At 43.6% G+C, this 576716-nt stretch overlaps 1 protein-coding gene across 1 annotated transcript; it reads right to left on the bottom strand.

Moving 5' to 3' along the window:
• Nucleotides 1-268688: 268688 nt before the first annotated feature.
• LOC145342937 (A disintegrin and metalloproteinase with thrombospondin motifs 3-like) lies at nt 268689-555063 on the bottom strand. Its single transcript, XM_080188573.1, has 22 exons — nt 554804-555063; nt 541319-541346; nt 539850-540232; nt 479308-479467; nt 395431-395630; nt 366578-366661; nt 364607-364763; nt 361349-361454; nt 336230-336373; nt 334861-334993; nt 323594-323707; nt 320249-320394; nt 314775-314950; nt 314547-314680; nt 308384-308507; nt 302377-302457; nt 290437-290600; nt 285230-285395; nt 283631-283763; nt 282113-282320; nt 278568-278685; nt 268689-272339 (listed from the first exon to the last, which is right to left on the bottom strand). Exons 1-22 carry the CDS (start codon nt 554867-554869, stop codon nt 271858-271860), a joined length of 3507 nt encoding a protein of 1168 aa, XP_080044699.1. The 5' UTR covers nt 554870-555063; the 3' UTR covers nt 268689-271857.
• Nucleotides 555064-576716: the final 21653 nt, after the last annotated feature.

Genomic DNA, 576716 nt, shown 5'->3' with positions numbered 1-576716 from the left:
CCTGGTAGAGGCTTATAAGATGTTGAGAGGAATAAATAGGGTGGATTCTCAGAGGCTATTTCCCTGGGCTAAAATGGTCGCTACGAGAGGACACAGATTTAAGGTGCAGGGAAGCAAGTACAGAGGATATGTTAGGGGTAAGTTTTTCACTCAGAGGGTGGTGAGTGAATGGAATCGGCTGCCGTCAGTGGTGGTGGAGGCGAACTCGCTGGGGTCTTTTAAAAGACTTCTGGATGAGTATATGGGATCTAATGGGATTGGGGGTTATAGATAGGTCTTTGGCTTAGTAGGTATAGATGTGATCGGCGCAGCTAGTGGGCCGAAGGGCCTGTTTGTGCTGTAGTGTTCTATGTTCTATGTAATACTTAGACATACATACATACTCTGACAGGAGTACTTATTATGAAGGGGCACATCTACTGGGGTGCTCTCTATCACCTGAGCTTTCCCCTTCCTGACCATTACCCACTTGCCTTCCTCTCGTGGCCTCGGTGTGATCACCTGCCTGTAGCTCCTGTCAATCACCTCCTCATTTTCTCTAACCAGGCAAAGATCCTCGAGCTGCAATTCCAGTTCCCTAACATGGTCCCTTAGGAACTGCAGCTCAACACACCCAGCACAGATACGGCTGTTCATAACTATTCTGTTTTATGTCTCTTAACGTACAAAGGTTTTATCTGTAAATCTATAATTTCTTTGCCTGCTTTTGTAACTAAGACATTGATTTGTTTCAAACAGATAAAGGAACAGTAGATGAAAGGGTAATCCAAACTACACAAAGAAAAGCTAGTTAAAACCTGCAAGAAAGCAGCCTAAAATAATAATAATATCTCAGGAGTTTATAAACATAACATAAGACATAACATCTAGGAACAGGAATAGGCCATCTGGTCCCTTGAGTCTGCTTTGCCATTCAATAAGATCCTGGCTGATCTTTTTGTGGACTCAGCTCCACTTACCAGCCTGCTCACTATAACCCTTAATTCCTTTATTGTTCAAAAATGTATTTATCCTTGCCTTAAAAACATTCAATGAGGAAGCCTCAACTGCTTCACTGGGCAGGGAATTCCACAGATTCACAACCCTTTGTGTGAAGAGTTTCCTCCTCAACTCAGCCTTAAATCTGCTTCCCCTTATTTTGAGGCTATGCTCCCTAGTTCTAGTTTCACCTGCCATTGGAAACAACTTTCCTGCTTCTATCTTATCTATTCCCTTCATAATCTTGTATATTTCTACGTTGTATTCCACCTGCCAGAGCCTCGCCCAGTCACTTAGATTGTCTATATCCCTTTGCAGACTTCCAGCGTCCTTTGCACACTTTGTTCTGTCACTCATCTTGGTGTCATCTGCAAATTTTGGCACACTACGCTTGGTCCCCAACTCCAAATCATCTATGTAAATCGTAAACAATTGCCCTGAGGCACACCACTAGTCAATGATTACCAAACAGAAAAACACCCATTTACCCCCACTCTTTGCTTTCTGTTAGTTAACCAATTTATCCATGCTAATACATTACCTGTAACACGTGCATCTTTATCTTATGTAGCAGTCTTTGGTGCAGCACCTTGTCAAATGCCTTCTGGAAATCCAGATACACCGCATCCACAGGTTCCCCATTGTCCACTGTGCATGTAATGTTCTCAAAGAATTCCACCAAATTAGTCAAACATGACCCTCCCTTTATGAACTCATGCTGCGTCTTATCAATGGGACAATTTATATCCAGATGTCTCGCTATTTCTTCCTTGATGATTGATTCAAGCATTTTCCCTACTACAGAAGTTAAGCTATAGTTACCTGTCTTTTGTCTACCTCCTTTTTTAAACAGTTTTGTCACATTTGCTGTTTTCCAATCTGCAGGAACTATGCCAGAGTCCAGCAAATTTTGGTAAATTACCACTAGTGCATTTGCTATTTCTCCTGCCAACTCTTTGAGTACCCTGGGATGCATTCCATCAGGACCAGGATACTTGTCTACCTTCAGCTGCATTAATTTGTCCAACACTACCTCTTTAGTGATAATGATAGTTTCTAAGTCCTCACCTGCCATAGCCTTCCTGTCCTCAATTTTTGGCATATTATTTGTGTCTTCCACTGTGAAGGCAGACACAAAATACCTGTTCAATGCCTCAGCCATTTTCTCATGTCCAATTATTATATCCCCCTTCTCATCCTCTAAAGGACCAATGTTTACTTTAGCCACTCTTATTCATTTTGTATATTTTTAGCAATCTTTGCTATCTGTTTATATATTCTGAATTAGTTTACTCTCATAATCCATCTTACTTTTCTTTATAGCTTTTTTTGTGGTTTTCTGCTGACCTTTAAAGATTTCCCAATCCTTTAGGTTCCTACTAATCTTTGCCACTTTGTATGCACTTTCTTTCAAGTTGATACAGTCCTTTATTTCCTTAGATATCCATAGCTGATTATCTCTTTTTCTATAGTCCTTCCTTATCACTGGTATATAACTTTTACTGAGCAGTGTGAAAGATTGTTTTGAAAGTCCTCCATTGTTCCTTAATTGTCCCACCATAAAGTTTTTGCTCCCAGTCTACCTTAGCCAATTCCTATACTTCCTTTTGCAGTCTCCTTTGTTTAAGCACAAGACACCGGTATAGGATTTACCTTCTCATACTTCATCTATATTTTAAATTCAATCATATGGTGATTGCTTCTTCCAAGAAGATCCCTAACTGCAAGATAATTAATTATTCCCGTCTCATTTCACAGGATCAGATCTAGGATAGCTTGCTCCCTTGTAGGTTCCATTACATACTGTTCAAGGATACATTCTATGAACTCCTCCTCAAGGCTGCTTTGACCGACCTGATTTGACCAATTGATACATAGATTAAAATCCCCCATGATAATTGCTGTACCATTTTATATGAATCAGTTATTTCTTTGTTTATTTCTCACCCCACCATGACGTCATTATTTGGTGGCCCATAGATATCAGTGATATACATGTCTGAGATTATGAAGATAAGGTATTGGACTGAACTTTTGGTGGAACAAAGACTTTCTATTGCCTAAAGATATGGTTAACATTCCACCACCTAGCAATCTGTCTATTATTAATGGAATCAACTTCAACCATCCTTTCAGGGACAGCATTCTAGATCCCAGCAACTCTTGGAGTGAAATAATTCTCCTCATCTGTTCTATGGATAATGTGTTAATTATATGGAATCTATATGCTTTGGTTATTAGTTTACTTGCTTGAGGGAATAGTTTTTCTACCAAATTTATCAAGACCTCTGTTAGGTCACCTGTCAAGGAGGATGGTCCTAACTTATCAATCTCCCAATCTCCTTATAACTGGAGCCCCTCATCCTATGTAGCACCCTGGTAAACCTCCTTTGTACACTTTCTAATCTATTTATATTTTTTCTGAGTGTGGTGCCCATAATTGTTCACAATAATCTAGTTAAGGCCTAATACAGTGATTTACAATGTTTTAACCTGATCTCTTTACTTTGTTTCCCCTCTTGATTTTTAAAATCAAACAACTTTTTTATAGTAATCTAATTAACTTTCCCTGGCACCTTTAAGGATTTTTGTACATGGACACCAAGGTCTGCCTGCTTATCATAGAAGAATCATAGAACCCTACAGTGCAGAAAGAGGCCATCTGGCCCATCAAGTCTGCACCGATCTCAATCCCACACAGGCCATACCCCCATATCCCTACACATTTACCCACTAATCCCTCTAACCCATGCATCTCAGGACACCAAGGGGCAATTTATCTGGCCAATCAACCTAACCTGCACATCTTTGAACTGTGGGAGGAAATCAGAGAACCTGGAGGAAACCCATGCAGACACGAGGAGAATGTGCAAACTCCACACAGACAGTAACCCAAACCGGGAATCGAACCCAGGTCGCTGGAGCTGTGAAGCAGCAGTGCTAATCACTGTGCTACTGTGCCGCCCTGCATGTTTCAAAAGGAGGCCATTTGTAGTATGCTGCTTTTTGATGTTTATGCTCTCAAATGTATGACTTTACATTTCTCCTCATTAACTCTATCTGCCATGATTTTGTTATTTCACCTGTCAATGTCACCCTGAAGCCTAAAATCATCCTCATCAATATCTACTACTTTGATAAGTTTCCCATCATCTGCAAACTTTGTAATGCCACTCCCTACCCATTAGTATTGGTTGTTTGTAAAAATTAAAGGAGTAATGGACCCAAAGCTGACTCTTGAGGAACACCACAGCAAGCCTACCTTCCAGCTTGAAAACATCTATCCTTTTGCTTCCTTTCACTAAGCCAAGTTTGTGTATTGCCCCTTTTCTGTTAATTCGATTGGTTTCCAGCTACATAATAAACATCCTGTGTGACACTTTGTCAACAGCCTTCTGAAGTCCAAATGTGTAACATCTGCTGCATTACTTTTCCAAAGGTGATCTCACACATGGAACTTTTATTAAGAGGCAATTTCAACTGTTGAAACAAAGACACTAACATAAGATGACTGTCAGAGGTCACCTGATATTGCTGCAGCTACAAGTTGGTCAAATTTCTGGAAGCTTCCAAAATGGACAGACTCTAGGTCTGAGGAAACTGTCCTGAGGAATTTCATATCTGTTAATGTTGAGGATTACTTCAAGAATAATAAATCCAAACGTTTTGAATCCAAGACTGGTGCAGTAACTAAAGAGAACTATTGTGACCATTATGCACAATGAAATTATTAAAATAAAATAGCCATTGTATTTCAATAGTTTTGACTGTGTTTTGGAATCTACAATATTACCATGTTGTTAATTGCCTTCTGTTATGAATCAATGGCCACTCATGATGTGATTGAAACTGCTTGACTGCTTTTGAAATCCTATTATTACAAAGATACTTATTGCCTTGGTAGATTACATCAGCAGCAGAGGGGAAAAAGCTGCTTGCCTCTTCTTCCATTTCAAATAAGTGGGTCAGATTGTGGGCAGCAGACAGAGAAATTTTCAACATGACTTTGATCTCCACAGCAGCAATCCAGAAAAGATAAAACAACAGCTAAAACTTTGAACTTTGGCAGCCTAGAACCAAAGCTTTTCAAGATATTTACAAGTAGTCAGCTATTTATATATTTGTCCTTTCTGAGTGAATCTTAATTTGGCCAAAGATAATTTTGGCACTTTGTAATTTATATTTTTGCATGTATATGTTGAAACAGTAGGGACGAGCTTTTATCCTTTTAACACAAAAAACTCAAGAAAATCTGATTGAGTTCTTTGCAATCAGCACATAAAAAATACAGTACATTCACTGAATTTGCATTTTCATCCTTTAAATTTTAAAACCTGTAAAAATCAACTGAGATGTGGCGGAAAGGGCTGGGGGTAGGGCAAATCCTTCCACATAACAATTGGTTATAACACCTTTAATAAATATTTCCTGTTGTTTCATCAAAGACTTCAATCAAATTATTCAGACCCAGTTTGTCTTTAACACATACAGGCTTGATCTTGCTCATTAACCAATGTCTTTCCAAATGAAAGTTCAGTTTCATTTCTTTCCTAACAAGGATAATTACATCATTCCTGACATGACCAACACGCTGTGGATTTCAGCAAACTGACTTTCAAATTCCTCTGAAAACCGTGTGAGTACTTCTGCAGGAATTATTCATTTGTCATCGTCAGCAATTGCACAGTCACAGAATTGCTGGTTTATTTCCAGTGCTTTCAGCATTTATATTGACGCAATAAATCAAATGCAGGGATAATTTGATGCAATATTGTATTCCAAATTTATCTTTCTGTTGTGGGTCTAATCAAGCAGTTGAATTAATTACATGATTTAAAATAGGACTCAAGCTGGTTAGTGCTTTGAGTTCTTTTGTATAATTAGTGTTTTGTTTCCCCTCTGAACAGTTTAATGGAATTCTGAAGGCTTTCCCAAATCTCTTAGCAAACTGGCTAAGTGATAATTAGTTATTCATTATCCAGCATTACATAAGACATGTGGGTTAACTGGTCAGCGGTCTTGAACACCAAATCCTGTTTTTAGTATTTAGGGCCATTCTTTCTGTTTTGTTTTGATGATTTTACTCAATCTTCCCACTGTGTTATTTAACTACCTGTGAACAACAATAATAAATTCTTTGGGCACCCTTTTAATGTTCTATATTGATCAGCTTCTCCCCAAGAAAGTATAGCACATCCATAATGGCCGAGAGTTTCTATTAGTTTGCACTGTTCCATTTTCAGTGCAATTCACTCAACTTCAGCCAAACTAACTCAAATTATCACTGAATTTCAAGAGTGAGTTACATCCAGTGCAAACTGGGGTTATGTGATCATTTGCACTGGTTTAGAAAACATGGGGCTGGAAGCCTGCACCAAACTGGTCACATACTAGCTGAAATTAATCACCACTGCAGGTTTCCACTAATTGTACCAATTTGTGAGCTTCTTGAGGAACTGGTTCCTTTGAACACTAAGTTATAAATCATTTTATCCTCTCATAGACTGTGAGCACATGTTGAATACCAGCGGTAGCGGTAGAATGGGGCCGTAACATTGCCACTTAAGGGCCTCAATTGCCCTTGCCTTTCCCACTCCGCCCTCTGGACTTGTTTGGACAGAAGCGGGAAGGCCATGAGATCTTCACTCCACACCCTCCTGCCCAATCTCCCTGCCTCCAGGAGTAGTGAGGGAGCATTAAATACTGCCCAATGAAGCTCTGTAGGCATATAGCATGTAATATTTGCAACACAAATTTCTTACAGTGTAACAAGGCCATAAGACCAACTCAGACATACACATTAGTAAATCTGACAAAAGGGCAGAATAATCATCCTTCGCAAGTGTGACTGTATCAACAAAATGCACAACATTCTTCCTGATGGGTCCATTTGACCAGCTGCTCAACATCATCAGCAGCCTTGATTGAAAATAAGCTAAAAAAATGTTTGCTGGACTTCTACAAAAGCAATGAACTGCCACTTGATACATATGAAAGGGTATGTCCTCATGCCTCATTTCATCTGCTGATGTATGAACTAAAAAAGACAGAAAACAGCGATGTCTCTTTATGCTCTACCTTATTGATGACTGCTTCTGCACAATGTGAATTGGCAAATGTTTGGATGAATTGTTATAACCAGGTTCAAACAAGTTTTACACATACACGGTGAAGGTTTTCTTCACATTTTCGAAGCAATGCTATGTCCATGTGCTCATTTGGCATTGCTAGCTTAATCATCAATGTTTCACTTAAGGAAGTCATAAGTATTTCCACTGCAGTACAATGTCATGGTGACCTAGACATGCCACCATTGCATGAATCAGTATTCATTAAACTTATGCACTCACCAACTCAGTTGAGTTCAGTTTTAACGACACTATGTTTGCCCAAATAGATGTTGTTGCCATGGGATCCCCTCTTGGCCCAACTCTCAGAAACACCTTTGTTGGGATTCAAGAGAAACATATCTGAGATGCAATGACACCTAACCTCTTACCCCTTGCATATTTCTGGTATGTGAATGATAAGCTTGCTATATTCAAATTGTACAGTTTCTCCAACCTTCCCTCATAGCTAATGCCCTCCATACCACGCAACATACTGGTAAATCTTTTCTGTACCCTCTCTAAAACCTCCACATCCTTCTGGTAGTGCGGTGACCAAAATTGAACGCTATATTCTAAGTGCAGCCTAACTAATGTTCTATAAACCTGCAACATGACTTGCCGATTTTTAAACTCAATACTCCGGACGATGAAGGCAAGCATGCCGTATGCCTTCTTGACTACCTTCTCCACCTGCATTGCCACTTTCAGTGACCTGTGTACCTGTACACCCAGATCCCTTTGCCTATCAATACTCCTAAGGGTTCTGCCACTTACTGTATATTTCCTATCTGTATTAGACCTTCCAAAATGCATTACCTCACATTTGTCTGGATTAAACTCCATCTGCCATCTCTCTGCGCAAGTCTCCAACTGATCTATATCCTACTGTATCCTCTAACGGTCATCATTGTTATCTGCAAATCTACCAACCTTTATGTTGGTCTGCAAACTTACTAATCAATCCAGTTACATTTTCCTCCAAATCATTTATATACATTACAAACAGCCAAGGTGCCAGCACTGATCCCTGAGGATCACCACTTGTCACAGCCCTCCATTTAGAAATGTGCCCTTCCACTGCGACTGTCTATCTTCTTTGACCAAGCCAGTTTTGTATCCACCTTGCCAGCTCACCTCTGATCCCATGCAACTTCACTTTCTGCATCAGTATGCTATGAGGGACCTTGTCAAAGGCCTTACTGAAGTCCATGTAGACAATATCCACTGTCCTACCCTCAACCATCTTCGTCACTTCCTCGAAAATCTCAATCAATTTCGTGAGACACAACCTCCCCTTCACAAAACCACTCGATCAAATGCGTTGATCATTTCATTGATTTTTTCACGGTTGCATAATTAATTCTGTATATTATCATATAATTTCAGATTACACCACAAAAAAAAGACAAAAGAATGCCTCCATTGAGATAAATTAAAATGTACGTGCAAGCACTTTTCTCTCGCCACCAGCATCTTTAAAAGTAAAAAAGAGATTACGATCATTTAAAAATGCAATTAAAACACTTAAATTTAAGGACTTGTGTTAAGAATAAAACCTATGCAGATCAAATAAAGAGCAAGACAAATCGCTTATCGATCAACACAACCCAATGCCCATTGGCTTTTAAAAGCAATAAATCTAGACTGATGTTTTTCTTTTCCCAGAAGAGTGAAGTAATAGACCTCATTGATTCACGACAGATATTAAAACAAGTGCAAGATGATGATAATGGAGTGCCCTGACCTTCTAGCCAACATGCCTAGAAGGGTGTGCTATCATGCAATGAAGTCTTCCTAAAACCTATTATTTCTTGATCCTTTATCATGCACTTTATTCACACTGTTTGGTCTTGAACACTTTGTTCTTGAAGGAAAAAACACAGCAAGTCACTGTTTTTCACATCTTGGGCACAATCTCACCATCCTTTTCACTGCAGTGCGAGCGTGGCATGAGACGGAGAATTTGGTGGCAAGCCAAATCTCCATTCACTGCAGGAGGATGGGAAAATCCCACTGGGATGAATGGTCAAAAAATGTTGGCCCGTAACTTTCTAATCTTTTCTTTGCTATTTTACATTTGTCATAATAATCACATCAGCTGGTTTTAAAGGACAATGCTTCAGCTTTTATTGGTATATAATTTCAGGATTTAAAGATACAGCAGCACCAGTATCAACCTCCATCCTAATAGGTTGTCCACTTAACTTTGGAATTATCCAGAATCTGTGTGATTTATGGTTTTATGGGTAAGATGTTCAGCTGGAAATCTTCATCATATTTCTGGATATTCTCTTCTTCACAGTTGTAATTCTTTCCTTTCATGTTCTAAATTATTTTTATAGAATGCAACTTGTTCTTGTAAATATCCAAATTCTTCTTCTGAATATTCTTCTCAGGGGAAGCTGGCTTAGCCGAACACACTTTTGCAATGTGACCCATTTTGCAATAATTCTGGCATTGACAAATCCTCTGACTTGCTGAATGGTCCATTTTAGCACATCTGTGATATGCTTATTGCTGTTTTGACTTCTTACAGCAGTTCCCAACTTGTGGATCTTCATTCCTGCACCAAATTGTAAAGCCTCTTTAACAGCCAATTTCATAAACGCTGCAATTTCTACTGAAGTCTTTAATATCAAAGCATGTTCAGTAAGCAATCTTCTTTGGATAGACCACAAACTAGATGATCTCAAAAAAATATCTTCTGATAATTCACCAAACACACCATTTGCTCCAGCCTTTTTAAGGTTGCCACAAACTGAACAATGTTTTACCTTCCACTTAGTTCCTTCAATGGAACCTAAACCATTCTGCAATCATCAGTGGCTTTGGAGAGAAATGGTCTTCAAGGATCACTGTCAAATCATTGTAAGCTTTGGTTCCTGGACTTGATAAATGAACCAAGCAAACTGAAAGTTTTATACCCTTTTGTACTGAGAAAAACAGGCGAGGACAACTCGTTTGCAATTTTAGTCACTTGAACAAAGTACCGAAAACACTCTATATATGAACTCATGATTCATTTTCTTCATTAAAAGGACCAGCCATTTCTTTTGCAGGTACAAGTGACTCAAGACTGTTCAGTTTTTTTTTAAACTGTCTTCCCAGTATTCCCCTTTTTACCCTGGAGCCCAGTGACTTGATGTTTTTATTCCAAACAGCCCCAGCAGTACAGAACAGCATTCCTTTTCACTTTTACCAGATACTGCCAGAATCTTACCCTTCTCTAATTGGAAAAGACCTCGCTTTTAAAATCACACAGAGAACTTCCACCCATCCTTCATTTACACTTTAATCTTCAATCCTGTTGTTGCTTCTTCCCAGCCTCCTCAAAGTGTGAGAATCCACAATGGTTTTTTCTTCTACTTTGGATCTTTTCTCGATTTTCTCAAAGAAACAAAATTCCTGACTAATTGCCAATTTTCTTTCTGTAATATCCTAAGCATGTTTCATAGATTCGTAGAATTATAGTGCAGAACAAGGCCATTTGGCCCATCGAGTCTACACTGACCACAATCTCACCCAGGCACCATCCCCAAAACCGCATGCATTTACCTTAGCTTGACCCCCTGACACTAAGGGGTAATTTAGCATGGCCAATCCACCTAACCTGCACACCTTTGGACTGTGAGAGGAAACTGGAGCACCAGGAGGATTCCCATGCAGACACAGGGAGAATGTGTAAATTCCACCACACACCCAGTGAAGCAAGCCAGTAATTGAACCCAGGTCCCTGGTGCTGTGAGGCAGCAGTGCTAACCACTATGCTACTGCGCCACCCCCAGCAGTTGTGGTTTTCAGACAAAAAGAAAATACATTGTTTGTACAAATAGATTCAAACTAACAACAAAAGTTTATTCTAGGATCTCTTCCCTGTACAGAGGACAAACAGATTCAAACAGCGGACTGTGCGACACCATAATTACATCAAATCATGTGACTGGCTCTTAAAGCAAGCATGCAAAATGTAAAAAAAAACAAATTGTATTCTACAAAAAGAATTTAAAACATAGAAGGAAAAAATTATGACTATGAAGAAGAGAATGTCCAGAAGTATGATGAAGACCTCCAGCTAAATATCTTACCCATAAAAGGATAAATCACATAAATTTGGAATCACTCAGAATCTAGGTGGACAATCTATTAGGACGGAGGTTGATACTCTTGCTGCTGTATCTTTAAATCCTGAAACTATATACCAATAAAAGCTGAAGCATTGTCCTTTAAAACCAGCTGATGTGATTATGACCATTGCAGAACAGATCGCATCCTGAGTGGACAAATAGCAGAGTTGCCTGTCCATGTGGTCCATGGTGATTTTCTAGCTCTCACTGGGAGATTGTAGTTGGAGAAGAAAATACTTAACTGGAGTACTGTCAACAGATTGGTCAATGCCAAAAAGATCTACAGCACCTTCTGGATAAATACAAGAGTGTATTCAAAGGGACACTGGCTCAATGAAGGGAGTTCAAGTGGAACCAAAGTGGAAGCTTAAGAGTCAACCAAAAAGTCTTAAAGCAAGAATGATGCCATATGCAATTCATCCCAAAGTCGAAGAAGAATTAGTACAACTTATTAACACTGGTGTGTTGGAGCTGATTATAAAGAGCGACTTAGCTACCTCCATCAGGCCTGTCCTCACACCAGATGGTTTAGTTCATATTTGTGGTGATTTTAAAACAATTATAAAGCCAGTGTTGTGTGCTGATCAATATGAGCTTTCTTTAATTGAAGATTTGTTTGCTGGGTTATCTCCAGCTAACAATTCAGGGCTGCAATTCAGGAAGATTGATCTTTCACAAGCATATTTGATGAATGTAGCTGCTGAATCTCAATCATTGTTTACCGTCATTGCCCATAAATGGATACCACAGTGGTACAGTGGTTAACTCTACTGCCTCACAGCACCAGGGACCCAGGTTGAATTCTGGCCTCAGATCACTGTGTAGAGTATGCACTTTCCCTGCGTCTGCAAGGATCTCCTCTGGGTGCTCTAGCTTCCTCCCACACTCTAAAGATGTGCAGGTTAAGTTGGTTGGCCATGGTAAATTTCCCCTTAGTTTCAGGGGGATTAGTAGGGTAAAAACATAGAGTTATGGGAATAGGGACTGGATGGAACTGTTGAAGGTGTAGGCTTGAAGGGCTGAATGGCCTCCTTCTGCACTGTAGAGATTCTATGATAAAGGTCTTTTTCACTATAAAAGATTGCCTTTTGGAATAACATCCGCACCAAACTCATTCAAAAGAGTGATGGATCAGATTTTAAGTGGTGTCTCTGATATACAATGTTACTAAAATATTCTAATAACAGGGTCGAATGAATAGGAACACTTGAATAATTGAGAAGCAACATTGGAATGTTTTCAAACATATCGTCTATATATCAAGAAATAAAAATGTGACTTTTTGAGTTGAAGTCCAGTATAGGTGTCACATTATTGATAGTAAAGGCCTATAGTAAGCATCTTAAAAAGATGGAAGCTATTTTAGAAGCACTACAAGCAATGAAAGTGATGTAATTGAGATCTTTCTAACATTAGCAAATTAGGATGGCAAATCTATTCTTAACTTAGCTACAGTACTGAAAGCATTGCATAATTTACTATGTGTGAAAATGTTATGGGACTGGAAAATAATATGTGAGAAAACATATAAAATGATGTCACAGATGCTTTGCAGAAGTCTGAAGTATTGGTTCACTTTAATCCAAAGCTATAATTACTGCTTACTTGTGATGCTTCTCTTTGTGAAGTAGTGGCAGTAGTTTCACATATTATGCCTTCAGGAGGAGATCGACCAATAGCTTGTACTCTGACTAGCGCTGAATCTAACTGCTCAGAAGAAGAAGCACTGAGTATAATTTTTGATATATAAATCATTATCATCATTACCTATATAGTCATAATTTCACATTGCCTCTTCACTACTATATTTGGACCATATAAAGGAATATTATTTACCATAGTTATCTGCTTGCCGATTGCAAACATAGTCACTGATCCTATCTACATATTCTCATGATATAACACACCATCAATCAGAGAATTGCATCTAGATTTTCCTAGTCCATTTAGTCATAATTGATGCACACTCAAAGTGGCCAGAAGTTGTGATCATAAGATCCACTATAACTGAACAAAGCATTGAAAAACTTGTTGGAATTTTTGCAAGATTTAGTAAACTAGAACAGATTGTTGGTGATAATCTATTTCACAAGAGTTTGAGGGTTATTTTAAAGTGAATGGTATTCAGCATATAGAATCTACAGCAAGAATCTACATCTATCAACGAATAGGTTAGCTGAAAGATTCATACAATCCTTAAAATATTCTTTAAAAGCTTCAAAAAATGCATGGTTTGTTATCATGTTGTGTGAAGAGCTTTTTGGCATCTTATAGGAACGCTACTACCCATGCAACTACCCAAAGTTCACCTACATTTCCACTCTTAAAAAGAAAGTTGAGAACTATGATAAAGGCAAAATTCTGCGGATGCTGGAATCTGAAACAAAACAAAAAATGCTGCAGAAACTCAGCATCAAAGAAGAGGGAATAGAGCCAACATTTTGAGTCTGGATGACCTGGATGAGCTGAAAGCAAAGGAAATCAGACAAGATTTATACCATGAGGGTGCGTGGGAAACTGTTATTGGACAAAGGAAATGTAAATGATGATGATAAAAGCTGAGAAAGGTTTTAAAAACATCCATTAAGTTATCGGAATGTGTGAATGGAAGAACAAAGGTACAGATTGTTAGAGGCTATCTGGGGACTGTGGCAGTTGGCGCTGGAAGAGGTGAAGGGAAGGTTGGAGACAAAATGGAGAACGAGAATTCAGAAGTGGAAAAATAGAAATAAGAATGAAAAGTGATAAAATGGATGAATTTGATGAAAAGAAGAAATGAAATAAAATAAATGGAATTGGTGTGAAGGTGGAGGGGAGAGTTTACATTCTGAAGTTGTTGAACTCAATGTTCGGTTCAGAAGACTGTAAAGTGTTCAGTCAGAAGTTCTTCAAGTTTTCATTGGGCTTCACTTCAACATTGCAAAAGGCTAAGGATGGACATGTGGACAGGGGAGCAGAGTGGTTTGTTGAAACGATAAGCAACAGGAAGGTCTGGATCCTGCTTGTGGATGAACCAAACTGCTCAGCAAAGTGGTCACTCAGTCTGCGTTTGGTCTCTCCAATGTAGAACTGGGAGAATGGGATGCAGTCCTTACAGGATGTGGAATATGAGGAGCTCTAGTCCAGGTAGTTGTGGGAATCAGTGGGCTTGTAATAGATACTGGTAGACAGTCTATCACCAGAAATGGAGATAGAGAGGTAAAGGAAGGGAATAGAAGTGTCAGAGATGGACCATGTGAATGTGATAGAGGAGTGGAAATTAGAACAAAACTGATAAAGTTTCCCGGTCCAAATGACAGCATGAAGTGGCACTGGAATAGTCATCAATGTTGAAGGAGGAGTTATGGGAGAGGGCCGGAGTAGGACTGGAACAGGGAATGCTCTACCTAAGCCATAACCATGGGGCCTATGTGGATATCCATACCCATAGATGAGTTAAAGGAGAAACTGTTGAGTGAGAGAACCAATTCAGACAAAGAGTGGAGAGTGGTGGTGGATGGGGATTGTTCAGACCTCTGTTCGAGGAAGAAGCAAAGAGTTCTCAGGCCATCCTAGTGAGGAATGAAGGTGCAGATGGATTGAAAATCCATGGTAAAGAGGTAGTGGTTTGGGCCCAGGTACTAGAAGTAGTTGATGTAGCGTAGGACATCGGCGGAACCACAGATGTAGGTGGGAAGGGACTGGATAAGAGAGAGGAGTCAAAATAGAAAGAAATTAGTTCAGTAGGTCAGGGACAGGCCGACATGCTGTACCTACCAGGGCACCTATTTGTGGATTTTGGGAAGGAGGTAGAAGCGGGCTGTCCAGGACTGGGAGAGTGACGTTGGAAGCTGCAGAGGGAAGATCTCTGGAGGTGAGCTCATTGACAGACCTGGAAACAATAGCTTGATGTTTGGTGGTGATATCATGGTCCAGGAGGAGGTAGGAGGAAGCATCCGAGAGTTGGTTCTCAGCCTCTGTGAGGTGGAGATCCATATGCAAGACAACAATAACACCATCCTTGTCAGCAGGTTTAATGTCAAAGTCAAGGTTTGACCCGAGAGAGCAAAGTGCAGCAAGTTCGGAAGGAGACAAGTTACAGTGGTTAAGAAGAGCAGAGAAATTGAGACGGCTGATGTCACGGCCAACAGTTCTCAATGGAAAGATTGAGATCAGGTAAGAAGCCAGTGGGAGGGATCCAGGTGAAGGGAGAGTGCTGGAGATGAAAGGATCTGCTGAACTGGGGGAGGAGTCCTGCCTGAACTTGCTGCACTCTGCTCTCTCAGGTCTAACCCTTTGTCATCAAACCCACTGACAAGCATGGTAGTAATGCCCCGAGTGAGAATGGTTAGCAAAGAAGAGGTACAATATCTTAAACAGTCCAAATCGAAGATGAACTAGTTTGGAGCTGCTATGCTGACCAATTGTCATCATCTCAAAATAATTATAGGCCGGTTAGTTTAACGTCTGTGGTAGGTAAAATGTTAGAATCCGTCATTAAGCAGGAAATTGCGAGGCATCTTGAAGGGAATTGCTTGATAGGGCGGACGCAACACGGTTTCATTAAAGGGAAGTCGTGTCTGACAAATTTACTGGAGTTCTATGAGGATGTGTCTAGGGCAGTGGATAGAGGAGAGCCGGTGGATGTGGTCTTTCTGGATTTTCAGAAGGCGTTTGACAAGGTACCTCACAAGAGGTTATTGCAGAAGGTCAGGGGACATGGAGTTGGGGGTAGGGTGTTAGCGTGGATAGAGGATTGGTTGTCAAATAGGAGGCAGAGAGTGGGGGTCAATGGGTGCTATTCGGATTGGCGGTTGGTGACTAGTGGGGTGCCCCAGGGGTCGGTGCTGGGGCCTCAGCTATTTACCATTTATATAGATGATCTGGAGGAGGGAACCGAGTGCAGGGTGTCGAAATTTGCTGATGACACCAAGATTGGGGGAAAGGCAAATTGTGCGGAGGGTGTGGAGAGTCTGCAGAAGGATCTAGATAGGCTGGGCGAATGGGCCAGGAAATGGCAAATGGAATTTAATGTTGGCAAGTGTGAGGTGGTCCACTTTGGTAGGAAGAATGGTAGGAAGGACTATTACTTACGTGGCGAAAAACTGCAGCAGGCGACGGTGCAGAGGGACCTCGGGGTCCTTGTGCATGAGTCGCAAAAACCCAGCTTGCAGGTGCAGCAGGTGGTCAGGAAGGCGAATGGGATGCTGGCCTTCATAGCGAGGGGGATTGAATATAAAAGTAGGGAGGTCTTGCTGCAGCTGTATAGGGCATTGGTGAGGCCGCAGCTGGAGTACTGTGTGCAGTTTTGGGCGCCGCACCTGCGCAAGAATATTTTGGCCCTGGAGGGAGTGCAGAGGAGGTTTACTAGGCTGATACCGGAGTTGAGGGGATTGAGCTATGAGGAGAGGCTGAATAAACTAGGCTTGTACTCGTTAGAGTTTAGAAGAATGAGGGGAGATCTCATTGAGACGTATAAGATGATGAATGGGATGGATAGGATAGAGGTGGAGAGACTCTTCCCGCTCAAAAAAGACAGTAGGACTAGGGGGCACAGCCTCAAGATAAAGGGGAGGCGGTTTAGAACGGAGTTGAGGAGGAACTTCTTCACTCAAAGGGTGGTGAATCTCTGGAATTCTCTGCCCGTTGAAGTGGTGGAGGCTGCCTCGCTAAATATTTTTAAGAAGCGGGTTGATGGGTTCTTGATAAGAGAGGGGATTAAGGGTTATGGGGAGAGGGCGGGAAAGTGGAACTGAGCCACAACAGATCAGCCATGATCTTATTGAATGGCGGGGCAGGCTCGAAGGGCTAGATGGCCTACTCCTGCTCCTATTTCTTATGTTCTTATGTTCTTAATTTCTCAGAATCATCTCTGTAGTACCAACAGAAGTACCAACTCCTTTGGCCCCTTGTGTTGTGAATATTAGAATGGGAGACTTACTTGAATCTGAGTGACCTGAGGTTATGTCTATGCTCCTACGGTGAACAATCACTGAAACAACTACATGATGACATCAAAAGTTCCATCCCACCATCAGACTCACCATGGACTATTCTCCTGAATCAGTTGCATTCTTGGACACACGCATCTCCATCAAGGATGGTCACCTCAGCACCTCACTGTTCTGCAAGCCCACAGACACTCTCACAATGCTCCACTTCTCCAGCTTCCACCCTAAACACATTAAAGAAGCTATCCCATACGGACAAGCCCTCCGTATACACAGATAAGGATGATCGCAACAGACACCTCCAGATGCTGAAAGATGCCCTCATAAGAACAGGATATGGCGCTCGACTCATAGATCGACAGTTCCGATGCGCCACAGAGAAAAACCGCATCGACCTCCTCAGAAGACAAACATGGGACACGATGGACAGAGTACCCTTCGTCGTTCAGTACTTCCCCAGAGCGGAGAAGCTACAACATCTTCTCCGGAGTCTTCAACATGTCATTGATGAAGACGAACATCTCGCCAGGGCCATCCCTGCACACCCCCACTTCTTGCCTTCAAACAACCATACAACCTCAAACAGACCATTGTCCACAGCAAACTACCCAGCCTTCAGGAGAACAATGACCAAAACACCACACAACCCTGCCACAGCAACCTCTGCAAGACATGCCGAATCATCGACATGGATGTCATCATCTCACGTGAGAACATCATCCATCAGATACATGGCACATACTCTTGCAACTCGGCTAACACTTCCTACCTAATACGCTGCAGGAAAGGATGTCCCGAAGCATGGTACATTGGGGAGACCATGCAGACGTTAATGATAACGGATGAATGAACATCGCTCGACAATCACCAGGCAAGACTGTTCCCTTCCTGTTGGCGAACACTTCAGCGGTCATGGGCTTTCGCCTCTGATCTTCGGGTAAACGTTCTCCAAGGCGGCCTTCACAACATACGACAACACAGAGTCGCTGAGCAGAGGCTGATAGCCAAGCTCTGCACACATGGGGACGGCCTCAACCGGGATCTTGGGTTCATGTCACGCTATCTGTAACCCCCATGACTTGCCTAAACTTGCAACATCTCACTTACTGTCCTGTCTGGAGACAATACACATCTCTTTAACCTATGCTTAATGTTATCTCCACTCACATTGTCTGCACCTTTAAGACTTGAATAGCAGATTAGCTATAAAGACTCACATTCTAATCAGTATTCTGTAAACTGTGTGCGCCTTTATATGCCCTGTTTCTGATCAGAACTCTCTACTCACCTGACGAAGGAACAGCATTCCGAAAGCTTGTGGCGTTTACTATCAAATAAACATGTTGGACTTTAACCTGGTTTTGTGAGCCTTCTTACTGTGCTCCTATATTTCATGAGAATAATGCAGAATTCATTCCAAGGTGAGAGGTATCTACTGAAGTTCTAAATCATACTTCTATGGTTAAGAACAGTCAAATTCCAGATTGTGGTATACAAACAAATAGGTATAGATGTCTTCCTTGTCAACTTTCTTATTGACTGGGTATAATGATTAATGATGCATAGTACTGTGCCTATATATAACATCAGAGTCATTTATAGTCATAACCACAGAAGGGGGAGGGATGTTATATATTTAAGTAGTTGCATGATTGTTTTAAGAGCCAGTCACATAATTTAGTGGTGATGTTATTTGAATGGTGCAGAGACTGCTGTTTTAGTTTCAGTTTGTGCTCTCTACATGCAAGAAATTATGGTGAGCTTGTACCTACATGTGCAAACCATATCTTTCCTTTTTGGTTAAAACCCACCATCCCTAACATAATTAGGACATTGCATCAATGCAAACTCGGTCACTGAAGTGAATGGTAGAATAGATATTCACTTGGAGGCTAATGAAGTTTAAACAATGTGTTCAGAGGACAGATTCTCCTGGAATATTAAACCTGAAAAAAAAACTAACTTAAATAGTTCAATGTCTGAATTTCTAATGGAAGAACAGGTTCACTCCTTGGAACTAGAATTGTTGCTGTCATGAATCATCTCTGCCCTCTGTTTTGAATTAGATCTGGAAGTGATCATACAAAATGGCAAACCCAGTTACAAATTAAATCCTCTATCCCGCAAAACTGTGTGATATATAATTGCATTTTCATCTTTTAAGCTGACATTTTCAATTTCTGCTTGACAATTTGAATCCTGTTTATATTTTCTTTTCTTTATGTTTGGCTGGTTGACAAGGAGAAATCTGCCAGGAGATTTTTTTTTCTCTATACAGCCATTATTTGGAGGCTGTGCCATGGCATGTTGTGTTCTATTGTAAATCCACCTAGTATAATGGGGAATGTTGTTTTATTTTGATTGGAGGCAGACATACAGTGGGGTACCCCAAGGGCCCATGCTACGAACACCTGTTCTTGACATACGTTTATTCCTTAGACTTGGCTATACATGGCACAATTTCAAAATTTATACATGACCACATTTGAAACACAGTGAGAGCCTTCAAGAGGACGCAGCTAAGCTGATGAAATGGATAGACACATAGCAGATGAAAGTTGATGCAGAGAAATATGTAGTAATATGTTCTGGTAGGAAGAAAATCAAAGGACGATTTTAAGATGAAGGGCACAATTCCAAAGGGATTGCAGGAACAGAGAAAAATAGGAGTACATATACACAAATCATTACAGTGGCAGGGCAAGTTGAGGAAGTGATTAAAATGGCATATGACATTCTGGGTTTGATAAATGATGATGGATTCTCTGATTGCTTTGACAGATGAGTATTCAGCAAATGAAAAATGTTTATAGCCAACTTTGATGTCATCTGAAGTGTGACATTAGACCAGGTCTCAATTTGCATAGTCAATTGCAGATACTGCATATGGAGAGATGCACAGATGGAACATTGGCTTTGCTTGCAGGAGGTCTAAGGAATAAACGTATATCAAGAACAGGCGTGCGTAGTATGGGCCCTTGGGGTACTCCATTGTATGTCTTCCTTCAATCAAAAAAACACAACATTCCCCATTATACTAGGTGGACACAACATGCCATGGCACAGCCTCCAAATAGTGGCTGTATACAAAAAAAAATCTCTTGGCAGTTTTCTCCTTGTCAACCAGCCAAGCATAAAAAAAGAAAAAAGATGTAAATAGGATTCAAATTGTCAAGCAGAAATTGGAAATGTCAGCTTAAAAGATGAAAATGTAATTATATATCATGCAGTTTTGTGGGGTAGAGGATTTAATTTGTAACTGGGTTTGCCATTTTGTATGATCACTTCCAGATCTAGTTCAAAATTCAATCACGTTAGATGTAACAGAGGACAGAGATGATTCATGACAGCAACAATTCTAGTTCCAAGGAGTGAACCTGTTGTTCCATAAAAAAATTTATCCTGAGGGCAATTGACTCAGTTTTCTTCATATTGCTTGATGAAAGAAATTTCTCCATTTGGGTCTGCCCAAGGTTTTTTTTTAATTTCCCATGTGTGGGCACTCAGATCGCAAGCCCTAAAGGTTTGTTTTCAGGTTGTCTTCATACCCAAGTTTGGGATGTCCTGTTGTGCAGATTCCTATGTTCAGTTGGCTGTAGAGAACTGCTTCAGTATGTGGAAGTTCTCCATTAAAGTATACAACTGACCCAGTAAAGCTGATCTCTGATAAACATACTCTCAATGCCAGCTATGTAGCACTTTACAAAGACCTCAATGTTGGGGGTTTTGTCCAGTCACCCGATCACGCAAATAGATCTCAGACAGTGAAGATGGAATGTTTCAAGTTGCATTGTGTGATGGCAGTGTCTAAGCCTTGTACCCAAATGAAGTGATGTAAGAACCACTGCCTGATAGGCCTGATCATTGTTCTGGGACATGCTGTTTCTAAAGTCTGCAAATGAGTCTCCCAAATGCTGAGCTTGCATTTTCCAGGTGATAGTTGAAAAAATGTCATCATCTAGCATTGTACACTTGGAGAGGACACTCCTAAGATAGCCAAACTGCAGAATGAAGGCGTGTGTTACCAATAGGTGACTGTGAGGTCTTGGGAATATGTGGGCATGAGCAGGTTGTTACAAGATCTCAGTCTTATCATCGAATAGGATTATGGAATCCCTACAGTGCAGCGGGAGGCCATTCGGTGCATCGGTGCACTGATAATAATCCCATCTAGGCCCTGTCCCGGTAGCCCCACATATTTACCCTGCCTCATCAGATTCATTGTTGGGTCAAAGCATTTTGAGGCTAGAGAAAGTGATCAATCAGCAGTTGTAGTTTGCTCATGTAGATTTAAACTAATCACATTCTAGGATGTCTTAGCTGTCCAGAGTGTAAACAGAAAGTGAAATAGCAGACCCTGCAAATACTTCAAATGATAGCATCATCAAATCTTGCGATCAGCTCTTAAAGCAACTTGCAAGCCTTTTACATGTATAACATTCCTCTACTTCTGTGGTCATAACACAAATTACAAAAATGTTATATATAGGATCACCAATACCAAGAGTACTATGCATCATTAAGCACAGTCAATAAGAAAGCCATTCAGGAGGATGTCTATTCTTCTTTAGTTGCATATGATGTTCTGGAATTTGGCTATCTTTGACTCTAGAAATATGATTTGGAACTTCAGTAGACACTTCTTCTCTTAGAACTAATTCTGCATCATAGTTACATGGTATGGGAGCATAGACACAAATCAACAGTCAACTCAGATTCAACTAATTCTTCCATAATAATACACACAATACTAGGGATCAAAGAAGCAAAAGTGATAAGTGAATTGCGGCCAAACAATGGCTTACAAGGGAAATTAGAAATCGGATCAGGTTCACAGAAGAAGCATACAAATTGGCAAGAAAATGCACTAGGCCTGAGGATTGGGAGCAATTTAAAATTCAGCAAAGGAGGACCAAGGGAAAAATTAGGGAGGGAAAAATGAAATATGAAAGTAAGCTGGCAGGAAATATACAAAATTAATGGTAAAAGTTTCTACAGATATCTAAAGAGAAAAAAATTGACAAAAACAAGTGCAGGCCCCCTACAGTCAGAAACGGGACAATTCCTAAAAGGGAATAAAGACATGGCTGAAGAATTAAATTTGTACTTGGCTTCAGTCTTCACAAAGGAAGACATGAATAATATATCAGATGTGCTGAGAGAAACACATTCTAGTGAAGAGCTGACGGAAATCAGCATTTGTAGAGAAATGGTTTTGGGGAAATTGATGGGATTGAAGGTGGATAAATCTCCAGGTCCTGATAATCTTCATCCCAGAGTACTTAAGGAAGTGGCCCTGGAAATAGTAGATCCATTGGTGGTTATTTTCCAAAATTCTTTGAACTCTGAAATAGTTCCTACAGATTGGAGTGTAGTTAATGTAAGCCCACCATTCAAAAAGGTAGAGAAAACACGGAACTATAGACCAATGAGCCTAACCTCGGAACTGGGGAAGTTACTAGAGTATATTATCAAGCATTTCATAACTCAGCATTTGGAGGTAGTGGTATAATCAGACAAAACCAGCATGGATTTACAAGAGGGAAATTATGCCTGACGAATCTATGGAATTTTTCTGAGGATGTAACTAGTAGAGTTGACAAAGGAGAACGAGTGGATGTGGTTTATTTAGACTTTCTGATGGCTTTTGACAAGGTCCCACATAACAAACTATTCATAGAGTTAAAGCACATGGGTTGTAGGTAATGTTGAGATGGATAAAAAGCTGGTTAGTAGATACAAAGCAAAGAATTGGCATACAGAGGTCTTTTTCTGATTGGCAGTCAGTGACCAGTGGGGTTCCACGGGGATCTGTGCTAGAGCCTCAACTGTTCACATTATATATTAATGATTTGGAAGCGGGAACTGAATATATTAATCGCCAAAGGAGGATGCAGATACACTTCAGCATGTTTCGGACAGGCTGAGTGTGTGGGCATCTGCATGACAGATGCAGTATAATGTGGATAAGTGTGAGATTATCCACATTGATAGCAATAACACAAAGATAGATTATTACTCGAATGGGTGTAAATTGAGAGAGGTGGATACTCAACAAAACCTTGGAGTCTTCATGGATCTGTCACTGAAAGTAAGTGTGCAGATACAGCAGGCAATAAAGAAGGTAAATGGTCTGTTGGTCTTCATAGCGAGAGGATTTGAGTTTAGGGATAGGGATGTTTTACTGCAATTGCACAAGGCTTTGGTGAGGTTACATCTGAAGTATTGTGTGCCATTTTGTGTCCTTATCTGATGAAGGTTGTCCTTGCTATGGAGGGAGTACAGCAAAGGTTTACCAGGCTGATTCCTGGAACCGAAGGACTCTCATATGAGGAAAGACTAAGTCAATTAGGATTATATTCACTGGAATTTAGAAAAGTGAAGGGGGATGTCATCGAAACTTATAAAATTCTAACAAGGTTAAATAGGGTAGATTCAGAAGGAATGTTCCCAATGATGGCGGAATCCAGAACTAGGGGCCATTATTTGAGGATAAGGGATAAATCTTTTAGAACTGAGGTGAGGAGAAATTTCTTCACCCAGAGGGTGGTGAATGTGTGGAATTCACTACCATATATTTGAGGCCAAAACATTGTCTGATGTCAAGAAGAAATATAGCACTTGGGGCTAAAGAGATTAAAGGATATGGGAGGAAGAGGAATCAGGATACTGAACTCGATGATCAGCTATGATCAAAATGAATGGCGGAACAGACTCAAAGGGCTGAATGGCCTCTCCTACTTCTAGTTTCTATGTTCCTAAATTGCTACTTCTGGGAGATGATTCTGAGAAATCATTGAAATGACAACAATTGGTCAGCATGGCCTCACCAAGCTAGTTCATCTTTGGTGTGAACCGTGTAAAAAAATTGGACATGTTATTCCTAAAACTATGGCTAGTTCCCATTTCTCACCCATGGCATGATTACACCCTAACACTTAATCTCCATGTTGAAGTGAGCATAGATTTGTCCTTGCTTTTTGTCTAGATGTTTTACTATCCCTGAAGTTTCTGGAAATAACAAATCAAACGTAGTTCTCAAGATCCTCTTTAGAATAGTAATGCAGTAAACTTTGCATAGCCGCATGAGTAGTGTTTCTATAAGATGCCTATTCACATGACATGGTAATGAACCTTGGTCTTTGGAAGCTTTTTAAAAGAATGTTTCAACAATTGTATGAAGTGTTTCAGCTAATCCATTGATTGACGGATGATAAATTGTGGATTTTATACACTGAACACCAATTACTTTTGAGATAATCCTCAAACTCTTGTGAAGTAAACTGTGAACCATTAGTACTAATAATCTGTTCTGGTTTACCAAATCTTGCAACATTTCCAACAAGTTTTTCAATGGTTTGTTCAGTTGCAGTAGATCTCATAAGAACAACTTCTGGTCAATTTGAGCGTGCAGCAATTATGACTAAGAACATATAATTCTCAAACAGACCAGCAAAATCTATATGTAATCACTGCCATGGCATTTTAAGCCACTCCCAAGGGTGTAAAGGAGACAATGGTAGTGTATTTTTTCTTCGTGCACAGGATTGATACTGTCCTGTTTTTTCTTCAACCTGAACATTCAGACCTGGCTATCAAATATAACAATGTGCTAGCTCCGTTGTTCGGATTATACCAGGATATGCTTCGTGTAGTTGTTCAAGAATGTTTCCTTGTAGACTTGAAGGAAAGATCATCAAATTCTCCTGAACTGACAGCCTTGGACAGTCAACTCAAGCATTCCTGACACAAATGATTTTAAATCAGGGTGTGGATGATACGTTCCAACTATCGTCGCTTTCAATACCTTCCCCATGATTTCTGGTAAGTCTTTGAATTTGAGAAGCTGTCGCAGGTAAATGATTTACTCACACAAAAATAAATAATATCAGCAAAACTGGTCATTGGCATTTGCTCAATGGGTGAAGGTAAGTGTGATAATGCATTGGCTAGTCACTTTGACGATATTCCATATTGTAAGGATGTGCAGACAAAATCAGTGACCATAAGGTTCACCATGGTAGGCTTCTGCAGAAAATGCAGATGTATGGGATTGTGGGTAATCTAGGAAGTTGGATCAGGAATTGGCTATCAGATAGGAGACAGAGGGTGGTGGTGGATGGTAAATATTCATCATGGAGTGCAGTTACGAGTGGTGTGCCTCAGGGATCTGTTTTGGGGCCACTGTTGTTTGTAATTTTTATTAATGATCTGGATGAGGGTATAGTTGGGTGGATTAGTAAATTTGCTGATGACACCAAAGTTGGAGGTGTGGTAGATTGTGAGGAAGGGTGTCATAGTCTGCAGGGAGACTTAGATAGGTTGCAGAGCTGGGCCGAGAGGTGGCGGATGGAATTTAATGCGGAGAAGTGTGAGGTAATTCACTTTGGTAGGAGCAACAGATGTGTCGAGTATAGGGCTAACGGGAGGACTTTGAATAGTGTGGATGAACAGAGGGATCTAGGTGTGTGTGTACATAGATCCCTGAAAGTTGGGAATCAAGTAGATAAGGTTGTCAAGAAGGCGTACGGTGTCTTGGCGTTTATTGGTAGGGGGATTGAATTTAGGAGTCGCAGTGTAATGTTGCAACTGTACACTACTCTAGTGCGGCCGCACTTGGAGTACTGTGTGCAGTTCTGGTCCCCGCATTACAAGAAGGATGTGGAGGCGTTGGAGAGGGTGCAGAGGAGGTTTACTAGGATGTTGCCTGGTATGGTGGGGAGGTCCTATGAGGAGAGACTGAGGGATCTAGGGTTGTTTTCGTTGGGAAGAAGGCGGCTAAGAGGGGATCTTATTGAAACATATAAGATGATTAGGGGTTTAGATAGGGTGGATAGTGATAGCCTTTTTCCTCGGATGGAGAAAGCTAGCACGAGGGGGCATGACTTTAAATTAAGGGGGGGTAGCTACAGGACGGATGTCAGGGGTAGGTTCTTTACCCAGCGGGTGGTGAGGGATTGGAATGCCCTGCCTGCTGCAGTTGTAGATGCGTCTAGTTTGGGGGCGTTTAAGAGATCTCTGGATAGGTTTATGGACGAAAAGGGATTGGTATAGGCTAGTGGGTCATTGTTTTTGTAACTGGTCGGCGCAACATCGTGGGCCGAAGGGCCTGTTCTGCGCTGTAATGTTCTATGTTCTATGTTCTATGTTCTATCCTTGCAATCAACCAATAGTCAACAATGGTACGTCTTTATACAATACAAAAATAGTAGTTAAAGGTCATTGATCAGTCAAAAAACTGAGATGACGACCATTTCAATAATCATGAAATCTTAGTATGCTAAAAATGATATTCAATGCTTTTTTTTCCAGCTAAGTATAGTTAAATTCAGAACCGGTCAGAGTACGCAAAGTAAAAGCTATTAGTCATTCTTCTCCAAAAGGCATACTATGTGAAATGACTTAGCCCACTTGTTATGATCCAGGTCAGAAACTCCAAGGCATTTTACGAAGTCAGCCTAGGTCATAAGTTTTATCTTTGAATTTTGGCATGGGTAAGCCTAAGATGTTTCACTCCAGGCAAGATTCAAATGAACCACTAGGGAGCTTTTCTCAAACAAAAATTTATTTAAGAGTTAACATAAGACAATTAGCGAGAACTTTTACCAATTATAAACAAGAAAAAAAAAACATATTGTATAAACCTTAACAGCTACAGGTACTGTTCCAACACAAACACACACCACCGTTCTAGACTTAACACAAAGTAAGTATGCCCACGTGATGCTAGATCTTGCAGCTTTGCAACACCTGCTGTTACTTAGTCATTTAGATGGAGAATTGAAACTCTGACTTCCCCATCCTAGAACTCTTAGCACACCAAGGTTGAGATAGGGCTGGCCTTTAGCTTTTAGCTGGCAAATCACTTCATGAGATGAAGGAAATCTTTGCCTCTTGTTACGAACTAGCCAGCCACCAAGAACTAAATTTCCAATCCAGGGAGGTACCCAGAAATACACCGCTGAGTCTAACAGTTTCCACCTAGCCAAACTGAAAGTGAATCCTTGGATTCCTCTATGAAAGAACCGCCTGACTATGGCCTGTCAGTTAGTCTTCCCTCAACAATTCCAAAGGCTCATAAAACTTCGGACATTGCATTAGGCCCAAATTAAAAACTAACAAAAAAGGCCCATTATATACCATTAAGAAGCATCACAGCAAGTATACACTTCCTGATGTTCAGCCCCTCAGTCAGGCATTATGTGCCAATGATCCAGTGATCCGCACAGCACCATACCCTCCTTCGCCTCCACCCCAAACCCACCATAGGCCAAAATAGCTGCATGGATTTAATTGCTGTACACATCGCATGGCAACAGTCCTGCCGCAGCTGTATTAATACCAGCAGCTTTGGGATGAAGCCCTTAGTAGTCAGTCGTTGGCTACATTAGGCCATCAATAGGCAACCGGGTGGGAAGGTGGACCATGGGCTTTCCGACTAAGAACTTAATTCTAGCAGAGGCAGGAAGGCTCCAGTCCACCACAATGCCAGCTATATATATATTAAATATATATATATAATATATGCCCTTCCTACTTCACAGTACGTCACCAACAACAGCAGAAAATTCTCACCAAAGAATATATAAATCCATTGACTGTTTTGGGATAAGTTTTGAACAATGGCAGCAGTGAATTCCACAGATGACAGACAATGTTCATCTTGGAATGTCCATTCCAGGGAGAGGCCCTTTCCATGGTTATTCAACTTGGAACTTTCCAGAAACTTAATGTGTGTCAAATAAACAGAGGTCACTTGATCTCTTGGCAATCACCCTAACTGTTCACCAGTATCCATTTTTAAATGTATAAAGCACAGTTCCAGAAGTTTCTACACAAGCTTAGTCCATGTATAAAAATATGATACGTGTTTACTTGGCATGACGCTGATGTTTGATTGACTTTCTTTCAACCTTCTCAAAAGATCTCCATTTTCAATTTGCACAATCTTTATAGTTCTTCATGTCCTTTAAGATCTTGTACTTCTGTTGTGTATTCCTTATTTTGCCTTTCAAAATCTGCAAAGAATTGTGTAAAGTCCTGGCCCCAAGATAGAATCTGTGAGGGGTCCAAAGCATTTGCAATCTGTTTGGCTTGATTAATCCTTCCAAGAGAAACATCACTGATTACTGGCAAGCCATCTGGCTTTTGGATGCTGACTGCAATAACTTGAAACCTCAGCAGAAACGTCTGGTCATATCACTTCTGACCCTTCGAGTTCAGAAATTTCCATTGCTTTTTTATGAAGCCAGCCACCAGGCTGTGATCAGTGCTTTAATCTCAAGAGTTTTAATTTCTTTTGAATGGCCTCAAAACCATTCTGTTCAGGTTCTAATTTTTTGTCCCATTCTCTTCCATGTCAACTTGCCTTTTAACATCATTGCAAAAAAAGGTTCAATCAACAGAACATCCAAATTGCCCTCCGGAACAACTGGATCCACCTAATCCAGTTTAAACTCAAGAGCATTTTGAACTGTAAGTTCTTTTCCCTGATTTCAAATCTGTTTTCCAGGAGATACATGTTTAATTGTCTTCTCCTGTATAAGCAGCTCCTTTTCCTGCCAGGTAAAATCCTCTTTAGCTGATTTAAGAACTTAATTGAGTCTATTTCAATGCTTGTCCAAGAAAGCATTTGTACTTAATTCAGTAATGTTTTCAATATTTTCTTTTTCTCTTAATCCCACTGAGCTTGAACTTTTTCCAGTTCAGCTTCGGCAGTAACTGCTACTCATTTTTTCCCCTGAAGTCTTAATTTGCATTCAAGAACAAATATTTCCCCCTGTAGCTTTCAAAGTTGTCATAGTTGAAACTAGATACAAATATACGTATATATTAGTTAGCTGAAGTAGTTTTTTTGTGTGCTTTAATAGATAATTGCTTGATAAGATGTCTCCAGCTGGTCACATGCTGCTGCCCAGCAGTTTTGAAGTTAATAAAGGCTAACACTTCAAACATCTGGAATGCAACACTCCTGACCTAGTGCACACATTCCAACACAATTGCCACACAGATGATAGGGCTGCTCCAGCCAGCTTTCAACTCAGGGAAGCCATCACATGTCTTAATCTCCCATAATGGTGCTAATGGCCTAAGCATTAGCTGTTCCAAAAACATTATTTCAACAAAAGAAGTCCAAAGATGTGTAGATTAAACGGATTAGTCATGGTAAATGTGAGGGGTTACGGGGATAGGATGGGGGAAGAAGGCCTAGCTAAAATAGTTGGTGCAGGCTCAATGGATCAAATGGATCACTGTAGAGATCCTATAATTCTATGAAAAGGTCTTCATTTAGTTAACTCAAAACTAGTGGATCTAAGAACAAAAGGAATCTTAACTCCAACTAAACATCTCAAAGTTCCAGCCATCCTTTGTCCAAATTCCAGCAGGTGCCACACGACCTCCCCCAAGCCGCATTACAATATTGTCCAGTGAAATTGAACTCAAACAGTTAGTTTGACCTGCAACATGAACAGAACACCAGGCAAGAGCCTGTGCTCTCTACCATCAACCCGGTGGCAGCAGATAAAACTCTGCCTCTCCTCAAACCCATAAATTGCCAATAACGTTGGAACTTATGCCTCCATACTAAGCCTCTCTTTTGTGCCTTCTCCCACTGTGGAAGTGTCGTCTGGAAAGACGGATCACTCCACAATTTGTCAACTTCCCTTCAGAAGATACATTCCAATGACTTCTGATTCTGGACTTTGGATACATGTAAAACCCCATTTTGTAATTTGTGGTCCTGCTCTAAATCATCTTCCTTTCTCTTTACCCTCCATTCACTGACAGAGCGCAAAAAGGGTGGATGTCACAAAACTCCTCTCACGTGTGTGTAAACCAACCCTTCTTCTTTCATCTTACCTTGGGTTTCCTCTGCAAGCTTTTGAAACATGCCAAGTTAAAGATTGGGGAAGAAATGCCATATTTATAAAGGGGGAAATCAGAAAAAAAAAAGCTTCTGTTTAGGAATGGATAGAAAGTGAAGAAATGTTGAGGGGAGGGATCAGGAAGGGAGCCAAATTACTTTCTGCTGTCATGACATATTACTAGTTTCAGAAAACCCAGTGGTTTGGCTCTTCAGTGGACAATCAACTGAGTTCCCAGTTAAGGGTTACTTCCTGCCCCGGTATCATTTTGCCTGTTGCAAAATTGTGCTTTGCTACATGTGGAGACTGTCAGGTAAACAATGGTAGCTTTGCAGCATGTTGCTGTGAGGGGATCCTTGTTAATGGCTGCTCCTTAGCCTATGGAGTGGTCCTGGCAGCAATAGCTGTCCCTACTGTTAAGATTTTAATTTTTTAAAAAATGTTCTCAGAGTTAAAAAGCCAATGCATGGAGTGGGCAGGGCAAGCTCCTCATTGTTGCTTGCTCCAAAAGTCAATTCAAATTGAATCCAATTCATGCTCCTCACAAGACAGACATACTAGATCCAAGCTGGCAAGAGCACACATTATACCTAACCTAGGGCTTGATCCCACGCTTCAATTTAACCACATTGCTAAGATGCCCACCCTGAAACATTACCATGCCTTTCTGCCTGATCAATGACCTGCCTGCTGAGCTCCTGTTTTCTGAAAGAAACTTCCCTCATTGTACAGGCGAATCCAATATGACGGCATCACAAGCTGTAATTATAATTTCACAGAATTGCAATTTCAGTCAAATGACAAGTTATTCTGAACACATTTGAAGCCGGAAATGACATCTGTTCAGAAGTAATATTCAAACCATTATATAGCTTGGTGTCACTGTTGACTAATCAACATATCAGTTCCTGACACATCAGTATTATCGGAAATAATGATTCATGGCATTTTGAGCTGTCTTTGTGTGACTGACGAAACATGGAAGTGTTAATGTGAATATTTAAAGGTACACAATTTGAATATTGCTGTGGATTTTTCTTACTCAAGAATATCTATCTTTGGAACATAAATATGAAAGTGTACATTTTTTTGACTGAAAATGGCAGCAAGCAAAACTTGAGGGCTAATTTAAGAAATTAAAACTTTTGTATTTTATGTAATTTTGAGCTTCAACTTATGATAACATTAGAAATGCTGTACACAAATATTGTTTCACAGAACAGCAGTTCTTGTTTTGCCATTTAGTTAGCTCAACAGAAAAGGAAACATGCCAAATAATTTGTCACATTCGCCTTTGAAATAAATTGCATATTAGAAACCTTAAAATTATTTTTTGCAGATATGAGTATTAATGGATTAAAGTTCTATTGCTGGTTTATATTAAAGTTACATTCAAGAGTGTGAGATTCCTGGGAATGGAAAACTTAATTAACAGTGATGAAAATCATTAATCAGTTCTGCTCTTTGGCAGCTAATGAACCAATTAAGCTGGTATTGAGATGGGTAATATTGTCACAACAGGTCAATGAAAAGTCATTCTTTCTTAAGTGATAATTATTTTTCAATCACCATCACCAGAAACAGATTATCTGAATACCTCACTGCTGGTTTGTGTGCATTGAAATTGGCTGCTTTGTTTTTCTACATTACAACAACAGCACTTTACAGACTATATGGCGGCACAGTGGTTAGCACTGCTTCCTCACAGTGCCAAGGCCCTGGATTCGATTCCAGCCTTGGGTGACTATCCATGAAGAGTTTGTACTTTGTCCCCATGCCTGTGTGGGTTTCTTCCAAGTGGTCCAGCTTCCTCCCAGTCCAAAGATGTCCAGGTTAGGTGGACTGGGGTGCTAAATTGTTCCTTAGTGTCAAAAGGTTAGGTCAGGTAATTAGCCGTGGTAAATACTGCAGAGGAGAGAGCCTGCTGGGTTGCTCTTTTTCAGAGAGTTGATGCAGATTGGATAGACCAGATTGTCTTTTTCTGCACAGGAGGAATTCTATGGCAAGATGCTTTAGGGCATCTGATGTTATGAAAATAGGTATATATGTAAAAGTTGTTCACTCTTTTCTTTAAATGGTTAGTTCCTGGTTTTACCCGTTTCAGAAATGCTTTTTCTTCCCAATTAGAGTGTTAGTTCTTTATTTTTTCTTGGGTTTGGGTATCAAACACTTTTGGGAAGGCCACAGTTGTACAACATTCAGCCACGAATGGTGGGGGACTGTTTAACATCTCACTGGAGGAGGAGGTTCCACAAATATTCCAATCCTCAATGAAGATGGAGCCCAGCAGATCTGTTTAAAAGACAAGGCTGAAGCATTTACAACAATCACCAGCCAAAAGTGCCCAGTGGATGATTTATCTCGGTATCTTTCAGACGTCCCCAGCATCACAGATGCCAGTCCATAGCCAATTCGATTCATTCCACGTGATGTCAAAAAAACAGCTGAAGGTACTGGATATTACAAAGGCTATGAGCCCTGACAATATTTCAGCAACAGTATTAAAAACTTGTACTCCAGAAACTGCTGCTCCTCCCAGCCAAGCTGTTCCAGTACAACATGGGCACCTACCCAGCAATTTGAAAAATTGACCAGTTACGTCCTGCACATGAAAAGCAAGACAAATCCAAACTGGCCAATTACCGTCCCATCAGCCTACTCTCAATCATCAGCAGAGTGATCATCAGCAGTGCTATCTGACAGCACTTATTTAATTCTGATCTTGGGTGATTGTGTTGCGTTTGCACATTCCCCCTGCGTCTGTCTGGGTTTCCCCCAGATGCCCCAGTTTCCTCCTATAGTCCACAAATTATGTGACTTGGCCATGCTAAATTATCACTTAGTATCCTAAAATGTGCAGGGTGGGTGGATTAGCCATGGGAAATGTGTGGGGTTATAGGGATAGGTCAGGGAAGATATCCTGTCAGAGTTGTGCAGATTTGATGGGCCAATTGCCCTCTCCTGACTGGATTTTATGAAAATCTATGTGCAATATAGATATTGAGAAAGTCATGACAGAAATAGAAGAATGCCAACCCAGCCACTGACTGACTAAAATGCAAACCCACAAAATTCCAGATTTACTGAATTTAACTTTTAATTTAGCACATTGCCATTTGAACTCCCAGCCTCAGGGTTTTAAATTTTGCCCATGCCATACCTACAATATGAGCAAGGCATTTGTTAGTTCTTATATTGCAGCTGGTATCTTAATTGTTTGACAGGACAAAAGTGGAATTGGTAATGATGGTTCAAAACAAGGATCCTTTGTTTCAACTTGACAACTCAAAATAGAAAAAGCGCTAAGGAGCTAAATTTGTAGAAACTGTGAAAAGGACGACTTTTAATTTTTCAGCCTTTTGAGTGTTTTCTTTACTTACATCTCCTATGATTAATGTAGCTTTCTTCAAAATGATATCAGGCAGATGTAATGTGTCACTGTGAATTTGGGAGAGATGGGTGCTGGCTCTTGTGAACTGGGGTGGGGGGGACTGGGGGGGTTAAAAGTCAGAGAGACCCCTGTAAATTAAGTGAATAGCTGTGTCTGGAAACGGAGCGTGATGGTGAATAGAGAATGGAATCCCAGGGAGGGAGAATGACTCAAGGTTTTTTTTGTGGGGTGGCATTTATTCCACGTACAGTTTCTTTAAGTCTATGAATGAAATAAATCAGTTTAGATGCATTCAAAATAGAATTAAGGAGGTACTATTTGGAAATATGCATGGTTTAAAAGCTCCAATTAATAAACCGCAAGGATATTTCCATTTCATCTGGAGATCTGAACTAGGATTCTAAAGCTTTTCATAAGCTCTCTATAAATGCTCATTGAGTTTTTAATGTGTTGAATGTCTTTGAGACTGAACTTCCTTTAATAATGCCACAAACCAAACTGCAGTGGGATGACTAAATCAGTGATAGGTATTGACCCAAAAATCATCTTACTAATATTTGACTTATTAATTCTCAACTTAATAATCTCAACTAAATCTTAGTAACGTACTTAATTTACCTCCTGCTCGCAGCTTCATGTTTCATGCCTCCCTCTTGGCACTTTGCATGCAATCCTCACCTCTCTTTAACCCTTCGTATGAGCGAACGCCTGGATGGAAAGGAGAGGCAGTGAGTGGATTGCAGGCAAATCAAAGGCCAACTGGGAGTTTTGGCCTCCAGGAACTTATATGAGTGAATTTCAACTGTTAATTCCACCTAACTAATCAAATCAGGCTTGGCTCTTGACTAATAATTTTCCATCTTGGAAAAATCAGTTAGCTCTTTGGGCGCCGCATCTGTGCAAAGATATTTTGGCCTTGGAGGGAGTACAGAGGAGGTTTACTAGGCTGATACCGGAGTTGAGGGGGTTGAGCTATGAGGGGAGGCTGAATAAACTAGGCTTGTACTCGTTGGAGTTTAGAAGAATGAGGGGAGATCTCATTGAGACGTATAAGATGATGAATGGGATGGATAGGATAGAGGTGGAGAGGCTCTTCCCGCTCAAAAAAGACAGTAGGACTAGGGGGCACAGCCTCAAGATAAAGGGGAGGCGGTTTAGAACGGAGTTGAGGAGGAACTTCTTCACTCAAAGGGTGGTGAATCTCTGGAATTCTCTGCCCGTTGAAGTGGTGGAGGCTGCCTCGCTAAATATTTTTAAGACGCGGGTTGATGGGTTTTTGATAAGAGAGGGGATTAAGGGTTATGGGGAGAGGGTGGGAAAGTGGAACTGAGCCACGACAGATCAGCCATGATCCTATTGAATGGCAGGGCAGGCTCGAAGGGCTAGATGGCCTACTCCTGCTCCTATTTCTTATGTTCTTATGTTCTTATGTTGTGGCCTAGAGTGGCATTATACTTCACTTAACCATCAGGATATGATAATTAACGTGCAGCACTTAATAGATTGCTTTGCAGTCATGCAGCTTACAAGAAACACTGCTCTGAGCCCAACTGGTGCACTAAAAGAGTTGAGTCGATGGTTAAAAAGAAAAAGGAGGCTTATGTTCGGATGAGATTGGAGGGCTCAGATAGTGCACTAGAAAGCTTTAGATTGGCTAGGAGGGAGTTGAAGAGTGAGTTGAGAAGGGCTAAAAGAGGACATGAGAAGACTTTGGCTGATAGGATTAAGGAGAATCCTAAGGCGTTCTATAAGTATGTCAAGAACAGAAGGTTGGTCAGGGCAAGATTAGGGCCAGTTACAGACAGCAGGGGGAAGTTGTGTGTGGAACCGGAGGAGATTGGAGAAGTATTGAACCAATATTTCTCTTCGGTGTTCACGCAGGGGGACATGAATATAGCTGAGGAGGACATTGGGTTGCAGGGGTGTAAAATAGACAGTATTACGGTTGATAAAGAGGATGTGCTGGAAATTCTTGAGGGGCTGAAAATAGATAAGTCCCCTGGTCCGGATGGGATCTACCCTAGGATTCTCTGGGAGGCTAGAGAGGTGATTGCAGAGCCTCTGGCTCAGATCTTCAGGTCGTCATTGGTCTCTGGTGTAGTCCCGGAGGATTGGAGGATAGCGAATGTTGTCCCATTGTTTAAGAAGGGGAACAGAGACTTTGCCGGGAATTATAGACCGGTGAGTCTTACTTCTGTTGTGGGCAAGGTTTTAGAAAAAATTATTAGGGATAGGATTTATAGTTATTTGGAGTGTAATGAATTGATTAGAAATAGTCAGCATGGTTTTGTAGCAGGTAGGTCGTGCCTTACTAACCTTATTGAGTTTTTTGAGAAGGTGACCAAAGAGGTGGATGGGGGTAAGGCAGTTGACGTGGTATACATGGATTTTAGTAAGGCGTTCGATAAGGTTCACCATGGTAGGCTTCTGCAGAAAATGCAGATGTATGGGATTGTGGGTAATCTAGGAAGTTGGATCAGGAATTGGCTATCAGATAGGAGACAGAGGGTGGTGGTGGATGGTAAATATTCATCATGGAGTGCAGTTACGAGTGGTGTGCCTCAGGGATCTGTTTTGGGGCCACTGTTGTTTGTAATTTTTATTAATGATCTGGATGAGGGTATAGTTGGGTGGATTAGTAAATTTGCTGATGACACCAAAGTTGGAGGTGTGGTAGATTGTGAGGAAGGGTGTCATAGTCTGCAGGGAGACTTAGATAGGTTGCAGAGCTGGGCCGAGAGGTGGCGGATGGAATTTAATGCGGAGAAGTGTGAGGTAATTCACTTTGGTAGGAGCAACAGATGTGTCGAGTATAGGGCTAACGGGAGGACTTTGAATAGTGTGGATGAACAGAGGGATCTAGGTGTGTGTGTACATAGATCCCTGAAAGTTGGGAATCAAGTAGATAAGGTTGTCAAGAAGGCGTACGGTGTCTTGGCGTTTATTGGTAGGGGGATTGAATTTAGGAGTCGCAGTGTAATGTTGCAACTGTACACTACTCTAGTGCGGCCGCACTTGGAGTACTGTGTGCAGTTCTGGTCCCCGCATTACAAGAAGGATGTGGAGGCGTTGGAGAGGGTGCAGAGGAGGTTTACTAGGATGTTGCCTGGTATGGTGGGGAGGTCCTATGAGGAGAGACTGAGGGATCTAGGGTTGTTTTCGTTGGGAAGAAGGCGGCTAAGAGGGGATCTTATTGAAACATATAAGATGATTAGAGGTTTAGATAGGGTGGATAGTGATAGCCTTTTTCCTCGGATGGAGAAAGCTAGCACGAGGGGGCATGACTTTAAATTAAGGGGGGGTAGCTACAGGACGGATGTCAGGGGTAGGTTCTTTACCCAGCGGGTGGTGAGGGATTGGAATGCCCTGCCTGCTGCAGTTGTAGATGCGTCTAGTTTGGGGGCGTTTAAGAGATCTCTGGATAGGTTTATGGACGAGAAGGGATTGGTATAGGCTAGTGGGTCATTGTTTTTGTAACTGGTCGGCGCAACATCGTGGGCCGAAGGGCCTGTTCTGCGCTGTAATGTTCTATGTTCTATGTTCTATGTTCTAACTCTGTCCTGAAAGAATAAGATCTTAATGCAGCAGTCATCAGTCCTATTGAGTGCTTTCTTCAGTGATGTGTTAGATGGCACAAGGTAGACATAGGATAGAATTTTAAGGATGGCGAGTGGCGAAAATAGCACTGCTGGATTCAAATCCCCATTATAAAGCTCGTTGAAAGCCCTGTGTGCAAAATAGGGCTCTACTTTTTGGGAACAAAATGCACATTTGTGCTGTGAATCACATTGGATATCTCATCTAATAATCACTACAAGTATGCAACAGCAGGCAGGGCATGATGTAATGCCGACTTGAATCCAGTGGCCCTATTTAAGAGATTAACACTCCCCTCAGTGTGCTCTCTCTTAATCTTGCAGAAGGAAACCTTCCTTTCTACAAAGGCTATTTAAAGGGCCTCCTTAATTGAAAAAAAATGAGATTGTATTTGAAGTTGTACATAGAAGGTTCACTCAACTCATCCTATGAAAAAAAGTCAAACCAGTTGGGCTTATAGTCATTGGAGTTTTGAAGAATGAAACACATATAACAGCACCAGATTTTATAGTTTTCAGTAGCTTTGAAACTTGCTGAGCTAGAACAAATTGCTTTTCAGAAGTCACTTGTTTGATCCTTTCTTTCTGGATTTTCCTGTACTGTCAAGGATTTTGGAAAAGGTTAATAGTGACATTGCCAACATCGAAGATATGGAACCTCATATTGGTGGTAAGTTTTGAGGCAACCTAAACCCACTGGCATATTTAATCTACTGATTCATTGCATTTGTGAATAAGGTGCCTAACATCGTGAAAATGGCAGAATAGTGTCAAGCCTACTTTGTAGCTGTCTTGCCAATGGATATGACTTTGCAAGCGGCTGTGGTGAGATTTCAACTTGTGTTTCTTCTGGATCCACGATACTACTGAGGATCATTACCAGCCTTACACTGCCCTCCTGTCATTCTTAACCTGTGCTTTATATCAGCTTCACAAATGGTTATTACAAATGAGGCAGTCGGCCTAAACTGGATCCTTTGATATGGGTGACCTCCCTCTCAAGTTTTAATTATTTAGCTGAGGCCCAATGTTGGCCCTGAACTCAGTTCACAGTGGCACAAATAAATTTCCATTCTTGAGATTCAGCTGCTGTTCTAAGAGCACTTGATACAAGATTCTGATTCTAAGAAATAAAGGGCTGGATTTCATGGACTTGGGATTTTACTCACAAACTGACTGATCTTTAAAAAAGGCTTCCCTGCTGGGATGGAGTGAATGAGGTTATTGTGGGACTTCTGCCCTCGGATAAAGGAAATCCTACCCTTGAAAGCTGTCAGCCCACCTGATTGGCTGGCACTCAGTTGTTTCAGTAGTGCCAGAAGGAAGTAGTGGTGTTTCTGGGACTATGAGGGAGTTCTTGGAAGAAATGTCATGGATGCTGAACTCAGGTAAGTAGCAGCTTTTTGGGTGGCGGGGACTGTGGACCCAGGGAGGGGGCAAAAGAGGATCTGGGGTTAGGTTTTGGAGATTAGGGGATGGGGGTGGATGGCAGAATGAGGAGGAGGTAATATCATGGGGATTCTCCCGATGAGGAAACAGAACCACAAAGAAGGGCTACCCTTTCTTCCCATCTTATTACTTAAGACAGTGAAAAAGCCTCAACAGGGATCTTGGGTTCCCTGTTCATCCTGTCATAATAAAAAGTCTGACAACACCAGGTTTTAGCCTGTCATAATACACACTCACTGTATTATGTTGGTGGAGGTGGAGTTAGGCCTGTTCTTTTTTAGTAAACTGGCCCCTAATAAGACTCAAGCTGCAGTGGGCTAACTGATGCTTTACCCTTCCACCATATTATGGGGAACAGCTTTGAGGTTGCGATTGAACCAGTGGGCTAACCACACATCCAATTTTACATACCCCCCCACCCCCACATCCACGAAAAAGACACCCAGTGGGAGGACAAAATTCACCCTGAAGACGAGAAAAGCATAAAAAACCTCAGTGAATGAAGGGTACATCCTTTTTAGAACCTTTAAGAGCCTGAGGACTAGTGACAGGGCAGATGTAAAGATGATGGTTCCTTTTGTGGGATAATCTAGAACAAGAGTCATTGTTCAGAAATAAGAGGTTGCTCAATTAATAAAGACATGAGATGAAATTTTTTCTCAATGTGAGTCTCTGGAATTCTCTTCCTCAAAGGCAGAGCCTTTGAATGTTTTAAAGACAGAGTTAGATAGAGGGTGAAAAGTTATCAGAGCAGGGTTGGCAGGAACATGGGGTTGACATTACAATCAGATCAACCACGATCTCATTGAATGGTGGAGGAGGCTTGAGGAGCTGAATGGCCTACTCTTGAGCCTAATTCATGTGTTCATATAGAATCATGGGATCCCTAAAGTGCAGAAGGAGGTCATCCGAGCCCATCAAATCTGCACCGACCACTATCCCACCCAAGCCCTTTCTCCCCTAACCTCACACATTTACCTTGCTAATACTCTGACACTAGGGGCAATTTAGCATAGCCAAAAAACCTAACCTGTGCATCTTTCGATATGTAAAATGTTTTCTTCAGTTCAAAGCTTACATTTAGAACATAGAACATAGAACATTACAGCGCAGAACAGGCCCTTCGGCCCACGATGTTGCGCCGACCAGTTACAAAAACAATGACCCACTAGCCTATACCAATCCCTTTTCGTCCATAAACCTATCCATAGATCTCTTAAACGCCCCCAAACTAGACGCATTTACAACTGCAGCAGGCAGGGCATTCCAATCCCTCACCACTCGCTGGGTAAAGAACCTACCCCTGACATCCGTCCTGTAGCTACCCCCCCTTAGCATGGTCCTACAAGCTGCTAATAGCCAGGTACTGTGCTTTAACCACAGTTGAGAAAGAGATATTGGCTGGGACACCAGAAAAACTCTCAGTTCTTTGAAAACTATGTGTTCTTTAGAACATAGAACATAGAACATTACAGCGCAGAACAGGCCCTTCGGCCCACGATGTTGCGCCGACCAGTTACAAAAACAATGACCCACTAGCCTATACCAATCCCTTTTCGTCCATAAACCTATCCAGAGATCTCTTAAACGCCCCCAAACTAGACGCATTTACAACTGCAGCAGGCAGGGCATTCCAATCCCTCACCACCCGCTGGGTAAAGAACCTACCCCTGACATCCGTCCTGTAGCTACCCCCCCTTAATTTAAAGCCATGCCCCCTCGTGCTAGCTTTCTCCATCCGAGGAAAAAGGCTATCACTATCCACCCTATCTAAACCTCTAATCATCTTATATGTTTCAATAAGATCCCCTCTTAGCCGCCTTCTTTCCAACGAAAACAACCCTAGATCCCTCAGTCTCTCCTCATAGGACCTCCCCACCATACCAGGCAACATCCTAGTAAACCTCCTCTGCACCCTCTCCAACGCCTCCACATCCTTCTTGTAATGCGGGGACCAGAACTGCACACAGTACTCTGTTAGTGCTCTGTTTTTAGTAGACAAATAAAACATTGGTTCTGATTTCTGTCTATCAGATCAAAATGTAGCTATGATTTGCTGAATAAGTTGGGCAATAACAATATACTATTTTGGGGTGCATGCAAATGAAGTTTTCACACTGGTTTAAAGACTTGAAATAATTGCTTTAAATAAATGTTACCAATCCAGGTTGAAATAATAGAATTTAAAGCATAAATAAGTCATAAATAGCATTCTTGTGAATTAAATAAGAGCTTCTTACCATTTGATATTCCTCATCATATTTATTGTTTAATCTATTTCAATGCTTTTAAAAGTATTTTAGTTCCACAAATTGAAGTAAATATTTGACTGTTTGATTCTGACATTTAAAATGTCAGATTTTGAACTTTTGTTTGAATGTCAATTGTGGAATATGATGTGGAGATGCCAGTGATGGACTGGTGTGGGTTCAGTAAGAAGTCTCACAAAGTTTATGTGGAATCATGAGCTTTTGGAGCGCTGCTTCTTTCTCAGGTGAGTAGAGAGTTGGGTTCACAAACACGGCATGTACAGACAGAGACGCAATGGCAAGATAAGGGTTGGAATGTGAGTTTTTACAGGTAATTAAGTCTTTACAGGAAAGATTTACCTGTAAAGACTTGATTACCTGTAAGTCAAGAGAAAGGGATAGTCACAGGTTAAAGAGATGTTAATTGTCTCAAGCCAGGCCAGTTAGTGGGGTTTAGCAAGCCCAGGTCAAATGTTGGAGGTTACATGTAGTGTGATATTAACCCAAGATCCCTGTTGAGACTGATCTCGTGTGCAGAACTTGGCTATCAGTTTCTACTCGTCGATTCTGTGTTGTCGCGTGTCTTGAAGGCTGCCTTGGAGAACACTTACCCGAAGATCAGAGGCTGAATGCCCTTGACTGCTGAAGTGTTCCCCTAACAGGAAGGGAACACTCCTGCCTGGTGATTGTCATGTAGTGTCCATTCATCCATTGTCGTAGCGTCTACATATTCTCACCGATGTACCACGCCTCGGACATTCTTTCCTGCAGTATATGAGGTAGACATACCTTGACGTTGGCCGAGTCACATGAGTATGCACCATATACCTGGTGGGTGGTGCTCTCACGTGTGGTAGTGGTATCTGTGTCGATGATCCAGCACGTCTTGCGGACGTTGCCATGGTAGGGCTTGTGGTGCTGTGTTGCTGTTCTCCTGAAGGCTGGGTAGTTTGCTGTGTACAATGGTCTGTTTGAGGTTGTGCAGTTATTTGAAGGAAAATAGTGAGGCTGTGGGGATAGCCTTGGTGAGGTGTTCATCTTCATCGATGACATGTTGAAGGCTCCAAAGAAGATGTTGTAGTTTCTCCACTCCGGGGAAGTACTGGATGATGAAGGGTACTCTATCGGTCATGTCTTCAGAAGAGATTGGTGTGGTTTTTCACTGTGGTGCATCAGAACAGTCAATTGTTGAGTCAAGCACCAAATCCTGTTCTTATGAGGGCTTCTGCAGGTACCTGTTGCTATCCTCCTCAACTGAGCAGATCCTATGTGTATGAAAGGCTTGTCCATTGGGGATGGCTTTTTTAATGTATTTAGGGTGGAAGCTGGAGAAGTGGAGCATCGTGAGGCTATCCGTGGGCTTGCAGTAGGGTGAAGTGCTGTGGTGACCGTCCTTGATGGAGATGCATTTGTCCAAGAGTGCAACCAATTCTGGGGAGTGGCCCATGGTGAATCTGATGTTGTGATGGAACTTGTTGATGTCATCATGTGTTCTGTTGTTGGCAAAGTTTTGGAAAGAATTATAAGGGATAGGATTTATAATCATCTAGAGGGAAATAAATTGATTAGGGATAGTCAACACGGTTTTGTGAAGGGTAGGTCATGCCTCACAAACCTTTTCAAGTTTTTTGAAAAGGTGACCAAAGAGGTGGATAAGGGTAAGGCAGTTGACGTGGTGTATATGGATTTTAGCAAAGCATTTGATAAGGTTCTCCATGGTAGGCTACTGCAGAAAATGCAGATACATGGGATTGAGGGTGATTTAGCAGTTTGGATCAGGCATTGGCTAGCTGATAGAAGACAGAGGGTGGTGGTTGATGGGAAATATTCAACCTGGAGTTCAGTTACAAGTGGTGTATCGCAGGGATCTGATTTGGGGCCACTGCTGTTTGTCATTTTTATAAATGACCTAGATGGGGCTGTAGATGGATGGGTTAGTAAATTTGCTGATGACATCAAAGTCGGAGGAGTTGTAGACAGTGAGGATGGATGTTACAGTTTGCAGAGGGACATAGATAAGCTGCAGAGCTGGGCTGAGAGGTGGCAAATGGAGTTTAATGCAGAAAAGTGTGAGGTGATTCACTTTGGTAAGAGTAACAGGAGTACAGAATATAGGGCTAATGGAAGGACTCTTGGTAGCGTCGACGAGCAGAGAGATCTCGGTGTACATGTGCATAGATCCCTGAAAGTCGGCACCCAGGTTGATAAGGTTGTTAAGAAGGCGTACGGTGTGTTAGCTTTTATTGGTAGAGGGATTGAATTTTGGAGCCGTGAGGCCATGTTGCAACTGTACAAAACTCTGGTGCGGCCGCACTTGGAGTACTGCGTACTGTTCTGGTCGCCGCATTATAAGAAAGATGTGGAGGCATTGGAAAGGGTGCAGAGGAGGTTTACCAGGATGTTGCCTGGTATGGTGGGAAGGTCTTATGAGGAAAGGCTGAGGGACTTGAGGTTGTTTTCATTAGAAAGAAGAAGGTTGAAAGGTGACCTAATTGAGGCATACAAGATGATCAAAGGGTTAGATAGGGTGGATAGTGAGAGCCTTTTTCCTCGGATGGTGATGGCTAACACAAGGGGACATAGCTTTAAATTAAAGGGTGGTAATTATAGGATGGATGTCAGAGGTAGGCTCTTTACTCAGAGGGTAGTAAGGTCGTGGAATGCCCTGCCTGCAGCAGTTGTGGACTTGCCAACTTTAAGGGCGTTCAAATGGTCAGTGGATAGGCATATGGATAATATTGGAATAGTTTAGGTTAGAGGGTCATTAGATTGGTTCTACTGGTCGGCGCAACATCGAGGGCCGAAGGGCCTGTACTGCACTGTAATGTCCTATGTTCTACCTTCTCAAGGAAGTCTTCCTACTTTCAGCCCTGACTCAATTTCCATCTTGTGGCACCAAGAGGTTAGAGGCCGTTGCCAGAAAAAGGACCCTTTGTCCAGAAGTGTGCTCCTCCCAGACTATCTCAGGCCCCTCTTGTTACAAGTTTGTTTCTTATTTCAATTTTAAACTTTGTGTGTGCAGAATGGTGATTCCACATGATTATTTTGTGGTCAGCTTTGGTGCTCCCCTCTCACTGTTCACATCCCACCTATTTATCTGGTATCTCACGCTGTGCAAGTAGAACTCCCTGCTGTTAATCTCCAGCCTCCCTCTAGTAATACTGGATCCCGTTGGAGGGGGAGCACACTGGTGTAAAGAAGAGGAAGGAGTTGCAATGGGGTTGGGGAGGGAGGAACAACAACGGTAGGCAGAGAGGAGATGGAGTGGTGGGAAGCTGGTGCCTGACAAGAAAATGGAATTGTTGACACTCAAGGAGGTGGATGGAGTATCACCTGTATGAATGGGAGAGGATGCAAGCAGACTTCAGAATAGGAAAGCAGGAGATGGGGATGTTTTAATACGGCACAAGAGGGATGGATCACATAGAGACTTATGTAGTTGGGATGGAGTGGGATGCGAATGGGAAAGGGAGACAGTATAATGATCAATCATGAGGTTTCTGAGGAACCCATTGAAAGTTAAAGTCCTTGTTCTGCGGTTAGCAGGACAGAGTCAGAGAGTAGAAACACTCCTTGGGCTCACAGTCAGGAGTGAGAGAGGATAGAGTTCGTCCTTGTACCTATGGTTCAGTCTGAGTAGGTAGGGAAGTGCTGGGGAACATAGTCGGGTGTGAGAGAGTACAGAGTGTCCTTGGGCATGAGAGAACTGATTATGACTGCATGGTGGTGTCCTGCAGGACTACAGGGCACCCACTGGGAGAAGAAAAATCCTAAACCCCAATACTACGGCATCCCATCAACATCATAACAGGACTGGCGCTGCGTTGCGTTTCACTCACCTCGATGTTGCAAGTGAAGTAAACTGTTAAACAGCAGACTGGTGAGATTTCCTGCTGGCGTGATTGGAAGGTGCCATGTAATTTTGATGAGAAGCGTATTTTATGAGCATTCATGTGATTGTGATGAATGCAAATTGTATTCACATTACTAGTCAGCAGGATACCCGACCCGCATTAACCTGTTATTAAAGAATTGTTGGGAGAATTGCAAACTGTTTTCATGCCAGTGGGAATCCAATTTTTTGCATCTCACTAGATTCCCTGCTCCCACCTGCCATGAAACCCAACTTGGACAGGATGGGAAAATTCCACCCAAAGAGAAGGAAAGGAAGTTTAGACTAAGAGAGATAAAAAGTGTATAATTTTGCACCAGATCATCTCATTTAAACACTTTTTGTTGTATAAAAATGTACTTTCTTTTCTGCTGAGTAATTGTATTGATTCATTGAAGATATGTTTGTGATTATACAAGTTAATTATAGCACAAGCTTGAACTGCAATATGCATTCAGGGTCACAATTGCACCCAAAGAGGACAGTTACTCCAGCCCACCCCCCTAACCCTAGTATTTTACTGGATTCCTTCCAGGCTAGGAGATCAATCCCTCCCTCTCCAAAGCTTCCCCAGTATCCATCTTTTAACTCTCTACCTTCCTCTGATCAGACAAAATTTTCTTCCCTACCTGACTGCCCAAGACAATCCTCTCAGATGCAAGCTGTGTCCCCCTGCTTCAAACTTTTGCTGTTGGTGAGATTCTATGCCAAATAATTCAAGCTTGACCCAACCATTAAGTTTATCAAGACCTACACATCCTTGATCTTGTTGGTTTTGTTATCTGATAGTGATGAGCCCTGCAACCTCCTGTTATTATCAGGGTGAACAACAGACCCAGTTCAGGGAACTTGAATAACGAATCTAGGAAGTCTGTATCTCTATCTGCCTGGACCTGGTAAAACACTGTTCACAAATAGTGGTAATTAAATGATACAAGTAAATGACAATGCAAGTTAATTACTTCTATTCCTGAATCCTTCTGCTCCACTTTTCCAGAGTTGGGAGTTTGGTGTCTGTGTGTATTTAAATGTTGTTGTTACTTTCTTTTGTATTAAACATAATAAGAACATAAGAACATAAGAAATAGGAGCAGGAGTAGGCCATCTAGCCCTTCAAGCCTGCCCCGCCATTCAATAAGATCATGGCTGATCTGAAGTGGATCAGTTCCACTTTCCCGCTTTCTCCCCGTAACCCTTAATTCCCCTGTCTATCAGAAACCTATCTAGACTTAAATATATTCAGCGTGGTAGCCTCCACCACTTCAACGGGCAGAGAATTCCAGGGATTCACCTCCCTTTGAGTAAAGAAGCTCCTCCTCAACTCTGATCTAAACCGCCCCCCCTTATCTTGAGACTGTGCCCTCTAGTCCTGCTATCCTTTCTAAGCGGGAAGAATCTCTCTACCTCTACCCTATCCATCCCCTTCATTATCTTATATGTCTCTATAAGATCCCCCCTCAGCCTTCTAAACTCCAACGAGTCCAGACCCAGTCTATTCAGTTTCTCTTCATAGGCTAACCCCCTCATCTCCGGTATCAGCCTAGTGAACCTTCTCTGCACTCCCTCCGAGGCCAATATATCCTATCGCAAGTGCGGCGACCAAAATTGGTATAAATGGAAGAAGTTTTTTTGAATAGTCATTCCCTTAAAATGAAAAGCAAAATGCATTAGGTCAGCCACTTCTGTATCAAATCCTGCAGAAAGCTTTTTAAGCCTCAACTATTCCCTACAGGTAACAACCCTGCATCTACCTGGTGTAATTAGCCATCCCACACAATTTTCTGAATTAATTTTATATTACCTCCAAGACCTTGCATTACTCATGAGGAAGAATCAGTGCATAAATTGCTGTACCAGAATTCAAATCTCAGCAAATGTATTATAGATGATTTAACACATAAATAGATCAACATTCTTGTTTTCCTTCTAATTCTTCCAATTTAACATATGGTTAGTTGATATTCTCAAACAATTTTTCAGGACAAGCTGCTTTATAAATGTAGTGCAACCTGTGACAGAAAGCAAGCTAATGAAAAGTAGATTATAGAATTGAATACACCAAGGAATCATAATGGATTTTAAGTCGTTAATAAGAGACCTCAACAGAATAAGATTTGCCTCAGCTATGAATGCATTAAAGAGGAATGTTTTAGGGATCAAGGCATTTTACATTTAAAGTTTGTAATTTTAGAATTTAAAAATAAGGAGACATGAGTGAAGAGGAAAGCAGTTCAAAAAATTTTCTTCTGTTTCCTTCTCATTTTTGATTCCTGGGGAGTAAATTTTCCCATCCTGCCCAGGGGGTGGACTATACAAAGGTCTGTTGATTTGGGTGGTACTTTCCAGTTTTGGGGCAAACGTGGCTGGAAAATTCCACCTGGTTTAAAATGTGTTTGTTATCAATTTGTTTAAGGACCACTTAGGTTCTTGTTAAAGAGCAGGAGAAGCAGCAAGGAGATAACAAAGTAAATTGAGTCCTGAGCATAGGCCAAGACAGGAGTTGGTGCCGTTAGCAAAGGACAGTTGTCAAGTATCAATACAAGGTTGACAGAAGTCACTCCGATGGTATTGACAAATGAGTGCAGTAACTGATGCTGTTACAGCACCTTCCTTGTTAGTGTAGAAGTTAGTATCCCGGCCTGTCACACGGGAGACCGGGTTCAATTCCCTGATGAGGAGCTGCCAAGTTCCAGAATTGGTTGCATTCTTGGACACCTGCATCTCCATTAAGACGGTCACCTCAGTACCTCACTGTACAGCAAGCCCATGGATAACCTCACGATGCGCCACTTCTCCAGCTTTCACCCGAAACACCCTAAAGAAGCCATCCCCTACAGACAAGCCCTCCATATATACATGGATCATCGACATGGATGCCATCATCTCATGCGAGAACACCATCCACCAGGGACGCGGTGCATACACTTACAACTCGGCCAACATTGTCTACCTGATACGCTGCAAGAAAGGATGTCCTGAGGCATGGTTCATTGGGGAGACCATGCAGACGCTGCGACAACTGATGAAAGAACATTGTTCAACAATCGCCAGGCAAGAGTGTTCTCTTCCTGTTGGGGAACGCTTCAGCGATCACAGGTATTCAGCCTCTGATCTTCAGATAAAAGTTCTCCAAGATGGCCTTCACAACACACGACAACGCAGAGTTGTTGAGTAGAGATTGATAGCCAAGTTCCACACACATTAGGATGGTCTCAACTGGGATCTTGGGTTCATGTCTCACTAATCTGTAATCCCTACAACTTGCATGGGCTTGCAAAATCTCACCAACTGTCCTTGCTGGAGACAAGACACATCTCTTTTAACCTGTGCTTAACCCTCTCTCCACTCACATTGTCTGTACCTTTAAGACTTGATTACCTGTAAAGATTCACATTCCAACCATTATTTTGTAAATTGAGCTTATGTCTTTATATGCCCTGTTTGTGAACGGAATTTCCACTCACCTGATGAAGGGGCAGTGTTCCGAAAGCTAGTGGCTTGTGCTAACAAATAAACCTATTGGATTTTAACTTGGTGTTGTGAGATTTCTTACTGAGTGCCATGACAGCATGGCGGCAGCATCTGTTTTGGGCGGCATGGTGGCACAGTGGTTAGCACTGCTGCCTCACAGCTCCAGGGGCCTGGGTTCGATTTCCAGCTTAGGTCACTGTCTGTGTGGAGTATGCACATTCTCCCTGTGTCTGCATGGGTTTCCACCACGTACTCTGGTTTCCTCCCACACTCCAAAGATGTGCGGGTGAGGTTGATTGGTCACGCTAAATTATCCTTAGTGTCCCAGAATGTGTAGGTCGGAGAGATTAGTAGGGTAAATGCGTGGAGATGTGGGAATATGGCCTTGGGGTGAGATTGTTGTCAGTGCAGACTTGATGGGCTGAATGGTCTCCTTCTGCACTGTAGAGTTTCTACAATTATAACTGATGAAGGTTGTCATCAATGAGGACATCCAGTCTTTTGGATTTCCATCAATGAGAACATTCACCAATGCCTCCGATCAAATAAATCAGCTGGAGCTAAAGAAGGGTAGGACAGAGGAAGATCACTTTGCATTTAAACTGTTGCAAGGACCGGTGTTAACCACTATATAGCTATTTTGAATTCTTCAAGCCCTGCATAATCACTGTCATGCTCAGTGAAGATAAGGAGGAACTGAAAATTATTCCTGTTGCAATGGCACTGAGGGTCACTACCATTGTCATCATTCATTACCATTCCTCTTGATGCCTGAGGTAACATCTCAGGAGTTGGTCATTATACTGCCTGTAATAACTCAGGAAATCAATTGGAAAGGAATGATGTTTCAAAGAACAAGCACAGGAACAGGCGCATTGGCCCTCCAAGCCTGTGCTGATCATGTCTGCCTAAATAAACGGAGTCCATATCCTTACTTTTCCATCCATTCCCATCCAACTCATGTATTTGTCTAGGTGCCCCTTAAATGCTGCTAAAGTACCTGCTCCCATCACCTCCCTGGGAAGCGTATTCCAGACATTCACCACCCTCTGTGTAAAAAAACTTGTCTCACATATCTCCTCTAAACTTTTGCCCACGCACCTTAAATCTATGTTCCCTAGTATTTGACTTTTCTACCCTAGGAAAGAGCATCTGACTATCCATTCTATCCATGCCACCCATAATCTAGTAAACCTCTATCAGGTCACCCCTCAACCTCCGTTGTTCCAGTGAGAACAAACCAAGTTTATCCAACCTCTCCTCATAGTTAATACCCTCCAGACCAAGCAACACCTTTTTAACTTGTGCTTATATTGTCTGTACCTTTAAGACTTGATTACCTGTAAAGACTTGCATTCCAACCATTATCTTGTAAATTGAGTTTGTGTCAGTATATGTCCTATTTGTGAACACAGCTCTTCACACTCACCTGATGAAGGAGCCTGAGACTCCGAAAGCTAGTGCTGCCAAATAAACCTGTTGGACTTTAAACTGGTGTTGTGAGACTTCTTACTGTGACTTCCCAGTCCAACGCTGGCATCTCCACATCATCAGGCCAATGAAGGCAAGCATGCTGTATGCCTTCTTGACTATCTCATCCACCTAGGTTGACACTTTCAGTGCTCGGTGGATATGTACACCCAAATCACCCTGCCTATCAATATTTCTAAGGGTTCTACTGTTTACTGTATATTATATACAGGCATTGGACCTTTCAAAATACATTACCTCACACCTGTCTGGATTAAACTACACCTGCCCAAGTCTCAAACTGGTCTATATCTTGCTGTATCTTCTGACAATCCTCTTCACTATCTGCAATTCCACCAATTTTTGTATCATCTGCAAACTTACTAATCAGACCAGCTACATTTTCCTCCAAATCATTTATATATACACGAGCAACAAAGGTCCCAGAATTGCTCCCTGCGGAACACCATTAGTCACAGCCTTCCATTCAGAAAAACACTCCTCTATTGCTACCCTCTGTCTTCTATGGCCAAGATGTGGGTATGCCGGCGTTGGACTGGCGTAAACACAGTAAAAAGTCTGACAACACCAGGTTTTAGTCCAACCTATTTATTTGATAATATACTTGCAAGCTTTCGGGTTAGCCCCTTCGTCAGGTGAATGAAGAGTTCTGGCCTCAGACAGAGCATATAAAGCACAGACAGTTTAGAGATTACTGATTAGAATGCGAATCCTTACACCTAACCTGCTGTTCAAGACCTGAAGTGGCTGATAATGTGAGTGGAAGGAGCACTGATCACAGTTTAAAGAGATGTGTATTGTCTCCAGACAGTACAGTAAGTGAGGTTTTGCAAACCCAGGCAAGTCACGGGGGTTACAGATAGTGCGACATGAACCCAAGATCCCTGTTGACACCGTCCTCATGTGTGCAGAACTTGGCTATCAGTCTCTGTTCAGCGACTCTGCGCTGTCGTGTGTCGTGAAGGCCGCCTTGGAGAATGCTTACCCGAAGGTCAGAGGCTGAATGCCCGTGACCACTGAAGTGTTCGCCAACAGGAAGGGAACAGTCTTGCCTGGTGATTGTCGGGCGATGTTCATTCATCCGCTGTTGGAGCATCTGCATGGTCTCCCCAATGTACCATGCTTCGGGACATCCTTTCTTGCAACGTATCAGGTAGACAATGTTGGCTGAGTTGCAAGAGTATTTACCATGTACCTGGTGGACGGTATTCTCACGTGTGATGATGGTATCCATGTCGATGATCCGGCATGTCTTGCAGAGGTTGCTGTGACAGGGTTGTGTGGTATTGTGGTCACTGTTCTCCTGAAGGCTGGGTAGTTTGCTGCGAACAATGGTCTGTTTGAGGTTGTGTGGTTGTCTGAAAGCAAGAAGTGGGGGTGTGGGGATAGCCCTGGCGAGATGTTCGTCTTCATCAATGATATGTTGAAGACTCCGGAGAAGATGTCGTAGCTTCTCCGCTCCGGGGAAGTACTGGACGACGAAGGGCACTCTGTCCACTGTGTCCTGTGTTTGTCTTCTGAGGAGATCGGTGCGGTTTTTCGCTGTGGTGCATCGGAACTGCCGATCTATGAGTCGAGCACCATATCCTGTTCTTATGAGGGCATCTTTCAGGGTCTGGAGGTGTCTGTCACGATCCTCCTCATCTGAGCAAATCCTGTGTATACGGAGGGCTTGTCCATAGGGAATGGCTTCTTTAACATGTTTAGGGTGGAAACTGGAGAAGTGGAGCATTGTGAGATTGTCTGTGGGCTTGCGGTACAGTGAGGTGCTGAGGTGACCGTCCTTAATGGAGATGCGTGTGTCCAAGAATGCAACTGATTCTGGGGAATAGTCCATGGTGAGTCTGATGGTGGGGTGGAATTTGTTGATATCATCATATAGTTGTTTCAGTGATTGTTCACCATGAGGCCAAAGGAAGAAAATGTCATCAATGTATCTAGTGTACAGCATCGGTTGAAGATTCTGTGCAGTGAAGAAGTCTTGTTCGAACCTGTGCATGAAGATGTTGGCATATTGAGGTGCAAATTTGGTCCCCATGGCTGTTCCATGTATCTGGATGAAAAACTGGTTGTTGAAGGTGAAGACATTGTGGTCCAGGATAAAGCGGATGAGTTGTAAAATTGCATCTGGAAACTGGCAGTTGTCAGCATTGAGTACTGAGGCAGTCGCAGCAATGCCATCGTTGTGGGGGATGTTGGTGTAGAGCGCCGAGACATCCATTGTGACGAGGAGTGTCCCTGGTTCAACTGCTCCGTGTGTGCTGAGTTTCAGTAGAAAGTCCGTAGTGTCGCGACAAAAGCTGGGGGTTCTTTGTACAATGGGTATTGTTCTATGGCCAACACAGTAAGAAGTATGTCCGCTTGAGATGTGTAAATTAGAAGGATTAGCGGGTAAATGTGTAGGGATGTGGGGGTAGGGTCTGGGTGGGATTGTGGTTGGTGCAGACTCGATAGGCCAGATGGCCTCTTTCTGCACTGTAGGGTTTCTATGATTCTATGAAGTCTCACAACACCTGGTTAAAGTCCAATAGGTTTATTTGGGAGCAAAAGCCACTAGCTTTCGAAGCACTGCTTCTTCATCAGGTGAGTTGGATTTCAGTTCACAAACAGGGCAAATAAAGACAAACCCAATTTACAAAATATGGTTGGAATGCAAGTTTTTACGGGTAAAACTTCTATGGCCAAGCCAGTCCTGTATCCATCTTGCCAGTTCTCCCCTGATCCCGTGTGCTTCACCTTTCGTACCGTCTACCATGAAGTAACTTTACTGAAGTCCACGTGTATAACATCCACTGCCTTTCCCTCTTCTTTCATCTTCATCACTTCCTCGAAAAATTCGATCAAGTTTCATTTGTCAACGCAAAAGTTAAACCACAACCCTATGGCACAGGTACACAAGTCCTATTTGGGACGATATAATGCTGGACCCAGTCAGTGGTCCACTTTATCAAGACCTCTGGATATGAGTTCCATCTGGTTAGGCAATTGCCAATCACCACTGGAACTCGTATTCCATGAGTCTTACTGGGGGGGCCAATTAGGAATATCCTATATAAGATTATGGTGGAGTTATCATACTCCTCCTCCTCCAAGTCTAAGGATTCCCCCTCTCTCCTAAGACATCTTTGCTTTCAGCTTGTGGCCTTCTTTCCATTGTGTATTCCACCTGGTCTGGAGGAGCATATTAAGTTGGCAACCATCATTTTCTTGATGACTATCCAAACGTCACACTGCAGATGACTCACCCTCAACAACAACCTGGCTGAGATTCAATTTCAGAGGTGAAGTCCTGATGGGCTGTTTTTAAGCCTACTATGGGTAGGCTTGGTATGCGCGGTGTCAAGGATGGCATGCTCAATGCAGTAGTTGCTTCTATTGATAGTTCAGAAATGGCATAGGTGGCCAATATTTTTCTTACTACCTTGTGCACAACTTTTGCAGGTGTGTGACACTGGACCGGTTCTTAGAAGGACAATTTCTGGTGTCCAAGGGGTGCTGTCTCCTAAGTTTTGCAGATGGATGGTGTATCCCGGTTTAAAAACCCTATCGTGGCCCCTTTTTCGGGTTTCTTGCTTTTTCCTGATTTTCCCACTCGCTCTGCAGCTGGCTGCCCATCAAAGGTTCTGGCTAAACCTATCATTATGTGCAGCATAGTCCTGTAGGTAAAAAGGAACCTCATCAACTTTGTGTCCAAGGAGCCCCTAGTTTGTTTCTTCATGCTGTTTTTGAACACCTGGACTGCTCACTTTGCTAAGCCATTTGATGAAGGGTGATGTTTGGATGTATCTTACTACATTTGTGGTCATGAATGCCTTGAACTCTCCACTGGTAACGAGGTCCCATTGTTCGTTACGAAGACTTCTGGTATCCCAAGCGTACTGAAGGACTGCCTGACACTTTCTATGGTGTTAAGAGATCTGATAGAAGCCATTCGGTGTACATCAATCCACTTGGAGGGGGCATCAATCAATATCAGGAACATAAAGTCCATAAATGGCTCTGCAAAGTCCATTGCACCCGTACCCAGGATTTCCTTTGCCATTGCCAGGGGTGCAGAGAGGCTACTGGTCAGGTCCTCTAGTTATCCTGGCACGTTTTGCATGTTTTAATCAGTGTCTTTATTACCCCATCTATAGCAGGCCACCAAACATAGCTTCTAGCTAACATTTTCATTTTGGAGTTCCCTGAATGTAATTGGTCACTAGGTGGGACATGAAATAACCACCTGGGCTCCTGGTAGATTAATACTGTCCTAAATGCTCAGCTTTGGGTATATTGTTGTACATAGCTTAAGACCTGTGTCGGATACTCCTGTATGCCACCATTTAATATGATGTGGTTTAATTTTGTCAAGTGGGATTGTTTCAAGTTGAAATCTTAATTTGTCTGGCTGATTTTGGCAAACAGTCCATAAAATTTAGTGTCATGACAACTTTGTCCATTTTTGGTGATGAGGGTAGGCTCATGAGTAATAGTAGATGGCTTAGAGCACCTCCATCTGTGCACAAATATATCGGTGAAATTTCTTCAGCACGAATTTCATTGCCAAACCTTCTTTTTCAATTTGTGCATATCTTTGTTCCACATTGGCCATGCTCTGTGAGGCATAAGCAATCGAGTGTTCCATCCCAGTGCTCTAGCAGTGTTGCAATACTACACCTATTATATAGGGGGAAGCATCACATGTTAATAAGTGATCTTTATGGGTTGTGGTGTTATCTGGCTGTAATTGGTGTTTGGCTCTCAAGAAAGTATCCTTCTGTAGCTTTCGCCATGGCCACTTCTTATGTTTTTTTAACAGTTTGTGTAGGGGTGCCGATTAAAGTCATTAAGTTCTGAATGAATCTCCTGTAACAGCTTACAAGGCTGAGAAACAATTTTAACTCTGTTGTGTTTCTTGGTGTCAAGCCTGTTTTATGGCTCTTACCTTTTCCTCAGTTGGATGCAGACCATCTTTGTTGACCCTGTAACCAAGGTACGTTAATTCAGGTGCCTGCAAAATGCATTTTCCCTTTTTAGTCTTACCCAGGCTTTCGAAAACTGCCGCAAGACTTCTTCCAAGCTTTTGTAGTGTTTCTTGACAGTGGCTGCAGTAATTAGAACATCATCTAAGTAAACTGCCATTCTGAGTACTCCTTGCAGCATATTTTTCATTACCCTTTGGGAAATGGCACAGGTTGAACGTACTCCAAAAGGTAAATGAGTGCATTCGTACAACCCCTTTTGCATGTTTACCATCATTTATTTTCTGCAGGCTGCTTCCAATTCCAAACAGAGATAGGCATGGCTCACATCCCCAGACAATTTTGTGTATAAATCCTCTATTTACAACATTGGATATTTTCCAATCAGGGCGTTTTATTTACTGTCATTTTATAGTTGCCACAGAGATGGATAGAGTTGTCTGGCTTTAGGACTGGGACTACCATACGGCCCACTCAGAGAATTGCATCGTTTCAGCTGGGTCTCTACTTCTACATGTAGAGCATAAGGAATCGGCCTTACTTTAAAATATCTTGGTTGGGCTTCTTGGTCGATGTACACTTTTGCCCCGCTCCTTTTATCTTTCTGAGGCCTGCTTGGAAAACCACAGGGTACTTTCTATTACCTTGTATAAGTTATCAGCTTGAAAAATTGCTGCCAATCCAAGCCAATCTTTTATCACCCATCCTTTCCCAAAAGGCTGAGCCATGGTCCTTGCACCGCTATCAAGGGGAGACGGACTGTTGTGCATATATGACTGGGGTTACAGTAGTCCCAATTATACATAATGATTCTTCTATTTACATTGCCAATCTTGCCTTTGCATCATGTGGATTAAGTGATAAGATGATCAATCGTAATCGCCTAAACTCATGTTCCCCTATGATGGATACCACTGCAACTGTGTCTACTGCCACATTTACTAATGTCCATTTACTTGGAGCTGGATCTCTACTGGGGCCATTTTGAGTGTGGTGATGCAATTTAATTGTACTAGTTCTCTTCTTTGGTTTGACTTATCTCACAAGCCTTGTTTTAAGTAGTTTTGCCCTTAGATCTAGGCAATACACATTCTGTTTGTTTTGGTAACCATACTTGGGGCAGACTCCCTGGCAGCACATACAATGTTGGTGTGCTGGCTAAATATTAAACTGTGGGATTGCCTCTCGCCCAGTGTTGGGATTTCCTGACTTCCTTGCTTGCTCGTTCTTCCCTGCCTATAGCTGCAGGTCACATGTGTGGCCAGCTGTGGACCTGGGCCTACAGTAGGAGATTTGTCCAAGCCTGTGCACTGTGTATACTGTGGGTCCCGGCAGCTCTTGGGCCCCTTTCTCCGTGTTTTCACAAGGTAAGGCTAACTTTTTTAGGTCTTGGTTTGACTGTGCTAAAGTCTTCTTTGGGTCGCTAAATCATTCATGCCATATACTAAATGATCTCTCAACATTTCAGGTAATGCTGGGCCATTGTCGAAATGTTCCGCCAATTTGTGTTAGAAATTCCATCACTGGGTCCCCAGAAAGTCTGCTTTTTGCATTAAACCGATACTGTTGCAGTATAGTTTAGGATCATAACGATTTGCTAACGCTCCTATTAATTTATCAAAGGTCTTGGAATCTGGTGCTGCTGGATAAATCAGACCTTCTATAATGTTGAAAGTTGCAGCCCCACAAGTTGTCATTAGGATGACTTTTTGCCAGTTGTCACCTTCTATTCCATTTGCTTGGAAAAAGTATTTCATTCCCTCATTGTCCTCAACACCCGCTCCAACTTGCTGAAGAACAGCATTTTTAAATTTTCAAGTTACAGTCCATTCAGCAGGGTCACCCAAATGTTCCTTGTACCTCATCGCCTGTGTAATAACTCAGAAAGCCAACTTGAAAATAGTGACATTTCATTTGTCAAAGTTAAACCACAACCCTGTGGTATATGTACATGACTCTCATCCAGGACAATAGAATACTGGATGCGTTCAAGGCTTGGGATACCTGTTCCATTTGGTTAGGCAATTGCCTCTCACCATGGGAACTTGTATTCCATGAGTCCTACTGGGAGGTCAATTAGAGATTCCCTAAGTAAGTTCTGGGGGTTATCATGCCACATTTGGAAACAGAAATGCATACATTACCTTGGTCAGCAGCAGTAGTACTTGTTCATAGTGAATTGGGAGGAGCAAACAATGAGTTAAAACAGTTTTCTGCTGAACATGGAATTGCAAGGATGAATATGGGATTTTAAACCATGCATTATGTAAGAGAATACTTGGAATGGCCATCTCCACAAACAAAGAGGATAGTGCATAATCTGAAAGGGAACGCTGAATAATATCTGAAATGGTCTAGAATCTGTCACTTTGTACTGAGTTGTTTAAGACAATGTATCCGTCATTATGGTTGCATTAACTGAAGGTCGCTTTTACTATGCGCTCTCACTTGCATGCACTTAGCAAGAAGGCCAGACTTTCACCACATCGTAGTCTCCTGAAAGTGCAGGAGGATCATTGATTTATTATCTGTGGTATAAAAAGGGCTTTGATTTTTCTGCACAAAAGAACATATGAAATAAGGAGCTTGCTCCACTATTCAATAAGATCATGGTTGAAATGTATGAGTTTCAAGTTCCACATTCTCATCCATCCTAATAATCTTAGATTCTTGTTAGTCAAGGGATTCAATCTACCTCCAATTTTAAAATATTCAATGATCTGTCTCCACTGCCAGAGGGAGAGTTTTCCAAAATCACACAACCCTCAGATTAAAATAAATCTCCACATCTCTGTCCTAAAATGGTTTCAAAATGAATAATAAAGTGCCCTCATTCTGCTCCAATACACAAGAGGGAACATCCTTACCAAATTAATCTTGTTACAACCATTCAGAATGAAGTAATGGTATTGTCACTGGACTATTAATCCAGTGACCCAGGGTAATGCTTTGCATCTGAGTCCCATCATGGCAGATGTTGAAATTTAAACTCAATAAAAATCAGGAATTGAAAATCTAATGATGATCATATAACCATTGTTGATTGTTGTAAAAACCATCTGATTCGCTAATGTCCTTTGGGAATTAAATCTGCCATCCTTTTCTGTCTGGGCTACATGTGGCTCCGGATCCACAGCAATGTGGTCGGCTCTTAAACGTCCTCTGAAATGGCCTAGTATACAGTCCAGGGCAATGAGGGATAGGCAATAAATACAGGCCCAACTGTGTAATTGATGGATAACATCCTTACTTTTATGTTCAATTCCTCTTATAATATAAGCCTTCTGAATTAATTCCTGGGCCTGCATACCAATCTTTTGTGACTTATGGATTTGAACACCTGGATTCCTCTGCTCCTCAGAATTCTTTAGTCAATCTTGATTTAACTAATACTCTTCCTTTTATTCTTCCTGCCAAAGTGAACAACATCACTTTTTCCTGCATCATCTGCTAGATTATTGCCCGCTCCATACAATGTATATTCATATGCAACCTCTCTATGTCCTCGTCACATCATACTTTCCTATCTTTATATCATCTGCAAATTTAGCTACCCTGCCTTTCCTCCCCTCATCTAAGCTATTGATGTAAATTGTAAAATGCTGAGGCCACAGCACAGACCCCTGGAAGTCTCCATGGATCACATCCTGCCAATCAGACATAGACACATTTATGCATTCTCTGTTTTCTGCCAGTCAGCCAATTTTCGATCCATATTAATATGTTACCCCCACACCATGAGCTTTTATTCTACTCAATAAAGTTTGACGTGGCACCTTGTCAAATGCTTTCTGTAAATTCAAGCACAGCACATCTACAGCCTCTCCTTTATCCACAGTGTATGTTATGCCTTCAAAGAACTCCAATAAATTTTCCTTTAACAAACCATGCTGACTCTTCCCAATTACCTTGAGTTTCTCTAAATGCCCAGAGAGGATACCCGATCCTCTACACTGGTAGAGAATCCCACCCTCCCACCTCCTCTAACCTAATTATAAGTGTGGGGGAAGTTTTTTTTTCTGCTGGTAGTTGTTTCAGGGATGGCAGTTCAGGCAGTAAGCTGCATCTCCTGTGGGATGTATGTGATGAGGGACTCTAGTAGTGTTTCAGGTGATTTTACTTGTAGGAAGTATGTTCGATTGCAGCTTCTGGAGGAGCGTGTTAAGGAGCTGGAGGTGGAATTAGAGGAACTCCGCATAATTCAGGAGGCGGAGACGGACATCGATAGGAGGTATAAGGAGGTAGTCACTTCCTGCGTCACTGCCAGGAAGAGGGGAAAGAAGCAATTGGGGGGACAATCCCCTGGGGCTGTTCCCCTCCAAAATAGGTTTTCGGTCCTGGAGGCTACAGTTGAGGAGGAATCAACTGGAGATTGCCAAAGGGAGCAGGTCTCTGGGGATGAGCCTATTGTAAAAGCTCAGGTGGTTAGGGGATGTAAAAGATTGGGCCTCGTGACTGGGGACTCTGCAGTTAAGGGGACGGGTAGGAGAGTCGGAAGTAATGGTAGGGACTCAGGGCTGGTGTGTTGCCTACCAGGGGCTGGGGTCCGGGATGTATCGGAAAGGGTATTCAGGACTCTTAGGGGAGAGGGAGATCAACCCGAAGTTATAGTTCATGTGGGGACGCATGACATAGGGAGGTTAAGGGAAGGAGATATTAAGCAGAGATTTATGGAGTTGGGGTGGAAACTAAAGGCCAAGTCAGAAAGAGTGGTTATCTCCGGACTCTTGCCTGTGCCACGGGATAGTTTAGAGAGGAATAGAGAGAGGGAAAGTTTGAACTCGTGGCTGAGGGGATCGTGCAGGAGGGAGGGGTTCAGGTACTTGAGCAATTGGGGCTCATTCTGGGGAAGGTGGGACCTCTATAAGAGTGATGGTCTACACCTGAATCAGAGAGGAACCAATATCCTGGGGGGTAAATTTGCAAAGGCTATGCAGGGAGGTTTAAACTGATTCGGAGTGGGGGGGTGGGATCCTGAGTAGAGGGGGTGAAAGTGAGGGGGGCATAGATGGGGACTGCAATGCACGGCATCGTGGGGGTGGGGCGGAGCAGGGTTTGAAATGCGTATACTTTAATGCGAGGAGTATTCGCAATAAAGCGGATGAACTTGCAGCGTGGATCAGTACCTGGGACTTTGATGTTGTGGCCATTTCAGAGACATGGATAGAGCAGGGTCAGGAATGGTTGTTGCAGGTCCCGGGGTTCAAATGCTTTAGTTGGAGTAGAGAAGGAGGTAGAAGGGGGGGAGGGGTAGCATTATTAGTTAAGGACTGTATCACAGTGTCAGAGAGGAAGTTTGATGAGGACTTGTCTGTTGAGGTAGTATGGGCGGAGATTAGAAATAGGAGAGGAGAGGTCACCCTGTTGGGAGTCTTTTATAGACCTCCTAAAAGTTCTAGAGAGGTTGAGGAAAGGATTGCGGAGACGATCCTGGTTAGGAGTGAAAGTAATAGGGTAATTGTTATGGGGGACTTTAACTTTATTAATATTGATTGGAATTGCTATAGCTCTAGCTCGTTAGAGGGGTCAGTTTTTGTACAAAGCGTGCAGGAAGGTTTTTTGACTCAGTATGTAGATAGGCCAACTAGAGGTGAGGCTATATTGGATTTGGTGCTGGGAAATGAGCCAGACCAGGTGCTAGACTTGGAAGTTGGTGTGCATTTTGGTGATAGTGACCACAATTCGGTTACGTTCACCTTAGTGATGGAAAGGGATAGGCATGAACCTCAGGTCAGTAGTTTTAGCTGGGGGAAGGGTAATTATGAGACTATTAGGAGAGAATTAGGAAGCATAGGTTGGACTAGGAAATTACAGGGACTGGGAACATCCGAAATGTGGAGTTTTTTCAAGGAGCAGCTACTGCGAGTCCGTGATAGGTATGTCCCTGTCAGGCAAGGAGGAATTGGTAGGGCTAGGGAACTGTGGTGCACTAAAAATGTTGATTCGTTGGTTAAAAAGAAGAAGGAGGCTTATGTTCGGATGAGACTTGAGGGCTCAGGTAGTGCACTAGAAAGCTTTAGATTGGCTAGGAGGGAGTTGAAGAGTGAGTTAAGAAGGGCTAAAAGAGGACATGAGAAGACTTTGGCTGATAGGATTAAGGAGAATCCTAAGGCGTTCTATAGGTATGTCAAGGACAGAAGGTTGGTTAGGGCAAGATTAGGGCCAGTTACAGACAGCAGAGGGAAGTTGTGTGTGGAACTGGAAGAGATTGGAGAGGCATTGAACCAATATTTCTCTTCGGTGTTCACGCAGGGGGACATGAATATAGCTGAGGAGGACACTGGGTTGCAGGGGTGTAAAATAGACAGTATTGCAGTTCATAAGGGGGATGTGCTGGATATTCTTGAGGGTTTGAAAATAGATAAGTCCCCTGGTCTGGATGGGATTTACCCTAGGATTCTCTGGGAGGCAAGAGAGGTGATTGCAGAGCCTCTGGCTCTGATCTTCAGGTCGTCGTTGGTCTCTGGCATAGTACCGGAAGATTGGAGGATAGCGAATGTTGTCCCATTGTTTAAGAAGGGGAACAGAGACTTCCCCGGGAATTATAGACCAGTGAGCCTTACTTCTGTTGTGGGCAAGGTTTTAGAAAAAATTATTAGGGATAGGATTTATAGTTATTTGGAGAGTAATGAATTGATTGGAGATCGTCAGCATGGTTTTGTAGCGGGTAGGTCGTGCCTTACTAACCTTATTGAGTTTTTTGAGAAAGTGACCAAAGAGGTGGATGGGGGTAAGGCAGTTGACGTGGTATATATGGATTTTAGTAAGGCGTTTGATAAGGTTCACCATGGTAGGCTTCTGCAGAAAATGCAGATGTATGGGATTGAGGGTAATCTAGGAAATTGGATCAGGAATTGGCTAGCAGATAGGAGACAGAGGGTGGTGGTTGATAGTAAATATTCGTCATGGAGTTCGGTTACGAGTGGTGTGCCTCAGGGATCTGTTTTGGGGCCACTGCTGTTTGTAATTTTTATTAATGATCTGGATGAAGGTATAGTTGGGTGGATTAGTAAATTTGCCGATGACACCAAAGTTGGTGGTGTGGTAGATTGTGAGGAAGGGTGTCATAGTTTGCAGGGATACTTAGACAGGTTGCAGAGCTGGGCCGAGAGGTGGCGGATGGAGTTTAATGCGGAGAAGTGTGAGGTAATTCACTTTGGTAGGAATAATAGATGTGTCGAGTATAGGGCTAACGGGAGGACTTTGAATAGTGTGGATGAACAGAGGGATCTAGGTGTATGTGTACATAGATCCCTGAAAGTTGGGAATCAAGTAGATAAGGTTGTTAAGAAGGCATACGGTGTCTTGGTGTTTATTGGTAGGGGGATTGAATTTAGGAGTCGCAGCGTCATGTTGCAACTGTACACAACTCTGGTGCGGCCGCACTTGGAGTACTGTGTGCAGTTCTGGTCCCCACATTACAGGAAGGATGTGGAGGCTTTGGAGAGGGTGCAGAGGAGGTTTACCAGGATGTTTACCAGGTATGGAGGGGAGGTCCTATGAGGAGAGACTGGGGGATTTGGGGTTGTGTTCGCTAGAAAGAAGGCGGCTAAGAGGGGATCTTATTGAAACATATAAGATGATTGGAGGTTTAGATAGGGTGGATAGTTATAGCCTTTTTCCCCAGATGGAGAAAGCTAGCACGAGGGGGCATGGCTTTAAATTAAGGGGTGGTAGTTATAGGACGGATGTCAGGGGTAGGTTCTTTACCCAGAGGGTGGTGAGGGATTGGAATGCCCTGCCTGCTGCAGTTGTAAATGCGCCTAGTTTGGGGGCGTTTAAGAGATCCGTGGATAGGTTTATGGACGAAAAGGGATTGGTTTAGGTTAGTGGGCCATTGTCATTTTTTTTCTGCACCTGCGCAAAGATATTTTGGCCTTGGAGGGAGTGCAGAGGAGGTTTACTAGGCTGATACCGGAGTTGAGGGGGTTGAGCTATGAGGAGAGGCTGAATAAACTGGGCTTGTACTCGTTAGAGTTTAGAAGAATGAGGGGAGATCTCATTGAGACGTATAAGATGATGAATGGGATGGATAGGATAGAGGTGGAGAGACTCTTCCCGCTCAAAAAAGACAGTAGGACTAGGGGGCACAGCCTCAAGATAAAGGGGGGGCGGTTTAGAACGGAGTTGAGGAGGAACTTCTTCACTCAAAGGGTGTTGAATCTCTGGAATTCTCTGCCCGTTGAAGTGGTGGAGGCTGTCTCGCTAAATATTTTTAAGATGCGGGTTGATGGGTTTTTGATAGGAGAGGGGATTAAGGGTTATGGGGAGAGGGCGGGAAAGTGGAACTGAGCCACAACAGATCAGCCATGATCTTATTGAATGGCGGGGCAGGCTCGAAGGGCTGGATGGCCTACTCCTGCTCCTATTTCTTATGTTCTTAACTGGTCGGCGCAACATCGTGGGCCGAAGGGCCTGTTCTGCGCTGTAGTGTTCTATGTTCTAATGATCAATTCTAACTTCACAGTGGCACGGTGGTTAGCACTGCTGCCTCACAACACCAGGGACCTGGTTCAATTCTCACCTCAGGTCACTGTCTGAAATTTGTACATTCTTTCTGTGTCTGTGTCGGTTTCCTTCGGGTTCTCTGGTTTCCTCTCACAATCCAAAGGTATGCAGATTAAGTTGATTGGCCATGCTAAATTACCCCTTAGTGTCCCAAAATGTGTGGACGTTAGGGGGAATTAGCAGTACATGGGGTTCCAGGGATCGGGATTGGGTGGGATTATTGTCGGTGCAGGTTCGATGGGCTGAATGGCCTCTTTCTGCACTGCAGGGATTCTAGGATTCTATCTTCTCCAGAACAGACATCAAACTGACTGGCCAATAGTTTCCTGTTCTCTGCTTCCCTCCCTTCTTGAACAGAGGGGTTATATTTGCTGCTTTTTAGCCTGATGGAATCTTTGAAGAATCTAGTGAATTTTAGAAAATTAGAATCGATGAACATATTAGCCACCTCTTTTAAGACCCTAGGATGAAGTCCATCAGGACTCAGAGATTTGTCAGCCCACAGTCCATCAGCTTGCTCAATACTGCTTCCCTGGTGATTGTAATTTCACCAAGTTCCTGTCTCCCTTCCACCTCCTGATTCATAGTTATTACTAAAATATTTTGTGTATCCTTTGTGGTGAAGACAAAAGCAAAGTATTTGTTCCTTTTATCCACCGTTTCCTTATTATCTAATATTAACTACCTATTCTCACTCTCTAAAGCATCAGCACTCCAATTACCGTTTTCCTTTTTAATTACCTCTAGAAACTTTGCCCTGATTAACCTTTTAGTCATTCTCTGCCATTCTTTGTATTCTGACTAATCCTCTAACTTGCAAAGAACAAAGAAAATTACAGCACAGGAATAGGCCCTTTGTCCCTCCAAGCCTGCACCGACCATGCTGCCCAACTGAACTAAAAACCCTTAACTTTGCAAAGACCATATCCCTCTATTCCCATCCTATTTATATATTTGTCAAGATGCCCCTGAAAAGTCACTACCATGTCTGCTTCCACTACCTGCCCCCGCAGTGAGTTCCAGGCACCCACCACCCTCTGTGTAAAAAACTGCCTCGTACATCTCCTTTAAACATTGCCCCTCGCACCTTAAACTTATACCCCCTAGTAATTGACTCTTCCACCCTGGGAGAAAGCTTCTGGCTATCCACTCGGTCGATGCCCCTCATAATCTTGTAGACCTCTAAAAGGTCACGCCTCAATCTTTGTCGTTCCAGTGAGAACAAACCAAGTTTCTCCAACCTCTCCTCATAGCTAATGCCCTCCATGCCAGGCAACATCCTGGTAAATCTTTTCTGTACCCTCTCCAAAACCTCCACATCCTTCTGGGAGTGCGGCAACCAGAATTGAACACTATATTCCAAGTGCGGCCTAACTAAGTTCTATAAAGCTGCAACATGACTTGCCAATTTTTAATCTCAATACCCCGGTCGATGAAGGCAAGATGCCGTACGCCTCTTGACTACTTCTCCATCTGCATTGCCAATTTCAGTGACCTGTGTACTTGCATACTCAAGTCCCTCTGTCTACCAACACTCTTAAGAGTTCTGCCATTTACTGTATATTTCCCATCTGTATTAGACCTTACAAAGGGCAGTACTGAGCCACGACAGATCAGCCATGATCTTATTGAATGGCGGGGCAGGCTCGAAGGGCTAGATGGCCTACTCCTGCTCCTATTTCTTATGTTCTTATGTTCTTATGTCTGGAATAAACTGCATCTGCCATCTCTCTGCCCAAGTATCCAAGCAATTTATATCCTGCTGTAACCTCTTGATGGTTCTCTTCGCTATTGGCATTTCCACCAACTTTTGTGTCAGCTGCAAACTTACTGAACTTACTCAATCCAGTTACATTTTCCTCCAAATCATTCATATAGATTACAAACAGCAAAGGTCCCAGCATTGATCCCTGGGGAATGCCACTTCTCACAGCCTGTCACTGCTACCCTTTGTCTTCTGTGACCGAGCCAGTTCCGTATCCACCTTGCCAGCTCATCTCTGATTCCATGCAACTTCACCTTCTGTACCAGTCTGCCATGAGGGGCCTTGTCAAAGACTTACTGAAGTCCATACAGAAAACATCCGGCACGGTAGCGCAGTGATTAGCACTGATGCTTCACAGCTCCAGGGACCTGGATTCGATTCTCGGCTTGGGTCGCTGTCTGTGGAGTTGGCACATTCTCGTCGTGTCTGTGTGGTTTTCCTCCGGGTTTGCCGGTTTCCTCCCCGATTGCCATCACTGCAAAGTTCAGCCCACACACCCCACAAATTGCCATTCTGGACATTGACCCCCCACTCCCCAATTGCCACCTGAACATTGCCACCCCATCCTTCGATTGCTGTCCAGACATTGCCCCCACTCCCTGTTCGCCGCTTCCAGTGATCAATCCCCATTGCAGAGTTCCCCCCTTCCCTCCCCCACTACTGAGCTCCCTCACCTTCTGCCTCTCCCCCATTATGTCTCCACCCCTTCTCAGAGCCCACCCCCTCAATCCCTACCCTTTGGCACTGCATATAGCACTGCCAGGGTACCCAGTGGACAGTGCTAGGTTGCCAGGTCAGCACTGCCAGGCTGGCAATGCCCAAGGGGCACTGCCTGGTCCTGCCCCTGACCACCTAGAGGACTTCAATGGCCTCCAGATACACTGGCAAGGCCATCACAACTGTCCAGTTGTGTGATTCTCACTGGTGCAAAGCATTCATGAATTTTGAAATTGGCTCTGCACCCTTTGAGTGCGAAGCCAATTTCACTGGCAAATCAGTGCCAGTATGACTGGTATGATCGTGAGTGGAAAAAAACTGGTAGCAAGCCTCAATTTTCACTTCTTGCCCAATCTTATCAGCTTGCGCGACGAGCAACTGGAGGGACAAGCTGGTATGATTACATCCTGTGGGTTTTTGTGATAATTGACAATGGTTTCATGGTCACATTACCAAGATGAGCTTTTCAATTTCAGAATTTTATTATTACGGATTACTATTCTAATGGACCTGGATTACTAGTCCAGTGACATTTCCACTATGCTGCCTCTCCTCATTTGGCTCCTACTTTTCAATCTATCCATTTTGATTGCATTATATTCCTAATAGCATAGAAGCATATGTGTCTTCCTTACCATGTCAAAGCACTTAACTGAATGAATACTCAGCACACCTTGTTCTTCTACTCTCCACCCACCATGCCCTTAATTGCTGTGTGAAAGAAATTGCTATCTCTGTTAGAATGTCAGATCTGATAATTCCTCCCTCACTTACATCTTATAGAGCAATTGAAGTCAATTTACTTGAACAACTGTAAAAAAAACTATTGGGCTAAATACACTTTGGGACAGCGCTTAAATAGTGTGAAATGTTTATCACTGTCAGTGGAAGTAAATGTCGAAGATTTTAGAGATGAGGGAGAAGGTTAAAAAGAAACAATACTTTAAATTCAGTAAATTACAAACCTTTGCCTTGAGCTAGTTCTCATTTATAACCTTTCAAGAAACTGGCCAGAATCTTGATGCATCAATCGTCATTGCATTGCTGCTCTGCTCAAACATTTCCATGACTAGATGTTGTTTCATATTTCTTGGAGAAATAGGAGAGATCCATCACAGTGCTGCAGCAACAGAGGTAAGGCAAGATATGTTCCCCTCTTTACTGCACAAGCTGCTTCATGGTAAGTTTAAAAATCCAGTTTGAATGGGTCGTGTGGGAATAGTTAAGGGCAAGTGTGTCAGGTGGGTGAGGAAAACGGTCAAGTCGAGTGGATGGTAGATGAGTGAAGTGGTCAGGTTAAGAGGGGTATTTAGGTTGGTGGCGAGTCAAATCTGATTGGCGGAACAGCCCGTTGATGAGGAGTAGTCAGGTTGGGTCTAGGGTCGTCAGAAAGGTCATGGGGTGAAAGTAAATAAGTGGACATATTAGAAAGAGGCAACATGATTTTGTGAAGGGGAGGTAGTGTCTTACAAACTTAATCGAGTTTTTCGAGGAAGTGATGAAGGTGATTGATGAGGGTAGGGCAGTGGATGTTGTCTACATGGACTTCAGTAAGGCTTTGACAAGATCCCTCATGGCAGACTGGTGCAGAAAAAGTTGTATGGGATCAAAGGTGAGCTGGCAAGGTGGATACAAAACTGGCTCAGTCAAAGAAGACAGAGTAGAAGGGTGTGTTTTTGAATGGAGGGCTGTGACAAGTGGTATTCCTCAGAGATCAGTGCTGGGACCTTTGCTGTTTGTTATATATAAATGATTTACAGGACAATATAACTGGATTGATTAATAGGTTTGCGGATGACACAAAGATTGGTGGATTTGCGAATAGCGATGAGGAACATCAAAGGCTATAACAGGACATAGATCAGCTGGAGGCTTGGGTGAAGAGATGGCAGATGGAGTTTAATCTGGACAAATGTGAGGTAATGCATTTTGGAAGATCTAATACAGATGGGAAATATACAGTAAATGGCAGAACCCTTCAGAGTATTGATAAGCAAAGGGATCTGGGTCTACAGGTACACAGGTCTCTGAAAGTGGCAATGAAGGTGGAGAAGGTAGTCAAGAAGGCATATGGCATGCTTGCCTTCATCAGCCGGGGTGTTGAGTTTAAAAATTGGCAAGTCATGTTGTCAAAGTTAGTTAGGTCGTACTTGGAATATAGTTTCACTTCTGGTCGCCACACTACCAGAAGGATGTGGAGGCTTTGGAGAGGGTACAGAAAAGAATTACCAGAATGTTGCCTGGTATGGAGGGCATTAGCAATGAGAAGAGGCTGGAGAAACTTGATTTGTTCTCACTGGAGCGACGGAGGTTGAGGGAAGACCTGATAGAAATCTACAAGATTACGAGAGGCATGGACAGAGTGAATAGTCAGAAGCTTTTTCCCAGGTTGGAAGAGTCAATTACTAGGGGACATAGGTTTAAGGTGCCAGAGGGAAGATTTAAAGGAGATGTATGAGGCAGATTTTTTACACAAAGCGTAGTGGGTGCCTGGGACTCTTTGGCGGGGCAAGTAGTGGAAGCAGATACAATAGTGACTTCTAAGGGGTGTCTTGACAAGTACATGGATAGGATGGGAATAGAGGGATTTGGTCCCTGGAAGGCTAAGGGGTTTTAGTTAACTCGGGCAGCATGGTTGGTGCAGGCTTGGAGGGCTGAAGGGCCTGTTCCCGTGCTGTAACTTTCTTTGCTCTTTGTTCTTTGGAGACATAAGAACATAAGAACATAAGAAATAGGAGCAGGAGTAGGCCACCTAGCCCTTCGAGCCTGCCCCGCCATTCAATAAGATCATGGCTGATCTGTCGTGGCTCAGTTCCACTTTCCCGCCCTCTCCCCATAACCCTTAATCCCCTCTCTTATCAAGAACCCATCAACCTGCTTCTTAAAAATATTTAGCGAGGCAGCCTCCACCACTTCAACGGGCAGAGAATTCCAGAGATTCACCACCCTTTGAGTGAAGAAGTTCCTCCTCAACTCCGTTCTAAACCGCCTCCCCTTTATCTTGAGGCTGTGCCCCCTAGTCCTACTGTCTTTTTTGAGCGGGAAGAGTCTCTCCACCTCTATCCTATCCATCCCATTCATCATCTTATACGTCTCAATGAGATCTCCCCTCATTCTTCTAAACTCTAACGAGTACAAGCCTAGTTTATTCAGCCTCTCCTCATAGCTCAATCCCCTCAACTCCGGTATCAGCCTAGTAAACCTCCTCTGCACTCCCTCCAGGGCCAAAATATCCTTGCGCAGGTGCGGCGCCCAAAACTGCACACAGTACTCCAGCTGCGGCCTCACCAATGCCCTATACAGCTGCAGCAAGACCTCCCTACTTTTATATTCAATCCCCCTCGCTATGAAGGCCAGCATCCCATTCGCCTTCCTGACCACCTGCTGCACCTGCAAGCTGGGTTTTTGCGACTCATGCACAAGGACCCCGAGGTCCCTCTGCACTGTCGCCTGCTGCAGTTTTTCGCCACGTAAGTAATAGTCCTTCCTACCATTCTTCCTACCAAAGTGGACCACCTCACACTTGCCAACATTAAATTCCATTTGCCATTTCCTGGCCCATTCGCCCAGCCTATCTAGATCCTTCTGCAGACTCTCCACACCCTCCGCACAATTTGCCTTTCCCCCAATCTTGGTGTCATCAGCAAATTTCGACACCCTGCACTCGGTTCCCTCCTCCAGATCATCTATATAAATGGTAAATAGCTGAGGCCCCAGCACCGACCCCTGGGGCACCCCACTAGTCACCAACCGCCAATCCGAATAGCACCCATTGACCCCCACTCTCTGCCTCCTATTTGACAACCAATCCTCTATCCACGCTAACACCCTACCCCCAACTCCATGTCCCCTGACCTTCTGCAATAACCTCTTGTGAGGTACCTTGTCAAACGCCTTCTGAAAATCCAGAAAGACCACATCCACCGGCTCTCCTCTATCCACTGCCCTAGACACATCCTCATAGAACTCCAGTAAATTTGTCAGACACGACTTCCCTTTAATGAAACCGTGTTGCGTCTGCCCTATCAAGCAATTCCCTTCAAGATGCCTCGCAATTTCCTCCTTAATGACGGATTCCAACATTTTACCTACCACAGACGTTAAACTAACCGGCCTATAATTCCCTGCCTTTTGCCTGGCACCCTTCTTAAACAACGGCGTAACATTAGCCGTTTTCCAATCTTCCGGCACTTCCCCGGAATCCAGCGACGTCTGGAAAATAACCACCAAGGCATCCACTATAACCTCCGCCATTTCTTTCAGAACCCTCGGATGCATTCCATCCGGTCCTGGGGACTTGTCCACAATCAGCCCCTCCAGTCTGTCGAGCACCACCTCTCTAGTAACAGTAATGTCATTAAGACCCTCCAGTCCTACCACCTTTCCATCGCTAACACCCGGCAAATTATTCACGTCCTCCTCCGTGAAGACCGAAACAAAAAAGTTATTCAATACCTTAGCCATATCCCCATCCCCTACCACTAGCTCCCCTTTCTCATCCTCTAAAGGACCAACATTCACCCTAGCCAGCCTCTTCCTTTTTATATATTTATAAAAACTCTTGCTATCCTTTTTTATATTAAGCGCTAGCCCAGCTTCATAGCTTCTCCTACCCTTCTTTATCAACTTCTTTGTCAATCTTTGTTGACATTTAAACCTTTCCCAATCCTCTTCTCGCCCACTGCTCTTAGCTACTCTAAATTCCTCCGCTTTTAATTTAACACTTTCCTTCACCTCCTTTGTTATCCACGGCTTATTACCTCTCCTCCTACTGTCCTTTTTGACCATCGGAATAAATTTCTGCTGAGCACCAAGAAAGATCTCCTTAAAGATCCTCCACTGCTCCCCAGCAGACCTACCTTCCAACGCGCTCCCCCAGTCCACATTCGCCAATTCTTCTCTCATCCTACCATACTCCCCTCTATTCAAACAAAGGACGCGTGTCCGGGAACCCACTTTCTCCTCCTCCATCTGCAACAGAAACTCCACCATGCAATGATCACTCTCTCCAAGAGGATCCTTCACCGCAAGGTCCCTAATTCTACCCGCCTCATTACATAGCACCAGATCCAAGATAGCTCGCTCCCTCGTCGGCTCCAACACACACTGTTCAAGGAAATTATCCCGGCAGCATTCCAAGAACTCCTCCTCGAGCCCACCTCGTCCAACATGGGTCGACCAATCAATATGCAGATTGAAATCTCCCATAACTACTGCCGTCCCATTCCTGCACGCCGCACTTATTTGCGCGTTAACAGCCCGCCCCACCTCCAGATCATTATTTGGGGGCCTATAGACGACACCCACCAGCGTCTTCCTCCCTTTGCTGTTCCTAATCTCCACCCACAACGATTCCACTTTCTGCTCTTTGGCTCCGATATCATCCCTTGCTACCACCTTGATACTATCCTTAATCAGCAGAGCTACGCCACCCCCTCTTTCCTCCTGCCTATCCTTCCTAAACACTTGATAGCCCTGTACATTCATCTCCCAGTCCCTGTCACCTTGCAGCCACGTCTCTGTAATGGCCACCAGATCGTATCCATTTGTGTCGATCTGCGCCACCAGCTCATCCACTTTATTCCGAATGCTTCGTGCATTCAGATAAAGCGCTTTCATCCCAGCCTTCACCTGGACCCTATTTGCCGTAACGCCACCAATTGGGACATCCTCGGCCTCTTCCCTTACCTGTACCCTATCCTTAACTTTAGACCTCGTAGCGTCACCTACCCTCGCACCCTCCCCCCCCCTAATTAGTTTAAAGCCCTGTCTACAGTCCTCTTTACTCGATTCGCCAACACTCTGGTCCCAGCACGGTTCAGACCCACCCCATCCCGCCCGAACAAGTCCCACCTACCCCAATACTGGTGCCAATGCCCCATACTTGTGGTTTGGAGTGGTAATCAGGGGATTGAGGGGGAAGTCAGTGTGAGTGATTTGGGGGTGTCAATTGCAGAGTTAGGACTTTTCTGTCTAACATTTCCTTGGTAACTATTCATTTAAGTCCCATGGAACTATCAAAAGTTTCCAATTCGGCATCACTCTCATGCTTGCATAGCGTGGGTTAGGGAGTAGGATGGTGACCTAGTCATTTAGTGATGTGGGGGGGAAGGATTCCCCTCGGGCCAGGACTTGGAGAGTGTTCCCCAGGTCTACAGGAGATTCTGTGGTCTATTTGAGGATGGGGAACTTTTAACATTGGGGTGTTCTTTAAGAATGGCGGAGTTGGTCTTGCTGGTGTCTTTCACTTCTCTTAACTGGCAGGAGTCTCCTCAAGTAAGAGGCCCAAGTTTCAGAGTCTTAGGAACTGATCCTTTTAGTTTCAGTGGACTGAAGTGAAATGAGTTGAAATAGGAGTTGGGGCAAATGGCCCCAGAACAAGGGCAGAGACTGACAGATGTGGAGGTGTTCAGGGCAGAAGACCTGTCTTCATGCATCAGCACTTTGGTTAAGTAAGTTTTAAAAATAGATAAAAAAGAATAAGCAAAAACAGTCATCCAGTCCTTATCCTTCACCTTCCCCTCATACTCCCAATGCCTCATGCCAACCTATGCCAGTTCATGCCCTCCACCCACACCCCTTCATCTTCCCTATGCCAACCATTACCCTCATCACCCCGTGGCCCCTCATAAACCCTATGCCAATCCATGCCAATCTACTTGCCCTCATGGCCCCCATACACCTTGCTAACTTAATTCCAACTCATGTGAACCCATGGTCCTGCCCAACGCCCTTTGCCCTTATTCCTTCCATGTAAATTCATCTAATATCCTTTGACAGTCACTTGACAGTTTTGACAGTTTGACACTTAAACAGCTTTGACAGTTGGACCAAGGACCAAAGAAACTACACATAAAATTGTATAAACATGTTCATTTTAAACAATTCCAACTGACACCTTATCTCTCTCAAGGTAGTCCTGGGGCCTGAGGCAAAGAGGTACCTTACTTCTCCAAAGCTATAGTTATGCAAACAAATTCATCCAGTTCAGATTTCCTCTTTCCTGGTTTAATCTACACGCACTGGGTTTCACACTCCTGGCTGACCAAAATCACACTTCAGGGGAGGCAGCTGCTGGTTTAAATGGCCAACTGCCCCATAACAGTGCCTGAACAAATCCTGGCCAGACTCCAGTTCCCTGTGAAGATGGGAAATGTTGGCCTCAGGGACATGATGTAGGAATTTTGGCCACTTTTAGGATTTTTGTCATGATGCCTGTCTGTTATGGTGAACATCTGGATTGTACAAAAACATCCCAAACCACTTACAGGAGCTTAATCAAATTATAAAAAACTGACACCAAACTGCATAAGGGGATATTGGGGCAGAAAACCAAGAAGAATTATATTCTACATAAGAGGCAAGAGGTAGAGGTGAAAAGGTTCAGAGAGAGAACTCCAGAACATAGGATACCTAAGCTAACAATTCTGGACAATTAATAATTGGGGATTCTCAAAGCCCAAAATTGGAAGAATACAGATACATTGCATGGTTATGGGGTTTTTATAGAGGCATTGCTGAACCAGATGTCAATGTAGATCAGAAAGCATAGGGGAATGGACGCATTGGACTTGGTGATATTAGGATACAAGCAGCAGAGTTTGGGTGTCTTCAAGTTTAGGAAGATTGAATATGGGAACTGGCCAGGGACAGATTGTCAAGTCTAGAGATAACAAAGGCATGGATTAGACTTTCAGTAGTAACAGATGAGCTGAGGCTGGGCTGGAGTTGAGCAATGTTGTGAAGGTGGAAAATGACAGACTTAGTGAAAGTGTGGTAAGTGATTGAAAGTTTATCGGTGGCCAAGAATAAATCCTTAAAATTTTCCAGAGGTAGGGAAGAGAAGACATTGCAAGTGATTTTCTGACTACAATGAAATAGATAAAAAATGGAATCAGATGAAAGCAAGCCGATGGTGGACAAATGTCAGAGGGGAACATTGTGGTCAACTGTATCAGAAGGAGGAGGAGGGAAAGTTTGCTATGTTACAATCATATAGGATGTCATCTGTGACTTCAATAAGTGCTGTTTGGGTATGTGGCATGGCAGAAACCCAACTGGAGGGATTCAAGCATGGAGTTCCAGGAAAGGTGGATGATTTTGGAACCAACAACCAAAACCCTTTCAACTTTTGAAAGGAAAGGCTCCCACTCACTCAATAGGGAAACTCATATTCCACAAAGCTCACAGGGAGATCTGTTAAAGATGCCCCGTGTCCTTCATGGCTTCTATAACAAAAATGAAGATTTTAACTGAGAAGAAGAGAAAGAGAGAGAAGTGAAGAAGAAGGAGAATGTTCCAGAGAATTAGGAGCTTAGAATGAAAGGTAGTTTTGGTGTGACAGAAACCATATAACCACAGTGATACCCTGAAGACAAAATTCTACAGCTTATCTGTGTGGTTACAATGCCATCAGAGTAACAGATATAATGTGTATTTCTTTAAATGAATAATTATTCTTCTTTGTCCCTCAGGGTCAAGGATGACTTGTTTCCACTCTGGGCGCTGAGCTCTTCAGTGGCTGAGTAATCCAATTCTGTAGCCACAGATTCTGCCACAGGTTTGGCGAATGGTGTTTGATGAGGTGGGTGGGTGGGTGGGACATTCTGGATTCTGCACTTATTTTCCACTGTTTATACTTGACCCTCACATGCTCCATCAGATGATGCATGAGGTGACTGGCACCTTCACAGAGGCTTCTTCAGTTCATATGGCAAGCAGTTCCCGTGTGTCAATCGGGATGTTAGGGAGGCTTTCAGAGTGCCCTTGTAGCATTTTCTCTGCCCTCCCAGTGATCACTTATCATTACGGAGGTTAATACTGTTCCCTGTACTTTTCTTGGATTTGTCAAGCACTGATGATTATGCTCATTGTGCCTCTTGATGGACAGAAACTACACTGAGACTGAAGGAGGAGCTTTTTAGCCACTGAGAGGAAGTAGTTGAGGAGGGTTCTTGGAATGATCTTTCCCATGGTGGACAGAAGGGAAATTCCTCTGTTTTTTCCACAGTCAGACTTGTCTCCTTTCTTGAAGATGGTTACAATTAAGGTGTCTTCCTTCCAGACAAGGGTAAGTTTATGGATTCTTGTCAAGAATGCCTCCTTGCCATGTTTTAATACTCCAGCAGGGATTCTACCTGCACCAAAGACCTTATTGTTTTTCAGCTGTTGGATGGTACTTTTGATCTCATGGAGAATTGGGTTTGCACTAAGATGGCGGTGGGTAGCACGTTGTGGGATGGTATCGATGGCACTTGTGTTGAAGGCTGCATCTCGGTTGAGGAAATCCTCAAAGTGTTCTCACCAGTGGACATTGGCTGCCTCTGTCTTCGATGAGCCGTTCTCCATTTTTGGCTCTCAGTGGAGTGGGTTTCTGGGTACTCGAACCATAGATGGTTTTAATTGTGCTGAAGAAGCTGTGCATGTTGTGGCTGTTGGCGAGTTGCTGAGTCTCCTGCGTCCTTTCGACCCACCATCTGTTCTTTTGGTCATGGGTTCTTTGTTGCCACTTGGCCTTCAGTTGCCTATAGGCTCGTTACCTCGCATTCACATTTCATGGAGCTGCCAGTTCAGAAATGCCTTACGTTTGTGATTAAGGAGATCCTGGATTTCCTGATGATTCTCGTTTAACCAGTCTCACTGCTCCTTTCACCTCATTGCTGCTCCTGTCTCCCTGCTGCTGCTTCACTCCACCCCCTGCACTACTGCTGCTCCTCTCTCCCCGCTGCTGCTCCTCCCTCCCCGCTGCTGCTCCTCTCTCCCCGCTGCTGCTCCTCTCTCCCCGCTGCTGCTCCTCCCTCCCCGCTGCTGCTCCTCTCTCCCCGCTGCTGCTCCTCCCTCCCCGCTGCTGCTCCTCTCTCCCCGCTGCTACTCCTCTCTCCCCGCTGCTGCTCCTCTCTCCCCGCTGCTGCTCCTCTCTCCCCGCTGCTGCTCCTCTCTCCCCGCTGCTGCTCCTCCCTCCCCGCTGCTGCTCCTCTCTCCCCGCTGCTGCTCCTCTCTCCCCGCTGCTGCTCCTCCCTCCCCGCTGCTGCTCCTCTCTCCCCGCTGCTGCTCCTCCCTCCCCGCTGCTGCTCCTCTCTCCCCGCTGCTGCTCCTCCCTCCCCGCTGCTGCTCCTCTCTCCCCGCTGCTGCTCCTCCCTCCCCGCTGCTGCTCCTCTCTCCCCGCTGCTGCTCCTCCCTCCCCGCTGCTGCTCCTCCCTCCCCGCTGCTGCTCCTCCCTCCCCGCTGCTGCTCCTCCCTCCCCGCTGCTGCTCCTCTCTCCCCGCTGCTGCTCCTCTCTCCCCGCTGCTGCTCCTCCCTCCCCGCTGCTGCTCCTCTCTCCCCGCTGCTGCTCCTCTCTCCCCGCTGCTGCTCCTCCCTCCCCGCTGCTGCTCCTCCCTCCCCGCTGCTGCTCCTCTCTCCCCGCTGCTGCTCCTCCCTCCCCGCTGCTGCTCCTCTCTCCCCGCTGCTGCTCCTCCCTCCCCGCTGCTGCTCCTCTCTCCCCGCTGCTGCTCCTCCCTCCCCGCTGCTGCTCCTCCCTCCCCGCTGCTGCTCCTCTCTCCCCGCTGCTGCTCCTCCCTCCCCGCTGCTGCTCCTCCCTCCCCGCTGCTGCTCCTCTCTCCCCGCTGCTGCTCCTCTCTCCCCGCTGCTGCTCCTCCCTCCCCGCTGCTGCTCCTCTCTCCCCGCTGCTGCTCCTCTCTCCCCGCTGCTGCTCCTCTCTCCCCGCTGCTGCTCCTCCCTCCCCGCTGCTGCTCCTCTCTCCCCGCTGCTGCTCCTCCCTCCCCGCTGCTGCTCCTCCCTCCCCGCTGCTGCTCCTCTCTCCCCGCTGCTGCTCCTCTCTCCCCGCTGCTGCTCCTCTCTCCCCGCTGCTGCTCCTCTCTCCCCGCTGCTGCTCCTCCCTCCCCGCTGCTGCTCCTCTCTCCCCGCTGCTGCTCCTCTCATCCCTGTTTGCCTAATAATTACAACAGACGTGATCTCACACTTAGAAATATAGTCTGAAAAATAATTAAAGAAGGCTCAAATGGTGCTAATTCAAATGGTATGTATGCTCATGGACTTAATTACCACTAATCATCTTCTATTCCCAGCTTTCAATCAGTCATGCTCCAATAATGTCTTCCACGTTAAATTTTATTCAGCACTGGAGCTAATTAACTTGATTAATGAATGGCTGCCTTGTTATACAGGACATATAACAGGACACATTTTTAACACTTTTTTCTTATTGAAACATCTCAATGAGAAATATTATGGATATCTTATCATCTGAAACTAAAATCAATATCTTCCACTGCTGGACTGATATGGTAGCAAGACAAAAGGACCCAGAGGTGTCCAAAAACTTACAAAGAAACAATAATCAGTGTGGTTCATTACTGAGAAAAAAAAGTACTTATGTTAAAAGTAATGTTTCTCTTCACAGTAACTTCATTGGAAGCCTACTTGTGACACTAGAAGATTTACAGGGTCAAGAGAAACCAGAGTTACACACTGAAGATATACATACTCTTTGGATAATTAAAGAAATATTTGCATTTATATAGTACCTTTAATTACCTTATGACATCTCAAATCAATTTACAGTCTATTAAATACTTTTGTAAGTGTAGTCATCTTTTTTAATGCAGTAAATGGACTAGACCGTGTACCTGGTGGATGGTATTCTCACGTGTGATGATGGTATTCATGTCGATGATCCGGCATGTCTTGCAGAGGTTGCTGTGTCAGGGTTGTGTGGTGTTGTGGTCACTGTTCTCCTGAAGGCTGGGTAGTTTGCTGCGAACAATGGTCTGTTTGAGGTTGTGTGGTTGTCTGAAAGCAAGAAGTGGGGGTGTGGGGATGGCCCTGGCGAGATGTTCGTCTTCATCAATGATATGTTGAAGACTCCGGAGAAGATGTCGTAGCTTCTCCGCTCCGGGGAAGTACTGGACGACGAAGGGTACTCTGTCCCGTGTTTGTCTTCTGAGGAGATCGGTGACCACAATACCACACAACCTTGCCACAGCAACCTCTGCAAGACATGCCGGATCATCGACATGGATACCATCATCACACGTGAGAATACCATCCACCAGGTACACGGTAAATGCTCTTGCAACTCGGCCAACATTGTCTACCCGATACGTTGCAAGAAAGGATGTCCCGAAGCATGGTACATTGGGGAGACCATGCAGACGTTACGACAATGGATGAATGAACATCGCTCGACAATCACCAGGCAAGACTGTTCCCTTCCTGTTGGCGAACACTTTAGTGGTCACGGGCATTCAGCCTCTGACCTTCGGGTAAGCATTCTCCAAGGCGGCCTTCACGACACACGACAGCGCAGAGTCGCTGAGCAGAGACTGATAGCCAAGCTCCGCACACATGAGGACAGTCTCAACAGGGATCTTGGGTTCATGTCGCACTATCTGTAACCCCCATGACTTGCCTGGATTTGCTAAACCTCACTCACTGTACTGTCTGGAGACAATACACATCTCTTTAGCCTGTGATCAGTGCTCCCTCCACACACATTGTCAGCCACTTTAGGACTTGAACATCAGGTTAGATGTAAAGATTCACATTCTAATCAGTAATCTGTAAACTGTCTGTGCTTTATATGCTCTGTCTGAGGCCAGAACTCTCCATTCTCCTGAAGAAGAGGGAAACCCCTCGAAAGCTAGTGAGTTTACTATCAAATAAAACGGTTGGCCTAAAACCTGGTGTTGTCAGACTTTTTACTATGTTTACCCCAGTCCAACGCCGGCATATCCACATCATAACTACTCAATGTATCCCATGACATAACCTCCACTGTTCTCTAGCTTGGAGAATACCAAAGATTAACAACCCTCTGAGAGAAAACATTCTCCACCTTTCCACCTTAAGTGGAAGACCCTTACTTTGAAACTGTGCACCCAGTTCCAGATTCATTCCACAAGGAGAAACACCCTCTCAGCATCTGCTCCATTAGGCCCCTTCAGAATCTTATGTTGCAAGAAGAGTTCCTCTTTTGCTCTTCCAAATTCCAATGAGAATATGCTTAACTTGCTCAACGTCCCTAGAAGAGCAGCTTTAACCTAGGAATCAACCTAAAGAACCCTCTCTGCGTTGTCTTTAATGCAAGTTTAAATCAGGAGGCCAAAACTGTATGCAGTACCCCAGGTACAGTCTCACCAATGCCCTGTGGAGTTGCAGCGAGACCTTCCTAGGTTTATACTCCATATGCCTTGGAATAAAGGTGATCATTCAAGTTGTCTTCCTAATTACTTGCTTTATCTACATGCTAACCTTTTGTGACTCATGTAGCAGAACACCCAGACCCTCTCTGCACAATATTCTGCAGTCTATCTCACCTTAAATAACAATCTGCTTTTCTATTCTTCCCATTATAATGGACATCCTCATATTTTCCCACATTATACTCCATCTGTTAAATATTTTCCCATGAACTTTATCTATAACCTGTCATAGATTTTTTGTGTCATCCTCTTTCCTATTTATCTTTGGATCATCTGCAAATTTGGTTCATCTGAATCATTAATATGAATTGCAACTAGTTGAGGCCCCTGCGGAATTCCACAATATTGTCAGATTGCAAACATGAAAATTATCTATTTATCTCCACTGTATTTTTTTTGTCGGTTAGCCAATCCTTTATCCATCAGCTTCAGCTTTTTAGCCTCAAAAATATGCCTTATAAAAGTCCTTTTGGAAGACAATACAAGATACTCAATAGGATGGCGGGAATAAACATGGAAGAATATTTTCAAAAATGCACAAGCAATGAGACAGGTTATCCTAGAAGGAATCATAAAAAATGTTACAGTGCAGAAGGAGGCTATTTGGCCCATCGAGTCTGAACTGACAACAGTTCCACCCTTTCCCTGCAACCCCACATATTTACCCTGCTAATCACTCAAATCTATGCATTCTAGGACATTAAGGAACAAATTAGCATGGCCAAGCGCCTAACCCACATATTACAGAGTTGCAGATTTTATTTTATAATCTCATTATGATTAGACTGTGGGAGGAAACCAGAGCATCCAGAGAAAACCCATGCAGACACAGGGAGAATGTGTAAATTCCCCACACAGACTGTCACCCAAGCCTGGAATTGAACTCAGGTCCCTGGAGCTTTGAGGCAGCAGAGCTAACCACTGTGCCACTATGCCACTCCTTAGGATTATCACAGTTTCACAATGTTAAAGGAGCAAATTTAGGATAGATATCAGGATTAATCTCTTTTTAAAAGGGGGTCAAAAGGCTGGAATGTGATGACAGGAAGGGTGTTAAGGCTATATCCCAGTATTCATTTAAAAAATGCCTCAGTGCTAGTATTCTGAATTGGGTGAACAAATAGATTTTCTTATATTGAATCAAATGGGTCAATGGATCTTCTTCTGGTTGGGACTTCTGTCCCTTGTACAAAACCAGAAGTAATTGAAATGGTAGAAATATCTAAGACAAATTATTTGATTTTTGACATAGAAACATGTTATGAAGAAAAAGCTGATTAAAAACTATTCACTCATAAACAGAGAAGGGAATTTAAAGAAGCCCTTCAGGAAAGAAATGCCAGCAACTAACATTGCCAGAAATTTTGAGAAAGAGCTGAGATTTCCAAATTTCAATATATAATGATGGTACATTTTAATCCAGAACTTTAACTCAACAGCTGTGTAGAAGCTTTTTAGTAGTTTCCCACATGATTCATTCTGGAAAGGAATAATCTGCATTACCACTTATACTTATTCTTGAGAGCAGGGGGTATTTACAATTTAACACATTGTGTGGCCTACCTTAGCAGAGTATCTTGCTGCTGTAATCAGCTAGAAGAATGGTCCAAGGGCCCTAATACAGCAGACCCAAGAGATGGGATAATGTACTGATTGCAGTCACATTTGTATGGCCTGCTGACAAAATGTACTGCCAGATGACAAAAATCTATTAATTCGAATGTCAGAATAAAGGGAAGATGGGAGACTTAATGAATCTATCTTGCTCAAATAACAAGTGTGAAGTTAGATTGTCCATTATTACTCATCTCACCCAATGTCTGAATCAATTATGTGCATTATAAATTATGTCTCAGACAATCTATTTAGCAGTCAGATGTGTCCCAGCGCTAGCACATTTACCTCTGAGACAGGGGGTGGTGACTTCAAGTTTAATCTGAAAGATTTGAAAACCAAATCTAAAGTGGAACAGTGATGCAGTACTGAGAGATTCTGCACCATCAGTTTGCCATATTTAATGTGTATCCAAGATGCCACCTTCTTCCTCAGGGCACAAAAAAGAGCACATCAATCCTTTTCATTACTTTGTCCCAGTTGACTTCTTGATACTCTTTTGAGTAACTAAAAACAAATTAACAAATAAAGAACCCCTCAAAGGGGCAATATAACAAATAATACTTGAAAAGAACCTTAACAAATTAAGTTAAGTTAATGTTCCCAGGGCTGGTCATGCACTCCAGCCTCTGCTGCACCCACTGATTGTGGAAGGCTTCACGTGTACCGACAGACACAGCATGCTTCCTCTCCAGGGTCACTTGGGTGTGAATGTCACTGTGCAAAAGGGACAGAAAGTTGGGCTGGACGATCCTCAAGTGCATTCTGTCAGGACTTGTTAATGGCCAGTTTTGCCATGCTAATGAGCAGGCTAACAAAGGGGGACCTCTGCCCTGCCCATCCCCCTGTGCACCATGTGGCCAAAGATCAGGAGTGTGGGGTTGAAGTACAAGCAAAACATGAGCAGCAGCCCCTTCATAACGTGGAGCAGGGATGCAACCTTGGGCAACCGATATATACTTGGAAAATGGACTCTTCAAAACCTCAGAAAATGCAGACATAAGGGAGGCCATGAACCATCTTAATCTTCTATTTCACAAGGCAGCAAGCATGTTCCTCATGTCCTGGTTAATAGTTATCCATCAACCAGTTGATACATAAACAAATTATGAGATTGCTGTTGGGATCGGGGGGGTGGGGGGCTGCAGGGAGGACTATCTAATAAAAGGGAACTCCTGAAACAGCAGTGGAAAAGGTGTGTACTTCTGTAAGACTCTCCAAAGACACCCTTGGAATACACTTGCGGCTCGATTGGGTGCGAAAACATGGTACAGTTGGGCGTGAGGCCATTAATGCGATCCATGCCCGTATCTACGCAGATAGCAAGTTTACCGAGACCTGGGAATGGCCGCGATCCGATTCGCGCCCGAAACGGGCGCAACGGTGATTTAAATGCATTTGCATGCATTTAAATTGAATTAATGAATTGCCCACCCCAACTTTATCAGCATTTCCCCCTTTACCACCGTGTTTGCCGATCTGGAATCATGCCAAAATGGACATGCTGAATAAAAGTCTGAATTGGGTGCTCCAGCTGCTGAAGAGGTGAATTCAGTGCTTCCAATGTCTCTCTGACTCAGATCGGTGGGAGGGGAGGGGGGGAAAGGAAGGCCCTCTGGTTGGGTGGGGGTGGACCAATCGTTGTCTGTTGGGGGGGAGGGCCAATCGTTATCTGGTTGGGCGGGGGAGGGAAGTGGGTCGGATGTACCTCTTGGGGAGAGGGGAGAGAGGCCAGATCATTCTCTGGAGGCTGGGGGGGGAGTGAGGGCAGATCATTCTCAGGTGGGGGGGGGGGTAGATGGGGACTGAGGCCAGATCATTCTCTATGGGGGTTGGGGGTGGGGCCAAATCATTCTCTGGGAGGAGGGGTTAGTGAATTCAGATCATTCTCTGGGGGGCAGGAGTAGTGAGGCCATATCATTCTCTGGGGGTTGGTGGGGGAATGAGGCCAGACCATTCTCTGGCGGGGGGTTGGGGAGGGAGGTCAAATCATTCCTGGGAGTTGGGGGGGGTGGTGGGAGGCAGGTAAAATGTATCCCACTCTGTGGGCAATTAGTGGGGGGGAAGGGGGCAGAGGGTGACAATCAGTCTGGGTGGCAGGGGGTGAGTGGATAAGAGGGACAATGAGGTCTGTGGGAGCCATCGCTCCTGCTTTTTGCTCCCAGGCCACATTATCCGCTTCCTGCTGCCCAGGAGCAATCTGACACGGGTGCACTTTTTCAAAATTTTTTCTAACTGTACATGCACAGTTCAGAGCTCTGATCATTTCAGGCGTGCTAAGCCCTGCCCACAGCGCAGTTCAGACCCGTGATTTTTTTTTTCAGGCTGAGTGTGTATGGGGGTGCCTGAAAGCAGATTTCCAAGTCAAATCTGAATTGTGCCCAGGTTCAGCACTTAGAATGAAAATGGTAAAATCAGGCCTTGGAGAGAGAATGGAGAAGTCCACCTCTAGCATAAGTGTCATAATGTCTTGGATATTTGCACTGGTGACCATCACATTTGACAACAGGAGAATCAAACACCAGCAGGACACCAAATGCCCACACTAATGGCCTACACACTATGTAAAAAGTCTGACAACACCAGGTTTTAGTCCAACCTATTTATTTGATAATATTCTCACAAGCTTTCGAGGGGACAGCCTCTTCATCAGGTGAATGGAGAGTTCTGGCCTCAGACAGAGCATATAAAGCACAGACAGTTTAGAGATTACTGATTAAAATGCGAATCCTTACACCTAACCTGCTGTTCAAGACCTGAAGTGGCTGACAATGTCTTGAACAGCAGGTTAGGTGTAAGGATTCGCATTTTAATCAGTAATCTCTAAACTGTCTGTGCTTTATATGCTCTGTCTGAGGCCAGAACTCTCCATTCACCTGACGAAGAGGCTGTCCCCTCGAAAGCTTGTGAGAATATTATCAAATAAATAGGTTGGACTAAAACCTGGTGTTGTCAGACTTTTTACTGTGTTTACGCCAGTCCAACGCCGGCATACCCACATCATGACTACACACTATGTGCCAGCTTATAAAAGGAGCCAAGCCTCACTTTGGTGGTTGAATGCCAAACTGAAAAGCAGCAATGTTCTCTCCAACTCTTGGTTGGCAGGGAAGTGGGGAAGGATTCTGAGAGGGAAGACAAAGAGAGGGCACAAGGCAGGAGGGGCTCTTCTCAAGATACACTCTTCTTCTTATTTTTTGTTGCACAGAGGCTCAGATGCTGCCAACTGATGACTGAGCTTGCCCCTGCACAGGTGACACCATCAGCTTCAAAACCCACAGGATGACTGCCATGGGCATTACATGTGCCAGAGTAGGGGAATGAACAACCTGCTTTTTGCTCAGCTGTAGCCAAAGGGCTACAGCTGTAGCTATTTAGGAATGAAAGGAAGTGAATGAGAAAGACATACTGGTGTACAAGACAATTCATTTCCGTGTGTTTATCAATTTTAATAAGAGTTATAATGATATTTATCTCAACAAATAAAAAAAGGAACTCCTTTATGCAAGGATTATATGAGCACGAAATTCTTGTTACAACATACAGGGTATTTTGTGAGACCACAAATGGGTAAGGTTTTGGTCTGTTTAATTAAGGAGGGTTATACTTGCATTGAAAGCACATGGCTTCACAAGGCTAATGCCTGAGATAAAAGGGTTACTTTATGAAGAAAGGTTTACCAGGTTGGGCTTACACTCATTACAGTCTAGAAGAACAAATGGTGATCTTATTAAAACATATGAGCTGCTGGAGTGAGACAGGGGACTTGACAGGGTAGATGCTGATAGAATACTTCTACTTGTGAAGAAATTTAGAACTGGGGACACAGTTTCAAAATAAGGGGTCTCCCATTTAAGATGGGGATAAGGAGGAATTTCTTCTCCGAGAGTTGTTAGTCTTTGGAATTTACCACCCCAGAGAGCAGTGGAAACTGGATCATTAAATAGATTCAAGGCTGAATTAAATTCTTGATCAACAAGGGAATTATGGGACAGACAGGAAAATAACATCAAAGCCACAATCCGATTAACTGTGATCTCATTAAATGACAGAGTAGGTTTGAGGAACCATATGGCCTACTCCTATTTCTTATGTCCATACATTTTATTCTCATAGCCTCAACTTTGTTGCATCTCCCTTTTATCCTGGATGATAGCCTTCAGGTGAATGGCATGATCAACTTTAATAATAATGGGAAATAGGTGTGAATGTGTTAGCAAAAGAACTGTTGGAATGAGGTGTGTCTTGCAGTGTGGTAGCTATAATGTTTCTGATGGCATTCTACTATAGCTTCACGCACACATATTAACTGAAGCATGCCTTCCTGGGTGTCATCTGCTACAAGGTCACCTGCAATTAAGCAAGACACAAAGATGGCAAATATTGACTCTCTCAGCTGGAAGACACTGCTGATGGACTTTACCTCTGGAGACTGATCATTTGGAAAGGCATTTGAAGAGGTGAGCAGAAATGAAATGCTTAGCTGGCCAAGAAGTGAGTGCAGAGTAAACAGATACCAGTGAATTGTGCAGCTTCTCTGCTCACTACCTCCCTCTGTAACAAATAAAACAGAGACTGCCATGCTTGAGTGGGGCTCTTGAGCCACACCAAGCAATGCTTAACTCAGAATTGACAACCACAGCACAAACAGCATCTTTTCCTTCTGGGATGTGGAGATGAGGAGAAAGAAGATAAGAGGTTTTTTTTAAATATTGAGAAGCCAGGAATAAAGTTATCTAGAGAGATCTTGGAATTGAGTTACGCAAATCCCTGAAAACAAGTAGATAGGCACAAAGAGATTTTCAAGTGCTTATGGAATATTGGCCTTTATTTCAAGAGGACAGGAATGTAAAGATTGTCCTGTTATAAGAGATCAGATTAAACCCATTTAGAGCACTGCACTCAGTTCTAAAAGAGCACCTGAAAACTGTATATTCATTTTAAATGAGATGAGATGCCGATATATCAGGGTATGGCAGGGCTAAAGGGGTTAAATTATAACAATCAGTCACACAGACGAGGCATAAATTTCTTCAATTATTTTAAATTGCTAAGTAAGTTATATTGAGAGAACCTCTTGCCTGTGTTGATGACTCCAGAACAAAAAGACATAACTTTCAACTTTAAACCATTCAAGTATGATGTCAAGAACCATTTCTTCACAAAAACAAAATACTGTGTGGAATTAATCATCAATTCACACAGCAAACATAGAGAGAAAATAATTAATGCTTCAAGGAAAGCATCTTGTATCAGGAGGAGCAGCAGGAGACTGTCAGTAAACCATGTAATGAAATTTTTATTTTTCCAATTGTGTATCAATTATCAGTTCTTAAGACAGCACTGAGCTGAGACAGTGCCTGCACTGAAAAAAAATCCTCAGAGGCAGTGATCCAGGTTAACTTGTAATTATAATTTTTGGCGCAGACAACTGCCATGTAAACGTCATTATCTGTGGTACAGGCTCTGATATGGCATCTGCAGGAAATGCCCCCACTAGTGTTGTGGCACAGATAAACACAAACTTCATTTATTTATTTACTGACACGCTTCCAGCTCCTGAAAAAATCCACCTGAAATGTAAACCTATCTGTTATATATTGACTGCTAGCTAACACAGAGAGAAAAGTAATGGGGTGAAGCATTAAAGATGAAACATTTGAAGAATATGGGAAAAGTAGAAAAGAGCTCAAACAAGGAATTAGGAGGGCAAGAAGGGGTCATGAAATGTCCTTGGCAGACAGGATTAAAGAGAATCCCAAGGCATTTTATACATACGTTAGGAACAAGAGGGTAGCTAGAGAAAGAGTTGCTCCACTTAAGGACAAAGGAGGGGAATTATATGCAGACCCAAAAGAAGTGGGTGAGATCCTTAATGAGTATTTTGCATCGATATTCACAAAGGAGAGGAACATATTGATTGATGGTGGGCCCAATTTTACCGCTGCGTGTGCGAAAACTTGGTAAAGTCAGGCCATTAACACGATCTGCACCCGCATCCATGTAGATGCCCATTTTACCAAGGCCCAAAAATGGCCGTGATCCGAATTGCACCCTAAACAGGAGCAACGGTGATTTAAATGCATTTGCATGTATTTAAATTGAATTAATGGGCTGCCCACCCAACTTTACCAGCATTTCCCCCTTTATCATCAAGTTCACATGTCCAGATGTGGCGCGAAACAGATATCCTCAGCTTCTGAAGAGATAGGTTCAGAGCTTCCAATGGCTCTCTAACTCAGATCGGTGGTGGTGGGGCGAGGGACGGGGGAGGCCCAGACCATTCTCTTGTGGCAGGGAAGGAGGCCCGATCATTCCCTGGTGACAAGCAGCGGGGTGGCAGGGAGGCCATATTGCTCTCTGGTGGGGTGAGGAAGAGGGAGGACTGATCGTTACTTGGTGGGTGGGGGATATCGGGAGGGAGGCCCGATTACTCTCTGGTTGAGGGTGGGTGGGAGGGGGGGAGGGAGCTCGATCATTCTCTGGTGGGGGGGAAGGGAGACCAGATGGATCTCTGGTGGTGGTGGGGTGTGGGGGGTTGGCAGGGGAGACCACAGCCACTCTGGATCTCTGGTGGGGGCGGAAGGGGGCAGAGGGTCATGATCGGTCAGTAGCAGGGGGGTGGATAAGGGGGATAGTTATGTTGTAGGGGTGGGGTGATGTTTATGGGGGCCATTGCTCCTGAGCTGCTTTATTCACTTTTTGTGGCCCAGGAGCAACATGTCAGAGGGGCGTTTTTTCAAATTTTTTCTCACTCCACGTGCACAGTTCAAAGCTCCGATCAGAGCATCATAAACCTCAACCACAGAATGATTCAGATTTGCAATTTATTTTCAGGCTAAGTGCATATGGGGCACCTGAGAACAGTTTTCCAATTCAATTCTGCACAGATCTGAGTTGTGCGCAGATTCAGTACTTAGAATCAAAATGGTAAAATCAGGCCCGGTGTCTTGGACAGGTGTGTAAAGCCTTTCAAACAAGTCATCATTACAAGGGAGAAAGCGTTAAGTGAATTAAAAAGCATTAAGGTAGACAAATACCCAGGGCCAGATGGCATCTATCCCAGATTACTGAGGGAGACAAGAGATTAAATTGCTGGACTCTAATGGAAATCTTTGTTTCTTCATTGACCACTGGTGAGGTACCAGAGGATTGGAGGAAAGCCGATGTTGTCCGGTTATTTAAGAAGAGAAATAAGGATAACCAGGGTAATTATAGGCCAGTGAGCTTGATGTCAGTGATAGTGAAACTGTTGGAGAAGATTCTTAGGTATAGGATCTATACATATTTGGAACTGAATGGTCTTGTTAGTGACTGACAGTAGGGTTTTGTATGTGGGAGCTCATGTCTCACTAATTTAATTGAGTTTTTTAAGGAGGTGACAAAAATGATTAACGAGTGAAAAGCTATGAATGTTGTCAACATTGACTTCAGTAAGGTATTTGATTAGGCCATGGCAGGCTGGCGCAGAAGATTAAATTTCACAGAATCAGTGGTGATGGATTCAGAACTGGTTTGGCCATAAAAGACAGAGGGTAGCAGTGGAAGGGTGTTTTTCTGATTAGAGATCTGCAACTAGTGTTGTTCCGCAAGGATCAGTGCTGGGACCTCTGCTGTTTGTAATATATATGAATGATTTGGAAGAAAACATAGCTGGCCTGATTAGCAAGTTTGCAGGTAACACTTAGATTGGCAGAGTTGCAGATAGTGAAGAAAATTGTCAGTGAATACAGCAGGATATAGATGGGGTGGGAAATTGAGCAGAGAAATGGCAGATGGAATTTAATCCGGACAAATGCGAGGCGATGCATTTTGGTAGACCCAATTCAGTTGGGAGCTATAAAATAAATGGCAGAAGCATCGGGAGCAGAGGCACACAAAGAGATCTGGGAGTACAGGTCCACAGATCCTTAAAAGTGGCAGCACAGGCGGAAAAGGTGATTAAGAAAGCATAAGGCATGCTTGATTTCATTAGATAGAGCATCGAGTATAAAAGTTGGCAAATTATTTACAAGTTGGCAAGCTACAATTGTATAAAACATTGGTAAGGCCACATTTGGAATTCTGTGTCCAATTCTGGTCACCACACTACCAGAAGGACGTGTAGGCTTTGGAGAGAGTGCAGAAATGGTCTACCAGGATGTTGTCCGCAGGGTATCAGCAATGAGGAGAGACTGAATAAACAGGAATTGTTCTCCCTGGAAAGATGGAGGTTGAGGGCGACCTGATAGAAGTTTATAAAATTATGAGTGGGTGAACAGTTGGAAGCTTTTTCACAGGGCAGAAATTATAATCACAAGGAGATACAAGTTCAAGGTGAGGAGAGAAAGGTTCAGTGGAGATGTGTGGGGGAAGTTTTTTACACAGAAGACGGTGGGGGCTTGGAATGCACCGCCAAGTGAGGTGGTTGAGGCAGTTACATTAACAATGCTTAAGACTTATGTTAATAGGCATATGAACAAATGGGGAATAGAGGAATATAAGTGATTGGTGTATATAGGTAAACGTTATTTGTGCGGGCTTGGGGGCCGAAGGGCCTGTCCCTATGCTGTATTGTTCTTTATTCCTTGGGGGTGCCATGCTAATGGGTTGTCGTGAAACATGATGCAGGTTTATTAGGAAGGTATAGCCTGATCCAGGTCTAAGTTGGATGAACCAAAGAAGCCTGCAAATCTCTTTGCTACAGATCATATGGCAGTATTCACAGGATAGATGCAATACTTTAAATACATAACATCTCTCCCCCTTTAGAGGGGTGCCACAGGGATTGGTGCTGGAACCCCAGCTATTCACAATATATATTAATGATTTGGGTGAGGGAACAAAATATAACACCTCAAAGTTTGCTGATGATTATAAGTTGGGTGGGAGGGTGAACTGTGATGAGGATGCAGAGATTCCTCAGCGTGATCTGGACCAATTGGGTGAGTGGTCAAATCAATGGTAGATGCAGTATAATGTGATAGACACTAGCTACAGGGAGGTTGTCACACCATAGGTTCAGTCAAATAGATGGGTGACCTCCAGGAGAGGCAGGCAGGTAGTGCAGGAGTCTCCTGTGGCTATTCTCCTTTCAAACAGGCATATTGTATTGAGGGATACTGTTGAGGGGGATAGCCTGTCAAGGGGAAATACTCGGCCTGTGGCTGGTTCTGCTGTGCAACAGGGTCAGGCAAAGAGCAAGCGAACAGTAGTAATAGGAGACTCGCTAGTTAGAGGCACAGACAAGTGTTTATGTGGCCATGATCGGGATTCCAGGATGGTGTGCTGCTTCCCTGGTGCCAGGATCGAGGACATTCCTGAGTGGTTGCAGGATATTCTTAAGGGGGAGGGAGAGCAGCAGAGGTTGTTGTATATATTGATACCAACGACATAGGTAGGAAAAGGGATGAGGTCCTGAAGTGTGAATGTACAGAATTAGGCAGAAAGCTAAAGTGCTTTTGAAGGTCGTAATTTCAGGACTAATACCGGTACCACATGCTAGTGAGAGTCGGATAGGGAGATTCAGCAGATGAAGCCTGGCTTGAGAGCAGGTGCAGAAGGCAGGGATTTAGGTTTTTGGATCATTGGGATCTTTTCTGAGGAAGGAGTGACCTGTTCAAGAGGGACGGTTACACTTGGACTGGAGGGGGACTAATTTCCTGGCAGGGAGATTTGCTAGAGCCACTCGGGAGGGTTTAAACTAGTTTGGCAGTGGGGTGAGACCCAAAGCAGTAGGGAGATCGAAGAGAAGGTTGAGGACAGCGCAGAAGTTAAAGAGAGCACATTAAGTGGTAAAGGCAGTGTTAGTATTCCTAGTACCAGACAGGTCAGACAGAAGCAAGACAGAGAGCAAGGGAAGTCCAGAGTAAACTGTATTTATTTCAATGCAAGAGGCCTGATAGGCAAGGCAGATGAACTCAGGGCATGGATGGATACGTGGGGCTGGGGTATTATAGAAATTACTGAAACGTGGCTAAGAGAGGGACAGGACTGGCAGCTCAATGTTCCACGGTATAGATGCTATAGGGGAGACAGAACAGGAGGTAAGAGAGGAGGGGGAGTTGCACTTTTGGTTAGGGAAAGCATCACGGCCGTACTGAGAGGGGATATATCTGAGGGTTCGCCCACTGAGTCTCTATGGGTAGAACTGAGAAATAAGAACGGGGAAATCACTTTGAAAGGGTTGTACTCTAGGCCCCCAAACAGTCAGCGGGAAACTGAGGAACAAATATATAAGATTACAGATAGCCCCAAGAAAAATAGGGTGATAATAGTAGGGGATTTTAACTTTCCCAACGTTGACTGGGACAGCCATAGTATTAGAGGGTTGGATGGAGAGAAGTTTGTTGAGTGTCTTCAGGAAGAATTTCTCATGTGGATGGCCCAACTAGAGAGGGGGCTAAATTTGATCCTCTTGGGAAATAAGGAAGAGCAGGTGACAGAGTGTTAGTGAGGGATCACTTTGGGACCAGTGACCATAATTCTATTAGTTTTAAGACAGCTATGGAGAATGATAAGTCTGGCCCAAAAGTTAAAATTCTAAGTTGGGGCAAGGACAATTTTGATGGTATCAGACAGGACTTTCAAAAGTTAATTGTGGGAATTTGTGGGAAGGCAAAGGGACATCTGGTAAATTGAAGGCTTTCAAAGGTGTATTAACCAGGGTTCAGGATAAGTGCAGTCTTCTTAGAGTGAAGGGCAAGGCTGGCAGAAGTAGGTAACCCTGGATGACTCAGAATATTAAGGCCCTGGTCAGGAAGAAGAAGGAGGCACATGACATGCACAGGCAGCTGGGATCAAGTGAATCCCTTGGAATGTATAAGGTGTGCAGGAGTAGAGTTGAGAAAGAAATCAGGAGAACAAAAAGGGGACATGAGAATGTTTTGACAGATAAGGCAAAGGAGAATCAAAAGAGCTTCTAAAAATGCATAAAGAGTAACAAGGGAGAGAGTAGGGCCTCTTAAGGATCAACAAGATCATCCATGTGCAGATCCACAAGAGATGGATCAGATCCTAAATGAATACTTTTCATCAGTATTTACTGTTGAGAAAAGTATGGATGTTAGGCAACTTGGAGAATTAAATATTGATGTCTTGAGGAGTGTACATATTACAGAGAAGGAGGAGATGGAAGTCTTAAAGTGCATTAAGGTAAATCTGCAGGACCTGATGAGGTATATCCCAGGACGTTGTGGGAGGCTGGGGAGGAAATTGCGGGTCCCCTAGCAGAGATATTAGAATCATCGATAGTCACAGGTGAGGTGCCTGAAGATTGGAGAGTGGCAAATGTTGTGCCTTTGTTTAAAAAGGGCTGCAGGTAAAAGCCTGGGAACTACAGGCCAGTGAGCCTCACATCTGTGGTGGGTAAATTGTTGGAAGGTATTTTGAGAGGCAGAATCTACAGGCATTTAGAGACACAAGGACTGATTAGGGGCAGTCAGCAGGGGTTTGTGAGTGGAAAATCATCTCTCACAAATTTAATTGAGTTTTTTGAAGAGGTAACCAAAAAGGTAGATGAGGGCAGTGCAGTTGATGTTGCCTGCATGGACTTTAGCAAGGTGTTTGACAAGGTACTGCATAGTAGGTTGTTGCATAAAGTTAAATCTCACAGGATCCAGGGTGAGGTATCTAAATGGATGTAAAATTGGCTTTTTGACAGGAGCCAGAGGATGGTTGTAGAGAGTTGTTTTTCAGACTGAAGTCCTGTGACCACTGGTGTGCCTCAGGGATCAGTGCTGGCCCACTTTTATTTGTCATTTATATTAATGATTTGGATGAGAATATAGGGGGCATGGTTAGTAAGTTTGCAGATGAGCAAGATTGGTGGCATGGTGGACAGTGAGGAAGGTTATCTCCAATTGCAGCGGGATCTTGATCAATTGGGCCAGTGGGCTGATGAATGGCAGATGGAGTTTAATTTAGACAAATGTGAGATAATGCATTTTGGTAGATTGAACCAGGACAGGACTTACTCAGTTAATGGTAGGGTATTGGGAAGCATTACAGAACACAGATCTAGCGATACATGTTCATAGCTCCTTGAAAATGAAGCCACAGGTGGATAGTGGTGAAGAAGGCATTCAGCATGCTTGGTTTCATTGATCAGAACATTGAATACAGGAGTTGGGACATCTTGTTGAACTTGTATAAGACATTGTAAGGCCACACTTGGAATACTGTGTGCAATTCTGGTCACCCTATTTTAGAAAGGATATTATTAAACTAGAAAGAGTGCTGAAGAAATTTACTAGGATGCTACTGGGATTTGATGGATTGAGTTATAAGGAGAGGCTGAATAGACTGGGACTTTTTCTCTGCAGCGTAGGAGGCTGAGGGGTGACCTTATAGAGGTCTATAAAATAATGAGGAGCATAGACAAGGGAGACAGTCAATATCTTTTCCCAAAGGTAGAGGAGTCTAAAACTAGAGGGCATGTGTTTAAGATGAGAGGAGAGAGATACAAAAGTGTCCAGAGGGGCAACATTTTCACACAGAGGGTGGTGAATGTCTGGAACAAGCTGCCAGAGGTAGTAGTAGAGGTGGGTACAATTTTATCTTTTAAAAAGCTTTTAGAGAGTTACATTGGTATGATGATATAGAGGGATATGGGCCAAATGTGGGCAATTGGGATTAGCTTAGGGGTTTTAAAAAATATAAGGGCGGCATGAACAACTTGGACTGAAGGGCCTGTTTCCATGCTGTAAACCTCTATGATTCTATAACTCAACCTGCAAGTTAAGAGAATGCTGAACTAGGAATGCCAAGTCTCTTCAGAAACTTCAGATTATGCTTTTGCAGACATTCCCAGGTAGCTTTCAAATTTTCAAGAGTTCTTGTTCAGTTGAACATGAGATGAGAATAACACTACACCATTTAGCCCACTCAGAATTTGATCCATGGAACTCTGGAATAGAGCAGGTGCAGATGTTATCCCGAACATCTTGGTCTCCTGTATTGAAACAAACATTTATGTGTCATAATAGTGAGTAACGATTGTGAACTTGCAGCCACATTTATTTGCAAGTACGCTTGTGACAAATATATTTTGCTGAATTTCTGGCCTTCAGATAGTCCAACAAGTAAGTCTTCAATCAGCAGCAGTGGATATTGACTACTGTGTAATACCAGGTTAATCATCATCTTAAAATCTACACTTCTTACTGAGCCATCAGGTTTTAGTACAGGTACAGTCAACATAAGAACATAAGAACATAAGAAATAGGAGTAGGAGTAGGCCATCTAGCCCTTCGAGCCTGCCCCGCCATTCAATAAGATCATGGCTGATCTGAAGTGGATCAGTTCCACTTTCCCGCTTTCTCCCCATAGCCCTTAATCCCCTTGTCTGTCAAAAACCTATCTACTCATGACTTAAATATATTTAGCGAGGTAGCCTCCACCACTTCAACAGGCAGAGAATTCCAGAGATTCACCACTCTTTGAGTGAAGAAGTTCCTCCTCAACTCCAATCTAAACTGCCCCCCCCCCCTTATCTTGAGGCTATGCCCTCTCGTCCTGCTGTCCTTTCTGAACGGGAAGAATCTCTCTACCTCTACCCTATCCATCCCTTTCATCATCTTATACGTCTCTATAAGATCCCCCCTCATCCTTCTAAACTCCAACAAGTACTGACCCAGTCTATTTAGCCTCTCTTCATGGACTAACCCCCTCATCTCCGGTATCAGCCTAGTGAACTTTCTCTGCACTCCCTCCAAGGCCAAAATATCCTTGAGCAAGTGTGGCGACCAAAACTGCACACAGTACTCCAGCTGCGGCCTCACCAGTGCCCTGTACAGTTGCAGCAAGACCTCCCTGCTTTTATATTCTATCCCCCTCTCTATAAACGCCAGCATCCCATTCGTCTTCTTGATCACCTGCTGCACCTGCAGACTGGGTTTTTGCGACTCGTGCACAAGGACCCCCAGGTCCCTCCGCACCGTAGCATGCTGCAGCTTTTCGCCCTTTAAATAGTAATCCCTCCTACTATTATTTCTGCCAAAGTGGATAACCTCACCCTTGCTAACATTGTACTCCATCTGCCAGGTCCTCTCCCACTCGCTAAGTCAATGTCGTCCAATCACTTGTAGTAACTGGTTCAATGATTCCTATTTGGACTAGTCTTTCAAGTTCTTCTTTGGCTTTTGGTCTGATAGCATAAGGTAGTGTTCTGGCTTTTAGACGTTTTGACATAGGGTCTGGCTTAATTTTGAGTTGGACTCTTATCATTGAGCCGGGTGAGTTTTCAAACACGCTTTTGTACTTTTCCGGGAGTTGTTGTAGGTTGGCCTTGCTATCAACCAATTGATTTACAGGTCCCCAGTTGATTTTTCCCAACCATATTCTATACAAATAAAGCAGCAAGAGTTCTGTAAACAACGTGGAGAGGCAACTCTGCTACTTTTTTATTGACTTCCACTTTTACGTTAATGTATCTTTTTAATGGTACAACCTCTTCTGTTTATGTCCTTAGGATAACATTTGATGGTTTCAATGGTAAATGCTTTAATTTCTGCTTATAAATTGTCTCATATCAATAATATTGCAGCATCAGGATTCTCTTCTGTTTTGATTTGGTTACCATCATATTTTGGGAACAACTGGCAAAAGTGGACTCTTGAACTTGTTTTGGCACATTGTCTTCTAGGATGTCTTCCTCTTTGCTTGTCAATTGGTAACTTTTTCCTGTAGGCTTGGATATTTTTATTTTGTTCTGCATTTTAGGGTACAGCAAGCTTGCTCTGTCCAGCATGGTTTGGCAATATGGCCATTTTTACTACAACCCTTCCACTTGTTTTCCCTACTCCAGTGTTCCTCTGCCAATTGTCCAACTTGTGCATGTCAGTGACATGCTTGTTGTTTTGCAGACTTATTATTAATGGTCTCCATTTTGTGGATCTTCACTCCAACTTCTATCTCTGAAGCCTCTTTCACACCAGCTCCATTGACACTGCAATGTCCATAGCTGATTTCAGGGTTATAATGTGGAGATGCCGGCATTGGACTGGATTGAGCGCAGTAAGACGTCTCAAAACACCAGGTTAAAGTCCAACAGGTTTACTTGTAATCGTCAGTTTTCAGAGCGCTGCTCCTTCATCAGGTGAGTGGACTCACCTGAAGAAGGAGCAGTGCTTTGAAAGCTCGTGATTCTAAATAAACCTGTTGGATTTTATCCTGGTGTTGTGAAACTTATTACTGATTTCAAGCTCAGTGTTCTTTCCATGAGCAGCTTTCTCTGAATAGTTTCATTCTGGAGTCCACATACCAACATATCACAAAGAGTATCTTTAAACTTCACATCACATTGGCAGCACTTAGCTAGTATTCTTAAGGTCACCACAAACTGTGAAATGCTTTCACCTTCCTCCCGACTTTAGTGGAAGAACCTAAATCCTTCTGCAATAAGGAATGGTTTAGGTGAGAAATGCTCCTCTAAGACTTTCATCAGTTCATCATAGGTTTTAACTCCTGGCATGGCCTCCTTCTGCACTATAGAGATTCTATTCTATGGCTGGATGGACTAAATGTTCATCCAGTAAGAGTGATCTTCAGTTGCAAGCAATAAAAGAACTAACTTCACAAAGTAAATCAAAGAAAAAAGTTTAATAAAGAAACTTCATTACACCAACACTCAGGCCATACAACTCCCCACAATCCCCATTTGCTTTCTATTTATACCAGGTCAGCTGGTCAGTTGACCCTCACAGCATGTTACCATTGATTACATTATAACACAAAACTTCACAATAACAAAAGTTTTGCATCCCATTAAACTGAGAAATATTACCATCTTTAGTCATTCAGTACTCGATTTGTTTGGAGATAATATTGGAATCTTTCTTTATATGAGTTCCAAGTCTCATAATCCTCACCAAATACATCCAGGTACTACTTTTTCCCACCATTTTTGGTTTTTGGCTCTGGGTTTATATACTTTCTTCAATTTTCCCCTTCATCCTTGCACAATGTGAAAGAGTACCTTATCCCTTTTGCTTTTATTATTATCCCTTTTCCTGGAACCTTTCACTTCTTCTGATTGTAGCTATGCTTTAAGATCACACAGGCATTTTTTGTTTTTGTGAACTGTTATGCCCGCAGTCTGTTTCATTTCACCATGTGGGTGATCTCAGCAGTTTGGATGTCTACCCACTTATTAGAACAAAAAACAAAGAAAATTACAGCACAGGACCAGGCCCTCCAACCCTTCCAGTCTGCACCAACCATGCTGCCTGAATTAACTAAAGCCTTCTACACTTCTGAGGACCATATCCCTCTATTCCAATCTCATTCATGTACTTGTCAAGACACCCGTTAAAAGTCACTACCGTATCCGCTTCCACTACTTCCCCCAGCAACAATTTCCAGGCACCCACCACTATCTGTGTAAAAAATCTGCCTCATACATCTCTTTTAAAATTTGCCCCTATGCCCACTAGTAATTGACTCTTCCACCCCTGGGAAAAAGCTTCTGACTATCCATTCTGTCCATGCCTATTATAATCTTGTAGACTTCTATCAGGTCTCCCCTCAACCTCCATCACTCCAGTGAGAACAAACCAAGTTTCTCCAACTTCTCCTCATAGCTAATGCCCTCCATACCAGGCAACATCCTGGTAAATCCTTTCTGTACCCCCTCCAATACCTCCGCTTCCTTCTGGTAGTTTAGTGACCAGAATTGAATGCTATATTCCAAGTGTGGCCTAACTAAGGTTCTATAAAGCTGCAACATCACTTGCCAATTTTTAAACTCAATACCCCAGCCGATGAAGGCAAGCATGCTGTGTGCCTACCTCCTCCATCTACATTGCCACTTACAGTGACCTGTGTACCTGTACACCCAGATCCTTTTCCTATCAATACTCCTAAGGGTTCTGCCATTTACTGTATATTTCCTATCTGTATTAGACCTTCCAAAATGCATTACCTCACACTTGTCCAGATTGAATGGTAAATATATTTAATCTTTGTTTCTTTCTTATTCATGGTTTCCTTTTCTTTTAATCCAAAATGCTGGGTTTCCATTTCTCTCAATCTGTTTAAAAAAATGTTTTTCCTCCAACTCCCATTGCCAACTTCTTCTTTGTTACGTATCAACTGCTAGCTAATATAAAAAACGTAATGAGATGCCATACAAGTGGGCTGGAGTGAAACATGGTGCAGGTTTATTAAAAAGATGTAGCTTGATTCCAGTCTAAGATGGACAAGCCAAAGAAGCCCGAAAAATCTCTCTGCTTACGTCACTAGAGATCACATGACTGTTTTCACAGGAGAGATGCAACCATTTTAAATACACAACATGATCTTACTTTTTATGCGTTTTGACAGGCCTGATTTTCTATGTTTTTATTTTCTTTTTGCAAGTTCCATTTCCTCCCCATTTCGTGTGGTTATTAACAAATGTTTCCTCAGAAAACCCCAAGGCTAAAAAGCCTCTTATGTGAGAAATAAAAGAATGACCAGGGTGAGGTTAGGGCCAGTCAAGGATAGTAGTGGGAGCTTGTGCATGGAGTCAGAAGAGATAGCTGAGGCACTGAATGAATACTTTTCTTCAGTGTTCACTAAGGGGAGGGGCCATGTTTTTGAGGATGAGAGTGTGATACAGGCTGATAGGATGGAGGAGGCAGATGTTCTGAGGGAAGATGTATTAGCAATTTTGAAAAACCTGAGGGTGGATAAGTCCCCTGGGCCAGATTGATACAGATTCTGGAAAGATTGCAGCAGATTACAAAAATGCAAGTGTAATCAAGAAAAGAGGGATGCAGCGGGCAAACCAATTCAGTCAATTCGCCTACCATCTGCCATTGGAAAAATGATAAAATCCATAATCAAGGAAATAGTAGCAGAACAGGAGGTCTGATGATGAGGAGGTCTGAGGATTGTGTCCTTACCTCTGAATCATAGCTACGGGTTTTAGTCCCACCCCTGAATTTGATGGGCATGGGAAGTTTGTTTAAAATGTAGCCAAATAGGTCAAATATTATCCTGTAAATCCATCTGATATGCTTATGGAAGATGGTAAGAGAGGTGAGTTTCCTGGTCAGCCATGAAGTAAAGACAACAGTAACTTGCAACACCTTGCTAAGCATAACTATGGACCAACACAGAAGCCATTGGTTGTCAATGCCCCTTCAGGGCATGTTTTCTGAAGAAACAGAGTGCCTCAGAACATTTAGAAAATAATTCATAATCAATTTATTTGTTCTTTGAGAATGTAACAGCGTGGATAAAGGGAAACCAGTAGATGTAGTGTATTTGGATTTTCAAAAAGTACTCAACGAAGTGTGACATTAAGGGTTACTACACAATATAAGAGCTCATGATCTTAGGCATGATATATTTACCTCAATTAGACAGGTTTCTGAGAGGGATCAAATCTGAGAAGAAATACATGCTCAGTTGTCTGACATGAGCCAAGTCCGCATATTTACGAATGATGGTCAAGGCTGAAGCAAACACATGTCAGAATATTCAATGATGATATTACTGATGTTGGGAGACAATAATAGTGAGTCACTAGGATGATATAATTTGAATCTGATTGGAAACAAAGTTTATTCCCTTTATTCTCCATGGTCATTGTAGCAACTAGCAGCATGATGAGAATGCAGCAAACTTGGACCTGCAATAAAATATGTATTTTCAAGTGCCAGTGGTCTATAGAATGGTTGTACACTAGTGTCACTTGTGTACCTTCAAAACTTATTTTCCTATTATTACATTTAGGTGCAACCATGACATCCACAACTGAAGTGGAGGCAGCTTGTTGACTGCTCTATCCTATTGACTGTGATGACTTTGATAGGCATCCTCCGATGGCCAAGGGCCTAGAAAACTCTGGCCTTCTAAGGGTTTGCTGCACATGTGCAAGCACAACCTCCTCGGCCTGACCTGCTGGAAACAATGGGGTTACTGGCGAAAGGGAGCTGGAGCAATGGAACACCCTAGAAGTGTCCTGGGTTGAAGCCCTCTAGGTGCTTTGCTGTTGCTCCTCCTCTCTTTGGATGCCCAATAGCTGCTCCTTGACTCCTTGAGGAGAAGGGCATCTGGGGAGAGGTTGAGTTGCCCCATCCACCATCCTCCCCTGCCTAGCTGCTGCTGTGCTGCACCCACATCTAATCCATCTGCAGGTCCAAGCGCATACTCAGCAGCCATTGTGTTTTCCGCTGGACCTGGGTCTCCAAGGCAGCTACCACACTTTGCATGAGGCAGCCAAGCACTAACATGCTGGAGCCACAACAGCACACAACATATGTAGACTCAAAATGTCTAGCCTTCGGTCCGTTTGCACATGCCTTCTGGCACTTCTACCTGATGTTCTCCTGCCTGTCTCTGCATCTCCACTAGGTCTCTTTTGGCCAAGTCTGAAGGCTCATCATGTGCTAGGGCTGAACAGGAGCCTAGTTTCTAGCAGCCGTCCAAGTGTCAGAAGCCTCAGCTGTCATAGAACATAGAACAGTACAGCACAGTACAGGCCCTTCAGCCCTCGATGTTGTGCCAAACTGTGTCCAAACCCAAGATCAAGCTATCCCACTCATTATCCTTCTGGTGTGCTTCATGTGCTTATCCAATAACCACTTGCAAGTTCCTAAAGTGTCCGACTCCACTTTCACAGCAGGCAGTGTATTCCACACCCCAACCACTCCCTGAGTGAAGAATCTACCACAGACATCCCTCTTATATCTCCCACCATGAACCTTATAGTTATGCCTCCTAGTAACAGCTACAGCCACCCAATGAAATAGACCCTGCATGTCCACTCTATCTATCCCCCTCATCATCTTATAAACCTCTATTAAGTTACCTCTCATCCTCCTCTGCCCTGAAGAGAAAAGTCCCAGCTCCCTCAACCTTTCCTCATAAGATCTATCCTCTGAACCAGGCAGCAACCTGGTAAAGCTCCTCTGCACTCTCTCCAATGTTTCCACAGACTCTGGAGGAGGCTGAAATTCATACATTTTAAAACTGTGCATTGTCAGTTAATTGTCTCGCAAGAAAAATATGAGCTCTAACATAAATCCTTTGTTCAATTAAAATTCATCTTCTTACAATGCTGCAGGTTCAAGTGCTATAATTTAAAGAAGACATAACTATAAACAGGTTAAATGTTAGTTTGAACAATTGTTGGAAAATTCTCTTATCTTTTCTGGAGAAGTAACAACAGCCATTAGAAATCCCTATGGAATAATTCTATGAAATACCTGAGGCAATTTATTCAGTAATTGATTCAATTTCTCTACCACCAATAAGCCAGTGAGGGAAAAAAGAAGCAAAACTTATACTTGCATCAATCTTTTCACAACTTCAGAATGTTTTATAACACTGAGGTATCTTGGAGCTGTTAAATCATTTGCCTGTTAATTCATGCCAAACTGATTCTGGATTTAAAAGGTTGTTACCTCATATAGCAATGTTTTTGCTTTGTTTGACTGTTGTATAATAAAAATTATTATGTCTTAAACACAAAAGTAGAAACAGGAGTAGGCCATCCGGCCCTTCAAGCCTGCCCCACCATTAAATACGATCATGGTTGATCCACGCTAGCCTCAGCATTCTTTTCTGTGCCGTTCCCTTCTCCATCACCCTCTATTGCTTGGTCTATTGAATATTTATCTACGTCCACTTTAAATACTTCCAATGATCCAGCCACCTCTACCCTTTGGGGCAGAGAGTTCCAGAGATTCAAACAAGAAAAAATTTCTACACATGTCAGGTTTTAATGACCAGCCCTTTAACTTGTAGCTATGTCCCCTTGTTTGAGACTCTCTCACTGGCAAAAACATCTCACCATCTAACCTGTCAAACCCTTATAGGGTATTATATGTTTGAATAAGGTCACCCTCACTCTTTTAAACACCAAGAACTACATACCTGAGGGGGCGATTTTACCATTGCGTTGCACCCATTTTCAGTGGTAAAGTCAGACGTAAAACGCTTAGAGCGATTGGCCCCAATTTTTGCAAACAGCGCCATCTTATGAGTGCTGGATTTCCGGCACTGTCAACCTCACGCAGGAAATGGGCATTCAATTGTCTGCGCACCCCCCCCCCCCCGCCCACCATGTTGCCGGGAAAGGTTCTCGCCAGCAGTACTAGGGGTCAGGGCTAATGGGTATAGGGCCAGTGGAGAGGGCTAATGGGAGGAGGGGCTAATGGGGGACGGGGGCCTCAATTTAACTTCTCATCTGAAATATGTAACCTCTGTCCATAATGCACTATGCATTCTGGTCAATTGGTGGCACTGCTGTCTCACAGCACCAGGGAGTATTCAATCGTTCAATTCTGGCCTTGGTTGACTGTGTGTCTGATACTTGCATGTTCCCTTTATGTCTGCATGAGATTCCTCCGGGTGCTCTAGTTTCCTCAGACAGTTCAAAGCTGTGCAGGTTCGGTGCATTGGCACCATAAGTTGTTTCATATTGTCTAAAGATGAGTAGGTTGGGGCGGGGGGGCAGTGGTGGTGGGGGGGGGGGGTGGGGGGGAGGCGGGGGTGTGGTTACCGACGTTCGTATGTGGGGTTATGGAGATAGGACAGGGGGTGGCCCTGGGTGAGATGCTGTGTTGGAGAGTCAGTGCAGACTCAATGGGCCAAATGGCCTCCTTCTACACTGTAAGGATTTAATGAATCATCACAGTAATCACCCGCGCATGCTATCTGTGCCTCTGTGAAGACTAGCTCTAGATTAAACTGGGGGTCACTTTCAAGAGAACACCTCACAGACACATCCCCACAACATTCGAAGGCAGGGACACTCTGCACCTGGAGGGCAGTTGGAGGCCTGCCACCAGCTCAGTCACAGTCAGATGATGAGACTCGAGAAGTGGCAAACAGTTCACTGGTGGAGATAAAATGGCTAGTGGAAAATCCGGCACAGGTTTCAGAGTCTCTCAGCAGATAGGATCAATCGATAGACGAGTCCATCTGCATTCTGTTTGATTTTGTGGTTCCAAAATGCAAGTGCCCAAAGCACCATGGGAAGGTTGGTGACTACGAAAAAGACTTTGATCCAGCAAGTTTTGCTGAATGTGCACTCAGTTTTGCAATTCATGGCCACGCACATCCTGGTGGGCACCATCAGAATGAGACAACATTTGGTCGAGGCACCTTGACGTCCATCCTGGTCGCCCTCTCCTGCAGGAGTCAAGCCAAAGTCCTCTAGCACCCATAGGGAGGATGAGTGTCAATCGGTAACCTTGAGAGCCTTCTCTCTGGGCACTCGATCGTATGCACCCACTCTAAAGTCCCCTCTGATTGTTCATGTACCCACTCCAATAGTGCAGGTCCCCGAGGATGCTTCTTCCCTTTAGCAAGAGACCAGTATCAGACTGGGGTCCTCCAGGGCCCAGGCCACAAGAGAGCATCAGCCAAGGCGTAGTAGTCAGTAGGCTGCCCCCACCCCTCCTGCAGATGTTGGGCCTGCAGTTAAGAAATTTTCATGTCATGAGGATGTGTTAGAGCTTTTGAAAAGCATCAAGTTAGATGAGTCGCCAGGATCGGATGGGATGCACCCCAGGCTACTGTGGGAGGCGAGGGAGGAGATTGCTGAGCTTTGTGTGATGGTCTTTGCATCATCAATGGAGACGGGAGAGCTTCTGGAGGATTGTGGATGTTGTTCCTTTATTCAAGAAAGGGAGTAGAGATAGCCCTGGAAATTATAGACTAGTGAGTCTAACCTCAGTGGTTGGTAAGTTGATGGAGAAGATCCTGAGAGGCAGGATTTATGAACATTTGGAGAGGTATAATATGATTAAGAGTAGTCAGCATGGCTTTGTCAAAGGCAGATCATGCCTTACGAGCCTGATTGAATTTTTTGAAGATGTGACTAAACACATTGATGAAGGAAGAGCAGTAGATGTAGTATATATGAACTTCAGCAAGGCATTTGATAAGGTGCCCCATGCAAGGCTTATTGAGAAAGTGAGGGGGTATGGGATCCAAGGGGACATTGTTATGTGGATCCAGAACTGGCTTGTCCACAGAAGGCAAAGAATGGTTAAAGATGGGTCATATTCTGCTGGAGGTTGGTTATCAGTGGAGTACCCCAGGGATCTGTTCTGGGACCCTTACTCTTTGTGATTTTTATAAATGACCTGGATGAGGGAGTGAAGGGATGAGTTGGTAAGTTTGCTGATGACACAAAAGTTGGAGGTGTTATGGATAGCATGGTGGGATGTCAGAAGTTGCAGCGAGACATTGATAGGATGCAAGACTGGGCGGAGAACTGGCAAATGGAATTCAACCCAGATAAGTGTGAGGTGGTTCATTTTGGCAGATCAAATAGGATGGCAGAATATTAATGGTAGGATTCTTGGTAGTGTGGAGGATCAGAAGGATCTTGGGGTTTGAGTTCATAGGACGTTCAAAGCAGCTGTGCAGGTTGAAGCTGTGGTTAAGAAGGCGTATGGTGTACTGGCCTTCATCAATCGAGGAATTGAGTTTAGGAGTTGAGAGATTATGTTGTAGCTATATAGGACCCTGGTCAGACCCACTTGGGGCACTGTGCTCAGTTCTTGTCACCTCATTACAGGAAGGATGTGGAAGCCATAGAAAGGGTACAGAGGAGATTTACAAGTATGTTGCCTGGTTTGGGGAGCATGCCTTATGAGGATAGGTTGAGGGAGCTTGGCCTTTTCTCCGTGGAGAGTCGAAGGATGATGGGTGACCTGATAGAGGTGTATAAGTTGCTGAGAGGTATTGATTGAGGCTTTTTCCCAGGGCTGAAATGGTTGCCACAAGAGGACACAGGTTTAAGGTGCTGGGGAGTAGGTACAGAGGAGATGTCAGGGATAAGTTTTCACTCAGAGAGTGGTGGGTGCGTGGAATGGGCTGCCAGCAACGGTGGTGGAGGTGGATTTGATAGGGCCTTTTAAGAGACTTTTAGAGAAGTACATGGAAATTAGTAAGATAGAGGGTTATAGGTAAGCCTAGTAATCTCTAAAGTAGGGACATGTTCAACATAACTTTATGGGTCGAAGGGTCTGTATTGTGCTGTAGTTTTTCTATGTTTCTATGTCTGGTTAACAGGTACGCTAAATTAAACTGAAAAGCATTGAATGGGCATATGAATGTTCTGATCAACAGAAAATGTTTCAATTTTGTACTTTGGCATCATCTTATCTTGAGCTGTCACTCAGCCAGTGTGCCTTTTTAAGATTAACATTCATATGATGTCAACGTCAATGCAACTAATCTTTGGACCCTTGTGCATGCATTTAATGATTTTATTAAAAATTTAAGAGTAAGCTTTGGGTATTTGGATAAGTTTTGATCCCCTATTCCTCAAGGGGCAGCAATGGTTCAGGAAAGCTCATCACCTTTGACATCCTTGGGGCATTTGGATTACCTCACTGTTGCCTCACCAAGACATGCATTTTAGGATGAGAGCCCTAGGCTAGTCTGCACTTCATTTGTAGAGGCGTTTGCATCATTAAATGGAGTCAAAAACATCAAGCCTCATCTCACACTGCTGTTGTTGCTCATGGATTTTTAAGTTGACAGAGTGACTGCGTTAGTTGGTCACTGCTGACTAAAGCTAAGATGTAGTCCGAGTGAGTTATGAGCTCCTAATGCCCAAATGTGAATGCAGGATCATCCTCTCAGCAATGGTTCACCCTGAGATGATGTGGGTATGCTGGCGTTGGACTGGCGTAAACACAGTAAAAAGTCTGACAACACCAGGTTTTAGTCCAACCGATTTATTTGATAATAGACTCACAAGCTTTTGAGGTTTCCCTCTTCGTCAGGTGAATGGAGAGTTCTGGTCTCAGACAGAGCATATAAAGCACAGACATTATATGCTCTGTCTGAGGCCAGAACTCTCCATTCACCTGACGAAGAGGGAAACCTCGAAAGCTTGTGAGTCTATTATCAAATAAATCGGTTGGACTAAAACCTGGTGTTAGAACATAGAACATAGAACATAGAACATTACAGCGCAGAACAGGCCCTTCGGCCCACGATGTTGCGCCGACCAGCTTTTTTAAAAAAAACACTGACCCACAAATCTAAACCAATCCCTTTTCGTCCATAAACCTATCCATAGATCTCTTAAACGCCCCCAAACTAGGCGCATTTACAACCGCAGCAGGCAGGGCATTCCAATCCCTCACCACCCTCTGGGTAAAGAACCTACCCCTGACATCCATCCTATAACTACCACCCCTTAATTTAAAGCCATGCCCCCTCGTGCTAGCATTCTCCATCCGAGGAAAAAGGCTATCACTATCCACCCTATCTAAACCTCTAATCATCTTATATGTTTCAATAAGATCCCCTCTTAGCCTCCTTCTTTCCAGCGAAAACAACCCCAAATCCCTCAGTCTCTCCTCATATGACCTCCCCTCCATACCAGGCAACATCCTGGTAAACCTCCTCTGCACCCTCTCCAAAGCCTCAACGTCCTTCCTGTAATGTGGGGACCAGAACTGCACACAGTACTCCAAGTGCGGCCGCACCAGAGTTGTGTACAGTTGCAACATGACGCTGCGACTCCTAAATTCAATCCCCCTACCAATAAACGCCAAGACACCGTATGCCTTCTTAACAACCTTATCTACTTGATTCCCAACCTTCAGGGATCTATGTACACATACACCTAGATCCCTCTGCTCCGCCACACTATTCAAAGTCCTCCCATTAGCCCTATACTGAACAGTTGTCAGACTTTTCACCCTGAGATGACAGGGAATAGCTTAAAGGACCAGGCGAAATGTTTCCTGACTTAATTTTCCTCTTTCAGGAATCTATCTGCTATTAAAGTATCACAGGCATACCTCTCATGTCTTTCTCCTCCATGGCATCGGCACACTCATACTGTCCCTCAGCAACCCCCTGGGCTTCCCGCATCTCCTATTCTTTATTGTCTGATGAGCTCTCATCCTCCTCCTATTCACCCATCCCTAACTGACCTTGAATTGAGTGAGTTTCTCGGTCATATAAGAGTCAACTATATACTGAGGAATTGGAGTCACTTATGGGCTAGACTGTGTTAGGGTGGTAGATTTTCTTCCCTAAGGGACATTAGTGAAATTGCTGGTGTTTTAAAACAATCAACAATGGTTTCATGGTCATCATTAAACTTCTAATTCCAGATTTTTATTGAAATCAAACTTCATCATCTGCCATGATGGGATTCAATCTGGGTCCCCAGAGGATTACCCGTGGTCTCTTGGTCACTAATCCAGTGACAATACCACTACACCTGGCTATCCTCATCCAGAGCAAACCTGATATACTGATGGGCTTTACCATAAAGGGCAGTAGTCACCACTTACATGCTGCAATGTGTTGCCAACTGAAATATACCACACAGGTACCCTGCTAATCCTTGGCAAGATCCAGAGACTTCAAAGGCACTGGCAGGAGAAGCCTCCAACATGATGTGGCACATGTCTTCATGAAGAATGTGGCATATGTGATAAAGTTTCTGGACCATCAAAATCATATCCAGCAGTGTCTCTGACTCATCTGTAAGTAGGAGACTCTTCAACAATAAACCCTCTATGTGGCGAGCTGCCTCTGCTGTCTGCATCTCTCCTCCTCAGCATCCTGTTTATGCTGAGGCTCCCCCTGGCCAAATCTCCCGAGTGATGCTACCTGCTGGAACTGCACATGCTGGAGCCTCTCCCTCTTTTCAATAAATTCTCAGAGAAACAAAATCTGGAGACCTGAATCTATTTGCAGTTTTTTCTCTAGGAAATGAAACAGTGAAGGCAACAATGGCGCAGAAAAGGAAGCTGCGATTGTAAGACCTGTGTGAATTGTGGGGTTGCATACCAATGGGAGCCTTAAATGCATTGTGCCTGTTGCAACCTTACATCTACAACTCTAACACACACATAGAGGTGAGCAACATTCCAGCCCACAGATGCGACATCTGGAGACCTGTAGGAAGTAACAAGTTGTAAATGAAATGATTAAAGTAGCTCTGCACTTTATTCTTTGAATTGGCACAACTATAACCTTTCAGTTGTTCATGTCACTGATGAATGGCATTAATTATTAACCTGTGGATCACTTTCACTAATAGGATGACAGGAATGTTGCAGTTGTGCCCCCTTCACTATTGCCTTCAATTCCATAGCTGCATTCTGAACTTCCACTCTCAATGTTGAAATTTTGAGGTGAAGCTATTGAGTTCTGCCTATCCCTTTAACAGTGCAGAATGAAATTGTTGGATTGATTTTGCTCCCTGGGCAGAGTCTCTGCTCTGTGTAACTGACCTGGATCCTGTCCTCTGTAATGGCACTATCATGTGAGTATCCAATCCAAGAAGGAATCCCATAGCGCAGTAGCTTCTCCCACATTGCCTCATAGAATCCCTACAGTGCAAAGGAGGCCATTCAGCCCATCAAGTCTGTACTGACAACAATCCCATCCAGACTCTACTCCCATAACCCCACACATTTACTCTTCCAATCCCCCTGACACTAGGGTCAATTTAGCATGGCCAATAAACGTCACCCATACATTGTTGGACTGTGGGAGGAAACCTGAGCATCTGGAGGAAACCCACGCAGACATGGGGAGAGCATGCAAACTCCACACAGTGACCGAGGCTGAAACTGAACCTGGGTCCCTGGCACTGTGAGGCAGCAATGCTAACCACTGTACCACTGTGCTGCCTCATACCTCCCCCGGATAGAACGATCTTACTTTTGATTTTGGAAGAGTCCATTTCACAAAGGCGTCGAGACAGTGGAGCTGCAGCTTTATTACAGGATGGAGTTCAATCCTCTCTCACTCACCTGTCCACATGCCCCAATTTATCTGGAGCATCATGAAGTGCAGATAGAGATGCAACCTGTTACCACCTGTTATTCTTCAGCCACCACCCTGCCCTCCTGAGCCCATCACCTGTGAGGCATACATCTGAACCTTTACCCACTCCATCTGGAAGTTATGTGTACTGTTCCATGCAGAGGTCCCCCCTGCCCCGGCCCCCCAGTAACAACTCCATATTATGCCTTGTTTATCTACAGGCTGCAGCTATCCCCAGTGATTTTCACCATTCCTTTTGCAGCCCAGTACACAGCCTGCCACGCCTGGGTACATCGACGTTATGACAGCCTCGTACATCAAACTGCACTTTTTTATGAAGCACACAGTCCTTGCCCCTCCTGTAGCTGAGGTACGCAATGCTTCTAATGATTTTTCCTGCTGCATTCCCATTGTTCCTCTGTGCTGTCTCCTTTCTCTGACTTCCGAATGAGGTCCAAATAGCCTCTGGACTGTCCATCATCTGTGATGCCTTTCCATTTCACAGCAGGAATTTCTACACTCTCTGTTTGCAAGCTCGTACAGTAAAATGGGATCCTTGACATTGTTCCCAGTTCCAGAGAGGGCTAACCATGACTCTCCAAATTACTGCAGACCCAACTTCTGAGTGCTGGTGCAAACCATCTCTAATGTGCCACACTAGGTTCACCTACCTTATTCTGGATGCTCCTTGCACTGAAGTAGACACATTTCAACCCACCTTCCTGTCTGCCGATACACTCCTGCGATTTTGATACCTTCCTAAGTACCTCACTGCACTCAGCGCTGGCTTCTGGACTACAGCTCATTTCCCCATCCTCATGATAAATTAGTTTAAACTCTCCTGAAGAGCTGCAGCAAATTTCCCTCCCAGGATATTGGTGTCCCTCTGGTTCAGGTGCAAACCATCCTGTTTGGATGTATATGTGTAAGGAACACAAAATGTTAGCATGCAGGTACAGCACAGAATTAGGAAATCAAATGGTATGTTGGTCTATATTGTCAGAGGGCTTTGGTGACCTAGAATACTGTAGGTACTTTTGTTCTCCATATTTAAGAAAATATATAATTGGATTGAAAGTGATATAGTGAAGATTCATTAGATTGGTCCCTGGGGTTAAAGGATGGTACTATGATGAATGGCTGATGAAACTGGATGTATTTTCCCTTGAGTTTAGAAGGATGAGAAGTAATCTTAATGTTTTAGACTATGAATGGATAGCTATATTGACGTGCTGGACCAGATCTTTGAACGCAGACACGGACAAATTCCAAACTCTGCAATTTTGACTTGGGACAATCCAGACATTCTGATTTTTGTTCTGATGGATGGGGGTAAGGAGGGAGGGGGACAGGGTGGAATACTGGGAGTCAGGCCTGCCAACCTTGACACAATGTGTGGAGACCAGCCACAGGGAGTGCTGAGGAAGGCTGGTTAAAAGGCCTACTTTGACTCGGGACTTTGTCCCAGTTACAATAAAAATAATAAAGCAAAAGAAAATGACCTTGAATCCTCAATCCTCACACTCTCCCAGCCCCCAACATATTCCCCATTCATGACAACTCATGTAATCACATGCTCCCTACTCTCTTAACCTACATGCCAATCCATACCCTTCTAACCATCCTATTTATACCATTTATACCCCCATGTCAACTTATTGCCAAAACATGTCAACCCATGAATCCCTCCCTACCATCCTTTGCCCTTATACCGTCAGTGATGACTTTAGCCAGGCTAATGAGGTTCGCTTGCTAGAGCATGAATTGCCTGATGAGTCTTGGCCTGGCAAGACGCTCCATCATTAGGTCCAGGCAGCAAGTGATTGACGGGATCGTCCATCCTGACTGTCTGCCCCTCTACTGCAACTACATTCGCGGCCAGGTGTCCCTGGAGAGGGGGCATGCGGTGCCCATGGGGATAGTTGACACCTTTCATGCCCGCTGGGCACCGCAGGGGCTGGGGTGTTCAATCGAGACAGAGAGAGAGACACTGTCCACCTGCAGGAGAGAGGACAGCACTCCACAGAGGAAGGCTTTCAACATCAAAGGGCTGAGTTGTCGGGCTGGTGTCCCCACTTATCCAAGGTACGTCCCTGAAAGAGAGGTGAGGGGACAAGAACTACAGGAAGTTCCCTACCATCTACAGGGGTGGGGAGTGAAGACACCCGGACTTCTTTTGCTGCTGGCCCAATAGGGCTGAAGATTTGAAGTCCCCCCACCCGCTGCTGCTGCCCCCAACATCGGCACCCCACTCCTTGCTCCTGACTGGGGCACTGGCCTTCCGTAGTGCCCCGTCCCCTGTCCTCCCTCCTGCTCCTCCTTCTCCCTCTCTGACTTCGCGGGAAAGAGTACCTGGACCCCCACTCATCTCACCCTCTCTCATTCCCTCTCTGACCCCCCAATCCTTGGGATAAGACATTCCCCAGCCCCCACCCACCACACACATGCTCCCTTCCCTCTCTACCTCCCCTCTTTGTGCCTTACATAAAGGCCAGAGAGTCCCCTCACCCAGCCCTCCTTGCATACCCCACCCCACGGATAACTTGCAACAAATACACTCTGCAGTACATCTGGGCAGTCTCGGGGTGGGTGTAGCACCTACTATTACCATCATGGCGACAGTGACACTGTCACCGGTGGCAGGGCCGTCTGCTCTACCTGGGGGTCCATCTTTGCCCAGCCAAAGAATCCTGGCCAGAGAACTGGCGGGAGCTGGAGGCCAAAGTCTCCGCCCGCCTGGGTCGCTGGACAGGACTGCTCCGAGTGCTGTCCTACAGGGTGCGAGTTCTCATTATAAACCATCTGGTCGCCTCCATGCTGTGGTGCTGGCTGGTCACATTGACTCCTCCGCCTGGATTTGTCACTAATATGCAGAAAACCCCCGTGCGGTTCTTCTGGGACAACCAACTGCACTGGGTCTCAGCCGAGGTTCTGTTCTCCCACTTGAGGAAGGAGGCCAAGGTCTGGTGTGTCCTCACACCCAGGTAGTGACCCTGCAGAGATATCTTTACATCGAGCCTCTTTAACGATGTGTGCCCTGACAACGTATTTCTTGCACCAGTTGGACAGCTTCAATTATGACATGCGGTTCCTACCTATCAATCTGGGGCATATTCCAACCTCCTTGCAGGAGTTGCCCATCTTTTACCAAGACCTCCTCAGGAATCCGCACCCCCAGCCCTATAACAGGTGGCTGGCGGAGAGGAGGGTCGTGGATGCCGAGGTGAGCAGGATCGGGGACGTGCTGGATGGTGGAGGAGCGGGCTGGATGAGCCCCCACGTGCTGGCTGAGCCCGCAGGGGTGGCCATCTGGCGCATGGCCAAAGCCATCCAAGACCGTAGGATGGTCGTGCTCGGTTCCAAGTACACACGCGGTCTCGAGGTGGCGTAGGCGTGCAGTGGGATCCTGCCTGAGCGTTCCCCTGCTTGGACAGAATTCCATATTGGCCCAAAGCCTAGACCTCCCCCCCACCCCGCCCTCACCCCCCCCAGGTCAGGTGCCCCACTGCATGTGCCATCTCGCGGAAATGTCCTCCGTGCCCTTTTCCACCACGCGGAGGCATTTCCTGTACGAGCTGCTGCAGCACACCTTCCACTACCGCGTCCTCGCCTGTCGCCCAGATACACTTTGGCAGGCCTAGTTGCTACCAGGCGGCGGAGATCCCCAAAGGATCCCTCTATGGAGGGATCTCCCCCAATTACCTTGGGGACCTGGGGTGGGGGGTGCTGCACGCAGCGGTGCTGTATAACTGTAGGTTTTTCCAGTACATGGGCTCACGAGACTGCCCTTTCTGTGGCCTTGTGGCGTCCGTGGACCATGTCTATGTTCTATGTTATAGAATGCACACCCTTTCTGGTTTCCTTAAGCACCTTTTGCCGATGTTTTGTTTGAACTTCAGTCCCACGTTCCTAATCTACAGGCACCTGGTGCGGAGAGGGGCAGGTCGGGATGCCGACCTCCTCGTGAACCTGCTCCAGGGCCTGCTGAGACGCATCATCAATAGGCCCAGGCAGCAGGCGATCGACAGGGCCGTCCACCCCGACTGTCCGCCCCTGTACCGTGGCTACATTCGCAGCCAGGTGGCCATGGAGAGGGAGCATGTGGTGTGCACGGGCGCAGTTGACACCTTCCGCGTCCGCTGGGCACCGCAGGGGTTGAGATACATTATAGACCCCGACAATCACCTTTTGATTTAATGTTTTAAGTTTCTTTCGGCTTTGGTTTTTGTTCAGACGGAACAAAAACCCTAGACAAGGGGACTATAACCCTAGACAAGGGAATTAAGGGTTATGGGGAGAAAGCGGGAAAGTGGAACTGATCCACTTCAGATCAGCCATGATCTTATTGAATGGTGGGACAAGCTCGAAGGGCTAGGTGGCCTTCTCCTGCTCCTATTTCTTATGTTCTTTTGATTAACAATATGACTAAATCGTTGCAGGAAGCCTAGCTGGATTGTAAACAGGCATTATAGCTGGCCTTGTTGTTAGAAAAATCGGCAAGCAGAGCGCATGAGCTCCATGGTATCCTGATGGAAGTAGAAATCAACACCAGGGAGACTGGGTTAAGGGACTACCACTACGGGGCACTAGTGGCCCTCTGGAGGGATTCAAATATGAGGGAGCCCAAGTCTGTTTATAGAACCGCACCTAACAAGGTTAGGTTAAGCCCTGAGTGACAGCAGTTCCTGCAGAGCCCCACCTGACACAACATTGCCATGGTTGCCAGTGTCAGGTTACACAGAGGAAAAGCAAGTCTCCTAAACCAATATGGCCGAAAAGAACATGTAGGCTGAGGGACAGGAGAATGCACAACCTGGAAGCTCCCCCATCTTTGATGAGGAACTCTGGGTAGTGATGACAAAATCAGAACACATCAAATTTTAAGTGAGACTGAATGGATGTCCAATTTTAATGGAGGTCGACACAGGCGCAGGCACATAGGGAGACAGTGTTTAAAAGACATGCACTAGACTCCAACCCTTAGCCCTGACCAAAACTTCGGCGAGGCTGAGGACCTATCTAGGAGAACCACTAAAAGTGATATGTACAATCCATGTGTCAATTGCTGATGGGAAACAATTAATGAGGTTCCTATTAATGGTAGTGGAAGGTTCGGGACTGAGCCTATTAAAGTGAAATTGGTTGAAAAAGATCCAGCCAGATTGGACAAATATCTTCCAGCTGGAATATGGTCACCTGAGTGAAGCCCTGAGCAAATATTCAGGGGTTCTTTGGGAAGGCCTAGGGACAATTAAAGGAGTCAAGGCAAAATTGCATGTCGATCCAGAGGCTGTCCCAAACTTTGCAAAGCCCTACCGTACCATCTGTGTTAAGAGAAAAGATTGATGCAAACTCAAAAGATTACTGTATGAAGGAATACTGAATATGAAGGAATACTGGTCCAGTTCGTGGAATGGGCAGCATCTGTTGTTCCTATCTTAAAGCTGGATGGCTCGGTGATTTCAAACATGATAAATCGCTAGTCTCAGGTAGACAAATACCCAATTCCCAAGATTGGGGGCCTATACACAAAAGAGGACTCCTATTCACAAAGCTGGACATGAGCCACACGTAGCTGCAACTACGGCTGGACAGGGATTCACAGAAATTCACCACAATAAATACGCTGAGAGGTCTCTTTCAGTATAAAAGATTGCCTTTCGAGGTTTCGTCAGCATGTGCCATATTCCAAAGGACCATTGAGAGCATCCCACATGGTTGAAATTTATCTAGACCATGTAATAAGCCGTGGATAACGAAGGAGGTGAAGGAAAGTGTTAAATTAAAAGCAGAGGCGTGTAGAGTAGCTAAGAGTAGTGGGAGAGAAGAGGATTGGGAGAGGTTTAAATGTCAACAAAGATTGACAAAGAAGTTGATAAAGGAGGGTAGGAGAAACTATGAAGCTGGGCTAGCGCTTAATATAAAAAAGGATAGCAAGAGTTTTTATAAATATATAAAAAGGAAGAGGCTGGCTAGGGTGAACGTTGGTCCCTTAGAGGATGAGAAGGCGGACTTAGTGGTAGGGGATGGGGATATGGCTGAGGTCCTGAATAACTTTTTTGTTTCTATCTTCACGGAGGAGGACGTGAATAATTTGCCGGGTGTTAGCGATGGAAAGGTGGTAGGACTGGAGGGTCTCAATGACATTATTGTTACTAGAGAGGCGGTGCTCGACAGACTGGAGGGGGCTGATTGTGGACAAGTCGCCAGGACCGGATGGAATGCATCCGAGGGTTCTGAAAGAAATGGCGGAGGTGATAGTGGATGCTTTGGTGGTTATTTTCCAGACGTCGCTGGATTCCGGGGAAGTGCCGGAAGATTGGAAAACAGCTAATGTTACGCCGTTGTTTAAGAAGGGTGCCAGGCAAAAAGCAGGGAATTATAGGCCGGTTAGTTTAACGTCTGTTGTAGGTAAAATGTTAGAATCCGTCATCAAGGAGGAAATAGCGAGGCATCTTGAGAGGAATTGCTTGATAGAGCAGACGCAGCATGGTTTCGTTAAAGGGAAGTCGTGTCTGACAAATTTACTGGAGTTCTATGAGGATGTGTCTAGGGCGGTGGATAGAGGAGAGCCGGTGGATGTGGTCTTTCTTGATTTTCAGAAGGGGTTTGACAAGGTACCTCACAGGAGGTTATTGCAGAAGGTCAGGGGACATGGAGTTGGGGGTAGGGTCTTAGCGTGGATAGAGGATTGGTTGTCAAATAGGAGGCAGAGAGTGGGGGTCAATGGGTGCTATTTGGATTGGCGGTTGGTGACTAGTGGAGTGCCCCAGGGGTTGGTGCTGGGGCCTCAGCTATTTACCATTTATATAGATGATCTGGAGGCGGGAACCGAGTGTAGGGTGTCAAAATTTGCTGATGACAGCAAGATTCGTGGAACGGCAAATTGTGCGGAGGGTGTGGAGAGTCTACAGAAGGATCTAGATAGGCTGGGCGAATGGGCCAGGAATGGAATTTAATGTTGGCAAGTGTGAGGTGGTCCACTTTGGTAGGAATAATGGTAGGAAGGATTATTACTTATGTGGGGAAAAACTGCAGCAGGCGGCGGTGCAGAGGGACCTCGGGGTCCTTGTGCATGAGTCGCAAAAACCCAGCTTGCAGGTGCAGCAGGTGGTCAGGAAGGCGAATGGGATGCTGGCCTTCATAGCGAGGGGGATTGAATATAAAAGTAGGGAGGTCTTGCTGCGGCTGTATAGGGCATTGGTGAGGCCGCAGCTGGAGTACTGTGTGCAGTTCTGGGCGCCGTACTTACGCAAGGATATTTTGGCCTTGGAGGGAGTGCAGAGGAGGTTTACTAGGCTGATACCGGAGTTGAGGGGGTTGAGCTATGAGGAGAGGCTGAATAGACTAGGCTTGTACTCGTTAGAGTTTAGAAGAATGAGGGGAGATCTCATTGAGACGTATAAGATGATGAATGGGATGGATAGAATAGAGGTGGAGAGACTCTTTCCGCTCAGAAACGATAGTAGGACTAGGGGACACAGCCTCAAGATAAAGGGGATGGCGGTTTAGAACGGAGTTGAGGAGGAACTTCTTCACTCAAAGGGTGGTGAATCTCTGGAATTCTCAGCCTGTTCAAGTGGTAGAGGCTGCCTCGCTAAATATTTTTAAGAAGCGGGTTGATGGGTTTTTGATAAGAGAGGGGATTAAGGGTTATGGGGAGAGGGCGGGAAAGTGGAACTGAGCAGCGACAGATCAGCCATGATCTTATTGAATGGCGGGGCAGGCTCGAAGGGCTAGATGGCCTACTCCTGCTCCTATTTCTTATGTTCTTATGTCCTCATTACAAGTAAAACAAGGGTGGAACATCTGCAGAACCTGGAGGAAGTTATCAGGGGATTTGCAGTAGTGGGAGTGCATCTGAAAAGAGAGGAATGTGTCTTTTTAGCACCACAAGTATTCTACCTCGGGTACAAAGTGGATAACTCAGGCCTCCGTCCTCTGGAGGATCGGGTGCAAGCAATAAACGATGCCTTGGCTCCAACAATGATCCAGGAGCTACGATCATTTTTGGGACTGGTAACATACTACGAGAAATTCATACAGAATAGGGCCTCCATTCTGGATCCCCTCCACCAGTTGCTAGAAAAGGGACAAATTTGGGTTTGGTTGGCCCACCAGGACAGGGCCTTCAAGAAAATTAAACAGCAATTCTCATCCGGAAATGTATTGGTACATTATGACCCCCAAGAAGGAATTGATACTCACCTGTGACGCATCCCCATTTGTAGTAGGCACAGTCCTAGCACACAGGTGGCAGAATGGACAAATGTGGCCAATAGCGTATGTCTCCAGGACCCTGGCAATGGCAGAGCGAAGATGCACCCAGATTGAAAAGGAAGGATTGACAGTAATCTTCACAGTCAAAAAAAATTCACCGGTATTTATATGGGTGAAAATTTATGATCGTTACAGATCATAAACCCTTGCTGGGCCTACTAAAGGAAGACAAAGCAGTGCCACTGATAACGTCAGCCTGGATCCAGCGTTGGGCATTATTGCTGGCAGCATATCAGTATTGATTGGAACACCAACCAGGGACTAGAGTGGCAAATGCCGATGCCTTAAGCCAACTACTGTTACCAGACACCCCACCATTCGTACTCAGAATGGAGGAAGCCATGATGACGTTAAACTTTATGGATACCCTCCTGTTAGAGGCACACAATATACCCCAGTGGATACAGAAAGACTCTGTATTGGCGAAGGTAAAGCACCTGGTGCTAACAGGGCAGCTGGAAAGACCGGTCCATCCACAGATCTACCCATACTGGGGCAGGAAGGAATAAATTACAGTGGAAGACAGGACACTGCTGTGGGGGGGAGAGGGGGTGGCATGGGTCATCATCCCAAGGCAAGGCCACTGGTTGAACTACACCATGGGCACCTGGAGTATCTAAAATGAAGATGCTGGCCAGAAGCTATGTCTGGTGGCCTGGAAATGGACACAAATATAGGGAAACTGATAGGACAATGACAGAAATGCCAAGAGGGGCAGAAGGCACCATTGGCAGCCCCGCTGAATCCGTGGGAATGGCCAGGCAGATCATAGTCGCGATTCCATGTCAGCTTTGCAGGCCTGTTTATGGGGTCTATGTTTCTGGAGACAATAGATGCCCATTCCAAATAGTTAGATGTCTATCAATTAAACCCGGCAAACACGATGGCAACCATTGAGGAACTGCACACCTCATTTGCAACACAAAGGATCCCAGAGGTATTAGTTTCCAATAACGGTTCAGTGTTCACCAGCCTAAAGTTCAAAAAATTTATGAAATCAAGTGGGATCCGGCACATCAAGAAGGCACTTTACCACCCAGCGTCAAATGGACCAGTGGTGAGAGCAGTCCAGATGTTAAAGACCAGGTTGAAAAAAATACAGCCAACGACCTCATTAGAGACAAAACTCTCACAGTGGTTATTTGACTATAGGACCACTCCACACGCCACCATGGGAACAGCACCAGCAGAGTTATTGATGGGCAGACAGCCCCGCACCAGACTGAATCTGTCGTTGCCAAACCTGAGAGGAAAGGTGGAAAGACACCAGAGGAACCAATGCAGGGGCCATAACAACACTTGCCGAGAGAAATTTTGAAGCAGGGGAGAGAGTTTGGGTCAGAAATTATGCAAATGGACCCACCTGGGTAACCGGAGCATTCGAGTCCAGGACCGGAATGGTATTCTACTGAGTACGCGTAGGCAAGGTAATGGTAAGGAAACACCTGGATCAAGTCTAGGCCTCAAGCTTTCCAGCCCTTCTGGAGCTGAGTCCACCTTGCAGCCCTAGGGACGAGCAGAGTCCCCCTCAACAAGCCAGTACCCCCTTCCCTGCACCCTTTATGGGGATCTGGGGTGCAAAATGGACACAGGGAACAAAGCTGCAGCGATTCCCTACCAGCTGAAGTGGACAACGAACCAGACATCCAGCGTTCGCAGCAGAAGAGATGGACGCCCAACCGTTACACACCGCTGACATCAGAGGCCAAACTGGAGGATCCTGACCTGGCGCTCAAGGAAGGAAAAGACCACTGAGGGAAGCAAAGCGAGAGGGTTCTCTGGATTTTGGGGTGCAGGTGCTGCATGCAGTGGTGCCATACAACCATAGGTTTTTCCGGTTCCAGACTCCCAAGACTGCCCCTTCTGTGGCCTTGTAGAGTCTGTGGACCATGTCTATGTTTTATGTTATAGATTGCACATCGTTTTTGGTTTTCTCAAACACCTTTTACTGATGTTTTGTTTCTTCAGTCCCACGCTCCTAATCTATGGGCACCTGGTGCAGAGGGGGACGGGTTGGGATGGCAACCTCCTCGTGAACCTGCTCCTGGGCTTAGTGAGCTGGCTGTGTACAGATGTATGGTGTAAATAAAGTCACTTGGTGATAGGACTTTTGCCTCCATGGAGTTATTACACCCTCCATGTCATTCACCCAGTATCCACCATGGGCAGACCTTAGGAGCCAAGTTGGAATAAAATAAAGTTCTAACAGTCTGTTGCAGACTTCACAAACAATATCATTCCTAAAATACATTTAAGTTCCTTCTAACTGCTTTTACTAGGGCGGCACAGTAACACAGTGGTTAGCACTGCTGCTTCACCCTGCTTCAGGGTCCTGGGTTTGATTCCCGGCTCAGGTCACTGCACATTCTCCTCATGTCTGCGTGGGTTTCCTCTGGGTACTCCGGTTTCCTCCCACGGTCCAAAGATGTGTGGGTTAGGTTGATTGGCCATGCTAAGAAATTGTCCCTCAGTGTCCAGGGATGCGTAGGTTAGAGGGGATTAGTGGGTATAACATGGGGGTAGGGCTTGGTGGGATTGTGTTCAGTGCAGACTTGATGGGCCGAAGGGCCTCTTTCTGCATTGTAGGGTTCTACGACCTATGAACTCTTAATTCCCTATAAAAATAAATATGCTCTCCATGTTAATCACTTATGAAAACAAATATTTATAATCATAGCCCCAGATCAAAAACTTGCACAGCCTCTTGGAGCGGTAAATCAAACTGTGAATGTACAGGTGTCCCACTGTAATAATAATGGAATCAGTCATACAGCACTAATGGTGTAATGATAATCCTCAGACTTGTGTCAACTGAAATTGCAAACAGCCACAATAGGCTTTGTTATTATAACATCAAGAACTTGGGGACTTGATATATAGTTTTAGAGTTTTCCTGAAGCTATCTACTTTTTAACCTATATTCATGACAACTTTTAACAATCCCAAAGAGTAGCTGACCTTTCCCAAAAGGGTATCTTTCATCTCCAAATAACACCAGCTGCTTTATACCTTTTCCTCAAATGTCAAAAGTTCATGAGCTATGTTTTGGAAATGCCAGTTATGAGTATGTTTGAAGTCAGCCAAACCTTTACATGTGCAGCTGCCTCTGTGAATCAGGGGACATGAAAACTACAACCTGTCCTTGTTTCCACCTCCACCACCCCCATCTGTCACAGATGATGAAGGAAGCAACAAGAGGGAAAAAACCTACTTGACCTTGTACTCACCAATCCACCTTTCACAGATGTACTTCTCCATTACAGTATTGATAGGAGTGACGACTGCACAGGCCGAGTGGAGACAAAATCCCACCTTTACATTAAGGTCATCTTCCATCATGTTGTGTGGCACTACCACTATTCTAAATGGGATAGATTTCAAAAAGATCTAGCAACTCAAGTCTGGGCACCCCAAGTGCTGTGGGCCAGCAGCAGCAACAGAATTGTATTCAACAACAATGTTGAAACTTTGGGCCCAGAGTATCCTGTGCTTTATCATTGCCTTCAAGCTAGGGATAAACCCTGGTTCAAAGAGTGCAGGGGAGTATGCTAGGAGCAGAATCAGGCTTACCTAAAAATGAGATGTTGACCGTTGAAGCTACAACACAGGACTATCTGTGTGTCAAACAGCAAAAGCAGCATACAAACTCCAGAGGCAAGGTAAGAGTGACAAACCTTGCCAACAATGCAGCATTTGCCTGAGTGTGGCATCAAGGGGTCCATGCAAAACTGAAATCAATGAAAATCAGGGAAAATTCTCCACTGGTTGGAGCCATACCTAGTACAAAGGAAGATGGTTGTTGGAAGTCAATCCTATTTGGACATTTCATTCCAGAATCAGAAATGTAAAGAAAATCCTGGTATCTGGTTTGTGACGTGGTTGAAACATCCTGCTACATTTTAAAGTGCTCAACAACTACTTCCTTAGGGAGACATTACCTTTTAATACATCAAAGGCTGTAGATCAATAGAGCTCTAGTAATTAAAAATTAAAAATAAACTACTTTTTGTTAACAATGCCTTCTCTCCGTTTTTCCACAGGAATCAAGACAGGACACTGTTTCTCCCATGTGGTCTTTCTTCACAATTGACAACCCAACCTTGTAAGTTCATTTCTTGACATTGATGTTTCAAAATCATATTCAAAATAACCAAAAGAAATTCAGAACTTCCTTCAGTAAATAACTAAGGATGTACCTTACCAATAACAGTGCAATGTGCATTAACACTGGGAGTCCCTGGTAAGGTAAATGGATGTGGTACAATAATAATGTTTTTTTTTTCTCTTTTTCATTCACAGGTTTTAAGTCGGTCTGCCTTGTGTCCAACGAGGGGCATACATGCGATGTGTCGTACTTGGGCTGCTCTTGGTTGTTCGAGATTGGCCTAGGCTTCATGTCGTTAGTGTGTGCCTAAACTGGACCAGATACTGGGCAAGACGACAGCTCAGTGACTATCAGTGATTGCTGTGCAGACACATGGATTTGGGCCGGTGCCTGTGGGAGTTCGCGCATTCTCCCCGTGCATGCATGGGTTTTCTCTGGGTGCTCCGGTTTCCTCCCATACCCCAAAGATGTGCTATTAGGCTGATTGGCAGTAATAAATTGTCCCTAAATTAGTTTCCCTCAATATGGATTGCCATAAAACATTGGATGAGGGTCATGGGTGGAGGGGGGGCTGGCGGTGTTGAGATGGCGGCGCGGGCTCGTTGAGCCGAAGGGCCTGTTTCCCGGGCTGTTTTTGTTCTTTGTTCTTTTTAACTCAAGAAATATCACTAATTTCAGCACAGTGCTAGGACTAGGGGGCACAGCCTCAAGATAAAGGGGAGGCGGTTTAGAACGGAGTTGAGGAGGAACTTCTTCACTCAAAGGGTGGTGAATCTCTGGAATTCTCTGCCCGTTGAAGTGGTGGAGGCTGCCTCGCTAAATATTTTTAAGAAGCGGGTTGATGGGTTCTTGATAAGAGAGGGGATTAAGGGTTATGGGGAGAGGGCGGGAAAGTGGAACTGAGCCACAACAGATCAGCCATGATCTTATTGAATGGCGGGGCAGGCTCGAAGGGCTAGATGGCCTACTCCTGCTCCTATTTCTTATGTTCTTATGTTCTTCTTTAGATACATTTTATGCATACACAATACTGTCCTCAATTTCTCCATTTGTCTGTGGGTGTCCAAGTGAAGCAGTTGATAAGATGTCCTGTTCTTCTTCAAAAAACATGTCTTAGTATATTGGCAGGAGGTGGTCTTAACATTTAGGTCATGGTTTAAATCAGGAATCATGGGTGAAGGATCAAGCACTCATGGAGATACCAACTCAATGGAACAGACTTGGAAAGTCTGCAACTATCTGTCATATCCCTAACCTGGAACAATTTACCGCACCAATGTACATTTAAAAATCATATACATTCACTCATGTTTCTGAGAAGAACACAAGTCTTTAGAAAGCTTGAAATAGTTATTCAAATGAAGTTGTAAAGTTAAAGCATGTGGTATTGCAGATAATGTCTAGAGATGGATAAAAAGCTGGTTAGCAGATAGGAAACAAAGAGTTGGCATAAATGGGTCTTTTTCTGATTGGCAGTCAGTGACTAGTGGGGTTCTGCAGGGATCTGTGCAAGGACCCCAATTGTTCACATTATATATATTAATGATTTGGAAAAGGGAACTGAATGTATTATCTCCAAATTTGCAGATGATACAAAGTTGGGTGGGATGGTGAGCTGTGCGGAGGATGCAGAGATGCTTCAGCGGGATTCGGACAGGCTGAGTGTGTGGGCATATGCATGGCAGATGCAGTATAATGTGGATAAATGTGAGGTTATCCACTTTGGTAGAAATAATAGGAAGATAGATTATTGCTTGAATGGGTATAAATTAAGAGAAGTGGACACTCAGCAAGGTGTCCTCGTGCATCAGTCTCTGAAAGTAAGTGCTCAGGTAGAGCAGGCAATAAAGGAGGGAAATGGTATATTGGCTTTCATAGCGAGAGGATTTGAGTATAGGGATAGGGATGTTTTGCTGCAATTGTATAGGACATTGGTGAGGACACACCTGGGATATTGTATACAGTTTTGGTGTCCTTAACTGAGGAAAGTTGTCTTTGCTATAGAGGGAGTACTTTGAGCACACTGGGAGCAACAAATGCAGTACACCAATTTGAAAAATGTGCAAGTGAAACACTGCTTAACCTGGGATGAATGTTTTGGATCTTTGATGGTAAGCATAGAAGAGGTAAAGGGACAGGTGTTCCACCTTCTGCAATTGCACAGAAAGGTGCCATGGGTGACAGAAGAGGTGTTGGGTATAGTGGAGGAGTGGACTAGGTTATCCTGGAGGGAACAGTCTCTGCGGAATGCTGACAGAGGGATTGAAGGGCGTCACGCTGGAGTTGGCAAAAATGGCAGAGGATTATGCTTTGCGTGCAGAGGCTGGCGTGGTGAAATGTGAGAACAAGGGGGACTTTATCCTTGTTCTGGGAGGGGGATGCGGAGGGAGGGTCATGGCATGGGAGATGGACTGCATGTTGTTGAGCATCCTGTTGACGAATGTAGATGAGAATCCACGGTTGAGGAAAAAGGAGCACAAATTAGATGCACCACTTTGGAAAGTGGCATCATCGGAACAAATGCAATGGAGGCGAAGGAGCTGAGAGAAAGGAATGCAGTCCTTACAGGATGTGGGGTGTGAAGAGCTGTGGTCCAGATAGCTGTGGGAGTCAGTGGGCTTGTAATGGATATTGGTAGATAGTCTAATGCCAGAAATGGAGACAGAAAGATCAAGGAAGGGAAGGGAGATGACTGAGATGGACCAGGTGAAGGCGATGGAGGGTGGAAACTGGAAGCGAAGTTGATGAATTTTTCGAGGTCTGGATGAGAGCATAAACAGTCATCAATGTATCAGTAAAGGAGTTGTGGGAGGGGCCCTGGGTAGGTCTGGAACAAGGAATGTGCCACAAACCCCATAAAAAGAGAAGCCTAGCTAGGACCCATGCGGGTACCCATTGCTACTCCTTTGATTTGGAGAAAGTGGGATGAATTGAAGGAGAAATTGTTGAGAGAGAGAACGAATTCAGCCAGGCAGAGGAAAGTTACGGTGGATAGGGATTGTTCAGTAATTTGCTTTTATCCAGTGATTAACTCACAGCCTCTTCTCTTCCAGGAATGCTTCACTTCTTTCCGAAAGGATTTCCATACGTCTCTCCCCTCCATCCACCTTTACTGCTTTCCATTCCTTTATTGGTGTTGGACAAGGTACTTACCAAGATTCTCTTCCATAGCTACATTTCCTTCCTCGGTGACAGTTTTCATCTCCAACTTGCCGCACATGTATTTCAACTCAAATTCCACCCCGCATGTAGCCTCCAGGATTACAGGCACCTCCAGGATATATAACATTCTTCAAACTGCTGTTCTCGCCACATCCTGAAAGCCACACTCAGTTCCATGCGCCACCAGATGATGTCACTCGACATCTCTCTCCAGCAACATTGTCTTAATCTCTTCCAAAGTTGTCCCTGTCCCCAGTTCATTTCATCCTCTGCATCATTCGACGTCTTAACAAAAAACTTTTCCTCTTTCTTGCAGATGTAAAGGAATGCAACTTATCAACACCATTGCCCATCCCAGGCCCTCCACCAATCCCAATCCCTCGAACTCCATCTCTTCTAGCCCCAGTCCTTGTCGTGTCTTCACCATACCCCATGACCTTCCCCTCTCTGAGGCTGAGCGTACTGTTCTCAGCAAAGGACTCAGCTTCGTAGCCTCATGTCCCCACGTCAATGAGTTCCAGACTTGACATGATGTTGAACTTTTCTTCCATTGCCTTTGTCTCCGTGCCCACTTCTTTGGGTAACAAACCTCCTGACGTTCCACGGATCCTTTCACATGCCTCCAACATTCTGCCTCCAATAGGATACCCCCACCAGGATAATTACCTGCCCTTAATCTTTTCATTGGGAACTGTCATTGAGACAGTGGGTGTCTCAATTTTTCTGCCCCCCTCATCCATTCCAACTTCTCTCCTTCTGAACTTTCCACCCTTCGCTCCCTCAGGTCCAATCCTGACATTGTCATCGAAGCTGCCGACAAAGGGGGTGCTGTTGGCGTATGGCGTACAGACCTCTACCTCGCAGAGGCCGAGCGCCAACTCTCAGATACTTCCTCCTACTTCCTCCTGGACCATGACCGCACCACTGAACAACAAGCCATTATCCCCAATAGCGTCACCGACCTCATTTTCTCTGGATGCCTTCGCCCCACAACTTCCAACCTCATAGTCTCCCAACTCCGAACAGCCCGCTTTTACTACTTCCCAAATTTCACCAAAAGGGCCTTCCCAGTAAGCCCATTGTGTCAGCATGCTCCTGCCTCACTGAATTTATTTCCTCTTATATTGACTCCATCCTCACTCCCCTGGTCCATTCCCTCCCCACCTACATCCAGGATTCCTCTGATGTCCTGTGTCATATTGACAACTTCCAGTTTGCGGGCCCTAACCGCCTTCTATTCACCATGGATGTGCAATCTCTCTACACCTCCATCCCACACAAGGAAGGCCTGAGAGCTCTTCACTTCTTTCTTCAAATGAGACCTGAACAATTCCCATCCACCACCACTCTCCACCGCCTGGCTGAATTCATCCTATCACTCAACAATTCTCCTTCAACTCATCCCACTTTCTCCAAATCAAAGGAGTAGCAATGGTATCCGCATGCGTCCTAGCTACACATTCTTTTTATGCGGTATGTGGAACATTCTTTGGTCTAGGCCTACCCAGGTCCCCTCCCACAACTCCTTTACTGATACATCGATGACTGTTTTGGTGCTGCTTCATGTTTTTGTCCAGACCTCAAAAAAATTCGTCAACTTCGCTTCCCACCCCTCCATCACCTTCACCTGGTCCATCTCAGACATTTCCCTTCCCTTCTTTGACCTTTCTGTCTCCATTTCTGGCAATAATCTATCTATTAATATCCATTTCAAGCCCACTGACTCCCACAGTTATCTGGACTACAGCTCTTCACACCCCACATCCTGTAAGGATTCCATCCCTCCCTCTCAGCTCCTTCGCCTCTATCGCATTTGTTCCGACGATGCCACTTTCCAAAGTGATGCTTCTAATATGTGCTCCTTTTTCCTCAACTGTGGATTCCCATCTACAGTTGTCAACAGGATGCTCAACAGCAGGCAGTCCATCTCCCGCGCCACAACCCTCACCCCCCCACCCCTCCCAGGACAAGGATGGAATCCTTCTTGTTCTCACATATCACGCTGCCAGCCTCTGCACACAAAACATAATCCTCCGCCATTTTCGCCAACTCCAGCGTGATGCCACCACCAAACACATCTTCCCTTCACTGGCTCTGTCAGCATTCCACGGAGACTGTTCCCTCCGGGATAACTTTGTCCACTCCCCCACTATACCTAACATCTCTCCCGTCACTCACGGCACCTTCCTGTGCAATTGCAGAAGGTGCAACACCTGTCCCTTTACCTCTTCTATGCTTACCATCCAAGATCCAAAACATTCATTCCAGGTTAAGTAGCGTTTCACTTGCACCTCTTTCAATTTGGTGTACTGCATTCGCTGCTCCCAATGTGGTTTCCTCCATACCAGGGACACCAAGCACAGACTGGGTGATCACTTTGCTGAGCACTTCAGTCTGTGCACAATCAAGACCCTGACCTTCTGGTTGCTTGTCATTTTAACACACGATCCTGCTCCCATGCCCCCATGTCTATCCTTGGCTTGCTGCAATGTTCCAATGAAGCTCAACGTAAACTAGAAGAATAGCAACTCATCTTCCGGCTAGGAACTTTACAAACTTCCAATCTCAACATCAAATTCAACAACTTCAGATGATTTGCTCTACCCCACCTCAGCCCACTTTGTTTTCATTCTATTTTATTTAGTTTTTTACTATTCCCTACCTTTTATTTCTTTATTGTCTTTTTTCATTTTTCTTCCCCCTCCCCACTCTTTACCCCACTTCAACCCCTTCCCTTACCTTTTCTACCCCGCTTCCCCATTGCTACATTCTACCTCTGTCCCATTTCCACCCCCCTATCTTCATCTGTCACAGATCTTCTCTGTCATTTACATCATTTATTCTCTCTGTGGACAGTTATTAGCGGTCTTTTCCTCTGGCTTCTATGGTTATAACTCATTTTTCATGGCAAGTGTGAGGTGGTCCACTTTGGTAGGAATAATGGTAGGAAGGACTATTACTTACGTGGCAAAAAACTGCAGCAGGCGACGGTGCAGAGGGACCTCGGGGTCCTTGTGCATGAGTCGCAAAAACCCAGCCTGCAGGTGCAGCAGGTGGTCAGGAAGGCGAATGGGATGCTGGCCTTCATCGCGAGGGGGATTGAATATAAAAGTAGGGAGGTCTTGCTGCGGCTGTATAGGGCATTGGTGAGGCCGCAGCTGGAGTACTGTGTGCAGTTTTGGTCGCCGTACTTACGCAAGGATATTTTGGCCTTGAAGGGAGTGCAGAGGAGGTTTACTAGGCTGATACCGGAGTTGAGGGGGTTAAGCTATGAGGAGAGGCTGAATAAACTAGGCTTGTACCCGTTAGAGTTTAGAAGAATGAGGGGAGATCTCATTGAGACATATAAGATGATGAATGAGATGGATAGGATAGAGGTGAAGAGACTCTTCCTGCTCAGAAAGGACAGTAGGACTAGGGGGCACAGTATCAAGATAAAGCGGGGGGGCGGTTTAGAACGGAGTTGAGGAGGAACTTCTTCACTCAAAGGGTGGTGAATCTCTGGAATTCTCTGCCCGTTGAAGTGGTGGAGGCTGCCTCGCTAAATATTTTTAAGACGCGGGTTGATGGGTTTTTGATGAGAGAGGGGATTAAGGGTTATGGGGAGAGGGCGGGAATGTGGAACTGAGCCACGACAGATCAGCCATGATCTTATTGAATGGCGGGGCAGGCTCGAAGGGCTAGATGGCCTACTCCTGCTCCTATTTCTTATGTTCTTATGTAACTATCTCCCACTTCCTATGCCTTTTAGCTTTGACAAAGGGTCATCTGGACTCAGCTCTTTGCTCTCCTTACAGTTGCTGTCAGACCTATTGAGATTTCCCAGCATCTTCTCTTTTGGTTTCAGATTCTAGCATCTGCAGTAATTTGCTTTTATGAGGTTATTGAATTTGATGAAAATGAATGGCAGAGTAATCTCGAAGGGCCAAATGGCCTGCTCCTGCTTCTAGTTTCTATGACAGGATGAGGAATTGGCTCCTTGGAGAGTTAGGCTACATAGTGCAACCAGGTTGATTGATGTCTTTGCACGATTGTAATTATGTTTGATTTGGTTTTTGATCCAGACAAACTCACCACCACATAAAACATTTACTGCAAATCAATCATCTGGTATATATTCTGGTAGGTTTTCAGCTGTGTTCAATAGGTATATGAATGCCAGTATGAGGGGCTCTATTCAATCTCATTGTCAACATCAGGAAGTTCCATGGCTGATTGACATTTGTGGCAAGTACTTCAGATGAAATTTAGTCTTTGATGCTTCGAAACCAGAGGAAGTCTTGTTCTAAAGTGCATATGTTGTTAGTCATAAAAAACTATTGTACAAGTAAAAATGTTAAAATAGAAAGATGATATACTTCAAATATTGCACATAAGATTTCAAAACACAATCTGTTAACATTTATAAGGTTTCCAGATGATTAATCACAATCAGTCTTAATACAAGACCTCTTCAATGTTGTGCTAGTAAATCTGCTTCTTCTGCATTCATGGTGTAGTGATTCTAGTGATTGTCCCTTTAAAGGCAGCACAAGAGATGAGGGTTACCTGGCTTGAGGGACCAATTGGGACTGAGAGTGAGTAATCACCCCCAAGGAATGGCGCTCTCTGTTAGGCAGAAGACAGTCTGAAGACATGTAGGGACTGGGGCAGCTGATGGGCTGCAGGTCTCTTTACAGTTTTACCTAGAAGCTAGAAAATTACAGCACAGGAACAAGCTCTTTGGCCCACCATACTATCAAACATGACACCAAATTAAACCAATCACTTCTGTCTCCTCTTGGTTCATATTACGCTGTTCCTTGCACATTCATGTGCTTATGTAAAAGCCCCTTAAACACACCTACTGTATCTGCCTCCACCATGACCCTTGGCAGCAATTTGCCTCTCACATCTGCTTTGAACTTTCCCCTTCTCATCTTAAGTGCATGCCCCCTAGTACTTACATTTCAACTCTGGGAAAAAGATTCTGACTGTCAACCCTATCTACGCCTCTCATAATTTTATAGACTCCTATCAGGTGTCCTCTCAGTCTCTGCCGCTCCAGAGAAAACAACCTTGGTTTTTCTAACCTCTCCTTATAGTTCATATCCTCTAATCCAGGCACCATCCTGGTAAATCTCTTCTGCACCCTCTCCAAAGCCTCCAAATCCTTCCTGTAACGTGGTGACCAGAATCGAACACAACACTCTTTAGTGCGGCCAAACCAAAGTTTGAAAAGCTACAACATGACATCCTGACTTTTGTGCTCAATGTTCCAACCAATAAAGGAAAGATGCCATAAACCTCCTTTATCCTATCTATTTGTGTAGCCACTTTCAGGGAGTTATGGACCTGAATTCTTGAATTGCGATTGTATGTTAATTCTCAAGTGTATTGCCGGTTCGTGGGGTTTTTGTTTGTTTTCGCTTTCCGTAGCGGGACCTAGGCAGTCGGGAAGGGAGCACGGGAGTACAAAAAGAAGGCCGCAGTAGACAGCGGGCAGTGTCGGGAGCGGGCAGCGGAGTGAGGTGGCTGCTGAGTGAGTGCTGCAAGGGCTTTGGCTTACAGGGCTTAGGCAAGAGCAGGCTTAGGCAAGGTGAGTTACTGGTCTAATTTTTCCATTTGTGCCCATAATTCTAAGGTTGGTCAAATAAATGGCAGGGTCCTTGCGGAGACGCATCAGCTGCGTTAGGTGCAATATGTGGGAGTTCCTGGAGACACAGCATCTCCGGAAAGTCCGCATCTGCACCAAATGTCTGGAGTTGCAGCGTTTGAGGGCCTGGGTTAGGCAATTGGAGCTGAGGCTGGAGGATTTATTTTTAGTCAGGGAGAATGAGGCGATAATGAATAGGAACCACGGTCACGAGGGGATCCCAGAGCCTGGTGGGGGGGGGAATGGGTGGGTTACAGTTAGGAAGGGGAAAAAGAAGAGGAGTAATGATCCAAAGGCTACCCCAGAGGTAGTCTCCCAAGACATCAGGGGGAAGGCGACAACTGGGGTAGAAAGGGCAAGAGGGGAAAACCAGAATGCCTCAGAGGGAAGGAAGGGGGCTGGATGTGAGATAGTGGTGGGGGATGGGAGGGTTAAAGGAATTGATAGGCGGTTCTGTGGACAAAAGCGGGACTCCAGCATGGTAGTCTGCTACCCTGGAGCAGGGGTACAGGATGTGTCGGAGAGGGTAGAGGGAATCTTGAAGGGCCAAGGAACCCAGGCTGCTGTAATTATACACGTAGGATAGAAGAACATAGGAAGGAAGAGTAGGGGGGATATACGGAGGCAGTTCAGGGAGTTGGGAGCCAGGCTGAAGTGCAGGGCCTCCAGGGTGGCGATCTCTGGGCTGCTGCCAGTGCCCAGCAATAGCAGGGATAAAAATAACAAGATCCTACAGCTGAATGCATGGCTGAGGGATTGGTGCAGGACAGAGGGTTTTGGTTTTGTAGGCCATTGGGAAGTCTTTGTGAAGGAAGGGCACTTGTACAAGTGGGATGGGGAACATTTAAATGGGAAGGGCACAAATATTTTAGCTGGGAGGTTAGCTGGAGTGTTTCGGCAGGGTTTAAACTAATATGGAGGGGGGGTGGGGAGGAGACAGCTCAGTAGGCACTGGGATTGGGAACGAGTTGGGTGACAGGGTAAGTCTAGATGAGAGGAAAATCTCCCAGGAGAAGGAGGATCCAAGCGGGCCTGAGGGTCTTCAGTGCATCTCTTTTAATGCGAGGAGTGTGACAGGTAAGAAGGATGAACTTAAGGCCTTAATGTTCGCGAGGAATTTAGATGTGGTGGCAGTGACGGAGACGTGGTTAAAGGAAGGGCAGGACTGGCAGCTAAATATTCCTGGGTATAAGTGTTCTAGGCATGACAGGGGAGGGTAGAAAAGAGGAGGGGGAGTGGCGCTGTTAGTTAGGGAGCAGATCACAGCGGTGCAGAGGGAGGATAACATAGAGGGGTTGGAAATTGAGGAATAAGAAGGGAGCCATTACTATGCTACAGACCTCCCGATAGTCCGCGGGCAGTCGAAGAGGGTATATGTAGAGACATTTTGGATAAGTCACGAGTACACTATCAAGGGCAGAAATCTGAGTAGTGTTGAGGAGCAGAAGGATCTTGGGGTCCGGGTCCACAGGACTCTTAAATCGGCCTCGCAGGTGGAGGAGGTGGTCAAGAAGGCGTATGGTGTACTGGCCTTCATTAATCGAGGGATTGAGTTTAGGAGTCGGGAGGTAATGCTGCAACTTTATAAGACCCTTGTCAGGCCTCATTTGGAGTATTGTGTGCAGTTCTGGTCGCCTCACTATAGGAAAGATGTAGAAGCTATTGAAAGGGTGCAGAGGAGATTTACAAGGATGTTGCCTGGACTGGGAGGCATGCCTTATGAAGTTAGGTTGAGGGAGCTGGGAGTCTTTTCTCTGGAGAGACGAAGGTTGAGAGGCGACCTGATAGAAGTTTACAAAATGTTGAGAGGAATAGATAGGGTGGACTCTCAGAGGTTATTTCCCCGGTTTGAAATGGTCGCTACGAGAGGACACAGATTTAAGGTGCGGGGAGGGAGGTTCAGAAGTGATGTTAGGGGTAAATTTTTCACTCAGAGGGTGGTGAGTGAATGGAATCGGCTGCCGTCAGTGGTGGTGGAGGCGAACTCGCTGGGGTCTTTTAAAAGACTTCTGGATGAGTATATGGGGTTTAATGAGATTGAGGGTTATAGATAGGTCTGTAGGTTGGTAGGTGATGATGTGATCGGCGCAACTTGTGGGCCGAAGGGCCTGTTTGTGCTGTAGTGTTCTATGTTCTATGTTCTATGTTCTATAAGTGTAGGAAGAACAGGGTTGTTGTAGTGGGAGATTTTAATCTCCCTGGGGTGGACTGGAAGGTGCCTAGAGCTGGGGGTTCGGACGGGGAGGAATTCGTAAGATGTGTATTGGAAGGATCCTGGCAGCAGTATGTAGATAGCCCGACCAGAGAGGGGGTTATACTGGATTTAGTTCTGGGCAATGAGCCGGGTCAGGTGGTTGAGGTTGCAGTAGGTGAACATGTAGCTAATAGTGACCACAACTCCGTCTACTTTAGGATACTAATGGAAAAAGATGAGTGCTGTCCTAAGGGGAGGGTGCTAAATTGGGGGAAGGCTAGATACAGCCGGATTAGGCAGGAGCTTAGGGATACAGACTGGGATAGGCAGTTGGAGGGCAAGTCTACGTTAGGCATGTGGGAGTCTTTCAAGGGAAAACTGAAATGGGTGCAGGAAAGGCATGTGCTGGTTAAGAGGAAGGATGGGAAAGGTAGGATTAGAGAGCCGTGGATTACTAGAGATATAGACGACCTGGTTAGGAAGAAATGAGACGCGTATGTCAGGTCTAAGCAACTGGGAATGGAGAGAGCGGTGGAGGAATACAGAGAGAGTAGGAGGGATCTCAAAAGGGGAGTTAGGAGGGCAAAAAGGGGGCATGAAATGGCTTTGGCGGGTAGGATTAAGGAAAATCCAAAGGTGTTTTACTCCTATGTTAGGAGCAAAAGGGTGGCTAGGGGTAAAATCGGTCCTCTCAGGGATAGACGAGGGGAATTGTGCTTAGAGTCTGAGGGAATGGGGGAGATCCTGAAAGAATACTTTGCGTCGGTATTCACGAAGGACAGGGGCTTGGTGTCTGGTTCGGTCATCGAGGGAGCTTTAGACCAACTGAAGGATCTATCGATTACGAGGGAAGAAGCGTTAGGGCTTTTAGGTAGCATTAAAACTGATAAATTTCCGGGGCCCGATGGCATTTATCCTAGGCTGCTTAGGGAGGCAAGAGATGAAATTGCTGGGCACAAATCTTTGTCTCTTCTTTGGACAGAGGTGAGGTCCCAGAGGACTGGAGGATAGCGAACGTGGTACCGTTGTTTAAAAAGGTAGGAGGGATAGCCTTAGTAACTATAGGCCGGTGAGTTTGACTTCAGTGGTAGGCAAGTTGATGGAGAGGATTCTTAGGGATAGGATGTATGAGCACTTAGAGCGTTGCGATCTGATTAAGGATACGCAGCATGGCTTTGTAAAGGGGAAGTCTTGCCTCACAAATCTGGTAGAATTTTTTGAGGAGGTGACAAAAACGGTCGACGAAGGACGAGCTGTTGATGTCGTCTATATGGATTTCAATAAGGCGTTTGACAAAGTCCCTCATGGTAGGTTGGTAGAAAAGATTAAGGCTCATGGGATACGTGGCCAGGTATCTAGATGGGTTGAGAACTGGTTTGCTAAGAGGAGACAGAGAGTAGTAGTGGAGGGGTCCTTTTCTAGCTGGAGGTCTGTCACTAGTGGTGTTCCGCAGGGCTCAGTACTGGGACCTCTTCTCTTTGTAGTATATATAAATGACTTGGAAGAGGGAGAAAGTGGTGTGATCAGCAAATTTGCAGATGACACCAAGATGGCTGGATTGGTGGGCAGTGAGGAGCAGTGTCTAGCAATACAACGGGATATTGATAGGCTGGTATATTGGGCAGATATATGGCAAATGGACTTTAATCCGGATAAATGTGAGGTGATGCATTTTGGCCGGAATAATGTAGGGGGGAGTTATATGATAAAGGGTAAGCCCATAAGGAGTATAGAATCGCAGCGAGACCTGGGGGTGCAAGTGCACAAGTCTTTGAAGGTGGCAGTACAAGTGGAGAAGGTTGTGAAGAAAGCTTATGGTACGTTAGCCTTTATAGGAAGGGGTATAGAATATAAGAGCTGGAGTCTAATGTTGCAGTTGTATAGAACGTTGGTTAGGCCGCATTTAGAGTATTGCATCCAGTTCTGGTCGCCTTACTACCGGAAGGACGTGGAGACTCTGGAGAGAGTGCAGAGGAGGTTTACCAGGATGCTGTCTGGTATGGAAGGACTGGGGTATGAGGAAAGATTGAACAAATTGGGGCTGTTTTCCCTTGAAAGACGGCGACTGAGGGGGGATCTAATAGAGGTATATAAGATTATGAAGGGTATAGATAGAGTAAACGGAGGTAAGCTATTTCCTATGTTAGAGACACACAGTACGAGGGGTCATGGGCTTAAAGTGAGGGGGGAGAGGTATAACAGATATTAGAGGGAGGTTTTTCACACCGAGGGTATTGGGTGTATGGAATGCTCTGCCAAGTAAGGTGGTGGAGGCAAACACGCTGGCGTTGTTTAAGAGTTACTTAGACAGGCACATGAGTGGGTTGGAGATGGGTGGATATAGGAGATCGTTTTAAATAAGGTTCATTAGCATTGGGACGTCCCTGGTAATGTAAATGGATATGGGATGATAATAATGTCTTTCTCTTCTAATTCACAGGTTTTAAGTTGGTCCGCCTTGTTGTCCAACGAGGGGCATACACGCGATGGGTCATACTTGGGCTGCTGTTGAATGTTCGAGATTGGCCTAGTGCTTCAAGTCGTTAGTGTGTGCTTAAACTGGGCCAGATGCTGGGCAACACGACAGCTCAGTGACTATCACTGTTTGCTGTGCAGACACATGGATTTGGGCCAGTGTCTGTGGGAGTTTGCGCATTCTCCCCTTGCTTGCGTGGGTTTTCTCCGGGTGCTCCGGTTTCCTCCCACATCCTAAAGATGTGCTATTAGGCTGATTGGAAGTAATAAATTGTCCCTCAACTAGTTTCCCTCAATGTGGATTGCCATAAAACAATAGATAAGGGTCATGGGTGGAGGGGGGGACTGGCAATGTTAAAATGGCGGCGTGGGCTCGTTGAGGGCGAAGGGTCTGTTTCCCGGGCTGTTTTTTGTTCTTTGTTCTTTGATCCCCAAGATCCTTCTGTACATTAATGCTGTTTAGGGTCCTGCTATTGACAGAATCAGAATCACAGGATACTACAGTGCAGAAGAGGACCTATGGCCCATCTAGTCTGCACCAATTCATGAAAGACCCTGATCTGCCCACCTCATCCCACTTGCCAGCACGTGGCCCATAGCCTTGAATGTTATGGCGTGCCAAGTATTCATCCAGGTACTTTTTAAAGGATGTGAGGCATCCTGCCTCCACCACCATCTGAGGGAGCGCATTCCAGCGCGTCACTACCCGCTCGGTAATAAAAGTTTTTTCTCAAATCCTCCCTAAACCTCCCAGCCCTCACTTTTAACTTGTGTCCCCTCATAATTGACCCTTAAACTAAGGGGAACAGCTGCCCCCTATCCACCCTGTCCATGCCCCTCATAATCTTGAACACCTCAGTCAGATTGCTCCTCAACCTTTTCTGCTCCAGAGAAAACAACCCAAGCCTATCCAACCTCTCTTTAGAACTCAAATGTTTCATCCCAGGCAACACCTTGGTGAATCCCCTCTGCACCCCCTCCAGTGTGATTACATCCTTCCTATAATATGGCGACCAAGACTGCATTCAGTACTCCAGCTGTGGCCTCAACAAAGTTCTATACAACTCCATCATGACCTTCCTGCTTTTGGAATCAATGCCCCGATTAATAAAGATGAGTGCACCATATGCGTTTTTCACCTCATTAACTTGCCCTTCCACCTTCAGAGATCTACGGACAAACACATCAAAGTCCCTTTGTTCTTCGGAACTTCCCAGTGTCAGACCTTTCATAGTGTACTTCTTTGTCAAATTACTCCTTCCAAAGTGAATCACCTTACACTTTTCAGGGTTAAGTTCTATCTGCCACTTATCCGCTCATTTGACCATCTCATCTATATCTTCCTGTAACCCAAGACACTCTACCTCACTGTTTACCAACCAGCCAATATTTGTGTCATTGGCAAATGTATTGATTCCACCGCCCCCCCCACGCCCCACCCCCAAAGTCATCTACGTCATTTATATAAACGATGAACAATAGGGGGCCAGCACCGGTCTCTGTGGTACGTCACTGGTTACTGGCCTCCAGTCACGAAAGCAGCTATCTGTTATCATCCTCGGTTTCCTGCCGCAAAACCAATTATGAATCCATCTTATCAGATCATCCTGTATCTCATATGCATTAACCTTCTTAATAAGTGTCCCATGCAGGACTTTGTCAAAGGCTTTGCTGAAATTCATGTAAACTACATCAACCACACTTTCCTTATCGACACAATTGGTTACATGTTCAAAAAATTCAATTAAATTTGTTAGGCATGACCTCCCTCTGATAAAACCATGCTGACTATCCCTGATCAAACCTTGCCTCTCCAAATGGAGCTAAAATTCTCTCCTTCAGAATCTTCTCCATCAGTTTCCCAATCACAGATATGTGACTCACTGGTCTATAGTTCCCTGGCATGTCTCTACAACTTTCCTTAAATAGTGGGACCACATTAGCTGTTCTCTGGACTTCTGGTACCTCCCCGGTAGCCAGAAAGGAATTAAAAATTTGGATCAGAGCCCCTGCAGTTTTCTCCCTTGCCTCCCACAATAGCCTGGGGCACAATGCATCTGGAACTGGAGATTTGCCCACTTTAAGCCTGCCAATACTTCCAATACTTTGTCACCCCCATGACAATTTTCTCTAGAGCTTCACAGTCTCTTTCCCTGAATTCCATAACTATTTCCTCATTCTCATGGGTGGAGACAGATGTGAAATATTCATTTAACACCCTACCAATGTCCTCTGCCTCCACCCACAGATTTCCTCCCTGTTCCTTAATCGGCCCTACTCTTTCCCTGGTTATTCTCTTCTCATTGATATACTTACAGAATATCTTTGGATTTTCCCTACTTTTAGCAGCCAGAGCTTTCTCATATCCCCTTTTGGCTCTCCTAATTAATTTTTCAAACTCCATCCTGCACTTTCTGTACTCCACTAATGCCTCCGCAGATTTACTCCCCTTATATTTGTCAAAAGCCTCTCTTTTCCTTCTCATTGTATCCCAAATGTCTCTGGTCATCCACGGTCTCTGGGTTTGTTACACCTTCCCATTACCTTAGAGGGAACATGTTGGGCCTGTATCCTCCCCATTTCATCTTTGAATGCCCCCCACTGCTCATCCCCACTGTTGATTTCCCCATAAGTAACTCATTCCAGTCTACCTTGGTCAGATCCTACCTTATTTTGTTAAAATCTACTCTCCCTCAGTCCAAAGCCTTTTTCTGCAACCTGTCTATTTCTTTGTCCGCAACAAATTTGAATTGAACCACGTTGTGGTCGCTATCACCAAAATGCTCCCCCATCAACACATCAATCACCAGTCTGGCTTCATTCCCCAGAATTATGTCTAACACTGCACCATCCCTTGTTGGATCTTCTACATTTTAGCCTAAAAAATCTTCCTGTAGACACTACTCTACCCCATCTAAGCCCTCAATATAATGGCTATCCCAATTAATCTAGGGAAAGTTAAAATTGCCGTATATAATTACCCTCATTATTTTTGCATCTCTCTATAAATTGCACACAAATTTGCTCTTCAATTTCCCACTGACTATCTGATGGTCTATAATAAATAGCTAGCAATATAACTGTCCCTTTTTATTCCTAAGCTTTACATACAAAATTTCATTTGATGCCCTTTCCAACATATCATGTCTTCCTACTGCAGTAACTGCCTCCTTAACTAATAATGCTCCTCCTCTTTTACCCCCTCCTCTGTCTTGCCTGAAGATTCTATATTCTGGGATGTTGAGTTACCAATCCTGCTCCTCACTCAACCATTTCTCTGTGATGACTATGATATCATCATTACATATGTCAATCCTCGCTCTTAACTCATCCATTTTATCTTTAATAGTCTTGGTGTTAAAGTAGAGGCCCTCCAATCTTGTCTTAGAACATAGAACATAGAAAAACTACAGCACAAACAGGCCCTTCAGCCCACAAGTTGCACTGAACATTTCTCTACCTACTGGGATTACCTATAACCCTCAATCCTACTAAGTCCCATGTACTCATCCAGAAGTTTCTTAAAAGACCCTATCGAATCCGCCTCCACCACCACCACTGGCAGCCGATTCCACGCACCCACCACCATCTGAGTGAAAAACTTACCTCTGACATCTCTTTTGTATATACTTCCCAGCACCCTAAACCTGTGTCCTCTTGTGGCAGCCATTTCAGCCCTGGGAAAAAGCCTCTGAGAATTCAACCAATCTATACCTCTCAACATCTTACTCCATTGAAACTTGCTATCACTATGTTTCTTCTGACCTGATTGCTTTTCTTTGTTATACTGGTCCCTATTCTGCTAATGGGTTCCCTCCCTCCCCCTGCCAAACTACTTTAAACTCTTTCCAACAGTGCCAACAAACCCACCAGCAAGGATGTTAGTTTTGATCTGGTTCAGATGTAGACTGTCGTGTTTGTATAGGTCCCACCTTCCCCAAAAATGGTCCCAGTGGTCCAGGAATCTAAAACCTTTCCTCCTACACCAACTCTTAAGCCATGCTCTTAAGTATACCACTCATCTATGCTATTCTCCTATCTCTGTAATCACTAGCTCGTGGCACTGTGAGTAACCCAGAGATTACAACCCAAGAGGTCCTGCTCTTTAGTCTGTAGCCCAACTCCCTGAATTATTGATGCAGGACCTCATCCTTCTTTCAATGTCATTGGTACAACATGTACCATGACCTCTACCTAATCACCCTCCCCCTTCATGATGCTCTGCAGCATTCGGTGGCATCCCACTCCAGGGAGCCAACATGCCATCCTGGAGTCCTTTCACAACCACAGAAGGTCTACCTAAGTCCCTGACTATAGAACTGTATAGTTAATCTTAACATTTGATCTCACAAAGTGCAGCAACTCACACTTGCCTGACTTAAACTCCATCAGCCATTTCTATACTCACATCTGCAACCGAGCTATTTACCGCTGTATCCTTTGACAACATTCCACACTATCCACAACTCCATCTATCTTTGTGTCATCTGCAAACTTAATAATACGCCCATTTAATGTATGTATGAAATGTCTTGGCCTTCTCTTTAACCCTACTTGCCTAAGTTATTTCATGGCCTCTTCTTGCTCTTCTAATCTCCAGCTTAAGTTCTTTCCTGCTTTCTTTATATTCCTTTCTTCTTTGTTAATAAATACCATTTATATTCTCGATGAAGTCTATAATGTGCATCATTACAAATGGCTTGCTACACTATGAGTACTTGAGCTTTCTTTAGGTATCAATGACTTTTAAGCCAAGTAGCCATCTAACAGATCCTGTATATTTCAAAATAGGCAAACACAGTCAACAATTGGTCCCCAGATGACGATTACATAAACATAAGAGGAAGAGATTGGATTAGCTCAATTTTTGGACAGGGGGTTTATGATGTGTGATGTCCCAGCCCCTTTGAGGTAGCCAGCACACAAATTTTGTGTTTCCTCCTCATTATGATTGCTGCATGTCTAGGAAGAACCTGCTGCTGACTGCAGGCTCAAAGGTGAGCCCGACAGCATGTGCAGCTAGCATGTTGTTCAGCCAGCGTGCAAGTACTAAAAGCAGCTTGTCATCTCTTAAAGGGAAACCGCACTCATTGAACAGAAGTTGCTTCTGGCTGTCTTCCAGTGGTCCCAGTGGTCGAATGCCTTACTAAAGGCATTGGTATGTGAGTTGGAAAGGGAGATGTAAACAATGTTTCTGTAAGGGGGCCAAAAGGCCTTCAACGCATACCCTGGAAAAGGGATAGGAGTAGGAAATTAGAAAGGTGAATTCACATAATCTGGTCCCCATGAACCTGACAGCAGTGACACAAAAAGTTCAATGCCCTCACACAGATGCATCCTTTACATTACATCTCCCACTCACTGTAACATCAGTTCTCACACTTCCCAATGCACTTCCTTAACTCATCCAGCAGCAATTAGCACCCATGCCCAGCACTCAAATACTGAACCTCATCCTCACAGGCCGCATTTTCATCAGTCCCGTGTCCTCCTTGGGGGGAAAGGATGTCCCACCTTGCCTCTGCTGCATCCAGCAGCCTCCCCAGGTCGCCCTCAGTTAATTGGGGGGGTTTGGTCGTGCACACATTTTGTGCAGGAATGCCTTCTTGCCTGTCCATTCTTGTGTTTTTAGTAGGGCTTCCCTTCATCAGGGCAGATCAGCTGGACGCAGTTTGGCAGAACATTCCAGCAAGTTACCTGCAGTTTGCTTGTTAGCATTGAAGGGAGCATTTGCAGGTGTGCTGAGAGTGGATCAATGATTGGGGACGGGGAGAGACAGGGAGATGTCACACAGCCATTGGAGTCTAGAGGAGATGGGGGCCTTGCGCGGGAGGGTCCGGAGTGGGGGTGAGGGGGATCACTCTGCTTGATGTCTGTGAGGTGGAGGGGGGAGGGTGGGTATGTCTGCCTGAGATCAGTGGGAGGGGGTGGGGAAGGGGGGTCCGCTGCTACTCTGCCTGAGTTCAATTGGGGGGGAAAGTGGGGTTCACTGCTACTCTGTCTGAGATGGGTGTGGGGGGAGTCTGCTGTCATTCTGACTGAGATCAGTGAGGGGGAAGGGGGGGTCCACGGCCAGTTTGCCTGAGATTAAGGGGGGGGGGGTGAGGAAGTGGGGGTCCGTTGCCACTCTGCCTGAGATTGGTGGAGGGGAAGGGGAGTCCACTGCCACTCTGACTGAGAAAAGTGAGGGAAGGGGGGGGTCCACTCCTACTCTGCCTGAGGTTAATGGGGGGAAGGTGGGGGGGGGGTCCACTGCCACTCTTCCTAAGATCGGTGTGGGGAAGGGGTCTGCGATTGCTCTGGGTGGCAGGGATGGGGCAATGTCTGTGAGGTCCAGGGGGAGGCATTATCTGGTCCAGGAGGGTCGTGCCTGTGCTGTTGGAGGCACCGATCAGAGCTGCAGGATTTTGGGTGCGTTAAGTCCCACCCACAGGCTTGTGCAGGGTGATTCGAAATTGCTGATATTTTTGCAGGCAGAGTGCGTGTGAGGGCACCCAAGAACAGTTCTAAAAGTTGGATTTGAAACACTCCCAATTTCAAGTCTACCCAATACTTAGGATCAAGTGGTAAAAGGGGGCCCTATCACTCCAGCAGCAGCAGCTGGTGAAGGGCAGCAGCAAAGGCACTGGCAGAGTGGCATTTGTGCAGGCTTGAATGCTATCATCTTTCGAGAGGACAGCAGGTTTGTGTCCAAGCCCTTAGGAAAGCACTTCAGTAATTGTAGTAATATGTTGGAGAATAGCCATGTTGGATTGATGTCGGAGTCTGCATGCCCCTTTGAACTTTGAGATCCACAGCCATGACAGTAGCAGTCAGAGACTACATGGTAGCAAGGATGGATCTCATGGCTTCATCTGAGCTTTCACTGCAGGACTGAGATGTTGACTGGCTTCCAACTTCTGCTGAAATAGAAGTCGAGGCATTGGCCACAGGAGCTGCATCCCGGGTGGGTTTGCTGTAATGGAGTTGGAATGGATAACCTCCGCCCTCCATGTAGGGACTCCCTTAAAAATCCAGAAAGTCAACAAAACTCCAAGAACACACCAAAGTACTTCCATAATCTTTGTAACAAGTCCATCTGCTGGCCCTGTAAGGAAGACTAGTGGAGGATCACTAGCTGCAGCTAAATGTATGTTCAGCAGAGATTAGTTATAAAAGGGCATTAACTGTTCATATGTGGTCTAAACAAGCAACATGCATGTTAAATCAGTTGTAGACACTTTGTCATCAAAATCTTCCCATTCCACATGCTTATAGTACAGCATGTTTGTGTTAATACCCTTACAAGTATGACATGACCTCAGATTCATGCCAGAAATGGCCAGAGGCAATTTACCCACCATTTCCAGTTGCTCTGGTTTCCATGATTTCAGCTCCAACAGGGCTACAGTGCCAACCTTTGCAGCCGAGGTAACCACAGTAGGTACAATATCGTCTGGCGCAGGTGTATAAGGATAGTTAGGTAAACTGCAGATAATAACAACCTCCAATCAGTTTGACTGAAAAGGCTGTAAAATATTCTTTTCTCACACAATGAGGCAAATGAATCAACATTTGGAATGATAAAGTAACAATTATGCTGTTTAAATTGCTTGGGGGAATGATGGTAAAATTGTAACTGTGCTGCATGTTGCACAATATTGTCATGGAAACAAAGCTCACCATGGAATTGAATGCAAACTGTATAGTTGTGAAGGCCTTAACTTTTAAAAGCTGAGTAGCTCATAAAGTGATACAGAAAGATCAGGGATATCATTTCTGATGAAAGATAATTGAAACGGTTGGCTGAATTTCAATGGTCAGACATGTTAACAAGACATCAGGGACCCATAAGTTTCAGCAGCACTCTTGCCAGCACACAACCCAGCACAGCAGCACAATGGTTAGCACTGCTGCCTCACAGCGCCAGGGACGCAGGTTCAATTCCGGCCTCGGGTCACTGTCTGTGTGGAGTTTGCATATTCCCCCGTGTCTGCATGGGTTTCCTCCGGGTGCTCCAATTTCCTCCCACAATCCAAAGATATGCAGGTTAGGCTGATTGGCCTTGTTAGATTGACACTAGTGTCAGGGGTTTAGCAGGGTACGTATGTAGGGTTACAGGAGTAGGGCCTGGGTGGGATTGTGGTCAGTGCAGACTTGATGGGCTGAATGGCCCCTTTCTGTACTGTAAGGATTCTATGAAGACAGTGGCTTTTTAATTCATTCACGATACTTGTATCCAACCAGTTAGAGTGGGTAGGCATGATGATAACCAGCACTGGCTTGTTTCATGTTCTAGTATTTCAACGAATCCTGCAAGGGTCAAATTGTCACAACAGAGCCAACAATTTGAGAGACTGTCAATGCACAAAGGCTGCATCGCAGTCCTCACAGACATCCTGGACATGATGTTACAGGCTGTAAGGACCGGCAGGATAATTCTTTCTTCCACAATGGGAGGAAGAAGCCTGCTGCAGAGATGGCTGGAAATTGCCAAGGAGATCAGCATTAAGAGATATATGTGCACAAATTAGTGAAGGCACCAGATCAGGTTGAGAGAGTGTTTAAAATGGCCAATGAGATCCTGGGTTTTATAATTAGAATAAATAAAAAGCAATTAAGTTATGATAAATGTAGGTTCGGCTTCAACTGGAGTACTGTGTACAATTCTGAGCATGGCATTTCAAGAAGAATAGTTCCAGGGATGAAGAACTTCAGTTATGTGGATAGATTGGAAAATCAAGGATTTTACTCCTTAGAGAAGTAAAGGTTGAAAGACAATTTGATTGGGGTACTCGAAATCATGAGCAGTTTAGATAAGAGTGGATAGAGAGAGATTATTCCCATTGGCAGGAAAGTTGAGACAGTAAGAAGTCTGACAACGCCAGGTTTAAATCCAACCAATTTATTTGTTTGTAAACTCACAAGCTTTCGGGATTTGCCCTTCATCAGGTGATTCACTATCAAATAAATTTGTTGGACTTAAACCTGGTGTTGTCAGACTTCTTACTGTGTTTACCCCAGTCCAACACCATCATCTCCACATCAGGAAAGTTGAGAACCAGAGGACACTGACTTTGGGTGATTGACATGAAGGAAAATGTTTTCAAGCGGTGCATGGTTAGTCTCTTGATTGCACCGTCCAAAAATATGGTGGAAGCAGGTTCAATGAGAGCTTTGAAAATGGATTTAGATGAGCACTTGAGGAGAAAAAAGACCTCTTAAGTTTAGAAGGAAAAGACGTGGTGGGGGGCTGGCTGAGTTGCTCTTACAGAGAGCCAGCAGGACATAGCAGGTGGAATGGCCTCCTTCTGTGACCATCCTAGTCTAGGAATATGATGCCTCAATCCTGGGTATAGTACTGGAAGATGTTTAATTGCCTAATTAGGGCAGAAAAGCTGAGGAGCATGGCAAGTACGACTCCCCTTCTGCCTTACCCAGTCTTTATCCTCCAGCAGAACACACCTCAACAAAACTTGCTGGTATACTCATCCCTTTCTCTTACGGAATTTCTTGGCAACACTATTTGATCATCCACCACTGACACTCAATTCATCTTATTACAATGTTACAGCCTTCCCTCATAGTGGGGTTTCACAAATGTTGACCTTCCAGCCTCTCAATTCTTTATACTTCTCAAACTCTTCCGACTTCTTTCCTTGAAGGAGAACAGCAGGGAGAGGCAGAGATCCTGAGCTGACACAACTGCAGTGGAGGAAGCCCTGGAAGTAGGCTGGGTTTTGGGGTGCTTGGCTGTTGGCAATAGAGTTCTCCCAACTACACATGACATCATTAAATAGCACACAGCCACATGCCAATTAATATTCAGTCAAACTTCTTGATTTCACCAGTCGCTGAACTGTGGTGATTTGCACAATAAAGATTTAGAACCCTCTCACCTAGTCAGTATTAATTCATCTCTGTCATCTCCCAAAGCTCCTGAAAGCATCCCTCAGGTGTTGGAAAAAGGAGAAGACTCGTCAGAAGTTGATTCTGAAGATTCAACATCACATGGCTCATGGCCACCTTTCACCAGGATCAAAGACACAGTCCTCAGTGGCCTGCCAAGATAAAGATTTGGGTTATCACAAGGTGAAGCACATGTAACAATAAACAACAGCATGATGTGGAAACAGGAACTGCAGCTGAGAATTCCCATCAGAGGAGGCAGAAACCTCCACAGTCTCCTCAGCTGGCACAGTTGCTGAGTATTTGGGGTTGTTGGCAATGTTCCTTGTAAATTATAAGTGTGCAATCTAGAAGTTTTCCATGTACAGGTACTTACAAGAGAAAACTAAAGGTATAACACATTCAAATGAACAGGCCATGCACAATAAAGAAAACTTGAGAGGGGGCTTTGATTGTTGATGAAGAGGGCTATTTTGTTTGTGTGTGAGGTTCTGTCAACCATTCCAGCCACACTGATCATGCTTGGGTATGCATGCCTGCAATGATGACTCAGACCTTCATGCTGATACCCACCTCCATGGAAAGAGCAACCATTGAGCAACCGCATTGGGCAGGCAGTGACGTCCATGTCAATCCTCCCTAAGGGCCTGTACACTCATTGTACCACTTTAGGTAGGACAAAGGAAAGCCTCATTTTAGCTGCTCTGTGTCTCTCTGAAGTGCAGCAAAGTGTTCACCAGCTCTTGTCCAACAAGGTAGTGAGGGTGAGCCATGAGAGGAAGATAGAGAAAAGGCAGATGGAAGTGGAAATTCTGCTCAAAGTGTTCCCATTCTTAATCTTTTGCAGATACTTGAAGATCAGGGGCTCTTGGGCCTGGGGCTCAAGTGCTACTAAAAAGAAAGTAGCAATGTTTTCAAAAACCCATAAAGAGACTGCAACCTAAGACAACTTACATCTTGTGAACCGATGGACATTCGGTTATTTTATGGACTTCTGCATGCAACACTCTCCATCCCAGGTCCCCAGTGGCAAGAAAGAGGACACCTGTGATGGAGGGTAGTATAGAATTCTTAGTATGAGGCCCTTCATTTCAGTTTTACTATAATAAGTCGACTAGGTCTACTTATTATAATGTGTCTTATATATATGTAGTGAGAATTCACAATGTGCCTGGAACAAAATATGCAAATATATTATCATCTGCAAAGGTCTTATAAACTGTATAACCAAACATTATAAGCTTAAATTATATTTTCAATATATATGTTTTGGGTGCCTTGGCCAACTTCGTTTTGAATGCAGCATGGAAACACTGCAGCATGTAGATAGGCTGAATTCTTTTAATAAGCACAGAAAGGCAGCTTCTGTTATCTGTTTTTGGATATACGAAAGGCAAGTTTAATAGGTCTGCTATTAAAGGGAGTAAATTCATTCATGGGTAGCGAAGTTGGAGCAGTCTCTCAAGCTGACAAAGGAGACTGGGTTCCAGCAAAAGAGTAACTCCTTTCACCAATTTATAATCAAAGATGTTAACAATGGTCCTGGACGCTGGTAATGACGTAGAACCATAGAAACCCTACACTGCAGAAAGAGGCTATTTGGCCCGTTGAGTCTGCACCGGCCACAATCCCACCCAGGCCCTGCCCTTATATCCCTACATATTTACCCGCTAATCCCTCTTACCCATGCATCTCAGGACACTAAGGGGCAATTTTATCATGGCCAATCAACTTAACCCGCACATCTTTGGACTGTGGAAGGAAACTGGTCCACCCGGAGTAAACCCACACAGACATGAGGAGGATGTGCAAACTCCACACTGACAGTGACCCAAGCCAGGAACTGAACCCAGATCCCAGGAGCTGTGAAGCAGCAGTGCTAACCACTGTGCTACCGTGCCGCCCGGTACATGGGTTTGGTTTCCTAGATAAAGGGGAAGGCACCTACATAGGCAATAAGTTAATAATCTCCTATTCCTGTTGACAGCTGGAATGTTATTGGCTAATATTGAATATTGTGATTGGACCCTCCAGCTTGATTGACAAGGCTGGGTGGAATAGTGAAATGTTCAGAATAATATAGTAATTTTATCATAGAAACCCTACAGTGCAGAAAGAGGCTATCTGGCCCATTGAGTCTGCACTAACCACAATCCCACCCAGGCCTTACCTCCATATCCTTACACATTTACCCGCTAATCCCTCTAACTTATGCATCTCAGAACACTAAGGGACAATTTTTCATGGCCAATCAACCTATCCCGCACATCTTTGGACTGTGGAAAGAAACCGGAGCACCTGGAGGAAACCCAAACAGACACGAGGAGAATGTGCAAACTCCAGCAGTGACCCATGCCAGGAATCGAACCCAGGTCCCTGGAGCTGTGAAGCAGCAGTGCTGACCACTGTGCTACCATGCCACCCTAACCTTTATCTTGCAATATTAATTCAGAGAGGACAGTCAACCCTCAATGATTGTGTTTCTCTCCTGATGCATACATTAGCAAATAAATTCCTTTTTATTCTTTAATTATATATGTATTGGTTGAGTAAGGCTCAACAAATACAGGGCACCCCAGGGAAAAACCTCAGAATGTTCCTCTTACACCCACATAGGAGATGGCATCTGCTGCTGGATGGCAATGATCAGTGTGCAAAGACAAGGAGGTGAACGGTGTGCAGTAGCAGCCCATGCAGGAAGCTTCTCTGTGCTGTGTTGAAGGGTGTGGAGGTATTTCCACAAGACAACAGATTGTGGTGCACCAATGCCTGAGGCAGGGCTTACGGCCTGGGGCTGATGTGAAATCTTGTCCAAGCAGTGGTATGCTCAGACAAGAGCCCATCACATGCCTGAGCACCTTGAGACCTTGTGTGCCATCGTAGCTGCTGACAGGCTCCATACCGTTTTTCCAGCGAGTAAAAGATTGGGGAACCACAATCCAGGTCCTTGATGAACCGAATTCATGACCTCATGTATGAACTTTGGGACTCCACTAGTTGCAAGTCCCTCAGCATTCATGGTACGCCAACTACAGGGCTGGGTCCTCATCAAGCTGACTGATATGTGACTCTCAGTCAAGGGCATCTTTCTCCAACTCCTTGATCCTGGATTTCTGCCTCTTTGTCACCCTGTCCTGTACTCTTGACCAAAGACTTAGATATGAGACTTTTCCACATACCACCACAGCCATGAGAAGGGAGAGACTCCCTACTTCATTTTCCTGCCAGCCCAGAAGCGACGGAACAACTCCAGAAACCTCTTGTCTTTCAGCAGCAGGTTGTTAAAGTGCTAGTATGCGGACCCACATCGGAGCACAGAATGGAAAGAGTTCCACCACACCAGATAGTGGTCTTAGCATGGCACCTGCTGCTGGAATGTAGGACATGAACACCTTACAAATATAAAGATGATTCAACTCCAGGCAACATAAATGTGAAAACTCTGGAGTCCAGGACGAAGACATTGTCAAATATCGACCAAGTTTAAGGACTCAATCAGGTTGCTCAACTTCCCTAAGTGTACAATCAAAATCTTCCAAGGACAACACATTCACCTGCAGCGATGGAACTGAGATGAATGGACGTTTCTTCAAAGAAGCTTGGTTGCTGCAGCCCCCCAGAGAACATTGGGTCAGGCTGATTACTGCACCTAAATGTCAGTCTGGGGAGGGCTGCAGCAACCAGCCTGGCACAAACTCTTTGACAAACCAAGCATCCCCCCCCTCCCCCCCAACAACTCCCCCCCCCCACAACTCCCCCCCCCCCCCCCCCCCCCCCCCCCAAAAGATGTCCGGCCAACAAGATAGCCACCCCAGCAAAATCTGAGACCAGGTGATCCATGTAGACTTCTTCTCACCTTTTCAGGGACCATATACCATGTAACACTTAGGACCTGAAAGTGTTGTCAACCTGCAAGGACTGCTTCATACCTACATCCATCCTTGAGTAGCTTTTCAATACCATATATTTTGTGCTTGTCTAGCAGATCAATCTGGAAAGCTTCCAAGGAAGTAGATGTGATCACTAATTCAACAGTCCTGTCTGCTAACTCTGTTTGAAGAAAGTGTGTGTCCATTTCTCTGAATCTGATGAACCGGTCTATGGATTCTACATGCTGTTGTCAAAATGAACTCCAGCCGATTGAACACAGAAGTTTACTCTGACTCTGCACTAGTATATCATATCTTTTCAGGATCCTTTATCCATAGAATCTCTATGGTGTAGAAGGAGGCCATTCGGACCACTGACTCTGCACCAACTCTGTAAAAGAGCATCTTGACCATCTTACCCATGACTTTATGATGGTCTTTTTTTTGTTTGACTCTGCTGTAGCTTGCTATCAGTCCAGCCCACACCATGGGAACTAGTCTTTCCTGTCTGTGCTAACCGGGTGCTGGTTTGCTCAACAAGCTATCCCACTCACAGAACTGACAAACTATGCTCTATAATCACACCATGAAGGATTTGTCTGCTTACCAGCTCTCGACTTGAGCGCTAGCTGTGTCTCCAAAACTTTTCTTTGTAATCTGTATTCTGTGTTTTCAATACTCTCTGGTGCTGCAACTTTGTTGTAGTTTGACCAAAATGTTGAGGGTTGTCTCATACCAAGTAGCATGGTCTAAGTCTGTTTACATTTTGTACCCAGTTTTAAACCTTGCAGCCAGCTGTCTGATCACCATTAATCACCATGTTGTGTTTTTACAATGAAATAAGGCATCACTCACTCATAAGGGATTGGGTAAATATGCTGTTAGTTAATCTATTAAGGCCAGCCACATGAGAACAGTTAAACATAGACATAAGGCTTGAAACTGTGAGAGCTGTGAGTATCTGGATCACGTGACACACTTCCCTTCTAGTGATGTTATGCTGGTATAGCAGAAGGAACCAGAAGCAAAGAAAATATGTGCATTGGTGACCTTGACTGTAACCAAAAGCAATGCCCTACTGGTCCACTTAAAAGAAGATTTTCTTTTATCAAGCTGCAAATGTCAGCAGTCAATTGTCTGAGTCTGTTGTCAGAAAGTCTAGAAAGCTAATCCTCTACCTTTATGCCACGTCAGGTGTCTCACCTCATGTGAACTTGAACTCTGTACTCATTCTTCTCTGTCCTGTGGAGCAGTCAGTCAATGAAGGAAAGATCACTCCTGCTCCTATTGGTGTTACTCCCGCTGCAATTGGTATTACTGATGCTATTCTCCTGTTCCTTCTCAGTGGCTCAAGGTAGAGCTGGCATGCAGCAGTAAGGCTAATTTTGGGATGTGCAGGTGAAATGGCAAACATTTCCAATGTAGCAGAAATGACCTCCAAAGCATTTAAAATCATTACTGAAACAATGAAAGCACACTCTTTGGACAAATCCTGCGAGTACGTCCTTATGACTCTGGAAATAGCCCTGACTCCAACCTGCTGTCATTCATTCCTTGGCTACTACATAGATTTGGTTTCTGTTTTCATTTTGTGCCACTGTGCTTCTCACTTATGGTTCCTATGGGCTTAACTTTACTGTTTCTTATGTCTGCCTTTATGAGATTCTCTCAATTAATTGGTGCCCAGCAGATTTACTTCAGCTAGGTTCAATTCTAATTGAGAAATTAAATTCTGATTATCATACTGTCAACTCCCAAGAAGTCACAATTTATTTTTTTCTTTGAAGTAAATGTCACAGGTGCTTTAAAGGTCTTGTGAAAGTGGCTCATAAACAATGCATTTGTAGGCATGTGTCTGTATTTTCTTACCCACAGAAATTCAATTTAAAATAATCCAGTGGCAAAGTCTTTTTAGTTAAAAAGGAAAATGATTTGTTTATTTCACACTTTTGCTCTGGAAGTTACTTAAGAAAAGATAAAGGATAGAATTCTCCCATCCCACCCGTGATAAATTTGGTGACGGGTGAGTATGGACAATCTAACAGGAGCAAAAACGTCAGAAACCCTTCGGTGAAAATTCTCCAAATGGCAGGTTAATATAGGTATGTCTTGGCAAGTGATGCAAACACTACTTGCATCTCATGAATGCTCATTAAAACAGCTGCCCACTAGAATCCTGTTAAGCCTTGCAATCTTGCGTCATGCCAGCTGGAAATTATGTCGGTCTAATAAAGAAAGACATGCACAAGGTGGTCCTCAGTTTGCAAGTGACCTCAAATTGAGAGCAACAAGGTCTTTCTGCATAATGTTGCACTGCTCCTGATGTGCTGTTCACACTCTGCCCAGGCAGACCAATTGTTTCCCTCCATCTTCATGATGAACTGGTCTTCCTGCATAGTAGCATACACCTGGATGCATGGATCCAAGAGTATGATGCTATTAAGGCAAGGATAGATAAATTTTTGAACAGTAAAGGAATTAAGGGTTATGGTGAGCGGGTAGGTAAGTGGAGCTGAGTCCACAAAAAGATCAGCCATGATCTTATTAAATGGTGGAGCAGGCTCGAGGGGCCAGATGGCTAAATCCTACTCCTAGTTCTTATGTTCTTGTGATCCTCTCCTGTCACCACTTTGGATTAGCACTGCACCTGTGGTTGGGACTAAGGGGTATCCTTCTCCTGACTGTTGCCACATACCAGTGTCTATCTGGAGAGCACAGTGCTTTGGGACTCATGCAGCTACTACAACAAACGTCCAAAGTTCGACTGGGGGGTGAATTGTAAGGTGAGGGCTGGAAGAGAGGTGGAGGACATTAGCCTGACGATGACAAGGGAGAAATATGGAAAGAGGGCTGTGCAAGGGGGAGGTGGGTGTGAGGGCTCGAGATGGAAGGCAGAGGAGCAAAGAAGTGGATGATGAAAAAAAAACGAACAATATAAAGGCAAAGGGAAAACCAGGAAGAGTAAAGCTCCACCCGAATATGAAATACATGCAAACAATCGAGAGGGTCAAAGAAACAACACATGTACTATTGGAAAGGGATGCACGCAGACTATACGTGTGGCACATTAGGGATGGTTGATACACAAAAGTTAAGTCTGCAGTAATTTGTGAAGGCCACTGTTGTCCCTACTCCTGTTTGGGAACACAAACTATCGCACGGCTCCAATTTAAGTTCAGGGGCTGGTGATGGTCAAACACCATCCTGTTATAAAAATGTAGCACCACCACGTCAACACACAAGAAAAATCGGTTATGTCTGGGAGGGGTATAATGAAGTGTGGGAGGACCACTAAGTTGTGCTCTGGGGCTCCTTCTTGGGGCCCATACTCATTTGTTAGTGTTGCTACAGTGGGCAGAGACCCCATTGCTCAGGAAGCAACTCATTAGCCAGATTTTTAATTTTGCGCTTGAAGGGGATGGGCACACCTCTATATATTCATGTCAAATTTGAAAAAGTCACATAAAGGAAGACAGTAATGCAGCCTTAGGAAGTGAATGCTATTGTGAAGGAGGCACAGGGGCATCAATTTTGCCATCCCATCTGTAAAGGGCAGTAACGAGTTCACAATTAATGCTGTTTATCAGTGGCTGAACAGATTCCAATCATTCACCATGAACAAACAAATAGTCATAGTTGCCAAGTCAATGAGTGGAATTTAGAGTCACATTGGTTCAATTATGTAATTCACAAGTTCTCAATGATCACAGGGCTCCAAATGTTACATTTGTGGAATGGAAGTTGGCAAATGAATGGCAGATGCAGTATAACTTGAATAAATGTAAAGTCACCCTCTTCGGTACAGACATAGCTACAGAGTCAGAGTTTTACAGCATGGAAACAGAGCCTTCGGCCCAACTTGTCCATTCCGCCTTTTTTAAACCCATAAGCTAGTCCCAATTGCCCACAATTGTCCCATATCCCTCTACACCCATCATACCCATGTAACTGTCTAAACGCTTTTTAAAAGACAAAATTGTACCTGCCTCTACTACTATGTCTAAACAGCTTGTGTGTGAAAAAAAATTGTCCCTCTGGACGCTTTTGTATCTCTCCCCTCTCACTTTAAACCTATGCCCTCTAGTTTTAGACTTCCCTGCCTTTGGGAAATTATATTGACTATCTAGCTGATTTATGCCCCTCATTATTTTATTGACCTTTATAAGGTCACATCTCAACCATCTATGCTCCAGAGAAAAAAGTCCCAGTCTATACAGCCTTTCCTGGTAACTCAAACCATCAAGTCCTGGTAGCATCCTAGTAAATCTCTTCTGCACTCTTTCGAGTTTAATAACATCCTTTCTATAATAGGGTGATCAGAGCTGTACACAGAATTCCAAGTATGGCCTTACAATTGTCTTGTACAACTTCAAAAGACAACCCAAATCCTGTATTCAATATTCTGACCAATGAAATCAAGCATGCCAAATGCCTTCTTCACTACTCTATCCATCTGTAACTCCACTTTCAAGGAGCTATGGACCTGTATCCCTAGATCTCTTTGCTCTGTAACTCTCCCCAGTGCCGTACCATTAACCAAGTAAGTTCTGCCCTGGTTCAATCTACCAAAATGTATCACCTCACATTTGTCTAAATTAAACTCCATCTGCCATTCGTCAGCCCACTGGCCCAATTGACCAAGATCCCATAGTAATCCGAAATAACCTTCTTCACTGTCCATTATGCCACCAATCTTTGTGTCATCTGCAAACTTACTAACCATGCCTCCTATATTCTCATCCAAATCATTAATATAAATGTCAAATAACAGTGGACCCAGCACTGATCCCTGAGGCACACCGCTGGTTGCAGGCCTCCAGTTTGAAAAACCCTCTACAACCACCCTTTTGTCTTCTGTCATCGGGCCAATTTTGTATCCATTTAGCTGCTTCACCCTGGATCTTGTGAGATTTAACCTTACGCAACAACCTACCATGCGGTACCTTGTCAAAGGATTAGAGTACCAGGCTATGTGAATGGCTAGGAATTAGGAGGGGGGACATTCCAGCAAAACCTGCTGTCCTCATACATTAGTAACTGAAGATAAGCATACAGGTGCAGCTGGCAGTAAAAGGGGCAAATTGTATATTGGCCTTCTTAGTGAGAGGATTAGAGTACAGGAGAAGGAGTGTCTTGATACAATTATACATATCTTTGGTGAGGCCACACCTGGGATACTGTGTGCAGTTTTGGTCTTCTAATCTGAGGAAGGATGTTTTTGCACTAGAGGGAGTGCAGAGAAGGTTTACCAGACTGATTCCTGGAATGGCAGGACTGACATATAAGGAAAGATTGAGTCAGTTAGGATTGTATTTGCTGGAATTCAGAATAATAACAGCAGAATCTCATGGAAACCTATAAAATTTTAACAAGACTAGGCAAAGTAGATGTTCCAATGTTGGGGTGTCCAGAACCAGGCGTCACAATCTGAGGACACCGGGTGGACTGTTTTAGAATATGAGGAGAAATTTCACCATCCAGAGAGTGGTCAGCCTGTGGAATTTGCTACAACAGAAAGTAGTTGAGGCCAAAACATCGTGTGTTTTCATTAAGCTCTTAGATATAGCATTGGAGATGAAGAGGGGTCAAACGATAGTGTGGGGAAGGGGGTGCGGGAGTGGAAGGTGGGATCATGCTGTTGAGTTGGATGATCAACCATGATCATAATGAATGGTGTAGCATGCTTTAAGAGTCGAATGGCCTCTTTCTGCTCTTATTTTCAATGTTTCTATGTGTGCTCTAGAGTCCATGGGTTAAGGGAGCATGAAAAACAATGCAATCTAAGGTGCCAAAGCTTAACTGCTCAATTTCTCCATAGGGCTCATGTTCACAGCTTTATTTTCAGCTCACTTCAACCATTCTGATCTTCAATATATCTTTTCACAGAGGAGGCAAAAGTGAGAATGGATCCAGCTTTTCTCAGAATTCTCATTGAAGGGAGGAGATGAAGGAGGGAAAGGTATTGGAGCACACAGCTGTATTGGACACAAGGCCAGAGGGGCCTAAGCATCAACAGAAGGCTGAAGAGCAGTGTGAACTGTCAACACCAAGGGTCTATCATCCACAAGTCTCTTACTCACATGAGCAAAAGGCACTGCAGGGCAAGGCTGCTATTGTCCAGAAATTTCACCCACCGCATATGCCACATGCTCCAATAATACCTGATGCCACGTGAGTTTGGAGGATCCCACCTGCCAGTGGTCCTGAAGGTAAAGGCAGCACTCAATTTCTGTGTCTCTGGGTTTTGCCAGCATCTCCACATCTCTGGGTTTTGCCAAGGAACAATTGGGAATCGATGCAATACTTCTCAATCAGCACTCACATCAATACGTTCAGGTGGTGAGACCTTGCCAGAGGCTGTACTGCAGGAAGACGAGCCCTTCTTGGACGAGGATGATGAGGAGGTGTAGGAAATCCAGGAGGATGCTCTGGGGCAACATAGGCATTATGATGCCATGGAGGAGAGGAGGTACTGGAGGCATGCCAATGAAAGTGGAAAGGTTCCAAGTAAAGTACAGAGTTGAGGAGGAACTTCTTCACTCAAAGGGTGGTGAATCTCTGGAATTCTCTGCCCGTTGAAGTGGTGGAGGCTATCTTGGTAAATATATTTAAGACGCGGGTAGATAGGTTTTTGGTAGGCAAGGGGATTAAGGGTTATGGGGAGAAAGCGGGAAAGTGTAACTGAGCCACTTCAGATCAGCCATGATCTTATTGAATGGCGGGGCAGGCTCGAAGGGCTAGATGGCCTACTCCTGCTCCTATTTCTTATGTTCTTATGTAAGGTCTGATCATCAAGCGACATCTCCTCTGGCCCTCCCTCCAAACCATTTCTTGACTTCTAAAGGAATAGCTGAACAATTGCTGAGAGGGAAGGTCCTGCATTCACATTTAGGCCTTAATAGTTCATGTCTCACTTGGATTAAACCTTAGTCGCAGTCATCAATGTCTTGGTAATGTGCTCATTCTGTCAATTTAAAGTGCAAAAAGGAACAGAGATGCGAATTGAGGCTAGATGTTTCCTATGCGAAGTAAGGATGCAAACACTGCTGCAAAGGAAATGCTGACCAGTATAGGGTTCTTATTCTAAAGTGCATGTCTTAGTTTAGGATATATCGGTTAGGAAATCCAGATGTGCAGAGAGTCACATTTCTGATGAACCCTAATTAGCCACTGCAATCCCTTAAGGACTAATGATTGAGAACTCACTCATCAAACGCTTCAAGTGAAAAATTACACACATCTCCTTGACTACACGCAAGCGTATGCTAACAAGTTGCATCAATGCTGACGTCACATGAATGCTAAAGGAAGATTATTACTCAGAATAAGAGGATTACAGAGACCAAAGCAAAATGCTTTCATCCAACCATTATTTTCACATGCTCATGGAATGGTTTTCAAAAAGTGCAATTTATTCAGAGTGAGAGAACATTTGTGATCCTGAGGTGACATCAAAAATGTTTAACTTTCCTAATCCTGCCACTATGTCTTGGTGTAGCCATGATATCTCGTAATAGGGACAGGGACAGCTTGCTGCCTGTGATGACTGTGGTGGATGCCCTCTGTAGACTCAAGCCCTGGATGGGGGGCCAGCTTCATAAGGGTCTCCTCCTCAGGGCAGAAGTATTTTCGGTGGCTTGTGTGACTGGAGTTGGTGCTGACACAGGGAGTGGACTGAATGGTTGCACACACTTAGTCTGTCCTGAATGGAGGTACTGGACTGTCTGGCTGATGTTTATCCCTGCTGTGGGTACGAAAAGGCCCCAACATGGCTCCTGCAGAAGAGGGGAACGTGGAAGGAGATAAAGGAGCTTGGTCTTCAAATAGCCTTCGTCCCGATGATTCCTACCAAGGTGTGGGGTCATGGAATGCATGGCTGAGCACAAATCCAGCAGGACCAACTGGACAAGGTCTCCATTGTGCGTGGGAACCTTCCCATGATGGCCTCGAGATGCTTACATGTTATAGACGCAACATCAGAAGAACACAGTTGGACTCCTCCATTGGCTGCTCTAGTCTGCTGAGTGACTGCTGAAATTCTGTCTAATGTTCCTGCTGCCTACCTTTGAATCTCTATCAGTGAGCTGACAGCAGCTACCAGAGGCTTATCATCTCACTGGGACTGAGTTCTTCCTGATCCCCCTCATCTTCAAACATGCTCTGGGGGTTCACAGAGCTGATAGGCTGGCTAGCTGGCTGCAATCTGTTGATACACTAAATCTGCCCTTTTGTATGTTTTAAGTATGACCTGAAGCAAGTTCTGAATGTGAATTGCAGGACTGGGTGAAGTGATGGAGCTGAAATCCGTATTACGTTGTTGTGGGAGGCCAAGCTCTATCACCACAGACACAATCCCTCTCATTGGCAAGCTCTGCAGCAGCCTCCTTGAGCTCACTGAGGTCAGAGTCTCTGCCACCCTCCCCCCCCAACTCCCAATCTGAGCTCACTCACATTTGTTGCGAACGAGTTTGGCGTGTATGGAGACAAAAGAAAGTAGCGCTCAGAGGGATGACATGGATTGGGTGAAATGCATGTTGTGAGAGGGAGCGTGAGAGAGAGTGTGAGAGGGTATGTGTGGGTGGTATGCGCTATCCAAAACTGTGAACAACAAGGCAGACAAGAGTGGATGTGAAAACAAAATCAGCCCGGGAAACAGGCCCTTCGGCCCAACGAGCCTGCGCCGCCATCTCAACACCACCAGTCCCCCTCCCCACCCACGACCCCTGTCTAATGTTTTACGGCCATCCAGATTGAGGGAATCTGATTTAGGGACAATTTATTCCTGCCAATCAGCCTAACAGCACATCTTTGGGGTGTGGGAGGAAACCGGAGCACCCGGAGAAAACCCATGCAAGCACGGGGAGAATGCGCAAACTCCCACAGACACCGGCCCAAATCCATGTGTCTGCACAGCAATCAGCGATAGTCACTGAGCTGTCGTCTTGCCCAGTATCTTGTCCAGTTTAGGCACACACTAACGACATGAAGCACTAGGCCAATCCTGAACAACCAAGAGCAGCCCCAGTACGACCCATTGTGTGTATGCCCCTTGTTGGACACGAGGTGGACCGACTTAAAACCTGTGAATGAAAAGAGAAAAAACATTATTATCATACTATATCCATTTACATTACCAGGGACACCCTAATGCTAATGACCCTTATTTAAAACAATCTCCTATATCCACCCATCTCCAACCCAGTCATGTGCCTGTCTAAGTTACTCTTAAATGACTCTAGCATGTTTGCCTCCACCACCTTACTTGGCAGAGCATTCCATACCCCCACTACCCTCTGTGTGAAAAACCTCCCTCTAATATCTGTGTTGTACCTCTCCCCCCTCACCTTAAGTCCATGGCCCCTTGTCCTACGTGTCTCTATCATAGGAAATAGCTTAACTCTGTTTACTCTATCTATACCCTTCATAATCTTATATACCTCTATTAGATCCCCCCTCAGTCGCCGTCTTTCAAGGGAAAAGAGCCCCAATTTCTTCAATCTTTCCTCATACCCCAGTCCTTCCATCCCAGGCAACATCCTGGTAAACCTCCTCTGCACTCTCTCCAGAGTCTCCACGTCCTTCCGGTAGTAAGGCGACCAGAACTGGATGCAATACTCTAAATGCAGCCTAACCAACATTCTGTACAACTGCAACATTAGACTCCAGCTCTTATATTCTATACCCCTTCCTATAAAGGCTAACATACCATAGGCTTTCTTCACCACACTCTCCACTTGTACTGCCACCTTCAAAGACTTGTGCACTTGCACCCCCAGGTCCCACTGCATTTCTAAACTCTTTATGGGCTTACCCTTTATCATATAACTCCCCCCTACATTATTCCGGCCAAAATGCATCACCTCACATTTATCAGGATTAAACTCCATTTGCCATATATCTGCCCAATATACCAGCCTATCAATATCCTGTTGTATTGCCAGACACTGCTCCTCACTGCCCGCCAATCCAGCCATCTTGGTGTCATCTGCAAATTTGCTGATCACACCACTTACTCCCTCTTCCAAGTCATTTATATATACTACAAAGATAAGAGGTCCCAGTGCTGAGCCCTGCGGCACACCACTAGTGACAGACCTCCAGCTAGAAAAGGACCCCTCCACTACTACTCTCTGTCTCCTCTTACCAAGCCAGTTCTCAACCCATCTAGATACCTGGCCTTGTATTCCATGATCCTTAATCTTTTATACCAACCTACCATGAAGGACTTTGTCAAACGCCTTACTGAAATCCATATAGACGACATCAACGACTCGTCCTTCGTTGACAGTTTTTGTCACCTCCTCAAAAAATTCTACCAGATTCGTCAGGCAAGACTTCCCCTTTACAAAGCCATGCTGCGTATCCTTAATCAGATCGCAACGCTCTAAGTGCTCATACATCCTATCCCTAAGAATCCTCTCCATCAACTTGCCTACCACTGACGTCAAACTCACCGGCCTATAGTTACTAGGGTTATCCCTCCTACCCTTTTTAAACAACAGTACCACATTCACTATCCTCCAGTCCTCTGGGACCTCACCTGTCTCCAAAGAAGAGACAAAGATTTGCGTCAGAGGCCCAGCAATTTCATCTCTCGCCTCCCTAAGCAGCCTGGGATAAATGCCATCAGGCCCCAGAGATTTATCAGTTTTAATGTTACCTAAAAGCCCTAACACTTCTTCCCTCATAATGGATAGTTCCTTCAATTGGTCTACAGCTCCCTCGAAGACTGTACCAGACATCAAGCCCCTTTCCTTCATGAATACCGACGCAAAGTATTCATTCAGGACCTCTCCCATTCCCTTGGACTCTAAGCACAATTCCCCTCCTCTGTCCCTGAGAGGACCGATTTTTCCCCTAGCCACCCTTTTGTCCCTAACATAGGAGTAAAATGCCTTTGGATTTTCCTTAATCCTACCTGCCAAAGCCATTTCATGCCCCCTTTTTGCCCTCCTAACTCCCTTTTTGAGATCCCTCCTACTCTCTCTGTATTCCTCCACCGCTCTATCCATTCCCAGTTGCTTAGACCTGACATACGCCTCTCGTTTCTTCCTGACCAAGTCCTCAATATCTCTAGTAATCCACGGCTCTCTAATCCTACCTTTCCCATCCTTCCTCCTAACCAACACGTATCTTTCCTGCACCCATTTCAGTTTTCCCTTGAAAGACTCCCACATGCCTAACGTAGACTTGCCCTCCAACAGACTATCCCAGTCTGTATCCCAAAGCTCCTGCCTAATCCGGCTGTATCTAGCCTTCCCCCAATTTAGCACCCTCCCCTTAGGACAGCACTCATCTTTTTCCATTCGTATCCTAAAGTAGACAGAGTTGTGGTCACTATTAGCCACATGTTCACCTACTGCAACCTCAACCACCTGACCCAGCTCATTGCCCAGAACTAAAACCAGTATAGCCCCCTCTCTAGTCAGGCTATCTACATACTGCTGCAAGGATCCTTCCCATACACATCTTACGAATTCCTCCCCGTCCGAACCCCCAGCTCTAGGCACCTTCCAATCCACCCCAGGGAGATTAAAATCTCCCACTACAACAACCTTGTTCTTCCTAACTTATCCAAAATGTCTCTATATTTACCCTCTTCCACTGCCCGCGGGCTGTTGGGTGGTCTGTAGTACACCCCTAGCATAGTAATCGCTCCCTTCCTATTCCTGAACTCCACCCACAGAGACTCAATTCCTAACCCCTCTATATTATCCTCCCTCTGACCCGCTGTGATGTTCTCCCTAACTATCATGAATACATGATGCCATGCTGAGAGCTTGACAGCAGTGGGAACTGAGACAGAACTCACTGTGGTAGAGCAAGAGTTCATTCATCTGCTTACTGAGCTGGATGGCACCTCATGGTTGGGTGGCAATGACACTGACCTGGGAAACAACCTCTCACGTGCAGTTGGTGCGCTTCTTTGAGCCATTCCTGGGGTGGAGGACATGTCAGAGGGCCCAGGCTCCCTGAATAAGGTCCTGAAGAGACCTGCCACTGTCATTTGGTGCTTTCTTCTTGAGGCTGCTAGCCTTTTGGGCTGTTGATACTTAAACTGTCTAGTGAAGCCCAAAGAGTGATGAATGTGTAGGACTGGTGTTTAAACATAGTACTAGGATCTTCAAACCTGCCGACTGATGGCAGGTGGACCATCAGATCGGGGGCAGGGGGGGGACACCTGTGCTTAACTAATGCAGTTCAGAGCATAGAATCTAACACGAGATCCTGCCATTCTGTCCAAAGGGAAAGTTGACACTGGAGCTGCCCACTGCCACACTTAGTCTCAAAACGTAAGAATTTCCAAAGTTATGAACACACACAAAGATTAGTTACAGATGAAGGTAAAACTATACTTATAAAAACAGAAGTTCAGTCTTTACTGCTCGATTCATAGTAACATAGAAGATAGGAACAGGAGTAGGCCTTTTTGAGCCTGCTCCACCATTCATGGCTGATCTTTCAATCTGTAGTGTAATTCTACCTTTTCCCCCATAACCTTTGATCCCATTCGCCCCAGGTACTATATCTAGCCACCTCTTGCACACATTCAATGTTTTAGCATCAACTACTTCCTGTGGTAATGAATTCCACAGGCTCACCACACTTTGGGTGAAGAAATATCTTCTCACCTCTATACTAAATGGTAGACCCCAAATCCTCAGACCCCTGGTTCTGGACTCCCCACCATTGGGAACATCCTCTCTGCATCTACCCTGTCTAGTCTTCTTAGAATTTTATAAGTCTCCATGAGATCACCACCCCAGCCCCCAGCCCCCAAAATTCATCTGAACTCCAGTGAAAACAATCCTAATTTAATCAGTCTGTCTTCATACATCAGTCCCACCATCCCCGGAATCAGCCTAGTAAAGTTTTGCTGCACTCCTTCGAGAGCAAGAACATCCTTTCTCAGAAAAGGAGACCAAAACTCCACACAATATTCTAGGTGTGGCCTCACCAAGGACCTTTATAATTGCAACAACACATCCCTGATCCTATACTCAGTCTTTCACTATGAAGGCCAACATGCAATTTGCCTTCTTTATTGCCTGCTTCACCTGCATGCTTACCTTAAGTGACTGGTGCACAAGGACACCCAGGTCCCGCTGCACACTCCCCTTTCCCAATTTACAGCCATTCAGGTAGTAACCTGCCTCCTTGCTTTGCTTCCAATGTGAATAACCTCAAATCTATCCAATTTATACTGCAACTGCCATTGATTTTCCCACTCACGCAACCTGTCCAGAACATGTTGAAGGATCTCTACATCCTCGTCACAGTTCACCCTCCCACCCAATTTGGTATCATCTGCAAACTTTGAGGCGTTAGATTTGTTCCCTCATCCAAATCATTAGTATATATTGTGAATAGCTAGGGTCTCAGTAACAATCCCTGTGGCACCCCACTAGTTATTACTTGCCAATTGGAAAAGGACCCATTAATTCCTACTCTGTTTCCCCTCTGCCAACCAGTTTTCTATCCATCTCAACACACTTCCCCCAATCCCATGCACTTTAATCTTGCACAATAATCTTTTATGTGGGACTTTGTCAGTCGCTTTCTGAAAGTCCAAATATACCACATCGACCAGCTCCCCCTTGTCAACTCTGCTAGTTACATCTTCAAAGAATTCAGGCTTGCAAACTATGGGGTGCCACAAGAACAAAGACAATTATGGCACAGGAACAGGCCCTTTGGCCCTCCAAGCCTGCACTGACTATGCTGCCCGACTTAAATAAAACCCCCTACCCTTCCGGTGACCATATCCCTCTATTCCCATCCTATTCATGTATTTGTCAAGACGGCCCTTAAAAGTCACCATATCCGCTTGTATTACCTCCCCCAACAAGTTCCAAGCACCCACCACCCTCTGTGTAAAAAAAATCTGCCTCCAACATCTCCTTTAAACATTGCCCCTCACATCTTAAACCCATGCCCCCTAGTAATTGACTCTTCCACTATGGAAAATGCTTGACTATCCACTCTGTCCATCCCTTTCAATCTTGTAGGCTTCTATCAAGTTGCCCCATCAATTTCCATCATTCCAGTGAGAACAAACCAAGTTTCTCCAACCTCTCCTCATTCTTATGTTCTAATGCCCTCCCAACCAGGCAACATCCTGATAAATCTTTTCTGTACCCTCTCCTAAGCCTCCACATCCCTCTGGTAGTGCAGTGAACACTACAATCTAAGTGTGGCCTAACTAAGGCTCTATAAAGCTACAACATGACTTGCTAATTTTTAAACTCAATGCCATGGCCAATGAAGGCAAGCATGCCGAATGCCTTCTTGACTACGTTCTCCACCTGCGTTGCCACTTTCAGTGATTTGTGTACCTGTACACCCAGATCCCTTTGCCTATCAATACCCTTTAAGGGTTCTTCCATTTACTGTATATTTCCCATCAGGATGTATATATTAGACCTTCCAAAATGCATTACCTTATATTTGTCTGGATTAAAGTCCATCGGCCATCTCTCCGCTCAAGTCTCCAACCGATCGAGATCCTGCTGTATCCTCCGATCTTCCTCATTGCTATCCGCAAATCCACTAATCTTTGTGTCGTCTGCAAACTTACTAATCAAACCAGTTACATTTTCCTCTAAATCATTTATATACCTTACAAAGGTCCCAGCACTGATCCCTGAGGAACGCCACTTTCACAGCGCTCCATTCAGGAAACACATCCTTCCACTGCTACTCTCTGTCTTCTTTGACTGAGCCAATTTTGTATCCACCTGCCAGCTCACCTCTGATCCCATGCAATTTCACCTTCTGCACCAGTCTGCCATGAGGGACCCTGTCAAAGCCTTTTCTGAAATCCACGTAGACAACATCCACTGCCCTACCTATCATCTTTGTCACTTCCTCAAGAAACTCGATCAAGTTAGTGAGATACGATGTCTCCTTCACAAAATTACATTGCCTCTCACTAATATGTCCACTTATTTCCAAGTGGGAATAAATCCTGTCTCAAAGAATCCTCTCCAATAATTTCCCTACCACTGACGTAGGGCTCACTGGCCTGTAATTACCTGGATTATTCCTGCTACTCTTCTTAAACAAAGGAACAATATTGGCTATTCTCTAAGCCTCCTATAGCCAGTGAGGATACAAAGATTTCTCTCAAGGCCCCTGTAATTTCCTCCCTTGCCTCTCTCAGTATTCTGGAGTATATCCCATCAGGCCCTGGGGACTTGTCTACCTTAATGTTTCTAAAGAACCCTAATACCACCACCTTTTTGATCTCAACATGACTCAAACACACCCTTTCCCAAACTCATTATCCACCAAGTCCTTCACTTTAGTGAATACTGACGCAAAGTACTCATTTAATATCTTATCCATTTCCTCAAAGATTAGAGCTGTTAATATTTACAATCCATATTAATTACTTGATTGAAGGGACTGAGTGTATTGTAGCCAAATTTCTGATGACCTAAAGATAGATAACAAATCAAGCTGAGAGAAAGGCATTTGCGAAAGGATATATTGGCCTTGGAGGGAGTGCAGAGAAGGTTCACTAGGCTGATACCAGAGATGAGAGGGTTAGCCTATGAGGAGAAGTTGAATAGACTGGGTCTGTACTTGTTGGAGTTTAGAAGGCTGAGGGGGGATCTTATGGAGACATATAAGATAATGAAGAGGATAGATAGGGTAGAGAGATTCTTCCCGCTTAGAAAGGATAGCAGAAGTAGAGGGCGCAGCCTCAAAATAAGGCAGGGGGGGCAGTTTAGATCAGAGTTGAGGAGGAACTTCTTCACTCAAAGGGTGGTGAGTCTCTGGAATTCTCTGCCCATTGAAGTGGTGGAGGCTACCTCACTGAATATATTTAAGTCACGGGTAGATAGGTTTCTGATACACAAGGGAATTTAGCGTTATGAGGAGAAAGTGGGAAAGTGGAACTGATCCACTTCAGATCAGCCATGATCTTGTTGAATGGCAGGGCAGGCTCGAAGGGCTAGATGGCCTACTCCTGCTCCTATTTCTTATGTTCTTATGAAAGATCCAAAGAGTCTGCGAAGGGATATAGATAGTTTGAGTGAGCGGCCAATGGAATATAATGTCAAAAAATTTGAAGTTGTCCAGCTTGGTGGGAAGAATAGAAAAACAATATTTTTTAAATGGAGACCATAGAATGCTGTACTACAGAAGGATTCTGGGGTGTCCTCAAACATGAATAAGAAGTTAGCATACAGGTACAGCATGTAATTGGGAAGGAAAATTGAATGTTGGCCTTTAATTCAAGGATTGAGTTCAAGAGTAGAGAAGTCTTACTACCACTGTACAGGGCATTGAGAGATCACACTTAAAGTGTACAGTTTTTTTAAATTTAAGAAGGGATATACTTGCATTGTAGTCAGAGACAGTTTGTTCGGTTGAATCCTGAGATGAGAGAGTTGTCTATGGTGAAAGGATGAGCATGTCAGACCCTCTTTACTTGCCAGTTAGGATGACAGAAAAACTCACCATCTACACAGAGGGAATACTTCCTTGTTCCCAGTTGTTCCTCGAGGAAGCCTGAAGACACTGGGTAGGGCTGAATAGTGCAGGTTAAATGCATTGTGACTGTTACCAGGATAAAGGTATTGGACTGGTCACACATCTGTTAGGAGCCCTGAGGGTTTCATCTCTACTGAGATGGGGCACCCACAGAGTTAGGTGGGTTTAGCTGATGGAGTCCTGCACAATTGTGAATTCTCCTATCCTGTTTGTGCATCCTCTTTGTTCCTTCTGAATTAGAAAATTATGAAAGTCCTTTTACTTATGTACATAACCTTCATCACCTACTAGATGTTGCAATGGATTGCACACTGGGAGATGTTTGTAATCTCACCAGTCTTTTCAACCAGTAACTGGAGATTAAAAGTTGATAGTGTCCTTGATGACTATGGGAATGCTGTACCTATTCTTCTGTGAGACTCCAGGTTGGGTTGCCAGATGTGGCATGGTTCAGTGACCACCCCCTTGTTAAGCCCAAGTCCTCTCGGGTATTGTTCTTGGGTCAGGTAAAAATGGAAATGACCCCAAAAAACTCACTTGGTAGGGTCTTCTGTGCAGATTCTCTTCAGAATCTCCCATCTGTACATCCTACGCTATATTTCCTGATCAGACCAAAAGGCATTGCATTAACTACTCCCACACCTGGGTCAGCTTTTCGTCTACCTTTTCTGAATGCATCCATGATGTGGAAATGCTAGCGTTGGACAGGGGTAAACACAGTAAGAAGTCTCACAACACCAGGTTAAAGTCCAACAGGTTTATTTTGGTAGCAAAAGCCACTAGCTTTCAAAGCACTGCTCCTACATCAGGTGATCTTCATCAAATGGCAGAACAAAGAGAAATTTGAACCCTCTGGGCCCGATTTTACCATTGAGTCACATCCGTTTGCAGGCACAAAAACTTGGTACAATCGGGCGTGAGGCGATTAGCGCAATCCTCACCCGGGGAGGGAGGCAAGAGTAGAGGAGGGGGGACAGACTTTTCTCTGCTCTCTGAGGAGGGTCAAGTTGGGCGAAGACCCAGTTAATCATTCTCTGGTTTGGAGGGGGGTGGGAGAGGAAGAGGGTCGGATGTATCTGTGGTGGTCAGGAGTGGGAGGGGCAGATGAATCATTGGTGGGGAGGGCAGAGCAGGGGACCACTGCCCCTCCATGGGTAATCGGAGTGGGGTGTCACGATCAGTCTGGGTAGCGGGGATGGATAAGGGGGACAGTTATGTTGTGGGACTGGCACGATGTCTGTGGGGGCCATCGCTCCCAGGCTTTATCCAATATTTGCGGCCCAGGAGCGATATGCCAGGGGAGCTTTTTTCAAATTTTTTTCCTCACTGGAGCTTTGAACCATATTTTGCCATATTTTGGGCTTGATAAGCCTCATTCACAGCGCAATTCAGACCCACGATTTGTTTTCAGGCTATTTGCGTATGGGGGCACCTGAGAGCAGTTTTCCAAGTTGGATCTGAATTGCACTCAAAATCAAAGTGGTAAAATCAGGCCCTGTATGTCCTTACAAACCTCTTTCTAAAAAAGAAATTCTGCTAACCTTTCCCTGCATGCTTATAGTAATTCTTTGAACTTCAAACTCAAAGAATTAAACTAGTTTAACTGATCTCACCAAAAGTCATGATAATTGTGAATCTTGCATGGTTTTGTGAAAATACCAATGAAATCAATTTCAAGCCTTTCACCTTTAGTGTGCTCTTCTTCCACTTGAACCTAACAATCATCTTCCATGAAACTATTCAGGTTTAGTCGATGAACATTTGGCCCTTTTCCATACATTTGGTGGCAGGGTGGTGAGCATTGCTACCTCACAACATCAGGGACCCAGTCAATTCCAACCTTGGATAACTATCAGCATGCAGTTTGCATGTTCAAGAAGAATAATCTTAGGACCCTACAGTGCAGAAAGAGGCCCTTCAGCCCATCGAGTCTGCACCGAACACAATCCCACCCAGGCCCTACCCCTATATCCCTACATATCACACCCACTAATCCCTCTAACCTCCGCTACCCTGGACATTAAGGGGCAATTTCTTAGCATGGCCAATCAACCTAACCCGCACATCTTTGGACTCCCCAACCCCATATGGTTCTCTCCATAACGACATGGGTTTCCTCTGGGCGCTCCAGCTTCCTCCTACAATTCAAAGATATGCAGGGTAGGTTAACTGGCCATGCTAAATTGCCCCTTAGTGAACCTAGATGTGTAGCTTAGGGGGATTAGTGGGATAAATATGTAGAGTTACAGGAATATGCTCTGGATAGGTCGGTGCAGACTCGATGAATTAAGTGGCCTGCATCTAGACTGTAGGGTTTCTATGATCTGGAGATCTGAACCCATATTGTACACTCAAATAATTACATTTGAGAAATACTTGACTGATCATACATTACATCTGAAGGCATGGGCATGAGATGCTGATAAATGCTCAGCACCATGGTGCTTATTGATTCATATTATTCAAACCTGGTAAACAGGCTGATAGATGGATTCTTTCCATTCAGGGTTTCATCCTCAATAACCTAGTCAAAAAACAAAATACATCAAAACGGATTTGTCTAAGTGCAAATATATGAATTATGAAGGGAAGAGGCTTCCAGTAGCTTTAAATCACATTACCTGAAAAACATACAATGTCTGAACTGAAACAATTTGTTTGAGAAGGTTTCATTGCTGCTGCTGATTAGCAGATTCAATTTTAACTTCATTAATTTATTGTTGTGTTGGATAACACAAAACGAAGAAAACACAATTGAAATGCTGGTGAATTACATATAATGAGAAGCAGCCAAACCAATAATCATTCTTTATTTTTAAACTCACTAGCACAGGAGTAGAAAAAAATAGCATATATATACACACCTTTCATGAACTCAAGATGTTAAAACAAGCTTCAAAAAAAATTTCAAAGTTATACTTTTGACAGTTATAGGCATTATGATCCCAAATGATGTTACTACTGGACGGAAAGGTCTCAGAATGGAACCTTGCATTAAAAGATTGCAACTTTTACATTTTTAATTTAGAAAATGCGGTTGAACAGACAGGCTGCCAAATAGCCTTGAACAACAACAAAAAATATTATAAACATGAAAAATTTGACTATGTTACAATATTCCTCCACTACCATTTATCTTCACAAATATACACATGAGCCAAGGATAACACAGGATACAGAATATATCTTATGCTGTAATGGTTTTCAGTAAACATACAGTTCTTGTAACCTGACAAGCTAACTGTGGTCAAACATCTTATTCTGAAACCAAGTGGAAGGCACTTAATCAATCTTCCATGAATTTGATCTTGAATTACCCCAGCTGAGCTGACACAGAGCCAACTGATCTCCCTGGACTCCAGCTTCCATGCGTGTCTCCAAACTCCACTCTAGAACAGACACACCTTGGAATCTTCTATCAAACAATCCTCTTCTCCAGCAGTTTTTAGCAAGGGTCCACCTCCAGGTTTTCCAACTCTTCTTTCAGTATTCCTTCAGCTTGAATAGCCAGGAGCTTTCAACGTTTCACAGTCTCACAAGGATCCAGCCACCAATTGCTTCAACCTTTTACTTCACAGGCTTTAGTAAGGTGTCATGTACCTTAGGAATGCTTCAGACATGACTGTCTTTTCACTGGTTCACTCCACCAGGTGTGCACATTTTAATTCTGACTTTAACTTCAACGAACAGTACCTTGGTTCAATGGCAGTTCCTCTTTATTTCAATCTTCCTGGAAACTTCTTTTTATTTGAATTCACAGAACTAACTGTCCTTGAGATGCCACACATACTTTCTTGCCCATTACCCCATTGTATGGTTTTTCTATCAATGCAGTTGAGAACAGTTCACTCTCTAGCTGCCAAGCTCCAACTGCTATAGGTTTGGTTTAAAACTAAAAACACTTCTTAACCTAAAACATGGCCCCTGGTTACAAAACAACAATTATTTCTGCAAATTGTAAAGTTTCTAAGCACAATGTGTGGCACAGCGGTAGCACAGTAGCAAGCACTGCTGCCTCACAGCACCAAGGACCCAGGTTCGATTCCCAGTTTGGATCATTGTGTGCAGTTTGCATGTTCTCCGTGTCTGCATGGGTTTCCTCCAGGTGCTCCAGTTTCCTCCAACAGTCCAAGGATGTGCAGGTTAGGTGGATTGGCCATGCTAAATTGCCCTTTAGTGTTAGGAGACCAGCTAGGGTAAAATGCATGGGGTTATGGGGAAAGGGCCTGGGTGAGATTGCAGTTGGTGCAGACTTAATGGGCCAAATGGGCTTCTTCTGCAATGTAGGATTCTAATGTGCATTCTGTGTGAACTTAAAACAAAACTGAAACAACAAACATGCAAACACCTTTGTTTAACATGAATCTAACTCGAGCTTTCCCCTTTCTTACACAAAAAGCACTAAATGAAACTCCCTTAAATCTATACCATATTACTAAAATCTGCAACAATACAAATGGATTACCTAAAAACATACCTATTTCCTAACATGGAAAATGTGACAATCAATTTGAACATAGCAAGCTGCCAAAAACCATAGGAAGATACATGACCGATAATCTATGTCAAAAAGTGGAATTTGAAGATGGTGGAAATCTAAAATGAAAACAGAAAAGGCCAACAGGTCTGGCAGCATCTGTGAAGAGAGAAACAGAGTTAATGTTTCAGATCAGTGATCTTTCATCAATGTAAGTTTGAGGAACAGTACCTTATCTCTCAAATCTTCTGGTCATTGAGTTAAACAATTTCTAATTATATTTTGTTTTGTTTTTTCTTTGCTTGTTTTGTTTCCCCTCTCTCTTTTCTTGTCCCATCACCATTGGTCCCCTTTGATCTTGCAGTATTTCACCACTTCACAGAAATTCCTTTTGTCTTTGTCCCAACAAGCCCTTGCTCAAAACTTACTCGTTCCAATGCAAGGTCACAGACCTGAAATGTTAATTCAGTTTCTCACTGTTGCTACTTAGCCTGCTGAGTATTTCCAGCATTTTCTGAAACTATTTCAGATGTTTGTTGAGGAGTAAATGTGGCCCAGACAGGAACAATCTCATCTTCTTCAAATTGTGGCATTTGAAACTAGTAATTTCTCCTTGCTTTCACGTTTCAGCTAAAAGATGGGCACATTTGACAGTCCAACATTCTGTTGGTACTGCACTGAAATATTTGTCTAGATTGTTTGCTTAAATCCCTGAAATGGGTCAACTTCATGATCTTAAATTTTAAGACGAGGGTGCTTCTGAGCCGTGGTTGACACCCATGTGTCGACATTAATCTTTTACATGTTCACATTTCGAACCTGCTTCAGATCACAATTTGATGTTTAATATACATGTCTTTGCTTTTTCAGGGTATTTCCAGTTTATACCCATGAAACTTTCTTCAGCGCCTGTGGGTATGATACTATTAAAATTAATCATTCGGAAACAACTGGAGCTGCTTCTACAAAAATCTCAATTATAAATACCTGTAGGAAGATGTGTAGAATCCCACAGCATAAGGAGCACCGAATTTGAACCAATTAGCTTGTGTTGATCACAGGTCATCTCTTGTTCAATTTACCTCATCTCGTGGTATTTCTCTTCACTTTTTTTTCACACAATTAGCTAGCTTTAAGAACATAAGAACATAAGAAATAGGAGCAGGAGGAGGCCATCTAGCCCCTCAAGCCTGCCCCGCCATTCAATAAGATCATGGCTGATCTGAAGTGGCTCAGTTCCACTTTCCTGCTTTCTCCCCATAACCCTTAATCCCCTCGGCCGTGGCCCACTGTCTCTGTCATGGCCAGCTGTGTCTCCAGGTTGGCCTGCACCCTGTCACCCATTAGGACAAATCCCTGATCCAGGTTTTTCACTGTGGACACCACCCTTGCAGTGTTGGTCTGGGTACCATGCTGTGCAAGCATCACCTGCAACAGCATGGTTGCTAACAGCCCATACACAATTATCCAGGTCTTCTGATGCATCCCCAGCGGCTTCGGGATGACTGATCCAAGAGGCCTGGCATTTGGTGGGGCGGGGGGAGTGCACACCATAAGGATCCGACATCCCTTGTAAGAAAGGAAAAAATACACAAGATATGGGCCATCTCCAGGACAAAGGAAACTTTCTGGTCAAACTGGATTTTTACCAGACATGAGGGGGCCTTAACCCCTTATTTGGGAGGAAAGTGTGTGACCTTAGTACCCCCAGCACTCACAGAATGACCATTGGCAACACAGCCAGAGATTGGTGTGGCAGCACCCAATTGGATTTTATCAATCAAGTCCTGATCAATTGATTGGCAATGGCCAAAAGAGGCGCTGCACGACAAAATCTCTCTCTCTCTCCCTCTGACCCCACAAATGAGCAACAACAACGGTGACCATTGCCAGCAATGACCAGCATGACGAGAGCCACCACAACCAAGAAGAAGGAAGACCAGAGCCAGAATGTCAGACCAGACCAAAGGAAAAGACTATGCAGAGGACTACAGAGACCAACATGCGGATAAAGGCCAATATCTGCCTAGATACTTGCCAGTCACATAAGAACGTAACATAAGAACATAAGAAACAGGAGCAGGAGTAGGCCACCTAGCCCCTGGAGCCTGCCCCACCATTCAATAAGATCATGGCTGATCTGAAGTGGATCAGTTCCACATTCCCGCCCTCTCCCCATAACCCTTAATCCCCTTGCCTATCAAAAACCTATCAACCCGCGTCTTAAACATATTTAGCGAGGCAGCCTCCACCACTTCAACGGGCAGAGAATTCCAAAGATTCACCACCCTTTGAGTGAAGAAGTTCCTCCTCAACTCCGTTCTAAACCACCCCCCCTTTATCTTGAGGCTGTGTCCCCTAGTCCTACTGTCCTTTCTGAGCAGGAAGAGTCTCTCCACCTCTATCCTATCCATCCCATTCATCATCTTATACGTCTCAATGAGATCTCCCCTCATTCTTCTAAACTCTAACGAGTACAAGCTTAGTTTATTCAGCCTCTCCTCATAGTTCAACCCCCTCAACTCCGGTATCAGCCTAGTAAACCTCCTCTGCACTCCCTCCAAAGCCAAAATATCCTTGCGTAAGTGCGGCAACCAAAACTGCACACAATACTTCAGCTGCGGCCTCACCAGTGCCCTATACAGCTGCAGCAAGACCTCCCTACTTTTATATTCAATCCCCCTCGCTATGAAGGCCAGCATCCCATTCGCCTTCCTGACCACCTGCTGCACCTGCAGGCTGGATTTTTGCGACTCATGCACAAGGACCCCGAGGTCCCTCTGCACCGTCGCATGCTGCAGTTTTTCGCCCCGTAAGTAAGTCATGCGAAAGGTAAGTCAAGATCTAGTACTAGACTTGAACTTTAGTATTTCTGTAAGATAACTTATTGTTGATTGGTTGGATGATTATTAATTGTGTATGTAAATAAACATTGTTGTACTAACAAGAAGTCTGCTCGCAATTCTTTGTCCATTGTGTAAGGGTTAAAACAGACCGTGTGGCAAGCACAAGAAATTGGCAACTCTGGTGGGACATTGACAAGAAGTAACTTTGTTGGACTCTTAAATCGGCCTCGCAGGTGGAGGATGTGGTCAAGAAGGCGTATGGTGTCCTGGCCTTCATTAATCGAGGGATTGAGTTTAGGAGTCGGGAGGTATTGCTGCAACTTTATAAGACCCTTGTCAGGCCCCACTTGGAGTACTGTGCGCAGTTCTGGTCGCCTCACTATAGGAGGGACGTGGAAGCTATTGAAAGGGTACAGAGGAGATTTACAAGGATGTTGCCTGGATTGGGAGGCATGCCTTATGAAGATAGGTTGAGGGAGCTGGGACTCTTCTCCCTGGAGAGACGAAGGTTGAGAGGTGACCTGATAGAGGTTTATAAAATGTTGAGAGGAATAGATAGGGTGGATTTTCAGAGGCTATTTCCCAGGGCTGAAATGGTCACTACGAGAGGACACAGATTTAAGGTGCAGGGAAGCAAGTACAGAGGAGATGTTAGGGGTAAGTTTTTCACTCAGAGGGTGGTGAGTGAATGGAATCGGCTGCCGTTGGTGGTGGTGGAGGCGAACTCGCTGGGGTCTTTTAAAAGATTTCTGGATGAATATATGGGATCTAATGGGATTGGGGGTTATAGATAGGTCTATGGCTTAATAGGCATAGATGTGATCGGTGCAACTTGTGGGCCGAAGGGCCTGTTTGTGCTGTAGTGTTCCATGTTCTATGATATCAGATCCCACAGAACCTAATATTCCTGGAGATTTAGCCTGATCCCAAATTCAGACAGCAAGTGTATCACGTGATGGCAAGGATTTCAAGTAAATGAAGGAAGTGGAAGGTCTATTTTGAACAATTATTTAAAACTCAGAGTCAACAGATGTAAACTCCTTATTGGACAAATTACTGCTGTCGGGAAATTGTTATTGTGCATGCGTTGTTACTAACAGGGAGAATACGGTAAACTCCATAGGTTTGCATTAGAATCCAGAAGGATTAGGACCGGAACATAGCCCAAAGCCATACCCACAGTCCAATCAACTCCCTACCCCCTGTTGTCAAAAATATAGAATGGCAGGAAACAGCACAGAGACAGAGAAGTGTCCTACATGAGAAATAAAAATCAGGGAATGTATTAAGAAAAAAGGGTGGCCTTATGAGCAGAATTTTATGCCAATACTAAGACAGGACTGGGATCCCTAGGAGAGAAGTATTGGGACGATCTGAGGAAAGTTCAGGGAAAACGGGCAGACAAATGGGAGAAAGCGACTGCAATGGTGAGCTGCTTAGGACAGCTCTAGGAACAGAAAAAGAATTAAACATAGTTCATAAGGAATTTGAGGACTCGAAGCAGGCACAGGAAGAAAAGTAGGAGGAGATTAAGAAACTAAAGGAACAGAAGCAGGAGAGAATAAAACAAATAAGAGCCGAAAAGGACAGAGAGCCAAGAGGCCAGCACACTGTAGGTGAAAGGGATCTGTGAGGCCAGTGCACAATGGGTGAAAGACAGCAGTGAGGCCAGTGCACTATGGGTGAAAGACAGCAGTGAGGCCAGTGCACTATGGGTGAAAGACAGCAGTGAGGCCAGTGCACTATGGGTGAAAGACAGCAGTTAAGTCAGTGCACTATGGGTGAAAGGGAGCCAAGAAGCCAGCACACTGTAGGTGAAAGGGAACATGAGGCCAGGGCACTATGGGTGAAAGGGAGCCAAGAGGCCAGTGCACTGTGGGTGAAAGGGAACATGAGGCCAGGGCACTATGGGTGAAAGACAGCAGTGAGGCCAGTGCACTGTGAGTGAATGGGGACCTGGCAACACAGCGCAGTGCAGGGGTGGTGGGGGGGGGGGAAGGGGGGGACGGTGGAAAGGCATGTCAGAGGCCAGCGATGAGACCAACAACGTCTGTGTGAAGGGGGTGAAGGGGTGAGAAGCCTGCAGTGAGGTCTCTAGTTTTTCACACGACTTGTTCTCTATAGGATGCACCTTATTACATCTCAGCATGCCAATTTAACAACAGTATAATCCAGTTCAGTCTTTATTTTCCGACATTGAATGTTTCATCCTTTTACATGTCATAGTCATCACATTTTCTCTCCTTGTTAATATGCTCAAGATGCTGCTGTTGGTCAGTTGCTTCCTCATTCCTTTCAGAGGCTCATTTCCGTTCTTGATCCAGCTTTAATTCCGAGTCCGTGCCTGGTGCTGTTGTCATGATTGTAAATTAATATGGTGATGTTCTCAGAGAACCGGGCAGAGTCCAGAGCGTAATACTTTATATTGAATGCAAACTGCCACAAACCACTTTGGATTTTCTTTTTAATTTCCTTCGCTGAGCCCAACCTGTTCTTTTGATTTTCAGAGTCCCAAAATGTCAAACTGAAGTAATCTTTTTCCCAGAAGGTTGAGCTGCTGACAGACTTTGTCAAAGAGAACCTGTCACTTTTCATACTTTCTCAGCTTCACGTGTGGTCAGGGTCATCCATAAGGCTTGCTTTATCTCTGTCCCCTTTCTTTTTAACTGGCCCTAGTTCATCTGCCAGGTAATCTAACTCCTTATTCGTTGCAAAATTTTTTCCAGAATCTCCAATTTTTAGCTTCAGGTTATGATTTTCTTTTTCTGTATCCTTGGCCTGCACTAGTGGATTTTCAATTACAACACAATCCCCATTTCTGAAACAGTTAGAAAGCCCTTTTTCATATTCTTTTTCCCCAGGAAGCTACTTTGAGAAGTAAATCGAACAACCTTGCATTGTGAAAATAAAGGTAGATCTTTCAGTTCCAATGTACTTTATTAATTCATTTGTTTGTCCTGGATCTTCAGCATCATTTTCTGCAAATTCTTTTGCAAAGCAGATTGGCTTCAGGATTTATTGTAATTGTGGTTTTAATGATCATTGTGACAGTCACGCTGTTGCAAAATCCATCACAATATACTCAAACATCAGCTCTGAACATACTCCTCCCTGGGTATCCATATCTATAAAATCTTTATAGAATCATTATCCCAGCAATTCATTAGACAGAATGGTACTGCTTCATTAAACATTATTACCTCACATTGTTGTCTTTTTCCTCTGTCGGGAGTAGTAAAATACTTCAGATCCTCAATCTCCATCTGAGATCACAGTCTTGCATTTCATGCTTAATTAATTTCAGCAACTCAGGAACAGGCTCCAAACCAGCCAACTTTTCTTGCATTTGTTTACATACCTGCTCACTTTCCTTATTCACATCATCTTCCAGTAACGTGTTTGCCAGTTTCACATTGCACTCATCTGCTTCCATTCATGTCTTTGTTAACTGAGGTTTGTAACGATCCACCGGTCCTTTGTCGTGTTTGATTGAGACTTTTGGCTGCTACATGTCAGAATGAGCAAATATCAGCTTCCCCTTCTGAACCTGTGCCAATTTGTATTAAGTCAATACAGATATTGCTTAATTGGAACAGCATGTCTTACATCTACATCATTCACAATTATTTTGCTAATTTCCAGTTTATTTCCGCATATAATTTTATGCAATTGGAATAAGATAATTTTGATTTTTCTTACTCAGCAATTTATCCCAATTCCTGATTACTTACTCATTGTCCAATCTAATTTGAAGAACATTAAATTCAGAATCTGGATTTGACTCTTCACTCAGTTCTAACACCTAACACATCCTGCTTCTACTTTCCTTCCATATCAAAGCACTGTTTGAGCATATTAACATGGCACATTCTGTAACATTTCCTTCAATCTGGCATTCTTATCAAATAATTCACCTCACTTAATTTTATTTTGATTTGATAAGACCCACTAAACCTTGCTTTTAATGGCTCACCTACCACTGGTGATAATACACCTTCACCCCACTAACAAAACTACACATCTGAGATCTCTTATTCATACCTTTTTCATCTTCATGCATTTCAGATCAATAGAAATTATTTTGTATTTTCGCTTGAGTTTTCCTTACCCTTAAATGACCTCCTGCTGGAACTTCATGGGCTCCCTGCAACACCTTCTTTCTATACCCTTCTGGTAATACCACTTGATGAACTTCTGCCCATTTTCATCTGCCTGAATATGTAAAGGTCTCCATTTCCTCATTAAGACATCATGTTTAAGGTGATAGCATTCTAGTATACACTCAGATTCTCCTTCTGTATACGTTTTATGACACAACTGTTTATCTGAGCATCTTTCTGTTATAATTTAGCCAAGTTTTATTGAACGAAAGATGTCTGCTTCATGTCGTCCTCCACCTGCTCTTGTTCTTTAGCAGCCATCTGTCAAAGATTATTTCTGATAACTGAACCTCAGCCTCATTATGTTTTCTCTTTGATTTCTCCTACTCCTGACTAATCCATGGCTTAGTGACCTTGTCACCACACAGGATATGCTTCCTACAACATCTCAGTTGTTTGATTTTCCACTGGCCTTTCAACAAGAATAGGCATCACTCCTAACTGTGATCCAGCCACATCATTACCCAGGATAAATTGCAACTCTGAAGAATAATTTCTCTATTACCCCAGCCACCACTTTTCACCCGAACCTCCAACTTTATCTTACAGAATGGAACATTATTCTTTTTGTCACTAATTTAACATATTTCCAATTTTTCTAGCCATACTCCCTCCAAACTACATATCTCCTCATCTTTCAGCATTAAAAATTGACTTGATCCCATATCCCTTAAGACTTTAATTTCTTTACCTACTCCACCTTGCACATGAGTAAATTTACCCATACAAATAATTTTTTGAAAAAAGACCTAACACCTGCTTCTGAACAAACCTCTGAACAGGCTGTACATTATTTTGCATTTCTTCAACTTTGAGCATGGTTTCCTTTGCCAATTTAACAAACCCCACTAGCTTATCCTGTTTTAACACGTCTGTCTTCTAGTACTTTTATTAAGTCACCAACATTTCAACTTTGTGTATCCAACTTTATTACAATAAAAACATCTAAGGTTTCTTTTTGCTTTTCCACCTTCATGTTTCCTTTTTAACTAAAGGCAATCTATCAAAGAACATAGAGCATTACAGCATTGGAACAGGCCCTTTGACCCACGATGTTTTGCCGAAGATGATGCCAAATTAAACTAATCCCTTTTGTCTGCCTTTGGCCCATATTTCTTGCATATTCATATTCTTATCTTAAGGCCCCTATTGTATCTGCCTGCACCATCACCCTGGCATCAGTCACCCACCATTCTCTGTGTAAAAAGCTTACCCCTCATATATCCTTTGAACTTTCCCCTTCTTACCTTAAGTGCATGCTCCCTAGTATTGGACATTTCAAATCTGGGAAAAAGATTCTGATTGTCAATTCTATTTGTGCTGCACATAATGTTATAAACTTCCATCAGGTCTTCCCTCTGCCTCTGTCACTCCAGAGAAAACAATCCTAGTTTATCCAGCCTCTTCTTTTAGCTCACATGCTCTAATCCAGGCAGCATCCTGGTAAACCTCTTCTGCACTCTGTCCAAAGCCTCCATATCCTTCCTGTATTGTGGCAACCAGAATTGAACGCAATATTCTAAGTGTGTTCCAACCAAGTTTTATAAATCTGCAACATAACATCCTGACTCTTGTACTCAGTGCCCCGACCAAAAACGGCAAGCATGTTATTTGCCTTTTTTAACACCCTATCTACTTGTGTGGCCACTTTCAGGGAGCTATGGACTTGAATCCCAAGATCCCTCTGTACATCAGTGCTGTTCAGGGTCCTGCCATTAACTGTCTACTTACCCTTAACATTTGATCTCCCAAAGTGCAGCGCAGATTAAACTCCGTCTACCATTTCTCCACCCATTTCTGCAAGTGATCTATAATCTTCTGTATCCTTTCACAACCAATTATACTATCCATAAATCCACCTATCTTGGTGTCATCTGCATGCTTACTAACACACAAACGGAAGAGTCTGAGTATGCATACCTACAGAACACCACTAATCACAACCTCCAGCCAGAAAAACATCCTTTCGCCACTACTTTTTGACTTCTATGAGCAAGTCAATACTGAATCTAAGCAGCCAAGTCACCATAGATCCCATTCATCCTAATCTCCTAGATGAGCTTACCATGAGGGGCCTTACTAAAATCCATGTGGACGACTTCCACTGCTCTGGCCTCATCTATCACCTTTGTCAGCTCCTTGAAAAAAATCAATCCAGTTAGTAAGACATCACCTGCCCCGCACAAAGCCGCAGTGACATTCCCTAATTAGACCATGCCTTTCCAAATACATGTAAATCCTACCCCTAAGAATCCTCTCCATTAGTTTCCCAACCACCAATGTGAGACTCACAGATCTATAATTTCCTGGATTATCCCTATTTCCTTTCTTGAATAGAGTAACAACATTAGCTACTCACCAGTCCTCTCCAATGCCTAACAAGGATACAAAAATCATTGCCAAGGCCCCAGCAATCTCCTCTGTTGTCTTGTTCAATAACTTTGGGTAGATCCCATCGGGCCCTAGGGACTCTTCCACCTTAATGCTCTTTAAGAGACCCAACACCACTTTTTTCTTGGTCTCAAAATGCCCTAGCATATTATCATGCTCCACTCTAATCTCACTATCAGCTGTAACCTTCGCCTTGGTGAATACCGATGCAAAATATTCATTTAGGATCTCGCCCATATCCTCTGCCTCCAAGTGCAAGTTCCCTCCTTTATCCTTGAGTGGTCCTACCTTCTCCCTAGATATCCTCTTGTTTTTAATATACATATAAAATGCCTTGAGATTCTCTTTAACACTATTGCCAAGGTCATATCAAGACCCCTCCTTTCTCTCCTAAATCCCTGCTTCTTTCCTACTTTTTTTACATTCCTCAGGAGCCTGTCCAATTTTAGCTTCCTTAACCTTACACATGCTTCTTTTTTCCTTACTATTTCCAATGACATCTCCTTTGCCTTGATCCCCTCGGATTTCTCTTTTCCCCAGGTTCTATCCCTTACAGATTGAAATTGATGTCGTAAACCAAACATTGATTTATGAACCAATTCAAAATCATTTGCTATTTCTGCTGCTACTGTTGAAGTTTAACCCTTTGCTCTTTTACCATTTTCAATTGATGTTTTCTATTCACTCCCTGAAGTTCAAATGCTCTGTCTTTTTCTAGGGTATTGCCTCTATCCCTCTGTCTCTTTCCTCTGCCTTTGATACTTTCTCTTTTCCCTTTTGTTCTACCAGGGCTATTCTCTCTTTTTCCTTCTGTTCTTGTTCAAAGTGTTTCATTTTTAATTGAACTTTAGCCAATTCCAATGCTTCAAATGTCCCCCTGGCAAATCTAAATTCTGAGCTGTCACTGAAATTATCTCATCCTTCCTCATCCTTTCAGGCAAAGTAAACTTCAGTTTGTTTGCAAAATCCTTTGTAAATTACTCTGGGTGACCTCTTCCACACCCAGGAAATCTTTAGCTCTGAAAGAGCCATTTTTCCACAAGGCATTCCATATTTAAATTAACACAATGCAACACCTGAAAATAAAATACCAGATCCTCTACATGTACTGTCTTTGAGTTCAATAATCCAAAGCCAAGCATGGAATTATAGGTTTCAATCTAGATGAGCCCCCAGTTTCTATTAAGGTGCTGGACGTAAGGTATATTATGAAGCCAGATTCCAACAATTTTTCTATTTTGGCATTAATGTGAGGACATGATGCTACACTCCAGATGTGAATCTACTGATAATTTTATCAAAACAAACTTTAATCATAACACAATTTAAATATAGTTCAAACAAATGAAGTAGCTTAACTTTTAACAGTTAAACAATACTTAAAATGAAAGAAAACAATTCTAATTTATAACTTATCCATAGTTCCAATTTAGCAATATAGCACTGATAGACTTAAAACACAGTTTCAATATAGTTAGCAATCCCAGATATACTTGCTCTGACAGTTGTGAAAGTTCTGAGTATTTGAGAAACTTTTCTGAGAGAGAGAGAGAGCAGCTTGTCAGCTTCTATATTTTAACAGCCACTTCATAGAATCCCCACCGTGCAAACTCCACACAGTCACTTGAAATTGAACCCAGGCCCTTGGCGCATGAGGTAGCAGTGCTAACCATTGTACCACCTTCACCTTCAGCAACTGAACTCAGAAAGCTGTTTTCCCTCTGTTACAAACTTAGCTCCTCCCATTTCTAATATATTACCGTATGACCCTGACTCCTTTCCTTGTGTAAAGTAAACAAAAGCTCATTAGGATTTCTGCTAATCAAGGGAGGGTTTCAGATACCTGGACCAGGTGGCACCTGTACAAGAAGGACAGGTTGCATCTAAACTGGAGGGGCATAAATATTCTGGCTGGGAGGTTTGCTAGTGTCACATGGGAAGATTTAAACTAGTCTGACAGCGGCATGGGAATCAAAGCAAAGGTGCATTAACTGAACGGGAACTAGAGAGTAGGGTCAGTAAGACTCAGAAGAAGAGCAAGCAGGGCATGGTTGATGCTCAACGAGGGTCTGGTGGACTGAAGTGCATTTATTTCAATGCAAGAAGTGGAACAGATAAGGCAGATGGACTTAGAACTTGGATTAGTGCTTAGAACTATGATGTTATTGCCATTACATAGACTTGGTTAAGGGAAGGGCAGGATTGGCAGCTTAACATTCCAAGGGTACAGATGTTTCAGGTGGGATAGAGGGGGATGTAAAAAGGGTGGGTTAAGGAGAATATCACAGCTATACTGCAGTAGGATACCTTGGAGCGCTCATACAATATGGATAGAGCTCGGGATTAGGTAGGGTGTAGTCACAATGTTGGGGGTTTACTTTAGGCCTCCCAATGGCCAGTAGGGGATAAAGGAACAGATATGTAGACAGGTTTTGGCAAGATATAAAAGCAACAGTTGTTTGGTGGGAGATTTTAACTTCCCTATATTGACTGGGACTCACTTAGTGTTAAGAGCATGGATGGTACAGAGTTTGTAAGGAGTATCCAGGAGGGCTTCTTGAAACAGTATGTAGATAGTCCAACTAGAAAAAGGGCTGTACTGAACCCGGTATTGGGGGATGAGCCTGGCCAGGTGCTCGAAGTTTCAGTATGGGAGAAGTTCAGTAACAGTGATCACAATTTGGTAAGTTTTAATGTACAGATGGATATAGATAAGTGTCGTTCTCAAGTGAAGTGCTAAATTGGGGGAATGCTAATTATAACAATATTAGGCAGGAACTGAAGAATGTAGATTGGGGACAGATGTTTGAGGGCAAGGCAACATCTGGCATGTGGCAGGCTTCAAGTGTAAGTTGATAGGAATTCAGGACCAGCACATTCCTGTAAGAATGAAGGATATGTATGGCAAGTTTCAGGAGCCTTGAATAATGAAAGATATTGTGAACCTAGTCAAAGAGGAAAAGAAAGCATTTGTCAAGGCTAGGAGGCTGGGAACACACAAAGCAAATGTTGAATACAAAGAAAGTTGAAAGAAACTTAAGCAAGGAGTAAGAAGGGCTAAAAGGGATCACGAAAAGTCATTGGCCAGCAGGATAAAGGAAAATCCCAAGGCTTTTTGTACATGTATAAAGAGGAAGAGGGTAGCCAGGGAGAGGGTTGGCCAGCTCAAGACAGAGGAGAGAATTTATGAGTGAAGCCAGAAGAAATGGGCAAAGTATTAAATGAGTACTTTGCATCAATATTCACCAAGGAGAAAGACTTGGTGGATGATGAGTCTGAGGAAGGGTGTGTAGGTAGTTTGGGTCATGTTGAGATCAAAAAGGAGGAAGTATTGGGGCTCTTGAGAAACATTAAGATAGACAATATTTCTTCAAAAAGAACTCTTCAAAATGCAGCTAATGAAACAGAATGGATAGTAAGAAGCTTTTTCCCAGGGTGGAAAAGTCAGTTTCTTGGGGGCACAGGTTTAAAGTGCGAGGGACAAGGTTTAAAGGAGATTTACAAGGCAAGTTTTTTACACAGAGCATAGTGGGTGCCTGGAACTTGCTGCTGGGGGAGGTAGTGGAAGCAGACACGATAGTGACTTTTAAAGGATGTCTTGACAAATACATAAATAGAATGGAATAGAGGGATTTGGTCCCTTGGAAGGGTGGGGAGTTTTAGTTCAATCAGGCAGTATGGTCGGTGCAGGCTTAGAGGACCAAATTGCCTGTTCCTGTGCTTTAATCTTCTTTATTCTTTTGTAGCACAATATCATCACAGGGTGGAAAGATTTTTTATCTTTACCTAACCAGCACATCTTTGGACAATGGAAGGAAACCGGAGTACCTGGAAGAAACACATGCAGACATGGGGAGAACATACAAACTATACAGACAGTAACCCAAGGCCAGAATTGAACCCAGGTCCCTGGCACTGCAAGGCAGCACTACTAACCACCATTTGGGCCTACCTTCCAATCACTGTGGTGCCCCTCTATACCTCAGCAATGGCCACCATTCCTCGCAACACTGCTGAGCTCTGGTCCTCTGATTAGCCTGATTGCACTTGAGTGTGAGTATGCAGCCATCCTGTACAGAGCAATTTTTGAGCTGCCGACAGTACAATCGAGGGGGATGTTCCACGAGTCGCTTATGCATGCCTCTGATGTGCATTTCCAGCCACTGTGGAACCCTGACTGTATTAATAAAATTCCACCCAAATTTTTGTTAAATATGCCTTTGTCTTAGCAATTGTAATCAGCCTATGGCTTTATCTATTTGTCTGTCTGAGATTGTGCTGCTGACTGACCATGGTCGTGCAAGGCCAGAAGGAGCTCAGTCTGACTCTTCACAACATGGGGCAGATTCAATGGATCGGTTGCCCTGAACATATCCATTATTTTTGTGTGTTCATATCATCTCACTGTGCTCATTTTAAGGGTCCTGCAGCCCTTAAATTTTCAAATACAGTTTTTCAGACTTCAGAAACAAGTGTAACAAATTGCTAAAATGTCAGCTTCACTGGGAGAGGGAAAGTGATTACTGCAGAAAACTACAAATCTAATTCTTATTTTCAATTGCTGACAATTTTTTTTAACTGGGGTTCTTGCACTGATGTGATAGCTAACTTTGAAAGAAAGGTTAATTGGCTTTCTGATCTCCAACTATGCACATAATCAAAAGCGTTCAGTCACAGTTTGGATTTTGCAACTGCAGAGCAACTCAAAGAAGATTGCCAACTCAGGTGCTTCTATAATCACATGCTGTTGCACCTGCAGGAGTGATTAGAAAGCTGACATGGATTGTTTTGAATGATCTAAATGATTTTTATAGAAAACATTCACGGGTTGTAAGTATTGCTGACAAGGCCAGCCTTTTTTTCCCACCCCAAGTTGCCCTTGAGCAAGTTTGGTGAGGCACCTTCTTGAATTGCTAGAGCAGGTATGGTGTAGGTACACCAACAGTGCCATTAAGGATGGAGTTCCAAATGATTGATCCAACAATATTGATGGAATGTCGATTTAGTTGTCAGTCAGAATGGATACGACACTTGGAATGGAACATGTGGATAGTGGGGTTCCCATGCATTTGCTGTGCTTGTCTTCCATTGTGGTAGAGAACGTAAGTTTGGAAGATGCTATCAAAGGAGGTTTAGTCGCTGCATTGAATTCAATGTATGGTACATGCTGCTGCCACTGTACACAGGTGATGGAAGGACCAAATGTTGGATGGGGTACCAATCAAATGGGATACCTTATCCTTAACGTTTTTGAACTTTTGAGTATTACAAGTATTCCATTACACTCTTGACTTTCACCTCGTAGGTGGTGGATAGGTTTTTGAGTATCTGGAGGTGAGTTACTCACTACTGAATTTCCAGCCCCTGAACATTTTGTCACAGCTTTTGCAAGGCTGGTTCAGATTTGTCTCAGTTTCTGTTCAGTGTTAACCTCCAGATGTTGATGACAGGACATTCAACCTTGGTAATTCCATTGAATGTCAAGATGATTAGATTCTTTCTTGTTGGAGATGATCGTTGCCTGACATGAGTGTGGCATGAATGTCATTAGCCTTTTATCAGTGCAAGGCTGAAAATTGTTCAGGGCACGCAGGTATGGACAACTTCAGTGTCTGAGAAATTTATCCTCCTGGGGGACCCTCCCTCTGCAGCCTGGCAATGGCAGAGGGACACATGGGCACATTGCGTACTCCACACCCGCTCCCCCCTCCCCCTTTCAGTCAGAGCCCAAAAGGCCCAATCCACACTTGTTGTGACCTGCATTGTGAACAAATGCATTTCTGAGCTTATTATGGAGGAAAGTCATTGGTGAATCAGATGAAGATGATTGGATCTAGGACAGTACCCTGCAGTGATGTCTTGTGGCTGAGATACTTGGCCTCCAACAATCACAAATATCTTCAATTTTTAAATTCTTTATAGGATGTGAGCACCACCAGTTTGACAAGCATTTTGTTGCCCATACTTAGCTGCTCTTGAGAAGGTAATGGTGAGCTGTTTTCTTGAATACTGCAGTCCCTGAGGTGTAGGTACACCCACAGTGCTGTTAGGGACGGTGTTCCAGGATTTTGATCCAGCAATATTGGAGGAACGGCAATATATTTTCAAGGCAGGATGGTGAGTGATTTAGAAGGGAACTTCCAGGTGGTGATGTTGGCAGATATCTGCTGCTTTTGTCCTTCTTGATGGTAGTGGTCGTAGTTTTGGAACATGCTGCCACAGGAACTTTGGTGAGTTGCTACAGGATATCTTGTAGATGGTATACACTGCCACTGTTCATCGGCGATGGAAGGATTGAATGTTTACGGCTGCAATTCTCTGGAACAAAAAGAGAAAATGCTGCTATCAGTGGGTAAACTGGAGTGCTGGCAATGCTAGCCAGTTGGGATTCGAGCAGCTTTTATTGGGAAAAAGGCCCCAAGGGGAAACATGCTGGCTAACTTGGTTTCACAGAGATCGGGGCACCATCTTTAAAAGGCACCCCAATCTCAGAATACAGTGACAGGGCACTATCAGACCTTTATCGCCCACATGTCCTGCCTGTCAGAATACTTCAAAGCAGAATCATCACACCTGGGGCTTCTGAAAGAAAGCAAGGGAATCCTCCAGTGAAACTGAATATGTCAATCAGAGTACTTCAAAGGGCTCTAGTCCCTCATGGGGCTTCTTAAATCAACCAATGGCAATCTCTTCTGTAGAATGGAGTGCTGCTGCGATTTTGAAGGCTTCCAGGTGTTCAGGGGGCATGGATATTGTGACTAAACAACTTCAAAGGATTTACAGAACATGGACAATAATGAAGATTTTGAACAGGAGGTTGCCTGAAATCAGTGAGCTAAGAGTGATCTCCATGTTTCTCTGGACAAGAAGGGGAGACACATACTGGGAAGAGTTCTGAGGCCAACCCTTTCCCTCCAGACCGAGCCTACCCAACATTCAGGTCCCTTGGGGACCCTCCCTTTGCAGCCTGGCAGCAGCTGAGGGACACATGGATGCATTGCGTACTCCGCACCACCACCATCCCCCCCGCCCCCCGCCCAGTCAGAGTCCAAAAGACCCGATCAACACTTATTAGAATCTGCTTCATTTGGTACCCACTGGACTCCCCACTGTGGTGGGGTTGACCGTGGGGGGGAAAAGGAGAATACCAAAAAGCCTCAACATCTAGTCTCAAACCTGGTAATTAGATGTTAATGAATATTTATGAGAATTCATCTAGCTAGATGAATTCTCATAAATTTAAGAGTCAACCACCATCAATCTGGAATCACGTGTAGGCCAAACAAGGAAAGAACAATAGATTTCCCTAAAGGATGTTAGTGAACTAGGTTTTACAACATTTGACATGGTTTCAAGGTCATTATCAGAATTTTTTCTTATACTCTATGCCACGACTGTTGAAAGCAAATGTCCCTTCAGTCTTCTTAGCTACTCTGTTCACTTCAGGCTCTGCTGCTTTCAGGGATCTGTCAATAAATACCCCAAGATTCATTGTTTCTTTGAGCTTCCTAGCGTCTTGCCATTAAGTATCCATTTGTCTTGTTACTTATTCCAAAGTGCATCACCTTGCACTCTGTGTAAGACCTTCCTATGAATAAATGTCTAGCTATAAACCTGACCAGGGCCAGCAGAGCAAGCCAGGAGCTAGAATCCTGTTATGACTCCCATTCCCAATTGAATGGGCCATTGTGAATTTCGCCTGCAGCTAGCAGCCCCAGAGAACCCCCCCGCCCCGCCTCATTTGTGCTGGGGAGAACCCCAAACAGTTATGAATTTCTCCCCTGACACTAATGACTTAATTTATGCTTGGGCTCCTTGATGCCACATTTGGTCAAGTTCTGCCTTGGTATCAAAGAACAAAAGAACAAAGAACAAAACAGCCTAGGAAACAGGCCCTTCGGCCCAACGAGCCCGGGCTGCCATTTTAATACCACCAGTCCCCCCCTCCACCCATGACTCTTATCTATTGTTTTATGGCCATCCACATTGAGGGAAATTAATTTAGGGACAATTTATTACTGCCAATCAGCCTAATAGCACATCTTTGGGGTGTGGGAGGAAACCGGAACACCTGGAGAAAACCCATGCAAGCACGGGGAGAATGCGCAAACTCCCACAGACACTGGCCCAAATCCATGTGTCTGCACAGCAATCAGCGATAGTCACTGAGCTGTCGTCTTGTCCAGTATCTGGTCCAGTTTAAGCACACACTAACGACATGAAGCACTAGGCCAATCTCGAACAACCAAGAGCAGCCCAAGTACGACCCATCCCATGTATGCCCCTCGTTGGACAACAAGGTGGACCGACTTAAAACCTGTGAATGAAAAGAGAAAAAACATTATTATCATACCATATCCATTTACCTTACCAGGGATGCCCCAATGCTAATGAACCTTATTTAAAACAATCTCCTATATCCACCCATCTCCAACCCACTCATGGAGATGTGCAGATTGAGTTGATTGTTCATGCTAAATTGACCTCAGTATCAGGAGGATTATCAGGGTAAATATGTGGGATTACGGGAATAGAGCCTGGGTGGGATTGTGGTTGGCGCAGACTCAATGGGCCAAATGGCCTCCTTCTGCACTGTAGGGATACTATGATATTAAGTGACTGCATAGTCACTCTGACATCAGCTCTTTAATTCAGTGCTTGAAAAAGGCTGTAATACCGGAATTGACAAAACCAAAAATGAGCAAGAGTGAACAGGATATTGCTGCAAGTGCCGCTTGGTAGTAATATCTATGGCATCCTCCGTCACTTCATTGAAAATTGATCATTTGGGTTTGTCCTGCTGTTTGTTTTAGGACATACCTGGGCAGTTTTCCACATTGTCAAATGGATGGCAGTGTTGTAGCTGTTCTGGAGCAGCTTGGCTAGAGGCTCAGCTAGTTCTGGAGCACAAGTATTCAATACTACTGGAATGTTGTCAGGGCCCATAATCACTTGATGTGCCTTCATTCTAATTTTATGTGATTCATGAACCAGGATACCCAAATTCCTTTCTACAACCAGACTTTGCAATATCTCACCATTTTAATTATATTGCTTCTTGTTTCCCTGCCAGAGTGGATGCGCAAATTTTCCCACATTATTCTCAATCTGCCAAATTTTGGCCCCAGCACTGATCCCTGTGGCATTCCACAAATTACAGCTTGCCAACTCAAAAATGATCCACTTAGCTCCATTCTCTACTTCCTAATAATTAACCTTTCCTCTATCCATGCTAATATGTTAACTCCTTGTATCATTAGCTCTTAAAAACCCATTCCCCCATTTGGAAAGTAGAACACCCAGCCTCTAACATGAAGACATTACTCCTTCTGTTGGCCCAGGACACGTCAAAATTAACGCAACAGCCTGCCAGGACGTACAAGGTATCAATCGCCTCATAGATGCACTTGTTTGCATAGAACTGTGAGATGTCACAGAGGTCTCTGCTGGAGGCCTGAAAGGATTCAGTGATGTAAAGCTTGAGGGCCTTCATTGTCAAAGAGACTGGGCGTCATCCTGTCCCATGAGGTGCTGTCACACTGTCTCCCTACTGAACTAGAGTATGTGGCGGTGGCACAAGGTGTCCACCAGCTCGTTAAAGAATGTTTGAGTCCTGTAGGTCTCCATTTTCAATGTCCTCTGCCCACCGACCTCCCCCCACCCCTGCCTCCCCAGGGCCAATTGATGGCTCTGTCCTGGCACTGGCCAGCGACCCCCTGTCGTCCTGGTGCATCCTCTAGCCCAGGTCCTTGCTGCTGTCTTCCTCCTCCGCCTCAGCAATCATAGTGTGAGCACCAGCTGTACAGGCTCAAATGCAAAATCCATATTTGCTCCTGGAATGGTGGTTGGAAAGAAGAGAGAGAGATAGAGACAACCCCTGAGGTTATCCATCCCAGACCCCTCAGTCCCTCCAGCAACCTGTGTCCCCATGACTTGTAGCATGGCATCATCCCCTTTGCCATGCACCACCCAATGGCTGACCCTTGCCCATCCTCACCACAGTGGCTATGTAGAACATAAGGGTGACTGTGAGGGAGTCCTCATTGAGGACCCTTGAGGCATTGACCTCCGTCCATCCATCTCAAGGCCTGATGCACTGGCTTCCAGGAATGGTTTGTAGGTCATGTGACTGGTTGCCATTTTAGGGACAACTGCAGAATCCATGCAATGTGAGGAGCCATGTTAACACGTACAGAGCTCCCATGATTGAGGTGACAATTTCCAGGCCTGATTCATGGGGTCTGAGATTGAATGTCAGCAATAAACCATTGAGCCTGTCCAGCTAACAGATAGAAGTCTCACGACACCAGATTAAAATCCAACAGGTTTATTTGGCAGCACAAGCTTTCAGAGTCTCACTCCTTCATCAGATGATATGATTGTTAATGATATGAAAATCCAATCAAATTCATGCTAATAAGTAGGATGCAAAGTGGTTGCCACCAATTGAAAGGGTTCAAGAAGATATCAATCTGTCAAGCACCAGGTACAAATTGGATCTTTTGCATCCCACGTTTTCTTCCCAGCTCGCCCTGCTGATCAACGTGGTGAGGTGGTAAGATTGCACTCATAAACTTGTACCTATCTCATTGCTGTTTGTGAAACTATGTTGTGAGCAAATGAGCTGCTGTCTTTCTGCATAAAAACAATGACTGCACCAAACTATCTCATTGAATTTAAAGTAGTTTGGATCCACCCAAAGTCACGAAAAGCACCATGTAAATTCAAGTTCTTCTATTTTTAATGGCAAATCGAAAGAGAAGCAGAAGAGGAGCAATAACTGCTACCAATTCTGATTGTGGCCATTTTGACAGTATTATGATTCAACCAAGTTTTATTCTGGTTTGTGAAAAAAACAACATGGCCTCTGCGTTCCATTTCACAAAGTCATCATAAATCTGTAATTTGTTTTGCTTTCCGAAGTTTTGGAAATATTATGATTGTAACTTGGGCAGCACATGCTGCCACAGGTACCTGAGCTAATCAAGTTTTTCAGAAGATGGTAGAAAGCCTACTTCAAAGCACCTGTCCTGTGTTTAGCAGAGGAAATGCATTTTTAAAAATCCATGAAGAATCTATAAGAAGGAATTATTTAGTAATTTAGTTCTCATTATCATTGCCTTTAAATTCAGAGCAGATGCAGCTGAAAAGCATCGAATGATCATCTTTGAATTTAACACTTTTAACACTTTAAATAGACCCATTTCACATTTAATGTCTCAACAATATGTTTACTTATGTAATATCCAATTCTTGGGGAACTGAGTACAGTAATCAATGCGACTTTCCAAAGAAACACATACTTACATTGATATTCCTACTTAAAATTAGTAATTGATACTGTTAAGACATCAGAGATTAGCAAATCCATGCAAACACAAATTGGCTTTCAAGATTTCAATTTCTTATAGGCGAAAATTTTCTAGCCATTGAGACAGAAAGGCAATAACCTTTGCATTAACTAAATAAATCAGCAAAGCTCAGTAAAATGTTATCTGTGTTTAAGGGAAATCAATGTCTATAGCCATAAATCACCTTGTTGCAACATCACTAATGCCAATTCAAGGAGAAGTGATCAGAGTAGCATTAATGCATAAGTTGAACATCATCATGGAATTTATAAGGGAACACAATTATGATTATAATTTTTCTCTTTGCATCAGTGAGGTTCATTGCAGAGCAGCAGAAAACATCCCAAGAAATGTTTCTGTAATAGCCTGAATCATCATATTAAAGTTTGCTAGAAAATCTGTTTTATGGTGACAGTGTACAACATAATCCTTCCGTCGGGTAAGAGTAGGGCCCATTAAGGACCTAATTTGAGTAATTTGGGTGTGGAGCCGTGCGGTGCCATGTGGAGCCAGAGGACATAGGTAGGGTCCTAAAGGAGTATTTTGTGTCGCTGTTCACAAGTGAGAAAAACAAAATGGGTTTAGAAATCAGGACTGTGATACAATTAAACAAATTAGCATTGACAGGGAAGAGGTTCTGAGTGATCTGGCAGGCTTAAAAGTCGATACATTTTCAGAGCTGGATGAAATGCATCTCAGGCTGTTGAGTGAGGCAAGTGAAAAAATAGTTGGGATGCTGACAGTAATTTTCAGTTCCTCTCTGGCCACAGGAGTGGTGTTGGAGGACTGGAGGACAGCCCAAGTCGTACCATTATTCAAGAAGAGAGAAGGGATACATCAGGAAATTACAGGCCGGTTAGATATCCTCAGTGATGGGGAAACTATTGGAAGCAATTCTGAGAAACAGAATTAACCCTGCACTTGAAGAGGGTGGGATTAATCAAGGACAGTCAGCATGGTTTTGTTAAGGGAAGGTCATTTCTGACCAACTTGATTGAATTTTTCGAAAAGGTGACCAGGTCTGTAGATGAGGGCAATGCATTTGAACATAGTCTTCTTAGAATCCAGCAGGGTTTTGGCAAGGTCCCATTTGGGAGACTGATAATGAAGGTAAGAGTCCATGGAATCCATGGAAATTTGGCAAATTGGATCCAGAATTGGCTGACTGACAGGAAGCAGAGAATGATGGTCGAGAGGTGTTTTTCAAGCTGGAAGATTCCGGTGATGAGGAGGGTGAACTTCCAGCGGGGGGTGGGGGAGGCAAGCAGTTGACAGGATGTGACCCAGGGTCCCTGTCAAAACAAGGTCATCTTCCCACCTCCCTCCCCGATTCCGAATCTGCCATTGGCACCCCCATCTCGAATACTGTCTTTTCGGCAAAGATTCCATTTTACAATAGAAGTTGTGCTAATGGGTTAAATAAACAATATCATTCTTTATTTTCCCTTGCCACATTTTCTTTACCTCTCTGCTCTTTTCTTGAGGATACGGGCCTGATCCTGTGCTATCATATTTTGCCCAAGCAATTGTTCTTTATCTGTAAGCACAGACATTTGACCAAGGGGTGCCTCACAGCGGCGTCTGATCCTGTCAAAATTATATGGCAATATGTAATTAAGTAGAGTGCTTTTTCACAAAAAGGTCTCATCGATAACATTGGGACCTTTCTGTTTATAATTTCAACTTGAATGTAGGAGGGTTGATCAGTAAATTTGCAGATGATACGAAAATCGGTGGAGTGATAAATAGTAAGGGAGATTGCATTAGATTACGAGAGAATATAGATTTGGACCTAGGACAAGTACATGTAGTTAGGCCACAGATCAGCCATGAACTTACTGAATGGCAGAACGGGCTTGAGGAGAACAGTGGCCCCTATTCCTGTTCCAATGTTCCTAGACAGACTGGTTAATGGGCAAATGGCAAATGGAATTCAATCTGGATAAGTGTTAGGTGATGCACTTAGGCAGGACAAACAAGACAAGGGAATATTTGATGAATGGCAGGACCTTGGAAGAACCAAGGACGAGAGGGACTTTGGTGTGGCATGTACAGTGGTCACTTTACATACTGGGATAGTTGAATAAACTGGTTGAGAAGGCATATGACATACTTACCTTTATTTGCTGAGGCATAGAGTTTAGAAGCAGGGAGAAATGCCAGAACTATATAAGATGTTGGTTAGGCCGTAGCCAGAGTATTATGTGCAATGCTGGAATCCACGTTATAGGAGTGATGAGATAGCACTGGAAAGGGTGCAGAGGAGATTTACCAGGATGTTGCCTGGGCTGAAGAGTTTTAGTTATGAAGAGAGATTAGATAGACAGGGATTGTTTTCCTTAGAGCAGAGGGAGAACATGATTGGCATATATAAAACTATGAAGGCATAGATAGAGCAGACATGAAGAAACGTTTCCCATAATGGAAGGCATCAATAACAAGGGGGCATAGATTTAAGATAAAGGGCAGGAGGTTGAGAGGGGACGTGAGGAAAAACCTTTTCACCCAGAGATTTATGGGAGTCTGGAACTCACAACCTGAAAGGGTGATGGGATTCTGGAACTCACTGCTTGAAAGGGTATTGGAGGCAAAGATCCTCATAACATTTAAGATGTATTGAGATGTGTGCTTACGATGCCAAGGCATATAAGATTATGCTAGAAAATGTGATTAGGCTTGATGGGCCAAAGGACCGTTTTCTATGCCGTAGACCTCTATAACTCAATGACTCTATAATCCATGATCATCCTCAACAATGGTGCCCCACAAGGCTGTGTTCTCAGCCCCTGACTATACGCCTTATACACCTATGACTATGTGGCCAAATTTCTCTCCAACTCGACTTTCAAGTTTGCTGACGACACCACCGTAGTGGGTCGGATCTCAAACAATGATGAGACAAGGTACAGGAATGAGATAGAGAATCTGGTGAAATGGTGCGACGATAATCTCTCCCTCCATGTCAACAAAACGAAGGAGACTGTCATCGACTTCAGGAAGCATAGTGGAGAATATGCCCCTGTCTACATCAATAGGGATGAAGTAGAAATGATTGAAAGCTTCAGGTTTTTAGGTGTCCAGATCACCAACAACCTGCCCTGGTCCCCCTATGCCGATAGTTAAGAAACCTGGAGAAGCCCCTGCTAATTTCTCTGTCTGACACTTTTGGCATGTTTTTTCAAAGAAAAATTTTGAATGGATTTATTTGCTCAGCACTTTTCATTGTTACTATATGTCTCAATATTTCTGTACATGATGCACACTAGGTGAATGTGAATGGATGTGTCATAGAACATGGAACATAGAACATCGAACATTACAGCGCAAAACAGGCCCTTCGGCCCACAATGTTGCGCCGACCAGTTAAAAAAAATGACCCTCTAACCTAAACCAATCCCTTTTCATCCATAAACCTATCCACGGATCTCTTAAACGCCCCCAAACTAGGCGCATTTACTACTGCAGCAGGCAGGGCATTCCAATCCCTCACCACCCTCTGGGTAAAGAACTTACCCCTGACGTCCGTCCTATAACTACCCCCCCTTAATTTAAAGCCATGCCCCCTCGTGCTAGCTTTCTCCATACGAGGAGAAAGGCTATCACTATCTACCTTATCTAAACCTCTAATCATCTTATATGTTTCAATAAGATCCCCTCTTAGCCACCTTCTTTCTAGCGAAAACAACCCCAAATCCCTCAGTCTCTCCTCATAGAGGGCATCAAATGGGTATGGAAGTTATGGAAAGGTGTACCTCAAGGAGGTTGAAATACAAAGGGATGCAAGCAATGCTAGAGTTGTCCAAAGCTCTGATTGGGCCTTGGGTGGAATTTTCTCCAAAAAATTCAAAGAGTATGTTCCAAAACTGTTTTTTGGGCAAGTTTGGCTCTGTAATCTTTCCACACTCTGTCAATTTTTCAGATTACCAGGAAAAACTTGCATTCCAATCATTATTTTGTAAATTGAGTTATGGCTACATCTTCTGACTTGCCCTTTCCTGATACGGAGCATCTCAGGGACAGCGGGATGAATAGGGTGTCATGAATATGTCTCAGATAACTGAAAGCACTTCACAGTCCAGGCCCTCCAGAGAATGCCTGCCAAGGCCATGGGGCATGGTAGGCAGTTGCCCTCCTCCACCTCCGATGTACATTCTGGGGAGACACCAAGACGTAGTGGTACGTCACTTAAGGTTAAGAAGTTGCAGCAGCACTAAGATGGCACAGGTGAAGGGCAGCACTAGTTAGATTGATGTTTCAGCACTTTAACGTTTCCTACTCATGTTTTTATGTTAGCACTCAGCAAATGGACACTTTTATTGTCTGCATTAAATGTTTTTTTCACCACCCACCTGAGACAAACTTGTCTCAGATTTGCCTCTGATAGGAATGCTCTTATCCTGACAGTCGCCAGAGGGACTCATCATGTTTCTGTCAGTGGGGGAGGCCCCTCAATGCTGTGTCATTGATAAAATGAAGGCATGGCACCCCCAGAACCCATGAGAGATTCCCTCCCGTCCCCCACCCCACCATCCCAGGCCCTGTAAAGGGATTTACTGGTCCCTTACCCACTACATCGATGTGGGCCCAGGTGCCAGTGTGCGTGCAGAGCTCAGACTATTTTGCACCAGGGCATCATCATAATGGTGCTTAGTGAGTCTTTATCACCCTCCTGTATACCGAGAATCAACAAACTCTCCAGATCTCAACAAACAGCCAATTTCAAGAAGGATCTTGCTATCTGCGCGGATCATTCTTCCTCTCGCACCAGCGCCATCTTTGATAATCCAGGTTCTGCCGATTTGACTGCTACATGATGGGGAGTGTGGCTTTCACAAATACAAATTAGCAGGTCTTTTAAAATAAGTGGGTGCAATTCTCCTATCAGAAGCTCAGTCCCATGCTGGGACAGATTGTTTCCCACTGTGAAGTCTGGCAAAAAAACACACCATATTGTCTTATTCAACTGGGTATTTTTCATCATATTCTGTGATGGACCAGGTTAGTGCATCCGACTAATGGGATGCAAATTAAAGCCCAACAGTAATCTTCCACGCACACTTGATTCTCCACAATACCAGCAGGAACACACGTCTGAAACAATGTGATGTGCAGATATTGGGCTTCACATGAATAATGTCTGGGTTGCCTCTGAAATTCAAGGTGGGAATCACCAACAACCCTGGGCCTGGGGACACCGCAGCAGTGCTGGGCATCTACAGGTGTATCTTCCAGATCCGCCAAGGATGTCCATCTTGTCTCCTCAGAACATACCTGGAGATCCATCTTCTTTCTCAGGCAGTTCACCTTCTGGCTTCAGAATGTTTCTGGATATCTATTCATTTTCAGGAGTCCATTTTCTTTCTTCAATAGAGTGTCAGTGATGTTAGGTGCCTTGTCAGTATAGCACCCAAATGCGACAGCGGACTACGCTCCACTACCCCTGCTCCATCACAGAATATGATGAAAAATACCCAGTTGAATAAGACAATATGGTGTGTTTTTTTTGCCAGACTTCACAGTGGGAAACATTCTGTCCCTGCATGGGACTGAGCTTCTGATAGGAGAATTGCACCCACTGATTTTGAAATACCTGCTAATTTGTATTTGTGAAAGCCACACTCCCCATCATGTAGCAGTCAAATCGGCAGAACCTGGATTATCAAAGATGGCGCTGGTGCGAGAGGAAGAATGATCCGTGCAGATGGCAAGATCCTTCTTGAAATCCGGCTGTTGATTGTGATCTGGAGAGTTTAATATATATAAAGCAAGTTTTAAACATACCTGGAGGGCAGTTCTCGAAGAGAGAGAACTTCAAAAGTCTAAAGAACAAAGAACAAAATCAGCCCGGGAAACAGGCCCTTCAGCCCAACGAGCCCGCGCCGCCATCTCAACACCACCAGCCCACCTCTCCACCCACGGCCCCTGTCTAATGTTTTATGGCCATCCAGATTGAGGGAATCTGATTTAGGGACAATTTATTCCTGCCAATCAGCCCAACAGCACATCTTTGGGGTGTGGGAGGAAACCGGAGCACCCGGAGAAAACCCACGCAAGCACGGGGAGAATGCGCAAACTCCCACAGACACTGGCCCAAATCCATGTGTCTGCACAGCAATCAGCGATAGTCACTGAGCTGTCGTCTTGCCCAGTATCTTGTCCAGTTTAGGCACACACTAACGACATGAAGCACTAGGCCAATCTCAAACAACCAAGAGCAGCCCCAGTACAACCCATTGTGTGTGTGCCCCTCGTTGGACACGAGGTGGACCGACTTAAAACCTGTGAATGAAAAGAGAAAAAAAGACATTATTATCACACCATATCCATTTACATTACCAGGGACGCCCCAATGCTAATGACCCTTATTTAAAACAATCTCCTATATCCACCCATATCCAACCCAGTCATGTGCAAGTCTAATTTACTCTTAAAGGACTTTAGTGTGTTTGCCTCCACCACCTTACTTGGCAGAGCATTCCATACCCCCACTACCCTCTGTGTGCTCTGTCTAGCTGGGAAGGGTTATTTTTAGATTCCTTCCTGCCAGTTGGAGTTTACTGTTTGTGCTCAGTGAGGGAGGGGCTGTGGATTGCAGATCTGTCTTCAAACTCTGTTCTTTTTTCACCCGAGAAAAGGTAAATTAAAGTGGGAAGCAGGAGCCACTGAAATCCCGCTGCAAATTGCAAGCTGCTAGTTTTACTTTTGGATTTTTTTGCAGCTGGAGCTCTATGAGGGGCATGTTGGGACTTGCAGTTCAGCCTAGAACCATTTAGTAGCTTTTTCACTCAGTCAGGTGTGAATTGGTTTAGGATGGGCGGCAGCCCAGGGAAGAATTCCTGTGTCATAAAAACCGCAACTGTCAAATCAACCTGGGAACACTATATCGTTCCTTTTTTCACCTAACCAAGGGTGAATTAAAGTGATGGAGAAGAGATGCAACTTGCAACCCGGCTGGGAACCCTTTATTGCTTCTGTTCACCCAGTTAAAGGTGATGTAAGGTGAAAAGCAATCCATGTAAGAACTCTGGTAGATCAAACAGCAAGACAGCTTGATACAAAGACCAAGAAATAGCGCGCCAGGCTAGAGGAAATGGGTAAGCCCACGGACACTGGCAAAATGGCAGGAGGCAAACAACTAGGGCAGAGGGGGGACCCCGCCACACTCTCCTGGAGGTGTCCCTGAACAGAACATGCTGAACAAAAGGACAGGGGAAGCTATTATGGGGGCCATGCAAAGATTGGACAGTAAGTTAGACCGATGGGCCACTGAGTTGCAAGCCAAGATAGACGAACTGAGAGAGGAGTTTGGATCATCTGTTAAATCTCTCCAAAGTGTCATCTTTGCCCATGAGAATCACTTGAAGGAGCTTGAGCACTTGGAGGCATTTAATGGAAACACTATCTCCAAGCTGAAGAGCCAAGTTAGTCATTTGACATTGGAGGTTAAGTCCCTAAGGGAGAAATGTGATGAGATGGAAGGACACTAAAGACAAAATAATATCCGTCTGATAGGCCTTCTGGAAGGAATCAAGGGCCCAAATATCACAGACTTTGTCACCCGGTTATTGAATGATGTGCTGGAACTTGAGGATGAGCCGCTTCTGGATCGCACTCACAGAATGTTACAGACACAGCTCCTTGGCCCATTATGGTAGACAAAGGTGGGTAACTACAGGCCAGTTAGCTTAACGTCCATAGTTGGGAAAATGCTGGAATCCATCATTAAAGAAGAAATAGCAGGACACCTGGAAAAGAATGGTTTGATCAAGCAGACACAGTATGGATTCACGAAGGGAAAGTCGTGTTTGATGAATTTACTGGATTTTTATGAAGATGTAACGAGTGTGGTTGACAGAGGGGGACTGGTGGATGTGGTGTTTTTAGATTTCCAGAAGGCGTTTGATAAGGTGCTTCACAAAAGGTTGCTGCAAAAGATTAAGGTACACGGAGTTGGGGGTAAAGTGTTAGCGTGGATTGAGGATTGGCTATCTAACAGGAAGCAGAGAGTTGGAATAAATGGGTGCTTTTCTGGTTGGCAGCTGGTGACTAGTGGAGTGCCGCAGGGATCGGTGCTGGGGCCTCAACTGTTTACCATATACATAGACGAGCTAGAGGAGGGGTCTGACTGTAGGGTAACAAAGTTTGCTGATGACACAAAGATGAGTGGGAAAACAAATTGCGTGGAGGACACAGAAAGTCTGCAGAGAGATTTGGATAGGCTGAGTGAGTGGGCGAGGATCTGGCAGATGGAGTATAATGTTGGCAAGTGTGAGGTTATTCACTTTGGAAGGAATAATAGTAAAATGGACTATTATTTAAATGGTGAAATATTACAACATGCTACTGTGCAGAGGGACCTGGGGGTCCGAGTGCATGAATCGCAAAAACCCAGTCTGCAGTTGCAGCAGGTGATCAAGAAGGTGAATGGAATGTTGGCCTTTATCGTGAGGGGGGGTGGAGTATAAAAGCAGGGAGGTCTTGCTGCAATTGTACAAGGTACTGGTGAGGCTGCAACTAGAGTACTGTGTGCAATTTTGGTCCCCTTATTTGCAAAAGGATATATTAGCCTTGGAGGGAGTGCAGAGGAGGTTCACCAGGTTGATACCAGAGATGAGGGGGTTAGCTTATCAGGAGAGATTGAGTAGATTGGGCCTGTACTTGTTGGAGTTTAGAAGGCTGAGAGGGGATCTTATAGATACATATAAGATAATGAAGGGGATGGAAAGGGTAGAGGCAGAGAGATTATTTCCAACTAGAAAGGAAACAAGAACTAGAGGGCAAAGCCTCAAAATAAGGGGGAGTCAATTTAGAATAGAGTTGAGGAGGAACTTCTCTCAGAGGGTAATGAATCTTTGGAATTCTCTGCCCATTGAAGCAATGGAGGCTACCTTGCTAAAGTGTTTAAGTCACAGGTAGATAGGTTTCTGATCAATAAGGGAATTAAGCCTTATGGGGAACAGGTGGGTAAGTGGAACTGAACCACTATCAGATCAGCCATGATCTTATTGAATGGCAGGGCAGCTCGAGGGACTAGATGGCCTACTCCTGCTCCTATTTCTTATGTTATTATATTCTTATTGACCGAGTGCATTACACCTCAGCACAAGACAGAATCTTGTGGCAAGCTGTTCAGGCTACCACCCCTGGTGTACCAGGAAAATAAGCTGTTGATATTTCCAGATTTTACCCTGGTTGTGGCAAGAAGAAGGGTGCCTTCAGTGATGTCAAGTCCTGGGGTTAGGTTTGGGCTTCGCTTTCCTGCCTACTTGAGGATTACACTCAACAATGGAACCGAGCACAAGTTCATGGATCCAGTGGCTGGCGGTGATGAAATTTGTGAAGCAGACTTTTAAATTGGGTGACCACAAGGAGGATGTAAACAGATATTTGTATTTTTATGAACATGCATGCCATACCTGGATTGAATTGTCGCCGTGAAAGAATAATGGGTTTTGCGAATGTTAGGTTAAGTGTTTGGTATTTCTACAGACCTTTTCAGGTTATAGCGCCTGTGACCGTGATAGGAATGGAGGTAGAGATCGTGTCCCATGCAGAGTGCCGTGAAGGCGCCACGATAAGGAGGTGTTGGAGGCACAGGCGCCCTATCTGGAAAGGGGCATGCGGGGAGAAGGGAGAGACGCTGTGTTTGCGGGTTTTGTGTATGTGGATGTTTTTGTGTCTTGCTATATCATTTTTTCTCTGTGGGTGTGGTTTGGCCTCTTTCAAGCCCACCCTCTCTTTCTCGTGGTTAGTTCCCTGCAGCCAGTGGGGGGAGCTTGGGGAGGGTTTGGGGAGGGCAGGGGAGTGGGGCCCCGGGGTATGGCATCTGCTGATGTCAGCAGTTGGAAGGAGATGCTCCAGTGAGGAGGCATACCAAGTAACTGTTAGAAATATGGGATGATGGCTAGAAGGCCCTTACGCTCCAACCTTGGTGTGATCAAGTTCACTAGCTGGAATGTCAGGGGATTAAATCATCTGGTTAAGCGCAGTAAGATATTTCAACATCTTCATCAATTTGGTACCCAAATTGCATTCCTCCAAGAGACCCATCTAAGGCCAGTGGATATTTTAGGCTCTGTAGAGGGCGGGGGAGGGGGAGGAGTCAATGCTTTCACTCAACTTTTCACACCAAGGTGCAGGGGCAACAATCCTCATCCACAAGTCCTTACCCTTGCTTGTAGCCAATGTTATTTCTAACTCAAATGGCCAATATGTCATTGTCACGGGTAAATTATATGGGATGCCCCTGGTGTTAGCCAATGTGTATGCCCCATGAAAACTTTTGAATTCATATCGGTTGATACAGGCGGAAATAATTTCTCATAGGAATACGCATGTTGTTCACCACACTAGTAGAGAATATTCTTCTTAATTCATCCGTCCATCGAACGTATTCACATATAGATTACTTTTTGGTAGATAATAAGTTGCCCCCGGCTACGTGCTCATGCTGCTACGAAGCCATTGTAATCTTGGACCATGTTCCCTGGATAATAGACTTGGTAGTGGGGAGGAGGGTGAGCCCCCATAAGCCTTGGTGATTTAACATTTGTCTGCTCTCTGATGATGAATTTGTAATATGTCTGTGAACCCAGACTGATGATTTCCTAAAGTTAATGATGCTCCAGGGGTCTCGGCAGTTACTTTATGGTGACATTGAAGGCTTATTTAAGGGGCCAGATCATATCTATTCAGCACACGAGACAAAGCAGAGAGGTAGGAGGTTAATGCCACTTATGTTGTGGGCCTTTCCCCAGAGATTCTAAGGTGGAGTATGAGACATTGTTCTCACGTCAAGCGGAAGAGACGCTGTTCAAATCGAAGTATATACACTATGAGCATGGTGACAAGACAAGCAAGCTACTAGCTCATCAGCTGAGCCAATTCTCTGCCAAAAGTCTAATACCACAAATGCAGACTCTGAATGGGTCCACAGTGAATAAATTAACTGTTCAGGGACTTTTACTCAACCCTCTATATCTCAGAGACTACTACCAATAAGGCAGACTTTCAGGAGTTCTTTGGGGCACTGAATCTCCCCATAATGGACAGGGGAGAGGTCACAGCACTGGAGAAACCAATCAACATTGAAGAAACTGTTAAGCCAGCCAGAACTATGTCAAGTGGGAAATGTCTGGGACCAGAGGGGTATCCCATTAAACTTTACAGAAAATTTCTGGAGAGGTTGTCTACCCTGCTGCTACAATCAATGATCAATGAATCATATGAGAACCGCACAGTCTCCCACAGACTTTGAGGCAAGCAAAAATTTCACTTATCCTTAAAAAGAATAAGTCCCCGCATCTGCAGCTCTTATAGACCGATCTCATTGCTGAATGTGGATCTCAAACTGATCTCTAAGATTCTGGCCACTTGCTTGGAGGACATTTTGCCCTCTATCATCTCGCCTGATCAGTCTGGGTTAATTAGAAATAGACGTATGTACTTGAATATTCAGCAGCTGTTTAACATTAAGTATATGCCTGCCACCTCCAAGCTACCAGAGATGTTAATCTCATTGGACGCTGTAAAAGCTTTTGATCGGGTGGAATGGGATTATTTATTTTATGCACTCGGGAGGTTTGGGTTCAACCCAAAGCTCATCTCCTGGATTAAAATACTCCGCCCCTCTAGCCTTGGTCTGGACAAAAGAATGCGTTCAGCATTTTTCCCTTTCTCCAGGGGCATTAGGGATGGATATCTCCTCTCCCGCCTGTTTATTTGCCATTGCTATTGAGAACCTTTTGCTGTGGCTTTTCGCAACAGCAAACAAGTGGTGGTGGTTTGTTGGGAGGGAATCGAATGGAGAGTATCGCTGTATGCGGACGACCTACTATTGTATGTCAGCAACCTGTCCAAATTGATTCCTGAAATCGTAACTATACTACAGAGGTTTGATCATAATTCGGGGTACAAGCTTAAGTTGAATAAAAGTGAGCTCCTTCTTTTAAATGCAGTGGCTCATAGCATCCCGCCCCACATCCTGCCTTTCAAGATTGCCACTAGGCAGTTTGCTTATTTGGAGTGCAAAGGAATAGCAAATTTAGTGGACTCTTTGGAGGTAATTTTGCTCCACTCATGGGGCAGATAGAACAGGACCTCAGGTGTTGGTCCATCCTCCCATTATCGTTAGCGGGCTTAGGGAGGCGAGGGATAAGATTGCTGGGCCTCTAATGCAAATCCTTGTCTCTTCTTTGGACAGAGGTGAGGTCCCAGAGGACTGGAGGATAGCGAACGTGGTACCGTTGTTTAAAAAGGGTAGGAAGGATAACCCTGGTAACTATAGGCCGGTGAGTTTAACGTCAGTGGTAGGCAAGTTGATGGAGAGGATTCTTAGGGATAGGATGTATGAGCACTTAGAGCGTTGCGATCTGATTAAGGATACGCAGCATGGCTTTGTAAAGGGGAAGTCTTGCCTGACGAATCTGGTAGAATTTTTTGAGGAGGTGGCAAAAACAGTTGACGAAGGATGAGCTGTTGATGTCGTCTATATGGATTTCAGTAAGGCGTTTGACAAAGTCCCTCATGGTAGGTTGGTAGAAAAGATTAAGGCTCATGGAATACAAGGCCAGGTATCTAGATGGGTTGAGAACTGGCTTGCTAAGAGGAGACAGAGAGTAGTAGTGGAGGGGTCCTTTTCTAGCTGGAGGTCTGTCACTAGTGGTGTGCCGCAGGGCTCAGTACTGGGACTTCTTCTCTTTGTAGTGTATATAAATGACTTGGAAGAGGGAGTAAGTGGTATGATCAGCAAATTTGCTGATGACACCAAGATGGCTGGATTGGCGGGCAGTGAGGAGCAGTGTCTGGCAATACAACGGGATATTGATAGGCTGGTATATTGGGCAGATATATGGCAAATGGAGTTTAATCCGGATAAATGTAAGGTGATGCATTTTGGCCGGAATAATGTAGGGGGGAGTTATATGGTAAAGGGTAAGCCCATAAGGAGTATTGAAATGCAGCGAGACCTGGGGGTGCAAGTGCACAAGTCTTTGAAAGTGGCAGTACAAGTGGAGAAGGTTGTGGAGAAAGCCTATTGTATGTTAGCCTTTATAGGAAGGGGTGTGGAATATAAGAGCTGGAGTCTAATGTTGCAGTTGTATAGAACATTGGTTAGGCTGCATTTTGAGGACTGTGTCCAGTTCTGGTCGCCTTAGGAAGGACGTGGAGGCTCTGGAGAGAGTGCAGAGGAGGTTTACCAGGATGTTGCCTGGTATGGAAGGACTGGGTTATGAGGAAAGATTGAGCAAATTGGGGCTGTTTTCCCTTGAAAGGCAGCGACTGAGGGGGGATCTAATAGAGGTATATAAGATTATGAAGGGTATAGATAGAGTAAACAGAGGTAAGCTATTTCCTATGTTAGAGACACACAGTACGAGGGGCCACGGGCTTAAGGTGAGGGGGGAGAGGTATAACACAGATATTAGAGGGAGGTTTTTCACACCGAAGGTAGTGGGGGTATAGAATGCTCTGCCAAGTAAGGTGGTGGAGGCAGGCATGCTAGGGTTGTTTAAGAGTAACTTAGACAGGCACATGAGTGGGTTGGAGATGGGAGGATATAGGAGATTGTTTTAAATAAAGTTCATAAACAGTGGGACGACCCTGGTAATGGAAAAGGATATGGGATGATAATAATGTTTTTTCTCTTTTCATTCACAGGTTTTAAGTCGGTCCGCCTTGTTGTCCAACGAGGGGCATACACGCGATGGGTCGTACTTGGACTGCTCTTGAATGTTCGAGATTACCCTAGTGCTTCATGTCGTTAGTGTGTGCTTAAACTAGACCTGATGCTGGGCAACACGACAGCTCAGTGACTATCACTGTGTGCTGTGCAGACACATGGATTTGGGCCAGTGTCTGTGGGAGTTTGCGCATTCTCCCCGTGCTTGCGTGGGTTTTCTCTGGGTGCTCCGGTTTCCTCCTACACCCCAAAGATGTGCTATTAGGCTGATTGGAAGTAATAAATTGTCCCTAAATTAGTTTCCCTCAATGTGGATTGCCATAAAAACAATAGACAGGGGTCATGGGTGGAGAGGGGGATTGGTAATATTAAAATGGCGGCGTGCGCTCGTTGGGCCGAAGGGCCTGTTTCCCGGGCTGTTTTTGTTCTTTGTTCTTTGTTGTTTGGATGCCACTATTGATCTACAGAGCTTCTAACAACAGATGAGAGAGAATCCCACTGCCAGAGGGAACAATGTGCAACTTGAAAGCTGATGGGAGCAATTGCAGAAAAAAACTGCTGTGATCAGGTGAAAGGACCAGTTATATCATTTCCCCGTGATTTCCAAACTAAGTGCCCTATCTCTAATACATTTTGGAATACATCACAGAGATAGAATTGTAATTGAGAAATGTGCCATAAGTTCCATAATGTCCACTTTTGAAAAAGACAGATTACAGTTCTAAAGCAATTGTCTCCAGAAAAATAACCAACTTCCGTCACCCATAACACCTGGAATTTCAGTACCTCCCAAGCAACATTGGAACAGATATATTTTTTCTTTCTTAGGGACTTATCAACTCTATCTTTTCCACCCTGTAATTTGTTCTGTTTTACATGCGTGTGTGTGTGTGTGTGTGTGTGTGTGTGTGTGTGTAAGTGTATGTTGCTGGATGCGGAACACATTTTAATGTTTTTGATAAGTCCTATATTTTTTAACCAACAAAAAACAACTTATTTGTTAGCTCATTTCTTCATATAGCTTTATGTATGGCCAAGTCCAAAGATGTGCTGGTTAGTTGGCTTGGCCATGCTAAATTGCTGCTTAGTATTGGAGGATTAGTAGGTTAAATGCATGGAGTTATGGGGATAAGGCCTGGGTGGGATTGTGTTCGGTGCAGACTCGATGGTCTGAATGGCCTCCTTCTGCACTGTAGAATTCTATGATTCCAAGATTTTAAGTGTATATTAAATCAAAAAAAAATCACATTTTTCTAAAAATATTCTATTATAGCCAATTTCAGAGGTGGGAATGAAAATATATTAACCATGTTAAAAGTAAGTGCCAAAGCTGTGGTGGCTTATTGATGCAAGAAATCAAGAAGGAAGCTTTTGGAATCGACAGAGGCTCATTCCCATTTGGTTATGTAATGGATCCCAAGTTCATTACCTACTTTTCCTGAGTTTTTCAACTTCCTTTCTCTTCCCTGTATAAATGTATGAAAAGATTGTTGCTTTATACATAATTTTTGATCATAATTTATGTGGCTTTGTGGTATATTATTTTGCCAATGCCTTCTGGGCATAACTGTTGGTGTTTCTGCCAGTTAAAAGCATCCCAGTGCTCCACTGTGTCTCCAAGATTTTGGGGCATATTTTTTACAAAGTATTGGAAGCAGCTGTTAAGAACAGAACAATGGCAAACTGAAACTACATTGAATTTTATCAAACATACTATGTGGAAAGAAGCTATTTAGCTTCTTTAGCCTTCCCATGCAGTACTCCTTACCTCCTGTTCAGAATCTGTTCCCATATGCCTTCACCTCTATTTTCCTACAGCTGCCAACCTAACCTGTTCTTGAATATAAAGACTCTATGCTTGCATCACTATTTCTAGCAGTGAGTTCAACAACCTCATAAATCTCTAGCTAGAATTATATGTCTGCTAGCTGGTTGTGCACCCAATTTAGAAGTGCATTTAATAATGCATGTTGATGTTGGGAGTATAACCTGATGTCATTGAGCACTCACGTGATATTTCGGTTAATGGCCACAGGTGCAAGTTGGCTATGTGTCCACTGACAATTATCCAGCTCATTGAGGTGATGAAATCCCTAATTGACCAAGATTTTAGGTGCCCATGTAATTTCAAGTTTGGTGCACAGTAAACAAAGGCAAGTGGCTGCTCAGTTTTGTTCTTTTAATGTTCTGGGGATGCTATATAAGAGACAGGCTAGAATTATAGGGCAGAATTTTACAAGATTTTTTTCTAAGTGCCATAAGAACATAAGAACTAGGAGCAGGAGTAGACCATCTGGCCCCTCGAGCCTGCTCCTCCATTCAACAAGAACATGGCTGATCTTTTTGCGGACTCAGCTCCACTCACCTGTCCACTCACCATAACCCTTAGTTCCTTTACTGTTCAAAAATTTATCCATTCTTACCTTAAAAACATTTGAAGAGATAGCCTCAACTGCTTCACTGGACAGGGAATTCCACAGATTCACAACCCTTTGTGTGAAGAAGTTCCTCCTTAACTCAGTCCTAAATTTGCTTCCCCTTATTTTGGGGCTTTGCTCCCTAGTTCACCCACCAGTGGAAACAACTTCTCTGCTTCTATCTTTTCTATTCCTTTCATAATCATATATGTTTCTATAAGATCTCCCCTCATTCCAATGAGTATAGCCCCAGTCTACCCAGTGTCTTCTCATAAGCCAACCCTCTCAACTCTGGAATCAACCTAGTGAATCTCCTCTGCACCCTCTCCAGTGCCACTGTATCCTTTCTCAAGTAAGGAGACCAAAACTGTACACAGTACTCCAGGCATGGCCTCACCAGCACCTTATACAGCTGCAACATAACTTGACTGTTTTTAAACTTCATCCCTCTAGCAATGAAGGACAAAATTTCATTTGCCTTCTTACTTGTTTCTGCACCTGCAAACCAACTCCTTGAGATTCCTGCACAAGGATGCCCAGATTCCTCTGCATAGCAGCAATTTTTTACCATTTAAATAATAGTCTATTTTGTTGCTGTTGCTACCAAAATGGATGACCTCAATTTACCAACACTGTACTCCATCTGCCAGACCCTCACCCACTCATTTAGACTATCTATATCCCTTTGCAGACTTTCAGCATCCTCTGTATGCTTTGTTCTCCCATCCATCTTAGTGTTATCTGCAAATTTTGACACACTACACTTGGTTCCCAACTCCAAATCATCTATGTAAATCATAAACAATTGCTGTCCCAACATTGATCCCTGAGGCACACCACTAATCACTGATTGCCAACTAGAAAAACACCCATTTACCCCCATCTTTGCCTTCTGTTTGTTAACCAATCCTCTATCCATGTTAATACATGACCCGTAACACTGTGCACCTTTATCTTATGTACTCTTTGGTGCGGCACCTTGTCAAATGCCTTCTGGAAATCCAGATACACCATATCCACAGGTTCCCCATTGTCCACTGCACATGCAATGTTCTCAATTAGTCAAACATGACCTGCCCTTCATGAACCCAGTAAGTAGTCTCACAACACCAGGTTAAAGTCTAACAGGTTTATTTGGTAGCAAAAGCCACTAGCTTTTGGAGTGCTGCCCCTTCATCAGGTGAGTGGGAGTTCTATTCACAAACAGGGCATATAAAGACACAAACTCAAACTAGCACCAAAGCTAGTGGGTTTTGCTACCAAATAAAATAAGACTTTAACCTGGTGTTGTGAGATTTCTTACTGTGTTTACCCCAGTCCAACGCCGACATCTCCACATCATGACTTCATGAATCTGCCAGCTGACCAGCCAGCATGAAAACGGGAGAATTCCTGATCCATTTTTCAGGTGACCTTTCAAGCCCAATCATATGCATTCAGCCTTTCAAAATATCGGCTACACCATTTCTAGCTGCTAGAGGTAGTGGGTAGGTCTTAATTCAACAGGTCTTAATTCAATAGATTGGAGGCAAAAGCGGGAGGAAAAGCGGAAGAAAAACAGCTCTGTGACAGTACACCCATAAACGGCAAAAGAGTAGTAAGGGAGATGGTAGGGCCTCTTAAGGATGCCGCACTATCTGTAACCCCCGTGACTTGCCTGGGTTTGCAAAACCTCACTCACTGTTCTGCCTGGAGACAATACACATCTCTTTAACCTGTGATCAGTGCTCCTTCCACACACATTGTCGGCCACTTTAGGACTTGAACAGCAGGTTAGGTGTAAAGATTCGCATTCTAATCAGTAATCTCTAAACTGTGCTTTATATGCTCTGTCCAAGGCCAGAACTCTCCATTCACCTGACGAAGAGGGAGTCCTCTCGAAAGCTTGTGAGTTTACTATCAAATAAATCGGTTGGACTAAAACCTGGTGCTGTCAGACTTTTTACTACTCTTAAGGATCAACAAGGTAATCTATATGTGGCTCCACAAGAGATGGGTGAGATCCTAAATGAATATTTCTCATCAGTATTTACTGTTGAGAAAAGCATGGAAATTAGGGAACTTGGGGGGAATTAATTATTGATGTCTTGAGGAGTGCATGTATTACAGAGGAGGAGGGGCTGGAAGTCTTAAAGCTCATTAAGCTAGATAAATCTGTGGAACCTGATGAGGTATATCCCAGAACATCGTGGGAGGCAAGGGAGGTTCCCTATATACTTGAATCATCGATAGACAAGGGTGAGGTGACTGAAGATTGGAGAGTGGCAAATGTTGTGCCTTTGTTTAAAAAGGGCTGCAGGGAAAAGTCTGGGAACTACAGGCCAGTTAGCCTCACATCTGTGGTGGGTAAATTGTTGGAAGATATTTTGAGAGACAGGGTCTACAGGCATTTAGAGCAGCAAGGACTGATTAGGGACAGTCAGCATGGCTTTGAACCGAAGAACTATAGAAAATTACAGCTCAGAAACAGGCCTTTTGGCCCTTCTTGTCTGTGCCAAACCATTTTTTGCCTAGTCCCACTGACCTGCACTTGGACCATATCCCTCCACACCCCTCTCATCCATGAACCCGTCCAAGTTTCTCTTAAATGTTAAAAGTGACCCCGCATTTACCACTTTATCCAGCAGCTCATTCCACACTCCCACCACTCTCTGCATGAAGAATCCCCCCCTAATATTCCCTTTAAACTTTTCTCCTTCCACCCTTAACCCATGCCCTCTGGTTTTTTTCTCCCCTAGCCTCAGTGGAAAAAGCCTGCTTGCATTCAATCTATCTATACCCAACAAAATCTTATACACCTCGATCAAATCTCCCCTCAACTCAGCTTCTCAAGTCCCGGCAATATCCTTGTGAACCTTCTCTGCAGTCTTTCAACCTTATTTACATCCTTCCTGTAACTAGGTGACCAAAAGTGTACACAATACTCTAAATTTGGCTCACCAATGCCTTATATAACCTTACCATAACACTCCAACTTTGATACTCGATACTCTGATTTATAAAGGCCATTTGTGAGTGGAAAATCATGTTTCACAAATTTAATAGAGTTTTTTGAAGGGGGTAACAAAGAGGTAGATGAGGCAGTGCAGTTGATGTTGTCTACGTGGATTTTAGCGAGGCCTTTGACAAGGTACCGCATGGTAGGTTGGTGCATAAAGTTAAATCTCACGGGATCCAGGGTAAGATATCTAACTGGATACAAAATTCTTGACAGAAGCCAGAGACTGGTAGTAGAGGGTTGTTTTTCAAACTGGAGACTTGTGACCAGCAGTGTGCCTCAGGGATCAGTGCTAGGTCCACTGTTATTTTCATTTATATTGATGATTTTGATGAGAGTATATGTTTGCAGGTGACACCAAGATTGGTGGCATGGTGGATAGTGAGGAAGGTTAGCTCCAATTGCAGTGGGATCTTGGTCAGTTGGGCCAGTGGTCTGACGAATGGCAAATGGAGTTTAATTTAGACAAATGCGAGGTAATGCATTTTGGTAGATTGAACCAGAGCAGGACTTACTCATTTAATGGGAGGGCGTTGGGGAGCGTTACAGAACAAAGAGATCTAGAGGTACATGTTCATAGCTCCTTGAAAGTGGAGTCACAGCTAGACTGAATGGTGAAGGCGGCATTCAGCATGCTTGGTTTCATTGGTCAGAACATTGAATACAGGAGTGGGACAGCTTGTTGAAGTTGTACAAGATACTGGTAAGGCCACACTTGGAATACTGTGTGCAATTCTGGGCACCCTATTATAGAAAGGATATTATTAAACTAGAAAGAGTGCAGAAAAGATTTATTAGGATGCTACTGTGACTTGATGGTTTCAGTTATAAGGAGAGGCTGGATAGACTGGGATTTTTTTCTTTGGAGCATAGGAGGCTGAGGGGTGACCTTATTAGAGGTCTAGAAAATAGTGAGAAGCATCGACAAGATAGATAGTCAATATCTTTTCCCAAAGGGAGGGGAGTCTAAAACTAGAGGGCATAGGTCTAAGGTGAGAGGGGAGAGATACTAAAGTGTCCAGAGGGGTAATTTTTTCACACAGAGGGTGGTGAGTATCTGGAACTCTACTATTAACTCTATCCAGAGTTAATAGTAGAGGCGGGTACAATTTTATCTTTTAAAAAGCATTGAGATAGTTACATGGGTACGATGAAGATGGAGGGATATGGGCCAAATACGGGCAACTGAGATTAGCTTAGGGGTTTAAAAACAAATATAAGGGCGGCATGGACAATTTGGGCCGAAGGGCCTGTTTTCATGGGCCTGTAGGCCTATGAAGGGCCTGTAAACCTCTATGATTCTATGACTCTATAGTACCCTATGCTGGATACAGCCCAGTAAGAAGTCTCAGTGCACCAGGTTAAAGTCCAACAGGTTTATTTGGTAGCACAAGCTTTCGTAGTCTTGCTCCTTCTTCAGATGCGTGAGGATTTGTGATCACAAAGAGGGCATATATAGACATAAACTCAATTTACAAGATAATGGTGGGAATGTGAGACTTTACAGGTAATCAAGTCTTAAAGGTACAGATAATGTGAGTGGAGAGAGGATTAAGCACAGATTAAAGAGAAGTCTATTGTGTCCAGCCAGGACAGTTAGTGAGATTTTGCAAGCCCAGGCAAGTCGTGGGAGTTACAGATAGTGTGACATGAACACAAGATCCCAGTTGAGGCTGTCCTCATGAACTTGGCTATCAGTTTCTGCTCAGCGATTTTGCATTGTGTGTGTCGTGAAGACCGCCTTGAAGAACATTTACCTGAAGGTCAGAGGCCAATTGCCTGTGACTGCTGAAGTGTTCACCGACAGCAAGAGAACTGCCTGGTGATTGTCAAGCGGTGTTCATTCATCCATGGTACAGCCTCCCAGGGCCCCGATGGCTGAGTGACATGACCTTCTCTCTCTCCTGCCCCCGATCATCACAGAGGGCACAAATACCACTACCCCCTCCCCCCACCTCATCAGCATACCTGCAAGGTCTGACTTGGCTTCCCCTCTATGGTAACAAGGCAAACTCTCCCGTTCTCACGCTAGCTGGACACTTAGAAAAAATCCCATAAAATTCTGCCCTACAATTCTAGCCTGTCTCTTATATAACATTCTCCCAGAACATTAAAAGAACAAAACTGAACAGCCAACTGCCTTTGTTTTCTGTGCACCAAGCTTGGAATTACATGGGCACCTAATATCTTAGTCAAAGATCAATGAACAAAGATCAAAGAAAATTACAGCAGGGGAACAGGCCATTCGGCCCTCCAAGCCTGCACCGACCATGCTGCCTACCTTAACTAAAACCCCCTATGATTCTGGGGACCATATTCCTCTATTCCCATCTCACTCATGTATTTGCCCCTTAAAAATCACTTCTGTTACCTCCCCCGGCAATGAGTTCCAGGCACCCATCACTCTCTGAATAAAAAATATGCCTCGTACATTTCCTTTAAACCTTGTCCCTCACACCTTAAACCTATATCCCCTAATTATTGACTCTTCCACCTTGGGAAAAAGTTTCTCACTAGCAACTCTGTCCATACTTGTAAACTTCTATCAGGTCTCCCCTCAACCTCCGTCGCTCCAGTGAGAACCAGCCAAGTTTCTCCAATCTCTCCTCATAGCTAATGCCTTCAATGTCAGGCAACATCCTGATAAATCTTATCTGTACCCTCTCCAAAGCCTCCATATCCTTCTGGTAGTGTGGTGATCAGAACTGAACACTATATTCCAAGCGTGGCCTAACTAAGGTTCTATAAAGCTGCAACATGGCTTGCCAATTTTTAAACTCAGTACCCTGGCCGATGAAGACAAGCATGTTGTATGCCCTCTTGACTACCTGCATTGCCACTTTCAATGAGCTGTGTACCTGTACGCCCAGATCCCTCTGCCTATCAATACTCTTAAGGGTGCAGCCATTTACTGTATATTTCCTATCTGTATTAAACCTTCTAAAATGCATTACCTCCCAATTGGGGATTTCATCACCTCAATGAGCTGGATAATTGTCAGCGGCATATAGCCAATCTGCACTTGCGGCCACCAACCGAAATATCGTATGAGTGCTCAATGACATCAGGTCATTGCATTAAACTCACTGGATTGTCCTAACGGGCTCGTGACTCACCCAAACTGCCCGTAGCTGAACTGCCCTAACGAGGGACAGTGCCATAAAAACCCCAAGGATGGACAGACAGACAGGCAGTACAAGAAGAAATGGTCTGCAAGAAGACAGTTTCCTGTTTTTCGGATGCAGATCTGGCCAGGTTGCTGGAGTCAGTGGAGGCAAAGCAGGATACCCTCTTCCTCCCAGCAGGACACCGTCCAAGAGAAAGAGATGGAAACGCAGCATGGGAGGCAGTGGCAGCATGTGCTGGTGCCAGGGCATTGGCCAGGAGAAAAGGGAAGCAATGCCACAAGAAACTGAATAACCTCATCTGGGCAGCAAGGGTGAGTGTTTTACCTCATCTAGCATCTTCCCTCTAAATAACCCTCAGCCCCAGCTCCCTGCATGCTTCCAGCCCCTAAGCCCCAGTCTCAGAGGTCACTTGCTGCTACCATTGACAAGTGGCCCCCAACTCAGAGGGTCATCGCAGAGGACTCGATCGTCGTGGCGGGGCCAGGTGACGCCGGAGCTTCTGGAGCTCACTGCTGAAGCGCTGCCGTCTCATGGAGTGATCCAGGGGCCCACAGGAACCCCAAAGGAGGAGGAAGGCCTTGAGTCTGTGTCAGGGCCTCCCATCCAGGAGACTGTGACTATGGCTACACTTCCTGATTCCTCCCCCCCCACTTCCTGACATTGGGCCATCTCAGGGGCAGTGGGATGAAGAGGGTATCATGGATATATTGCTGACACCTAGAAGCCAGCCTGGGCCCTCAAGGTTCAGGCCTTCCAGAGGATGATCGCCAAGGGCATCACAGGCCATGGGATGCGCTAGGCAGTTGGCCACCTCCACTTCCAATGTACATCCTGGGGAGAAACCAAAGCTTAATAGTGGACCATGTAAGGTTAAGAAGTAGCAGCGGCACTAAAATGGCATGGGTGAAGGGCAACCCTAGGTGGATAGAATATTTAGGTACTTTAAAGTCTCACATTCACATCTTCCTTTAGTAATCACTTATTTTGATAGCACTTTTATTGGCAATAATAAATGTTATTTCACCCCACATCTGTGACTAACTTGTCACTAATTAGCCTCTAACAGCCATCTATTTACCCCAATGGTCGTAGGAGGAATCCTGCATGTTGATGTCAGTAGGGGAGGCCCCTCGATGCACTGCTACTGAGAAAATCAAGGTGCTCAGATAATTCACCAGATACCGTGGGTGGCATGCATTGGCAGCGACTTACAGCATCTGCCATGGCATCCCCAGAACCCACAAGAGATTCCCACCCTTTCCCCACCTCACCCACCACAGGGCCCTGCTTCGGAGTTTAGTGTTCCCTTAGCCACCATGCAGACATGGGCCCAGGAGCCAACTTGCATGCGGAGCGCAGGTAGGAGACAGACTAGTTTGCACTAGGGTATCATCACAATGGTGCTTAGCGAGTCATCATCACCCTCCTACCTGCCGGAAAACTCACTAACACAGAGTACCCAAGCCCACCAGTCTGGAGTGACAATGTGACCTCCTCCCGAGTGACGTCCGGCTGTCGGCCACTATGTCCTCCTCCTCAAGAAGGTCTCCTCATTGCTAGGCCAGGGCACAGCATACCACCACAATGTGGATGATATCAGGGAGCTACATTGGAAGCCCAAGAGAGTGATCCAGGCACCTAAATGGCAGCTTGAGGAGCCCTATGCTCTACTCCACTATTGAATGGGTGGCAATGTGGGCCTCATTATATCGGGTCTCTGCCTCACTCTCAAGCCTCTCCACAAGCATCATCAGCCGAGTCTGAAGTGGGTACCCCATGTCACCAACAAGCCATCCCTGCACCTTTGGCTTCCCATTAAGACCCTGGGAATTCTGAACTCCTCAATATGAAGCTGTCATGCACACTGCTGGGGTATCTGGCACAAACATGCATAACATACCAATTGCACATTTATTGAATGGAAGGCCTTTATGTTCATGAATGATTCTAGATTCTTGACTGGAGCCTTGTGGGTGACATTGGTGGAGTTTATAGCCTGCACATTTTGCATCCCTGCAATGGCTGGGAATCCTGAAATCCATGCTTCCTGTTGGGCCAGGTCCAGGTCAAACTTTATATACTCACCAGCCTGGGCATACAGGACAACAATGACTTCCTTCATATACTTGTGAACAGATGACTGTGAAATACCACATGAATCTCAACAGCGGTCTGGAAGGACCCGGCGGTGTAAAAGTTTAAGGCTCCTCTGCCCGCAATTCATTCTCCTGCTGCTCCTCCTCAGTTCCAATAGCAAGCAAAAGAACAGCAAGACCAATGGGTTGCATTGCAAAAGCCACCTTATCAATCTGAAGGTAGGCGAATTTGGGGAAGGGGAGAGACAGACGCTGAGGTTAAAGAACTCTGCTCGCCCCCATCCCGCAACACAGTCCCCCTATTCACTCCCCACAGCCCCCTAGCAACAGACCTCCCCATTTCTCCCCACAGCCCCCAACAACACAGACACCCCCACATTCCATCACCCCTCCCTCCCAACTAACACACAGCCAAAGCCCATGCACTAGTGAACACAGACATTGCTGCTTTACAGGTCCTGAGGCTGCATCATTGCTGGTTCAAAGAGTTTCCAGCACATCCCCTACCTGCAAAGTTCTTCCTGCTGCCTGCACCAGGACCCAGAAGTATCCCAACGACCCGAGGTCAGCGCTCAGACCTGGGTCCATGCTGAGAGTCTGAGGTCGGACTCCATGATGAACAACAGCTCCCCAACCTCCCACCTACTCATAGCGTCCCCAACCCAAAGCACAACATGGTCATCACGAAACAACCCCCTCTGAGCAGCGTGGAGCAGTTTGAATGTTAAGACCTTGCTCACCCTCACTGATCAAGTGCTAGAATCCGACTTTTATAGACAAAGTGTTTTCCAGACCAATCTAGGTTCGACAAACAAGGTCATAAAGGCAGATGAGCTGGGATGATTGGGAGTGAATCTCGCTAATGACGTTATGGTGCATGCAAAAACATGTAAACTGACGTCTCAGCCATTTTCGGCGGGCTCCCAATTGCTTCAATTTTTTTCTCATGGTAAAGTGGGAATGGACGCCAAAATGGGTGTCTTTCGCGCTAGCCGCTTTACACCTGATTTTACGGCATTTTCCTGCTGGAAAATGGGCATAAAGAGTCATAAAATTTCCTGACCGATCATGCTGCAGCAAACAAGACTGTTAAGGCAGGTCAGCTGGGACAGTTGGGAGTGAAGCTTACTGATGACATTGTGATGAATGCAAAAAACTCAATATGCTGTTTACTGTTTTAAACTGTGTGTCTGTCTTTAGAAGCCCTACAGTGCAGAAGGAGGCCAGTCACCCATTCAGTCGGCACTGACCACAGTCCCGCCCAGACCCTATTCCCATAACTGCACATATTTGCTAAACCATGCTAATCTCCCCTGACACTGGCATCAATTTATGATGGCCAAACAACCTAACCTGCACATCTTTGGACTATGGGAGGAAACCAGAGCACCCAGAGGAAGCTCCGCACACAGGGAGAATGTGCAAACTCCACACAGGCAGTGACCTGAGGCCGGAGTTGTAAGTGATTAACATTGTGAGGCAATAATGCTAACCGCTGTGCCACCACACCACTCCTTTTTTCTTCTTAGAACCCCTTTAAATGTCTTTTTTTTCATCATCATCATTCTCATTATCCATCAAGGAGGTTTCACCTTTAATTTTACCTTGTCCTGTTCAACTATTGCCCGTCCTATTCTTGGCTCTCCATTCACTCTACTGTACCTCGTTGACAAATTGAGAAACAGGATCACATCAGCTCCCCTATAATGGCTCCTCTCTTACCCTGTTCACTTTCTCACATCTCATCCGCACATCACATACAAGGTCCTTTCCTTCAATGTTCATTTATTCCACTGGGATATTTCCCTCATTTCTTAACGATAGTAATTTGCCCATTTGGTGGCAGCAGCAGGCTTCCTCGTGTTCGTATTTGTTCTAGGTGCTCTGTATGTAGAATCACTTCTCCCAGCATTGTGATCGGTTCACTAACTTTGACCACCCACATCGCACAATCCAACTGAAACATTGTTGGGTCACCATAGCCATGCAATAATTCCCATTATTATATGACAGCCCTACAGTTGGTTCTTTTGCCAAAAATTGTTCAATAGTGGTGAATGCAATCTCACGCTCACCCGCCCATTCTGTTTTTTGTAACTCCTCATTAGATGCCTTTCCTCTTTTTACCAGATTTTGATTCAGGTTGACAATTACTACTATATTGAAAGTCAACAAATAAATTCTCGAATGTCTAGAAGTTACTACAAATCCTGCTCTCTTTGCAGTTTTGTATAAAACAAAACCACAAAAGATTCATCCTGCCTGAGGTGGAATGGGTTAATTAATCTGAAAATATCTGGCAATTCAAAACTTTAAAATTTTGCAATTCCCAGTTCCTGCATAAAAAAGTCTTCAACCATGATGAATTTCAGCTGTTAACAGACAAGGATTAATTCTTTGCTAGCTTGTAAGAGGTGGCATAAAGCTCTCAAATTGACGTCATTACATCATTGGAATCATTTCTATTTAACAATCTCTCTCCTTTCAAACTCTCTCCCCCTCTATTCAATTCCACAACTGTGTCAAGAATAAATCTTTCAACCTGACAAGAAGTTTAATCCCAGATAAATCCAACACAGGATTTGTCATAATCATTTCAAATACGCCATATTTTAATCAACCATTCCGAATTAAAACCATCTCATTCTCACATATGTGAATTTACATCTGGACTAAAATTCTCACGTTTCTCAAAATATCCTGGAATCATGTTTATGGTCATTGAAACATGAATCCAGGTCCATAACCTATGAAAACAAAGCTTTATTAATTAAGCTTCACCTTTTTCTATCTGATTGACTTAAATTGTTTAAACCATGATCACAAAATCACAAAATTAGATAGAAAACATTAAAGCTAGCAATATATACCCACAAATGTCACACATACACAAACAAAGAGGCTTAACACAAACTTTAAAACAAGAATAACCAGAATGAATTCTGTAAGTGTTCTTTCTGGTCCTGGTTTTAAACTTCCATATTCCTGTAATTAAAACTCAAGGTTAATTCCCCAAAAAGATAGACCTTAATAAATGTAGACCAAACAATGATAAAGCACATCTATGATTATCCAGATAAAATAAATGAGACATACATGTTTTCATAGCTTGTAAATTCCAAACAATGAATGGAAGTCACAGACATATAAGTTTCCATGTGACTTAAAAACAAATCTGCTGAAAGGATTAACTTTTCTACAGAACCAAAATGGGGCGGCGAGTGAACCAAGAAACTTGACAAGAAATTGGATCACTTTAACTCAACTAATCACACAAAATGAACATGATTTTAAACTTACACTCTTATAATTGGTTCACTCATTTTGTTATCTCTACATGGGCTTGGAGAATCAGAATCCAGGCTTTGTCACTCTTATCCTTTTTCTCGTTTTCCACCACTCCCTCTGTTTTTCAGGAGGATCATGGGGATTCCAATCAGAGCGAATCATCCTATGTTGTACTGTAGTTAACCTGCCTGCTTGTTTCTGCTCCACTTTACCAGCCCTTTCTTGTCAGCTTTGGCTGCTCCAGTTATTGTTACGTTATGTTTTTCAGAGGGGTTCAGAGCAGCTGTAAATCTCTGCTCCTCTTGTTAACATCTTTTTAATGCTATACATGCATTACTATCCTTCTCTTCGGTGAAGCCCCCTTCCATCAAACACTCCACAGTGCAAGGGAGTGCTTGCTGTTCCCCTTTCAAGGCATTATCCCACTGTTGGGGAGGCCCCAGCTTGGCTAGCCCAGTTGCTAGCAATCTAAAGCCTTTGGCAATGCTGATCACTCCCACTATCTGGAATGTCTTGGTTGCATCAGGCTTGCCCTTTCTCTTCAACATTCTACTGGATCCTGTGGACTACACCAATCGTGTCCTGTTTTGTTCTTTTAATGACCTGGTAGAATTTAAATAAGAGATAAGCTAGAATTATCTCTCAACTATTATAATGGTTTATTGAAAAAAGAGTAAATAATACAAGAGAGATACAAGCAACGAGGCTCACTGCCTTCTGCCTGTCAGAGACCCTGGTAATGATGGCTGGTCCTGGCACCATTCGTGATTCCAGCCCAAGGTGATGTCCAATTTACTCCGATCGAAGCCTCCCCCCACTCCTGTTGCAGTGTGGCACAGACAACCATACGTGAGACTTGGTATAAACACAGACTTGGGAAACAATATACAAAGATATCACTCAAAGATCAGCTTGTTGTAGGAGCACAGCTGCATTTTTTAGATTCGCACAGTCTGGATATTGCTAGGTTGACTGGCAAATATCTTAACCCTTTACTTTCTATACAGCCGCCCACCCAATTTTCAACTTTTTGGATGCAAGGGCACGATAAAAGAGGAATGAAGGAAATGCTGGATGAGGAGTTGGGTGTTTACAAGAGAATTGATTTGATGTTTTGTGGTTTTGAAAGAGCAAATTCTGTGTTGGGCTCAGCACAGTGTGGAGCTCTCCGGACATTGCTGTCCTCTGACAATGGAGGTTTGGTTCCTTCTGCCCTCCTTGCGCATGCGTCAGCCCCATCTGCAAGCCCACTGATAGGTATTGTTTACTCAGCAGTGAACACCTCCTCCACTCAGGAAACAAAGAGGGAGGAAGCCTGGTATTTGCAGGCATCCACCTCTGGCAAGAGGCACGGGCGTAGGTTGCTCAGGGACAGCCAAGGGGACAAGGAGCATGTCCCACAGGCAGTATTCAAACTATTTGGACCTAACAGAGATCCAGTGCCATAGAAAGTTACGGCTTTCAAGGGAAGTCGTGATGAGCATATGTCAGATGATCAGCCTGGAGATAGCCTCCAATTGTGTTGATGGCTACCCATGACTCTGAATGTCACTGTGGCACTAAATGTTTCTGCCTCTGGATCATTCCAAGGTGCAGTGAGTGATTTCTGTGGTTACTTGCAGTCAGCCACACACAGCTGATAATTCTCTGTTCAGGCATGTGAGAAGTTTCATTCATTTCAGGATGGATCAGGTCCACTAGGCTCAGCAGGCAAGAGGATTTGTCCCCATTGCAGGGTTACCCTGCATCCATGTGGCTATTAAGGTGCCAGTTGGCACATTTGTGATCAGGAGGGGATTGCGCTCAATGAATGTTCAGATAATCTGTGACCACTGGACTCAGATCCTGCAGGCCTGAGCACAGTACCTTGAAGCTCTCTCGATGCCTACATACTATGACACTCACAAGTGCCAAGGCTGTTCACTACTCCAGTTCACCTTGAAGGACGCTTGATTGGTGACAAGCTGTTGAAGAGGTGGCTGGTGACACCCGTCAGGTGCCAGAGGACAGAGGCAGAGAAGACATACAAGGGCGGTGGTGGGGAGGACCACTGGACTGCTGAAGATATTGGGCTGCCTGAACCTATCCAGGGGCGCTCTGTAGCACCCATCTGAGTGAGTGTCGCTCAACATATTTGACAGCGATGGTCTTCATAATCTTGCTCTCTCCAGGGGTGAACCTCTAGATCGGGAGGATGATATGACTGATGTACCTGGATCAGAAGAAGATACCGATACCGACTCAGATGCAGATCCCATGCAGCATGAAGGCAAGGATGAACAAGAAGGCTGATATCAGGAACATTCATGGGGACAGGGACACAAGGGAGGCTCTGATTCAGCACTTTTTCAGGTAGCCTGCCATATCTGCCCTCCCACAGAATCTAAGGGTGTCATCCCAATCTTAAACACCTCACTGAACAATTCCATGAGCCCAAATGCCTGAAAAATAAGGATTTGCATTCTGGATATCTACCCACAGCCACTTATGAGGCTAAAACCATTCGGGTACATGGGACATTGATGTTTTCTAATCAATCAAATTTTAATGGTGATAACAATCACATGACACAGTATCCAGTGGCTAACCTACAGAAGATGGTGTGAAGGAAGGAAATCAAAAACACCTTTTACAAATCCTTAGTTATTCTCGCTCTGACTTATGTTTAGATGTTATGTCTAGGTGCATCCCTCCCCCCGTCGCCATACCTCACCAAATGGTATTAGAGGTAGGTTGCTGATATTAAGAACAAAGAACAAAGAAAGAACAAAAACAGCCCAGGAAACAGGCCCTTCGGCCCAACGAGCCCGCGCCGCCATTTTAACATTACCAGTCCCCCCATCCACCCATGACCCTTATCTCGGCTTGTGGCATTCCACATTGAGGGAAAACTAATTTAGGGACAATTTATTACCTCCAGTCAGCCTAACAGCACATCTTTAGGATGTGGGAGGAAACCGGAGCACCCGGAGAAAATCCACGCAAGCACGGGGAGAATGTTCAAACTCCCACAGACACTGGCCCAAATCCATGTGTCTGCACAGCAAACAGTGATAGTCACTGAGCTGTCGTGTTGCCCAGCATCAGGTCCAGTTTAAGCACACACTAACGACATGAAGTACTAGGCTATTCTCGAACAACCAAGAGCAGCCCTAGTACGACCCATCGCGTGTATGCCCCTCGTTGGACAACAAGGCGGACCGACTTAAAACCTGTGAATTAAAAGAGAAAAACATTAGTATCATTCCACATCCTTATACATTACCAGGGACGTCCCAAGGAAACTGAACCTTATTTAAAACAATCTCCTATATCCCTCCATCTCCAACCCACTCATGTGCCTGTCTAAGTAACTCTTAAACAGCTCCAGCGTGCCTGCCTCCACCACCTTACTTGGCAGAGCATTCCATGCCCCCACTACCCTCTGTGTGAAAAACCTCCCTCTAACATCCATGTTATACCTCTCCCCCCTCACCCTAAGCCTGTGGCCCCTCGTAATATGCGTTTCTAACATAGGAAAAAGCTTACCACTGTTTAGTCTATCTATACCCTTCATAATTTTATATACCTCTACTAGATCTCCCCTCAGTCGCCATCTTTCAAGCGAAAACAGCCCCAATTTGCTCAATCTTTCCTCATAACCCAGTCCTTCCATACCAGGCAACATCCTGGTAAACCTCCTCTGCACTCTCTCCAGAGTCTCCACGTCCTTCCGGTAGTAAGGCAACCAGAACTGGATGCAGTACTCCAAATGCGGCCGAACCAACGTTCTATACAACTGCAACATTAGACTCCAGCTCTTATACTCTATACCCCTTCCTATAAAGGCTAACATACCATAAGCTTTCTTCACAGCCTTCTCCACTTGTACTGCCACCTTCAAAGACTTGTGCACTTGCACCCCCAGGCCCCGCTAGGTCTACCCTTTATCATATAACTCCCCCCTACATTACTTCGGCCAAAATGCGTCACCTCACATTTATCAGGATTAAACTTCATTTGCCATATATCTGCCCAATATACCAGCCTATCTATATCCCATTGTATTGCCAGACACTGCTCCTCACTGCCCGCCAATCCAGCCATCTTAGTGTCATCTGCAAATTTGCTGATCACACCACTTACCACTTATTTAAGTCATTTATATATACTGCAAAAAGAAGAGGTCCCAGTACTGAGCCCTGCAGCACACCACTAGTGACAGACCTCCAGTGAAGGTGAAGCCTTCCATTGTTTGCTGGAGCAGACGAGTGAAGGAGCAGAGAGAGAGCTAAGATTTTACCTGTTAAAAACCTGTTTAAAATAAGTTTAAAGCACTTTGTTCTTTGTAGAACTGTTTAAAGCATTTATTTATTGTATTTACTGCTTTAAGAATTCTGAGGGAGTGGTTAGCAGGCAGTTGTGGGCTATCAGATTTAAATCAGCGCCAGGTTTAAAAGGAGGCCTGGTGTAGACAGTGGGCAGCGTCTGAGCGGGCAGCGGAGTGAGAGGGAAGCAGAGTGAGCTACTAGGGCTTAATATCAAAAAGGGCTTGAGGAAAAAAGGCCAGGTGATTTCGTTTGAAAAACAAAAAAAACAAAAAAAAAAATTTTTTCAAAACTACTACAGTGAATAATGGAGGGGCATGTGATGTGTGGTTTCTGTATGATGTGGGAACTGGTGGACCCTAGGGTTCATCCCGGTGACCATGTCTGCAGTAAGTGCAGGTTGCTGGAGGAGCTCCAGCTCCGGGTAAATGAGCTGGCCTCTGAGCTACAGACACTGAGGCTCATCAAGGGGAGAGAGGGTGCCATTGTCAATGGGGTGCAAGTGACATCCACCCCCCCTAGACTGGCTAACTCTAAGGGTCAGGGACAAGAGGGGGCTGCTGGGAAGAGGAAGGGGGGTGAGGAGCGGAGGCCTCAGCCTCTTAATCTGCATAACAGGTTTGAGGTTCTTGCTTCCAAGTTGGACGAGAACGAGGCAGGTGAGGTTGGTGAGCAAACTGCACACGGTACAGTGCTGCAGCAGGACATAGGCAAAGAGAAAAGGAAAAGGAACGTAGTAATTATTGGGGATAGTGGGGTGAAGGGTATTGACACTGTCCTTTGTCACAGTGACAAAGTGCACAGAAGGGTGTGTTGTCTGCCTGGTGCTCGGGTACGGGATGTCGCAGCTGGGCTGCAGAGGAACCTGGAGTGGGAGGGTGAGAATCCAGTCGTTGTGGTACATGTGGGGGCCGGTGACGTAAGCAAACTGCAGACTGAGGATCTGGGGAGGGAGTATGAAAAGCTTGGAATGGAATTAAAAAGTAGAACCGACAAGGTGGTTATCTCTGGGCTACTGCCTGAACCGTGTGCAGATGGGCGTAGGGTTGACAGGATTAAGGAAGTGAATGGGTGGCTCAGGGATTGGTGTGGGAGGAATGGGTTTGAATTTATGGGGCATTGGCACCAGTATTGGGGTAGGTGGGACCTGTTCGGGAGGGATGGGGTTGGTCTGAACCGTGCTGGGACCAGAGTGCTGGCAAATCGGGTAAAGAGGACTGTAGACAGGGCTTTAAACTAATTAGGGGGGGGGGAGGGTGCGAGGGTAGGTGACCTTACGAGGTCTAAAGTTAAGGAGAGTGTACATGTAAGGGAAGAGGCCGAGGATGTCCCAATAATAGAGAGAGTAGGGGGCGTGAGTATAGTTGGTGGCATTGCGGCAAATAGGGTCCAGGTGAAGGCTGGGATGAAAGCACTTTATCTGAATGCACGAAGCATTCGGAATAAAGTGGATGAGCTGATGGCGCAGATCGACACAAATGGATACGATCTGGTGGCCATTACAGAGACGTGGCTGCAGGGTGACAGGGACTGGGAGCTGAATGTACAGGGCTATCAAGTGTTTAGGAAGGATAGGCAGGAGGGAAAAGGGGGGGGCGTAGCTCTACTGATTAAGGATAGCATCACGGTGGTAGCAAGGGATGATATTGGAGCCAAGGAGCAGAGGGTGGAATCGTTGTGGGTGGAGATTAGGAACAGCAAAGGGAGGAAGACGCTGGTGGGTGTCGTCTATAGGCCCCCGAATAATGATCTGGAGATGGGGCGGGCTGTTAATGCGCAAATAAGTGCGGCGTGCAGGAATGGGACGGCCGTAGTTATGGGGGATTTCAATCTGCATATTGATTGGTCGACCCATGTTGGACGTGGGGGGCTCGAGGAAGAGTTCTTGGAATGCTGCCGGGATAGTTTCCTCGAACAGTGTGTGTTGGAGCCGACGAGGGAGCGAGCTATCTTGGATCTGGTGCTATGTAATGAAGCGGGTAGAATTAGGGACCTTGTGGTGAAGGATCCTCTTGGGGAGAGTGATCATTGTATGGTGGAGTTTCTGGTGCAGATGGAGGAGGAGAAAGTGGGTTCCCGGACACGCGTCCTTTGTTTGAATAGAGGGAAATACAGTAGGATGAGAGAAGAATTGGCGAATGTGGACTGGGAGAGCACGTTGGAGGGAGGGTCTGTTGAGGAGCAGTGGAGGATCTTTAAGGAGATCTTTCTTGGTGCTCAACGGAAATTTATTCCAATGGTCAAAAAGGATAGTAGGAGGAGAGGTAATAAGCCGTGGATAACAAAGGAGGTGAAGGAAAGTGTTAAACTAAAAGCGGAGGAATTTAGAGTAGCTAAGAGTAGTGGGCGAGAAGAGGATTGGGAGAGGTTTAAATGTCAACAAAGATTGACAAAGAAGTTGATAAGGAAGGGTAGGAGAAACTATGAAGCTGGGCTAGCACTTAATATAAAAAAGGATAGCAAGAGTTTTTATAAATATATAAAAAGGAAGAGGCTGGCTAGGGTGAATGTTGGTCCTTTAGAGGATGAGAAAGGGGACCTAATGGTAGGGGATGGGGATATGGCTAAGGTATTGAATAACTTTTTTGTTTCTGTCTTCACGGAGGAGGACGTGAATAATTTGCCGGGTGTTAGCGATAGAAAGGTGGTAGGACTGGAGGGTCTTAATGACATTACTGTTACTAGAAAGGCGGTGCTCGACAGACTGGAGGGGCTGATTGTGGACAAGTCCCCAGGACCGGATGGAATGCATCCGAGGGTTCTGAAAGAAATGGCGGAGGTGATAGTGGATGCCTTGGTGGTTATTTTCCAGACGTCGCTGGATTCCGGGGAAGTGCCGGATGATTGGAAAACGGCTAATGTTACGCCGTTGTTTAAGAAGGGTGCCAGGCAAAAGGCGGGGAATTATAGGCCGGTTAGTTTAACGTCTGTGGTAGGTAAAATGTTGGAATCTGTCATTAAGGAGGAAATTGCGAGGCATCTTGAAGGGAATTGCTTGATAAAGCAGACGCAGCACGGTTTCATTAAAGGGAAGTCGTGTCTGACAAATTTACTGGAGTTCTATGAGGATGTGTCTAGGGCGGTGGATAGAGGAGAGCCGGTGGATGTGGTCTTTCTAGATTTTCAGAAGGCGTTTGACAAAGTGCCTCACAAGAGGTTACTGCAGAAGGTCGAGGGACATGGAGTTGGGGGTAGGGTGTTAGCGTGGATAGAGGATTGGTTGTCAGATAGGAGGCAGAGAGTGGGGGTCAACGGGTGCTATTTGGATTGGATGGTGACTAGTGGAGTGCCCCAGGGGTCGGTGCTGGGGCCTCAGCTTTTTACCATTTATATAGATGATCTGGAGGAGGGAACCGAGTGTAGAGTGTCGAAATTTGCTGATGACACCAAGATTGGGGGAACGGCAAATTGTGCGGAGGGTGTGGAGAGTCTACAGAAGGATCTAGATAGGCTGGGCGAATGGGCCAGGAAATGGCAAATGGAATTTAATGTTGGCAAGTGTGAGGTGGTCCACTTTGGTAGGAAAAATGGTAGGAAGGACTATTACTTACGAGGCGAAAAACTGCAGCAGGCGACGGTGCAGAGGGACCTCGGGGTCCTTGTGCATGAGTCGCAAAAACCCAGCTTGCAGGTGCAGCAGGTGGTCAGGAAGGCGAATGGGATGCTGGCCTTCATAGCAAGGGGGATTGAATATAAAAGTAGGGAGGTCTTGCTGCAGCTGTATAGGGCATTGGTGAGGCCGCAACTGGAGTACTGTGTGCATTTTTGGGCGCCGCACCTGCGCAAAGATATTTTGGCCTTGGAGGGAGTGCAGAGGAGGTTTACTAGGCTGATACCGGAGTTGAGGGGGTTGAGCTATGAGGAGAAGCTGAATAAACTGGGCTTGTACTCGTTAGAGTTTAGAAGAATGAGAGGAGATCTCATTGAGACGTATAAGATGATGAATGGGATGGATAGGATAGAGGTGGAAAGACTCTTCCCGCTCAAAAAAGACAATAGGACTAGGGGGCACAGCCTCAAGATAAAAGGGGGGCGGTTTAGAACGGAGTTGAGGAGGAACTTCTTCACTCAAAGGGTGTTGAATCTCTGGAATTCTCTGCCCGTTGAAGTGGTGGAGGCTGCCTCGCTAAATATTTTTAAGACGCGGGTTGATGGGTTTTTGATAGGAGAGGGGATTAAGGGTTATGGGGAGAGGGCGGGAAAGTGGAACTGAGCAGCGACAGATCAGCCATGATCTTATTGAATGGCGGGGCAGGCTCGAAGGGCTGGATGGCCTACTCCTGCTCCTATTTCTTATGTTCTTATGTTCTTATGTTCTTCCAGCTAGAAAAGGACCCTTCCACTACTACTCTCTGTCTCCTCTTACCAAGCCAGTTCTCAACCCATCTAGATACCTGGCCTTGTATTCCATAAGCCTTAATCTTTTCAACCAACCTACCATGAGGGACTTTGTCAAACACCTTACTGAAATCTGTATAGACGACATCAATGGCTCGTTCCTCGTCGACCGTTTTTGTCACCATGTTGATGCCTTTTGGCAGAGATAACTTTGACACAGTCCTCTAGCCAGTGGAGCCTGAGCAGATTCTGTCTGGAATGGTTCACTCAGTGACATGGCTGGACATTCCTCAGACTCAGACTCAGAGGACGTCACAGTGACTGCAGAGAGGCAGACAAGATGGTGCCCTCATCCAGAGCATCTTCCAGGGAGGAAGTTCCAGAGATGACACCCAGCTCCTTCGTCACTGTGAGGTGAATGCTTACCTGCCAGCTCACCAATGAAGAACAGGCACCCATCAGATAGATCGGCTGCCACATCCATCTCCTACACAGGCTTGTAAGTCTGAACACAACCCCACGAATGTATCATTTCGCCGCTGGAGCTGCCTTTCTATGAGAGTTGTCAGTGTTTTAATTGATGAGCCTATGTGTTTGGATATAATACACCACTCGTGCTCCGCAGGTAGTCCTCCATGACAGGATCCATGGCGTGCAGACTCTCACTCATCTCCACCAGACCTCCCAGCAGATTCTGCTGGACATCTGGCACTTGCCACCTTCTTGACAATTCTAGAGGCTTGTCATCTTCCTTGGGCTCAGCATGATCCTTGTTCCGGCAATCATCCAACTGTCGGATAAGGTAAACGGTCAGGGTCTTTGAATTTCTCCATCTCTTTCCAGATATGATTAACCAGATTAGTTATGTTTTCTGAACTATCTGGTATGTGACCATCACTCTGATCCCTGAAAGTTGGCAGCCTGGTTGATAGGGTTGTTAAGAAGGCGTACGGTGTGTTAGCTTTTATTGGAAGAGGGATTGAATTTTGGAGCCATGAGATCATGTAGCAACTGTACAAAACTCTGGTGCGGCCGCACTTGGAGTATTGTGTACAGTTCTGGTCACCGCATTATAAGAAGGATGTGGAGGCATTGGAAAGGGTGCAGAGGAGGTTTACCAGGATGTTGCCTGGTATGGTGGGAAGAGCTTATGAGGAAAGGCTGAGGGACTTGAGGTTATTTTCGTTAGAGAGAATGAAGGTTAAGAGGAGACCTAATTGACGCATACAAGATGATCAGAGGGTTAGATAGGGTGGATAGTGAGAGCCTTTTTCCTTGGATGGTGATGGCTAACATGAGGGGACATAGCTTTAAATTAAGGGGTGGTAGTTATTGGACGAATGTCAGAGGTAGGTTCTTTACTCAGAGGGCAGTAAGGGCATGGAATGCCCTGCCTCAGCAGCAGTTGTGGACTCGCCACCTTTAAGGGCGTTCAAATGGTCAGTGGATAGGCATATGGATAACTTTGGAATAATTTAGGTTAGAGGGTCATTAGATTGGTTCCACTGGTCAGGGCAACATCGAGGACCGAAGGGCCAGTACTGCGCTGTAATGTTCTATGTTCTAATCACTGCACAAGTCCCATCCCTTGCTGCCAAGACATAATCCAATGCCAATCTGTGTTGAAGTACCACAGTGCGCATAGCTCTCATCATTAACCTTAGCAAGGGCAGTTGCTGTATCATTGTTCCAAAATGGAGTGTAGAACCAGAATTTCTCACATTGCTTCACCTACCCTATATTAGGGAAAGAATATGCCAAAGAACCATTCTGTTTCAGTAATAGCTCATCAATATCTTGGCAGGGGAGGGGGAGTTTAGGAGTGGGATTGCATATCCAAGATAACACGACCCCTTCCATCCCACAGGAAGCCAAGGATATGCCCTATCCTCACAAATCCCATATGTTCCATTGAGAGTTGGATAAGTATTGCCTCCTCTAAAGCAATAAGAAATATTGCAAGATTGGTTATTACGGGGGGGGGTGCTCAGGCATAGCCAGGTGGCTCGATCTACCATGTGGTCAAATTTACTCATGCCTAAGTTTTCCCCATGTTTCTAGCAATATTTCCCTTTTTGTTTTGGTGTTGGCTGCTGTAAAATATAACTAGGAGCTGCTTTCCCGAGGTTATAGATAGGTGTATGTGTGTTTATATGATCTAACCTCTGCACAAGACTTACTGTAATGAAATTCTTTCCTTACTTCTCTACTGATGAACCCTGGTATTGGGTGCCCAGGATACTTGGAATTCTGGACTGTTTGATTCATCATTACTAAATGTGACCATGTTAAGGGCATTGACTGTAAATGTACTCCCCCTCCTGCATGTATGAGGATGTGCAAAGATACCCAACACTTTGCCTGACTGGTCATCTAGTACATGTGTGTGACATATAAAAATATTAACACATACCTCCCAAGGGAATGCTGAAGGACCTCAATTGCTGGTCCCACCTGAGTTAGAATCTATACATTCAATACTAAAAAGATATAATCACATGCATTCATTATAGCAGTTTCTACAACTTCAGTCTGACAATCAAACACAATTGTTGATCAATGTCAGGTAATAACACAGCTTGTTTACAGAACTTGCACAATCACCGTACCATACTTTGCACGCGCTCATGACTTGACTTTCTTCTGCATTGGGGGATGTCCAGTTGACCCTCATTGGAGCTTTGCCTTGATTGGAGCTGTGTCAGGTCAGAGATCTTCATAATCTGCAATAGAATCCAGATGGCATCATGACCTGAAATTTAGCAATCAGAATAAATTTGATTTAATCAGGTTCTCTCTACTTCTATTATTGTAATAAATATTCAGTCGCTGGGTCAGGTTTTCCATCTTGGGGCTTATCACCGGGGTACGGGTTTAACTGAGTCCAATGTCTCCAGTGTGAGCCACACTTCTCATCAGTTAGGGCACATGTGTGCCCTGTAAGCACCCCATCAAAAGGCCCTTCCAAGTGAGTTCCTATCCCCTTTTGCCTGTCATGCGTTTCACCATTACCTTATCTCCTGGTGAAGGCAATTTAGGAGTGCTCCCTCCCACCAATTTAATCTAATCTTCGTGCTGATGTTGCATGATCACCTGCTTTTTGAGAAAATGTAGATAGTCTGCTAGATCCCTCCATACTCAATTCATCCTCTCCACCATCCCTCAACTCTGAGGGTGATATGATATGCGAAACCTTTGTTTTATTCCCAACATACGACAGATGTGTTTCAAAACTCTCCGCGTGAAATAAATTCCCTGATCAGAATCTAAGTGAAGAGGCGTTCGCCACCTGGGAATTACTAATTGTTAATATCTCAGCTACTGTTGTAGCTGTGGCATCTTTACATGGGAATGCTTCAACCCATCGAGTAAACTGGTCTACAATTACTAAACAGTACATTTTTCCCTATATACATGGTAACAGCCTTGTAAAATCCATTTGTAAATTGTCCCAGGGTCCTTTGTGTCTGGATTGACTTCCCATTTTAATCTTGCAGGGATGTTCTGGCACCACTAGGGTGCACTGCAAATATCTCTGACAATGCCTTGTTACCTTTTGCCCCATCTCTTTGCAATATCAACATTTCTTCAACAAATCAAGCATTCTGTCCCTGCACGTGTGTGCTATTCCATGATAAATCTCCAGCAGCAAATGCTGCATTACTTTAGGAACTATTATTTTCCCTTCTCTCTTCCATATTCCATCATGACCTTTCCACGCTCCATCTCTCTTCCATTTTCCTTTCCCTTTTCATCTGCTTGTTCCTGCACTCGTTTTACATCAATATCTGGACTGTTCTCAACTGCTACAGCTGCCAACCTTACAGGCTGTGTCCACTCCCAATCCTGTTTTACTAAGGCGTTTGCTGCCTGGTCAGCAAAATGATTTCCTTGCTGTACTTCATCCTCAATTTTTCTGTGAACTTGAACTTTTATTACTACTGCTTCTGAAGGAACACTGGCTGCCTGGAGTAGATTCCTGAGAATGTGGGCTATTATCTTTCCCATCCGGATGAGGGGCTCTGACACACTGACTGCTCACGAGGCGCAAGTAGTGCCCTCACACACCGATGTATCCCTCTGGCAACTGAGTCTAACTGAGTGGGTAATACTCATCTCAATCTGTCTCCATGCTGATCAGCAACTACAGCTGCCTATATTCCATCATTTCCCTCACAGAAAATGTGGAATGGTTTGGTGGCCAAAGCTGGGACTGTCACCAAAGCCTGCTTCAAATCTGAAGAAGCCTGTAATTCTGCATCTCCCCGTCTATCTTTTCCTGACTAGCCCTTCCTCCCTTTATCAACTCCTGTGAAGGCTTTACCACTTGGGCATAATCTTCCACAAAATTCCTACAATAGTTAAAATGTCTTCAATACTTGTCCCTTTTCTGGTGAAAGCCTTTGCACACAAATAACCTTGCCCCGGTCACCTGGAAACTATCTTTTTTTCCCGAATTCTATGACCTAATAACATCTTTGAAACAGAGATCATAGAATCATAGAAACCCTACAGTTCAGAAAGAGGCCATTTGGCCCATCAAGTCCGAACCGACCACAATCCCGCCCAGATCCTACCCACATATCTTTACATATTTTACCCACGAATCCCTCTAACCTACGTATCTCAGGACACTAAGGGCAATTTTTAGTATGGCCAATCAACCTAACCCGTACATCTTTGGACATCATTGACACATCACTGAAAGATAAAATCTTTCAATTCGATCCCAGCCCATAACTTATTTTGATTGTTTGTTCTTATCTTAAATAACATCATTTTATTAAGGTAACTTGCTTACAGAACATTTTCTTATGTCTGAATCATCCCAAACTCAGAAACTATTGTTGTGGGCTTTCAACAGCCCATTACTGCTGATCTTACTTTTTCTTTCTTTGAAGAAAACTTTGTTCCTTCATCCATTGCTATCATCTAAACTGTGTTCTACTTTCTAAAATCCCTTTAAATGTCTCTCTGACCCAATGAATCCCCCTTTTAATGCTATCCTCCTCTGTTTACTATCAGCTCCTCTATAAAATATTTTTTATTACCTTGTTCATTTAGGGACCTCGGGGTCCTTGTGCATGAGTCGCAAAAACCCAGCTTGCAGGTGCAGCAGGTGGTCAGGAAGGCGAATGGGATGCTGGCCTTCATAGCAAGGGGGATTGAATATAAAAGTAAGGAGGTCTTGCTGCAGCTGTATAGGGCATTGGTGAGGCCGCAGCTGGAGTACTGTGTGCAGTTTTGGGCGCCGCACCTGCGCAAAGACATTTTGGCCTTGGAGGGAGTGCAGAGGAGGTTTACTAGGCTGATACCGGAGTTGAGGGGGTTGAGCTATGAGGAGAGGCTGAATAAACTAGGCATGTACTCGTTAGAGTTTAGAAGAATGAGGGGAGAGCTCATTGAGATGTATAAGATGATGAATGGGATGGATAGGATAGAGGTGGAGAGACTCTTCCCGCTCAAAAAAGACAGTAGGACTAGGGGGCACAGCCTCAAGATAAAGGGGGGGCGGTTTAGAACGGAGTTGAGGAGGAACTTCTTCACTCAAAGGGTGTTGAATCTCTGGAATTCTCTGCCCGTTGAAGTGGTGGAGGCTGCCTCACTAAATATTTTTAAGACGCGGGTTGATGGGTTTTTGATAAGAGAGGGGATAAAGAGTTATGGGGAGAGGGCGGGAAAGTGGAACTGAGCCACGACAGATCAGCCACGATCTTATTGAATGGCGGGGCAGGCTCGAAGGGCTAGATGGCCTACTCCTGCTCCTATTTCTTATGTTCTTATGTTCTTATTTATTCCACTGAATTATTTCCCTCATTTCTAATTATATTGATCTGTCAATTTGGTATTATAGGCGGCTCTCCCTTTTAATTCGCCTGGCATCTAATACAGTTTTCAACCTTCCCATGTTCAAAATTTATAACAGAGTGTGCTTTGTGTTCAGAACTACTCCAGTTTTGTGGTTGATTCGCTCCTTTGCATATCCATGTATACATTTTAACTAGAATGCATTATGGCAATATAATAATTCTCATCATTAAACATGCACTCCCATTCTTTCTGATGTAACTCCCCAGTAAACTTTCACCCCACTTTCTGTTAGATTTTTGATTTTATGTCTTAAAACTACTGCAAGTCTTACAGCACAAGTTCCATCTTGTCTAGGGTAAAATGGGTTAATTCCCTGCTTATTTCAGAAGGTGCACGGTGTAAGTTTGCTCAGATTGACGTCATCACTTCAAACACTCCAGAATAATTCTTTCCATTTATCTTTTCATTGTCAGTTCTATCAAGAATATATTTTTGAAAGTAATAACAAACTTGATCCATATTAATCCAAAATTAAATTTATTTTTATTACTTTTAAATATCCCTACTAAATTTAAACTTTTAAATTTACTTACAATCTTTCCACTTAGCTCAAACTTTGCATGGCTAATTATTTCTACAACTTTGTCTCCATAACCAACACAGGCAAATACAAGATCAAATCAACTGCGTGCCTAAATGATTAACTCTCCTTATGACTTTTCAGATGTAATGTAACACCATCTTGAAATTGATTTTCCTTTCCCAACATGGCAGAGCTCAAATCTCTGTCGGATTCCTGTTCTTGAAAATGATCATGAATCGCACAATTACATCCTCTCCCTCTGTGCCATACACAGAGAGTCTGTGCCTGCTTGTTTCTTTTAACCCTTTATTCCACTCATTGATCTATGATGCTTTAGACCAACCAATTTAACCTGTCTCTCTCTCTCACAAGTCTCTCACAAAAGACTTGTACTCCTGAGACCTCTCCCTGCCAGTTCTCTCACATGGTCTTGTCTGTTCTCTATCTTTGGAACCCCTCCCTGTCAGTTCCTTGCACCCGAGCCAGCCGCTGTCAATACGCACGGTCTAGCCCCTTGATGCTTCTCTAGCTGTGCAGCTCTTCACTCCACTGCTTGGAGTGTGCGTTATCGGCACCGCTGTGTTTATGAATAGCTTCCCCGCAAACACCTCTTCTACCTATGCGGCTTTTCGGTCTGCTCCATAGAAGTTCTGAGTGTCCATCTCTGGCATCTCTACGTTAAGTGTGAGCTCTTTACACACACACTGCTTTCGCACCTCTTCCCCAGCCCGAGATACTCAACTTCCGGCTGCCAGGCACATAAACCGCTAGCTAGTGGGTGGTATCTAAATAAATGTACTTACCCACCTTTTGGAAGCACGACTCGCCACCGGTCACCAGTGAGTATCCTGCTGTCACAGCACCAAATTGTACCCTGCCTCCTCTAGCCATCTGCCTGTCCTTTCAATAGGACGCATATCCTTGGATATTCAGATCCTACCTCTCATCGTCCTGCAGCCAAGTCTCTGTGATTCCCACAGCATCATACCCTCTAATTACAATAGAACACTACAGCACAAACAGGCCCTTCGGCCCACGAGTTGCACCGATCACATCAACACCTATCTATAACTCCCAATCCTATAAAACCCCATATACTCATCCAGAAGTCTTTTAAAAGAGCCCAGCGAGTTCGCCTCCACCACCACTGACGGCAGCCGATTCCACTCACTCACCACCCTCTGAGTGAAAAACTTACCCCTAACATCACTTCTGTACTTTCCTCCCCGCACCTTAAATCTGTGTCCTCTCGTAGCGACCATTTCAACCCGGGGAAATAGCCTCTGAAAATCCACCCTATCCATTCCTCTCAACATTTTATAAACCTCTATCAGGTCGCCTCTCAACCTTCGTCTCTCCAGGGAAAAGAGACCCAGCTCCTTCAACCTAACTTCATAAGGCATGCCTCCCAGTCCAGGCAACATCCTTGTAAATCTCCTCTGTACCCTTTCAATAGCTTCTACGTCTTTCCTATAGTGAGGCGACCAGAACTGCGCACAGTACTCCAAGTGGGGTCTGACCAGGGTCTTATAAAGCTGCAGCATTATCTCCTGACTCCTAAACTCAATCCCTCAATTGATGAAGGCCAGTACACCATACGCCTTCTTGACCACATTCTCTACCTGTGAGGCCGATTTAAGAGTCCTATGGACCCAGACCCCAAGGTCCTTCAGATCCTCTACACTGCTAAGAATCTTACCTTTGATATTATACTCCTTCATCCCATTTGACCTGCCAAAAGGGACCACTACACATTTATCCGCATTGAAGTCCATCTGCCACTTCTCCACCCAGTCTTGAATCCTATCTATGTCACGCTGCAACTTCTGAAATCCCTCCAGTCTATCCACAACGCCACCAAACTTTGTGTCATCGGCAAACTTACCAACCCATCCCTCCACTTTCTCATCCAGGTCATTTATGAAAGTTACAAACAGCTTGGCCCCCAGAACAGATCCCTGGGATACTCCACTGCAGAAAAAGACTCATCCACAACCACTCTGTGCCTTCTGCGGGTAAGCCAGTTCTGGATCCACAAGAAAACAGCCCCATGGATCTCATGCCCTCTCATTTTTCAAGAAGTCTTGCATAGGGGACCGTATCGAACGCCTTGCTGAAGTCCAGATAAAACACATCTACCGCTCTTCCTTCGTCAATGTGTTTAGTCGCATTTTCAAAGAACTCAACCAGTTTAATTTTTGAGTTTATTTACAGTTTGGAAGAAAGCGGAATGAAGACAACTGTCTCAATCTATTTTCTTTATTTTCTTTCAATGTTTTATTTTCATCCCAGTTTAGAATGTTGGATTTGAATAAAGGATAACGTGGAGTGCATGTTGGAAACTTCCATATGCGTCTGTGTGTGTTTAATAAAGCGGTTCTGTGGATGTTTTTGTTGACTTTAATGTTTTAATGTTGTTCTCCTAATTGTGATTTCACAACAGTGGGTTTTATACAGAGTTTAAATTAAAAAAAAGTAAATTAAAATTTCAAAACCAAAGTACATAAGTTGAAGTTTGAAATAACCAGTTTGAATTTTGAATAATCCTAGGTTCAACTTTTGTTAAGAAAGGATTTAAACCTTGGAAAGAACCATGTTGTCTTTCCTTTGTCTTGAAGAAGTCGTTTGAAAATAAATTAATTCATTTGTTTAAATAGATTGTTCTTGAATAACAAGCTAGTAGCTTCAAGACTCCAAAATTGTTTGTCACAACCTAATGATAATTGAGACTTGAAGAGATTGGCTCATTCAAATTTTCCCATTGTTAACTTTCAAATTAAAGTGATTGGTGACAATTAAGCATTACATTTTCTGACATTTAATTGATAGAATAAATTGAGCGCACAAAATAACCAATTTATAAATGGGAAGTTGCCTAAATTCTAAAGCGGTGAATAACTTTAATCTTGACAAGTAAAGGATAATAGAAAGAGAGTCTGCATGGGTTTTGTGTTTCATAGAGGGATGCATTGAAACATATTCTCAGTTTATGATGTAACCATCTGAATGTGAGGTAATTTTATAACATAATATCTGTTTGTTTTGTGACTTTCCAATCCTGAGTAAATGTTATCTGTGGCAATCCTCATGTTCACGTGTAAAGTTTGTTCAGTTCAATGTATGTAAGTGCTAATAAGTTGGGAGTTAATTTTTCTGAAGAGCTAAGGGTTCTGGAGGGTGTCAATGACTTTATGACAGATGACAGGATTTTTCCTAGAACTTGGTTATTTGGGGTTACAGGAGTTAAAATGCTTAAAAGGGAATAAATAAACTATTTGTGCAAATCATATTCTTCATAAATAAATTGATAAAATGGACAGTATGATGGGGAGTTTCCTCTATAATTTGTTAAACTGGTAGAAAATCATTTGAATTACTTTTAACTTGTAATTTGGTCACATTGTGTTAATTGGGTCATAGAGGAACATAGTATGTGTCTACCAGAAGGTGATAGATTTTGAGCTGTGACCATGGAAGTTTAAATCTAAAATAGTAACTGTGACAAAAGGTGTTAGTATGCAAATTTGGATCATTTTTAAATAACTGATACTTTGGAGAGTTAAACCTACCTCTTCAGCATTTTTGGGTGCATGATCCTCCAAAATCCAAATTTAAATGTTATTTCCCTTTGCATCTGTATCAATAATTTATTATTGTCCTGTGCATCACTCTGAACCTAAAATGGTGTTTAGAATATGTGATTATTTGCATTTGTAGAGTGTTGTTGTCTGTAGCTTCTGAAATATCAATATGTTGTAGGAATGTATTATCACTGTGCATGCCAATACCTGGGCCTTACTTGACTGTTGGCTGACTGGGAATTCCTGACAGTCACTGGTCCTGAGTTTGTGATCCATCACGCTTCGTGTTCAGGATCAAAGGAAGGACTGTGGTCAAATGGGCCATCTAAAATGGTGATTTGTAAAGCACTCTGGGACAATTGGGCAAGATGACAGGCTGCAGTTTAAAGGCAGAGACAAACAGGCTGCAACCCTGATGAGGGATCAAGTCCTGATTGATTGATTGGCAATGGCCAAAAGGGGCATGAAACACAACCAGGAATCTCTCTCTCTGACTCCACAAGCGAGCTACAACAACGGTGACCATCGCCAGTGACAACCAGCACAAGGAGAACCACTACACCTGAGAAGGAAGGAAGACCGGAGCCAGAGTGCCAGGCCAGACCAAAGAATTAGACTACGCAGAGGACAACCGAGACCCATGCACAGATAAGGGCCAGTGTCTGCTTGGGTACTTGCCGGTGACGCAGGGTTAAGTCAAGGTCTTGTATTGGACTTGAACTTTAGTATTTCCCTGTAAGATAACTTATTGTTGGTTGGTTGGGTGATTATTGATTTTGTGGGCATAAAGAACCCCAAGTTGTCCTTTGTTTTTTTTTATGGAGGTAAGCCCATTTGGCTCTGAATTGGTCATGGGGCCATGCTTGGACCTAGCCCTGACCAAAAGGGGGGAACTGAAGAAGGGAAAGGGTTAATGAATTTAATGTATTTTTGTACCTAGCATATATTACAAATATAACCCTTCCTCATGGCTGATCTCCTCAAGCTTATACTGCTCCTGGCATCAATATAAATTATTTATTCATGTTTTCCTTATTTGTTTGTGTCTTTCGTTCTTGAACTTTCATTTCCATAAAGACAGATAGTCAAATGTGAATGTTATTTTGCAGACATCGCAAACCTTACCTGTTTGTGCGAACTGAACAGCGTTAAACAGGTGCCGATGGCAGATTGTGATACCAGCTTTTTGACAGAAGGAGTCCTGCTGGGATAGCCATGACTGCCCAAGTAACTTCAAGGAAGGCAATGCCGACACCTCCAGAAGCATTGTGGATCGTGATCGGACCAAAGATTATGTCGTGACTGCAGCTGTCAGATGGATTGTGAGTGAAGTAGGAAGACCTGCAGTCCTAACCGGAATTGGGAGTTTGCGTCGTGACTGATACTGAGACTCATAATGTATAAATACCCACTTGTATTTGTGTTCAATGAGAAGCCTGGTAAGCCACTGTTAGGGGCCAGGTTTCTCCCAAAAGCTTTTGAAATAAAACCTACTGTATTTTGACTCACTAACAGTCTCAGAGGTGTCTTTTACCTACAACAGATAGTTTTGACCAGTTTGCTTACTCTAAGGTTTTACCCTGGTGTCTTTATTTGCAAGATGGACAAAGGACAAACACAAGTAAAGGTTCAACAAGTTTATTAATAATAACACCACTAACCCTTAAATTACCTACATAAAACAAGACGATACCCCAGATTCATGTTTACTACCTGCAATGATGGTTTGGTTAAACTGCAGGCCCAATTCTCTGAATCTCCTTGGTCTGAGGTCACAAAGGTGAATCTCGATGGTAGCTATTTCCTCCCTTCCTTCTCTGGTCAGTCTTCTGATGGTCAAAGTTGCCTCCTTCGTCGAGTCTTCACTCCTGGTGTTCCCTTTATCCCCCTGCCTGCTTGCCTCTCCAGAAACTTCTCTGGCTTCCAGCCAATGAGGTCCCAGGAAGGGGTTCCAATAGCCAGTGGGTTTCTTGATGTCTGCCCGACAGGACACCAGGGTCCACCCCCAGGGGTCCATCTCCATGCTGCTGTTTACACGTAACCTGTTATCAGATTAAGCAGGAACTCGTGGTGACAGAAAGTCTGGCCCGATCTGGGCTCCTAACAATAGGCTGGTGCATTTCAATGGGGTGCAATGACCTCCTGCTAAGTATCAGTAGAGTGCAGCGACCTTTGATGGGTGATTGATGGGTCAGGCCACTCATGTTTGTGTATTTTTATAATTGGGCTGCCCAAGGTTTGACTGTGATTTTAATATGCCCAATTCTTTAATTTAGGATATCTAATTTAATCAACCTTAAAACTCGACCCTGATTATTTTACCACAGGGGTTAGCTTCATATTGTAAGCGCAGCATATGTACTGGTTTCAGAATGGGATGCACACTCACCCTTGCTGCCTGAAGAAGGCTGTTCATTTTTTTGTGGCACTGGTCTCCAGTGATGTGCCAGTGCATGGACACTTACCTCCCAGATTCCATTTGCTGCACGACCCTTGGGTGATGTCTTTCAGTGGGGTAGAGCAACTCCTTCCTCCCCAACACTGCATCCAGCAGTTGGGTCTGCTCACCCTCTGAAAATCTGGTGGCATTTCTCTCCTGTGCCATCTGGTATGACTGCCTGTGTGTCCATACTTTCAGCTTATATACAGCTCTGCATTTTTAATTTCTTCAAGCTTATATTACCTTGGATAAACTCTGTAAACTACTTAAATGGCTTTCATCCACCTGTTGTCAGGCACCTTGGTTGGGATTCTCCCAAAAAACTTCTAAGTGCTGAATTCACATGAAAACTGGAGTAACTCCCACTGATTTTTTTTGCGGGATTTTCAAAGTCAATCTCCCCCATTCTGACCAGTCAGTCTGGGCCACTCATGGGCCTGTTAATTAAAGTTCATGGTGAATAAGGTACAGGCAACCTGGTTTCAATCGAAGGTGACCATCTCCAAAGGTGTTAATTGGGTTACCTCAACAGGGTACTGTGTCAATGGGGGGTGGGGTGCAATGCTCAAGATCTCACTCAACAAGGAGGATGCTCACCGACTCAGGGTTTGCATGGCAGCCCAGTTCTCTCTGTGTGAAAGGCAGCAGTGAGGCCAGCACTCTGTGTGTAAATGGGGGAGGGGGGCAGCGCACTGTAGTGGGAGGTGGGGGCAGAATGGAGGGTTGGGGGCATGGAATCTATTGACGTCCAGCTCAGTGGCTGATGGAGAGTCCAGGAGGCCAGCGATATCTGGGTCAGAGGGGGATGGGGAGGCCAGGAGGCCAGTGATGTCTGGGTCAGAGGGGAATGGGGAGGCCAGGAGGCCAGCAATGTCCATGTTGGAGGGGTGGGGAGTCCAGTGATGTCAGGGTCAGTGGGGGAATGGGTTGTCCAGCGATGTCCCTGTTTGGACGGGGTGAGAGGCCAGCAGCAAGGCCAGCAATGTTCGTGGGGGAGTAAGAGGCCTGCAATTTCAATGGTAGGAGGATGTGTGTAATGACCTCCCAGAGATCGGTGCATGCGCGTTGGCTGCTCAATTTGATGCTTTCAGCCTTTTCAACCTAGGCCCCACCTACCAGTTTTCAGGGTGATTCATGCTAGGGCTCCTTGCAGTGCTCAGAGTATGGGAGATTCATTTTGAAAACCTCGCTAAAATAATCTGCGGGAGTTACTCCAATTTTCGCGTAAATTCAGCACTTAGACTTTTTTTGGGAGAATCCCGATCAAGTTACCTGACAACAGGTGGATGAAAGCCATATAAGTAGTTTATAGAGTTTATCCAAGATATAACAAGCTTGAAGAAGTTAAAAAGTGAGTCCTTCATACTTATAGTGTTCACTTTTGCATTCAAAGAGGTAGTTAGATTATTAACCAGAAAGATCAAGAGATAAAGCAACTGAAATAATCGGTTCAAGATTTAGAACTATGCAGTAAGGATAGAGATGCCTTGTTACAGCAGCAAAATGTCTCCAACCTGAATGTTAGCACAATAATAATTGATGCTGCCAGACCTGCTGAGTTTGTCCAGTATTTCAGCTTTTATTTTAGATTCCACAACATTTTGCTTTTATTCTTGTATTTCATTGTCTGGAAGTTTAGTTAATGTCTGCTCGAAGACCAGCTTTTTTAGATGAGATAATTTTACTTATTCTTTTATAAGTGCCTTTGTTCACTGCTAGGTCCATCAAGGTCCTCACACTCCTTAAGGTTCTTCCTCTCAAGACAGGCATTGGCTCGACTCGCTAACTGGAGACTGAATTTCTTCCAAAAAGTGCTCACGAGTTAGCCAGTCCCATCTTTAACTATCATTGTTGTTTTTGGAAGGGTTTCAAGGTCCTGCTTATTGTGGGAATGTACTGAAACGACATCAGTGCGATAAGGCCCAGATTCTCACCACAATGAGGAGTCTCAGTGTCATGGCAAAAATTATGAAGTGGTCAAAAATCTCAGGTCCAACTCCCAAACACAGCATTTCCTATTATTGCAGGTGTAGGAAGCGTTTCACATCTGCACAGTTTACATTGAATCATAGACTCCCTCTAGTGCAGATGAAGGCTATTCAGCCCACTGAGTCTGTACCAACAACAATCCCACCCAAACCCTATCCTTGTAACCCCACATAATCCCTGATACCAAGGGGAAATCCCACCCAGACCTGTTCCCCGTAACCCCAAGTATTTACCCTGTTAATCCCTTTAACCTACACATCTTGGGAGGCAATTTAGCATGGCCAATCCACCTGACCTGGAATGTGGGAGGAAACCAGAGCACCCGGAGGAAACCTACGGGGAGAATGTGCAAATCCTACACAGACAATCACCCAAGGCTGGAATTGAACCCAGGTCCCTGGTGCTGTGAGGCAGCAGTGCTAACCACTATGCCACTGTGCCGCTCCTAGGGGCAACTGACCATTTAAATCATCAGCTTACCTCCACTGAAGTATGATTTTGGTAGCCATTGAGTGTGAAACCTGAATTGTGCCGATTAACCGGGGAAGGAGCAGGTCTGAGCTTTGTGAATTGCTGGATAATCAGGATATCCCTTCGGAGAAGTAAGGTATCTCTTTGGATCTAGTCCCAGGGAAACTCCTGGGGGAGGTAAAGTGCCCTTTGGAATTATTAAAAGTAGGCATAGCTGTGCATAAAAATACATAAACTCAGCACTGTCAAGCTCATTGGAATTGTCAACAGACGTGGCAAAATCAAAAGAACAGGGCTTTGTATATTAATATATGTTGCTTCCAACGCACACAAATGTCCACATTGCAAGCTTGGCTGACAATCTTAAACTGGTTGTCAGTGTAAGTCTTAGCACACTTCAGGATTTATATCACCCAGGGGTCTCCACATTCCATTCTTATCTGTTCTGATGGTAAAAACAGTCTTTAAGGTCTTTTAACTGCATAAACTTTTTAAGGTTGACATTAACTCCCATGATCCCTCTATCTTGACATCATTCCATATGCAGCCTGATTTTACTAATGCATTGCACAAAAATATGGTGAGGTAAGGCATGAGGAGAGTAGCGTAATCTTCACCCATCTCCATGCCAGTTCCCCCTTTACCAAGGCCCAAAAATGGCCGCAATCGGGACCGTGCCCAAAACAGGCGCGATGACCATTTAAATACATTTGCATGCATTTTGTTTGATTTAATGGGCTGCATGGCCAACTTTAGCAGCCCTTCCCCCTTTACCATCACGTTTGCCCATCCAGAATTGGTGCAAAACAGACATGCTCCATTTAAGCCCGATTCGGATGCCCCAGTTACTAAGGGGTTAGGTGCCGAGCTTCCAAGGGTTCTCTGCTTCAGATCTGTGGGGGGAGGGGTGGGGCAGGGGGCCCGACAGTTCATTGCTTGAGATCGGTGGGGGGGTGAGGTAGGTGGGTCTGCCGCCACTCTGCTTGAGATTGATGGGGATGAAAGGGGATCCAGTGGCGCTCTACCTGAGATCAGTGGAGGAGAAGGAGGGGTCCTCTGCCACTCTGCCTGAGATCAGCAGGGGAGGGAGGGGGAGGGTGGAGATTGGTGGGGGGGGAGGGTCTGCAAACGGTCTGGGTGGTGGAAGTGTAGGGGGGATAAGGGGATCAGTAATGTTGTGGGGGCTGGGATAATATCTGTGGGGGCTTGGAAGAGGCACTATCCAGCCCAGGATGGATATGGCAGGAGAGCAGCATCTTATCAGGGTATTGGAAAGGGTACAGAGGAGGTTTACCAGGATGTTGCCTGGTATGGTGGGAAGGTCTTATGAGGAAAGGCTGAGGGACTTGAGGTTATTTTCATTAGAGAGAAGAAGATTACAAGGTGACCTAATTGAGGCATACAAGATGATCAGAGGGTTAGATAGGGTAGACAGTGAGAGCCTTTTTCCTTGGATGGTGATGGCTAACACGAGGGGACATAGCTTTAAATTGAGGGGTGGTAATTATACGACGGATGTCAGAGGTAGGTTCTTTACTCAGAGGGTAGTAAGAGCGTGGAATGCCCTGCCTGCTGCAGTTGTGGACTTGCCAATTTTAAGGGCGTTCAAATGGTCAGTGGATAGGCATATGGATAACATTGGAATAGTTTAGGTTAGAGAGTCATTAGATTGGTTCCACTGGTCGGCACAACATCAAGGGCCGAAGGGCCTGTACTGCGCTGTAATGTTCTATGTTCTATCACATTTTTTTCTGCATATCCACAGTTGGAGGCACCAATCAGAACAGCAGAGTTTCGGGTGCGTTAAACCCCACCCACAGGCTTGTTTAGTGTGATTCGGATTCATAGAACATAGAACATAGAACATTACAGCGCAGAACAGGCCCTTCGGCCCACGATGTTGCGCCGACCAGTTTTTTTAAAAAAAAACAATGACCCACTAATCTAAACCAATCCCTTTTCGCCCATAAACCTATCCACAGATCTCTTAAACGCCCCCAAACTAGGCGCATTTACAACTGCAGCAGGCAGGGCATTCCAGTCCCTCACCACCCTCTGGGTAAAGAACCTACCCCTGACATCCGTCCTATAACTACCCCCCCTTAATTTAAAGCCATGCCCCCTCGTGCTAGCTTTCTCCATCCGAGGAAAAAGGCTATGACTATCCACCCTATCTAAACCTCTAATCATCTTATATGTTTCAATAAGATCCCCTCTTAGCCTCCTTCTTTCCAGCGAAAACAACCCCAAATCCCTCAGTCTCTCCTCATAGGACCTCCCCTCCATACCAGGCAACATCCTGGTAAACCTCCTCTGCACCCTCTCCAAAGCCTCCACGTCCTTCCTGTAATGTGGGGACCAGAACTGCACACAGTACTCCAAGTGCGGCCGCACCAGAGTTGTGTACAGTTGTAACATGACGCTGTGACTCCTAAATTCAATCCCCCTACCAATAAACGCCAAGACACCGTATGCCTTCTTAACAACCTTATCTACTTGATTCCCAACTTTCAGGGATCTATGTACACATACACCTAGATCCCTCTGTTCATCCACACTATTCAAAGTCCTCCCGTTAGCCCTATACTCAACACATCTGTTACTCCTACCGAAATGAATTACCTCACACTTCTCTGCATTAAACTCCATCCGCCACCTCGCGGCCCAGCTTTGCAACCTGTCTAAGTCACCCTGCAAACTATGACACCCTTCCTCACAATCTACCACACCTCTGACTTTAGTGTCATCAGCAAACTTACTAATCCACCCAACTATACCCTCATCCAGATCATTAATAAAAATTACAAACAGCAGTGGCCCCAAAACAGATCCCTGAGGCACACCGCTCGTAACCGAACTCCATGACGAATATTCACCATCAACCACCACCCTCTGTCTCCTATCTGCCAGCCAATTCCTGATCCAAGTACCTAGATTACCCCCAATCCCATACATCTGCATTTTCTGCAGAAGCCTACCATGGTGAACCTTATCAAACGCCTTACTAAAATCCATATATACCACGTCAACTGCCTTACCCCTATCCACCTCTTTGGTCACCTTCTCAAAGAACTCAATAAGGTTAGTAAGGCACGACCTACCCGCTACAAAACCATGCTGACTATCTCTAATCAATTCATTACTCTCCAAATAACTATAAATCCTATCCCTAATAATTCTTTCTAAAACCTTGCCCACAACAGAAGTAAGACTCACCGGTCTATAATTCCCAGGGAAGTCTCTGTTCCCCTTCTTAAACAATGGGACAACATTCGCTGTCCTCCAATCTTCCGGTACTATACCAGAGACCAACGATGACCTGAAGATCAGAGCCAGAGGCTCTGCAATCACCTCTCTAGCCTCCCAGAGAATCCTAGGGTAAATCCCATCCGGACCAGGGGACTTATCTATTTTCAAGCCCTCTAGAATATCCAGCACATCCCCGGTATCAACTGCAATACTTTCTATTTTACACCCCTGCGCCCCAGTGTCCTCCTCAGCTACATTCATGTCCCCTTGCGTGAACACCGAAGAGAAATATTGGTTCAATGCCTCTCCAATCTCTTCCGGTTCCACACACAACTTCCCTCTACTGTCTGTAACTGGCCCTAATCTTGCCCTAACCAATCTTCTGTTCTTGACATACCTATAGAACACCTTAGGATTCTCCTTAATCCTATCAGCCAAAGTCATCTCATGTCCTCTTTTAGCCCTTCTTAACTCCCTCTTCAACTCCCTCCTAGCCAATCTAAAGCTTTCTAATGCACTACCTGAGCCCTCAAGCCTCATCCGAACATAAGCCTCCTTTTTCTTCCTAACCAACGAATCAACTTTTTTAGTACACCACGGTTCCCTAGCCCTACCAAATCCTCCTAGCCTGACAGGGACATACCTATCACAGACCCGCAGTAGCTGCTCCTTGAAAAAGTTCCACATTTCGGACGTTCCCAGTCCCTGTAATCTCCTAGTCCAACCTATGCTTCCTAATTCTCTCCTAATAGCCTCATAATAATCATATTTTTGCAGGCAGAGTGTGTATGGGGGCACCTGAGAACGGGTCTAAAATTCGGATCTGAAACACTCCCAGTTTCAAGTCCATCCAGCTCTTAGAATCAAAATAGTAAAATAGGACCCATAGCGTCCGATTCCTAAGTTTTCACACTCCGCTATTCTACAAAACAGGCTATCAAGTAAGTTAAATGTTAATTTCTAAGAGAGATAAATGTTAATGTTAATATTCTTGACAGTAACTAATTATCTTATAAATAATAAATATGATTGACTTCAATTATTTCACCCCATTATGACCTCCATATTCACTGGCAGGTACCGTGACAGTAGGACTAAATTCAATCTAGTACGTGTACTGATTCTCTTCATTTATTATTGACAAAAATTATCTTAAACATCATGCAAGGGTAATATATATGTTCAATACTTGCTGAGTATGGATTTAATGAGGCTTGATGAAGATACCTTTACCAAACTGTTTCACACCACGGATTCTCAGCCTTAACAAAAGGTATTTGTTTTTATAGTTCGCTTCCTGTTGGATGGAATGCTATCTAATTCTGTATGATCACCTAATTGCTCAAAGCAGCTGCCAAAACAAATAAGAGTCCCCGACCATAATTTTCCTGAACTGGGACTAAGTGTCCACATCTCTAGCTTTAAGCACTGTCTATCAGGTAAGATTCTTGCACCTAACAGATGTTAATTTACTCATAGCGGAAAACCCACTGGCCAACTGCGCTGGTCCGAGATCTGGCCTAAGTGGGTATGAGGGAGAATGGGGGCCTGGGTGGGAGGGTCTGAAGGGAATAGGTCTTGAGTTGGGGGGGTGTGGTCTGGTCAGATAAACCTCATGCCTAGATTGTGAAGATCTGTACCAAAGCCTGCCCAGTGCAGATCCCATTGGGGAGACAGGTGAATAGTGAGGGCCATTTGACTTGGATTGCAAGCCTGCTAATTATATTGAAACATGAGGGCAATTCTCCCAGATGTCAGCAGAGTTGGGGTTTCCACTGGACGCCACAGCCTCCACATGTCTCCCAGTCTAAGATTTCCAGAGTAATAGGTGTGGAGCTGATTTCAGTATGGAAATCACTAATTCCATTTCATTAGCAGGCCCAGGACTGATTTCTCCAGGCCCGCTACTGTCTCCCCCTTCCCTCCAACACTGCCCACCCCCTGCCAGGAGTGTTTCACTCCAGCAGGGTTTCTCCCTGCTCCCCACTAATGGGTAATAGCTGGATAACCTCGCCAGAGGGAAGAGAGGCCATTGATGACCCCCCCCAGGAGGTTGGAGATAAAGGGGGTGCCCCTGGGGCAGTGCCAGCTTGGAAATGCCAACCTGGCATCCTGGCATTGCCCAAGAGACACCTTCACACTGCCCACTGGGCATCAAGAGGTGCAGATGGAGCCTATTGGGATTGGGAGACTGGGGCTGCCACCTGATTTCCAGGATGAATCACACTGAGGCACTCTGTGATGCTCGAGTGTCGGAGATTCATTCTGGAAATCACACTAAGAAAAAAGCGGGGTTTACTCCCATTTTTGCACAAATTAAGCTCTTAGAATTTTTTTGGGAGAATCCCAACCTGAGGTTTTGAGTATGCAACAGGTTCCCACCCGCATTGGATGGAAACCCAATCAGGACTGGCATTGCAGCCTGGAAGGCTTGTAGGTGCCAAACCAGCTTTCCCACCAACCCCCGATTCTCAGGGCCATAGTGATTTTCAATCGGAGCCAGGGGGTCAGGAGAATTCTTCCCCTCCATGCCTTTTTGCACCAGACTGGTACTTCCTAAGCTGAGGCTTTTCTGTAAGCTACCTTTTGACATTCTTTATAACAAAATACCCTGAGTACTGCTGGCTCTGCTGCAATGAAAAGCCAATATAAACGTTTACCTTATCAGCATCAATGAGGTGAAAAGACAGATTATTTCAGAACACCAATTAAACCAATGCTATCTATTACCATTTTGCCTTCATTCGCAATGAAAGTAGCAATAAAAGCATATTGATGTTCTTCTGTTCCTCACTTTGAAGCAAGATAAAATCCTTTCCGTGACCCTGCCAACATACTTTGTGTCAGATCTAATATTTCATCATAATTTCTCATATCAGCTTTCTATTTTAAAGTGAGTACAAGTGAGTAACTCCCCAAAGTCTGTCCACCATCTAAGTGATGCAAGTCAGGAGTGTTGGAACTCCAACACTGGATAAGTGTAGTTCCAACAACACTCAAGGAGCTCAACGTAATCCAAAGCAAAGCATCCTGTTTATGTGGCACCCCATTCACCAGTTTTAACATTGACTAACTCTGCCACCATTACACAATGGAAGTACCGTCTACAAGCATTGTTGTAACAACTCAGCAAGTCTCATTCAACAACTTCTTCCAAATCCATGACATGTACCACCTGGAAGAAAGAGGCCAGCTAGCACATGGGAACACCACCACCTGCTGGTTCCCCTCCAAACCACATCATCCTGACTTGGAAATACATTGCTGTTCTTTCACTGTTGCTCAGTTAAAATCCCGGTACACTCTTCCTAAAAGCACTATCAGTGTACCTACATCAGATGGACAGCTGCCATTCAAGAAAACGGCTCGCCACTACTTTCTCAAGAGCAATATGCGATGGGCAACAAATACTGCCCCGGCCTATGCTGCTGACATCTCATAAAAGAATTTTGTTTTTAAATTGCACCCTCAGTTATGAGATGGCCCATTTCTAATCCCTGTTCTTCTTTCAACTACTTATGCACTTCCTTCAGATTGGAGTTTGTTGTTAACATGGTTCTTACTAAAGTAAAAAAAAATTGTGTCTTGTCAGACTTAGTTCCGTCCTGTATGGGTTCACTCAGATGAGGTGCCTGAAGATTGGAGGGTAGCAAATATTGTGCCTTTGTTTAAGAAGGGCTGCAAAGAAAAGCTTGGGAGATACAGACCAATGAGCCTAACATCTGTAGTGGGTATTCTGAGAGACAGGATCTACAGGCATTTAGAGAGGGAGGGACTGATTAAGGACAGTCAGCATGGCTTTGTGAGTGGAAAATCATATCTTATGAATTTGATTGAGTTCCTTGAAGGGAAAACCAAGATGATAGATGAGGGCAGTACAGTCAATGTTGTCTACATGGATTTTAGCAAGGTCTTTGACAAGGTACTACACGGTAGGTTGTTGCATAAGGTTAACTTTCACGGGATCCACGGTGAAGTAGCCAATTGGATACAAAATTGGCTTCATGAAGGAAGGCAGAGCGTGGTTGTAGAGGATTGCTTTTCAAACTGGAGGCCTGTGACCAGCAGTGTGCTGGGTCCACTGTTAGTTATTATTTATATTAATGATTTGGATGAGAATTTAGGAGGCATTGTTAGTAAATTTGCAGGTGATTCTAAGATTGGTAGCATAGTGGACAATGAAGAAGGTCATCTAGGATTGCAATGGGATCTTGATCAATTGGGCCAGTGGGCTGATGAATGGCAGATGAAGTTTCATTTAGATAAATGTGAGGTGATGCATTTTGGTAGATCAAATCAGGATAGGACCTACTCAGGTAATTGTAGGGCACTGGGGAGAGTTATAGAACAAAGAGATGTTGGGGTGCAGGTTCATAGCTTCTTCATCACACTTGGACACATTGGTGAAGAAGGCATTCGGCATCTTGGTTTCATTGGTTAGAACATTGAATATAGGAGTTAGGATGTCTTGTTGAAGTTGTACAACACATTAGCAAGGCCACACTCGGAATACTGTGTGCAGTTATGGTCACTCTATTATAGAAAGGATATTAATAAACTAGAAAGAGTGCAGAAAAGATTTACCAGGATGCTATGGGCACTTGATGGTTTGAGTATAAGGAGAGGCTGGATAGACTGGGTCTTTTTCCCTTGAGCATAGAAGGCTTAGGGGTGATCTTATAGAGGTCCATAAAATGATGAAGGGCATAGAAAAGATAGATAGTCAACATCTATAGTCAACCCAAAGGTAGGGGAGTCTAAAACTAGCGCGCATAGGTTTAAGGTGAGAGGGGAGAGATACAAAAGGGTCCAAAGGGGCAATTTTTTCACTCAGAGGGTTGTGAGTGTCTGGAATGAGTTGTTATAAGTAGTAGTAGAGACTATTACAATTTTGTCTTTTAAAAAACATTTAGACAGTTACATGGATAAGATGGATATAGAGGGATATGGGCCAAATGCAGGCAATTGGGACTAGTTTTGTTGCAAAAACTGGGAGGCATGTACTTGTTAGGCTGAAGGGTCTGTTTCCATGCTGTAAACCTCTATAACTCTATGACTCGAAGTGTTTCATGCAAATCTTCTCCACAAACTAGCTTAAGAGGTTGCTTTACTCGCCAGATCTCTAATCCTGATGGTGGTACAACCATGTCATACCAAGTCATTCTGAGCTTTGTACTTTCTTAATTTACTCAGCATTCAAATATTTGAGGAACAATTTTATCACTGATATTGTTATGTGATTCTTATGAAATGAGAGCTGGTCTTTCCTTGATTCAACACTTTTCCTTGGCTCATCAAACTGGTGGATAGGCTCTTTGCACTTTTTTTATTATTCATTCATGGGATGCGGGTGTCTCTGGCTGGGCCAACCCTTATTGCTCATCTCTTCTTGCCCTCGAAATGAGTTTCAGAAGCATTTTAAGAGTCAACCATATCACATTCATGTAACTGATTGAGTATAGGAGTCGGGCAATAATGTTGCAGCTTTATAATACCCTAGTCAGACCTCTCATGGAATATTGTGCTCAGTTCTGGTCACCTCATTACAGGAAGGATGTGGAAGCTATTGAAAGAGTGCAGAGGAGATTTACAAGGATGTTGCCTTGATTGGGTGGCATGCCTTATGAGGAGCTCAGTCTTTTCTCCTTAGAGAGACGAAGGCTGACAGGTGGCCTGATAGAAGTGTATACGATGTTGAGAGGTATAGATAGGGAGGATTCTCAGAGGCTTTTGCCAAGGGCTGGAGTGGTTGCTACGAGAGGACACAGGTTTACGGTGCTGGGGAGTAGGTACAGAGGAGATGTCAGGGGTAAGTTTTTCACTCAGAGGGTGGTGGGTGAGTGGAATCAGCTGCTGTCGGTGGTGGTGGAGGCAAATTCGATAGGGTCTGTCAAGAGACTTCTGGATGAGAACATGGGACTTTAGAATTGAGGGTTATAGGTAAGCCTAGTAGGTATGGATATCATCGGCGCAACTTGTGGGCCGAAGGGCCTGTTTGTGCTGTAGTTTTTCTATGTTCTGTGTTCTAACTGGAAATAATAATATGGCATGAATTTTTCACCCGTTGGGCACACACACCAAGCCAGCCCAGAAGTAAGCAGTGAACGTGCTTTCGGCCATTATCAACCCCCGAACAGGATTTCAGACTGGCTTGTGCTGATTAATGGGCAGCCAGTATGAACACGTGCTGGGAAAGGCTTAGAGCTGCTAGGAGTGGTGGGAAGTGGGCGTGCATTGAGGGAGGGTGCAGGCTGGCTCTTGTAATGTGCTCCCCCCAGGGAGATGGCGCTGTGGAACTGTCGCAGGGAGCTGCAAATTTGCGAAAAATAAATAGTAATGCGAAATCTATGCAAAGACTGTCTAGGCAGCACAATCATCAATAAACCTCAGTCCTCAAAAAAATTATAGGCGGCACGATGGCATTGTGGTTAGTATTTGCCTCACAGCTCCAGGAACCTGGGTTCAATTCCAGGCTAGGGTCACTATCTTTGCAGAGTCTGTTCGTTCTCCCCGAGTCTGCGTGGGTTTTCTCCAGGTGCTCTGGTTTCCTCCCACAGTCTGAAAGATGCGCTGGTTAGGTGGATTGGCTATGCTAAATTCTCCCTCAGTGTACCCGAACAGACATCAGACAGTGGGGGCTAGAGGATTTTCACAGTAACTTCATTGCAGTGTTAATGTAAGTCTACTCGTGTCACTAAATATGAACTTAAATTTTAAAATTTTATTTCACCTCTGACATTTCACCCCGCCCTGGATTGAGGTTGAAGCTAAAATGAAAAGGTTGCATTGCTGATCAGCCAGTCTGCCAACTGCAGAAGAAGTCAGGCCACATAACATTGCATTCAATTGGCCCTGTCATGGGTTAAATTGAGCAAATTGGGGCTGTTTTCCCTTGAAAGACGGCGACTGAGGGGGGGATCTAATAGAGGTATATAAGATTATGAAGGGTATAGATAAACAGAGGTAAGCTATTTCCTATGTTAGAGACACACAGTACGAGGGGCCATGGGCTTAGGGTGAGGGGAGAGGGGTATAACACAGATATTAGAGGGAGGTTTTTCACACAGAGGGTAGTGGGGGTATGGAATGCTCTGCCAAGTAAGGTGGTGGAGGCAGGCACGCTGGACTTGTTTAAGAGTTACTTAGACAGATGAGTGGGTTGGAGATGGGAGGATACAGGAGATTGTTTTAATTAAGGTTCATTAGCATTGGGACGTCCCTGGTAATGTATAAGGATGTGGAATGATACTAATGATTTTCTCTTTTAATTCACAGGTTTTAAGTCGGTCCGCCTTGTTGTCCAACGAGGGGCATACACGCGATGGGTCGTACTAGGGCTGCTCTTGGATGTTTGAGAATAGCCTAGTGCTTCAAGTCGTTAGTGTGTGCTTAAACTGGACCAGATGCTGGGCAACACGACAGCTCAGTGACTATCACTGTTTGCTGTGCAGACACATGGATTTGGGCCAGTGTCCGTGGGAGTTTGCGCATTCTCCCCGTGCTTGCGTGGGTTTTCTCCGGGTGCTCCGGTTTCCTCCCACACCCCAAAGATGTGCTATTTAGGCTGATTGGAAGTAATAAATTGGCCATAAATTAGTTTCCCTCAATGTGGAATGCCATAGACAATAGATAAGGGTCATGGGTGGAGGGGGGACTGGTAATGTTAAAATGGCGGCGTGGGCTCATTGCGCCGAAGGGCCTGTTTCCCGGGCTGTTTTTGTTCTTTTATTCTTCTTTTGTTCTAAATTGCTTGCTTGATTGTCAGTAGGTGTGCTTTAGAGTTTCGCTCACACCTGTTGACCAAAATATTGCTTGAGTGTGCAATAACATCAGGTCACGTGCCCAATGTTTTCTTTCACAATTTAATGCATTTCCAGGTTGGGCACACCCACCTGAGCAATGTAAAATTCTGGTCTATGTCTATTAATCACTTAATCTGTTATTGACAAAAACAATTATCTTAAAAGCCTAAACAACATACAGCGTAACATACAATACTTAAAACTCCCCTTGCATAAATTGATTGATACATGAAGGTAACTTTACTATAAGCTGATCCATCTCACAGAGATTCCAAGGTAACAAGGGAGATAAAATAGATTTGTATTCATAAAATGTTTTTCACATTTTATAATGTCCTCAAAACACTTATAGCTAATGAGGTACTTTTAAAGTCTGGTCGCTATGGTAATTTATGAAATGTATTAGCCAATCTGCACACAACAAGCTCCTGAATAAAGAAATATGATAACGACCAGATATTTTTTTTGTGTGATGCTGATTGAAAGAAAAGTAATGGCCAGGACACTGGGGATGACACCTCTCTCTTTCAAGATTTTCACTGAAGAGCTAGTTTTGATCTTAGTGCATATCTTTTCTTCTGCCTAAGTAAAAACTTGGCAAGGTGCTTATGTAATTTTCTTTCATATTTCTCTTGTTCACTTCAACGTTTTCTATTGTCGAGTTGTTCAAACTGATTACTAAATGGGGATGAGAGCCTTTTCACACTGGACTGCTAATTCCTGAACAACGGTATTAATGTAAACAATCTTTTGATGTTCTTTATCTGCCCTCCTATACGGAAAAAGGGAAGGGAGGAGAGGTAGGAGCAAAAACTAATGTAAACACATTTTAATGTTCTTACAATTCTATATTAAAGGTGCTTCATAATTGTATGTTGTCCATTTGGTTTCAGCTATTTCTTCCATGTGTTCCCCAACTGGAAACCATGGATGAAAGGGATATCCACTGCTTGCTGAAGTCCAGGTCTAAGGCGTTCAAGTCAGGTGACCCTGACCTATATAAGAAAGCCAGTCACGATCTAAGGAGATCCATCACAGATGCCAAAACACAGTACAGGGCCAAGTTAGAGTCCCAGAATAGCCATACAGACCCCCACCATCTATGGCAAGGCCTGCAAGACATAACATGCTATCAGGTGAAGGCATGTAAAATCGTTGGCTCCATCGTACCTCTGCCTGATGAGCTCAATGCATTCTATAGCGTTTCGAGCTAGAGGTCAGCAAGATCATGCCCTCCACCCTGGAAGCCTTAGATGAACCTGTATCTGGGGTCATCATTGCAGATGTCAGAGCAGCTTTCTCAGAGGCCAACCCTGGCCTGAATATGCACTCAGATCCTGCGTGGATCTGCTGGCGGGGATATTTGCAGACATTGTCAATCTCTCTTTACAACAATCTGAGGTCTCTATCTCCTTCAAGAAAACAACCATCATCCCGGTACCTAAGAAAAACCAAGCAGCGTGCCTTAATGACTATCGTCTGGTGGCTCTGACATCCACCATGACGAAATGCTTCAAAAGGCTAGTCATGGCACAAATCAATCCCAGCCTCCTGGACTACCTGGAACCATACAGCTTGCCTACTGCCACAACTGGACCACAGCAGACGCCATTGCCCTGGCCCTGCACTTAACCCTGGAACACATAGATAACAAAGATACCTATGTCAGACTCCTACTTATCGACTACAGCTCAGCCTTCAACACTATTATTCCTATGAAACAAATCTCCAAACTCTGTGGCCTGGGCACCGACTCCTCCCTCTGCGACTGGATCCTGAACTTCCTAACTCACAGACCATAATCAGTAAGGATAGGCAACAACACCTCCTCCACGATCATCCTCAAAACCGATGCCCCACAAGGCTGTGTTTTCAGCTCCCTACTATACTCCTCTATACCTATGACCGTATGACCAAATTCCCCTCCAACTCAATTTTCAAGTTTACTGATGATCCCACCATAGTGGGTCGGATCTCAAACAACAACGAGACAGAGTACAGGAATGAGATAGAAAATCTGGTGAACTGGTGCGGCAACAATAATCTTTCCCTCAACGTCAACGAAAAGAAGGAGATTGTCATTGACTTCAGGAAGTGTAGAGGAGAAAATGGCCCTGTCTACATCAACAGGGATGAAGAGGAAAGAATCAAAAGCTTCAAGTTTTTAGGTATCCATATCACCAAAACCTGTCCTGGATTCCCATGCCGACACTACAGTTAAAAAAGCCCACCAACATCTCCATCTTCTCAGAAGACTAAGGAAATTTGGCATGTCAGCTATGACTCTCACCAACTTTTACAGATGCACCATAGAAAGCATTCTTTCTGGTTCTTTCACAGCTTGGTATGTCCTGCTCTGCCCAAGACTACAGGAAACTACAAAAGCTTGTGAATGTAGCCCAATCCAACACACAAACCAGCTTCCTATCCATTGACTTTGTCTACACTTCTCGCTTCCTCAGCAAAGCAGCCGACATAATTAAGGACCCCACTTACCCCGGACATTCTCTCTTCCACTTCCTTCCATCAGGAAAAAGATACAAAAGTCTGAGGTCACAAACCAACCAACTCAAGAACAGCTTCTTCTTTGAATTGACATATTTTATATTAAGTTCTTTCTCTATACCCTAACTATGACTGTAATAATACATTCTGCACTCTCTCATTTCCTTCTCTATGAATGGTATGCTCTGTATAGGGCACAAGAAACAATACTTTTCTCTGTATGCTGATACATACGACAATAACAAATCAAATCAAATCCAATATTCCTTCATGAATGATTCTTAACTGAAAGAACCAAAATATAAGCCATGATACAAAAATTAAAATTTGTGCTTACAATAATCAAAGTGTAATGAAATTACTGTTTTTCAAGATCAATTTACAAACATGAGCATTGAACATCTACACATAAAAAGATAACTAGTGGGTAAAAAAGCATGTTGCATGTGGTGTTAACAAGCCTTTGTAACTCATCTAAGTAATGATGCCATCTTTACTGCATACATTCTTATGGGCCATTGTAACTATGTTTAGTTGGACTTTTTAGACTTGTACATGATTTTATTCACATTATTTTAATGAACAGCAGCACAGAAGGATGCCACTAGACAACTGACCATGTTGGCTCTTTGAAAGAACCATCCAATTAGGCCTACTGCCTTGTATTTTTCCTTTTAATCAAGCTTTTTTTTCTTCTTGAATATGTATCCAATCGTCTTTTGAAAGTTATCACTGGATTTTTTTCCAGGCAGAACATCCTAGATCAAAACAATTTTCCTTATTCAAAAGAAAATCTCCTCATCACCCTGCTGGTTCTTTCCTAATGGCCCTGAAATCTGTTGTTAACACCTTCCTTTCAGTGGAAGTAAGCAATGCAAAAGTACAAAGAACTAAGAGCAAAGAAAATTGCAGCACAGGAACAGGCTCTTCAGCCCTCTAAGCCTGCACCAACCATGCTGCCTGACTAACTAAAACCCCCTACCCTTCCAGGGCCATATCCCTCTATTTCCATCCTATTCATGTACTTGCCAAGAACCCCCCTAAAAGTCACTACCATATCTGCTTCTGCTACCTCCCCGGCAACCAGTTCCAGGCACCCACTACTCTGTGTAAAAAAATCTGCCTTGTATATCTCCTTTAAACCTTGTCCCTTGCACTGTAAACGTATGCCCCCTAGTAATTGACTCTTCCACCCTGGGGAAAAAGCTTCTGACTATCCACTCTGTCCACGTCTCTCGTAATCTTGTAGACTTCTATCAGGTCTCCCCTCAACCTCCATCGCTCCATTGAGAACAAACCAAGTTTGTCCAATCTCTCCTCATAGCTAATGCCCTCCATACCAGGCAACATCCTGGTAAATCTTTTCTGTACCCTCTCCAAAGCCCTCACATCTTTCTGGTAGTGTGACCAGAATTAGCAGCCAGAATTGAACAACATATTCCAAGCGCGGCCTAACTAAGTTCTATAAAGCTGCAGCACGATTTGTCAATTTTTAAACTCAATACCCCGGCCAATGAAGGCAAGCATGCTATATGCCTTTTTGACTACCTTCTCCACCTGCATTGCCACTTTCAGTGACCTGTGCACCTGCACACTTTGCCTATCAATACACTGCCATTTACTGTATATTTCCTATCTATATTAGACCTTTCAAAATGCATTATCTCACATTTGTCCAGATTAAATCCATCTGCCATCTGTCTGCCCAAGTCTCCAACTGATCTATATCCTGTTGTATCCTCTGACGGTCCTCATCGCTATCTGCAAATCCACCAACCTTTGTATCGTCCGCAAATTTATTAATCAATCCAGTTACATTTTTCTTCAAATCATTTACATATATTACAAACAGCAAAGGTCCCAGCACTGATCCCTGAGGAACACCACTTGTCAGAGCCCTCCATTCAGAAACACGCCCTTCCACTGTACCCTCTGTTTTCTTTGACCAGTTTTGTATCCACCTGGCCAGCTCACCTCAGACCCCATGCAACTTCACCTTCTGCAGCAGTCTGCCATGAGGGACCCTGTCAAAGCCCTTAGTGAAGTCCATGTACACAACATCCACTGCCCTTTGAAAAACTTGATCAAGTTTGTGAAACATGAAATAACTTGACACCTTAAGTAAATTAAATCTTAAAGAAACTGGACCACTTCACAATTCCTACATTTCAAATTATGGTGCAGCATTTACCACACTAAACAATATTTTTCTGTTAGTGCGATCTGATATTGTTATACTGGAGAGGTTACGGAACGCTTAACTGCCATTAAAACTCAAAGTTGTCAAAGAGCATAACCTAATATGAATGCTGTTTAAATTCCTCGGATTTATCTAATTATTATGTGCAATTTTTTTTCATGGCTGTGTACAATTTGAAATCTTCCAGTCTCTCAATAAGCTCCACAAATTTATTTTAAATGCTGCACAAGAATTACATATGGAGATGTAAAAGTGAATTTAGTCACATTGTTAATGGTTTTCAGCTACTGATTTACTTTGCATTGGATAAGCGGTCATTTTTAATCTGGCTTTTTGAAACAGTAAGGGCTTTAGAGATTAAGATCAAAGGAGTTGGTGAATGAATTCAACTTGCATGAAATAGCTCATTTATACTAAGCCATGACTTCCAGTCTCCCCGTCATTACATTTGGGGTCTATCAATTGTGCAGGAATGGAAACTATTGAACAAAATAATTTAAATTGTTCACTTTGGGTTGTTCTGCCAGTTTTACACTCATGGAGTGGAAGTTACTGATTTATTTTCAAAATGCTGACTCAGACGGGACAATCAGAGGGCAGCCTGCTGTTTTTCCTGCTGCATTTTTGATCTCTTTGAAAAAGAAACCTGAAGGCGTCAGTCCTATGACATAATGCTGGCAGGGCAGGTTCTGACTGAGCCCATCCCACCAGTAGCTTAGGGGGCACCCCAAGTTAAAAAAGATAAAATACAAATACCCCATCAACCCCAACAGGGAACATTGCCAGGGTACTCTCCGGGTATGAAACTCTCCCCCTGATGGTTGTAACTATCTGTGCATCAACAGCAAGGTCCATTCACCAGTTTCCCGTTTTTCAGAACATGTTGTACACCCTGCTGACATAAGTCACATCGAGATTTGGGGGATGATACAACAGGGAAGCCCACTAAGTGTATGGTCGTGTAATTAATATTATGGCAATGATGTTACGTCTTTGGTGGGGGTAGTGGGGACAATTGAGCAGGGAAATTCCACTGGTGTGATAACCATTTTGGGATTCTCACTCAATTTTCCATCCCCCACTGTCACTCTGAAACAATTAGACGGAGAAAAAGCATTTCTACCTTCAGACAAGCCCTGCATGGTACACTCCTCACACCACCAACTCCACAGTAGAACCCTCACATCCACGCACAACTCAGGACCCAACTCCCCCTCAATATTCTGCAACTGCATGGGATTCCCTACCTGTTGTGATCCAAAGCACTTCCCAAATCAAATAACACCCCCTAATCCAAACAACCTCTCAAACTGAACAACACTCACTGATTCGACCCTACTCAATCCCATCCCGAACCCAACTTTAGCCCCTTGACAAGAACAGCAACCCCCTGACCCAACCCTCCCAACCAACACTTCCCAACCGGAGCCCTCAACCCGATCCTTCCCAATGCAAACACCCACACCCCCTAATGTGAAACACTTTGTCCAACTGACCTCGCCACCCCCAGCCTGATTGTCCCATCCCAACCTCCCTTGACAAGCACTCCTTGTCACCAACAACAACCCCAACTCTACCCCCTTCAATGCAACCCTTCCAAACTCAAACACTCCTGACCTGAATGACATCCCGAACACCCAACCTACCCCCAAAGCCCAACAACCCTGGCCTGACCGCCCCATCAATCCAACCCAACCAACATCCCCCAGATCTAACCCCCAAGCCGATTCATCCAACCTGACTTCTCCAACCCAAATTCTCAACATGAACAAAATCCCCCAACCCACTGTTTCCCCCCAACCCTACACCCCAACCCAAAACCCCTGACCTGAAATAACAATGCCCGACCCAAACGAAAACCCCCAACCCAACCTCCATTCAAACCCTCTGACACCCCCCCTGGCCTGAGCCTCTCCTCGACTCAAATGGTAACCCCTGATCCTGCCTCATCATCCTGACCCCTCCACCTGACCACCGAACAACATCTCCGACCTGACCCACTGATCTGATCCACTGGCCCACCCAATCCAACTCTATAACTCAAGCAATACCCCCAACCCCACCTGAATCAAACCCCTTGACATGAACGACAACACCAGCTTGGGGCAGACATTTAAAGAACAAATTGGTGAACTCCAGAAATTGTTTATTCCTGTTTGGCACAAGAGTGGTAAAGGAATTGTAGCCAAATGGCTTACAAGTATCAGATTGAAGGAAGAAGCATGCGAAGCATGCAGAGGAGAGACGAAGACCGAGAGGTGACTTGATAGAGGTTTATAAGATGTTGAGAGGTATAGATACGATGGATTCTCAGAGGCTATTTCCCAGGGCTGAAATGGTTGCTACGAGAGGACACAGGTTTAAGGTGCTGGGGAGCAGGTACAGAGGAGATGTCAGGGGTAAGTTTTTCACTCAGAGGGTGGTGAGTGAGTGGAATCGGCTGCCATCAGTGGTGGTGGAGGCGAACTCGCTGGGGTCTTTTAAGAGACTTCTGGATGGGACTTAATAGGATGAGAGTTATAGATAGGCCAGGTAGGTAGGGATATGATCGGCGCAACTTGTGGGCCGAAGGGCCTGTTTGTGCTATAGTGTTCTATGTTCTAAAATTGGTAAGAAAAAGCAATACGTCTGGAGATTGGGAGCAGTTTAAAATTCAGCAAAGGAGTACCAAGGGATTGGTTAAGAAGAGCAAAATAGAGTATGAAAGTATGGTAGCAGGAAACATAAAAACTGACTGCAAAAGTTTCTATAGATATGTAAAGAGAAAAAGATAGACAAAAATGAATATAGACTCCTAATGGTCAGAAATGGGAAAATTCAAAATGGGGAATAAAGAAATTGCTGAGGAATTAAATTTATATTTTGCTTTGGTTTTCACAAAGGAAGACACGAATAATGTGCCAGAAGTGCTGAGTGAAACATGCTTTCATGGGGAGCTGAAGGAAATCAGCATTAGTGGAGAAATGACTTTGGGAAAATTGATGGGTTTGAAGTTGATAAATTCCCAAGTCCTGATAATCTTCATCCCAGAGTACTTAAGGAAGTGGCCCTGAAAAGATCCATTGGTGGTTATTTTCCAAAATTCTTTGGACTCTGGAATAGTTCCTACAAATTAGAGGGTAGCTAATGTAAGCCTGCTATTCAAAAATGGAGATAGAGAGAAAACAGGGAACTATAGACCAGTGAGCCTAACATCAGTATTGGGAAAGTTACTAGAATCTATCATTGGGGATTTCATGACTCAGTATTTGGAAGGCAGTGATATAATCAGATAAAATCAGCATGGATTTACAAAAGGGAAATCATGCCTGACAAATCTACTGGAATACTTTGAGGATGTAACTAGTAGAATTGACTGAGGAAAACCAGTGGTTTATTTCGACTTTCAGAAAGCTTTCGGCAAGGTCTCATGTAACAGACTACTATGTAAAGTTAAATCACATGGGATTGCTGGTAATGTCTTGAGGTGGATAGAAAGCTGGTTAGCAGATAGGAAACAAAGAGTTGGCATAAATGGCAGTCAGTGACTAATGGTATTTTGCAGGGATCTGTGCTAGGACCCCAACTGTTCACATTTTATATTACTGATTTGGAAGAAGGAATTTAATATGTTACAATTTAGCAGATGGTACAAAGTTGGATGGGAGGGTGAGCTGTGAGGAGGATGCAGTGATGCTTCAGAGTAATTTGGGCATGTCAGTATCTGGGCATTTGCATGGCAGATGCAGTATGAAGTGGAGAAATGTGAGGTTACCCACTTTGGTAGCAATAATGGGAAGACATTATTACTTGAATGGATGTAAATTGAGAGAGCCGGATGCTCAACAAGATCTTAGAATCCATCAGTCGATGAAAGTACAGCAGGCAGTAAAGAAGACAAATGGTAAGTTGGCCTTGATAGAAACAGAATTTGAATATAAGGATAGGAGTGTTTTACTGCATTTGTATAGGGTGTTGGTGAGGCCTCATCTGGATTATTGTGTGCAGTTTTGGTGTCCTTGCTATGGAGGGAGTACAACAAAGGTTTACCTGGCTGATTCCTGGGATGGCAGGTCTGTCATATGGATATAGAATTTAGTTAGAATTATATTCACTGATTTTAGAAGAGTGAGAGGGGATCTCGTAGAAACTTACAAACGTCTAACAGGGTCAGACAGGGTAGATTCAGAAAGAATGTCCCAATGATGGGGGAGTCCAGAATTAGGGGGTCATAGTTTGACCTTTTAGAACTGAGGTAAGGAGAATTTTTTTCACCCAGAGGGTGGTGAATATATGGAATTCACTACCACTGAATGGAGTTGTGGCCAAAGCGTTGTCTGATTTCAAGAAGAAATTACATATAGCTCTTTGGCCTAAAGGGACCAAGGGATATGGGAAGAAGAGGGGATCAGGATAATGAATTTGATTATCAGCCATGATCAAGATAAATGGCAGAGCAGGCTTGAAGGGCCAAATGGCCCACTCCTGTTTCTAGTTTCTATGTAATTCAACCCCCACTGACCCAACCTCTCCCAACACAATCCATCCCCAACCCAAGCAACAACCTGACCCCACCACCAAAAGCAAAATACTGCGGATGCTGGAATCTGAAACAAAAACAGAAAATGATGGAAAGTCTCGGCAGACCTGACAGCATCTGTGGAGAGATAATAGTGCCAACCTTTCGAGTCTGGGCGATCCTTCATCAGGGTTGCCCCACCCGACCTGAGTCCCCTCACCCAAGTGATACCCTCCAAGCCCATCTTCCAATCCCACCCCAACCTGAAGAACACCCCCTTCAACCTAACCCCACACGTGAACAACAGATGCTTTTCATTCAAATGCAGGAGAGCAGACATATTTAGTCCACCCTCACCAACCCCCCCCCCCCCCCCCCCACCCCACCCACCATGCCAAGAGTCATCAGGGAGCCAACAGACATAAAAATATTGTGGCCCTGCAGTGGTAACAAACTACTGGTTGAATAATCGGGCTGAGAAGGAAACTCCTGCTCTTCTGTGTGACAGTGTGAGAAGTCCCACTCTCGAGAACAGCCAGCCAATATAGCAGTTCCAGCAACGCCAGTACTGGGGAATGGGCACTGTTGAAACTGCAGGTATTGAGTATAATTTATAAGAAGCGTTGAGTATAAATTTTGGCATACAAAGATTTTGTCACTATATCGTCATTAATTCACATTTTGCCCCACCTGACCTGATTCCCTGACCCAAGTGATACTCTCCAAGCCCACCTCCCAATCTCACCCCAACCTGAACAATACCCCCTCCAACCTGACTCCACACCTGAACAACAGACGCTTTTCATTCAAATGCAGGAGGAGCAGACTATTTATTCTGCCCCCTCCCCCCACCATGTCAACATTCGTTGATTTTACTATTTTTGGGTGAGATAAAGGCATGTTATCGCAATCTGCTAGCCAATTGCAAAGATGGTCACTGATCCTATCTCCACAATCCTATGATATGAAGTATATCAGTCAGAGTGCTACGCTAATACTGAAGCATTATCATGCTTATCTTTACCTCCTTATCAGATACCACCAACTGGTTTTACTAATATTCTTTGACTGCAATCTTACCATTTTGTCCCATCAGTCAATGGGCAGGGAAAGCCGGTAAGATTGCAAGAGAGTTGAGAAATCGGGTTCGCACCTGATTTCTCACCACTAGTGATCTTACCAACACTGGATAGCTGGTGAAATCAGCTCCACACCCGAAAAGGGTGCAAGGCTGATTGGAATATTTAAATTCTACTCAAAATAGAATAGCTGAGTAGCGAAGAGAAGTAGTTGATTGGGAAGGAGGGAGGGGGCGGAGAATGCTGCACACTCTGCAGTTGTGATTGGGTGGGAGCAATGCTGCATGCTCTGCAACTGGCAATTGGCTGGTCCATGCACAGGGGAGGGAAATTGGCCACCCCGTGGGGGGGGGGGGGTGGCAGGGGAGAGGGGGAGCGGTGGCATTGGAGGGGGGAGGGGACAATCAGCTGCAAAGGCCAGAAGTAGGTGGGGGAGATATGAATGACAGATCCCTGTGTTCACAGGCCATATAGATCTGAGCATGTTCAATGGCACCCCTCTACTGCTCTCTGGCAGCTGTCAGTGAGTTTAGGCCCTGCTCCCTCCCCCTGCTGTAGAAAACAGAGTTTGCTTCATTTCTTTCATAGACTGATGTAAAATTCAATTTTGAACTCATCCAAGAAAGTTTTATTCTCTCCCATTTTCACACTTGTTTGGCAGTGGGTGCATGTAATTTTTCCCGCTCCATTTGAGGGTTAGACTCTGGTAGGGCCAGCCTGGCACCCTGGCAGTTCCTTTTGGGCATCCTACCACTGCCTACTGGGCACCAGGCAGTGCCAAGGGACTGCGATCTAAAGGGAAATGTGGGGCCTAAGGGATGGGGCAAGGGCCTAAAAAGCAGGGCCATGATGGGGAGATCATTAGGGATCAGCCGGGCTGGCCATCAGCTCAGGACAGAGGGGGGATCAAAGCCGGATCAGAGAGGTGGTGGGCGACGGCTGGAGAGTGGCGGAGTGAGATATGTCTTGTCTACAGTGCACTGGGAGATCGGCGCATGTACAATAACTCTCCACAGCTCGGCAGCCAGCTTCCCAGCATGAATAACTCCCTTCCAGTCCCCCTACTGGTGAGAATCACACTTTGCTTAATTTCCTTTTCTAAGTGCCATAAAATTGCATCTGGGGGCTCACCCAAAAAATGGGCATGTTTCTCTCCTGTTTCCATGCATGTTCAGCACTTAGAAGTTTCTTTGGTATGATCCCCCACTCCACTCCATGTTTGTTTGTTGATTTGTGAGATTGTCAATTAAAGCATTCCAGGAACGGGTGACTTTTCTGAGGGTCTGCATTTGGGACTGGGCTTCTCCCATGGCTCCCATCACCTCTTCTTATGTATTGAAAAGTCTGACTTCACTAAAGCTGTGAGGGTTTAACTCTCAACTCCATCAATGTATGCTGTGTGTGGGCTGAATGCTTATTCTGTGTCAGTGAAAATTGCCGGAATGAGAATGAGCTTTGAAGACCTGCATTTGGATCTTGCTCAGCATTTTTAAAAGCTCCTTTTAGACAGAATCTAATCCCTTGACCAGGTTTTTGTCAACAGTGCACCATTCCCAATGTCATAACCAGAACTGCGGCACTTCCATTTTCTTTCTTTTTGCTATTTCTCACAAAATCATAATTAAAATTCTAAATGCCAGAAGTGTATATATAAAACATTCAATTTAGCAGCAAGGAAGCTTTTCATGGGTGAAATTCATAATCAGCTGGCAATGCTGCAGTTACAGGTGGCCTATTAAAGAGTCTTGTGGTCATAAAAGGAGGCTCTGTATCACAGCCACAACTTTCCTGCCTAATTACATTACCATTTAACAAAAGATCTGAGAGCACAAAGATGGCAATTGTGCTTTTTAAAATTACATTTTATTTGTAAATATTTCACATTGCATGGGTTTCATTTTAGCCATCTATGTATCATTGTTATTTGTTGAAACAAGCTTAGTCAGAGAGCTAAATGGTTGTCTAGCATTGCTGGTTACAGGGGAGTTATGGACAATTTCTATATTGTGGAAGAAACAGTGTTGTGTTTTTTTCTTCACCCTTTATTGAATGTTTATATTAGTGCCCAGTGATACCCTCACCATTCTGTGGGACACGGCTGAACTTGCAGGCTCAGCTGGTCCTCCCTCACTTCTATGTTTTGTAAAGGACATTGTCAGTGATCACTGAGAGGGGATAGGTGAACTCAAAGCCTTGTATGAACTTTGCAAGCCAGAATCCTAACATAGACAAACATTTGAACAAAACTGATATCATCCGTAGGCTCCTTATTTTCTACTTGACTGCATGTCCTCACCCTTTGTCCTCATCTGGAATCCTCTTCCACTCCTTCATGCCCCACCCCACTTCAACATCTGTCTCACCACTGACTCACCTTTGCTAGTCCTGAACCACCATACAAGAATCAATTTTCCTGCACCCCACCCTCAAGCCTTGGGAAATGTTATCTATTTAAGTAATTGAATGATTACTTTAAGAGCTGATTTGATGGTGGTGTCTTTCGATATATTTCATAGGTTCCTGATTTTAGTTTCCATTTGTATTCTGCTCAGAGAACATTTCTTTCAATAAACTTATTGTGTGTTACTTTGAATCTATGGACTTGATCAAATGAAAAAATTTTAACTGCTGGAGAGATGAGAAAGCAGGAAAGTTTCAGAGCTGTCTGGCCAGTTTGAAAATGCAATCTTATGACATGTCAATTTTTTAGACAGAGGTGCGAAGCTCACCAGTTTGGAAGGCGGGGCAGGCAAAGCCTAAGCTGGCTTCAGACTGCTTGGGGTGTCATTGTGCAGGTGCCCTGATCTCCCAGTGAACCGGGATTCCTCCTGCCACTACCTCCCACCCTATCCACAGCCCCCCATACCTTCCCCCATCATCAGCAGCAGTATAACCACCCCCGTGGCAAAAAGGTTGCCAGCATTGGGGCCGTCCCTATGGATCCCCCATCACAACCTCATCCGCAGCCCTGCATGCCCCACCATTTGCCAGTCTCCCCGTATCTGCCGATCACTCCCTGTGCTTGTCTCTCCTCCCCCCCCACCTGCTGAATACTACCTGTACCAATCTCCTCCCATTGCCGATCACCCTCCCTATCAGACCTATTTGGCCAATCACTCCCCAGCATAGCCACCCCGCCGATCATCCCCTGTCTGCAAAGTTCCCCTCCCTGAAGAGCTTCTCCACTGACTTATACCCCCTGAAGAGCACCCCCCCTGCAGAGCTCCTCTCTTATTTCCTCATTCAGAGCTCCATCTCCATGGAGTGTTTCTTTGCCTCCTCTCTGCAGATCTCGCCCCCGCCTCCCTCTTCTCATAGCACTATCTGTACTCAGACTCCACCACCCACTCAAGCCCCACCCTCTTGGCACTGTTATGGTGAAATCAAAGTGGTGGACACAAAATGGCTACCTGGCACACAAAATGGACTCTGGGAAAGGACATTAAAAAGCACTGGCTTTGGGCACAGACATTTACCACAAAGAGTTAAAACTTGCAATATCTGAATTATTACAGGAAGCTGGTCAGACCTGGGGCACTTTAAGAATTGAGATAAGAGCAGATCCAGAACAATGAATTTGATAATAAGATCAACCGTTGATGGGGACATAAATACATAAACGTATGTATCAAATCCAGTCATTGATAGAGGGCATAACTGCGTAAATGTATTCATTCTATGTACAATAATGTGTTAACTGTCCATGTCCGTAACTGCCTACTCAACTTGTAATGATGTGTTAATGGCTAATGTCCGTACTGTTTATTGTCTAAAAGGTATAAAGACACTCAACTATCATTGTGAAGTTGAGAAGGTAACCGCCAAGTACTGCAGAGTACCAATGCTTTGTCCCAAAGCTTTGTCCGAAATAAAACTGTTTTGTTAAACCTCCAAGTCTGACTCCGAAGTGTTAAATTTCCCACAACAGCATTTTACTGGCACAGTTTTAACACTTGGTAGGCAGTGCCAGAGCACCAGGTAGGCAGTGCCAGGATGCCTTGTGGGCAGTGCCAAGATGTCTGGTGGGCCTTCCAGGCTGGCACTGCCCCATAAACACTTCCAGGCTATGCCCCCAACCACCCAGAAGCTCCAATGGTCTCCGATCCCCCCCAGTGAGGCCATCATCTCTGGTCTCCGCTTGTGGAAACAAGCTGTGATTTTCGCTAGCGTGAGATTCAACCAGCGTGGGGGTAACTGCAAGTGAGGCTGGATGATGCCATGTTTGCTTTAGTCACATGCTGATATGAGTGGGAACCCAACAAAACAGTCAAAACAGAACCAGTTACATTGCATGCGCCGAGAACCCAAATCTTCAACTGATGCAGTGAGCCAGTAAGATCTTACCAAAAAGTGCTGCATGAGTGAGAAAATGGGAGAATTTCAGACCTGTTTTCTGGTGAGTTAAAAAAAGCAATCTCATGGGACTTTGTCAAAAAAAGTGTCAGTATGCCATTCTCGTGTAGGGGAGAGAGAACCTAATCTCACAGGTGGAGCTGGCTGCTGAGCTCCGGGGCCACCCTGATCTCCCAGTATACTGGAACATCACCTGTTCCCCGCCAACCCTTCCCCCATAGATATCAGAACCCATCACCTATCATTCCATGTGCCGACTTCTCAATCCCCTCCTTGGACATCAAACCCACTCACCCTCCAGACACTGCTGGCCTCCTGGACAATGCCCCTATCCATCTATCACACCCCCAGACATTATCCCCCACCCTTGGTCACCGCCCAGACATTATTCCCCCCACCCCTTGATCCCTGTTCTCACCAATCAACTTCTCAATGCAGAATTCCCTCTTCCCTCCCCTCACACAGTGCTCCCCTTCCCTTGCCTCCCTCCATCATGACTACTACATGTTATGGTTCCATCCCCTCAGGCCCCACCCCTTGCATTGCCCAGTAGTTACTGCCAGGGTCCTAGGTGAGCAGTGTCAGGGAGTGAGGCAGGCATTGCCAGGTTGGCACTGCACAAGGGGCAATGCCCAGCCCTGCCCTCGACCACCCAGAGAGCTTCAATGACCTCTGGTCTCACTGGTGAGGCACCACATCTGATCCATGCACAACCCTTGCTGTGAGGAGGTAAGTTGTAGAAAGATAGAAAAGAGCTACTATAAGATTGGCAGACTCTGCTAAGGTTCTGTTTAATCAAATTAGATGTAGAATTCACTAAATAAATGGGGACCAACTTGTTGGTAATTATAATGAGGTGTTTTAAATACTTTGTGGTTTTAAAGGTACATGTAATATCTTTAATTAGTCCGGAGTTGAGGGGGTTGAGCTATGAGGAGAGGCTGAATAAACTAGGCTTGTACTCGTTAGAGTTTAGAAGAATGAGGGGAGATCTCATTGAGACGTATAAGATGATGAATGGGATGGATAGGATAGAGGTGGAGAGACTCTTCCCGCTCAAAAAAGACAGTAGGACTAGGGGGCACAGCCTCAAGATAAAGGGGGGGCGGTTTAGAACGGAGTTGAGGAGGAACTTCTTCACTCAAAGGGTGGTGAATATCTGGAATTCTCTGCCCGTTGAAGTGGTGGAGGCTGCCTCGCTAAATATTTTTAAGAAGCGGGTTGATGGGTTTTTGATAAGAGAGGGGATTAAGGGTTATGGGGAGAGGGCAGGAAAGTGGAACTGAGCCACAACAGATCAGCCATGATCTTATTGAATGGCGGGGCAGGCTCGAAGGGCCAGATGGCCTACTCCTGCTCCTATTTCTTATGTTCTTATGTTCTTACATATAAATATATCTTCTATACGTTTTTAGAAAAGAAACTTTAATGCACAGTTACAGAGTGCCCCTTTGATAACAAACACGTTAGACACATTCCTTTAAAGCACCCAGCTGTCAGAATCACAAAGCCATAAAGGTGACTTAATTGCCTCACCAGACACCTTATCAGAAACAACTGATACAGGAGTGAGTTTTAATGAAGCTGCCTTCACAGTTTCCAATCAAAACAGAGTCAGAAAGATATTAATATTACAGCTAACAAAAGAATTATGGGGTGGGGACTTAGTGGGAACTGACAAGAATTGATGGTAACATGACGACACCCCTTTTAATTGTAGGTAGTGATTAAAAAGCTCAGTCATTGGATTGATAAGCAATGTATACATGTGTTTCATTATGTTGGCAATAAACAAAACTTATCGGTGCTGTAATTGGGAAATATCCTGAAGGCAAGTTGAGTTGACCACGTCCCTTAGAGATTCAGTTAACTTCACTGACAAGACCATAAAATACTAATGACTTTTGTAGGCCCCTTTTATCAATTAAAGGATGCTCATGTGAAACTGTTTTAGTGAGGCTGCTATCAAAAATAGAGACGTGATGTCTGACTAAGAGACTAGACATGATGTGGAGATGCTGGCTTGGACTGGGGACAGGCTTAGGGATGATATATTGGGATATCCCATGAGATAACGTGATCTCATAGATCAGGGTGGTTCAGTTTTTTTTATTGGATCATTGCGTAAAGTATGTCATTTGTAACACTTTCGATTGGATTGTGTCCAACTGACTGTGAGCTGCAGAATTGTATAAACCAGGATGATTTTCTTTGTCTGGGGAAGTGGTGTCTCTGGCTATTGTGTCAAGAACCTACCCCCCTTGCTAGCAAGTATAATAAAGACAATCTGTCAGTTATCTTGTATTAACGTGTGTTTGTGTTAAAGTCAAACTCGGAAGTTGAGGTTTTGAAAGTATTTCTTGGAGGTTCCACTGAGTTTGCTTGCTCCTAGCTGGTGAGTAAACAAACACAAGCACAGCAACTCTCCAAGGAATGATGTTAACTGGCCAGTATTAAAAAAAAGGTAGGATTGTGCACTATACCTTTTTATAAAACTCACAAACCTTTACATAGTTAGAACATTACAGGACACAAATGTATTACAAATAAAAAGTTGCTACCAAACAATGAGAGGCTTAAAATGTCACAAACACACCGCTCTCTTTAACTCTGCATCTCAATCTGCTGTTGGGAGATAGAAATTTCCCATCTGTTTGCATTTAGTCATTTGAACACTATGGCCGGATTCACTGAGTCTGTTAGGCCCTGGCAGGAATCCCAACAGCCTGATAAATAAGGTGTCAGACTTAAAATGGGATTCCTATTATGCAACAAAACGGTCTTGATTCTCCCAGCCTGCCACATCAAAGTCCCACCCAGAGCAGGCATGAACCCAATGAATGTTCAAAACTTTTCATATGCATATAATTATCGAGCTGGAAGCCCAAATTAACACTCTCCCCCGATGCAGCCTTCGCACCCATCCAGGAGTTAAGTAGACGTGATTTGGTGTGGCTTCCGAAAATCAAGGACTTGGCACCGTGGACTCCGTTGAGGAGTAAGGAGGTAAGTGCCCCTCTGAACTTATTCCAGTGTGTAGAGGGGGCTATGCTAGTCACCTGGAAGTAGAGGGGTTCATGCTGGTTGGAAGTGAGTGACCTTGGGGAGATTCCCAAGATCCTGGCACTGCCCACTGGCACCCTGGGATTGCTCACTGGGCAGCAGGCAGTGCCAAGGGAGTGGAGCTAAACGGGTGGAGCATACTGGGGTGTCTGGCCATATGTGGGCAGTTGATCAGAGGGATAGGACACACTGCCACTCTGCATTAGGGATCAGAAGGAGGATGGAGGGGGTTAAATAAGGCTGGCCAATGGCGGGGGAGGGTAGGGTGTGGTTGGACTGGTACTCTGCGGGGGAGGGGTGGTCCAGCAAATGGGCGGTTGGTCCGGCGATCGGACAGTGGTAGGGAGGAGAGGATTGGTCTGGCCAATGGGGGACTGCAAAGTCCATCAGTCCATGCAGGTGGGCAGGTTCATGGTAGGCTGTCAGCCCCTGCATTAGCTGAGGGGGTGGTGCTTTGTATAAGGCTGGCTGATATCTGCATCAACAAATGACCCTACTGATAATTTGAAGCTGGAGTCAAATTTATTGATGGGCGTGGGAAAGTCACTGCGCAATTTGGTTGTGAAGGAAGGGATTGGAAAATGAAAAAGCACAAATACAATCAACACCCCAAATTCAAATAGCTTCAAAGGACATTATCTCAGATGTTAGTTTTATTGCTCTGTGCTCCCCAATGCAAAAAACAGCATCAGCAGTGTACGTTTGGAATAAAACAGGCATCTATATTATTGTACAAAAGAAAGCAAATAAAGACAAAATAATTCATATTATTTCCATTCGTAGTCTTAAATAAATTCTATGAAACTGTCTGAAGTTCAGGGGTTGTCATTTTGCAAGCTGAACACTAGCTTCATTCACCTTCAAAAACCTTGAGGAAATTGGCAGCCACCTTTAAAGGCATTGACTTGACTGGATCCTATTTGACTACTGCTAGGACAATAGCAAACATTGTTCTATAGTGTACCTCTACGTGCATCCAATTGTTAGATCTTAACTATGTCTTTTGAGTACACAATGGAGCACACACTTATCTTTAACTTTCTGCCCTGCCATTTGCTTCTGTGCATTTCAGTACTTTTGATTCAATGCCATTGGCTCACCACTTTAAAAATAGTTCCGTTCACCAGTAAGTTTTTAAGTTAGTAATAATGTTACTCATCAATTGTCACAAGAATGTCCGAATTCTATTTTGCGTGTCATAGTAACATTGCCATTTTGGGATAAAATTAGGCTACAATTATTCTAGTAAGTAAGTTTGCTTGATATACCCTGCAGATCAATGTGGAATGTCAGTGGCCTGTGTTTTTGAACATGGAATTTGGTGGATCCTTATCTCCCTTCAGCAATGCATTCAGGTGAGGATATTTCAGTTGGCTGACCAGATTACTAGATCCTGATGTTTTCCGTTATACATACATGAATATTGTATAATAATGCCCTGGAGTGAATGACTGATTGGGTCAAAGGAGATTAAATTACTTTTCCAAACACATCCACACTGAGCAAAGGTGACTCTGATGTGATAGAAAGTCAGCCTGGAACATCTTAGCCTCCAATGAAAATGGAGATCAATTTTACATTTAAAATCCATAACTAGGTAAATAATTGTCCACAAACAATTGGTTTTAGAAGAACATTTAAATCTACCCAATGAGGTAAAGAGCAAGAACAGAAAATTCTGGAAAGGCCCAGGAGATCCAATGGGTACATGGAAGGAAAATGGTTGTATATCTTGTTTTGAATGTAAGCATTCACCAGAATATGAAGCAAGGCATTCTCTGCTTAATTGCTTGCTGACCTGCTGAGCAGTTTCAAATCAGCATTTATTTCAGATTTGCAGTTTAGTTTTACTAGCACTAGAATTGAGAAATTTGCACGTAATTACTGCCAAGCTAAATTGGTAAAGGAACTAGTTATTTTTGCCCGACCCATCATTATACCTGTTGTTCCTCATTACAATTTGTGAAGTATGTCAAGACAGTTTTCAACATCAGGTGCATTTAAAATTTAAAATTTTAAAACTTAGAAATGGTTATGTAACATTGGTAAACAAAATCTTGAGGAACAAACTGTGCTTTTAAAATATAATACTGACTTGCATATACATTATTTACACAACTGTTGCAAACGATTTAAATAATTACTTCATCGATATAAGCAACAATTGACTTTACTGAATACTATTTTATATGAATGCACCATATGTAAACCCTTAAAGAAACTGAGTATCTCTTTATATTTCTTCCTTTGATTTTTCGAACATCATCTGATGAACACAATATAGTCTTAATTTTTTACAAAGACAGCACCAACAAACCTGGATATTTCCTCCTCATTGTGAGAACCTTTGTTTGTTTAATGAGTCCAAAAAAAATGCTGGCCAGTTTATTGACAAAGAGCAAAGTGCCAGCACTTTACTTAAACGTGTTATTTTTCAAGAAGCGACTGACAGTTTAAGTTCATTGACAATGCAGAAAGTCCTTTTCAAATAATGCATGCACCATGATGTCTGTAGTTGTTTCGTTTTATATGGTAATTTTCCCCAAAAGTGTCCGATGTAAGAATCAGCTTCCTTCATGTCTCTACCACAATAGATCATAATGCAGCATGTCTTTCTGGTGTTTTTGCCGCTCCAACTGATGCACGGATAGCTGTAGAACTATTGCCGTTGGCCGTATGATTGCTTTGAATTAAATGAAGCTGATTCTGTGAAGCCACTATTCTGTGAGGCTTACCAGTTGCAGGGGTCTTTTTCTGGGAGGAATTCACATCTTTTGTCTTGCCACGTCCTGGGGTTACTGCAATTGGTTTGTTGTTCTTTGCTCTGGCCAGCCTGTTGGCTTGTTGACCTCTGCTCCTGGATGTGGAGTCAGGCTGATGAGTTGGTGTCATCTCATGGTCAGCTTCAGCCATTATATCCTCCATTTCAGCAGCGCCAGTGAAGAAGGGAGGAGGCAGGGTGCTATTGCGCTTGCTACAGGATTCACAGCAGAGTTTGTTGTAACCGGGAATGGAGCAATAGCGAGCAAGCACCTCCATCTGGCAGAATATAGACTTGTCTCGCAGGCATAGCCCATCTGCAACGTGAACAAGGTGAAATGAAGTAGATTTTCAAATTAGAAAAAGGCTAAAGTATTCCACGTGCAGAACTTAAAATCTATGTACTACGCACTAAATTCCCTGATCACTTGGCCAAGCACAGTAATACAAAGATGTTGGGGGCGATTCTCCCAAAAAAGATTCTAAGTGCTGAATTGGCAGAAAAAAATAGTGTTAATCACGATTGTTTTTCAGTGGAAGTTCAGATGCGAATCTCCCACACTCTGTGCACTGCAGAGGTCACAATTGTGAATATCATTAAAAGCTCAGGGGCGGGGACTATTCACACCGGAGTCTGACAGTTCCAGGCCTCTGCGCTGGCGAAGTGGTCCCAAACAGTCGGACTGCAGCTTGCTGGCCAGCTCAATCGCTGGCCAGCCAGGGACCCTTACAGTGCTGCCCCTCGCGACACCCCAATGGCCTGATTGCGACCCATACAAGTATTCCCGGACAAGCCCCGACCCCTCTCCCCCATCCCAGGGCACCACACCATGCCCCCACAGCAGTGATGACCCCTTCCGCCTGGCTCCCCCTGCACATTCAGCTCACCTGTCTCTCCAGCCCTGACTGATCCCAATGCAGAATGGCAGCGGAACCACCACCCCCCTTCCACCGGCCCTGCCCACTATAGGCCTGACCCCCTAGTGCTGTCCCCTTGGCACTGCCCCTTGACACAGCCTGATGTCTAGTAGGCAGTACCAAAATGCACCCAGACATGGGCACTTTGCCCCTTGGGCAGTGGTGGCACAGGCTGGCACTGCCAGGGTGCCCATGCCTAGGGAGCACCACCACCACCCTGTTGCCCAACTCCTGAGGGCCCCCAGTTACCTCCCTTCACTCTAGCAGGATCTCCTGCTAGTTCACCAAAAGTGGGAAGCTACTCTAAACCCCGCTGGAGTGAAATACTCCTGGCGGGGTGGGAGATGCTACTGGACCTCGAGAATTCAGTCCCGGGCCCAATAATGACACCTAACTAATATTAAAAATAGATTAAAATCACTTATCTGTCTTCCTACGCTTCCAGCTTGGTATCAACTGCACCTGCTCTCTGGCTGTGGGAGTTGTGCATGAGCCAGAAATGCATATGCGAGTCCTGCAAAATGGCCAACACATGCAACTCCCAACCTGACGTGCCAAAAAAACTAACGCATTGCAATGGGAGAATCGGGCCAGTTATCAGTTTCGTTGCAATTTCTTTGTCTATTATTTTACAACTATGGCAATTTTCTGCAGAACAGAAGGAGACCATTCTGGACTATTGTATGTGTCGTCTCTGTGTTTGCTTTGTTTATGGATTTAATTTATGGAGAAAGGGACAATGTTTTACTAAATTAGCAATCACATGAATGTTAGCATTACTGTAATGATCAAAGTCAAATCTCCATTTTACTGTATGCATTGTAATGAAAAAGTGAAGTGGTAAAAAGGTCAGTGGGTCAGTAGCTGCTCACACTGCACCTTCTTCCCATATTGCAACTGCTGTCAATCAAGGGCTATTAATGTAGTTATTATCGAAAACATCACTGACATTATAAAGCATTTAAATTGCCTTGGAATTAGTATGTTCATCTACTGTTATCTGTAACTTCAAGAAACTGGCACAACAGGCAGCAGGAGCGTGAGACCAGACAGTGTGTGTCTTTAATAGGTAAAATGTGCCCTGCTCTTGGGAAAATACTGTAAATACTCTAATGCATGAGTAGGAGCTATCAACTCATGCTTGGTAACATAGTGGTTATATCACTGAATTAATAATATAGATGTCTGGGCTAATAATTCAGAGACATGAGGCCAAATACCAACGTAGCAACTTGGAAATTTAAATTCAGTTCATGAATTAACTTTTCCTACACTTTGTTTCATGTAAAGGATGATGGTGACTATTTTGAAGAAGAGCAGGATCGATCACCCAGAGTTCTGGCTAATATTTACCTAGTTTTTAGTCCAACCTATTTATTTGATCTTGGGTTCATGTTGCAACATGAACCCAAGATCAAATAAATAGGTTGGACTAAAACCTGGTGTTGTCAGACTTTTCACTGTGTTTACGCCAGTCCAACGCTGGCATACCCACATCATAATATTTACCTCACAGCCAGTATCACTAAACCAGATTATCTGGTCATTATCATCACTTAATTGCTTTTGGGATCTTACTGTGTGCAAATTGCTGTCAATTTTCCTAGACAGGACAACTGATACATTTCAGAAGTACTTCATTAGCTGTAAAGCACTTCCAAGCTACCCTGGGCTCCTGCCACATAGCCATTCACAGCTCCTGACTACTTTTGCCCTTGCCTCACAGCATCTGACTTTGCATGAGTGTGAAAGACACTGCTCCCTGCAGGGAGGGGCCCACAAGGCCTGGATCTCCAGCACTGAGTCCGTCCCTGTGGCTCAGAAGGAAAGAAGAGATAGAAGGAGAGTAATAGTTATTGGGAACTCAATAGTTAGAGGGACAGATAGGAGGTTCTGTCGCAGTGAAAGAGACTCACGGATGGTATGTTGTGTCCTGGGTGCCAGGGTCCATGACGTCTTGGACTGTGTTTTCAGGATCCTTAAGGGGGAGGGGGAACAGCCATAAGTCGTGGTACACATTGGTACCAATGGCATTGGTAAGAGAAGGGATGGGGATTTAAAACAGGAATTTAGGGAGCTGGGGTGGAAGCTGAGAGCCAGGACAAAACATGTTGTTATCTCTGGTTTGTTACCGGTGCCACGTGTTAATGAATTGAGAGTGCAGATAAACACGCAGCTGCAGGGATGGTGTAGGAGGGAGGGTTTCATTTACTTGGATAATTGTAGCACATTCTGGGGAAGATGGGACGTGTACAACAGGACGGTTTGCACCTGAACCAGAGGGGTATTAATATCCTGGGAGGGAAATTTGTTACAGGCCCTTTTGGAGAGTTTAAACTAATTTGTCAGGGAGATGGGAAAACAAACTGCAGTCCAGAAGTCAGTGTTGAGTGTAGTGAGGCACTGAGGAGGGTATCAAGGTCACAGGAGTGTACCAGCAGACAGGGAGGTGGGTTGAAGTGTGTCTACTTCAATGCAAGGAGCATCCGGAATAAGGTAGGTGAACTTGGAGCATGGATTGGTACTTGGGACTATGATGTTGTGGCCATTACACAGACATAGTTAGAAAAGGGACAGGAATTGTTGTTGGAAGTTTCGGGGTACAGATGTTTCAATAAGACTAAGGAAGGTGGTAAAAGAGGTGGAGGAGTAGCATTGTTAATCAAGGATAGTTTAACGGCGGCTGAAAGGCAGTTCGAGGAGCATCTGCCTACTGAGGTAATATGGGCTGAAGTTAGAAGTAGGAAAGGAGCGGTCACGTTGTTAGGAGTTTTCTACAGGCCCCCAAGTAGTAATAGAGATGTGGAGGAGGAAATTGCAAAGCAGATTATCGGTGTGGAGGTCACAGGGTAGTTATCATGGGTGACTTTAACTTTCCCAATATTGATTGGAACCTTTATAGGTTGAATAATTTGGATGGGACAGTTTTTATACAGTGTGTGCAGGAGGGTTTCCTGCCTCAATATATGGATAGGCTGACAAGAGGTGGGGCCACATTGGACTTGGTACTGGGTAATGTTTTGTGGGAGAGCACTTTGGAGATGGTGACCACAATTCGGCATCTTTGATTATTGCAATGGAGAGAGATAGGGCCATATGGCAGGGCAAGGTTGATAACAGGGACAGGGGTAATTATGATGCGATTAGGCAAGAATTAGGGAGCATAAGATGGGAACAGAAACTGTCAGGGAAAGGCACAAATGAAAAGTGGAGCTTGTTCAAAGAACAAACTCTGTGCTTCCTTGATAGGGTATGTCCCTATCAGGCAGGGAGGAAATGGCTGAGTGAGGGGACCATGGTTCACAAAACAAGTTGAGTGTCTTGTCAAGAGGGAAATGGAAGCATATGTAAGGATAAGAAAACAAGGTTCAGTTGGTCGCTTGAGGGTTACAAGGTAGCAAGGAATGAGCTAAAAAAAAGCTTAGGAGAGCTAGGAGAGAGCATGAGGAGTCCTCGGCAGGTTGGATAAAGGAAAATCCCAAGGCCTTTTACTCTTATGTGAGAAATAAAAGAATGACCAGGATGATGTTAGGGCCAGTCAAGGATAGTAGTGGGAAGTTGTGCATGGAGTCAGAAGAGATAGATGAGGCACTGAATAAATACTTTTCTTTTCTTCAGCATTTACCAAGGAGAGGAGCCATGTTTTTGAGGATCAGCGCATGTTACAGCCTGATAGGATGGAGGAGGTAGATGTTCTGAAGTAAGATGTATTAGCAATTTTGAAAAATCTGAGGGTCGATAAGTGACCTGGGCCAGATGGGATATATCTTAGGATTCTTTGGGAGGCAAGGGATGAGATTGCGAAGCCTTTAGCTTTGATCTTTGGGCCCTCACTGTCCATTGGGTTGGTGCCAGAGGACTGGAGAGTGGTGAATGTTGTTCCTCTGTTCAAGAAAGGAAATAGGAATGACCCTGATAATTATAGGCTAGTTAGTCTTACTTCAGTGGTCAGTAAGTTAATGGAAGAGGTCCTGAGGGACAGGATTTATGACCATTTCGAAAGATGTAGCTTAATCCAGGATAGTCAGCATGGATTCATGAGGGGTAAGTCTTGCCTCACAAATCTAGTCATTGATAGTGATAGTGGAGTCGGATACTTTAGGAACTTTCAAGCGTTGGGATAGGCACACAGAGCACACCAGAATGATAGGGAGTGGGGTAGCCTGATCTTGGTTTTGGGCAAAGCTCGGCACAACAACGAGGTCTGAAGGGCCTGTACTGTGCTGTACTGTTCTATGTTCTATGTTCTAAGGCTAACAGCTAACAGCTCAGTGCTTTTCCCCCAACACTGCAATCTGCTGCTGGAGGCCCTGCTACTGCAGGGTATTAAATAAAACCTGGTGGGAACTGTGACTATAATTGTCTGTCCTGATCAATGAGGATACAGGCACTCCATGAGCTACCCTGACAACAGGAATCATAGGTGCCTCATCGCCTGTCCTGATACCAGGATTTCAGGGCTCTTTATGGCTGTCCTAATGGAAGGAATCATAAGCCCCTCATAGATTTTCTGGTACAGACCCTTCAAAAGGATGGCACAGTGGCAGTGACTAGTACCATATATTAAGCTGATCTTTCTACACACTAGCTATGACTGTAATACTATATTTTGCACCCTCTCCTTTCCTTCTCCCGTATGTATTCTACAAACAACATATAGCACAATATATTCTGTATAGCACAAGAAGCAATACTTTTCACTGTATCCCGATACATGAGACAACAATAAATCAAATCAAATCAAATCAAATCCTGCCTCACAGTGCCATGGACCTAGGATTGATTCCGGCCTTGGGTGACTGTGTGGAGTTTGCACATTCACCCTGTGTGTGCATGGGTTTTCTCTGAATGCTCCAATTTCCACCCATAGTCCAGAGATACGCAGGTCAAGTGGATTGGCCGTGCTAAACTGCCCCTTAGAGTCCCAAGATGTGTAGTTTAGGGGGATTAGTAGAATAAATATGTGGGGTTATGAGGATAGGGTCTGGCGAAGATCCTCTGAAGGAGAGTTAGTACAGAATCAATATGCCGAATGGCTTCCTACTCTGTAGGGATTTTATGAAAATTTGGTCTGACATCAAGAGCCACAAACATTGCTTATAATCTGTTATATCATTAGATTTCAAGCAAGGAACAAAGGCAGCACAACATCAACAAATTAAGTAAGGGTATTAAACAAGGATACAAAGTGCAGACATTATTCTGTAATTGTCTTCTTTGATAATGTAAGTCACACAAATGCAGTTAATTTTTAATAGCCTGGTACATTTTTTCAGAGCCAAAGCTGCTGGATGTTTCAGTTTAGTTCACTAAGCGATGGGGCACATGAAAGCTGATGAGGATACACATAGGATTGCTAATTTTGATTGGATTTATTTCATCACATCAATTACAACAATTCATTCTGTTCAGCCATTTTTCCTTATTTCTAATAACATTATAATTAATAAGCAAAGATATTCAAACAAAATGAAAAAAGGAACATTTTTTAGCACCCCTCTGATTTTTCTCCTGACTTGCTTGCTTGCAGCAGTGCCTAGCAGATTAATTTTTAATTTGAGATTTGAAGAGAATCCTGGTGGGTTTGTAATTTCAAATCTGCTGAATGTACCGTCACAGATACATACCAACACAAGGAGGGCGTCTGCAGACTCTTGTAGTTTCCGGCTTCTCACCATCACACTGATCACCTGGACGACATCTGACCTGTCTTTGTTCAATTCCTTCACCACATGTTACAGAACACTATAAAGAATGAAAGACAATCATCAATGGAAAGAACAAACAAACCAGTCTACATTTATTCCGTTTCATCAATGACTGTATGGTACCGCTTCAGACTCTCATTTGGCCTTGGAAAATATCAATTTCCTTCCAATTTCCACCCCTCTCTCACTTCACTAGGTCCCTTTCTGACACTTCACTTCCATTCTTTAACCTCTCTGTCTTCATATTCGGTGATAGACTGACCACCAAATCTCATTACAAATCCATTGACTCTGACAGCTACTTCAACTACAGCTCCACACAGCCTGGTTCCTATAAGGACTCCACCCCATTCTCCCAGTTTCTCCATCCCCATCACATCAGTTCTGACAATGTCACCTTTGGAAATCTGCTTTTTTCCTTAACTGAGGTTGCCCCTTACCTGTGGTTAATAAGACATTCAAACAGTTTCAACCCATTTCCTGCACGTCTGCCCTAACCTCTTCCCCTCTCTCCTAGTCCATGACTGGATCCCCCTTGTCCTCATGCTCCAATCCACTAGCCTCCACATTAAAAGGATCATCATCCACCATTTTCACCAGGACCAGCTTGATGCTACCACGAAACACATCTTCCTCTCACTGCTCCCCCCACTCCCCCGTAAGTATTCCACAGGGGCTGCTCCCTCTGTTATACCCTGGTCCATTCTGCACATCATATGCAACTCCCCATCCCTTTCCCATGGAACCTTCCCTTCAAATTGCAAAATGTGCGACACCTTCCCTTTATCTCTGCCTTCCTCTCCATTCAAGACCCCAAACACTCCTTTCAGGTTAAGTAGCATTTCACTTGCACTTCCTTCAATTTGGTGTACTGTATTCACAGCTCCCAATGTGGTCTCCTTGACACTGGGGAGACTAAATTCAGACTGGATGAGCACTTTGAAGAACACTTTTGCTCAGTCCACAAGCATGATCCCAATCTTCCTGTTGCTTGCTACTTCAACTCAGCACCTTGTTCTTATGCTCACAGGTCCATCTTGGGTCTGTCAGTGATGTCCTGTGCTACCTGGAGGAGCAGCATCTGATTTTGCAGTTAGACACATTACAATCCTTGGGACTCAACATTGAGGAGTTCAGCAATTTTAGATTGTGACTTTCGCTTCCATTTTAAAATCCCCCTTTTCTTTTAATATCGCATACATGTATTGCCTCAAATGTAAACCAACCCCCCACTCCACCTCACACCAGGCCATCTATCTTTTGTTCTTAAAGTTGGTACTTCTTGTTGAGTCCTCCTTCTCTACAGTTCTGATGAAGAGTCTATGGACTTGAAACATTGCACAGGATTTTCCAGCCACATTTGCTCAAAGGTGAGAAAATCCTGCCCGAGGTCAACTGACCTTTGCATGGTCTGTGTCCCATCCATTATGATTCTACTGGTGGGCAGGACAGGAAGATTCAGCCTATTAACTCTGTTTCTCTCCTACTAGGTATTGGCAGACTTGCTGAGTTTTTCCAGTGCCCTCTGTTCTTGTTTCAGATTCTAGTATCTGCAGTGTTTTGCTCATTCTTGCCTTTTTTAATGTCTTTTATGGTGATGAATATGTAATCACTAACATGCACCCCAGTATTATATAGTGACCTGCACTTAATAGTATTTAATCCCAGTGTTGTACAATAACTGACCTTTACATACCAGCACAGTATCCCACCATGGTACAATAACAGATTTGCATCCAATAACATCATATCCCACTGTTGTACAATGACAGACTTTTACAAATCAGTACTATACCAGATTGCTGTACAATAACAGGTATGTATACAATAGTACTATACCTCACTGCTGTAACAGGAATTGTACCCATAGCAAACCTGCTATCTACCTATGGCAAATCTGTATCCATCAGTAGCATACACCACTACAGTGCAACAATAGATCTGTACACAACAGCACTGTACCCCTTGTTATGATGATGTAGAAAAGAAACCACAGAATTATACACAGAAATACTGGACTTCAAAAAGACCTGAGTTTTATGTTTTAAAATGGATACAAATCCTGAGGATGGTCAAGAATATGCAATAAGCCCCTGATAGGAATATCTGCAGGGTTACAAAAACAGAAATGGCTGGAAAATCTCACAGCTCTGGCAGCATCTGTGGGGAGAGAATAGGCCCAACTTTTTGAGTCTAGATGACCCTTTGTTAGAGCTCTGTTGGAGCTGGCATTCCTTAACACTCAAAAGGAAGAGAAACTGGGTACCAGTACAGCTTTGAGATAATGAGTCGGTGCTGCTGGAGAGAGATATGGAGAGTCTGCATAGGGCGGCGCAAGGCACCGAGCGTGATTCTCAGGATGTGGCAAGAACAGCAGTCCAAGGAGCATTGTGTGTCCTAGAGGTACCTGTAGTCCTGGGTGGATTTGAAAGATCAGGGGTGGAACTTCATTTGGAATCTACATGGGATGAGTTGGAAATGAATTCAGTCGCTGAGGAAGGAAATATGAAAGTGAGTTTGGGCAAACAGCAGGAGGGAAATGGAAAGCAGTGACAATGCACAGGGTGAAAGAAACAAACGGAAATTCTGTTGGAGAGAAGAGCAGTATTTCTTCAGGGAAGGCATTCCTAGAAGAGAAATGGCAGTGAGTTAAACACGAAGATGAAGCAACATACTGCAGATGCCAGAATCTAAAACAAAAACAGAAAATGCTGAGAGCTGGCCAAGGGTCACCTAGGCTCGAAATGTTGGATCTATTCTCCCCTCACAGATGCTGTCAGACCTGCTGAGATTTTCTAGCATTTTTGTTTTTGTTTCAGATTGTAGCATCTGCAGTATTCTGCTTTTACCTTAGAATGGCGGGGCAGGCTCGAAGGGCTAGATGGCCTACTCCTGCTCCTATTTCTTATGTTCTTATGTTCTTATGTCTGTCTCTAAGTGGCAATGGAACCCCTCCATGTGTTTCCAGACAAAGCACTTTTCAGTATTTATTACCAAGGTGAGACTAGTGTATTTAGGTCCTCTTGAAATAAATATAGGAGGGATTTAAGTGTGTGTGTGTGGTGTGTGTTGAGGAAAAGCAGCAGGTTATACTGAGACAGTTGTACCTTCCTGCCCATCATACTGTGACAGGTATGTGCTCACCAGTCCTGTACCCTTGCTTGTTACCCTTTGGGGCATATTGGGGGGGATATGAATAGTATTCTACCTTTTATTCTTGTTGTGATGGGAAAGAATCACACTCACTTTTTCAAAGGGTACCTACACTGTCTGAGAACCTGCAAAACCGTAATTACTTCTTTTGAACACTTGTATATCACTTGGAAGGTGTCATCATTTTAATTACTGTTCTCCCCCACCAGTAGATGCATCTCCATAACAGAACCAATGCTTGAGATGCATAATAAGTCCTGTTGATTTTTTAAAAATGTTGCCGTTGATATGAAGGCTGTCAGTTCACTGACCTCTAACCAGGGCCCTGTCTTCCATTGTGCTGGGCAAGGCTTTCGATTACAAGCTCGGCGATTCTCCAAGTGTTCGCCAGTGCAGTATTTACTGTGCACTGAGCGATTCCTTCCATCAGGCAGCATCTGCATGCAGCGAACAGTGCGGATTTGGTATCCAGAATTCCCACAGGATTTTGTACAGTGTTCCCATTCCTCTGCTATCCAACTGTAAAGGACAACACCAAATCAAAATAATTTACACAGATCTGAACAGGGAAGAAGGTGAGTAGTAGACCACAATGATTGTTGAGGACTTTCAAACCAGCTTAGGAAGAGCTAATTAATTGAGGATAAAATCTGTAATCGTAAGAATATCGCAGAAATTTCTTTCAGCATAGTGACTGAATTGTAGTGAGGCTTATTTACTTTTATGTCTGCTAACATAGTAGGTTGGAGATGAAGAGGTTCCTACTGCCTTATATACAAAATCCACACATACAACACATTTCCATACGTTATTCACATACAGTACTTATACAGATGGTATAATATCCACACACTGTACTTCCAGACTGTACTTAGAGACTGTGAACACATACTGGGCATACAGGAATACCATTCCCACACACTGTATTCATGCTGACTGAATGTGATCCACACACACTGTACTCACACAGACAGTATAATATCCACACATACTGTTCACTATTCCCACACGCTATACTCACACAGACCATATATGATCCACCCAGTACTCGCACACATTGTTCACTATCCACACAAAATGTACATACTCTGTACTCTATCCATACGGCTGAATATCTGACTCTATGTGGAGATTAAGGGGAAAGAAAAATCAGAAGGCAACAGTGAAACTTTGGAGTTGGATTTTTGTTAAGGCGTCCAAGTGAAAGTGATGTTTAGGAGAGAATTCCAAGGAGCAGTCTTTGAGAGTGAAAAATTTCAGTGAAATCAATTGGTTTACATTGTGATAAGTGTCTATAGGGGTGGTTGTTGAGAAATCCATGGAATCTGGTTTGGTGGCATCTGTCGCTCATTTTGAGGGTTGTGTCCAATCACAGTTTGTCAATTAGTTTACTTGTTATGCAAACTTACACTGAATATTGGAGTAAAAGGTACATATTTAAAAGTATGTTATCCTTACAAATTTGGATGTATCTGTAAAGTTATTGTTGAAGTGAAGGAATAGTGTGAATAATTTACTGGAGTCTCTATTGAAATCTTTCCTATCTTTTGTCTGGTGTAATATAGTTCATTTTTCTGTTTAATAAATGTTTTATTTTTTGTGTTAAAAGTTCATCAGCAGACCGCTGTGATTTTTTTCCAGTAACTACCCACTGTGGTTTCAGAAAAAGACAGGTTTCACCCTGGCATCTGATTTGACCAGTATTAACATAAGCTGAGATCGTAAACATCAACATTCAGAAAAAAGAATGGCAGCGATTATTATTATAGAGAGTGGATTTTCAAGTATGGAGGTGAATGGAGTAGATATCAGCAACAACTGGTACTTACACAGGCAACGTACATTCATGCAGGTTGCACATCCTGCGGATGGGCTTTGGCTTTTTGTCTGCGTCACAGTAGCTACGATGAACCATTTTATTGTCAGTCTTTCTGCGGCATCCATACTTTGTGTATTGTAAACCTAATAACAAAAGTTTAGCGCCCTTTATGAACAAGCACAAACTGTACATATTGTATACACACAAAACTGCACAAAGTAACTTGCTGCATCTACAGAGGGGGCAAAACTTGACTTCCTCTTGGGAAATAAGGAAGGGCAGGTGACAGAAGTATTATTGAGAGATCACTTTGGGACCAGGGACCATAATTCTATTAGTTTTAAGATAGCTATGGAGAATGATAAGTCTGTCCCAAAAGTTAATATTCTAAATTGGGGCAAGGACAATTTTGATGGTATCAGGCAGGAACTTTCAAAAGTTAATTGGGGAGTCTGTGGGAAGGAAAAGGGACATCTGGTAAGTGGCATGCTTTCAAAAGTGTGTTAACCAGGGTTCAGGGTAAACACATTCCTTTTAGAGTGAAGGGCAAGGCTGGCAGAAGTCGGGAACCCTGGATGACTCAGGATATTGAAGCCCTGGTCAAGAAGAAGAAAGAGGCACATGACGTGCACAGACAGCTGGGATCAAGTGAATCTCTTGAAGAGTATAGTGGTGTAGGACTAGAGTTAAGAGAGAAATCAGTCGGGAAAAAAGTGGACACGAAACTGTTTTGGCAGATAAGTCAAAGGAGAATCCAAAGAGCTTCTAAAAATACATAAATGGCAAAAGAGTAACAAGGGAGAGAGCAGGGCCTCTTAAGGATCAACAAGGTCATCCATGAGTGGATCCACAAGAGATGGGCGAGATCCTAAATGAATATTTCTCATCAGTATTTACTGTTGAGAAAAGCATGGATGTTAGGGAACTTGGGGAATTAAATACTGATGTCTTGAGGACTGTATATATTACAGAGAGGTGCTGGAAGTCTTAAAGCATATCAAGACAGATAAATCTGCAGGACCTGATGAGGTATATCCCAAGACATCGTAGGAGACTAGGGAGGAAACTGCAGGTCCCCTAGCCGAGATATTTGAATCATCGATAGTCACGGGTGAGGTGCCTGAAGATTGGAGAGTTGCAAATGTTGTGCCTTTGTTTAAATAGGAGTGCTTCCCGCTGAGTCATGAATGACATTATGGTTAGTACTGTGTACACTAAGTAGTTAATTGGCACCACCTTATAGTTAAAAATCATCAAAATGCAAATGCTAGAAAGATTTCGGGGGGTGATTCACTGCTAAAGCAGCACAGCGGGATGGGAGACATCAGCAGAGGCCATTTTGTGGGCTTCCCGCTGGGTGCCACAGCCTCTGTGAGTCTCCCAGCTGAAGATTTCTGGGGTAGAGCTGATTACAATATGGAAGTGAGTATTTCCATGTCATTAGTGGGCCTGGGACTGAAGTTGCTGTGTCTGCTAGCTTCTCTGTCCCCCACCAGGAATGGTTCACTCCAGCAGGGTTTATAACTGCTTCCCACTAGCGGAAAGCAAGCAGCCGGCCCCGCTGGAGTGAACAGAGACCATGTCTTACTTTAAATTCACACAGAATTACCTCCATCACATGGTTTGGAACATTGGGACCAGCTCTTCAAAGCCCATTCAAATGCGTGGACATCTTCCTGAAGTACATTATTGTTGCTGATGGTTGGCAAGGAGTCCTCATGAATAATATAGTTGTAAGTGAAAGTAGATTTTGTGCTATTTTTGCGAGGAATAATCTGAAAGAAACAGAAGGCTTTAAAGCACAGTACAAAGCCACATGTTATGGATCGCTGAATATTCCATATCTAAATATCTGCAGGTGTTATTTTGATCTAAATTTATCATCGTAATTAAAAATCTCCAAACCAAGCCACTGAGAAATCTTGTGTTTCCATACTTCTTCCATTATCATGTCTTTTGTCTTGTATCATCACCACTTTCATCATTTAATCACCCCTGCCACTAGTCCACCCATTTTGGATCTTTCCCCTGTGATGTTTTTCAGCGCCCTCTGCCCCCCTCCCACCACCAACTCCCAACCTCTTCCCCTGGTCATGTACCTGCCTAGCAGTTGTCTATCTTCAACATCTTCCAGTTCTGATGAAAAGTCATGGAACTGAAACATTATCAGTTCCTCATTCTAAAGATGCTGTTGAATCTGCTGAGTGTTTCCAGCACATTCTGTTTTTATCACTGGGCAACCTACACAGGGGTTTGATTTGATTGATATATAAATATACATTCTCTTTCTCTAGGGACAGACCCAGACTTGCCTGGAGAAGTTAGGCAAGCATTCAGAACCAAGACATAGAGGGCACTATGTGCGCACAGAAGGACTATTGGAATTTAAGTCACCAAATCATGCCATCCTTCGCAAAGATTCACACTGTTTATCAAGCCAGGACCACCCTATCAGTCAGGAGCATGGTTTGCTGGGTCATTTGAAGCTAAGTGGGAAGAATTTAGTCTCAGTCCCTCCACTAATGAGCCATTGTTAGTCAATTATTTATAGTTTATCTTGCGGACTTTGACCTTCTCTGGTTCATGTATCGATTTATTGAATCTGCCCCACTTGCTGCAAACTTCCATTACTGAGTTTGTCATCTTGACACCATTTTCATAGAATCTTACAGCACCAAAGGATGATGAAGGGGCAGTTGGGGCTGGGGGGAGGGGCTGATAGAGATTTACAAGATTATGACAGGCTTGGATAGAATGGATAGTCAAATGTACTGTTCTTTGTTTTTTCAAACATTCACACCTATTCTCTGTTTTTTATCTCTGAGCCCATTTTGTGTATGTGCTGCCACTGTCCCTTTAATTCCATAGACATTTTTTGCTAATATATCTATTAGCAAAATGGTACTTTTATAAAGTGTCTATTGAAAGTCCATATTCACAACAACATAAAGTAAGAGAGAGAATGAGTTAATCAAAGGGCTCAATCAAGTTACATCAAAAATAATTTTAACAATTCAATGCTAACTGTCACTTATTAATTCACATTGATCTCGAGAAGAGCCTTGCATAATTACCATTAATTAATAGTTACTATGGTGTTATTAAACAACTGAAAAGTGCAAGTGGGTATCTGTTGTAGAGAGCTCCATGGTCTTCATAAATTTTGCAACTCACTACCACCTTCTGAAGGACAATTAAGGATGGGAACGAAATGTTGGCTCTACAAGTAATGCTCATATCTCCTGAACAAACAAAAACAAATTCTCATTCATGGGCGCAAAGAATATCCCATTGAACAGATGCATAGCTACAGAAATGCGACAGGAGACAGTGTTTCAGATTCTTGGGGTATTGAGACAAGTTCTGGGACAGTCCTTGTGGAACAATTAAAGAGTAATTGAGAGAGAGTTTAAACTAAATTGATAGGAGGAGGGCACTAGGATGAAGCATTACAGATGAGATACAAGTTTCACAGAGAAGTGACAGAGACAAACAGCATTAATATAAAGAGTAGTTCAGAAATATGAGGATCAGACAAGGTGATATGTGAGGCAGACTAAGATGGGTGTAGAATGCATGCGTGTAAATGGGCAATGTGGTAAATATGGCTGATGAACAGTTAACCATACATCATTATGTTATAGTGGCAGTAATGGACATCCACCTCCAACAAGGAGGAGAATGAGTATTCAATATTCCTGACTGAAAACTTTTCAGGAATAATAGGCTGTAAAACAAGGCTGAGGGGTGGAAAGTGTAGTGCAATGGTATTATTGCACTATTAGAATGAAATAATATAAATGCAGGTTCAAGGTCAGGATTAGATTAAAATTTGAGGAAAAAAGTAGCAACTTTACAATTCTTGTTGAGTTCTCTGCCCCAAGAAAGGTGCAACCCACAGCACGACAATCTTCACCACAGGTAGGGCAAGGAAGCAGTTCCTGAATCCATTCCAGCCAAAACAGAGATCAAACCCTGTGCTATTGGTACTAATCTGATCCACAATGGCCGTCCAGCCAGCTGATCCAACTAGCCCCCAAGATTGCTGTTGCAATATACACTTTTATATATATATATATATATCTGAGCTACGAATATTGGTGGTAAAGACTCCTATTTCTTTCCATCACTTGGCTGATTAGGAATCTCTCCCTGTGGTATTCTACAGCTCCTGTGATTGACATGTCTTGAAGAATTTATTTACAAATTGACACTCAACCTGTTTGGCCATATCTTTCTCGGCCATTAAATCTTGGACCAGGATTTTTATGTCTCACTGTGGCAGATGTGGCAAGCCAGCCAAAAGTTCATTGACTTTGGTGGCGCCAGTAAATCCTGCTGGCAGGTGGAATCGGAAGACTCTACTGTTGGAGTGGGGTTTGAACCAAGAAGCACTAGCAAGAATTGTCAGTCAAATAACAGCTCTCACTCCCCTCTAAGCTGTGCACATATTGCCTGCTGAGTTGAGTGCTTCATTATTCCAAGAATGACTGAGATAATCTGGAAAAGTAGATGTCTCCCTCTGCTGAAACAGTTGCCAGATGACCAGCCCTGCAACTCAGCTAGCAAATGCCTGAGGGATTTGGGCCTGACTCAACTTGGTGAAAATCTGGGCCAAAACATGAAAATACTCAACTGGAGAAGAGTAAATTTCCATAAGCTGCAAGTGAATCTGGCCTAGTTGGATTGGAATCAAAGATTGGTATGTAAAGAACTAAACGAGAAATGGGAGACCTTCAAAGATGAGATTATAGACAAGATATATTCCAAAGGTAGAGCATCCAAAACTAGAACTCCCTAGATGACCAAAGAAACAGAGATTACAGTACAACAGAAAAATAAATCTTATGATAAATATTAGATTGTTGGTTCAGTAGGAAATAAAATATATCTGAGATCCCTTAAAAGGGAAATAAAAAGGGCAAAGAACAAGTGTGAGAATACATTAGAGGATAACATAGAGGCGATCCCAAAGTCTTTATCAACAATATACATACTAAAGGAACAATCAAAACAAGGTTAGGTTGATTAGGGGCTGAAATGACAGTTATTTGTGGAGGAAGAGGACATGATTGAAGAATTAAATGATTACTTTGTAACTACCTTCATTAAGGAAGAGTTTTCTCTCAAAACCAAACTGAAGGAGGAGTTAGAAGATACATTTTACAGATAATAGAAAAATAGATTTGGTCTGACCAAAACTCTATACAACTGAAGGATTTTTTTCCAGATCATGTTTCAGTGTCCTTAAAATAAAAGGCCAACATCTCATTAGTCTTTTCACTGCTCAGAGTATCTGTCTTCACATGGTGGAATGATTTATGCAGAGCAGCTCATACTATATCAATCATTCCATGGTTTCAACCACCCCAGACTTCCTCATCATTAACTGTTGCCCCTTGAGTTAGCCTTTCCATGTTCTCTCTATCATTAAGGCTGCACTTCTATTGTCTGTCTTTGTCCCTGCCTAACTATTCCCGTTCTCACCTAACTATCCCATTGCTGTCCAGGTCAGCCTTTAGTGTTCCAACCTCAAAATAAACTTGAGCTCATCAAAAATGCTGCTGTCCACAGTATAACTCTCACCAGATTCCGTTCACTCATCACCCTCTACTTGCTGGCCCACACCGGTTCCCAGTCAGTCAGATTTTTTGATTACAGAATTCCTTATGTTCAAATACTCCCTGCCCTTGCTCCTTCCTATTTTTGCAACTTCCTCCAGCACTGTAACTCTCTGAGGATTCTGTGTTCTTTCAATTCAGGTCTCTTATTCATTCCCCCTTCCTTTGACCCATCATTGGCAACAGTGCCTTCAGCTTTCAAGGTTTTAAGCTCTCAAATTCGCTTCTTACCCAGAAGGAAAATCAATAAAAGCAGAAAATAAGAGTAGTGGTCTGAACTGATCTTGTATACCTTAAAATGGAACACCAGTAAGAACTGAAAAATATGAATTCTGATCCAAACTGTTTTTCTTAAAACTTACTACCTCCATGACCAAGCTTTTACATGCCCGAGTGTTTCTTTCATTGACTCATTGTAAATGTTCATCTGATTACATTCCACTGGAGAAACTTGGGATATTTTACATAGAAACATAGAAACTAGGAGCAGGACTATCCCAATTGGTCCTTCAAGCCTGCTCCACCATTCATCTTGATCATGGCTGATCATCGAATTCAATATTCTGATCCCACCCTTCTTCCTCACATATCCCTTGATCCATTTAGCCCCAAGAGCTATATCTAATTCTCCTTTAAATCAGTCAATATTTTGGCCTCAACTACATTTTACCACAGTAAATGCATCAAAGAAATGCAAACTGTTGTAATCCAAGAAATCATATGAGGGAATTTGGCAAAGAGGGACATCACATCACATTCAGGAACAGATTAAACATAACCCACAGCCCTCCCTTCTCTGCAAAAAGTCTCAGGATTGCGTAAAATGAGAACAGCTACACTGCTAAATCTGAGTCACTCAAAAGATGAAAAATCTTATGCATACTCCATCATTGCCCGTCCTGATCTAAGAAACACAGAGATTTGAAGTGTTTACACCCAATTAGAATTTCCCTTACACCAACGATCGTCATACCAATACAGGTTCTATTTATTGAACATAGTGCGAGTCAAAGATGGGACACTGTAGTGGCGATGTCCTTTTAGTTAGGAGCTGGAGATCAGTGATGTGGTCCTAAAGTTTTATTTCTACTTATCTGGAGATTTTGGGGCAAGATAATGTTCAAAGTTTGGAACTCGTTAGCCTTAACAACATTTTTGTACTAGAGCTAAATCAGGCGACAGGAGACTCACTCACCAGGACCACCACAGGATCATACAAAGGACCATCAGTATGAAGAGTTTCTATGTCATCCTCCAAGGTGTATGCCCACTCTACGCCCAGTTCAATAAAAACCTTTGTCTTAGGTTTGTCCCCTTTGCCATTCAGAATGTAGTGGCCTGTAGCCTGGTTCTTGACAGCTGAGACATAAAATGAAGATTTTTGTGTTCAAAAAATGCATAATAAAATACATCAAAAAAGTTATCGCAGAATCTTATTTTCTGTTTGCAACAAAGTTGTGCCTCAATTTGATTCAATAACTTGGCTTCAGAAATACTGAATGACAGATATACAACTAAAATATTGTACGGATTAAGGTAATCACTCAATATTATTTCAAACTATGCAGGAAAGTTAGCATGAGTTGCTTGCATTAATAATGTGTTATGAGCAATGTATATATTAATGAAGAATGGCCTTCATATTAAACCGATGTTAGGAAAAACTCTTTGTTCAAACAGTTGGAAAATAATGGTCCAAAAGAGATAATGGAAGACCAGAAAACTTGCAGGGTGTGATACAATCAGTTAAGGAACTAAATGAGAATTAAGGTAATCAAGGAGTCATTTACACTTCTGCATGAATGAGTCTAATAAAATAAGTAATTTATTCAGAGACTGAGCTTCAATAGAGATTTTACATATCACAGGATAAACATTACTAAAGTTAAGATACTGGAGACTAAGCTTTGCTTGGATGTTTACAGTAGTGGAGGGTACATTTTAATGGACATAAAGCCTTTTCTTGTCCTGGATATTTATGTCCTTACAGTCATGTAGGAAAAGTACACAAACATTAATTGATGCTTGCTTTCTGTTATTTTTCTGCTCATTGCAATTATTTTCTATTTGCCATATTTTTCCCTTTCTTATTAAAGGTGGTTAATTTTGAATGCTGAGATATTGTTTCATAAGGCTTGGGTTCGTCTATGATTTTTCTCAAATAGCCATTTTGATAGATGAGCTTCATTGATTCAATAGACAATTCAATAACCAAGCTCAACCATGATCTCATCTGACAGCCTCCCAGCAGGATTCATGCACACAACCACCTCCAGCAAAGATATTCAGGCAGCAGTCAGGAATAAGTGCTTAGCTGATGCTTCGGTTATCAACTAGTCAGCATTGAAGCTAACAATAACATCCATACTAGTGCCTAGGCATAGATAAGGCAACTCTGTAGAACATTTAATTGATCCTACAATCCTTTTGCTCTGGATGACCCATTTATGTACTGAGCAACCTTGCTAAACTACTAGGGGGAGCCCTAAAAATGTAGAAACTACATTGCTAGGCATTTAACCATGATTCTACTTCCTGACATTCATACCACTACAAGGAGGAATTGTTAAAGTTGTCTGTTGACATTATTCATCAATGCATAAAGGAAACCTCAGTAAAGCAATGTTTCACTTTTGAATATGGATGGCTCAAAGCATAGACCTGAAAATTGTCTTTGAAATCTCACATCATTACTTTGAATAATTACGTTCATCTACTGCTGCTATTTTTAGGCCCCTACATTTTATGGTTATGGGTCAAGTGAAAATAACAGTCAGTCTCAGGTTGTCATGCCTCCATGAGACAGATTTTTCTTACACATTAACATTTTCTTTACATTTTAACATTACAAAAACAAATGACACAAATGGGATGCTGGACTTTGAAACTGCAATACTATGGGGAGGATCAAGAGGATCCAGTAATGGTTTGGTAGTAAAGAACTTGAGTATTGCTGAAAAGATACATGCTGTCAAAACTTTCATCCTGGACTCATCAGGACAGTTGCAATGATGGCAAATTTCAAAGGGAGCAACAATTTATATTGTAGAAGGAAAACGCGCCTATTTATTGGCAAGTCAACTCCGATTGATCAAGCCAATGAGAATGTACCAGGGAGCTATTGGTAACCACTCTTTTTATTTATCTCAAAAAAGACACAATGCCTGGGTATGCTCCTTTAGCTTGTAGAGGACAAGTCTCAGTGGAGGGCAGCAGACAAACTTCACTGAGGAGCATTCTGGGAGAAGTCGGCGCATTCACCTCGACTGAAGAGCGGGTTGCAGAAAAACTGGTGACAAGGAGTGGTTAAGCCCAAAACTTCACATTAGTGTTTCTGTCCTTCCCTCCTCCTCTAACCAGAAAGAGGGCACAGACCTTACAGGTAAGAAAGTGTCATGAGACCAATGGATGCAGCTGATTAGTGAGTAAGTCCTGGTGGATATTTCCAAGATGTGGGTATGCCGGCGTTGGACTGGCGTAAACACAGTAAAAAGTCTGACAACACCAGGTTTTAGTCCAACCGATTTATTTGATAATAGACTCACAAGCTTTCGGGGTTAGTCCCTTCGTCAGGTGAATGGAGAGTTCTGGCTTCAGACAGAGGATATTTCCAAACCATATTAAATTGAAACTCATGGTTCAGGTACATTCTCATTGGCTTGTGTTGTTTACATTGGAGTAGAGAAGACTGAGGGGTGATCTGATCGAGGTGTACAAGATTATGAGGAAAACAGACAGAGTGAATAAGGAGAAACTGTTAAATGAAGGGTCAGTCATGAGGGGGACATATGTTCAAGATGAGGAGTGGGGGGTTTAGGGGATATGAGGAAAAATTTTTTTTATCTAGAGGGTGGTGACAGTCTGGAATGTGCTGCCTGGGAGGGTGGTAGAGGTGGGTTGCCTCACATCCTTTAAAAAGTATCTGGATGAGCACCTGGCACATCATAACGTTCAGGGCTATAGGCCAGGTGCTGGCAGATGGGATTAGGTGCGAGTTCATGTGTTTCTAATGTGTTGGTGTGGACTTGATGTGCGGAAGGGACTCTTCTGCGCTGTATGGTTCTATGATTTGAATATGTGTGGTTTCTGGCAATATAATTATGAGCCTGACTGATTTAAGTTGGCTGTTAATGCAATTCTTAACACACACAACTGACTTGCTAACCAATAAGTACCTGTTTCTCATGTCATATAAATTATTGTTCCCTTTGAAATCTGACATTCTTACATCTGTCCTGATGACAAAAATATTCTACAGCATGTCTCTTTATTAGCAATAATCAAATCATGTAATAATTCCTGCAAATGGCTGATCACTTTTTTCCCAGCAAATCCAGCAGCCAATGTCTACACAGCAAAGAGAAGATGCGAAGAAATATGTTGGTTGAGAGGGAACATAGGCCAAGATACTCCCTTCAAATTTTTCAATCTTTTATAGTCACCTAAGGGGACAGATCTTGCGTTGATGTAATGCCTTATCAAAAAGACATCACCTCAACAGTGCAGCATTCCCTCAGCAGTGCATCGAATTGTCAGCCTAGTTTATGCTCTCAAGTCTTAGAATGGGCTGAGCCCACAAAATCGCTGACCCAGTTAAGCCCGATACCAACTGAACCAAGGAGAGGGCTGTAAGCAGGAGCGCTGTATTTTTATCATGCAATCTGCAAAAAATAACTGGCTTGTAATGACATCTTCTGTTGCTGCTCCTGACTCCTATCTACAGCACAGGAACAGGCCCTTCAGCCCTCCAAGCCTGCGCCGATCACGATGCTGCCTAAACTAAAACCGTATCACTTGCGGAATCTGTATCCTTCCAGTCCCATCCTATTCATGTATTCATCTAGTTGCCTCTTAAATGCTGCTATCACACCTGCTCCCACCATCTTCGCAAGCAGCGCATTCCAGACATTCACCACCCTCTGTGTAAAAAGCTTGCCTCATACATCCCTTCTAAACTTTTCCCTATACACCTTAAACCTATGTCTCCTACTACTTGACTTTTCTACCCTAGGAAAGAGCATCTGACTATCCACTCTCCCCATGGTACTCATAATCTTGTAGACCTCTATCAGGTCACCCCGCAATCTTCATCGTTCTAGTGAGAACAAACCTAGTTTATCCGATCTCTCCTCATAGCTAATACCCTCCAGACCAGGCAACATCCTGGTAAACCTCCTCTGTACCTTCTCCAAAGAATCCACATCCTTCTGGTAGTGTGGTGACCAGAACTGTACACAATATTCTAAATGAGACCTAACTAAGGTTCTGTACAGTTGCAGCCTGACAATTTTTACACTTAGAACCCCAACTGATGAAGGCAAGCATGCTGCATGCTTTCTTCATTACCTTATCCACCTGCGTTGCCGCTTTCAGTGATCTGGACATGTGCGCCCAGATCCCTCTGCCAGTCAATACTCCGAAGGGTTCTTCCATTTACTGTATAATTCCGACATGCATTGGACCTTCTAAAATGCATTGTCTCAAACTTGTCCAGTGTGAGATAAGGAGCAACTGTTAAATGAAGGGTCAGTCATGAGGGGGACATAGGTTCAAGGTGAGGGGTGGGAATTTGCCAATTTTCCACCCAAGTATCCAACCAGTCCATATCTCGCTGTATCCTTCTTCACCGTGTGCAAGTCCATCAATTTTTGTGTCATCTGTGAACTTACTAATCAGACCAGCTACATTTTCCTCCAAATCATTTATATATATTACAAACAACAAAGGTCCCAGAACTGATTCCTGTGGAACACTGTTAGTCACAGCCTTCCATTCAGAAAAGCACCCCTCCACTGCCATCCTTCTTTTCTATGGCCAAGTCAGTTCTGTATCCATCTTACCTCTGTCCTCTGATCCCGCATAACGTCACCTTTTGTACCAGTCTACCATGAGGTACCTTGTCAAAGGCTTTACTGAAATCCATGTATACAACATCCAGTGTCTTTCTATCATCTATCATCTTTGTCACTTCCTCAAAAAACTCGACCAGTTTAGTGAGGCAGAACCACCCTTTCACAAAACCATGCTGTCAATCACTACATTTGTTTCCAAATGTGAGTAATTCCTGTCCTTAAGAATCTTTTCCAATAATTTCCCTACCACTGACGTAAAGCTCACTGGATGATAATTTCCAGGATTAGCCCTGCTGCCCTTTAAAACAATGGAACAACATTGGTTATCCTCCAGTCCTCTGGAACTTCAACTGTAGCCAACGAGGGTACAAAGATTTCTGTCAAGGCCCCAGTAATTTCCGCCTTTGCTTCCCTCAGTATTCTGGGGTAGATCCCATCAGGCCCTAAGTACTTATATACTTTAATGCTTTTTAGATACCCAATACTTCCTCCTTTTTGACATTGACATAAGCCAGAATATCTCCATACCCTATCCTAGGCTTTTTATCCATCAAGTGCCTCTCTTTGTGAATACTGAGCGAAGTATTCATTTAGTAATTCACCCATTTCCTCTGGTTCCATGCACATATTCTCTCCACTATCCCTGAGTGGACCAACCCTTTCCCTTGCTACTCTCTTGCTCTTTACATTCGTATAAAATGCCTTAGGATTTTCCTTAATCCTGTTTGCCAAGGACTTTTCTTGATCCCTTTTAGGCCTCTGAACTCCTTCCTTAAGTTCTGGATAGGCTAAGCGAGTGGGCGAGGACCTGGCAGATGGAGTATAATGTCAGCAAGTGTGAGGTTATCCACTTTGGCAGGAATAATAGTAGGAAGGATTATTATTTAAAGGGCGAAAAGCTGCATCCTGCTATGGTGCAGAGGGACCTGGGGGTCCTTGTGCACGAATCGCAAAAACCCAGTCTCTAGGTGCAGCAGGTGATCAAGAAGGCAAATGGAATGTTGGCCTTTATAGCGAGGGGGGATAGAATATAAAAGCAGGGAGGTCTTACTGCAACTGTACAGGGTACTGGTGAGGCCGCAGCTGGAGTACTGTGTGCAGTTTTGGTCGCCACACTTGCGGACGGATATATTGGCCTTGGAGGGAGTGCAGAGGAGGTTCACTAGGCTGATACCGGAGATGAGGGGGCTAGCCTATGAAGACAGACTAAATAGACTGGGTCTGTACTCATTGGAGTTTAGAAGGATGAGGAGGGACCTTATAGAGACGCATAAGATAATGAAGTGGATGGATAGGGTAGAGGTAGAGAGATTCTTCCCGCTTAGAAAGGATAGCAGGACTAGAGGGCACAGCCTCAAGATAAGGGGGGGGGGGGGTACTTTAGATCAGAGTTGAGGAGGAACTTCTTCACTCAAAGGGTGGTGAATCTCTGGAATTCTCTGCCCGTTGAAGTGGTGGAGGCTACCTCGCTAAATATATTTAAGTCACGGGTAGATAGGTTTCTGATAGACAAGGGAATTAAAGGTTATGGGGAGAAAGCGGGAAAGTGGAACCGATCCACTTCAGATCAGCCATGATCTTATTGGATGGTGGGGCAGGCTCAAAGGGCTAGATGGCCTACTCCTGCTCCTATTTCTTATGTTCTTATGGACTACAGTTCAACCTTCAACACCAGTATTCTTTCAAAACTCATCTCTAAACTCCGTGGCCTGGGGCTTAGCTCCTCCCTCTGCGACTGGATCCAAGACTTTCAAACCCACAGACCACAATCAGTAAGGATAGGCAACAACACGTCCTCCAAGATCATTCTTAACACCGGTGTCCCACAAAGCTGTGCCCTCAACTCCTTATTATTCTGCTTATACACCTGTGACATTGTGGCCAAATTCCCCTCCAACTCGATTTTCAAGTTTGCTGATGAAGCCACTGTAGTGGATCAGATCTCAAACAATGATGAGACGGAGTGAACGGGTGCGACGACAATAATCTCTCCCTTAATATCAATACAACTAAGAAGACAGTCACCGATTTTAGGAAACATAGAGGAGGACATGCCCCTGTCTACATCAACAGAGGTGAACTTTTTGCCAACTTTAAGGGCATTCAAATAGTCAGTGGATAGGCATATGGATAACATTGGAATAGTTTAGGTTAGAGGGTCATTAGATTGGTTCCAATGGTCGGTGCACCATTGAGGGCCGAAGGCCCTGTACTGCGCTGTAATGTTCTATGTTCTAAGTGGAAATGTTGAAGGTCTTCAAAATTCTAGGTGTCCAGATCACCAACAACCTGTCCCAGTTCCTCCATGCCGAAGCTATAGTTAAGAAAACCCATCAATGCCTCTACTTTCTCAGAAGGCTAAGGAAATTTGGCACCAACTTTTACAGATGCACCATAGAAAGCATTCTTTCTGGTTGGATCACAGCTTGGTATGGCTCCTGCTCTGTCCAAGACCGCAAAAACCTACAAAGAGTCGTGATTAAAACTCAGTCCATTACACAAACCAACATCACACCCATTGTCTCTCTTTACACTTCCCGCTGCCTCAGAAAAGCAACAAGCATAATCAAGGATCCCAAGCACCAGAGACACTTTGATCTGATTTGATTTATGATTGTCGCATGTATTAACATACAGTGAAAAGTATTGTTTATTGCGCACTATACAGACAAAACATACCATTTATAGAGAAGGAAAGAGAGTGCAGAATGTAGTGTTATAGTTATAGCTAGGGCGTAGAGAAAGATCAACTTAATGCAAGGTAAGTCCATTCAAAAGTCTAACAGCAGCAGGGAAGAAGCTGTTCTTGAGTTGATTGGTATGTGACCTCAAACTTTTGTACCTTTTTCCCAACGGAAAAAGGTGAAAGAGAGAATATCTGGGGCACATGGGTTCTTAATTATACTGACTGCTTTGCAAAGCAGCCAGCATAATTAAGGACCCCACATATTCTTCCACCTTCTTCCGTTGGGAAAATGTTGCAAACGTTTGAGGACACGTACCAACCAACTCAAGAACAGCTTCTTCCCTGCTGCCATCAGACTTTTGAATGGACCTACCTCATATTAAATTGATCTTTCTCTACAACCTAGCTACATTATGCACTCTCTCCTTTCCTCCTCTATGTTGAGTGGAAGGATGGGTTAGTAAGTTCGCTGACGATACGAAGGTTGGTGGTGTTGTGGATAGTCTGGAGGGATGTCAGAAGTTGCACCGTGACATAGATAGGATGCAAGACTGGGTGGAGAAGTGGCAGATGGACTTCAACGTGGATAAATGTATAGTGGTCCATTCTGGCAGGACCAAAGAACAAAATCAGCCCAGGAAACAGGCCCTTCGGCCCAACGAGCCCACGCCGCCATCTCAACACCACCAGTCCCCCTCTCCCCCCATGACCAACGGGATGCAGGAGTACAATATCAAGGGTAAGAGTCTTAGCTAGGTTGAAGAGCAGAAGGACCTTGGGGTCCGGGTTCATAGGACTCTTAAATCGGCCTTGCAGGTGGAGGATGTGGTCAAGAAGGCGTATGGTGTACTGGTCTTCATTAATCGAGGGATTGAGTTTAGGAGTCAGGAGGTAATGCTGCAACTTTATAAGACCCTTGTCAGACCCCACTTGGAGTACAGTGCGCAGTTCTGGTCGCCTCACTACAGGAAGGATGTGGAAGCTATTGAGAGGGGGCAAAGGAGATTTACAAGGATGTTGCCTGGATTGGGACGCATGCCTTTTCAAGATAGGTTGAGGGAGCTAGGTCTCTTCTCCCTGGAGAGACGAAGGTTGAGAGGCGACCTGATAGAGGTTTATAAAATGTTGAGAGGAATAGACAGGGTGGATTCTCGGAGGCTATTTCCCAGGGCTGAAATGGTCGCTACGAGAAGACACAGGTTTAAGGTGCTGGGAAGCAAGTACAGAGGAGATGTTAGGGGAAAGTTTTTCACTCAGAGGATGGTGAGTGAGTGGAATCGGCTGCCATCAGTGGTGGTAGAGGCGAACTCGCTGGGGTCTTTTAAAAGATTTCTGGATGAGTATGTGGGATCTAATGGCATTGGAAGTTACAGACAGTTCTATGGCTTGGTAGGTATAGATGTGATCGGCGCAACTTGTGGACCGAAGGGCCTGTTTGTGCTGTAGTGTTCTATGTTCAGTATGCTTTGTATAGCGTGCAAGAAAAGTACTTATCACTGGATACTAATATATGTGACAATAATAAATCAAATTGAATCAAATCAATAAATGCAAGTTCTTTCTTTAAATCTGTGTGGTGATTTGAGGATTATGTCTGCTCAGAATTCTAAGTTTCTGTTATGGGTCTTCATATGATTGAGCAGGCCAATTCTTGATCCCTGGATCTTTGGGTACATGGGACAAGACACTTCATGAGGTCATGGAACCAGTGTTCAGGATTTGCTTCCCTTTCTTTCCTTCTCTGCCACCATTCTGCCTCATCATTAAGGCATTGGAACTCCAAATAGTTTTGCAGATTGATGGACAAGTTGTCTCCATTTTGAACAATTGGTAACAAGCTCCTCTGTGGCATTAATGTCAATGTTTCCACAGTGCGAGGAGAACTTCTACGTGTCTTTGAAACATTTTCCTATCCTCACCAGAATATTGGCCATTTGAGAATTGAGAAAGCAAGAACTGGCAGTAAGTTAACAAATGTATTTTAGGGAACGAAACCTGCCATCCTTATCTGTTCTGGGCAACATGTGACTCCAGATCCACAGCAATGTGATTGATTCTTAAATACCCTCTGAAATGGCCTAATTAGCCACTCAGTTATATTCCACTGCTACAAAGAAAACACAAAGGAATGAAACTAGATGACCCAAGAGGCATTAACCTAGGCATCTGAAACAACGATAAATGCAGCTCTGTTGATCCTCCAAAGTCCTCTTCATTAACATCCAGAGGCTTGTGCCAAAATCAGGAGCGCTGCCTCACAGATTAATCAAGTAACACCCTGACATAATCATACTCTCAGAATCATACTTTACAGATAATGTCTTAGACGCTACCATCACCATTCCTGTTACGTCCTGTCTCACCTGCAGGGCAGACAGAGCAGAGGCAGCGGCACAGTGTTATACAATCGGGGAGGTGTTACAACAAGAGTGGCTCGGTAGTACCACCACAGACTGAGATGGCAGGCTCCTAAAGGACATTGCTGCTAGACTGGGCCTAAGGCAGCTGGTAAGGGAACCAGTAAGAGGGAAAAGCATACTTGATATTAACAGGGGATTCAATACCAATGATGTCAAGAGGAAATGGTTGGATTCTCTCTTATTGGAGATGGATATTGCTTGTACTTTTGTGGTGTGAATGTTACTTACACTTATCAGCCCGAGCCCAAATGTTGTCCAGTTCTTGCTGCATATATATATATGAACTGGATCTGTATCTGAGGAGTCACAAATGGAGCTGAACATTGTGCCATCATCAGTGAACAAGCCCATTTATGATCCACTACTATACAGTCAATATTCCACTAATTTGACTAGTCATCCATACTATCATCTGTAATCTACTTGAAATGTTGTTGGTCAACTGCTATGCCCAGTGTACTACAATGCCCAGTAATCTACCAGTAAATCCAAGATTACTACAAACTCAGTAGCTAATCAACAAACCTGCTACTACATCCAATAACAAATTTCAGCTGAGAAATTTGTCATAGTACAGGACAAATTTATTGCTGCATGTAGTGATCTCGCTGTAGTGTCATTGTTATATAACTGCAATGGTGATCACATAGCACCAAATACAAAGAGATGGATTTACAGTCTGACAAAACAAATTACACAGTATCCATTAAACATATTTGTCCCAGCATGATCTCAGAATTCACTTGTGCCAAACGCAGAGAAAATCAGTTTGTGCAATAAATGTATAAATAAAAGAACGCTTAATCTGCATTTGTTTGTAACACAGCAATATACAAATGTGACTGCCAGCTCACTATTCAAGACAAAAATATTCCTTTCTGTACCGTAAGTCAGAACCCATTAATTCCAAGTCCATCCCTAGGTTTTCTGGCTGATAACCAGCTGAAAGGTGACATTTAGTCTCTGTCTGCCTGTCCCACATCCCAAATCTTTGTCTGCTTGTCCCAAACCCAAAGTGTCCAGCCATCTCAAACCCAAGCTCTCTGTCAGCCTGTCACAAAGTACAGCTCTCTGTCCGATTGTTGCAAAACCAGCTTGCTTCCTGCCCACCCAAACCCAAGCTCTCTTCCTGCCCATCCTAAACCCAAGCTCTCTTCCTGCCCATCCCAAACCCAAGCTCTCTTCCTGCCCATCCTAAACCCAAGCTCTCTTCCTGCCCATCCCAAACCCAAGCTCTCTTCCTGCCCATCCTAAACCCAAGCTCCCTGTCTGCCCATCCCAAACCCAAGCTCTCTTCTTGCCCATCCTAAACCCAAGCTCCCTGTCTGCCCATCCCAAACCTGAGCTCTCTGTCTGCCCGTCCCAAACTTGAGTTCTCCATCTGCCCACCCCAAACCCGAGCTCTCTACTTGCCCATCCCAAACCTTTTGTACCCAAACCTAAGTTCTCTGGTGATCTGTTGTCTTAGCTTGGTACTGCATGAGATCCAGTAAGAGTTTGCCTGTTATGCACTTTTTGACCAGGAAGGCAGCTGTTCTTGGCTCTGACATAAATAATGGGCACTTGAACAAGATATGGTCAGTACAGCAGTATTCTTAGTACCCCAGCAAGGAGATATCACCTTATGAAGAAAACCAGCAAAATGTAGAGATAGCATAGCTTTGCATTTCAGCACAAATGGACTTATAGATCTCTTATCACAGCGATGTTATTTCTGAGCAATGCCCTTGCAGAATTCTCAATAATCAGGTCATTGAATTATTTGGATAATAAAAGTAACAGTTCTGGTATGTAAAACAATATATATTTTATTTTAACAGCAGGGCTAATTTTATTAAGTAACTTTTGCTGCAAAGCCTTGATAATTGGGAATACATATCAGGAATTTAGGGATGATCCACCAATGATTTTCTGTCCACTGTTGAAAAATCATGTGATGACAGGCGTCTGCATTCCTGATACCACTCTGCACAAATACAAGCTTACATCGACAGGGTAAATTTTGTAAAATGAGGCCTATAGAGTTCAGCAGAAGGAAACATTGTATGTTTTGAATATACTTTGTTTACCAATAGGAAATCTTTGTACAAGCAGTGAATGCATTCAGATTAGTGCTCAAAATGTAATCAGTTGCTTCGATGAGCAAACTTGACAAGCAGCAACAAGTTAGTACTTACCAAGAATGTGAGGAGAAACCTCGTCTTCTTGGATGAACACATGTCTAGAACCAGATGGGATGTCAAACATCTTTAAGTAGCCTTTGCATGTGTTAAGATCAATGATAGGAGCAAAAAAAAAAGAAAACATAGTAGTGGTTACTATGGCATTCTAGTGAAATTTTGGTTTGGGTAGGCATCAAAAGGCTAATATACATTTTGCAAATCCAGGCTTGTGACATGCTGCACACATACACATTGGTTAAATGTTTCTCTGTCCCTAGGAGGAAAAACAACATATGTGTTTGCCACAAGGTCCATTGACTGTTCAGCTTCTGATGTGATGACCTACTAGCCTTGATCACTGAGCCAGTAGATGGACTGAATGATGAGCAATGTTGCAAAATGAATGTTCTGATGCCCCTTCCTGTCCTCTCATGAGTACTTACCAAAAAGAACTCTTGAGTGCCTTGATTCAGAGATATCAAGGTTTCTAGCTCCTTTGGGTAAAATGAATGCTCCTCTGGTTCGCCCTTAAACAAAATGGTTTTATCAATTGTACTGGTAACTGTTTTCTTTTCATTGTCAACCTATGTGATCATTATGTAAAATAAAATAACTCTGACTCGAATGAGGAAGAGTTATTGGCACATGTATCCAGTGAAAGATACCAGAAACAGCTACTAGAACATGTTAATGTAAAAATAAATGACTGAAATCAAAAGTGTGAGAAACGTCCAGCTCAGGCCAGACTGGATACTTGCAAACATGTTTTCCCAAGGTTCCAAGTTCATTTTGGTATCTCTTGCTTAATTTTTTACCTGTTGAAAGAGTTTGGGTATTAGTTAGCTGCAGCAAGAGACCCCATAGGCCAAGGTCAAAACAGTCTTTTCTGAAACTTCGTGACTTCTGCCTTTACCACAGTATATGAAGTTCTCGTATTACTGTACAACATCCTCATTATAGAAACAAGCAACAAACATAGGATTTGTGCTAGGCTTTAAGTTCTTAACACAGAGTGCTGGCCTGCCTCTGCTCAACATCCAAGTTTTGCAACACAGGCAAAGTTACTTCCACATGTTCAGAGAGATTTATCCTTACGATGTGTGCCTTCAAGAGAATGTCAAAAAGTTACTTGAAATGGACATCCAGGTATTATAACAGGAATAGACAATTCTGTCTATTTCTGTAAAAGCTTTCACCATTTTTTCTCAATCAGATCCATCCACCTTCATAACATTAGGCTGACTTTAGCTCACTGTTGAGTCAAACAGCTTCGAGAAGGTATGTTTCCGGAGAAATAGTTCTGTAATATTTCTCATAGAAATGAGAAGTCACAAGCATTTTATCAGCTGTCATAAAGACATAAGAGTAGGCTACACAGACCCTTGAGCCTGCTCAACATTCAACAAGATAAAGATTGAATTTTTGCACCAACTACTTTCCTAAATTGATAGTTCAGATGTTGCCATCAAGATCAATAACAACAACCCACACTATACATGAAAAAGAAAGACTTCCGTCAGTGCAGAAATGGCGTTAGATCATGACAATGGAATAACACAGGTGACAGTGTGACATGTTGAAAGTAGCCACCATGTCTTTATTTTGAACCAATCAATATTGCTGGCAAAGGGGAAGCAGACTATTCACAAAAGAGTGAGGAACTCTTTAGAGTGGTCACTAAAAAATACAGTAAGACGCAATGCTTCTAACCAAATACAATATTAGTTTTTTCAACAAAAATTTAGTTGAACTTATATTTGCTGGATGTCTTGCTCTACAGGCCTAAGACAATGTTGGAGACTATCAACATCAATTGCACCTGCATTAGTTTGCTAGGTGAAGATGGGGAATTTTAAGTTAAGAGAATTAGACAGGATAGCCTGTTACATTGGTGAAGAAGAAAGCGCAGAAATGGACAGTGATGTGAAAGGAGGAAGTATGCTAACCATTCACCGTCAGGACTTTAATTAACACCTATAAATATGGCCATGCTGGAAGAATCCTGAATTTTTTTTACATTATATAGTGGGTGAACATGGTCTACCGAACCAGAACTGCATTCTTCTCCTGTCCGACCATGTCAAATATTAACGTACCATTTCTGGTAATAAATTTGAATTCTACATTTTAAGGGAGGTCCAGCTAATTTATTTCTCTGTTTCTGTTTCATGTAGAAGTATGTATAGTATTTGCATGTGTGTGATTGGTGTCACCTTCATAATCTTATTCTCTTTCTATGCACTACCTCAGTGAGGCAGGGAACTGCAGTGGCAGGCCACTCCTCCCATGGTGCCTTCTCACATGGCTATAATGTAGAAGATGCAGGTTTTTGGAACAGTTCTTGACCCCCAGATAGTGAGTGGAAGATAGAAGAGCAAATATGTAAAATTGGGAGTGATAGTTGGGGATTTCAATTCCTGAATGCTAATTAGGATATGGACAGTGTAAGAGGCATAGAGGGTACAAAATTATTGAGTTACGTTTAAAAGAACCCTTTTAGCCAGCAAGTAACAGGCCCAATAGACAAGGTGTAATTGAAGTAACAGTGAGTGATCTTTTGGAACTAGTGACCATAATACAGTTAAATTTAGCATAATTATGGAAAAGGATAAAAAATAAACAAGGAGTAAAAATTCTACATTGGGGGAAAGACAAATCTTACAAAAGCTGAGAGATGATCTGACAATGGTGAACTGGTTATAGCTCCTTGAAGGGAAATTAGTAGCAGACCACTGGGAGGCATTCAAAAGCAAGATTCTGTGGCATATGTAGATAGGTCCACCCAATGAAAAAGGGCAGTATTGCCAAATCTAGACCCTTTTGCGAGGGTTATCTAGAAGCATACAAGCTAAATAAAGTAGAAAAAAATGTCGTATATCAGTCACAAAAAAATGTAATACTGTAGAAAGTTGAGAGGAGTAAAGAAAGTGCAGGGGTGAGTTAATTAGAAAAGCTTTGAAAGGATGGATGGGATTCTCCAATCTCCATGGTGGGACCTGTTACGAGCAAGAACAGAAAATCTGGTGTTCCAACCAAGACTCCATTCATTCTCAGCGACACCAGAAAATCTCAGCTGTGAACATGGATGGAGAGTTTTGTCTGATATGACAGAATGCTGTCAGGTTAAATCAAATCATCTCTCAGCTTTGTAAGATTTGTCTTTCCCCCAATTTAGAATTTTTACTCCTTTATTTTTTATCCTTTTCCATTGCGAACAAACCAAGGGGAATACACAATAAATTTGTGGACATCGGGAATGGTTGAGGAAGTGAGAAACCCTGGAGTTCATTTCCACAGGTTCCTGAAGATGGCAGGGCAGGTGGATACGATGGCAAAGAAAGCATATAGAATGTTTTCCTTTATTGGACAAGCTGTAGAAAACAAAATCAGGAATTTAATGCTGGAACTGTATAAAATATTGGTTAGGCCATAGCTGGGATTTTGTGCACAGTTCTGGTCGCAACATTACAGGAAGGACATAATTTCTCTGAAGAAAGTACAAAGAAGATTTACAAGAATATTGACAGGGCTTGGAAATTAAAGATATAAGGAATGATTTAACAGGCTGGAGTTATTTTCCCTTGAACTGAAGAGCTGAGGGATGACCTGATAGAAGTGTACAAAATTATGGGGTGCCCAGCTAAAGTAGACAGGGAGGCCCTGTTTCCCTGGGTGGAGAGGATATTATCACAGAGCACAGATTTAAGGTGATTGGTGGAAGGATTAGAGGAGACATGAGGGAAAACTTCACCTAGAGGGTGGTGGGTAATTGGAATTTGCTGCCTGATTTGGTGGTGGAGACAGAAACCCTCAGCTCATTTAAAAGGGACCTGGATCCACATCCAAAGTGCTGCATCTTGCAAGGCCACAGACCAGGTGGGATTAGAATCAGTAGCTAGATGTTTATTTTTTATTTCTCAGCCGGTGCAGGCACGATGGCTGAGTAACTTTTTTCTATGCTGTAACTTTTCTACAGTTCTCTAGTTCTAAAGGTGGGCTGGCATCAATTAAATAGCTCTTTCAAATAGTTGGACAAGCACAGAACATGTTAATTGGCCTGTTGCGGCATTGTATGATTCTGTGTGAGGGGATAATGCCTAAGCTTTCTCTTTGCCAGTACTAGTGTTGTGCCACACAGGAGTTTCAGTGCTTGTATAGGAGCGTGGGTTTAAATTGAGCTGTCAAGCTGTAGGCAGATTTACTTTCGTGCTTTTCCTCACAGCACAGAATTATGGCATGGGCATGGCATTGTGCAGATGGGATCACAGAGAAGGGAAACTACAGCCCCAACTATGATAAACCTCCTTTGACTCATACCTCCTGACAAAATGACCAAATTTTCCTCATTGAGGTTCTGGCTCTTTGCCCCTACAAAAGATTGCATCTTGAATATTCATTCACAGCAAGCTGCAACGGGCGGGAGTTTCCGCACAAACCACGCCACGTGTTTCACAATGGTGGACATAGAGCCATAGAGGTTTACATCATGGAAACAGGCCCTTCGGCCCAACTTGTCCATGCTGCCCTTTTTTTTAAAACTCCTAAGCTACTCCCAATTGTCCGCATTTGGCCCATATCCCACTATACCCATCATACCCATGTAACTATCTAAATGCTTTTTAAAAGACAAAATTGTATCCGCCTCTACTACTACCTCTGGCAGCTTGTTCCAGACACTCACCACCCTCTGTGTGAAAAAATTGCCCCTCTGGACATTTTTATATCTCTCCCCTCTCACCTTAAACCTATGCCCTCTAGTTTCAGACTGCCCTACCTTTGGGAAAAGATATTGGCTACCTAGCTGATCTATGTCCCTCATTATTTTATAGACCTCTATAAGATCACCCCTCAGCCTCCTACACTCCAGAGAAAAAAGTCCCAGTCTACCCAGCCTCTCCTTATAATTCAATCCATCAAATCCCGGTAGCATCCTATTAAATCTTTTCTGCACTCTCTCTACATATTTTCTGCACAATGCACTGCCATTGGCTGGCAGTGGGATATTCTGGCCCCACCGTTGTCAATGGGATTTCCTGGAATATTCTGGCCAATGTATTCAAAGAGCAGCAGCTCCAAAGAGCTGCTACTCTGCTATTTCACCACTCGCTTCCATCCAGAATGCTCAAAGCATTTTTGGAAATGCACAAGGAGGACAATGTAACAAGTTAACTGAGCTAGTGATGAGAACTCCCCACAAGCCTCATACTGTTATCTCTAGATATGCAGGGATTCTAGAAAACTTTCCCAGGTTACTGAATCAATCACATGGACAATCAGGCAAGGTAATGAAAAATACACATTGAACTATAACCAGGCTTATAGCAGAAAACCAAAAGATGCCACAATGGGAACACGGAACCAAGCCTGAAGGTAAAATCTTCTCTGTTAAATCAATTGAAGATGGAGAAGGGAAATCTCACTGTGCAGTCAAACAGAAAGGGAGTAAGCATTCCCTTGGTACAACTTTGGTGATGCCAGGATTCTCTCCATGAAATTCAACTAGGCTGGTTCATCTGCACCCAATCAGTTTGGGAAAGGAATGTTTTCAGTGTGAATTATGGACAGGAGAAATCTATCCAAATGTGATTAAAAAATAACACTTTTAATTAGACGTTGCTTCAGAGTTGGAGTGAGTTTTCCTGTGTGACGTATACACAGTATCTTTCTCATATGTAGAGCAGTGAACGCTGTAATATCCCCTTCCTTTTTCTCTGATATTTAGAAAGATATAGATTATGATTAACCATGAATTTTCTCATGTTTTCCCAATCCATCACTCAAAGGTTGGGACAGAGTCACAATTATAAGTTTAATTTTCTGCCACAGCTTAGAGTTGAGAAAACTCCTGAATGATATTCCAACCACTTTTCTCTTGATTAGAACACATGGATTAAAATTACTATTAACTTCTGCATGAGTCTTCTCAAGCTGTGGGAGATTGGAAAACATTCATGAAAATTTCACTACAATATTCCTATCATACTTCAATGACATAGTTCACTGTAAATCAGAATATTCCTACCCGATTTCTTTGGTGTTCTGGAAAATGTTCCTTTCACTGTTCTGCAGTGGGAATTGTCCCCACCACATACTCCACATTTGTCATCCACTTTGTTTGAACCAATTTCTTTGTCGCATCCCACTTTCTGTAGAAATAAAATGTGAATCAACACAACAACAAAATACAATTTTAAAATAGAGTACAGGAATATAAGGAACATAGATTATTCAGCTTCTCTAGCTTACTTCACAAGTTAATTAGAGCTTACCAGTCTTTGCTCCATATCCCTTACTCCCTGTACCTAACAGAGATTATATTGATTTTAACTTTGAAAGTTCAGGTTGACCTCCTATCCACTGTCTTTTATGAAGAGAGTTCCAGATTTCTTCTACAATTTCTATGAAAAAGTGCTTTCTTGTTTCACTCTTGAGTGACTCTAATTTTAAGATTATGCACTGCTTCTGGATTCCCTAGAGGGAGATGAGTGATAGAGGTGAAGAGTGGGAATAGTGAAAAATGGGAAGGGTGGGGAGTTAGAAGAGAGAGGAATGGGACTGGTAAAGACTGGGAGAGACAAGGAGTGGGAATGGCAAGGAGCAGGGGAGATGAGGAGTAGGAGCGGCAAGTGGCAGTGTCGAGGAGCTGCAAGCAGTGGGAATGGCAGGAGTGGGAATGGCAAGGAGTGGGAGAGGTGAAGACTGGGAGAGAAGAGGAAGAAAAGAGGAGTGGGTGTGGCGAGGACTGGGAATAGTGAGAACTAGGAGAGGTGTGGTGGCAATAATCTCTCCCTCAATGTCAGTAAAACGAAGGAGATAGTCATCAATTTTAGGAAGTATAGTGGAGAACATGCCACTGTCCACATCAATGGGGATGAAGTGGAAATGGTCGAGAGCTTCAGGTTTCTAGGTGTTCAGATCACTAACAACTTGTCCTGGTCCCTCCGCACTGATGCTATATTTAAGAAAGCCCACCAATGCCTCTACTTTCTCAGGAGGCTAAAGAAATGTGACACATCTACTATGACTCTCATCAACTTTCACAGATGCACCATTAAAAAGCATTCTTTCTGGTTGTATCACAGCTTGGTATGATGCCTGCTCTGGCCAAGACCGCAAAAAACTACAATGTGAACGAAGCCCAGGCCATCACTCAAACCAGCCTCCTTTCCACTGACTCCGTCTACACTTCCCACTGCCTCGGCAAAACAGCAAGCATAATCAACGATTCCACAGACCCTGGACATAATCTCTTCAATCTTCTTTTGTTGGGAGAAAGATATAAAAGTCTGAGATTATATACCGACCAACTGAAGAACAGTTGATCCCTGCTGCCATCAGACTTTTGAATTGAAGGCAGAACCCTTAAGAATATTAATACATAGAGGGATCTGGGTGTACAGATAGCCAAGTCACTGAAAGTGGCAACGCAGGTTGAGAAGGTAGTCAAGAAGGTATATGGCATGATTGCCTTCATTGGCCGGGGCATTGAGTTTAAAAATTGCCAAGTCATGTTGCAGCTTTATAGAACCTTAGTTAGGGTGCACTTGGAATATGGTGTTCAATTCTGGTCGCCATATTACCAGAAGGATGTGGAGGCTTTGGAGAGGGTACAGAAAAGATTTACCAGGGTGTTGCCTGGTATGGAAGGCATTAGTTATGAGGAGAGGTTGGAGAAACTTGACTTGCTCTCACTAGAATGGTGAGGTTGAGGGGTGACCTGATACAAATCTACAAGATTATGAGAGGCATGGACAGAATGGATAGTCAGAAGCTTTTTCCAAGGGTGGAAGAGTCAATTACTAGGGGGCACAGGTTTAAGGTGCAAGGGGCAAGGTTTAGAGAGATGTACAAGGCAAGTTTTTTATACAGAGGTGGTGGGTGCCTGGAACTTGCTGCTGGGGGAGGTAGTGGAAGCAGATATGATAGTGACTTTTAAGGGGTGTCTGGACAAATACATGAATAGGATGGGAATAGAGGGATACAGTCTTCGGAAGGGTAGTGGGTTTTAGTTCAATTGGGCAGCAGAGTCAGTGCAGGCTTAGAGGGCCGAAGGGCCTGTTCCTGTGCTGTAATTTACTTTGTTTTTTGTATCTCCCTAATATTAAGTTGAACTTTTTCTTCACCCAATCTGTGACAGTAGCACTACATTCTGCAACCTCTCCTTTTCTTCTCTATGTATGGTGTGTTTTGTCTATATAGTGCACAAGAAACAATACTTGTCCTGTAACAATGTAACAATAATAAATCAAATCTAAGGCCAGGAGTGGGACTGGCGAGGAGTGGGAATGGCGAGGACTGGGAGCGGTGAAGTGTGAGAGAGGTGAAGAGTGGGAGAGGCGAAGACGGGAAGAGATGATGAGTGGGTGTGGCCAGGATTGGGAATAGCATTGATTTGATTTGGATTATTATTGTCACATGTATTAACATACAGTGAAAAATATTGTTTCTCGCTGTACAGACAAAGCATACCATTCATAGGGAAGAAAATGAGAGAGTACGGAAGGTAGTGCTACAATCATAGCTAGGGTGCAGAGAAAGATCAACTTAATGCAAGGTAGGACCATGCAAAAATCTGATGACAGCAGGGAAAAAGTTGTTCTTGGATGGGGGTTTGGGACTGTTCGGTCCATCCCTTGATTTTTTGAGAGATTCACGCTAGAGCACTCCGCAGTGTGGTGTGGGAAATTCATTTTGAAAATCCCATTGAAAAAACCAGCAGGATATACTCCAGTTCTTGTGCAAATTCGGCACTGCCAAAAAAATTCTAAGTGTTGATTTTAAGTGATTTTTTCAGTGGAACTTTCAAAATGAATCTCCCACAGCTGAGCACTGAAGACTGCTCTAGTGTGAATCATGATAAAAATCAATAGGCAGGGCCTATTCCTGCAGGACAGGCCAGCAGTATAGCTCTGAGCATGCGCCAATCTGTCAGAGCGGAGATGGACGCATGCGCAGTGCCCCACACTGCAGGCCTCCCAATTGCTGGCCAGCTTGATCACTGGCCAATTCTGCGAACCCGCATGGCTGCACTTCTGATCCCCCCACTCCCTGATCGCCAGCCTTGTAGACAACCCGGCCTGTCTCAATCTCACCTCCCCGACCTCTTTCCATTTAGAAAGCAGTGACAGGATTAGACAGAATCAGCATGGATTTATGAAGGGGAAATCATACTTGACAAATCTGTTGCAATTCATTGAAGATGCAACTAGTAGGGTTGACAAGGGGAAAACCAGTCGATGTGGTGTATTTGGACTTTCAGAAAGCATTTGACAAAAGCCCGTAAAAAGATTGTCGTGCAAAATTAAAGCACATGGGACAGGGGGAAGCGTATTGAGATGGATAGAAAACTGGTTGGCAGAGAGGAAATAACGAGTAGGAATTAATGGGTGCTTTTCAAATTGGCAGGCAGTAACTAGTGGGGTGCCACAGGGAACATGTTGGGACCCCAAGTATTCACATATATATTGATGATTTGAATGAGGGAGCAGAAGTGGATAGTCAGAAGCTTTTTCCCAGGGTGGAAGAGTCAATTACTAGGGGGCATAGGTTTAAGGTGCTAGGAGCAAGGCTTAAAGGAGATGTACGAGGCAGATTTTTTACACAGAGAGTAGTGGGTGCCTGGAACTCGCTGCTGGGGGAGGTAGTGGAAGCAGATATGATAGTGACTTTTAAGGGGTGTCTGGACAAATACATGAATAGGATGGGAATAGAGGTATACAGTCTTCAGAAGGGTAGCGGATTTTAGTTCAGTTGGGCAGCAGAGTCAGTGCAGTCTTAGAGGGCCGAAGGGCCTGTTCCTGTGCTATAATTTTCTTTGTTCTTTGTTCTTTTATAACATCTCAAAGTTTGCAGATGATACCAAGTTGGGTGGAAGGGTGAACTATGACAAGGATGCAGAAATCCTTCAGAATGATCTGGACAGGTTGGGTAAGGGGGCAAATCAATGGCAGATACAGTAATAATTTGGATAAATGTGAGGTTATTCACTTTGGAAGCAAAAACAAGAAGGCAGATTGCCAATTGAATGGCTGTAAATTGGGAGAGGGGAGTGTGCAGCAGGACCTGTGTGTCCTTGTGCACCAGGCACTGACGGTAAGTATACAGGTGTAGCAAGCAGTAAAGAAGGCAAATGGCACGTTAGCCTTCATTGCGAGAGGTTTTGAATATAGAAGCAGGACTTGGTGAGGCCACATCTAGAGTATTGTGTACAGTTTTTGTCTCATTTTCTGAGGAAGGATGTTCTTGCTCTCGAGGGAGTGCAGCGAAGGTTTACCAGGCTGATTCCAGGAATGGCAGGACTGATGTATGAGGAGAGATTGACTAGGTCAGGATTGTTTCAGGTGAATGAGGGGGGATTGCATAGAGACTTATAAAATTCTAACAGGGCTACAGAGGGTAGACATAGGGAGGTTATTCCTAATGATAGGGGAATCCAGAACCAGGGGTCACAGTCTGAGGATTCAGGATAGACCATTTAGGATGGAGGTGAGGAAACAAATCACTCATTTACAGCACAAAGAATAATGGCATAATAATTTTAAGAAAGAAGATGCCATAAAAAGACCATTTAGGATGAAGCTGAGGTGACATTTCTTCACCTAAAGAGTGGTGAGCCTGTAGAATTCATTACCACGGGAAGTAGTTAAAGCCAAAACATTGAATATATTCAAGAGGCAACTGGATACAGCACTTGGGGCGAATGGGGTCGAAGGTTATGGGGTAAAAGCAGGATTAGGCTATTGAGTTGGATAAGCAGCCATAATTGTAATGAATGATGGGGCAGGCTCAAAAGGCCAAATGGCCTCCTCCTCCTCCTATCCTCTATGTTTCTATGATTCCGCAGGCAGGCGAGGCTCAGAGAACAACATTCTCCAATGGCCTCAGGTGGGATCGTATGAACCTTGAGCGGATGTGCTGATAAAATTCCGTCCAATGGGTGGGAAGCTGGTTTGCGTGATAGACTGGGCTATGTTCACAACCCTTTGTAGTTTCTTGCAGTCTTGGTCATAAGAACATAAGAAATAGGAGCAGGAGTAGGCCATCTAGCCCTTCAAGCCTGCCCCGCCATTCAATAAGATCAAGGCTGATCTGAAGTGGATCAGTTCCACTTTCCCGCTTTCTCCCCATAACCCTTAATTCCCTTGTCTGTCAAAAACATATCAACCCGTGACTTAAATATATTTAGTGAGGTAGCCTCCACCACTTCAATGGGCAGAGAATTCCAGAGATTCACCACCCTTTGAGTGAAGAAGTTCCTCCTCAACTCCATTCTAAACTGCCCCCCACTTATCTTGAGGCTGTGCCCTCTAGTCCTGCTATCCTTTCTAAGCGGGAAGAATCTCTCTACCTCTACCCTATCCATCCTTTTCATCATCTTATACGTCTCTATAAGATCCCCCCTCATCCTTCTAAACTCCAGCGAGTACAGACCCAGTCTATTTAGTCTCTCTTCATAGTCTAACCCCCTCATCTCCGGTACCAGCCTAGTGAACCTCCTCTGTACTCCCTCCAAGGCCAATATATCTTTCCACCAGTGCAGCGACCAAAACCGCACACAGTACTCCAGCTGCGGCCTCACCAGTGCCCTGTACAGTTGCAGCAAAACCTCCCTGCTTTTATATTCTATCCCCCTCGCTATAAAGGCCAGCATCCCATTCGCCTTCTTGATCACCTGCTGCACCTGCAGACTGGGTTTTTGCGACTCATGCACAAGGACCCCCAGGTCCCTCTGCACCGTAGCATGCTGCAGCTTTTCGCCCTTTAAATAGTAATCCCTCCTACCATTATTTCTGCCAAAGTGGATAACCTCACACTTGCTAACATTACACTCCACCTGCCAGGTCCTCGCCCACTCGCTCAGCCTATCCAGATCCCTCTGCAGACTTTCCACACACACCCTTTGTGCAATTTGCTTTTCCACTCATCTTTGTGTCATCAGCAAATTTCGTCACCCTACACTCAGCCCCTCCTCCAGATCATCTATATAAATGGTAAATAGCTGAGGCCCCAGCACCGATCCCTGTGGCACTCCACTAGTCACCAAGCGCCAATCAGAATAGCACCCATTGATACCAACTCTCTGTCTCTTATTAGACAACCAATCCTCTATCCACGCTAACACCTTACCCCCAACTCCGTGCACCCTAACCTATAATCATTTGGAGCACATCACTAATTTTACTTACCACACATTCACCTCTCACGCAGATACTATATGGATCTTTATAGGAACAGCGAGTACCATCATGGACTAACTGTTTCATGTAGACAACTCCTCCCATTTCTTTGGATTGGCAGTACAGATGGCATCTTTTTATTGCTAGTAAAAATGAACAAGGTTATGTTGCTTAAATATTTCAAGCATATTCGAAACTTGAAACTTATCTTGATGAACATAAAGATTGAAAACTTACCATCAGGATGCTCATACGGAAGCCAGTGGTGCTTAGTCCTCTGATATTCATAGAATGAATTCCGTTGCTGACACTGTTGTGCTCGGAAGTCCTCAAAACGCCGTGGACAATCTTCTTTGTTACATAGTTGGTATTCATAGTTTACACCAGGGCAATCCTGACCACCATTGGCAGGGCTGAGTCACAACCAAGAAGTAACATTGTTATATACTTTAAACAGACAAACAACAAGATATTATACACCAAGATGAGGCAGCACGGTGGCACAGTGGTTAGCACTGCTGCCTCACAGCGCCAGAGATCCAGATTCAATTCCCGTCTGTCTGTGTGGAGTTTGTACATTTTTCTCGTGTCAGCATGGGTTTCCTTCGGGTGCTCCGGTTTCCTCCCACAGTCCAAAGATGTGTGGATTAGGTGGATTGGCTTGGCTAAAATGCCCCTTAATGTCAGGTGGACTAGCGACGGTAAATACATGGGGTTATAGGGCCTGGATGGGATTGTGTTCAATGCAGACTCAATGGGCTGAATAGCCTCCTTTTGCACTGTAGGATTCTATGAATCTATGATTCCAAGATGAGCAGTGAGGTATATTCACTGACGTATCAATGAATCTTCAGTTAAATAGCTTTTGGTACATTTCTGAAAATTTGAAGTTATCATTCACAAGTCAGTATGTCATTGGAAATTTTGGATTGGAGCATTCATTATTCATTTTTATGGCGTAGTGTGAAGTTACCCACTTTTTAAAGAAAAATAGGAAAGCTGAATGTTTTTTGAATGGTGACAGATGAGGTGCTTTTTGCATTCACAGATGCCTCATATATGAATCACAGAGAGTTAATGTACAGCCACAGGAAGCAATGAGGAAGCCAAATGATGTATTAGCTTCTGTTTCAAAGAGATTGGAGCACAGAGTAGAGGCAAGTCTTTCTACAATTATACAGGACATTAGTGAGGCCATATATGGTGTACTGTGTGCAGTTTTGATCTTGTTATCTAAGAAAGGATAGATGAGGGAATTCCCCAGATGGAATGCAATAAAGGTTCATAAGACTGGTTTTCGTGATGTGGAGTTCATCCTATGAGAAAATGAGTAGACTCGGCCTTCATTCTGAGTTTAGAAGAATTTGACGTGATCGAATGGTGAGATGGTGAAGAAGGCATTCGGCATGCCTGGTTTCATTGGTCAGAACATTGGATGCAGGAGTTGGGATGTTTTGTTGAAGTTGTATGAGACATTGGTAAGGCCACACTTGGAATACTGTGTCGTTCTGATCGCCCCCATTATAGAATGATGTCATTAAACTAGAAAGAGAGTAGAAAAAATTTACTAGGATGCTACCGAGACTTGATGGTCTGAGTTATAAGGAGACGCTGGATAGATTGGGACTTTTTTATCTGGAGCGTGGGAGGCTTACAGTGATCTTATAGAGGTCTATAAAATAATGAGGGGCATAGATAAGGTCGACAGTCAACATCTTTTCCCAAAGATCGGGGGATCTAAGACTAGAGGGCATAGGTTTAAGGTGGGAGGAGAGAGATGCAAAAGAATCCAGAGAGACATTCTTTCACACAGAGGGTGGTGAGTATCTGGCATGAGCTGCCAGAGGTAGTAGCAGAGGCAGGGACAACTTGGTCTTTTAAAAAGCATTTTGACAATTACATGGATAAGATTGGTATTGAGTGATATCAGCCAAACATGGGCATTGGGACTAGCTTAATAGTTAAAAACTGAGCGGCTTGGACAAGTTGGGCTGAAAGGCCTGTTTCAATGCTGTAAACCTCAATGTCAATTGAAACACAGAAATGCTTAAAGGGCTTGACAGGGTGTGTTGAGAAACAGTTTTCCTTGTCTTGGAAATCTAAAATACAGGGTCACAGTTTCAGAATAAGGAGTTGGACATTTGGGACTGAGATTTGGAAACATTCTTTAATTTCTGGGATGGAATTCTCCTATCCCATCCATAGCGGGTTTGGTGACGGATGGGCATGGAGAATCTGGCAGGAGCCAAAAAGTCAGAAACTTGCAAATCACATTGCAATTCTTCCAATGGCAGAGTAATGGTGGGCCAATCATCCAGGCAGGTGATGTGAACATCATTCGCATTCCATGCTCATTGATACAGCTGCCTGCCAAGAGTCCCATCAGTCTTGTGTCACACCAGTGGGAAAACTCAATGGCATCAAATCCGATTGCTAGAGACTGGCATCCTCAGTCTACAAGAGGCTTAAAGGTGAGCTTAGCAATAGTTGCCATAGTGCTGTATTGCTCCTGATACACTCTCCAACATTCTTCTGGGGCATACAGCCCCCCACTTTGATGCCAAGTTGTTGCTCATGGACAGTATCATGCTGCTGCATCCATGGACCCTCCTGTGTCTTGGTTCATTCAGGCACCTGGGGTTGGGAAGTAGAAGGTGTCTCCACACCCCCTGGTGCCACACACCAGTGTCTATCTGGACAGCACTGTGCTGTGGGACTCATGCAGCCATTGTAACAAAGGTCTGAAGTTTGACCGGAAGTGGAGTGCAAAGTGCGGAGAGGAGATGTGGGTGCATGACCTGATAAAGAAAAGGAAAGCAATGTGGATGAGGGTAGTACAAGGTGTGTGGGAAAGGTGAGGGCTCACTATGGCAGAGGGGCAAGAAGGTCAATGAAGAACTTGAGCAATGAAAGGGAGAGGGAAGGCTGAGGGGAGGGAAGCTGAACCATGAGACCATAAGAATTAGGTCATTTGGTCTATTGTGTCTGCTCTGCCAGTTGATCATGGTTGCTATGTTTTTCAACCCCATTCGCTGGCCTTTTCCCTGTAACCTGTGATCCTCTTGCCAATCAGCAACCTATCTATCTCTGTCTTAAATGTACTCAATGACTTGGCCTCCACAGTCTTCTGTGATAGTGAATTGTACAGATTCTCCACCCTCTGACTGAAGAAATTCCTCCTGTAGCAAAGGTTTGTCCCTTCACTCTAAGACTGTGCCCTCAGATCCTAGTCTCTCCTACTAATGGAAATATCTTAACCACATCCACTCTATCCTACGCTTTTCAATATTCTGTAAGTTTCCCTCATTCTTCTAAATCCATTGAGTCAGGCCTAGAGTCCTCAAATGCTCCTCATATGTCAAGCCTTTCATTCCCAGGATCATTCTTGTGAATCTCCTTTGGATCCTCTCCAAGACCAGCACATCCTTCCATAGATATGGGGTCCAAAATTGCTTACAATATTCCAAATACAGCTTGACCAGGACCTTATAAAGCCTGTGCTGTACACCCTGCTTTTGTATTCTAGTCCTCTCAAAATGAATGCAAACATTCCTTCCTAACTACCAACTCAACCTGCAAGTTAACCTCAAGAGAATCCTGGGCCAGGACTCCCAAGTCCGATTCCAATTTTGCATTCTCTCCCCATTTAGAAAATAGTTTATGCCTCTCTTCCTACCAAAGTGCATAACCTCACACATTCCCACATTGTATTAAGGGTGGTCTCACAGCGCCAGGGATCCAGGTTCAATTCTTGGTTTGGGTCATTGTCTATGTGGAGTTTGCACCTTTTCCCCGTGGCTGCATGGGTTTCCTCCACGTGCTCCGGTTTCCTCCCACAGTCCAAAGATGTACAGGTTAGATTAAATGGTCATGCTAAATTGCCCTGTAGTGCCAAGGTGATTAGTAGGGTAAATATGTGGAGTTACAGGAATAGGGTTTGGGCGGGATTGTGTTCGGTGCAGATTTGATGGGCCGAATGGCCTCCTTCTGCACTATAGGGTTTCTATAATCTGCCACTTCTTTGCCCACTCTCCTAACCTGTCCTTCTGCAGCCTTCCTGCTACCTCAATATTACCTGTCCCTCCACCTATCTTTGTATCAACTGCAAACTTAGCCACAATGCCCTCAATTCCTTCATCTGGATCACTGACCATTGAACCCCAATAAGGCTGCATGAAAAGTTCACAAACATAGAGGTCAAAGGGATATCACATCATTTACTGAAAGGGGATGGATAGAGGTTCAAATGAGCTTTGGGTGCCTCGCAGATGTTGGGCTTGGGGAGAGGGTGGTTGAATCAAGAAACAGGCTTCCTTTTGAGGCCACTAGCCTTTTCCCTCTGGGTTGCTGACATCCTGCATGCTCTGGTGAAGACAGGTGGGCTGGGGGGAGTGATATGATTTTGCTGGATTGGTGGACTGGTTTAAACATAGCGCTGGGACCTTCGAACTCGACAGCTGAGAGAAGTCAGCCTGCCATTTTGAGACAAAGAGCAGCATTTTCCGGCTGCGCTCGCCTTGAAATCGGAAAATCCTGCCCAAGATGAACTGACTTTTCCATGCTATCCAGAATGGTAGAATACCAATCCAAGAGAGTCTGAGAGGAACTCAACTGTGCTTAATTAATGCAGTTCTGAGCACAGAATTTGGTTTGGTATTCTACCATCCTGGGTAGCATGGAAAAGTCAGTTGACCTTGGGTGGGATTTTCCGATTTCAAGGCAAGCGTGGCGGAAAATGCTGCCCTTAGTCTCAAAATGGGGGGATTCTGCCCAAAAGGCTGGGAAGCTTCAGAACTCTCTATCCTATAGATCTCTGAATGCTCAGTCGTTTAGTATATTTAAGACAGCGATCACTAAGATTTTCAGTTACTAAAGAAATTCAGGGGAAAATACAAAATGTAAAGTTGAGGTGGAACACCAGCCATGACCTTATCATAAAATCATAGAACTCCTACCATGCAGAAAGAGGCCATTCGGCCCATTGAGTCTGAACCGAAAGAAATCCCACCCAGGCCCTATCGCCGTAGTCCCACGTATTTACCCTGCTGGTCCCTCTGACATCAAGGGGCAATTTATCATGGCCAATCCACCTAACTTGCTCATTTTACTGAATGATGGGGCAGGATCAATGGGCCAAATGGTCTATTCTGTAATTTTATGTCCTTATTCTACCAGACATAATTCAGTCAAGGTCAACTATTGGATTCTACTTGCAATTTCATGAAATAGGTATCTGAAGCAGCCATTTGTCAGTCTTGAAATTTGTAGACTCCCTTAATAAGAAGGCTGGGAATTCAGCTTTCAAAATCTTCCCCAGTGTCATGGACAATTTTCTTTCTAGTGGTGCTGTTAATTTCTATATCTTAGTGAATATTCACAATACCTTCAATCAGAGAGAAAAAGGTTAATTAAGGGAAGAGGAATTAATCAATGCCACTACTGCAAATTCAGCTGAAAGTGAATCAGCAGCATGTCATTTTTTTTCCCACTGAAGTCAATGGAAAATCAAGTGAGGTGTAAATTGGGCTGCCAATTCACTCTCAGTGCAGCTCTGCTCTCCAGGCATTAGTCAATTTCACCCGCTTTGTGTAATAGCTATGAGCTATTACTTAATTGTGTTATGGGAAAAGCATTTTTTTAGAATAACATCACTTGATTCATTATTACTGATGTTCACAACAAAAATATCCATCACTATAGAAGGCACTTACGCTGGGTTATTGCACTGTCGAGTTCTAAATCGGACACCAGAACCACAGGTTCGAGAACAGGACCCAAATTTGCTCCATGGTCCCCAGTTGCCATCCACCCTTAACTGCTCTGAAGTCTTCCACAAACAATGACCCTGGTAGCACCACTAACAATTCAAATTGAAGACAAACAGTGATGAGATCATTTACTCTCATTGAAAGTCTAATCATGAATATTTGAAGGTTATTAGTGCATTGCACATTATTACACTGATAATATATTGTTGCATTATGCACTGTTACATACTCAATGCATTGTTATATCAGGGTCATATTACTACATTGTTGGTGTAGTACACGTTTGCATTGACAGTATCTTATTGCACGAGTTCAATCAATGCATAACTACACTGACTACAATAACCATGATTACATTGTCACTGCACTGCCAGATTGATAACACATTCATTTAAAAACAGTGACTTTGGATCTTTATTTTCACTCTGAGGAAGTACGTGCAGGAAAGGATCGGCTTGCTGCCTCAGGAAACAGATCAAAGCAGCAATGGCGAGGAGTGGGTGACGGACCTTTGAGCCAGCCCACATGGATTCTCTGGGAATTTGCCCAGTTGTTTGCTTAGACTTTAGGCCGTCTAGCCCTCACTTTTCACAATCCCTCTCACTACACATTCCTCATGCCACCTCAATGCAAACTCATGCCCCCCATCAACCCGAATGGCACCTTTACCCTCCATGCCAACTCATGCCCACACCATTCCAACTTCATGTCAGCTCATGCCCACACTCATTTCTGCATGCCCTGCAGTACCATCCTTGCCAACTCACGGCATTTCCATATTTGTTCACTCAGTATATACTGTGTATAAAAACAAATGAATTAATAATAACAATGACATGTGGAACTGCTCAGAAAACATTCATAATTTTCTTCAGACAAACTGTTGTTGCTACAATCCTATAAAAGTATAAATCAACTCGACCTTTAAGGTATCATTAACAGATTCTGTAAGCACTTGACTTCTCAAATAAACACTGAGTCATCAGAGATCACAGAAAAACAGCTTAAAGCTGTCAATCAGTGCAAAGATTTTCCTTCCCTGCATCTGTCTTAACAAAGTAAACCTTTTTATGGGAGTCAAGACTCTCTGCTGAATCTCGTTGTGCATCATGCTTGACTGAGAGCCCAGATAACCATAAAAGGGTTCTCCAACTCTGCTAGCCGACTCGGGAGCAAAAACCTGGGCCATAGTCATTCTAGAGAAGTGTTTTTATCTAATTGAATCACATATCTAAGATCAATTGAGCACAGACATAACTATTCAAGGATTATTGCCGCTGTGAAAAAATATTGTTTTGATCAGGTACAACTCTCCATTTACAATAATTCAACACTAATTGAGTTTTGTTGGCAAACAGTGAATTAGAATCATAGAGGTTTACAGCACAAAAACAGGCCCTCCGGCCCAATTTGTCCAGGCCACCCTTTTTTTTTAACCACTAAATTAGTCCCAATTGCCCGCATTTGACTTATATCCCTTTGTAGAACATAGAACATAGAAAAACTACAGCACAAACAGGCCCTTTGGCACACAAGTTGCACCGAACATCTCTACCTACTAGGCTTACCTATAACCCTTAATCCTACTAAGTCCCATGTACTCATCCAGAAGTCTCTTAAAAGACCCTATTGAATCTGCCTCCAACACCACCGCCAGCAGCCTATTCCATGCACCCACCACCCTCTGAGTGAAAAACTTACCTCTGACATCTCCTCTGTCTTACCTCTGACATCTCCTCTGTACCCTTCTTACCAGTGTAACTGTCTAAATGCTTTTTAGAAGACAAAATTGTACCCGCCTCTACTTGTTCCACACACTCACCACCCCCTGTTTGAAAAAACTGCCCCTCTGGACCTATTTGTATCTCTCCCCTCTCACTTTAAACATATTCCATCTAGTTTTAGAGTCCCCTACCTTTGAGAAAAGATATTGATTATCTAGCTGATCTATGCCCCTCATTATTTTACAGACGTCTATGAGATCACCCCTCAGCCTCCTATACTCCAGAGAAAAAAGTCCCAGTCTATCCAGCCTCTCCTTATAACTCAAACCATCAAGTCCCAGTAGCATCCTAGTAAATCTTTTCTGCACTCTTTCTAGTTTAATAATATCCTTCCTTTAATAGTGTTAACAGAGTTGTACACAGTATTCCAAGTTTGGCCTTACCAATATCTTGTACAACTTCAACAAGACGAATTCAGCATTCTGGCCAATGAAACCAAGCATGCCAAATGCCTTCCTCACTACTCTATCCATCTGTGACTCCAGTTTCAGGGAGCTATGAACCTGTACCCCTAGATCTCTTTGTTCTATAACTCTCCCCAGTGCCCTACCATTAACTGAGTAAGTCCTGCCCTGGTTTGTTCTACCAAAATGCATCACCTCACACTTATCTAAATTAAACTCCCCATCTGCCATTCATCAGCCCACTGGCCCAATTGATCAAGACTCCATTGCAATCCTAGATAACCTTCTTTACTGTCCACTATACCACTAATCTTGGTGTTATCTGCAAACTTACTATATATGCCTCCTAAGTTCTCATCCAAATCGTTAATATAAACGAAAAATAACAGTGGACTCAGCACTGATACCTAAGGCACATCCCTGGCCATAGGTCAAGAGAGAAAATGCTGGAAAATCTCAGCAAGAGCTGACGTTTCAAATCCAGATGACCCTATCTGGACTCGAAACAACAGCTCTTTTCTCTCCTTACAGATGCTGCCAGACCTGCTGAGATTTTCAAGCATTTTCTTTTTTGGTTTCATATTCCAACATCTGCAGTATTTTGTTTTTATCCGTGATCACAGGTCTCCAGTTTGTTTTTCAACCCTCTACAACCACCCTCTGTCTTCCGAGAAGTCGAAAATTGAAATTGAGTTTGGATGTACCAGTTAGAACATGCATCACTGATTTCATTATTTAGGTAGGAGTTTATGTCCATGGTCAGAACTACAGTGAAAGCTTCCAACAAATTTCTAAACCAATCTATGCTCTTGGGCAGAGTTTGGAACTCTTTTATCCTATACACTCGGATTGTTTAAAAAGTTCAATGGATCTCTAGCAATTTTTAAGAGAGGACATTGTTTCAGTGGAAGTACAATTCATCTCAGTGTTCTACCCTATTACACTGATCAGTGGTTTAGCTGGAGCTATATTGCAGTTTCCAAGCATTCTTAACTCTGTGGTCCATTCAATCCAGGATCAGGTGTGTAATATGTCACTGCTCAAAATGCAAATCATTAATTTTGTCCAAAAGAAGTAACAGTGTTTCAGGGACAACTTACCTTTCCAGGTCCACAATCTGTTCCATCTAAAGGAGGTCCTTTCTTTGTCTTGCAGAAGAATGGGTTGTCAGGATGACTGCACCATAACTGCTTACATGGGTCAAAGGTGCGAAACTGTAATCACAAGAAAGTTAAATTGCCTTTTTTCTTGCTAGAAGGCCTTAAAAACAGCAATCAGCTAATTATTAAAAGTTTATTTATTTGTGTCACAAGTAGGCTTACATTAACACAGTAATGAAGTTACTGTGAAAATTCCACAGTTGCCACACTCTGATGCCTATTTGGGTACACTGAGGGAGAATTTAGCATGGTCAATGCACCTAACCAGCTCATCTTTCAGACTGTGGGAGGAAACCCACGCAGACACAAGGAAGATATGCAGACTCCTCACTGACAGTAACCCAAGCCAGAATTGAACCCAGGACCCTGGCACTGTAAGGCAGCAGTGCTAACCACTGTGCCATAGTTTTAAGGTTCAAAATCAAAATATGTTTTTTCCACATTTTGAAAATGATGGTAAATATGAGTCATTTTATAAGTGCCTTGTCCCATAGATCAGGACTGTGTGTCAGTCAAACAATGAATGGCCAACTGAGTGCTCCTGTCTACTGAAGGACACTGTTAAGACAAGAGTTAGGGTTTTAATTCTGTAGGGCTGTTTCAAGTGCTTTGATCTAATGAGGCTTGACATTGGGAGTAGAGTGAAGATAAGGCTACATTAATTGTTGGGCTGATTTGCTGATCCATGCTCCTGTCTAGCTAGTCTCCACATTGGCAGTGATGGAGATATGGGTATAACATTGCAGGACTGATGCTATGACTTGTGCTCTATGCTCTTTAATTTTGGCATCTCTGCTTCACAAAATTACCTTTTGTAACTTTGACTTTCATTTCTCTTGTTAATGAAGTTACCAAATAAAATAGGCACCACTCTCTGCTATGAGCACTGGTTCAGTCAACTTCCGTATATATATAATATGCAAATAAAATGGATAGTTTATACAACTTTTCTTGATATATCACAGTGTGACAATATTGCCATGGTCACACAGGGCCTATCTAAAGCAAACTCACTATTGGATGTCTTCTTTATATATTGGTTCATTTGATGTGGGTGTCATTGGCTAGGCTAGCATTTATTGCCCATTCCTAATTGTCCTTGAGAAGGTGGTTGTGTGCTGCCTTTATATTTTCAAGACATAATGTAAGTAATAACTAATTCTGTTTATATATCAATGTGACTATATTTCTGGCCTGGTCAAATTATATGGGTGATCTGACAAAAATCAAGCCTTGCATAAAAAGTCTTGGGCCTTCCATGTGTGAATAGTTGCTCAATACTTGGGGCTAATGATTGGCAAGAATCATTTGTGGCACACAAACACAAGGTGTTGGGGGGAGCGGGGGAAGGTACAGCTAAGATCTTATTCTATGGGGGCGATACTCCCCAAAAAATTCTAAGCGCTGAATTTGTGGGAAAAATGGTGTAAATCATGATTATTTTTCAGTGCAACTTCAGACAAGAATCTCCCACACTCTGTGCAACGTAGAGGTCACAATTCGGAATATCATTAAAGGGGCAGGGCCTATTCACGCTAAAGTCTGACAGCTCCAGAACTCTGATCATGTGCAGTAGCCCTGAACTGTCATCCTGAACTTTGCTGGCCAGCTCGATTGCAGCTCCAGTAAACATTCCTGACCCAGCCCCAACCCAACCACCTGGTCTCCAGCTCCTCTCCTCGACAGTGACGATCCCCCTCATCCTTCCAGACTTCCCCCCACTGCAGACCCTCCCTCCCAGCCCACGCCCATCACTGGCCTTCCTCCAGCCCTGACCAGATCCCAATGCAGAATGGCAGTGGGACCCCACCGTACCCACCAATTGCCCCCTAGGCCCTGCCCCATCAGGTCTCACCCCTAAGACCCACATCAATAGGCCCCATCCCCCTGGCACTGACCAATGTCTGATGGGCAGTGTCAAGGTGTCCTCTGGGCATGGGCACTTTACTCCTGGGACAGTGTCAGGGGCACAGGCTGGCATTACCAGGGTGCCGCTGCCCAGGGAACATCACCCCCTGCCAACAGACCCCCAGGAGCTCTGATTGCCTCCCCCATTCACTCCAGCAGGGTTGCTACTAGTTCCCCGAAAGTGGGGAGTTACTCTAAACCCCACTGGAGTGAACTTGTACTGGCGGGGTGAGAGACGCTATTGGGCTCCAGAGAATTCAGTTCCTGGCTTGATAATGTCATTCAAATAACATTAAAAATAGTTTAAAATTATTTATCTGATCTTCCTGCCGGATTCCTGCATGATCCTGACCATGCCGAATTTCCAGCAGTGGGAGACACACATGCAGATCGGCACACGTGTGCATTTCCTGATCTGACCCGTGAGAATTGCCTCCTATATTTTTATTATATTTATTATCATGAGTAATTTATACATTTTTTAAAAATGTACTAAATCTTTAAAATAACTATGGCTGACCATGACTCAGAAAAACTGACACATCTTTATCTCTGAAGAGACATTAATAGACTGGTGAGTTCCAGAAGACCAACTTCCAAGTGAATCATGCAAAGGCCATTTACATTTCTAAAGTCAGGCCTGGCCAACAGAGTCTACCCATCTGTTAGGCCAAAGGACCTTGGAAGAACTTTGGAAATTCTTAATGGCTAAAACTGTAACAGTTTCAAGAATCCAGATTAAAGAAGAATATACATCCTTTGTCAAAGCCGAAATGGAGAAATTGCAGCCACATGATTCCCTCGCCCACCCCCAAATACACATCTCCCAAATTCCAAGCAAACTATAATATTGTCTCTTGGAGCTCAAAGTTCAGTTTGCCATCTTCCATCGTCCATTCAGTAGCTCAGAAAAAAAGACTCTTTGCAGGCTTGAATGACTGGCACCACCTGTGCTTTTTCTCCTGAAACTTCTGTTCCATTGCCTATAAGACTCTGTAGTCTTTGCTCTGTACCTCCTTTTCTTTATCCTTTTTTTGCTGTATGAATGTAGAAATGGGGGAGGGGCAGTTGTGAACCCTCTTCCCATTAGTGGGAACCCTCTAAGTTTATCCAATCGTAATTTTGCTGTGGGTAATTAATAGAAAATTAGATCACACCAAAACTGAGGGTTTGGGACAAATGCCTTCATTTTTAGTGGGAAGTCAAAAATCCAAATCATCTTGCTGTTTACAGACAGGTGGGGAGAGGAGAAAGCAGGGCTTTTTCAGTTAAACTCCTTCCTGTATATGACACAGGCAATGATCATCTCCAATAAGAGAGAATGTAACTATCTTCCCATGACATTCAACAGCATTACTATCGCTGAATCTCCCACTGTCAACATCCTAGGGGTTACCAGTGACCAGAAACTGAATTGGACAAGTCATATAAACACTGCGAGTGCAAGAGCAAGTCAGAGATTCAGAATTATGCGGCAACTCACAATAGCTTACTTCCTGACTCCCAAAATCTTGTCCACTATATCCAAGGCACAAGTCAGAAGTGTGATGGAATACTCTCCACTTGACAAGCTGAGTGCAGTTCGATCAACATGCTCAACATCATCCAGGATAAAGCTGGGCTTTGCAACAACTACTGGCAGCTCACCTAAGCTTCTTTTCAAACCCATAACCTTTACCACATAGAGGAACAAGGACAGCAGATGCGTAGGAACATCACCACCTGCAAGATCCCCTCCAAGCCTCACATCATCCTGACTTGGAACTATAGTAAGAAGTCTCACAATACTAGGTTAAAGTCCCCTACAGCTTTATCTGGTAGTGTGAGAAGTAGTGTAATTTTTAAGGCTGCAAGAGCTAACAGTACAATCAGCAGTGATGGACGAGTTCAGCAGCATACAGAAAGGGGGAGGCACATGACAGACAGTTAACTAGGTTACACGAAACAGATAACCGCAGTGATGAGATTAAGCGCAAAATGGGAGTTGAGAGAGTGTTAATTGAAGGAATGACGTGTTTAAAGTTAACAAGGTTAACAGCCAAATAAGGGGGAATAACACAATACAAGCCATCACAATGTTTGAAAAACAGTATAAAATGTGCTGCAAATCTATGTAAGGTGTGCCTATTTTGACTAGACACCCGGTCTTGCAAGAACGACAAATAAAATCTTGCTCCTTCAGAACTTGACTTGACTAAATTGTTTAACTGTGAGATGTGTTTCTCACAATTGGGGGCTCGTCCGGGATCCTAACATCCCTGGTAGGGAGGTTGCCAGTGACAACTGGGAAGACGCGTCCCGTTCCAAATTGAATGGTCCCAGGTGTTCATCGGTGGACTTCTCTGCCACTGACTGTTGAGAATCCTAGGAAAGTTGTTCTGAACGAGTAAGTGGGAAACGATAGGCACCGTCGTGTGGTCGGGCAACGCTGTGCACAGACCAAGGTAAGAAAAGTGACTTTTAAGTATTGCCTTGGCGACCGGGTCGTGGTAGGTAAACCATGGGAAGTGGGGGTAGTAGGACAAAGTCCCCCGGGAAAGGTGCTGGGAATCCGCGGAGAAAGGGTGGGGCCCCAGGGAACATCCCTCCAGAAAGTCCTTTGGGACGGATGTTGGAAGAAGGGTGGGGCCCCAGGGAACATCCCTCCAGAAAGTCCGTTGGGAAGGATGTTGGAAGGTTTGGGCACTAGTACTAGGGATAAAAACAAGACGACAATGATGAAATATTGTGTTTTGTTTGGGTGAAGGAACCAATCAGGAGTCCGTCCGTCTTCTGGCCAAAGTACGGTTCGGTTGAGGATTGGGTTTGTCAGATTCTTAATAAATATGTGAGACAGAAGCAGCCGGCGTCCCAGGAAGGAATTGATCATGCAAGTTGCTGGATAATGTTAATTTAGGGGCTGCGGGGGAGGTTATGTGATGAGGGAGCAGAGGAAAGTCGAATAAGGGAGGTGCCCCTAGAGGCACTGGAGTTTGTGGATGGGTCACGAAGTATATAGATGGATCAGCATGAATGGGATGGACCTACAATTGGTCTGAGCAGAAAGAGGTAGAGAGAAGTATGTCAGTGGAACTGGGAACCCTGACATGGGCTTTTACTGAGGTGCGGGGAGAACGCTAATAGTGGTTATGTATTTGGAATTGTGCATGACTATATGACTGTTTGAGAGAGAAAGGGATTTGTCACGACATGAGGCACCCGAATCAAACATGGTCAAATTTATTAGAGGCCAGTGAGCTCCCATCAGTAAAGGGTTAAAAAGAGACAAGCAGGCTGACTCTGTATGGTACAGAGAGAGAGAGAGAGAGAGAGGGTGTAACTGTGTAATTGAGACCCTCATGTGATGTAATAGATATAGCCAATCAAAGTGAATTGCTTTAAGTTTTTAAGTTTACTAAATTATGTAGGGATCGGACAGAGATTTGAATTCTGCCAAGTGGGAAAGGTGGCATTATATTGCATTTTAAAGTTGTGAGGAGAGATAACCATTTAGGCACATAGTAGATTTGATTTTGTACTTGCCTGTGTTGGTTACAAAGGCAGAGCTGTAGAAATAATTAAACATGTAGATTGCACATTAGAATGCTTTCAGTATTTCTTCGTGCATCTGTGCTCCAAGTGATGTTTTGTTTTATTGTACCAGAATTGTAAGAAGGTGCAAGGGTCTTGATTTAGTGAGGATATTTAATGGTGATAAAAATAAATCTTATTTTGGATTTTCTGAATCAGGCTTTAGTTAATTAAACTGCTGTACTTTGACTCACAATTAGTCTCAGAGGTATCTTTACCTACAAGGATTGGTGCTGAAACCTGGGATCTGTTTACGGGTCCGGTTGAATGGCCACAACTGGAGCTCCGGAACAGATTACCAAATTTAAGGGAGTGAATCAAAGTACAGTAGGTGCTCATCTGTGATGAAAAAGTGTGAGTGTGTGTGAGAGGTCTGAGCTGAGCACGTACAGACAAGGAGGCATCTGTCTTTACACCTAGCCCTAGACCAGTTGTTAAGAGGGGTAGCCCCCTACGCAAAGCTCAGGAGTTTGAAGTGGGTGTAAAGGCTAGAGAAGGATGCCTGGGATGTGATGTTCAGACGTGAGTAAGAAAGAAAGCCGGCTTAATAGTGTGAGCTTAAAGGTGTAAGCTCACGAGTGTAAGCGGTGGTACGGAGGGGACTGATCACCCCTGATAGGTATCACCGGACTGTGATAAGAGCGACCTAGGGGTGGGATCCATTTCACCCACTAGATCAACAATGGAAATGATTGGAAAAAAAAAGGACAGAACTAAGAAAATTGGAATTCTCTTAGTTTGAATTAATTGAACAGGTTTAAACCAGATTAATTGAACACATCTCAGTCTTGGGTAAAAAAAATATTGGGCTGACGACAAGGAGAAAATTAAAACGTCAGAATCACAGATTAGAGAGTTAGAAAAGAGAAACCAAACAAAGAAAATAGCAGTATTGTTAATACATCAGTTAGCTGGACTAATTGAACAAGTAGTCACTTCCACTAAGAAGTGGAGTGGGGATAAAAAAGATTAAGGAATTAGAATTCAGAGTAAGGGAACTGGAGAAACAAAACCAAGTGTTAGAAGACTACTGCAGAGGGACATCACCTCCCTACCCCGGCAGTATGACCAAATAGACCCGATAGTCTGGGCAGGGGAAGGAAACCGAGGGGGATTAGACGCTCCTCCTCTGCAAATAAATTTAAAAAAAAAGGAGAGACGGTGTGTGTTAAGCAATACCCTATACCTTTGCAAGGAAAAAAAGGATTACAGCCAGTAATTGAAGGATTGGTTAGAGATGGACTGTTAGAACCCTGCATGTCCCCTTATAATACCCCTATATTGCCTGTAAAGAAGCCTGAGGGAACGTACCGCCTGGTACAGGACCTAAGGGCCCTGAACCAGATAGTGACGATGCGACACCCCATTGTCCCTAATCCTTATATTTTATTAAGCAAGATTCCTCCTGATCACGGATGGTTCAGTGTAGTGGACCTAAAAGATGCATTTTGGACATGCCCACTGGTGGAAGAAAGTCGAGACTTATTTGCTTTTGAGTGGGAAAATCCTATCACAGGACGGAAACAGCAGTTCAGGTGGACAGTGCTCCCACAGGGGTTCACAGAGTCACCAAATCTTTTCGGTCAAGTCTTACAGCAGGTGTTAGAAAGATTTAAAAAGCCTGATGAAATCACGTTACTACAATATGTAGATGACCTACTAGTAACAGGAGGAGGAAAGGAAAAGGTAATAGAAGCCACAAATAGCTTATTGAATTATCTGGGACAACAGGGATTCAGGGTGTCAAAGAAAAAGCTGCAGTACGTAGAGAAGGAAGTTAAATACCTTGGACACCTAATCAGTGAGGGAAGGAGAAGAATAGATCCAGAAAGAATACAAGGAATCCTAGATCTAAATATACTATGGACTAAAAAGGAACTTAGGAGGTTCTTGGGATTAGTAGGATACTGTAGATTGTGGATCAAAGGGTACGCACAGAAAACTAAACAACTATATTTGAAACTGTTAGAAGAAGAACCTAATGTTTTAAAGTGGACAGAGGATCTAAGCTGATAATAGAAACGAAACTCCCTTGGACTAAGTGCTTACCAAAAGCACTTTTTGCGTATTTGTACAGCTCCTCGAAAGGATTTGGGTTTATCCCCCTATGAAATGCTATTTGGACTACCTTATATGGGGGCAGTCGGGGAGTTACCGGTTCCTGAAATGAATGATCAATTTGTAAAGAAATATATACTGGGCCTGTTCTCCTCGATATCTTCCCTTAGGAAACAAGGATTATTGTCGCAGACTCCAGCCCTCGACTTCACGGTACATACAATTCAACCAGGAGATCGGGTCCTGGTAAAGTCATGGAAAGAAACTAAGCTGCAACCGGAATGGGAGGAACCATATCAAGCACTCCTAACAACTGAGACAGCAATCAGGACTGCTGAAAAGGGGTGGACACATCATACTATAATCAAGGGACTGGTAAAACCTCCAGATAATTCCAACACGTGGATGGTCAAACTGACTGAAGAACCTTTGAAGCTGAAATTTAAAAGACTCTAAATAATCAATTTTTAGTTGCGGCGTGAGCGCGGGAAAGGAACTGTTTTGAATTAAGTTCTCTCCTAAAAGGTAACGAGAAAGGGATAGAATGGAAGGGGTAACCTGGATAATGCTTTCCTTCCTCTTGTCCAAGAGAGTACTTACAAGTATGGGATATAATTCAGATAAGTTAGAAGAGGACAAGGGAAACACTATGAGCTCAGTTACGGTTCTGGATCTCACTACAACACAGGTAGTAGAGACAGACCTGTGTTCTTTGGTAATATGTGGGGATCTGGTGAGCCAGCAAAAATATTCGGTAGAATCCTTACAATTTTATGCCGACGGAAAGTATCCTTGGGGTAAACTCCCTTCCATAATATCCCTTCATCAGAAACATATGCAGCCAAGATCAGAATGCCTAGATAAGGAATACAATCTTATAGGGACCAAATGGACTGAAAAAAAAAAATAAGCAGTCCAGTCTTAGATCCTAAGAACCTCTCCCGGTACTCCATAGCTGGTGGGCCCTTCTTTACAGGTAACTGGACCAGGGACCAACAATTGCACCAGGCAGTATTTGGAATTAGGGTAAAGGAGGGAGGAAAAGATAGCAAATTGAAATGTTGTTTCCGAATCTATGTAGATAAAAATTTGAAAACACCTGACTAGAATGATAAGGTTCCCCAAAACGACCCAAGGGCAGTAAGAGTGGTCGAAGTAAACAACCTAAAACAAATCCTTGAAATAGAGACTGGGTATGAGGAGACTAATGCCTGGGTAGAATGGGTCAAATACACTGTAAAAAGCTTAAATAAAAGCAATTGCTATGCCTGTGCGTCTGGGAAGCCAGTGGCCCAAATAGTACCCTTCCCTCTGGGATGGAAACGCGACAGAAGAGGTATGGAGTGCATGTTAGCCCTGTATCAAGAAAAGGAAGCATGGGGCAACCCGAACTGCACATCCCTATCCCTGATGTACCCTCCTGTGGAAGCAAAGAACTTAAAAACTCCCCCTCAGTTTCTCACTGCCGTTGTGAATCACACTTCATGTGTGAACCGACAAAGGGCAGAGTTAACTCATAATATGGGGGAGTTAGAATCATGCTCAGAGGTCAGGAGCATTACAGAGAACGGAATGGGAGGGAACTATTCATCATTGAAAATCCCCAGAGCAGATATATGGTGGTATTGTGGAGGAAGGGTACTGAGGCCAACTCTACCCCCTCAGTGGAAAGGTACATGTGCAATTGTCCAATTGGCTATACCATTTACCCTGGCATTTGAAAAATCAAAAGGATCAGGAAAAACAAGAGATCAGTGATAGGAATTTCTTTTGATGAAAAGATATATCTAGATCCCATAGGAGTGCCTCGGGGAGTTCCAGATGAATTTAAAGCTCGAAATCAGATTACAGCTGGGTTTGAATCCTTGTTTTGGTGGGTAACAATAAATAAGAACGTAGATTGGATAAATTATATAAGATTGGGACGAGCAAGTGAATAGTATGTTAGCCAAACTGGAACAACCTACTCGCGCATATCTGGACTAAACCTGGAAAAAGGGATGCTAGTAAAAAATTACAGACAGTAAAAAGAAAAGGGGGGATTGTGAGAAGTAGTGTAATTTTTAAGGCTGCAAGAGCTAACAGTACAATCAGCAGTGATGGACGAGTTCAGCAGCATACAGAAAGGGGGAGGCACATGACAGACAGTTAACTAGGTTACACGAAACAGATAACCGCAGTGATGAGATTAAGCGCAAAATGGGAGTTGAGAGAGTGTTAATTGAAGGAATGACGTGTTTAAAGTTAACAAGGTTAACAGCCAAATAAGGGGGAATAACACAATACAAGCCATCACAATGTTTGAAAAACAGTATAAAGTGTGCTGCAAATCTATGTAAGGTGTGCCTATTTTGACTAGACACCCGGTCTTGCAAGAACGACAAATAAAATCTTGCTCCTTCAGAACTTGACTTGACTAAATTGTTTAACTGTGAGCTGTGTTTCTCACAGTAGCACAAGGCATGAGCTTTCAGAGCACTGCTCCTTCATCAGGGAGTAAGAATTATAGTGCCATTCCTTCACTGTTTAAGACTATAAGACATAGGAGCAGAAGTAGGCTATTCAATATGATCTGATATAATAATCATCAAATTGCCTTCTCCACTTTATTCCCGTTATGTTTGATTCCCTTACGGATTAAGTATCAGTCCATCTCAGCCTTGAACATACTTAACCACCCAGCCTCTATAATCCTCTGTGGTAAAGGAATACACAAATTAACTACCCTCGGAGAATAAATTCCCCCTCAATTCTGTCTTATACGGACAACCCATACTCTAAGATTATGCCTCTGGTCCTAGACACTCCCACAAGGGGAAATAACCTCTCAGCATCTACCCTGTCAACCCTCTGAGAATCCTGTCTGTCTCATTAATCCTGTCTCTCTCATTTTTCCAGACTCCGGTGAATATGGACCCAACCTACTCACAGCACAATTTCTCATTACTTGTAAGAGAAGTTCAGAGCTAGGGTTTAGGTGTGAAAGTCTAACCTGCACATCATCTACCAACCCTGACATTGACACTGACCATCCCCTGGGAGAGTTCCATCTTTGTGTTTGCCCTTTACTGAACAATGCCTATTGCATGGAACAAACCTGATAACCATTCATGGTTGCTGTGGATCTGCAGCCTTGCAGAATTTACCCTGAAATATTGTTTTGAACTGCAAAAGAAACAGTGAAGTATTTGGTCAGGCATGAGTGCTCAGCTCCCTTATTTCTGTTCCTTTGCCCCACCGTCTTATGTCAATGCTGGCTATTGCCAGAACAGGCAGCTGCAGGCAAACAGCCCTGCAGTGTCTCAGTAAAATAGCCATTCTTCATCTGAGTGCTGAAGCAGTGAATGTTGGCCAGGGTTTGATCAGAGAGAGGAAACTTTAGAATCAGGTCTGATCTTGTCCTTGCCCAACATGCAAATCAGGACACTTCTGTCAATCTGAGTTGACCATCCACCATGATCAATTCTTAAACCAGTTAAAGTCTGATGACTTAACACAACACAACAAACCAAACTTGAAGCTTAATCTCACACCACATGATATAGTTGACCATGAAAGAGTTTCCACCTCTAACCTACAATATTTGTTGCTAATTGTCTCATCTCACATTGGAGTGTTATTTTAATCCCCCTATTTCACAATTATTGGGTGATTATTTTGGCAAAACATACAGCTGTGCACATCTTGTAGCCCACACCAAAATCAAAACGGCATTGTTCATCCATTGAGTAGTTTATCCCTGGCAACTCTGGAAGCTTGGGCCAATCGTGTTCAAATGGATCATCCAGGAGGCAGTCATAGGAGCTGTAGGAAGAACAAAAAGCTGACTGAATCTATGATCATTTCACTAGAATTTTCATCCCAATTGTTCAAACTTTCTAGATTATTCTGATAAAACCCCTGGAATGCTACAGCAATTGGATCATTCCACATCCATCATTCCCAGAGGCTATCCCACAGCATGAAGCATTGAATACAGGAACAAAGAACAAAGCACAATACAGCACGGGAAACAGGCCCTTCGGCCCAACGAGCCTACGCCACCATTTCAACACTGTGAGTCCCCTCTCCACCCATGACCCTTGTCTACGATTATGGCACTCCACATTAGAAACCAGATTGAGGGGAGACTAATTTAGGGACAATTTGTTACACTAATCAGCCTAAGAGCACATCTTTGGGGTGTGGGAGGAAATCGGAGCACCCGGAGAAAACCCACGCAAGCACGGGAGTTGGGACATTTTGTTGAAATTGTACAAGACATTGGTAAGGCCATACTTGGAATAGTGTGGTCACCTTATTATAGAAAGGATATTATTAAATTAGAAAGAATGCAGAAAAGATCTACTAGGATGCTACTGGAACTTGATGGTTTGAGTTATAAGGAGAGGCTGGATAGACTGGGATGTTTTTCTCTGAAGCGTAGGAGGCTGAGGTCTGATCTTATAGAGTCTATAAAATGTTGAGGGGCATAGGTCAGCTAGATAGCCATTATATTTTCCCAAAGATAGGGGAATCTAAAATTAGAGGGCCCAGGTTTAAGGCGAGAAGGGAGAGATACAAAAGAGTCCAGGGGGGGCAATTTTTTCACACAAGGTGTGGTGAGTGTATGGAACAAGCTGCCAGATGTAGTAGTTGAGGCGGGTACAATTTTGTCTTTTAAAATATGTTTAGACATGTTACTAGGTAAGATGGCCTAATTCAGCAGCCCAGGGACTTGATAGAGGGAGTACTAGCTGAAAATGAATGATCGAAGTTCCTGTGCTGTACTTTTCTTTGTTTTTTGATAATGTTGCTATTGCTCAGGTTACAGCAAGACATTAATTCCACTTACTTTGTTTCCATTAGTTTGGGACACCGTTAAGGTGCTAATCCAAAATTATTTTAACAATACATCATCAGGAATGAACATTGCAGGCACCAAACACAAAACACCAGTCTTTCCCTCCTATCTCACTGCAGCACCTTCCCTGAAAAATTAATTTTCAATAAATTCAGCAACACAGGGCCAATAATCTGACAGCATATTGATGTACTCACTTAAGATATCGCTTGAGCTCTTGCCCACTGCACCGCGACCAATGAAATCGGTGAAATGCAGCCTGGACCAAAGGTGCCATAACACTTCCCATGCTGGTTTCATCTCCACACCGGTTTCCTTGACCATCATGTTCCATTCCCAGACTACAAGAGTTTCAATAAAACTTTGTTAGAAAGATCAACAGTTTACATTTTTTTGAAAGAGAATCTGATCATATTGCTTTAAATTTAAGTTTATTTATTAGTGTCACAAGGTAGGCTTACTTATTATTACTTACGTGGCGAAAAACTGCAGCAGGCGACGGTGCAGAGGGACCTCGGGGTCCTTGTGCATGAGTCGCAAAAACCCAGCTTGCAGGTGCAGCAGGTGGTCAGGAAGGCGAATGGGATGCTGGCCTTCATAGCGAGGGGGATTGAATATAAAAGTAGGGAGGTCTTGCTGTGGCTGTATAGGGCATTGGTGAGGCTGCAGCTGGAGTACTGTGTGCAGTTTTGGGCGCCGTACTTACGCAAGGATATTTTGGCCTTGGAGGGAGTGCAGAGGAGGTTTACTAGGCTGATGCCGGAGTTGAGGGGGTTGAGCTATGAGGAGAGGCTGAATAAATTAGGCTTGTACTCGTTGGAGTTTAGAAGAATGAGGGGAGATCTCATTGAGACGTATAAGATGATGAATGGGATGGATAGGATAGAGGTGGAGAGACTCTTCCCGCTCAGAAAGGATAGCAGGACTAGGGGGCACAGCCTCAAGATAAAGGGGGGCGGTTTAGAACAGAGTTGAGGAGGAACTTCTTCACTCAAAGGGTGGTGAATCTCTGGAATTCTCTGCCCGTTGAAGTGGTGGAGGCTACCTCGCTAAATATTTTTAAGACGCGGGTTGATGGGTTTTTGAAAGGAGAGGGGATTAAGGGTTATGGGGAGAGGGCGGGAATGTGGAACTGAGCCACGACAGATCAGCCATGATCTTATTGAATGGCAGGGCAGGCTCGAAGGGCTAGTTGGCCTACTCCTGCTCCTATTTCTTATGTTCTTAGGCTTACATTAACAATGCAACGAAGTTACTGTGAAAATCCCCTAGTCGCCACACTTTGGGAATCAAATCCAGGTTGCTGACACTGTGAGGCAGCAATGCTAACCATTGTAACATGAATGAAAATCCATCCAACACTGAGTCAGACAGTTAAGCTTCAAGCCCCTATCTAGGACTAGGGCACATTATCCAGGCTGACATTTTAATGCAAAAACTGCATGACTGGAGGTGATACGTTAAATCAAAACTAATATATTCCAGCTGTTTCTGCCAGCAGGATCATCCGGTCCAACTGCATTGAGCTCCCACTTTGGTTTCTCAGTGATGAAGGGTACAAGCAACAGGAAAACATATTGACAGCAAGGGGAACAGAAGATCCCACCATTGGAAATTAATGGGCTACCTCTGCCGTTGCAAAATACACCATGGATAGAGGGCATGTGAAAAATCCACCACCCCATCACCCCCACAACCTGCTGGTCCAAGAACTGCAGAGATCCCATGCCAATAGGTTACATTTGGTCATGGCCAACAACCCACCATCAACCTTTGCATCACAAACACACTTACTTGCTGCTTGTGGAATTTTGCTATGTGCAAGTTGCTACTTGCATAATAACAGTGCACCGCAGAAGTAACTTGCTACAAAGTGCCTTAGAAAACTCTAACGATGTGATGAAGAACTATATAAATGTTTTAACATTGCTGATTAATTTAACAAGCAGCGAGTCCCACAACAAGATTACAACATGGATTACAATTCCAGCACAGTCCACCCTCTTCCCTCCCCTATCCTGCCCCAGTAGGATGAAGGGCCAGGCTAGGTGCCCAAAGGAATTCTGAACCTTTTTTAGGTTGGTTTTACACCACCACATCCAGCCAAATTAAGCCAACAGTTACGTGCAGGGCAGCTTAGAGCCACCCCTGGTGACAGGCTGTTCCAGCCGGGTGTTGCATTAACACATCAGAATATCATATGCTGGTGTGAAGCTCTGAGCAGGCAATCCTAGAGTCAAAGAAATGGTATGCAATGCCTTGAAAAAGAGGGATAAGAGGAGGAAAGGAATAATAGTGGGGCAGTTTGGCCAGACAGGGCATCATGGTGGCACAGTGGTTTGCACTGCTCCCTCACAGTGCCAGGAACCTGGATTCGATTCCCTGCTTGGGTCACTGTCTGTGTGGAGTTTACACATTCTCACAATGTTTGTGTGGGTTTCCTCTAGGTGCTCTGGTTTCCTCTCACAGTCAAAGATGTGCAGTTTAGATAGACTGGTCATGCTACATCATGCCTCTGTACAGGCATGGAACATTCTGAAAGGGGAGGGTGAACAGTCAGAGGGGATGATACACATTGATACTAATGACATAGGCAGGAAGAATGACAAGATCCTGCAAGGGGAGTTCAGGGAGTTAGGTAGTAGTTAAAAAAGAGGACCTCTAGGTTGTAATCTCAGGATTTCTTTCTGTGTCATGTGCCAGTGAAGCTAGGAACAGGAAGATAGTGCAGCAAAACATGTGGCTAAAGAGCTGGTGTAGGAGGGAGAGGTTCAGATATCTTGATCATTGGGATCTCTTCTGGGACAGGTGGGACCTGTACAAGAAGACGGGTTACATCTAAACTGGAGGGGCTTTGACTAAGGGTCATCTGGACTCCTGACGTCAGCTCTTTCCTCTCCTTACAGATGATGCCAGACCTGCTGAGATTTTCCAGTGTTCCTCTTTTGGGCACCAATATCCTGGCAGGTAGATTTGCTAGAGTCACTTGGGTGGGATTAAACTAATATAGAAGGGGGAGGGTGGGAACCAGAGAAATAGGTCAGCAGGAGAAATAACTGAGGAGGGCTACAGACTAAGGACAGTAAGAAGATTATGGGCGGCCCTGTGGCACAGTGGTTAGCACTGCTGCTTCACAGCTCCAAAAACCTTGGTTCGATTCCCGGCTTGGATCACTGTCTGTTTGGAGTTTGCACATTCTCCTTGTGTCTGCGTGTGTTTCCTCTGGGTGCTCCAGTTTCCTTCCACACTCCAAAGATTTGTGGGTTAGATTGACTGGCCATGCTAAAATTGCCCCTTAGTGTCCTGAGATGCATAGGTTAGAGAGATTAGTGGGTAAAATATGTAGGGCGTGGGTGGGATTGTGGTCGGTGCAGACTCGATGGGCTGAATGGCCTCTTTCTGTACTGTTGGGTTTATATGATTCTATGATTAAGAGGAAGACCAGTTGTTGAACACAGCAGGATTGGTGGTCTGAAGTGCATTTGCTTCAATGCGAGGAGCATAACAGGTTAAACAGATGAATTTAGAGCTTGGATTAGTACTTGGAACTATGTTGTTGTTGCTATTACAGAGACTTTGTTGAAAGATAGACAGGATTGGCAGCTAAACATTCCAGGATTTAGATGCTTCACGTAGGATAGAACGGGATGTAAAAGGGGTGGGGGAGTTGCATTACTAGTTAAGGAGAATATCACACTATACTGAGGGGGAACACCTTTGAGGATTCAGGCATCGATGCAAAATGGGTAGAGCTCAGGAATGTGAAGGATGCAGCCATAAAGTTGGGGTTTATTACAGTGGGAGATACAGGAGCAGATGTGCAGACAGATTTTGGAAAGATACAAAAACAACAGGGTTGTTGTGGTGGGTGATTTCAATTTTCCCTACATTGACTGCTTACGGCTTGAATGGGGCAGAATTTGTAAGAAGCATCTCGGAGGGTTTCTTGAAACAGTATGTAAATAACCCAACTTGGGAAGGAGCCATATTAGACCTAATATTGGGGAGTGAGCCCAGACAGATAATTGAAGTTTCAGTGGGAGAGCATTTCGGGAACAGTGATCATAATTCCAGAAGTTTTAAGGTGCTTGTGGATAAGGACAAAAGTGGTCCTTGGGCAAAGGTGTTAAATTAGGGGAAGACCAACTACAACAACATTAGGCAGGATCCAGAGAATGTAGATGGGGGGAGGCTGTTTGAGGGTAAGTCAACATCCGACATGTGGCGTCTTTCAAATGTGAGTTCATTGGAATTAAGGGTCGGCATTTACCTGTGAGGATGAAGGATAAATGTGGCAAGTATTGGGAACCCTGGATAACGGGAGATATTATGAGCCTTGTCAAAAAGAAAAAGGAAGCATTCATAAGATCTAAAAGGCTTAGGACAAACGAAACCTTTGAAGAATATAAAAAAACGTAGGAAGGAAGGAGTTAGGAAGGCTAAAAGGGGTCATGAAAAGTCCTTTGAAAACTGGATTAAGGAAAATCCTAAGGCATTTTATACATATGTGAAGAGCAAGAGGGTAGCCAGGGAAAGGGTTGGTCCACTTAAGGATAGCGGAGGAATATATGCATGTAACAAGAGGAAATGGGTGATATACTAAATGAATATTTTGCCTCAATACCAACCAAAGAAGGGACTTGATGGATGAAGAGCCTAGGGAAGGGTGTTTAGATATTCTGGGTCATGTCATTATCAAAAAAGAGGAATAATGGATGTCTTAAAAAGCATTAAAGTAGATAAGTCCCTAGGGCCTGACGGAACCTACCCCAGAATTCTGAGGGAGGCAAAGGTGGAAATTGCTGGGGCCTTGACAGAAATCTTTGTATCCTCATTGGCTATAGGTGAAGTTCCAGAAGACTGGAGGACAGCCAATGTTGTTCCATTGTTTAAGAAAGGCAGTAGGGATAATCCAGGAAATTATAGGACAGTGAGCCTTATGTCAGTGATAGGGAAATTATTAGAAAAGATTATGAGGGACAGAATTTACTCACATTCGGAAAGAAATGGATTTATTAGTGTTAGACAGCGTGGCTTCGTGAAGGGAAGGTTGTGCCTCACTACATAGAGTTTTTCGAGGAAGTGACGAAGATGATGGAAAGGCAGTGGATGTTGTATATATAGACTTCACTAAAGTTTTGACAAGGCACCTCATGGTAAACTGATACAAAAGGTGAAGTCACATGGGATCAGAGGAAAGCTGGCAAGATGAATACAGAACTAGTTTGGCCATAGAAAACAGAGTGTAGCAGTAAAGAGGTGCTTTTCTGAATGGAAGGCTATGACTAGAAGTGTTCCACACAGATCAGTTCTGAGACCTTTCTTGTTTGTAGTGTAGAAAAATGATTTGGAGGAAAGTATAGCTGGTCTGATTGGTAAGTTTGCAGATGACACAAAAATTGGTGAAGTTGCGGACAGTGAAGAGGATTGTCAGAGGATACAGCAGGATATAGACTGGTTGGAAACTTGGGCGGAGAAATGGCAAATGCAGTTTAATCTGTACAAATGTGAGATAATGCATTTTGGAAGGATGCATATAGGAATTTTGCAGCAAATGGTAGAAGCCTTGAGTAGTGACAGAGAGAGAGGTTGGGGCATACATGTCCACTGATCACTGAAAGTGGCTATGCAGGTAAATAAGGTAGTCAAGAAAGCATGCGACATGTTTGCCTTCATTGGTCAGGGCATTGGGTATAAAAATTGATGGGTCATGCTGCCACTGTACAGAGCCTTTATTAGGCCTCACTTAGAATATTGCGTACAATTCTGGTCATCACACTACCAGAAGGATGTGGATGCTTTGGAGAGGATACAGAAGAGGTTTACCAGGATGTTGTCTGCTCTGGAGGGTATTATCTGTGAGGAGAGGTTGGATAAACTTGGTTTGTTCTCACTGAAATGATGAGGGTTGAAATGTAACCTGACAGAGGTCTACAAGATTATGAGTGGCATGGACAGAGTAGATAGTCAGATGCTCTTTCCTAGAGTAGAAAAGTCAAGTACTAGGGGACATAGGTTTAAGAGGAAAAGTTTAGAAGGGATGTGTGAGGCAAGCTTTTTTACACAGGGAGTAGTGAATGTCTGGAACACACTGCCTGGGGAGGTGAAGGAAGCAGGTGTGATAGCAGCATTTAAGGAGCAACTAATAGGATGGGAATGTAAGGATATGACCTCCATAAGTGCATACAGTTTTAGTTTAGGCAGGCATCGTGATCGGCACATGCTTGGAGGGCCGAGGGACCTGTTCCTGTGCTATACTTTCCTTTGTTCTAAATTGCCCTTTAGTGTCGGGGGACTAGCTAGAGTAAATACATGGAGATAGGCAAGGGTCGGATTGTGGTCGGTGCAGACTTGATGGGCCAAATGGCCTCCTTCTGCATGTAGGGTTCTATGATTGCTGACTGTCACTACTATCTAAGACTATTCATGTATTTGCTGAAAAATATTGGTGCAATGAAGTCCATTGTAGGAATTGTGCCTTGCAGCGCCAGTGATTCCCAGCTTGGTTCACTGTCTGTGTGGAGCCGGCACGTTCTCTCTATGTCTGCATGGGTTTCCTCTGGGTGCTCCGGTTTTCTCCTACAGTCCAAAAAATGGCTGTCAAGTGCATTGGCTATGATAAATTCTCCCTCAGTATACCCGAACAGGTGCTGGAGTGTGGCAGCCAGAGGAACTTCATCGCAGTTTTAATGTAAGACAAATTGTGACACTAATAAATGAACTTAAACTTAAATATTGAACTGTCTTAAAAGATGAGCCACAATGTTTACTAAAGCAGAATGTTCAATTTGGGGCCGATCTTGCCAATCATCGAACTGTAAGACTTCACATTATATGAGAATATGTTTAATTCAAAATGATACATTTGCTGCTACTGATTTGGAGATGTAACTTCAATCTTTTCAGCATGGCCTTCATTTCACCAATAAGCATGAACAGTACGCTTGGTAAGATACAGCAGGGTCCTTGCAGAAACTATTAGACAAAAAGATTTGCATTCATAACCTCAAGATATCCCCAAGCACTTCTTTGTCAATATAATAGAGAATGTGGTGAACGGGCAACAATAATCTCTACCTCAATGCCAACAAAATGAAGATAGATTGTCATCGACTTCAGGAAGCGTAAAGGTGCACATGCCCCTGTCTACATCGATGGGGACGAAGTAGAAAGGGTCGAAAGCATCAAGTTTTTAGGTGTCCAGATCACCAACAACCTGTACTAGTCCCCCCATGCGACACTATAGTTAAGAAAGCCCATCAACACCTCTACTTTCCCAGAAGACTAAGGAAATTTGGCATGTTAGCTATAACTCTCACCAACTTTTACAGATGCACCATAGAAAACATTCTTTCTGCTTGTATCACAGCTTGGTATGGCTCCTGCTCTGCCCAAGACTGCAAATAACTACAAAAGGTTGTGAATGTAGCCCAATCCATCATGCAAACCAGCCTCCCATCCACTGACTTTGTCTACACTTCCCGCTGCCTCGACAAAGCAGCCAGCATAATTAAGGACCCCACGAACCCCTGAAATCTCTCCTTCACCTTCTTCCTTCAGGAAAAAGGCACAAAGTCTGAGGTCACGTACCAACTGACTCAAGAACAGCTTCTTCCCTGCTGCTGTTAAGACTTTTGAATGGACTTACCTTGCATTAAGTTAATCTTTCTCTACACCCTAGCTATGACTGTAACACTACATTCCCCACTCTCTCATTTCCTTCTCTATGAACAGTATGTTTTGTCTGAATAGAAACAATACTTTTCACTGTATGTTAATACATGTAACAATAATAAATCAAATCAAATAATACTGTTGAAGTATAATTTTTGTTGTCATGTAAAAAAATGAGGCAGCCAAATCGTGCACGGCAGGATCCCCAAAAACAACTATGGAGAACTATTCCAAAATGGTTAGAATACAGTTGTACTAAAATCTGGTCATACAGCATCTGAAATAGTATGCTCAGTCTGAGGACCCCACCACCATAAATTGTACTTGGTATGCAGACATAAGAATAATAGCAGGGCTAAGAATGTTAAATTATGGGGATACATTGCACTGATTATTGCATTCCTTTGAATGGAGATGATTAAGGACTGATCTATTTAAGGTGCTTGAACTGATGAAAGGATTTGATTGGGTAGGTAGAGTAAAACATTTTCTCTGCAGGGGAGGCTAGAACAAAAAGGCACATTTTTAAAATTAAGGTGCTGTCAGAGGCACTTGTCTGCCAAAAGGGGACTGGAAATCTGCAGTTCTCCCCTTTAAAAAGTTGATGAGTACAAATTGATTGACAATTCTAAAACTGTGATTGATATTTTGTTCGAAATGGATACTGAAGAATGTGACCAAGACAGGTAAATACAGTTAAGATATAGATCATCCACACTCGACCATATGCAAGGGTCTGAATGGTCCACTCCTGCTCCTATGTTCCTTTGAGGTAGATGAATAACCTTTTAATGATAGGTGATTGAGGGATCAATGTTGGATCAGAAGACAGGAAGAAGTTCCATGCTCTTCAACATTAATATGAAGTGGTAGATGGATAAATATTTCATCTGAACGATGGCTTCTTCAAGAGTGTAACACTCCCTCAATAATCCACTGAAATGTCAGAATAGATGCTCTGGAATGGCAATAGAACCCATGACCTGCTGATCTAAAGGCAAGAATACTATCACTGTCCCAAGACTGATCCTATTGCAAATGAAACACACCAATTACCAAGACAACATCAGAAACAAATCACTTGTTTTGTTTTGATTCCAATTCAATCAAATCAAGTCCAATTCAGAGTCTCAACAAGTTGAGACATTCCCGATCCAAGTTGACAAGACAGGGCTCTCACCTCCTGTCCTGGGCTTGATCTACATGATCCAAGCTGATTGGAGTAGGCATAGTTCCTCCTCCAAGGCTTGATCTCATTTGCATCTTAGCCAAAAGGCCAAGATGCCGCTTTTAAAAATTGCTTCGAATGAAGCTGAAATGTAACCTAAAGACTTCAACCAAGCACAGCATGTCAATACTACATACTTGATCTTAGCCAAAAGGCCCAGCAGATGGTCAGGTACTAATTACAGCATAAAGAACAATGGCATAATAATTTTAAGAAAGAAAATAACATAATTAGACCATTTAGGACGGAGATGAGGAGACATTTCTTCACCCAAAGAGTGACGAGTCTGTGGAATTCATTACACACGAAGTAGTTGATGCTAAAACATTGAATGTATTCAAGAGGCGGCTAGATATAGCACTTGTGGTGAACAGGATCAAAGGTTATGGGGAGAAAGCAGGATTGGGCAATTGAGTTGGATGATCAGCCATGATTGTGATGAATGCAGAGCAGGCTCGAAGGACCGAATGGCCTCCTCCTGCTCCTATCTTCTACGTTTAATAATGAAACTGCAGGGAGGCCAAAGATCTTCTGTTTACAATAAGCAGTGACACTCACTTGGTCCTACCTAGCACTCATTGTCCTCTTGACAAGATTATAAAGTTTGGTGCAGCAATAGCTAAACTGAAAAAAACTGTCCACCTTAAACACCAAAAGAAGCTGCAGCATTATATAGAGGATCACAAAACAAATCAAAACATACATTAAAGGAGAGTGATTGTCTCTCACACACTCCAGAAATAACTCAGATGTGAACTTGGGAGTTAAATCATTTCACCCAAGAAGAAAGACGAAGTTCAAAGAATGTGTTACTCTACGGAGAATTGGATGAGTAGAATAGCCATCCAGTTCTCTTAACTGAGCAAGTAAACACATGTAAATAGCTGGAGAAATGTCTCAGTAACTAACCTGAGGTGATGGTGCTATGTGTGTAATCCTGGAAAACGGCTGCCCTGGACCATAGAGAAAATGACATAGGTCATCTGCTGAAGTGAAGTGTGTTGATTTTACATATTTGATGCATCATTCTCATTTTAATAGGTTCTTGGTGCAGAAAAGCATGGTTTAGACGCTTTGATATGATGTATTATTGTCATATGTATTAGTAATGATGTGAAAATGCCAGCGTTGGACTGGGGTAAACACAATAAGATGTCTCACAATACCAGGTTAAAATCCAATAGATTTATTTGGTAGCAAGAGCTGCTAGCTTTTGGAGCAGCACTCCTTCATCAAGTAATTGGGAATTCTGTTCACAAACAGGGCATACAAAGACACAAACTCAATTTACAAAATAATGGTTGGAATGTGAATCTTTATAGGTAATCAAGTCTTAAAACTACAGACAATGTAAGTGGAGAGAGCATTAGAAATTCAGAAGCTCAGAAAACAGAAACTCAGCGCATATGGAGCAGTTGAACCTCCTTGTCACAATGGATGTCTCGGCACTCTACACCAGCATCCCCCACGACAATGACATTGCTGCAACTGCCTCAGTACTCAATGCTGACAACTGCCAGTTTCCAGGTGCAATTTTACAACTCATCCGCTTCATCCTGGACCACAATGTCTTCACCTTCAACAACCAGTTCTTCATCCAGACACACGGAACAGCCATGGGGACCAAATTTGCACCTCAATATACCAACATCTTCATGCACAGGCTCAAACAAGACTTCTTCACCGCACAACACCTTCAACCGATGCTACACACTAGGTACACGATGACATTTTCTTCCTTTGGATTGACGCTGAACAATCACTGAAACAACTATATGATGACATCAACAAGTTCCATTCCACCATCAGACTCACTATGGACCATGCATCTCCATCAAGGATGGTCACCACAGCACTTCACTGTACCGCAAGCACACAGATTACCTCACGATGCTCCGCTTCTCCAGCTTCCACTCTAAACATATTAAAGAAGCCATCCCTTACGGACAAGCCCTCCGTGTACACAGGATCTGGTCAGATGAGAAGGATTGCAACAGACACCTCCAGACGCTGAAAGGTGCTCTCATAAGAACAGGATATGGTGCTCGACTCATCGATCGACAGTTCTGACACGCCACAGCGAAAAATCTCCTCAGAAGACAAACACAGGACGTGGCGAACAGAGTACCCTTCATCATCCAGTACTTCCCCAGAGCGGAGAAGCTACGACATCTTCTCCAGAGCTTTCAACATGTCATTGATGGAGACAATCATTTTGCCAACACCATCCCCACATCCCTACTTCTTGCCTTCAAACAACCGCACAACATCAAACAGGCCATTGTCCGCAGCAAACTACCCAGCCTTCAAGAGAACAATGACCACGACACCATACAACCCTGACATAGCAACCTCTGCAAGACGTGCCAGATCATCGACACGAATATCAGCATCTCACGTGAGAACATAATCCACCAGGTACACAGTACATGCCCTTGCAGCTCAGTCAACGTTGTCTACCTGATACACTGCAGGAAAGGATGTCCCGAGGCATGGTACATTGGGGAGACCATGCAGGCGCTACGACAACAGATAAATGAACACAGCTTGACAGTCACCATGCAAAAGTGTTCTCTTCCTATTGGGGAACACTTCAGCGGTCACGGGCATTCAGCCTCTGATCTTCGGGTAAGCGTTCTCCAAGGCAGCCTTCACAACACATGACAAGGCAGAGTCACTGAGCAAAGACTGATAGCCAAGTTCTGCACAAATGAGGACGGCCTCAACTTGGATCTTGTGTTCATGTTACACTACGTGTAATCCCCATGACTTGCCTGGGCTTGCAAAATCTCACTAACTGTTGTGTCTGGAGACAATACACATCTCTTTGACCTGTGCTCAACGCTCTCTCCACTAACATTGAGCGTACCTTTAAGACTTGATTACCTGTAAAAACTCGCATTCCGACCATTATTTTGTAAATTGAGTTTGTGTCTTTATATGCCCTGTTTGTGAACAGAACTCCCACTTACCTGACAAAGGAGCAGCGCTGTTGGACTTTAACCTGGCCTTGTGAGACCTCTTACATGTATTAGTACACAGTGAAAAGTATTGTTTCTCGCGCACTATACAGATGAAGCATACCGTTCATAGGAGAGGAGGGGATGGAGAATGTAGTGTTACAGTCATAGCTAGGGTGTAGAAAAAGATCAGCTTAATAGTGCTAACCACTGTGCCGCCCTTTTGAAGGGTCTGTAACTCCTGCGACCAGGAAAAGCTATGAAGGGCCTATGACTCCTGCCATTATGGCAACTATGAGAAGCCTTGAAATCCTGGTATCAGGACAGGCAATGAGTGGTTGTGATTCCTGTTGTCAGGGCAGCTCATGAGAAAGATCAATGTAATATAAGGTAAGTCCATTCTAAAGTCTGATGGCTGCAGGGAAGAAACTGTTCTTGAGTAGGTTGGTATGCGATCTTAGACTTTTGTATTTTTTGTCTGACAGAGGAAGGTGAAAGAGAATATGTCGGGGTTGCCTGGGATCCTCGATAATACTGGCTGCTTTTCTGACGCAGTGGGAAGTGTAAACAGAGTCAATAGATAGGAAGTTGGCTTGCATGATGGACTAGGATTTGTTCATGACCCTTTATAGTATCTTGCAGTTTTGGGCAGAGCAGGAGCCATACTATGCTGTGATACAATCAGAAAAGATGCTTTCTCTGGTGCACCTGTAGGAGTCATAGCAGACATACTGAATCTTCTTAGACTCCTGAGAAAGTAAAGGTGTCGGTGGAATTTCTTAATTATAGCACCATTATGGAGGGACCAGGACAGGCTGTTGGGCAATCTGGACACCTAGAAACTTGAAGCTCTCGACCATTTCTATTTATTCCCCATTGATGTAGACAGGGCATGTCCTCCACTATACTTCCTCAAGTCGATGACTATCTCCTTTTTTCTATACTCACATTGAGACAGAGATTATTGTCATCGTACCAATTCACCAGATTCTCTATCTCTCTCCTGTACTCAGGCTCATCATTGTTTGAGATCCAACCCACTACGGTGGTGTCATCAGCAAATTTGAAAAGTGAGTTGGAGGGGAATTTGGCCACACACTCATAGATGCACAAGGAGTATAGTAAGGTGCTGAGCTTTGTGGGGCACCTGTGTCGAGGATAATCGTGGAGGAGGTGTTGTTGCCTATCCTTACTGATTCCAGTCTGTGGGTTAAGGAGTCTAGGATCCAGTCATAGAGGGAGGAGCCGAGTCCCAGGCCATGGAGTTTGGAAGTGAGTTTTATCGGAATAATGGTATTGAAGGCTGAGCTGTAATCAATAAATTGGAGTCTGATGTACGTGTCTTTGAACAAAGAACAGTACAGCACAGGAAACAGCCCCTTTGGCCTCCAAGCCTGCACCGCTCATTGGTCCAACTAGACCATTCATTTGTATCTGTCTATTCCCAGTCTGTTCATGTGGCTATCCAGATAAGTCTTAAATGACCCCAGTGTTAAACAATCTCAGTTGTTATCCAGTTGTTGCAGGGTTGATTGTAGCTCCAGGGAGATGGCACCTGCTGTGGACCTGTAGTGGCAATAGGTGAACTGGCAATCTAGAAGCCGAAATTGATCGGTGCCATGACTAACCTTACAAAGCACTTCATGAAAATGGATGTCAGGGCCACTGGCCAATTGCCATTATGGCACGCTGCTTGGCTTTTCTTTCACACAGAGATGATGGTTGCCTTCTTGAAGTAGGTTTCCTCTGGGTACTCTGGTTTCCTCCCACAGTCCAAAGATGTGCAGGTTAAGTTGATTGGCCATGCTAAAATTGCCCTTAGTGTCGTGAGATGCATAGGTTAGAGGGATTAGTGGGTAAATATGTAAGGATATGGGGGTAGGGCCTGGGAGGGATTATGGTCGGTACAGACGCAATGGGTCGTCTAGCCTTTTTCAATGCTGTGGGAATTCTATACTGTAGGGATTCTGTGATTCAATGAAGCAGATAGGGACCTCAGATTGGAGTAAGGAGAGGTTAAAGTTGTCTGTGAATACTCCCTCTAACTGGGACATGCAGAATGAGTACTCATCCGGGTACCCCATTTGGGTGAGTTGCTTTCCTTGGTTTATCTCTCAAGAAGGCCAATCTGACGTCTGTGATGGTGACCTCAGATGCTGATTTGGCTGAGGCTTCTGGGGCCGAACGCGTGCTCTCACTGACCTCTTACTTAAAACGGGCATAGAATCTGTTGAGCTCATGGAGGAGGGGTGCATTGGCAATTCTACACGCCTTCATCTTGTAGCCAGTTATGTCTTACAGACATTCCCAAAGTCAGTGGGAGTTCGTGTGGCTAGGCTGGAACTAGTACTTGGTCCAGTACTGTCTCTTAATATCTTTGATGAATCTCCATAGATCGTATCTGGATTTCTTGTATAGGTCAGCGTTACCTGACTTAATAGTAGGAACTAGGAGCAGGAGTAGGCCATCTGGCCCCTTGAGCCTGCTCCGCCATTCATTAAGATCATGGCTGATCTTTTTGTAGACTCAGCTCCACTTACCCACCCGCTCACCATAACCCTTAATTCCATTACTGTACAAAAATTTATCTATCCTTACCTTAGAAACATTCAATGAGGTAACCTCAACTGCTTCTCTGGGCAGCGAATTCACTCTTTGTGTGAAGAAGTTCCTCCTCAACTCAGTCCTAAATCTCCTCCCCCTTATTTTGAGGCTATGTCCCCTAGTTCTAGTTTCACCCGCCAGTGGAAACAACTTCCCTGCTTCTATCTTATCTATTCCCTTCATAATCTTATATGTTTCTATAAGATTCTCCCCTTATCCACTGAGTGTAGCCCCAGTCTACTCAGTCTCTCCTCATAAGCCAACCTCTCAACTCTGGAATCAACCTAGTGAATCTCCTCTGCACCTCTTCCAGTGTCAGTATATCCTTTCTGAAGTAAGGAGACCAAAACTGTACACAGTACAGTACAGTGGCCTCACCAGCACCTTATACAGCTGCAACATAACCTCACCGTTTTTAAACTCCATCCCTCTAGCAATAAAGGACAAACTTCTATTTGCCTTCTTAATTACCTGCTGCACCTACAAACTAACTCCTTGTGATTCCTGCACAAGGACACCCAGGTCCCTCTGCACAGCAGCATGCTGCAATTTTTAACCATTTAAATAAAAGTCCATTTTGCTGTTATTCCTACCAAAATGGATGACCTCACATTTACCAACATTGTACTCCATCTGCCAGACCTCCGCCCACTTACTTAGACTATCTATATCCCTTTGCAGACTTTCAGCAACCTCTGCACACTTTGCTCTGCCACTCATCTTAGTGTCATCTGCAATTTTGACACACAACACTTGGTTCCCAACTCCAAATCATCTATGTGAATCGTAAACAGTTGCTGTCCCAACACTGATCCTCAGACTTGAATGCCTCGGATCTGGATTTCAGCAAGCAGTGGATTTCCCTGTTCACCCACCCACGGAATCACACAGATTTGCTTCTTTAGCACAGTCTTCTACACACTTACTAATGAATTCAGTTACTGTAGCGGTATACTTGTTCAGGTTGGTCCCTGAGGTCAATTTAGAGCTGAAGGACACTCTTCTAAATGCCCAAGGTGGATGGAGATCACAGATCAAGCCAATGGAAGCAAATGAGTTTGCAATTTTCAGTCATCAGAAGGTTCATTGAATTTAGAAGCAGATCAGGTTAATTTTCTGGGACTCTGCGGGATATTCCGGCCATGCTCGCCTCAAGACCAGAAAATCCCACCTGAGATCAGCGGACCATTCATGGTCACCACAGTCACCACTGCCAAACCTCCCCCCTCCCCCCACACTATGATTCCCATAGTGGATGGGACAGAAAAACTCTCCCCTGCAGTCTCACCCAATGGGAGCACAAATCAAAGAATTATGTCCCTAACCAAATCTGTCACCCAAAACTACATGGAAAATAAAGCACTGAAATGATTCACTTGAACCTTCTCTTATCCTTCCTCATTTATCTCTACAAGAATAATTCTTCATTCTCCCATGTGCGTATCTAACCTCCGCTGAAAACTACTGAGAATCATAGAACCAAAGAACATTACAGGACAGAAACAGGCCCTTTGGCCCTTCTTGGCTGTGCCAAACCACTTTTCTGTATAGACCTGCACCTGGACCATATCCCTCCACACCCCTCACATCCATGTACCTGTCCAAGTTTTTCTTAAATGTTAAAAGTGAGCCAGCATTCACCACTTCATCTAGCAGCTCATTCTACACTCCCACCACTCTCTGTGTGATGAAGCCCCTCCTAACATTCCCTTTAAACTTTTCCCCCTTCACCCTTAACCCATGTCCTCTTGTTTTTTTCTCCCCTAGCCTCAGTGGAAAAAGCCTGCTTGCATTCATTCTGTCTATACCCATCATAATTTTATACACATCTATCAAATATCCCCCTATTCTTCTACGCTCCAGGGAATAAAGTCCTAACCTATTCAACCCTTCACTGTAACTCAGTTTCTCAAGTCCCGGCAACATCCTTGTAAACCTTCTCTGCAGTCTTTCAACTTTATTAATATCCTTCCTGTAATTAGGTGACCATAACTGCACACAATACTTTGAATTCGGCCTCATCAATGTCTTATACAGCCTCACCATAACATTCGAACTCTTATACTCAATACAAAGAACAACCAAATACTTTGATTTATAAAGTTATTTTGGTGTACCAAAAGCACTCTTTACAACCCTATCTACCTGTGACACCACTTTTAGGGAATTATGTATCTGTATTCCCAGATTCTGCTGCACTCTTCAGTGTCCTACCATTTACCTTGTATGTTCTACCTTGGTTTGTCCTTCCAAAGTGCAATACCTCACACTTGTCTGCATTCAACTCCATCTGCCATTTTTCAGCCCATTTTTCTTGTTGGTCCAAATCCCTCTGCAAGCTTTGAAAACCTTCCTCACCATCCATTACACCTCCACGCTTTGCATCATCAGCAAATTTGCTAATCTAATTCACCACATTATCATCCAGATAAATGATATAGATGACAAACAACAATGGACTCAGCACTGATCCCTGTGGCACACCACTAGTCACAGGCCTCCACTCAGAGAAGCAATCCTCCACTACTACTCTCTGGCTTCTTCCATTGAGCCAATGTCTAATCCAATTTACTACCTTTCCATGTATACTTAGCGACTGAACATTCCTAACTAACCTCCCACGCGGGACCTTGTTAAAGGCCTTATTGAAGTCCATGTAGACAACATCTACTGCCTTCCCTTTAACCACTTTCCTGGTAACCTCCTCGAAAAACTCTAATAGATTGGTTAAACATGACCTACCACGCACAAAGCCATGTTGACTCTCCCTAATAAGTCCCTGTCTGTCCAAATATTTGTAGATCCTATCTCTTAGTACTCCTTCCAATAATTTATCTGCTACTGATGTCAAACTTACTGGCCTATAATTTCCCAGATTACTTGAACCTCTTTTTATCTTTCCTCATTTAACTTGACCACAATAATTCTTAATTCCCTTACATGCTTATCTGGCTTCCCCTTAAATATATCCATGTTATTCATCTCAATCAATCCATCTGGTAGCAAGAAGTCATCTGGATTCCCTGTTTGATTGCTTAGTGACTATCTTATATTGCTGGCTTCTACTTTTACTCTTTCACACATTCTGTATCATTCCAGCCAAGCCTTTCATAATTCAAGAAAAAGGACCTTGTATGCTCATTCTTTCCTAGTTGGTATAACCTTGCATTTCTAGTAATCATCCTTTTAAGTCCTCTATATCCTTTTTTGTAACACGACAACCAAGTGCAGTTAAACCAAAGTTTGATACATGTTTAATAACAACTACTCTGGACATTTTATTCTAGAAATAAACACTAGAACAACAAAGAACAAAGAAAATTACAGCACAGGAACAGGCCCTTTGACCTCCAAGCCTGCACCGATCATGCTGCCCATCTGAACTAAAACCCTTTACCCTTCTGGGGACCATATCACTCTATTCTCATCTTATTCATACACTTGTCCAGACCTCTTTAAGTCACTATCATATCTGCTTCCACTACCTTACCTGGCAGCGAGTTCCAGGCACTCACCACCCTCTATGTAAAAAACTTGCTTCGTACATCTCCTTTAAACTTTGCCCCTCGCACTTAAACCTATGCCCCCTCATAATTGACTCTTGCGCCCTGAAAAAAAGCTATCCATTCTTTACAATGCCGCTCGTAATCTTGTAGACTTCTGTCAGGTCACCCCTCAACCTCCGTCATTCCAGCTAGAACAAATCAAGTTTCTCCAACCTCTCCTCATAGCTAATGCCCTCCATACCAGGCACCATCCTGGTAAATCTTTTCTGTACCCTCCCCAATGCCTCCACATCCTGCTGGTAGTGCGATTATATTCCAAGTGCGGCCTAACCAACATTCTATAAAGTTGCAACATGACTTGCCAATTTTCAAGTTCAATGTCTTGGCCGATGAAGGCAAGCATGAAGTGTTTGGTTTGCTTTGATGAAAGCCTTATTAGCCTCTGTCAATGTTTTTTTAATGATTAGTATATTTGTACTCCTGGATTCCTTTACTACTCTACCCCATTTACGCCTTAATGTAATACCATACATTTGTATCTATTGAAATTTATTGGTTAATTATTTGCCCATTCTGTTTGTTTATTGACGATTTCTTGCAATTTATTGCAAACCTCTTCAGTATTGAGCATCTCAACAATTTAGTGACATTAGCACATTGAGAAATTGTGATGTAGTCATTAATATAAATTGTGATCAAAGGTAACTATAGCACTAATCCTTGTGAACCTCACTTTCCATCTTCTTCCACTCTGTAATCTACCTTGTATCCCTATTTCCTGCTTTTTATCTTGAAACCAGTTATCTAGCCGTTAGCTATTTATCCCCTAACTGGGTACAGTCTGATCTTATTCATTAATCCTACTATGTGGCACTTTATCAAAGGGCTCTAGGAAATCTGGGGAATGGCAATCATTGCATTGCCCTTGTCTATTCTCTTTGTTGCCTCTTCAAATAAGTCAATGAGGATAATCAAGCAAGACTTTCCTTTTTGAAATCTATGTGGCCTATTAAATCATTTATAAATAAAAATATAATAATTTTCCATTTTCTTCTTTGGGTAAGGATTCCATTAGATCTTCTACCATCAGTATTAAGCAAACTGATCTTTAGATCCCTGGACATGTTCTATCTTCCTTTTTTAAATATTAATATAATATTAGCTATCTAATGTTCTCTGGCATTGTGCCTTTCCTAATAACTTATTAAACATGTGTAATAGTGTCTCTGCTATCTCTGCTCTTGATTATTTCAAAATTTGCAGATGCTATCAGTACAGACCAGAGATTTTACTCCCAGAGTTGGATTAGTATATTTAATGTTTTTCTTCTTTATTCTAAATGCAGTTATATGATTTCTCACATCTTCATATAATACCTAATCTGTCTCCCTTTGAAGCAAAGCAATTATTTAATATATTTGCCATCTCACTGTTGCTGTTGTGATTTTATCCTGTCTATCTCTCATTGGTCCTATTTGCACGCTGACTTTTCTTTTTTAAATTTATGTGCCTATATTATAATTTACTCTAGTTTTATGTTCCTTAAAAGTTTAATTTCATAGGTATTCTTTGCCTTTTTTTTCACTTTTCTCCTAATTTCTTCCTGCGCTCCCTTGTCATACTCCCCACTGACTATTGGATTTGAACAGTAAACTGGGCACAGCTTCCTGCTCTTCCAATTGTCAATATTTGTAGGTGGAACGGTAGCACAGTGGTTAGCACTGCTGCTTCACAGCTCCAGGGACCTGGGTTCAATTCCTGGCTTGGGTCACTGTGTGTGGAGTTTATACATTCTCCTTGTGTCTGCGTGTGTTTCCTCCCACAGTCCAAAGATGTGCAGGTTACGTTGATTGGCCTTGCTAAAATTGCCCTTAGTGTCCTGAGATGTGTAGGTTAGAGGGATTAGTGGGTAAATATGTAGGGATATGGGGGTAGAGCCTGGGTGGGATTGTGGTTGGTGCAGACTCAATGGGCTGAATGGCCTTTTTCTGTGCTATGGGGTTTCTATGATTTGTGTATTTTGACCTGTGCTCCTAGTCATGCCTGAGCATAACATTTGGGAGAGAAGCTGATCTGCAAGTATACATAAGAGCTAGACAGCCCCAATCTTCAGGCACCTCACCTGTGACTATCAATGATTCAAATATCTCTGCATTTTTGGTGAATGTCTGCAATGAATCTTGTAGATAGTTGGAGTGTTGAGTCGCATGTTGAATATTGTTGGAGATGCACCCATTCAGACAAGTGAGGAGTATTCCATCACACTTCTAATTTGTGCTTTGTAGATGGTGGACAGGCTTTGGGGAGTCAGGAGGGGAGTTACTCATTGCAGTATTTATAAACTTCAGCCTTGTCTTTTGCGCTGATGTGTGGCCTCCTCCATCACCGAGGATGGCGATGTTTGAGGAGCCTTCTTCTTCAGTGGGTTGTTTAATTGTTCACCACCATTCATGACTGGATGTGACAGATCTGCAGAGCTTAGACCTGATCTGTTGGTTATGCGATCGCTTAGCTCTGTCTATCACTTGCTGCTTATGCCGTTTGGCATGCAAGTGTTCCTGTTTGGTAACTTCATCAGGTTGACACCTCATTTTTAGATATACCTGGTGCTGCTCCTGGCATGTCCTCCTGCACTCTCCATTGAACCAGGGTTCATCCCTGGGCTTGATGGTAATGTTTGAGTGGGGGATATGCCGGGCTATGAAGTTGCAGATTGTATTGGAATACAGTGCTGCTACTGTTGATGGCCCACAGCGCCTCAGGGATGCCCAGTCTTGAATTGCTAGACCTGTTTGAAATCATGGTGCAGGGTGATAATGCCACAAAACATGATGGAGTTTATTTTCAATGTGAAGGCAGGACTCCTCCATAAGGACTGTGCGCTGATTACTATTACCGGTACTGTTGTGGATAAATGCCTCTGCAGCTAGCAGATTGGTAAAGATGAGGTCCAGTATGTTTTTCTTTCTTATTGGTTCCCTTATCCCTTGTAACAGACCCAGTTCTGCAGTTAGATCCTTTTGGACCTAACCAGCTTGATCAGAAGTATTGCTGCCAAGCTATTCTTAGTGGTGGACATTGACATCCCTCACCCAGAGAACATCTTGTGCCCTTATCTCCCTCAGTGCTTCCTCCAAGCATTGTTCAACATGGAGGAGTACTGATTCATCAGCTGAAGGGGGAACGATACATGGTAGCCAGTAAGACGTTCCTTGCCTATGTTTGACCTGAAGCCATGAGACTTCATGGGGTTCACAGTCAATGTTGAGGACTCCCAGGGCAACTCCCTCCCAACTGTATACCACTGTGCCACCATCTCTGCTGGGTCTGTCCTGCTGGTGGAATAGGACATATCCACAGATGGTAATGGTGGTAACTGGGACGTTATTTGTAAGGTATGATTCCATGAGAACAGCTATGTCAGGCTCTTGCTTGAGTAGTCTGTAAAACATCTCTCCCAAATTTGGCACCAACCCCTGATGTTGGTAAGGCGGACTTTGGAAGGTCGACAGGGTTTTTTTTTGTCAATGTCTTTTCTGGTGCCTAGGTCAATGCCAGGTGGTCAGTCTCATTTAATTCCTTTTAATTGACTTTGTAGCAATTGATACAACTGCGTGGCTTGCTAGGCCATTTCAGAGAGTCATCCACATTGCTGTGGCTCTGGAGTCACATGTAGGCCAGGTAAGGTCAACTGATTTCCTTTCCTAAAGGACATTAGAGAACCAGATGGGTTTTTCTGACAATTGACAATGGTTTCATGGTCATCAGTAGGTTTTTAAATCCAGATATTTGAACCACCGGCTGCGGGATTCAAAGCCGGATTCCCCAAATATTAGCTGAGTTGCTGGATAATACCGCTAGGCCTTCGCCTTTCTCAATATCTCATCTGAAAGATGATAGCCAGAATTCTCCGGTCTTGCATGCCCCACTACTGTTGCCAGTGAGAATGGAGAATTTGGTGCTCAACTAAAACTCCATTCGCAGCAGCAAGACCGGAGAATCCAAGCTGCAGGCAAGGTTGGAGAATCCAAGCTGCAGGCGAGGTTGGAGAATCCAGCGCAATGCATCACTGGAATGTTGATTTTCTTTGGCACTTAATACTCAATGAAAAATAGATCCCCCGTTCATGGATTTTTTAATTTGTTTGCAACGGGATTATAGATTTAAAAGACAATGACAAATGCAAATGATCAAAACTGCATGAACCAAGCACTGAAGTGGCGAGGATGAGTGACTCAAGTCAAATCTCCAAGGTTGGCATATGAACTAAATAATGGTGAATTCTGGAAGCTTGCTTGATTAAATTTAATTCAACTGAATGTAATAACTCTGTGCTTGCTGGAAACTGGATAGGAATTTATATTAATAAAATGATGCTTTCTTAACCAAGACCCATTAGCTCCTCAGGTGCCATGTAATAGATCCAATCGGCCTGCATTTTCATCCAGTTGGGTCGACTCAGGAGCCCTTTAAAAAGTTGTGGTTTACACCTCCGAACTATCATGAACCATGGTCTGCATGAGGGAAACTTTTGATAGCAAGACTCAAAAGCTCCTACTCATGTCCACAAATCAAGGTATGCTCCCACCCATTCAGGCACCTCATGGCCCCATGTCAAACTACGGCATTTCCATGCCCATTCATTATACACTGCAGAGAAGCAATGAGCTCTGTAATAATGCAGGATGTGTGAAAAACCCTCTGAAAGAAAACGGTCATTTATTGATAACTGTCTTAAAAGAAATCTCCTCTTTATTTTAGCCCTATCAAATCAATCAATTAACATCCTCTGGCAGTGAGTTCCAGGCAGCAACACTTCTGTGTAAAAATCTTGCCTTGTACACCTCCTTTAAATCTTGCCCCTCACACTTTAAACTTATGCCCCCCAGTGATTGACTCTTCCACACTGAGGAAAAGCTTCTAACTATCCACTCTGTCCAAGACCTTCATAATCTTGTAGACTTCTATCAGGCCGCCCCTCAATCTCCGTCATTCCAGTGAGAACAAACCAAGTTTCTCCAACCTCTCCTCACAGCTAATGCCCTCTATACCAGGCAACATCCTGGTAAATCTTTTCTGTACCCTCTCTAAAGCCTCCACATCCTTCTGGTAGTGTGGCCACCAGAATTGAACATTATATTCCAAGTGCAGCCTAATTAACGTTCTATAAAGTTGCAACATGACTTACCAATTTTTAAATTCAATGCCCCAGTCGATGAAGACAAGCATGCTGTATGCCTTCTTGACTATGTTCTCCTCCTGTGTTGCACTTTAAGTGACCTGTGTACCTGTATACCCAGATCCCTCTGCCTAACAAAACTCTGAAGGGTTCTGCCATTTACTGTATATTTCCCAACTGTATTAAACTTCTAAAATGCATTACTTTACATTTGTCCAGATTAAACTCCATCTGTCATTTCTCTGTCCAAGTCTCCAGCTGATCTATATCCTACTGTATCTTCTGATGGTCCTCATCGCTATCCGCAATTCCACCAACCTTAGTGTCGTCCACAAACTTACTAATCAAACCAGTCGTATTTTCCTTCAAACCATTTATATATATATATTACAAACAGCAAAGATCTCTAAGGAACGCCACTAGTCACAGCCCCCATTCCGAAACGCACCCTTCCACTGCTACCCTTGGTCTTCTATAACTGAGCCAGTTCTGTATCCATCTTGCCAACTCAACTCTGATCCCAAGTGATTTCACCTTCTGTACTAGTCTGCTATGGGGGACCTTGTCAAAGGCCTACCTGAAATCCATGTAGACAACATAGCACTGCCCTATCCTCATCAATTACCTTTGTCACTTCTTCGAAAAACTTAATCAAGTTAGTGAAACACGACCTCCCCTTCACAAAACCATGTTGCCTCTCACTAGTATGTCCATTTTATTTCCAAGGGGGAGTGAGGCTCACCGTCCTGTAATTACCTTGATACCCTTCTTAGTTAGCAGAATTCATATCAGGAAGTTTCTTATGAGGAACAGATTTTGCAACATAATTAATAGATTCAGTCACTGCCCAGATGCAGAATAGATAACTCCTAGACGCAGGAACACACGTTTATTCAGCTTGGTCGTGAGCCAGTGGGAACATCCACTTTGACCTTTATGGCAGCGTCAAGCGTGATCTGGCAACAGGAAAGTAGCTTTAGCCAAGAAGGGAGTTAGCGTCCAGATTTAGTGGACGAATAAGATACCATTATACTAGGAGGTGTAATGCAGCAGGCTGAGTTACTGACAGATTTGTATACTAAATGAAATTAATTTTAAACTAATGAAGGACAGAGAATTCTGATAAAGAAAATGTATAATTGTTCTTATTTTTTACTGATAAACTCAGAACTTGTCAAGAGGTCCAGGTATTCTGTATTTGTGACCATCGAGATAATTTCTCCCATTGATCATGGGTTTTTAATAAATTTTTACCTTTTGTACTGTGACGTTGGTTTCCTGAGTCTAATTGTCATCTCGTTGAAAATCCCGCTAACAAACAGCTCACCTCCTGTGGCTGGCTGTCTCTGAACCTTTTCCAGGTCAACTGGCCTGAACACAGTCAACACCAACTAACGCTCACCCCTCCATAGTGAAAACCTCATTCTTAAGGGCAGGTTCTCAAGAGGCGGACAGACCATGCCAGGAATTTCCAGGACTCCTGCTACCCACCTCGATGATGAAAATCCTGCACAATTACACTATTCAAAGAAAAGAAGGGCATTCTTCAGTGCCCAAGTCAAGTTTTTGCTCTTGATAAACTCCAGTCAAAACAGATTATTTAGCCATTCTTTGTTGTGTTTGTGCCATATTTCCAAGCAAAATAACAGTGATCACAATTGAAATGTGGTCATGGAATTATATAGTCTGGAAGGAGATCTATTGTGTATATTGTGTTTGTGTCAATTCTTTAAAAAAAGATATTGAATTAGAGCCACTCACGTACTGTTTCTCCACAGCCCGTGTCTGAAATGTTCTTAGTGCCCTGAGGAAATGGTAAGCTCTTTATAAGTGCAAATTCTTGGTTGTTTCTTTATTAAGAGGGTGACCAATTTCTGTACCCTCCAGCTGGAATGGATTTAGTAATCAATATAAGAGAGGCTTGTGTGGGTCTGTAGAGGAAATAATTCTATATATTGATATCAATGTAAATGATGGCAGGGAGATCACTGTCCCACAAGAAACAGAGACAGCAAACAGAATGAACAGCAATGAATCATGCAGCCCATTTAGCTCAAAGCCTATTTACTCCCAGTGAATTGTGAACAAAGTGATTAGCTTTACTAGGTTTGGAGGTGACATGAACTCCAAAAGGCTGGTTTATTATGTGACTGTTTAGAACTTACACATGTCCAGTCTCATGAGCAACCACAAACGCTGAAGAGAAGCCATCCTCGTGGTTTAGGGTACAACTTCGAACTGGGTGGCACATTCCAGTCACTGGAGCATACCCTGCAGATGGTTATTAAGAGAAAGAAAACCAACAACAGTGCAAGTTAATAACAAAAAAAACTGACAGGATAGTTCAAAAGAATGGAACATGAGTCCATGTAAAATGAAACGTAATCTGGATTTTTCTCTCACTGTCAGTGGAAGTCTAATCCAGTGTTCATCTTCAATTGTTTGGTGCCAATACGATCCAGAGCACTATACTCCAGCTGTCCATTACCAAGGTAATGACCACCAGCTGAAATTCCTGGAACTCACTACCTAACAGCATTGTGGGAGAATCTTCCCCCTCTGTGGTTTGTAGCGGTTTGGTTAAAAAGGCAAACCACCCATAAAGTCAACACATGTCCTCCAAATGAATTTTTAAAATTGCAGAAATAAAATCAGAAAATCCTGCAAGTGTTGAGGAGATCAGAGAGAGACACAGAAGGTGGGATCTTCCTGTCCCACTAAAGTTGACCCTCCACCCCGGCAAGTTACCTGGTGGTGGGGTGGGCAATCCATGCAAAAGCCTGTAAACTTTTGCAGGACCAGAAGATCTAACTGGCAGCCAATGGCTCGCCACATCTTCCACGGATAAACCAGCTGCTAGGGGTGGATCAGAAAATTCTAGCTGGAGTTAAGGTTTCAAGCTGATGATAAGAGTCTGATGAAGGTATATATGATGATATTGACCTGAAGTGTTACCTCTCTCCACAGATGCTGCCTGATTTGCTGAGCATTTCCAGAATTTATTTTTATTTCAGATTTTGAGCATCTGCAGCATTTTGATTTGTATTAAAAAATGCAAATTGGTTTCTATCTGTATAGTGTCAGCATAATGCAGACTTCCCTGTGCCCAGTGGCCACCATCCAAGCATTTCACTCTCTCCTTAATTCCCCAGTATTCATGATCTATCCCAGCTTTTCTCAACACTTATGACCACTACCTTCCTCCCACTTAGGCATTGAATGGAAGTGAGGGGGATCTCAGCCACCAGCTGCAAAGCCAGTGGAAGCCCCATATCACCTCTTTTCAAGAATGCTGGCCAAATTAACTGTTACTTGCTATTTAACAGGTCAGTAGTAGGCCTTTCACCAAGACCAAAAACCCTTGGAACCTGCACATGAACACGCCTGAGTTGATTACTTTGCTATTCACACAACAAGCCCCCACATCTGCTGCTGAGTTAATGCCATCAGAATGGAATGAGGCCCTTATGTACGCAATAATTGCCTACTGAAGGGGCACAATTGCCGGGGGTTTGAGGGACGGGTGGTTTTCCATGGACTCGCTGACTTGATCAGCGTGGAGATAAGAACGTGGTGACCTCCCATTTGTTGAAATGCCCCTCCTGCCACCAAATTCATTCATTAGAATTATTCCTTATTGGTACACTCATTAACATCAACTGAATTTTATTACCCTAGGACATTCACTTTCATTACTCAATCTCAAATATGTTATCCATAGTACTCATTACTCTTGAATTGCTGCTAGCTCTCTCTCCCCATTTGCTGCTCATACTCTACCGCAGCCACACTGCCCTTAAATTCCTAATTATTTTCTTTCCTCTAATTTGTTCTTGGCTTGTGGGTGATAGGCCTTCTTCTTCTGGGAGCACGAAAAGTCAATCACGCAGTGAGACACTAGAGTTGCATGTGGGCCTGCCCTGACAACATCCCAATGATCAAAGTCCTGCAGTTGTTTATGTCCTTTCATGACAGATCTATATCCTGACATCATAGAGCTTGGTCCAGTTCTCCTGTCATCATGATGAAAAAGTCTTGTCATTATGGTGACCAGGTCCAGGCATTCTAGCGACCCAGTCCTGCATTCTAGCAACCTGATCCTGACATTCTAGTGACCCAGGCCTGGTATTCTAGCAATCAGATCCTGACATTTTAGTGACCTGGTCCTTCTGTAATAGAAGCCAGGTCCCGGCGTTACAGGGGCCAGGTCCTGGAGTTATGGCGACCAGGTCCCCGCGTTATGGTGACCAGGTCGTGGCATCATGATGATCAGGTCTTGGAGTTATGGTGACCCGGTGTTATGCTGACCAGGTCGTGGCGTTATGGTGACCACATCCTGCCATTACTGCAACAAAGTTCTGTCATCAATGACGGGGGTGCGGGTTGTTGTTGGTTAAAGGGGGTTATGTCCCTAGGGCGATGCCTCTGATGGCTACAGGGCTTCATAAGGGAGGTACACATCCACTTTACCTGATACTAGCCAGGCTGCTGAAAGATTGCATGCTTAGTTGGTAAAATAAAGGCAGAGGTGGAATGATTTAGGTGATCATTAATTGGCTACTTAAGGGCCTTGATCAATAGGCCCAAAGGTGGATGGGCCAGCTAATGCTTCTATCATCTCCATGTAAAATAGGAGACAGATCAGGTATTGTCAGTAGGAAGCAGGCAGGTTAGATATTACATTTTACGAGTCTACCTCACTTTCAAATTTGCTGACAGGTAGCTGTAAAATTCTCCCCGAATTTTGTGGTGGCAAGGTGGCACGGTGGTTAGCACTGCTGCCTCACAACACCAGGGATCCAGGTTCAATTCTAGCCTCAGGTCACTGTCTGTGTGGAGTTTGCGCATTCTCCCCGTGTCTGTGTGGGTTTCCTCCAGGTGCTCACGTTTCCTCCCACAGTCCAAACAAGTGCGGGTTAGGTTGGTCGGCCATGCTTAAATTGACCCTCATGTCAGGGGATTAGCAGGGTAATGGCGACATGGCAATAGGGCCTGGGTAGGATTGTGGTCGGTGCAAACTTGATGGGCTGAATGGCCTCCTTCTGAACCATAAGATTTCTCTGATTCTATGATTGCCATTATCAGACCAATTCTGTCATTTTCTTTTTTTCATTAGTAGGCTTTACATTAACACTGCAATGAAGTTACAGTGAAAATCCCCTGGTTGCCACATTCCAGCACCTCTTCAGGAACACTGAAGGAGAATTTAGTATGGCCAATGCACCTAATCAGTCCTGTCACTTTGGGATCAGATTCTGTCTTGATAGGCATAGATTTAGTTTTGCTTATGACTCTGGGTGAAAGAAATGTGATTTCTTCATTTTTCATTTAAAAGGAATGGTCAATAATAGCATTTTTTTTTGAACTGGACTGTAATTCTTATAGCTGTATTCACCATACCTGTCAGTAGTCTTATACAGTACCTTGCATACCCGCCGGACCGAAATCTTGCCTTGTTAAAAAGATGGCATGGTCGTGGTGCTCTGAATGATTTGGATTTGCTTTTTGCTGAGAGTTAGCCCAACGACAGACATTCTCCAAACTTCGAGATGGATTGCCTCTTTCGATTAAGCTAATGGACTGAGAGTATTTTGATTTTATTAAGTGTTCAGTTGCTGAGATGTTGCACTCAAAATTAAGTGGATGGGCCAAGATTTGCTGCTTGGAAACACTGACCCTCACCAACATAATTCAGATCAACATTTCTGACATATTTCAGGCACATTGCGAGACTTAGTATTCACACTTCTTACAATAAATAGGAGGCTGGATATTCTCAAATTTTCCTCTGAGAACATCTTGGATCATCCAGGTTCCCGAGTACTAGTATATCATGCACAAGATTGAAAAATACAAACGCCAACCACCTGTACCACTATTGAAAAACAAAACTGCAGACAAAGAGCCACCTGTGTCTCCACAGCTTACTGAGTCGCCAGGAGGAACACTCAGGACAGGATCCATGGGATACAATCATCACTGAATGACAGCGTTTTAGAGAGGGCAGGGAGTGGGTCAACAGTCTGAGAGCATCAAATAAGAGACACATTGGCACATAGAACAACGAACCAAACATCAAACTGTACGAGCACTTCAGTGGCATTGGCAGACTGAAGTGGCCAATATCAGTGGAAAGGAAGTTGGCAGGATGGAGACATATCTTTCAAAGTTAGGAGAAGTAACTGATTACATACATCTGTGGGATAAAAACCTCCATCAACTCAAATTCATAATATGGTGGACCATCATTTGGTTGAAGTGGAAATCCCAATCAGCAGGTCACTGGTCAATATGGGTTTTTTTGTATAATGGTCTGATTTTTCCTGATCATGGCATGAGGTCACATTTTTGCGGGAAAAGGGCCTGGATGGGATTGTGGTCAGTACAAAATCGATGGGCCAAATGGCCTCCTTCTGTACTGTAGAGATTCTATGAAGAAAGAGACCATTCGGCCATCGAGCCTAGATACACCCACCCAGGTCCTATTCCTGCAATCCCACATATTTACCCTCCTAATCCCCCTGACACTGAAGGGCAACTTAGCGTGGCCAATCAACCTAACCTGCATATCTTTGGAATGTGGGAAGGAAACTGGACCACCTGGAGGAAACCCAAGCAGACATGGGGAGGATGTGCAAACTCCACACAGACTGTCACCTGAGGCCAGAATTGAACCTGGGTCCCTGGCACTGTGAGGCAGCAGTGCTAACACTGTGCCACATGCCGTCCTGGGTCAATTATTCAAGAAAACCTGCCATTTTAACTCAATCGACTTGGAAAAAGAAAGATCTTCACAGAGGTTTTGATGCTCTTTTCTCAGATAGATTCATTGTATGATCAGCCACAAAGAGATGTGTACCTTATAAGCAAACCACAGAAGGAGGATGTCAGAACTCAGGACAGCAGCCTGTCTGAATGTCATGGCCTAGCTATATTTCCTCCTTCTGGCTGAAGAGTAAAAATGTACCACAATTATAAGCAGCATTCTTTGCTTAGATACTTTACAATTGAGGCTTCGCAAAAGATGGAGTCACTTTCCACCAGTGATTTTGCATCTTTTCAAATAAGCTAGATGGGTGAATTAATTGAATATTTTTATTAGTCATTAACTATGTTCTGAACAGAACATGTCAATATAGCTACCAGCTCCCATAAATTTTGCTCTTTGGGCATTTTTTTTAATATCCAAATAATGTGCAAATAAATACAACACACAGAGGAAAGGTGAAGAGTGGGCAACATCCCAATTTGAAATGTAAAGATATCTCAAAATGGGACAGAACCAGCTCTCACTTTTTCATTTGTCAAGTTCTTTCTAGACTATTTCTACAGTATCTTGTTAGAATGAAAAATGTTTATAATGTAACAGGCTGTGAACCTTGACCTAGTCTTACCTTTGCATATCCCAGCATGATCATTCGCACCAGTACTACATTCACGTGAGCTCCCAATGATTTATCGTGGTAAATCTCATTAACCTGGCAGTGAAAAAAACAGAACAAAACTGACATCATTCCAATTTGCAAATTGCCTAATTGTTTGTCTGAATTGTTCGCATCATTATCTCCGCTGAATTTACAGCCAAATCTCAATTTCATGCTTAAATGCAAATGTCAGCTGTAAAATAATTGATCTCATTATGCATGATCTTAGCTGGATCCCCCTACACAAGTGTTAACCCATTCTTAAATTTAAAATAGAAAGATCTATGACTCACCAATTTAAATACATATGTCAGGTCGAGCTTTGTTAAATAATGGAAGCATCTCCTGTGACATTTCTCTGAGCAACTCAGAAGACTAACAATGTAGGATTTTTATACCCCTTGGAATATTGAACTGATTATTGTTTAAATAGTGACATGCTGCAGTGCATTGGCCAATGATGATTGAGTTCATTGATGCACTGCATATTGCATATCTTTCATTGAATCCACTTGGGGGTCCTGACTGGTTCGGAAGAAATGGTCCAACTTGAGAAAGACCACAAAGGCACAAGATAGTAAAAATTAGAACTTAATTGCACCCACTTTATGGTCATAAAACCAATGTAAAAAGGGTGGATTTTGGTAGCTAGCGAATCACATTAGTAGAATGTTTAACCCTAATTTTGAGTGTTCTTATATCACATGAACTGCAACCATTCAAGAGGGCAGATCACCACCAATTTTTGTTTGTTCTTTCATGCGATATGGGCATCGCTGGCTGAATCAGTGTTAAAATCAACCACATTGCTGTGGATCTGGAATCAGATGTAGGCCAGATCAGGTAAGGATGACAGATTTCCTTTCTGTTATGTATTTAAAAAGAATTATAGGTTGCTTAAAGAGCTAATCACATGATTTGATGTGCGTGTTCAGTATTGATGCAGTGCAGTGAAAAGCTTTCAATAAAACCTGTGATGTTTTTATTTGAATCTACATGTGCAAATCACATTATTTTCTTTCTAAAACCCACAATCCCTAACATAGATAGGGTATTAGTGAACCAGATTTATTTTTACGACAATTACACTGATTTCATGCTTATCATTAGACTTTTAATGCCAGATTTTTATTGAATTCAAACTTCATTATCTGCAGTGGGACTCGAACCTGGGTCCTCAAAGCTTTGTTCTGGGCTCTAGATTATTAGCCCTGAGACAATAGCATTATGTCATCACCTCCCCTTAAAGCTAATTAGGAATGAGCAATAAATGCTGACCTAGCCAGCAATGCCTACATTCCATTAATGAATAAATTAAAAAGACAAATGTCCAACCCAATAGAGAGTCATGCTATTATTCAGTCTTTCCTGACTAGCTGCCCAAAGTGAACATTAAGCCCATTATATAAATAAATTAGGGAGCTATCAGTTGTTATAGGCTTCCTTTGCTAAATTGAAATCAAATGTGCACTGAAGCCTCATGTGCTAAGGATTCTTTAACATCCCTAAGCCTTGACCAGCCAAAAAATGTAGATTTTTAAATTGTTATCAAGTCAAGAAGAGCAGGAGTGCATGTATTTATCTGATTCCCTGTAAGGTTTCTGTTGCATCTGCTTCCACTCCCCTTTCAAGAAATATATTCCAGATCGTGATCATTGTGATTACAATGGCCATTTGTATCTAAACCAAAACTAAAATAAACCAGTTCAACTGAGTATTTGAATCATGGGCGTGATTTTACAGCCCCACTCAAGTGAGATCAGAAATTCCCGCCCGAGGTCAGCGGACAATTCCGTTGTCTACCTCTCGCCTGCTCCAATTCCTTGGTGGGCAGGTGGTAGAATGTCGACATATTTTTGGGCACCAGTGTGTCTCTCATGCAAAGATATCACAATCTGGTCACAAGAGAGGGACTGTAGGTTTGCCCAACTGAATATGTTTGGGCTCGAAAGTCTTCCAGTAAACCAACAGATGAACTGTGAGATTTTCATGCTGACAGATAGATTTAAAAATCTGCTCTTGGAGAAAAGGCATTTTTATATACACGGGTGGATTGACCTTTAAAGATGGCTGTATCAGATAGTGTTGGAGTGTTTAATCATGACCAAAAAGTGTTAGTGTGTATTTGAGATGTTTCTCACTGGTAATAATATCCTCAAGGATCATGATAAGGGAGCCATAATAAGGTAACTGCAATGCCTTTAGTATGCATGCTGCAACCATGATGCGCTGGTTGTCAAGGGAGTGAGGGTTTAAAGTAATGGATGGGATGTCAATCCAGTGGGCTACCTTGTCCTGGATGTTGTTGTGCCTTTTGAGTCTTAATGCAGCTGCACTCATCCAGGCGAGTGGAAAGTATTCCATAACACTCCTGACTTACACCTTGTAAATGAATCGAGGTAGGTTACTGGCTGCAGAATGCTTAGCCTCATCTTGTAGCCACAGTATTCTTGTGGTTGGTCCTTTTAAGTCTGATAAATGGCAACCCCCACACCCCCAATCTATTGATGTTGGAGGATTCCCCAATAATAAGACCATTTAAAAACCAAGGGGAGATGGTTCAATTCTCTTTGGTTGGAGATGGTCTTTGCATGGAACTTGTGTGGCACAAACATTAATTGCCACTTTTCAGCCCAAGTCTGAATGTCTTGCTGCATGAGGGCAGAGAGAATATCCTGTTGGTAGGATTGACCAGAAAATCCCACCCATTAACTTTATTTTTGTTGTGAAGGCTGTGCAAAGTACTCAAAAAATATTCAGTTATGCCCTCTGCCTCCAAAAGTGATTTCCCTTTCTGTCCCTAATAGGTCATAGCACTCAGTTAACTTTCCATTTACTTTCCTCTGCTAACAAAATATATTTTTGGTTCAATTTTACAATACTTGTTCACCTTTTCAAGGACTTCAGTCAGAATTTTATGTTTATTTTTTCAGAGTGCCAACTCAGGCAGGGAAAGCTGAGTGTAGCTGCTACCTGCGTTGCTGGCTTTTCCTACCATATCTTTAGACATTCTGAAAAAAAAGTGAAGACATCATGTAGGCTCTTGATAAAAATAGAAAAAGAATCCCCCAACTAATAATGCCCTTCCCATCAATGACATGCTCATTACCACTGCCTGCACACGGAAACCCCGACACCTACCACCCCCCCCAGAAGCCTCCCAGGCACTGTCCCTTGTACTGAGCGTGACCCTCTCCCCGCTAAAGTCAGGATCCTATTACGTCATAGGCAAGGCATAGAGACAATCCAGCAGGGAAATCCTGCCAGCATAGAGCCATTTTGCAACTTCTGTCCAATTCCCACCATTCTCCAACAGCCGAAAATTCCCGTTATAGGATCATAGAGTCATACGGTGCAGAAATAGCCCTTCAGCCCATCAAGTCTGTACCAACAATATCTGCCACTAAAGGCACACGAATCTTATTTTCCTTCACTTCTTCCATTTCCTTGAATATTATGATATTTCAAGTACTCATGCAAATATTTTTTAAATACAGTACAGGAACAGGCCCTTAGGCCCTCCAAGCCTGCACCGCTCATGCACCCAACAATACCATTCGTTTGTATCCCTCTATTCCCAGTCTGTTCATGTGGCTATCTAGATAAGTCTTAAACGATCCCAGCGTGTCCGCCTCAACCATCTTGCTTGGCAGCACATCCCAGGCCCCCACCACCCTCTGTGTAAAATACATCTCCCTGACATCTGTGTTGAACCTTGCCCCCTTAACCTTGAACTTGTGACCCCTTGTGTTCGTCACCTCCGACCTGGGAGAAAGCTTCCCACTGTTCATCCTATCTATGCCCTTCATAATTTTATACACCTCTATTAGGCCACCACTCATCCTCTGTCTTTCCAGGAAGAACAACCCCAGTTTGCCCAATCTCTCCTCATAGCTTTGACCCTCCATACCAGGCAACATCCTGGTAAACCTTTTCTGTACTCTCTCCAAAGCCTCCATGTCCTTCTGGTAGTGAGGCGATCAGAACTGGATGCAGTATTCCAAATGTGGCCTAACCAACGTTCTATATAGCTGTAACATCATATGCCAACTTTTATACTCTATACCTTGCAAAGAGGAGTCAGAGAGTAGTAGTGGATGGAGGAGTCTTTTTCTAGCTGGAGGTCTGTCACTAGTGGGGTGCCGCAGGGCTCAGTACTGGGACCTCTTCTCTTTGTAGTGTATATAAATGATTTGGAAAAGGGAATAGGTGGTGTGATCAGCAAATTTGCTGATGACACCAAGATGGCTGGATTGGCGGGCAGTGAGGAGCAGTGCCTGGCAATACAGCGGGATATTGATAGGCTGGTTGATTGGGCAGATACATGGCAAATGGAGTTTAATCTGGATAAATGTGAGGTGATGCATTTTGGCTGGAATAATGTAAGGGGGAGTTATATGGTAAAGGGTGAGCCCGTAAGGAGTATAGAATTGCAGCGAGACCTGGGGGTGCAAGTGCACAAGTCTCTGAAGGTGGCAGTGCAAGTGGAGAGTGTGGTGAAGAAAGCCTATGGTATGTTAGCCTTTATAGGAAGGGGTATAGAATATAAGAGCTGGAATCTAATGTTGCAGTTGTACAGAACATTGGTTAGGCCGCATTTGGAGTACTGCGTCCAGTTCTGGTCACCTTACTACCAGAAGGACGTGGAGACTCTGGAGAGAGTGCAGAGGAGGTTTACCAGGATGTTGCCTGGTATGGAAGGACTGGGGTATGAGGAAAGATTGAAGAAATTGGGGCTCTTTTCCCTTGAAAGATGGCGACTGAGGGGGGATCTAATAGAGGTATATAAGATTATGAAGGGTATAGATAGAGTAAACAGAGGTAAGCTATTTCCTATGATAGAGACACGTAGGACAAGGCGCCATGGACTTAAGGTGAGGGAGGAGAGGTACAACACAGATATTAGAGGGAGGTTTTTCACACAGAGGGTAGTGGGGGTATGGAATGCTCTGCCAAGTAAGGTGGTGGAGGCAAACACGCTAGAGTCATTTAAGAGTAACTTAGACAGGCGCAGGACTGGGTTGGAGATGGGTGGATATAGGAGATTGCCTTAAATAAGGGTCATTAGCATTGGGGCCTCCCTGGTAATGTAAATGGATATGGTATGATAATAATGTTTTTCTCTTTTCATTCACAGGTTTTAAGTCAGTCCACCTCGTGTTGTCCAACGAGGGACATACACGTGATGGGTTGTACTGGGGCTGCTCTTGGTTGTTCAGGATTGGCCTAGTGCTTCATGTCGTTAGTGTGTGCCTAAACTGGACAAGATACTGGGCAAGACGACAGCTCAGTGACTATCGCTGATTGCTGTGCAGACACATGGATTTGGGCCGGTGTCTGTGGGAGTTTGCGCATTCTCCCCGTGCTTGCATGGGTTTTCTCTGGGTGCTCCGGTTTCCTCCCACACCCCAAAGATGTGCTGTTAGGCTGATTGGCGGGAATAAATTGTCCCTAAATCAGATTCCCTCAATCTGGATGGCCATAAAACATTAGACAGGGGTCGTGGGGGGAGAGGAGGACTGGTGGTGTTGAGATGGCGGCGCGGGCTCGTTGCGCCGAAGGGCCTGTTTCCCGGGCTGATTTTGTTCTTCGTTCTTTGTACCCTGTCCAATAAAGGCAAGCATGGTTAGGTTGATTGGCTACGCTAAGAAATTGCCCCTTAGTGTCCAGGGATGCATAGGTTAGAGGGAATAGTGGGTATAATATGTAGGGATATGGGGGAAGTGCCTGGGTGGGATTGTGTTTGGTGCAGACTTGATGGGCCGAAGGGCCTCTTTTTGCACTGTAGGGTTCAATGGTTCTGTGCTATACTCCTTCTTCACCACCCTCTCCACCTGTGCTGCCACCTTTAAGGATCTGTGGACTTGCACACCCAGGTCCCTCTGTGTTCCTGATGGTTCTGCCATTTATTGTATAGCTCCTCCCTACATTAGATCTACCAAAATGCATCACTTCGCATTTATCTGGATTAAATTCCATCTGCCATTTCTCTGCCCAATTTTCCAGCCTATCTATATCCTGTAGACATAGGTTGTAAGATTTCCAGCCTCGATTACTTTTGCAGGCAGTGCATTCCACATTCCCATTACTGGCTGAAAGAAAAAGTTTTTTTCTCAAACCTCCTCTAAATCTCCTGTCCCTTACATTAAAACTACACCCCCTTGTGATTGACCCTTCAACCAAGGGAAGCAGCTGCTCCCTACTCACTGCAGTCACCTCAGTCACGTCCCTCCCCCTTATCCTTCTCTGCTCTAAGGAAAACTATTGAGCCTATCTAGTCTCTCCTTATAGCTCAAATGGGGTGGCACGGTAGCAGTGGTTAGCATTGCTGTTTCACAGTGTCAGGGACCCTGATTCGATTCCCAGCTTGGGTCATTGTCTGTGTGGAGGTTGCACATTCTCCCCATGTCTGCATGGTGCTCCGGTTTCCCCCCACATTCTGAAAGATGTGCTGAAACAGGTGACGGACTGTGGCGACTCGGGGAATTTCTCAGTAACTTCACTGCAGTGTTAATGTAAGCCTCATTTGTGACTAATAAATAAACTTTTAACTTTAAATGCTCCATTCCTGATGAACCTCTTCCGTACTCTCTCTAGTGCAACCACACCCTTCATATAGTGAGGCAAACAGAACTGCAGACAGTACTCCAACTGTGGTCTAACCAATGCTCTAAATAATTCCAACATTACCTCCTTGCTCTTATAGTCTTTCCATGAATGATGAAAGCAATTGTCCCATATACCTTCTTGGCTATCTCTGCCTTTTTTCAGTTTCTATCTACACTCCCTGATTATTGTCTGGTTTTCTATTGTATTCTCATAAAGTTCCCTTTTCTGTGATATTTTAACCAGTGTTTCCTTTGTCATTCAAGGAGCTTGATTTGTGACTGAAGTACCTCTGGCTACAAAATCAGTTCATGAACAAAGCAGATCTTGAAGGCAATCTTTGTTTCCAGTTCAATTATGTTAGGTTTTTGCTCAAGTCACTGAAATCGATTCTTTTCCATTTGAGATTTTTTTCCCTTTCTTTAATTGCTGTAAACCAAAATTACATTGTGATCACCATTATCCATAGATTTGTCCACTGTAATATATCCAACTTGCCCCCCATTCATTTCCAAGAACTAGATGCCAATGTTTTTAACAGCCAAATCAACTTGCCCTGCTACCTTCTAAGATTTATTACCTATTTTCCCACTTTTGTCCATTCCTACGTTTCATTTAAAATTATATCTTTTGGTTTGAATTGCCCCCTTATTCCTTCACTCAAGAATCCCATCACAGTTCTCTACATTAAACTGCATCCACCACACACCTGACACCACATATCACTGGTCTGTGTCCTTTCTTAAGTCTGTTATTACTACCGTTTAGTACAGCCTTCAAAATTTCTTCAAGAAACTAAATTCCCTTAAGAGCTCATGAAACTGTCACTCAAATGCACAAGCATTCAAACTTCAAATGAAAAAAAATTTACTCTTCTTAAGTGGTTATAAAACTGTCAAAACAAACAGACATTAAAAAACATCCTCAAAAACCTTAAACATGTTTATTTCTCATAAAACTTTCAATCAAAACAAAGCTCACATCTCTTGAAAGCTATGTCAACATCCCCTGCTGAGCTAAATCTATTAGTCGGTTTGGATCTCAAACAAGTATTCATAATGGAATTCCACTGCATAACAGTGTCAATAAGATTTCCAGAGCTGGATATGTTAAAACCATTGATGTGTTTAAAAAATATCTCAGTCATCTTTTCAACTCTTCAAAGTTTGAACAGATGGCTGAGCAGTCAATCAAAGAAAAAATTAAATGACAAAGGGAAACTAACATGTTAAATGTTAATCTTAACACTGTTGAATGCAAAAAAAATACTTTATAGACTGGATCAAATACCCGAACGCTTCTGAACACATGCACAATACTAGTCAATGTAATAGTCGCTTACCTTTTTTATCCCTATAATTAAAGATAGTGTTAAAAATTTATTTAACTTATCATCATACAATATCGTGTGATGACATGTAAAGTTGTCAACAACTTTTTGATCTTAGTAATGAAAAGGTTGTTAGCTTCACACTAGGGTTTCTCCATGTTTCCAACTCCTCTGAGGTGCCATAAAAGACATCTCCTACTAAAATGAGCCCAACTCCATAGAATTAACAAGTTGAGTAGACATAGGTGGGATTGCTGGTACAGGTTCACCTTTATCCTGGGACCATAAAAATCTAGGACAAAGGGAATTAGTTCCCATCAGCCATTTTTAATCATGATGGCTTCCATTCTAATATAAAAATCCAAACCAAAGAGACATTACTGCACTGAAGGTGGCCATTCAATCCATCAAAATTCTGAATGCATGCTTCCACTTCCCTTTTAATCAATAGATTTTAATTAATTTCAATCATAGGAGGGGGGATTTAGGAACTTTGAAATGTTTAATGTAAGTGGCCTTCAATTTAGTGTGCTAAGAACAATTATTCAGTGAATAAAGGTTATATATTCAAATTTCAGTGAATCATATTGATACAGATTAGCTGTTTTCATAAACATATTGATACAGGATAATATTTTAAATGGCTCGTATTGTTATGAGCTATCACTGACATATTGGTAAGGGTTATCAGCTCTCTTTGACATTCATACTGCAGAAGTCCTTAGGTTGTCATTGAGGTATATCAGTAACCTCTTACTGAAAATCTCTTACATAAGATAAGAACCCTTGGTCATAAGATAACAGCCCATAGTATTGGAGGAAGTAAATTGGCTTGGATAGATAATTGGCTAATGGGCAGGAAGCAATGAGTGAGGATAAAGGGTTCTTTTTCAGGTTGGAGACCTATAACCAGTGGGGTTCCATAGGGATCAGTGCTGGGACCACAAATATATATCACTGATTTGGAGGAAGTGAATGTACTGTAGCCAAATTTGCAGATGACACAAAAATAGGTGGAAATGTAAGTTGCAAATAGAAAAATAGAAACATAGAAAAAATAAAGCACAATACAGGCTCTTCAGCCCACAAAGTTGTGCCAAACATGTCCCTGCCTCAGTAACATAGAGGGTTATAGGTAAGCCCAGTAATCTCTAAGTTCCATGTACTTATCTAAAAGTCTCTTAAAAGACCCTATCGAATCCACCTCCACCACCGTTGCTCGCAGTCCATTCCACGCACCCACCACTTTGAGTGAAAAACATACCCTGACATCTCCTCTGTACCTACTCCCCACCTTAAACCTGTGTCCTCTTGTGGCAACCATTTCAACCCTGGGAAAAAGTCTCTGACTATCCACTCGATCAATACCTCTCAACATCTTATACACCTCTATCAGGTCACCTCTCATCCTTCATCTCTCCAAGGAGAAAAGGCTGAACACCCTCAACCTGTCCTCATAAAGCATGCTCCCCAATCCAGGCAACATCCTTGTAAATCTTCTCTGCACCCTTTCTATGGCTTCCACATCCTTCCTGTAATAAGGCAACCAGAGCTGAGCACAGTATTCCAAGTGGGGTCTGATCAGGGTCCTATACAGCTGCAACATTATCTCTCGACTCCTAAACTCGATTCCTCGATTGATGAAGGCCAGTACACATTACACCTTCTCAACCACAGCTTCAACCTGCATAGCTGCTTTAAGCGTCCTATGAACTCAGACCCCAAGATCATTCTGATCTTCCTCACTGCCAAGAGTCCTACCATTAATATTATATTCTGCCATCCTATTTGACCTGCCAAAATGAACCACTTCACACTTATCTGCATTGAATTCCACCTGCCATTTCTCTGCCCAGCCTTGCATCTTATCAATGTCTTGCTGCAACTTCTGACATCCCTCCACACTATCCATAACACCTCCAATCTTTGTGTCATCAGAAAACTTACCAACCCATCCCTCCACTTCCTCATCCAGGTCATTTATAAAAATCACAAACAGTAAGGGTCCCAGAACAGATCCCCGGGGCACTCCACTGGTGACCGACCTCCACGCAGAATATAGAATCCCTACAGTGCACAAGGAGACCATTCAGCCCATTGAGTCTGCACTGACCACAATCCCACCCAGGCCCTATTCCTGTAACTCCACATGTTTACCCTGCTAATCCCCCTGAATCTAGGGTCAATTTAGCATGGCCAATCAACCTAACAAGCACATCTTTGGACTGTGGGAGGAAAGCGGAGCACCCAGAGGAAAGCCACGGAGACACAAGGAAAATGTGCAAACTCCACAGACAGTGACCCAAGCTGGGAATTGAACCCAGGTCCCTGGCGCTGTGAGGCAGCAGTGCTAACCACTGTGCCACCATGACCCATCTATAACCACTCTTTGCCTTCTGTGGGCAAATCAGTTCTGGATCCACAAAGCAATGTCCCCTTGGATCCCATGCCTCCTCACTTTCTCAATAAGCCTTGCATGGGGCATCCTATCAAATGCCATGCTGAATTCCATATATATTACATCTACTGCTCTTCCTTCATTAAGTGTTTAGTCACATCTTCAAAAAATTCAATCAGGCTCGTAAGGCATGAGCTGCCTTTGACAAAGACATGCTGACTATTCTTAATCATATTATACCTCTCCAAATGTTCGTAAATCCTGCCTGTCAGGATCTTCTCCATCAACTTACCAACCACTGAGGCTAGACTCACTGGTCTATAATTTCCAGGGCTATCTCTACTTTTCTTGAATAAAGGAACAACATCCACAATCCTCCGAAATCTCGCCAATCTCCATTGATGATGCAAAGGTCATTGCCAGAGGCTCAGCAATCTCCTCCCTCGCCTTCCGCCTGGGGTACATCCCATCCGGTCCCGGCGACTTATCTAACTTGATGCTTTTCAAAAGCTCCAACACATCCTCTTTCTTAACATGTACATGCTCAAGTTTTTCAGTCCACTGCAAGCCTGCATTACAACGATCAAGATCCTTTTCCATAGTGAATACTGAAGTAAACTATTTATTAAGTACCTCTGTTATTTCTTCCGGTTCCATACAAACTTTCCCACCGTCACACTTGATAGGTCCTATTCTTTCATGTCTTATCCTCTTGCTCTTCACGTACTTGTAGAATGCCTTAGGGTTTTCCTTAATCCTGCCTGCCAAGGTCTTCTCATGACCCCTTCTGGCTCTCCTAATTTCCTTCTTAAGATCCTTCCTATTAGCTGTATACTCTTCTAGATCTCTAACATTACCTAGCTCTCTGAACATTTTGTAAGCTTTTCTTTTCTTCTTGACGAGATTTATAACAGCCTTTGTACACCACAGTTCCTGGAACCTACCGTAACTTCCCTTCTCATTGGAACGTTGCTATGCAGAACTCCAGACAAATATTCCCTGAAAATTTGCCACATTTCTTCTGTACATTTCCCTGAGAAAACCTCTTTTCAATATAAGTTGCCAATTTCCTGTCTCATAATTCCCCTTACTCCAATTAAACACTTTTCTAACTTGTCTGATCCGATCTCTCTCTCTCCAACGCTATTGTGAAGGAGATAGAATTATGTTCACTATCTCCAAAATGCTCTCCCACTGAGAGATCTGACACCTGACCAGGTTCATTTCCCAATACCAAATCAAGTACAGCCTCTTCTCTTGTAGGCTTATCCACATACTGTGTCAAGAAACCCTCCTGAACACACCTAACAAACTCCTCCCCATATAAACCTCTTACCCTAGAGAGATTCCAATCAATATTTGGGAAATTAAAATCTCCCATCACGACAACTCTGTTATTATTACACCTTTCCAGGATCCGCTTCTGAATCTGCTCCTCAACATCCCTGTTACTATTGAGTGGCCTATAGAAAACACCCCTTCTGTATCACCTGCCTTTCCTCCCTCTCACACTGTCGACAAGCTTTCTCTATTTGTGAGCTAACCTCCTCTCTCCCAGTCACTTCAATTTGATTCCCACCCCTCAACCTTTCTAGTTTGAAATTTAAAGTTTAAACTTTCTAGTTTAAAATGGATGCAAACAGCTTACGAAGAGATATTGATAGGTAAAGTAAATGGGCAAAACACTGGCAAATGGAGTATAATGTGGGAAAACGTGAAGTTGTTCATCTTGGAAGGGAGAACAAAGGAACAGAGTCATTGAAATTGAGGAAACTGCAGAAAGCTCCATCACAAAAGAACTTAGGGCCACTTGTGCATGAAGCACAGAAAGATAGCACACAGGTACAGTAGGTAATCAGGATGGCCAATGCAATGTTGGCCCTTATTTCAAGAGGGTTGAAGTATAACAGTAGGGAACTCTTGCTGCAAATGTAAATGCACTGGTGAGACCATATCTGGAGTACTATGAGCAGTTTTGTCCCCTTATTTCATTGGAGGCCATTGAAGAAGGTCCACGAGGATGATCCCCAGAATGGAGGGATTGTCAAATGAGCAAAGATTTAATAGGTTGGGAATCCACTCATTCGAATTTATAAGAATGAAAGGTGATCTTAGAACCATAGAAAATTTGGCCTTTTTGTCTGTGCCAAACCATTTTTTGCCTAGTCCCACTGACCCGCACTTGGACCATGTCCCTCCACACCCCTCACATCCATGAACCCATCCAAGTTTTTCTTAAATGTTAAAAGTGACCCCACATTTACCACTTTATCTGGCAGCTCATTCCACACTCCCACCACTCTCTGCATGAAGAAGCCCCCCTAATATTCCCTTTAAACTTTTCTCCTTTCACCCTTAACCCATGCCCTCTGGTTTTTTTCTCCCCTAGCCTCGTGGAAAAAGCCTGCTTGCATTCATTCTATCTATACCCAACAAAATCTTATACACCTCTATCAAATCTCCTCTCATTCTTCTACGCTCCAGGGAATAAAGTCTAACCTATTCAATCTCTCTCTGTAACTCAGTTTCTCAAGTCCCGGCAACATCCTTGCGAATGTCTCATTTAAACTTATAGGATTCTTAAGAGGCTTAACAGGGTAAATGCTGAGAGGATGTTTTCCCTCGTGGGAGAGTCTAAGACCAGAGAGTATAGTATCAGAATTATGGGTCACCAATTTAACACTGAGATGAGGAGGAATTTCTTTACTCAAGAGAGTTGTGTGGGCAGAATCCTTGTACATATTTAAGGCTGAGATAGATAGATTTTTGATCAGTAAGGGCATCAAGTTAGATGGAAAGATAATATCTTTCAAAGTTACCGCCATTGTTATTTCTGGGTATTCCCTGTCTCACCGGCAGGACAGACTCAGCAGAGGAGTTGGCACAATGGTATACAGTTGGGCAGGAGTTGCCCTGGGAGTCCTCAACATTGAGTCTGGACCCCATGTAGTCTCACAGCACCAGGTCAAACATGGTCAAAGAAACTTGCTGCACCTTACCACATACCGTTCCCCCTCAGCTGATGAATCGGTACTCCATATTGAACACCACCTGGAGGAAGCATTGAGATTGGCAAGGACCAGAACATATTACAAAGAACAAAGAACAACCCAGCACGGGAAACAGGCCCTTCGGCCCAACGAGCCCGCGCCGCCGCATCACCCTACACCTATTCTACCCTGCGTGTCGACGAGTGGAACCCCTAACTTAGCCAGATTCAGGGGAGAATAGTATCAATTTAGTAAACCAATCAGCCTAAGAGCACGTCTTTGGGGTGTGGGAGGAAACCGGAGCGCCCGGAAGAAACCCACGCAACCACAGGGAGAATGCACAAACTCCCACAGACACAGGCCCAAATCCATGTATCTGCACAGCCAGCAGTGCTAGTCACCGAGCTGTTGCGGCGCCCGTCTACCGGTCCAGGATCAAGCACACACACCGACACGAAGTACTAGGCCGCTCCCGGAACCTCCAAGAGCAGCCCACGCACGACCCACCGTGTGCATGCCCCTCGTTTGACAACGAGGTGGACCTCCACCTGCGGAATAAAAAGACAAAAACATTAACTTACAAGTCTGCATTTCCGGTGCCTCCCGAGGTTCTGACCTTATTTAATAGCCCCTACTATAACCCTCCATCCTCGTTTCACTCATGTGTCTGTCTAACTGAACCTTAAACGAGTCCAACGTTCCTGCCTCCACCACCCTCCTCGGTAGCGCGTTCCATACCCCCACAACTCTCTGCGTAAAGAACCTTCCTCTCACATCCAAATTATACCTCTCCCCCCTCACCCTTAAATCAGGACCTCTCGTATTTGTACCCAGTCTAGGGAGCAGTCTCTCACTATTGACTCTATCTATTCCCTTCAGTATCTTATATACCTCTATCATGTCCCCCCTCAACCTCCGTCTTTCCAAGGAGAAAAGTCCCAGTTTCTCCAACCTTTCCTCGTACCCCAGCCCCTCCATGCCAGGCAACATCCTGGTAAACCTCCTCTGAGCCCTCTCCAGAGCCTCCACGTCCTTCCGGTAGTAAGGTGACCAGTATTCTGGGTGGAGGATTCAATGTCCATCACCACGATAATGCCACCACAGACTGCTCTGGCCAGGCTGCTTAGCCTGGGACTGCAGCAGGTGATGAGGGAACCAATAAGTGGGAAAAAACTATTCTTCACCAACCTGCCTAATCCACTTGCCCATGATAATAATGGTAGAAGTGACCATTGCACAGTCCTTGTCTTCACGTTGAGGATACCCTCCATTATGCTACGTGGCACTATCACCATGGGATAGACTTCAAAAAGATCTAACAACTCAAGGCTGGGCACCCCTGAGGTGCTGTGGGCCATCTTCACCTCAAGTTCTAATAAAGTTTACTCCTTACCCTCAAACTATGACCCCTAATTCCCCTACCATTGGGGACATTCTATCTGAATCTACCCTGTTAGAATTTTATAAGTTTCTATGGGATCTCCTCATCCTTCTAAACTCCAGTGAATATAATCCTAACCAACTTAGTCTCTCGTCATATGACAGACCTGTCATCCCAGCAATCAGGCTGGTAAATCTTCACTGTATTCCCTCATTTTGTAGTTCCCTGCAGTCTTGGGCAGAGCAGGAGCCAGACCAAGCTGAGATACAACCAGAAAGAATGCTTTCTATGGTGCATCTGTAAAAGTTGGTGAGAGTCATAGCTAACACTCTGGAAAAGAATGGTTTGATCAAGCAGGCACAGCATGGATTCACGAAGGGAAAGTCGTGTTTGATGAATTTACTGGATTTTTACGAAGACGTAATGAGTGCAGTTAGAACATAGAACATAGAACATTACAGCGCAGAACAGGCCCTTCGGCCCACGATGTTGCGCTGACCAGTTACAAAACAATGACCCACTAACCTAAACCAATCCCTTCTCGTCCATAAACCTATCCACGGATCTCTTAAATGCCCCCAAACTAGGCGCATTTACAACTGCAGCAGGCAGGGCATTCCAATCCCTCACCACCCTCTGGGTAAAGAACCTACCCCTGACATCCGTCCTATAACTACCACCCCTTAATTTAAAGCCATGCCCCCTCGTGCTAGATTTCTCCATCAGAGGAAAAAGGCTATTACTATCCACCCTATCTAAACCTCTAATCATCTTATATGTTTCAATAAGATCCCCTCTTAGCCGCCTTCTTTCCAGCGAAAACAACCCCAAATCCCTCAGCCTCTCCTCATAGGACCTCCCCTCCATGCCAGGCAACATCCTGGTAAACCTCCTCTGCACCCTCTCCAAAGCCTCCACATCCTTCCTGTAATGTGGGGACCAGAACTGCACACAGTACTCCAAGTGCGGCCGCACCAGAGTTGTGTACAGTTGCAACATGACGCTGCGACTCCTAAATTCAATCCCCCTACCAATAAACGCCAAGACACCGTATGCCTTCTTAACAACCTTATCTACTTGACTCCCAACTTTCAGGGATCTATGTACACATACACCTAGATCCCTCTGCTCATCCACACTATTCAAAGTCCTCCCGTTAGCCCTATACTCGACACACTGGTTGACAGAGGGGAACCAGTGGATGTGATGTTTTTAGATTTCCAGAAGGCATTCGATAAGGTGCCTCACAAAAGGTTGCTGCAGAAGACTAAGGTACACGGAGTTGGGGTAAATTGTTAGTGTGGATTGAGGATTGGTTATCTAACAGGAAGCAGAGAGTCAGAATAAATGGGTGCTTTTCTGGTTGGCAGTTCGTGATTAGTGGTGTACCGCAGGGATCGGTGCTGAGACCTCAACTATTTACCATATACATAGTCGACCTGGAGGACAGGACCGAGTGTAGGGTAACAAAGTTTGCTGATGATAGGAAGATAGTGGGAAAGTGAATTACGTGGAAGACGCAGAAAGTCTGCAGAGAGATTTGGATGGGCTGAGTGAGTGGGCGAGGATCTGGCAGATAGAATATAATGTTGGCAAGTGTGAGGTTATCCACTTTGGAAGGAATAATAGTAAAATGGACTATTATTTAAATAGAACATAGAACATAGAACATAGAACATTACAGCGCAGAACAGGCCCTTCGGCCCACGATGTTGCGCCGACCAGTTACAAAAACAATGACCCACTAGCCTATACCAATCCCTTTTCGTCCATAAACCTATCCAGAGATCTCTTAAACGCCCCCAAACTAGACGCATCTACAACTGCAGCAGGCAGGGCATTCCAATCCCTCACCACCCGCTGGGTAAAGAACCTACCCCTGACATCCGTCCTGTAGCTACCCCCCCTTAATTTAAAGTCATGCCCCCTCGTGCTAGCTTTCTCCATCCGAGGAAAAAGGCTATCACTATCCACCCTATCTAAACCCCTAATCATCTTATATGTTTCAATAAGATCCCCTCTTAGCCGCCTTCTTCCCAACGAAAACAACCCTAGATCCCTCAGTCTCTCCTCATAGGACCTCCCCACCATACCAGGCAACATCCTAGTAAACCTCCTCTGCACCCTCTCCAACGCCTCCACATCCTTCTTGTAATGCGGGGACCAGAACTGCACACAGTACTCCAAGTGCGGCCGCACTAGAGTAGTGTACAGTTGCAACATTACACTGCGACTCCTAAATTCAATCCCCCTACCAATAAACGCCAAGACACCGTACGCCTTCTTGACAACCTTATCTACTTGATTCCCAACTTTCAGGGATCTATGTACACACACACCTAGATCCCTCTGTTCATCCACACTATTCAAAGTCCTCCCGTTAGCCCTATACTCGACACATCTGTTGCTCCTACCAAAGTGAATTACCTCACACTTCTCCGCATTAAATTCCATCCGCCACCTCTCGGCCCAGCTCTGCAACCTATCTAAGTCTCCCTGCAGACTATGACACCCTTCCTCACAATCTACCACACCTCCAACTTTGGTGTCATCAGCAAATTTACTAATCCACCCAACTATACCCTCATCCAGATCATTAATAAAATGGTGAAAAATTACAACATGCTACTGTGCGGAGGGACCTGGGGGTCCTAGTGCATGAATCACAAAAATTCAGTCTGCAGGTGATCAAGAAAGCAATGGAATGTTGGCCTTTATCACGAGGGGGATGGAATATAAAAGCAGGGAGGTTTTGCTGCAATTGTACAAGGTACTGGTGAGGCTGCAACTAGAGTACTGTGTGCAATTTTGGTCCCCTTATTTGCAAAAGGATATATTGGCCTTGGAAGGAGTGCAGAGGAAGTTCACAAGGTTGATACCGGAGATGAGGAGGTTAGCTCATGAGGAGAGATTGAGTAGATTGGGCCTGTACTCGTTGGAGCTTAGAAGGCTGACGGGTGATCTTATAGAGACATATAAGATAATGAAGAGGCTAGACAGGGTAGAGGCAGAGAGATTCTTTCCACTGAGAAAGGAAACAAGAATTAGGGGACATAGCCTCAAAGTAAGTAGGGGGGTGGGGGCGCACCAGTTTAGAACAGAGTTGAGGAGGAACTTCTTCTCTCAGAGGGTAGTGAATCTCTGGAATTTTCTGCCCATTGAAGCAGTGGAAGCTACCTCGGTGAATATGTTTATGTTTAAGTCACAGGTAGATGGATTTCTGATCAATAAGGGAATTAAGGGTTAAGGGGAGCAGGTGGGTAAGTGGAACTGAACCACTTTTGGATCAGCCATGATCTTATTGAATGGCGGGGCAGGCTCGAAGGGCTAGATGGCCTACTCCTGCTCCTATTTCTTATGTTCTTATGACGTGCCAAATTCCCTTAGTCTTCTGAGAAAGTAGAGGCATTGGTGGGCTTTCTTAACTATAGTGTCAGCATTGGGGGGGTGGGGGGGGGGGGGGGGGGGGGGGGGGGGGGGGGGGAAGAGGAGACCAGGACACGTTATCGGTGATTTGGATACCTAAAAACTTTAAACTCTCAACCTTTCCTACTTTGTCCCCATTGATGTAAACAGGGGCATATTCTCCTTTACGCTTCATGAAGTTCATGAGGTAATTCACTTTGGTAGGAGCAACAGATGTGTTGAGTATAGGGCTAACGGGAGGACTTTGAATAGTGTGGATGAACAGAGGGATCTAGGTGTATGTGTACATAGATCCCTGAAAGTTGGGAATCAAGTAGATAAGGTTGTTAAGAAGGCGTACGGTGTCTTGGCGTTTATTGGTAGGGGGATTGAATTTAGGAGTCGCAGTGTAATGTTGCAACTGTACACTACTCTAGTGCGGCCGCACTTGGAGTACTGTGTGCAGTTCTGGTCCCCGCATTACAAGAAGGATGTGGAGGCGTTGGTGAGGGATTGGAATGCCCTGCCTGCTGCAGTTGTAAATGCGTCTAGTTTGGGGGCGTTTAAGAGATCTCTGGATAGGTTTATGGACGAAAAGGGATTGGTATAGGCTAGTGGGTCATTGTTTTTGTAACTGGTCGGCGCAACATCGTGGGCCGAAGGGCCTGTTCTGCGCTGTAATGTTCTATGTTCTATGTTCTATGACAATCTCCTTCATTTTGCTATCTGTGAGAATCCCACTGCTGCACTCTATGGAAGAGGGTAGATGCTCTGGACAGAATTTTCCTGTCCCGCTCGCCATGAATCGTTGTGGGCAGGATTCAGACCATAAAAGGTCCATGGACTTCAGGTGGGATTTTCCCTTCTTGGGGCGAGCGTGACCAGAAAATCCCAGCCACTGACAGTAAGTTGTATTATTTTGTAAGCATGTGGACTCCCAAAGTTGCTCTCGGTTTCAGTAGAGCAGTAACATTGAATGCTGAAAGCTACATCCTTATTATCTTTGCAAAATCAGGTCATAATATTCTTTTCCTAGGTTCTTTAAAATACTCTTTCTACATGAGATGTTAAACCCGTGTTAATTCTATATATCAAGCTGGGCAGCAGAGACATAATGAGGCAGTTAGGGCAGGATTTTCCGGTCCTGCTGAAGTCAATCTCGACCATGGGTTTCCTGGCAGTGGGTTGGACAATCCTAGAAGATTCTGCCGGCGGTCAATTTAGTGCAGCCTCTGCAGTTGGAAATCCTACTTCAGGAAGGCAGAAAAATTCTGACTAGAGTTTCTACTGAGGCTCAAGCCTATTTTGAAAAGGAAAATCTGAAAAGAAGGGAAAAATCCAAGATGTGTAACTTTTTTAACAAGGTCAGATCTAAGTCAGATAATTGAAAACATACCACGAGAGGAAATACTAAAGCTTCTGTATGCTATGTGAAACAGGCTGTATTTAATTATCATGTCTGGATTTGTACCTAGCAACCAAATATAATCAGAACGAAATGGCATCAATTTAAACTGCCATTCACATGGTGTTTTCACAATTCCAATTTTCGCAAAATTCTCAAAAGTATGATCTAGTTCTTTTGTTAACTGCAAAATGTTAAAGGAACATAGATTTGTAAATCATTCCACAGTATAAACCCCTTCCATAAATCTATGTGCTGGTAGTAAAGAGAAATTCCCTGCTTCCTGTGTTACATTCCCAACAGTCAGCTGACCATAATGATTTCCATCCTGGAGGTACTGAACTGCATTCATTCGCAACTATTTTTATGTCAAATTAGTTGAAAGGATGTTCTGGTTCACATCAACCCATTCTTCGTTTGAGTGCACTATTCACCAAGGAATGAATTTATGCAAAAACCATAAATAGCTTCAGAGGCTGTCCTAACATTCTCACAAAAAAATGTCTTTTCCTTTATTGAGTGATCATCTCTCTTATTCACCTTGCAATGTAGTTCTCAATCTCTTCTCAATGTCAGTCAATCCTTTCTCCCTGCAGAATTAAACTCAGCTGACTCTAAGATATAGGGCAAAATTTGTAAGGCAGAACCACGAACAGAGCCTTTTTTTGAGGGGAGCATACTGGTAATAACTAAGAGGATCAATCAAGATCACATAACTGGATTCTTTCTGATCAGGATGCAGGCTGAAAATGCTGGTGGGTTCACATCTGCTGTGACAGCATTCCATATGCTTGGCTCTTCTTAATACCCAGATCACTGAGTTGAACAAAGGAAGAAGTCTCACAACACAAGGTTAAAGTCCAACAGGTTTATTTGGTAGCATAAGCCACTAGCTTTCTGAGCACTGCCCCTTCATCAGGTGAGTGGGATTTCAGTTCACAAACAAGGCATATAAAGACACAAACTCAATTTACAAAATAATGGTTGGAATGCGAGTCTTTACAGTAATCCAGTCTTAAAGATACAGACAATATGAGTGGAGAGAGGGTTAAGCACAGGTTATAGAGCTATGTATTGTCTCCATCCAGGGCAGTTAATGAGATTTTGCAAGTCGTGTAGGTTACAGATAGTGTGACATGAACCCAAGATCCCAGTTGAGGCCGTCCTCATGTGTGCAGAACTTGGCTATCAGTCTCTGCTCAGCGACTCTGCGTTGTTGCGTGTCGTGAAGGCTGCCTTGGAGAACACTTACCTGAAGATCAGAGGCCGTATACCCATGACCGCTGAAGTGTTCCCCATCAAGCAGAGAACGGTCTTGCCTAGTGACTGTCGAGTGGTGTTCATTCATCTGTTGTCGTAACGTCTGCATGGTCTCCCCAATGTACCATGCCTCGGGACATCCTTTCATGCAGCATATTAGGTAGACAAGTTGTACCTTTAAGACTTGATTACCTGTAAAAACTTGCCTTCCAACCATTTATTTTGTAAATTGAGTTTGTGTCATTATATGCCCTGTTTGCGAACTGAAATCCCATTTACCTGATGAAGGAGCAGCGCTCCGAAAGCAAGTGGCTTGTGCTCCCAAATAAACCTATTGGATTTTAACCTGGTGTTGTGAGACTTCTTACTGTGTTTACCCCAGTCCAACACCGACATCTCCACATCATGAAACAAAGGAAACAGACAATACAATTTTGTTGTGGAAAAGACAACTGAAGTCCTTCCCACCATAGGTCCACAAAAATTGGTTGCTACAATGCTGATGATTTGGCATTTGCTGCCTTTACCACATCTGCCAACACCTGATTTGCAAGAGTGAACAAGGTAGCTTAGACCCAAAGGTTATAGCTTGAAAATGAAAACATTTTACTTACATCTACATTAATTACATTAGCTATTTATGCAGCTGATGGGGAAACAATGTAGATATCTTGAGGAAAAATATCTTTTATGCAGTCAGTCCATCTAACAGGAGTACAGAATACAGGGCTAATGGAAGGACTCTTAGCAGTGTTGATGAGCAGAGAGATCTCGGTGTACATGTGCATAGCTCCCTGAAAGTTGGCACCCAGGTTGATAAGGTTGTTAAGCAGGCGTACGGTGTGTTAGCTTTTATTGGTAAAGGGATTGAATTTCGGAGCCGTGAGGTCATGTTACAACTGTACAAAACTCTGGTGCGGCCACGCTTGGAGTATTGCGTACAGTTCTGGTTGCCACATTATAAGAAAGATGTGGAGGCATTGGAAAGGGGGCAGAGGAGGTTTACCAGGATGTTGCCTAGTATGGTGGGAAGGTCTTATGAGGAAAGGCTGAGGGACTTGAGGTTATTTTCAATGGAAAGGAGAAGGTTACGAGGTGACCTGATTGAGGCATACAAGATGATCAAAGGATTGGATAGGGTGGATAGTGAGAGCCTTTTACCTCGGATGGTGATGGCTAACACAAGGGGACATAGCTTTAAATTAAAGGGTGGTAATTATAGGACGGATGTCAGAGGTAGGTTCTTTACTCAGAGGGTAGTAAGGTCGTGGAATGCCCTGCCTGCAGCAGTTGTGGACTCGCCAACTTTAAGGGCGTTCAAATGGTCAGTGGATAGGCATATGGATAACATTGGAATAGTTTAGGTTAGAGGGTCATTAGATTGGTTCCACTGGTCAGCGCAACATCGAGGGCTGAAGGGCCTGTACTGCGCTGTAATGTTCTATGTTCTAATATACCTGCCACAATTTTCTACAACTGCTTTATCTCAATTGATTCTTCCCATCATGCTGTTTCTCCCACATGCTCTTCCGTCTTCCAAGCTCTGGGAATTCTCTGTTTCTGTCTTCTCTCTTGCCCTCTTAAAATTTATTTATTAGTGTCACAAGTAGGCTTACATTAACCCTGCAATGAAGTTATTGTGCAAAATTCCTAGTCACCACACTCCAGCACCTGTTCGGGGACACTGAGGAAAAATTTAGCATGGTCATTGCACCTAACCAACATGTCTTTCCTCCATTTCCTAGATATAGATACCTCCCCTGCATTCTTCTCAGTAAATAAACTATTTCTCTCTAAGCAGATTTAACAAAGAACAAAAAAACTACAGCACAGGAACCTCTAAGCCTGCATCGACAATGCTGCCTGACTTAACAAAACCCCTGACCCTTCCGGGGATTATATCACTCCACTTACATCCAATTCATGTATTTATCAAGACGCCCCTTAAAAGTCACTGCCGTATCTGCTTCCACTACCTTCCCCCAGCAGCAAGTTCCAGGCACCCACCACCCTCTGTGTAAAAAATCTGTAGTAAGAAGTCTCACAACACCAGGTTAAAGTCCAACCAGTTTATTAGATAGTAATCCCACAAGCTTTCGGAAACGCTGTTCCTTCATCAGGTGTGTGGAAGGTTCTGACTTTAAGGTTGGACTTTAACCTGGTACCTCTTACTGTGTTTACCCCAGTCCAACACCAGCATCTCTACACCTTAAAAAAATCTGTCTCATACATCTCCTTTAAACCTTGCCCCTCGCATCTTAAACCTGCAACACCTAGTAATTGACTCTTCCACCCTGGGAAAAAGCTTCTGACCATCCACTCTGTCCATGTCCCTCATAATCTTGTAGACTTCTATCAGGTCGTCCTTCAACCTCCGTTGTTCCAGTGAGAACAAACCAAATTTCTCCAACCTCTCCTCATAGCTCATGCCCTCCATACCAGGCAACATCCTGGTAAATCTTTTCTGTACCCTCTCCAAAGCCTCCACGTCTCTCTGGTAGTGTGGTGACCAGAATTGAACACTACATTCCAAATGCGGCCAAACTAAGTTTCTAGAAAGCTGCAACGTGACTTGCCAATTTTTAAACTCAATGCCCTGGCTGACGAAGGCAAGTATGCTGTATGTCTTCTGGGCTACCATCTCCATCTGCGAGGCCACTTTCAGTGACCTGTGTACCTGTACACCCAGATCCCTTTACTCAATACTCTTAAGGATTCTGTACATTTCCTATCTGTATTACATCTTCCAAAATGCATTACCTCACATTTGTCTGAATTAAATTCCATCTGCCATGTCTCCAACCAATCTCCAATCAATCTACATCCTGTTCTATCCTCTGATCCTCATCGCTATCCGCAAATCCACCAATCTTTGTGTCGTGTGCAAACTTACTAATCAAACCAGTTACATTTTCCTCCAAATCATTTATATCTATGTTACAAACAGCAAAGGTCCCAGCGCTGAGGAACGCCACTTGTCACAGCCCTTCATTCAGAAACGCACCCTTCCACTGCTACCCTCTGTCTTTTTTGACCAAGCCAGTTTTGTATCCACCTTCCCAGCTCACCTCTGATCCCATACGACTTCACCTTGTGCACCAGTCTGTCAAAGGCCTTACTGAAGTCCACGTAGACAACATCCACTGCCCTATCCTCATCAATCATCTTTGTCACTTCCTCGAAATATTCAATCAAGTTGGTGAGACATGACCTCCCCGTCACAAAACCATGTTGCCTCTCACTAATACATTCACTTATTTCCAATTGGGAATAAATCCTGTCTTCAATAATTTTCCTACCACTGATGTAAGGTTCACCGGCCTGTAATTACCTGGATTAATCTTGCTACCCTCCTTAAACAAAGGAACAACACTGGTGATTCTCTAATATTCTGGGACCTTCCCTGTAGCCAATGAGGATACAAAGAATTCTCTCAAAGCCCTAATTTCCTCCCTTGCCTCTCTCAGTATTCTGGGGTACATCCCATCAGGCCCTTGGGACTTGTCGACCTTAATGTTTCTCAAGAATTCCAAATACCTCCTCCTTTTTGATTTCAACATGACTCAAACAATCTATGCACCCTTTCCCAGACTCATCAACCACCAAGTCCTTCTCTTCAGTGAATACTGACGCAAAGTATTCATTTAATACCTCACCCATTTTCTCTGGCTCCATGCATAGATTCCCTCCCTTGTCCTTGAGTGGGCCAACTCTCTCCCTGGGCTACCCTCTTGCTCTTTAAATATGCACAAAAACCTTGGGATTTTCCTTAATCCTGTTGGCCAATACATTTTTGTGACCCATTTTAGCCCTCCTTAAATTTCTTTCTATTTCCCTTGTATTCCACACTTGCTTTGTGTGTTCCCAGCCTCCTAGCTTTAACAAATGCTTCCTTTTTCTCTTTGATTAGGCTCATAATATCTCTCATTATCCATTAGAAATGTCAGTCAGCAGGGTGCAGTGCTCTAACTGTGAGATGTGGGAGATCCTTCATCCTTACAGGACTGTGCCGGTCCTGAATCCCTATCAACTTACATTTGAAAGCTTCCCACAAACCAGATGTTGATTTGTCCTCAAACATCTGCCCCCAATCTACATTTTTCAGTTCCTGCCTAATAATTGTTGTAATTAGCCTTCTCCCAATTTAGCACCTTAACTTGAGGAATACACTTATCTTTATCCAGTAGTACCTTGAAGCTTCTGAGGTGAGGTGTTGAATGAATACTTTTCTTTAGTATTCAGTAAGGAGAAGAGATTGTTGTTGAGGATGACAGTGTGTTACAGGCTGATAGGACAGAGGAGATAGATGTTCTGAGAGAAGATGTATTAGCAATTTTGAAAAACCTGAGGGTCAATAAGTCCCCTGGGCCAGATGGGATACATCCTTGGATACTTTGGGAGGCAAGGGATGAGATTGCGGAGCCTTTAGCTTTGACCTTTGGGTCCTCACTGTCCGCGGGGATTGTGCCAGATGACTGGAGAGTGGCGAATGTTATTCTTCTCTTCAAGAAAGGAAATAGGAATGACCTTGGTAATTACAGGCCAGTTAGTCTTACTTCAGTGGTCAGTAAGTTAATGGGAAGGGTCCTGAGGGATAGGATTTATGATAATTTGGAAAGATGCAGCTTAATCCAGGATAGTGAGCACGCTTTTGTGAGGGATAAGTCCTGCCTCTCAAATTTGATTGAATTCTTTGAGGAGGTAACTAAGTGTATAGATGAAGGTAGAGCAGTTGATGTTGTATACGTGGATTTTAGTAAGGCGTTTGGTAAGGTTCCCCATGGAAGGCTCATGAAGAAAGTAAGGAGGTGCAAGATAGAAGGAAATTTGGCCGATTGGCTATCTCATAGAAGACAAAGGGTGGTGGTGGAGGGAAAATTTTCAGACTGGAGGCCAGTTACCAGTGGTGTACCACAGGGGTCAGTGCTGGGTTCTGTGCTATTTGTGATTTTTATCAATGACTTGGAAGAGGAGGCTGAAGAGTGGGTTAGTAAATTTGCTGATGACACCAAGATGGGTGGACTCGTGGATGAGGTGGAGGGCTCTTGTACACTGCAGAGAGACATTGATAGAATGCAGAGCTGGGCAGATGGAGTTTAACCCTGATAAGTGCAAGTTGATTCATTTTGGTAGGACAAACTTGAATGCAGATTACAGGGCCAACGGCAGGGTTCTGAGGAATGTGGAGGGACAGAAAGACCTTGGAGTTCATATCCACAGATCTCTGAAGGTTGCCATTCAAGTGGATAGAGCCGTGCAGAAGGCTTATAGTATCTTAGCGTTTACTAACAGGGGGTTTGAGTTTAAGAGTCGTGCGGTTATGCTGCAACTATATTTGGAATATTGTGTGCAGTTCTGCTCACCTCACTATAAGAAGGATGTCGAAGCACTAGAGAGAGTGCAGAGGAGATTTGGCACGCCATAACATTCAAGGCTATGGGCCAAGTGCTGGTAAGTGGGATTAGATGGACAGGTCAGGGCTTTTCATGTCAGTGCAGATATGATGGGCCAAAGGGCCTCTTCTGCACTGTGATATTCTGTGATACACTCCTTTACTCTACCAGCTGAATTATGTTTGTGATGTTGATTCTTTCTCAACTTTTATACCTTTCTCCATGCATATGGGAACTTTAATTCCTTACGCCAAATATCCTCTTGACACACTGGGATTATCTCTGCCTTGAACTCATCCAAACGCTTCTCGTCTGTATCCTAATTTGTACCAAATCCAATTTATCCATCACCCTTTGCTTGCTGACCTATAGTGCCACCCGAACCAACAGTGTCTCAAATTTAAAACTTTCATCCTTATTGGCTTTGCCCCTTCATATTTCAGTACTTGGCTTCAACATTACAATCCTCAGAGAATGTTGCGTTTTCCCAGCTTTGGTCTCTTGCCTATCCCCGATTTCTTTCGCCCCACCATTGGCAGGCATTACTTCAGCCAACTAAGACCCAAGCTGTGGAAGACCCTCCCTAAACCTTTCCAACTCTTTCACTCCTCTTTTAACAACCTACTTAAAACTAATGGCTTTGAATATACTTCAGCTCCACTTGTCCTAATACAGCTAGATGTCAATTTTTTTTCTGTTATTACCCTAGTAAAGCACCTTTTGATATTTATAAAAGCACTCTATCAATTCAAGTTGCTGTTGTTGGAGTAGTCAATATTTAGAAAAGATTTAATTGTGAGTGAATAAAGAAAAACTATTTCCTCTTAGTGGCAAGTCAACCACTTCAGAGTCATAGAGGTTTCACAGCATGGAAACAGGCCCTTCGGCCCATCTCGTCCATGCTGCCTTTTTTTGAAACCCCTAAGCTAATCCCAATTGCCCGCATTTGGCCCATATCCCTCTATACTCATCTTATCCATGTAACTATCTAAATGCTTTTTAAAAGACAACATTGTACCCGCCTCTACTACTACCTCTGGCAGTTTGTTCCAGACACTCACCACCCTCTGTGCAAAAAACTGTCCCTCTGGACACTTTTAATCTCTCCTCTCTCACCGTAAACCTATGCCCTCTAGTATTAGACTCTTCTACTTTTGGGAAAAGATATCTAGCTGATCTGAGCTCCTCATTATTTTGTAGACTTTCAACAACATTCCCCTCATTACAGGAAGGATGTCAAAGCCATTGAAAGGGTACAGAGGAGATTTACAAGGATGTTACCTGGATTGGGTGCCATGCATTATGAGGATAGGTTGAGAGAGCTCGGTCTTTTCTCCTTAGAGAGACGAAGGATGAGAGGGGACCTGATAGAGGTGTATAAGATGATGAGTGGTATAGATCGGGTGGATTCTCAGGGGCTTTTTCCCAGGGCTGAAATGGCTGCCACAAGAGGACACAGGTTTAAGGTGCTGGGGAGTAGGTACAGAGGAGATGTCAGGAGTAAGTTTTTCACTCAGAGCGGTGGGTGAGTGGAATCGGCTGCTGTCAGTAGTGGTGGAGGCAAATTTGATAGGGTCTTTTAAGACACTTCTGGATGAGTACATGGGACTTAATAGGATTGAGGATTATAGGTAGAGATGTGATCGGCGCAACTTGTGGGCCGAAGGGCCTGTTTGTGCTGCAGTTTTTCTATGATGCTATGATTCTATAACAACATCTTCCAAAGCTGTGAGCCCTACCAGCTAGATGGACAAGGTCAGCAAATGCATGGGAGCATTGCCCCCTCCAAATCCTTTCCAGGACATACTATACATCATTCTAACTTGAAACCATATCACTGTTCCTGCACTGTTACTGAAATCTGAAACTCCCTCTGTGACAACACTGTAAGTGTACTTACAACAGATGGACTGCAGAGTTTCAAGGAGGCAACTCACCATCATATCTAGGGCAATTAGGGATAAGCAACAGTGGCTTTGGCAGGGATGCTCACATTCCATGAAATAATTTTGAAAACTCACTACGGATCATCCAATTAAAATTCTGACTAAGAGGGGTTAGAAGAAACCTGTTTACAAAGTTTTTGAACCTTGAAATGGTGTGCTGTGTGGAGCTGAGGCAAAGATGGTTCAGCTCTCTGACTAAAGGGAAAAACTATTAAATATTCAAAGCAGAGGGAGAAAAGGGCTAAGGGGAGAGAATAGGGTCATATGATAACTTGAATTGATCTGGTAAGAGCTAGCACGAGAGCAATGGACCAAATAATTTGTGTGCTGTAAATCTGTGTAGTTTTAGATAAGACTGAGACATAAGATTGCAACTACTAAGCCTACCTAACACTAAAGATTGACAGATATTTAGGCATTAAGGAAATCAATAGATACAGGGATAGAATAAGAAAAGTTCAACCATGATTCTCTTGAATGGTGGAATAGGGTCAATAGACCATGTGGACTACACCTGTTCCTACTGCTTATGTTCTTAACTGTTAAACAACATTCCAAAAAAAAGCTAGTGAATCCAGCTCCCAACATGGCCTTGAATCTCATGCAAATTACTGCACTGCCTTTGTGAATACAGAGCTTGGACTTCTATTTTGTTTTATCCATGACTTCAGAGGTTTTGAAAACACTGCAACACACCACAGGCACCTACTATATTCATTAAGGTCAATAGGTAGTTCTGGACATGTTCTTTCCCATGAAACCGCACCACCGAGTCATCCACTCCCAACAGCACCTCGATGTTGTAGTCACCATCTTTTACATGTCTACGTCGCCTCAGGGTTTCATCCAACTGCTTGCCAAAGTTGTCATACATGTTGTCCAGGTCAGCAGCCACACCAAACTGAGATCCTGTCAACAAATAAGAGCTGTGTTCAGTACAACCTGGACTTGAATGTAACATTACCAGACATGAAGTATTTTGCAGCTCGCACTTGAATGTTATATAGATAACACGCTCCATGCATCTCCATGTGGTGAGTCTCAGTAATATGAGCGTCGGTAAAATGCGGTCATATTTCCAGATGCCCAAACCCTAAGGTGGGGCAGGGGGCGGAGGGTTGTGGAATTGGAGGAAATGGCTAAAAAAAAGTAAACAGCCTAGGAGAAAGACTAAACCATTCAGCCCTGTGAGCCTGTGTTGCCTTTCACTTTGGCTGATCTCCACCACAAGTCCATTTACCCACCTTTGGTCAATATCCATAACCTGATAAAAATCAATTGATATCCGAAAACCTTGACTCAACATCCTTTTGGGGGCAAAAGAGTTCCAAATTTTCACTTTCCTTAAATGGCTGATTCTGATTTGAAGATTGTGCTCCCTTGTTGTTAAATCATCCACGAGGGGAAATAGTTTCTCTGAATCTATATTCTACCAAGTTATTTTCATTTTATACACTTCATTTAGATCATTCCTCAACCGCTTATTTTTTCACTCACTCGCTCTTTCAATGGTTCGCTCATGTGTACCTTCCCTTCATTCAGTAAGTCAATGTTTCAACTCTCATACTCATTTCTTTTTTCAGGCTCACTTATTCTTAGACTTGACCTAATCTCTCTCTCACACTCATATTCACTCACATTCATATTCTCTCGCACTCAGCATCTTACCTCTGTACCCAAGGGACAGGGTGAGGCAAGATTGGGCACCAATCTTAGGGTCTAGGTGAATTAAATTTGCTTTCATGCTTCCTCTCGTGTCCTGACTTCTCTCACTGCCTTGATGTTACCCCATCATTGCCATTTTGTTCTATGGGGATCATTAGCAAAATAGTATCAGCAGTGCTAAAATAAAAGTGTCACTGGACTTTGGCCACTGTCCAAAGATTAGGGACCTGAACTTGTGCTCCCATTTCCAATTCTGGCTGTTTTCAACCGAGTCTGGAATTCTGCACAATTCCTGCCTCCACGATGAAAATTCATCCCAGATCAACTGGTGAGGACACACACCCACTCCCTTTTACAGCTGGCACCAGTTGTTCTCTCTTCCTTTACGAGATATAAATAGATTTTTTTTTCCTCTCTGAATGGCCCTCCAGCTTTGAGATCCCACCCGTCATATTCCTTTGAGTAGTAAACCTATCGCAGTCCTAAAGAATGGCTGCTTCTCCTTCTGAGGATGGGTTCAGACCCACAAAGAGTCCCACCTCCTGTTTCCCACTTACAAAGCAAAAATTCAGCCACTTGAATATGACAACAAATGGAAAAAAAACAATTGACCCTTACAATTGTGCATGGTGTTGTATTTCAGGGGTCCTCAACCTCTGTGGAGGGGGCATAAGATGGTGTGGGTGATGAGGGGGAATGGTTTGGCAGTGGGGTGAGGGTAGGGCTGTGGATTAGGAGGTCTTTAAATGACATTGGGAATTGAGATGCCTTGATGGGGAACACAGGTGGTCCTCCTAACTGGCTTGACACTGCACCCGTACTCCTCAAGCAGTCCATTAGGGCTTGCACAATGCATTTAAACCTGACTCCTAGGTGAAAAAACTATCATAAAATCCCTGCAGTATAGGAGGAGGTCATTCAGCCCATCGAGCCTGCACAAACTCTCTGACAGAGCACCTTATACAGGCCTGATCTCTGAAACTCCATATATTTACCCTGCTCACCTAAACATCTTGGGTCACTATGGCTATATTAAATTGCCTCAAACAACCCATCCTGCACATCTTTGGATTGTGGGAGGAAACCAGAGCACCTGGAGGAAATCCACGCAGACACAGAGGTGCAAATTCCACACAGACAGTCACCATGGCTGGAACTGAACCTGGGTCCATGGCGCTGTGAGGCAGTGTGAGGCACTGTGCCACCATGCTGCCCAGAAGTCCCAGGCAAAGTCATTGTGCACAAATGCGCCATTTGTTTCTTGTGAGTTCATGGGAAATTCTGGGCCCAGATAAATGATTTTAATATAACTGCTCAGAAATCCCAACCTAACCCACCATCACATTGTTGTCATTAGCTCATTCTTGTCAGGTATCAAGATCTTTAACAAAGTAGATCTAAACAGCTGACTGCATTTTTAGATAGATTGATAACATACAATTTAGACCAGAAAAATCAATTTTGCTTGTTGAGGTCAGGCTGAACACATTATAGAGGTTTGATCAGTTATTTAACCATATTTATCATCTGTGGTTTCAAATTCCTAAAATTCTCAGGTTTTATTTATAAATTTGTGTCAAAAGCAAAAGGTTGTACTAACGTGTACTGTGAAGTTGCATTAAAAAGGTTAAAAATGTGGTGTTTGATAAATGTAAGTAGTGAAAAGAAGTGCTAAAACCAAAAGAAATCATATAGCATTGTGTCTTTAAAAAGCAGGTGTCTTTATGCGTGGATTTTAAATTGCACAGTGCAAGCTGCAGAAGCAGGCTTTTGCAACATTTGTATCAAAGCCTAATAATCAGTGTTCCAACCTAACAAAACAGGCTTTTGAATTGGACCAATGAGTTTAAAGCAAGCACGCAGAGACACAGACCCAATGGAAATCAAATGTGAGGGTTGTTGGCGGCCACAAATCACTCATCATAGGAATACTGAGGTAATTCCAGGTATGTAAACCCAGAGAAGGGGGTAACTGTCAGAGTATGCTTGCCACCTCTCGAGTCGGAAAGAGGGAAGGTGAGGCTGTCAAAAAAATTCTGCAGTTTTCATGTATGTCTTCACAAAAATCACTACCTAAATAGAGAGAGATACCAGCTCATACGTATCACTACCTAAATAGAGAGAGATACCAACTCATACGTATTCCAGAAAGAGAAACTTCTTTCTTCCAAAAGATGCTTGTTTGTATATTAATTGAGTGACTGAATTCTATATTGATTTACTTCATTATTCCTGAAGGAGTCTTGTAATATTTGAACATCGTTCTTTGGGATTTTACTCAGTTTGTTAATTGTTTTAATAAGGTTGTTACCTGTTTAAAAATAAAGACCTATTAATTGTTCATGATAAAGAGTGTCAGATCCTGCTTTAATTTACAAAAAACAGTAACTTTCTAGTACCTCAGACACTCGTAAAAAATTACAAAGCTGTATCCCTTTGGGTGTTTCCAGAACTGAGCAGAGGAAAAAATCACTTCTGTGTCGTAACACATGCTTAGCAAGGTTCTTAACAATTGTGTTTATATACTGAAAATATGGCAGGCCAGCAAATAACATCTGTAACAAATTGTCTCACTTTTGTAAAATTTGATGCACCAATGCTCAAACACACATTGCTGCATTTTGTGGTCAACAGCAAAGTGATGGCACTTGCCATTAAATTCAAAGGACACTTCCCTCAAAGGTGAAGCAAGCTCAGTGGAGCTCTCCTTTTCTAACACAAGTTTGAACCTGGCACCAAGTTAAAGGAATCTGCACAAGTCCCGTGGCAGTGATGTCATCAAGTAGGGCAAAGAGCTTATAACATTTGAAGTATTCTAACAGACAGCAAGTAATTGTGTTGATCACTGTTCACTGTAAATTAACATTTTACATAAAGCAAATTAAATGGTTCGGGAATACACAAGGTCAAAGCTGAAATATAAACAAACCTGTAATGAAAACTATCAATATGATTTTTTTGTCATGAGAAAATTGACATTCCACGATTGTATTAGTTTTCAGAGTTTGTTCAGCAGTGATTATGAAGCCAGAGTGCCACTAAATGCCAGTTACACCTGATTCAACAAGATGTAACTTATCGTAAGTTTTTACAGGAAGTTTGATATCATAGAATCCCTAGAGTGCAGGAGGAGGCCATTCAGCCCATCAAGCCTGCACCAGTAATAATCCTACCCAGGCTCTATCCCCATAGCCCCACATATTTAGCCCTGCTAATCCCTCTGACATTAAGGAGAATTCGCCACGGCCAATCCACCTAACCTTTTTGGTATGTGAAAAGAAATTGGAGTACCTGAAGGAAACCCACACAGACACAAAGAATGTGCAAACTCCACACAGGCAGCTACCCAAGGCCAGAATTGAACCTTAATCCATGGCGCTGTGAGCAGCAGTGCTAACCACAGCCACTTAGCGGCATGTTCTCATCAACTTTGTAATTTCTACTCGATTGCAAAATGTGAGCACTTCATCAGTGCACATTAGGAGAAGTGTGACAGCAGCTTTCAGATTTCTGTGTTTAATTGTGATGTAAAAACTCCTGAATTTGTCAGTTTCAGAGGAATGATGATGGCAAAAGCTAACACTTTTCTTATTGCTATTGAAGCAAAATCTGGTCCATTAGTGATACCTGAGACTTAAACAACGGATTAAATTTTCCAAAGATCGGCTGTCACTGAGGGATTGCCTCTTCAGTCCTTTTTTTTAACTATTCCAGAGCTCTGCATTTCCTACCCAAACTTCTGAACTGTGTTCCTTTGTGAATACATATCATACCTGATTTGGAGTCTTTCTTCATAGGGCAATTGTCAGGAGAAGCCTCACCACACCCAATTTCTACCACACAAGCTGTATTATTCCAGTGAGCAGAGAGTGGAGGGAGTGCAGAGGAGGTTCACAAGGCTGATTCCGGAGATGAGGGGGTTAGACTATGAAGAGAAACTAAATAGACTGGGTCTGTACTCGTTGGAGTTTAAAAGGATGAGGGGGGATCTTATAGAGATGTATAAGATAATGAAAGGGATGGATAGGGTAGAGGTAGAGAGATTCTTCCTGCTCAGAAAGGACAGCAGGACTAGAGGGCACAGCCTCAAGATAAGGCGGTGGGGGGGGGGGGGGGGGGGGCGGCGGCGGACAGTTTAGATCAGAGTTGAGGAGGAACTTCTTCACTCAAAGGGTGGTGAATCTCTGGAATTCTCTGCCCATTGAAGTGGTGGAGGCTACCTCGCAAATATATTTAAGTCACGGGTAGATAGGTTTTTGACAGACAAAGGAATTAAGGATTATGGGGAGAAAGCGGGAAAGTGGAACTGATCCACTTCAGATCAGCCATGATCTTATTGAATGGCGGGGCAGGCTCAAAGGGCTAGATGGCCTACTCCTGCTCCTATTTCTTATGTTCTTATGTTCTTAAAGAACTCAAAGCTATCTTAAGAATGCAAGTTTGCCAAGTATGTGGTTGAGTGGATTGTTGACAGTGGGGAGGGGATGGGTGAGAGGGTACAGTGGCATGTTGGTGGGTGAGGCGGTGGGATGACCGATCAGTAAGGGTGGGCCCTCAGGCGAGGATTTTCTGTCCCAGGGTGGGTGGGAATAGAAAATTCAGCCATAATGCCCGACTTAAACACCTCTGTGGTGATCTAATGCAAGTTGTTGCTGTTGCTTTCTGGAAATTCGTATGAACTATTGCTACCCATTGCTTGTATAAACTATATTTTGCAATCCCATGTTGATTGTCTTCCATCAGTTTGTACCCTTCTAATTTTCACTTATTTTGCCCCAATTGTAAATTTGTAACACAAAGTTAGCTGGTTGGTCATTGCCCTTTCCTATTTTGTCAAGAAGGGGTTAAATGTGCCACCTGTAGCACTTTAACACTACTCACTCACAACTTCATTTCTGAAAAAACACCGTAAATCTCATTGTTCACTCTCTTCAATTAGCAAGATCTTTCTGCTGTTCACACCAGTGGGATCTCCTGGTTCACTGATGGCACACCCTTAGCATAGGTTTCCTGGCAGCAGGGATTGGATTCAGTGGGAAATCAAATCAGGACCAGAAGATCCTGCCACTGGCCAATGGTGAGCTACCTCCCATTGTCGAGAAACACGCTGTCGGGAGAGGGGGGACAGTGCAGAAAATCCCAGCCTCTGTTCATGGGTGCAAAATATCTGTACCTGGATATTTAGTATCACTAAGTTTTCTCAGACTCTTAAGACTTACTAATTTTCTAAGTCATCTGATTTTGCTTAGCTTCAATCTGCTCAACCATAACCCTTGAAGATTTCCTTTGCTTCGGTATTTGCAAAGGAGAGCAATGTATTAATTAAGCAACACTACCAATTTTTAAAAATATCACCATGTTCATTTTTGAATACCCCCAGCATTAGCTTCATTATTACAGAATCACACAATCATTATGGCACAAAAGGAGGCCATTTGGTCCATCTGCCAGCACTGGCTCTCAATGAGCATCGTGGCTAAAAGCCTTTTCCCCATACCCTGCACATTGTTTCTATTCAATTAATTACCTCGTGCCCTCTTGAATGCCTCGATTGAACCTACCTCCAGGTGGCGCATTCCAGACCCAAACAACTTATTATCACATTTGTTTCTTTTGTAACATTATTCCAATGTGTTTTTCTTTCCCTTTTCTTTAATACTTCCTCTTTGATCTCTTTACTGTTTTTGTTTATAACATTAAGGCACTATTCAGAACCTCAGTATACCCAAAAGAATTTCATATTCTACAGAAAGAACTTGTATTTAGTGTTGTTCTCAACCTCAGCATATTCCAAACATTTAATGTCCAATGAAATGTGTTTGAAGTATAGTTATAGGAATGTTTCTCAGATGACACTACAGGCAGGATGTTCCAGCCATGCTCACCCCAAAACCAGAAAATCCCACCTGAGGCCAATGGACCTTTCCATGGCCAGCTTCTCACCTGCCATGATTCCTGCAGTGGGTGGAATGGGAAAATTCACCCCACCTTTCATAATGCCTCACTCCCCGCTGACTGGGTTAGGGATGAGGAGTGGTCACTGCGAGGGGTCCTCCCATTACCGGCTGGCTGAATGTATGTGCCAAAGGGTCACCATTTCTTTACAGCTGACGCATTGCTTTCGTTCGCTAATTGTAGCAAAAAGAGAATCAAATTGCACATTTCTACCGAGTCCCAGCAGCGCAGACTGGAACAGGCTACACAAATAACATCAAATCAAATATCTGTGTTTGCCTGAACTCTTTTGCAAGCCGGAGACAAATAGGAGACTGGAGTGTTAGTGTAACTCAGTCTCAGTGTTGATATAATTAGTTCAACAGTTCAGTGTGATAATTGCACACATGTGGAAAGAAGATTAATCATCTCAGCATCCAAAAACTGCACAAGATTAATGTAAGCATGCTCAGGGGAAATAAAGTATTCTTCAAAACCATTTTACATTCATCATTCACAATATAAAGTCAAATATTTTCTCCTTTTGGGATTGAGGTCTATGATCATTCCTATATGTAGCAGGAGCTCTCGCCTGAACAAGCAATCTACACAGAAGCTGAGTGAGAAGAAACAAGCTGGCGACTTGTAATCCATTTTTGCTCTGCTTCTTCTACACAAAAATATCGACATTGAGATAAACACTCCCATCAGTTAAGAGCACTGAACATGTGTTAGCAGAGTGATGGAAGACCACAAAAACACCACAGTTACATGTCGAACACAATTTAGATTAGTCAGCTCCTGTCAGGCTCAGCAATGGAGAGTGAAGAGCTGAATTTAATACTGATGCCAGGCATTCCCTATGAGGCTGAACGTGGGGAGGGGGAGAGCGAATCCACTTCAGGGGCCAGCGGGACCCATGACAACATCTCCTGAGCTTCCTTCTCTGTTAAGGATGGTCACTTGCCCCAAGAGCTGCTGGGCAATCAGATAGTCGGTAGGTCAGCAGCACCAGCAGGCGTGGTACCACTGATGGGGATGCACTGTAGTATGAGGGTGAATCGATGGCCATGTGCTCTAAAAATATGGATTCCCTGCTCCGTGCCTTCAAGCTCCCTAGTCCCCATGATTTCTCAACAAAAATCCTAAGAATAATCACACAGGCAAAGATGTACAATATTAAATGGGAATATACCTCACTGTTCCTTGTGCAACCTTCCTGTGAATAATTTGATTTGATTTATTGTCACAGGTATTAACATACAGCATTGTTTCTTGTGTGCTATACAGACAAAGCACACTATTCACAGGGAAGGAAACGCGAGAGTGCAGAACGTAGTGTTACAGTCATAGCTAGGGTGTAGAGAAAGATCAGCTTAATGCAAGGTAAGTCCATTCAAAAGTCAGACAGCAGCAGGGAAGATGTTCTTGAATTGGTTGGTATGTGAACTCAGACTTCTGTACCTTTTTCCCGACGGAAGAAGGTGGAAGAGAGAATGTCCGGGGTGCGTGGGGTCCTTAATTATGTTGGCTGCTCTGCCAATGCAGGGGCAAGTGTAGACAGAGTCAATGGATAGGAGGCTGGTTTACGTGACGGACTAGGCTACATTCATGACCTTTTGTAGTTCCTTGCAGTCTTGGGCAGAGCAGGAGCCATACCAAGCTGTGATACAACCAGAAAGAATGCTTTCAATGGTGCATCTGTAAAAGTAGAAGAGAGTTATAGCTGACATGCCAAATTTCCTTTGTCTTTTGAGAAAGTACAGGCGTTGGCAGGCTTTCTTAACTATAGTGTCGGCATGGGGGGACCAGGACAGGTTGTTGGTGATCTGGATACATAAAACCTGAAGCTCTCGAACCTTTCTTCTTCGTCCCTGTTGATGTAGACAGGTTGAAGTCCAACAGGTTTATTTGGTAGCACAAGCCACAGACTTTCGGAGCGCTGGCTTTTCATCAGATAAGTGAGAGTTCTGTTCACGAACAGGGCACATAAAGACAAAAACTCAATTTACAAAATAATGATTGGAATGCAAGTCTTTAGAGGTAGTCAAGTCTTTAAGGTACAGAGAATTTGAGCGGAGAGAGGGTTAAGCATAGGTTAAAGAGATATGTATTGTCTCCAGCCAGGACAGTTAGTGAGACTTTGCCTATAAAGACTTGCTCAAAACAGGCATAGAATGCATTGAGTTCATCAGGGAGGGGTATATTGGAGCCGGTGATTTTACATGCCTTCATCTTGTAGCCAGTTATGTCCTGCAGACCTTGCCATTGTCGGCAGGGGTCAATGTGGCTAACCTGGGACTCTAGCTTGGTCTGGTATTGTCTTTTGGCATCTTTGATGGATCTCCTTAGACCGTATCTGGCTTTCTTGTATAGGTCAGTGTCGCCTGACTTGAACTTTAGCAATCAATGGTTATCCCTGTTCATTGATGGTTTATAGTTGGGAAACACACTGATCTGCTTCTTTGACACACAGTCTTCTACACACTTACTAATGAAGTCAGTCACTTTGTGGTGCACTCGTTCAGGTTGGTTGCAGAGTTTTTAAATATTGACCAGTCCACTGACTCCAAGCAGCCCCATAGGTGATCATCCGATTCCTCAGACCAACAAATTTGGTGCTGGATTTGTGTATGTGACAATGCTGACTGCACTTAAGAGTTTATCTTTATTCAGCATACACATCTTCGGGGTATTTCTTAGAGCAAGGAAGGGGACTGACACGCGGCATCTCAAAAGTGGTAGAGTGTGATTTTCCCGGCCTGCTGCACTGCTCGAGTGGTGCAGCAGTGTAGGAAATGGAAGCTATAGGACTGTAACGGGATTCGTAACTGGTGTCCAGCTGGTCGCAACTTTCCCAAGCCATTTTTTATGGCATGATCAGCCTCACACTAGGAAACAGTGCAAGGCTGATTATCATATGAAAATTGACATTTCCATGTCATTAGTGAGCCCAGGGCGGCATTATTCGAGCTTGTGAATGCTTCCCACCCTGCCGGGGGAGGTTTCCACCAGCAGGGTTAAAAGTTAGTCCCCGGCAACGAGGACCAGGCGTGAAAGCCTTGCTGGTGGGGGCACAGACCATTGAGGCCTCCCTGGGAGATCAGGGGCACTGCCAGCCTGGCACACTGGCACTGTCCACTCTGCACCCTGGTACTGCCCACTGGGCAGTGCCAAGGGACAGGGCTTTCAGGGGGTAGGGGGGGGGGAACTGCTGCGCCCTCTGCACACTGAGTTGTCAAGGTTGGTGCAGGAGGAGGGGGAAGCAGCTGGAAGCCACCAGGAGGTAGGCTATGGGGGGGGGGGGCCAGCTTGCACGTGCTCATCTCTCTACTGGCTCATGGAGAACATAGAGAAATGTGAGGTCACTTAGGGGAGGTCAAACAATTATAGGGAATACAGAATAAATGGAAATATACAGAGGGGGTAGATAAGTCATGGAGTCATAGAGGTTTCCAGCATAGAAACAGGTCCTGCGGCCCAAAGTGTTCAACTTTTACCAATATGTGAGTCCCAATTGCCCACATTTGACCCATTTTCCTCTACACCATGTGAGAGATCTTGGTGTGCTTTAAAAGAATTTTCCCAGAGCTAGGAAAGTGTGGCTATGAGGAGAGATTGGATACGTTGAGGTTATTTTCCTTGGAACAAAGACAGCTGAGGAATAACTTAATAGTGTACAAAATTATGAGGGGAAGAGATAGAATGAACAGTAACTTGTTTTCCTTGTGGAGAATTCAGGGGATATAGATTGAAAATAAGTGGCAGTAGGTGAAGAGGGAACATGAGGAAGAATTTTTTTTATATAAAGGGTGGTGGATGTCTTGAATTTGCTGCTCAAATTGGTGGTGGAACAGAGGCTTTAAACTCGAAGTACCTAGATCTGCGCCTTAAGTGCTGTAATCTCCAGGGCTATGGGGCAGGTGCAGGAGGGTGGGATTAGGGAGGACACCTCGTTGTCCTCGGACTGGCATGGACAAGATGAGCTGAACGACCTCCTTCTGTGTGGTAACTTTTCTGTAGTTCTAAGTGGACTTTTCAACCCCTCGAGCTTGTTCTGCCATTTAGTGATATCATGACTGATCTGTTTGTGTTGAGTTCCACATTCCCATGCACCCAAAATAACCTCTGATTGCCTTGTCTGTCAAGAATCTGGCTCCTTCCGCCTTAAGAATATTCAATGACACCGTTCCCACCAGCTTCTGAGGCAGACCTATTAAGTTACAGACCCTCAAACAGGACATGTTTTTCTTTGTTTCTCTCCTAAACAAATGACCCCTAATGCCGCACTCACCCACAAGAGGAAACATCCTTTCCTCTCAACCTTGTCAAGGCCATTCAGGTTCTTACATACTTCAATCAAGTCATCCCTCACTCTTCTAAACTCCAATGGAATAAGCTGAACTTGTCCAACTGTGAAGTTGTATGAATGAAGTAATGGCATGATGGGAAAATTGGTCAACTACTTGGTACAAAATAAGGAAAACTGACTCCGCATAACCTAAGACATGAATAAGACCGGAGAAAGTCAGGACCTGACAAGGCTGACTCCGCATAACCTAGGGCTATATGAGTGCGACAAGATAAGGTCAGGGACGAAGGAGTCACCGACCTTCTTCTGTTCTATCAAAGGATAAGATAAAGGTATGAAGATGAGACAAAGAGTTCTGGGAGGTCAGCAGGTTGTACCATGATTTATGACACTACTACTGATCGAATTCCTGAATAAGCTCTGGTCATGCAAACCGATAATGATATGTATAAACACTGAACTGATCCTTTATGTAAACATGGACTTGAGAAGGAATTAACAAGTCATAACGACGGCTCTTCAAACCCAAGTTACTGCCATTACTGCATGCAGTCTTTCGTAAATAAAGACGAGTTATTTTGTTGGAAGTACTTTTGTTGAATCTGTCTACCACAGTCAAGAAGCAGGAAAATTTCCACTTTGACACAACCTTTCCTCATAAGACAACCCACTAATTCCAAGTGTCAATCTAGCAAACCTTCTCTGAATGGTCTTCAACACATTTTTATCTTTCCTTAAATAAGGAGACCAAAACTGCACACAGTATTCAAGATGCAGTCTCATCATTGTCCTATATAACTGATGCATTATTTTGATGCTCAATTCCTCTCAGGAAAAAGGACAGTATTCCATTAATCTTTCTGGTTACATGTTATGCCAACATACTAATTTTTTGTGACTCATATGCTAGAACTTGATCTCTTTGTACACCAAAATTGCTCAGTTGTTTAAGAAATATTCTGCTTTTTTATTCTTTCTGCCAAAATCAGCAAGTTCACGGTTTCCCACATTTATACTCCATCTCCCAGATTTTGCCCGCTCATTCAACCTATCTATCTATATACAAACTCCTTGTCATAGAATCCTTACAGTACGGAAGAGACCATTCAGTCCATCAACTCTGCACTGTTTCTCTGTCAGAGTATCTTACCCAGGCCCTCACCCCCATCCTATCTCTGTAACCCTACACATTTTAATAAGTCTCACAACACCAGGTTAAAGTCCAAGAGGTTTATTCGGTAGTAAGCATCACTAGCTTTCGGAGCGCTGCTCCTTCGACAGATAAAGAACAGCTCTCCAAAAGCTAGTGTTGTTTGCTACCAAATAGACATGTTGGACATTAACCTGTTGTTGTGAGACTTCTTACTGTGTTTACCCCATCCAACGCCAGCATCTCCACATCATGACCCCACACATTTACCATGGCTAATCCATCTGACCTACACATCTTTGGACACTAAGGGGTAATTTAGAGTGACCACTTCATCCAGCCTACATATCTTTATGTCTGCCTCACAACGTACTTTCCTATCTATCTTGTCATCTGCAAATTTAACTACCAAGCTGTTGCAACGCTTATCTAAGTTATTGATGTAAACGTTTGAGGCCCTAGCACAGACCACTCTGGGACTTCATTCATCACATCCTACTAATCAGAAAAATACCCATTTATAAATACTGCGTTTTCTACCAGCCAGCCAATTTTTCATCCACGCTAATGTGTTACACCTGGGACAAATTCCCATATCACTAAGATGGACCTTTCTCACAGCCCACCTATATACCTGTAATTGCCTCCATACTATTTCCAGGGGTGACGGGCCCAATTCCCATTAATCTCCACTCCATCAGAACAAGAACTAGCACAAGTGGCAGTTTCTCCCGAGTTGGGGTTTTAGCACTGGGGCTTTCTCCAACACTATACTTCCAACGTGAGTGTAAATATCCAGGCCAGAATTAACATTTGACATTGTAACCTTTCATTGGAACTAATGGCCTGAAACATTGGTGGGAATTTTACAGTCCCACTTGCAGCAGGAACTGTCACAGCAGGGAATAGAAAATTTGGCTAGAGAAAGAACGGTGATGTAGGGGCAGAACGTTTTTACAGAATGGGTGATTAAGATCCAGGTTACTCTGTCAGAGAGTGTGACGGAAGCACATGTATTTATAGCTTTCAAAAGGTTACTAGACAATTATCTGAAGAGGAAAGAAATTACAGAGTTGGGGGTAAAGAGCAGGTAAGTGGGACTGGCTGAGCTGCTCTTGCAGAGGGCTGGTATGGAAAAGCCAGTGGAGTGGCCTCCTGTGCTGTAAGCATTCTATGATTTATTCTGTAAAAAGAATGTGAAGCAACAACTTACACATTTTGAAGTAATAAAATGTGCCATGGTGTTATACAAAAAAAAAGTCATAATGAACTGCATAACCAGATATTAACTCCGATCATCAAAAAGAGGTAGGTTCTCTGAATTGAGTTAAAAGCAAGGTAATGGAGCAGGAAGACTTAGGGAGGGAATTTCAGAGCTTAGGGTCTAGAAAGTTGAAAACAGACTTTCTAATGGAATGGGCTTTGGCGCAAGTTAGGCCATGGGGCAACGAGGTTTTAGATTACCTTAAGTTATGGATGATGGAAAATGGGAAGATGACCAAGAAAACATTGTCAAATTTAGATTAACAGAGATATGCATGAGGGTTTCAGCAGCAGCTGAGCTGAGGCAGGGTCAGGGTTAGATTCTATTGCGGATGTAGAAATAGGTGACTTTAGTGATGGCGTTGATGTAGGGTTGGAAGCTGGTCTCAAATCAAGGATGACATCAAGGAAGCACAGTGGTTAGCATTGCTGCCTCATAGCGCCAGAGACCCGGTTTCAATACCCAGCTTGGGTCACTATCTGTGCGGAGTCTGCACATTCTCCCCATGTCCATGTGGATGTCCTCCGGGTGCTCTGGTTTCTTCCCACAATCTGAAAGATATGCTGGTTAGGTGCATTGGCTATGCTAAATTCTCCCTCAGTGTACCAGAACAGGCCCCCTGTGTGGTGACTAGGGAATTTTCACAGTAATATTGCTATGTTAATGTAAGACTACTTGTGACATTAATAAATAAACTTTAAAACTTTAAAAAAAGTTGTGAACAGTCTAGTTCAGCCTCAGCATATACCAGGGAGAGGGATGGAGACTGTGGTTAGGGCATGGGGTTTGTCGCAGTCACCAGAGACAGTAGCCTTGTTTTTCTCAATATTGAATTGGAGGAAATTTCTGCTCATCCAGTACTGGATTCAGAGCAAACAGTCTGACAATTTAGAGACAGTGGAAGTTTGAAAGAGGAACAAGGAAAGCTTGTTCCTCATATGGGGGGGACACACTCTGAACTTGCAGCTTTTTACAGAGAAATTACGTTTTTAGGTGTTTTGCCTAAAATAATGGGATTTTTAACAGTCTCTGGACTTTTTTCTTAAATATCAGCAGTTTTGTATGAAAAAGCCCAGACTATCTTCGCCACCAAATATGTCCTCATGAATAACTACATCAGCAAAAGTCTGAGACATCATTTTGCTGAGGATCTCAATGCCGCGACATGTAATTCTTGTGCATTTAACAAGGTACTAACTTTCTTTGCCATAAGCCAACTTGCTTATGTACCACAGGTTGCTAAATAATTCCAAGAATTTTTGAGTGACTTCCATGAAGAAATTGCACAACTTTAGTACATTAAGGGAGTTTAAGTTACAAGGTTAGGTTGGCAAGTCTGGGCCAAATAAAATTGAGGGGTGATTTAATGGTAGCATACAAGATTGATAGGCTTAGATAAGGGAGACACGGCAAAACATTTAATTAAAAGTAAAACATTCCCGATGGTAGAGATCGGAAATAAAAACAGAATGTGCTGGAAAATCACACAGTACCAGCATCTTCTGTGAAGAGAGAAATAGAGTTAACATACAGTATGAACTTTCTTCAGCACTGAAGTAGAAATGTGATAGGGGAAACTCCCTCTATTAGCAAATGGTAGAAGGAGAAAGGTCCAAAGATTTAAGATTTTGGGCTCAAGATGCAAGAGGAATGTGAGAAAGAACCTTTTTATGCAGTGAGTGGTAATGACCTAGAACTCTGCTCATGACAGTGATGGATATGAAGAAAATGATTTCCAAAAGAAACTGGATGGGTACTTTTGGGAATCTGGGAAATTAGCAGAGGACTGACTGACTTCCTGCACCAGGAACCAGCATTGACTCGATGGGCTGAATGGCCTCTGTCTGTGCTGTCAATGGCTCGATGACATTACTCAAATTGTTACATTGACTTGCCTTCAAAAAAGTCATTCCTTCATTTGTATCCTTAACATAGATAAGACTTTGTATGAAATAAGGAAAATCACTTGGAAAATTGTTTGTTTAATGATCATTTCATAGACTCTATTAGTGAACATAAAAAGGATTTATTAACAGCTAGCTGCAAAAAGTCCCTTTTCCTCAGAGAACTCCACCCCCTGGGATGATTCCTACTCGGAGTCCCCATTGGTCCTGATGTAGAGATGCCGGCGTTGGACTGGGGTAAACACAGCAAGAAGTCTCACAACATCAGGTTAAAGTCCAACAGGTTTATTTGATAGCACAAGCCACTAGCTTTCGGAGCCCTGCTCCTTGATCAGGCAAGTGGAGTTCAGTTCACAAACAGGGCATATAAAGACACAAACTTGATTTACAAAGTAATGGTTGGAATTTGAGTCTTTACAGATAATCAAGCCTTAAAGGTACAGACAATGAGAGTGGAGAGAGGGTTAAGCACAGATTAAAGAGATGTGTATTGTATCCAGCCAGGACAGTTAGTGAGATTTTGCGAGATGAGGAGGATCGCAACAGACACCTCCAGACGCTGAAAGATGCCCTCTCATAAGAACAGGATATGGCGCTCAACTCATTGATTGACAGTTCCAACGCGCCACAGTGAAAAACCACACCAACCTCCTCAGAAGACAAACACAGGACACAACAGAGTACCTTTCATCATTCAGTACTTCCCCGGAGCACAGAAGCTACAACATCTTCTCCAGAGCCTTCAACATGTCATTGATGAAGACGAACATCTCACCAAGTCCATCCCGACATCCCCACTTCTTGCCTTCAAACAACCACACAACTTCAAACAGACCATTGTCCGCAGCAAACTACCCAGCCTTCAGGAGAACAGTGACCATGACACCACACAACCGTGCCACAGCAACCTCTGCAAGACATGCCAGATCATCAACACGGATGCCATCATCTCACATGAGAACACCACCCACCAGGTACACGATACATACACTTGGAACTTGACTAATGTTGTCTACCTGATACACTGCAGGAAAGGATGTCCCGAGGCATGGTACATTGGAGAGACCATGCAGACGTTACGACAATGAATGAATGAACACCGCTCAACAATCACCAAGCAAGAGTGTTCTCTTCCTGTTGGGGAACACTTCAGCGGTTATGGGCATTCAGCCTCTGATCTTCAGGTAAGCATTCTCCAAGGCGGCCTTCACAACACACGACAACGCAGGGTTGCTGAGCAGAGACTGAAAGCTAAGTTCTGTACAACCGGGATCTTGGATTCATGTCACACTAGCTGTAACCCCCATGACTTGCCTGGGCTTGCAAAATCTCATTAACTGTCCTGGCTGGAGACAATGCACATTTCTTTAACCTGTGCTTAACTCTCTCTCCACTCACATTGTCTGTACCTTTAAGACCCTATACCTTTTACCCTGTAAAGACTCGCATTCCAACCATTATTTTGTAAATTGAGTTTGTGTCTTTATATGCCCTGTTTATGAACAGAACCTGATGAAGGAGCAGCAATCTGAAAGCTAGTGGCTTTTGCTATCAAATAAACCTGTTGGACTTTAACCTGGTGTTGTGAGACTTCTTAATGTTCTTAAGGTTCAGCACTGCTTTCTGCTGTTGCACACAATTCCTCTATATATTAGACCCAAGATTCCAGTGGAGGTGAGGAAACATTAGGATTATTGCCACTCTCTGCATCTCATACTCACTCTTGCTATGAAAGCATTTGTCCCAAAAGCAGATGAAAGTACTTACCTGTACACTTGAAAATCTATAATTAAATTTTAATTCTGAACATATGTCAATATATAAGTTTGTGATAACCAGATATGTGTGTGTATATTTATAATATTATATATAACATACCAAAATGCTTTCTTACAGCAACAGTTTGCGGTAACTTGTCCTTGGTAAACAAGGGGGTGATAGATTATTGGGAGCAGGCAGAGTGCAGATTAGAGGTCAGATCAACCATGATCTTGCTAAATAGCAGAGTAGGCTGGAGAAGCTTCTCCTGCTCCTTGTTCTCTTTCACAGTTTCCCATCAAGTGCAATCCACAGCACATTTTATTATGTAAAGAACTTCTTTTCAGTCTCACAATTAAATATTTTGTTTTCTTTCTGATGTTAGTGGAAGATTTTGTTCCAAGAAAGATGGTTTATAAAATTCAGATTTGATTTTAATAAACAACGTAGTCTATTAAAGGGAATTCACAAGTGTGAAAGGCCATAAACTAATACACAGAAAAGGATGGACTTACATATGTTTCCCAATCCAGACCATTTATAAATCTTTGGTTTCACTTCACAAAAGACTGTAGTTCATGAGGATATTGGGTCATTTGACATGGTTTAGAGCTCAACTGTTCTCAATGTAAGGCTGTTATTCTTTCATATTCACAATAAAGGGAAGGGAAGAACAAGCCTATCAGTCCTGCTCTGTATCTAATTATTATAGAGAGAATGGTATACTACAGTCGGAGGCTATTCAACCCTGTCCTGTCTGCTAGCTCTCTGGAACAGCAACTCTCCTATTTCCATCTGGTCACACCCCTGGCACATCCCACATGTACTCATGCGCGCGCGCGCGCACACACGCACACACACACACACACACACACACACATACACACACACACACATACACACCCCCCCCCACTTGCAATCACCTCAATCCTTCCACAATGGGAACAGTTTCTCCCTACCTATTCTGTCCAGATACCTCATGATTTTGAGCAGCTCTATCAAATCTCCTCTCAATCTTCCCTTCTCTAGGAGGACAACCCCAGCTTATCCAGTCTATCTACCTAACTGAAGTCCCTCATCACTGCACCATTCTTGTAAATCTTTTCTGCATTCTTTCTAATACCTTCGCATTTTTCCTAAATTTTAGTGCCTTGGATTCCAGGTAGGGAAGATGATGCCATAATGCCACTGGACTAGTAATCTAGAGATCCAGGATATAGGGTCAAATTCTAATGATAGCTGGTGGAATTTGAATTCAATTTTTAAAAGTCTGGAATTAAAAGCTAGTCTCAGTAATGGTGACTGTGAAACTATCATTTGTCATTAAAAAATACGTTTAGTTCACTATTGCCCTTCAGGGAAGTTAATCTGTTGTCCTTACCTGGCCCACACATGACTCAAACCCATAGCAATGTGGTTCATAGAATCCCTAGCACAGAAGGCCGCCATTGGGCTCATTGAGTCTGCACCAACAACAACCCCACCCAGGCCCTACCCCACAACCTCACGTATTACCCTTCTAATCCCCCTAAGGAGCAATTTAGCATGGCCAATCCATCTAACCCACACATCTTTGGACAGTGGGAGGAAACCGGAGCATCTGGAGAAAACTCACGCAGACACAGGGAGAACGTGCAAACTCCGCACAGTGACACAAGTTGGGAATCGAACCTGGGTCCCTGGTGCTGTGAGGCAGCAGTGCTAACCACTGTGCCCCTCTTTTGATTCTAAGAGTCAAGAGTCTAAGTTGACTGTTAACTGCCCTCTGAAATGCCTGAGCATGCCACTCATTTCAAGGGCATTAGTGATGGACAATAAATGATGACCTTACCAGCATTGTACATATCCCATGAAAGAATAAAAAGGCTGTAGGTGAACCAGTGTTCTATGAAGGTTCACCATAACCTTCTTATTTTGTACTCTCTGAATTATTCAAACTCTTCAGTCATGCTCTATATCTGATTATAATATCATTCAGCCCAACAGTATCCGTGAATCTGATTATTATATCACATCAGCCTCACTGGGTATCTGATAAGTGTGTCATTCATCCTAAAGGTCCCCTCCGTCCCTTACCTATTTATTCTATCATGAATTCTGATTCCCCATCACATATAAGTTGCTTAATTTAAAGGAAACTCATTTCTTTTCTTGAACTCACTTAAGGACAATCCTCTTTCTGCTATCAAAAGATTCATAAACTTAAGAGTAAGATGAGATAGAAATAAACAAAATTCCTCAAAAATTAGTGGATGTGGTACAGCCTCTCAGAGAAGAGGCTTGATTAAGAAAGATGTGAGGGAATAGGACCTATCAAGTGTGACAGTGGGAAAGTTTGTATGGAACCGGAAGAAATAGCAGTATTCACTATAGAAAAGGATCTTGGTGGTTGTAGTGCAGACTTGCAGAGGAATGAAAAGCTTGAGCATGTTGATGTTAAGAAAGAGGGTGTGTTGGAGCTTTTGAAAAGCATCAATTTAGATAAGTTGCCGGGATCAGATGGGATGTACTCCAGGCTACTGTGAGAGATGAAGGAGGAGATTGCTGAGCCTCTCATAGTCAGCATGGCTTTGTCAAAGACAGATCATGCCTTACGAGCCTGATTAAATTTTTAAGGATGTGACTAAACACTTGAAGGAAGAGCAGTAGATGTAGTATATATGGACTTCAGCAAGGCATTTAATAAGGTGCCCCAAGCAAGGCTTATTGAGAAAGTGAGGGGGCATGGGATCCAAGGGGACATTGCTTTGTGGATCCAGAACTGACTTGCCCACAGAAGGCAAAGAGTGGTTATAGATGGGTCATATTCTGCATGGAGGTTGGTCATCAGTGGAGTACCCCAGGGATCTGTTCTGGACCCCTACTCTTTGTGATTTTTATAAATGACCTGGATGAGGAAGTGGAGGGATGGGTTAGTAAGTTTGCTGATGACACAAAGGTTGGAGGTGTTGTGGATAACGTGGAGGGATGTCAGAAGTTGCAGTGAGACATTGATAGGATGCAAGACTAGGTGGAGAACTGGCAGATGGAATTCAACCCAGATAAGTTTGAAGTGGTTCATTTTGGCAGGTCAAATAGGATGGCAGAATATAATATTAATGGTAGGATTCTTGGGAGTATGGAAGACCAGAATGATCTTGGGGTCCGAGTTCATAGGACGCTCAAAGCAGCTGTGCAGGTTGAAGCTGTGGTTAAGAAGGCGTATGGTGTGCTAGCCGTCATCATCTGAGGAACTGAGTTTAGGAGTCGAGAGATAATGTTGCAGCTATATAGGACCCTGGTCAGACCCCACTTGGGGTACTGTGCTCAGTTCTGGTTGTCTCATTACAGGAAGGATGTGGAAGCCATAGAAAGGGTGCAAAGGAGATTTACAAGGATATTGCCTGGATTGGGGAGCATGCCTTATGAGGACAGGTTGAGTGAGCTCGGCCTTTTCTCCTTGGAGAGACAAAGGATAAGGGGTGAACTGATAGAGGTAAATAAGGCGTTGAGAGGTATTGATTGAGAGGATAGTCAGAGGCTTTTTCCCAGGGCTGAAATGGTTGCCATAAGAGGACACAGGTTTAAGGTGCTGGAGAGTAGGTACAGAGGAGATGTCAGGGGTAAGTTTTTCACACAGAGAGTGGTGGATGCGTGGAATGGGCTGCCAGCAATGGTGGATTCAATAGGGTCTTTTTAAGAGACTTTTAGATAAATACATGGAACTTAGTAAGATCAAGGGTTATAGTAAGCCTAGTAATCTCTAAGGTAGGGACATGTTCCGCGTAACTTTGTGGGCTGAAGGGCCTGTATTGTGCTGTTGTTTTTCTATGTTTCTATATTTCTAAGAGTCAGCTGTATCATCACTGAGTGAGAATAATGTACATTAAAAATCTCACTCTTCAATCTATTCACACTCCTCTCTCTCAGTCACATTTTGGTTTGATGTATTAAGTTTCCTTTGTGATTTGATTTTCTTTGATGCAGTGTCCCTTTAGAAGGGCTGCTGTTTTCTTTTGCCCTCCCAGATTGTTTAATTTAGCTTAACTGGCTGCACTCAAAAGAGGAGGGTCATCCAACCTGAATGCCTGCCTCTCTACTGTGGCTATGTTCCTGGTTAGGGAGTTTTGGAGATACGTGCCAGTGGACACCACATGGACACTGAGGTCTTCCATAACTGATGGGCTCCAAAGAGGCTGAGGTGTATCATCGCCCGGGGAACAAGATTTTGGTTTAGTTAATCTAGATTTCCTTTGATATTTTGTTTCAGTTACTGTGCCCCATAAGGGGCTGTCTTCCCTTGTCATTTTGGTTTAATTTACTGACCATTTGTTTATTTAAAGAACGTATAAAGAGAATTTTCCAGGGAACATGTGGCTGTAGTGGTCATCCAACCAAACTGTCTGCCCCTATACTGGGGTTGGATGACCCTCCCCTTTTGAATGCAGTCAGTTAAACTAAATTGAACAATCTGAGGGGCAAATGAAAAGAGTAGCCCTTTTAAGGGATATTGCATAAAGAAAAATCAAATCACAAAAGAAATTTAAAATATCAAACCAAAACGTGACTGAGAGGGAGCAATGTGAATAGAGTGAACAGTGAAACTTCTAACGTACATAATCCTCAGTCGGTGTTAGTACAGCTGGGTGGTCTTGGAGAGGGAGGTTGTGGAGTCTTCTGGCATACTTCAGGCCTTCTTTGACTAGTGGGCCCCATAGCAGGGGGCTGGGATGCATCATCACCCTGGGGAATGACATTTGGTTTAATTAGTTAAGTTTCCATTCCTGTATGCGTTTCCTGTATGTGCTATTGTTGCACACTCTTCACCTCCTCACCCTCATCAATCATCCAGACGTGGGATGATGTTCTATCCTACTGCCTGGTGATGGCCCGTAGTGGGGAGGCTCAGCTCTCTACATCAGAGTCCTCCCTTTACCTCTGGGAATAATGGAGGATGTTGCATCCAGCAGTCCTGTACAACTAGAGGTTAAAGTGGTTCACAGACTCCCAGACTGCTTATCTTTTTTGCAGCCTCCAGGAGTATATGTTCTATATTTATTTAGTTTGCGTGAGGTTGCAGCCTCTTTATGACTACTTTTGTTGCACTTCAGTTCCTTGCCCATGATGGTTACACTTCAGCTCCATGCTCTGATGGTTGCACTTTAACTCCATGCCTTTGATCTTTGGCCACCTGATGCAGAGAGCAACAGGCAGATGAAGCGTCTCCTACTTCCTTCGATTGTCATAAACAGATCCAGGCAGCAAATGGTTGAGGAAACCATTCAGCCCAACTGTTCAACCACTGAAATGGAGTCAACCTATCTATAAAAACCACACCATGGACAGCAGCTTTGGAGATGTATGATGGGTGCTATCTCATATTTTGTTAGCAAAGCAGCACAAAGTACGCAATCACCTGGGTACTCAAGTGAGCGGACACAAACAGTCATAGTCACTTGAATAATGAAATTCCAGCTGACAGAGAAATTCTACTTATAACTGGAGTAAACTAGCCATGAGCATCTAAATCACTGGGCAGCTGAAGAAATATCATGTGACAAGCCAACACTGTGTTCAACCACCTGTGTTCTCTGCAGAACTGGACAAGCAACAGAGACGTTGAAGCAACAAAACTGAGTGGGCTCTCTCTCTCTCTCCATCCAACTTTCAAGTTTTGAACCCTGCCTGTTGATTTTTATTGTCACTGACCGATTTTTAAAGAACTCAAGCTGTTGTCTCCTGAAGAACAGATAAATTATCTGTGCGTAGATTTAATATGTCTCAATGCCAAAAGCATCAGGGCCACCAACTTCTGCCAGAAGCCAAAAAAGTCATCAATGTGTGTATGTGTGTGTGTGTAAATCAGAATGTGTTTTAAAAGAAAACATTTAGACTGGGTTAGTACAATAAAACTATTCTCTTTTCTTTTTGAAAACGTTCAAGAAAACCTGTCGGTCATGTCCTTTACAGTCACAGCACATAAATGGTTAAACACTTTCTCAGAATTGGCACCACAAAAACTGTTGTAGTCAAAAGGGGAGCCATTTGACCCCTCCTCAGCTGAATGTGACAATTCCTTAAGAGCTTGTTAGCACATTGAAAGCAAGCTTCCACCACCAGTTGAGGAGGAATTTTGACAGAGCATGTAAAAACATAAGAAATAGAAGTGGCAGTATGGCTTACGGCACATTGAGGTCAATCCAACATTCAAAAAGATCAGGCCTGATCATTGGCTTGAACTCCACTTTACTGCATTATTCTCACATTGCTTTTAGTCTTGAATACAATCAACAACTGAGCATCTGTAGATTGCCACGGTAGAGAATTTCATAGATTCACAACCCTCCGCATGAAAAAAATCCTTATTGTCCATCAGAAAGACTATTGCCACTAGTAGGAGAATTGATACCCAGAAGTTGCAGATCTGAGAAAACTGCAGAGAATGTAATGGATGGATGAGAACCATTTTTGCTGCGGCAAGTTGTGATTTGGAATGCACATCTGTAGAAGCAGATTTAAAGTTGACTTTCAAAAGGGAATTGAATAAACAGTTGAACTGGAAAATAGTTATCGGGGTATGGGGAAATACCAGAGGAGTGGTTTAGTGGACTAATTCTTCATCGATACTTTTTGTTCCATGAGGTTGATTGGTCTTTACCTGGCCTCTGCTGTAACTACCTAACACAAATTCAAAAGTACTACCAACTGTGCCAAGGCTGACATCTGAAAGCAAAGGACAGAATTCCAAACAAACTATTGTTATGATTCTGCCTTCCAGTCTTTAGGAGCGTCTGGGAGAAAATGAATGTGTGTGTAAGTTCTACAACTTTGGAGTGAACATTTCAGAACAGTTTGGAAGATCTGAGGCAAATGGCTAGGTAGCTGGTGAATTTAAATTACAAACTTTCTCTCAACAAAGGTTGCAAAGTGGGCTCGTGAAGCAACAGAAACAACAAATGTTAGGATCAAACATTGGCAGAGTATCCAAGCATTATATTTCGAATGTAAACAACGAGTGATCTTAATGTAAAATGGATAGCTCCTCTCTCTCACAAACAGGGATGAAGTTTTTTTTTCTCTCAGTCTTGCTGATAGTTTGATTGCATATAGTCAAGGTACCTGAGATGCTGATTTTGCAAAACCACATTCCTCCTGTGAAAATACACTAGCTCTGAATTTGGATGCAGCTGGCCACAATTTTCTTTCTGCCCTAGGTAGGATTCGACGGAAAATCGTGGAATATCTGCATTTCTAATTTTCCTGAGCAGAGCTTCCCTTATTTGATCAGGAAATATTATTTATTGTTCCCACTGTAACTGAAGCCAACACAGTAACCCCCTTAGGGGAGGGCCCCTGTCACTTCATAGAACTAACCATTTCCTCTTTAATAGTCAGGTGACTTAAGAAAGAATGTCTATTTGGAACTATTCCAGTCTCTACTGAAGCAATGAATTAGTGAAAGTAAAACAAAATATGTTCTGTGTCTTCATGCTAATGAAATCATTTTAAACCACGAGAAGCCTCAGTTAGTTGTGTAACTTCCACCATCGCTCTGGCACAAAGCCGCACTAAGGGTCTGGCAGAGCTCCCACTTGGAGAATACGATGGGACCCCACCCCCCCGCCATCTCACAGAAACTGTCACTACATTTGATTAGTCCAATGAATAACGAAGGCATTTTCCTTGGAAAAATTTGTGGAAAATAGTTTCACACTGAAGCTGAACAGCCATTTCCAAAGCAAAAGGCAACACAATACAGTTCCTTTCAGGTCAGACCAGCTTTAAACAACTGCACGCTAAGGGAAGCTTTGCTCAGGGAAACTAGGAATGCCGACCGTCCCACAATTTTCCATCAAATCCTACCTAGGGCAGAAAGAAAATCATGGCTAGCTGCATCTAAATTCACAACTACTGTATTCTCACAGGAGGAATGTGGTTTTGTAAAATCAGCATCTCGAGTATCTTGACTGTAAGCAATCAAGCCATCAGCAAGACTGAGGGGAAAAAAATGACTTCATCCCTGTTATGTGTGAGAGAGAGTACTATCCGTTTTACATTAAGATTCCCCAAAGTGGATTAATGGAATACATGCCCCTTTTTCTATAAAACAGAATCCATAGTCTAGAATCTAACAGAATCCATAACTTATAACAGGGCACAATCAGAAATATACTGAATGCAACTCATCACAATCAGCATTCTGTCAATTTTATCTGAAGCAATGCACCAACCAAAACAAACAGCTTATCACTCACTTAATCCACCTTTGGAGGAATCAAATACATGCTTAGGACACAGATAACAAGAAGGTTTTTACTGTTATACTCCCAGGTCAGATGATCACTCTAGTACAGGGACAGATTAAGCCAATTTACATAGAAAAAAAAGACAACTAATCAGACAGTTTTAAGGTGCAACTGGCACCACTGAATCTGAATAGCGACAGATTGGAATTCATAACAATGTTGTAGTTGGAAAATATTATCCATATAAAGAAGAGTTTTGAGATATTCCAGATATACTAAATGATAAGTTGGTTAGCACTCAGAAATGCCCTTGGGGGTTGCAATGTGCAATAAACCTGAGCCTAATGAGTGGAATGCAGGAAACACACCAAGTTCATGTTGCCTGCTAATGACAATGATTTGCGTGTGCAGCCAGCATTCCCCGTACCGTTCACTGGCTGCTCAGGTCAAGCAGGGGCTCAGTATCATTACTAACTTGCACTATCTACAGCTAGCCTGTGTTTCCTAAAGGAGAGGTGCATTGTTGCTACAGCAAGTGCCCGGAGTCATACTGAAACAAATCTAACCTGGGTAAGAAAGGAGAATGGTTAGCCCCCCTGCCACCCTCCAGATTTTTGGTCACTGCATTGCACTGAAGGTTTTGTTGGAGGGGTGCAAAAGAAGGAGAGATGTCCTATATCCTTGTGGAGCCAGGAGCCTCCAAACAAAACAGTAGTGGGAACTGACAGCCGTGAAGAATAATTGCCAGAGTGAAGGCACAAGGACCTGCCTGCAGCATCAGAATTTTAATGACATCACACAAGTGGTCAAAACCAGTGATATGGGCGCAATTCGTCCAAAAAATTTCTAAGGGCATGATTCATCCGCATTGACTCTAAGCGCCCACGCCAACAAGAAAACCATCTGTCAATTGGATTCACACACCCAAAAGATGCAAATAACTGTACCTTGGGAATCACGCTGGCCAGCCCCACTGTTCAGAGATTTAAATGGCAACCCCATCTCCGTGCTGACACTTAGGCCTCTCTCCCCACAAAATCCAAAATAGTGACCCCTCCCTTCCACTGACCAGGGGAACACCACCAAAATCCTTAACAAAGAGGGACATCCTCTGCCCCAACACCATGCAAGCATGAGGGTGATCTTACCTCACCCCCTCAGCATCTCCTCAGACCTCTTCCCTCCTTAGACCCTCTCAGTCCTCAGATCCCCATCAGGCCTGCCTTTCAGCCCTGACCATTGGCAGTGCTAATGATGCAATGTCCCCAGGCATCCTGGCACTGACACCCTGGCCGGACGCCTTGTACCCTGAATTCTCCAGTCCCTCACACACTCATGTGCGATCTGCACATGAGTGTGCAGGGCCGGAGAATTGCAGCCTATATCTTCAAATGCCAGAGCCTACCAACTGCACTCTTTGCATCAGCCACTACTCAATTCACCACATTCCCATGGCTTAATGATTGGTGTTTATCAGTCAGGATTCATAACGAATATTAATAGTTTCACCTCACCCACATACACTTATGTATGAAAATAAGGTAGACGAACTTAAAGCCAGACTCACTTTCCAAAGAGAACTGAGAGACTGCTGTGTACTCTGTTTCACAGAGATATGGCTCACTCCTTCTTCACTGGACTGTGCCCTACAACCAGAGGGCTTCTCAATCCATCAAATGGACTGTACAGCGGCCTCAGGCAAAGCTAGGGGAGGTAGGATCAGCTTCCTAGTCATCACCTCGTGGTGCCTAGATGTAGCAACACTGGCAAGTGTCTGCTCCCCAAACCTAGAATACCTGATGCTAAAATGCTGCCCCTACAACGTTCCACGGGAGTTCACCTCCGTTATCCTGACAGCAGTTTACATCCCAACCCATGCGGATATAAAGACCATGCCGGACAAAATAGACATCACAAGTAGCCTTGAGACGAAATATCCTGAGGTCTTGTTCATCGTGGCCAAGGACTTCAATCAGGCCCAAGCTCAAGAGCGTAGCACCAAGTTACCACCAACACGTCTCCTGTTCCACCAAAGACCCAAACATCCTCAACTACTGCTACGCAAGTATCAAATATGCTGACCGCTCTATTGTCTGCCCCACACTTTGGCAAATCAGACCACAAGGCTGTGCTCCTCTCCCAGTTAACAAGCAAAAACTGAAGTGGGAAAATCCATCAAAAAAAGTTGTGCAACGTTAGTCTGAGAAATCAGATGATCTCCTATGGGACTGCTTGAAGTCAGTGGACTAGTCAGTACTTCAAAACTCTGCAATCAGCCTGAATGAGTACGCCATTACAGTAACTGACTTCATTAGTAAGGGTGTAGAAGACTGTGTGCCAAAGAAGCATATCTGCATGTTTCCCGACTGGAAACCATGGATGAAAAGGGATATCCATTGCTTGCTGATGTCTAGGTCTGAGGCATTCAAGTCAGGCAACCCTGACCTATACAAGGAAGTAAGAAGTCTCACAACACCAGGTTAAAGTCCAACAAGTTTAGTGGACTTTAACCTGGTGTTGTGAGACTTCTTACTGTGTTTACCCCAATCCAACGTCAGCATCTCCACATCTATACAAGAAAGCCAGATACGATCCAAGGAGATCCATCAAAGATGTCAAAACACAGTATCGGACCAAACTAGAGTCCCATACTAGCCACACAGATCCCCACCGACTAATGGCAAGATCTGAAAGACACAACAGGCTACAAGATGAAGGCATGTAAAATTACTGACTTCTCCCCTCTGTGATGAGCTCATAGTATTCTACATCTGTTTTGAGCAAGAGGTCAGCAAGAGCATACCCTCTACCCTGGAAGCCTTGGATGAACCTGTATCTGAGGTCACCGTTGCAGATGTCAGAGCGGCTTTCTCAAGGGTCAACCCACAGAAAACGACAGGCCTGGATAGGGTATCTGGACGAGCACTCAGATCCTGCGCGGATCAGCTGGCAGGGATATTTGTAGACATCTTCAACCTCTCTCTACGATAATCTGAGGAACCTTTTTGCTTCAAGAAGATGACCAACATCCCAGTACCAAAGAAAAGCCAAGCACTGTGCCTTAATGACTATTGTCCAGTGGCTCTGACATTGATTATGAAGAGCTTTGAAAGGTTAGTCATGGCACGAATCAATTCCAGCCAGCCCCATTACCTGGATTGACTACAGTTCACTTATTGCCGTAACAGGTCCACAAGAGATGCCATCTCCCTGGCCCTGCACTCAACCCTGGAACACCTAGATAACAAAGACATCCATGTCAGATTGTTATTTATTGACAACAGCACAGCCATCAACACCATTATTCTGATGAAACATATCTCCAAACTCCTAGGCCTGGGCCTCAGCTAATCTTCTCCGTGATTGGATCCTGAACTTCCAAACCCACAGATCACAATCAGTGAGGATAGGCAACAACACTCCTCCATGGTCATCCTCAACACTGCTGCCCCACAAAACTTTGTTCTCAGCCCCCTAGTATACTCCTTATACACCTATGACTCTGTGGCCAAATTCCCCTTCAACTTGATTTTCAAATTTGCTGACGACACCACCATAGTGTCGGATCGCAAACAATGATGAGAGAGAGTACAGGAATGGGATAGAGAATCTGGTGAACTGGTGCAACGACCGTAATCTCTCCCTCAATGTCAAAAAATGAAGGATATTGTCATCGATTTTAGGAAGCATAGAGGAGAAAATGCTCCCATCTACATCAACGGGGACAAAGAGGAAAGGGTTGAGAGTTTCAAGTCTTTAGGTGTCCAGATCATCAACAACCAGTCCTGGTCCCCCCATGTTGACACTATAGTTAAGAAAGCCCACCAAGCCCCTACTTTTTTAGAAGACTAAGGAAATGGCTCAATGGAAGAAGCCAGAGAGTGGTAGTGGAGGATTGGTTCTCTGAGTGGAGGCCTGTGACTAGTGGTGTGCCATAGGGATCAGTGTTGGGTCCGTTGTTGTTTCTTATGTATATCAATGATCTGGATGATAATGTGGTAAATTGGATCAGCAAACTTGCTGATGATACAAAGATGTAGTGGACAGTGAGGAAGGTTTTCAAACCTTGCAGAAGGATTTGGACCAGCTAGAAAAATGGGCTAAAAAATGGCTGATGGAGTTTAATGCAGACAAGCATGAGGTATTGCACTTTGGGAGGACAAACCAAGGTAGAACATACAAGGTAAATGGTAGGACACTGAAGAGCGCAATAGAACAGAGGGATCTGGGAATATATTTACATAATTCCCTACAAATGGTGTCACAGTAGATAGGGTCATAAAGTGTGCTTTTGGTACATTGGCCTTAATAAATCAAAGTATTGAGTATAAGAGTTGGAATAAGAACATAAGAATATAAGAAATAGGAGCAGGAGTAGGCCATCTGGCCCTTCGAGCCTGCCCCGCCATTCAATAAGATCATGGCTGATCTGTCGTGGCTCCGTTCCACATTCCCGCCCTCTCCCCATAACCCTTAATCCCCTCTCTTATCAGAAACCCATCAACCCGCGTCTTAAAAATATTTAGCGAGGTAGCCTCCACCACTTCAACGGGCAGAGAATTCCAGAGATTCACCACACTTTGAGTGAAGAAGTTCCTCCTCAACTCCGTTCTAAACCACCCCCCCTTTATCTTGAGGCTGTGCCCCCTAGTCCTACTGTCCTTTCTGAGCGGGAAGAGTCTTTCCACCTCTATCCTATCCATCCCATTCATCATCTGATACGTCTCAATGAGATCTCCCCTCATTCTTCTAAACTCTAACGAGTACAAGCCTAGTTTATTCAGCCTCTCCTCATAGCTCAACCCCCTCAACTCCGGCATCAGCCTAGTAAACCTCCTCTGCACTCCCTCCAAGGCCAAAATATCCTTGCGTAAGTACAGCGCCCAAAACTGCACACAGTACTCCAGCTGCGGCCTCACCAATGCCCTATACAGCCGCAGCAAGACCTCCCTACTTTTATATTCAATCCCCCTCGCTATGAAGGCCAGCATCCCATTCGCCTTCCTGACCACCTGCTGCACCTGCAAGCTGGGTTTTTGCGACTCATGCACAAGGACCCCGAGGTCCCTCTGCACCGTCGCCTGCTGCAGTTTTTCGCCACGTAAGTAATAATCCTTCCTACCATTATTCCTACCAAAGTGGACCACCTCGCACTTGCCAACATTAAATTCCATTTGCCAGTTCCTGGCCCATTCGCCCAGCCTATCTAGATCCTTCTGCAAACTCTCCACACCCTCCTCACAATTTGCCGTTCCTCCAATCTCGGTGTCATCAGCAAATTTCGACACCATACACTCGGTTCCCTCCTCCAGATCATCTATATAAATGGTAAATAGCTGAGGCCCCAGCACCGACCCCTGGGGCACTCCACTAGTCACCAACTGCCAATCCGAATAGCACCCATTGACCCCCACTCTCTGCCTCCTATTTGACAACCATTCCTCTATCCACACTAACACCCTACCCCCAACTCCATGCCCCCTGACCTTCTGCAATAACCTCTTGTGAGGTACCTTGTCAAACGCCTTCTGAAAATCAAGAAAGACCACATCCACCGGCTCTCCTCTATCCACCACCCTAGACACATCCTCATAGAACTCAGGTAAATTCGTCAGACACGACTTCCCCTTAACAAAACCGTGCTGCGTCTGCTCTATCAAGCAATTCCCCTCAAGATGCCTCGCTATTTCCTCCTTGATGATGGATTCTAACATTTTACCTACAACAGACGTTAAACTAACCGGCCTATAATTCCCCGCCTTTTGCCTGGCACCCTTCTTAAACAACGGCGTAACATTAGCCGCTTTCCAATCTTCCGGCACTTCCCCGGAATCCAGCGACGTCTGGAAAATAACCACCAAGGCATCCACTATCACCTCCGCCATTTCTTTCAGAACCCTCGGATGCATTCCATCCGGTCCTGGGGACTTGTCCACAATCAGCCCCTCCAGTCTGTCGAGCACCACCTCTCTAGTAACAGTAATGTCTTCGAGACCCTCCAGTCCTACCACCTTTCCATCTCTAACACCCGGCAAGATATTCACGTCCTCCTCCGTGAAGACAGAAACAAAAAAGTTATTTAAGACCTCAGCCATTTCCCCATCCCCTACCACTAAGTCCCCCTTCTCATCCTCTAAGAATGTTATGGTGAAATGGTATAAAATATTGCTGAGGCTGAATTTAGAGTATTGTGCGCAGTTTTGGTCACCTAATTACAGGAAGAATATTAATAAGGTTGAAAGAGTGCAGAGAAGATTTACAAGGATGTTGCCAGGACTTGAGAAACTGAGTTACAGAGAAAGGTTGAATAGGTTAGGACTTTATTCCCTGGAGAGTAGAAGAATGAGGGGAGATTTGATAGAGTTGTATAAAATTATGATGGGTACAGAGAAAGTGTATGCAAGCAAGCTTTTTTCACTGAGCCTAGGGGAGAAAAAAACAAGAGGACATGGGTTAAGCGGATAAAAGACACTCAGTGTGTCACAGATAATTAGCAGGGTAAATATGTAGGGTTACAGGAATACGGCCCGGGGATGGGATTGATCTTGGTGCAGGCTCAATGGGCCGAATGGCCTCCTTCTGCACTGCCGGGATTCTATGATAACAGCATTTCACGCGCTCATTTTTAGTCTTTTTTTTAAATTACATAATTTGACAAAGATATATCTAAAAGATATTCTGGATTAAAAAAATCAATATCAAGCCAGAAACCTGTAACAAATAAAATACGATATGTTGCTGCTTAGGGAGCGTGTAGGTCAGAGATTTGGGTATAGCAATCAACACAACCTATTCCTGACCCTTTGATTTTCCCAGATGCTAATATGAATCAAATTTTGGAGCAACACCTTGAATCATTTACCCCAGTTCTAAGTACAAGTTTCATTCTACTCTTCAATTAGTTGTCAAATTGATTTTCAAAGATAATTTTTATAAGAATGTTGAGTTGAAATCATCATCATCTCTTCATATTTTTTAAAACTGTAATCAAACAAAATGATGTTATTTCATTGCATGCTTAGGTGATTAGCTTTTCTGTAACTATTTTTATTTATTCATTGGACTCGCCATGAAGTGGATTGGGGGGGGGGGGGGGGGGTAGCAAAGTCAGCATTTAATGTCCATCCTGAATTGCATTTAGGAAGTGGCTGGTGAGCTGTTTTTTTTCAACCTCGGCAGTCCATGTGTTCAAGGTGCTGTAGGGAAGAGAGTCCCAAGATTTTGATCCAGCAATGATGAAGGAACATCGACATATTTCCAAGTCAGGTTGATGCATGACTCAGAGGGGAATTTGTACAAGGTAGTTTATACAAATGCAGAAATCAGACAAGCATATAGCTATAGCAATGTGTTTTTAATAGGGGAGTTTAACTTAAATGTGGATTGGGATAGGAGGACAAGCATGTATTATAATTGTGAGATTTCTGAAACAATGGACAAGTTTACGAGTGTGTGAACATTATAATGTGATTGAGTTCAATGTAATGTTTGAAAGGAAAAAATGTGAAACAGTTATCAATATTCTAGATTGGTAAGTCTAACATTAGTATAATGAGAAAAAGTGCGCGTAATGAGCTGGGTAAATCTGTAAATAGATAAAATGACAGAAAATCAGTGAGAAAATGTAAAGTGATGTGGAACCGGTTTATTCTCCGAGAGGGGAACAGCTCTGCCACAATGGCAGGCATAACTGGGACCAATGTGGTGAAAAAGTTCAAAGTCACCGCAGTGAACTTAATGGTTGCCGGTAGGGCATGAAGATTACTGTTGTGAAGACTTCAGTGATGGGGTCACAGAGGGTATGCATTGAGGATATGGCCTCTGTTGCATTCCTGCACCTCCTACTTTTCCTATGCTCCCCTGATGCTCAAGACTCCACTCTTCTTCTGGAGGATGTTGTCCCTCATCGCCACTGGGCCCAAAATCTGACAGTTGTGTCCCCAGCTGTGGCTCCTTGTGGACCACTCAACTGTCCTTACTCCCGTGATAGTGGGAACAAGTGTTCAATTCCAGAACACTAAGTGCCCACTCTGCCTGCCACCTGCACAGCACCAAGGGCACCTTCTCATCAAATGTTGAGTCTGCCTATGGCACTCTGATTCCCTTATGGTCCCATATCCTGGGGCAGCCATGACTGCCCTCCACTCTGCCCCCATCTCACTTCAGCTGACCTATAATGGACAGCTCCTGAAGTGTGTGCGCCACATTCAAAAATTTCATTATTCCCCTTTTTTGCTCCTAACAAACTTCATAAGTACTTTAATAGGCCTCAAAAAGCAGCTTTGACAAAAAGTCATCTGGACTTGAAACATCAGCTCTTTTCTCTCCTTACAATTGCTGCCAGAACTGCTGAGATTTTCCAGCATTTTCCCTTTTGGTTTCAGATTCTAACATCTGCAGTATTTTGCTTTTATCCTGTATTCAACATTCTGACCAATGAAACCAAGCATGCCGAATGCCTTCTTTGCCATCTGTCCGCCTGTGACTCCACTTTCAAGGAGCTTTGAACCTGTACCCCTAGATCTCTTTGTTCTATAACTCTTCCCCACACCATTCCATTAACTGAGTAGGTCCTGTTCCGATTCAGTCTACCAAAATACATCACCTCATATCTATATGAATTAAACTCCGTCGGCCATTCATCGGCCCACTGACCCAAATGATCAAGATCCCATTGCAATCTTAGATAACCTTCTTCACTGTCCACTATGCTACCAATCTTGGTGTCATCTGCACACTTACTAACCACATCTCCTAAATTCTCATCCAACTCATTAATGTAAATAACAAATAACAGTGGACCAGCACTGATCCCTGAGGCACACTGCTGGTCACAGGCCTGCAGCTTGAAAAACAACCTTCTACAATCTGTCTTTTGGAGTCAAGTCAATTTTGTATCCAATTGGCTACCTTACCCTGGATTCTGTGAGATTTAACCTTAAGCAACAACCTATCATGTGGTAACTTTTCAAAGGCCTTGCTAAAGGTCCATGTAGACAACATGCATTGCCCTCAACTACCTTCTTGGTTACCTCTTCAAAAACGGATTCAAATTTGTGAAATGTAATTTTCTACACACAAAGCCATGCTGATTGTCCTTAATCAGTCTTTGCCTCTCTCAGTAATCTCAAATAATGATGAGACAGAGTTCAGGGAAGAGATAGAAAATCTGGAGAACTGGTGCAGCAACAATAACCTCTCCCTCAATGTCAATAAAATGAAGGAGATTGTCATTGACTTCAGGAAGCATAAAGGAGAACACGCCACTGTCTACATCAACAGGATGAAATAGAAAAGGTCACGAGCTTCAAGTTTTTAGGTGTCCAGATCACCAACAACCTGTCTTGGTCCCCCCATACTGACACTATAGTTAAGAAAGCCCACCAATGCCTTTACTTTCTCAGAAGACTAAGGAAATTTGGCATGCCAGCTACGACTCTCACCAACTTTTACAGATGCACCATAGAAACCATTATTTCTGGTTGTATCACAGGCTTGGTATGGCTCCTGCTCTGCCCAATACTGCAAGAAACTACAAAAGGTCATGAGTGTGGCGCAATCAATCACACAAACCAGTCTCCCTTCCACAGACTCTGCCTACACTTCCTGCTGCCTTGGCAAAGCAGCCAGCATAATTAAGGACCCCATGCACCCTGGACAGTCTCTCTTCCACCAGGAAAAAGATACAAAAGTCTGAGGTCACGTACCAACCGACAAAAGAACAGCTTCTTCCCTGCTGCGGTCTGACTTTTGAATGGACTTACCTTGCATTAAATTGATCTTTCTCTACATCCTAGCTATGACTATGATGCTACATTCTGCAGTTTCTCATTTCTTTCTCTATGAACGGTATGCTTTGCCTGTATAGCGTGCAAGAAACAACACTTTTCACTGTATGTTAATACATATGACGATAATAAATCAAATCAAGTGTCTGTAGATTCTGTCTCTCCGAATACCTTCTAACAACTTACCCACTACAGATATTAAGTTCACCAGTCTGTAGTTCCCAGGCTTTTCCCTGCAGCCCTTCTAAAACAAAGACACAACATTTGCTACCCTCCAATCTTCAGGCACCTCACCTGTGATTGTCAATGATTCAAATATCTCTGCTAGGGGATCTACAGTTTCCTCCCTAGCCTCCCACAACATCGGGAGATAATTTAATCAGGTTCCAGGGATACCTTGATGCACTTTTAGTCTCCCGCACCTCCTTCTCTGTAATATGTACACTCCTCAAGACATCACTATTTATTTCCTCAAGCTCCCTAACATCCATGCCTTTCTCAACAGTAAATACTGATGAGAAATATTCATTGAGGATTTCACCCCATCTCTTGTGGATCCACATATAGATGACATTGTTGATCTTTAAGAGGCCCAACTTTCTCCCTAGTTATTCTTTACGTATTTGTAGAAGTTTTTTGGATTCTCCTTTGCCTTATCTGCCAAAACAATCTAATGTTCCCTTTTTGCCCTCCTGATTTCTCTCTTAATTCTACTCTGACAGCTCTATACTCTTCAAGGGATCCACTTGATCCCAGCTGCCTATGTATGTCATATGCGTCCTTCTTCTTTTTGACCAAGGCCTCAATATCCTGAGTCATCCAGGGTTCCCTACTTCACTTGAAAAGGAATGTACTTACCCTGAGCCCTGGCTAACACACTTTTGAAAGCCGCCCATTTACCAGCCTGCCAACAGACCTCTCCAGTCAACTTTTGAAAGTTCTTGTTTTATACCATCAAAATTGGCCTTGCCCCAATTTTAAATTTTAAATTCTAGGCCAGATCTATCATTCTCCATTGATATCTTAAAACTGATGGAATTATGGTCACTGTTACCAAAGCGATCCCTCACTAACACGCCTGTCATCGGCCCTTCCTTATTCTCTAAGAGGAGGTCAAGTTTTGCCCCCCCTTTAGTTGGGCTGTCCACTTACTGAATGAGAAATTCCTCCTGAACACACTCAACAAATTTCTCTCATCCAAGATCTTAATATTATGGCTTACCCTTACTATTACCAACCTATTTTTCTTGGAGCTATCTGTGATCTCCTTACATATTTGCTCCTCAATTTCCCACTGACTATTTGTGAACCTGTAGTACAATCCTATCAAATTGATGTCTCCTTCATTTTTCAGTTCTACCCATATAGACTCAGTGGGCAAACCCTCAGATATATCCCCTCTCAGTGCTGCTGTGATATTCTCCCTAATCAAAAACGCAACTCCCTGTCCCCTCTACAGCATCTGTACCCTGGAAACTTGAGCTGCCAGTACTGCCCCTCAATTAGGCATGTGATTCTTAATACCTACTGCCCAATCTACCCAGTGATCTAAACAAGCCTTGAATTATTTGACCATCTGACCAAGGGAAATGACCTAGCAACAAAGCACCTATTTCTGATTGGTGGATCTTATTTAACTTTGAAAGATCCAGATGGCACTAAGCCAGATCATTTACTCTTGCACATGATTTGCAATCTTGTAGAAGCCAAAAGGTGGAGAGAGGTTCACAGTAAGAAAAAGATGGCATTTTCCAACCTCTCCTGCTGGCAGGATCTTCCAACCCCTCCAATGTCAATGCTAATTTTAATTTAAGTCTCGGTATTAGACTGGAATAATTTTCACTTTGGAGGATATTCAATGGCCATAGTCTCACCACTGTCAATCACAATCATTTTGGCACCGAGAATATAGCGGTCACGAGCAAGGTATTGGCAATGGTAACGTGATGCGTGGCAATGAAAATTGATCTTCAATCCAAATCCACGCCATACTACTAACACATGAAGGCAGATCACACTGTGGGCCTTGGAACAATAATAATTGCTGCTGGTTATTGGCCAAACTCCGCCCCTTCCACACAGCTAAATTCAGTACCTGAAACTAATCAATGACAACAGTCATCGCCTGCCCAAACTTTTCCTGTCAAGCTCAATTTTTTGCTCACCCACGACTGTTTTATTGTCTTGTGGGCCTTAATGCACATTCTTAAAAAGCGGGTCAATATCTTGTTACAAATTCAGCATGACTCCCCACCTACTGCACCTCAAAGCATTTCTTCCTCTTTTTTATTGCATGAAGTAAGTTCTGTTCCAGTAAAAATATACTATTCAGCTCACTAAATCATCCATTTCTTGATGGACGGGGAGAGGAAATGGCCTCAAAGCAGGTAGCTATAAAGAGAGGCAATTTCCTTCTCAGAAAGAAAGTGCAAACAGAGTATCACAATCAGAAGAGTAGTTTTGATAAAACTGCATTTACAGAAGCAAATCATTAATACACAAGTCTATTGTTACAACCCCTGAAATTCTAAATTATCATGCCATATCTGTGAATACCCCATTCATTTGACTTAGAATGCATTAAGTGATGCAGCCCTGAGCTACAGGGAACTGGGAAAGCCATGATTCAATCTGCATTCTCTGTTGATTACATTGGCGTGGAGATGCCAGCGTTGGACTGGGGTAAACACAATAAGAAGTCTGACAACACTAGGTTAAAGACCAACAAGTATATTTGATAGTAAACCCACAAGCTTTCGGAACGCAGCTCCTTAGTCAGGTGAGTGGAAAGTTCTGATCACAAACAGGGCATATAAAGGCACACACAGTTTACAGAATACTGATTAGAATGTGAGTCTTTACAGCTAATCTGCTAATCAAGTCATAATGGTGCCGACAATGTGAGTGGAGAGAGCATTAGGCAGAGGTTAAAAGAGATGTGTATTGTCTCCAGATAGGGCAGTAAGTGAGATGTTGCAAACCCAGGCCAGTCATGGGGGTTACAGATAGTGTGACATGAACCCAAGATCCTGTTTGAGGCTGTCCTCGTGTGCGGAACTTGGCTATCAGTTTCTGCTCAGTGACTGTCCTGTGTCGTGAAGGCCGCCTTGGAGAACGTTTACCTGAAGATTAGAGGCCAAATGCCCGTGACCACTGAAGTGTTTGCCAATAGGAAGTCTCGCCTGGTGATGGTCGAGCGGTGTCCATTCATCTGTTGTCGTAGCGTCTGCATGGTCTCCCCAATGTACCATGCTTCGGGACATCCTTTCCTGCAGCGTATTAGGTAAACAACGTTGGCCGAGTTGCAAGAGTATGTGCCGTGTACCTGGTGGATAATGTTCTCATGTGAGATGATGGCATCCATGTCGATGATCTGGCATGTCTTGCAGAGGTTGCTGTGTCAGGGTTGTGTGGTGTTGTGGCCACTGTTCTCCTGAAGGCTGGGTAGTTTGCTGTGGACAATGGTCTGTTTGAGGTTGTATGGTTGTTTGAAGGCAAGAAGTGTGGGTGTGGGGATGGCCCTGGCAAGATGTTTGTCTCCATCAAATGACATGTTGAAGACTCCAGAGAAGATGTCGTAGCTTCTCTGCTCCGGGGAAATACTGGACGACGAAAGGTACTCTGTCCACCACGTCCCGTGTTTGTCTTCTGAGGAGGTCAGTGCGGTTCTTCGTTGTGGTGCATCGGAACAGTCAATCGATGAGTCGAGCGCCATATCCTGTTCTTATGAGGGCATCTTTCAGCATCCGGAGTTGTCCATTGTGATCCTCCTCATCTGAGTAGATCCTGTGTATACGGAGGGCTTGTCCATAGGGGATGGCTTCTTTAACGTGTTTAGGGTGGAAGCTGGAGAAGTGGAGCATCATGAGGTTATCTGTGGGCTTGCGGTACAGTGAGGTGCTGAACTGACCGTCCTTGATGGAGATGCATGTGCCCAAGAATGCAGCGATTCTGTAGCATAGTCCATGGTGAGTCTGATGGTGAGGTGGAACTTGTTGACATCATCATATAGTTGTTTCAGTGATTCTTCACCATGAGTCCAAAGGAAGAAAATGTCATTGATGTATCTAGTGTGTAGCATCAGTTGAAGGACCTGTGTGGTGAAGAAATCTTGTTTGAGCCTGTGCATGAAGATGAGGTGCGAATTTGGTCCCCATGGCTGTTCCGTGTGTCTGGATGAAGAACTGGTTGTTGAAAGTGAAGACATTGTGGTCCAGGATGAAGTGGATGAGTTGTAAAATTGCATCTAGAGACTGGCAGTTGTTGGCGTTGAGTACTAAGGCATTTGTAGCAATGCCATCGTTGTGGTGGATGCTGGTGTATAGGGCCAAGACACCCATTGTGATGAGGAGTGCCCCTGGTTCAACTGCTCCATGTGTTCTGAGTTTCTGTGGGAAGGTCATAGTGTTGCAACAAAAGCTGGGGGTTCTTTGTACAATGGGTTTCAGGATGCCATCGACGTAGCCAGAGAGGTTCTCGCACAGGGTCCCATTGCCCGATACGATGGGATGGCCAGGTGTGTTTGCTTTGTGTATCTTTGGGAGGCAGTAGAGATCTCCAACACTGGGAGTATGTGGGATGAGAGCATGGAGGGTGCTCTGAAGGTCCGGATCAAAGGTCTTGATCAGAGTGTTGAGTCGACGGGTGTGTTCTTTGGTCAGATCTGCAGGTAACTGTCTGTAGTGTTCCTCGTTGTTCAGTTGTCGGTACACCTCTTTGCAGTAATCCGTTGTGTTCATTATGATGATGGCCCCTCCTTTGCTGGTTTGATGACAATGTTGCAGTTGGTCTTGAGAGCGTGGATGGCATTGCGTTGTGCTTGGGTGATGTTTGGGGCTGACTTGTGAGTGCGGTTGATGAATTTGGTGTTGACGCATCTCCTGATGGATTGGGCGTACATGTCCAGTCGAGGGCAGTGGCCTTCTGTAGGAGTCCAATTGGACTCCTTCCTCTTCGGTTGCTGCACTGTGGATCTTTCTGTCAGTTGTTCCGGTTCATTGGCTGTGTCATTGTGTTCGCTGTTGGCCTCTTGGAGTTTGTGGAAGAACTCCCGCAGCCTCATTCACCTGATGAATTCGTCTGTGTTCACTGCGAGACTGATGGGGTTCACTTTAGTGGTGGAGCAGAAATTGAGCCCTTGGCTGCAAACATGATGGAATCTAACTCCTATTTCTTGCATTCTGAATCCAGCCTCTGGATTATTAGTCCAGTAGCATTATCTGAAACAATATCTGCAGTATGCTTACTGCAATCCAACTTAACCTGTGTCCCATGTGTTTGCTATATGAGAGATGGAGAAAAAAATGAGGATTCCTTTCATTGAATTAGCAAACTACTTTAGCTCATAACATGGAGGAAGTGAAGAAGACCATTTTGTTTGATTTCCACACATCTGAGTATTTCAAGACACCAACAGGAAACATCATTGACTGTGTCCAGATGAGCTTGAGTAAATACTACATGGTAGATGCCAAATGTCAAAACATTACAAACATACGAACAATGACAGTTCACCACAAGAGCCAGCAGCTTTGTGAACAAATAATGTATAATGCAGACACAGCTTTGTTGATTTAAGGGGGTTCGCACTTTGCCCTTGTTACTATTTGTATAGTTGAGGGATGCAGTCTTCCCTACATCAACAGAAAGTGCCACTGCTGTGTTAACATGTAAATAGTGAGTGAGTAAAAGACACGATTCTGTATGTTCTTAGTTGTTATGTAGATCATAAGTAGTAGTAAAGGTCGGGGGAGTGCTTATGTGTGCAATGTAAGTAGCCTCTCAAAGTCAGACAGAAACAACAAAGCTTGGACAGAATGAATATCATAGACAGCTGTTTCATTCTTAATTTTTTAATCTAATTTCTTAAATACCCTTTTCAGATATTTCCTGCCAGCTCATTAAATTCCTCCATGTAAACTGATTTGAACTAAACTTCACACAGATGTGTTCCTATTATAAATTGCACGAGTTGCACATACAAGCCCGCACCCTGCTACAAATAGTAAGGACTTGCATTTATGCAGCGCCTTTCACAGCATCAAGATGTCCCACAGAGTGCTTTATAGTAAAAGAATACTATTGGTACTTTCGAAGTATAATTGTGGTGATAATGTAGCAAACGCAACAATGAATCTTCTGCAGCAAATGGATAAATAACCAGATCATTCGTTTAGAGGTAGTAGCTGGTAAGGAAATGGGGTAGAACATTCCTGTTTTTCTTCGATATAGTCCTATGGGATAGAAAGAGCTCTGAATTTCGGTGATCCGACACATTAAGAGTAAGAATTTAGATTAGATGTGCAGCAGGACACAAACTAGGCATTACTTAAATTGTGGTTATGTCTGACAAATCCTCAGTTTATTGCAGAGGAAACATTTGAGCTGCACAAAAGTTGAGCACACAGTGCTCAAACACAGTTGAGTTTAAAAAGGACAGAAAATATGAAGACATAGCCCACACCATTTATTGTCTGGCATGAACTGACATATATGCCAATAATGAGGCTGTCAATCCTCTTTTAGATGCTAATAAACCTACTGCACATTTGAAACTTCTTGGGAATAATTTTCGTCTTCATCCCTTGTATTCGTCTGATGGAACAGATTGCTCTGTTACCTTTCTTTGATCTACGCACTAAAATAAAAGCAAAAGACTAGTGGATGCTGGAAACCTGAAATAAAACAGAAAATGCTGGAACTACACATCAGGTCTGGCAGCAACTACAGAGACAGAAACAGGGTTAATGTTTCAAGTATGACTCTTCAGAGTTAAAGAGAGGGAGACATGATGAATTTTATACTGTTTAAGAGAGGGTAGAGCAGAGTAGAAGGTTAGTGATAGGTAAGAGATAGGTGAGATTTGACAAAGTTGCTATGGACACAAACAAAGGGAGTGTTAATGATAGTGTTAAAGATGAAAGATGGTGCTGATAGTGGCTTAAAGGTAAGACAGCAGAATGTGTTAATAACAGAACAAAGGTCAGCACTCTGATAGATGGCCCTCTGGTTAGAAGGGGTGAATATTGAGACAAAGAGAGAGCTAAAAGATGGATAATAGAGTTAATTACCTACTGCAATGTTCCAGTGAAGCCCAACAGAACCTCATCTTTCGATTAGGTACTTTAAAGTCTCTGAACTCAACATTGGGTTCAACAATTTCAGACTATGAACTTTCCGATCTTAATCCTAATAATAGACCTGGGATAGCGAATCCAATGGGAATCCAAAAGGCTTTGACTGTTGTTCAGGTGGAAAAGAGCCGAGAGTCCGATGCTGGTGCTAGGGAGTGGACAGATAGTTGATTGGGGGGAATGGATCTGGAGGAAACTTTTCTGTTCCTCCATGTCCATAAGCAGTGCTGTAAAGTTATTTACTTCATAGATTCATGCTCTAAATCGCGAGACCCGAGACGTAGATTGTTATGGTCCTGCTCGTAAAGAACGGACTATCAAATATCATCCATTTTCTGCCATCACCTAAAAGCATTTCTACCCCACGTTACCTCGTTTCAACTTTCCAGCTAGGGGAAATAGCCTCGCAGCATCTACGCTATCAAGCCCTGTAAGAATTTTACACATTTCAATGAAATCTACTCCCACTCTTTTAAATTCCAGGCAATATAAATTCATTCTAATCAACCTTCCCTCGCTGAAAAATCCTCCGATTCCAAGAATCAATTTAGTGACTGTCTGAGTGGAATTTGCATGTTCTCCCCGTGTCTGTGAGAGTTTCCTCCAGGTGCTCCCGTTTCATCCTACAGTCCAAAGATGTGTGGATTAGGTTGATTGGCGTGGTAAATTGCCGTTTAGTGTCAGGAAAATTAACAGGGTAAATTTTTGGTGTTACAGGGATAGGGCCTGGGTGGGATTGTTGTCATTGCACGCTCGATGGGCCGAATGGCATCCTGCATGGTAGGGATTCTATGACAAGTATATTCATTCATAGCTAAGGAGACCAGAACTGTGCACAGTACACTGGAAGTGATCTCATGAAAACTCCATAGGCAGGATTTTCAGGCCACACTTGCCCAAAACTGGAAAATTCCACCCAAGGTCAACGGACCTTTCCATGGTCCATCACCCAGCCACTACGATTCCCATGGCAGGTGGGACTGGAAAATTCCAACCTTTGTCACAATGATGCAACATCATGATTTCCTTATTCTTGTATTCCAACCCCCTTGTAATACATACAATTTGCCTTCTTAATTTCAAATCCTGACTTTCTGTGGTTTGTATACCCAAATCTCTCTGCATACTAATATTTTCCAATCTTTCACTTTTTAAAGAAAAATCTGCATTTTTATTCTTCCTATCAAGGTGGATACATTTACCATTTCTCACATTATACACCATCTGCTACCTTCTTGCCCAATCACTTAACTTATCTATATCCCTTTGCATCTCTCTGTACCTTGCTCCCAACTTACTTCCCGATGTAACTTTTAATCATGTGTTGCTGCAGCTAGCCATGTTTTTACTGGTTGTTATATCAACAACAACTTGCACTTATACAGCACTTTTAAGATAGTAAAGTACCCCACATCACTCAGGGAGTGGGGCGAGGTGGGTGGGAGTTATCAAACAAAATGACACCAGGGTGATATTAAGACAGCTGACAAAAAGCATAGTCAAAGACATCGATTTTAAGGATCATTCTAAAGGATGAGAGAGACATTGAGAAACAAACATGTTTGGGGAAGGAATTCCAGAGACAAGGTTCCAGTCAGCTGAAGGCATGGTTGCCTGTGGTAGCGTGGGTAAATTCAAGGTGAGCAAAATACCAGAATTGGAGGAGCTCAGTGTTCTCAGAGGGTTAGAGCTGAGGAGGTTACAGGTAGGGAAGGTGAGGCCATAGAAAAATTTGAATACAGGCTGAGAATTGAGGTATTGTGCCAGGATACTGGATAAATATGCATTAGGATATGGGCAGAGAGATTTGAGTGACCTCAAGTTTATGCAGGTTGAAAGATGGGAGGCCAGACAGGAGCATATTGGAGTCGTTGAGTTGAGAGCAGTGGTTCCTAACATTTTCCTTTATGTGAACCATTAGATCATCATCAAAAGCTTTAGCGAACCACAATGTATGCAAGCCACTTTAAACATTTTTTTACACAGCATATGGATGACAGGTGTCAAACTTCTATTAATGTGTATTTAAAGACGCAGCTGTTTATGATTCACACTCACAAATACATTGCACTTGTCACAGCACATTTAAATGCAGTAGGCCTATCAGTGAAAACAGATAACGCTATGAGAAGGTTGATGTTGTTCGCAGATTGGGGATCACTGTTTGACTACCCAGGTTGATAATTTTGCACGGATTGGGTCCTTTCAGCACCATTAACAATCTCTGAACAATGACAAGTCAGTTAACCAAATTTAGTTTCTGTTGGAGGTGGAATATATTGACAAAAGCTCTTTGGAAATGTGGCTGCTGTGGCCAGTTTTGGACCTGCTTTCAGCACATTCTCTTTTGACCTTTCATATAGAAATCGAATAAAAGGTCAAGGTTGGGTGGTTTGCCATCAGCTTCATCTGTGTATTTACTTGAGGTGACTTCCAACAACTGAAAGTTGGAAAACAATCTGTCATTTAACCTCTTGGAGATCTCTGTTATTGTAGGCACCTCATGCCCTCATGTAATTTTCACATTTGGATCAGATGAGTGATCAACAGTGCTGAGGAAGTTGAGCTGTATTGACTCGTTGCTTACCTTTATGTGCTTTTGCAGGTAATAGACGGGAATTCTATCTGCTTCTGGTAATTGATAGCCATTGCTGCATCTTCAACCATGGTTGTTTCATTATTGGCAAGGGAGCTTCGCAGCTCTGTTCTGTTCTCCAATTGTATTGCCCGTCACAGGAACAATTTCTTAGGTCAAGTCTCTGTAGTTAAATCCTCTATGTTGTGCAAGATCCCACTGGCAGCTTAATTCAAACAATGTCACTGATCATCTGTCACTGCAGTGAAGCTCTACACATCTCCCATCCATTTATCCTTCATCCCTTTTGAATCAGATAGGTTTCAGTTTATTTGTGTTCCTTAGACTCCGAGGGACAGACAGCAGTGGCACTAAAGGCTGGCTCAGTGTTGGAGCCAATGGAACCACCTCCAAGTGTGAGAACACATGAGCAAGGCTTTGTAGATCCATAACCAGGTGAGGCATATGGATAAGCAATATCATGAGATCTGGGCTCATTCTCATACTTTTCATAATACTTATATTTCTTAAGTCTGCAGTCGAACGCCTTTCCAGCTGTCTTCTTAATTCTTCAGCAATTGAATCTTTGACACTCACTCCTTGTCACACAGCATCAGGTACATTGAATACCTTTGCAACTTTTTTGTCACCTCGCTTTTGTATGTCTTCAAAAAAGTATTAGTTTACACAATATACATGTAATTGCATTTTTTACCCCATGGACAATCTGTAGTGGACCACTAGTGGTCTGCAGACCACAGGTTGAGGCCCACTAGTTTAGAGATGACAGGCATGGGTGAGCAGGAACAGATGAACTGAGGCAGGGAGGAAATATAAGCATGCATTTTGCTAATGTTGTATCCAGTGATTTATCTGACCAATTTTTGAATACACTGATGCATTTTATTGGTTGCTGAATACGGCTGTATATTCTGTTGGTTCTGTTAAGTTTTTTTTTGTTTACTTTGGAAATGAATATAAACTGAAAGCTGAACTTGCCCAGAAGGAGATCCGAGGCTGCTGGACAAAAGACTGGCCTTGGTACACCCACATTTTGTCAAGACTATTAAAATAAACAATAAAGCAAAACCTGCCGTCCAGCCCTTATTCCTCACACCCCTTCCCATGCCCTATTGTGCTCATGTATGCCACCTCATGCCCCCCACCCATTCCCAATGGATCCTCACACCCTCCATGCCCTCACACCTTCCATGCAAATTAGATCCTGTCTCCATCCCTACCCTGCAGAAACAGTGGGATCGGGTTTGGAGACGGGACTGTCAGATCTAGGTCCCCCAGGTGTAAGTCTCCAATGACATTTCTGCAAAGACTGGGAGCCTCAATGCCTGCATGAAAAGTCAGGCCTGAGAATTACATTTCAGTCAAGTAAAGTTTGGATTTTTAAAAAATTTACTCTTTACTGCTGACCAAATTGCTGCTGTGGTATCCTTGCCCAAACCCATGTTATCTGATATGTTACATTAGAATTTTCATAAAGCCATTTCAGATGAGAGAAAGTTGAACCTCTGAAAACACATGCAAATCCTTATTTTAACTTGCTATTCTGAAGCAACAAGCTGTGAATTTTGCTCAAGCCTGAATAGGGAAGCCATTATACTCAAGCAAATGCAGAGAATCCAAACATGAAGAGGCCCTGGTTCCTATGGAGCCAAAAGGAGTGAGACTATAGGCTGACATACCTCCACAGCCCCTTCCCTTTGCTTCCTAGATGACCCCTTCTCAAAACTTGGAACTGCAAGATGGCACAAACAGCTAAAAGACATTTAATTATATATTGCTTTCCCAATATTGGTGAGAAATGGAGAAAAGGACCACCAACATGGTAATAAGGCTTGGTGGTTAAAATTGACATGGACTCATGCTTCCCAAGGGCAGGTTCAATAGTAAATGATTCCCTTGGTTTACTGCCGAAAACTGGCTGAGAGTTAAAATTGACTTCAAGATTTCACATCAGCTCCCCACAAAGAATGCACTGTTCTCTCAAACTGAATAATGTTGGAACCATCCTCCTAGGAAAAAGATTATCTGTGGAAAAGGGCACATTTCTATCCTACCAATGTGGTTTTCATTGTGGGGGCAGGCAGGAATAAAAATAATGAATCTCATATATGTACAGTGTAGACTCAAATGGCAGAGTGCCTAGGATAAAGAAAGAAAAAAATCTTTTACTTCCTGCCAAAATGAAAGACGAAAAGGCAGCAAGAAAATGGCAATACAGAAAACCCTGAACTTAGTTCAAGGCAAGAGTTTCAGAAAAGATTGTATGAGAACTTTTTAAACTGGTTCGCAGCATGTAAACGTGTACATTGTTTAACATGTCAACACACACGAAAATACATACAAATTTTACTTCTAATAAAGTTCTCCTCTGCTTTGAATGCCAATCACTTCTAAAGAGGCATTGTGAAAGTTTAATAGATGTTAATATTAAACTATCTTACATAACTTGAATATATATATCACTTTTTAAATTATAAATAAATATGCTGTTTTATACTGAGTTACTGAGCTAGATTAAAGAACAAAGAAACGTACAGCATAGGAATAGGTCCTTCAGCCCTCCAAGCCTGTGCCAATCACAATGCCCTAACTAAAATCTACAAAAAAATCTTCTGCCCTTACTCAGTCCGTATCCCTCAATTCCTTCCCTATTCATGTACCCATCCAAATACTTTTTAAATGTTCATAATTTGCCTGCTTCCGCCACCTGCTCTGGCAGTACATTCCAGGCACTCACCACACTCTGCGTGAAAAACTTCCTCCGCACATCTCCCTTAAACCTTCCTCCTCTCATATGAACCTGTGCCCCCTTGTAATTGATACTTCCACTCTGGAAAAAAGCCTCTAACTATCCACCCTTTCTATGCCTCTCATAATTTTGTAGACCTCTATCAGATCTCCCCTCAGTCTCCGTCTTTCCAGTGAAAACAATCCAAGCGTATTCAACCTCTCCTCATAGACAAGACCCTCGAGACCCGGCAGCATATTGGTGAACCTTCTTTGCACTCTCTCCAGAGCTTCCATGTCCTCTGGTAGTGTGATGACCAGATCTGCATGCAATTCTCCAAATGTGGCTGACAAAGGTTTTGTATAGCATAAAAACAAATTATTGCGGATATTGGAATCTGAAACCAAAAGAGAAAATGCTGGAAAATCTCAACAGATCTGGCAGCATCTATAAGGAGAGAAAAGAGCTGACGTTTTGAGTCCAGGTGACCAAATTCTTTGGTAAAAATCATGATTTTACATGATTTCCCAACTCTTGTACTCAGTACCCCAGCCAATGAAGGCAAGGGCAGCATGATGGGCACAGTGGTTAGCACTGCTGCTTCACAGTGCCAAGGACCTGGGTTTAATTCCAGCCTCAGGTCACTGTCTGTGTGGAGTTTGCACATTCTCCCTGAGTCTGTGGGGGTTTCCTCCTGGTGCTCTGGTTTCCTCCCACAGTCCCAACATGTGCAGGTTAGATTGGCCATGTTAAATTGACCCTCTTGTCTGGAGGATTAGCAGGATAAATATGTGGGGTTGCGGGTATTGGGTCTGGGTGGGATTGTGGTTGGTGCAGGCTCAATGAGCCAAATGGCCTCCTTCTGTACTGTAGGGATTCTATGATTTTATGCCATAAGCCTTCTTAGAATCACCTTGGCCACTTGTATTGCAACTTTTAAGACTTGATTACCTGTAAAGACTTGCATTCCAACCATTACCTTGTAGATTGAGTTTGTGTCTTTATATGCCCTGTTTGTGAACACAAGTCCTCACTCACCTGAAGAAGGAGCTTGAGGCTACGAAAGCTAGTGCTGCCAAATAAGCCTGCTGGACTTTAACCTGGTGTTGTGAGACTTCTTACGATGCTTACCACAGTCTAACGCCGGCATCGTCACACCATGGTTAATCCTCTTCAGCATGCCCTTCTCCACCATGCTTTCTGATGCTTTCATGTAACCCTGGCACCTTCTGCCATTGTAATCCTGGCAAAAAATCAGATATTGCCTGGGCAGAAGTTGCTCAATCTGGTGCATTTTATTGGTGTAATTCTCAGAATTGCAAGTATTTCCCCATTGTGGGGAAACTCAGAATTGCAAGCACAGGTTGGTTAAGTAAGGTCAGAGTGGCATGGTGGCACAGTAGTTAGCACTGCTGCCTCACAGTGTCAGGGCCCAGGTTTGATTCTGGCCTTGAGTGACTATGTGAAGTTTACATGCTCTCTGTGTCTGCACTGGTTTCTTCTGGGTGCTCCAGTTTCCACCCACTGTCCAAAGATGTGCAGGTTAGGTGGATTGGTCATGCTGATTTGCCTCTTAGTATCCTAAGATGTGTCGGTTAGATGGATTAGCCATGATAAATGTGTGGTACAGGGAAAGAGCGGGAGTTAGGGCCTGGGTAAGATACTCCCATCGCGTCAGAGAGTCACTGCAGATGCGATGAGCCATATGGTCTCTTCTGTACTATTGAGATTCTATTAAAAAAACCTAATGTGAACAGCCGGAGGGAAGTGCTGATTGTTACAACTTAGTGATTGGGACCTATTTGGATAAGACATATACAAACTGAATTTAGTTCTGCATCAAACAAGTTTGGCCCACATGTGTGGTCGCGATGGAGTGGATTGGACCAAATTCCTGAATAATTTCCTTGGAGGGGGAGACACACCCTCTAATGTATAATCTCCTACAATAGTAATTATAGTTGTCTTTGCCTGATTAAATAAAAGGCTCTGGGCTCGATTTTTTTTCAGCCTACTGTGTGTTTTTAGCATGACCAGGATCGTGCTGTAATTTTGTAAATTGATGCGATGGGAATTTAAATGCATTTACAAAGCTTTATGTATCATTAGCAGGTTCATGACAGCAGACTCCTCCTCCTCCCCCCCCCACCCCCCACCCCACCACCACCACCCACATACCCTGGTTACCATTCCCCCCCAACACCAGGTCACTTACAACTGTTCAATTAAGGTCGGCACTTGGCAGTACTGAAGAGGAGTGAGGAGTAGCTGCAGACGTCCAGAGTGCAGGGCGAAGCGGAGGCTGGCACTGCAAAGTTGCTGGATGGGGTGGCAAAGTTTATTGAGCGCTAGGACTGCTGTTCTCAGGACAGGGCTAATCCATTGTCCTGGCTGTGGGGTGGGTGAGGGACTTTACTGAGTGCTGGGGGTTTTTTGGGGGTGGTCAAGAGGAGCAGGGTGCCATGTGCTGCTTGAGGCCTCAGTAAGTTGGGCTGCTGATGCCCCTAGCAGGGGAGCTCATTTAACACAGCCAGTCAGATTTCATGGACTCTGCAGTGCTGCTTGAATGGGAAGCCATGAGGCTGAACTGCAACGCATACCTGGAAGACACTGCAGCAGTAGCACCCATGGTAATGGCTCAAGGGTGTGCAATAGCCACACCCACACATCAACCTGTGTGCTGTCCCTGGCTTCCATGACCACAATGCCAATGGCAGGCAACTTATTCAGGTGATGCATGGCACCCCCATGGCATTGTGTTGCCAGCATCCACAAGCAGGAGGGAGTGGGGGGTCCTGGGATAATAAAAAGGAAAAACATGTCTCTCTTTCTCATTCTGTAACCCCACCGCACAGATGGATTTTGGATTACTCAATATTGAGATGGCCAGCATTGTGGCGGCTGCGGAAGAGGAGGAGGCTAAGATGGAGGGAGCCGTCCAGCCACTGCAAGATCAACCCGTGGCAGAACCCTCAGAACAAGAGCAGGGGACTGCTGGCCCAGCAAGTGGCAGTGCATTTTCCTGCAGGGAGTGGTAGGAGGGAGGAGGCAGAGGCCCAAGGTGTACAGGAAAGGAGACACTTTGAGGGGCCCGTCTGAAGCCATGTGCTGGCACCAGCTCTGCCTGTGCAAGGAGATGATGCAGTACCTATGTCAGATTCTCACAGGGAGGGGAGGACACCCGCTACCAGTGGAAGCAAAGGTGACGGCAGCCCTGAACTTCCATGCCACGGAATCATACCAGGCACCCAGTGGGGATATATTTGGCATTTTACAGGCATCAGTGCACAAGTGTGCCTGCCAGGTTACAGATGCCCTGCATGCCCAGGGACAAATCTTTCCTCGGATGGAGAAAGCTAGCACGAGGGGGAATGGCTTTAAATTAAGGGGGGGTAGCTACAGGACGGATGTCAGGGGTAGGTTCTTTACTCAGCGGGTGGTGAGGGATTGGAATGCCCTGCCTGCTGCAGTTGTAAATGCGTCTAGTTTGGGGGCGTTTAAGAGATCTATGGATAGGTTTATGGACGAAAAGGGATTGGTATAGGCTAGTGGGTCATTGTTTTTGTAACTGGTCGGCGCAACATCGTGGGCCGAAGGGCCTGTTCTGCGCTGTAATGTTCTATGTTTCTAATAGGAAACCCGGGCTGCAGGCTTTGCCACCGTGGCTGGGATGCCCCACGTGCAGGGGGTTATGGATAGGATGCACACAGACCTGTGGTCCCCACGGGATGTGAAACAATGGTTCATCAACAGGAAGGGCTTCCACTCCCTCAACGTCCAGATCGTTTACAACCTCAGACTAGTTATTATGCAAGTGTGCACACGGCACACAGGCAGCATGCATCATAGTTAAATCAGGAGGAGTTTGGACATCTCTGGGCTCTTTGAGGACCAGCCCAGGCTGCCAGATGGTTCGTGGGGACAAGAAATATGTACGCCCAGATCTCTCTGCTTTGTCAATACTCCTAAGGATTCTTCCATTTACTGTATAATTCCTGCATGCATTGGACCTTCCAAAATGCATTATTTCACACTTGTCCTGATTAAACTCTATTTGCCATTTCTCCGCCCAAGTTTCCAACCAGTCTATATCTTGCTGTATCCTCTGACAATCCTCTTCACTGTCCACAACCCCACCAATTTTTGTGTCATCTACGAACTTACTAATCAAACCAGCTATATTTTCCTCAAAATCATTTATATATACTACGAAAACAAAGGTCCCAGAACTGGTCCCTGTTGAACACCGCTAGTCACAGCCTTCCTTTCAGCAAACCACCCTCTACTGTTACCCTCTGCCTTCTATGGCCAAGCCAGTTCTGTATTCATCTTACCAGCTCTCCTCTGATCCCATGTGTCTTCATCTTTTATACCAGTCTACCATGAGGTACCTTGTCAAAGACTTTACTGAAGTCTATGTATACACCATCCACTGTCTTTTCCTCATCTACCATCTTCATTACTTCCTCAAAAAACCTGATCAAGTTAGGGAGGCATGACCTCCCTTTCATAAAACCATGCTGTCTGTCACTAATAAGTCGATTTGTTCCCAAATGTAAGTCCTATCCCTAAGAATCTTTTCCAGTAATTTCCCTACCACTGATGTAAGGCTCACCGGCCAATAATTTCCTGGATTATCCCTGCCGCCCTCCTTAAACAATAGAACAACATTGGCTATCCTCCAATCCTCTGGAACTTCACCTGTAGCCAACGAAGATACAAAGATTTTTGTCAAGGCCCCAGAAATTTCCATCCTTGCCTCTCTCAGTATTCTGGGGTACATCCCATCTGGGGACTTATCTACTTTGATGCTTTTTAAGACACCCAATACCTCCTCCATTTTGATATTGACTTAACCCAGAATATCTACACACCCTACCCTAGGCTCGTCATCCATCAAGACCCTCTCTTTGGTGAGCAGAGGCAAAGGATTCATTTAGTATCTCCACCATTTCCTCTGGCCCCATGCATAGATTCCCTCCACTATCCTTGAGTGAGCCAACCCTCTCCCTGGCTATCCTCTTGCTCTTTACGTAAGTATAAAATGCCTTAGGATATTCCTTAATCCTATTTGACAAGGACTTTTCATGACCTTGCCTCAAAAGGCAGTTATCAGCCAACAACAGCTCCGAGTGGGTCCTGACACAAACCTCACACATCAAGGCTGCTTTGCAGAAAGGTCTGAAGGCAGGAATCACTTGTGTTGATTTCCCCTGTGACACACAGCATGCTGTTGGAACATGCTATTGAAACACTCTAAAATCAGCAAGGTGAAAACCTGACAACCAGCAACTGCATACCACGGAGATCAAATCAGTTTTTCACGCATAACAAACAACAGGTTCCAGAGATCAATCCTCACATCGGCTTTTTCAATATATATATATACCAGTTATCTCCTCCCACACAATGATTGTCCTTCACATGTACTGACAGATTGACTTTGGCTTTCAAGGCTAAAGAAGTTCAGGACATTGAGAAAATACTCACTGGAAGACTACCTCAGAAAATGAAGACTTCATCCAAACACCACCAAGGCTGTTGTTTCAGCCTTCTACCTGACAAATCAAAGGCCAGGAAAGAACTTCATGTGCAATTCTATAGTCAACTAATCACCAACAACCTAATGTCAAAATACCCTGGCATCATGCACCTCATCAAACCGCCTGCTATTCATGACTGGATGGTGACCATGGAGACAGATTGATAATTGCTTACCCTTTGGGAAACTGACCCTGAAGGCATGTTGCTCTGTTGGCTGGGGTTACAGATCCGCAAATGATCTTGATGGACAAAATGTTTCAAAGTGGGAAAATTCAGCCCAACATAACTGTAGCTTAATAGGAGTGACACAGATCTAAATGACAAAAATAAATGTTCAAAGTGTAATGCAAGAATGAACTATGCAATGGATCAAAATTCCAGCCATGTTGGTTAATGCTTTGTTGATTAAGTTCTCTGGAAAAGTGCTGTATGAAGCAAAGATCTCGAATGAACAGATCAGAAACAAAACAAAGGGTAATGAGAACATAGGAACATAACGGCCTATGGGGTATTCTCTTTTAATAAAAAGAAGCAACATGTAATACTGCAAATATCAGAAAGCATGAACCGTAAAAAGGTCACATTGTTCATCATTTCACATTCTACTGAAATCAAATCTCCTGAGTGTTAACATGAGTAACAACAACAATCACTACATATAACATGTTTAAGCATAGCAAAATGTCGAAGGCGCTTAACAGGAACATGATTAACTAAAAACTGACACTGAGGCAAAGATGTGGAGATGCCGGCGTTGGACTGGGGTAAACACAGTAAGAAGTCTGTGTTGTCTGTGGTGGTGTGTAGTGGTGTTGTCAGACTTCTTACTGAGGCAAAGAAGCAGACATTAGGACATGTCACTTCTCGATCTTTTGGCTAAGATCAAGTGTAGTTTTGTTGTCCTGCACTTGGTTGACGTCATGAGGTTACACTGAGGCTTCATTTGAAGCAATTTTTTAAAGCGGCATCTAGGCCTTTTGGCTAAGATGCAAATGAGATTAAGTCTTGGAGGAGATGCAATGCCTGCTCCAACCAATTTGGATCATGTAGATCAAGCGGCCAGCCTGACTTGTCAGCTTGGATCTGGAATGTCTCACTTGCTGAGACTTTGAATTGGGCTATGATTGAATAGGATATAAACAAAAAAAATTAGGGCATGTGACTAAATGCTTGGTCAAAGAGGTAGATTTAATGGAGCATCTTAAAGCTGGAGTGAGAGGTCAAGAGGTAAAAGTTAATAGATAATTTATTAGTTACAAGTAGGCATACGTTAACAATGCAATGAAGTTATTGTGAAAGGTATACAAGAATAGGAAAGGAATTCCACAGCTCAGGGCCTAGACAGCTTGAGGTACAGCTGACAATGGTACAGTGATGAAAACAGGGATACTCAACAGGCATGAGTTGAAGAAATGCAGAGTTCCTGTAGAGCTGGAAGCGTTCACTGAGATAAAGAAGGGGAAGGCCATGGAGGTTTATGACCATCAGAAGAATGTTTTAAGCTTTAATCTGAAGCTTTGGTTGATCCGAAGCTTACGGTTTAGTGAGCTGTTTGTTGAGCATGACTTGGTGCAAATTAATAATGCAGATTTCTGAATGAACTCAAGTTTACTCAGGGTGCAAGATGGGAGGCCCACCAAAATTGTCACAATTCCAATGTAAATAACTTAATACAGTAATATCTCTTCATAAATGTTAGTATAACTTATCTACAAATTCCATAATATCATTCATTTGAATGCTGATTCTTTTGGAATCTTCAAATTGTTTACCAACCCAATTATTTTATAATTGAATCACAGAACCCTTACAGAGCAGAAGGAGATCATTTGGCCCATCAAGTCTGCACCGACTACAATTCCACCCAGGTCCTATTCCCATAACCCCACATATTTACTCTACCAATCCCTCTGAAATTAGGGTCAATTTAGCATGGCCAATCAACCTAATCTGCACATCTTCGAACTGTGGGAGCAAACTGGAGCACGCAGACACGGGGAGAACATGCAAACTCCACGCAAACAGTGACCCGAGCCAGGAATTGAACCTGTGTCCCTGGAGCTGTGAGGCAGCAGTGCTAACCACTCTGCTACCATGCCACTCATGGTGTACGATTCGATCATAAGATCATGAGAAATAGAAACAGGAGTAAGCCATTCAGCCCTTTGACCCTGCTCCACCATTTAAAAGATCGTGGCTGATTGAACGCTTATGATGTCCACTTTCCTGCCTTATGTCCATAACCCTTAATTCCCCAATTAATTAAAAAGCTATCGATCTCAACTTTGAAAATGTTCAAGGACTTGGTCTCAAACACTTCCTGCGGTAAAGAATTCCAAAAGTTCAAATGGTCATTGGATAGGCATATGGATAACATTGGAATAGTTTAGGTTAGAGGGTCATTAGATTGGTTCCACTGGTCGGCGCAACATCGAGGGCCGAAGGGCCTGTACTGCACTGTAATGTTCTATGTTCTATGTACCGCTCTTTGAGAGAAAAAAATTCTTCCTCAAATCCATCTTAAATGAGCCCCCCTTATTCTGTGACTTTGCCTTCTGGTCCCACACTTCCCATGAGTGGAAACATCCACCCAAAATTTACCCTGTCCAACTCCCTAAGAATCATATTTGTTTCAATTATATCACCTCTCTTTCTTCTGAACTCCAAGGATTACAGCACCAACCTATTTAATCTTTCCTCATATTGCAGTCCCTCCATACCCAGGATCATCCCAGTAAATCTCTTCTGTTTTGCCTCTGTTGATAATATATCTTTCCTTAAATAAGGGGACCAAAAGGCTTCACTAGTACTTTGTACTGGTACAGCAACACCTCTTTTCTTTTTTAGAACCATAGAATCCTACAGTGCAGAAAGAGGCCATTTGGCCCATTGAATTTGCACTGACCACAATCCGACCCAGGCCCTATCCCCGCAACCCTATGCATTTATCCTAACTAGTCCCCCTGACACTCAGGGCAATTTAGCATGGCCAATCCACCTAATCCACACATCTTTGGACTGTGGGAGGAAACTGGAGTACCCAGAGGAAACCCACACAGACAAGGGGAGAATGTGCAAATGCCACACAGATAGTGACCCAAGCTGGGAATCGAACCCAGGTCCTTGGTGCTGTGAGGCAGCAGTACTAACTACTGCGCCACCGTGCCATCCTGCATTCAGTCTCCTTGAAATAAAAGTCACCATTCCAATTGCCTTCCCTATTACTTTCTGCACCTATATGCTATTTTTCTGGGTTTCATGAACAAGCACCCCAAAGTCCCTTTGTGCTATAGCTTTCTGTAGTCTCCATTTAAATAATAATCCTTCTCATTATTTTAAAGCTTTTTAAAGTTTATTTATTAGTGTCACACATAGGCTTACATTAATACTGCAATGAAGTGACTGAAAATCTCTGAGTCACCACAATCTCGGGTATACTGAGGGAGAATTTAGCATGGCCAGTGCATCTGGACTGTGAGAGGGAATCCGTGCAGACACAAGAAGAAAGTGCAGACTCTGCACAGACAGTGACCCGAGGCTGGAGTTGAACCCAGGTTCCTGGTGCTGTGAGGCAGCATTGTGCCACCGTGCCACCCTTCATTTCTTCCAAAATGAACTCTCTCATCGCATTGAATTGCATTGACCAATTTTCTGTCCATTCACTTAATCTGTCAATATCTCTGTATGCTATTTATATCCTCCTTACAACCTGCTTTCCCCACCCCACTTTTGTATTATTCACAAATTTGGCAACAGTACATTCTGTTCCTTCCTCCAAGTCATTAATATTTATTGTGAAGAGTTGAGTCCAGCATTGAACTCTGTGGCACTCCACTGGTTAACGCTCGCCAACCTGAGAAAGAGCCCCTTATCGCTGCTCACTGAATCCTATGGGTTTAGCCAATCCTCCATTCATGCCAGAATGTACCCCCAACACCATAAGCTCCAGCCTGTTGTGTGGTACCTTATCAAACCCTTTTGAAAATCCAAATATACAACATTGATTGGTTCGCCACTATCTGCTCTGGTGGATACTTCCTCGATGAACTCTAGTAAATTTGTTAGACATGATTTCCCCTTCATGAAACCATCTGCTTGATCAGGTCATGATTCTAATATTTTTCTGAAATTAAACTAACTGACCTATCATTTGCTGAATTTTGCCTCCTACCCATGTTCAAAAAGGAAATCACATTGGCTGTTTTTCAATACTTTGATGCAGTTCCAAAATCCAAAGATTTTCAGAAAATGACAATACATCCGCGATCTTGCTTTAAAATCCTGAGGTGCAAACCTTCATGGATAGGGGACTTGCCAATCTTTAACCCCATTAATTTGCCTAAGACAAATTCTCTGGAGATGGTGACTATGTTTAATTCCTCCCCTTGTATTTTTTACTATTTCTGGGGTGCTTATAGTATCCTCTACAGTAAAGACCGATATGAAATACCTATTTAACTCCTCTATTATTCATTCTCCAGTTTCATTCCCTAAGGAGCCAATGTTTTCTTTCACTTTTCTTTTAATGTATGGAAGAAAAGCTCTTATTGTCTGTTTTATGTTTCTTACTAACTTCCCCCCATAGCTAATTTTCTCCTTCCTGATCATTTATTCAGTCCACCTTTGCTAGATTCTGAATCTATCCACTAACCTTTGCTGCTTTCAACTTAATACCATCCTTAACTTCCTTGGTTATCCATGGTAGATTCTTCCTCCCCTTAGAATTTTACCTCCTCTGTGGGATGTAATTTTGCAGGGATTCATGAGTTATTTCCCCAAATGTCTGCAACTGCTGAATTATTGTCTTACCTACCGATAAATCCACTTTGGCCAATTCCATTCTCATACCTTTGTAATTCCCCTTCTTTAGGTTTAACACTGGTATTTCAGTCTCAATTTTATCACATTCAGACTGAATGCTACATTCTATCACACTGAGATCGGTACTTCCCAGGAAATCTTAATCTTGAGGTCATTTATAAAACCTGTCTCATTACACATTCATCCAGATCCAAAACAGTCTGTCCCTAGTTGTCTCCATAACAAAATGCTCCAGAAAACCATCCCAAATGCACTTTATGAATTCATTCCCTTGCATGCCATTTACAATTTGATTAACCCAATCCATATGAAAATTATCTTTTGGAATGTGTTTTGTAAATTTCTTTGTGAAGATTTTCTGGTGTAATAATGAAAGTAGAAAGAAATCCCACAACACCAGTTTAAAGTCCAAACAGGTTTATTTGTAGCAAAAGTCACAAGCTTTTGTGACAGCCTGTCCCTTCGTCAGGTGGCTGGGAACTTTAAACTGGTGTTGTGGGATTTCTTTCTGTTTTACCCCAGTCCAACGCCGGCATCTCCACATCATAATAATGAAAGCCCAGTGCCAAGTAAGTGGTGCATTGTTTAAGGTGCCACCTTTAGAAATAAGGTGGTCGGTGGGATTTTCAGGCCCCCTCCCCTGCAGCATATTTTTTGGCAAGGAAAAGTAGCCTGCTGTTGGCCAGTGGCAGCATGTTTTGGTCCTGCTGCCATCAATGTGGTTTCCCATTGCATCCACCCTCTGTCACTGTGGTGGGGAAACACTGTCAGTGGGACCAGGAAATCCCACCGGCATGAACAGCCAGCAAATTCTGACTGTTAAGTAAAGACCTTGGGAGTTTCACCAGTCCTATTCACTGCTGGTAAGAATACCAACAGCCTGCTGAATCGGGCGTCATGCTAAATCCAGGTCCCCATGAGGTTGAAAATCTGTCACCATTCACTGCCGGCCCCGATCAGGTTCTTGCCCTTTGAAAAACCCCTTGTTTAAATATATTTATCGGTCTTGAAGCTCAATTCAAAGCCCTCCTGCAATGCACCCACCTTCCAGCAAGAACTGCACTCTTAGGGGATGGTCCTGACAATCATGGACCTGACATGGTGGATTCCAAGGAGGGACAAGGAAGTAAGCGCAATACCCATGTACCCCTCTGCAATTGCCAGGCTACAGAGAGAAGGACCCCTAACGGACCTGGGGGATTTTGTGGGCTCAGTCTGGAGGCAAGGGGTTGACCTCGGGACTCTTCCCCAGGTTGGGGGTCTTGTGGATGAACTGCCCTTCTAGCCCTGGGAAACGATCGCTTTTGACATGATGATTTCAGGTACTATCTGATCAAAATCTTCATTCTTGCCTGTGTATTGTGAAAGCTTTAAAGCGGCTTGTTTAATTTAATCTGGACATTCCCCTGAACACCTGGAAGTCTTCCAAATCACAGCAGCACTTCATTCTACAGAAGGGACTCCCCTTTCTCTCTCTAGGAAGCTGCAGGTGTCAGAAGATCCCTTTGAAGTTCTCTAATCAAAGGAGAGGTAACTTTCAATAGGGGTGGAATTCTCTTCCCCACAGCTGTTCACTCAGCCCCATTCTTTTAACATTGCACTTTATCAAATTTCTGAGTCTTCCTAGAAAGCAGAAATCAAGTCCTTTGCCACATCCTTAGAAATCCATTGCTGACCTTTGAAAAACTTTCTTTTCATTCAATTTCATGGCCCAGTACCTTAAACTAGCTTTTGATATTTATAAACAGCCTGCTTGAGTTTTGTTTATTTACCATTCCCTTCACAATTGAATATATCTGAAGTATCCCATTGTTCCTAATCACAATATTTATAAACATTCTAGTTCTGCTTGACTGCTGTAAGCAATCTCAAAGCAGCTACGAGTTTTTACTTCCTCTTTTCCTCTTATCTTCAGGTTACCAAGGGATAGAAGGGAAGTCCAGCCACGAGACCCGGGGAAGAGTCAACCCCCTTCCCCCAACCCAAGCCCCTTCTATCCCCAGGTCCCTTGGGGTATTTGCTGTCTGCAGCCTGACAGAAAGATACATGGGCAGAGTACTAACCTCCTTGACCCTTCTCGAGGTTCACTATGTCAGATCATGGTGTCACTGCGAGGTTGTTAGTGTGGGAGCAATGCAAAGGTGGCACTGCCAATGGATGGGACCTGGAGGGAAGGGAGATCTGGTAGAAGAAGGGGGGAGGGCTGGGAGGGAGGGAGGCTGCCCTGAAGTGGGGGAGGGACGTAAAGGGACCCTATATCAGAGTCTTTGTCTGGTTTGAGGGAGGAGGCGGGGGTTGGATCACCCTGATGTCTGTATCATGTGGGGGTTGATCCATTCTCTCAGTAATGTAGAGGAGGCTCACTGCCTGTGCTAAGGGTTTGGGGGTGCTCCCCTGATCAACAGGAGGTGGGTCACCCTTTCTGTTGTCGGGGATAAGGGGACTTGTCGTTGAACACCAAGATCGGGACATCTTTTAAAAAGGGTGCCCCAATCTCAGAAATGCTGGGCTGGCTGTCCTGTTCCTCGTGATGCATAAATTTGCATCGATCAGGTAGATGAATCCTATTAAATGCACTGTTAAAGACAGCAGAAAACATTCCGGTTTTCCCTCTAGTGTGGGCACTTAGAGCCAATTCAGCTGAAATGTGCCATCCTGCTGGCTGTTTGTTGAAGTGGGTGGCACTATTTGAAGAGTAGAGAAGTTCTCCAAGCATCCTGCCCTATTTCCTTATCTGATTGCGAAATTAACCACACATCAAAGATAATTCTTTGTGTATGAAGTGCTTTGAGAGCTTAATGATACTTTGCTTTTTTGTAAAGGTACGAATTTTCCCCACAATGCATTAATTTGCTTTTGTACAGTAGGTATGCAACGGGTTTACAAATGGAACATGTTCTACTTTTTATTTTGAAAGCTACGTCTCCAAATGGGGCTCAGTGTCATTCAAATTGCACACTGTAATTCATATGTATTTCAAGGCTTTTAATTTGAACAACTGAAAGCTTTGAAAATAACTTGTTAGCTTTACCACCCATTCTGCAGTCACTGTGATTAGCTGTTGCTCTGAGAAATTTCTACAGTCTCACAGAAACCCACAGTCATCCCTTTGTCTCTCCTTATGTTGCACAGCCTGAATTCCCTAGCAACTACAAGCAACGACAAAATATGCAATAGTCCTGCATGTTTCCCACCTGGAACAAAGATAATGCCATGGAAACATAAACAGTAAAAAGAGCTCATGGTTCTTTAGGGAAAATTGAGAAACAGAAAAAAACTTTACTTTCCTTATTTTCCCACCGAGAAGTAAATTAATTTGCCTTTACTCCTCTCTGAAAGGATATTTCAGAGGGATATTTCAAAAGTAATCGAGAAAAGTTAAACTGGGAAGAGGAAGCAAAAATTTTTAATATAAAGATAAGCCATGACTCTCAGGTTCCAGCTCCTTTGATGGGCACTGGGAATGTGCCCGATACAACCAGAGAAAGATACAATCAGGCATTATTTTTAAATATCTATACCAGACCTTTTAGAGCAATGGACAGAATAGTGGCACTCAAGTACAAAAGGATGTCTATAAACAAAGAACATATCCCACTTAATACAATGGTACAAGAGAATGCAATGCTACAATACTACAAGAAGATCCCATTGTGCACAAAGAGCAAATCCTATAATAAGAAACTTGTGGTGGCAGAAAACTAGACTAATTAAGGACAATTACTCATCTGGTTTCAAAAACAGGCTGTGTTCACAGTGTGCAGTGCACATATATTGTTCACAATAGTGTTAGCCAGCACTGCTGAATTCTACTTACTGGGTCAGCTCATTCAGTAACTAAAGGACTGAGACACTATTGACCATGAAATTAGTACTAACTGGTTAATTTTACTCTAAATTGGAACTCCCAAGTCACGGATGCTGGCACCTTGGAGCAGGAAGCAGCTCTGCACACTCTGACCAATCAACTATGAAAGATTCCACAAAGAAAGTTTCACTTCATGAGGATCAGATTTCAGGCACACTGGGTGAACACAAGTGAGGAGCAACAATGATGTATTAAACTACACCATCATTCCCTATTAATTCGTTATGAAATCTAGAGCCCTGTGAGTTCACTGTGCATTAGGGTAAAGAACATACTGCTCTGTTGCTCTAACATCTGTGCAGACATCTTTAAAAGCATTCAAGATGGATTTTAAAACAGAAGGGATATATTGTCACAAATTCAGGCCCATCATTGGTCGACTTTTGGGCCTACTGCCATCCATTACCCCTCTTTATGCATCTAACATTTATGAACATTGTCTCACTCTTGTATAATAGTAGGATGCAAGGGGTTTAAAAACTGTACTCCTTCATGATGTGGATCTAACATCAATATCATGGAAGTCTTCTTGTATGGAAGGAGATCATTCAATGTTCAATTAGCCTCATCCCTCTGCTCCTTCCCCACAGCCCTTCAAAGTTTTCTGCTTCTCGTATTTATTCAATTCCCTTCTCAAAGTTATTACTGAATGAGCTTCCACCACCTTATCAGGCAGCACATTCCAGATCACAAAAATTTGCAGGGTAAATTAAACAAATCTCCTGCTTCAAAATCAGATCTAACTGAATAAAACAAAGTCCTGTTTTGGGCGGCATAGTGATTAGCACTGCTATCTCATAGCACAAGTGACCTGGGTTCCAGCCTCTGGTGACTGTCTGTGTGGAGTGCACATTCTCCCTGTGTCTGTGTGCTTCCGTTTCCTTGCCACACCCCAAAGATTGGACAGGCTAAATTGACAATTAGTATCAGAAGGACTAGCAGGATAGGGCCTGGGTGGGATGGTTGTTGACGTAGGGATTTGGTGATTTTACCTTTGATTCTTTTACCAATTATCTTAATATCGAGAGAGTAAGGAGAAACTGTTTATGATTTTGAACACTCTTCTTCAGATTTCCTGCTCTAAAGAGAACAACCCTGGATTGCCTCATCTCTCCCCGTAACTTCAGTCCTGCCGTAGAAACATAGAAGATAGGAGCAGGAGGAGGCCATTTGGCCATTCGAGCCTGCTTCGCCATTCATTACAATCATGGCTGATCATCCAACTCATTAGCCTAATCCTGCTTTTTCCCCATAATCTTTGATCCCATTTGCCTCAAGTGCTATATCCAGCCACATCTTGAAAACATTCAATGTTTTGGCATCAGCTACTTCCTGTGGTAGTGGATTCCACAGGCTCACCATTCTTCGGGTGAAGAAATGTCTCCTCACCTCCATCCTATTTGGTTTACCCTGAATCCTCAGACTGTGACCCTGGTTCTGGACTCTCACACATCAGGAACATCCTCCCTGCATCTATTCTGTTAGAATTTTATAAGTTTCTATGAGATCCCCCCTCATTTGCCTGAACTCCAGCGAAAACAATCTTGACTTAGTCAATCTCTCCTCAGACTGGAGGTCTGTAATCAGCAGTATGCCTCAGGGATCACTGCTGGGTCCACTGTTATTTGTCATTTATATTAATAATTTGGATGAGAATATAGGAGGCATTATTAGTAAGTCTGCAGATGACACCAAGATTGGTGGCATAGCGGACAGTGAAGGTTATCTCAGATTGCAACGGGATCTTGATCAATTGGGCCAGTGGGCTGACGAATGGCAGATGGAGTTTAATTTAGATAAATGCAGGTGATGCATTTTGGTAGATTGAACCAGGGCAGGACTAACTCAGTTACTGGTAGGGCATTTGGGAGAGTTATAGAACAAAGAGCTCTAGGGGTACAGGTTCATAGCTCCTTGAAAGTGGAGTCACAGGTGAACAGAGTGGTGAAGAAGGCATTCAGCATGCTTGGTTTCATTGGTCAGAACATTGAATATAGGAGTTGGGATGCCTTGGTATCATCTGCAAACTTGCTAACCATGCCACCTATATTCTCATCCAAATCATTAGTATAAATGACAGATAACAGTGGACCCAACACCCCATTGTTGCTTTCTAAATGCTCTGTTCATAAAGCCCTTGATAATAGATTCAAGAATTTTCCCCACTACCGATGTTAAGCTTAAAGGTCTAAACCCATCTTGGTACTATCCTTGTAAGTCTCTTCTGTACCCCCGACAAGACCTAATATTCCCTAAAGTGTGGTGAATGGAATTGGACACGCTCCTCCAGCAGAGGCTTGACTAGAACTTTATAAAATATTAGCATAATTTGCTTCCTTTACTTTTGTATTCTATGAAGCTAAAGGTTCTAAATACCTTTTTAATTGCCTTTTTCTTTATTCATTCATGGGATGAGGACATTGCTGGTAGAGTCAACATTTATTGCCCGTCCCTAATTGCCCTTCAATTAACCTTGTTAACTCATTTCAGAGGGCAGTGAAGAGTCAACCACTTTGCATCATTTAGTTAATATTGCCTCTCCCCTTTCATCCTGCTAAAATATATCATCCACAATTCTCCTGAATTGGGACTAGGGATTCTGCCACGTAATAGATGCTGATTTATTCATATCAGACAACCTGCCAGCAATGTTAAAGGGCGACCCAAACTCCGTGCTCAGAGACAGGCCACCCCCACGAAGAAAATGGTGGTCCCCACACAGACCAGGAGAGTATCACCAACCCTTTTCTAAAGAGAGGCATCCTCCCTGCCCCCACCCAAGTAACAGGTAACCCTCCCCAAACCATGCAGGCATGAGGCTGACCCAACCTGGCTCTCCCATCCCACTCAGCCCCCTTTCCTCCTCAGATTTCCACTTGGGCTTCCTTTCCATGTCAGCTCCCCCACTCAGCCCACCTTCCCCAACCCCAACCCCGCCGCCCCCCCCCTCCCCACACTACTCCACTCTTAGACCCCCACTCAGTCCCCCTTTCCCCATCAGATTGTTCACTCAGTATCTCTCCTTCCCCTTTAGGCCCCTTTTGGTTTTCAAAAGAAGAAGTGAAACCACAGGCTGTCAGATTAGACTCTGTCCACATTGTGGTCAGGATCAATGGGGTACTTCAGGGACAGTCAATCATGAAGGGAAATCAAGATAAACAGAGATAACTGGAGAATTATAGAAATCCGTTGCTCTGACAGCTGAATCTTTTATGAGGCACTGAACCTTAAATCTGTTAGCGATCAAAGGCTTCAAGTGCAATGGAGAGGGTATCAACAATTTCTGCTTGTTAGGAAACCTCAGCAACTTCAAATCAAAGCTGTGTGCATTCACTGGGGCTGAGTACAGATTTAGGCACACTGGACCCCCCTCTCCCAGATAGAACATAGAACATAGAACATTACAGCGCAGAACAGGCCCTTCGGCCCACGATATTGCGCCGACCAGTTAAAAAACAATGACCCTCTAACCTAAACCAAACCCTTTCCATCCATAAACCTATCCACAGATCTCTTAAACGCCCCCAAACTAGGCGCATCCACAACTGCAGCAGGCAGGGCATTCCAATCCCTCACCACCCTCTGGGTAAAGAACCTACCCCTGACATCCGTCCTATAACTACCACCCCTTAACTTAAAGCCATGCCCCCTCGTGCTAGCTTTCTCCATCCGAGGAAAAAGGCTATCACTGTCCACCCTATCTAAACCTCTAATCATCTTATATGTTTCAATAAGGTCCCCTCGCAGCCGCCTTCTTTCTAATGAAAACAACCTCAAATCCCTCAGTCTCTCCTCATAGGACCTCCCCTCCATACCAGGCAACATCCTGGTAAACCTCCTCTGCACCCTCTCCAAAGCCTCCACATCCTTCCTATAATGTGGGGACCAGAACTGCACACAATACTCCAAGTGCGAACGCACCAGAGTTTTGTACAGTTGCAACATGACGCTGCGGCTCTTAAATTCAATCCCCCTACCAATAAACGCCAAGACACCGTATGCCTTCCTAACAACCTTATCTACTTGATTCCCAACTTTCAGGGATCTATGTACACATACACCTAGATCCCTCTGTTCATCCACACTATTCAGAGTCCTACCGTTAGCCCTATACTCTACACATCCATTATTCCTGCCAAACTGAATTACCTCACACTTTTCCGCATTAAACTCCATCCTCCACCTCTCGGCCCAGCTCTGCAACTTGACCAAGTCTCCCTGTAGACTAAGACACCCTTCCTCACTATCTACCACACCTCCGACTTTGGTGTCATCAGCAAATTTACTAATCCACCCAGCTATACCCTCATCCAGATCATTTATAAAAATTACAAACAGCAGTGGCCCCAACACAGATCCCTGAGGCACACCACTCGTAACCGAACTCCATGTCGAATACTTACCATCAACCACTACCCTCTGTCTCCTATCCGCCAGCCAATTCCTAATCCAATTTCCTAAATCACCCTCAATCCCATACATCTGCATTTTCTGCAGAAGGCTTCCATGGTGAACCTTATCAATTGCCTTACTAAAGTCCAAATACACCACGTCAACTGCCTTACCCCCATCCACCTCTTTGGTCACTTTCTCAAAAAACTCAATAAGGTTAGTAAGGCACGACCTACCCTCCACAAAACCATGCTGACTATCTCTAATCATTTCATTACTCTCCAAATAACTATAAATCCTATCCCTAATAATATTTTCTAAAACCTTACCCACAACAGAAGTAAGACTTACCGGTCTATAATTCCCAGGGAAGTCTCTGTTCCCCTTCTTAAACAATGGGACAACATTCGCTAACCTCCAATCTTCTGGCACTATACCGGTGACCAACGACGACCTGAAGATCAGAGCCAGAGGCTCTGCAATCTCCTCCCTTGCCTCCCAGAGAATCCTAGGGTAAATCCCATCCGGCCCAGGGAACTTATCTATTTTCAAACCCTCAAGAATAACTAGCACATCCTCCTTGTCAACTGCAATACTGTCCAGATGAAATTGACATCTCCACTCTGTCAGAGGGCTTCAAAGGAGTCTGCTCCCACCTACAGCTTCTGATAGGGAGAAAGGAAAATCTCCACTGCAGAATGGAATGCTGCAATGATTTAAAGTCCTGCTAGGTGACCGGAGTGAGGGGGGCTTGGGATGGAGGTTAACATTACCTAGTCACTTCAGAATTTGCACAGCTAGCAGGCAGGAATAGAACATAGAACAGCACAGCACAGTACAGGCCCTTCGGCACTCGATGTTGTGTCGAGCTATGTCCGAACCCAAGATCAAGCCATCCCACTCCCTATCATTCTGGTGTGCTCCATGTGCCTATCCAATAACTGCTTGAAAATTACTAAAGTGTCCAACTCCACTAACACAGCAGGCAGTGCATTCCACACCCCAACCACTCTCTGAGTAAAGAATCTACCTCGGACTTTCCTCCTACACCTCCCACATGAACCTTATAGTTATGCCTTCTAGTAACAGCTACATCCACCCGAGGAAATAATCTCTGCATTTCCACTCTATCTATCCCTCTCATGATCTTATAAACCTCTATTAAGTTGCCTCTCATCCTCCTCCGCTCTAAAGAGAAAAGCCCCAGCTCCCTCAACCTTTCCTCATAAGACCTACCCTCCAAACCAGGCAGTGTCCTGGTAAATCTCCTCTGCACTCTCTCCAATGCTTCCACATCCTTCTTATAGTGATGTGACCAGAACTACACACAATATTCCAAATGTGGTCTCAGCAACATCCTGTATAGTTGCAGCATAACCCCACAGTTCTTAAACTCAAACTCCCTGTTAATAAACACAAACACACCATAAGCCGTCTTCATGGCTCTATCCACTTGAGTGGCAACTTTCAAAGATCTGTGGATATGAACCCCAAGATCTCTCTGTTCCTCCGCATTCCTCAGAACCCTGCTGTTGACCCTGTAATCTGCATTCAAGTTTGTCCTATCAAAATGAATCACCTCACACTTATCAGGGTTAAACTTCATCCGCCACTTTTCTGCCCAGCTCTGCATCCTATCAATATCTCTTTGCAGCTTACAAGAGCCCTCCACCTCATCCACTACTCCACCAATTTTGGTGTCATCAGCAAATTTACTAACCCACCCTTCAGCCTCCTCTTCCAAGTCATTGATAAAAATCACAAATAGCAGAGAACCCAGCACTGACCCCTGTGATACACCGCTGGTAACTGGCCTCCAGTCTGAAAATTTTCCCTCCACCACCACCCTCTGTCTTCTATGAGATAGCCAATTACTTAACCAATTGGCAAAATTTCATTCTATCTCACACCTCCTTACTTTCTACATGAGCCTACCATGGGGAACCTTACCAGATGGTTTACTAAAATCCATATATACAACATCAACTGCTCTACCTTCATCTACATACTTAGTTACGTCCTCAAAGAATTCAATCAGATTTGTGAGGCAGGACTTATCCCTCACAAAATCGTGCTGACTATACAGGATTAAGCTACATCTTTCCAAATGGTCATAAATCCTATCTCTCAGGACCTTTTTCATTAACTACCGACCACTGAAGTAAGACTAACTGGCCTATAACTACCAGGTTCATTCCTATTTCCTTTCTTGAAGAGAGGAACAACATTCGCCACTCTCCAGTCCTCTGACACAACCCCCATGGACAGTGAGGACCCAAAGATCAAAGCTAAAGGCTTCGCAATCTCATCCCTTGCCTCCCAAAGTATCCTAGGATATATCCTATCTGGCCCAGGGGACTTACCGACCCTCAGGTTTTTCAAAATTGATAATACATCTTCTTTTAGAACATCTACTTCCTCCATCCTCTCAGCCTGTATCACACACTCATCCTCAAAACATGGCCCCTCTCCTTAGTGAACACTGAAGAAAAGTATTCATTCAAAGCCTCACCTATCTCTTCTGACTCTATGCACAAGTTCCCACTACTATCCGTGACTGGCCCTAACCTGGTCATTCTTTTATTTCTCACTTGAGTAAAAACCCTCTGAGATTTTGTTTATCCGACCCGCCAAGGACTCTTCATGCCCCCTCCTAGCTCTCCTAAGGCCTTTTTTAACTCATTCCTAACTACCTTGTAACTCACAAGCGATCCAACTGACCCTTGTTTTTTCATTCTTACATACGCTTCCTTTTTCGTCTTAACAAGTCATTCAATCTCCTTTGTGAACCATGGTTCCCTCACTCAGCCATTTCCTCCCTGCCTGACAGGGACGTACATATCAAGGACACGCATTATTTGTTCCTTGAACAAGCTCCACTATTCGTTTGTGCCCATACCTGACAGTTTCTGTTCCCATCTTATGCTCCCTAATTCTTGCCTAAGCGCATCATAAGAACATAAGAAGTAGGAGCAGGAGTAGGCCATCTAGCCCTTCGAGCCTGTCCCGCCATTCAATAAGATCATGGCTGATCTGAAGTGGATCAGTTCCACTTTCCTGCCTTCTCCCCATGACCCTTAATTCCCTTGTCTGTCAAAAACCTATCTACCCGTGTCTTAAATATATTTAGTGAGGTAGCCTCCACCACTTCAATGGGCAGAGAATTCCAGAGATTCACCACCCTTTGAGTGAAGAAGTTCCTCCTCAAGTCCGTTCTAAACTGCCCCCCACTTATCTTGAGGCTGTGCCCCCTAGTCCTGCTGTCCTTGCTGAGCAGGAAGAATCTCTCTACCTCTACCCTATCCATCCCTTTCATTATCTTAGATGTCTCTATAAGATCCCCCCTCATCCTTCTGAACTCCAACGAGTACAGACCCAGTCTATTTAGACTCTCTTCATAGTCTAACCCCCTCATCTCCAGTATCAGCCTAGTGAACCTCCTCTGCACTCCCTCCAAGGCCAAAATATCCTTGTGCAAGTGCGGCGACCAAAACTGCACACAGTACTCCAGCTGCGGCCTCACCAATGCCCTGTACAGTTGCAGCAAGACCTCCCTGTACAGTTGCTTTTAAATTCTATCCCCCTCGCTATAAAGGCCAGCATCCCATTCGCCTTCTTGATCACCTGCTGCACCTGCAGACTGGGTTTTTGCGACTCATACACAAGGACCCCCAGGTCCCTCTGCACCGTAGCATGCTGCAGCTTTACGCCCTTTAAATAGTAATCACTCCTACTATTATTCCTGCCAAAGTGGATAACCTCACACTTGCTAACATTGTACTCCATCTGCCAGGTCCTCGCTCAGCCTATCTAGATCCCTCTGTAGACTTTCCACACCCTCCGCGCAATTTGCTTTTCCATTCATCTTGGTGTCATCAGCAAATTTCGTCACCCTACACTCAGCCCCCTCCTCCGGATCATCTATATAAATGGTAAATAGCTGAGGCCCCAGCACCGATCCCTGCGGCACTCCACTAGTCACCAACCGCCAACCAGAATAGCACCCATTGATACCAACTCTCTGCCTCCTATTAGACAACCAATTCTCTATCCACGCTAACACCTTATGCCCAACTCCATGCGCCCTAACCTTCAGAAGCAACCTTCTGTGCAGCACCTTATCAAACACCTTTTGAAAATCGAGAAACACCACATCCACCAGTTCCCCTCTGTCTACCGCACTAGTCACATCCTCATAGAATTCCAATAAATTCGTCAAACACAACTTCCACTTAACGAATCCGTGCTGTGTCTGCTCTATCAAACAATTCTTCTCTAGGTCCCTCGCTATTTCTTCTTTGATGACAAATTCAAGCATTTTTCCAACAACAGATGTTAAACTAACCAGCCTATAATTCCCTGCCTTTTGCCTGCTACCTTTTTTAAACAGTGGCGTAACATTAGCCATTTTCCAATCTTCCGGCACTTCCCCGGAATCCAGCGAAGTTTGGTAAATAATCACTAAGGCATCCACTAACACCTCTGCCATTTCCTTCAGAACCCTGGGATGCATTCCATCCGGTCCCGGGGACTTGTCCACCATCAGTCCCGATAGTCGATCAAGCACTACCTCTCTACTGACAGTAATCGCATTCAGGCCCTCAACTCCTACCATCCTTCTATCTTTAATATCTGGCATTATTACCCATTATTATTACATCATTATTACCCTGGCCCCAATTATAAACCTTGCCCTGCCGTGTGACCCTATCCCTCTCCATTGCAATACTGAAGGACACCGAACTGTGGTCACTATCTCCAAAGTGCTCTCCCACAAACAAATGGCCCACTTGGCCCAGTTCATTACCCTGTACCAAGTCTAATGTGGCTCCATCTCTTGTCAGCTTATCCACATATTGTGTCAGGAAACCCTCCTGCACACACTGTACAAAAAGTGTCCCATCCAAACTATTCGACCAGTAAAGGTTCCAATCAATATTTGGAAAGTTAAAGTCACCCATGATGACTGTCCTGTGACCTCCACACCTATCCATAATCTCTATTGCTATTTGGGGGCCTATAGAAAACTCCTAACAATGAGACCGATCCTTTCCTATTTTTAACTTCAGCCCATATTACCTCAGTCGGCAGATCACCCTTGAAATGCCTTTCAGTAGCCATTAAACTATCCTTGATTAACAATGTTATACCTCCACCTCTTTTACCAGCTTCCCTACTCTTACTGAAACATCTATACCCCAGAACTGCCAACAACCATTCCTGTCCCTGTTCTAAGCATGTCTCTGTAATGACCACAATATCATAGTCCCAGGTACCAATCCATGCTCCAAGTTCACCTATCTTATTCCTGATACTCCTTGCATTAAAGTAGATACACTTCAACCCAACCATCAGTTGATCACAGAGCTGCCTGAAATCACCATGCTAGGGATGATCTTTAGGTCTGCCCGGGCTAGAAGGAGTGATCAAGCCATGACACACCCATCTCGGTGGAGGGTGGCAATGTCAACAATCCCTTGCCACTAGCTGAGCCCCAGGTCCCTTGATGGGCCAGTAGCATTGGGGCACATGGCCACAGGACCTGCCTCCATGAGCATTCACAAGGCCCAAGGCACCAGATCAGGGGCCAGGAAGTAGTGCAATGTTGGCACTGTCAAGGTGCTTGGCCTGAAGGAGTTTGAGGGGGGTTCTGAGGGAGAATGGGAACTGTGTAGGGGGTCTAAGGTGGAAGGGTCTGTGTGGATGTTCTGAGAGGGAAGAGGGCTGCGTGGAGCCTTTGAGAGGGGAGGAAGCCTTAGTGGGGTGTCAGGTCAGATAAATCTCATTGCTGTGAGGGGTGGTAAGGATGCTTCTCATTGCTGATGGGTTCCTTGACTCTTGGAGTCCAATTTGCCAGGTCCTTGCTTATGGGGACCTGTACGAAAGCACGTCCATCGCAAATCCTGCTGTTGGGGTGGGTGAATAGCGAGGGCCATTTGACTCAGGCTGCAAACCCATTAACTATATTTAAATGTCTTTTTGAATATGCATTGGTGGGCAAGAGCTCAGTTGGGGCCACAGTATCGCCTCGGAGGGTTGCAGCGGTTTTGGCACCAGGAACAAAACCTGTTTTTCCATCAATTCCCAATTTTCTGGGCCATTGTGATTATACCTTTGACAACACGATTTACCCTGCTGCTCTCCAGCCCATGGATGAAATCATCAAATATTTTTGGATTTTTGAAAGCAGCAGTTTAAAATGTCACCCCAGCTCCCGCCCACCACACACCACCACTACCACACAGTATTTCTGTTACATTAGATCCAATGACCTTGGCTGAGAAAGGTCACTGCTAGAGTACATAGACAGATGGAAGTTCTAGCTCTTCAGGGCCAATGGCCACGTGGGATTTCAAGTCCAAGAAACTAGAACCAGCCATGACAATTTCATTGGCTGACATTTCACAATGTTCTTATTATTTCAAGGAGATACTGTTTGGATAAATCTTGGAAGAATAGGACTAAAAGACACAGTAAGTAGTGTATAAGGCAGTCAAAGGATATGGGAGCGGATGAGAAATAAAGGTTAACGATCTCAGGAAGTCAGTCAAGCTGTGTCTCGGCAATATTTCATCATACCAAGGGGATGAGCAAAGCTTGCATTGCACAAAGCATTTACTGTCACTAAGTTAAACCATGATTCAAATTGAATACTGAGCCCTCACAAAGCAGCTCTTTCCATTCTTTACATATGTGCACAGATGGCACAAAGAGATACTGTGTGCCATCTACACTTCAAATGGTTATCACTTTACCATTTATAAAATCTCAAAAACACCTCAGAATGCTGCCTTACTTGCAAGATACATGCTCAGGTACTCTCTCATCAGCTGGATTGCAGGTGCATGTCACTCCAGTCAATCTTCAAATGTCTTAACATCTCAATACTGCTTAAGCAAGGCAAAAAAAACAGGCAGCAGCAAACTCAGACTGTAACTTAAGACAGTGACTTTTAAGGTATTGTGGTTCTCCTCATTATGGTTCAGAAAGTTTATTCATTAGCATCACAAGTAGGCTCACACTAACATTGCAATGAAGTTACTGTGAAAATCCCCTAATCGTCACACTCCAGCACTCCAGGTACACTGAGGGAGAATTTAGCATGGCCAGTGCACCTAACCAGCACACCTTTCAGAGTATGGGAGGAAAAACTGGAGGCCTATGACCAATGGTGTGCCTCAGGGATCAGTGCTGGGTCCACTCTTATTTGTCATTTATATTAATGATTTGGATGAAAATATAGGTGGCATGGTTAGTAAGTTTGCAGATGACACCAGATTGGTGGCATAGTAGACAAAGAAGGTTATCTCGGATTGCAACAGGATCTTGATCAATTGGGCCAGTGGACTGACGAATGGCAGATGGAGTTTAATTTAGACAAATGCAAGGTGATGCATTTTGGTAGATTGAACCAGGGCAGGACTTACTCAGTTAATGGTAGGGCACTGGGGAGAGTTAGAGAACAAAGAGAACTAAGGGTACAGGTTCATAGAATCATAGAAAACCTGCAATGCAGGAAGAGGCCATTTGGCCCATCGGGTCTGCACCAACCACAATCCCACCCAGGCCCTACCCCTACATATTTACCCACTAACTCCTCTGTCCTATACACCTCAGGACACCAAGGGGCAATTTTAGCATGGCCAATCAACCTAACCCGCACAGAGGTCCATAGCTCCTTTCAAGTGGAGTCGCAGGTGGACAGAGTGGTGAAGAAGGCATTCAGCATGCTTGGTTTCATTGCTCAGAACACTGAATACAGGAGTTGGGACGCCTTGTCGAAGTTATACAAGACATTGTAAGGCCATATACTTGGAATACAGTGTACAGTTCTGGTCACCCTATTATAGAGAGGATATTATTAAACTAGAAAGAGTGCAGAAGAGATTTACTAGGATGCTACCAGGACTTGATAGTTTGAGTTATAAGGAGAGGCTGTATAGACTGGGACTTGTTTTTCTGGAATGTAGGAGGCTGAAGCAGGTCTATAAAATAATGAGGGGCATAGATCAGCTAGATAGTCAATATCTTTTCTCAAAGGCAGGGGAGTCTAAAACTAGAGGGCATAGGTCTAAGGTGAGAGAGGAAAGATACAAAAGGATCCAGAGGGGCATTTTTTTTCACACAGAGGGTGGTGTGTGTCTGGAACAAGCTGCCAGAGGTAGTAATAGAGTCAGGTACGATTTTGTCTTTTAAAAAGCATTTAGACAATTACATGGGTAAGATGGGTATAGAGGGACATGGGCCAAATGCAGGCAATTAGGACTAGCTTAGGAGTTTGAAAAAAAAGGGCAACATGGACTAGTTTGGACAAAGGGTCTGTTTCCATGCTGTAAATCTCTATGACTCTATAACTATGAAACCAGAGGAAATCCATGCAGACACTGGGAGAATGTGCAAACTCCACACAGCCCCAAGGCCGGAATTGAACCCAGGTCCCTGACACTGTGAGGCAGCAGTGCTAACCACTGTGCCACCAGCTGCCCATGGGAATGGATTAGTAATGCTTCAGTTCAAATTTGTGCACGGCAATAACTAAATTAACGTTGACATGCAAATACATTTTCCGCAGATATTCCTGGATTGCCGAGTGTAATTTCTGATTTGTACCATAGTTATGATGCAACAAATATGACAGACAAGGTAAACGTGTTCATGTTCCTATTTCTTTCCTCTGGTCACTGTGTGTAAAGACTGCTAAGCGCCTTCATACAGATTTTTATCATTGAGCGTAGACTCACACTTCACACAAGGAATTAAAATGTTGCTGAATTTTCCTTTCAAGTATTTACAAATCCTAAACAAACCTAAAATATCTGCTCCAGCAAGGTGAAACAAATGTTTGCCATACAATCCAAATCATTTTCGCTCAGCAAGATTTTTATTGTTACAATCTTGAATTGGTTGTGATTTTTCACAAGGAATGCCACAACACCATCATTGTTGTCGAGGGAGGTAAACTATGACTGATTGATAACAAAGTGGGAACAAACATTTATTTTTAACAATGCAGTGTTGCTGGTTGGCCAGGATAAAATGTTGCCATGGAAATCTGACCTAAATTCAATCAATTACAGAAGCTGCTACTTCTTAAGGTCTGACAAGTCCTATGTTTTGCCAAGTATCAGAAAGCCCAGGGTTCCCCTTGGACCTCTAAAAGCATGCATATAATTATTGTAGGCAACTTCTTTCTGTTCAGAAGCAGTTGCAGTTCTGAATGCCACACACAAATAGAAGAAAACTACTTAATATGCTATGAACTGCATGTTGCTAATCTATCACGGGGAGATAGTGGCATACAGGTAACCTCAGTGGATGAGTAAAGCAGAAGTCCAAGTTAAGGTTGTGGGGATGTGGATTGAAATCCCACCAGAGCAACTGGTGGAATTTAAACACAAATAATAAAATCAATTAAGTAATCAAAAAAAAGTCTGGAATGAAATGAGTCTGCGTAATGGTGACCATGGGACCTTCATTGAATGTCTGGCTCATTAATGTCCTTTAAGGAAGGAAATCTGATGACCTTACCTACTCTGGCTAGACCAGCTAAGGTCAACCCTAGACCTCAGACCCACAGCAATGTGGTTGAGTCTTAAATGCCTCAAAGGGCAATTAGGGATGGACAACAAATGCTGACATTTCCAATGATGCACACATCCCTTGAAAAATAATTGACTCTCTAGATCAATTCATAAATTGCAACCAGACACCAGTTCTGATTATTGAGCTTCAGACATCAGAGGTAAGTACTGAATGTCCATAAACAGCAAAATTCCAGATGCAGAAGTACAGGGCAGGGGAATGGCACTAAGTCATGGTGTTTGTTTGGCAAGCTGATGCATTCACAATGGATTGAAAGGCCTTCTTCTGCACTGCAACAATTCTGTGATGTCCATATTACAAATAAACATGAGTGATCTATCCGTCATTCTGACAATGTGCTTGAAGTCAGCCAGTTTTTATACTGATTGATCTTAGAGCAAATTGTTGCCTCCAGTCTGCTGTACATTGTGATACGTCAATTCAATGGCTTTTCCTTCATCCATACTACTGTTATCTCCATGTTAAATTATTCCAATACTTTCCTGGTTGACCTCTCATCTCCTAACTCTCAGAAACTTAAGATCATCCATAATGTTGTTGCCCAGAGCCTAACCCACTGCAAGTCTTATTCACCCATCACCCAGTTTTTCCAGCTTTCTGTTGTCCACCCTTGATGGGATGTTGTGAGGAGTGGGAGAGGTGCAGCCTAAATTAATGGTAATAATAATGGCAAGAGAGCAAGGAGGATATACAAAACTGAATGGCTACCTTAGTAGAAAACTTTCCATAAATCTTGGGGCCATGTTTTCCAAGGCTGCTTTATTCCAGCTGTTAATTCAGTACTATCTTCTCACTGAAGTCAGGTCTCAGGCATTACCCTGAAGGAACATGGTTGTCAATCTGTTCACAATTAGATCCTATTGGTAGAACTGTGAACATCAGAAGCATTATTTGGTAGTAAAATGCTAAAATACCAAACTGAACCTTTGATTCCATTTGTTGGCTGCCCACTGCAAAAGTTGAGAATTTTGGAATCCTTACGTGCAGAAGGAGACGATTCAGCCCATCGAGTCTGCACTGACCACAACCCCACCAGGCCCTATTCCCGTAACCCCACATATTTACCCTGCTAATCCTCCTGACGCTAGGGTCAATTTAGCATTGCCAATCATCCTAACCCGCACATCTTTAGACTGTGCGAGGAAACCAGATATAGACACAGGGAAAATGTGCAAACTCCACTCACCTGAGGCTTAAATTGAACCCTGGTGCTGTGAGGCAGCAGTGCTAGCCACTGTTCCATCCCTTGACTTGACATAAACACTGGATCATTTTGAATGGAGATACAAATAAATGTTTATGATGTCTATCCACACCCAAACTATTGAAACACTTCAAATTTGGAGGATGAAACCTGTGGCACTGTTGCCCAATAAGAAGTCTCACAACTCCACGTTAAAGTCCAACAGATTTAACCTGTTGGCCTTTAACGTGGAGTTGTGAGACTTCTTACTGTGTTTACCCCAGTCCAATAACAGCATCTCCACATCATGATTGTTGCCCAGGAGGATATTGCATCAAGTCATACTCCAGAGTTTGAGTGCATAATCTAGGCAAATAGTACCTGAGGGAATTTTGTATTATTCTAAGGGCCGTCTTTTTGGTGAGATATTAAACTCTCCAGTCAGGTGAATGTAAAAGATCCCACAGCACTATTCAAAGTAGAGCAGGGGCTGATGTCTGGATTAATACGTTATTTCATAACCCTCTCATAACCAACACCACAAAAAGTACAGATTATCTGGCTGTAGTTTGAGTCAGGTTTGAGTAGGAGGCTTAGCCATTTATTCAGAAGCCTGAGGAAAAATCTTAGTTCCTGGGATTTGATTAGAATGTCCCCATATTAGTAACCCAGAGTAGCAACATAGTTTCTTGGCTTTGGAAATGGAAACCGTAACCCCAATTAATCCAGCATTGGCCCAATTAGGGCAGGCAGGTAGATGGCAGTTGGGAGGGTTTACATCGGGTTTCTGCAACCTCCCATTGTAATTCAGCAAGAAAATTATTCAGGAGGACAACCAGTGCCTGGCAGTGAGAGGCATACTTAATGTTTAAAAGTTGTGACTCAGAGATGTTATGAGCACCTCAATAAGATTTTAACTAGAAAAATCTTAAGACCTGCACAATAACTAACAGAAGGCAGACTGACTAGAAGAGGCAAAGAAAATAATTGTTCTTATAATTTTAGAGAGGGTTTGTTATGGATGAAGAATAATATTGGGGCTACTTCAGACTCATATAGGGAATCTGTAGGCTTCACTCTGTCTTCCAGCATCGAATCCCGTTTGAAAATGACCCCTCCTTTCCCCAGCAATCAAATTTATGTCATGAACAAAAACAAAATACTGCATAAGATGGCAATCTGAAATAAAAGCTGGAAATCCTGGAAACACTTAGCAGGTTCTCTGCATCTATGAAGCGAAAATAATTAAAATTTTAATTCAGTATTCTTTCACCAGAACCTATTTCTCTCCACAGATTCCAGCTGACTTGATGAATGCTTCCAACCTTTCCCACTTTTAATGTCAAGGACTTGTTGCTAGAGTCCTTTGTGGACCCCTACCTTACGCTCCAAGTCCAAATCCTACCTGCAGGTTTTAATATCATCCTCACTTTGGCAGGGGACAAATCCTAGAACAGTTCCTATGAGACTTATTAGTTAAGATAGCCCATGCCAAATGTTTCTCTGCAAAGTTTTCTCAAAATTCCTGCACCTCGTCTCATTGAATTTACCCCGTTTTCATGTCAGAACGAGAGAAAGCAACATCTTACTCAAAATGCACTTAAAATATTGAACAACTGAAATGAACCTCTGAACTGTTACAAAGTCTTGTCTTAATTTTAAAATGTGCACTGTTCTTTCACTAAAAGTAAATCTGCATATTCAGTAAAAACTATTCTTCCTTCGCCCAAGTATTCCTGGTTGATGTACAATTGTTTACTGGAATTGCACCAACAAACATTCTGAAACATTTAACTTTGTTTTGCTTTTAACTTTTAACATTTAACTTTTGTTTTTATAAAATAAAATACTGGTGAAAAAAGGGAACAATTCCTTTGGGTCACAGGGATTTCATAAAAGGGAGTCACTAAGGAAGAGGTTTTCCTTTATACTTCACCAAAGAACAAAGAAAATTACAGCACAGGAACAGGCCCTTCGGCCCTCCAAGCCTGCACCGACCATACTGCCTGACTTAACGAAAACCCTTTATGCTTCCGGGGACCATATCCCTCTATTCCCATCTCATTCATGTATTTGTCAAGACGCCCCTTAAAAGTCACGACCATATCCGCTTCCACTACCTCCCCTGGCAACGAGTTCCAGGCACCACCACCCTCTGTGTAAAAGATCTGCCTCATACATCTCTTAAAACTTGCCCTTCACACCTTAAGCCTATGTCCCCTAATAATTGACACTTGCACCCTGGGAAAAAGCTTCTGACTATCCACTCTGTCCATGCCTTTCATAATGTTGTAGACTTCTATCAGGTCTCCCTTCAACCTCCGTCACTCCAGTGAGAACAAACGAAGTTTCTCCAACCTCTCTACATAGCTAATGCCCTCCATAACAGGCAGCATTCTGGTAAATCTTTTCTGTACCCTCTCCATAGTCTCCACATCTTCTGGTAGTGTGGCAACCAGAATTGAACACTATATTCCAAGTGCGGCCTCACTAAAGTTCTATAAAGCACCAATATGACTTGCCAATTTTTAAACTCGTTATCCCAGTCGATGAAGGCAAACATGCTGTATGCCTTCTTGACTACGTTCTCCACCTGCATTGCCACTTTCAGAGACCTGTGTACCTGTACACTCAGGTCCCTTTGCCTATCAGTACTCCTAAGGGTTCTGCCACTTACTGTATATTTCCTATCTATATTAGACCTTCATATCAGTGTATCATAGACATGTTTGTAAAGCATGCCACCCTGCAAGAATTCCATAATACATGTCATACCTTGCCTGGGAATCTAACAGAGGGATAAAGAATCACAAAATGTCTGCAATTTGGGAAATTTAAAAACAGATGCAATTAGAGCAGTCAGGCACAGTAGTGTGGGTGGTCTGCCCGTGTATACATACACTATCCTGCTTTCAATATTTTCACCTTTCAGCTAAAGTAGAACAGGGCATCTTGGTTATTCATTCTTCAGTTTTTGAATGCCAATGCAACAACTTCTAAGTTACCCCACCAGCTGAATGTCCAGAACTGTGAGTGAGAGAACGAGCTCAAATTGTGATAGAGTACCCTGTTTCTGTTCATAAAGCTCAAATTTTTATCATACTCGATTGTCAACAGTAATTGTTGTAGCACAAGGTATCACAACAAGGAAGCCTTGAATCACAACAATGATTTATTGAAGGAAAAACTGTGTACAAACAAACTCAATGAAGGTACAGTGTCTAGTTCCATTTACTTCCAGTCTCACATGAGGTTCCCTCCTACTAGGATCCATGCCCTAATACTGTTCACGAGCTTTCTCTCAATAGACACCAGGAGTGTCCTGTGACCTACAAACACTCGGGCCTTAAAAGGGACTGCAACACAAGAGACTGAATAAAGAACTGTCACACTTTGTGATCTCTTGATTTTTTTTTCCCACAGGTAAGATTTGGAACAAGTACTTCTTGTAATTGCATGTCAACAATGCCACAGTAGTAGCCATCCAAACTGAATTTGTGAATTCAAATTCCATGCAGAAATTTAAGCATATAATCAATGCAGGCTTCCTGCTGTACTACCATAGGTGCTGTTTCACATGAAATGTTAAATTGAGGCCAATTTGCCCTCTTAGATTAATGTAAAGGATCCCACAACACTATACAAAGAGCAGGAGATCTGGTCCATGTCCTGGTTAACCCCTCAACCAACACATAAAACAGTTTGCCTGTTCAGTTATTTCATTGCTGTATGTGGAACTTAGTAATAGCATATTTCCTACATTACAACCACGATTATGCTTCAAAAGTACTTCATTTAAGGTTTTGGTCAATCCTGTGATCATAAAGATGTTATATAAATGCAAACGTCTTTATGCACTGCTCCAAAGCATAGTGTATTCAGACAAGCCAAAAAATGCTCAAAGTGATTGAGGTAATTAAAATGTTCATGAGATGGGTTTGACGCTCCCCGAACGACTTGGACAACTTACAGCAGGCAACCCAAAGCGCAACAGCACTACCATCAAAGGTGCCTGCACATGATGCTCCAAATATAATAGCAAGGATGGCAGTCTAACAGCAGTGCCCTCTTTCAAGTCAACTTGTCCAGCATCAAGAGGCTAATCATTTCAAATCTCACAACACCAAGTTAAAGTCCAGATTACAGATAGTGTGACATGAATCCAAGATCCTGGTTGAGGCCATCCTCATGTGTGCGGAACTTGGCTATCAGTATCTGCTCAGCGACTCTGCGCTGTTGTGTGTTGTGAAGGCCGTCTTGGAGAACGCTTATCTGGAGATCAGAGGCTGAATGCCCGTGACCGCTGAAGTGTTCCCCAACAGGAAGAGAACACTCTTGCCTGGTGATTGTCAAGCAGTGTTCATTCAGCCATTGTTTTAGCGTTTGCACGGTCTCCCCAGTGTACCATGCCTCGGGACATTCTTTCTGGCAGAATATAAGGTAGACAACATTGGCTGAGTTGCAAGAGTATGTACCGTATACCTGGTGGATGGTGTTCTCATGTGAGATGATGGCATCCGTGTCGACGATCCGGCACGTCTGGCAGGGGTTGCTATGGCACGGTTGTGTGGTGCCGAGTTCACTGTCCTCCTGAAGGCTGGTAGTTTGCTGTGGACAATGGTCTGTTTCCCCTTGGGTGTCTGTGGTTTTATTTTAATTTTTTAAAATCAGAGAACCATTTTAGCCCAAGTAGGGAGGGTTCCTCCACTTTTCCATCCACAACTACACTGTGAAATAAGACTGGAAATTCTGCTCAATACCTTTATTCTCTAATTAGTTTTAAGTCGTTTCACTTTTCCTCTCAACACACTTATTAATAGAGAAAACAGATTTATAAGAGCAAGGGATCAATGTCCAAAATCAGTTAAATGTTGCTTGCTTGTCTCAGTGAATCTGTCTTACTGCCTCTTTTCACATTGGCCCTGACCTCACTGATGTTGAAATTTAGCAGCATAATATCTGACAGTTTCTTTATCTGGCAAACAGCTTCCCATCCAGCTGTTCAACGAACCCAGTTATAACTAGGAAGTCCTCCCCCATCCATCTACTTTTACTCAGATCTATCCAAATTGTTTCAATTTGTGCTTGTGCTGCTATTCCTATTCTTTCAATAACTGATGAATTATCTTTCTCACATATTTCCTATTATCACCACTCTTTTGACACTTGCTTTGTCATTCCATGTATAATTTTTTTATCAATGTTGTACCATTTCTTATCCCCTTTTATAATTATTATATACATCCTTCGGGGTAGGAATAATGCCAACAAGTGTGGGTTCAAATCCCCTTCCGGCTGACGTAGGTTTGGGACTTGCCTCCTCCTCCTCTTCCTGCTCCTAGGAGTGGCAATGGCAAATCAACACTGATACAAACTGCCAAGAGAAACCGCTTAGGATGCAACATCAGCAGACAATGAGCTGAGGACCTGCCTTTGGGCAGAGCACACATGACATAATTCTTCTTACTGCTACCCCTACCCTTTGTAGACTTGAAAGTTAATTTACTTTCAGTGAAGCACCACTCTTTGTGCATCGCTCCTCCATGAAACATGCTCCGCTGTCAGCCATATTTCTGGGTTGCCAACACCACCACAGTTGGTTCTTAGAAAAAGCTAAGAAGTTACAGTAGCATGCAATGCAGTGATTGTAAATATGTCCAACTGTAGGTCATAGTGGCCACAGGCATCACTTTACTGGAATTGGGAAATGAAACCCGAATAAAAGTGCTCTGTGCTGCCAGAGTCTTGCAATAACTGCTGGAAAATATAAAGATGTTTGCAAAATGCTACTGATCTGTTGTTTGAAGTAATGTCAGTCCTCCAACAATATTGTACATACACTACAGCCAAATCATAGAATAGGCTCCCAATAGGCAAAATGAAACTTGAACTATTGTTGATCTTTGCACAATTTAATTATTGTTCTCTGCAACAATAGTTATTTTGATATCAGGCCTCCCTACCAAAGAGAATAGCTGTATAGAGAAAAGCATCTATTTCTAAGCCCAGGATAAAGGATTAATTTAATTTTGTAAGTGCTTGACTGGTATTTGATGTACAGACCGAAACCATAAATTTCACTCATGAACAGGGGATATGATCACCCATTCTCTAAGTGCCAAACCTATGAGCAACCCTCCCACAAATGGACATCCTATAAGCACCAAACACATTCAACATGTGCACTTGCATGAACATCCATGAATAATGGTCCAATGAACATCCCTCCTTTGGGCACCCCATTTTTGAATGCTTATCCTGTGAGCACTCTATCCGGAGCATTCATGTGATAATATGCATCCCATTAATGCCACTTCCATGGCTACCCATCCCATAACTATGTAATTGTCAGTGACTCTATCTCAGTCACATTGCTAAATGGCAGCCTTCTGAACTGAGAAACACACTGCAATTCAGTCACATGGCAATAACAAAACCCAAGGTTTTCCAGCAGCACAAGGAAACATTGGTTTGTTATGTATTTATTAGAAAAAAGACATGCAATGGAAAGATTCCTTTATTACCATGTTGTTGATATGTAATGCACTCCCCATGCTGCAAAAACATATTTATAGTTATTTTTAACCACCACAAACCATTGACGCCTCCTTTCAGCAAAATAAAGGCTCTTTGCTGGGTCTCATCTGCTCACTAATTGTTTCCGGATGAACAAGCACACTGAATGAACATTATTCCAAAAATTAGATCAGATACTGACCTGTTTGATAGAAGTCAACAGGGATTTCAGGATTTGAATGCTGTATAGCTGATCGACGGTACACCACATGAACTCGGCCATTCTCTTCTTCTTCTGCTTGTTTGCCCTTTTCCAGTGGTTCAATAAAATATTCCTCCTGGTCTGTTCGGATCATTCCAGCCTGATGGGAGAGTCAAAAGTGTGTTATGAACAAATCCAAAGCAAGTTTTCTAAGTCAAGTATTGATGTGGTGAAGGGTAATAAAATTCAAAGCATAGAGAAGTGCTCATCCGAAAATTAGAAATATCTGCAAATTTCATTTGATTCAAACATATTTAGCTATTTAATTTTTCTTCTTGGGAGAACTTATTCACCAATTTACATGTGGGAAATTTGTGTAACTGGCATAGTTAAATTAAACTCTGAAATTAGGGGATATCACCTTAAAAACACATCTGAATTTATTCACTCAACACTTTTGGTGGAAGCATGAATCAACATTTTTGGATTGGTGACTCTACCAATGGAGAGTTTTGATGGCATCTACAGGTAACATTGGGGATCTATATTCAACCTAACGAAACCAAACTATAGTGGTGATGTTACGAATGGCATTAAACAGGAAATTCGAGATGCACGCAATAAAGGAGCATGTATAATTATGGGGGATTTTAATCTGCATATAGACCGGGCAAATCAAATTAGTCACAATACCACAGAGGAGGAATTCCTGGACTGTATACAGGATGTTTTCTGGACGAATATGTTGAGGAAACTACTAAAGAGCAGGTCATTCTAGACTGGATATTGTGTAATGAGAAAGGAATAATTGGCAATCTAGTTATGCGAGACCTCTTGGCGATGAAACATAGAAACGAGAAGCAGGAGTAGATCATTCAGCCCTTCAAAGCTGCTCCACCATTCTTTTTGATCATGGCTGATCATAAAATTCAATACATAATTCTCCCCCCCCTTGCCCCACCATATCCCTTGATCCCTTTAGCCCCAAGAGTTATCTAATTTTTTCTTGAAATCAGACAACTTTTCGGCCTCAACTACTTTCTGTGGTAGTGAATTCTACAATTGACAAGCAACCATAGCATGATAGAATTTCTCATCAAGATGGTGAGTTGATTCTGAGACTAGGGTCCTGAATCTTAATAAAGAAAACTATGATGATATGAGACGCGAATTGGCTATAATAGATTGGGAAACATTACTTAAAGGGATGGTGGTGGATAGGCAATGGCAAGCATGCATGGGTGACCTGCAACAACTGCTTATCCCTGTCTAGTGCAAAAGTAAAATTGGAAAAGGTGGCCAACCCATGGCTTACAAGGGAAATTAGAGATAGTATTAGATCCAAGGGAGAGGCATACAAATTGGCCAAGAAAAATAACAGATCTGAGGATTGGGAGCAGTTCAGAATTCAACAGAAGAAGACCAAGGGACTGATTAATAAGGGAAAAATAGAGTATGAGTGTAAGCTTGCAGGGGAGCATAAATCTGACTGAAAATTTCTGTTGGCATGTAAAGAGAAAAAGATTGGTGAAAACAAATCTTAAAGTCAGAAATGGGAATTTATAATGGGAAACAAAGAAAAAGCTGAGCTACTGAATACATATTTTGATTCTGTCTCCACAAAAGAGAACACAAATAAGATGTCAGAAATGTTGGGCAAAATGGGGTTTAGTGAGAAGTAAGAATTGAAGGAGATCAATATTAGTAGAGAAATCATGTTGGGGAAACTGCTGGGACTGAAGGCCAGTAGATCTCTGGAACCTTACCATCTATATCTCAGAGTACTTAAGGAAGTGGCCCGAGAAATAGTGGATGCATTGCTGGTCATCTTCCAAGATTCTGTGGACTCTGGAACAGTTCCTACAGACTGGAGGACAGCTAACATAACCCCACCATTTAAAGAGGGAGGTAGAGAAAAATAGGGAATTATAGTGAGGAAAATTCTAGAATCCCTTAGCAAAGATTTTATAACAAAACAGTGGCAGGATCAGACAGTCGGCATGGATTTATGAAAGGGGAATCATGCTTGATAATTGAGGATACAGCTGGCAGAGCTGATGAGGGGGTGCCAGTGGATGTGGTTTGTTTGGACTTTTGGAGGGCTTTTGACAAGTCTCACATAAGAGATTAGCATGCAAATATAAAGCATATGGGATTAGTGTCTTGAAATGACAGGCAACGACCAGTGGGGCACAGGGATCAGTACTAGGACCCCAACCATTCACTATATATGTTAATGATTTAGATGAGGGAATGTCTCCAAATTAGCAGATGACACAAAGCTGGGTGAACTGTGAGAAGCACGCAGAGATCCTTTAGTGTGATTTGGACAAGTTGAGTGAGTGGGCAAATGAATGGCAGATGTAGCATAACTTAGATAAACATGAGGTTATCCTGTTTGGTAGCAAAAATGGGAAGGCAGATTACTATCCGAACGGCCATTAATTAGGAAAGGGGAATATGCAACAAGACGTGGGTGTTCTTGTACACCAGTTGCTGAAGGTAAGATTTATAATTTATAGAGGTTTATAGCATGGGAACAGGCCCTTCAGCCCAACTTGTCCATGCCACCCTTTTTTTTAAAACCCTGAGGCTAGTCCCAATTGCCCACATTTGGCCCAAATCCCTCTATATCCATCTGACTGCATGCAGGTGCAGCAGGCAGTAAAAAATGCAAATGATATGTTGGCCTTCATAATGAGAAGATTTGAGTGCAGGAGCAAGGATGTCTTCCTGCAATTATACAGGGCCTTGGTGAAGCCATACCTGGAATATTATGTGCAGTTTTGGTCTCCTTATCTGAGGAAGGATGTTCTTGCTCTAGAGGGAATGCAGAAAAACTTTACCAGACCAATTCCTGAGATGGCAAGTATAAGGAGAGACCAAGTTAGGTGAGATTGTATTTGCTGGAATTCAGAAGAATGACGGGGGATCTCATAGAAATCTATGAAATTCTAACAGGTCTAGACGCAAGAAAGTCGGTCCCGATGACGGAGGTGTCTGTAACGAAGGGTCACAGTCTGAGGATACTGTTTAGGGCTGAGATGAGGAGAAATCTCCTCACCCAGAGAGTGGTCAGCCTGTGGTGTTTGTTAGTACAGAAAGTAGTTGAGTCCAAAACATCGTGGGCAGGATTTTCCGGCTGTGTTCCCCCTAAGATTGGAAAATCCTGCCTGAGGTCAGCAAACCTTTGCATGGTCCATGTTTCACCCACTACGATTCCCGTGGCAGGTGGGATAGGAAAATTCAACCTGTATGTTTTCAAAAAAACAGTTAAATAAACTCTTGAGATGAAGTGGATCAAAGGATATGAGGGTTGGGAAGGCAAAATCAGGCTACTGGATTGTATGATCAGCATGATCATAATGAGTGACAGAACAGGCTCGAAGGGATGAATGGCCTCCCCTTGCTCCCATTTTTTATGTTTCTATGAAAATTTTCCATCATTACTGAAATCCATTCAAGAACGACAACTCTGGTGCTAAATGCTGGAATTTATTTTTCTGTCAAAAATATCAATCTTGTGTGCACAACTTTCTGAAATATGACTTAAACTAGGACGTTCTGTTTCAGAGGTGAGAGTTATAGCTTTAAAATAAGGCTTGCACCAAACCAGCAAATTCCCCCTATTATTTTAAGTCTTCTTATTTCCTTAATCTTCACTGTGGGAACTACGTTCACTGAGCAAGGGCATAGTGCACAAATCACCTTGCAGTTTTAGCTCGTTATTTAAGGCAGTATTCAGGAGAGGTTTTGCAAAACTTGTTCCTTTTCTATTTATTATAGGCTTTTTCCAAGATGAGATCAGAGCAAATGAAATCACAGACCCTGCACATCGCAGAAGATTACACCAAACACTTCCATTGCTCCTGCACAGACTAATCTCCCACCAACACCATTGAAGAAATAGCTCATCCCTAAGTTTCTCAACTATTGCCACTCCACCCCAGCTACACTGGTGCCACCAGCGGAATATTTCACTCATCACTTTCATTTTAAAAATTGATTTGGTCATCATGATTTAGACCTTGCATTTCTTCTGCATTCATTCCATACTTTTATGTCAAAGGCTTAATGAATTACTGTCATGGTTCACTTCACTTGCTTTGAAATTTCCCCTCTGACCGGAATCATTGTTGCATGCACAACGTGTTTCCAAGCGAAATGTCATTATTGTTGTTCCTTTCTTCACTGGTATGATTGGGTATACTCTTTGCAGTTGCTAAGTTACAGCACGATCCCTTGTTCCTTTTCCTTTATAATTGAAACAGAACAAGTCATTTTTATTCATTCCTGAACATAGGTGTTGCCGGCAATACCGCCATGACCCATCCCTATCATCCCTATGGTGAGCTTTCACCTTGAACTGCTACAGGCTGTAAAACAAAGGTTGACTCACAATGCAGCTGGATAGGGAGTTCCAGAATTTGACCCAGTAACAGTGAAAGAATAATGATGTCTATCCAAATCAGACGACGTGACTTGGAGATGTTCCTATGTACCTGTTACCCTGGAGTTTTTAGCGGTTGGAGATTAGGGGCCTGATTATCCCATTTTCAAACTAAATGTTCCTGCTGGCATGAAAACAGGAGGGTTTTGCACTGGCACTGAGTGTGTCTGCCAGGTAGGATTAACCCACCTGACAGGCAAATTTATGCATTCCATGAATAAAGCCGGCCAGCCTGGCTGTTCAGAGATCAGGGTACCACTTTAAATGCAAAAGAGGAAATGAAGCCACTTAACCCCTGTGAAGAAACCACATCTGTCAATGGTGCTTAGGATATTTGTAAACATAGCAGTTAGAAACAATGAGGGTACTTGAGATGCATTCAAGCCTGAAGTGAAAGACAAATAAACACAGTTTATGGGAGTCAGAGTAGAAAACCATTAAACTGTCAGTAAACGCCTATTTCAAAGCAATACATTAAGAAATTGACTAAGGCCAGAATTCTCCGGCTGTTTGGGCCAGATTTTACCATTACGTCGCGCGAAAGTCGAGCATGAGGCGAATAGCGCGATCTGCACCAGTTCCCCCTTTATCAAGGCCCTGAAAATGGCTGTGATCAGGACCGCACCCAAAATGAACATGACAGATATTTAAATACATTTGTATGCATTTAAAGTTTGCACGCAAACTTTACCACTTCCCCCTTTACCACTGCATTGCCCATCCAGAGTTGGCGCGAAACAGACAAGCTCCATCGACGTCCAATTTGGGTGCTCCAGTTAGTGAGGAGGTAGGTGCCTAGCTTCGGATCAGTGGGGGGAGGAGGGGAGTAAAGGGGGGGTCTGCTGCCACTCTGCCTGAGGTGGAGATGCCGACATTGAATTAGGGTAAACAGTAAGAAGTCTCACAACACCAAGTTAAAGTCCAACGGGTTTATTTGGTAGTAAACTGCCACTGTCCTTCGGATCAGTGGGTGGGGGGGGGGGGGGGGGGGGAGGGGTGGTGGTGGTGGTCGCAGGGAAGGGGTTCCGCTGCCACTCTTCCTGAGATCAGTGGAGGGAAAGTGGAGTATGCTGTCACCCTGCCTGAGATCAGTGGGGGAGGAAAAGAGGGGTCCACTGCCATTCTGCCTGAGGTCAGTGTGGGGAGGTGGAGGGGCCCACGATCTGTCTGGTCGGTGGGGGGTGAGGGATAAGGGGCTTAATTATATTGTGGGGGTGGGACAATGTCTGTAAGGGCCTTGGGGAAGCATTATCCAACCCGGGAGGGATGTGGAAGGGGAGCAACATTCTATCATTTTTTTTTTCTGTGCATGCCGATCGGAGCTGCAGGGTTTCGGTGCATTAAGCCCCGCACAGGCTTACAGAAGCCCCATAGAACATTACAGCACAGTACAGGCCCTTCAGCCCTCAATGTTGTGCTGAGCTATGTCCAATCCCAAGATCAGGCTATCCCCTCCCTATCATTCTGGCGTGCTCCATGTGCCTATCTAATAACCGCTTGCAAGTTCTTTAAGTGTTCGGCTCCACTATCACGGCAAGCAGTCTATTCCACACCCTAACCACTCTCTGAGTAAAGAATCTACCTCGGACATCCCTCCTATATCTCCCACCATGAACCTTGTAGTTATGCCCCCGGTAACAGCTACATCCACCCGAGGAAATAGTCTCTGCACGTCCACTCCATCTATCCCCCTCACCATCTTATAAACCTCTATTAAGTCGTCTCTCATCCTCCTCCACTCCAAAGAGAAAAGCCCCAGCTCCCTCAACCTTTCCTCATAAGACCTACCCTCCAAACCAGGCAGCATCCTGGTAAATCTCCTCTGCACTCTGGCCAATGCTTCCACATCCTTCTTATAGTGAAGTGACCAGAACTGAACACAATATTCCAAATGTGGTCTCAGCAACATCCGGTATAGTTGCAGCATACCCCCACAGCTCTTAAACTCAAACCCCCTGTTCATAAACGCTAACACACTATAAGCCTTCTTCACAGCTCTATCCAGCTGAATCGCAACCTTCAGAGATCTGTAGATATGAACCCCAAGATCTCTCTGTTCCTCCACATTCCTCAGAACCCTGCTGTTGACCCTGTAATCTGCATTCAAGTTTGCCCTACCAAAATGAATCACCTCACACTTATCAGGGTTAAACTCCATCCGCCACTTTTCAGCCCAGCTCTACATCATATCAGTGTCTCTTTGCAGCCTGCAAGAGCCCTCCACCTCATCCACTACTCCACCAATCTTGGTGACATTAGCAAATTTACTAACCCACCCTTCAGCCACTTCTTCCAAGTCATTGATAAAAATCACAAATAGCAGGGGATCCAGCACTGACCACTGTGGTACACCGCTGGTAACTGGCCTCCAGTCTGAAAATTTTCCTTCTACCACCACCCTCTGTCTTCTATGAGACAGCCAGTTACTTATCCAAGTGGCCAAATTTCCTTCTATCCCACACATCCTCATCTTCTTCATGAGCCTACCATGGGGAACCTTACCAAATGGCTTACTAAAATCCATGTATATGACATCAACTGCTCTACCTTCATCCACACACTTAATTACCTCCTCAAAGAATTCAATCACATTTGTGAGGCAGGACTTACCCCTCACGAAACCGTGCTGACTATCCCGGATTAAACTGCATCTTTCCAAATGGTCATAAATCCTATCCCCCAGGACCCTTTTCATTAACTTACCAACCACTGAAGTAAGACTAACTGGCCTATAATTACCAGGGTCATTCCTATTTCCATTCTTGAAGAGAGGAACAATATTTGCCACTCTCCAGTCCTCTGGCACTATCCCCATGGACAGCGAGGACCCAAAAATCAAAGCTAAAGGCTCCGCAATCTCATCCCTTGCCTCCCAAAGTATCCTAGGATGTATCCCATCTGGCCCAGGGGACTTACCAACCCTTAGGTTTTTCAAAATTGCTAATACATCTTCCCTCAGAACATCTACCTCCTCCATCCTGTCTGCCTGTATCACACACTCATCCTCAAAAACATGGCTCCTCTCCTTAGTGAACACTGAAGAAAAGTATTCATTCAACGCCTCACCTATCTCTTCTGACTCCATGCACAAGTTCCCACTACTATCCTTGATTGGTCCTAACCTTATCCAGGTCATTCTTTTATTTCTCACATAAGAGTAAAAAGCCTTGGGGTTTTCTTTTATCCAACCCACCAAGGACTTCTCATGCCCCCTCCTAGCTCTCTTAAGCCCTTTCTTTAACTCATTCCTAGCTACCTTGTAACACTCAAGTGACCCAACTGAACCTTGTTTTTCCATCCTTATATACGCTTCCTTTTTTCTCTTAACAAGACATTCAACCTCCTTTGTGAACCATGGTTCCCTCACTCAGCCATTTCCTCCCTGCCTGCCAGGGACATACCTATCAAGGACGCACAGTATTTGTTCCTTGAAAAAGCTCCACTTTTCATTTGTGCCCATACCTGACAGTTTCTGCTCCCATCTTATGCTCCCTAATTCTTGCCTAATCGCATCATAATTACCCCTGCCCCAATTATAAACCTTGCCCTGCCGTGTGACCCTATCCCTCTCCATTGCAATAATGAAGGACACCGAATTGTGGTCACTATCTCCAAAGTGCTCTCCCACAAACAAATCTAACACTTGGCCCTGTTCATTACCCAGTACCAAGTCCAAAGTGGTCCCACCTCTTGTCAGCTTATCCACATATTGTGTCAGGAAACTCTCCTGCACGCACTGTACAAAAAGTGTCCCATCTGAACTATAAAGGTTCCAATCAATATTTGGAAAGTTAAAGTCACCCATGATAACTACCCTGTGACCTTCACACCTTAAGATGTCTGACAACACCAGGTTTAAGTCCAACCAATTTATTTGATAGCAAACTCACAAGCTTTCGAGATTTCCCTCTTCATCAGACATCTTACTGTGTTTACCCCAGTTCAACGCAGGCATCTCCACATCATGACTACAACCCTCCGCACCTATCCATAATCTGCTTTGCCATTTCCTCCTCCACATCTCGAATACTACTTGGGGGCCTGTAGAAAACTCCTAACAATGTGACCGCTCCTTTCCTACTTCTAACTTCAGCCCATATTGCCTCAGTAGGCAGATCCCCCTCAAAATGCCTTTCAGCAGCCGTTAAACTATCCTTGATTAACAATGCTACTCCTCCACCTCTTTTACCGCCTTCCCTACTCTTACTGAAACATCTATACCCCGGAACTTCCAACAACCATTCCTGTCCCTGTTCTAACCATGTCTCCGTGATGGCCACAACATCACAGTCCCAAGTACCAATCCATGCTCCAAGTTCACCTACCTTATTCCTGATGCTCCTTGCATTAAAGTAGATACACTTCAATCCACCATCCTGTCTGCCTGTATACTCTGGCAACCTTGGTACCTTCCTCAGCACCTCACGACCCTCAACAGTGGCTTTTGGACTACATCCCATTTTCCCATCTCCCTGAAAAATTCGTTTAAACTCCCCTGAAAAACTGTAGCAAATTTCCTTCCCAGGATATTGGTGCCCCTCTGGTTCAGGTGCAAACCATCCTGTTTATTTATTTTTTATTTATTTATTTTTTTTTATCAGATAGGAGACAGAGGGTGGTGGTGGATGGTAAATATTCATCATGGAGTACAGTTACGAGTGGTGTGCCTCAGGGATCTGTTTTGGGGCCACTGTTGTTTGTAATTTTTATTAATGATCTGGATGAGGGTATAGTTGGGTGGATTAGTAAATTTGCTGATGACACCAAAGTTGGAGGTGTGGTAGATTGTGAGGAAGGGTGTCATAGTCTGCAGGGAGACTTAGATAGGTTGCAGAGCTGGGCCGAGAGGTGGCGGATGGAATTTAATGCGGAGAAGTGTGAGGTAATTCACTTTGGTAGGAACAACAGATGTGTCGAGTATAGGGCTAACGGGAGGACTTTGAATAGTGTGGATGAACAGAGGGATCTAGGTGTGTGTGTACATAGATCCCTGAAAGTTGGGAATCAAGTAGATAAGGTTGTTAAGAAGGCGTACGGTGTCTTGGCGTTTATTGGTAGGGGGATTGAATTTAGGAGTCGCAGTGTAATGTTGCAACTGTACACTACTCTAGTGCGGCCGCACTTGGAGTACTGTGTGCAGTTCTGGTCCCCGCATTACAAGAAGGATGTGGAGGCGTTGGAGAGGGTGCAGAGGAGGTTTACTAGGATGTTGCCTGGTATGGTGGGGAGGTCCTATGAGGAGAGACTGAGGGATTTAGGGTTGTTTTCGTTGGAAAGAAGGCGGCTAAGAGGGGATCTTATTGAAACATATAAGATGATTAGAGGTTTAGATAGGGTGGATAGTGATAGCCTTTTTCCTCGGATGGAGAAAGCTAGCACGAGGGGGCATGGCTTTAAATTAAGGGGGGGTAGCTACAGGACGGATGTCAGGGGTAGGTTCTTTACCCAGCGGGTGGTGAGGGATTGGAATGCCCTGCCTGCTGCAGTTGTAAATGCGTCTAGTTTGGGGGCGTTTAAGAGATCTCTGGATAGGTTTATGGACGAAAAGGGATTGGTATAGGCTAGTGGGTCATTGTTTTTGTAACTGGTCGGCGCAACATCGTGGGCCGAAGGGCCTGTTCTGCGCTGTAATGTTCTATGTTCTATGTTCTATGTTTGTACAGGTCCCACTGGTCTTGTTGGGAAAAGGAAATGACCGATTCGCTTCCGTCCAGTTTTCACTAGAAGAACCATTTGTCATGAGGACGGGCCCCTTTGTTTTTAATTCTATAATTTTCAACTGATTAGTAATTTTGCAATTTGAACTAGGACATAGCAAACTGCTTAACCATGCAAGGCCACATTCTAAGGTGAAAGAGAGAAATCAACAAATCACCCACAGGGGAATGTGAAGAGAGACATTTCCTATAATCCAGACACCCATCAAAACTTCAAACTGACTAAAGAAGAGACAGTAAAGTCCTGGAGACTGGAACAATGGCCATTACAGGCAAGCCCACCCAAAACCATGGTAAATCACAATGGGTGAAGTATTTCAAGACTTTGCTGCCCAGCCACTTGAGAGAGATAGCAAGTGACACAGGCAGTGTCAGGATTGTCTTCAGCAAAGGAAACAGACCAAAGGCTGTTCTCTCTCTCTCCCTTTCTCTCCTTCAGAATAAGAGCATCACCTGTTTCAAGAAGCTATCTTCTCGTATAGTGTATTATGTGTATACGTATATTCTCGTATAGGGAGTATAGTGTTTACCTCTCTACTATTATATATTAGACATTTGGGGTGGCACGGTAGCGCAGTGGTTAGCACTGCTGCTTCACAGCTCCAGGATTCTGGGTTCAATTTCGGGCTTGGGTCACTGTCTGCGTGGAGTTTGCACATTCTTCTCATATCTGCATGGGTTTCCATCAGGTGCTCCAGTTTCCTCCCACAGTCCAAAGATGTGTGGGTTAGGTTGATTGGCCATGCTAAAATTGCCCTTACTGTCCTGAGATGCATAGGTTAGAGGGATTAGTGGGTAAATATATGGGGGTAGGGCCTGGGTGGGACTGGGGTCGTGCAGACTTGATGGGCTGAATGGCCTCTTTCTGTACTGTAGAGATTCTAAGCCATTCTAACATTCTACCTCTACCAAAGGACCAAAACCTTATAATAATTACAATACCTTCCATGTCTGAGCTGATCTAATCTAAATCAATCACAGTCTTTAAATCTATGCTTCAAGGACAATCAAAGGCCACTTAGCTGCATATTCTTTTATCTTTTTTGTAATAGACTCTAACTCTCCTTAGTTCCAGTGTGTGTGTATGTGCGATGTGTGCATGTGTGTGTATGCGTGGGCCTGACTGATTACACGAAGGCCAAATTCTTGACATTGCACTTTTATTATTCTTGTCAGATTTAACGGTTGAATTTTCCCTTTCTTTAATTTATGAAAATCTTGTTACTTTGGCTCTTATTGCTCACAGCTTAAACAATTAATAGTTCATAGAACATAGAACATAGAACATTACAGTGCAGAACAGGCCCTTCGGCCCACGATGTTGCGCCGACCAGTTAAAAAAAACAATGACCCTCTAACCTAAACCAATCCCTTTTCGTCCATAAACCTATCCACGGATCTCTTAAACGCCCCCAAACTAGGCGCATTTACAACCGCAGCAGGCAGGGCATTCCAATCCTTCACCACCCTCTGGGTAAAGAACCTACCCCTGACATCCGTCCTATAACTACCCCCCCTTAATTTAAAGCCATGCCCCCTCGTGCTAGATTTCTCCATCCGAGGAAAAAGGCTATCACTGTCCACCCTATCTAAACCTCTAATCATCTTATATGTTTCAATAAGATCCCCTCTTAGCCGCCTTCTTTCCAGCGAAAACAACCCCAAATCCCTCAGTCTCTCCTCATAGGACCTCCCCTCCATACCAGGCAACATCCTGGTAAACCTCCTCTGCACCCTCTCCAAAGCCTCCACATCCTTCCTGTAATGTGAGGACCAGAACTGCACACAGTACTCCAAGTGCGGCCGCACCAGAGTTCCGATTTAGAAAAGACATATCCCCGTGAAAAAAAATCCTTGTGACTACCAAGAAGGTTGAATAGAGAGCAGCCTTGAGCCCTTTTCATTTGGTTGTAAAATGGTTTACAACCCAGCACTCTGGTGGTTACAATCTCAGGCATCATTTGGTGAAGCCGCACTCTCAAGAATTGAGTCCTACTGAGTAGAAGCATGGGTCAGGATCAGGATTTGAACCAGTCCAGTGAGAGTTCATAATGAAAGTGAAAGTAGAGTCTAAATTTATTGTGGCATCCAAGCCTCATTCAGACTCAATATCACAGAACAACAAGGTGGGTTAGTATTTGTTCACATTTAGTGGCATGCCATGCTTGGAATCAAATGGAAAGCTATGGGACTATCACAAACATGGTTCTCTACTAAGAGTGCAGAATCACTGAAGAGCCAATTTGTTATAGGATTTTAAAATTAGTGTGGGAGATTCTAGTGTGAACTCCCACTGAAAAAACTCCAATTTTCCCATGAATTCAACGCTTAGAATTTCTTTGAGAGAACGCCGGCCATAGAATCCCTACAGGAGGAGGCCATTTGGCCCATCGACCACAATTCCACCCAGGGCTTATTCCCGTAACCCCATATGTTTACGCTGCTAATCCCCTGACACTAGGGTCAATTTAGCATGGCCAATCAGCCTAACCCCCCCACATCTTTGGACTGTGGGAGGAAACCAGAGCACCCAGAGGAAACCCATGCAGACAGAGGGAGAATGTGCAAACTCCACACAGAGGTTGGTGGATTTGCAGATAACAATGAGAACCATCAGAGGATACAGCATGGTACAAGTCAGTTGGAGACTTGGGCAGAGAGGTGGCAGATGGAGTCTAATCTGGACAATTTTCATAGAATCATAGAAACCCTACAGCACAGAAAGAGGCCATTCGACCCATCGAGACTGCACCAACCACAATCCCACCCAGGCCCTACCCTCATATCCCTACATATTTACCCACTAATGCCTCTAACCTACACATCTCAAGACACTAAGGAGCAATTTTAGCATGGGCAATCAACCTAACCCACACATCTTTGGTCTGTGGGAGGAAACCAGAGCACCTGGAGGAAACCCACACAGACACGAGGAGAACGTGCAAACTCCATACAGTGACCCAAGCCAGAAATCGAACCCAGGTCCCTGGAGCTGTGAAGCAGCAGTGCTAACCACTGTGCTGCCGTGCCTCCATGATCAAATCAATCACAAATGATTTTGGAAGGTCCAATACAAATAGGCAATATACAGTAAAAGGCAGAACCCTTAAGAGTATTGATAGGCAAAGGGACCTGAGTTTACAGGTCACTGAAAGTGGTAATGCAGGTGCAGAAGTTGGTCATGCTTGCCTTCATCAGCTGGGGCATTGACTATAAAAATTGGCAAGTCATGTTGCACCTTTATAGAACTTTGTTAGGCTGCACTTGGAATATAGTGTTCAATTCTGGTCACCACACTACCAGAAGGATGTGGAGGCTTTGGAGAGGGTACAGAAAAGATTTACCAGGATATTGCCTGGTATGGAGGGCATCAGCTATGAGGAGAGGTTGGAGAAACTTGGTTTGTTCTCACTGGAATGACAGAGGTTGAGGGGTGACCTGATAGAAGTCTACAAAATTATGAGAGGCATGCACAGAGTGGATAGTCAGAAGCTTTTTCTCAGGGTGAATTAATTACTAGAGGGCACTGGTTTCAGGTGCAAGAGGCAAGTTTTAAAAGAGATGTACGAGGCAGATTTTTTTTTTACACAGAGGGTGGTGAGTGCCTGGAACTCATTACCGGGGAAGGCAGTGGAAGCAGATACAATAGTAACTTGTAAGGGGCATCTCAACAAATACATGCATAGGATGGGAATAGAGGGAAGCGGTCCCCGGAAGGGTAGGGGGTTTTAATTAAGTCAGGTAGCATGGTCAGTGCAGGCTTGAAGGGCCAAAGGGCCTGTTCTGCACTGTAATTTTCTTTATTCTTTGACAGCGACCCAAGGCCAGAATTGAACCCGGATCCTTGGCGCTGTGAAGCAGCAGTGCTAACCATTATGCCATCATGTCGCCCACTATCTGTAAGTCTAAACCATGAATAATCCCATGCTACTCTAAGACCCACAATAATGATTACAGTACAGGCAGGTCAGGTCCTGGAGAATGTTGAGCTGACGGGAGAAATGGGAGAAGATTAATACTGAGAGACTTTGAGTGTGCTGACAGTTGGTCAGGATGGGCTAGGAGGAGCATTCTTGATTCTCTTAAAACTGGAAAGTGTAGGCAACTAAAACTAGTCTAAGAGACTACATTGGTTTTGTTCTGGCGCTGAATTCCATTCAGTATCTGCATTTTGTAATCTCTGCCCCAGCCAGAAACAGGCTCAGCTATCAGAACAAAGATTTTAACAAAGTCAATGATCCAGATGGATATAAGACAATAAAACTGGAATCATAGCTAGAACCCCACAGTTTGTTCTAGAGAAAATCATGAAAATCCTGACTGGAAACCAAACTCCCCTAGAACGCTCACAGAATGGTCATTACCAGGGCCCTAAACAAAATTAGTACCCTGAGTAATCTGTCCATAAAGATGTGTGACTTGTGATGGATCCACATCATTCTCAACAAACAGGTTGGTCAATAAAGATAGTTTCTCATCTTCTATGGTCAATCACAAATGATCTTATGAACTTTAACTTCAAGAAACTTGTATGGGTTGTCATTAGCATATTTTAACTACTTTCCTATCTCACCAGATTCTTACTTCACTGCAATCATTAATCAAACTTTTTTCAGTCCCTGTTTTGCATGGCTACATTCTGGACCTTCATTCCTGTGCTGGGTATTTAGAAGAACTTTCTATTTAGTCCCACTCTCTTGCTCTTTCTCCATTACTCCCTTGAATATTCTTTTTCAAGAAATATGCAACTCCCTTTTGCAAGTTACAGTTGAATATGTAAGTCTTAGGTTTACATATTTTTGTTGCATAAATCTATGAAAGCAATTAGCAAAAGGTGTTCCTGAATTCACAATTACAAATGCTAGCAGTTAAGTCCTGCTGCTAGTCTTTCCTCAGGGACTAATGAGATTACTTTCACAGCACATGTATAATGTTTTCGAGGAATCACAGGTGCCAAGGACAGCTTTGGGACATTAGCCCAAAAATAAAGTCATTCTGAAAAGGATCAAGAGCTCTGTGTTCCACTAGCTTTAGTATCCGAGAATCAGTGTCAGCCAACCAGACAGTGCAGCCCTGCCAACACAAACATGTGGGAATCAGCCAGAGGCCAACTTTCAGAGACGGGTCATTCAGTCCAAACATTTTAAGGAGCTGGTATAAATGTGCATTTATTAACAAAGTGGAGTTACACTGCAAAACAGGTTCAACTTAAACACTGGCACCTTTCACTATCTTGGGTGTGGGACCGTGTTTAAGCAGAACCTGTGCATGATTTCTTTAGGTTTACCTGCTGAATCCCATCACTAAGCTACAGACAGAAACCTTCAGAAGTACAGACAGCTGTCTGACTTGTATGAAAGGGGAAAACGTAGAACCGCATTTTTCACTTCTGTAACAACTGCACAGTCACAGTCTGATAAAAATCTTTCTGAATCTTGCATCCTGATTTTACAGACAGGTACAGCATCTTTTTGATTTTGTAATTATTTTGGATATTTAATTCTATTCTGACCATATGAGGTTAAGCTGTTCATAACAAAGCAATGTCATGGTTTATGCAGTGAAATGCAGGCCCCAACCCTTCACTCAGCCAAGGTCCGAATCTCATCTGTACTACTACAAGGGAAACACTGAGCAAAGACCAGACATCTGCTCACAGGCGTAAGCAAAATATTGAGCAGTCCTGACTTGCTCCCTGTCAGTTAATAAGAGACACTGCCAACTGTACAATAGCAATAGTCCAGAGATAAATTAAATCCAGGGAACAAAAATGGTCACCAAGCCTTGTGGCATAACAACTTGAATTTACATAGCCCCTTTCGGAAAGTGTTCCAGGAATCAATGTAGGTCAATGAGTACATGGCTGACGATTGAGCAGGATTTGGTACAAATTATGGACAGGGCAGCAGAGATGACAAAAAGCCACGCCAAACATTAATTTCCTAAATCTTTAAAGAATTTCATACTCTAGTATTTCCAGAGATTATGAAGTTGCAATATGTCAAATAATATTTTCCTTACTATTTCAAACAACATAAAAACATAGGAAGATATGAAATAGGAGCAGAAGTAGGCTATTCAGTTCCTCAAACTTGCTCCACCATTAGATAAGAAGACAGCTGATTTGTCTGAGTGTCAAATTTCGTATTCCCAAGTAGTGGCACTAACAGGCATTAACGATTCATTAGTGCCCCGAGAAATATACACAAACTGAAACACTGGCTGTTGAGTTAGCAAATGTATGCTTGTATTGTACAACTTAGTAAACAAATGCTTGCAAAAGTGTCTAAAGATTGATTTCAATTCTGTGCTTTCTGGAATATAACATCAGCTGCTTTATTCCAACATTGGCAAAGCATGTGGAATAAAAGCAAAATACTGCAGATGTTGGAGATCTGAAATAAAAACAGAAACTGCTGAAAAAACTCAGCAAGTCTGGGCAGCATCTGTGGAGAGGGAAACAGAGTTAACTTTTCAAATCCATATTACATTCCTTTAGAACTCTGAAGAAGTCATATAAACTTGAAACATTAACTCTGTTTCTCTCTCAAACAGATGCTGTCAAATACGCTGGGCTAAATCTTACCAAAAAATAACTGTGTTTCTGGTGAGAAAATGGGCGTGTTTCTCTCCAGATCTTATGTCACTTGACCAAAAGAAAAATTAAGGGGTGTGTTTCACACTGTCATGCAGGGAGGCAGGGCCTCAACACACCAGCAAAACCTAACTGTTCAGTGATCAGGGCATCATCCATAAAATGCATCTAATCATAACCTGCTTAAATTTCCCCCTCGCCCTCCACAAAGGTCTCAGAGGCGCCTTTCTCTCCCGCTCCCTACCCACCCCTGATCAGATTTGGCACTTCTCCACCATCCCATCCTGATCATCAGCACCTTCCCCCTCCCCAATCATTGGCACCTTCCCACCTTCTCTTCCCCCCACCTCAGTCTCAGCCGGCACCAAGCTCTGCTCATCCCCCAAGACAGCCATCGCTGGCACCCACAGCTCCTCCAACTGCTCCCGGTCACCACCACCACCACCACCTCTAAATGAAACAAAGTTCAGGTCATGAAGCTCCCACTGGGTTCCACCCCTTGGTGCAAATTGATACTGCCAAGTTGGCAGTACCAGGTTACCATGGTGCCAACCTGTGCCAAAATACATGGCCAGTCCACCGCCTGGCCGTGACCTTCTCTTCTGAGAGCTATACCTATCTTTATAACCCCAGGGAGACCCTCACACCAGGTTCATGTCTAGGTGAACCTGTTGTAAACTGCACCAATGTGCTGTCAGTATATGATGGGGGTCAATATTCACCAGGAGTTAGGAACTAATTGCTGTATGAAGTCATGTGAAGAATAACAATGTGTCATGTGAGTGTACCTTTAAGAAAGTCAATCAAATTCAGTCCATTTGAATTGATTTTTGGCCATGAGGTAAGGGGACCACTTAAATTGATTAAGGAGAAATTGGTGAGTGAGCATTCTGTGATGACATTATTGGACTGTGTGTCAAATTTTAGGGAAAGGTTAAATACAGCAGACGAATTAGCCAGACAACATTTAAAAGTTGCACAGGATGTGATGAAACAGGAAGCGGATAAGAAATCAAAGATTCATAATCTTGCTAGTGGAGATAAAGTTTTAGTACTGTTACCAGTAGCAGGTGAACCTCTAAAAACAAGATTTAGTGGGTGTTATCAAATTGAAAGGAAATTGGGTGAGGTGAATTATTTGATAAGAATGCCAGATTGAAGAAAAAACTCAGAGTATGTCATGTGAATATGCTTAAAAGGTATTTTGATAAGGAAGGAGAGCAAAAGGAGGAAGTTTTGGTGATTACGACTCAGAGGGAAAAACTGAATCCAGACGACTCCAAGTTTGATATTCTGCAAATTAAATTGGAAAACGAAGGCATTATTAAAAATTGGGATAAAGTATTGAGTTATCTTCCAGAGGAAAATCAAACTGACCTGAAAGAGTTGTTAATATCACATGGACAAGTATGTGCGAATAAGTTTGGAAGTACTAGAATGGCTATGCATGATGTTGGTGTGGGAAATGCTATTCCAATTAAACAACATCCTTATAGACTCAACTCTCTAAAATTGGCGCAAGTTCAAAGGGGAGACAAAGATATGCTTAGGAATGACTTTGAAGTGAACTGCAGTGAGTGGAGCTCACCCACAGTGATGGTACCGAAACCAAATGGTACCTAACGATTATATACGTTCTATAGGAAAGTTAATGCAATTACAAAAACAGACTCTCATCCTATTCCATGGCTGGAGGACTGCATTGAGAAGGTTGGACAATTAATCTTTATCTCCAAACTGGATTTACTCAAAGTTCTTTATCCAAAAGTTAGATTTCAGCTCTCTTGATACCAAATGGTTTATACCATTTCGAAGTTATGCTATTTGGCATGAAAAATGCCCCAGCCACGTTTCAACGGTTAACTGACAAAGTCATTTCAGCATTACTCAATTCTGCAGTGCACATAAACAATCTGATGATTTTTAGTCAGACATGGAAAGATTGCTTGAAGCATTTGGCGGAATTACCCGATTGACTTCAGGAAATGGGTTTGGTGGTAAATCTGGCTAAGTGTGATTTTGAAAAAGGCTAAATTGTGTTTCTTGGCCATACCATTGGACATGGACAGATGGCCCCACAAGATGTAAAAACAAATGTTATTGTGGAGTTCCCAATACTCTCAACACAAAGGGAAATAGAGATTTTTGGGCCTGAGTGGTTTTTACTGTGAATTTGTGCTGAATTTTAGCAGTGTGGGTTGCTCCACTGACTGACTTGCTGAAGAAGCACAGCATCAACAGACATTTGACGGCCTGAATGCTGTGTTAACCACTGCTCCTGTGTTGGCTACACCGAATTACACAAAACCATTTAGGGTGGCTATCAATGCAAGTGATAAGGGCGTAGGTGCCGTTTCCCTGCACAAGCCAACGAAAGAATAAAGTTGCCTATTGGGTATTTTTACAAAAAAATTGAATAATCACCAGAAGAAATATTCAACGATTGAAAAACAAACCTTAAGTTTAGTGCTGGCTTTGCAACATTTTAACATTTATGTTGCCAGTAATTCATCAGAAACACTGATGTATATTGATCACAATCCATTGACCTTTTTGAAGAAATAAGACTAAAAATGCCAGACTGTTTCAATGGAGTTTATTATTGCAGCCATTTAATTAAAAAATTATACATGTGGCAGGAACTGATTGCTGATGCTTTGTCATGAATGTGACAAAGTGAAGGAAGGTTCAATGATGGAAAACAAGGGCTAACATGGACTATGTTACTGTTATGTCTGCGTATATTGATTTTTTGAAAAACATGTGTATATTGGAGAGTACAAGTAATGTCAAACTGAAAGGGTTTGAAAAATGAAAGCATTTTTGAATGTTGATGGTTCATTTTTTTCTTAAGGGGGAGGTCAGTGTACCTTTAAGTTTTTTTTAAATCGTGCAGCTTACAGCTTCAGCAATGTCAAGGGGGGGGATGGAGCCAGGCTGTGGCAGTGAGATGATAAGGCTTTCAGTTTCGTTTGTAGCTGTTTTTTTTCCTTTGGGCAGTGTGTTTTTGGAAGCAGTTTAGCAGCAACCTAAGAACTTTCTCTCTGTTTTTCTCCCCTTTGTCTGGTTCTACCTTAAAGAAGCTGTGTTTTAGGAACTAGATTTGACTACAATTTCTTCTGAGTTTCTTAAGGGATTTTTAGCATTCAACCCAGGAGGTGGGATTCCTGTAACAAATGGGCATTAATCTATGTGTATTGTGTTTATTTGGAGGAGTTTGTGTACTGGATGTTGACTTTGGTTGGAACACATTAGGGATATTTCCTTAAGAGTGATACACTATTGTGGTTGTTATGTTTCTTGTTTGTAATTGTTAAAACTTCTTGCTAAATGTCTCACTACACGTCAACAATATTCTTAATTAAACTTTGCTTTTGATAAAAGTTGCTCGTAGGTCAGTTGAAACACATCTGAAATGAAACTTCTCATGCTCATCCTAGCCAAATTCAATGTAAAACATTACAGGTCAGGCAAGCTTCATAAAACACCTTGAAATATCCAAACTGACTTGCAACAAATGCATGAATCTACATGGCAAACTGCAAGAAATGCACTTGATAAGCTTCAATATTTTTGACTCTAAAGTGTGTTTACTTCAAACTAATAGGAAACAGAAGATGCAACAGGCATTTTTAAAAACCATACAGATCCTTTTAATATTGCGCAAATTGATATTGTCAATGAATGCAACTAGCGAATGGTTCTGTGTTGTTCTTTATTGTCATTCCCACTATTTCAAACACTGTTACTCACAGGTAAAGGATTAGAAACTAACATGAAAATTTTGTAATAAATCAGGGAGTTCATAAGCACTTTAAGCTCTTAAGCTTTTGAAGATATATCTTACAATGGAAATAAATTATTTTGCAAAAAGTTACATTTATAAACATTACTTAAGTAATGGTTTATGGAAAATTTATGTTTGGCAATATTCAAATAAGATTGGGTTAGAAAGCATTAGAAAATAAAATTCTTAAAACCAGTGCAGTTGCACCTGAATCACTGTACCTAAAGTATAAACATTTCATCATGCTCTCTGAATAAATCTTTGATGCTACCTCAACACGTAGCTGTCCTAAGCAATGATGCTTAACAATTCCTGACTACTTTCTCCTTGCTGGATATTATCAGTGTTGGACACATTTGCCTGTAAGCCCATTTTTGGAAACTGAAATTCCATGAGCAAGCTGTCTTTAAAGTGCAAACATCTGATTGAATCTTGGAGCCCCAAGAGCTACTATCAGTTCAGATCACAGGGTGGAATCTCTATTCCACTTCTGACGCTAGATAAATAAAGAAAATAACAGCAAACAGTAAGATCAGAAACCACCTCTGGCAGAAACTGAGATTGAAATATAAAAATTAATAAAGTAAGTTTGATCAGTGGTTAGGAGCTCATCAGCATTCCCCACCTGCACCCCTGCCTCCTACAAATAAATAGTAAAGATAAATTGTGAACTTCTGGTCTTAAGTCTGCATTCACTCAAAAGAGAAGTACATAACTTCATGAAGAACTAAACTAAATTCAGGAACAATTATTTCAAGCATTTGCAAAAGAGAAGTGAAAAGGTGTTCATCTCCTTCCCCGTCAGATTGGTGGCACTGAGTGAAGATGGCAAGGACTGAGTGTGGCGAGGAAAAAAGTGCTAACTTGGGAATTTAGTGCTGGTGAGATTTGTCTGGTAGTTTTTTTCTCAAGTTTAATTTAGATTGACAGTCAGACTGTGACTTAGAAGTTTAAAACTGCAAACTAGTAAAATACCCACATTTAATAGAATTGGCTTAGTAATGGCATTTTTCTATCAAATAATTGAAAGTGGTTGCCTGGACAAATGTTAGTTACTGTAGCAAGAATCTGACTTAGCAGTTTCAGCTTGGGGAGCGATTCTCCAGCTCTCTATAAAAGTAGACAGATCTTGTGATTGCGCAGAGCAACGTCACAGAATGGAAACAACAAGGACTAAGTGTGAGGGAGAAGGAACTACCATTTCTTATACCTTGAGACTACTGGAAGGGAGTCAAAGGAGCTGTGGATCTCGCTGGCCAAATCACAACTTCGGATTTTCGTCACCCTTCATCCAGTAGTGAACCTGTTTAGGGTATTCCCTTGGGGTGGTGGGGGGTGGGGGGGCGGTGTCATGGTGAGTATAGTTTCTGGGGAATAAGGACATGACCAGGCTGTGATTAGCAATGCCATCTTGTACTACCCCAGCACAGGTTGGCACTATGCCCATGTCAAGCTGGCAGTGTCATCCTGCGCTGGGGACAGCACCAGGGGCAGACCCCAACAGGAGCCTCAAGGGGGAAGTGGAAGATTTTGCTGTTATGTGGTGGTAGCTGGAAGTAAACGTGGGAGTAGGGATGCCATGAGAGAGAGAGTGTGTGTGTGTGTGTGTGTGTGTGTGTGTGTGTGTGTGTGTGAGAGAGAGAGAGAGAGAGAGAGAGAGTTAGAGAGAGAGAGAGAGAGAGAGAGAGAGAGAGTGAGTGAGGCTATTATTGATTGTAGCTGGGAGGGAACAGGAGGAAGGGGCACAGAAGAGCAATCTAACCCAATGTATCAGGGGAACCCCGTAACTGAACTCTCCAGAGGGGCCCTGGCACTGCCGATACTGTGGCAGAGGCAATGCCAGTGTACTGCCTGCACAAGCACCTCTCCCCCTGGGGGCTTTACTTACCTGTGTTCCCTTCACTTATTTCACCCTTTTCTGGGCAGGAATCTCATTATGTCACTGATGGTGGGCTCACAGTGAACATGGGTACAAATTTGCAGCATCTTTCTTGAATATTTATATTGAAGATGACAAAAGTAATGAACTCAGTTACTTATATTCAAAACTGACCCATTGAAATCACATTTCCTTCTACACCCATTAGACTTTATACCCCTAATAAACTCAAGTCAGGTAAGTCAAATTCACTGCTAAGAGTCCTTCAGTTAATAACAGATTTAATTACTGTAACTAGCACACAATGTTAACTTGCAGGTACAGCAAGCAGTTAGGAAGGCAAATGGCATGTTAGCCTTTATTGCAAGGGATTGGACTACATGAATAATAAGTCTTGCTACAATTGACATCTGTAGAGAAAAATTACTGAAGAAACGTAAAAGACTAAAATCTACAAACCCCTCCGCCTTAGGGTGAGACCACACTTGGATGACTAAGTAATTTTGGTCTCAATTTTTAAGGAAGGATATACATATTGATGGCACTTACACCAAAGGTTTACTAAATTAGTCCATGGAATGAAAATATTGTCCTTTGAAGAGTGGCTGATAAATTGGGTCTAAATTCTATGGAAGTGATCTCAATGAAACATCCAATGAAGGGGCTTAACAAAGTGAAAACTGAGAGGTTGTCTCCCCTGGCTGGGAGGCACAGCTTCAGAATAAGGGGTCAATCATTTAGTATTAAGATGGGGAGATATTTCTTCATTCAAAAGGTTGCGTCTCTTTGGAATTCTCTACCCCATGATAAGTTCCAGAATTTGCGTGGGGAATTATTGATTGATCTCACTATAGAACTTGTTGAATACAAGCTCTCTGGGGATTGGTAATTAACTGACCAGGTGGAACTCACATACTGATTCCTGTATAAAGCAGGCTCCTAAGTGGGTCCATTGCTGCATTGCCCCAGTTGTGCCCTGATTTGTGTTATAGAACACAACAGCACAAACAGGCCCTTCGGCTCACAAGTTGCACCAATCATATCCATACTTACCAGGCCTGTCTATTGCTCTCAATCCCGTTAAATCCCACATACTCATCCAGAAGTCTCTTAAAAGACCCCAGCGAGTTAGCCTCCACCACCACCACCAACAGCAGCCGATTCCACTCACTCACCACCCTGAGTGAAAAACTTACCCCTGACATCTCCTTTGTACCTGTTCCCCAGCACCTTAAACCTGTGTCCTCTTGTAGCGACCATTTCGGCCCTTGGAAATAGCCTCCGAGAACCCACCCTATCTATACCTCTCAACATATTATAAACCTCTATCAGGTCACCCTCGTCTCTCCAGGGAGAAGAGACCTAGCTCCATCAACCTATCCTCATAAGGCATGCCTGCCAATCCAGGCAACATCCTTGTAAATCTCCTCTGCGCCCTCTCAATAGCTTCCACACTCCAAGTGCGGTCTGACAAGGGTCTTATTAAGTTGCAGCATTATCTCCCAACTCCTAAACTCAATCCCTCGATTAATGAAGGCTAGCACACCATACGCCTTCTTGACCACATCCTCCACCTGCGAGGCCGATTTAAGAGTCCTATGGACCCAGACATGTGTTGTATGGCATTGTTCCTTCATAGCTGACTCCTGGAGTTATTATACTGGCAACAAGGTGAAAGGAACATTTTGGTAATCCTACTCATCAGGTCCTGGTAAGACTGTATTGTTTAGTTTTTGCAATGCCATTTTTTGGAAAATTGAAGTCATACAATGTGAGTAATGAGGTCTGGCCACAGTATGCTGAGAGGATGAGGTACTCCTTTTGGGCTAGGGAAGGAGCTAATCAGGATCCTAATGATTGCGTGTGGAGTTGCAACATTCAGTATTATAAAAAGTCTGTCGTATACAACAACATCGGATTCCAAGATCTTTGAGTTGGTGGAAAATCATTACGATCCTAAACCTTCTGTGATTTTGCAACAGTACAGGTTTAATATGACTACTGGGGAATCAGTGACAGATTTCCTGATGCAACTAAGAAAACTGGCAACATTGTGAGGTTGGCCCAGCACTAATGCTGAGACCATTTAGTATGTGGTATAAATGATCTAGCAACCCAAAGAAGGCTTTTGACAAAGTTAAACCATAGAGCTTGGCTTTTCTCATGAAAAATATGGAGAAAGGCGCGCAAGAGCTGTAAAAATCTATAGTAGCAACATCCTTAGGCTTGGGTGAGCCTCCTACGTTGGAACTTAGTGAAATTACTATAGCCAGGAAGAAGGTACTCAGTAAACTGAAGGGTTTAAAAGTAGATAAGTCCCCATACCAACATTAGACTCAACAGGTCTATAGTTCCCTACTTTCTCTCTACCTCTCTTTTTGAATAGCAGGCTTACGTTAACCACCCCCCAATCTGTAGGAACCCAGTCCAGAATCCTAAGAATTTTGGTAAGTAACTACCAATAGCAAACGTGCAATCTCTGGAAAACAAGCTAGACTCACCTTTCAAAGGAAACAGTGCTGTGTACTCTGCTTCACCAGATTGTGCCCTACAACTTTAGAGTTTCTCAATTCACCGAATAGACCATACACTAGCGGAGGTGAGCTCTATCTTTTAACCAACACACCTTAGTGCCCAGACGTAGCAACACTGACAAGTTTCTGCTGCCCAGGCCTAGAATACCTGATGCTAAAATATGCCTCTATTACTTTCTACAGGTGTTCACCTCTGTTATCCTTGCAGCAGATGCCAAGATAAGAGGCAATCTTCACGTCCACCCCATTGGGCATGGGGATCATGCTGGATGAAATGTACACCATCACAAGCAGTCTTGAGATGAAACATCTCAAGGCCTTGTTCATCATGGCCAGGCTCAAGAGTGTACTACCAGGATACTACCAACACGTCCCATGTTCCAGCAGAGCCCCAAACATTCGAGCCCATTGCTACACAAATATGAAGCTTACCTCCCGTTCCAGTATCTGCTCATGCTTTGGCAAGATGTGGAGATGCCAGTGTTGGACTGGGGTAACCACAGTAAGAAGTCTGACAACACCAGGTTTAAGTCCAACCGATTTATTTGATAGTAAACTCACAAGCTTTCGAGGTCCCCCTCTTTGTCAGGTGAATTCGTCACCTGACGAAGAGGGGAACTTCGAAAGCTTGTGAGTTTACCATCAAATAAATCGGTTGGACTTAAACCTGGTGTTGTCAGACTTCTTACCATGCTTTAGCAAATCAGACCACAAGGCTGTGTTCCTTCTTCTGGCTTACAAGCAAAACTGAATCCATTAATGAAAGTCATGCAACGTTGATCTGAGGAACTGGATCTCCTACAGGACTGCTTGGAGTCAGTGGACTGGTCAATATTTAAAAACTCAGCGATCACCCTGAATAAATATGCCACTGCAGTAACTGACTTCATTAGTAAGTGCTTAGAAGACCGTGTTCCAAAGAAGCAAATCCATCTGTTTCTCAACTGGAAGTTCTGGATGATCAGGGATATCCAGTGCTTGCTGAACTCTAGGTCTGAGGCATTCAAGTCAGGCAACCCTGACCTATATAAAGCCATATTCAATCCAAGGAGGTGCATCAAAGATGCTAAGAGACTGTACCATTCCAGGCTAGCTACACAGACTCCCACTGATTATGGCAAGATCTGCAAGACGTAACAGGCTACAAGATGAAGGCATGTAAAATTGCCAGCACCAATGCACCACTCCCCAATAAGCTCAACGTATTCTGTGCCCATTTTGAGCAAGATGTCAGCAAGAGAATGCTCTCCAGCATGGAAGCCTCGGCTGAACTCACGTCAAGAGGTCACCATCACAGATGTCAGAGCAGCATTCTCCAAAATCAACCCCCTAGCCTGGATGGGGCCAGAATGGGTACCCAAGCGAAGAAGCAGCCCAGCTGGTGGGGGTATTTGCAGAGATTTTTAATTTCTCTTTACACCAATCTCAAGTCCCTGTCTGCTTCAAGAAGACAACCCTCATCCTGGTGCCAAGGAAAAACCAGGCAGTCTGCCTTAATAACTATCACCCAGTGGCTCTGACATCCATCATGAAGTGCTTCAAAAAGCTAGTCATGGTACTAATCAACTCAGGTCTCAAATTGCCTGGATCCACAACAGTTTGTCTATCGCTGCAACAGGTCCACAGCAGATGCCATTTCCCTAACCCTACACTCGACCCTGGAACACCTGGACAATAGACACTTATGTCAGACTTTTGTATATTGACTACAGTTCAGCCTTCCTACAAAATTCATCTCCAAACTCCATGGCCTGGGACTCAGCTTCTCCTTCTGTGACTGGATCCTAGACTTCTTGACCCACAGACTGCAATCACAGGATAGGCAACGACACCTCCTCCACAATCATCCTCAACACCAGTGTCCCATGAGGCTGTGTCCTCAGCCCCTTACTCTACTCCTTATACAGCTATGACTATGTGGCTAAATTCCTCTCCAACCTGATTTTCAAGTTTGCTGATGACATCACCGTAGTGCAGGAGGGAGGGGTTCAGGTTCTTGAACAATTGGGGCTCATTCTGGGGAAGGTGGGACCTCTACGGATTCTTGCCTGTGCCACGGGATAGTTTAGAGAGGAATAGAGAGAGGGAAAGTTTGAACTCGTGGCTGAGGGGATGGTGCAGGAGGGAGGGGTTCAGGTACTTGAGCAATTGGGGCTCGTTCTGGGGAAGGTGGGACCTCTATAAGAGTGATGGTCTACACCTGAATCAGAGGGGAACCAATATCCTGGGGGGTAAATTTGCAAAGGCTATGCAGGGAGGTTTAAACTGATTCGGAGGGGGGGGTGGGATCCTGAGTAGAGGGGGTGAAAGTGAGGGGGACATAGATGGGGACTGCAATGCACGGCATCGTGGGGCTGGGGCGGAGCAGGGTTTGAAATGCGTATACTTTAATGCGAGGAGTATTCACAATAAAGTGGATGAACTTGCAGCGTGGATCAGTACCTGGGACTTTGATGTTGTGGCCATTTCAGAGACATGGATAGAGCAGGGTCAGGAATGGTTGTTGCAGGTCCCGGGGTTCAAATGCTTTAGTCGGAGTAGAGAAGGAGGTAGAGGGGGGGAGGGGTAGCATTATTGGTCAAGGACTGTATCACAGTGTCAGAGAGGAAGTTTGATGAGGACTTGTCTGTTGAGGTAGTATGGGCGGAGATTAGAAATAGGAGAGGAGAGGTCACCCTGTTGGGAGTCTTTTATAGACCTCCTAAAAGTTCTAGAGAGGTTGAGGAAAGGATTGCGGAGACGATCCTGGTTAGGAGTGAAAGTAGTAGGGTAATTGTTATGGGGGACTTTAACTTTACTAATATTGATTGGAATTGCTATAGCTCTAGCTCGTTAGAGGGGTCAGTTTTTGTACAAAGCGTGCAGGAGGGTTTTTTGAGTCAGTATGTTGATAAGCCAACTAGAGGTGAGGCTATATTGGACTTGGTGCTGGGAAATGAGCCAGACCACGTGCTAGACTTGGAAGTTGGGGTGCATTTTGGTGATAGTGACCACAATTCGGTTACGTTCACCTTAGTGATGGAAAGGGATAGGCATGAACATCAGGCCAGTAGTTTTAGCTGGGGGAAGGGTAATTATGAGGCCATTAGGAGAGAATTAGGAAGCATAGGTTGGACTAGGAGATTACAGGGACTGGGAACGTCCGAAATGTGGAGTTTTTTCAAGGAGCAGCTACTGCGAATCTGTGATAGGTATGTCCCTGTCAGGCAAGGAGGATTTGGTAGGGCTAGGGAACCGTGGTGCACTAAAAAAGTTGATTCGTTGGTTAAAAAGAAAAAGGAGGCTTATGTTCGGATGAGACTTGAGGGCTCGGGTAGTGCACTATAAAACTTTAGATTGGCTAGGAGGGAGTTGAAGAGTGAGTTAAGAAGGGCTAAAAGAGGACATGAGAAGACTTTGGCTGATAGGATTAAGGAGAATCCTAAGGAGTTCTATAGGTATGTCAAGAACAGAAGGTTGGTTAGGGCAAGATTAGGGCCAGTTATAGACAGTAGAGGGAAGTTATGTGTGGAACCGGAAGAGATTGGAGAGGCATTGAACCAATATTTCTCTTCGGTGTTCACGCAGGGGGACAAGAATATAGCTGAGGACACAGGGTTGCAGGGGAGTAGAATAGACAGTATTACAGTTGATAAGGAGGATGTGCTGGATATTCTTGAGGGATTGAAGATAGATAAGTCCCCGGTCCGGATGGGATTTACCCTAGGATTCTCTGGGAGGCAAGAGAAGTGATTGCAGAGCCTCTGGCTCTGATCTTCAGGTCGTCGTTGGCCTCTGGTATAGTACCGGAAAATTGGAGGTTAGCGAATGTTGTCCCATTGTTTAAGAAGGGGAACAGAGACTTCCCCGGGAATTATAGACCGGTGAGTCTCACTTCTGTTGTGGGCAAGGTTTTAGAAAAAATTATTAGGGATAGGATTTATAGTTATTTGGAGAGTAATGAACTGATTGGAGATAGTCAGCATGGTTTTGTAGCGGGTAGGTCGTGCCTTACTAACCTTATTGAGTTTTTTGAAAAAGTGACCAAAGAGGTGGATGGGGGTTAGGCAGTTGACGTGGTATATATGGATTTTAGTAAGGCGTTTGATAAGGCTCACCATGGTAGGCTTCTGCAGAAAATGCAGATGTATGGGATTGAGGGTAATCTAGGAAATTGGATCGGGAATTGGCTAGCAGAAAGGAGACAGAGGGTGGTGGTTGATGGTAAATATTCGTCATGGAGTTCGGTTACGAGTGGTGTGCCTCAGGGATCTGTTCTGGGGCCACTGCTGTTTGTAATTTTTTATTAATGATCTGGATGAGGGTATAGTTGGGTGGATTAGTAAATTTGCTGATGACACCAAAGTCGGAGGTGTGGTAGATTGTGAGGAAGGGTGTCATAGTTTGCAGGAAGACTTGGACAGGTTGCAGAGCTGGGCCGAGAGGTGGCGGATGGAGTTTAATGCAGAGAAGTGTGAGGTAGTTCACTTTGGTAGGAATAACAGATGTGTTGAGTATAGGGCTAACGGGAGGACTTCGAATAGTGTGGATGAACAGAGGGATCTAGGTGTATGTGTACATAGATCACTGAAAGTTGGGAATCAAGTAGATAGGGTTGTTAAGAAGGCATACGGTGTCTTGGCGTTTATTGGTAGGGGGATTGAATTTAGGAGTCGCAGTGTCATGTTGCAACTGTACACAACTCTGGTGCGGCCGCACTTGGAGTACTGTGTGCAGTTCTGGTCCCCACATTACAGGAAGGATGTGGAGGCTTTGGGGAAGGTGCAGAGGAGGTTTACCAGGATGTTGCCTGGTATGGAGGGGAGGTCCTATGAGGAGAGACTGAGGGATTTGGGGTTGTTTTCGCTGGAAAGGCGGCTAAGAGGGGATCTTATTGAAACATATAAGGTGATTAAAGGTTTAGATAGGGTGGACAGTGATAGCCTTTTTCCTCGGATGGAGAAAGCTAGCACGAGGGGGCATGGCTTTAAATTAAGGGGGGGTAGTTATAGGACGGATGTCAGGGGTAGGTTCTTTACCCAGAGGGTGGTGAGGGATTGGAATGCCCTGCCTGCTGCGGTTGTAAATGCGCCTAGTTTGGGGGCGTTTGAGATCCATGGATAGGTTTATGGATGGAAAGGGTTTGGTTTAGGTTAGAGGGTCATTGTTTTTTAACTGGTCGGCGCAATATCGTGGGCCGAAGGGCCTGTTCTGCGCTGTAGTGTTCTATGTTCTATCTGGGAGAGGGGGGTTTTGCTAAGGCTATGCAGGGGGGTTTAAACTGATTCAGATGGGGGGGGGTGGGATCCTGAATAGCAGGGATGAATTTGAGGGGGTAATAGATGAGGACTGCAAAGAGCGGCATCGTGGGGGTGGGGCGGAGCAGGGTTTGAAATGCGTATACTTTAATGCGAGGAGTATTTGCAATAAGGTGGATGAACTTGCAGCGTGGATCAGTACCTGGGACTTTGATGTTGTGGCCATTTCAGAGACATGGATAGAGCAGGGACAGGAATGGTTGTTGCAGGTTCCGGGGTTCAAATGTTTCAGTCGGAGTAGAGAAGGAGGTAGAAGGGGGGGAGGAGTAGCATTATTAGTCAAGGACTGTATCACAGTGACAGAAAGGAAGTTTGATGAGGACTTGTCTGTTGAGGTGGTATGGGCTGAGATTAGAAATGGGAGAGGAGAGGTCACCCTGTTGGGAGTCTTTTATAAACCTCCTAAAAGTTCTAGAGAGTTTGAGGAAAGAATTGCAGAGACGATCCTGGACAGGAGTGAAAGTAATAGGGTAATTGTTATGGGAGACTTTAACTTTACTAATATTGATTGGAATAGCTCTAGCTCTAGCTCGTTAGAGGGGTCAGTTTTTACACAAAGTGTGCAGGAAGGTTTTTTGACTCAGTATGTAGATAGGCCAACTAGAGGTGAGGCTATATTGGATTTGGTGCTGGGAAATGAGCCAGACCAGGTGTTAGACTTGGAAGGTGGTGAACATTTTGGTGATAGTGACCACAATTCGGTTACGTTTACCTTAGTGATGGAAAGGGATAGGCATGAACCTCGGGGCAGTAGTTATAGCTGGGGTAAGGGTAATTATGAGGCTATTAGGAGAGAATTAGGGAACATAGGTTGGACTAGACAACTACAGGGTCTTGGAACATCCGAAATGTGGAGTTTTCTCAAGGAGCAGCTACTGCGAGTCCTTGATAAGTATGTCCCTGTCAGGCAAGGAGGAAATGGTCGAGCTAGGGAACCATGGTGCACTAAAAAAGTTGATTCGCTGGTCAGAAGGAAAAAGGAGGCTTATGTCAGGATGAGGCTTGTGGGCTCGGGTAGTGCACTGGAAAGCTATAGATTAGCCAGGAGGGAGTTAAAGAGTGAGTTAAGAAGAGCTAAAAGAGGACACGAGAAGACTTTGGCTGATAGGATTAAGGAGAATCCTAAGGCTTTCTTTAGATATGTTACGAATAGAAGATTGGTTAGGGCAAGATTAGGGCCAGTCAGAGACAGCAGTGGGAAGTTATGTGTGGAACCGGAAGAGACTGGAGAGGCACTGAACAAATATTTCTCTTCGGTATTCACTCAGGGAGATGTAAATGTAGTTGTGGAGAACACTGGGTTACAGGGTTGTAAACTGGATAGTATTGCAGTTGATAAGGAGGATGTGCTAGATATTCTTGAGGGTTTGAAAATAGATAAGTCCCCTGGGCCGGATGGGATTTACCCTAGGATTCTCTGGGAGGCAAGAGAGGCAATTGCAGAGCCTCTGGCTCGGATCTTCAGGTCGTCATTGGTCACAGGTATAGTGCCAGAAGACTGGAGGATAGCGAATGTTGTCCCATTGTTTAAGAAGGGGAATAGAGACTTCCCCGGAATTATAGACCGGTGAGTCTTACTTCTGTTGTGGGCAAAGTATTAGAAAAAATTATTAGGGATAGGATTTATAGTTATTTAGAGAGTAATGGATTGATTGGAGATAGTCAGCACGGTTTTGTGAAGGGTAGGTCGTGCCTTACTAACCTTATTGAGTTTTTTGAAAGTGACCAAAGAGGTGGATGGGGGTAAGGCAGTTGACGTGGTATATATAGACTTTAGTAAGGCCTTTGATAAGGTTCACCATGGAAGGCTTCTGCAGAAAATGCAGATGTATGGGATTGAGGGTGATTTAGTTAATTGGATCAGGAATTGGCTAGCTGATAGAAGACAGAGGGTGGTGGTTGATGGTTGATGGAAAGTATTCGTCATGGAGTTCGGTTACAAGTGGTGTGCCTCAGGGATCTGTTTTGGGACCACTGCTGTTTGTAATTTTTATAAATGATCTGGATGAGGGTATAGTTGGGTGGATTAGTAAATTTGCTGATGACACCAAAGTCAGAGGAGTGGTAGATAGTGAAGAGGGGTATCATAGTTTACAGAGAGACTTGGACAAGTTGCAGAGCTGGGCCGAGAGGTGGCAGATGGAGTTTAATGCGGAAAAGTGTGAGGTAATTCACTTTGGCAGGAATAACAGATGTGTAGAGTATAGGGCTAACGGTAGGACTCTGAATAGTGTTGACGAACAGAGGGATCTAGGTGTATATGTGCATAGATCCCTGAAAGTTGGAAATCAAGTAGATAAGGTTGTTAGGAAGGCATACGGTGTCTTGGTGTTTATTGGTAGGGGGATTGAATTTAGGAGCCGCAACGTCATGTTGCAACTGTACAAAACTCTGGTGCGGCCGCACTTGGAGTATTGTGTACAGTTCTGGTCCCCACATTACAGGAAGGATGTGGAGGCATTCGAGAGGGTGCAGAGGAGGTTTACCAGGATGTTGCCTGATATGGAGGGAAGGTCCTATGAGGAGAGACTGAGGGATTTGGAGTTGTTTTCGTTGGAAAGAAGGCGGCTAAGAGGAGACCTTATTGAAACATACAAGATGATTAGAGGTTTAGATAGGGTGGACAGTGATAGCCTTTTTCCTCGGATGGAGAAAGCTAGCACGAGGGGACATAGCTTTAAATTAAGGGGTGGTAGTTATAGGACGGATGTCAGGGGTAGGTTCTTTACCCAGAGGGTGGTGGGGGAATGGAATGCCCTGCCTGCTGCAGTTGTAGATGCGCCTAGTTTGGGGGCGTTTAAGAGGTCCGTGGATAGGTTTACGGATGGAAAGGGATTGGTTTAGGTTAGAGGGTCATTGCTTTTTTCTTAATTGGTCGGCGCAACATCGTGGGCCGAAGGGCCTGTTCTGCACTGTAATGTTCTATGTTCTAGTGGGTTAGATCTCAAACAATGATGATACACAGTGCAGGAATGAGAATCTGGTGAAATGGTACGACAACTCCCTTGTGACAACAAAATGAATGAGATAGTCTTCAACTTCAGGAAGTGTATGGAGGACATGCCTCTGTCTACATCAAAGTAGAAATGGTCACAAGTTTCTAGGTCCAGATCACCAACAACCTTATCTTGGTCCCTCCATGTTGACACTAGAGTTAAGCAAGCCCACCAACACCTATTTTCTCAGGAGGCATGTCCATTAAGACTCCAACTTTTACAGATTCACTCTTGAAAACATTCTTTTTGGTTGTATCACAGCTTGGTATGCCTCATGCTCTGACCCACAAAGAACATAATAAGAACATAAGAAATAGGAGCAGGAGTAGGCCATCCAGCCCTTCGAGCCTGTCCCGCCATTCAATAAGATCATGGCTGATCTGTCGTGTCTCAGTTCCACATTCCCGCCCTCTCCCCATAACCCTTAATCCCCTCGCTTATCAAAAACCCATCAACCCGCGTCTTAAAAATATTTAGCGAGGTAGCCTCCACCACCTCAACGGGCAGAGAATTCCAGAGATTCACCACCCTTTGAGTGAAGAAGTTCCTCCTCAACTCCGTTCTAAACCACCCCCCCTTTATCTTGAGGCTGTGCCCCCTAGTCCTACTGTCCTTTCTGAGCAGGAAGAGCCTCTCCACCTCTATCCTATCCATCCCATTCATCATCTTATACGTCTCAATGAGATCTCCCCTCATTCTTCTAAACTCTAAACTTCTAAACGAGTACAAGCCTAGTTTATTCAGCCTCTCCTCATAGCTCAACCCCCTTAACTCCGGTATCAGCCTAGTAAACCTTCTCTGCACTCCCCCCAAGGCCAAAATATCCTTGCGTAAGTACGGCGACCAAAACTGCACACAGTACTCCAGCTGCGGCCTCACCAATGCCCTATACAGCTGCAGCAAAGGATCATGAACTAAGCGCAATTCATCACGCAAACCAGCCTCACATCCATTGAGTCTGTTTACACTTCCCGCTGCCTCAGAAAAGCAGTCAGCATAATCAAGGATCTCACGTAGCCCGAACATACACTTTTCTGTCGCAAAAACGATACAAAAGTCTGAAGACACGCACCAACTGAGTCAAGAGTAGCTTCTTCCCTGCTATCATCAGACTTTTGAATGAACCTACCTCAAAGTTTATCTTTATCCTAGCTATAATTGTAACACTGCATTCTCCATTCTATCCTTTCCTTCTCTATGCATAGTGTGCTTTGTCTATTGAGCATGCAAGAAATAATACTTTCCACTGCATACTAACACATGTAACAAATCAAAAAATGTATAAAGTCAGACTGAAGAGGAGGAAGTAGCACAATTTTAAATTGTCACCACACCAAAAGTGGCCCCAATACAGATACAGCTCCAAGAGAATGGACACCCATTAAATATGGAGGCGGATACAGAGGCAGCAGTATCTATCGTAGGTAAATGAAAATTTAGATTATGAGCATCTCTGCTCTCAAATTGAGGGACACCTAAGGCAAGATTGGTTCTGTATAAGTTGCCATTGAGTAGTAGGGACTGCTGTGTTCAGCTTCTGTTGATACAAGGGACAAAGAGTTTGGCAATGGTCTTCATGGTAAAGAAATTCCATCACCATGTTTACGGTCAACATTTTGGCAAAACAAATTTCAGACTTGGAACAATCCCACACTGGCAAAAATTAAGCCCTGTTATATTAAATGGAGGAATGCAAGAATGTTCAGCACAAGACTTGAAGCTGAATGTGACAAAGTGCCTAGAATTAAGCACAGAATATGGCATTATCCTATGGGAGCCTGGATAATTATCCACAGTCCTAATCTGTGGCTTCCCGTTCTCTGGGACTCAGCCCAAAGTGCAGAGTGGCAAAGGGACACCTCACCTCCATTAGGCCATGCACCCTGGGCATTCCCACATTGCCTCTTGAACTCCCACCCACATGATGAAAGAACAGCCTGTTCCAAAAGCTTGTTGCATTTGCTACAAATAAACCTGTTGGACTTTAAGCTGGTGTTGAGAGACTTCTCTCTGTTTTTACCCCAGTCCAATGCTGGCATCTCCAAATGATCCGTGAGAACTATTAGGAACACACAGAAATAATTCTTCATCAAGGAAGTATTGGAACTATTCTTAAATCCAATGTAATCAGTGAGCTGATAAAGCGTCAAAAATCAGATTTCTTCAGATGCAGTGAAAAACTCTGACCAGAATTGTCCAGCCATTCTTGCTGGCAGGATCTTCGGATCCTGCCAACAGTGAACCCCTGCTGCGGGTTTCCCTGCAACAGGGGAATCCATAGAATGGGAAGCACCATTGACTATGGCAGGCTGCCTCTGCCACTGCAGAAAACGTCATGGGGAGGGCAGAGTGTGGAAAATCCTGCCCTATATCTTTCTGGCTGAAATCTTCAAGGTGACTGAGTTCTGTATGGGAAATGTTCATCCAGATAAATTGTCATTCAATACCCACTCTGCTGGAAGCTGAGAACAAATCTAATCTTACAATTTGATAGATTTGTTTACTCTGGCAATAAATTTGATAACAACATGACAATTTAAACTCAACTCAGTTCTTTTGAACTTGAATTAATACCTTTTAAAAAGAAGTTGGAGTAGCTCAGTGAGTAGTTTTCCTGTCTCTGACCCAGAGGACCTGGGTTCAAGTCTCACTCCATGACTTGGGCATGTACGGGGTGTCAGGGAGGTGTGGTACCTTTGGTGGGGGAACATGTCGCGTCCTTTCAGGGAGGTTTGTCCATTCCTTGTCCCCACCTGGCACTCAGCTCTCACCTGTGGCTCTCTGTAGCTGTTTGCATGTGACAGCGGCCACACTCCGGGCAACGGCCTCGACAAGCCGGCTAAACCAGGTGAGGGTAGCCGACGGGTCTCAACCCTCGGTGAGATAGGGAGATGTCTATCCCAGCATGTGAAGACAGAGTCCGATGGATTGAGCGGAAGAGACCAATGGAAGGTCCAACGGTCAAGAAGGCGGTCTCTGCAAGCATTATGGAATGCGAAGAGCAGAGCAAGATACAAGACATCCTGGTCATCCACTGTGCCTACTCCCACCTCCAGCCATCTTGACTCGTTTTGCCACTGGATCTAGATGGGAATTGGGAAGAGAGAGTGAGGCTGACGCTGCACAACTCTCCCTCACTTTAATCCAAATCAAGTGCTAGTTTTGACACCATCATCATCATCATCATCATCAGTGTCCTGTTCAACCCTTGAAGTCCTGTGGTGATGGGCGAGCAATGAAGCAGCAGGTGTGGATACACTGGAAGCCGTAGTCATGGACCAGCATGCAGGTGGCTCAGGTCTAATGGCCATTTTTCGCTGACCAGAGCAGCAGTGGAACTCGGCGTCTACCTGGGCGACTGAGCAGTCCACTTCAGTAATGCACCGCTCACCTCTGTAGAATGAGGAAGGGGCTAGAAAAGGTGCCCTAAACATTGCCTGCTTCACTACACCCTGATCATTTTACCGTGGCTGGTGGGGATCCCATCTTGCGGTCGAACAAACAAATAAAACACAAGGTGGCACCACTCAGCATTGGCACTTGGAACGTGCGCACACTTTTGGACAACGCTACAGCAGACAGAGCAGAGAGAAGAACAGCCTTAGTTGCCAGAGAGCTTGCAAGAAACTCGTCTTTCCAGCGTTGGCCAGCTGACTGAAACTGGAGGTGGATACACTTTTTTTTCTGGAGCAGTCGCGGCAGCGACGAGCGTTGTGATGCTGGAGCTGGATTCGCCATCAGGAGTCACCTTGTTCAGAAACTTGATTGTTCGCACCCTTGGGTAGACTATCAGCTTATGACATTACAGCTTCTGCTACAGAACAGAAGTCAAGCCACCCTGATCAGCGCCTGTGCCCCCACAACGGACAACCCGGATGAGATGAAAGACAAATTCTATGAAGAACTAGGTGCCCTACTATCAGCAGTGAGCAGTACCGACAAGCTGATCTCGCTTAGCGATTTCAATGCAAGAGTCGGGTGTGACTCTGCAATCTGGCAGGGAGACATTGGGAGGCATGGAGTGGGCAAGTGTAACAGTAACGGCCTAGTCTTAATGAAGACCTGTGCAGCACACGACCTCCTCATCACCAACACAACCTTCCGTCTGCCTACCCGTAACAAGACCTCCTGGATGCACCCCCGGCTCTAAGCATTGGCATCTTATTGACTATGTCATAGTCAGGAGAAAAGACAGGCAGGATGTCAGAGTGACCAAAGCCATGTGTGGTGCTGACTGCTGGACAGATCACAGGCTCATTGTCTCCAAAATGAGGCTCCGCATCAGACCCAAGAGGCGACCACAAGGAAGCAAGGTTATGAAAAGAATCAATGTGGCCAAGCTAAAGAACCCCAGCATAGCTTCAGCACTGGCTGAAGACTTAGAAATCAAGCTTGCTGACCTACACCTTGCAGACAGCGCTGAGGATGACTGGGAACGCTTCAGGGATGCTGTCCATACATCTGCGCTGAACACGCTCGGGCCCTTCACCCGCAAGCAGTATGATTGGTTCAGTGAGAATGATGAGAAACAGGCTCTAGTTGAAAAGCACCGTCTTTTTCGGGCCTGTCAGAATGACCCATCTTCAGCTGCCAAGAAAAATGCTTTTACAGTGCTCGCAGGACACTCCAGAATAAACTGCATAAAAAGCAGGATGCCTGGCTGAGCGCCAGGGCAGATGAAATACAGGGACATACTGACAAAAACGACTTGAAACGGTTCTATGAAATCCTCAACACTCTCTAGAGACCTCAATCTCTTGGGAGCTCCCCCCTCCTGAGTACAGATGATACAACTCTCATTACAGAGAAGGCTTAGATCCTGCAGAGATGGGCTGAACACTTTGAAGCCATCCTCAACCGACCGTCATCTATTAACGCTGAGGCAATAGACAAGATTCCTCAGGTTGATATCAACAGCACCACGGATGACCCACCGGTAGTAGTAGAAGTCACGAAAGCTGTCAGCCAGCTATCCAGTGGCAAAGCCCCAGGGGCAGATGTCATACCTGCAGAGATCTATAAAGCTGCTGGTCCTGCACTTGTTGAGAAGCTCACCGAGTTACTCCAGTCCTTTTGGAAGCAAGGATCCATTCCTCAGGAACTTAAAGATGCTTCCATCGTACACCTCTACAAGAGGAAGGGCAATCTGCAAGTATGCAACAATCACTGAGGTATCTCGCTGCTCTCCATCACAGGAAAAACCCTCGCAAGAGTCCTGCTAAATCGTCTGGTCACTCATCTGGAGCTGGGCCTGCTTCCAGAGTCACAGTGTGGCTTCCACAAAGGTCGTGGGACTATTGACATGATTTTTGCTGCGCGCCAATTTCAGGAGAAGTATCAGGAGCAGAATCACGAGCTCTAAACAATCTTTTGCTAACCTCGCGAAAGCCTTCAACACTGAGCCGACAAGGCCTGTGGAGGATCATGTCAAAGTTCGGCTGCCCCCAAAATTCATTCAGATGGTATGCCAGTTCCATGATGGCCAGAATACTGGATGGCGGAGAATCCTCTGAGGCATTCCCAGTCACCAATGGCGTCAAACAGGGCTGTGTACTCACACCCACGCTGTTCAGCATGCTGAATGATGCCTTCGAGGACAGTGTTGCTGGAATCAGCCTCAAGTAGAGTGGATGGGAAGCTTTTCAACCTGAGCAGACTTCAAGCTATTACCAAAGTGAAGGAGACTGTTCTGAGAGATTTCCTCTTTGCTGATGACTGCGTCCTGTACGCTGGCTCAGATAGTAGTAATGATGTGGATGTGCCGGCGTTGGACTGAGGTAAACACAGTAAAAAGTCTGACAACACCAGGTTTGGACTTAAATCTGGTGTTGTCAGACTTTTTACTGCTGGCTCAGAGCCAGAGATGCAAGTCAGTATGGACAAATTTTCCACAGTTTGTGACAATTTACCATCAACATTAAAAAGACTGAAGTCATGCACCAGCCTGCTCCTCATATACTATACACAGAACCCATAATCACAATCAAAGGGCAGAAACTACAGGCAGTGGACCAGTTCACTTATCTTGGCAGCACCCTCTCCCAAGCAGTGACTATTGATGCAGAAATTAACTGCAGAATAGCAAAGGCAAGTTCTGCTCTTGGCAGACTGTGCTCCACTGTATGGGAACATCAAGGAATCAGCCCAGCAACAAAACTGAAGGTCTACAGCACCATGGTACTCATTACCCTCCTGTATGCCTGTGAAATGTGGACTGTGAATCGAAGGCATGCAAGACAGCTCAATCACTTCCACATGACTTGTCTTCGCAGAATATTACACATCCGATGGCAAGACAAAGTAGCAGGCAATGAAGTTCTTTCCAGAGCAAGTCTACCATCTGTCCACACACTGCTGATGAGAGCACAGACCCTGTGGGCAGGTCATGTCATCCATATGCCATCAAGCACATACCCAAGCAGCTCCTTTTTGGAGAACTCTCTGCTGGAAGACGCTCGCATGGAGGGCAGAAGAAACATTTCAAAGACACACTCAAAGCCTCCCTGAAGTTGCTTGACATTGACACGACCACCTGGGAAACGCTGGCACAAAACCACCCTACCTGGCGCTGCCTCATCCACAAAGGCTGTCAAGCTCATGAAGCAAGGTACATTGCTGAAGCACAACTTAAGCACGAGCTGAGCAAGTCCAGAGCCACCAGTGCAACAACTACAGTAGAACATAGAACATAACAGCGCAGCACAGGCCCTTCGGCCCTCGATGTGGCACTGACCAGTGGAACCAATCTAATGACCCTCTAACCTAAACTATTCCAATGTTATCCATATGCCTATCCACTGACCATTTGAACACCCTTAAAGTTGGCGAGTCCACAACTGCTGAAGGCAGGGCATTCCACGCCCTTATTACCCTCTGAGTAAAGAACCTACCTCTGACATCCGTCCTATAACTACCACTCCTCAATTTAAAGCTATGTCCCCTCGTGTTAGCCATCACCATCCGAGGAAAAAGGCTCTCACTATCCACCCTATCTAACCCTGTGATCATTTTGAATGCCTCAATTAGGTCACCTCTCAACCTTCTTCTCTCGAACGAAAATAACCTCAAGTCCCTCAGCCTTTCCTCATAAGACCTTCCCACCATACCAGGCAACATCCTGGTAAACCTCCTCTGTACCCTTTCCAATGCCTCCACATCTTTCTTATAATGCGGCGACCAGAACTGTACGCAATACTCCAAGTGCGGCTGCACCAGAGTTTTGGACAGTTGCAACATGACCTCACGGCTCCGAAATTCAATCCCTCCACTAATAAAAGCTAACACACCGTACGCCTTCTTAACAACCTTATCAACCTGGGTGCCAACTTTCAGGGATCTATGCACATGTACACCGAGATCTCTCTGCTCGTCGACACTACCAAGAGTCCCTCCATTAGCCCTATATTCTGTACTCCTGTTACTCTTACCAAAGTGAATCACCTCACACTTTTCCGCATTAAACTCCATTTGCCATCTCTCAGCCCGGCTCTGCAGCTTATCTATGTCCCTCTGCAAACTGTAACATCCAACCTCACTGTCTACACCTCCTGCGACTTTGGTGTCGTCAGCAAATTTACTAACCCATCCTTCTACACCCTCATCTAGGTCATTTATAAATATGACAAACAGCAGTGGCCCCAAAACAGATCCCTGAGGCACACCACTTGTAACTGAACTCCAGGTTGAATATTTCGCATCAACCACCACCCTCTGTCTTCTATCAGCTAGCCAATTCCTGATCCAAACTGCTAAATCACCCTCAATCCCATGCATCTGCATTTTCTGCAGTAGCCTACCACAGGGAACCTTATCAAACGCTTTGCTAAAATCCATATACACCACATCAACTGCCTTACCCTCATCCACCTCTTTGGTCACCTTTTCAAAGAACTCAATAAGGTTTGTGAGGCACGACCTACCCTTCACAAAACCATGTTGACTATCCCTAATCAATTTATTTCTCTCTAGATGATTATAAATCCTATCTCTTATAATTCTTTCCAAAACTTTGCCCACAACAGAAGTAAGGCTCACCGGTCTATAATTCCCAGGATGGTCTCTACTCCCCTTCTTGAACAAGGGGACAACATTTGCTATCCTCCAGTCTTCCGGCACTATACCTGTAGCCAGTGTCTACACAAGTCTGTCCAATATGTGCCAGGACATCCCGTGCCCGAATTGGCTTGATCAGTCCTCTTCGGACACACTGCAACCAGCTTCAAAGTGACTAATGGTGTCGAGGTCCTCATCAATGACAGTGGACGAACAACAACGACTTGTCTGCCATGGATGCACCAGCCACTGTTGCAGGTAAGCCAGCGTATATCAGTGCTGGCTCCAGGCTGAATAAATGGCTTGTGACAGGAAGATCATGTGACTGCAAATCCACCTAGTCATATAGTGCAGAAAAGGCTTCTTAGGCCCTCAAGTCTGCACCAACTACCACTAAAGGTGCAAGAACCCCATTTTCCAGCATTTATTCCATGTTCTTGAATATTATGATATTTCAAGTGCTCAAACAAATATTTTTTAAAGGTTGTAAGGTTTCCAGCCTCCACTAGCTTCTCACGCCAAATTTGTTTAAAAAATGGTTAATTTTTTAAAGGCCTATCTACCAGCATTGAGGTGACCCCATATAACATGGGAAATGCTGAAAGAGAAAAGAGTTTGCAGCCAATGACAACTAATCAATCATTTTGGAATTCTAAAGTAGTTGTGCAGTATATTGTCCCTGACACATCCAGAAATTTGAAGTCATCTTTCCTGTGTAGCAGACAGTCACTAAACTTCAGAAGTATTTTATTAGTTGGAAAGCACTTTGGGATATCCTGAGGTAATGAAAAACACAATGTAAACCTAAGTTCTTTCTTTCTATTTGCCAGCAAAGTTATGCAGGGGGAACTTGTTTAGTATTTCCCTGGAACTGGCACAGACATAATTGTTCAAGTTGGAAGGTATTTTGAGACAGGATCTACAGGCATTTAGAGATGCAAGAACTTTTTAGGGACAGTCAGCATGGCTTTGTGAATGGAAAATCATGTCTCTCAAATTTAATTGAGTTTTTTTGAAGGGGTAACCAAGAAGGTAGATGAGGGCAGTGCAGTTCATGTTGTCAACATGGACTTTAGCAAGGCCTTTGACAAGGTATCGCATGGTAGGTTGTTGCTTAAGGTTAAATGTCACGGGATCCAGGGTGAGGTGTCTAAATGGATAGAAAATTGGCTTCTTGACCAAACCCAAAGTGTGGTTGTAGAGAGTTGTTTTTCAAACTGGAGACCCGTGCCAGCGGTGTGCCTCAGGGATCAGTGCTGGGCCCACTGTTATTTGTCATTTATATTAATGATTTGGATGAAAATATTGGGGGGCATGGTTAGTAAGTTTGCAGATGACACCAAGATAGTGGACAGTGAAGAAAGTTATTTCCAATTGAAATGGGATCTTGATCAATTGAGCCAGTGAGCTGACAAATGGCCGATTGGGGTTTAATTTAGACAAATGCGAGGTGATGCATTTTGATAGATTGAACTAGGCAGGACTCACTCAGTTAATAGTAGGGTGTTGGGGAGAGTTACAGAACAAAGAGATCTAGGGGTTCACGTTCATAGCTCCTTGAAGGTGGAGTCACAGGTGGACAGAGTTGTGAAGAAGGCATTCGGCGTGCTTGGTTTCATTGGTCAAAACATTGAATCAAGGAATTGGGACGTCTTGTTGAAGTTGTACAAGACATTGGTAAGACCACACTTGGAATTTTGTCACCCTATTATAGAAAGGGTATTATTAAACTAGAAAGAGTGCAGAAAAGATTTACTTGGATGCTACCGGGACTTGATGCATCGAGTTATAAGGAGAAGCTAAATAGACTGGGACTTTTTTCTTTGCAGCGTAGGAGGCTGAGGGGTGACCTTATAGAGTCTATAAAATAATAAGCGTCGTAGACAAGGTAGATAGTCAACATATTTTCCCAAAGGTAGGGGAGTCTAAAACTAGAGGGCATAGGTTTAAGGTGAGAGGGGAGAGATACAAAAGTGTCCAGAGGGTGGTGAGTGTCTGAAATAAGCTGCCAGAGATATTAGTAGAGGTGGGTACAATTTTATCTTTTAAAAGCATTTAGATAGTTACATGGGTACGATGGTTATAGGGGGATATGGGCTAAATGCAGGCAATTGGGATTAGCTTAGGGGTTTTTGAAAAAAGAACAGCATGGACAGGTTGGGCCAAAGGGCCTGTTTCCATGCTGTAAACCTCTGACTCTAACTCTCCTGTGCTGAGATTGCTATCATCTTATGAACACAGGATCCTATGAATGTATTTCCAGTAAAAAAATTCCATCTCCAAGTAACAGCTGGATAAAAGTCAATGAAGTCACATCAGACAGCACTGAACAATCAGCCAACTATGTGTAGATGTGCAGGGGTTGTATTCTTATGTCTCGTCTGCGGTTACAGTCATCATGAAAAGCTGATGTCTACAGGTTCCATGAGGAAATGTTCTGTTCTATACTGTTTCCTCAAATATGAAATCTGAAGAACTTCCAGCTCTCGTTTGTTCCTGTGAGGATCCATCACAAACAGTGTCCTTGCTGACCAAAAAAAGAAATGCCAGAAGCCTATACTTCAGGAACTAAAAGAAAAGGCCATGTTAAAATAGGTCAAAGAAAGGGCAGCACTGTGGCACAGAGGTTAGCACTGCTGCCTCACAGCTATAGAGACCCAAGTTCAATTCTGACCTTGGGTGACTGTGAAGTTTGCACATTCTCCCCATGCCTGCGTGGGTTTGCTCCAAGTGCTCCATTTTCCTCCCACCGTCCAGAGATGTGTCGGTTAGCCGAATTGGCTAAGTTGCCCCTTAGTGTTTTAGGATATATAGGTTAGATGGATTAGCAATGGTAAATGTGTGGGGTTACGGGTATAGGACAGGGGAGAAGGCCTATGACAAATATCGAAGTTAATTAATTTAGGTAATTAGCATAATGTTACAAGATGGCACTCTCATTATAACATGGAAATTGTCTTTGGGGATAGGTGATACACACTATAGATTTCAGATTGGTGAGCAAGACAAGCCCTGCAATACAAACCCACCTGTGAATATCTAACAAGTATTCATTAAACACTTTAACTGGACTGTTTGTGGGATTCAGAATTTAATATGACAGTAGCCTATAATTAATACCTTCCCCCAGTGTTTCCAACTGATGGGAAGTCAACTGGACACTGCGTTGAACTTCCCTTGCACTTGGAGTATAGTGTTCAATTCTGGTCATCACACTACCAGAAGGATGTGGAGGATTTGCAGAGGGTACAGAAAAGATTTACCAGGATGTTGCTTGGTATGGAGGGCATTAGCTATGAGGAGAAGTTGGTGAAACTGGGTTTGTTCTAACTGGAGCAAGTTTGAGGGGAGACCTGATAGAAGTCTACAAGATTATGACAGGCATGAACAGAATGGATAGTCAGACGCTGTTTCCCAGGATGGAAGAGGCAATTACTAGAGGGCACAGGTGTGAGGGGCAAGGTTTAAAAGATGTATGAGGCAGATTTTCTACACAGTAGTGGGTGCCTGGAATTCGTTGCAGGGAGAGGTAGTGGAAGAGGATACAGTAGTGACTTTTAAGGGACATCTTGACAAGTACATGAATAGGATGGGAATAGAGGGACATGGTGTCTGGAAGGGTAGAAGGTTTTAGTTCAGTCGGGCAGCACGGTCAGTGCAGGCTTGGAGGGCCGAAGGGCCTGTTCCTTGCTGTAATTTTTTGTTCTTTTGTAAAGCTACACAAGTGAGAAATCAAACTACAGAGGCGAAGGGAGGGGTAATCCCATCCAGCATCAACTGCATAACTGTTTCATTAACCATTTAAATGTTAGTTTTGAGCCTTTTATATCATATACTCTGCCAGAGGGTTGATGCAGACCTGATGAGCCAAATGGCCACTTCTGCACGTAGGAATTCTATGAAAGAATGAGAAAGACCTCGGTCATGACTCAGGACATCCTAAAGTGCTTTATGTCCTTCAAGTGTAGTCACTACTGGTACTGTAAACAATGCACTAGCCAATTTGTACAAAACAAGATCCCTAAACATCAATGTGATAATGACCATTAATCTATTTTAATGATTAAAATATTAATCATTATTAATAATAATGAGGGATAACTATTGACAATGACATTGGGAAAATTCTCCTTCTGTTCTCCAATTCTGCCATAGAATCCTTTACGATGAACCTCAAAGGTTAGACAGGGCTTCACCCCCAACAGTGCAGCACTCTCTCCAAGCCCTCCAATGTCAGCTAAGGTGTTGTGCTCAAGCTTCAAGATCAGCAGTTCAACAACAAGAACAACATTTTTTTTGAAAACACAGCCCCTTTGAGATAGTAATTTTTAAAATTACTTCACAGGTTGTGGCGGCGCTGGCTAGGTCAGCATTTATTCCCCACCCCTAATCGGGTAGTGCTGAGTTGCCTTCTTGAATGGCTGCAGTCCCTTGTGATGTGGGTACACCCACAGTGCTGTTAGGAAGAGTTCCAGGATTTTAATCCAGTGATAGTTAAGAAATGGCAATATATTTCCAAGACAGGATGATGTGAGGTTTGGAGGGAAACTTGCAGGTGGAGGTTTTCCCATCTGTCTGCTACCCTTGTCCTCTGAGGTAGTGGGTTTGGAAGGTGCTGTCAAGGGAGTCTTGGCAAGTTGCTGCAGTGCATCTTGTAGATAGTACACACTGCTGCTACTGTGCGTCAGTGTGGAGGTGGTGAATGTGATGTCAAGTGGCTGCTTTGTCCTGGACGGTGTTGAGATTGAGTAGTGATGAGGCTGCACTTAGCCAGACAAATGGCAAGTATTCCATCACATCCCCGACTTGTGCCTTGTAGATGGTGGACAGAGTTGAGAGTCAGAAGTTGAGTTACTTGCTGTAGAATTCCAAGCTGCTGACCTGCTCCTGTTATCCAGTTCAATTACTGGTCAAGATGTTAATAGTTGCAGAAGTGCTTTACAACTGATTTATCAAAAACATTCAGCAACCAGTCATACAAGGAGATGTTAGGATAGATGATTAAAAACTTGGTCAAAGAGGTAAACTTTAAGCAGTGGCTTAAAGGAGTGGAAGTTTAGTGGGGGAATTGGAGTGTGGGGCCTAACAAGATGAAAGTAAGACAAACAACAGTGGAGAGGCCACAGGGATGCTCTGGACCTGATTGCATAGGTTCAAACATAGACCTGCAGGAAAGATGGGTATGATTTTGGGAGGCAAAGCACATTCATAGGTTTCTAGAGGAGAGAGAGTTTGGAGGTGGATGGTAGTTTGCAAGGACAAAAGGATCAAACACAGATTTTTGGAGCAGAAGGTGGTAATGGCAGATTTGAAGGGGAAGAGTACCTGAGGATAGGGAGCCATCAAAAACATTAAGGTAACAAGGGAGCCAGGAGTAGAATAGTGATTGAAAGGAGCTCATATCATACTGGATAGTGGACAAGCAGCATTACAAATATCAGACAATCACCAGCCAACTCCCAAGCCCACATGCAAAAGTGGTTGTTTAGAGCTAGACCAACATCCCGTATGATCAGAGCAAAATATCAGAGATAAATACAGGTAGAATCCCTACAGTACAGAAGGAGACCATTCAGCCCATCGAACCTGCACCAACAATCCCACCCATGCCCTATCACCGAATGTACTTTGCTAATACCCCTGACACTAAGGGGCAATTTAAAATGGCTAATCAAAGAACAGTACAGCACAGGAACGGGTCTTTTTGGCCCACAAAGGTCTGTACCGACACAGATGCCTCTCTAATATTTTCTTACCTTTGCGTGGTCCATATCTCTTTATTTCCTACCCATTCAGTTAAAGTTTATTTATTAGTTACAAGTAAGGATTACAATAATACTGCAGTGAAGTTACTGTGAAATTCCCTTAGTTGCAACACTTTGGCACCTGTTTGGGTCAATGCATCTAATCAGAACATCTTTCAGACTGTGGAAGGGAACCGGAGCACCTGGAAGAAACCCATGCAGATGCAGAGAGAGCTCCACACAGATCGTGACCCAAGCCGGGAATCGAACCCGGGTCCCTGGCACTGTGAGGCAGCAGTGCTAACCACTGTGCCACCTACATGTATCTATCTAAATGCTTCTTGAACATTGTGATAGAATCTGCTTCCACCACCCACTCCAGCAGCACATTCCAGACATTCACCATCCTCTGTGTAAAAAACTTGCCCCTTACATCTCTTAATCTTCCCCCCTCTCAGTTTCAACCTATGCCCCCGAATAACTGACCCTCTGAGCCTGGGAAAAAGACTCTGACTATCCACTCTATCCAAGCCTGTTATAATCTTGTAAACATCAGTCAGCTCCCATCCTTTGACGCTCCAAATAAAACAATCCAAGTTTGTTCAACCTTTCTTCTTTGTCCATATCCTCCAAACCAGGCAATATCCTAGAAATCTCTACTGCAGCCTTTCTAATGCATCAACATCCTTTCGGTAGTGTGGCGACCAGAATTGTACACAATAGTCCAAATGCAGCCTAACCAAAGTCTTATACAGTTGCAACATGATTTTCCCAATTCCTATACTCATGCCATACACCTCCTTGTCCATCCAAGTTGCCATCTTCAGGGAGCTGGTAGATCTGCACACCTAGATCCCTCTGTATGCTTGTATTTCTAAGAGCTCTACCATTTACTGTTTACTTACCTTTTACAGTAGATCTTCCAAATCACATCATCTCTCATTTGTCAGGGTTAAATTCCATCTGCCATCTTTCAGCCCAGCTGATTTACATACTGCTATATCTTCAGACAATCCTCCTCACAATTCACTACTCCCCTAATTTTTGTCTCGTCTGAAAATTAATCAGACCACCTACATTTTCCTCCAAAACATTTATATATTACAAAACAAGAGAGGCCCCAGCACTGATCCTTGTGAAACCCCACTTGTCACAGAGCTCAGTTAGGAAAGTACCTTTTCACTGTTACTGTCTGCCTTCTATGCCCAAGCCAGTTTTGTATTCATCTTACCAGCTCACCTCAGATCCCGTAAGACTTCACCTTCTGTATCAGCCTGCCTAACCGCACATCTTTGGAGTGTGGGAGGAAACCAGAGCATCCGGAGGAAAGCCACACAGACATGGGGAGAATGTCTCCGTGGAATTTGCACAATCACCCAAGGCCCGAATTGAACCTGGGTCCCTGGCACAATGAGAAAGCAGGACTAATAACTGTGCACCATGCCGCCCCATCCAGATGTTAATGGAGATAAAGATAGTCATATAAAAAGATATATATTTAATTAATGCCATGTCGAAATCAGGAGCATTAACATTTACTTAAAACATGATCCAGAATTCATGATGTTGGTTTACCCCCAACCCCTTCCCTTAATCTTTCTTTAGTTCCAAATTCTTTCAGAGAGGGCAATCTGAGTCATTCTCAGACAATATTCCAAATACAGCCTAACTAAAGTCTTATACAGCTGCAACACGATTTTCCGATTTCTATACTCCTTGTCCATTTGAGTTGCCATCTTCAGGAAACTGTGGATTTGCACACCTAGGGATTCATACTATGAAGAGATTGGAGTAAATGCAATATTGGCGACCAGCAGTTAACAAACAAACAACGTGTTCATTCTCTGCTCCAGGATCAATTTAGCTGTAAAAGCCCGCAATATACCTCAAGATCCTTGTGCTCATTCCCCACTGGGCAATCGAGTCACCCTTGCAATGCATGCTTCTTAAAGAGATCAACTATTATACTTAGGAAGAAAGGCTGAACAGATTAAGCCTATACCCATTGAGTTTAGAAGAACAACAGATGATCTTACTGAAATATATAAAATCCTGAGGGGACTTGACTGAGTGGATGGCAAGAGGATATTTCCCCTTATGGGAGAAACTAGAACTAAGAGACATAGTTTACAAATAAAAGCTCTCTCCTCAAAGAGGGAGATTAGAATAACTTTTTTTCTCTGAGGTTCATTCGCTTGTGGCATTCTCTTCCCCAGAATGCAGTGGAGACAAGGTCATTGAATTTATTCTAGTCTAAATTATAAAAATGTTGATAGAGAAGGTGAAATAGGTGACACCTTTTAAGAGGTATACATTGGCAAGGTCATGTGACCTGATGAACTAAGGGAACGAGCTAGAAGTATTAACATTGTGAAAGTACTCTGGTTATTACTAATTGGTCGCCAATCCATGCAGACAATGTGAGTGGAGAAAAGGGTTAAGCACAGGTTAAAGAGATGTGTATTGTCTCCAGCCAGGACAGTTAGTGAGATTTTGCAAGCACAGGCAAGTCGTGGGGGTTACAGATAGTGTGACATGAACACAAGGTTCCGGTTGAAGCCATCCTCGTGTGCGGAACTTGGCTATCAGTTTCTGCTCAGTGACTCTGTGCTGTCCCACGTCGTGAAGGCCACCTTGGAGAATGCTTACCTGAAGATCAGAGGCCGAATGCTCGTGACCGCTGAAGTGCTCGCCAACAGGAAGGGAACAGTCTTGCCTGGTGATTGTCGAGCGGTGTTCATTCACCTGTTGCCATAGTATCTGCATGGTCTCCCCAGTGTACCATGCCTCGGGACATCCTTTCTTGCAGCATATAGGTAGACAACGTTGGCCGAGTTGCAAGAGTATGTGCCATGTACCTGGTGAATGGTGTTCTTGCGTGAGATGATGGCATCCATGTTGATCTGGCACGTCTTGCAGGGGTTGCCGCGGCAGGGTTGTGTGGTGTTGTGGTCACTGTTCTCCTGAAGGCTGGGTAGTTTGCTGCAGACAATGGTCTGTTGTGTTGAAGGCAAGAAGTGGGGATTGGTTTGGAGAGATGTTCGTACAATGGGTTTCAGGATGCCCTCGACGTAGCCGGAGAGGTTCCCACACAGGGTCCCATGTCCCGATACAATGGGACAGCCAGGTGTGTTTGCCTTGTGTATCTTTGGGAGGACATAGAGATCTTCAACACGGACAGTACGTGGGATGACAGCACAGAGGGTGCTCTGAAGGTCCGGATCAAGCGTCTTGATCAGAGTGTTGAGTTGACGAGTGTGTTCTTTGGTCGGATCTGCAGGTAACTGTCTGTGGTGTTCCTCGTTGTTCAGTTGTTGGTACACTTCTTTGCAGCAATCTGTTCTGTTCAGTATGACGATGGCCCCTCCTTTGCCTGCTGGTTTGATGACAATGTTGCGGTTGGTCTTGAGAGTGTGGATGGCGTTGCAGTGTGCTCCATCCCACCATCAGACTCACCACGGACTATTCTTCAGAATCGGTTGCATTCTTGGACACACGCATCTCCCTCAAGGAGGTCACCCCAGCACCTCACTGTACCGCAAGCCCACAGGTAACCTCACGATGCTCCACTTCTCAAGCTTCCACCCTAAACACGTTAAAGAAGCCATCCCCTACGGACAAGCCCTCCATATTTACAGGATCTGCTCAGACATCTCCAGACACTGAAAGACGCCCTCATAAGAACAGGATATGGCACTTGACTCATCGACTGACAGTTCTGACGCACCACAGCGAAAAACTGCACCGACCTCCTCAGAAGACAAACACGGGATACGGTGGACAGAGTACCCTTCGTCATCCAGTACTTCCCTGGAGCAGAGAAGCTATGACATCTCTTCTCTGGAGCCTTCAACATGTAATTGATGAAGACGAACATCTCGCCAAGGTCACACCCCCACTTCTTCTTGCCTCCAAACAACCATTGTCTGCACCAAACAACCCAGCCTTCAGGAGAACAGTGATCACGACACCAGACAATCCTGTCACAGCAACCTCTTCAAGATGTGTCGGATCATCGACACGGATGCCATCATCTCACGCGAGGACGCCATCCACCAGGTACACAGTACATACTCTTGCAATTTGGTCAACATTGTCTCTGATACACCGCAGGAAAGGATGTCGCGAGGCATGTACATTGGGGAAACCATACAGATGCTACAACGGATGGATGAACACTGCTCGACAATCACTGGGCAAGAGTGTTCTCTTCCTGCTGAACACTTCAGTGGCCATGGGCATGTAGCCTCTGACCTTCGGGTAAGCATTCTCCAAGGTGGCCTTCATGACACAGCACAGAGTTGCAGACTCAGGCCGAATGGCCTCTTTCTGTACTGTAGGGTTTCTGTGATTTCTATGATTTCTAAATAAAAAGCTGTATCAGTGGAGATTGTAACGTAAATGGTGGTGGCATCAATGTGCTTTGTTCAAGACCTATTCTAGGGCTTTGTGCTCAAAAACCTAGGCTGACTCTCCGGAGTTGCAGTGTTAATCCTGGTGCTGTTATGTCAGATGAGACATTAAACCAAGGCCCCACTTTACCAGCCTGGGGAGATGTAAAAGATTCTATGGCAGAATTTCAAAAGTGAGCAGGAGGATTTATCATTCCAGTTCTCTTCCCGCACTTAGTGATGCGCTAAGGCAGACTTTCATGTTTCCACAGCTAGTAATTCCCAGAACAGTTCGCTTAACCATCACCAGAGGCATATAGCTTGAGAGACACCACTCTACATCAAACATGGCTGACCAGGAGTCTCTTCTATTCTTACTGCCTGCCATTAGTGTGTTGGAAGGATTTGCAGATTGATACTCAACCAATTTGGCTGCGTTATTGACCATCAAGTCATGGGGTGGATCTCAAGCCTGGAGCTTCTGGCTGAGAGGCAGGAACCTCCCCCCCACTCCCGCCACCCCACACCTCAAGATCTCCGATCAGTGATATCCTGAAAATCCTAATCCCTCAATCACAAAACAGATTATCTGGTTATCATTTTCCATGCACAAATTAGCTGTCAAAATGTTTTACATTGCAACAATTAACTACACTTAATATTCCATTGGCTATAAAGCACTTTCAAACATCTGGAGACTATGCAAAGTGTTATATTAACACAAATATTTCCTCCTTTTACTTATCAGCAAGGTGGGTCACTGGAGAGGGTATCCCAATATTATCCTTTGCAATGATTATTTCAATGTTGATCTGAAATATTGCGAATGATATTGGTGCCATCCATCAATAATTTTGTGCAACCCTAAAAATCCTGTCACCATCTTCAGCTGCTTCATAAATGACTTCGCTTCACCATAAGATCAGAAGTGAGATATCTGTTGATGACTACATATTGTTCAGTACCATTTTCAACTCCTCAGACACTGAAGCAGTCTATGCTGTTATGCAGCCAGGCCTGGACATTATTTCAGTTTGAGCCATGTAAGTGCCAAACAACAACCATCGCTAATGAGAGAGAATCTAACCAACTCTCCATAATATTCAATAGCATTACATTGCATGATTCCCCCATTAGCATCCCAGAAACCTAACTGGGCTAGCCACATAAATACCACGACTGCAAGAATAGGTCAGACTGGGAAGTCCTGCAATAAGTAACTGACTTGCTGACTCCCCAAAGCCTGTTCACCAAGAAACAAGGTCTGATGTGGAATATTCTGCAGTTGCCTGGATATGTACAACTCCAACAACAATCAAGACGCTAGATATTATTCAGGTTGAAACAGCCCATTGAATTGTCACCCCATCTACCACCTTAAAGATTCCCTCCCTTCACCATCAGTACACAGCGACAGAAGATGCACTTCAGCGAGGCTCCTCAATGGCACTTACAAATTTGTCACCTCTGCATCCAGAAAGACCATGCAGATGCATGGGAACACTATCATTTGCAAATTTACCTTCAAGTCACTCATCATCTTAACTTGGAATCATGTTCCTTCAGTGTCTCTAAGCCAAAATTCTGGAACTCCCTTAGTAAAAGCACAACAGGTTCATCTACACGATGAACGTCTTTAGTGACGTTCATCATGTAGACAACAGGTTCATCTGACGCTGCAATGGTTCAAGGCAGCTGTTCACTACTAACAACACAAGGTCAATGAGTGATGGATGTAAATTCTGGCCTTGGGAGCAGTTACACCAGGAATGATTGAAAGAAAATCTGAACTTTCCTTGGGATTTCTCATGTTAGTCAAAACGTGAGTGGAAATCTGTTTGCACTGATCATCCACCAGTGTTACAGCCACCAATGAGGAGAAGCTAAGATATTCTGAGCATTTACAATTTGTATTAATATAGTGCTTTTAATGTAACAAAAATGTCCCAATGTGCTTATCAAATTAACACCGAGTTAAGAAGGAGATGCATGGTAAAACAAATGTTTGAACAAATTGTTAAGCTCTAAGGAGCATCTTAAAGGTGGAGCAAGAGCTGAAGCTTTGGAGAAGGTTAGAGAAAGAATTTCAGTCCTTTAGGGCTTAAATAAACAGAAGATGTGGTTGTAATGGTGGGGAAACGGAATCAATGCTGCACAAGAAACCAGACTTCAAGGAATACAGAGTTATCAGAAAGTTTATGGTCAGAAGAGGTAACAGAAATAGGAAAGGGTGAGACCAGAGAGAGGGATTTCAACACAATGAGAAATTTAATCTCAAGACATTAGTTCCCAGTCAAGCAATGAAATCAGCAGGCACGGGGTGATGGGTGAATGGGGTTTGGTACAATTCAAGGTGTGGACAGCAGGATTTTCGATGAGTTCAGGTTTATGAAGGGTGGCACATGGGAGGCTGGTCAAGGAAGCAATGCAATAATTTAGTCTCTATAACAAAATATAGGTTTCAGCAGCTGTATGTCTGAGGCGTCTGCATTTTATTTTATTTGCCATATATCACAGGGTCTAGTTTACTGTCTCATGTTAAAATGTCAACAATTTAATCACAGCAACAGAACTTCAGAAGGAAATTATTGTAAATTAAGTACTTTTGCTCTTCCTGACAAAAGCGACAAGTTGTTCTGTGAACACAAGTTCTTTTCTTCTACAGTTATAACTAACAAAAGATAAGTGGAGGCTGACAACATTTTCAAAGGGATTAAAGGCTATAATTTTCTTAGTCAAGCTACTGTTGACTGCTTCCACATTTAATTGCAAAGCTGGCAACTGGGCACAATCTCTCACATCCATAGAACAGAAATTGTCTGCTGGTATGAGGTTTCATTGGTCTCCACAGTAAAGGTTGAGAGTGGTATGGGGGAGTTGGAGATGCAGGCAGAATTGGAGCCCTGATAATTTGTGGTCCCGTCTCTGATCTATGCTTGCTTCAGCTGTGTTTCTATGCCAGCAGTGAAGCCTGGCAGCCTGCATTTCTTTAGAGTTGCTCAGCAGTCTGACGTTTAATTGAGCCATTGAGCAGCGCCTGTAAAACCAAACTGCGCTGGGATCAATGTACACCACACTGCTTTTCCATTCATAAAGTTGCTTCCTGGTTTACTAGCATGGAAATTTGATCTGGAGAATAGAGTCCATTTCAAAATGTAGAACAGCAGTTTATTCATACAGCACTTAATGAAACTAAAGTAACAGCAGACCTTGGTGAAAATGGAATGATGAGCGACCACACAATTCCAAAAGGAATGCACAGGCCTCCAATATATTTTAGTTTTTACCACAGTTCATTCTGGCACATTGTCGGTGGGCAAGCAAGGGAAATAATGAGGATGGAATAGAAATTAGAAGTTAGCTTTTCACTATAGATAGAGACTGAAGAACAAATTGTTGATGCAGTGCAAGGCCAACCACCTTCATTGACGTATAGTTTCTACAATTCTGAAATGTGATTCAGTATCACTGGGCAGTAGCATTTAAACCCAATTCATAGAACAAGTACCAAAAATCTATAAATTATCCATTCACAGTATACAATATGAGTGAGTGATGACAGCAACAACTGTTATGAATAACTTGTTACATAGGTCCTGAAGGCTGACAATCCCAAAAGGCAGCAATGCTGTAAGGAAGCACAGGCTAAAGAATTAGAAAAACTCTACATAGCTCATCTACCCACCCACCCTCCATCTGAGTGGATTTTCCCAGCTGGGAATATAGTGTTTACCTCTCTACTATTATACATTAGACATTAACAATGAAAGAAAATGGAGAAAAATGAGAGAAGCACATTTGGCCCATCAAGCATTCAGAATTACAGCTAACCTAACCTGACATTCAAGGGAAACAGCACAACACCTACCCACTAGTCCAATACCATTCCACTTTCCCATCAGTCCAACAGTAATGTCCTCCTTCCCTATCACCTAAAATTGGCTTGTGTAGTTCACCAACAGTAGCGCTGACCCCTACCTTCAGTCTCACACTGATCCATGGAGTACACAATCCTATTCTTCTCAAGAAATGTATTTTAATCATGTTTCTCTGGCCTTTTGTGTTGCTTGCCAAGCCAACTGAGCTGATGTCCTTTTGTTGTTAGAGTCATATAATAGGTGTTTTATTTTTAATTTAGGCCTAATGCACTCTCCTGGAGTTTACAACCTTGTAAAATTGTTGATTTACGACTGTTTGGTAGGTCAGGTACTTCAGGCAGTTTTTCCAGTTTTAGTGAGAAAGTGTTTGGATTCCAGGCTGGATGCAATGTTTTTTTGTCTCTCTCCCTGGTATTAGAAATTCAATCAGCTAATTGGAAGCAGTTGTTCTTGCTTTTCCAGAGTGAAAATTTTGCTTTTGGTGGTTTGCTAGCTAGAGGCAAACCTTCAGGTGACGGGGAAGGAGGACATTACTGTTGGAATGATGAGAAAGTGGAATGGTATTGGACCAGTGAGTAGGTGCTGTGCTGTTTCCCTTGAATGTCAGGTTAGGTTACCTTGAGATGTGCTGGGGGCTCCAGAATGGGAAAGTCAAAATTTCAATTCTCCATCCAAAGGACTAATTCACGGCAAGTGTTGCAGAGCTGCAAGATATAGCATCACATGAGCATACATATTTTCTGTGCTAAACCAAAACGGTGGGGGGAGTGTGGGGGGGGGGGGGGGGGGGGTAGAATGTTGGTAAGAATGTTGTGTTGGAACAGTACTCAGCAGTTGAGGCTTATACAATATCATGGTTGTTTTTTTTCCTCTTTGTAATTGGTAAATTGCTCATTTTCCTTCTATGAGTTAACTGTACTCTTAAACAAACTTTGTTTAATTAAAGCTCTCGTGAGTTATTTGAATCATAACTGAACTGAAACATCTTATGCTTACCTGAACTTTAGAGTGCAAAACTTAAGCTCTAGGCTGACTTCTTAAAAATTCTTGGAGTTCTGACCTGGATTATAACACTCTGCAGCTTGATATTGATATTTGTGCCATACCATTTGTGTGCTTTTATATATTGTGTTCTACATAGTGTTTTATATACAACAGGTTGAATAATAGGGGAAGGTGCGGCAGATAGCATGAGCCCCAGCCCCGAAACAGTGTTAAGAATAAGACTCGTCCACAGTGAGGAAGTCCCACCCTCTGGAGCTAATGGTCAACAACCCCATCAGTCCTGGCGGTACCAGGAAGACACCAGTGCCAGCTGCTGGCACTGAAAGAGAAGATGATGATTAAGACCATGGATCCTCAAAGAAGATACACCCAGTACCTAGAGCTGGGAAAGTTTTTAATCGATTATGGAAAGGGATGGGGAGGGAACGGGTAGCAAGGAAAGAGGGCTCTGACCTAAGGGAATGCACCCTGGCTGGCAAAGGGCACCACACGAAGAGCGACCACCCCCCCCCCCAACCTTTTCTTTCCACCATTTAAGCCCTTGAATGAAAAGATTAGACTTCCTGCTTCCACCTGGCTGCGTAAGGATGACCTCAACTGGGATCTTGGGTTCATGTCACATTACATGTAATCCCCACCATTTAGCTTGGGCTTGCAAAATTCTACTAACCATAGGATTATCCCTCTCTCCATTCACATTGTCTGTACCTGTAAAGACTCGCATTCCAACCATTATCTTGCAATTGTGTCTGTCTAGATATGCAGTGTTTGTGGACCTACGCTGCAAAAGCTTGTGATTCCAAATAAACCTGTTGGACTTTAACCTGGTATTGACAGACTTCTTACTGTGTCCACCCCAGTCCAACACTGGCATCTCTGCATTGTCTTTTTACTTCGTGTTCTATGTATACTTTGTATTTTTATTGCATTCCTGTGGCAAAGTGCAAGAATCTAAAGGTATAGTGGTTAAAAACAGTTATGCCTTCGACTGCCATTGGCTTTTCTATCCCTTTGATCAGGGTTGTCTGCAGGTCTGTTTGTAGCAGATGTTTGAGCTCCACTGACTCCTTGGTCCTTGTGAACCTGTTGACATGGCTTTCTGCTGACAGCCCCACAGGTATCTCTGGTTAGCTCTGTAAATGACAGGGGAGGCAGAATACAATCTGTATCGGTTGCCCTTCTTGGCATCATTCATTCAACTTTTTCTTCAGCCTCCAAAAGAAGCAGAAAATGGAGCAGCTAAACAGGACACCTATTTTCACAGCCTTAGCCATGGTGCTCAAATTTCAAATAGTTTACCTTTAACAACTGTTAGCAATGGTTGGTCCCTAAAGCTATATGTGCAGGACGAATTAAACATAAGCATCATGGAACTCTGCATGTGTTGGTTTGGAGGAAATTGTATTGTGTGACAGGTCCCTCAAATTGTGAGATGATGAACTGGAGCAAAATGTATCACTGAGAAGCCAACCAATGAGCAAAAAATGTCTCAGTTTTCAATATCTATCCATATGGTTCTATGAAAATGGCAGATTCAGTAACAATAGTCTGTTGCTCCATGGATTAATACTGATCGAACTTACATCTGGAAATGCAAAAATCTTGATCCACTGTCAATTGCATTTGACTAAACTAAATGTGCCAGAAGAGTAATTTGTGTACTTTGACTGAAGTTGTTTATTAAAGACTCAAATGCCAAATCTGCTTTTGTGCTGAAAGACTAACTGTTATCCCATTATGTACAAGCAACAAATTCACATTAATATAAATATTTGATAAAACACATTCCTGGAACTTCTCCAATTTTGCTTTATCTTGACCAGTGTCCTTTTTCTGGGTTGCTTTCGATTCGACCTTTGATGTTAAGAACAAAGAAAAACACAACACAAGCTTGCGCCGATCATGATGCCCTAAAAAAACCTTCTGCCCTCACTTGGTCCATATTCCTCTGTTCCCTCCCTATTCATGTAACCATCCTGATGCCTCTTAATTGTTGCAAATGTGTCTGCTTCCATCACCTCCTCTGGCAGCACGTTTCAGGCAGCCCCACTCCCTGCATGAAAATCTTCCTCCACCCTTAAACTTTCCTCTCACCTTGAATCTGTGCCCCCCCCTCTTCTAATTAACACTTCCACTCTTGGAAAAAGCCTCTGACTATCCACCCTGTCTATGCCCCTCATAATTCTGCAGACCTCTAGCAGGTCTCCCCTCAGCTTCCATCTTTCCAGTAAAAACAATTCTAGTTTATTCAATCTCTCCTCATAACCAACATTCTGGTAAACCTTCTCTGCACTCTCCAAAGCTCCACACATAACTTCCCTCCATTGTCTTCGAGAGAACCTACTTGTTTGCTCCTAATATATGCATGAAAAGTCTTGGGATTATAAGAACTCGGAGCAGGACTAGGCCATTTGACCCCCTCGAGCGTGCTCCGCCAATAAATAAGATCATGGCTGATATTTTCGTGGACTCAGTTCCACTTACCTACCCACTCACCTTAATTACCCTTTTACCCTTAATTCCTTTACTGCTCAAAAATTTATCTTTCCTTGCCTTAAAAACATTTAATGAAATAGCCTCAACTACTTCATTGGGCAGGGAATTCCACAGATTCATAACCCATCACGTGAAGAAGTTCTTCAACCCAGTCCGAAATCTGCTGCCCCTTATTTTGAGGCTATGCCGCCGGCTCTAGTTTCACCTGCCAGTGGAAACAACCTCCCTGCCTCTACCTTATCTATTCCCTTCATAATTTTGTATGTTTCTCTTAACATCCCCTTCATCCCCCTAAATTCCACTGAGTATCTTTCCAGTCCACCCCGTCTTTCCTCATAAGCCAACCTTCTCAATTCTGGAATCAACCTAGTGAATATCCTCTGCATCCCCTCCAGTGATCCTTTCTCAAGTAAGGAGACCAAAACTGTACACAGGTGTGGCCTCACCAGCACCTTATGCAGCCGCAACATAACCTACCTGTTTTTAAACTCCATTCCTCTAGCAATGACCAACAAAATTCCACTTGCCTTCTTAATTACCTGCTGCACCTGCAAATCGACTTTTTGCGATTCGTGCACAAAAGACACTCAGGTTCCCCTGCACAGCAGCATGCTGCAAATCTTTTACCATTCAAATAATAGTCTTTTTTTGTTATTCCTACCAAAATGGATAACTTCACATTTACCAACATTATACTCCAACTGGCAGACCCTCGTCCACTCACTTAAAATATCTATATCCTCTGCACACTTTGCTGTACCACTCATAATAGTGTCATCTGCAAACTTTGACACACAACACTTGGTCCCAACTCCAAATCCTTGACCCTGTTTGCTAAAGACATTTCACAGCCCCTTTTAGCCTCCTAATTCCGCGTTTAAGTTACTTCCTACTTTCATTATATTCCTCAAGACGCTAGACCTATCATATGCTTCCTTTTTACTAAGCTTACAATTTCCTTGTCATGGTTCCTGAATCCTGCCATTTCTACCTTTCATTTTTGTGGATACACACCTACCCTGCATTTTAATCAACTGGCCTTTAAAAGCTTCCCATATGCCAGACGTAGAGTTGTCCTCAAATAACTGCTCTCAATCCACATTCCCCAATTTCTATCTAATTTGGATGTAATTGGCCATCACCAATTTAAACACCTTCGCCCAAGGGCCACTCTTGTCTTTATTCATGACTACCCAAAATCACAGTATCATAGTCACTAAGCCCAAAATGCTGAAACATTGATTACCTGGCCCGGCTCATTCCCCAGTACCAAGTCTTGTTGGATTGTCAATATACTGTATCAAAAAGCTCTCCTGGACACATCTAATAAATTGCTCTCCATCCGAGCACCTGGCTGTAATGTTGCCTGTGTAAGTTCTAATTGATACAAAAACTCAGTATTACACCTCAGTCTTTCTCCTTCATAAATCACATGTATATGGATAATATAGACCTTAGCTGGTTAACCTTACCCTGTAATTCATGTTAGCATCATTCCTTTTACCACCTTTAAGCTTTTTCCTTCAAACCCTAATGACCTCCCATTAAGACCACAATGTCTTCCAAAGACTTTGCTACCACCTTTGAGACCCTTACACCTCAATGTCTCTCCTCTCCTGAAACCCCAGTGGCTCCTCAGGCTTTATACTCCACCCCAGAGACCAATGTACCCACTCAATTGCTCCTTTCCTGAAGCGTGAGATGAGCCATTAACTCCTTACCAGTCCATCACAGTTGCTGACGGCCACCGTGGCTCCAGGAATGTGGCTGATATTCCCAGTATAGATGCAGTCCTCACTCAGCAACTCAGTGTAGCTTTGACCATCCCCTTGCCACTCCAGTACTGCTCCTGGGGCCACCAGCCGGTGACTGGGCTCCAATCTGAGCTGCCAGCTCTGGCCAAAGACAGTGACATTGAAGAAGAGAGGGTGGATCTCTGTCTCCTCTTCCTCCCAGGGACTGATGGACTCAGGGCCACTCTGCCTTTTCCTCCTGACTCCAGAGCCTGACACCAGGTGAGACACAAAGCGACCCTGAGAGTCTGTTCTGAGTGGAGTGACCAGCCCAAACTCCTGTCCCAGAGCAGCGAACCTCTGCAAAATTGCTGCAAAATGAATGGAGGGAGAAAATTCAGCCAATGCTGTAACTATCAAGTAATCCGTTAAATATAGTAATTGTTAATCATTCAGTGTTCTTCATCACTCTCTCCCTCTTATCCATCTGTCACTCCCTCTCTCCTGTCCATCTGTCACTCCCTCTCTCCTGCCCAACAATCAAATGTGCTGATCAATTACCCCCACTAGTGAATTAGTCCTTACTGTCAATAACTCCCTCCAATCCATCATTCCCTACTACCAAATCACTCTTTCCTGTTACTTAATCAAACACTTCTGCCCTTCAATCACTTCCCATTCATTAATCAATCCTTATTAACCAATCGCTAATGCTCATTTATTGCTTCTGTCATCAGTACCAACTCCTTCCCTCTTGCTGATGGAAACATAGAAAATAGGAACAGAACAGGGCCATTCAGCCCTTGAAGCCAGCTCCATTATGGTTGATAATCCAGCTCAATAACCTGATACCACTTTTCTCTCATATCCTTTGGTCCCTTTCAGCCAAGAGTTGCATCTCGCTCCTTCTTGGAAACGTGTGCTCTATCTTCAACTGCTCTCTTGGTAGCAAATCCCACTCTGTGCGTGATGTTTCTCGTCATCTCAGCCCTAAAAGGTTTACACCATATCCTTAGACCATGACCCCTGGTTCTGGGCTCTCCCACCATTAGGAACATCCTCGCATCCACCCTGTCTAGTCCTGTTATAATTTTATAGGTTGCTTTGAGATCTCCCTCATTCTTCCGAACTCAGCAAATATAATGCTAACTGACTCAGTCCCTCCTCATGTCTGTTCTGCCATCTGTCTGGTAAACTTTTGCTAAATTCCCTCAATAGCAATGACCTATGATCATTCACTCCCTCTTATTAACCAGTCTCTCCTGCCCATCTGTCACTCTCGCATGTCAATTAAATACTTGTTTCTATTTCTCATCCTGTCCATCAAATCCTCCCCCATCAATCTTATAAAATTTTCTTGTTGCCTTGTGTTTAATGGTACTGTGAAACGTTCCCGTTTATTTTCCTCTATTCCAGAGTAATCAGGAGAAATGGCAATGAAACAATAACACACCTACCTGCACTCTCAGTTACATCTGATCCAGCCTGCAGAAATAAAAAAATCCCAAAAATATCAGACACAAACTAAAGATCTATGTTATGAAACAGAATCCATAAAAAATTTAAATACAAATCTGAGGCTTCACCTTGAATATCATCTAACATTTGTATAAATATAAAACGTTACCCTATGAAGCTGAATAAGCCACAATCTCTCCTTAATACCTCAGAATCCAGAAAGCAGAGCTCTCAGTTACTTTGAAAACCCCAAAGCTTTTAAACTATTACACTGAACATCCCAGAACACCAGGATTGTAATATTGAAAAGCATGGAATACTGTAACTGTTAAACTGAAGACCCCAGAACACTAAATTTATAACACTGAAGATAGCTCAGAATACTATGACTGGTACTTTGAATACCCCGGAACACTGTGACTCTAACACTGAATTCTCCACCATACAGGTGGTGGAATTTGAGGTGAAGAAAATAAATTTGAATTAAAAGTCAAATGATGACCATGATATGATTGTCATATAACCCCATCCAGTTCACTAATGTCCTTTAGGATATAAGTGAATTCAGACTGACAGCAATGTTTGATTTGATTTAAACACACAGCCCCCACCCCCCTCCAGATTCAGTTGCATTCTTGGACACATGCATCTCCATCAAGGATGATCACCTCAGCACTTCACACTGCTGCAAGGATAACCTCATGATGCTCCACTTCTCCAGCTTCCACCCTAAACATGTTAAAGAAGCCACCCTCTACAGACAAGCCCTCCGTATACACAAGTTCTGCTCAGATGAGGTGGAGGATCACAACAGACACCTGGAGATGTTGAAAGATGCCATCATAAGAACAGGATATGGCGCTCAACTCAGGTGATCAACAGTTCCGACGTGCCAAAGTGAAAAACCGCACCAACTTCCGCAGAAGACAAACATGGGACAGGGTGCCCTTCGTCATCCAGTACTTCCCTGGAGTGGAGAAGCTACAAATCTTTTCTGGAGCCTTCAACATGTTATCAAAGAAAATGAACATCTCGCAAAGGCCATCCCCACTACTAGCCTTCAAACAACTATCGGCACAACTAGTGGGCCGAAGGGCCTGTTTGTGCTGTAGTGTTCTATGTTAACTGTGCAATCTCAAACAGACCATTGTACGTAGCAAATTACCCAGATTTCAGGAGAACTGTGACCACAACACCCTGCAAGACGTGCCAAATCATCGACACGAATGCCATCATCTCATGTGAGACCACCATCCACCAGGCACAAGTTACATACTCTTGCGACTCGGCCAACATTGTTTACCTGCTACGCTGCAGGAAAGGATGTCCCGAGGCATGGTACGTTGCCGAGATCATGCAGACACTACAACATTGGATGATTGTACACCGCTCAACAATTACTAAGCGGGAGTGTTCCCTTCCTGTCGGGGAACACTTTGGCAGTCAAGGGCATTCAGCCTCTGATCTTTGGGTAAGCATTCTCCAAGGCGGCCTTCAAGACACACGGTAATGCAGAATCGCCAAGCAGAAACTGATAGCCAAGTTCCATACACGAGGACGGCCTCAAACGGGATCTTGGGTTCATGTCACACCATCTGTAACCCCTACGACTTGCTTGGGCTTGCAAAATGTCACAAACTGTTCTGGCTTGAGACAATTCACACCCCTTTAACCCGTGATTATTCCCCTCTCCATTCACATTTTCTGCACCTGTAAAGACTTACCTGTTAAGGCTTGTATTCCAACCTTTATCTTGTAATTGAGTTTGTGTCTACACATGCCTCATTTGTGAACCTGATGAAGGGGCAGTGCTCCGAAAGCTTGTGCTACCAAATGGAACTGTTGGACTTTAACCTGGTGTTGTGGAGGTTCTTACTGCACCTACCCCAGTCCAACACTGGTATCTCAATATCATATCTAAGCCCTGCAGCCCTGCCACATTCAGTCATGAATGGTGATGGACAATTAAGTAAAATCACTGGAGGAGAAGCTTCACAGATATTCCATCCTCAATGACTAAGGAGATCTGCACATCTATGCAAAAGATAAGGCGGAAGCATTTGCAGCAACCATCAGTCAAAAGTGCCAAGTGAATGATCCATCTTGGCCTTCTCCGGAGGTTGACAGTATCATATGAATTCAGTTCACCCCAAATAATCTCAAGAAATGGCTGAAGGAAGTGAATACTGCAAAGGCTATGGACCCTGACGATATTCTAGCAACAGTACTGAAGACTTGTGCTCCAGAACTTGCCAAGCTGTTCCAGTATAGCTACAACACTGGCATTTACCCCACAATGTAGAAAATTGCCCATGTATGTCCTGTACACAAAAATCAAGGCAATTCCAACCCAGCCAATTACCACCCCATCAGTCTACTCTTGCTCATCAGGAAAGAGACGGAAGGGGATCATCAATAACACTATCAAGTGGCAGTTACTTAGCTACAATCTGCTTACTGACCTCATTAGAGCCTTGGTTCAAACGTGGACAAAAGAGCTAAATTCCAGACGTGAGGTGAGAATGTCTGCTCTTGACATCATGGCAGCATTTGACCAGATATGGCATCAAGGAGCCTGAGAAAAACTGGAGTCAATGGGAATATGGAGGAAAGCCCTCCACTGGTTGAAGTAATACCTCGTGTGAAGGAAGATATTTGTGGTGGCTGGAAGTTGTTCATCCCAGCTCCAGGAGTTCTTTTTTAATTCATTTACAGAATACAAGTGTCGCAAGTTAAGCCAGCATTTACTGGCTACCTTTAATTGCCCTTGAGAAGGTGGTAGCGAGTTGCCTTCTTGGACTGTTGCAGTCCATGTGCTGTAGATATGCTCATGGTGCTATTAAGAAGGGAGTTCCAGGATTTTAGATGTCATGACAGTGAAGTAAGTGTAATATATTTTCAAGTCCCACTTGATTAGCACCCTGCCACAAACATTCACTTCTTCCACCACTGATGAACAATGGTAGTAGTGTGTACCACCTACACCACGCACTGCAGGAACTCAGCAAGGCTCCTTAGGCAGCACCTTCCAAACCCATGACCACTGGCATGTCGAAAGACAAGAGCAGCAGATAAATGGGAACACTATCACCTGGAAATTCCCCTCCAAAGAACAAAGAAAAATACAGCACAGGAACAGGCCCTTCGGCCCTCCAAGTCTGCACTGACCATGCTGCCCGACTGAACTAAAACTCCCTAACTTTTCGGGGATTGTATCCCTTTATTCCCATCTTACTCATGTATTTGTCAAGCCAACTCTTAAAGTCACTAACATATCTGCTTCCATTATCTCCCCCGGCAACGAGTTCCAGGGACCATCCACCCTCTAAAAAAAAACTTGCCCCGTACATCTCCTTTAAACCTTGTGCCTTGTACTTCAAACCTATGCCTTCTAGTAATTGACTCTTCCACTCAGAGAAAACTTCTGACTATTCACAATCTTGTAGACTTCTATCAGGTTGCCCCTCAACCTCTGTCGCTCCAGTGAGAACAAACCAAGTTTCTCCAAACTCTCCTCATAGCTAATGCCCTCCATATCAGGCAACATCCTGGTAAATCTTTTCTGCACTGTCTCCAAAGCCTCCACATCCTTCTGGTAATGTGGTGATCAGAATTGGACACTATACTCCGGCCTAAGATTCTATAAAGCTACAACATGACTTACCAATTTTTAAACTTAATTCCCCCGACCAATGAAGGCAAGCATGCCATATGACTTCCTGACAACTTCTCCGCCTGCCTTGCCATTTTCAATGAACTGTGTACCTCTCCACCCAGATCCCTCTACCTATCAACACTCTTAAGGGTTCTCTACCGCAACATAAAGACCTTCTATGTGACTTTAGCTGATAATGCTAAAGTCAGGCGACAATCAATAATGTAAATGGGAATGGAAAGTTGCAAAGAGCCATTGGGATAATTCTGGCAAATGAAGTTCAAAATAGGGAAGCATAATGTTATCCACTTTGGGCCTAAGGAAGAATGTTCCAAGTATTTACTAAGTGGTGAGCAGTAATAAACTATGAGCAGCGACTAATTTAGGGTTCGAGGCCTGATATCAGTAAAAACAAGTGAACAAGTACAAACAATAATTCATAGAATCCCTACACTGCAAAAGGAGGTATTTAGCCCATCGAGTCTGCACTGACAATAATCCCACCCAAGCCCTATCCCCTTGGTTAATGTTAGTAACCTTACAAGTTTAATGAAATTCTGGCCTTTATCTCAAGAGAACTAGAATAGAATGGGTGAAAGTTATATGTCACAGAATCCCTATTGTACTGAAGGAAGCCATTCAGCCCATCAAGCCTGCACTGACAACAATCCCATCCTGTCCCCATAATCTCACATATTTACTCTGCTAATTCCCCTGAAACTAGGGGCAATTAAGTAAGGCCAATTAACCTAACCCACACATCTTTGGACTGTGGGTGGAAACTGGAGCACCCGGAGGAAACCCAAGCAGACACGGGGAAAACGTGCAAACTCCACACAGGCAGTGACCTAAGACAGGAATCAAACCCAGGTCCCTGGCAGCACTGCTAACCACTGCTGCCCGGTTACGTTGCTATTACATAAAGATAGACTTCACTTAGAGGTTTTCTGTTCTGGGTACCACATTTCAGGATTCCCCCTTTGAGGGAATACAATGCAAATAAAGGGTAAAAGGATTGAATATGAGGGGACTGGCTGCAGAGATGAGTCTTGAATTTCATTGGGTATTGAATATTAAGGAGTGATCTAGTTGAGGGATTTAAGATGATTTAATGGTTCGTAGTTTCCTTTTAACTATGATACTACTCACTGGTGAAGGAGACCAATAAAAAGTCTGACAACACCAGGTTTTAGTCCAACCGATTTATTTGATAGCAAACTCACAAGCTTTCGGGTTAGCCCCTTCGTCAGGTGAATGGAGAGTTCTGGCCTCAGACAGAGCATATAAAGCACAGACAGTTTAGAGATTACTGATTAGAATGCGAATCTTTACACCTAACCTGCTGTTCAAGTCTTAAAGTGGCTGACAATGTGAGTGGAAGGAGCACTGATCACAGGTTAAAGAGATGTGTATTGTCTCCACACAGTACTGTAAGTGAGGTTTTGCAAACCCAGGCAAGTCACAGGAGTTACAGATAGTGCAACATGAACAAAGTCACATAACATTAAAATTAAAGCTATTCAGAGAAGTCAGGAAGCAGTTCTTCACACAAGGGTGGTGAAAAACCGGAATGCCAAAATGGTGTTGAGGCTAAGGCAAATAAAAATTCAAAACTGAGATTGACCATTTTTGAGAGACAAGGATATTAAACAAGATAGATAGAAGGCAGAAAAAATGAGTTACAGCAGGAATCAGTTAAGTGGAGGAATAAGGTCAAGGGGCTGAAAGGTCTCTGCCTGTTATTTTGCTGTATTTCAATGGTCTGGACTATTTAGTGTTACAACCTCTGTATTTTGGAGAATTTCATTTTTTTTTAAATTCATTTATGGGATGTGGGCATTGCAGGTTAGGATAGCATTTATTTCCATCTCCTAATTGCCCTTGAGAAGCTGGTAGTGTGTTGCCTTCTTGAACCGTTGCAGTCCATGGGCTGCAGATGCACTCACAGTGCTATTAGGGAGGGAATTCCAGGATTTAGACACACTGACAGTGAAATAACTGCCAGATATTTTCAAGTCAGGATAGTGAGTGGCAAATGTGAGGTAATGCATTTTGGAAGGTTTAATACAGACAGGAAATATAAAGTAAATGGAAACATACTCAAAGTGCTTGGTAAAATAGGGTGAAGTCAGCATGGTTTCGTCAACGGGAGGTCATGCCTATTAGAATTCTTTGAGGAAGTAATGAGCAGGTTAGGCAAAACAGAACCAGTGAACATTATCTACTTGGATTTCCAGATGTTTGTTGACAAGGTGCCACACTGGAGGTTGCTGAATAAGATAAGAGCCCATGGCGTTAGAGGCAAGTACTAGTATGGATAGAAGATTGGCTGACTGGCAGAGGCAGAGAATCGGGATCCCTTTCAGGATGGCATCAGGTGACTAGTGGAGTTCTGCACTAGTTGAGTGTTGAGACCATAACTTTTCACTTTATACATCAATGATCTATACATAGGAACATAGGGCATTGTGGATAAGTTTGCAGATGATACAAAGGTAGGTGGAGGGACAGGTTGTATTGAGGAGATAGCATGTTAGGAGAATTGGCAACGTGAGAAAGTATGAGGTTATGCTCTTTGGCAGGAAGAATAGAGGCGTAGACTATTTTCTAAATGGAGAGAGAATTCAGAAATCGGAAGCACAAAGGGATTTGGGATTTCCAGTTCCGATTCTCTTAAGGTTAACTTGTTGGTTGAGATGGTAGGAAGGCAAATGCAATGTTAGCATTTATTATGAGAGGAACAGAATACAAAAGCACGAACGTACTGCTAAAGCTTTTTCAGGCTCTGGTCAGACCACATTTAGAATTTTGAGTGCAATTTTGGGCCCCGTACCTAAGCAAAGATGTGCATGGAGAAGGTCCAAGGAGTTTCACGAGAACGATCCAGGGAATAAAAGGCTTGACATTTATGAGGAGCTTTTGATGGATGGGGGATCTCATTGAAACTTACAGAATACTGAGAGCTTGGATAGCATTGATGTGCGGAAGATGTTTCCATTAAAAGAGACGAAGATCCAAAGGCACAGCCTAGGAATAAAGAGCTAACCCTTCAAAACTGAGATGAGGAGGAATTTTTCCATCCAGTGGGTGGTGAGTCTGTGGAATTCATTGTCACAGAAGGCTGCAGATATCAAGTCATTGAATAGAACAAACAACAGTAGACAGGAACAGGCCCTTCAGCCCACAAAGTCTGTGCCAACAAATGCCTCTAATCTAACATTTTCTTATTCTTACATGGTCCATATCCCTCCACTCCCTGCCTATTCATGCATCTATGCAGATGCCTCGTGAATGTTGTTATAGAATCTGCTTCCACCACCTCCTCCAGCAGCGCTTTCCAGGCATTCACCATCCTCTGTAAAAAAAACTTGCCCCCTCTCACTTTCAACCTATGCTACTGAGTAATTAACCCTTCGACCCTGGGAAAAAGACTGACTAACCACTATCTAAACCCGTCATAATCTTAGAGACCTCTATCAGGTTTCCCCACATCATCAGACCTTTCAGTGAAAACAATCAAAATTTGTTCAACTTTTTTTCAATAGTCCATATCCTCCAAACCAGGCACATCCTGGTAAATCTCTTCTGCATCCTTTCCAATGCATCAACATCCTTCCAGTAGTGTGGCAACTAGAATTGTACAAATGCCGCCTAACCAAATGCAGTCTTACACAGCTGCAACATGATTTTCCAATTCCTATACTCAATACCCCAACCGACGAAAGCCAGCATGCCATATGCCTTCTTGACCACCTTGTCCACCTGAGTTGCCTCCTTCAGGGAACTGTGGATCTGCATGCCTAGATCCCTCTGTAAGTTAGTATTTTTAAGGGCTCTGCCATTTACTGTAGATTTTCCTTCTGCAGTAGACCTTCCAAATTACATCACCTCACTTGTCCAGGTTAAATTCCATCTGCCATCTTTTCACCCAGGTCTCCAGCTGATTTTATACCCTGCTAGATCCTCTGACAATCCTCCTTGCTTTCCGCTACTCCCCCAACTTGTTGTATCGTCTGCAAATTTACTAATCAGACCACCTACATTTTCCTCCAAATCATTTATAGATTACAAACAGAGGCTCCAGAACTGATCCTTGTGGAACATCGCTTGTCACAGACCTCCAGTTAGAAAAGTATCCTTCCACTGCTACTCTTTGATTTCTATGCCCAAACCAGTTTTGTATTTATCTTACCAGGTCACCCCGGATCCCATATGACTTCACCTTCTGCATCAGCCTGCCATAAGGAACCTTACTGAAGGCTTCACTAAAGTCCATGTATGGAGCATCCACTGCCCTGCCCAATTTTTCATATCACTTCCTGAAAGAACTCAATCAAGTTTGAGAGACAAGACCCCCTCTTTACAAAATATGCCGTGAACATAGAACATTACAGCGCAGAACAGGCCCTTCGGCCCACGATGTTGCGCCGACCAGTTAAAAAAAAACAATGACCCACTAATCTAAACCAATCCCTTTTCGTCCATAAACCTATCCACGGATCTCTTAAACGCCCCCAAACTAGGCGCATTTACAACTGCAGCAGGCAGGGCATTCCAATCCCTCACCACCCTCTGGGTAAAGAACCTACCCCTGACATCCGTCCTATAACTACCCCCCCTTAATTTAAAGCCATGCCCCCTCGTGCTAGCTTTCTCCATCTGAGGAAAAAGGCTATCACTATCCACCCTATCTAAACCTCTAATCATCTTATATGTTTCAATAAGATCCCCTCTTAGCCGCCTTCTTTCTAGCGAAAACAACCCCAAATCCCTCAGTTTCTCCTCATAGGACCTCCCCTCCATACCAGGCAACATCCTGGTAAACCTCCTCTGCACCCTCTCCAAAGCCTCCACATCCTTCCTGTAATGTGGGGACCAGAACTGCACACAGTGCTCCAAGTGCGGCCGCACCAGAGTTGTGTACAGTTGCAACATGACGCTGCAACTCCTAAATTCAGTCCCCCTACCAATAAACACCAAGACACCGTATGCCTTCTTAACAACCTTATCTACTTGATTCCCAACTTTCAGGGATCTATGTACACATACACCTAGATCCCTCTGTTCATCCACACTATTCAAAGTCCTCCCGTTAGCCCTATACTCAACACATCTGTTATTCCTACCAAAGTGAATCACCTCACACTTAACATAGAACATAGAACATAGAACACTACAGCACAAACAGGCCCTTCGGCCCACAAGTTGCGCCGATCACATCATCACCTACCAACCTACAGACCTATCTATAACCCTCAATCTCATTAAACCCCATATACTCATCCAGAAGTCTTTTAAAAGACCCCAGCGAGTTCGCCTCCACCACCACTGACGGCAGCCGATTCCATTCACTCACCACCCTCTGAGTGAAAAACTTACCCCTAACATCACTTCTGAACCTCCCTCCCCGCACCTTAAATCTGTGTCCTCTCGTAGCGACCATTTCAAACCGGGGAAATAGCCTCTGAGAGTCCACCCTATCTATTCCTCTCAACATTTTGTAAACTTCTATCAGGTCGCCTCTCAACCTTCGTCTCTCCAGGGAAAAGAGTCCCAGCTCCCTCAACCTAACTTCATAAGGCATGCCTCCCAGTCCAGGCAACATCCTTGTAAATCTCCTCTGCACCCTTTCAATAGCTTCTACATCCTTCCTATAGTGAGGCGACCAGAACTGCGCACAATACTCCAAATGAGGCCTGACAAGGGTCTTATAAAGTTCCAGCATTACCTCCCGACTCCTAAACTCAATCCTTCCGCATTAAACTCCAAACTAGACTACTTCTATCCTTTTCTACAAGTATCTTGAAACTTATAGAATTGTGATCACTGTTCCCAAATCTCACAGGATCCAAGGTGAGGTAGCCAAATGGATACAAAATTGGCTGCATGATAGAAGACAGGGGGTGGTTGTAGAGTGTTATTTTTCAAACTGGATGCCTGTGACCAGCAGTGTGCTTTAAGGATCAGCACTGGGTCCACTGTTATTTGTCATTTATATTAATGATCTGGATGAAAATTTAAGTGGCATGGTTAGTACATTTGCAGATGCCACCAACATTGGTGGCATAGCGAACACTGAAGAAGGTTATCGAGGATTGCAACGGGATCTTGATTAATTGGACCAGTGGGCTGACAATGGCAGATGGAGCTTGATTTAGATAAATGCAAGGTGAAGCATTTTGGCAGATTGAACCATGGCAGGACTTACTCAGTCAATGATAGGGCATTGGAGACAGTTATAGAACAAAGCGACCTAAAGGTACAAGTTCAAAGCTCCTTGAAAGTGGAGTCACAGATGGACAGAGTGGTGAAGAAGACATTCAGCATGCTTGGCTTCATTGGTCAGAACATTGAATACAGGAGCTGAGTCGTCTTGTTGAAGTTGTACAAGACATTGGCAAGGCCACATTTGGAATACTGTGTGCAATTCCGGTCACCCTATTATAGAAAGGATATTATTAAACTATAAGGAGTGCAGAAAAGCTTTACTAGGATACTACCAGGACTTGCTAGTTTGAACTATAAGGAGAGGCTGGATAGACTGGGACTTTTCCTGTGGAGCATAGAAAGCTGAAAGGTGATCTTACAGACATCTACAAAATAATGAGGGGCATAGATCAGCTAGTCGGTCAATATCTTTTCCCAGAGGTAGGGAGTCTAAAGCTAGAAGGCATAGGTTTAAAGCGAGACAGGAGAGGTACAAAAGGGTCCAGAGGGGCATTTTCCACACCCTTCCTCCCCCACACATAGGGTGTGGAGTGTCTGGAACAAGCTGCCAGAGGCAGTAACAATTTTGTCTTTTAAAAAGCGTCTGGACAGTTACATGGGTACAGAGGGATATCAGTGATTGGGACTAGCTTAGAGGTTAAGAAAAGGGACGGCATGGACAAGTTGGGCCAAAAGGCCTGTTTTCATGCTCTAAGCATCTATGACTATGCTGCATATTGTTAATAAGCCTATTCTTTTCCAGATGTGAGTAATCCTGTCCCGAAGGATCTTCTCCAGTATTTTCCCCACCAGTGATGTAAGGCTCACAGGCCTATATTTCCCAGATTATCTTCTTAAACAGAGGAACAATATTAGCTACTTTCCAATCCTCTGGTGCCTCGCCCATGGCTAACAAGGATATAAAGATTTTAGCCAAGGCCTCAGCAATTTCTTCCCTCGCCTCTTCCAGTATTCTGGAATAAACTATCTGATCCTGGCGACTTGCCTACCTTAATGTTTTTCAAAACCTTCAATATCTCCTCCCTTTTTATCTCAACATCCTCCTTTCTACACTCACCATCCACCACATCCTTCTCCTTTGTGAATACTCATTAAGGATCCACACACAAATTCCCTCAACCGTACGAGTGGACCTACCCTTTCCTCAGCTACCCTCTTTCTCCTTATAAATGCATAAAAATGCCTTGGGATTCTCCTTAATCCTGTCTGCCAAGGACGTTTCATGGCCCCTTTTTGACTCCTACATCCCTGTTTAAGCTATTTCCTATTATCTTTGTTCTCCTCAAGGGCCTTATCCATTTTCAATTTCCTGAAATTTACATACGCCTCCTTCTTTTTCAATAAGCTCACAATCTATTGTCATCCAGAGTTCCTGAATCTTGCCATCTTTATGCTTCATTTTTGCAGGAACATACCTGTGCTGTATTGTTAACAACTGACTTTTGAAAGACTCCCACATGTCAGATGTGAATTTATCCTCAAACAGCTATCCCCAGTCTACATTCCCTAGCTCTTGCCTAATGCTGTTGTAGTTGGCCTTCCCCCAGTTTAATACTTTCACTCTGGGAGTACTTCTATCCTTTTCTACAAGTATCTTGAAACTTATAGAATTGTGGTCACTGCTCCCAAATTGGTCCCCCACTGAAACATTAATCACCTGTCCAAACTCGTTTCCCAGACCAGGTCTGAGATAGCCCTTCTCAAGTTGAACTATCTACATATTGCCTCAAGGAGTTGCCTTGGAAACACTGAACAAATTCTGCCCTATCCAAGCCCACGAAAGGAATACCAGTCTATATTGCCCGCCACCCATCACAACAACCCTCTTGTTTTTACAGCTTCCCATAATCTGCTGACACATCAGTTCCCCCACTTCAGTGGTGTGGTGGTGGTGACACCTGGATTAGTAATCCAGAGACCCAGCCTAATCCCCAAGGAACACAGGTTCAAATTGCACCACAGCAATTAGTGGAATTTCAATTCAATGAATGAATCTGGAATTGAAAGCTGGTCTGAGTAATGGTGACCATAGCAACTATGGTCATAAAGATTCATCTGGTTCACTCATGCCCTTTAGGGAAAAGAATCTGCCATCCTTATGTATAAATATTTCTAGACCCACCTTTTAAAAGTTCTGGAATCCTCAGGGTAACAATTTAACTGTATATAGAAATACCCTAACAAGCCATTCCATTCGAAAGCAATTAGAGTTGGGAAACAAATGCTGGTCTTGTCAGCAATGTTGGGAAATCCGTACTACAACCCCAGTGGGGTTGCACTGCTCCTGTTCCTGAGTTCTACCCATATTGCTGTCTCCTCACCATTTCACCAAGGTGTCCTCCTTCAGTATAGTTGGTCTTTAAGACAAAGATAGATAGGTTCTTGTTTGATGCAGGGTCAAAGGTTATGGGGAAAAAGGCAGGAGAATGTGGCTGAGAAACATGTTAGCCATGATCAAATGGTGGAGCAGACTCAATGAGTTGAATGGTCTAATTTTGCTCTTATGTCTTGTGGTCTTAAAATATCCTACCAACCCTAAATAGGCTGCCTACAATTCAATGAACATTTTTTTTAAACAATCTCTGAGGTGTAATCATTTCCAATACCTTCTGGAAGTCCATATAAATAAAATCCACTGCCAATAAATGCTGGCCTAACTAGCGACACCTACATCCTAAATCAATTTTTAAAAACACCCTTAGTTACCAACTGGTTAGTTACTGACATTGATATTTTGAATACCCAAGGAGCTTTTAAACTGTTACATAAACAGAAAAAGCTGGGAAGACTCTGCAGGTCATGCTGCATCCGGAGAGAGAGAGGGGTTATAAAGAAAGAATTGAACTTTACAGCTCGTCTCCAGAAGAACAGATCCATCTGCAGCTTTAGACCATCTCCACTCTGAAAGCAGCAGACAATTGAGTAATGGAGCAAGACTACAGATCAGGAGGAGACAGTGGAGTGGTGGTAGTGACACCTGGATTAGTAATCCAGAGACCCAGGCTAACGCTCTGGGAGCACAGGTTCAAATTGCACCACAGCAATTAGTGGAATTTCAATTCAATGAATGAATCTGGAATTGAAAGCTGGTCTGAGTAATGGTGACCATAGCAACTTTGATTATAAAGATCCATCTGGTTCACTCATGCCCTTTAGGGAAAAGAATCTGCCATCCTTATGTATAAATATTTCTAGACCCACCTTTTAAAAGTTCTGGAATCCTTAGGGTAACGATTTAACTGTCTGTAGAAATACCCTGACAAGCCATTCCATTCGAAAGCAATTAAAGTTGGGAATCAAATGCTGGTCTTGTCAGCTATGTCCACATTCAATGAAATATTTTTGAAAAGCTACCCTGAACGTCCAGAGTTTTAAAATTGTTACCCCGAATAACGCAGAGCTTGTAAACTGTTACTCCTGCATACCCCAGAACTATTTAAAAGTTACACTATCTTAAAAAGCTGAAATAGTTACACTACACAGATTTCCTGATATATTCTATTCGGTGTCCCGAACTCTAACCTTCAATGAAATATCCCAGAAATCGGTAAACTGTTATTCTTCGAACTCAGCAAATGAAAGAAAGATACATGTAACTTACACGTCCCGATGTAGTCAAGCTCAGCACTAATATCCCAGCTACAAACCAGAGTGACAGGAAAACCATAACCGCGTCGATTAATTTCTAATATCAAGACTGTTCTTTGAAAAAAAAAGGATCCGGTGGGGATTTGATGACTGTGCCGGTCTCCGGGGTTGGCGATGTTGAGGGAATGTTTGAAGGGAGCCCACACAAAGATGTTGAGGAAGTCTCGAACTCTCACCACTTCCAGACGCCGGCTCTTGGCGCTCCAAGCCCAGCCCCTGCCCTCCGTCCCCGGGTAATCAACTCCAAAGCACCAGAAGCTTGACGTCAGCACCTAGAGTATAACCACATGCTCACACTGAGCTGCCAAAAAGGCAGACTTAATTCAGACAGAAGATGGATAAGGATCACTTACTTGCCGTTGAGCACGCTGCACTCCCCAGGACCACCCCTCACCCCACCATTAAACTGGAAAAGCGCTCTTAAATCCTACAGCAGAACAGATTACAGGGACAAGTAGAATTGAGTGAGTTAAAAAAAAACTTGGATTGACTGAAAGTTTTTCACGGCGTCCCAAAGAGCGTTACAGCCACTGAAGTATTTTACTGAAGTACATTTACTGTTGGAAAATAGGAGACGCTGACAGCCCATTTAAACACAGCAATATTCCAGAAATGTGATAAAGAACAGATAAGTGTTTCCCTGATGTTAATTTATGAATAAATATTGGTTAGGACATGGGAGGGAAAATTCCTAATTCCTCTCTAATACTGCCACATAATCGTTTGTAACCACCTGAGCAGGAATACAGAATGTTTTAATAGGCAGCACCGCCACCCGTGCAGCACACCTTCATTACAATGTCAGCCAGAATTTTATGCTCAAGAGTCCAGAGTGGGACTTGAACTTACGACCTTCTAAGAGATGAGAATGTAAAAGGTGAAAGGGCGAAGGAAGCTGATTAAGTCCTAACTTTCACAGGAGCCTTGAATATATATTGCAAAAGGAAAATAAATGGTAGGATATGGAGAAAGAGAAGGGAGGTGATGATCTAATTGAACAACTCAGCTCAGGCACAAGGGACTGGATGGCCTATTTCTCCATTACCAGCTGCTACATTTCTATGCAAAGAGATTATGTATTTCACAATATTTATATCGTAAATAGTCTGCTGACATTATTTGTCTTAAAAATTAAGACCAAATCTCAAAGGGAACAATATTTATGCTGCATGAGAAGAGGATGCTAATTGTTAGCCAGTTGGAATCTGATTGGTAGAGCTGTTGCCAGGAAGAATGCATCATGGAACTGTGAACTGCCAAGGATACACTTTATTATACTGTCAACAAATAGTATCAATGAAAAAATGTGGTATAGACTTAAGGATTCCAAATTCAAAAAAATGTTCAGTAACGTATGTGATGTTTTTAAATAATATAAACTTTCTCAATACTTTTATTTCTTTTCAGATATAAAACTAATGCTAGACATAGATTGGCAAGTTAGAGCTCTACGTACTCAATATTAAAACATTCACTCAAATTAATTAATGTCACGGTTGTGTAGTAAGAAGTCTTCTGCCCAATTAGCTCCTTCCTAATCCAGTGTCGCATCCTAAGGACAGAGCCATTTAAATGTGGACAGCCTGCACCAGTGTGACTGCTTGTTTGTCCCATGGTTTTGGCTAGATTTAAACATGGCACGTTACTATTTCACTGGCAGATTTAACCTGACTGACGATTTCAAAGTTCAAATTTTCCTTTTAACGTTGTTCAGGGAACGTTTGAAATGCAAAGGCAAAAGGCTTGCATTTAAATTGTGCCTCTCCTGGCTGCTGAATATGCCAAACCACCTTTTTGAACAGAAGAGAACTTACAATGGGGCACTACTAACTGGGGTGGGTAGTGGCCGTTACCTGTGGGGCTCCAATCCGGCCCTGATTGCTCTGCATTGCCCACTAATGCAAAGCTATGTTGGGCTCTGATCGGTCAAGTCTCCTTAGAGCGGGAAAAACTGATCCAAAGTTGTTGAGATGATTTTGTTCAGGGTAAGGTTTTTTTTCCACGGCGATTTTAACTAACAGTTGTGTCATTTATATTCAAATTTAAAGCAATCGTTTAGATCTGGCTTTGTGTTTTTTAAAAAGACAAAACTATGAAATTCCACTTCAGGACTAAGAAGTCGCTGCAAAAAAATGAGCACAGCATGTCCGGCAAGGCCCTTTGCAGGCTCTCAGCATCACCCGGGTAACGAGCATGCCACGTGGACACTTAAAGATAGAAGATGTTGGTTGAAGAGCTTGAAATGAGGATGGAGGTACTGAATCAATTTTGTTAAATGTGTGAGATTAAATGGCATTTGGGGTTCTATCTTGTTAGAAACGTGGTTAAAAGCCCCAAAGAAGTGTGGTTTTATGTTGTCTACATGTGTGTCTGTTCTCAAAGTTGTTTTCAAGATTGCGGATTGTGCTTCCAACCTGAACACTCATCATCGAAATTACATTTGAGCAAAGTGTTGGCTTATTTAATGTTGTGTTGCTGTTGCTGAAGTTTCCTCCCTCTGATTTCCAATACAACTCGGGTGATATTGCTCGGACCCAGCTTTGGTTGTTCTTTAAAACTTAAATTGGTTGTAATTCTGGTCAGTGTGGGAAAAAAGTACATAAATTTGTCCAGTGTCTGCACGGTTTCGTTCATTGACAGTTTACTGTTAAATTGCATATTTTGTGCAGTGATCTTTCAGAAATAGGCCATAGAACCATAAAACCATAGAAATTACAGCACAGAAACAAGCCTTTTGGCCCTTCTTGGCTATGCCAAACCATTTTTCTGCCTAGTCCCACTGACCTGCACCTGGACCATATCCCTCCACATCCCTCTCATCCATTTACCTGTCCAAGTTTTTCTTAAATATTATAAGTGAGCCTGCATTCACCATTTCATCTGGCAGCTTATTCCATACTCCCACCACTCTCTGTGTGAAGAAGTTCCCCCTAATATTCCCTTTAAACTTCTCCCCCTTCACTCTTAACCCATGTCCTCTAGGTTTTTTTCTCCCCTGGCCTCAGTGGAAAAAGCCAGCTTGCATTCACTCTATATCCATCATAATTTTATGCACCTCTATCAAATCTCCCCTCATTCTTCCATGCTCCAGGGAATAAAGTCCTAACCTATTCAACCCTTCTCTGTAACTCAGTTTCTCAAGTCCCGGCAACATCCTTGTAAATCTTTACTGCACTCTTTCAACTTTATTAATAAGCTTCTTGAAATTAGGTGACCAAAAATGCACAGAATACTCTAAATTCAGCCTCACCAATGTCTTATACAACCTCACCATAACATTCCAACTCTTATACTCAATACTTTGATTTATAAAAGCCTATGTACCAAAAGCACTCTTTACAACCGTATCTACCTGTGACGCTACTTTTAGGGAATTATGTATCTGTATTCCCAGATCCCTCTGGCCTGCTGCACTCTTCAGCGTCCTACCATTTATCTTGTATGTTTGACTTTGGTTTGTCCTCCCAGAGTGCAATACCTCATGCTTGTCTGCATTAAACTCCATCTGCCATTTTTCTAGCTGGTCCAAATCCCTCTGCAAGCTTTGAAAACCTTCCTCACTGTCCACTACACCTTCAATCTTTGTATCATAAGCAAATTTGCTGATCCAATTTACCACACTATCATCCAGCTCTAGATATAGATGACAAACAACAATGGACCCAGCATTGATCCCTTTGGCACACCACTAGTCACAGGCCTTCACTCAGAAAAGCAAACCTCCACTACCACTTTCTGGCTTCTTTCATTGATGTGGAGGTGCTGGAGTTGGACTGGGGTAAGAACTGGGGTAAGAACACAGTAAGAACTCTCATAACACCAGGTTGAAGTCCAACCAGTTTATTTGATAGTAAACCCACAAGCTTTCGGAAACGCAGTTCCTTCGTCGGGTGTGTGGAAGGTTCTGATCAGAGAAGGGCATATAAAGTCACACAGAATACTGATTAGAATGCGAGTCTTTACAGCTAACCTGCTATTCAAGTCTTAAAGATGCAGACAATGTGAGTGGAGATAGCATTAGGCATAGGTTAAAGGGATGAGTATTATCTCCAGATAGGACAGTAAGTGAGATGTTGCAAGTACAGGCAAGTCATGGGGGTTACAGAAATACTCCTTCTGCCCACTTAATGAAGGCTGGCAAAGAGAACGTATGCTCAGGCTATGGAACCTCTTTGATATGTGCCAATAATTGACAGATTATCAGCGATAATAAATGTTGCGTACCTAGATCTTGCTGACATTCATTCAAAATTACAGCTTGCTCTCTTCCACTGCTGCAATTGGTTTTTTTAAACTTAATAAAATCACTATTTGAAAACTTTTAAAATTCAAAACATTTCCGATTTCCTCACATTGCTTCTCAGGAAGTTGGGATCAAACGTGCCGGGTGCACTGTCAAATAACTAGACCTCGTTTTTGGCTTTGGGATTTGTGCTCATTGTTACGAGATGGAAACAGAAACACTGTTCAAAATCATGTCGAGTAAATAGAGTAACACCCACCTTTAAAAGTATGTGAGTGGCCGGCAAGAAATACTAATCTGTCCCATGGGTGCTTTGAGGCTGGTAAATGTACGTACACAGTTGGAATCAATGTCTCTTCATTCTTAATTAGTTTGGGAAGGGAGAAAACCAGATTCGGAGGATTGTGTGTGTGTGTGCGTGTGTGTGTGTGTGTGTGATATTAGAGCACGGGGGATGGGGGGTGGTGTGAGGCAAATTGGAGAGTGAATTTGAAGAAGTGAGAAAATAGAAGAAGAATAGAAAGTGATGAAAATGGATGAATGAGATAAAGGAAGAAGCTGAATAAAATACATAGAAATGGGGTGAAGGTCATGCATTTGTCTGCTCATTCAACTTGTCTAAATCATACTGAAGCACCTCTGAATCCTATTCTGAGCTCCCCCTCCAATTCAATTTTGCATCTTCTGCAAATTTGGAGATTTTGAGCAGGATTTTACAGCCTTGTTCATCTCCAAACCGTAAAATCTCGCCCAATGTCAAAGGATCTTTCCTTGGCTATGATGAATTGGGGAATGTTGTTGCCTGCTCAGATTCCCATGGCAGGATGGTAAAATTTTGGCAATTACATCTTGTTCTCACATCTCAGTCATTGATGTGCACTGTGAATTACTGAGGTGCTAGCACTGATCTCTGTGATACCCCACTAATCACTGCCTGCCATTTGGAAAAAGATTTGTTTATTTGTTTCCTATCTGCCAACCAGCTTGCTATCCATCTTAATACACTACCCCTAATCCTAATCTTATGTGGGGCTTTGTTGAAAGCCTTCTGAAAGTCCAAATAAATCACATCCACGGGCTTCTCCATTTCAATTCTACTAGTTAAGCCCTTGAAGAATTCCAATAGATTTGTCACGCATGATTTCCCTTTTGTAAATCCATGCCGACTCTGTCTAAACCTGCCACTGTTTTCCAAGTGCTCTGCTATTAAATCTTGTATAATGAATTCTAGCATTTCCCCTACTACCAATGCCAGGCTGATCGGTCTATAATTCCCCGTTTTCTCTTTATCTTCCTTTATTAAATAGTGGAGTTACAATAGCTGTCGTCCAACCTGTAGAATGTTCCAGAGTCTATAGAATCTTGGAAATGACCACCAATGCATCCACTATTTCTAGCACCACTTCCTTAAGTATTCTGACATGTTGATCATCAGGTCCCAAAGATTTATTGGCTTTCAATCCCATCAATTTTCCCAATACAATTTCCTACTAATGCTGATTTTCTTCAGTTTCTCCCCACCCCTCACTAAACCCTGAGTTCCCCAACATTTTTGGGACATTATCTGTGTCCTCAGTGAAGATGCAACCAAAATATGTTGGTCAACCATTTCTTTGTTCCCCTATAAATTCCCCTGTTGTTGACTGTAAGGGACCTACATTTGTCTTCACCAATTTCTTTCTCCTCACATACCTATAAAAGTTTTACAAACAGTTTTTATGTGCCCTGCAGACTTACTCTCAAAATATACTTTCTCCCTCTTAATCAATCCCTTTGTCATCCTTTGCTGAATTCCAAACTGCTCCCAAACCTCAGGTCTGCTGCTTTTTCTGGCCTATTTGTCTGCCTTCTCCTTAGATCTAAAACTATCTCTCTCTTGAAAGCCATGGTTTGGCCATCTTTCCCATTTTATTTTTGTACTAGACAGAATGAATAATTGTTATCATTCATCCATATGCTGTCTGATTTTTGTTTTTGTCAATGCCTACCCACCACCATCCCTTTAAATAACATTCCCCAATTCACCGTAGCCAACTTGCAGCTCATACCATTGTAGTTTCCTTTATTTGGATTCAGGAGCCTAGTCTCATAATGAATTACATCACTCACCATCTTGATGAAGAATTCTATCATATTATGTTTGCTCATTCCCAAGGGGCCTCATACAACTAGATTGGGAAAGGAATAATTGGCAATGTAAAATGCCCAGTCCTAGATGGTCTATTCTTTAGTTGGTTCTTTAATGTATTGGTCCAGAGAACCATCCCATATCCATTCCAGGTATTCCTCTTTACGATATTGTTACTAATTTTGGTTTGCCCAATCTGTATGCAGATTAAAGTCACTTTTAATTACAGATATTCCTTTATTCATGCATCTTTAATTTCCTGTTTAATGCCATCTCCAACATCATCACCACAGTGGGGGGGGGGGGTGGTGCATATACAACTCCCGATAAGGTTTTTTGCCTTTTGATGTTCCTCATCTTTACCAATACAGATTGCACATTGTCAGAACTAATATCCTTCATCACTATTGTGTTCATTTCTTCCTTAATCAACAATGCAACCCCATTGCCTTTTCCTTTTTGCTTGTCCTTCCTAAATACTGAATACCCTTAAATGTTCAGTTCCCATACCTTGTCATCATGCAGCCATGTCTCCATAATCCTGGTTATATCATCCATTTACATCTATCTGTATAATCACCTCATCCACTTTATTGTGAATGCTCTGTGCATTAAGGCAGAAAACTTGTCTTTTTAACATTCCATATCCCATTCCCATCACTGTGGCCTTGTTTGATTCTAGCCCAATGCCTATCTCTTTTCTTCCCTTTTCTGTCTTTTGTTCTTATTCTTGTTTCCCCTCCTCTGACTCCTTGCATAGGTTCCCATCTCCCTGCCATTCCAATTTAAACCCTCCCCAACCACTCTAGAAAATACCTACCCTCAGACATCAGACCCGGTCTGCCCTAATACCACCTGTCCAGTTTGTACTGGTTCCATCTTCCCCAGAATCAGTCCCAGGAATCTGAAACCATCCCCCGTGCACCATCTTTTCAGCCACATATTCATCTGATATATCCTGCTCTGACTAGCACATGGCACTAGCTGTAATTCTGAGATCACTAACCTTTGAGGTCCTACTTTACAACTTCCTAATTCCCAATACTCTGCTTTTTAGAATCTCATCCTTTTGTTTTTAACCTATGTTGTTTGGACCAATATATACCATGACCACTGGCTGGTCCCCTCCCTTTCCTGAACGTTCTGTAACTGCTCTGACATATCCTTGACCCTAGCATCGGGGAGACAACATACCATCCTGGAGTCTCATTCGTGGCCACAGAAATTTGTACCGATTCGATGGGGTACAGTGTTCAGTACTGCTGCCTCACAGTGCCAGGGCCCCAGTTTCAATTCAGGCCTTGGGTCACCGTCTGTGTGGAGTTTGCATGTTCTACCCATGTCAGTGTGTGTTTCCTCAGGGTGCTCCGGTTTTCTCCCGAAGCCCAAAGATGTGCAGGTTAGGTTGGCTGGCCACAATAAATTGTGTTTAATGTCAGGGGAGTAGGAGGGTAAATATGTGGGATTATGGGAACAGGACCTGGATGAGATTGTTGTTGATGCAGACTTGATGAGCCAAATGCCTCCTTCTGCACAGTTGATTCTATTATTTGCCTTACAATTGAATCCCCTATAATAATAAAATTTGCAACATTTACTCCTTTCTGATGTGGCAGAGTCAACCATAGTGCGATGAATTTGTCTGTTTGTGCTTTCCCCTGAGAGGCCGTTCACACAACAGCATCCAAAGCGGTATATCTGATTTCCAGGGGAATGGCCACAGGTGCTTCCTGCACTGCCTGCCTAGTCAGTCCTCTTGCTCTGCCTGGTGGTCACCAGGCTGATTCCAGGGATAGTGGAACTGATGTATGAGGAGAAATTGATTAGGTTACAATCGTTTTCACTGGAGTTCAGGTGAATGAGGGAGGATCTCATAGAGCCTTATAAAATTCTAACAGGTCTAGACCGGATAGTTGCAGGGAGGATGTTGCTGATGGTGGAGGAGTGTAGAATCCGGGGTCACAGTCTGAGGATTGAGGATTCAGGGTAGACCATTTAGGACGGATGTGAGGAGACATTTCTTCACCTAAAACATGGGGACCCTGTGGAATCCATTACCACAGGAAGTAGTTGATGCCAAAACATTGAATGCATTCAAGAGGCGGCTGGATATAACACTTGGGGCAAATGGAATCAAAGTTTATGGGGAAAAAGCAGGATTAGACAATTGAAATGGATGATCAGCCATGATCTTAATGAATGGCGGAGCAGGCTCGAAGGTCGAAATTGCCTCTTTCTGCTCCTATCTTCAATGTTTCTATTCCCTTCCTGCCTATGATGTGACCACACCTCTATACATGCAATCCATGATACTCTCCCCCTCACAGATGGTCCACAGTTTCCCCTGCCAATGGTCGAGCTCTGATACCCAGGTTTTCAGCAACTGCATTGGATATGTTCTCAGTGTCCCACATAGAGCACAGGAGCAAACCACAGGTTTGAGATTTTCTGCCATTAGTTACCCCTTTAAATTAAACATTTGGAGGATACTCAAAACTAATTAATACCTAATTAGTCTAAGGCCCTTCTTCCCTGGTCCTCTTTGCTACAGAATATAGCCTTTAAAAACTTTAATCCACAAAATAAAGACCTTTATAAAGTATAAGCAATGAAAGTAGTAAATATTTACCTGACCATATTCATCCAATCAGAAGCTTCAAACTCCAGGCTAGCACTGAGATTTCCCCTTGCAATCTCGCGCTGTTTTCAATCTCCAGACAATCAGCTCTCTCCTTTGTACCTCTACTTGTAGTGGGAGACTTTAATTTCCCTCGTATAGACTGGAAATCCATCAGGGGTGGGGGTCCAGACAGGGAGGAATTTGTAAAATGTGTCCAGGAAGGTTCTTTGGAACAATATGTTGATAGTCCAACTATAGAGGGTGTTATACTGGACCTAGTACTAGGAAATGAGCTCAGTCAGGTCATCAGAGTTTCAATGGGGGACCATGTGGCGAACAATGACCACAATTCTGTAAATTTTTGAATAGTAATGGAAAAAGATGTCCTATGGGTAAGGTGCTGAATTGGGGAAAGGCTAACTATAGCCAGATTAGGCAGGATTTGGTGGCTGTTGATTGGGAGAGATATTCGAGGGTAAAGCCACATCTGGCGTGTGGGAGTCTTTTAAGGAACAGTTGATAGGAGTGCAGGACAGGCACTTGCCTGTAAAAAGGAAGGACAGGAAAGGTAGGATTCAAATGCTACCTTTGCCACCAGGGAAATTGTGGGTCTCATCAAAAAGAGAAAAGAGGCACACATAAGGTCCAGGCAGCTAAAAAATAGGATGAAGCAATGGAGGGATACAGAGAGAGTAGAAAAGAACTCAAACAGGGAGTTAGAAGATCATGAAATGTCCTTGGCACACAGGATTAAAGAGAATCCCAAGGCATTTTATACATATGTTAGGAACAAGAGGGTTGTCAGAGAAAGAGTCGGACTGCTCAAGAACAGAGGGGAATTATGCTTCGAAACCAAAGAAGTAGGTGAGATCCTAAATGAATACTTTGTATCAGTATTCACAAAGGAGAGGGACATGTTGATTGGTAGTATCTCAGAGGGATGTGTAGACTTGTTAGAAAAAATCGCAATTACAAGGGAGAAAGTGTTAGGTGTTTTAGGAAGCATTAAGGTAGACAAATCCCCAGGGCCAGATGGCATCTGTCCTAGATTATTGAGAGAGACAAGAGATGAAATTGCTGCACCTGTAACAAAAATCTTTGTTTCTTCATTGAACGCAGGTGAGGTCCCAGAGGGTTGGAGGATAGCAAATATGGTCCCGTTATTTAAGAAGGATCGCAAGGATAATCCGGGTAATTATAGGTCAGTGAGCTTGACATCCATGGTAGGGAAATTGTTGGAGAAAATCCTTAAAGATAGGATCTATACACATTTAGAACTGAATAGTCTCATTAGCAATAGACAACATGGTTTTGTATGAGGGAGATCAAGCCTCACAAATTTGGTTGAGTTTTTTGACGAGGTGACAAAAATGATTGACGAGGGAAGGGCTGTGCATATTGTCTACATGGATTTTAGTAAAGCATTTCACAAGGTCCCTCATGGCAGGCTGGTGCAAAAAGTTAAGTCTTGTGGGATCAAAGGTGAACTAGCTAAAGGCTGCAGAAATGGTTTGGCCATAGAAGACAGAGGGTAACAGTGGAGGGGAGTTTTTCTGATTGGAGGTTGGTGACTAGTGGTGTTCCACAGGGCTCTGTATTGGTACCTCTGCTATTTGTGATATATATAAATGATTTGTAAGACGATGTAGCTGGTCTGATTAGTAAGTTTGCGGACGACACAAAGATTGCTGGAGTTGTGGATAGTGATGAACATTGTCAGAGAATACAGCAGACTATAGATAGGCTGGACAATTGGGTGGAGAAATGGCAGATGGAGTTTAATGATGTGAAGATGCCAACTTTGGACTGGGGTAAACACAGTAAAAAGTCTCACAACACCAGGTTAAAGTCCAACCAGTTTATTTGATAGTAAACCCACAAGCTTTCGGAAACCCAGTTCCTTCGTCAGGTGTGTGTGTGATCAGAGAAGGCCATATAGAGGCACACACGGTTTACAGAATACTGATTAGAATGCGAGTCTTTACAGCTAACCTGCTATTCAAGTCTTAAAGATACAAACAATGTGAGTGGAGAGAGCATTAGGCAGAGGTTAAAGAGATGTGTATTGTCTCCAGGCAGGACAGTAAGTGAGATGTTGCAATTTCAGGCAAGTCATGGGGGTTACAGATTAATGTGACGTGAACCCAAGATCCCATTTGAGGCCGTCCTCATGTGTGCAGAACTTGTTTATCAGTCTCTGCTCAGCGACTCTGCGCTGTCGTGTGTTGTGAAGGCCACCTTGGAGAACGCTTACCCAAAGATCAGAGGCCGAATGCCCATGACTGCTGAAGTGTTTGCCAACAGGCAGGGAACAGTCTTGCCTGGTGATTGTTCAGCGATGTTCATTCATCTGTTGTCGTAGTGTCTGCATGGTCTCCCCAGTGTACCATGCTTCGGGACATCCTTTCCTGCAGCGTATTAGTTAGACAACGTTGGCTGAGTATGTGCCGTGTACTTGGTGGATGGTGTGTTCTCACGTGAGTTGATGTCATCCACGTTGATGATCCGGCATGTCTTGCAGAGGTTGCTGTGGCAGGATTGTATTGTGTTGTGGTCACTATTCTCCTGAAGGCTGGGTAGTTTCCTGCGAACAATGGTCTGTTTGAGGTTGTGTGGTTGTTTGAAGGCAAGAAGTGAGGGTGTGGGGATGGCCCTGGCGAGATGTTCATCTTCATCAATGATATGTTGAAGAGTCCGGAGGTGTTGTAGCTTCTCCGCTCTGGGGAAGTACTGGACGATGAAGGGTACTCTGTCCACCACGTCCCGTGTTTGCCTTCTGAGGAGGTCCGTGCGGTTTTTCGCTGTGGCGCGTCAGAACTGTTGATCGATGAGATGAGCGCCATATCCTGTTCTTATGAGAGCATCTTTCAGCATCTGGAAGTGTCTGTAATGATCCTCCTCATCTGAGCAGATCCTGTGCATATGGAGGGCTTGTCCGTGGGGGATGGCTTCTTTAACGTGTTTAGGATGGAAGCTGGAGAAGTGGAGCATCGTGAGGTTATCTGTGGGCTTGCGGTACAGTGAGGTGCTGAGGTGACCGTCCTTGATGGAGATGCATGTGTCCAAAAATACAACCGATTCCGGAGAATAGTCCACAGAGAGCCTGATATCAGGATGGAACTTGTTGATGTCATCATATAGTTGTTTCAGTGATTGTTCACCATAGGTGGAATTTAATCCAGATAAATGCGAAGAGATGCATTTCAGTAGATCTAATGCAGGGGGGGAGCTATACAATAAAAGGCAGAATCATCAGGAGTATAGGCACACAGAGGGATCTGGGTGTGCAAGTCCACAGATCCTTAAAGATGGCAGCACAGGTGGGAAAGGTGGTGAAGAAGGCAATATGGCATGCTTGCCTTTATTGGACAGGGCATAGAGTATAAAAGCTGGCATGTGATGTTGCAGTTACGTAGAATGTTGGTTAGGACACATCTGGAATACTGCATCCAGTTCTGGTCGCCACACTACCGGAAAGAGTGGAGGCTTTGGAGAGAGTACAGAAAAGGTTTACCAGGATGTTGCCTGATATGGAGGGTATTAACTATGAGGTGAGATTGAGTAAACTAGGGTTGTTCTCCCTGGAAAGATGGAGGTTGAGGGGCAACCTAATAGAAGTTTATAAAATTATGAAGGGCATAGATAGGGTGAACAGTTGGAAGCTTTTTCCCAGATCAGAAATGACAAACACAAGGGGTCACAAGTTCAAAGTAAGGGGGGCAAAGTTCAATTCAGATATGCGGGGACGTATTTTACACAGAGGGTGGTGAGGACCTGGAATGCACTACCAAGCAATGTGGTTGAGGCAGACACGCTAGAATCATTTAAGACTTATCTAGATAGCCACATGAACAGACTGGGAATAGAGGGATATAAATGGATGGGCTAGTTAGGAATATATGATTGGTGTAGACTTGGAGGGCTGAAGGACCTGTTCTTGTACTGTATTGTTTTTTCTTTGTACTCAGTGTCACATCAGGAAGTAATTGTAATCATGAGGCTCAAAGCTTCTATATAGTTTTAACTTGTAAATAAATGAGTTGCATTTTTCCTAAGCTGATGAACAAACACCTTTACACCAATATACAATTAGTTTTTGTTTCAGATTCCAGCATCTGAACACAGTATTTTGCTTTTATGCAACTTACCTTCCTATTTAATTTCTTGATGTGCTATTTCATCTGATTTGTTGCAAATGCTCCATGCATTTAGATATCACCTTTAGTTTGGCTTTTTGTTATTTTTCTTTCATGTCACCTGAATCATTCATGCACTATTAACTTTGTTACTCTCACTGTCCCATTCTGAGCCACTCTGCTTAGTTTTATTCAAGCCACTGGCTTGATCTAATCTCTTGCTATTTTTCTTGCTGCTTTTAAATTTATGCTTGCCTGAAATTCTTCCTTAACCCCATTCTTTTCTTTAAAAGTCCTGTATACTGCCTTCCATATTTGAATCATTAGGCTACTTGTGCCAGCTTGATTTAAGTGGAGCCCATGTTCAGCACCAAGTCTCCATATTTCCTTGTACTGGTGCTAGTGGCCGATAAAACAAAATCCCTGCCTCACATTCCATTCTTTCAGACAAACAGTTAACTTTTAAGACTGTGCCAATTGGTGGTGGCTCGGATAACAAGCCAGAGTGTTATTACTTTTGATTTTCTAAAAATAAGTAGACCATAATTCCCCAAACTCTCTCGACTGAGTATGATTCCTATGTGTTCAGTTCCTTTATGGATGGGAGAGGTGGTCGCACAGTGGTATTGTTACTGGGCTAGTAATCCAGAGACCCAGGGTAATGCTCTGGAGATCTAAGTTCAAATCACTCAAGGATATTTAAATTTAATAAAAATCTGGAATTAAAAGTCTAACTATGACCATGAATTGATTGTTGCAAAAACCCATCTGCTTCACAAATGTCCTTTTAGGGAAGGAAATCTTCCATCCTTATCTGGTGTGGCCTACATGTGACTACAGATCTGCAGCAATATGATTGACTCTGAAATGGCTGAGCAAGCAACTCAGATAGAGGACATGAGGGATGGGCAATAAATGTTGACCCAGCTAGTGACACCCACATCACAGAAATGAATTAAAAGAACCATCACAAAAACTGAATCCTCTCCACTCCGTGTTTCTTCTTATTCAGTAGTCAGGTGGTGTCTTTAACGCTGACACCAGGCAGGTTACATAATCTTCAAAACTCCCAGTCATGACTGCAGTATCTCGTCCCTTAAATTTACTTTTATTCATTGACAGTATTCTCACTGAACAAGCCAGCACATATTACCCATGCCTAATTGCCCTTGAGAAGGTGTTTGAGACAAATTGTTGCAGTCCATGTGATTTAGGTTTATCCATTTTATGGAGAGAGTTCCAGGGTTTTGACACAGCAATAGTAATGGGGTCCAAGTCAGGTTGGTGTTTGACTTGGAGGCAAACTTGCAGTTGGTGGTGTTCCCATTGACCTCCTCCTTGTTATTCTTGGTGATAGAAGTCTTGAGTTTGAAAGGTACTATCAAAGGAGATTTGGCAGTTTGTTGCAGTGCATCTTGTAGATGGGACACACTGCTGCTACTGCGCATCAATTGTACAGCAAATGAATGTTTAGGTGGTGAATGGGGTGCTGATCAAGCACGGTGCTCTGCTGCAGACTATATTGAGTGTCTTGAGTGTTGGAGCTGCATTCATCCAGGTAACTGGAGGATGTTCTGTCATACTCCTGACCTGGTCCGTGTGAATGTTGGACAGGCTTTGTGGCATTAGGAGATGGATTAATCACTGCAGAATTCCCAGCTCCTGATCTGCTCTTGTGGCAACCGTGACTGATCCAGTTAAATTTTTGGTTAATGATAAGGCCCCAAGATGCTGATGGTAATGGATTCCAAGAGCATAATGCTATGAATATCAAAGGGAGATGGTTGGACTTTTTCTTGGCAGAGAGGATGCAAAGAAATTGTTTGTGTCTATATTTTTTGAGTTTCTTAGTTGGAATAGGTCCAGATTTCAGAGCAAGCGCTATCTTAGTTTTTCTGGCTGTTACGTAAGAGCCATAGAGAAATGAAGTAGTGTATTCCATTGCTAAGAAAAGAGTGAATAGGAAAAAGAAACAAATCTTGGGGTGAGGGGAGGTGGTGCATTTTTCAGACTGCAATTAGAACAGACACAGTCAAAAAGCTTGGTTTATGCTCAACAGAATGAGAGCAGAAATGGGCTTTTGGTGAAGCAGTGTGAAACTAGCTTAAAAAAAAACTGTGAGCTCTAGGTATCTGAAGAACTGAGTGGGTTTTATCAGAACCAACCATACCATATACTAGGACATTGTTGAGTAGTCAGATGAAGGGGATTTTGGGAAAGCTGTGTACTTTCTGAACTGTCATGATTTGAGTGAGAGGTCCCAAAAAAGTATTCCCTGTTGGTGATATTCCTAATTGTGGTTATCAGATGGAGTAAAGTGGTTGTCAGATGTGACTTGAAGATTAAACCCGGCAAGGCAAAGATTGGTTGAACTGTACCAGAAAACTGGAAAGAACCATGGGACTGCAAGTGTTACCAACATAGGTGCTAAGAGTGCTGCTTGTGAAACCTGAGAGATTTATCTCTTTTATGTATTAGCTATTTAAAATATAATTCATAGCATATATTGAATATGATTTGCTTATCAGATCAGGTTCAATCTACGTTCATTTTAGTATGATTGTTACAGTAAAAGTTTTTAAAAGTGAAATCTTGTCCATTGGTTTCTGTCATTGGGTTCCTTTGGAAAGTTTGATTCTTTCATATTACTGATTTTGATTTGATTTATTATATTTGTTACATGTATTAATATACAGTGAAAAGTATTGTTTCTTGCATGCTATATAAAGCATACCATTATAGAGAAGGAAGCGAGAGAGTGCAGAATGTAGTGTTACAGTCATAGCTAGGGTGTAAAGAAAGATCAACATAATGCAACGTAAGTCCATTCAAAAGTCTGATGGCAGCAGGAAAGAAGGTATTCTTGAATCAGTTGGGACGTGACCTCAGACTTTGTATTTTTTGCCCGATGGAAGAAGGTGGAAGAGAGAATGTCCAGGATGCGTGGGGTCCTTAATTATGCTGGCTGCTTTGCCGAGACAGCGGGAAGCATAGGCAGACTCAGTGGATGGGAGGCTGATTTGCATGATGGATTGGCTACATTCACAACCTTTTGTAGTTTCTTGCGGTCTTGGCAGAGCAGGAGCCATACCAAGCTGTGATACAATCAGAAAGATTGTTTCCTGCGGTGCATTTGTAAAGGTTGCCAAGAGTCGTAGCTGACATGCCAAATTTCCTTAGTCTTCTGAGAAAGTGGAGGTGTTGCTGGGCTTTCTTAACTATAGCGCGGCATGGAGGGACCAGGACAGGTTGTTGGTGATCTGGACACCTAAAAACTTGAAGCTTTCAACCCTTTCTACTTCATCCCCGTTGATGTAGGCAGGGCATTTTCTCCTTTACGCTTCCTGAAGTCGATGACAATCTCCTTCGTTTTGTTGACATTGAGAGAGAGATTATTGTTGCTGCGCCAGTTCACCAGATTCTCTATCTCATTCCTGTACTCTGTCTCATCATTGTTTGAGATCTGACCCACTACGATGGTGTGCTTAGCAAACTTGAAAATTGAATTGGAGGGGAACTTGGCCACACAATCATAGGTGTATAAGGAGTATAGTAGGGAGCTGAAAACATAGCCTTGTGGGGCACTGGTGTTGAGGCTGATCGCGGAGGAGGTATTGTTGCCTATCCTTCTTTATTATTGTCTGTGAGTTAGGAAGTTCAGGATCCAGTCACAGTGGAAGGTGCCGAGGCCCAGACTATGGAGTCTGGAGATGAGTTTCATGGGAATAATGGTATTGAAGGCTGAGCTCTATTCAGTAAATAGGAGTCTGACATAGGTGTCCTTGTTACCTAGGTCTCCTTGTTACCTAGGTGTTCCAGGTTTGAGTGCAGGGCCAGGGAGATGGAGTCTGCTGTGGATTGGTTGTGGCAGTAAGCAAACTGTAGTGAATCCAGGTAGTCTGGGAGGCTGGAATTGATTCGTACCATGACTAACCTTTCGAAGCACTTCACAATGATGGATGTCAGAGCCACTGACTGATGGTCATTAAGACACACTGCTTGGTTTTTCTGAGGTACTGGAATGATGGTCGTCTTCTTGAAGTAGATAGGAACCTCAGATTGTTGTGAAGAGAGGTTGAAGATGTCTGTGAATATTCTCGCTAGCTGATCCGCGCAGGATCTGAGTGCTGGGCCAGGTACTATATCTGCACCAGTTGCCATTGACCTCCATGGAAATCATACCAATGGCACTTGCATGGATCAAATGTTACTGGCCTCTTATCAACTCAAGTCTGAATGACATCCAAGTCTTGCTGCATGTAGGCATGGACAGTTTCAGTATTGAGGAGTTGCACATTGTACTGAACATTGTGCAATCATCAGCAAACATCCTCACTTCTGATCTAATAGTTTGTGGATTATACCAAATTAGGAGGTATTGTTGATAGTGAAGAAGGCTATCAAAAATTACAGGGGGATCTTGATCAGTTAGGGAAGTGGGTTGAGAATTGGCAGATCGTTTTCAATACAGATAAGTGTGAGTTGTTGCATTTTGGAAAGTCAAACCAGGGTAGGACTTATACAGTGAATGGTAGGGCCCTGTTGAGGAACAGAGGGACCTAGGAATACAAGTACACAGTTCATTGAAAGCAGCATCATAGGTAGACACAGTGGTGGAGAAGGCATTTAGTACACTGGTGTTCATCAGTCAGGACAGTGACTATAGGAGTTGGGACATTATGCTACAGTTGTTTAAGTCATTGGTGAGGCTGCACAGTTTTGGCCACCCTGTTATAGGAAAGACTTTGATAAACTGGAAAAAGTGCATAGAAGATTTACGAGGACATTGCCAGGACTAATGGGCCTGATTTATAGGGAAAGATTGGCCAGGGTAGGGCTTTATTCCTTGGGATATAGGAGAATTACATGATTAAAGTGTATAAAATCATGAGGGGCATAGATAGGATGAAGACACATAGACCAGAATTTTATCATCCTGCTCACCATGGGAATTGGAGCGAGGTCTTAAAACCCCACCATAGTCTTTTTTCCAGGATAGAGGAATTGAAAACTAGAGGGCAGAGGTTTAAAGTGAGAGGGAAAAGATTTAAAAGGGACCTGAGGGGCAACTTCTTCATAAGACCATAAGACAAAGGAGCAGAATTAGGCCCCTTGGCCCATCGAGTCTGCTCCGCTTATATTTTTCTCATCCCCATTCTCCTGCCTTTTCCCATACGCCCTGATCCCCTTATTAATCAAGAACCTATCTATCTCTGTGTTAAAGACACTCAATGACCTGGCTTCCACAGCCTTCTGCGGCAAAGAGTTCCACAGATTCATCTCTCGCTGGCTGAAGAAATTCCTCCTCATCTCTGTTTTAAAGAATTGAGCCTGTAGCCTGAGGTTGTGCCCTCCGGTTCTAGTTTTTCCTACTAGTGGAAACATCTTCTCCACATCCACTCTATCCAAGCCTTGCAGTATCCTGCAAGTTTCAATAAGATCCCCCCTCATCCTTTTAAACTCCGAGTACAGACCCAGAGTCCTCAGCCGTTCCTCATGTGACAAACTTTTCATTCCAGGGATATTCTTATAAACCTCCTCTGGACCCTTTCCAAGGCCAGCATATCCTTAGATATGCGGCCCAAAACTGTTCACAATACTGCAAATGGAGTCTGACCAGAGCCTTATACAGCCTCAGAAGTACATCCCTGCTCTTGTACTCTAGTCCTCTCCACATGAATGCTAACATTGCATTTGCCTTCCTAACTGCCGACTCAATCTGCGCATTAACCTTAAGAAAATCTTGAACAATGACTCCCAAGTCCCTTTTGTGCTTTTGATTTCCTAAGCATTTTCCCATGTAGAAAATAGTCAATGCCACCATTCCTCCTTCCAAAGTGCATAATCTCACACTTTTCCACATTGCCACTGCTTTGTCCACTCTCCTAAACTGTCCATGTCCTTCTGTAGCTCCCCTGTTTCCTCAATACAACCTATCCCTCTACATATCTTTGTATCATCTGCAAATCTAGCCAACAGTGCCTTCTGTCCCTTCTTCCAAATCTTTAATGTATAATGTGAAAAGTTGTGGTCCCAGCATCAACTCCTGAGGCATACCACTAGTCACCGGCTACCATCCTGAAAAAGACCCCTTTATCCCCACTCTGCCTTCTGCCAGTCAGCCAATCCTCTATCATGCCAGGATCTTATCCTTAACACCATGGATACTTATTCAACAGTTCCTATGCAGCACCTTGTCAAAGGCCTTCTAGAAATCTAAATAAATCACATCCACTGGTTCTCCTTTATCTAACTTCCTTGTTACCTCCTCAAAGAACTCAAAAAACAGATTTGTCAGACATCACCTCCTCTTGACGAAGTCGCGCTGACTCAGTCCTACTTTTTCATGCACTTCCAAATACTCTGCAATCTCATCTTTAATAATGGACTCTCAAATCTTGCCAGTGACTGAAATCAGGCTAACCAGCCTGTAATTTCCCATCTGCTGCCTCCCTCTCTTAAACAGCGGCATTACATTAACTCCCTTCCAATCCTTTGGGACCCTTCCTGCCTCCAGTGATTCCTGAAAGATTGCCACCAATGTCTCCATAATTTCCTCAGCTATCTCTTTTAGAACCCTGGGGTGTAGTCCATCCGGTCCAGTTGATCTATCTACCTTCAGACCTTTCCGTTTCCCCAGAATCTTCTTAGTGATGACCACTACGCTCACCTGTGTGCCCCCTGACTCTCCTGGAGCTTTGGCATCCCACTGGTACCTTCCACCATGTAGACTGATGCAAAATAACTATTCAGTTCCTCTGCCATTGCTTTGTTTTCTATGATTACTTCTCCAGCCTCATTTTCCAATGGTCCAATGGCTATTTTTGCCTCTCTCATACTTGTTATATATTGGGAAAAAAACTCTTCCTATCTTCTTTTATATTACTAACTAGCTTACATTCATATTTCATCTTCTCCCCCCTTATTGCTTTTTTAGTTGCCCTCTGCACGCTTTTAAAGGCTTCCCAATCCTCTGGTTTCCCACTAATCCTTGCCACTTTGTATGCTTTTTCTTCTGCTTTTATGCTGTCCTTGACTTCCCTCATCAGCCATGGATGCCTTGTCCTCCCCTTAGCATTTTTCCTCCTCCTTAGGATGAATTTCTGCTTTGCCTCCTGAATAACTCTCAAAAAAAGCTCCTGCCATTGCTCTTCCACTGCCTTCCCTGCTAGGCTTCCTTTCCAATCAACTCTGACCAGCTCCTCTTTCATGTCTTTGGAATTACCTTTATTTAATTGTAATACCGTTATGTCTGATTCCAGCGTCTCCCTCTCAAACTGCAGGGTAAATTTGATCATATTGTGGTCACTGCCCCTCAGGGTTCCTTCACCTTAAGTTCCCTTATCAATTCTGCCTCATTACACATCACCAAATCCAGAATTGCCAGTTCCCTAGTAGGCTCTGTCACAAGCTGCTCCAAAAAACCATCTCTTAGACATTTTACAAATTCCTTTTTTTGGATCTACTATGTACCTGATTTTCCCAGTCCACCTGCATATTGAAGTTCCCCATGATTATTGTAATATTGCCTTTTTTATATGTCTTTTCTATCTCCTGATTTATTTTCTGTCCCACATCCTGACTACTGCTAGATGGCCTGTACGTAACTCCCATCAGGGTCTCTTTACCTTTGCGATTCCTCAACTCTATCACAGAGATTCTATGCCTTTTGATCCTATATTGCTTCTTGCTATCGATTTAACTTCATTCCTTATTAACAATGCAACCCCTCCCCCTTTGCCCATTTGCCACTCCTCCTGATAGGACACATATCCTTGGACATTTAGATCCCAGTCCTGATCCTCTTGCAGCCACGTCTCTGTGATGCCCACAACATTAGATCAGCCAATTTCAATGTGCGCAATAAGCTCATTTATCTTGTTCCGTATCCTGCACGCATTTAAGTACAACGCCCTCAGTCCTGCATTGACTACCTCCCTTCACATACTTATCATCTTTTTTGCTCTGTCTGAAGTTAGATTCCTGCCACCTTCTGTATTCTCTGTTCTATTACATGGTCTGGAAACTTTACTAACCTCTCCTGAGCCCTCAGCTCTATTAACCTCCACTTCCACGTTCTCCTTTAACTTTGATTTTCTAATTCTCCCTACAACTGAACCCTCCCCCTCCACTATTTAGTTTAAAGCCCTATCTACAGCCCTAGTTATATGATTCACCAGGGCTCTAGTCCCAGCACGATTCAGATGAAGATCATCCCATTGGAACAGGTCCCCTCTTCCCCAAAACTGGTGCCAATGTCTCATAAATTCAAACCCATTCCTCCCACACCAATCTTTCAGCCACACATTTACCTCCTTAATCTTTTTGACCGTGTGCCAATTAGCTTCCTCATGCCAATGATGGTTTGTATATGGAATGAGCTGCCAGAGAAAGTGGTTGTGGCAGGTTCAATAGCAACATTTAAAATGTTCTCTACAACACTTAAAAAGCATTTGGATAAGTACATGGATGGGAAAAGATTAGGGGGATATGGGCCAAATGTGAGCAACTGGAATTAGCTGGGAGGGCACCACGGTCAACATGGACCGGTTGGGCCAAAGGTCCTGTTTCTTACTGTATTACTCAATGACCCGTATGATGGCAGAAGGGTTATTGATGAAGCAGGTGAAGATGGTTGGACAAAAGACAGTTCTCTCAGGAGCTGCCACAGTGATGTCCTGGGGTTGAAATGATCAGTGTCCAATAACCGTAACCATTTTCCTTTGTGCAAGGTAATAA

Source organism: Carcharhinus amblyrhynchos, chromosome 5, assembly GCF_965287045.1.
Source record: "Carcharhinus amblyrhynchos chromosome 5, sCarAmb.v2.hapA, whole genome shotgun sequence".
Lineage (NCBI taxonomy): Eukaryota > Metazoa > Chordata > Chondrichthyes > Carcharhiniformes > Carcharhinidae > Carcharhinus > Carcharhinus amblyrhynchos.
This window is presented reverse-complemented; position numbering and strand designations above follow the sequence as displayed.

What these genes read in the sequence shown, in the direction of transcription:
- LOC145342937 (XM_080188573.1), bottom strand. Translation starts at nt 554,869, where the DNA reads ATGGTTTTCCTGTCACTCTGGTTTGTAGCTGGGATATTAGTGCTGAGC. An exon ending in CAGAACACCAAAGAAATCGG is followed by an intron (nt 302,458 to 308,383) that starts GTAGGAATATTC and finishes ACACATGCAAAG; the next exon opens with GCTACTTAAAGATGTTTGAC. An exon ending in ATGATCCTGTGGTGGTCCTG is followed by an intron (nt 285,396 to 290,436) that starts GTGAGTGAGTCT and finishes TGTTTCTTTCAG; the next exon opens with ATTATTCCTCGCAAAAATAG.